General features: G+C 42.0%; 31 protein-coding genes across 91 annotated transcripts; 15 read left to right on the top strand and 16 right to left on the bottom strand.

The window, feature by feature from the left end:
• The first annotated feature begins 626 nt into the window (after positions 1 to 626).
• Positions 627 to 7,333, top strand: pmela (premelanosome protein a). The gene is made up of 12 exons (XM_084020659.1): positions 627 to 687; positions 1,745 to 1,840; positions 1,920 to 2,066; positions 2,361 to 2,495; positions 3,329 to 3,490; positions 3,587 to 3,871; positions 3,986 to 4,894; positions 4,988 to 5,149; positions 5,246 to 5,348; positions 5,446 to 5,651; positions 5,740 to 5,830; positions 6,718 to 7,333. Exons 1-12 carry the CDS (start codon positions 630 to 632, stop codon positions 6,869 to 6,871), a joined length of 2,508 nt encoding a protein of 835 aa, XP_083876785.1. The 5' UTR covers positions 627 to 629; the 3' UTR covers positions 6,872 to 7,333.
• A 4,038-nt stretch (positions 7,334 to 11,371) lies between these two features.
• Positions 11,372 to 17,663, top strand: prph (peripherin). Its single transcript, XM_084026983.1, has 9 exons — positions 11,372 to 12,020; positions 13,764 to 13,824; positions 14,336 to 14,431; positions 15,186 to 15,350; positions 15,440 to 15,565; positions 15,666 to 15,886; positions 16,086 to 16,129; positions 16,724 to 16,797; positions 16,901 to 17,663. Exons 1-9 carry the CDS (start codon positions 11,392 to 11,394, stop codon positions 16,985 to 16,987), a joined length of 1,503 nt encoding a protein of 500 aa, XP_083883109.1. The 5' UTR covers positions 11,372 to 11,391; the 3' UTR covers positions 16,988 to 17,663.
• Positions 17,664 to 18,172: 509 nt separating this feature from the next.
• timeless (timeless circadian clock) lies at positions 18,173 to 28,029 on the top strand. Its single transcript, XM_084036970.1, has 30 exons — positions 18,173 to 18,307; positions 18,883 to 18,975; positions 19,090 to 19,243; positions 19,469 to 19,583; positions 19,706 to 19,768; positions 19,894 to 19,995; positions 20,117 to 20,272; positions 20,353 to 20,486; positions 20,682 to 20,769; positions 20,855 to 21,031; positions 21,294 to 21,511; positions 21,596 to 21,699; positions 21,909 to 22,078; positions 22,855 to 22,977; positions 23,123 to 23,274; positions 23,364 to 23,461; positions 23,543 to 23,660; positions 23,766 to 23,967; positions 24,074 to 24,213; positions 24,401 to 24,480; positions 24,584 to 24,707; positions 24,805 to 24,887; positions 24,987 to 25,141; positions 25,285 to 25,501; positions 25,734 to 25,802; positions 25,940 to 26,058; positions 26,281 to 26,515; positions 27,014 to 27,065; positions 27,184 to 27,242; positions 27,473 to 28,029. The coding sequence occupies exons 2-30, from the start codon at positions 18,894 to 18,896 to the stop codon at positions 27,601 to 27,603; spliced, it is 3,720 nt and encodes a 1,239-aa protein (XP_083893096.1). The 5' UTR covers positions 18,173 to 18,307; positions 18,883 to 18,893; the 3' UTR covers positions 27,604 to 28,029.
• Positions 28,030 to 31,062: 3,033 nt separating this feature from the next.
• LOC311032605 (transmembrane protein 198-like) lies at positions 31,063 to 47,903 on the top strand. Of its 3 annotated transcripts, none has more exons than XM_084039503.1 (5): positions 31,063 to 31,426; positions 39,750 to 39,990; positions 40,386 to 40,961; positions 46,054 to 46,143; positions 46,378 to 47,903. In XM_084039503.1, exons 2-5 carry the CDS (start codon positions 39,837 to 39,839, stop codon positions 46,428 to 46,430), a joined length of 873 nt encoding a protein of 290 aa, XP_083895629.1. In that variant the 5' UTR covers positions 31,063 to 31,426; positions 39,750 to 39,836; the 3' UTR covers positions 46,431 to 47,903. The 3 variants fall into 3 exon arrangements, with proteins under 3 accessions (XP_083895629.1, XP_083895630.1, XP_083895628.1); XM_084039504.1 differs by having other exon boundaries at positions 46,054 to 46,131; XM_084039502.1 differs by having other exon boundaries at positions 31,073 to 31,426; positions 46,054 to 46,202; positions 46,378 to 47,279.
• Positions 47,428 to 51,108, bottom strand: mmp19 (matrix metallopeptidase 19). Its single transcript, XM_084039495.1, has 9 exons — positions 50,933 to 51,108; positions 50,753 to 50,838; positions 50,445 to 50,575; positions 49,487 to 49,699; positions 49,155 to 49,400; positions 48,918 to 49,040; positions 48,556 to 48,720; positions 48,336 to 48,463; positions 47,428 to 48,243 (listed from the first exon to the last, which is right to left on the bottom strand). The coding sequence occupies exons 1-9, from the start codon at positions 51,020 to 51,022 to the stop codon at positions 48,013 to 48,015; spliced, it is 1,413 nt and encodes a 470-aa protein (XP_083895621.1). The 5' UTR covers positions 51,023 to 51,108; the 3' UTR covers positions 47,428 to 48,012.
• Positions 51,109 to 56,014: 4,906 nt separating this feature from the next.
• On the bottom strand, positions 56,015 to 63,455 carry suox (sulfite oxidase). Its single transcript, XM_084020940.1, has 5 exons — positions 63,350 to 63,455; positions 61,438 to 61,508; positions 61,089 to 61,263; positions 59,304 to 59,576; positions 56,015 to 58,733 (listed from the first exon to the last, which is right to left on the bottom strand). The coding sequence occupies exons 2-5, from the start codon at positions 61,494 to 61,496 to the stop codon at positions 57,510 to 57,512; spliced, it is 1,731 nt and encodes a 576-aa protein (XP_083877066.1). The 5' UTR covers positions 61,497 to 61,508; positions 63,350 to 63,455; the 3' UTR covers positions 56,015 to 57,509.
• Positions 63,456 to 68,904: 5,449 nt separating this feature from the next.
• Positions 68,905 to 73,624, bottom strand: mcrs1 (microspherule protein 1). Its single transcript, XM_084029730.1, has 14 exons — positions 73,467 to 73,624; positions 72,585 to 72,739; positions 72,348 to 72,486; positions 72,074 to 72,238; positions 71,881 to 71,990; positions 71,678 to 71,786; positions 71,385 to 71,523; positions 70,895 to 70,970; positions 70,724 to 70,752; positions 70,512 to 70,604; positions 70,328 to 70,410; positions 70,102 to 70,189; positions 69,432 to 69,559; positions 68,905 to 69,352 (listed from the first exon to the last, which is right to left on the bottom strand). Exons 2-14 carry the CDS (start codon positions 72,737 to 72,739, stop codon positions 69,266 to 69,268), a joined length of 1,401 nt encoding a protein of 466 aa, XP_083885856.1. The 5' UTR covers positions 73,467 to 73,624; the 3' UTR covers positions 68,905 to 69,265.
• A 1,355-nt stretch (positions 73,625 to 74,979) lies between these two features.
• Positions 74,980 to 79,383, bottom strand: cyp27b1 (cytochrome P450, family 27, subfamily B, polypeptide 1). Its single transcript, XM_084024759.1, has 9 exons — positions 79,163 to 79,383; positions 78,491 to 78,681; positions 78,061 to 78,251; positions 77,074 to 77,274; positions 76,413 to 76,576; positions 76,151 to 76,317; positions 75,990 to 76,071; positions 75,636 to 75,833; positions 74,980 to 75,176 (listed from the first exon to the last, which is right to left on the bottom strand). Exons 1-9 carry the CDS (start codon positions 79,373 to 79,375, stop codon positions 75,063 to 75,065), a joined length of 1,521 nt encoding a protein of 506 aa, XP_083880885.1. The 5' UTR covers positions 79,376 to 79,383; the 3' UTR covers positions 74,980 to 75,062.
• Positions 79,384 to 87,449: 8,066 nt separating this feature from the next.
• On the bottom strand, positions 87,450 to 97,085 carry mettl1 (methyltransferase 1, tRNA methylguanosine). The gene is made up of 6 exons (XM_084040565.1): positions 96,899 to 97,085; positions 96,533 to 96,660; positions 93,171 to 93,355; positions 90,239 to 90,352; positions 88,677 to 88,778; positions 87,450 to 88,124 (listed from the first exon to the last, which is right to left on the bottom strand). The coding sequence occupies exons 1-6, from the start codon at positions 97,027 to 97,029 to the stop codon at positions 88,008 to 88,010; spliced, it is 777 nt and encodes a 258-aa protein (XP_083896691.1). The 5' UTR covers positions 97,030 to 97,085; the 3' UTR covers positions 87,450 to 88,007.
• A 1,337-nt stretch (positions 97,086 to 98,422) lies between these two features.
• Positions 98,423 to 105,484, bottom strand: LOC311024749 (E3 ubiquitin-protein ligase MARCHF9-like). Of its 3 annotated transcripts, none has more exons than XM_084027308.1 (5): positions 105,103 to 105,484; positions 103,901 to 104,171; positions 101,642 to 101,797; positions 100,638 to 100,830; positions 98,423 to 99,266 (listed from the first exon to the last, which is right to left on the bottom strand). In XM_084027308.1, the coding sequence occupies exons 2-5, from the start codon at positions 104,129 to 104,131 to the stop codon at positions 98,968 to 98,970; spliced, it is 879 nt and encodes a 292-aa protein (XP_083883434.1). In that variant the 5' UTR covers positions 104,132 to 104,171; positions 105,103 to 105,484; the 3' UTR covers positions 98,423 to 98,967. The 3 variants fall into 3 exon arrangements, with proteins under 3 accessions (XP_083883434.1, XP_083883433.1, XP_083883432.1); XM_084027307.1 differs by having other exon boundaries at positions 103,901 to 104,174; XM_084027306.1 differs by lacking the exon at positions 105,103 to 105,484 and having other exon boundaries at positions 103,901 to 104,949.
• Positions 105,485 to 108,616: 3,132 nt separating this feature from the next.
• On the top strand, positions 108,617 to 177,561 carry cdk4 (cyclin dependent kinase 4). 3 transcript variants are annotated; one of them, XM_084032842.1, is made up of 9 exons: positions 108,617 to 108,820; positions 115,558 to 115,792; positions 115,881 to 116,016; positions 116,109 to 116,276; positions 116,836 to 116,945; positions 118,588 to 118,638; positions 118,725 to 118,860; positions 119,687 to 119,775; positions 177,550 to 177,561. In XM_084032842.1, coding segments are annotated over exons 2-9 (909 nt in total). In that variant the 5' UTR covers positions 108,617 to 108,820; positions 115,558 to 115,574; the 3' UTR covers positions 177,551 to 177,561. The 3 variants fall into 3 exon arrangements, with proteins under 3 accessions (XP_083888968.1, XP_083888967.1, XP_083888966.1); XM_084032841.1 differs by lacking the exon at positions 177,550 to 177,561 and having other exon boundaries at positions 108,617 to 108,829; positions 119,687 to 120,515; XM_084032840.1 differs by lacking the exon at positions 177,550 to 177,561 and having other exon boundaries at positions 119,687 to 120,515.
• LOC311021803 (arf-GAP with GTPase, ANK repeat and PH domain-containing protein 1-like) lies at positions 123,947 to 138,292 on the top strand. Its single transcript, XM_084022631.1, has 19 exons — positions 123,947 to 125,169; positions 129,518 to 129,576; positions 129,678 to 129,765; positions 129,987 to 130,069; positions 130,176 to 130,317; positions 130,407 to 130,541; positions 130,647 to 130,768; positions 130,980 to 131,141; positions 131,649 to 131,732; positions 131,945 to 132,049; positions 132,148 to 132,307; positions 132,577 to 132,705; positions 132,813 to 132,950; positions 133,177 to 133,236; positions 133,559 to 133,710; positions 134,551 to 134,641; positions 136,421 to 136,643; positions 136,826 to 137,129; positions 137,964 to 138,292. The coding sequence occupies exons 1-19, from the start codon at positions 124,047 to 124,049 to the stop codon at positions 138,249 to 138,251; spliced, it is 3,648 nt and encodes a 1,215-aa protein (XP_083878757.1). The 5' UTR covers positions 123,947 to 124,046; the 3' UTR covers positions 138,252 to 138,292.
• On the bottom strand, positions 140,863 to 149,979 carry LOC311031801 (phosphatidylinositol 5-phosphate 4-kinase type-2 gamma-like). Of its 2 annotated transcripts, none has more exons than XM_084038300.1 (10): positions 149,751 to 149,979; positions 149,567 to 149,664; positions 148,339 to 148,435; positions 147,664 to 147,813; positions 145,100 to 145,246; positions 144,912 to 144,950; positions 142,775 to 142,888; positions 142,442 to 142,691; positions 142,210 to 142,313; positions 140,863 to 142,043 (listed from the first exon to the last, which is right to left on the bottom strand). In XM_084038300.1, the coding sequence occupies exons 1-10, from the start codon at positions 149,898 to 149,900 to the stop codon at positions 141,963 to 141,965; spliced, it is 1,230 nt and encodes a 409-aa protein (XP_083894426.1). In that variant the 5' UTR covers positions 149,901 to 149,979; the 3' UTR covers positions 140,863 to 141,962. The 2 variants fall into 2 exon arrangements, with proteins under 2 accessions (XP_083894426.1, XP_083894427.1); XM_084038301.1 differs by having other exon boundaries at positions 149,747 to 149,880.
• LOC311021960 (insulin-like growth factor-binding protein 6) lies at positions 152,083 to 157,427 on the bottom strand. The gene is made up of 4 exons (XM_084022913.1): positions 154,594 to 157,427; positions 154,153 to 154,181; positions 153,938 to 154,057; positions 152,083 to 153,833 (listed from the first exon to the last, which is right to left on the bottom strand). The coding sequence occupies exons 1-4, from the start codon at positions 154,907 to 154,909 to the stop codon at positions 153,729 to 153,731; spliced, it is 570 nt and encodes a 189-aa protein (XP_083879039.1). The 5' UTR covers positions 154,910 to 157,427; the 3' UTR covers positions 152,083 to 153,728.
• On the top strand, positions 158,915 to 172,818 carry LOC311031706 (SPRY domain-containing protein 3-like). The gene is made up of 11 exons (XM_084038139.1): positions 158,915 to 159,019; positions 160,322 to 160,468; positions 160,601 to 160,676; positions 164,048 to 164,172; positions 164,552 to 164,684; positions 164,795 to 164,983; positions 168,212 to 168,361; positions 169,681 to 169,738; positions 170,281 to 170,400; positions 170,497 to 170,621; positions 170,725 to 172,818. The coding sequence occupies exons 2-11, from the start codon at positions 160,341 to 160,343 to the stop codon at positions 170,857 to 170,859; spliced, it is 1,239 nt and encodes a 412-aa protein (XP_083894265.1). The 5' UTR covers positions 158,915 to 159,019; positions 160,322 to 160,340; the 3' UTR covers positions 170,860 to 172,818.
• Positions 173,337 to 186,871, bottom strand: LOC311028337 (LIM domain and actin-binding protein 1-like). 2 transcript variants are annotated; one of them, XM_084032821.1, is made up of 11 exons: positions 186,776 to 186,793; positions 185,853 to 185,949; positions 183,877 to 184,016; positions 183,407 to 183,452; positions 179,732 to 180,124; positions 177,672 to 177,726; positions 177,363 to 177,460; positions 176,613 to 176,691; positions 175,884 to 175,915; positions 175,638 to 175,771; positions 173,337 to 175,490 (listed from the first exon to the last, which is right to left on the bottom strand). In XM_084032821.1, the coding sequence occupies exons 3-11, from the start codon at positions 183,993 to 183,995 to the stop codon at positions 174,443 to 174,445; spliced, it is 2,004 nt and encodes a 667-aa protein (XP_083888947.1). In that variant the 5' UTR covers positions 183,996 to 184,016; positions 185,853 to 185,949; positions 186,776 to 186,793; the 3' UTR covers positions 173,337 to 174,442. The 2 variants fall into 2 exon arrangements, with proteins under 2 accessions (XP_083888947.1, XP_083888946.1); XM_084032820.1 differs by lacking the exon at positions 185,853 to 185,949 and having other exon boundaries at positions 186,776 to 186,871.
• Positions 186,872 to 191,987: 5,116 nt separating this feature from the next.
• On the top strand, positions 191,988 to 213,571 carry znf740a (zinc finger protein 740a). 50 transcript variants are annotated; one of them, XM_084028688.1, is made up of 21 exons: positions 191,989 to 192,180; positions 192,387 to 192,590; positions 193,087 to 193,203; positions 193,937 to 194,057; positions 194,305 to 194,388; positions 197,085 to 197,168; positions 199,239 to 199,322; positions 200,280 to 200,363; positions 200,837 to 200,920; positions 201,825 to 201,908; positions 202,258 to 202,341; positions 203,054 to 203,137; positions 205,317 to 205,400; positions 205,737 to 205,820; positions 206,218 to 206,301; positions 206,717 to 206,800; positions 207,642 to 207,725; positions 208,141 to 208,224; positions 209,206 to 209,289; positions 209,718 to 209,836; positions 210,043 to 213,571. In XM_084028688.1, exons 1-21 carry the CDS (start codon positions 192,136 to 192,138, stop codon positions 210,214 to 210,216), a joined length of 2,040 nt encoding a protein of 679 aa, XP_083884814.1. In that variant the 5' UTR covers positions 191,989 to 192,135; the 3' UTR covers positions 210,217 to 213,571. The 50 variants fall into 50 exon arrangements, with proteins under 50 accessions (XP_083884820.1, XP_083884819.1, XP_083884839.1 ...); XM_084028699.1 differs by having other exon boundaries at positions 192,387 to 192,569; XM_084028694.1 differs by lacking the exon at positions 203,054 to 203,137 and having other exon boundaries at positions 191,988 to 192,180.
• A 729-nt stretch (positions 213,572 to 214,300) lies between these two features.
• On the top strand, positions 214,301 to 221,790 carry LOC311022191 (single-strand selective monofunctional uracil DNA glycosylase-like). Its single transcript, XM_084023281.1, has 2 exons — positions 214,301 to 214,748; positions 220,706 to 221,790. Exons 1-2 carry the CDS (start codon positions 214,419 to 214,421, stop codon positions 221,234 to 221,236), a joined length of 861 nt encoding a protein of 286 aa, XP_083879407.1. The 5' UTR covers positions 214,301 to 214,418; the 3' UTR covers positions 221,237 to 221,790.
• Positions 221,791 to 224,499: 2,709 nt separating this feature from the next.
• Positions 224,500 to 228,981, top strand: LOC311027600 (calcium-binding and coiled-coil domain-containing protein 1-like; the record flags this gene model as incomplete). Its single annotated transcript, XM_084031690.1, has 12 exons — positions 224,500 to 224,573; positions 225,208 to 225,356; positions 225,476 to 225,578; positions 225,688 to 225,890; positions 225,982 to 226,194; positions 226,319 to 226,467; positions 226,545 to 226,614; positions 226,722 to 226,976; positions 227,062 to 227,187; positions 227,503 to 227,598; positions 228,558 to 228,633; positions 228,725 to 228,981. The coding sequence occupies exons 2-12, from the start codon at positions 225,225 to 225,227 to the stop codon at positions 228,979 to 228,981; spliced, it is 1,680 nt and encodes a 559-aa protein (XP_083887816.1). The 5' UTR covers positions 224,500 to 224,573; positions 225,208 to 225,224.
• Positions 228,982 to 231,120: 2,139 nt separating this feature from the next.
• On the bottom strand, positions 231,121 to 265,071 carry LOC311026864 (retinoic acid receptor gamma-A-like). 2 transcript variants are annotated; one of them, XM_084030567.1, is made up of 9 exons: positions 264,932 to 265,071; positions 252,950 to 253,362; positions 237,015 to 237,163; positions 235,829 to 235,970; positions 235,566 to 235,729; positions 235,265 to 235,441; positions 234,859 to 235,063; positions 234,562 to 234,720; positions 231,121 to 234,234 (listed from the first exon to the last, which is right to left on the bottom strand). In XM_084030567.1, the coding sequence occupies exons 2-9, from the start codon at positions 253,119 to 253,121 to the stop codon at positions 233,909 to 233,911; spliced, it is 1,494 nt and encodes a 497-aa protein (XP_083886693.1). In that variant the 5' UTR covers positions 253,122 to 253,362; positions 264,932 to 265,071; the 3' UTR covers positions 231,121 to 233,908. The 2 variants fall into 2 exon arrangements, with proteins under 2 accessions (XP_083886693.1, XP_083886694.1); XM_084030568.1 differs by lacking the exons at positions 252,950 to 253,362; positions 264,932 to 265,071 and adding an exon at positions 246,315 to 246,836.
• Positions 265,072 to 275,651: 10,580 nt separating this feature from the next.
• LOC311032638 (nuclear receptor subfamily 1 group D member 1-like) lies at positions 275,652 to 285,174 on the top strand. The gene is made up of 8 exons (XM_084039562.1): positions 275,652 to 276,235; positions 280,727 to 281,032; positions 281,138 to 281,226; positions 281,341 to 281,485; positions 282,677 to 283,218; positions 283,311 to 283,496; positions 283,598 to 283,808; positions 283,901 to 285,174. The coding sequence occupies exons 1-8, from the start codon at positions 276,217 to 276,219 to the stop codon at positions 284,095 to 284,097; spliced, it is 1,695 nt and encodes a 564-aa protein (XP_083895688.1). The 5' UTR covers positions 275,652 to 276,216; the 3' UTR covers positions 284,098 to 285,174.
• A 3,714-nt stretch (positions 285,175 to 288,888) lies between these two features.
• faim2b (Fas apoptotic inhibitory molecule 2b) lies at positions 288,889 to 292,641 on the top strand. Of its 2 annotated transcripts, none has more exons than XM_084025061.1 (12): positions 288,889 to 289,105; positions 289,730 to 289,778; positions 290,139 to 290,206; positions 290,293 to 290,357; positions 290,467 to 290,520; positions 290,618 to 290,668; positions 290,767 to 290,806; positions 290,892 to 290,929; positions 291,015 to 291,102; positions 291,200 to 291,295; positions 291,510 to 291,563; positions 291,671 to 292,641. In XM_084025061.1, the coding sequence occupies exons 1-12, from the start codon at positions 289,070 to 289,072 to the stop codon at positions 291,818 to 291,820; spliced, it is 789 nt and encodes a 262-aa protein (XP_083881187.1). In that variant the 5' UTR covers positions 288,889 to 289,069; the 3' UTR covers positions 291,821 to 292,641. The 2 variants fall into 2 exon arrangements, with proteins under 2 accessions (XP_083881187.1, XP_083881188.1); XM_084025062.1 differs by having other exon boundaries at positions 289,733 to 289,778; positions 291,671 to 292,640.
• An 8,466-nt stretch (positions 292,642 to 301,107) lies between these two features.
• LOC311031874 (RNA-binding motif, single-stranded-interacting protein 2-like) lies at positions 301,108 to 325,220 on the bottom strand. The gene is made up of 14 exons (XM_084038424.1): positions 325,061 to 325,220; positions 313,991 to 314,154; positions 308,646 to 308,704; positions 308,131 to 308,222; positions 305,250 to 305,407; positions 305,066 to 305,145; positions 304,830 to 304,939; positions 304,663 to 304,706; positions 304,385 to 304,478; positions 304,104 to 304,154; positions 303,685 to 303,795; positions 303,440 to 303,520; positions 302,032 to 302,119; positions 301,108 to 301,718 (listed from the first exon to the last, which is right to left on the bottom strand). The coding sequence occupies exons 1-13, from the start codon at positions 325,130 to 325,132 to the stop codon at positions 302,039 to 302,041; spliced, it is 1,197 nt and encodes a 398-aa protein (XP_083894550.1). The 5' UTR covers positions 325,133 to 325,220; the 3' UTR covers positions 301,108 to 301,718; positions 302,032 to 302,038.
• A 15,379-nt stretch (positions 325,221 to 340,599) lies between these two features.
• LOC311020012 (low-density lipoprotein receptor-related protein 1-like) lies at positions 340,600 to 425,327 on the top strand. 2 transcript variants are annotated; one of them, XM_084019738.1, is made up of 90 exons: positions 340,600 to 341,183; positions 353,727 to 353,849; positions 365,290 to 365,427; positions 369,490 to 369,609; positions 370,053 to 370,181; positions 370,276 to 370,539; positions 377,606 to 377,768; positions 379,086 to 379,308; positions 380,512 to 380,701; positions 380,855 to 380,998; positions 384,619 to 384,855; positions 385,253 to 385,433; positions 386,472 to 386,697; positions 387,135 to 387,324; positions 387,467 to 387,592; positions 388,370 to 388,510; positions 389,152 to 389,277; positions 389,364 to 389,480; positions 389,584 to 389,664; positions 390,653 to 390,820; positions 392,228 to 392,410; positions 392,499 to 392,696; positions 392,832 to 393,080; positions 393,964 to 394,161; positions 395,576 to 395,780; positions 395,946 to 396,110; positions 396,214 to 396,458; positions 396,568 to 396,699; positions 397,557 to 397,784; positions 398,138 to 398,312; positions 399,838 to 399,932; positions 400,033 to 400,182; positions 400,354 to 400,494; positions 400,681 to 400,806; positions 400,922 to 401,053; positions 401,188 to 401,322; positions 401,657 to 401,786; positions 401,915 to 402,041; positions 402,147 to 402,298; positions 402,420 to 402,544; positions 402,702 to 403,076; positions 406,867 to 407,056; positions 407,172 to 407,376; positions 407,565 to 407,757; positions 409,540 to 409,665; positions 409,871 to 409,999; positions 410,092 to 410,211; positions 410,319 to 410,432; positions 410,530 to 410,679; positions 410,896 to 411,018; positions 411,118 to 411,234; positions 411,395 to 411,523; positions 411,651 to 411,773; positions 411,888 to 412,028; positions 412,431 to 412,618; positions 412,696 to 412,879; positions 412,963 to 413,048; positions 413,137 to 413,256; positions 413,452 to 413,639; positions 413,859 to 414,064; positions 414,149 to 414,337; positions 414,408 to 414,556; positions 414,675 to 414,768; positions 414,877 to 414,993; positions 415,089 to 415,208; positions 415,820 to 415,942; positions 416,530 to 416,655; positions 416,736 to 416,852; positions 417,546 to 417,652; positions 417,732 to 417,864; positions 417,969 to 418,091; positions 418,190 to 418,312; positions 418,486 to 418,626; positions 418,722 to 418,859; positions 418,986 to 419,105; positions 419,188 to 419,453; positions 419,562 to 419,743; positions 419,835 to 419,941; positions 420,067 to 420,186; positions 420,427 to 420,603; positions 420,723 to 420,863; positions 420,957 to 421,130; positions 421,276 to 421,437; positions 421,546 to 421,729; positions 421,819 to 421,926; positions 422,037 to 422,110; positions 422,278 to 422,371; positions 422,528 to 422,566; positions 423,338 to 423,482; positions 423,583 to 425,327. In XM_084019738.1, the coding sequence occupies exons 1-90, from the start codon at positions 341,087 to 341,089 to the stop codon at positions 423,721 to 423,723; spliced, it is 13,716 nt and encodes a 4,571-aa protein (XP_083875864.1). In that variant the 5' UTR covers positions 340,600 to 341,086; the 3' UTR covers positions 423,724 to 425,327. The 2 variants fall into 2 exon arrangements, with proteins under 2 accessions (XP_083875864.1, XP_083875865.1); XM_084019739.1 differs by lacking the exon at positions 422,528 to 422,566.
• LOC311020028 (somatostatin receptor type 5-like) lies at positions 403,087 to 405,408 on the bottom strand. Its single transcript, XM_084019775.1, has 2 exons — positions 405,004 to 405,408; positions 403,087 to 404,791 (listed from the first exon to the last, which is right to left on the bottom strand). The coding sequence occupies exon 2, from the start codon at positions 404,721 to 404,723 to the stop codon at positions 403,698 to 403,700; it is 1,026 nt and encodes a 341-aa protein (XP_083875901.1). The 5' UTR covers positions 404,724 to 404,791; positions 405,004 to 405,408; the 3' UTR covers positions 403,087 to 403,697.
• A 353-nt stretch (positions 425,328 to 425,680) lies between the features above and the next one.
• Positions 425,681 to 428,802, bottom strand: dtx3lb.2 (deltex E3 ubiquitin ligase 3L b, tandem duplicate 2). The gene is made up of 8 exons (XM_084019763.1): positions 428,760 to 428,802; positions 428,377 to 428,424; positions 428,204 to 428,254; positions 427,802 to 427,991; positions 427,521 to 427,684; positions 426,253 to 427,434; positions 425,938 to 426,155; positions 425,681 to 425,828 (listed from the first exon to the last, which is right to left on the bottom strand). The coding sequence occupies exons 2-8, from the start codon at positions 428,410 to 428,412 to the stop codon at positions 425,759 to 425,761; spliced, it is 1,911 nt and encodes a 636-aa protein (XP_083875889.1). The 5' UTR covers positions 428,413 to 428,424; positions 428,760 to 428,802; the 3' UTR covers positions 425,681 to 425,758.
• An 8,454-nt stretch (positions 428,803 to 437,256) lies between these two features.
• On the bottom strand, positions 437,257 to 440,379 carry LOC311029796 (uncharacterized protein). Its single transcript, XM_084035152.1, has 8 exons — positions 440,338 to 440,379; positions 439,987 to 440,034; positions 439,813 to 439,863; positions 439,423 to 439,612; positions 439,142 to 439,305; positions 438,036 to 439,055; positions 437,721 to 437,938; positions 437,257 to 437,610 (listed from the first exon to the last, which is right to left on the bottom strand). Exons 2-8 carry the CDS (start codon positions 439,990 to 439,992, stop codon positions 437,541 to 437,543), a joined length of 1,719 nt encoding a protein of 572 aa, XP_083891278.1. The 5' UTR covers positions 439,993 to 440,034; positions 440,338 to 440,379; the 3' UTR covers positions 437,257 to 437,540.
• A 4,476-nt stretch (positions 440,380 to 444,855) lies between these two features.
• LOC311030807 (extended synaptotagmin-1-like) lies at positions 444,856 to 460,880 on the bottom strand. Its single transcript, XM_084036812.1, has 51 exons — positions 460,259 to 460,880; positions 459,382 to 459,423; positions 458,314 to 458,448; positions 458,132 to 458,205; positions 457,966 to 458,038; positions 457,741 to 457,830; positions 457,538 to 457,593; positions 457,285 to 457,405; positions 457,016 to 457,192; positions 456,724 to 456,806; positions 456,428 to 456,476; positions 456,254 to 456,343; positions 456,075 to 456,170; positions 455,526 to 455,597; positions 455,343 to 455,429; positions 455,101 to 455,250; positions 454,772 to 454,885; positions 454,511 to 454,687; positions 454,314 to 454,399; positions 454,180 to 454,228; positions 453,913 to 454,002; positions 453,730 to 453,825; positions 453,572 to 453,643; positions 453,399 to 453,485; positions 453,155 to 453,301; positions 452,718 to 452,815; positions 452,469 to 452,625; positions 452,173 to 452,349; positions 451,955 to 452,037; positions 451,565 to 451,613; positions 451,388 to 451,477; positions 451,116 to 451,211; positions 450,798 to 450,869; positions 450,595 to 450,681; positions 450,352 to 450,498; positions 450,151 to 450,263; positions 449,761 to 449,985; positions 449,504 to 449,645; positions 448,653 to 448,829; positions 448,473 to 448,555; positions 448,083 to 448,131; positions 447,869 to 447,958; positions 447,604 to 447,699; positions 447,443 to 447,514; positions 447,267 to 447,353; positions 447,006 to 447,152; positions 446,773 to 446,909; positions 446,350 to 446,481; positions 446,145 to 446,247; positions 445,826 to 445,875; positions 444,856 to 445,603 (listed from the first exon to the last, which is right to left on the bottom strand). Exons 1-51 carry the CDS (start codon positions 460,613 to 460,615, stop codon positions 445,576 to 445,578), a joined length of 5,457 nt encoding a protein of 1,818 aa, XP_083892938.1. The 5' UTR covers positions 460,616 to 460,880; the 3' UTR covers positions 444,856 to 445,575.
• Positions 460,881 to 461,089: 209 nt separating this feature from the next.
• zc3h10 (zinc finger CCCH-type containing 10) lies at positions 461,090 to 465,642 on the bottom strand. Its single transcript, XM_084032929.1, has 3 exons — positions 465,466 to 465,642; positions 463,672 to 464,879; positions 461,090 to 462,437 (listed from the first exon to the last, which is right to left on the bottom strand). Exons 2-3 carry the CDS (start codon positions 464,815 to 464,817, stop codon positions 461,931 to 461,933), a joined length of 1,653 nt encoding a protein of 550 aa, XP_083889055.1. The 5' UTR covers positions 464,818 to 464,879; positions 465,466 to 465,642; the 3' UTR covers positions 461,090 to 461,930.
• An 86-nt stretch (positions 465,643 to 465,728) lies between these two features.
• Positions 465,729 to 468,127, top strand: LOC311028404 (dnaJ homolog subfamily B member 9-like). The gene is made up of 2 exons (XM_084032956.1): positions 465,729 to 466,348; positions 467,430 to 468,127. The coding sequence occupies exons 1-2, from the start codon at positions 466,105 to 466,107 to the stop codon at positions 467,729 to 467,731; spliced, it is 546 nt and encodes a 181-aa protein (XP_083889082.1). The 5' UTR covers positions 465,729 to 466,104; the 3' UTR covers positions 467,732 to 468,127.
• Positions 468,128 to 468,323: 196 nt separating this feature from the next.
• On the top strand, positions 468,324 to 473,729 carry LOC311028400 (sorting nexin-5). The gene is made up of 14 exons (XM_084032950.1): positions 468,324 to 468,563; positions 468,737 to 468,847; positions 468,994 to 469,101; positions 469,628 to 469,688; positions 469,786 to 469,910; positions 471,973 to 472,056; positions 472,143 to 472,217; positions 472,306 to 472,336; positions 472,453 to 472,540; positions 472,691 to 472,730; positions 472,813 to 472,899; positions 472,987 to 473,076; positions 473,256 to 473,321; positions 473,444 to 473,729. The coding sequence occupies exons 1-14, from the start codon at positions 468,558 to 468,560 to the stop codon at positions 473,579 to 473,581; spliced, it is 1,110 nt and encodes a 369-aa protein (XP_083889076.1). The 5' UTR covers positions 468,324 to 468,557; the 3' UTR covers positions 473,582 to 473,729.
• Positions 473,730 to 480,010: the final 6,281 nt, after the last annotated feature.

Consider the following 480,010-nt stretch of genomic DNA (forward strand, 5'->3'; position numbering starts at 1 on the left):
TAATGCACTCTGATAATATTGTCCTACTTGAGTGATGTCTGCTACTTTGGGTTCATTTGAATTATTAACTTGCTCCATGTCTCGTTGTGGAGCCATTTTATACATTAAGTTACTGTATGTAAGTTCCTGAGCTTTATTGGAGATATTGCATTTCTGACATGTAGTAAAATGTAAAATTGGGCTTAAATGTGGTTCACAAGTTAAAAACAAAGTACACGTGAAGTAACACACAGTACACATGAAATAACACACAGTACACATGAAATAACACACAGTACACATAAAGTTACACAAAGAACATGTGAAGTATAATCTTCACTGTTAGCTCAGATGGGAAAAGAGAATTCAATAAAAAGTTATAACAATATTAAAAACTGTGAGTTAACACAACAATTATTTTAAAACGCAACAATAGCGATGAAAACAGTACCCATTTCAGCTCCAAAGGGGGTGGTGCAAGTTTGAGACTCCCACTGATGTCAGAGGTGAGAAGGAACTAATTCCGGTCTGAGCCCTCTTAAAAGAAGTGAGAGGACATTTCTTTAGTCTCTCTGGGAGTTGCGTTGGGGTTCAGAACTGCCGGGTGAGGATCAGGGCTCAGAAAGAGGAGACACACGACCAAATACAGGATGAGGACTCTGCTGCTGTTGCTGCTGGTTTTGGCTTTTACATTTGCCACTGCCATAAGTGAGTATACTTCTTTTTTTCCCATCAGAAAACAACTTGTTTAAAATATTTTGATTTGATAAAGTTGACATTTTCTATTTGAAACTCCTATCTGAAATAATTCATTGAGATTGAAAGTTTTTTTGTGTGATAAGACCTTTATTTACACAGTTTAGCAACAGGCAAAGTGATTAATTGAAATTTTCTGTGACTAATGTAAATCAACACATTTCTGCTTTCCCATCAGTAACGCACTTAAATGTTAGTAGTTCTTTGTTGGGACTACAAATAGAAAACTAAATTGATTGCTTTTTCATTTCACACTTCCTCCATTCTACCACACCGTGTTAGAGACGGGGTAGATTAACAAACTTTTGCACGCCAATTTCACACTGATTTTTATGCCAATTAAATTCCAACTGTAGGTTAAAATATGTTTCAAGGTGTGTGTTATGAATGAAATTACTGTACTGTAGTTAACAATATTCTTTTCTTTTCATACTTGAAAAATAAAAAGTAAAAAGTTTCATGTTATTGCGAGACACCATCACACACTCACACACACACACACACACACACACACACACACACACACACACACACACACACACACACACACACACACACACACACACACAGTCCAGTGAGCCAGTTGTCTGGGATCCCTCATTCCTCTCACTGGGTTTACTGATGCTGCTGCTCAGCTGATAGTCACATGAAAGGGATTGGGGGGGATTGCAGGTCATGTGACTCCCACTGCCAAGAACCCTGACACTCCTCACCCCCTTCTCAACACTAAAAACATGGACCTGCTCTCGTTTACATAAGGATCCCTATCTCTATTATGTTTAAAACGACTTGATTGTATTATAGAAGCAGAACTTAAAGTAGTTAATGGTGTTACCATTAAACCAACACTAACTAAACTAAATATAAAGAACCTGTCTAATTCACTAACAAAGAAAACTGAAATATAATTTTGCATCTATAAAATATTTTTTTCTTATCGATTGTATTGGTTGTCAAAGGACTCTCAAAAGCTTCTTTTCCTGAAAGAGTTTGTGATATTTTTTTCCAGAGCCGAGAAGTCAGTTCACGCGTTACCGCTCATGGAACTCACGGATGTATCCAGTGTGGAAAGAAGGAGACCAGAGATTCAGGAACTGTTGGTTTGGTGAGGCCTCATTTCTTCATCTCTCATAACAGAAATTCTGTCTGCCAGTGGATCTAAAGATGTGTACTTTTTCTCCCAGGTGGTGAAGTAACATTTGATCTGAAAAACGATGCGCCCACACTGACTGGTGCAAGATCAACCTTCAATATTAATCTGAACTTCCCACCAAACCAGACAACGCTCTCTGATGGACAGGTGGTGTGGGCTCAAAACTGCACCATCAATGGTAAGAAACGCTTTCCAGGAAAACAACTCACTCTGATTGAGGGTGCTAAAGGTTACAATGCAACCTATTGTGCTATTTTCATTCATGCTTTCCATATTAAGAACTTATTAGAACTTATTATTTCATTTTGAAAATAATATATAGATTATTATGGAAAAGACCACATTCTTCTCTGAATTACCAGTTCAACCACAAAAGACAATAAACTCTTATTTAGAATTTCACCTTATTTCCATTGTTTTTATTATTATTGCTTTTGCTGTATATTTGATCTATGGCCATTGTCTTCTTCAGGACAAGAGTACCAGCAGGGTCAGGCCGTGTATGCTGACCAGGACGCCCAGTCGACCGGGGTTTTCCCTGACGGTACACCGTTCACCAGGAGCCAGAACAAGAAACCCCACTACGTGTTTGTGTGGAAGGCACTGGGTAAAGATATTTAATGTTATAATATATATATATATATTTTTTTAATCTGTTTATTAGCTGTAATGCTGCAATGGGACACCATAATCTTCCAAATGCAGCTCTGACTACATTATATTAACATGTAAAAAAAACTCCATAGAGACAAAGAGCAGGTCCTGAACAGCATTTCTCCTCCAGGCAGTGAAATTAAAGTTTAACATTTCCTCCAGGCCGTATCACGAAAAAGCCTGTTTAATAAACAACTTTGTCTGTGCTCGATATTTCATATTTGTTATCACCTTTTACATCTTAAGATACACTCTGGCAGAAAATACATGTTTTAATTGATCTGATAACTCAAGAACATGTTTTTTAACTACTGTGAATAATACGTATTACCTACAATAAGTTGAATTAGCACAGTAGCACTATTTTTATTTTAATAATTATCTAAAAGTAAAAATAGTGCTTGCCTTTTTAGGTAAATAAGTCATGAAGTCTAACTATTCATTCATTCATTCATGTATTCAATGGCAAATTAAACAACCATCTAAGAAGAGGTCAACATGTCCTAAATTTCACCAAAATTGGAGACATTCTTCTGAGATATTTAAAAACAAATCATCATCAAACAATTCAGAATAAAAAATATGTCAAAGTGCATTTTAATCTGTTGCAGTATATCTTCTACAACACAAAGACAGACTTTTTAAAAAACCTAATCATTACAGGAGCATCTTCTTTACTGTTTGATGAAAGTGAAAACCTGGAGTGTTTCCAAATTGAGTGAATTCAATTAAGTTTGCTTTGATTACCAGACTACTCTAAATAATCACACTGTGGCTTTATTCTAGGGCGATACTGGCAGGTGGCAGATGGCCCCTCCTCCTCCCTCACTATCGGTACAGGCGACGTCCCCCTGGGCTCCTACAACATGGAGGTTGTCATCTATCACTGTCGTGGCAAAAACAAGTTCATCCCTCTTGGCTATGCCTCCACAACCTTCAGCATCACTGGTACCATATGACACAATTTCAAACCTTATTCCATAGCATTAATATTAGTTATTCCTTTAACGAGTTTCATCGTAACATCTTTTACTCCGTCATCAGACCAGGTCCCCTTCACCCTGTCACTCGCCCAAGTCAATGATGTAAACCAGGACGACCAGAACTTCATCCAGAACCGGGCAATTGCTTTCAGCGTCAAGCTCCATGATCCCAGCCAGTATCTCAACAGTGCCGACATCAGCTTCAGTTGGGACTTTGGTGACGCCACTGGTACCTTGATCTCCAGAGAACTGACCGTCACACACACGTACCTCGCAATCGGGACCTTCAAACCTCAGGTGGTCCTGATGGCAAGCATCCCCAATGGCTGCGGAAACCCTACGGCTGGTGAGATTTGAAACTGATTATTCCATTTTTATCTTAATTTTTAATGACATGCATACTCTCCTATAAGTAGTCTCAACTAAGTTTTGCTCAGTCGTTTTTTAACTTTTCTTTCAGTTGCCCCTGTTGATGCCTCTGCTTCTGCAGCAGTGGTTGTGATGGCCTCCACCCCTGCAGCTGTACCAGCAGTACCAGCCGAGGGAGGAGACGCAATTGCTCTGGACATTCCTGTTTCTGACGGCACTCCGATTGCTGCTTCTGTGCAGCCAACAGCAGAAGGAGAAGCCGTAATTGATGCAGACACAGAGGCAGTCGAGGTCGCCTCAGTAGCACCTGAAGGAATCGATGCAGCTGTTGTTCCAGCGGAACAAGATGCTGTTGCAGAAGCAGATGTCACGGCCGAGGATGCAGATGCAGCAGCAGGTGAGGTGGCCACTGCTGCCCCAGTCGCAGCTGAAGAGCCGGCAGATACCGATACGGATGCTGCAGATGAAACTGCAGTGGTTACAGATGCAACTGAAGAAAATGCAGCTGTGATTGACGTTGCTGCGTCAGTTGCACCTGTTGCAGAGGGAGAAGAAGCTGTAGTTGAGGCCGCTGGTGCTGTCACTGTTGCTCCTGCAGTAGAAGTTGCTGTAGATCAGGAAACCGCCGTTGTGGCTGCTGACGTTGCTGCTGTTGAGGCTGCTACGGCTGCTGCTGCTGTCGTTGATGCTGCTGAGACAACTGATGCTGCTGCTGCTGCTGTTGTTGATGCTGCTGAGACAACTGATGTTGATGCTGCTGATGCCGCTGAGACAACTGATGCTGATGCCGCTGCTGTTGATGCTGCTGTTGATGTCAATGTTGCTGCTCTTGACGCAGCCACAGAGGCTGTCCAAGCTGAAACAGAAGCCCCTGTTGCTAACGCTGTAGTCCCTGCTGCCACTGAGACCGTAGCTGTAGAAGAGGCAGCACCAGCTGATGATACCGAGGCTGAAGTTCAGGCAGATGACATTGAAGTCGCGGCTACTGCGGCTCCTGCAGGTGAATGTTTATTGCAAACAAAAGTAATACACAAAATAAAAAGATTGGTCTTGCAACAAAACGTCATGACATAATGTATTGTACTTTTTCCAGAGCAACCAGAGGAGGAAGAAGCCGTTGCTGAAGTTCAAGCAGAAGTGGAAACAGATCCAGCACAGGTGGTCCTCGTTCTGGCTAAAAGACAAGCACCAGAGCTGACAGCTGACTGCATGGTCTACCGTTATGGCTCCCTCGCCACTTCGGTAGATGTTGTCCGTAAGTCAATACCATTTTTGTAACTATGAACAGGTGGTATTCTGCTTCTGATTTAATAGTATTGCAATCTCTCTTTCTACCTCTTTCAACCCACAGAGGGTATTGAAAGCGTAGAGATTGTCCAGGTGTCCAACGTTGTAGCAATAGCGACTGAGGTGGCTCAGAATGCTGTGGACATCACCATTACCTGCCAGGGGAGGTGAGCAGGATAATGTCTTATTATATATTATGCTTTGCACAAAAGAACATGTTCTCCTTTTAACTATGTTTCTGCAACTCCGCTACTCTTGTTTCAGTCTGCCAAGTGAGGTCTGCACAGTCATTTCAGATGCTGACTGTATCACACCAGTGGAAACCATCTGTGCTGCAGCTACACCCTCTCCAGACTGTCAAATGATCCTTCGTCAGTTCTTCAATGAATCAGGAGTATTTTGCCTCAATGTCTCCTTGACCAATGATGTCAGTCTTGCTGTTGCAAGTGCTAGAGTCAGTGTAACAGTAGGTGGGTGGTTGAACACATTTAATAATAACAATTTTACTACTTAATCTATATAATATTTTCTCACTTTAATGATATGCTTCAATTACAGCCTCCAGTGGTTCCCCAGCTGGAACTGCAGCCATAATCGTGGGGGTTATGGTTCTCGCCTGTGTTGTCTGTTGTATTGGTTTGATGTACAGGTGAGTACCACATTTATTTGATTCTAACTACTGTATGAATTTAAATTGGAGCCAATATGAAAATAAAATAATGGAGGGGTATGATTAATGAAACATAATTTTCCAACAAAGATACTATAATTATGGTTAATTGTTTCTCCTGGTTTAATTGTGTAAAACATATTTCCGTTACTCTCATCCTCAGTTTCAAAACTTTTATATTTGACCCAATTTAATGTGGGAAATTCACTTGCCATAGCATGAAAAACACAGGTGAAAAAAGTAATGCTCAGTTCATTCAGGGCTCAGTTCATTTTAGGTTTGTCACAAGCCATGTCAATAAGACAGCATACACAGTATTAAACATCTTTAAGTGATCAGAAAAGCTGAACTATCAGCGACATATAATTTAAATATACAGTACAAGGAAGAGTAAGGGCACCAAGAATTGATCCCTGTGGAATTCCCAAACTGACAGCTACCAGATCAGAGACACAGTGCTTTGAGATAAATTCAGCATTCGTACATGCTCATAATGACAATGTTAACATGCTGTTGTTCCGAGTAATATTTATTATAGTCACATCTTAGCATAGCTTATTAATTTGCTCATATTTACTCAGAAGCATTGCACAAAAAAGTTATACCACGTATTACCTTTGCAGGTATTAAAAAAATTCACATTTGCCCTTATGATGCAATCACCAAAGTATTCCAAGTTTCCTTTTTTTCATTCCTTTTTTAAATTTGTATGATATTTTAACTTGTTGACAGAGAATTTACCCTCTATTTAATGCCATATAAACTCATATATTTCACTGTGGAAAATATCACATAACACATATTCAGTTTAACTGTCATTTCTGAACTGTCCTCACCTGACTCACCCATTTTATGTTTTTACACAGGAGGTTCAAGCAGTACCAGCCGCTAAGAGAAGACCATGGGGACAGTCATGAAGGCAGCTCTGCGGTTACATCAGTGCCTTTGTTGTTGTGGAACTTGCTAAGCCGACAGTCGCCAGGAGAGAGTCGTCCACTGCTTCAGGGGAGGGTTGTGTGAATATCATCGTCAGCTCATGCACTCAACATCTACAACATTTTATTAAAGTATTGACTTTACACATATATAATACTCTAACTGTAGTGATATTGTAACTCCCGGTCAATGTATAAAAAATAACCAATTAAGTGAACCAAGTTAACAAACCAGCCCTGTCTACGACAACATGTGTAGAAATAGAGAAAAAGAGTCAAATGTGGAATAAAGATGTGCCAAGAATGTTGAAACATTTGTAGAGGAAAGTGATATTTATTTCGAACTACGGTATTTTTTATTAATTAGCACTGGTAGTTTATAGAAGCCATAACATATTCTCTTATTTATGGCGTATTTAAACCAATTGGAGAATCAATGTTAACACATTTCAGTTCAATTTATTTACAAAGTAATTTAAATCACTTACATCACACAACATTATTATGTTTGCTACACTGAAATTAATAAAGTGGGACTTTATCATCATCACATGTTTGCTTCTCCTAATTTATGGTATGTGTTTCTGGTCAATACAACACTATGGCAATAGAAATAAAAATGTGCATTATTAATGGACGTGCATTTATCACCCGACTCACCCGCCATTTTGTTTTACTCTCACCGCTCTGATTAGCATTGTTTTCAGATGCGACGGGTAGCTGGTTGCAACAAATAAGCTCGGATAAACCAATGTGCGCTACCTGCAAAGATAAAAAGTGCCAAAGAGACTAAAGCTGGGCTGGAAGAAGAGAGGATATTGGACACATTGATCAGATGGCTGAAAATACAACTCCAAATTAACGCTAAATAGGCAAATATTTCTAACACATTTATTATATTAACTTTATTATGGCAATGTATTGTTGCATTGCCCCCAATGGCAAAAAAAACAAAAACAATGCAGGTTTAATTGCAGTAAATTCCCTAAAGAACATTACAGCTAAACACCCTTCAGGGCTACTAAGAAAAGCATGAATAAATAAAAAGTCAAATGGGCTTCAGTATATCTCACCTGTTTACATTGACATGCAGATAAGACTGGAGAATATTTTTACGAAACATCAACACATGTATTCTGTCCGTATAACAAAATAAGTATAATATTCTAAAAACAATAGTGCCTTGTATGTATGAACTGCAGCAAACCACTTAATATGTACAGGCATGTCATAAATGTTTCATAGAGCCGTTGTTATAGGAACACTGTAGCTGAGTGTGATTAAAAACTACTACCATCAACACTCTCTGCTCAATTGAATTGATTTATTAAGATGGTGCGGGCTATCTTCATGCGTTGGGACGAAGAGCCGTTAATGGTTACATGCACATCGTATGACATACTGCAGTGCAGGAAAAAAGGCTGACGTCAATGCAGCAAAATCTTTAATGGAAGAAGCTACATGCAACACAAGGGGAACAAAGCTATGGAGCGATAGGGACGTAAAGGAAAAGATGGTTCTTGATAACGTGGTTGTAAAGTTGTGAAGACACTGAAGGCTGTTGCATCATGTCTTAATGTCCATTTTATTTCATTTTAAATGTAGTTTATTATATCAATGCACAAGAGTGAGACTATATGTCTGAGATAAAACAGATAGATACCTTTCTCAACAAAACAAATTGGGATATCAGGAGTAAACTTGTATTGATGTGATTCCTTTCATGTCTCTCTTTACTCACATACAATATTCCAAATGAATGTCTTTCCTCCAGACTTGTGTAACGCTGCAGTGCTCCATTACAGTAATTACAAAACACAGTCGTTTATCATCCTCTGCTCTTAACATGTCTCTTGGTCACATGTACAAAGTGTTCAGCTGTGTCTGTTCACTCCCAACGTGCACTGCACTGTAAGCAAGACAAAACGTCACACTTCTATTGGAAGGCCATCATTATTCACATTATCTCTGTCTTAGACTCGACAGGCCTCCCGGCTCTTACCAGGCCTATACAGCTTTCAATAGGTCACATCATCCTAGTGTTCTGCTAAATGTTTCAATGTGGATATTCTTGTATAGCAATAGGGTTGGGATACTATCACTTTAAGTCAGATTTTTAAAAAAAGAAAGAAAAATGACAGCTGTAAATATTGCTGTAAGCTCAGTTTTCAATGCAGCAGTGCTCTGTGTCGTTGTCGCTGCTCACTGCTGTTTAGGCCACAAGTCTGATTAGATTTCTTATCAGAGGGCACACCCAACATGGTGAACATACATAGGGTGAATCCCATCAGTCATAAAAGAAAATCATAACACGATATTTTATTCAATAATCTAAGGTATCTAAATGCCGTTTTTAGGTTTGTAATATGACACACATACTGTGAATACAATATGTGGAACAGAGATATTCTAGCCCGACACTGACTAAGAAGCATGATTGGCTTTATGGCCCCTTCGGGAATTCTCAGAGAACAAGATGGATCAATCGCCAATGGAAACATCTGGCTGATGGTTAGAATTACTTATACGGCCCCGTTAAAAATCATTCCAATATAATGTGTGTTTGCATGTGTGTATGTGTGTGTGTGTGTGTGTGTGTGTGTGTGTGTGTGTGTGTGTGTGTGTGTGTGTGTGTGTGTGTGTGTGTGTGTGTGTGTGTGTGTGTGTGTGTGTGTGAGTGTGTGTGTGCATGTGGTCCTGACAAAATGCTGCTCAGAAATCTTGCCATATGGGCAGATTGGAGCAGGATGTGGGGAAAGAATAAAAAGTGCTCTGAGCAGAGAGGGTGAGACAGAGGGGGGAGGGAGAGAGGACAGAGTTACTGACCATTACGCAGGTTGATTAGATTACAGAGCTAAGACTAACATGGGCCATTTATTACACAGAGAGCCAGACCTCGGCAGCAGCAGATCTAGGGAAGAGAATCAAGTGTGTGTTTGTGAATGACAGACTAAAGAAGAGATAAGTATACTTACTGCACTGTGCTACGGACACACCATCACAAAGAGGAAAGTTACATTACATCAGAAAAAGTGCTGAGTACAGGTGAATATAAAGGCTGCTGGTTGATGTGTAACACTGTGTATGTGTGTTTCAAAGAAAAACAAATGTGACACAATATGTTATATTTGTTTGCATTTGATAAAAGAGAGCATAACTGGACAGGATTAACGGTAGCGAGTATCACAGGGAGGGGACACAAAGGGAAGATCACACCACACCCAGTCGCCACAGAGCATGCTCAGTATTACGTCAACTTTTTATGAGAGAGGTGGCCTTTCTGCAGTTGTCAATTAAAATGACTATGGACAGACAGACACACACACACGGTCAGCATGCTTGCTCACAGAATACCAGCAACATTAAAGGAACATTTTGAAGCTTTTGTACAAACCGGAATATAATATGTACAAACAAAGGTAATAAGTAGTGTATATGGATATTGCTGCATGCTTGCCAAGTCATTCTAAAATAAGGCTTAATGTCTGCCTCAATGGCTGATCTAGTAATGTAAAACTGTGTGACCACATATTTCATCTTTGCAGTAGAGCTTCCTGTCATTGCACTTTATTTTTTAGCAGTCTTGTAAATCAGACAAATAACCACTTAAAGAAGCACACTGTTATTAATAATGATAAAATCATATCAGGAACCTTTGGGGTTAAAGGTGCAATAACATTGTAAGTGTGATAATGGGAATACTGAGTTGCTAAAACACCATCATTATCAAGCAAAGAAGATGGCTTCAAAGTTAAAGTAAACTCATAACAATAAATACTTTGACGATGTCTTCCTATATCGGCACTAATTTGTGTTGGAAAACTGGGACTGTTGCTAGAACAATCAGTCACTATCCTTTGACCTCTGTCATCTTTAAGTCCTAGTTCAGACTCTATATATGCTCAAATGCCGGTTAACCAGAAATGCAGGCAAAGTTACTTGACAACTACTGACAGGGTTTACTGGATATAGTGCATTTGAAAAAGGATAGAATAACTGTGGAGTCATAGCACTGCCCCAGACGCCCAGAACATCAATAAAGTGTTCCATTACTGTAAAAGGAGAGAGAGACAAAGAGGAAAGAGGAAGGGAGACAGATGGAGGGGTTGGAAAATTAAATCAATGTATCCACGTGATTCAATTTAGGCTAAAATTTCACAGTTTCTTATTGGGAAGTAGGTAACACAATCCTTGACACACACATGCATGTGAAAATGAGTGAAATCACATATGTGGGAATGATACGGAGAAACAAGAATCAAAACTGGCTGACAGAGTAAGAACCAGAGAACAAGTGTCAACGAGGGCATGAATCCGAGAGGCAAGGAGGAAACATCTTTCGATATCAAAGTCGTAATGTGGAAGCCAGGCTGGCCTCCTGCCAAGTGCTCTGGTAAAAAGGGTGGAGCTGTCGAGACAGAGAGCAAGACAGAAGCCGCGTCCATCTCCGAAGGGTAGGGAGTGGCCAAAGCTTGTATGTTAATGAACGATTGAGAAGGGAAGGGTTCATGTGGGTGGGGTGAGGAGAAATGAGGGAGGAGGAGGCGTGAGGACGATGGGATGGCCAGCCTGCATGCATAAAACCCCACAGCAGTGCTCAGTCCGATGTGCTGTAGCTTCACGAGCATCTCCAAGCCTCCAGCTCTCCTTCTTTTCGCAGCGACACAGAACAGAACAAGACCAACCATGAGCCACTCTTCAATGCATACCTCAACTTCCTACAGGCGCACCTTTGGAAGCCCACACCCCATCTCCATGTCCTCTTACTCCCCCGTGTCCTCCCGTATGCCCAGTTCTGGGGGGCGCTATATGCGTTCAATGTCACCAGCGGTCGCATCCCGCTCCACCTCCTACCAACAACAGCGCTCCCGCTCCAGCGCCCAGGCCCCTCGCCTCTCCTATGAAAAGGTGGACTTCACCCTGTCTGAAGCCATCAACCAGGAGTTCCTAACCACCCGCAGCAACGAGAAGGCAGAGCTGCAGGAGCTCAACGACCGCTTTGCCAGCTTCATCGAGAAGGTGCGTTACCTGGAGACGCAGAATGGTGCACTGCAGCAAGAGCTCAACCAGTTCAAAGGCCAGCAGCAGCACGGGCAGCCCAACCGTGCCTCTGAGCTCTTCCAGGAGGAGGTGAGGGACCTGCGCCGCCAACTGGACACCGTCGGAAAGGAGAGGGACCAGTACCTGATGGAGAGGGACAACCTGGCTGAGGACCTGACCATGCTTAAGCAGAGGTACAACATGATGAGAAAGAAAAGTATGATGATAGATAGATAGATAGATAGATAGATAGATAGATAGATAGATAGATAGATAGATAGATAGATAGATAGATAGATAGATAGATAGATAGATAGATAGATAGATAGATAGATAGATAGATTAAAACATATTGTCCAAACAAAGTCAAAGGTCAAACTGAACCCTGGGTGTGGGCTACCATCACATCACTCATTAAGACTGTTGGGCCACTTGAGTACTAATGGTGGTGGTGTAGGTACAGGGCGTGGCACATGTGCAGACCGGACACCACAGAGCGGCACCATTATACAGGACACTGCACTGTCTCTTGCACATGACATTGTTTCTACGTATGAGTGTATGTTTTAATGTAGAATGTCTTCTACACTGACAGGATTCAACAAAAAAAAAAACAAGAAGAGCCTCAGTACACAAGTTGCTAAATTACATTTACATTTACATTTAGGTCATTTAGCAGACACTTTTGTCTAAAGCGACTTACAATAAGTACATTTGTCAAAAGAAGGAAACAAAGAAACCAAAACGTATCATTGCCGATAAAGTAAGAGCTAAAAATAGAACAAGTGTTAGGTCCTCATCTGAGTAAAGTAGTGCTTCAAGAGCAACAGTGCTAAGATTAGAGTGCTATAAGTAGATAAGAAAGTGTTGGTAATTCTCCTTAAATAATGCACAAACTCAAACAAGTTTTTATTACACACCTGTAAGATTGAGAGGCGGATGGATGGATGGATGGATGGATGGATGGATGGATGGATGGATGGATGAATGGACGGACAGACAGACAGACGGTCCAGGCACAGGGTGGGGCTGTCTGAGGAGTGGGGAGGAGAGAGAGAGAGAGAGAGGAAATGGGACTAGAGGAAGAGAGGTTGAATATCAGACATGGAGAGAATAGCGTCAGGAAAAATCAATGTGACTCAATGACTCCATTAGGTGTGTTTTCAGTGTCCCTCTGTGCTGATGGGATGGTGCCAGAGACCCCATTAGGGCAAAAAGACCCCTGAAACACCACATGAATTAAAGATGAGGAAGCAGGGCCGTCTCTGTGAAGCTTTCCCCACTAATCTACTTAATGTCCGGTTCAGACGGGACTTGACATGACAGGGTCAGATGGAGCCCATCAGTCAGAGATGTACGTTTTGTACATTGTGATATAATCTGTGATGACTCATCATCACAATGACTAGTGGGTTATAACTGCGTGTTATGATTAATTGTTCAATTTTATTTAGTTGCATCAAGACAATGTATCTTTGTTAAAGCATATCCCACATTATGTAGACATTATATAACTCTCCTCTAAATGTGACTAAAATGATGTGTACTCTGCAGTTTTTGTCTGGTCAATATACACCAGCCAATATTTAAAAGAACATCTAAAATCTTTAAAAAAAAAAAAGATGGGAAGAGTGTGTATAACCTTATTGAGTGTGTGCGGATGACCTTATTGAACTGTAGAGAAACCGCATTAGCTGAAAGGAGCAGCTGCTGGTCCCACTGGGTGTACTCCCAAACCCCTTTTAGAGGACAGTGAATTAACAAATTGATCCAGAAAGCTTTTTGCCAGCTGATGCCCTGGTGCAACCTTTGACGGAAAGGTCGTTCTTGGTCAAATTCAACACATTCTGTCTCTCCATTTTGTTAAAAGGAGAATCTTGGAACCTGAAAGAAATGTACTTTGATTGATGCATTTTTCTCACTCTTTTGTCCCCAAGGTTGGATGAAGAAGCCCAGAAGAGGGCAGATGCTGAGGGTAACCTGGTTGCCTTCCGCAAGGTAAACACTCACTGGACCACGATTACCTTATTGATTACAGTGTCCTCAGGCTCAGATAAAAGGTCAAAATGGACAGCTTTGCTTCATCTCCAAAACTCACGTAATAGTTTCACAGTAGTATGACAGGGCAGATTTTTTAGTGTCATTGATCTAGACTGCTGCACAGCAAAATATTAGAAATATTTTCCAAGCAAGGTTGGAAATTATGCAGACAAATGAAAAACAAATCAAATGTATTATAACTGATGCTGATTAGCATTGCTCTTTTTGTCTTTAGTTTAATTATGTTATTACCCTATTTTCACATAGAAAGCCTTTGTGCCATTTCACAACTCCAAATATTTCTATAAGGCAAACTTGTGATGGCTTTTTATAGCCTCAAATCTTGGAAGTACTGCAATATAATTTTTAAATGTACGTTTATCATGGTGAAATGTTTCAGTTCAATGGATGCTAGAAGAGATATTGCAATTTCAGAACTGAAACTATGTTTGTCTCATATACAAATTAGGATGTGGATGATGCCACATTGTCCCGTCTGGAGCTGGAGAGGAAGATTGAGTCTCTGATGGATGAGATTGAATTCCTGAAGAAGCTCCATGATGAAGTAAGTGATGCTACCTCCTCTGCACTTTTCCACTATAGTTGTATAAATGGAAAGGATATTTCTTGTAGTAATTACCTATCACAGTATGTTATGTAGAGAACTATAATCTAATGTAAAGTTTATTTTAGATTCCTTAAAAAAGGGCTATATAAGTCCTATGCATTATTGTTATTATTAATACTGATAACAATCACATTTTTTGCACATAGGGTATATCTCAAGCACCAGAGATGCCGCAGTAGAGAGTATTTTGAAGCGCTTAATAGATTCAACTTATTCTCTCCAACCGATTAAAACCGATTTGTTTTCAGTGAGTGCCAGTGAGTTTTTGCAATATGAAATAAAGTTAAATAAATGAGTAGGTGGATACAAATGGTACTTTTTACAACAAAGCATGCATGTTATATTTAGAGCATAAACAATAAATAGGTTTGAGCATTTTGAAAAATCTAAGGTTGGGGTTTTAGTCTGCAGTGGAAAAGTGTTGCTTAATCTTAAGTGAAGATCTGTCCTGAACTTGTCTGTGAGAACAAGTCAAGCAGTCGCTGAGATTCAGAAGGAGAAAAAGAAACGATTATATTAAGTATCACTTGCATAGAAGTTGGATGAAATGCATTTTTAATTGAGAACATCAACAGAAATAGTAGGGGTCCCAAAACAGAACCCTGGAGGATACCAATGGTGAGGTTCAGAGCCAAACTGGCTCTTTGGAGAAAATCAAATTCCTGACATTGTCTATATATCGCATTATCAGGAAATCCAGGACGTGCAAGTGAGTGTCCAGACCCAACAACTCAAGATGGAGGTGGACCACACCGCCAGGCCCGATCTCACTGGTGCTCTAAGGGACATCAGGGCCCAGTATGAGACCATTGCCTTAAAGAACATGCAGGAATCTGAGGACTGGTACAAGTCCAAGGTAGGCAGACAAACACACTGTCTGATACTCAACACATAAACACACAGGCACATATTCACTATCGTCTGTTTCAACTTTTGTTCCTGCAGTTTACTGATTTGACTGAGTCTGCAAAACGCAACACTGATGCTCTGAGGCAGGCCAAGCAGGAGTCCAATGAGTCCAGGAGGCAGATTCAGTCTCTCAACTGTGAAGTAGATGCATTGAAGAACACCGTGAGGCCATGCACCACTGTCATCCGTCTATATTCATCTATGGTCTATCATTTCGCACATTACACCTCTTATCGCACCGTACCGCTACCGTGTTTTTCAGAATGAAGCTCTGCTGAGGCAGATGCGTGATATGGAGGACCAGTTTGGCAATGAGATTGGTAACTACCAGGACAACGTTGGCAGACTGGAGGATGAGATCCGCCACCTGAAGGAGGAGATGGCTCGCCACCTTCGGGAGTACCAGGACCTGCTCAATGTCAAAATGGCTCTGGACATTGAGATTGCTACTTACCGTAAACTGCTGGAGGGAGAGGAGAGCAGGTGAGAACATGTTGTCTGTCAGATTCATATTGTTTTGCTGTTTGTAAATTATTTTTTTCTGTAGATAAAAATATCTCTTTCAGTAAATGTAATGTTTGCCACAGATAAAAGGACCAAAAATGCAATACTTAACCCTTTCCATTGGGCATTGATATTAGAGTTTACTCATAACTAACTAACTTTTATATTCCCTGGTTAGGATCACTGTTCCCATCTTCAATATGGGCATGAACAGTCACCAAGGTAAGCTATAGTTCTCTTTGTTTCCAAAATCAAATATAACATGATTAAAGTGTCCGGAATCTATTTTATTTTAATTATTATAACATTGTTCAATGTGAGGAGCCCCTGTCTCTGCAGGAGTTGTTCCCTTTTAAAAAGTTTAATTGTCAATTTGGACTTGTCTGTCAGTTTGGTATGAGGGATGGATTTAAATACTAAAATAGCCATGAGCTGCAGCTGCCGTTGCTATGGAGAAGAAGCAAGTTACAGGCGCTAATCACAATTGGCAAGTGGCAAATTCAGTTTGGAACCAAACATAAGTGCCGTTGTTGATCTTTTGTACTGTCATGGTTTCATGCTGATCTCAGCATTGAAATGCTACAGCACTTATCATTATCTCAGAGAAAAATGTATCATATTTTTATTTCCAGAAATAGCTGGACAACCATGTTGTAATTCTATGCAGTATATCGCTCATCAATAACAAACCCTGATAATTCCACCTTTAAAGGGAATCTGTTTTTCTTTTTTTTTTAAAGGCATTCAGAAAGGCAAAATTTCTATTTTTATGAATGCATATGTTTCTCAGCATTGCTTTTATCTGACTTTTGACAGACTATGACCACCCTCAAAGCACCATGAGCAAGAGGACTGTGGTGATCAAGACAGTTGAGACTAGAGATGGAGAGGTACAATTGAAAATAATTAGCTTAATATATTGATATATTAATATATTTACTCATATATACCATATGAAAGTGAATTTGAATAAATTTGTTTCTTTTCAATCAGGTGGTGAAGGAGTCCAAGAGGGAGAAGGAGAGAGAGCCAATCCGCACCGACAAGGACGACAAGGACGATAAGGATGACGACGAGTAGAACAAAACTGACAAGAAAATGTGACGGCCAGAGCCACAAAAGGGGAAAAAATGCATAAAAATAGGAAAAAACCTCAAACTACATATAGTGCGCATTCCCATTGTTATGTGTTAAATCTTCTAGCAGAGAGTGTCAGCATAGAATGAATGAATCCCTTTAGACAGTGTCATTTGGTGCTATTTAAGTAACCCACCTTTTGCTAAACACTAGTGTTATATGTAGGGCTAAGCAAAGCCACTTTATTAACAAACCACTTGAGGCCTTGTGTTACAGTGCAATCCGTGGAATCCTTAGAGGACCACACGTAGCAGAGTATTAACCTACGGGCTGAATTTGAAGGTTTAGATGGAGGATTTTAGTAGTCTGTGTCTTAGATATGACTTACTAACAAAACTTCATACACTGCCGTCCTTTGGTCAACAAACCTTTAAGACAGACTGATAATAAATGAACCCTTCTGCATTTGTTTTAGAAGCTTTGCAATCCTCTATAATGTTAACCTACAAATCCCCAAAGTCATGGGTGATTACATGTAACACACAATAAACGCTTGAACATTGAAAACATGACTAGTTACCACTTGAAAAGACTTTTGCTTAATGTGCTTTGCAATGCTGTGTGTCTCTGGCACTATTGATGAATGAAGATGTAAGTGTGCAAATAAACTTAATTGGAGCAAATCTCTCTTGTCTGTCCATTTAACTAAACATAACATAAGTTGGGTTTTTTTCTTTGTTTTTTGCTTACCGGTACATTAATTTTGTTTTCTAAACAGTGTTGTGCACTGTAAAGGGTGAAAGGATTAACCACTTCTCACCTTTACCACACATTTCAGCCTTCATTTCTCAAATGTATGTAAAGCAGGATTTATTTCCTTGATTAAAATTACAAGAACCACATCAGTTATACTTGTTGCCCTATGTTTGTCTCTCAGGCAACACTGCAGGCAAATATAGACGACCTGCAAATCTATTCCACAAGATTCTTAAGTCTGGCGCACACAAACATCAACCACTGCTCGGGTCCTACCTCCCTTGCCTCAACCTTACACCGTCAATTTATTGATTTTGGTGAATTTGCAGTCCGTTGGATAGGTAACCCTGGAAAGGCGCTACCTGAAATACCAAAAGCAGGGCATAAATATATAGGTGACGTCATTGTACATCCGCTTCCTGTGTTTTCGCTGTTGGCGCGAGACTTATTCGAGTCTCTCGAAAGACTGCAAGTTTGACCGCCGTTACAACGAATGGAAAAGCTCCTAACTTTACGCCAACGGTTGCTGAACACGGACACTGTCGAGTAACAGCGTTTAGCGAGCTGGTAAGTTAATCCGTGTTGTTGTTCTTTTTTGTTCTCTCTGAACAAAGATTCGAACTGCTTTAAAGTGACGCTAATGTCAATTGCACACGCTACGCAATATAAACAATATGTGCCGTACCTGGTGTATGAAGCTAGCTACCGTTTCTCTATAGATAACCTGAATAGTCGACGTTATAATAACCGGTAACGACTGAGAATGTGATAACGTTACCTTGCGTAGCGCGGACGTAGATTCAAAAGTAACGTTTGGTGGTCCCCTGGTTAGTCTCGTTCCCGGGGGTTGTAACGTTACAGTAACTGTAACTGCCCTCAAAATATTGTCAAGCTGTCGCTAAATAACTAAAAGTTACCTAGGCTAGTACCACTTAAAAGTATTCAAACTTAACAACGTGGGCCACTCTCAGTATGTTTTCACTGATGTCCAACATGTGACGTGTAAATAAAGTGTATTAATATATGCAGATTCAGGCTCGTATATTGATTGAATTGATTGGGTCCTAAAGATTAACAATGTGAAGTTCACAGTAATCAACTTTTTTGTTGGTCTTTCTGTATCCTGCTGTGTTGCTGATTAGACTTATTCAGGATGAATTGTGAGCTTCTGGCAACATGCAGCGCTCTGGGCTATCTGGAGGGAGACACCTATCACAAGGAAGCTGATTGCTTAGGTGAGTGTTTTAATGTTTTAAATATTCATTTACATGACTTATCATCAAAGGGAATGTTGGTTTCATCCATTGAGAACAGGAACTGTCCTCCTAACTGTTTTATATCTGTTGCAGAGGGTGTGAAAGACTTGATCAGGTATCTACGCCATGAAGATGACACCCGTGACGTTCGCCAGCAGCTGGGTGCGGGCCAGATTGTACAGAATGACCTCCTACCTATGATAATTCAGCATGGACAAGACAAGGCTTTATTTGATGCCTGCATCAGGTATAAACCCTAACTTTTCACTTGCTCTTGAAAAATATATGCTGATGAATATGTATAAGAAGAGGGAGACAAATTATCTATTTGTTAATATATCATAATATGGTTTTCTAAAGTGGATTATTGATAAACCAGTGGCAATATTGTGATACATTATTGTTTTTACGGATACAAAGTATTGTTTTATTTAACATATTGTTGCTCATATGACATCACTCTGTTTTTCAGGCTCATGGTAAACCTTACTCAGCCTGCCATGCTTTGTTTTGGTAAAGTCCCTGATGATCCAGTGTTTAGACATCACTTTTTGCAAGTGACATCACATTTACAAGCCTATAAAGAGGTATTGTGATCTCAATATAACAATAATAAGTTCTGCCATCGTGGTAATAACTAGTTAATGTTTCAAATACATTGTATTTTATAATAACAAGTACTTTTTGTGTCCTCTGCTTATATTTTTAGGCATTTGCCAGTGAAGCAGTGTTTGGCATTTTAAGTGAGACATTATACACACTTCTGCAACTGGTGAGTGTTTAACTGGCAAAAAAACAACATTTCTTTTAGTGTTTCTTTCATTTTTATTCGTGAAATGGTTCTGTTGATCCATGCGTCTCTTGATGTCTATCCCAAGTCACCATGTTCTCTTTCAGGACTGGGAGCAGAGACAGGAGGAGGATAACCTGCTGATAGAGAGGATCCTGCTGCTGGTCAGAAATGTGCTTCATATACCTGCGGACCCGTGTGAAGAGAAGGTCTGACTTCAACATGAATATCAATGTGATCTCATAAGAGTCAGAGCAAAATTTCGGACAGTATCAGACTTTAGACTTCACCTCACCTGTACTTCTTCCTTTATGTCTGTTTCTCCATTAGAAAGTGGATGATGATGCCAGCATCCATGATAGGCTGCTGTGGGCCATTCACATGAGCGGTTTCGATGACCTGATCAAGTTTCTTGCGTCGGCACAGAGTGAGCAGCAGTGGAGTTTGCACGTGTTGGAAATGACCTCCCTCATGTTCAGAGACCAGGTTAGACAGAAGAACTCCTTGAAGGCACACGCATAGGCTTCCAACTTTCCGGTATTCAAGCTCTTCTTCTTTCCTTACAGACGCCAGAAGCTTTGGTGAGTGCCGGGCAGGCCCGGTCAGCAGAAGAGAAGCATCGAGACTCTCAGGAACTGGAGGCACTGAGGCAGAAGGAGCATGCAGCGAAACGCTCCCGCACGTTACAAAGAGGCACCAGGTACAATCAAGCTAGCTTCTATACAGTCTTCTTCACATTTTGGCTTGAAGAATGTCTTAGAAACCCCTGCCTATTACTTGCAGAAAACTTTTGTTTGTTTCCCAATATGTATATGGCTTATTGAAAGTACTGGAGCTTGAAAAATAGATGCTTATTCTGTTTGTGTGTGTCTCTGTTAATCTCTAATTCTCTCAGACACTCCCGCTTTGGAGGGTCCTATGTTGTTCAGGGCCTCAGGTCGATTGGGGACAGAGATGTGATTTATCATAGACATGTTCATGATGTGAGTAGTTAACTCCTCTACCTTATCTGTGATACAAAGCCTCATGCAAAATAATACAAATATGAATCTTTTTCCTTTTTTTTAGTTCAAAAACTATACCCATGACACGGGTAAAGCAGTGAGGCGTGTTCCCAAGAGGAATCGACAGGCTGGGGAGTGTAAGGACAAGCGCCGCTCAGCCTTAAATGTTCGTCTCTTCTTGCGAGAGTTTTGTGTGGACTTCTTGGAGAACTGCTACAATCGCCTCATGTACCTTGTGAAGGTAAGATGCTTTGACATGAATTACTTAGCAACCCATAAAATAATAACCCTTTGTGTCTTGTTTAATAGGATACAAATGGAAAATGTTATAAAAAAATATTTAATATTGTGTAAAATTTCATTTAAAGAAGATGTCTGATATGTTTATGTGCAATAGGTCACTCAAAACGTAAATCTTGTGTACATTTGTGGACCAATTTTGCAAAAGTTTCACAAGTATGTTGTAAGTAGAATACTCTTAAAATTCCTGGTCTCCTCTACAGGAAAGTCTAATTCGAGAGCAAACTGAGCAACATGACGAGACATACTACCTCTGGGCGCTCAGCTTTTTCATGGCTTTCAACCGTGGCAACGGTTTCCGTGCTGACTTAGTTTCTGAGACCATGTCCATCCGTGCTTTCCATTATATTGAGCGCAACATCACCAACTACTACGAGATGCTGCTCACAGACCGCAAACAGGCCACGTCTTGGTCACGCAGGTAAGATCCTTAGGAAGCAGGTAAATAGGAAAAATGTCCCACATGTGTGATGTTCCCCCGACTGACATCACTCGTTCTTTCTAGGATGCACCTGGCTCTAAAGGCATATCAAGAGCTGCTGCTAACTGTGAACGAGATGGACCGCTGCCAGGATGAAAGCATCCGCCAGAGTTCCAGTGTTATTAAAAGTAAGATACTAACTGCTCTTGTTGACATGGATCAGGGTTTCTGCTAAATTATTGACAGACTGCTCAGAATTTTATGAAATCGCAATTTACCGAACTCTTCGAGGGCTTCTTCCACTGATAATGGTGTGGATGAGTCTGACACATTTATAAAATGGGGTTGTATGTAATTATAGTTCTATTTTATTCATCTGTTTCTCTTCACTTTCTAGGCAACATATTTTACCTGATGGAATACAGGGAGATTTTCCTCACCCTGCTGAGGAAGTATGATGAAACCACACAGCCCCACTCCTACCTCAAAGACTTGGTGGAGTCAACTCATCTCTTCTTGCGTATGTTAGAACGCTTCTGCAAAGGTCGCAACAGCTTGATGGTTCAGGTTAGTGCTTCTGCTAAATTTGTACTGTGTGTGTGTATTCTTGCAATTAGTATCTGCTTAAAGGAGTCATAACCTGGTTTTATACGTATCCAGCCCCCCTTGGATCGCTTTGGATCAATTCGTAAAACTTATTAGAAAAAAAAAAAAAAATTTAATCAAACATTGAGCTTGTTCTGACCCTTTTTCGTACCGCGATTTTATCACGCGAGATTACGCGCGAGGTTTTGACTGGTCCGGATGTGCATTGTATAATATGTAATGAGGCGCGCGTTGATTCGCCGCAGGAAGGACAGAGCCGGGGGGGCTTGCCTGCATGCAGACTCCAAAACATAAACAGCCCCCTGTCATGGCGCACACACTAAATGACGAACCTTACGGAATTCAGGCATTTATGTACGAACCAGAGTCGGAACCCGAACCGGAGAGTGAAGAGCCAGAGACGGTTGAAGAGACACGTTTACAGCAGGACGTCAGGTAGCGGACGGGGGGGGGGTTGGGTGGTGAAAGAGGGGTGGGCTTATGCAAGTAGCCTCCACGGTGACGTCACCGTAGGCGCAGAATCAAAATCTCGTGCTTTAGGAATGCACACCCCTGTGTGCTATTCCTGTTCGGAAAAAGAGCAGAAGCGAAAAAACGGCGCCACTTTCAAACTCCAGCCTTTCAGGCAAGTTTCAACTGAGGTCAAACACAGATATGCATGTTTTAACAAGAGAAATTGCGATTTCCTGGTGATGACTCCTTTAACAAAATAATATCAAGTTCTGTTAACTCTGCAGAAAAGGAAAGTGAGGAGGAAAAAGTCTCGAGGTAAAAAAAAGCCCTCGACTGAAACTAGTCCAGAGGCTCTGGCAGAGACCTGGAAGATTGTGGAGGAAGAGCTGAAGGCGTCGGGGTTTCAGGTAAGTGTGAGAGTCCACCTCTAGGGGCAGCAGAGAGCTCCCAAAAATACACTGACATCAATGGATTGAATTGAAAGTTAAGGCTTAAATTGAACTGAAATCTTTTCTGGTCTACTAATCCCACATTTCTGCCTTTTCGGTGCAGTTGTCAGAGTCTTTAACTGAAAGCATCGTGCCATTTGATGCCACATCTGAAACTCCACTGGAGGAGCAAAAGACAGAGGCCATGGTGCGAGTGCAGGATGCCCTGCTGTTTCGACTGGCGCCAGAAGCGCTGGGGCTTCTGCGTGCTGCCAGGTCAGTGAGACTCGACATGCATTCGACCCCTCAGATTAATCTCACACGTTGAGTTGTTTAAGTGTTCGCCATCTATATGTCACTCTCAGAGAGGTGTGGCCAGAGGGAGATGTGTTTGGTTCAGCTGATGTGGAACCTGAGGAGGAACTCGAACTCCTGAAGCAGATCCTGCATGCCAACCTGCCAAGTAAGTTCTTTACTCAGTTCTTTTTATTTATGTGAGCCTTTGTATTACGGCATCTATTCACACCTTGCCTTTTGATTTCAGGGTCTTCTCCTCCTGAGCCTGTGGCAGAGGAGGAGGATGATGCAGAGTTAGAAGAGGAAGAGATGGAGTCTGTCCAGATTTCCGAAAAAGAGTTCAAATTTATAGACTTTATCAAGAGGTGAGGAAAATATTATAGTAAAAATAACCTATTGGCACTGCATGCAAAATAGTGCTGCTATGATCTTCCTAATGTGGCATGTTCCCCTTCTTTTATCCCTCGCAGGTTTTCCAACCCAAGTATTGTGCGTCCATACCTCCTCTTATTAAAGTCATACTCAAAGAACACACCGCACGAAAACCACTGCATCGCTCGAATGCTGCACCGCTTAGCCGTCGACCTCAAAATGGATGCCCAGATTTTCCAGCTGTCAGTTTTCAACCTTTTCAACAAGATCCTTAGTGACCCTGCTGCCGCTGCTTACAAGGTACAGTAGTGACACGAGAAAAACATTCTTCAGTGTTGTCAGGCAAGCTGTTTTATATATTGTGTAGATTAGACACAGGAAGTTACTTTTCTTTTCTCCTTCACAGGAACTGGTGACCTTGGCCAAGTTTGTGCTGAACCGTTTCTTTTCACTAGCAGCACAAAACAGCAAGGCATATGTTGAACTGCTGTTCTGGAAAAATGTGGGCGCTGTACGTGAGATGACTGAAGGCTACAGCAACGATGGGTTGGTGCTATTTTGTACCATTGTGTGTCATGTTAAGCTGATTGATTGTTGTTCCCAAGTTGCATGAAAAGATGCAAATGTACAAGACTGTAAGGCATTACATCATGGCTTTTACATTTATTACAAAATAGCAAAGACTTGGGTTCTGCTTTTCAAATGATTGCATCTCGTTGTCCTAATATGTCAGAGAGGAAACGAAGCCAACGTGGACTGAAGAGGAGGAAGAGGAGTTGCGGAACCTTTACGAGGAGCACCGTGATTCTGAAGGTCCGGGTTTTTTTTTTTTTTTTTTTTAATTATGAATAACAAGACACATATGCACACTGGACTTAGGTATAGATTATTTCATTGACTTGATTCTTGTGTTTAGTGCCAGATATAGTGGAAACTCTGCTGCCGTTACTCAGCAACAGCGGCCGCACTCGGCGCCAGGTAGTGACGCAGCTGGTGCATATGGGTCTGGTGGAAAATGCTAAAGCACTGAAGAAACAGAAGTACGTACTCCAAACAGAATGAGTTGAGTGTTAATGTAATGAAGAATATACTGCAGAAATGCTCTATACACTGCAATTTTGTTTTGTTTACCAAAAGGAAAGGAACCAGGATTGTTCTTTGGACTGAGGAGCAGGAGGAGGAGCTGCAGATGCTCTACAAGGAGTACAACGACTCTGATGGTACCGGACACCATATTGACATTGTGTAGCGCATGAAAGGAATACTAATTCATGCTTTGTGTGGTGACCCTTTGTAGTGACAAACATACATTTTCACAGATGTGCTGGGCAATATCATGAAGAAGCTCACAGCCAAGCGGTCCCGTGCACGTGTGGTGGACAAGCTGCTCAGTATGGGCTTGGTGTCGGAGAGACGAGAACTTTATAAGAAGAGGAGTCGCAGCAGTCAAGGGAAGAAGTCAGGAAAAGGAATGGTAAGGTTATTTCAGATAACTTCTTATATCTGATCCATAATGCAATTATTTGTGTTATGTTTTATAACACAATGGCCCAGATTTAGTTTGGGAATGAAGATCATGAATGAGTCTCAATAAAGGTCACTCCTTCTCTGCCATAGACTGAAGAGGATTTCCTAGAAACACTGACACAAAGCATCCCAGATGATCTTGGTGAAGAGGATGAGGAAGAGGAGGAAGAGTCTGAAGAGAGTGAGGATGATGAAGAGAAAGAAAGGGAAACTTCACCAAAGTCAGGAAGGAGGAGCCAGAGCCTGTACTCTACTGTGGAGAGGAGACCTGATGTAGGAACCGTGGTGAACGCTCTACAACAGGAAGGTGAGACAAAAGCCCTTTGTGTTTTCTTTAGTTCAGAGGGGATTGGCACATGGTAAAATATGAAATATTTCATAGAATAATATTAAGTATTATACATGGATTAGATGTATTTTCTGGGTCTCTTTTGAAATCAAAGAGGTAAACGTGTGTATGTTCAAAGACATGTGCGATGTCTTTAAATCTTAAAAGAATATAAGATAAAATATACAAATATTGTGTTTTCTTGTGACAGGCATGTCTGGACCCTTGTTGTGGCTACAGAATTGTCTTCACAAAACAGCAGATCACCGTGAAGAAGATGGTAAGTGAGAGTGCTTGCTATTTCTTTACTCATGTGCAAGTGATTATGGCTTTAAGGAAAGTTCGATATGTGGGGAAAATGTTTTGTAATTAGTGCTGTTCGGTTTGTTGATGACATTTTTGTGGTCCCTTCACAAGGTTTGTCCCAGGATGTGCCACTTGTTCCTCTGATGGAGGCAAATGAGGAAGCCATGGACAACAAGAGCTTCCGGAAGCTGTTGCGCAAACTGGGACTCCGACCACCTGCAAATGAACAGGTGTGATATTTCTGTGTGACATTTCACCTCCTATCCAGTAATTTCACCTCACTCTAATGATATTTGATGTGCTCTTTGTGCTTTCATTTGAGATTGTGTTGGAGTTTCTCACTTTGCTAAATCATTTGTAAAGATACATTTTAAACACCAGATGGCAACATACTTTTCAGCTGATACTTCACATATACATATATATTTTTTCTTTTACTATTCTGTAACCAGGAAACCTTTTGGAGGATCCCAGAAAAGATCAGCATATCCCAGCTCCGGAGTGCAGCTGCGGCTCTTAGTCCAAGAGAGGAAGAACCAAATGGGGACGGGGAGCAAGACCGTTCAAGGAGTCCAACCAGAGAATCCCAGGAGGAGGAGACGGAGGTCTCAGGTGAACAGCGAGCTCAGGCACTGAGAGCTCTACTGCTCACACGCAAGAGGAAACACCACACCTCAGAGATTACAGGTATGTGTAGGAGCTTCGGCTTCGGTGCCTTGTCTCAGATTACAGCAGTGAATAACAGCTCTGTCATGCAGGTAAGTGTTGAGTTACATACCTACGAAAATGGCCTGCTTTGTTTATCCAGCTGCCAAAAATGTAGATGCTTGCATTTCCCAAGAATGTAACAGAAACGGAAATCATGTGATTGTGAAGAACCTTTTCATCCTTTTGTTTTGCATCTCAAAATGTCAAATATAAGGAACATTAAACATCAGCAACATAGTTAGGATCAAACCTACTGGTAAGATTAATTTGATTTGCTAGTTAAAAGAATGGTTCCAACTGCTTTATATGGGAGAGGTGAAGCCACTACAAGGCTGTCTAATAACAGGGCAACACTGTATATAAGATGTAGTATTTTATTTATTATCTTTGATTAGCATTCTACTGCTAATCAAAGATGACTCAGGGATTGAGGATGACCTTGTTCATATTATTATTATACTTCTCTGTTGTTTTAAGCTCCTGAGTCAGATCTCACTCCTACTGGGGATACAGACAACACACTTAACAGGTGAGGCACGGCCCTATGTTTTTTTTTTGTTTAATCACTTAAGCCAAACCACAGCTGAGAAATATCTATTTTTAATTTTTAACACTCCTTAAATATTCATCTATTCCTGTCCAATCAGGTCCCAGGAGAGGAGCTCAACTAAAAGAAGCAGAGTGTTGGATGATGATGACGAGAATGGTATTTTATTGTCTATATCAATGTAGTGGTTTAGTGTATTAGTTTAATCATAACAAACTGGGCATTTAGCCAGAAAACTTAAGGTTAATAGTATGTTGTTGCACCTTATGTTATGCTAAGCTTAATGTCTGTGCTGCTGTAGTCCAGGACCAGTAATGGGCCCCCGATAATGGTGATGTTTGAATAAGACTGAACTGCAGCTTTTTGCTTACACATGACTGTTTTTTCAGAGGATGACTCCACCGCTCCGATGCATATGGAAACCGAAGGTGATGCCGATTCAGACAGGGAGGATATCTCTGCTCCTGTGAAGCGTAGGCGGAAGGTAGTCTTAATTGATGAAGAGGACGATGAGGATTAGGGACTTTGTTAATGGATTTTAAAAACTGCAGACGGGAGACGTAAAAGGCCCTCACATTCCTCTGAGGTCGATACAGCCCTCTGGAGGTCTGCAGTCCAGACAGAAGAAACTCTATAAATGGAGTCCCATACGATCCAATGAAAGACCAGCCCATGGATACATAGATCCTATTAAGCAATTTAATTTTTTTCACCTTGGGTAAGCTTGATTGGTGCCTTTATGTAGTTATAAGTAAATAAGTTCTGTCAGACTTGTATATTTGTTTATTATTTTTCTCTCAGCATGGATAATCATACTGATATTGCTGTCTGAGAAAGGTTTGCATCACAGGTCTTTTTGTCTATAACTTGAGTCTGAAAGCTGTAGGTTAATTGTTTCATCGTTTTAATAAAATTACAGACTAAAGTTCATGCTACTTATAAATAAAAAAAAAAGCGCTGTTGTCAAAATGTTGACTCGCTGGCATCTTTTGTTACTTTGTTGCACTGCATCATTTCAAACACTAGAGGGCACTTAAATGTTGAACTACTAGCTTTGTGAATTAGTTAATGATTTAAATACCTATTTGTAGAATATCTAAGTTGAACCCTGAATATATAGTATATCAATTAAAATAGTTTTTTTTAACAACATTAATTAGTATTGGTTCTGTAGTGAGTGAGGACAAGATCAATGAACACAGGGACTGATTAAAATTAAATCGGTCCATGTGTGTCTTACACTTCTCCGAAGATAACATAAACAAATGTCTTTTGATTGAGCTTTCTTCAACATGGGGATCCTGTAGCATGTGTATGTATACAGTTCCTGCCTGTAGTCGTTTTGCAGCTGTCGAAGGTGGTCTCTTGTCCCCACATCTGGACCATGTTAGCAACTTCCTGTCACAGCATCTGCTCTGCCCCCATCCCACACAGCCACAAGCAGACCTGACAGTCCTCAGATACTGCTGTGATTCAAGCATTTGAGCACAATGGTGGGTGAGAGTTCATGAAACTTAAGAGGTTAAAGGTGCATCTCTTCCTCTGCACACAGAATTGTCCAAATGTTCCCATGTATTAACCTGAACCAGGTTTGAACAGTGTATCCTGGCTATACAGCGATTACTCATTGTTTTGCAACCAGCACATAACAGCCTGGAGGCTGTATTGCATGAATGTTGGCAACAGATGCATTATGCAGTCATTAAGACATGCAAGTAAATAGATACCACATTTTTGTTTGTGGAAGACCTGGCTTTTCATTTAAAAGCTACAAAAAGTTACAGAAATCACCCTTGAGTGTTTTAGTTGACATGTTTGCCTCAGAAATTACTTGTTTATGTTTTAACACTTCACATATTTTACCAGGATAGAAAATATTCATAAGAAAATGTACAAGCATATCTACACACTTTGAAAGTCAGCCACAGACAACTGTTGCTGCTTAGCCACATATGAGTGATTACATGTTAAATCCTGGGTTTTCGAAGGGCTATGTAGTGACTCTCCTGCTATAGGTTCCCTTGGGGTACAGTCTAATTGAGTTAAATTCTCAGGGAAATGTACTTGTCTGTTCGGTTGTGAAGGATGCTGGTACCAGATTTGTTTTGCATGGAAATAACTTTTCCCAGATCTCTCCTCACTCTTTTTTAACTAAACGTCATGTCTCAGCACAACAAGACACACGTAGGCTTTACCTTACTACGTGTTTTCATGTGTGTCAGTTCATACATACTATATATTACCTACAAGCCATGTCAAAGTAATAACCTCCAATCTTTAATAGATCAGATTATAAAATAACCTCCACGTGTAAATGTAGACTGAACGCCCTTTACAAGGCATGAACACCTATAGTTGTAGTACTGTTAGTGTGGTGACCATGCAGTCTATGGCAGTAGCTATATATTACTGTCACACACACACACACACAACCACCTCCTCTTGTAGACCCCGTTGTGCAAATCAAGTGCTCCTACAGTCCCAGCACTCAGCTGTAGCTCATTCCTTCTGAATATACCAACACAATCCATTCCACAGGGTCCTATGTCACCAGTTGTTAACTTCCCAGCCCTCTTCAGTGTGTAACTGAATGGATACAAGAGGGGGAAAGTACGAGTTAGCATGTAATCTATATACCACTTGTGTATTGCATTTGGCTGGTAGATGGAATTTGGGCTGCTTTTGTATACATTTAGCAAGTATTTGAAAATACTGTGAAAACAATACATTCATTGTGTCCAGTCACTCGTATTATTGACTCGTAGAATTTGAAAAGTATTTGACTGACGTGAGGATTGCATTAAATTGTTGTCAGGGATAACAGAGGGCCTACTTACCTTGACGTCATCCTCGACAATTGACCTTTGTGGATTTGGTTGTCTGACTCCACTATTTGTAGGTTGCGATATCCTATTATTATCTTCGGTTATTTGATGCAGATATGAAACTTTTTAGGCCTGTGTTTTCTATTGCTTATAATGGTTTTAGATCCTGGCAAGCTTATGATATGGGCAGCGGGTTATGTTGTGATTGGGCTGAAAACCAGCAATACAATCTGGCAGCGCTGATTGTAATTTAGTAATGGTTCAATTACTGTTGTGTTATGGAACAGTTATAAGCCATCAATTTACAACAACCTCTAAACTGTCAGGCTGTTAAGAAAAATTAATTCAAAAGTCATTACAAGTCTGGTGTGTTTTAAATTTCTGTTTGTTTTTAATACCTAAGACTCCCTGGAAATCAGTGTTGATATTGAGAGGGTTGTCATGGCAAAGTAACAAAAATGTAATCATTCTATAGTCGTAATTTGTAATAACATCATAATGAATGGATTCTGTTTTAGATGCTCTGGAGCACTTCTTATTGGTTCAAATGATCCATAAAACATTAGTATTTGTTATTAGTTAATAATGAAGCCATTCATTATAACTTATAAACCTTTTATTAAGAGCGCCTTATTAGAAAGCGGTAAAACTAGCACTTCCTTTAAAGCCAGTCTTTAATTAAAAACAGCTAATTTAGATTTAATTTAGGCCATAATGTTAGTTACCTTCGTTCTCATAGGACGTTGGGGGGAAACAGTTCAAACCCATGGTTAACGGCTGCCATGTTTGGTGTAAATAACTCCTACCGGTTCATTATAATTTATTTTCTGTCAGACAAACAGCGCACAAATTCAAAGTAACTCAGGAGCTTTGGTGCAGCAGCTAGCTCATTAAAAGCCATGGCCTCATCTGTTGCTGTGCAAGCGCCCCCCTCCCACCCTCCCTCTGGGCTGTTCCAACGGCCCAACTGACGACTTTGGATAGAGACAGAGAGGGGGGACTGCCTCGGAGGGAAAACATTTTCCCCTTTGTGTTTTTCTTAAATGCCGTTTACTTATGCGGAGAGAAAATGAGAGGGGAGGTGTATGAGGGAGGAGCTTTAGGATTTTCCAGCGAGGAGGTGGTGACTCGGACTCGTTGGTGTGTGGAGTCACGGACGGGAACTCAACGGTTAACTTGGACACAAAGTTGTGTGATTGAGTGAGGCGCTGCGCAGAATGGAAACTAGCTAACCCCTCGACACATTTATGGTCACGGCTAGGTTCGCGTTTCGAGAAACAATAACATTTAGTGGCAGTGACAGGAGTGAAAAAAAAACAAAAAACGATGCCGTTCCTCTCATTTTAATGCCGCCCGTGAGTTTGAAAAAAGAGCCTGCGGAGAAGTTCAGAGAACCGGTTTTCCCTGGTACCCCGCCGCGGCTTTTGTGCTTGTGAATGGTGGGTCGTTTTTCCTGTTTGACAGGGCCGATTGTCGAGTCGACTTAACGGTACAACCGCCGAACACACGGGCTCGTCGGTAAGTTTGACACTTCTTTAATTTAAAGAAAGTCACAGATATCTACGTCACTGTCTGTTAGTGATTCTTTGCCAGTGTTCATTTGAATTCAGTTGACTCTCGTCCATCCTCGGAAACAATAGCGCCATACTGTACTTAATAACCGATTATGATCGACTACAGTTCCACCTCACATCCTGGCTGATCTATGCCAAACTCTACAACTGGAAAATGTTTGTAATAACACTTAAGATCCGCGATTCCCTCTCCTTTTTAAAGCATTTTACACTCGAGGCACAATTTATCCGTCAGCCTTTGAGGACAGACATAATGATCCAGGATAATAAGGGCTTTATTGGTGTGCACTGAACCAAACGTTGAGACCAGACATTCTCCAGTGCTTTGCTTCACTCAGTAACGTTAGTGACTAAGTGACCTGCAGGTCTTAACCAAGAATATATAATAGATACTGCTTTGAGTCGTTTAAATCCATTAATGTGTTGTCAACAGGTTGTTTGGCAAATCTGAACACTTGGAGAAACAGAACTTTTTTCTTTATACTTCATAGTCACCCATAATGTCTATGCCTATGTCGGACTATGTGGAAACACCCTTCATCATGTAAGGCACACATTTCATGTTCCTTTATGGCCCATATGCAAGAAGCCCTGGCCCTGTAGCTCTGCTGTGTGATGCTGGGTGGGAGTGCCCCCTGGGTTTTTGGGCTGTGTGATGACAGCCTACGGGTCCTGTCTTTGCTGGGGAGTGCAGTCTGTAGTTCACCCCCTCAGTACACCCCCCATCTACTTGACCTACTCTGTAAGCCTGCACCAGATGGTTTTACCCCTTTGGAAAAAGACCGAGAGGAAGCCCTTCCCTGCTTTGGGGAAGGAGAGAAGGCAGGAAAGGAAGCATGAAGAACCGGGATTGATGAAAGTTAGACTGAATGGTGCCTTTTAAGGAGCATGGATGCAACGGTCTCATTTGTTTTGCCGTCGTTTTTATGATCTATTTTAACAGTGTGCTGACTTCCCATATCTTCAACAATTAAAAACAAAAATGCTGTAAGCAGCTTTCAGGAGATTGTTATTGGGGCAAGAGTTTGCACAGAAAGACTAGCTGACCCGCAGAACCAGAATTCCCATTTTATGAGGACAAGGTTTGACTTGAAGTTTGGATAATTACTGTGTTTGGTTCTGCTTTCTTCTTTAAACACAAGCAATCTCTCCCCCCATAAGATAACAGGGCCTTAGACGAAGGTTTATTCTTCTGATTAAGGCATTGGCTTGCTGGCCATCTCTGTATCTGTTCCAAACGTATCTGAGATGACAGCATTGCTTCTATGTTTGTAGCATAAAGTAAAAAATAGAATATTAATTCATACTTTTTAGTTTGGATTACAAAACAAATATATTTGGTTTAAGTTTCCTGAGAGCCCATATTAGAAATTATGGGAATTTCTAGTTTTATTTGAGCTTTTGTGTCAGCTAAAAAAGATGATTTTTATGCTTACTTTAGTGAGTTTACTTTAGAAGTTTTCAGAATTGTTGGTTTAACACTCCAGCTGTGCCAGACCACATGCTCAAGCCTCCTGCATCCATCCATATCAGTCCATATGCACCACACATGGACACATCTATAAATACTGACTAAGCTTATAGTAAAAAAACAGCAGGAAGAGCTCTGATGTATAACCCATGTACGACTCATTGCTGTAGTGAATCTCACATGGAGACTGCTGTGCTCTGTACCTGTGACTTTCTCTAATTCTTGGAAAGTGTATCAATTCATGTTTTATGTCCTTGTTGTTTTTGATGTGGAAAAACGTAGCTAATTCAATACATAGTTAAATGACCCAATCTTAGGTGTAATTGCTTTCATCACCAACTGCAGTGGATCCCGTCTTTCTGCATTAGTTCGTATTTGATTTAATATAGAATACTAACTGAAAGAAGAACGTCATGACTGAGCAGCAACCTGAGTTTGTAGTTCGACTCAAAGATGGAAGGAAAGGAAAAACCCCATTGTCACAAGCAAACCACATAAAAACTGATACCAGTCATTTTGAAACATCCACCCATATGCTATTTATAACGCTTAAAACATTGGTTATAGTTATGACATGAGAGGGGTGTTGGGTTTGCTTGGAAAATAAAGGACACGTTATACTTTAGGCTTGTGAGATCGTTGTAGGAGGTACAATTATTGTCGACTGGAATTTGACAAAGTGGGTTAAATGGCTGTTCTAAATGAAAGAGTTGCAGTGGAAGTGCTGGAGATATATATATATATATATATATATACATATATATATAAAGGCACTGCATGGAGGTCTGAACTGCTATACTGTTTTCTGACTCCCCGTTCTACCACTATAGCAAACCTATCTACAAAGTATCAACGGCCCATTGACCATTGACTTACCCAGCCCGACTTCACCCTGAACACAATTAGAACTCAGTCTTTGTTGTTTTCCTCGAGGACAATTCTGCTCTACACCATCCTAGTGTTCAACAGAAGCATGTATTATTTCATACACAGTGCCACACTGTCATGCTCTCACTAACATATGGACATCAGACTACTTGCACCGCCTACGAAATGCTGCTCTCCACCACAAACCCTAATAGAGTGTTGTGGAGCTGCTCCTCCTCGCTGCACACATTGAACGCTCCTTCCTCTGCTGCTGGATCACAACTCTGACTTACTGCAGTGTAGATTGTTAGCTTGGTGTATGGATATTAGTCCTAACTGTGAAAATGAGCATGTATTTTTCTGATTTACAGTATACACGCATGTTCTATCGACATGTGACTCTCTTGTGTTTCTGATCGTTTTTCATGCCTCTCTGTAAGTAGCTCTGTATTTTGAAGTTGAAAGGCCTTTATTGTTTAGACTTAAGTCGGGCATGAGATTGAGAGATTATGAGGGGGAAAGAAGTTGCTTCTAATGAAACACTGCCACTAGTGACAGCTATTGGCCAGAGGGTAAATGATCATCTTTATTTGGAAATGAGAGACTGATGAAATACTACAGATGAAGTCCTACAACTTCTCAGTGAGATTGTAACTGACACATTGAACAACTGCCAGTTGTGTCTCTCTGAAGTCATGACGCAAAATAATGTGGATTTTCAAAAACTCTGGGCAATGAACAAGATGTTGGAATTCCAACTGCTGCGTGCAAAAAATAATTTGGTTGGGTGAATTGAGTCAGCTTTGGGAGGCAAATAGTTTAGCATAGGATTCACAATTTTGGAAACTGTGTGGTCACAAATATGTGGATATTGAGGACAAAAGTGAGACATCTCTTTTTTCTTTCAGATGTGTTGGTTTAAGAAAGATACATTTTATCCAAATGTACCTTTGTGATGTTTTGTTACATCTTTTCAGAGAGTTGCATTAAAGCCCATGTATTGGCAAATGTCTGATTAAGATGGTTTTTGGGTCAACCATCTGCACCAACATGCAAAGGTTGTTAGAGACACATGTCCGTATGAGTATTTTTTCATGCAAAGTATCCCATGGGTGACATATTCCATTTTGTAGTGTGTGCATAGCACTACAGTGCATTTAAAACACAGCTGAGTTGCCTATGCCATTTGGTCTTGAAGTGTTGGCTCAAGTTAAGGTACCACATATCCATCCCAATACTCTAGTTGTATATATTATGTATTTATTTATGTGTATGTGTGTGTTTTTCAGCTGTAAGGAAGTTTGAGTGGAGAAGGATCTAGATTAAAAACTAAAAGGACTAAACAGGAATGTGACAGTAGAGGTGTGTGGCACTGACAGATATTGATTTGTCAATAAAAAGTCTGCATAGATTTGTAGAGCATGATCAGTCCATCATATTGGTTTAATTTATGGCTTCACGGCGCTCAGACTGAGAGTCTATCAAAATAAAATGTACAAAACCTCTGAGCATTCTGATTGGCTATCACGTGGTGCAAAATCCGTGCTGAAATAGTTTCAGTCACATAAGCAGAGACACAATGGCAAGTGTTATATGTAGATTAACCTGCAAGCCAGACAGATTACAAGCTTATTTTCATTAAATTGCCAGGTTGTCTCTTGTAACTTTTGTAGCAGTGCAGAGTCGTAGGTAGCTGCATCGTTTCCCAGTCCCAGATTCTCATTTGAAATCTAAACAGTGACGTTGTTGAGGTGAAGTGATGTTTCAGTGTTAGTGCCCCAACTATTTGTTCCTTTCTGCTTCATGTCACAAAAGCAAGGGTGAGTTCCTGCTGAAAGCTGATGCTTCACTTCCTCATCTGGTCCAAAGCTTCCTGCTATGGAGAGACAGGAAGCTCAATATTGGCCCACATGATGTCTGGTCAATAGAATTTGGAGTGAAAACAGATGTTATTCTGATGCTCAACGTGTCCATCTTTATCCAGTTTTAATGCTTACCGCAGTATAGCATCTGTTTTAATAACCCCCATTGTAATGGTTAGCGTTATTATCATGGTTCCTGTTTTCTAGACCCTGTCAGTCTTTCAGCTGTTTGGGGGTTTCAGCTGAAGTTGGCATGATTTATGGCTGCAGATGTAAAGCGCAGACTGGTGCATCTCACATCCTTAGTAGAGTCTTCCAAGTGAAGTTGTCAGACAGCCAGGTCATGACACTACAGGTTTTCAGCTTCTCAGCTGTGGTCGTCAAGTTGGAGAAGCAGTCGCAGAATCCTCGGCTGTGAACACACACACACACACACACACACACACACACACACACACACACACACACACACACACACACACACACACACACACACACACACACACACATACCCCTTCATTAAACACACCCAAATTAGCTATGTGGGGAACTTGTATTGGGCCCTGCCTGTTCCTCAGCAGCTGAACACTCAAATCTGCGCTATTCAGCCCCCTGCAGTATTTGTTCAGGGGGTGTATACTCCTGGGCAAGTTCTTTTTTTCCAAGGGTAAAAATGTCACACAATATTTCAATAGCTCATCTGAAGCTGATGCTATTGTGTGTTAATGCACAGTCCCCACCAAATGCCTCTTAAGTAAATTTATGTGAAACTTCTGGAAGCCATTGTGTACAGTTTTTCTTCTTCTTTACAACCAAAAACCTAAGAAATGAATACCATTCCCACCCTTTTGAGCTGTATCTTGTGTATATTTCTACTTTAGAATTTTAGCAGATGGTGAACCTGGTAAATAGTACTTGCAAAACATCAGCACGTTAGCGTGGCCTCTGTGAACACATTACCATGCTAAAATTAGCATCTAGCTACAGCTAAGTAAGTACAGCCTCACAGAGCTGGCTGTAGACTCTTGGTCTTGTTGACTTGTATTGAATTTGTTGCCAAGCGATTTTAGCTTGTAGAAAATTCAGCTGGGAGCAAGCGTTGGGGAGTGGGGGCCTCCACAGAACTCAGTCATTAAGATAGATAGCTCTGTTTCTAGTTAAGATCTCCTCCCTCCATCACTCACCAGTCCTCCGAAGGCAAATACTGGCATCCATCTAACAGCAAACGCACAGGATCTCCCTGTCCCCTTGGTGCTCTCAGCTATCTTTATGTGGTCTCTTTTATCGTTCACATGGTTTCCTCTGAGTGCCACTGGAGGTCACAGTATGGGGCACAGAGTCTTTGTTTTGCCCCATAATGGCTCGATTCTCCCACAGCAGCAAGGACTCCCGAGCCTGCTGCACACAGACACCACTGATGTCTCTGAGACTCGGATGTGTGGGAAGAGTTCAGTAAATTACTTTTAAAATGGTGTTGAAGTATGAACTAGTTCACACATGGTAAACCAAAAAAGGTTGTTTTACCAATTGCAATACAAGATTGCACAGTAACCAAATATGATATGTGGTAGAAGGGAGGAGACTGGACTTATCATAGTTCAACTAAATACAATAAGCTCACCACAAAGCATACAATGCAGTTCCGGGCTCGCTAGAAGCAACAAAGGAAGTTGTGGGAAAATCTTGTTGAAAATGAAGTCCAATTACATAGAAGATGACCCTGATGAGGGGGTCACTGGAGTTTTGACCTCTTCAGACTTTTAACCTACTCCATGTACCTTGGAAGTCGGGGAAGTTCTCCTGGAATCCATCACTCTGCTTCTATAGTGTGAAATTACAGCAGTTACTGTAAAAATAAGCTACTGATTAATGGATGTGTTACTTTTTTATCTACCCACAAAATGTGGGTACAAAACATTTTTTCAAATTTGACATGTTGTACGTTGAGTACAGGAGATATCAAATCACTTGTTTCCTTGAGATGTAGAATCATTAGATTAGTTAGAAATAGACCCTCTTTCACTCAATAATCTTTATACTGTACACCCAGTAACATTCATGGCGTCTGATGTCTACTATTAAAGTATATGATGCAGTTTTCTAGACAAATATGTAGCAGAAAATGACCATAATTACTTTTTTATTTAAGTTTCACATTTCTCACAAAAAGTAGAGCAAACAGAAAATGGTTCACAGAGCAGGTAAATAGAGGAAAATAGAAGAGTCGGTCACTAAACGCTCAAACAAATAAATCTCCCTGTGGGAGGCTAGCTAGCATAGGTGTTTCATATCCAAACCCACCAGGTGGTCTACTGCATTCATGCCATATCAGACAATAGCTGAAGGGGCCAAAATGCTCTGGGGCAGACCAACGGCAGTCTGTCAGAAGTAAACTATAGACTATAACTATAAACTTTTATCAAAAAGTACTGAGTACTGGGAATTCTAAATCAATAGTCTTTCAGTTTGTGTTACTTATTAGAGTTGTATATATGTAACTATATTATTGCACATTGATCAAATAGTTTACATAAGTAATGTACATATTATCTCAATGTCAACTATGTATGCATAACCTCAAAGATTCAATCTACTATGTAATGTAACCTACGCCAAACACTAGTCTCTAGACTTGAACTGGCCACATACATATTGGACACATTTGCTCCTATATTTTGTGTCTTGTCTTTCATTGAAGAAATGAGACGATGCTGTTGCCAATGATGGAAAGCAGAAAGAAGGAGAGGGGTATAGGTACTGAAAAACTACGAATGACTCAAAGAAGAAAAGAAAACTTTCCAGTGGGCTCTCATTTTTTCCATGCAAAGCAATACATAGACAGGACATACAAATGACAGCCCTGTGACAAATTAGGCACATTTCAGTGTAAAAGAGGGATTCGATCAAAGTTGGAATAAGATCCTGTTAAAGAAGAGAGGTAGTGGATAGAGAGGGCCGAAAGAGAAAGATCTGGCAAGTAGCAAAGAATAAAGGCAGCAGTCGTTTTCCTGACTGTTTGTCTGAAGTAGAAAACGTGAGTGAGCTGTAATCGGATCTCAGCTGTGGTGAGATCATCCAGGGGGCCTGCCAGCAGCTTCAGAAAGAGCAGTCCACCCATAAGCCTTTAGCCCCACTGCAGCCCTCTGTGGCTCTCCACAGGCCTGCCAGCTTAAATCTCATTTTCAAGAGTACTACTTGGTCCTAGAAATTACAGAGGTGAAACGGGAAGGAACTACAAAAACTGTTTTTAAGCACTGTTTTGCATACAGTTAGATAAAAGGGAGGGTTTCATTATACAAGCTTGTTGCTGTTCAGTGAAAACCCCTGTAACTCCAAACTTGGTGACATTTGGGGAATCTTTGAGATGAACTACATTGTTCTTTATGAATTGAGAAAATGTCCTGCTTATGCTAAATAAACCAATTTGCAGAACTGAAAACAGGTTTGCTGTTCTTTGATCATGAAAAGTTACCATTTTGGAGATTGGTGATTTTCACACTGTAATATCTGCTGTTCTGCATAGATGACATAGATGTGTCCACAGTTTGTTAAATAATAACAAAATATACATTAATTATGAGTGTCTATTTTTAATAAGAAAGGTTACAAAATAATAATAAAAAAATAAAATCATACATTTTTTTTACATGAAAGCAAAGTTTCAAATTATTTCCAGAAAATATTGCTTGATGATTTTTTCCTTCCTGTGTAATTTCTGAAAGGACAGTTAAAACTATTTTAATTGCGTTAAAGTCTGATAAGGAAAATCGAATTACTCTTCTCAGATGAACAACCACTTACGACTGTCATAGTTCATGACTGCAATTATCGAGGGGGCACAGACATGGATTATAGTGACATAGATTATAGTGAGTGAATGAGCTACTTGTGTGTATACGCGGGCGTACAGGATGGTGGAGTTGTATATTGTGTGTGTTGACTTAATGACAGCTGTGCACAGAAGCTAGAAGAAGAAGTCACACTTCACTTTCATCCCTCCTGTGTTGATCAAGATACCGTACACTTTCTTTATTTTTCCATAATCAACATTTCTTCCCATCTTACAGTTACCAGACCTGCTCAGATGGACTTGAGATAACACCACCAGAAGTTCCACCCTTATCCCGAACTCCAGCCTCCTGCATTCACTCAGAATGGCAGATCCCACCGGGCTGAGCTCTGAAGTGGCCGGAGCAGGCACGGCTGAAGTCGACGCCTGTAGTTTGGAGATAGAGAGGAAGTATGATATCATTCCTGCCGTCATCTGCTCCATGTGTTGCCTGTTTGGCGTCATCTACTGCTTCTTTGGTGAGGATCCCAGCCGGCTCACAGACCTCGACACAAAAGAAGCCAAAACTGAATGTTTTAGGCTGACATAACTAGAGTTGTTCCGATACCAGTAACAGAAATGCCTCCAACTCTTAGCATTGATCTGATATCCTGTTGATAATGTTGACAAATTCCACCACAACAGTAACCTTGCTCTGTAGCGCAACCTTTAAATATATCAAATCAAGTTGGATAAACCTGCACTATTACTTGATGTGACACAAAATAATTTAGATGGTATATGAGTCCAGAATAACTTTGTTGAGCTTGTACCTTGTGTACTTTATATTCATATAAAAAGGATGATGTTCACTAATTCTTCCAACTCCTGATACTGCATCTTACATCTCATCATTCTGTCTCTCCTTCTCAAGGTTACCGCTGTTTCAAGGCTGTCATGTTCTTATCTGGACTGATGTTTGGCTCCGTCATCATTTTCCTGCTGTGTCACAAGGAGCACGTGCTTGACACCCAGCTGAGCGTGGAGGCTAGTGCCGGTATCGGCCTCGGTATCGGCCTGCTGTGCGGTCTGGTCACCATGCTGGTGCGAAGCGTCGGCCTCTTCATGACTGGCCTACTGCTGGGCCTCCTCCTGGCCCTTTCCACCCTGCTGGTCACTCACCAGTTCTACACTCCAACCACAGTCTGGGTCCCACTGGGTGCACTTCTGGGAACGGGCATGCTGTTTGCTGTGCTGACACTACAGTGGCAAAAGCTCTTCACCATGCTCTCCACGTCTGTGTTTGGGGCAGCTATCATGACAGTGTGTGCTGATTACTTTGTGGAGATGCTGGTTTTGGCCAAGCATTTGTATGAATGCTTGCGCCTCACACCGGGGACACCTCTATGCTGGTACAGTTGGGTCATTCTGGGCATCTGGCCCGCCCTCAGCCTCATCGGAGTACTGGTCCAATGGAAACTGACGGGTGACAGCTTCTCACACACTGAGGGTAAGAATATTATGATATGATTTCTGTTGTAGGGGCGTGTATATCATATTCATCCACTAATAAGAATTATACGTAAGAACAGTATAAAAGTAGAGAATAAAAAGTTAGCAACTTAGAGCCCAACCAATGACTCTGATTTTGTTTTGCCTCAACACCGGCAACAGCCATGGACGGAGGCATTATGTTTTCAGGTTGTCTGTGCGTAACTACCATTCTCATGAGCGCAAACATACAATTAGACTCAAGGATGAACTGATTAAATGTAGGTGGTCAAAGGCCATTCTCATGAGCATGATGTCTCAGGAAGGCCTTGAGAGAATTTAATCAAATTCGGCAACAACATACACATGCACTCAGGGATGATCTGTTTTGAATTTTGTGGTCAAAGGTCATTGTGATCTCAGAATTCATAATGGTCATTATGCCAATTTCACATTCATTTCAAAGAAAATGGCAAAGTGATAACATTTTGGACAGGCATGAACAAACTGCAACTTGATTGGTTGGCAGAGGTATACAGCTGTGAGGCGGTAATTACTAGCCACAACAGCAACCCTGATTTGTTTTTGTCTCTGTGTGAGTCATGATGGCAAAATGTGGTGCTGGAGACACCCACTGTAGCAGAGAAGGGATTTTAAATACTTGCCAGGTGTTTTATATTTCTGTTCAGTTTTTGTCATCGCCATAGAGACCATGTAAGGTACTTTATAGACTTTGTATGACATTTTCTTTGGCATACTTTACAACTTTTTAGTTTTATGACATATTGTACTATGACTTGATTTTTATGACATACCATAATATTATTTTTTATTTTTTATGACTTTCTGTTGAATACTATACAATTACTTTTAATATTGTAATGACAAACTGTACTATCACTGCTTAACATTGTGTTGACATAGTATACTATGACTTTTTTGGACAGTATAATGACATACTATAATTTAACTTTTTTGGGACATTTTACTGACATTCTATACTGTGACTTTTTTATGGCATTTTAATTACATACTACAGGCTACACAGTGGTGTAGTTAGCACGGTTGCCTCACAGTGAATCTGGGTTCAGGTTCCTTCTGTGTGGAGTTTTCATGTTCTCACATGTTAGCGTGGGTTCTCTCTGGTTACTCTGGTCGGAAAGAACCAAAGAAGTCCAAAGAAATGCAGGTGAATTGATGACTAAATTGTCTGTAGGTGGGAATGTGAGCATGAATGATTGTCTGTCTATTCTCTTTTGTATATTTGTCATAAGATATGTTGTTGTTTTGTTTTTTTTACTTTTTATGACATTTTATGACATACTATACTGCTCCTTTTTTTCTGTTTTACTTTTTATGGCATACAATAATTCTTTGTTAAAATGTTAATGGAAAACTATCGCTTTTGTTTTTTTAAACAAACTATACATTTTGTATAGCTTTTTTACATGACCTACTATATGAGGACTTTATATGATTGTTTTCTGATGTATCTATACTCTTTTCCCCACATTCTTTTAGACATACTATACTATGACTTGCCATTTTAATGCTATATTTTACTGTGATTTTTTTTAACATCTTAATCAAATATACTAAATTATTACTAGTTTTGACATGATACTTTGACTCCTTTTGAAATATTGACATTTTGTGACCTTTTTGAGTTAAAAATTACAGACTTAACTATTACTTTATATGACATAATATACTGCATCTTTGATGTCATACTGTATGTATTAATTTGCCATATTTGAATGACATACTACACTATGACCTTTTGACATTTAAATGACATATTATACTCTTGACTTTTCCATGACATATTAATGGCATGCTCTGATTTTCTTATGACATCTATATGGCACGGCAGGTTTATGGCATGCTATGTTTTTATGACATTGCATACTCTCAGACTTTTAAGGACTTTGCATGACAGCCGTTTTTCAGGTTGTCTGTCTAACAGCACGTCCATCTTTCCAACTCTCGTGGACGCAAAATCTCAGCCTTAAAGGAATTTCTTCAAATTTGACTCAAAGGTCCACTTTGACTGAAGGATAAACTGATTAGACTTTGGTAGTCAAAGGTCAAAGTCATTGTGACCTCACATATGCAGCATTAACGTGAATACAATATCTTATACATTATGTTATAATTGTCCTCTTGGTGACTTTTTGGATGAGATGGATGCCCTCCTGAGCTGCTCCCCTGATGATGGCACACCGCTCGTCGTCCTCGGTGACTTCAACATCCACTCGGGAAAGCTACACTCATCTGAATTCATCGACTTCTTTTCCGCATTTGACCTTACGCTCTCCCCCTCTCCACCAACTCACCGGGCCGGGAACCAACTTGACCTTGTCTTCACAAGATCCTGTGGCATCTCGGCAATCTCTGTTACCCCGCTCACCGTGTCCGACCACCACTTTGTGACTTTCTCCCTCCCCATGAAGCCCACCACATCCCTCCCCTCTACGCCTCGAATGGTCACCAGCCGCCGCAACCTGAAATCCCTCACTCCCTCCGCTCTCTCCTCAACTGTTATCTCCTCGCTCCCATCCTCGGAACAGTTCTCCTTAATGCCTACTGAGGAAGCCTCCTCTATCCTGATGTCCTCACTCGCCTCTTCTTTGGACACTCTCTGTCCCCCAATCGCACGACCGGCGCGATCATCTCCCCCCCCTCCCTGGCTGTCTGAACCTCTGCGAACCAACAGATCATTGTTGCGAGCGTCAGAGAGAAAATGGAAGAAATCGGGACAGCACGAGGACCTTGCTCACTACCACCTCCTCCTCTCTGACTTCACCTCAACTGTTTCGGCAGCTAAATCTGCCTTCTACCTGGCAAAGATCAACTCTTCTACCTCCAACCCCAGGAAACTCTTCTCCATGTTCTCTTCCCTCCTCACCCCTCCTACCCTTCCGCCCCCTTCCTTCCTTACTGCCGATGACTTTGCAACTTACTTTACCAAGAAAGTAAATGACATCAGCTCATCATTCACGCCTATTCCCTCCCAGAAGACATCTCCCCCAACTCTCAACTCGGATGGTCTTACCAGCTTTAGCCCCCTCACCTCTGAAGACGTTCACGCACTTGTTACATCTAACCGTGCCACCACCTGCTCCCTTGACCCGATTCCCTCCTCTCTTCTCCAGGACATCTCACACGACATCTTGCCATTCCTCACCACCCTGATCAACTCCTCCCTCACCTCAGGTGTCATTCCAGCGGATTTTAAGACCGCTATCGTGAAGCCTCTCCTGAAAAAACCCACCCTTGACGCTACTGACATCCAAAGCTACAGACCTGTATCTCTTCTTTCATTCCTCTCTAAAACCTTGGAACGTGCTGCCTACAACCAACTGTCATCCTATCTCTTGCGGAAGAACCTCCTAGACCCTAACCAATCAGGATTCAGGACTGCCCACTCCACTGAGACGGCCCTCCTCACTGTGACCGAGTCCCTGCGAGACGCCAAAACATCATCCAACTCCTCCGTTCTCATTCTCCTTGACCTATCTGCTGCATTCGACACAGTCAACCACCAAATTCTCCTCTCCACTCTGGCTGAACTTGGCATAACCGACTCTGCTCTCACCTGGTTTACATCATACCTGACAAACCGCACCTTTCAGGTCACATGGAATGGCTCTATGTCCAAACCCTGCTCTCTGGACACGGGTGTCCCTCAAGGCTCAGTATTAGGACCGCTTCTGTTCTCACTATACACCAGATCACTAGGTTCTGTTATCACATCGCATGGATTCTCCTACCATTGCTACGCTGATGACACCCAGCTGTTCCTCTCTTTTCCCCCGTCCTCTGACGCTCACATTGCAACTCGCATCTCGGACTGTCTGGCTGACATCTCTGTCTGGACAACTGCACATCACCTCAAGCTTAACCTGAATAAAACCGAACTCCTCTTCATCCCAGGGAAAGACTGCCCTCACATGGACCTGTCGGTCACTGTTGAGGGCATCACAGTATTTCCTTCCTCAACTGCGAGGAACCTGGGTGTAATCCTCGATGACCAACTATCCTGCACCCCCAACATCACTGCTGTGGCCCGATCCTGCAGATTTGCCCTCTACAATATCCGCAGGATTCGGACCTTCCTCACAAAGGATGCAACGCAGCTCTTGGTCCAAGCACTGGTCATCTCCCGCCTTGACTACTGCAACTCTCTCCTGGCCGGACTCCCGGCCTATGCGATTAAACCATTGCAGCGTATCCAGAACGCTGCAGCACGCCTTATCTTCAATCTACCCAAATTCTCCCATGTGACCCCCCTCCTCCGTGACCTCCACTGGCTCCCTGTTGCAGCACGCATCCAATTCAAGACGATGACACTGGCCTTCAGGGCCATCAATGGAACGGCACCTGCCTACCTTCAAACACTGGTCAAACCTCATGCCCCGAAGCGAGCACTCCGCTCCTCTACTTCAGCTGGCCGGCTGGTACCACCATCGCTGAAATCAAACAAATGTCGCTCAGCAAAGTCCAGACTCTTCTCTGTTCTGGTGCCTCAGTGGTGGAACGAACTCCCGACCAATGTCAGGACAGCAGAGTCATTTGCCATCTTCCGAAAAAGGCTCAAGACTCACCTGTTCAGACTTCACCTCGACTCTACATAGCATGACCCACTAACACCCTCCCTCGACCCCCCCCGCAAAAAAAAAAAAAAAAAAACTCGGATCGTAGCACTGTTACTCTTGAAGTACTACTTTACTCAGATGAGGACCTAGCACTTGTTCTATTTTTAGCTCTTACTGCATCGGCAATGATACGTCGTGGTTTCTTTGTTTCCTTCTTTTGACAAATGTACTTATTGTAAGTCGCTTTGGACAAAAGCGTCTGCTAAATGACCTAAATGTAAATGTAAATAATTTATATTCTAGAATGATGACAGAATTTACATTTTACTATGCAAATGTCTGTTTATCCTCTTATCTTTATTTCTATGTTTCTTATATTTTTCTCAAGCTTATATATAAGAGCAACTGTAACCATACACATTTATCCCTCAAGAATCAACAAAGATTTTGTCTGATTTCTGATGATGAAGTGATGTATAAAATCTACCTTTGCATTTCCCCTTGTCCTTGTAGTCGTGATCAGTCGAAGACAAAAGAGAGTCCAACTGATGCGGATTCGAGAGAAGGATGCCAAGAAGCGACAGCAGGCAGGTGGGCAGGAAGGCACGTACCGCCGTAAACCCACCCCAGTGAAACGTTACGCTGGGGATCTACTAGCACCGGTCAGTGTCAACAAACATGGCGTGTGCTGTAGATGCTGATTGTAGTCTTTTTATGGCATCAGTTATAGCAGAGAGCCTAAAGCAGTGAGCCTAACTGATGCTATAAAATCCTTTTCAAGTTGATGGCACCATTTTTGTGTACCTCGCTCATCTCTCCCTGTGTTGTTCTTCTCAGAGCTACCTGCAAAGTCTGCGGGACAGACAGATGGGCACAGGCACTTCCCTTAGCAGCCTGGGCACTGCCAACCACACCATGATCGACTTGGACTATGACACCGGGTCCACTGCGCCCCTTACAGCTACAACCCCAGTCATCAGGGTCTGAGGGAGAATGAGTGTGTGTCTTTCCTGGGTGTTCAATGAAAGAGAATGCTGCTGCTTTTGGGGGAGAGGTAAGAGGTGTCACCTGTTTGGTGAAACCTATAATATAACCACTACAACCACTGTGTTTCTCAGAGAAACACTTTAAAACCAGATACTAACAAAGTAAGGTCCTCCATTTCGTCTAACCATGTATTTAATACACAAATAGCAAGTACGAGCCTCAAAAAACGGATGTATTTCCGTTTTGCTAGTGAATATGACAAAGCAATTTGTTTGACATTACATGTACTGTACTTAAAATGTTAGGCATTGCCATGAAGTGTTGTGTTATTGCCCATCTTACCTGTTTAACTGTGCTCGTAGGATTTGTGAAAGTTTTCTATTTGTTGAGATGGAGAGCGTTAAATGTGACGGATGGATCCATGTATGACAAAGTGAAGCAAAAAGTAAATGGTGCAAAAAAAAAAATATTTTTCCTATCAGATTAGAGTAGTTGCTTGTGGAGTAAACTTTTTATCAGTTAATTTATATAATGACCAATTACATGTTAGAGCGGAAAAAAGGACAAAAAACAAAGCATGTTTGTTGTTAATTTGTAGATTTTTAATCTATACAATAATATTTCCATTGTGATGTTTGAATTTTGCAGGGACACTGCACTCGTTACCTGAATCTGTACATACCTGTTGATAGAAATCTCAAAGATAATAAATGCGTTTGATACAGAACCAGTTTCCACTCCTTGATTGTGTCGAAAAAATGTCAGTGTTTTCCTCTTTGGGCTCTTAGCAACACTGGTAGCATTACTCACTAGGTTTTTCATTGGCAATAAAGAGGTCATGTGGAGGATTTCCTACTCTAATTGGAGTTGCCATGCAAGTTTTTTTTTTTTTTTTGCAGACAGCACAATGCACGACAGACTAGCATTTCATCATAATGAATGTTGGATACACAAAATGTCTTTAACTGTAGAAAATGTTACATTAAAAAAATCAGATCACATGATTTCTCACACTTCAGTGTGATTCATGAGATAATGGAAGTGCAATATTTAAAAGCACTGGACATGTTTTAAGAGTTGATCATTAAACAAAATGTCAGAACAGAAAACACACACTCCCATCATCATATGACATCTTACTGAAAGCATTAAATCACATAATCCAACACGTCTTAGAAAAACAGAAGGCCTCCTTCGATTTCTCCCTGAGATCATACAAAAGCTTACGCAATTCTCACAGTCGCAAGCCTCACAAGAATCAGCCCGCTGAGGAGGGGAGGAGTCGCCCGGTTGAAATCAGATCCAGTGAAATATAAGCAATTACCACACTATTTCCTTTTTTTTTTTTTTTTTTTTTTTTTTACACATGGTAGATGATAATTCACAATCAATCACTGCTGTTGATGTTGCCTGGTGACAAATGTTGGGTAACCATGAACCCTGCTGAAGACCTCTTGATGCACGCTGCCCCCTGATGGTCAACCTCTAGCATTGCATCCAGCGCTCCTTCTTGCTCATTGGGTATCCTCGGTCGACCGTCAGCTGCTCATTCACACGCCAGTACTCGTCTCCCTTGAAGAAGAAGATCTTACTGTTGGTCCAGGTGAAGGCTGCGTCCGGACTGGACGGGACTCCGGTGAAGAGCATTGAAAGCGGTTTGGGGTAGAGACTTAAGTCAGTGTACTTAAGCTCATCCCACTGCCAGTACTCTGAACCCTACAAAGACAAAAATATGTATATATTTCTACAAAAAAAAAGATCAATCAGAATTCACTTGCATATTTTGAGTGCTGCTCAGGTTTTAATACCTTGATAAAGATGAACTTCTTGTTCTTCTCCAGGTATATGATTGCATCAACATCGTGAGGCATCCGTTTGACCAGTTTGGGGTAGCCGTAGTCCAGCATGAACATGGTGTACCTCCAGACTTTATTGCCTGTGACCAGAAACGGCATCGACAATCACACATTTAAAACCTGAAAGAGCAGAAGAAGAAGAGCACAGGACAGAAGGATTGCACAACTGTACCTTTGAAGAAGTATGTCTTGTTGGTTCTTTGAGAGTGCACGGCAGCACTCAAGTTTCCAGGAAGGGTCATCCACAGGCTGTCAATCTTTATTGGTTTGCTGTATCCCAGATTAGAGATGGTCCACACGTAATCACCGCTGAAAGCAAAGGTCTTCCTCCACGGACCTGATAAAAAAGTCTTTGTGACACATTTTGTGATCCTACTCTTGGGGGGGGGGAGTCTTTGCGTGCTAGTTCTATATATATCACGTTCCTTTGCATGTTTGCAAATTATTCCCTGTAAATCCAGCATGTTGTGTTCCAACGTGAGGTCACATCAAAATAAGGAGAGCTGAGGCCTCCTGTACCTCCTCTACTCTTACCTAATATGATGGCATCGAGGTCGGCGGTGCAGGGGTCAGGGATGTTCTGGGCAACATTGCTTTCTGTGGGAGACAGGCTGTTCGGGGCTGTTGGACTGACTAAAGTACTGTCGATGCGTTTGCCTATAATTAAAAAAAAAAGAGACATTTATGCAAATTCACAAATACTGATACAATACGGACGAAACCAAATTGACAGCTCTAATCCAGTCCATTGGATCTTCTCGATGTGCTCACCATATATCATCTGGATGCCTCTGATATCATCAGTATGCAGCCTGAAGTTGGCACGGTAACCAGTGTATAACGGAGCCATCACCGCATTTCTGAACAGAGAGTGGGCCAGGCCGAGGGCGTGGCCAATTTCATGGACAGCCACAATACGCAGATTGGTCCCATAATATGTTCCCTCAGTCCAGAACTCATCATCATCGAAATGGACTAAACCAGATTCTGGTGCCTCAGCATGGGCCAGTACAGGGCCTGCAGGTAGTACATATAAAAAAGATAAGTTAGGGTTTCACCATCCAGTAGTAGCTATATTTACAGTAGACATTTAAAAAACTGACCACGGCCATCAAATGGTGTGGGGCAGAAGCCATCGTTCTTATGGAAGGAGATCTTTATGTCTGCTCTGCCATAGTCAACTTCTCTGAAGGTCAGAGGAGCCACATCACTCCAGTACTTGAAGGCAGAGCGGACCGCCGTCTTCACCTCTGCCTTGTTCATGTCAGGTGTGTAGTTGTAGATGCGATAGGTCAGACTCCTCTTTCTCCAATGACCTGGAATAGAAGAATTATTTTTGTTTTTTACAACAAAATTGTCTACCTCACTAAAAATGAAAAATAGAAATCAGATGATTTCTCTAATGCTTAAAAGGCTTGTCTGATATAACATGAAAAAATAATTTAAAATATTTTATGACATACTAGACTTTTTTATGACATACTTCACATAGACTTTTGTATGACATTATACTATGACTTTCAATGACTTTTTTTGTGAGATACTATCACTGTTTTATGACTTTTTAGAAGTATACAATTTTAATGATGTACTATGATATTTTAATGACATTTTAATGGGTTTTCTGTGACATATGACCTGTACAATACATTTTAATGACAAACTAAATATGTTTGTTACATACTATACTATATTTTTATGAAAAGTCAAGCTATATTGGGACTTTTTATGACACTTCATTGTTTTTCTTTTTACATTTTAATGACACAATGTACTATACATTTTTATGTGAAATTTTAATAACATAACATACTGTGACTTTTTTTTAAATCGTATACTACATTTTTTCATGGCATACTGACTTTTTATGATATTTGATTGATTTTATTCATGAGATTTCAATGACATACCATACTAGGACCTGATGTTAAAAATAAACTATACACTTTTAACATTGTTTACACTTTGCATGTGACTAGAAAAGTTCACCTGTGCTGTTTAAGAAGAAGAATTTTAAAAGTAAAGAATTGTAAAAGAAAAAGCATCTTTTTCTTGACTCACCCATCACTCTGTATTTGTGATGTTTCTTGTTAAAGGGGTCCTCCATGCCACAGCGTGGCTGTCTCATCAGATCAAGTGTAGCTTCATCTAATTCCCCGGTAGGTGGCAGATCATTCACGCTCTGCAAAACCCTGGAGACAAGTGGGGATCAAACTTCTGCAGAGGGCTGCTCACATCCTCCTCTTCCTCCTCTCCATCTGGGACTATCTTTCACAGACCCTCGTATAGATCCAACATGCACTATGACATTAACTTATTTTAAGTTGCTACCTGTGTTTCCACTTAAAAAGGCCATCAGGCTGTTTTACCTGAGAGCTTCAATGACCTCCTCCAGGTAATGAGGGTCCTGTGGATCCACGGGGTCATTCAGGTAACCATACTGCTTCAAATAGGACTGTGAAGGCAGAGGCAGACATTAAAACTCACTTAAAAGAAATGTAGTATTAGACAAAATTTTTAAAATGTGACAAATCAAACTATCATCTCACCTTCGCACGATCTAATTCTGTCCATTGCACCACTGCACTAATAGCCCCGCTGATGTCGAGCAGCAGTAGCAGCAGCCAGGTGTAGTCCATATTCACGTTTTCAATAATCCAGGGCTGATGAGCAGAGGCTGAGAAGTGCTCAGCAGAGTCCCACAGTCGACTGTGTTTGTTCTCCGAGCGCTCCAGCAGCTTTTAACTCAGCCGGGCATGAGTCAGCCCTGTGGCTACGATGATCCATCCCTGAAGAATGAGGATTACAAGAGAAGCCAGTTGACCCCCAGCCAACAAGTCTGCTGTTATATTGTACAGCTGTTTGGAGAGGACAGTACTGCTGCAGTGGTCAACACACTGGATCAGTGTGTAGGGTCCAGCTACGGTTAAAATCTGTGGAAAGAGGTCAATCACCCTAAACAAAACCATATAACATTCCCATAGTCTTCCCTCGGTTCGCTGCCTTCTTGTTTACCCCCTGGTGTGACATACAGGAATGTATTAGTGATCAATTATGGGATTTCATTTCCACATTCCTGTGATTTTCACACTGATCCCATCCTAGACACATATTTTTTGTTTACTACCACAAATGGATATATCATTGGACTGATCCATGCAGAGATGTAACAAAGACCAGATATAGGTTTAGTATGGACATGTTGTCAACAACTGTGACAGACTGGCAACCTGTCCAGGGTGTAGTCTGTCTGGGATCAGCTGCAGACCCCCATGACCCTGAATAGGATGAGCAGTGACAGATAACGGATGGATGGACAGGTTTTTTGTCAACAACAGTAATTCATTTTGTGCAAAGCAAATGTGGTCTGAGGGTTTTAAGACACAAATGCTTGTTTCAAGTGCAATTTCAAGTGTCAACCACACCACCGAAATACAAAACACATATGACTCCTAAATCAACTGACAGGCGTTTTAATAGACTAACACAAGACAACAACTTCAACCAATCTATTAATCTTTACTGACAAGTTTATTGCCACCACTGTGTGTTAATACATCAACAAACGTCATTTAAATATCATAAACAAATATAATGCTTGTTTTCCTATTACAGCTGCCTTAATCAATACTTCCATTTACATAATGGCACATATGTGGTAAAACAATAATGTAAAGTCAACAATGTCGCTATCAGGGAACCGCCAGAGAATCATAACCTAACGTTCAGCCTCTTTTAGCTCATTGTTTTGGTTTTTCAGTCCAAACTTTTTATTGTATGGTTCAGTCTCGTGGCTCTCAACAAGCTTATAAAATTAATAAAATTAATAAAAGCTGGCGCCCAGCTGTCACTTGTGGCCCCGCACCAAAGACAGACAAGCAACCAGCTGGTGAAAGTCCCAGATATTTTTCTGAGGAGTTGACAGAGACCAGAAATGAGTGAATATAAGGATTTAAGTGAATCTGGTGGCCAGAAGCACAACTCCAAAGATACCGTTGTTTCGTATCTGAATGACATTCATGTTTGTCAGTTCTTCTGCCCCAAAGACTCCAAGACTGAACAGAGCTTAAAGACAAATTCTTGAGTTTGATATCATTTATGTGTTGGTTTTATAAATTGTTAGAAACACGCTGCAGGTTTATATAAAATAATCATGTCTGAACAATAACACTAGCGGGTTCTTGCATCAAATCTGGTGTCTGGGCATTACGTAACCTTTTGTTTTGCAATAATTCTGTGAAAGAGGAAAGACGGTAATAATAACAGCTTTTGTTACTATTTCTGTTTTAGCTGACTCGAAATTGAATTCCTGCTCATCGAAGTGTCATATTTTTTGATAAATTTAGATCAGTCGAATTTATACACGCAATGTTTTAAAACACAAAGCAAATGTAAAACCCTACAGACGTTTTAATTATGGAGTTGCGCTTGACTGTAAGTTGATATTCATCATCTTTACAAAAAAGTGGGCCAGTGTGGAACTGGTCTAAGTGTTACAGCAGCGTTAGCAGCTGGTGTCAAGATGTGAGTGCATGGTGGATGGTTCTCATGCTGCAGCCTCAAACCTGAGACAACACACTAACACTAAAGGTTTGTCTTCACATGCCGACAGCAGAACTTGAATCGAAATTTTCCAGCAAAGACATTTTTATATTCTGTCTATAGTACGGTAACCCAACTCAGAATCTAGATGAATTCCTTGTTAGACTAGGTGTTAGGCCCTCGGATTGGTTTGCAAATTAGCATTATGCTAAGGATGACTCATACAATCAGATTTGGCTTTTTCTGATCCTTTTCACAGCCTGCAGTCTGCTCATTCCTCACTGTATCACAAGTGACAGAGAAATTAAACCAAAGCTTTAGTGCGCTGGTTTGCATAAACACCAATGTGACAAAAGTCTCAGTATTTGCTGACAGGAATAAAAGAGTCAGCTTCATCTGTTTCCTACTATAGGCTACACGTCATCGTTTCGAGAGAATCGTTATTACTGGCAACAAAAAGAAAGGAACAGAAAGAAGGAACACACAAAAAGTTGGAGTATAGTGGGCTTTTTTATTATTTTGGGCCGTCTAAACAGGAAGTCTGCATCTGATAATGATGTGTTTGATCCCCCTGAGGGTAAACACAGCATGTACTTGTTTAAAATGATCCAGTTTGTACTAGATGTTCATTCATCTTCTAGTGAAGTGAGCGGATATTTGCCTTTTTTGTTGGCTGACGTTGATTTCTGTAATTTCTCCTAAAACGTGCGAGTAGTGGTTACCCGTCACTGCACACATACTCATAGCCGCGTCAAGAGTCGGAAACCGACACAATACATGGACTCTCACAGCAGGACCGCATTGATGTGTTTTCTTTATCTGTCAGCAGAATTCTGCTTACGGCAATTTCCGTCATTTATGACTCAGAGACGGATCAAAATGAAAAGTTTATAACAAACATGATTGCCAAACAACTTTCCAGCATGTCAGTAGTCCCAGGATACTAATAAACTAATTGAGTCTCACAACATATATATCATGCACGGAAACTCCTGGAATATATCTGGTTCTACTACATTAAAAAACGTCTCTCAGAGCCAAAGAAAAACTATGAGAAACAGAAGATTTTGATCCGCTTACAGGACAAAAGTTAATTAAGAAATCACACAAATTATGGATTGCGACTTAAGAACTTGATGGGCCTCAATGTATTAATGCACGGTGGTGTAGTGGGTAGCACTGTCGCCTCACAGCAAGAGGGTCCCGGGTTCGATTCCTAGGTCAGCCCCGGGTTCCTTCTGTGTGGAGTTTGCATGTTCTCCCCGTGTAAGCGTGGGTTCTCTCCGGGTTCTCCGGCTTCCTCCCACAGTCCAAAGACATGCAGGATGGGGATAGGTTCATTGATGACTCTAAATGTCCCGTAGGTGTGAATGTGAGTTTGAATGGTTGTTTGTCTCTACATGTCTCCCTGTGATAGACTGGCGTCCTGTCCAGGGTGAACCCTGCCTTCACCCAATGACAGCTGGGATCGGCTCCAGCCCCCCCGTGACCCTGAATACAGGATAAGTGGTAGACGATGGATGGATGGATGGACTTAAGAACTTGATAATTAATTGCAGAGTTGATTACTCAAATCACTGAGAAAGAGACTACATTTTATCTTTCTATCCTGACATGATACCTCATCTTTTCTATTAACTGTCCTCCCTTCCTTCCTCATCATCACCTTCCTGCCAGCTGCAACCGGCCGCCTGAATCACTTATATCCTGTTTCCTCTGTTACAACATTTAGTGAAGGAAAAAAAAAATCAGAATCCAGAAGAGAGTAATTTCGTTACCAACAATAATTTGTGCCGTGCATAATTCATCAAATTTGATGATTATATTAAATTGGTTGAGTTTATTACTGTATTTTACAAACCTTTCAAAACAAGAAAATATAATCACACCAGAGAGATAACTGTGGTGTCATCTTTTAGGTTACCTAATTAATATGTTGAGGCTTTTGAATGATCTACTAATGCAATACATGTTGACAGATTAATTTATTTATAGAATATATTGTAATTCTATATTGGCATTTCTTCATCACAATTTCACATTAACGCAACAATTAACATTTATATTTGCTTATTCAATGCTTTATTAATGTTAATGTGTATTTTTGGACATATTTTAAATTTTGGGATCAAATCATTTTGGGGACCCCCTGCTAACTCTGCAGACCCCCTAGGGGTCCCGGTCCACCTGTTGAAGATCTCTGCACTAAGTGATCACTAATGACCCACTACAAGTGTGTGGCGGTGTCTTTTTTCTGCAAAGACCCTGCCCTCTGCTTGTATTTCTTTTTTCATCTTATTGGGGACTCATCTAAGCGTCAGCAAAGAGCATTTGGACCCCATGTGGGGTTGAACTCCCAGCCAATAAGCAGGGTGTGCAGATATTCTCACTCGCAGGTGAAACGCTGCCCTTGGTCACGCCCCTCAGAGGCTCACAAACCTCACAGGCCTGACAATCATTCAAAAACTAGCAACTTCCAGCAGGTTTGTGAGGCGGCGTGGATGTGTTTATCCATCCATCCATCCATCCATTGTCTACCGCTTATCCTGTATTCAGGGTCGCGGGGCGGCTGGAGCCGATCCCAGCTGTCATTGGGCGAAGGCAGGGTTCACCCTGGCCAGGACGCCAGTCTATCATAGGGCCGGATGTGTTTATCTTTTGCTTAAAAAAACAACAATTAGATGTAAGGTTTTATTCTTCTGTTCCCTCTTTCACTTGCTCGACTGCTGCTGCCTTCTCTCTTTCTCCCCCTCTTGCTGAGAGGAGGGACATTCGCTCTTTTCAACAGTGTTTACAAACAGCAAATGTTCATGTAAGGTGTCCTTGAATGTCCTGAAAGGCACCCATTGATAAAATGTATTAGTATTATTAATGGGACTACATATTATACCCTAAATAAAAACTGTAATTTGACTCTTTGGGGTCAGAGAGGGACAGCCAGTAGAAAAACACTGTAAAGCTGAGTAGCACATAACACGGTTACTTTTAGCCTTTAAATAAGAATTAGAATTGACTATATTTCAGTTCCTAAGTTCCGACACTTTTTTGTTTTTGGCACCAAGCAGCAATCGACGCAGCCGAAGTCCGTGTAAAATTAGAGCTCTTTATTTATCAACAACAAATGTTTACACAAAACACAGTGTAGTCAAAACGGTGTTGAAGAGGCCTGACGTCTCCAGTGTGCTGTAGAGTTGTCTGCTCATTTCCACAGTGACGGGCGGTACTGTGGAGGGCAACTCCACTACCTGAATGGTATACAGCTGCTCAGACTAAACTAAAGAACTGATGATCTACGCCACAGACAGCAGCTCCCAATCATTTTCCTATAAGCAACTCAAACTTTTCCCATAAAAAAGTTATTTTAATCTTCTCACATTCAAAGCCACAAATAGAAAAAATGCTCCCAATGTTTTAAAACTTCAAATCTGATTCCGGTCTCAGTGAACGCTTGTTCTCTCTAAAGTAAAGCGGTCACTCCATGCAACTCTAGTAGCATCATTAAAAGTAATGACCTATAATACATTTAAAAGGTGTTTTTCGCATTACGATTCATATTAATCACACAATTAATAAAATGTTTGATTTAGTTGCTTTTGTGAAAGAATCTTTGAGCATCTGGACGCACTATATAAAACCGATGAATTAGCATTATTATTATTAATTCACCCCTTTGCATATACTGTGCACATCTTTAGCATTGAGAATGACAATACAGATTACAAAAATAAATGTTTTCTTTTCTACAAATCCAAGAATGATCTGACTCACGTGTTCACTTAAGACCAAAGTGTTAGTAAATCATTGCCACTAGATAAAACTGAACATGTTTTGGTCATTTACGGCCTTTAGCGTTGTTCTAGATATTTCAAATCTCAAAGGCAACATGATAGTATAAATACTTGATACATTTCCCCCCCCTCCATCACTTTTCCTGCAGAGTCAACGGCTCAATTCCAATCCAGCCACGCCACCCTCTTACCAGCCACTTCCACTCCGTTGGGGCATTTGCGTATTAAGTGCCACCCCAAACCGGCAGGGAGTGGAAGTGGGTTATAAAACCATCCAACAGCGAGTCTACATCATTGGTGACCAGCTGGCCTGACCACGGGCCACGCCATTTTTATGTTCATCATGGAGCAAGCTCTGTAATGGTGTACCTGTTTTTTCACCCCATCAGCAGCTGTAACCCCAGAATTTATATCTTCAACTGTACAATTTTGCATTATTATTATTTTGCACCATTTTTATATTTGTAATATACATATTCCTTATTTATATTTTTTCCGTTTGTATTGTTGTTATATTGTAGTATTAGTATACTACACTTATTTTACATCCTTATTTCTAAGTTATATTTTCTTAGTTATACAGCTTTCCTGTTTCTTTTCCCTTCACCTTATAGAAGGGTGGTTCATTCAGCCATGAGTGTGACTACAAACGGAGTTGACTTCATCCCGGAGTGGGAAGGTGTAGGGACCGGACTGGAATTAGGCCAAAGGGACAGATTTAAAACAATGTCCACTCTCTGATGACTCTTACGGGCATGAACCTTTTGGATTTTTAATGTGGATCAAACCACTGAGTCTATTCCTCGCTCTCATCCTCTGTGATCTTGACCTTCACTCTGTGCCAGGCGTTACTCAGCACACCTCTCAGATTCCAGATGGGAGGAACTGTGTCAGGCTGCATGTTGTAACTGTTATCAACCGCCTTGCAAACTATCTCCAGCTCCTGAGCCTCTGGAGGAATAGGAGCCGTTACCTCCCACAGCTTCCAGGCCCAGGCCTGTCCCGGTGGGGGCGAGGGTGCTGGTGCTTGTCCCTTCTCGCTGCTCCTCATTTGGGCAACCTGCCATGTCTTCCCTCCGTCCAGAGAAACATCTACACGTACCACCTCTCTGCCGCCGCCGCTCCAAGCATATCCCTGAACCGTCACCTCTTCCAAATTGCGATCAACTGCTGAACCATCTGCCGGTGTGGTGATAGCTGACTGGATAGGCAGCTCTTGGATGGCCGGAGCAGACTTGAAGTCCACTGTGTCCCAGTCCGTCCCGGGGGAGAAGCCCTTGTAGTCATTCTGCTGCCAGTGGCTGCTGCTTTCTTCTGCACTCACTATGATCTTTCCCAGCCATTTCACATTGCGTGCACCAACTGTGCCTGGTACAACAACGCGGACAGGGTAGCCGTGGTCGGCAGGGAGATCCTCGCCATTCATTTCATAAGCCAGCAAAACATCCCCCGTCTCACTAACTGCCTTGTTTAGAGGGATGGAAGCACCGTAGGTAGACCCGGACACATCTTTGTCTAGTCCTTCAAACTGAACATGGAATGCCTGCTTGGCCACATCGGGCCCATAACCAGCGGCCAGCAGCACATCCCTCAGCCTGGCACCGCTCCATGTAGCGTTACTGATCGCAGCAATACCCCAGTTCAGTCCTTTCACCTGCTTGACCGTATTCATCTCAGAGCGGCGGTTACCAGCACATTGCAGCGTGGCTGTGATGGTGTGTTTGGGGAATCGAGTCTTTAACTCTTCCAAAGACAGCGTCAGCTCTCCTCCAGGTAATCCCTCTACACGCAGCTGATATGAAGCCGGGTCCACCTGAGGGACTGGCAGGTGGTTTCTTTTGAAGAAGACAGCAGAGGGGGTGATGAAGCTGTCGGAGAGGATTTCAGGAGGCGGCTCAGCATTGAAGGGCTTGAGGTTGTTGATGCGCAGGATGGGGTGACGCTCGGGGTCAGAAGAGTAGGGGTCAGATGTCTGAATAGTCTTCTGCTTCTTCAGGTCTTCTGGATTCAACTCACCAACCTTTAATGTAAACACACACACACACACATTTACAATAGACCACATGGGACTTAGTGCTACAAACCGTCACACATTTTCAGATAAACTTTACCATTCATCTCAAATGCAAATCAAATGCAAGACAGACAAATAACTGTGTTGTCTACAAGGAAACGCCCAAAGAAAAACAAAGTGTTTGCACGCTGGGTATGTTGCACTGTTAAATTGTTAAATATGGAAGTAAGTGAAGATTGACGCTTTGACATCACGATTTTTGATCTGCAAATGTATAGACTTAAACACTGGCTACAGTGTTGGCTGCAAGCAGCCAATTCTTGTCTCAGCTTTGTGTTTGATGGAACATATTCCACCCAGTGGAAATCTGCTGAAATGCCTTTTTTCCCTCCAAGGTACTCCGTTATTCTACATATAGTTCACTAGTTTCATAGTAATTAATCAGATCTTTTGAACTTATCATCAGATTTGGTAGAATAAATTGTGGGTTTTTTTCTAGACACAAATTAAGCTTATTCTTAAATGTTTTAACTGTCATTTAATTAGATTATCAAAAGAAACCAAGAATCAGCCCACCTTGTACTCTGAGAGCATTTCCAGCACATGTTCCTGGTTGTGCACAGCATACAGCGCCCAAAAGGGTTCAAGGGCTCCACCTGCCGCCAGCAAGATCTTATCCCCACCAGGGTGCATTGCCACAAACTCAGTGATGTCATAGACGCCACCTTTGTAAGTGACCCACACACCATCTTGCAGAGAGCGGTGACTGGTGACCTCTTCCTGGCTGAAGATGGGTAAAGCTGAGGTCTTCTCTATGGTCTGCACTCTAATGATGTCTTCCTGCTCTGCCTGCACCAGAGAGAAGAGGGGAGGCATCAGTTTTGTGATGATCCATCAATAAGGACATTTAAAGGAGAAGGAAACTGGAACCCAGGAATTCACTCTGGAACTTGAAACTTGAAAAGAGTATGTTGCAAAAATATATTTGCTTAATATAACTATGACTAAAAGGTCATTTGGATTCCTATGTAATCCCTTTGTAACTGTAACTATTTGTCACTCTTAGACCTCTTGTTCCAGGGTGGTAAACTGGTTATGACAGTGGCAGTGTTTGTTCTCATGTTTACACAGTGACACCACTGGGCTGGCCGTGTTGATCCACATAAATATTTGTTTTCCTATTAATTAAAAATGTTGAAAATTAAAAAAGGAAGAATTAAAAATTGCACATGGTTTGCAGTAATCTGATGTCCCCTTTACTTTAGTGGGTGTGATTTAGTGGATGAGTTTGCAACCCGATATCACATAAAAAAAATAAATAAGCCTAAGCCATAAGGTAAAATAAGCCTTTAAGTCTTTCATAGATTAATTATTACTGCCAATAAAAGTAAGTACAAAGTCTTGTAACGGACATTTTGCAGCATCACTGTGTTAATTATTCACGCAAATATACAGGAGAGCTGCACTGCTGCTTCGAGAGGTTAATGTTTCCATGTCTCACTGCATATGTGAGAGCTTGTGCAACTGTAAAATTGTACTGTTTGAGTAAATGAAAGATGCATTTTTACTGATTTTTAAGAAATGTATTCATCCATCACTTTGAGGCATAACAAAGTAAAAGTTCTATATTTAAATTTAAAATACATAATAAAAATAAATGCATGCATTTGCAAAGTGCAGTTCGGGGAGACAATGTCATCATCCATTTTTTAAATTCCTCAGTATTAACTTCTTGTTAAGCAAACTGCTGTTTATGCATGTTGAGTCACATAAGATGTGGGAGTAAAAATTAACACATGAGCTGGCAAGTGAGCCAACAGATGAGATAGGTTACTGCCATGGCTGTAAATAGAAATGCCATGAGTGTATGACTGAAAGGGAACAAAGCGGTCTGTGGTAGTTTGGCAGTTTGTGTTGACTCTTTAAATTTTGAGCGTATTCTAGTCCTGCTCAATGTGTTAAGTGTCCTGAGATGACTTCTGTTGTGATTTGACACTATAAATAAAATTGAATTGAATTGAAAGCAAATAATTTCCCCGTAAATTATAATTACTTGTATTATTATTATTTATGTTATTGAACTAAGGTTTAAATTGGACACATAATACTTTCATAATTAAGATTGTACTATAAACTGCACATTTACACCTTTTTGCTCTATTAACTGGATCCATTTTGAAAACAGACTTTTCAAACAAAGCATTTGGCAATGAAGTGTACTGATTATAACTTTTTTAATTGTTTCGTCTATAAGATGTAAAAAGAAACCATTTAAAATGCTCAAAACAACTTAATTTAGTCTTGGCACAACAAAAGCAAATTAAACATCGCCTGCCTTTACAGATCTCATCCCCTCCTAACCTTGTGGTGGTGGAGGCCATAAGCCAGTACAGCTCCGGTACCGACCAGCAGTCCTGCCAGGGCATGCCTCCAGCTGGGACCGTGGGCACGCTCATAAGATCTCTGGTCTTCACTACTGCTGCTTCTGGTCCAGAGACGAACTGCACACGACGTCACGGCAGGTGCCACTCGATGGCTATAATATTAAAAAAAAAGTTACATCTATGCAGATCAAGCTGAGCTCATTACATACAAAAAAGTAAATTTGAAAAAATTAAAAACGGGATGAACAGTGAACACTACTAGCCTGTTCTGTCTGTGCAGGACTAGTAGATGTCAGGAATAATACCTGTTTGTAAAAGTGCTGTACCTTTGAGTGTTGAGAGGGCCAAATCGAGTAAGGGTGTGGCAACGTCTGAGAAGCAGCATTGCACTGATGTTCTGGAAAAAATGTGTTGAGAAGAAAAGTTTATTTCACAGTAAAACAAACAGAAAACATCCTGCAAAGAATGTCTATGTACAAAGTACTTAAGTTACACACAAAAAACTCAGAAAAATACAACCTGTGGGGTTCAGATTATTTCTTTTTTCTTTTCTTTTGCAAGGCAAACTGTGAATTAACATCATTCTTCAGAAGCATTACACAACACCCCTTAAACACCTGCACCCATTGATTTCTATGCATCCTCCCATGCTTAGCTTCGAGATATGCCACTGTTTTACTTCCCAGCATTGTTTGTCATGCGTCAACTTTTCAGAGAAGCAGAATAAACAGAAAAGAAAAAAGCATACTCTTGTACAGTTTCTTTTCTACTTGAAAAAACATTGATAACCAAACCTGCTGTCTTTACAGTCAAGTTTTGGTCCTGTTAAAATGACCGACTGAACCTTCAAACGCTTCAACTCCTACTGAACCGACCAACCAGCAGTTACTTCAACCTACAAAAAGAGCCAACCAGCTCAGGGGGAGTGAACAGATCAGTAGAAGGCTGAGCTCTTCTCTAACTGAAACACATATCATTTACTCAAACATTAAGTGAACAAAGTCCCAGTTTGTCAAGCATACAATTAAGAAACTATATGAAACATATTTCCATTTAATTGGAGGAACTTCATCTGTTGACTCTGTGATAATAAAGAAATAAAGTTATGAATTATTTACGAGAAAGATCTGTGCCAATCTGCTACTAACTGGAGGGATAAAGTACACACTTTATCAGAGCATCCGACCAAAATTAGGAGCATAAACATCCCATGGAAAAGAAAAGGAAGTAAACCGTTAATAATAATCATAATAATAATAATGATGATGAATAAATAAGTTGTGAGGTGAACAAAAAACGTCCGCTTACAGGTTACACACAATGACCAACAGATGGAGAGGAGGTCTGCTTTATCAATCATCTACCCCTGACTTATCACTAATATATGTCAATAATGGCCCGTAAGATTACCCATGTTATCTCTGACCAGCTTTCAAAGAGATAACAAGGAGGCTGTAAGTGTAATCTCCTACTGTTAAGATAGTGTCTCACTGCACTTTCGGGAAGGGAAACAGCTGACGCTGCTCATTGTGCCTGACAGAAATAACTCACGTCAGAATAAAATTAAGTTACATTTAAGGCTTTTCAACATGTAAATAGACAAAGTGAATTGTTAACACCAATGTCCCAACCATGTTTCAATAATATAAATGTATATAATTACTTCTAATGCCACTGGACCGTGTGACCGCAGTACCGTGTGGGATGATTTTCACAGTCGAAGAAGTAATTTCATTAAGGTTACTCGTCTTTCTCACAGCTGTAACGTTACTAATACTCGTCGTTTTACTCTTATGTTTTTGCCAAATGTAACACATCCGGGTAACTTTATCCACAGTGTATTTTCTCATGCTAGTTACGGGTGTGCTGCGTCGGTGTAGTTGGATCACAGTCAATCCTAACGTTAAATATCATCATGTCATTCACTGACATACATGTTAGCTAAATACACAGCGCGAGCAACGTCGATGTTAACACTTTTAAGGGTCGATACAAAAATTCGTCTTACAATAAGTAGACATTACGAAATAATAACAGAAAGAAACTATAACGTAAAGCCAGTAGCTATAGCGCGTCATCGTCATCACCATGGCTAACTTAGCTAACGCTGAAGTTAGCAAGCTCGCCACTGATAGCCTGCCTGCCCGACCGTTCCGACAACTTCTGTAATGTTCATAAACATAAAATGGACGCTGGTTTCTGTTTGTTGGTGTAAACCAAACCACCACGACTACTCACTTCTGTAGTGTCGGCCGCCTGCTTGTGCTCAGATGCTCTCTTCTGTCCACAGGCGAACTGCCTAATTGCTGTTACGCTGCACAGTTCAGAGACGTTACTCAGAAACACTGACCATGAGGCGTTCAAGACAGCTGGTCATGTGGCAACCCAAACCTTTCCGCGGAACAGGCGAACATATGTCACCCGCATAAAATAATAATCGTTAAAGGACTTTAACACTTCTTCTTCCATCCTGATTAGTCATTAACTGTTTGTTTGTTTTCTTTTAATTCATCTCGTGTCATATTCTATATCGCTTCAATTCACTAGCCATGTACAGTCTAATAAACGTCATTATTGTGAAATGAATGATTAAAGATTAAATAAAGAATGTAAAAACAACAACAAATGAACATTACATGAGTTGTGCTTGGTGTAGTCTTAGAAGAAGACTTAGTGTATTTATGATTGAACTGGTTACTGGAAATCTATCTAACAAATACTTCATAGTAAGTAGTTGTTAACCATTATCAACATTTACCTTAAAGATACCTTAAAGCACCATGAATGGTGGCTTATTAGAAAGAACTAGTAGAAAGTTCAGTAACCTGAACCCATGACCTGACACTGTAGCAGTGTTTATTTAATTGTCATGTGGAATTTTGATAACATTTTCCACAGGAATATGCACCGAGGTGCACCACAGAACATTGTTTTCCCTGCAGGTTAGACATGCCGCAGCACATCTCATTGTTCTTTTTTTCTTTATTTTTCAATCTCCCCGACTCTTCAACTCTGTGTGTTTAGTGGTTTATTATAGTATAATTAGTAGTTTAACTCATACTATTCCATGAGGTTACCTGTATTCTGCACTGATGTCATGTCATGTGTTACATGGATCTATTGACACTGATGAGTGGCTTCAAACACCACATTCTGGACAAAGTTTGCCATCTATTGAAACAACGGAACAATGCTTCTCTGATGACACATCACAAACAACTGTATAAAAAATATATATATATATATATATATATATATATATATATATATATATATATATATATATATATATATATATATATATATATATATAAAGCCCTTCTCAAGACTGAAGAATGGTCGGACTCTCAAGGAGTCTGCCCCTATCTGGCCAGATAGTTTGCTCTGAAGCTGTATGTCGGTGACGCGGTCCACTTGGACACCCTGTTTACAAGGGCTTTGACTTATTAGACTTTGTCTGTTTACAGTCTGCCTGTACCGACTGCTAGCCTGTTTCTGGACCCTTTATTTAATAAATGACTTAAAGCTCTGTTAGGAGTATTCTTATTTCTCACCAGGAAATCATAAACTGATTTCCACCACACTCTGAACAAAACCTGAATGCGACTGGGTTTATGTGATAAACCAAGCAGAGAGGAAGTGCACTGTGATTGGAGGTTTGAATGACTCACAGCATGGTAGCAGATAAAAGTGTTGTGTAAAAAACCAAGACTCACCAGAATGAACATGTGGGCTGAACAACATGGTGTAGAACACAGCCCTAACACACTTGAGGGCCTGCATGACAGATAAACAACTCAAACCAGACAACAACCTGATGACTCAGACGATTAAATACCCAAATGCATGAGCAGCAGTCATGAGCAGCCTGGCAGTAAGGGTGGGTGGGTGGATGTCTTCTTCCAGTATGTCCTCTGAAAGGAAAAAAAATTAAAAATAGAAAGAAGCTGCAGTGAAGATGAACCTCTTTCTAGCTGGCATCCCTTATCAGTGGCTGTCAATGAGGATGTCTTTAGAGTTCCAGGCAACTACAGGTAGGCATACAGCAGATACGTGTCTTTTTGAGTGTGTGTGTGTATAACCACATAACATTAACTGTTGTTACATAACCATAATAAACACATAACTTTAATTGGAATGCTTTGGGAAGTGATTAAAGAATAAACCAATTTTTTTATTTTACACCATTTCTCACATGTCACAAACTCAGTAATCATTTTCCCCATTTCTACAATTAAACAATGTTCTCTTACTAGTTTGTGTCATAAAGCATTCCACCTTAATCACACCAGCTGTATAATGCAGCTGCTTCTGCTCTTCTTGGTAATGGTGTTTGTTTGTTTGTTTTTTTTACAGAAAAATATGCTTTCTTAAATCAATAGAAACAATGACCGTAGTAATTCTTCAATCCAACTGCAAGATAAACCAACAGTTTCCCTTTCAATGCCACATTTTAACCTGAGATTACACATATTTGAGAAGCAGAATGTTACAAAAGAAGTGCATGTTTAGATTTGACTGCTGTTGAAATGTGGCTGAGGTTTGTCTGCTTCTCTTGTTTAAACTTAGCTTGTGTGAGCCATGCCATGTCTGGGGAATCCAATCAAAACATAACCTGCTGCACATATTGAGTCAGAATGGAGTTTCTATGGAAACCACAGATTCACTGGACTGCACTGTCTGTGTTGACATTATTTCCAACATCCCTGGTAGATGTTTTACATGTTATTCAGGTCATTTCTATGGGTGTTTAGATCGTCCAATGTCCGTATTTCCCCCTGACACCCCCATGAAGTTTGTGAAATGAACCAGAACATCCTGTTGCTCACTGAAACATTTACACACAAAACAAATCCTCACGCTCATAGTTAAGGCAGAGATCTGTCTGATAACCACGTATGAATATCAGACCACAGCCAAACTTAACACACACATTAAATCAATATTTGTTTAAGAAATAATGGTATGCAGATAGGTGCAACCTATTGGAGGTTTTTTTTCGATTGCTAAACGACAGCGGGCAAAACTGGAGCCGCTTGTGCAAAACTCTAACTACAGTCTGCATCACCAACAGTTCATGTGCAGGCCTACCAAACTCTAGCTTGTTTTTCATTGCTTGAACACAGTTTTCAAAACTATTCAGACTTCTCTCCTGGCTTTAACCACAACCTGCACAACACTGTGGATTAACAGCAGTTTGTTCTAAACACACTGCTGTCAAAACTGTAAACCACACATTCAAACCAGAATGATTTCAGCCCGATGCATTTCAAACACTGATAATTCCAATTTTAGCTTTGACAGTTTTAGACTTGGTAGTGAACACACACACACACACACACACACACACACACACACACACACACACACACACACACACACACACACACACACACAGAAAGGAGAGGAAGTTCCTTGTGATCTCTGAAGTGACAAAGATGGCTGAGGAAGAGTACAGGGTCAAGGCAGTGGCGCAAAGGGCAACAGGGAAGCTGGACGACATGGGAGGGGGCTGTGGGTCTGGTGGTTAGCTGGGCAGACTTTTGGAAATTGCCACAGGTCCGACTCAGTTTCCTCCTCAGGGCAACCTATGACACTCTGCCCTCCCCCTGAAACCTCCAACAGTGGCTGGGCACTGAGCAGGCCTGTGACCTATGTGGGACCGTCAGTGCTTCCCTACATCACACTCTGTCAGGATGCCTATCTCAGGGCAGGTAGAGATGGCGGCACAATCAGGTGCTGAGGAAACTGGCAGAGGTGGTGGAGAAAAGAAGGCAAGAGGCAAGCAATGGGAGCCAGCCGGGTATACAGCAGTGGACCCAGTTCCTGAAGGAGGGGGAAGCGGGGGAAACTGTCAGTAGGAGACCAGCTCCCACCCTGTTGTTGCCAGGCGTGGATTGGAGAATGGAGGTGGACTTGGGCAGACAGCTGCATTTCCCAGGAGAGATCTGCAGCACCACACTACGGACAGACATGGTGCTGTGGACCAAGGCGGAGAGGTCTGCGCTACTGGTGGAGCTGACTGTGCATGGGAGGAGGGGATGGATGGAGCCTATGAGAGGAAGAGGGCAAAGTACACCGACCTAGTTGCAGAATGCAGGGAGAATGGTTGGAGCACACGACTCTTCCCAGTGGAGGTGGGCACCAGGGGATTTGTGGGAAGCTCAACAACTTGCCTACTTAAAGAACTAGGGCTGGGGGGCAAGGAGCTACACAAAGCCACCAAGGAGCTGGTCGAGGAGGCAGAGAAGGCAAGTTTCTGGCTTTAGCTGAGGAGGCGGGACAAAGTATGGGGAGTGATCTCCTGAGAAAGGCTAGCTGCAGGGGGTGACTGGGAGACGTCCCTGTTCACTGTCCCGCCACCAGGAGATGTTCTGGGCTAAGGGGTGAAACATCGGTGAATGGTGGTCCCCAGCTGATGACCCTGCAGCTAGCTTAAAGGGCACAGGTGGAGGTGTGGCAGGCCTAGCCTAGCAGATGAGAACACCTACCTGTTCAAACCAACTATATTCCCACTACATAAGCCCTCTAGACCACTAAGATCTTCTCAGACCAATCTGTTAGTGATTCCCATTGTAAACTCAAATCACGGGAGAGCATCATTTAGTCACTATGTAACAAATAGCTGGAATAAACTTCCTGAAGATGTAAGACTTGCCCCAACTCTGACCACTTTTAAAACTAGACTGCTAAATCTCTAAATGTCTGCACTGTTTTTAATTATTGCAAATATGTTTTTATTCTCCTTGTCTTTCTGTAATGCATTTGAATTTTGCCTTCATTTTCTTTTAATTCTTCTATTAATTTTTTTCACTTTATTGTATGACATGTTATGATGTGAAGCACTTTGAGTCTGCCTTGTGTATGAAATGTGCTATACAAATAAAGTTGCCTTGCCTTGCCTATATACACTTTTTTTAGGAAATGGACCAAGGATGATGGGTTGGTGGAGGGAGAAGAGTGGCAGGGTGCTACATGGAGGAAGACCTAGAAGAAGACAAAGAGCTGTAACCTTCAATGAAATAAGGGCTTCAAAGACCATGTTGTAGATCCTGGTCTCTCATTGAGAGAGGCAAACATTTACAGTTGCATCTTGCAACAGGTGAGAGTTGCATCCTTACAGTAAATGATAACATTACAGGAATGTATTTATGTATTGCAATTAAAGAATATATTACACAGATATAACAGTTTTTACTGTAAAATATTTTACAATATGACCCAAAGGCAGGAGGAAGAGGAAGGATATGTTCAGAAGCACAGGAAAATGCTATTGTTGACACAGTTGTTGTCAACAATAGCATTAGTAATATAAAACTGCATTACTACAGACAAAATACAAATATGTGAACTATTTATCTCAGGTGACTGTTGGTGATGCAGACTGTGGTTAGAGTTGTGCACAAGTAGCACGTTTAGTAGTCGAAAAAACTGTAATGTATCAGGGCAGTAAATGTCAGAAAGACTTTGTTGTTGAGTTCCCCAAAGGTCATTTTTCCTTTGTCATATGTTGATCTGTTGCATCTTACATGGATTTTTGTATGATTTGATGGACTGAGATGGATGATCAGGTAGCTATTTCAGCTTGAAAAATATGCTGCGTATTTGCTTGTACTTGTATAGCAATAAAAACAAATTCCCCTCATGTTTTACCAGATTATTCAGTGCATTTCATTATGTTTGGATGAAATACTTGTCTATATGACAAATGCAGGATGTTTCGTTTTCTCACAGTATAGCTTTTTGTTATGATGTAAAATGTAATGTTTCAACAGCTGTTTGGACTCAGAACTTTGTGTATACAAGTTTAATATTTTGACAAAGCTTTACTACAGAATTTAAATACAATATTCTGAAAAATTGGCAAAAAATAAAGAAAAAAGGCAAGGCTCTACCATGAGAGTGTCTACATTACAACATGGAAACTGTCCAAACAAGTAACGACTGATACTACTTTTCTCCAGGGTTAAGCTGTAGTCCGTTTAAAATTCACATTTCAGTTTAACACGGCCGTCCTCGCTCTGATTGGTGGTATCTCTACTGCCCTTCATGAGATAAACTGTTTATTGGTTGTTGGACAAAGAAGGGCTGACTGGATCCGTTTGAACTGCCAGTGTGTCCTGTATGTTCACTCCTCTGTGGGATGGCTGACATTCACTGCGGTGTCATCTTGGCTGCTTCAGCTTTTATAAGTGAGATGAGTTCCAAGTTAATGAGGAACACAAAGCGAAGACCTGCGATCTGAAGAGAGATACAGTACGTTAGGGCTGCGTCTCACTCTGTACCACTCAAATACTTCGGGGTATAACCCTCCACACACCTCCACCACTGAGTTGTTGTTGAGTTTCCACTTGTTACCAGATAGAACCGGTCTGCCATCTATGTAGATGGGTCTTCTGCCCTCATTGGCAATGAAGAAGTCTCCATTATTCTTCAGTTTAATAATTCCTGTCAACATCAATATATGAAAAATCATAACCATTATTTAAAAAAATATATCAAGATCATTTACTTACTTTCAGGAAAAGAAATACCGGTACATTCAAAACTATTAACAGGCAACCTTTTGAACTTGAGACATAAAGTCCTTGCTGGGCAAATTCTGAATGACTGTGATCCTCTAATGAATACAACTTCCACATATTTTGTTGATGAAACACAGCACAATAAATATATATTCCCCCTCGACCAGAATGCTTTGAAGAATGAATAAAGTTCCTGGAGAGTACTACCACAAGGGCAGGGACCATCTGTAGGAACTACAAGCCTGGATAACTCTAATTTATCTTGGCCATACAAATGAGGTGAGGGGCGGTGTTGTGTGAAAAACTGACTTTCAAAAATTTACCAGGTTTGGTATACTTAATTAGGCTAAATAATCTCAATATCAAAACATGTCAAATATATTATATAAGTAAAATCACTTAAATGCTCCAAAAACATTGTTTTGCATGTCCCATTACAGCCTGACAGCATACGAGTTCATTCACCTTGTTTTCTTGATATTTTCCAGGCCGGTCCCTCTAGCGATAGATCTACATCTATCGGTTTGTCCTTGGTCGCCCTGCCCAACGTAATCTGCATAAAAAGATCATTAGCATCATAATGAAAACACATCTACACAGATAGGAAATTCTTCTCATTATCCAGTTTCTTGTCACAAACTATAACCCTACATTGTTCCTCTGTAACAACTGTTTCTTAAAGACTTCTTACCTCTCGCGATCGCATGAGGTAGCGCACCATTCTCCCTCGTAATGCTGCCAGTGTCTGGTTGTCAAAGTCAGGCATGCTCATCCCTATTGAAACCATGTCACGCCATTTAGTTCCAGAAAACTGGATTCCTCAAAACAAATATACACATAAAAGCCATCTGTTTGGTGAATGAGTGTTTCCATACCTGTGATACTGTCCACGAGGACCTGCCAACGAGGCAACTCCTGCTCCAATTGTCTGATCTCTTTTTTTTGGTGACGATCAGAAATCATCAGCTCTGAATGTAAAGACGAAGGTAAGGATTTTATGTCAACAATATGAAGACAATCAAAGACATTTCATGCTGTGCAAGATTCATTTCATTCAACTTGTTTTCTTTATAATCCAATTTCTTACCATGTTCCAACACCTCATCTCTACTCTCCCTATATTAAAAAAAGAAACGCAGAAAAACTGATCAGCGATGGAAACGTATGGACATACAATGTTCAAATGAGAAGGTGATAAAATACTTCCATCAGCAACAAAAACATGACACGATCACAGCAAAATGAAAGATGCTCTTACTTTAACTTTACATCATCAACCATCTGCTCAGCATCAGAGAAGTTGAGGACCTGGTCACCTTTCGGGAGAGGCTGGACTGCAACATACAGTCAGGGCCAACAAGACAATTACAAACATTTCATTCATAGTCAATTAAAAGTGATGATTCATGTGTGATATGCTAAAAACCAAGGTAAAAGGTAAATGGGATTTGACTATTGGATGAAATTAATAAGATCTGATCAGTTCAGGGATATTGGAAATTCACTGCAGATATTGTTAAGAATATTATACCAAAATGAAAACTTTGAGTGCCGTGTTAGTTGTCATCTTCTGTCAAAGACTTTTTTTCTATATTCCAAATTTCCAAATAGACACATAACAGTTTGGTTGGAGGATAAACAAGACACAGTACACAACACATTTTTTACATTTTTCCAAATTTTCACTAAATAAATCATGAAATGCTTTCAAGTTATAGTGGTATAAATTTGTGGGCAACTTCACTTACCGCTCTGGTCATCCAGTAAGTAGTACTGCTTCAGCAGCTGCCAGTGTACCAGCAGGCTCTTAGGGGTGCGAGATGGGTGAAAGACACCGGGGTGTTTGCTCAGAAGCTCTTGGAACACGTCCAGTTTGGGCTGACTTGTCTGTTCAAGGACAAACGTAATACAAAACTTTTCAAAATGCATTTATCTCAACCACTATACCGGTTACTTTAAGTTGATCGATTGTTTGATTTTTATATATATTTGATGCGTTTGTTTTTTTGTGAAACATTCCTCAAGCAGCATTTTCACTTACTGATCCGATCTTTGCCAGCAGAGCCTCTTCAGCCTGACTGAACAGAGCTTTGCTTTGGATTGCTGCAATGGCTTCCGGGTGAAGCTGACGCATGGCCTGCCATGCCAGCCTATACAGAGAGACAACAGAGAAAATGTAACGGCGTAACTAATATTGAGATTTAGAGGGCGAGGTGAAGCTGTAGCAGGCTCGTCTCTTCTTACTTTGAGATGACAGGATCATAGAGGAGAGCGTACCACCTCTCTTTAATTTCCCGCAATGTGAAACGACAGCTGAACTTGACTCCCAGATGAACAGAGGTTAGATCTGTGGTCTAGAGACAACAAACAGACTCATTAGATCATGAGTCTGACAAACTAGTTACATGAATTCCTAGAGACTATCCATGCTGCTCACCTGCAATACTGCATTGATAAGTAGAAGGTCATCAGTGGGTTTCCATCTTCCCAAGTCTTTAGTAATATGTAGAGGCTGCTTGCTTTTCTTAACTCTTTTTGTGATGGGTGCAGGGTTAACTACCATGGTGAGAGGCAGTGTGAGAGCGGTTCCTGATTTTGTCACCTGAGAGAGTTGCATAAAAAGGCACACAAAAATGTCCATCAACCCCTGTAAATTAATTACCTTTGCTATGAGATTATTCAAGATTGTTTGGGTGCTAGATGTTTAATACCTTTTTTTTCTCACTGGAAGAAGGTTCACTCCCTGAACAGCGGACAGGCTCTATTACAGGAGGGCCTTTGACTCTACTGGACGACTTCACGAGACTGCTCTCCACCAATTCATCGTCAAACTTCTTTCTCTTTATCGATCTACAATATTGTGTAAAAACATATACAGCAAACTATGATTTGTATGCCATCAAACACACAATGATCATTATATATATATAAATAGTAGTAACTCAAACCTGGATGAACTTCTACGCTTGGGAACACCACTGCCAAACGCTTGCGTTGCTGTCCTTTTCACATCTTTTACTCCAAGTGACTCTTCGTCCTCCGACCGACTCTGAGCACCTGCTACTGCCATCGGTGCACCAACCACGGAGTCACCTGCTTGCATCTGTTCAGCCACAACACACACCGGGAAATAATCCAAATCCGGTCAGGGAAGCAGGAATCATGACATGGTGAGACTAGACAAACTTTCAGTTATAAAGCTTTCACATGGATCCATCCATGGAGTCACAATGTCCATGCAGCATAAACTGAAACAGCAACTGGAAGTAAAGGTTGGGTTAATTGTGAGAGCAGCAGGTCTGTGGACTACATGAGTTTGTGCTGTGCTCTAAATAAATCAGGAATATGTCTTTCACCCGTTTGTGACAACATCACAACACTGTGTGACAGCATTATATGTTAGGCCACATCTTTACGTTAGTTCAGCTGCAAAGACAACGACTGGACAAATGAAAGCAACGTATCCACCGTGTTATTTTACAACGCTTCGTGAGACCCATTTTCAAGCAGCTGTGTTTTTGTTTATAGTACACAGGGGAATGGACTGGCTGAGCGATGCCTTTGTTTACATGTAATGTTAGCCACCGTGCTTCTCCTTCTGCCTTTAATGTGTAATATTTAGTATGGAATTAAATAGCCGTAGCGAGAGAGACAGCTTGCGCAGACAACACTGCACTACAGTCTATTTGGCTAGCCCCCCTCATTTGATAATAAAAAAACAACTCTCGTTTATATTAGCTAGTTAGCAATAGCTTAGCTAACAACGTTCTTCCGGCAGCTAGCGTTAGTTGTTAAACAAATAACGTTAGCTACACTGTCTTATCACTCACCTTTCCTGGCTATTTTCCTTCGGGGTGTTGTATCTGAGCCGTTAATTGGAGTCCGTGTAGTCTATTTATGCCTTTTATAAGCACATCGGTAGCTAGCTACATGGCTAACTGGCTACATGAATTTGACGTTTGTCCGTTTGTATTAGCTGCGCTGCTAGTCTGTTTTCTTCCCGTGAGGTTTGATCGTGTTTGGCGCATTACCGCCACCTTCTGGACCGGAGTATAAGACATCCATATGTAAACCCAACAAATATACACATTAGTACGCAAAGAAGTGATTATTTTGTTTTAATTGTTATAGGCCTACTAAAACTGTGTTGTTGTTGTTTTGCTCATTGCTTCATTGTGCATTTAGACCACTTTTGTTTGGGCAATATCATAGTAAATTGTGGCGATGTGCTCAGATGCACGCAAATGTAAATCAACTCTGATTGTCAGACAATCACACACGCACATCAAATATTGGATGTCATTGACTGCAGAACTATCTTACCTTTCTTCCTACAACTTAACAGTGATTTGGTGAAAATTAATGATCACATTAACACAAAATAAGCAAGTGATATGATTGATGTAAACTGCATTCTCAATTGGTTTGGCAAAATAACATCCACAAATAGGCAGTTCAACTTGGAATGTTTTAATGACATCTGTAACAGTTTTAACATAAAAACTATAAAACTGTTAAATTATAATAAATACAGAGTTCAGATACTGAAGCTTATTACATTTACAAAATGGTGGTATTTCACTCATACTAGATAAAAAAAAGACAGATAAAGTTGCATTGTGCTGCTATTGTGGCATACAGTTACACATTCAAGACAATAAAGGCAAAACCTGGGTTCAGAGTGGCCTACGTTTGGGATTTTTTTTATACAGTGGCGCCATGCATTCCTACACAGGAATCATTTAATGTTCATGAAAAGCACATTCTAAAATACACTTTGAACGTCATATCTACACAAAACTCTCACAGTAGCTCAATAAGAGCTGAAGAAACAGCTCATACATTTGTCAGTATGAGACTCTTCTAATCCTCGAATAATTTACGGCACACTGTGAATCTCAGACTGAAATACAAAAAACACTCTTAAAATGAATTATTTGCACATCCAGGACGCCAAGACTGCAGAAGATCACAGGTTATGATCAGATTTAGGAATCAGCTTCAAATACAGATATGTTGCAAATTCCATGCAACACAAGATAGTCTCACTCACTTTAGAGTCTGGCGGTTGTCTATTGAAATGTACTGAAGGAGATAACTAGCTTCCTCTGCACATAAAAGTGCTTGATGGTGATTTTAGCCTAAAAAAACTCACAGTGTTATATTTGGAGTTACACCGCTCCCAGTGGAAAGCCTCAGTGATGAGCTGTCGCTGCTCATGCATCTGTCCTTTTCCACACGTCCGCCTCCACACACTAGGCTACAGGTACCGAGGGCTTTGACCTTTGTCGTGCTGAAGGTTGAAGGTCCACTCTAACTGCGTGCGACAGGCGCTCGGTTCCTGTGATAACTCCGTCTGCTAGCGCTCTCTACTGCGGAGAGACTCGCATTCTCGTTCATGTAACAGATCAGCACAGGAGAGTGGGTCATCGTTCAATAAACTGGAGGTTAATGTCACTTTCAGGAACCAGAAGCGTCCGTGTCATGGGTTTCACGCAAATCCCTTCCGGGTCCGGCTTCACGTCGAACTCGATGAGGATCTAGTTTGAACAGAGAAAACAGATTTACTTCAGGGCCACTGGAATGCAAAAGAAAAACACAAAAACAAATGCACATTATGTGCTAAGTGTAGGTTACTGACTCTTAACGAAAATCCCTGGATTAAGTAATCAAATTAATTCATTAGGAATTGGATTTGCACAATATCTTAAATCCCCTTCTCACATTATTCCAAGAAAAAATGCTGCAAGGGGATTTGTCGGAAACACTGCTGCTTCTGACAAACTGTATGAAATCGTAAACCATCTAAATCACTTGTTAAATAATTACAATAATCTGTGCACATGCAGCATGTTGCAGAATGTATATTGAGACAGATATATGAAATAGTTTTGGATGACTGAGGTTAAAACTGTTGTGATTTTCAACAGGTTGTATAACGAAGGACCTATCTTTATCGAAGTCTTTAAAAAAAACGAGATCAAGTCCAGCCAACTGACCCTGGTGAGAGCGAGGTAGAGTTCCAGCTCAGCGATGCGACGACCTATGCAGCTGCGCTTTCCCACCCCGAAGGGTACGGAGGCATACGGGTGGTGAGTCTGGTCCTTGTTCAGCCATCGATGGGGCTGGAATTCATTCGGATTTGGAAACACTGTTGGGTCCCGTGACGTTGCAAAGTGGCACAGGGTAATCAGAGTCTGGATGGAAAGATTTTACCATCAGATGTATGTAACATTCCCATTCAGCCCATATGAAGGACTCCTCACAGTGTCGCCACATGAGATGAGACAGACCTGAATCTATCACAGAGTACGAAGGATTTCAAAATGCACTATTTCCCTCAACACACTCACATTTTTAGGGATGAGGTAACCTCCAACCTGGATGTCTCTCTCCGTAATGACTCTTGCATTGGCAGGAATAACGGGGTACAACCTGGAAAGCAAAAGTACAATAGTGTGAGCAAACTGACACATGCAGATTGAAAACTACATGAAAATACTTTGAGTTATACCTCAGCACTTCTTTGACTGTGGCCTTCAGGAGAGGCATTTGGGCCACATCTGCTGCCTCCGGTATGCTTCGACCGTCCAGCACACTCAGCATCTCATCCCGGAGCGACGCCTGCACCTCGGGGTGACGGGACAGCTCATACAACGACCAGGACATCGTGCTGGAGATCTGAAAGGATAGGTAGGGTGCACGAGAGGTTAAAGGAATCAGGGAGAACCAACAGCAGAACCCAGCGAAGAAGACGACGGAGGGATCGTTCTTACCGTGTCGACTCCTGCGAGAAGCAGCTCCGTGACGTTGCTGTAGACCGTCTTCATGGGCAGACCGGTCCGTGACAGGAAGTAGGTGAGATAGCGGCCCTCCACCTTCTCTCCACGGGCAACCTTCTCCGCTTCAGCCGTCAGACGCTGGTCAATGTGACCTCTCGCTAGAAGCACAGAGATTACAGGTCATTATGACAGCGAGGGTGCACTATGTAATCTGATGCTGAGACTAATACCTGTATGTTAAGACTCATCAAGGATCTAAATGAACACGTTTAAAACAATCACTCTATGCAGGAGATCGAAGTGCATGTTCGACTGTCCCTCGGGCTATCTCTAACTGTTAGCACTCTTAGCCGTGAGCCACCAGCTCGCCGTCACCATGGTGAAAGACGCTGAGAGGCAATCAAAATGCTTTCCAGTCCTGTAATTTGCACCTATATTCTCACGCACTACAAAATCATCTCCGCTGAGAATCAAGAGAATCACTGTGCACTTAATGCATGGATTTTGTGGAAAGATATAACGTATGTTTGTTTTGGTTTCATGTGAAGTGCTAGCTCATGAAATACATACAATCACCACTTTAATATTTCCAAACAGGCACACATTTTGCCTATTGGCCGACACTGAACTCAAATGATTAGGATACATGACGTACCAAAGTCAAACATGTAGTCCCAGCACTGACAGAAGATGTTCCAGGGTTTAGGAAACAGCTTGTGCAACCACACTGGCATGGCCATGGTAAGAAGCGTCATTACAAACATGGTGTTGATGGACTGGATGAAGCGCTCCGTCTCTTCTGGGACGACCTCATCAAGGCAACCGATTCTGGATTCAAACAACACCGAGGAAATGCCTGTCAAAGGGGAAATAAAGGGAAACGAGGAGGTGAGAAACACACGGCACAAGAACTAATAGAAATTTACTGTTCACTAGAAAAACTATATCTGAGGCTTTTTTGAAAGTTTATTTTTCGAGCTTCCACTCAACAGCTTCCACGCAGTCACTGGACTGAAACTGTGTTTAGTCTGAAAGAGGAAAATGAATGAATGTAGCGCCCTCTTCATGCAAGAATAACTGTTGAGGAGTCTAGAGGCAGGGAATGTGCAAGGAGTTGCACTGAGCTCAATAATCAAGGGTTATAACCGCTATTAAGCCCAAATTAAGAAAAGTATGACTGAAATACTGTGCTTAAGTACACTCTTGAGCTATATTATACTTTTGACTGGGCTACATTCATCCGACAGCTGTAAGTATGAACTGTTACTTTACAGATTTTACACACAAACCACATGATCTGTTTATAGAATATGATGCAGTTGACAAACTACAACATTAAATGCTGCTTAAACAGAAATGCATTTGTGATTACCCAATGTATATGTAATATATATAATTACATGCCATGCTGATTTCCCTGGTAATAACTTTGAATGCAGGACTCTTACTTGTTTATGACTATTTTTATGCTGCAGAATTGCTACGTTAAAAGTAGCAATTCTGCAACTTTTACTTCACTTAACTATCTGAATACATACATTTTCACCACTGGAAAGGTCAACTAAAGGTCACTTGTTCTTGATAAGTTATTGATGGAAATGTTAAGGATGTCGCCACGCCTCGATACCACATGAAACCTTACCCTCAAGGCCAAAGCGATAGAACTCGCTGGCGATGTCGGTGACGAGGCCCTGAGAGCGTCTGCGGAGGCGAAGTTTGGCGATGAGGTCACTGACCACGCCGTTCAGGGTTTTGTCGTAAGCTTCGACTGCTTTGGGTCGCAGCATGTGCTTCCCCAGGAGACTTCTCACCGACTGCCACTCCTCCCCCTCACTGAGAACACACACAGAGTAGAGATTGTGTTAGTACAGCATCTGTGTGCACGCAGTATAACTATACTACAACAGTGTTTCAGGAGAATTGAACTGCTGAATTAAAAAGGTGTTTAAGGGGTACATAGTGTAAAGTGAGGTTAGTTTGACTTCTCAGTATTGAGTTCCCTTGACACTATCTTGATATTCAGTGGTTTCCAATGAGAGAGAAGAGGACAGAGCAAAGGCAGTGACACTCACGCTGTCAGGAGGCCATAGTGATGCCCTCTCAGCTTCCTGTAGTCCTTCCAGGAGGAGAGGTCCGAACGCATGGGGTGCTGGCCCTCCTGTCTCAGTACCTGCTCGATGAGGGCTGGATCGGCCACATGGACCGTCAGGATGGGGCCAAAGCTTGCCTTCCACATGGGCCCATACCGCTTCAGTCCTTCCAGCTGGGTTGAGAGAGAGAGAGCAGGGTGACCTTGTGAAAACCCTGCTGGCCATCAAGGCCTTGGATTCACTGTGCTGTAGCTGGCCCAGTGAAGAAATGAAGATGCATGCATGGCTTTTCTAAGCCACTAATGATTAGATCATTTCCGCTGATGGATGCTTAACTTGACAGGCACAGTTTGATCAGCCAGGGGTTGATAAAGCACAGCTAAGCGGACTTATACAATGTTTAACAGATCACCTCTCAAAAGGGAAATTTGGATTAAAGCCCGCTCAGCTCAATAATATTTTCCCCCCTTTGTCAGCTGGAGCTTGTGATTAATTATTTATATATGTGTTTGACAGGCTGTCCCCCCAACAACCCCCCACATTCAATCACCTAACAGACATGCATTCATTCTGCTGAACATCCTCATCATTTATGTTGCAGCCTAAACCTAATGTGTGTGTGTATGTCTATATATTAACGTAACATCATTTTACCTGTAACTCGTGCAGCCGTGACAGCCCCCGTTTGGCGAACAAGTCCCAGGCGAAACTGGCGACCGACGGTCCGGGCATCTCGTCCAGGGTCCTCAGCGCCTGCGGCTTGGCTGATGCGCCCTCGGTCCACCTCTCCATCCACTTGAGCAGCGGGAAGGCGCTCCGGCCGGATACTCTCAGAGCTTGTTGCAGCATCCTTTTCACGGTGATCATGAAGCGGTGGCCGGACCGTGCATTTTCTTGCGGAGGCAGTATTTATAACGCGGGACCTGCTCTTCGAACCCGCGGAGATAAAGCTGCACTTTTTTTTTTTTGTTGATCTGGGCCAATCATGGGTGTCAATGCGGCGCAGGCCCCGCCCCCTCCCGCGGCTTGAAATGAGACTTTGAAGGCGTGAGCCGAGTGGAAGGTGTGTCCAATCAGAGGGCTGAGCTCGGACCATCCCAGACAGAGCGCACGTGGAGGTCCTGGATAAAGAATACATTACTTCTCTGTTAGCCTGCTGTTATCTCCCCCCCCCCCCCCCTTCACCCTCCTCCTCCTCCTCCCTCCAGCACTTTGCTCTCTGATAGTCCAGCAGACGGACATGTTTTAAGTGATCACTGGAAATGAGGTCTTCTGTGCTTAGTGGAGCACTTACCCTTCACATCAAGGCCAATGTTATTATAGACCTCATTGATTTAGGCAGGCCAAAACCTCAAGAAGAGACAGATGAATCAATAACCAAAGATAACTTAGGATAAAGCAATTCTTTCTTAACATCATAACCATGCTCGTTATAAAAAAGAACGGGCCCATTGAGTGGCGACAGTGACAGAATTTAAATTGTGATTTCAAGCTTAACGTGGAGAAAACATGCAGGGACAGCCTGTTTATTTTAAAGGCTGGGGGGCTTTGTTTACCCAGCTATGACCAATTCTTTTGCTGACTTGGTGGGTTTCAAGGGAGAAAATCCTGCTCTGATTTCATTTGAACTGGAATGTGTCCAAGACATCATGTGTGCGTGGCCTGGGAAGTAGGCTGGAGCCATACTCAGAATCTGCTTGACATTTGCTCCTGTATTTCATATGTTCTAACCAGAAGTCTTGGATCACGGCGTTTCACAGAAACACCGAGGACTGATTGGCAAACACAGCGGGACAAGTGAGTCACGTCCCAGCATTTGGATTTACACCTGATTGACTTTCATATCGATTATGGTACATTCACACGTGTTAGCTTGCAGCATAGGCCTGAGATGCATCGTCTCGTCTCCAAGGGAGTCCTTTGCAAGTCATTGCGCTACATCAGACAGTAGTTTTTAATAATTTTAAATCATACGTTATGAGCACAATAACATGCAAATACACCAAATACCACTTAAAAATACTGCAGGCAAATGATACCCTGAAAGTACATATATATAAGTGATGGCAGCAGCTTACTCAAGGTCGTTAAAAGTGACATATTAACAGTTTTTTTTCTGTCTAATGATGTGCAAAATCCAGTATACAACAGGCCTGCTGCCCTGTAATGTTCTAGTCATGAACAGGCAGCATGGATTTCTGAGCAGCGATTAAGGGAAGCGTATTCCACGTAGCTACATCACATGTCTAATCAGCCTGATACCGGGTAACATCTGACGTGATACATGACTTTTTGGTGTTTTGCCAATGTGTTGGCATTTTATAAAGGTCAGGAAAAGTGTGCGTGATTTATTTGGCTTGGGGGGCTGGAGGAGGATTCAACCTCATGAGTGTAGCCTGCTGCTGCTTGTGTAAATTGGCTGTGATTCAAACCAATAGGTCTGACTGAAAGGTAAAAATGTCATTCATTTATCTTGATCTGATGATGGAAAAACTATGAACCAAGCGAAGTGCCTCTGGGCTGGTTTCTTACAGATTTATGCAGACCTTGTGATGTGGAATAACAGTTTAAGTAACATCCGCAGCGGCCATGATTGATCAGAAGTAGTCTATAGCCCATAGGAAAAATAAGCAACTTCAAGGATGTATTTAAAGACAAGCATGTGCTAAAAAATGTATGTATGACAACAGCATGAATTAGATAAATAGCAGTAGTAAGACTGAGATAAAGCAAGAAAAAAGTCGGTTGCACAATACTGTCGAGTCGACAAAAAAGAAATCGATGGAAACACTTGACATCAGTTCAAGCGGAGTATTACATGAAGCCTCCAGGGAAGGAGGCTGATATCGGAAGGTCATTAGTAAGCAGTGTAGCAATCCCCACATGTCTGACCTGCACTGTTTACAGTACCTGACCTGAAACATGTGAATCACATGTCTGTTTCAGATACCACAAGACAAAATGAGATGCCGAGTTGTGAGGATGAAAGCGCAGCAGGGACAGGCAATCGGGACATACAAAGGCTTCCTGGGTGGGAGATACTGCTGAGTTATCTTCCGTTATGAAACCTAAAGAAAATGACCTCTGAAATTTACATGAACACATAAACAACTTTTGAAACAAGGTCACAAGTGATGAGTCTGGCTCTTGTGTAACACACTGCCAACAAATGAAACCAAAGAGTTGCTGTTGTAATGCTGATAAGAAATTTGGATTTGCTTTGCGTCTGTCTGTTCAGGACTGCACACATGAACGAATGCATTTCGTCTCATCGCGTTGAGGAGGAGGTAATGTGAGGGAAATTCCTATTTAATCATGTATTTCTGTGGGCATGGTTGTCTGTCCTCAATGCATATTGCAGGGCCATTTGCCACCAGGGGCGTGGACAGACAAGCCCATTGCGCAGGATAAAACGATGACCCTTTGATCAAACACAACATCTGGGGACAACTGGAACGGGGGGCTGCAGGATGTCAGACCTGTATGTACTGTAAATTCAGCTGCATTATAAGTGCCAACAGAAAGAGTGACTCTTCAGTCCTTCCTGTGTCACACTGGGAATGGCTCATGCTGCAGCATTAAAAGATCTTCAGATTTGGATATTATGTCTACTGGTATTTCATTCTCACCTAAACTCTCACCTGCTTTAGACTAAATAGACTAAATATTCCAGTTGATACAACAGTACCAAATCTTCACATATTGCTCTGGCATGGTGGCTCTGATGCTCATCTTCAGTTTCTTCGTTCAGCAGGCTGGCAATTTAAGACCACACAATTTAAGACCACACAATTTAAGACCACACAATGAAACCCTCCCCCCCCAAACATTTTAAATTAATCTGGCCTTGGCTGAGTAATGGGGGATTAATATTGATTATGAAAAACATAATAAGAAATCCTGTGGAAGAATGGCTTCTTTGTACCGTCGTGTGGTGCGAACTGATGTGGCCCAGTCGTAGATCATTCTGCGCAGTGGGGATAGCCTTGGAGGTATTTCCTCTTACTGCATTGGCCCGGTGCCCAGAAGGGAGGCTGCTGTACTCATGGATTAGTGTGTTAAAGTTCATGGCTGCAGTCTGCCTGTCTGGGTGGTATCAGTAAAGCATCTATGCGCGCACACGCGCACACACACACACACACACACACACACACACACACACACACACACACACACACACACACACACACACACACACACACACACACACACACACACACACACACACACACACACACACACACACACACACACACACACACACGGTGTGTCTGTATGAATGAGTGAGTGTCCAGCAGTTGTGTCTTCCCTCACTCAGCATGCTGGTAACGATGGTATCTTTAGAGTGATGGGGTCGACCTCAAGCCTCCCCCCGTGCTTTCTACTGTTATATGTTTTTTGATTGGCGTTCGTTCCCGCACATTTGCACTGGATGTCATTCAACAATATTAATTATATAAAACATAGTAGATAGAACTCTGTGTGTATACAATTAAATTGTCAGATTACATTTTTGTGACATGCAGTATACATTGTTGTTTATAAACATTCAAAATCCATCCGTCTTCTCCGGCTCAATATGCCAGCGTGAGAGTAAAAGAGAGAGAGAGAGCCCAGCGGTGGTTGAGTGAGCCACAAAGTGAATGAAGGAGAGGGACCAGCGTTTGTGAAAACAAGGTCGTGAATCACAAGAATAAAACATTATTTTCTGATAACTACAAATAAACTCCTCTACACAAAACTGCATGCTTCATCCTGCTGTGGCCTGCCTGCTCTCTCTGCGTCTGCGTCAGGCCTGAGAGGTCTGGTGTTTGACCTGGGAATGAGAACGGGCTGCACATCTTATTGGCTGGGGGTTGGATTGGATTAAGATGGAGTGGCATAAGCTGAACTAAATGTATCTATTACTTTTACATTTATGTTTATCCATATTCAAATGTTTTATTCATTATATTTCATTATATTAGATTTTTGCTAACAATTTCATCATTTTCATTTACTACTGAACTAAACTAAACTTTCTATCAAATTTTAGCAACTACTAGCAAAATGTATGTATATAGTACGTTTCATTCAAGGTGGAAGCACAATGTGCTGCACAACGCGTGAGCGACCACAACTAGTGTTGAGATAAGACATAATTAAAGTAATTTACAATGAAACAGACACATAAACTATGCATGGGAATTAAAACGATGAAGAAGTAGGAGTAAAAATGTAAATAATCAAGATCAAGATTCAGCATTCAACCAGTTACAATTTAGTGAATTAAAACAAAAAATAATTAACACGTATAAACCTAATCAAAAGTTAAGAATAAAATTAACGTTATAATTAAAATGGTCAACCAGACTCTGAAAAGCGCAGCTGGAAAACATTTTTTTTTTGTTTAATTTTACGATAATAGGACGATATTATTAGGGCACACCAACAGTTATCTGTATCAGAGTTATTAACAGCATTTGTCAAATGCCCAACAGCCGCTTTTGAGCACACAGGATATGAGGATGTGGTAATTAATTCTAAAAATAGAGCAATACAATGACTGACTGAATAATAATCTCACCATACTAAATTGATAAATGATTAAAATAAATTAAAATTAGTGAGAGTTTTTCATTTTGGCTGTGAATGATGAACATGAAGCACGTGATGGATACTGAACTGTCTTTGTTCGTGGAATATATGTAACCCATCTACCATATATAACGAGGGGTTTCACAGAACATATAACTCTTGATGACTTCTCACTAACATGCAGATCATTAACAGTGCCGGGTTGTGTTCACAAAGACAAATCACTCCGGGCAGAAGAACATGTGATCCAGTATGAATGAGTCTATTGAGGACATTTAACGTGATCTAAAATATCACATATGAAGAATACAACTCTACAAATGAGTTTGTGCTCGGCTGATGTCCGATTGAGAAGTATTCCATAATTAAATGTCTTGTTTACATTTTCCAGATGTACTCCTGGTACACATAGAACTAGTTGACGTTAATACTGTTATGCAACCCTGATTACATTCTCCCTCTATACTGTTTCGACTGTTCCCACAGCTTTGGATTGGTTTCCTCTGAAGCTTGTTTTTATTCTGGGGTCTTAGCTCTGACAGGACATTGTTAACCGCAGCAGCATCTCTGTATATGTGATCAGCAGTAGGTTAGGCTGTACAAAACACAGGTGCAAATCGGAGAGCAACACTGGGATGCAAATTGGAAAAAATCATTGGATGCTGTAATTTATCTAGCAAACTATGTTGTTCTTCACACAGCCCAGTGGTTTCCATTCTTATAATTATCATCAAACGCAGCTTAAAATGGCAACAAAAATGTCACATTTGGGAAATCCTTGAGAGTTTGACAATTTGTAAAATAGATTTATTTGCTCACAAATAAGATGAAAAGATGACACCGCTCTGCAGCCAGTTAGCTTAGCTTAGCAAAGGCTGGAAACGGGGAGAAACAGCAAAAGGGTAACAAAATCAGCAACCCAGCACTTATGGAAAGTCACCAATTACCATGTGATATGTTGTTTATTTGAAAAAAATAAAATAATAAAATGGCAGATGCCATTGTTGTACCGTAAATTAACGTTAACTAGTCTTTTGCTAAGCTAACCGATCATCTCCAACCAGCCTACATCTTCACATGAGGCTGGTAACCTTCACATCGAACGCTCCTTAATAACCAGAATACATGTGTTTCTCAAAATTAACTATTTGCCAGAGATTCATTCAAACTTGGCAATGAGTTCTGCAGAAATATTGTCATGGAGCATACGGAGAAACAGAATGGCATGGTCAACCCAAAGCAAAAATAAAGCAACTTTGTGCAGCACAAGAAGACACTATCGTTCCCAAGAAAGAACACTTTTGTATTTTATAAAAAAGAACAAAGAACAGATTTAGTGTAAACCAGCATTCAGCAGAGCAGACATGAATGATGGCCACTTGGCACTGTGGCATATATTTGGTCCTTTGATGACTAATTTAAATGATGAAACAAAAAAATGGACGTGCAAAAAGATTTTCTGAGACGGTTGGTCATCAAGAAGAACGCTGCTTTCAGAAAAAGAATCTTGAAGAATTTTGGTGTCAATATTTCAACATGATTCTTGAGATATGAAACTTGACATCCTTCATTCAATACAAATTCAGCTTGAATCCGAGATGGGAAGTAACAAAGTACAAATGCTGCGCACAAAATACCTTTTATACTTGAGGAAAGAAGTTGAATCGGTACTTCTACTTTTAGGGAGTTTTTTTTAACACAACTATATGTATTTGTTTATAGGATGTCTGTGTTTTTGACACCTCTGGTTTGAATAATAGGCGTCTAAAGTCATATTTTTTTTGATGATGGTTTTTGGGCAGATAGATGACCAAACTACTGAAGGCCAGGCTTCCTTGGATATGAGTCACAGGCAGCCACGCAGCACGAGAAAATAAGATATTCGTCGTCAGAGACAGAGAGAACACTCGTCCCCAACTCTTTGCCGAGTTAACGGAAAACATTAAATTAGTGGAAGTCTCTCAGTCTAGATCTGAGAAGCCCAAGTGAGGAAGGATTTGATGCTGCAAGCCAGCAGGATGACAGACACAATATCACCACAGTTCATTCAGCTGTGGGGAGAAACTAATCAGGTTTTCTGTGGAAGCGCAGCCGCTCAGTTGGGTTCAGGCTGAGCTCGAGGCGGCAGACAGACATCGGCTGCAAAGGTGCAGAGCTGAGTGGAGGAAAGTGAAATTTAATTGAGTCTGCAAAAAAAAAAAAAAAAAAAAAGAGGAAATTTCATGACTATAAATGTAGAAAGAAGATCAGGTCTGACACCTATCCTAGTAGAGTAGAATCAATCTTCTCATCTATTTCTCGGCAAGTGTTTTTCAAAACCTCAAACTATGACAGAACATGGTTGAATTAAATGTTAAATTATGTAAAATGGTGTTTTTGCACTATGACAATAACTAGCAATAACGGGCTCAGGCTCCTCGTCAACATCAGATTTGATGGACTAGACTAGACATTTTCACACCATAGAAAGTTCTGCAAATACTTTTACAAAGGTTTTGGGCAGAGGAACGACCCAACTATTGAAGGACAGGAATAGAGGCTCAATGACAATGGGATATTCTTTTCTTGGATGAGTCACAGGCAGCCATGCAGTATGAGACATCAGGAGAGTTGGAGACAAAGAGAACATTTTGTTCGTCGAGTTGAACATAATGCTGGAAACTTGAGTCAGTAGTTTTACATTCGTCCAGATCTGAGAACCCCAAGTAAATAAGTACATTTTGTCGTATACGTCAGAATAGAGAGGAAAATCAGGTCGACTGCATATTCATAGAATTTTAAGATCAGTTGTCCCTGAATACTGGACACAATCCAAGAGAATTTAATGTGGAATATAGCTGACTAGCGACTGACCTTAGCAGTGGATAGGAAAGTAAAAAGTGTTCTAATATTGATAGGATTTTTTACTAATGTTCATGCATGTTTATATGTCAAGTTTTCAAGCCTCTGGGATTCTATCACTGAAACATGTGCTGTCCTGTTCATAATCACCAGCCCCTGCAGCAGCAAACAGGCTTCAAACCTGCACCGTCTGGAACACCAACCTGTTACGTACGGCCAAAATCATAAACCGAGCACAGAAAACCACTATACCCATTAAAGATAATACAAATGGGGTTGTTGTGGATATCATAGGGCAACACCTGGTCAATTTGTGGTTTCAAATAAGTAAATTCTATTTAAATCACATTAGAGAGAAGTTTTGGTAAATATACATGTATTAATTAAACATGCTTTTCAACAGCTTCCTCATAAAAAGCAGGAAAGATTTGAAACATGAAGATGTGATTAGAACGGACAGATTATGATGCCAATACTGCAACTCAACACTGAAGCCAACAAAGTTGGTATTTTTTTTATTTTTTGTAATTTCAAACTGTTTTGCAAGGTTTAATCTGAAGAGCTCTTCAATGTTGAGTAAAGTAAGAGCTGTTCCTCTTTTTCTGATTATGGCCCCAAAATAACTACAATGCACATTCCTTCCATTGTCAGTTCAATTGGTCGTACTGATCACTACAGTGAACCAAACCCAACGCGGATTTTTTGTTTTACAAAAAGAATTTATAGCTTTACAGAAAATCCAAAACAGCACTTTGGTGGTTTTAAAAGAAACGGAACTGAATTGTTAGAAAATACGTTTTTAAAAAGTCGACAAAGCACTTCACAAATCTTGTCTGAATAGAGATGCTAATATAATTTACTTCTTTTGTGAGTTGAGAAATTAAATACATAAAATGGAAAATGGGAAAAAAAACTCAAACCCTTCATTGGGTAATGATGGAAATGTTTGTCCCTTGATATCACTGTTCACTCGCTGGGAGAACGGGCCACAACCTCCAGAGCAGCATTATCCTCCATGTACATGCACGGCTGCACAAAACCATTATTTCAGTTCACTGCATGTCCAAACTGTTAGTTGGTCTTAGTTGGGATCCTCAATCCTCCGGAAAACTGCGAGGAAATTCTTCCCTCCGTTTCTCTGCACTTTCTTTCCTTCCTCTGTACAGCTACCCAAACGACTTATGATGACATCGTCAACCTGTCAAAATAAGATGCAACACAATTCGTTTAAAAAGATGCCGTGGCAGATAAATTATTCACACTGTTCATTAACTTAAAAAACGTCGTCATTATCATGATTGGAGTCCAATCTTTATGCTAAACTGAGTTCGCTGGCTGCTGATGGGAGCTTCATACTTGATGTAGAGATATACAAGTTTTAACAATCTTTTCCTTTCGACACATTTTGTTTCTGATTACTTTAACAAACACTGATTTTGAGGTAATTTAAACAATTTATCTTGTGTGACTTCAAGGTCAATCATCTTGGAATAACACGTGAACATTCCCAAGTCTGAAAAACGGGAGGTAATTAGGCTATTGTCTAAATTAAGCACAAGGTTAATCTGCTGATGGCTGCAGCTAAGCTTCAGATTTTGCAGATAGACATGCGTGACATTCACTTTCTTAGCATTTATCCCAAAATGCCTAACTATTCCTTCAAAGAATTTCCGATCATGAGTTTGACCTCTTTTCCTCCACTAAGTAGATGATTTGCAAACACTGGGATGAAAAGCTCCGGATAACGTACCAGTTCTTCGTCAGTGACACGTGTAAACAGTGGATGTTCAGAGAAGTGCTTCACCATCCAGACGTGCACTTCCTCCACATCTGTGATGGTGTACACCAAACCCTGACAAGCCGAGCAAACACGGGAATTTATTTATGCAGTTCCGGAAAAAAGATGTTACCCCAGGGGTTGAACACACATTCATTTATCGATCACAAAACCAAACGATAGCATTTATTGTAAAAATAAAATGAAATACATTTTTGAATCTTTCCCTTTAAACACTATCCAACATTCCAGCTTCAGAGTTACATGGTTTCACCATCTCTGGAGAGCAATGGTCTTTGCTAAAAAAAGATAAAAATAACCTACAGACAACACAGAGGTTAATCACCTTTGTCTCTGGAGTTTACTTTGGCGGCTGGACAGATAAAGTCACTGGAACACGGGTTTCTTAGAAAACTCAGCTATGGCACATATTTCCACAAAATGAGCAGTATTGTTTCAAAGAAGGCAGGGTGAGAGACTTTGCGCCTGCACAGATTCATGTTAATCACACTTTACGGTTTCAGGTGTAGTCTGATTCCCACAATATTCACTAAAGAACAATGGCCGTCATTTTTAAATTGTGGTTCATTTCGGTATGAAAGTGCCTCTATAAATGAACATTTTCTTGACAGCCTCTCCACCCACCATTACAATTATGGCTGCACGCCAATGCCAAAGGCCCTTGTAGAGCTTACACATACGTACTCACACATGTACACACAATACGTGCATGCACCAATGTATCAATGCACACATGCATGGAAAAACTATAAAGACAAATTTAGACACAAGCCTCCCATTGTTCCCAACAACATCCATCAGAAAATGTGTCTAATTCCAGCATCCCGCTGTTCTGACAGGCAGGAGCAGGGTGTGTGCAGACGTTTTGCACACTGCAATCTATGGCAACTATTACTGTAGCCGGTGTTCAGCGCCATTAACTCTACAGAGGAAATCCAATTCTCCGTCACTGTGTCTCCACTGCAGATATTATAACCACAACTGCAGTATCTTAAAACATAAGGCTGGTGAGACTACTTTGCATCATCAAGAAACCCCAATAAATTGGTCTAATATATATATATATATATATATTAATAATTGAACTACATTTGATGCTTTTTTAAATGACCCCCAGCTTCAGTGGGAATGAATGGGCAACAATAGAGACCCAGTGTTATTGTATGTAACAGTCTTTTCATAGGATTTGTTCCAGTGTGAAGTGTGTTCCTTAACTGTATTTTGGCTGACCATTTAAATGGCAAGTTGCAACCTAATTTTGGAATTTACTGACATTTCATCCATCTATCTTCAATTTACAAGCGATACTGAGCACCAATATTGTGAAAAACTGGAACTTACAACAATTGTCGTAAAACTGTCTACCATTTTAGTCTAAAAATGTATTGAGTTTAAAAGATACAGCCTCATACTTGAGAGGATGAAACCAGTGAATGTTGTTTCTGCTCAATAAATGACTTAAACAATTACCAAAATAATTGCAGGTAATTGACTAACTGTCTCAGCATACATACCCCGATTCTCAGTGTGTAGGCATACTCTGCCAACAACGTGGGACTAATAATCCTCCACTTGTGCTTGGTCTTCTTAAAGTGAGGGTCAGGGAAGAGGAAAAACATCTTACTGAGCTTAAAGACAGAGAAAAAAAGGGTCAGAATCAGTAACATAAGCACAAAATAAACCAGAAGTAGTGCCTTTGGGGCATATGCTTCCACCAACCAATCAAATTTCAATTAACATGTCTGTCTGTCCAAAATGTCATCACTGTTTTATGAGTTCACACTGATCTTTGAGGGCAGATATCTAATCAGTTCATCCTTGAGGCCAAATATGAGGAATTTTTCTGAATGTTTTCCTGAGATATCACCTTCATGAGAAAGGGACGGACGGAACGTCAAGGTCTTAAATGTGCTCCCCATTATAGTTTGTGGTTGGTTTTAAAGCATTGCCGATTGCAAAACTGGAATTTCCCCCCGTCTCCGTCTTTGACAAGTGTGCAAGTGAAGGCTCCATTGATATCAGTCTGGCTGATACATTAAAAACTCTTCCAGTAACTTTAATGTCAGGTATAGACAGAAAGATGTGGGGATAATCACAAGGGAATGCTGTGGCCTCGGGGGCGGCTTCGCTGATGATGGAAGATGGAAAAACCTTAATCCACTTTTGGTTACAAAACACACCCCGAAGAAGACAAAAGTATTTCATGTCTCTAGAATAGGCTGATTCAACACTTTTGTTCTCATCAGGTCTATGAAAGACAATGCTAAAGCAAGCTGCAGCTAGAAACATGTTCATCCCTGGAAAATTAACGTGAGTCAATAGATGTGCGTTATGAAGGAGCTGAAGGGAGTGTCACTGTGTGCAAAATAAAGCACATTGATGCGAAGCCAAGGCAAACTTCTTTTTCAAAACCAGACAGAGTTCCTCTGAAACATTTCCAATCTCACCTCAACAGTTTCGACTCAGGCTGTAGAAATAAGCGTAATTATTTTTAAATGACCCGAAGCATATTAAAATAAGAGTAAAAAATCTAATCAATGTATGGGTTTTTAAATGAAACACCTATGTAATTTGTATTTCATAAATGTGTCAGTGTTACAGCAATTACTCTCGTGTGTTCACTTCTTGGTTTATACCCGCTCGGGGCATTTGAGGTGAGGTTTTTTAACGAGGGTGCCTAAATATACCCTGGTACACTAAGCCCACTGCATAATCTAATGCGACTTTCAACAAGTCATAGATTACTGCAGCTAATTGGAACGGATAAATGCACTGCTCTATACTCAGCTGCCTTGCGTGTCAGTCAAGGACCCCATTGTTGTGAAATCCTGGATTTAATGAGCGATCTGTATAAATTCATTCAGTCCATATGTTGCACATGAGGAAAGTAATTATTTGTAGTGAGAAATGTGCATATTCTTATTACCTTGGCAGCGCCAGGACAGACTGTCAGCTGTAATTTAAGGTATAAGAGGCCACGTTGGACACGCTGTTGTAGAACCGCAAGCTCCAATGAACACATGTTAAATATATATACACACACATATACATGCATACATAGAGGCATTGGCTCACTACAAAAAATACACCTCCAGTTGTATGTAGCCCTGCTAGTCAACCTACTGAAGTGCTGCTATTGACATTAAAATGTCAAATACATACATCACATTCTTACCCAGACCTCAGCTTCAACTGTCTATGGTACTCGTTAGTGGCAACACAGAGATGGGTTTGCAGAAGTTAGGTTAAGTTCTTGCTAGTTGACTGAATTTGATGAATTTGACCTCATGAAGTTTTGTGGATTGAAACAGTGTGAATAAAGTTATTGATGGTGTGCAGGATCTTTTTGGTTCAACTTTGTTTACTGGTAAACGGCATGGCCGCCCCTCTGCACAGCTGACACACCGTTGTCGTGGAAGCGTGGCACCCACCCTGGGTTTCCCCTCAGTTAATCACCACTGACTTTGTCGGCACCTTCGTCGTATTTTGCACTGTTAGCTGCGGGCCACTGGCTCAGCCTTTTCCATGTTAAAAAGCCAGTGACAGGAAATATAAATGCTGCCAATCTTGTATATCGCACCTTTAACTGACGAGATTAAAGGGGAAGTGTGGTGAGTCCGGGCTGTTTGAGTTTTAGGGAGCAGGACAACACAGTAGCACAAAGTCTCCGATTTACAAACAGATATATCCTTCAGAAAATGTCAAATGACTGTATATACTGACGACTATATTATATAACCGACTTTGTCGGTTATATAATATCAATACTAATCAATACTATCTGTGAAGTTCACAGATAGTAATCAATACTATCTGTGAACTTCTTATGCTGCACTGTATTTTCTATTCCTTGATATTCTTGTTTTTAATGATTTTTTTAAGTTTTATTTTTTATTTTATTATTATTAAATTTTAAACTGTATTTTCTGGTTTTAATTAGGGTTTTTCTATGCATTTTAAGTTTGCTTTTATTTTCTTTTAATTCCTTCTATTTTTTTCACTTTATTGTATGACATTTTTATAATGTGAAGCACTTTGAGACTGCCTTGTGTATGAAATGTGCTATACAAATAAAGTTGCCTTGCCTATATTTCAATACAATTGTAGGAATAGGCAGAGAAACGATTCTAATAAAACTTACAGTGCCAGAACTGCAACAAACAAAAAAGGCGTATACTTCATGAGTTCTAATACCAATGCTAGAAGACAGCTAAGGAACTTCTTACAAATTCAAACTGTATTTATACACAGCTGGGCTTAATGTAAAGCTTCTGAACAGGGTCATTCGATGTAGGAAAGAAGTGTGACAAATTTATGTCGAGTGGACTGCAACTTCTCAAGACCAAAAGTGGGTGGAGGGACTGATTATTAGTGAACTAAACATCCCAGCATCTAATCGGTAGCAACAAACACTCCGGTGTGTCGTGTCAGCAGATGCAAACCTACCTGTCCTTTACAGAAGAAGTTGGGGAGGTACTTCATCGCATTGCTGCGAATGCAGGCGATGTTCTGGTAGCTTCCTGGCTCACTGGCACGCAGGGATCGGATACGATCCTGAACATAATCGGAAACTTTCACACGGATCTCCATGCCCAGCATGAGCTTATCTGGAAACAGTGGAGACAACTCCACTGAGAGAAGACACACAGAGACATGAGAGACGGGGTTAACGCCGAGACATGAGAGACGAGGTTAGTACAGAGACATGAGAGACGAGGTTAACGCAGAGACATGAGAGACGAGGTTACTACAGAGACATGAGAGACGAGGTTAGTACAGAGACATGAGAGACGGGGTTAACACAGAGACATGAGAGACGAGGTTACTACAGAGACATGAGAGACGAGGTTAGTACAGAGACATGAGAGACGAGGTTAGTACAGAGACACGAGAGACGAGGTTAACGCAGAGACATGAGAGACGAGGTTAGTACAGAGACATGAGAGACGAGGTTAACGCAGAGACATGAGAGACGAGGTTAGTACAGAGACATGAGAGACGAGGTTAACGCAGAGACATGAGAGACGAGGTTAACGCAGAGACATGAGAGACGAGGTTAACGCAGAGACATGAGAGACGAGGTTAACGCAGAGACATGAGAGACGAGGTTAACGCAGAGACATGAGAGACGAGGTTAGTACAGAGACATGAGAGACGAGGTAAGTACAGAGACATGAGAGACGAGGTAAGTACAGAGACATGAGAGACGGGATTAACGCAGAGACGAGGTTAACACAGAGACATGAGAGACGAGGTTAACACAGAGACATGAGAGACGAGGTTAACACAGAGACATGAGAGACGAGGTTAGTACAGAGACATGAGAGACGAGGTTAGTACAGAGACATGAGAGACGAGGTTAGTACAGAGACATGAGAGACGAGGTTAGTACAGAGACATGAGAGACGAGGTTAGTACAGAGACATGAGAGACGAGGTTAAAGCAGAGACATGAGAGACGAGGTTAGTGCAGAGACATGAGAGACGAGGTTAGTGCAGAGACATGAGAGACGAGGTTAGTGCAGAGACATGAGAGACGAGGTTAGTGCAGAGACATGAGAGACGAGGTTAGTGCAGAGACATGAGAGACGAGGTTAACGCAGAGACATGAGAGACGAGGTTAACGCAGAGACATGAGAGACGAGGTTAACGCAGAGACATGAGAGACGAGGTTAACGCAGAGACATGAGAGACGAGGTTAACGCAGAGACATGAGAGACGAGGTTAACGCAGAGACATGAGACGAGGTTAGTACAGAGACATGAGAGACGAGGTAAGTACAGAGACATGAGAGACGAGGTAAGTACAGAGACATGAGAGACGAGGTAAGTACAGAGACATGAGAGACGGGATTAACGCAGAGACGAGGTTAACACAGAGACATGAGAGACGAGGTTAACACAGAGACATGAGAGACGAGGTTAGTACAGAGACATGAGAGACGAGGTTAGTACAGAGACATGAGAGACGAGGTTAGTACAGAGACATGAGAGACGAGGTTAACGCAGAGACATGAGAGACGAGGTTAGTACAGAGACATGAGAGACGAGGTTAACGCAGAGACATGAGAGACGAGGTTAACGCAGAGACATGAGAGACGAGGTTAACGCAGAGACATGAGAGACGAGGTTAGTACAGAGACATGAGAGACGAGGTAAGTACAGAGACATGAGAGACGAGGTAAGTACAGAGACATGAGAGACGGGATTAACGCAGAGACGAGGTTAACACAGAGACATGAGAGACGAGGTTAACACAGAGACATGAGAGACGAGGTTAACACAGAGACATGAGAGACGAGGTTAACACAGAGACATGAGAGACGAGGTTAGTACAGAGACATGAGAGACGAGGTTAGTACAGAGACATGAGAGACGAGGTTAGTACAGAGACATGAGAGACGAGGTTAGTACAGAGACATGAGAGACGAGGTTAAAGCAGAGACATGAGAGACGAGGGTTAAAGCAGAGACATGAGAGACGAGGTTAAAGCAGAGACATGAGAGACGAGGTTAGTGCAGAGACATGAGAGACGAGGTTAGTGCAGAGACATGAGAGACGAGGTTAGTGCAGAGACATGAGAGACGAGGTTAGTGCAGAGACATGAGAGACTAGGTTAACACAGAGACATGAGAGACGAGGTTAACACAGAGACATGAGAGACGAGGTTAACACAGAGACATGAGAGACGAGGTTAGTACAGAGACATGAGAGACGAGGTTAGTACAGAGACATGAGAGACGAGGTTAGTACAGAGACATGAGAGACGGGATTAACGCAGAGACGAGGTTAACACAGAGACATGAGAGACGAGGTTAACACAGAGACATGAGAGACGAGGTTAACACAGAGACATGAGAGACGAGGTTAACACAGAGACATGAGAGACGAGGTTAGTACAGAGACATGAGAGACGAGGTTAGTACAGAGACATGAGAGACGAGGTTAGTACAGAGACATGAGAGACGAGGTTAAAGCAGAGACATGAGAGACGAGGGTTAAAGCAGAGACATGAGAGACGAGGTTAAAGCAGAGACATGAGAGACGAGGTTAGTGCAGAGACATGAGAGACGAGGTTAGTGCAGAGACATGAGAGACGAGGTTAGTGCAGAGACATGAGAGACTAGGTTAACACAGAGACATGAGAGACGAGGTTAACGCAGAGACATGAGAGACAAGGTTAACGCAGAGACATGAGAGACGAGGTTAACGCAGAGACATGAGAGACGAGGTTAACGCAGAGACATGAGAGACGAGGTTAACACAGAGACATGAGAGACTAGGTTAACACAGAGACATGAGAGACGAGGTTAACGCAGAGACATGAGAGACGAGGTTAACGCAGAGACATGAGAGACGAGGTTAGTACAGAGACATGAGAGACGAGGTTAACACAGAGACATGAGAGACGAGGTTAACGCAGAGACATGAGAGACGAGGTTAACGCAGAGACATGAGAGACGAGGTTAGTGCAGAGACATGAGAGACTAGGTTAACGCAGAGACATGAGAGACGAGGTTAACGCAGAGACATGAGAGACGAGGTTAACGCAGAGACATGAGAGACGAGGTTAACGCAGAGACATGAGAGACGAGGTTAACGCAGAGACATGAGAGACGAGGTTAGTACAGAGACATTAGAGACGAGGTTAACACAGAGACATGAGAGACGAGGTTAACACAGAGACATGAGAGACGAGGTTAACACAGAGACATGAGAGACGAGGTTAACACAGAGACATGAGAGACGAGGTAAACACAGTAAACCTACAACATGTGAAAACTGTAGGTGTTCAGATCAGTCCCACTACCTAAAAGACCCCCATATCCACATCCAATGTCAGCAAACTCGACCCGGGGGGTCTCTGTTTCAGAGGCGTTGCCAGTGAAGAAGTCTGCATAGTGCGCTGACCAGTCCATCTCCTTAGGACACACAGGGCTGAGGAGGAAAGAGGGAGGTCATTTGACTTTTGTTCTAGAGAAGAAGAAACATAAACAGTGTTTTCTGAGTATCCACAGTAACAGGGATAGTGGTTTTGAAAACAGATCTGTTCATGTGTGTTGGTACCTAACGGTATTGTACTAAAATAAACACAACCAGACTTAAATTAGCAGCTACGTGACTTCATCGTCTACTTCAATGTGATACACAACCCGGACACATGTTCCTCACTCACTAATCAAACGTGTGGTACGCCATCGGGTTTGAATGGGCTCGCTGTCTGTAGTAGCGCTTCTGCGGCATCGACGAACTCATGTTGGATTCAAGTGGAGACTTAACTCCCGACAGCTCGGCGTTTAATGACATATATAAACAACACTATTACGAGAGAGTCTCCTTCGAGTCGTGCGAGTTTACCAGCGGATGTATGTCGCTGCGCTTCTACGTCATCACGATGCGTCGCTTCAGGGTTGCCAGGTTTGTTGTATTTGTACACGTTTGATGACAGCGGTTATGTATCTAATTCGCGATTTAATCACAGGAGCTTGTTGTATTAGTTGTTATCAGTTCAAAAGTACATTCATTGTTCATTCTCAGGTTGTTTGATTTCAGTAACGTGTAGTAGTAGTAGTAGTAGTAGTAGTAGTAGTAGTAGTAGTAGTAGTAGTAGTAGTAGTACCCCACACAGTAAAATGTATTTTTAACAAACAGAATTTAAAAAGAAGATTGGGATCAGGGGCTCCCAAACCTCCATTTGGTTTACTTTTATACATACAAATTGATTTTTTTATGACTTCACAATTTGATCCCCAAATACATGATTTATTCAAGGTTGTGATCATATCATTCTTCCTCACATCTTGCAGCCCCTTCTCATCATGACCCCCACTCTAGGTGGTCAAGGTGGAACTAATTTATTGACTGTAATTGCTACACTATTGTGTAGTTTCATTGATATGGTGCGAATGTATTCATCAAAGTTCACCAAATGCTGAGCATGTAAAATCTTAATCTGCACATACACTTACATGGGAATAGTTCAGTAATAGGCTATACAAGTACTTCTAATGTGTAGTTAAGTACAGTACTCAACTAAACACTGATGCTGTGTAAATATGTAGGTGATATTTACATGTATTTACACAAGTCGTGTGTGTTTAACTATTGTTTTCCCATAGAAACTGTAACCCACCCACAGTCAAACATCAAGAAAGAGTTCAGGGAACAAAGCAAAAGGGCTCTTAATACTTCCTGAAGCCACTCAGTGATTCATGCTGCTTTTCACTTTTATGATTCTCACTGTGTCTATTAAATGGAAATGCTGCAGTTCCCTCTGGATGTCCTCTGAGTCACCATTTATAATGTTCTCCGTTCAATCTGTCAACAAGGTGGTGACACATTCTAGCTCCCTCCTGCTGTAAGACTTCACAAGAGACATATTTATGGCCATAAATGCACAGCAGACCGTCTGCTTTGTCTCTCTCTCTCTCGTTAGTTATGAGATTTATACATTTTGGAGACTAACAGGGGGTGGATGGATTTTCACTCAGGCTTTACCCACAGTTTAACATTATTTCTTCATAGTTGACAGTGAAGAGAGACAAATCCAGGGTGTGTAGCCCCAATGTGGAAATCCAATTTGCATATATCAAGAGTGTAGCATTTATTTGTAAGCACAATTTTTCTAAGATCTATGAAAATGAAATAAAGCAAAACGTACGATTTTCCCTTTGAGATCACCAATGTATTTATTGCAAAACATGAATTATGGATATATTTTCAGCAATGGTGTCTTCATTGGGCTTTTTAATGTCTGATCCATTGATGCAGACCCTCAGAAATACGTTGAATAGATGACGGGGGGTAGGACCATTGTGAGAGCACAATTTCACCATCAAACTCTATTATAGAGTAAACTCCAAATCAAACTTAATGACATTCATTGTATTTTATCTTTTCAAAGAAAAACAACCTACAAACATTTCAATTACATTTTGGAACATCTGTCACGGTAGTAAAAATGGTTAATAGCTTTAAGAATCAAAGCTTTTTCTTTTTCAAAATGTATACATTTGTTTTGTTTTTTGTTGTAATTTGCTTGTTTTCACAGTCTTTGTCTCTGAAGACTCAGATAAAACTGACATGTTTTCCCTTTGCCCAAATCTCTGAAATATGTCCTCTTTTAGCCTGAGGCAGACTCAATAAGACTAGAAGTAAACGGCAGTGTTTATGTGGCTGATTAGGATTATATTTTAATTAAATCCCGATCAACACTTTGAGTACTTTTGTCTGTATAACCCAGCCTCACACAGTGGTCACCCTCATGACCACCTCATGGTTGGCTCTGTGCAGGCTGTTGGGTCTTAACTGGCTAAGGATGTGCAAAATTGTATAGCCACAGTGGTGGCTGAGAATAGTCCTGACGTGTCGACTCGCCCTCCGTCCGCTGTCCAAGTTCCTCTCAACACGACCTTTACTGCTGGAACTGATGGGGTCACCTAAATCCTTCGCTTTCTCATAATTCAGCACTTTCCACTGCTGGTTCACCGCCTGCCAGCGCTTAAAGATCCGGTAAACAGACGATCCTTCATGGATTATAAGGCCTGGGCATAAAGCACAAAGGGGGCAGGAGGGAGCAGGGTTACATATAGACAAACAGTTATTTGTTCATTGAGAATCAGGAAGTACTAAAAAGTACAATATGCACATAGTGTAAAAGAACTATACATTTTCCAAAACAAAAAGATTAATAGACGTGAGTTTGTGAGTATTTGGGACTGAGAAACACGTGCCGATGAAAGTCCTTTTACAACAACAACAACAACAAAAGTAGACACAGAATGCAACAAATATACTCATGCCATGCAAATGTATTATTTCATTTGTGTCTGTGCACTTAGAATAGACAAATATGCCCACGGATGCTTTTAGCAAATGACTGTATTGTTTGTGTAAACTATCTCCATTGTGCTTTGCAGTCAACCATTGAGTTATACATACAAAAGTAAGAGATCAAGTGATAAGAACATCCCAACAACTAATGGATGGATTTCTACAGACATTCATGGTTTCCAGAGGATGAAACCAACTGAATTCATGATCACCTAACTTCTACAGCACCACCAGCAGCTTTTAAGTTAATCTCTTCACAACTGCTAAATAGACTTTCCTTCAATTTGATAGAGATATTCATGATGCCCAGGATGAATCCTTGTAGCTTTGATCTCCTGACCTGAAATGACCTCTGTTGGACTGTATTTGGTTCCACCTCAATTGTAACTTTGGTGATCTGCTGACTTTTCATGTAGCGAATCATTAAGACAAAACGTATGTTTCTCAGGTATTTCGGCCTACAACCAAAGAGCTGCAAAACTAATTACAATTCCATCGGCCTCAGCTATACTAAACTGGGTATAGTGCTAATTACTGTAGCATATTTTAGCATGCTGCATGCTAAACTAATATGGTGAACATGGTAAACATCTACTGTACATATATCCTGCTTAACGTGAACATTGTTACCATGCTGAAGCCACAAAGCAACTAGCATGGCTGTAGACTCTCACTCTTGTTAATAAGGTGACTGTAAGACGTGTTACTTAAAAGCCTAATTGGTAACTTTCTTATGGTTTCCCAAGTAACAATGTAATTTTGTACTAATTATAGCCCTGAAAGAACTTCTCTATCAGAACCAAGTAAATATTAGTTTATTATTGGAAATGTTTAATTGCATGCTTCGCTGTAAATGGCCCATTTTTTCATGCTCAGCATACACTGACTTAAATACTCTCTAGATCGCATTGGAATTCTTTAATTCATTAATAAAATACCAAATTACATAGCTTTATTATGGATGTGTAAAATTAAACATGACGACCAAATCTGTCAAAAAGGCTTGTAACAACGTGTATTAACATTCACACCAGCCACCTGTGAAATAACACATCAGGGCAGCCTCGGTATCTGTGTCTTACCTATGCAAACGATGTCCATGAAGCCATACATGCCGTAGCATATCTGGAAGAGGAGGTCCTGCCGCTGCCATTTGGCTGAAGGGCTGAGAGACGACCACACCAACCAAGAGATACTGGCGATGAGGAACAACGAGCCCAGGATAATGGCGGCAATCTGCACCTTCTCAATCACAGTCAGAGAGATGGCCTGCCACTGAAAAAGACACATAAGTGGAGTGAAACCCTGAACTGTAAATTTCAAAATGCCTGTGTGCCAGTGCTTTGTCATTCACTGACTGTGTGTAGTCACTGGAGAGCTCCTAATATCACAGCCTCACTGAGCATCTGCTGCTCAGACTTTAACACTGATAATAAACCCTATATTCAAGCAAATTGGATAATCCCTGAATTAATTAAGCCGTGTCACTAATACCATACCACACCAGTTCTACAGTATAATATATTCACAGTGTTCATTCAGAGATTCAGGTTATTGTCTAGGAAGACAAGCAGGGAATAAGCATAACATCTCTGCTCCAGCATTCAGAGACGGACAGCATTTGGTGATACTGTCTGCTCGTCTGCTGTCTGTGTGCCACACACACTTTTGGGTAAATCCTGTGCCAACTCTTTGAAATGTGCAACGTCTCATTAATGTGTTCTTGGTACCTTCCTATGAATCCTCTGCACTTCACAAATAAAGAAACAGTATTCTGCTAAATAATTTCTAACTTTATCTGCCAACAGCAATGTGCTTCCTGTTAGGAATCAGTTCATCATGTTGAGTGGACAAAATCAATCCAAAATGCCTTTGAGGAGTTGGCAATGTAAACACTGCATGGCCTCTACTGTATGCCAGTACGTTCACCTTATGATCGATGACCGCTGCTGTGTTAATATAATCTAAAGTTTGCACGTGGCTTTCTGCCAAATAGCCTGGCAGTCTAATGTCAAGGATCTATTTTACACCCCAGGAAGAATGTTTTCACATGAAAGATAAAGACGGAGAGAAAACGTGGCTTTACCTGAAGGGGGTTTTTGGTGCTGATGGCCAGGACCTGGTACTTAAAGTAGCAGATCTCGCAGCTCCAGGAGCCTCTCTCACTGATCCAGCGGATAAGGCAGGACTGGTGAGTACATCGCACGGAGCCAGCACAGCGACAAGGGCTCAACAACTCTCCCTGCAGGACGCAACAAGCAGCCACATGAGACACACGACATTCAGCTGGATGTTGACGCTCTTATTGAATCTGCCTGTCACAGGATTTGATTTGGTGAAGATGACAGTAAAAATAAAGACCTTTATCATAAATCAATCAACCTGCTCCTCAGCGCTGACAACGTTACTGTCGCTTTTTATCCACTGAAGGTCAGTGTGTTGTTTCTGTCAGGGGATTAAAAAAGATAATAGCTTGGAGCAAGCACCAACACGTATAATCAGTATGAAACTGTCATAATTTGAGATATTTTAGATTAAAGGCAGAGTAGGTGATTCTATTCAGAAACACTTTCTGTTATATTACTTGAAATCCTTGTAACATACCGATAGCAATGAATAAATGAAATGCTCTGACATAAAACATTTTTTAAAAATGTGGCCGTAGCAGGACTGTAAAAACCCCGTCCAATCAAAAATGGAAATAATTGGACAGCCTGCCTGTCTGTCAATGATTACTTCCTGATCTCGTTTGGCGTTCTGGGGAGCGGCTTTGAACTAAGGTCTGAATGAAGGGGGCGGGGCTTATACTGTAATACTGATACTGTAGTATTCAGTCGTCACAAATGTGTCTGGTTTTGTTACAGTTTATGTGTCACGACGCTAACTTACGTCTACAGTCCACAGGTCCTGTAGTGGTTTCCCCTCTCCAAGCTTTCCTGGTTAATTGTCTGAGTCAGTGAGATCAAAGCACACCCAGCTCCCTCGCTACGTTAACTTTCATTGCCAATTATCTGCTATTTTTATGGTTCTTTGGGGTTCGCTGCAACAAACCGGAGCTGCACTTTTTAACTGCAATTTGAGAGATTGTGTGTCAGTCTGCTGCAGGCTATGGGGTATTGATACAGTCAATTATGGGAAGCAGCTGATCCCCCATGTAATTATGACTATGACTATCGGGTACAAAAACGAGTGTGTCTCATTATTACGAATGTGCTTTTTAAGCATCATGCACTCGTCATAATGTGACGTTTGACTGAAACCTTTCAGTGGTTGATATGTTCAGAGGACATCATCTGATAAAAGACAACATGAATCACAATGAAATAAAATGAGGTATAATGGATTTGATACATTTCACTATCTGCTGCTCAACTCCTTTATCTTCAGTTTGCATCTCTTGTGTCACTTTCCCGTAGCCTCAAAAGCAATCACAGGACATCTGGTGTGGGTTTTTGTTGACAGTATTGAGGCTCCCTATGGGCCCTCAAACTGACAACACTTGCACATCTCACTTTATTTTCTGTCTGACTCCAGCCGATGTGCTATAGGTCTTTAATTAGTTGGATGTCTGCAGGGGAAACGAAAACTTTCTGTCTCTTCAAGGTGGATTTCGTCCCCCATTGTTCAGGCGGTTACCTCTCAGACAAGAACGCTGCAAGCTTTTTAAAAAATGGTTTACTTTCTGTCTCAACCCGTTCTGGTCTCCTTCATGTGAGTGGGAGGAGCTTGAACTGTCACCGTTTCACAGGTAAATATTAAAGCTTCTCCTGCTTCTCTTCAGTCTAAATGATGCCCTTTGTCTGCTCACATTTCCAGATCACTGTTGAGAATGAATTTCTTCTTCGTCTCACTCCAAATTTTTATTGTATGAGTTTTTTTTTATTAAATTTGTTTGTACAACTAAAATATAAGTCTACTTGTATATGAGGAGCACAAATATTTACAAATATTTAGCAAAACATATTGTTATATGGGTAATTTCTGGACAAATTCTGGACTTTTCGGCACGTTGCCTTCTCTGTTTGCTATTCTGTAACATACTTTAATTCATTTCCAGATTGCACAGCAGCCATTTCTATGGATTATTGCGCTCAAACAACACTCGAGTTTTGAACATGGCCTCTCTTGACCTGCTTGACTGGTCTTCCTCATTAAGCACCACGTGGTTTGAGCGCCCACTAACCAGCAGGCATATGCAGGTCCCCACAGGTTCCTGGAGCCTGTAGGCAAATATTGATGTTTGCTCATGGGCACAGGGCACCCCGGCCCTACTGGGTAGCTGACCCCCTTATTAGGCCACACACCTATCCTTAAAAGTACACATGCCCTTATTATTTAGCCTTACCTTCTCTGGCCCCTGGAAGCAGATCCGGCACTGCGGTGACCGCATCCCGCTCTCCGAGAGACTCGGGAGGGAGTCTGCGTCCAGGCTTCCCCCCTCGGCTTTGTCCCCTTCCGTCTCCTCCAACGCCAGGCTGCGTGGCCGGGAGTCCGAGCCATAATATTCCTCCTCGTCGTCCCGGTGAGAGCAGCTCAACGGCGGCCAACCACAGCCTCCGATAGCGAGCCCTCGCATCCTGGTCTGCGTGTCCGGGTCCGTGCCCGAGCCAGTCCTCCTGCTTGATCCAGAGCGCATCAGTAACAACACTTTGAGTTCATTGAAAAACATCCGGATGTGATATTTGAACATTCTTCAGCAGCTTTACTACACAGACACAACTGCTCTGTGAGGAAAAACAGCCTTCAGCATGGCTGTTGCAGGTCCATTACAATGTATAATCACCATCATATTATTATTATTACTACTACTAGGGTTGTTAATGTTAATATTATGGCATCAGAACCACTTGATTCGAGTAGAAAGTTAACATCCTATTTAATAAAATAGAGATCTCCGTCAAAAAAGGATGCGGGAAACACGATAGGCTGTCGGATCAGCCCATGGCTCTTTGCATATCCTGTTGTTATAGCATGTGCACCGCGATCCGGCCAATGGGGGAGCGTTATTTCTCATAGATTGAGCCAATGGAGACTGGAAGCCACGACGTGTGCGGCACCAACACCGGAGTCAGAAGGGTACCAACATCATCCTCCCATGCCTGCATTCTCAGCCCGGTTGTTTATGAGCATCCAGGTGTCCTCTCGGTGTTTTCACACCAGCTGAGGACACGATGTCTTCTGTTCCTCTTCAGGCAGGAAACGCCACGAGTTGGTCTGAGGGGGCGGTTGATATTAAATCCGATTAACAACTAAATCAAAGCCGATTTATATTTCAGTTTCTCCATTTACCTACAGGGAGATGACATTACAGGAGGTGACAAGCGTGCATCCTTTGTTGTCTCGCTGTGGCATCCATCATTTCACCGCTGTGTCCTCTTGTCTCCTCTTCTTCTTAGCTGTTTTTTTGTTTGTTTTTTTAAATCGAGTGGGCTTCGTACCTTCGTTTACAAAGTTGCAATCCAGCAGCGTTGCATTTTAGAGATGGAAATGAAAATCACACAATAAATCTGATTTAAAAAAAAAATCCATTTTACAACTTGCACTCACAGTTCTCTGTTTTTCTCCAAATCATCTCAGCGCCACAGATCAGGAAGGAGGAAGGAGGATGTCAGCTATGGATTTCTGCGAGCACAGCATCAGTAGACTGCATCCGTCCCGTCCAAACAAGCATCATCGCATCATCGTCAAGTCTTCACCGAATTAAATCAAGGGCCTTCGTGAATCGATTGGACAATAAAATGCCGCATGGCAGTCTGCCTCGACGTGTCCACGATCTGCGGGATGTGTGCAACTTAGTCTTCCCAGTGTTTGTCATGCAAACGTAGCTATAACTTCTTCATCGGTGCGGTCACAGAGCGCGGTTTTCCTTCAAAACGATCTGTCCCCTCGTGCAGCTGAGAAGATGAGCTCCATCCGCAGCAGGCAGCGCGCCAACGGAGGCTGCTGTCCGAGGTGCTGATGTTGGCTGTGACGTGGAAGCCACGTGCTGATAACCATCGGCTGATGGAGAAAAGTGTGCGCGCGTGTCCCCATCTCTCGCGTGGTGTCATGTTCTTAAACAGAACAAAGACTCAGACAGTATAACAGATCCATCATCTACACAATGGAGACTGTCTGCAGACTGTTTATAGATAAAGAGCCACTGCTCCACCATCACAAAGAGAAATGTATTTGTTAGCTGGATTTAATGGAGAAAGTAAAACATATTATACGCATTATGAAATAAACATCATCTCCAGAAAATCGTCAGTTGGTTTGAAATAAATCTGTTGTATAGACATGTTGTATAGGCTGTGCTTTTAACAAAGCCACCGACACTTACACACTACATATAAAGTGTGCATGCATCAGGGTGATTTCCCACATGCCTATGATCTAAAATATCTCAAATGATTAGGACAAAGTCATCCTGCCAGGTGTAAATTGGATAGGGCTTTATCTGCCATCCCGAGGCACACAAACACCTGTTCAATTCATCTGATGAGGGCTGTGCATGCTGGGGTGGAAGACAAAAAGCATCCCCTAGCCCCAGCCCACCTCTGTCTGTGCAGATTGTCCCTGGACTGAGGGATGGTCCAGGGCATCATCTGAGGAACTTATGCTTAAATCGGTGCTGCAATGTCTGGGAGATAGGCCTACCAGAATGACTGACAACTTCTCCTGCCTCACCCTTGGAGGAACGACAGAAAGCAGCTTTTTTGGCCATGGCACATGTGCAAATGTGTCCACCCCCAGAGGTGGATCATCCTGCTCTGCCAGGGTGAACCTAGCAGACAGTGGGTGTTGCGTTGGTGACGAAAAGATCTGGCAATGGCTTTCCCAAACCATTCCCGAATCTGCCTCACAACCACAAGGTGATGACGCCACTCATCTGGTAGGGGTCCATCTCTCAACCTGAGGCCAGTGCCCCTGTTTGCCAGGGTAGCCTTCAGAGCCAACAGGTGCTCGGAGACCGTCTTCATCACAGCACCAGACCGAACGGCGCTCTGCCTGTTGTTACTGCCTGTTGGTCCTCTCACATTTATGCAGTAGGGGAGCCCTCATCCCAGCAGCTTTGCCTGGCTGCAGCGTGGCTGTACGTCTGAGTTCAGACAGGGTGGCCCGCAGCCTGCGTGCATTGAGCAACAACTAAATACTCCACCTGCTGACGTGGTTGGGAGCCCTGCTGGATGGTCTGGATGTGGCTATGATGATGAGGTTGTTGAGATAAAATGTGAAGTGGCTGCAGTGTGTCCACAGGGACCAGCCAAAAGCCTGTTGTACTCATAGACTATCTCCTGGAAGGCGAAATGCACGAATTTCCTTTATTTTGGATCTACCATGACGTGGAAATATTTGTCTTTTAAGTCGATGGTTGTGAACCAATGGCCAGCTGAACCACTTGATGCTCGTGAGTATTACTAATAGAGTCCAGTAGGGGGCGACGCCTGTGTCAGTTAGAACTGAGAATTAGTCAAATGTTAGTATCTTGAAAACAGCTGTATCTCTCTGAAGTCTCAATACTGTTGATGCTTAATATTTAATATTGATTGGCCCAAAAACAAATCTCAAATTAAATGACTTAATATTATGTAGTGGGGAAAATATTAACAATTTCTCACTGGTTGATAGACATTCAGGTTAAAACATGTCTTTAAAGAAATCAATTAATATAAATAATAACTAATTGAATAAAAAACATGAAAATAAAATGAATTCAATTAATGACAATGTTTATTGTATGTCTAAGCAATAATTCATATATTTGGGTGGATATGCATGGTATTTGTATGTATTGTATTCTTCTCGTTTTTCTATTGATTTAAATTATTTGTTTTTCTTTGCACATGATCAGTCATAAACTAAAACATCATTATAGAAACACAACGATTACAATAAAGACAGCTAGACCTTTTCACTGAGGACATTTAACCTGTCACAGTGCAGACAATATCTAAAATGGCCTGAAAACGACTTGAAAAGGTGGAAATCTCTCATTCAGAAATAAGTATAGTGTTTGTGCATCAGTTCTGAGGGGCAGAGAGTCCTGGAGCAACATAACATTTTTCGAAAAATCCTTCTTTCATACTTTAGTCCCAGCCAGAGACAGACTGCATGGCGCTGACGCTCTTCCCTTCTTGTGGTAGTAACACAAAAGGAGCAGCAGGCTGGGTGGAAAACTGTAAAAGCACTCAAAGACGGCCTCCCAGATTGGTTGTACTGGACACCAGAACCATAACTGTCCAAATAGGAGGTTATTTATCGACAACCACAAGTCCACCATCCATGTTTTTCCATTTTAACATGCCGTTTCCAAAGCAGACATTGTGCATTTGGTTGGAACCAATGAAGACCCATACTGGAACAGAAATCACAGTTAATGAAGAGTTGACTTTAACGTAAGTACTCTTATCTCAAATTATTATTATTAGAAAAATCTACTTGCATTCAGTCCATTTGTCATATAGAGTCTGCACTGTGCACACCGAAACAACATGAAAACTGGATTAAGAACTGGGCCGTGTTGTAATTAAAGCAGTATACCGATGAGGATGATAAAATTATCGTTTTTGGACAGATAGACAGAAAGGTTTGTACAGTTTTACTCATCTGTATGCAATACAAACAAATAGACAGATCTTTGCTAGAAACTGAACATATTTTCAAATTACCTTCAGCCTACTTGCATTTAGTACCTAAAGTTTATTTTATAGCATGCACATACACAATCTATTGGTTATTATTTGTTTATTTTATGTCTATTACTGTTTTTGATCCACTTAAATTTTAGTTCTTTTTATTTTATGGTGAAAAAATGTGTGGCATGCTAAAATTATGGCATGTATAGACCTTTATTCGTAGCATCTGAAATAAATAGCAACATAACAGTAAGATACGCGCAACAATAAAATTAAACCCTCTGCAGCGTGGATTAAAACATTATTGTAACTTTATAAAGGCGCGGAGTACAGCAGGGCTTTAAGGTCCTCTGAAGATTTTTTTTTTTTTTTATTATTATTTTAGCTCCGCCTCCTGCAAGAGTTGCCAGAAGCAACAGCCCTAAAAAGAGTGCAGAAGAAAAAAAAAACAGTAGAGGCCGAAATCATAATCTGTTGATTGGCTTCTGGACATCTGATCCAACCGCTGGAGCTGTAGTCCTCCGCCCGGACCCGACCTGCCGCTCCGGACCTGCTTCTTCTTGTGGAGGACTTATACGTGGCAGACTAGTTAGCATGTCCTCCTCGTAAGGCTGAAGCTCACCTGCCGCCGAAAAGACTCGGACGCGGTAAGCGACGTATGTGAACTGTCGTTTCCACCGAGTGTGATTCATGTTCGTGTGATGTGACACAGATGTAGGAATAATGGAAGTTTGCTGGCGGTGATCCGTCTTTACTGTCGGCCTCCGCCGCGTCGCTACCCAAGTGCGCGAGGAAGAGGAAAAAGTCCGCGTGGCCTGTTGTTACTTCACTTTGTGTTTTTAATGTCAGTTTAATTAACAAAGGGGCGCTATGGAGGAGCACCACGTGTCGGGACGGAGGGCTTTCTGTCCGTCCTGGCCCGTGTTTGCCTCCGCCCACCGGCCTTCAATGTCCGGCTAGATTAAGGGGATACATGAGTGGAAAGTGTGGGGAGGGGGAGAGAGAAATTAGAGCTGATAATCAATAGACGGGCTCTTCAGGTGATCGATCAGCTGCTGTTGTGGGACACCCGTGAAACTTCCAGGTGTGGCTCTGAAATCTCGCCCTTCCTCTGGTGTTGTGTCACCGGGGAGGAAACGAGGAGATGTTTTTAGGGTGACAAGTCATGTTGAGCCTAACGACTTCCTGTTGGAGCAGAGGAGGTCCGACGCGGAGGCCACGCCGAGTCTGGGGGGACGGCGGAGGCCTTTCAGCGGCCAAAGTGTTTAAAATCACACTGCTGTTTTGTTCTGTTGTTGTCAAATAAATAATATAAGAAATAAATAAATATGAGCACGCTGCACCGGGTGAACAACACAGCAAAGTCATGTTAGAGGTTGTTTAGTATAGTGACAGTATTATTATTGGATGTATTATTCTAATAATTGACCAAATATAACAGATCTTGTAACGTACTTCTACTCGACTACGACTGTACTTTACATTTACTTGAATACTTTGGTTGCTACTTCATTTGCAGATTCAGATGAATAATTAAAAATATATAGTCAAAACATTAGAATCATTTGATCCTGGATTGACAAACCAGTAGCAGATCAAGTACTTCAACTCAATGAAAATAGCACCAGCTTCAGCATTAAGGTCTTGCTTATGCATCAATAGTTATGATTACATGATATATTTTATTCTAAAATTAACCCTTCTGCTTAATATATACTTTTGGTACCATAATATTTTGATACCAGTGCTTTTACTTTACTCAGTATGTTTTTTTGTACTCAGCCTAAAAGTCAAATACTTGAGTACTTCTTCCCCCTCTGTATTTAAATAAAAAAGGAAATAGGCTAATAAAATACAGTGTTAATAATTCAAGTTAAGAACAGTTTGACATTAGACAGTCTATGCTTGGATAATCACATGTTTTCACCAGGCTACTCTCTGTCTTTACATTTACATTTACATTTACATTTACATTTAGGTCATTTAGCAGACGCTTTTGTCCAAAGCGACTTACAATTTACATTTGTCAAAAGAAGGAAACAAAGAAACCACAACGTATCATTGCTGATAAAGTAAGAGCTAAAAATAGAACAAGTGTTAGGTCCTCATCTGAGTAAACTAGTACTTCAAGAGCAACAGTGCTACGATCAGAGTGCTATAGGTAAGGGTTTTTTTTGGCTGTGTTAGTGGGTGGGTCATGCTATATCGAGGTGAAGTCTGAACAGGTGAGTCTTGAGCCTTTTTCGGAAAATGGCAAATGACTCTGCTGTCCTGACATTAGTCGGGAGTTCGTTCCACCACTGAGGACCAGAACAGAGAAGAGTCTGGACTTTGCTGAGCGACATTTGTTTGATTTCAGCGATGGTGGTACCAGCCGGCCAGCTGAAGTAGAGGAGCGAAGTGCTCGCTTCGGGGCATGAGGTTTGACCAGTGTTTGAAGGTAGATGGGTGCTGTTTCATTGATGGCCCTGAAGGCCAGTGTCATCGTCTTGAATTGGATGCGTGCTGCAACAGGGAGCCAGTGGAGGTCACGGAGGAGGGGGGTCACATGGGAGAATTTGGGTAGATTGAAGATAAGGCGTGCTGCAGCGTTCTGGATACGCTGCAATGGTTTAATCGCAGAGTCCGGCCAGGAGAGAGTTGCAGTAGTCAATGCGGGAGATGACCAGTGCTTGGACCAAGAGTTGCGTTGCATCCTTTGTGAGGAAAGTCTGAATCCTGCGGATATTGTAGAGGGCAAATCTGCAGGATCGGGCCACAGCAGTGATGTTGGGGGTGCAGGATAGTTGGTCATCGAGGATTACACCCAGGTTCCTTGCAGTTGATGACGGCAATACTATGATGCCCTCGACAGTGACCGACAGGTCCATGCGAGGGCAGTCTTTCCCTGGGATGAAGAGGAGTTCGGTTTTATTCAGGTTAAGCTTGAGGTGATGTGCAGTTGTCCAGACAGAGATGTCAGCCAGACAGTCCGAGATGCGAGTTGCAATGTGAGTGTCAGACGACGGGGGAAAAGAGAGGAACAGCTGGGTGTCATCTGCGTAGCAATGGTAGGAGAATCCATGCGATGTGATAATAGAACCTAGTGATCTGGTGTATAGTGAGAACAGAAGCGGTCCTAATACTGAGCCTTGAGGGACACCCGTGTCCAGAGAACAGGGTTTGGACATAGAGCCATTCCATTCTTTGTGGCCCTTTGGTACTCTGCTTCCTTCCACAGCAGTTAACACACAGTCTGCCTGTAGCGGAAAGTTGCTTTACATATTTTAATGAGCCTCATAATATGTGATCGATGTCATAGTTCGAGGAGCTTTCTTAAAGAATCATATTCTGCTACTTAACATTTAAATGCATTTTCTGATAGTAAATGTGCACCAAAAAGTTATGTAAGTTCTGTGTACATGTATTAGTATTATCAAACAACATAAAAAGCATTAGGAAAAAAACAGAAAAACTAAATACAAAATTATTATTAGTTATTAGTCTTTTTCTACAAGTGTTACGTTCTGTTCTGTTGATGGTTGTGTGCATATTGAGTTATGATAGATGGATCACAATGTTATTATTTTTGTGTTAAATTAAGTTTAGTGGTTTACTGACTATGTGGTCCTTTTGACGCTCACAAGTTCTTGTTCCGTATTTGGGCTAGTTGTCATCATGTATAGTTGCCTGAAAGTTATGACACAATTGTGGCATGTTTAGTTCTACATGAAAACAAAATTCTGAAATTAATTTAAAACATTTCAAACCATAAACAAGATTTCTATGCATGTATTTATATAAAATATAAATCTAATACAATATGAATTATTAACTATTAATAATAACTAGAAAGGCAATTTTAATCAAAAGCAGACTGAAGTGTTTTTTTTGCCATTTGAATAATTTAAAGTAGTTCGTTCATGAACTCAGACTCCTGCAGGGTTGTAATAAAGGATCTTTCTCTTTATGTTTTATAATTAAACTCAGTAGTTAAGTAATAGTTCACTGGCTTTCTTTAATACGTAGAAATATTCTCTCTCTTTCTTGCATATCTCACTTTGAAGGACATTATCTATTTAAAGTCTTTCTCAATTCAGTTCTGATATTGACAGGATTTTATTTATTTATTCTAGAGATAGGAATGCAAGCAATCTTTTTGTCCGCAGACATTATGACTCAACTTCCTTTGCACAAGAGGAAGGAATAGGGTTTTTTCAACATGCATAATGTAACACTTCTTCATTAACAACGGATTATATTGACCACATCAACCGTTGTGGTTTGGCATCTGAATATTCAAACCCTTGGCTATACCGCGTAAGCTCTAGGCCGGTTAGTGCCATGTTCACGTCCACCAGTTTATGATGAAAAAGCCGGTATCGGACTAGTATCGCTATTGGCAGATATTCAAGGTCAACTTATCGAACATGAAGAAGTGGAAATGTGCCATCCCCTAATAGATAGTACATTTTTTGGATGGGCTATTTATTTATAAATAGATCATTTTGTATAGGATATGTATAGAGCCCAAACAATAAAATATACAATATTGCAACATTCAATAGTGATTCTGCATTTATCTATTTTCCTCTCTGAGCTCCTGAAGCAATCGTGTAGCGTGTGTCTCATGTGTCTCATTCTGTCAACAAAAAAACATTGATGGCCATTTAAAGTATTAGATTTTGGAGTGCTGGCTTTGGGGGAAAACAGACTGGTGTACTACCGAAGAGAATGAATTCCTTGTTGAAGTCTTTAGCTTTCGCTGGATTAGATTTTTCTTGTTGTGCTGTTCTTACTCTCCCCTGCAGAAACAAGTTTAGCTCCGACTTCATGTATTTCACACTTTGTCTGCCCTAACTAACCCTCTGTGCTCATAGTTTAAACACAGTTTTATTGACACATTTTATATAAATACATTTATATAATAAAAAAGTGTATTCATAGTCCTATTAATCATATTACGATATTAAAATGTAAATCAATGTTTTGTCTATGGGATTTCAATAATTAGTGACAAAATGCCAGTTTCCCAAAACCCAATGTGAAGTAATCAAATTGCTTATTTTATCTCACCAGAGTTAAAAAAAACAACAACAAATATTTCTTTCTTACTATCGTAGATGAAAAATTAAGTGTCAAAGCCTCTCTTTCCAAAAACTGGAACTGGACATTTTTGTAAATTGTTTTGTGAATTAATGTTAGTGTTATACAACCCTTTCTCTTAAATGACTCAGTCGACTGGTGGATAGTAGACGATTCTCTTCAGTGTCGAAGTGGAGTATTGGTCGGCTAGAGATATTAACATAAACATACAGTTAAGATCAGCGAGGTTATAGAAGACCTGAAAGCAGGATCAAGTTTTTGAGTCAAACGCAAAGATATTTTGAAATGTGCGCACATCCCGGTCCAATAAACTGTGCTGTCAAAGCCTCAAAAGCAGGAGAATGGAGTTGGTGAATTGGCGAGAGGAAAGCTAGAAAAGGATGGGACAGAATGACTGTTTGGGGTTGAGTGGTTGAAGGTGCTTCTTGTACTGGCAGAGTGGCAGCCAAAAAGTCCTGCGTCAAGTGTGCTTGCTTTAAAATGGCACCTCATTCAGTGAGTCATTTGACTTCTTTCAGGAGGTTAGGTACTACTGTAGCTCATGGATTATAAAACATTTGGTGAATGTAGTAGAGCATTCCTAAATGGCTCTTTTGGATGTGTCTAAAAATATAACCCACATTTTTGCACTTTGCATTGAAAGTACCTGGAGAGCTCTTATTAGGATTCACTCTAATTGAAGCCAGCACAGCCTGCCATTAAAATGCTGTGTTCAGCAACAAGCATAGCTGACACCTGCCGCTAGAAAGGGATAAAATACAAGAAGGGTTGTCTATTAGCAACGCCTCCTAACCCTTACCTTTTAAGCCCTAACCCCCTCTATATCGTGTTGAAGCTGCATCAATCAATATTTTTTAGTTAGCAACAGGTCAAATTACTATGTCTAATGTGGATTAATACCCCACAATGCAGTTCCCCTCAGTTAGAGCGTTTTTCACATCTTCCAGCTTATTGTTTTGGTATTAAAACCATCAAATCTACTGTTTTGATCCTCACCGACATTACCAGCAGGATCAGGCTCTCGTAAACTGACTGAACCGCGACCGCTGCCAGCACCACGCAGACCAAACAGCAGTCAAACGAAACAAACATCTAGCTGGTGAACATGTAGCAGCTAAAGAGCCAGATATTTCTCACAGAAGTCCATGGAGACCAAAACAAAGATAAAATAAAAATAATGGAACTGGTATCCACCAAATGGCCAGAAACTTGACTTCAAATGACCAATTGTCCTTATGGATGAGTTAGGAATAAGAACATGTTGGATGATGATAATTGAACTGAAAATGAAATGACTCCAGAGAGGGAATTGTAACCCAATTAACTGGGCATTAATCTATATAGATGAAAGTGATGTGGCATTATGATGAAATATACCGTGAGACAGAAGAAATATGTCTATTGTGAGATGAACGTCTGTCGCTCTTAAACAGAGGTAATTATAGTTTAATTGTCTCTGATTGAGTTTGGAAATGTTGCACATCACTCAGTGGGACGGCTTCATTTTTGTATCACTGTGGTGAAGCACCTTGATTTTTTTTTCGTTAGGTATTTAATTCTCAGTATTAGATAAGACCATCCAGACATTTCACCTCGAAACATGTTTTCAGTCTCCAATCAGTATTTGTGTAATAACAAATATTGCACACTCGACACACAACCAGAACGCCCTTCTCATGTCCTCGGTCCATCACCCTACAGCATGTCTGTCTGTGATGCTGCCTCTTCAGTACACTCAAACCAATAAATATCGAGGCCTTTTAAGAAAAGGAAAGCTATCAAAAAGACTGGAATAAAGGATTTAGAAAACTCATTTCAAACAACATTAAGCATAAAAGGCAGTCGTTTAACCCAGTGCTGTGAGTTTTACTGGTTGTCGGATGCTTTTATGTTCCTTGCTTTGCCTGTATTTTTAAATGCATCTTCTTCAATTAGTAGATCTGCAACTTTATTTTCTGCACTTATTCAAAGTATGTGTACCAACTAGATGGGTTTGGGTTGAGGGTCATGTTAGGTAACATGGGAGGTGAGATCCAAGATAAAAGGAAGTGGGATTGTTCTAGTGTTTCATTTGCAGTATTTTCAGTAGAAAAGCTTCAGGCTGCACTTTGGTGTTTAAAAATCTCTGCTTTTTACTTTGTTGGGAGAGTTGTTAACACACTGATTTTATATTTGTTATGCTTATTAATGTTTATAGAAGTATAAAAAGTCACATATGTGATAACCTTTCATCACCTTATAATTGCAATTAAACGCACCGCTTTTGCATCTGATCTGTGTGTCGTACTTTGTCTCCCAGTCTGTTTGCTCGTGGCCATGGCCCACGGCGCCAGTATCCAGTATGAGCCAGTGGCGGAGATCGGAGGAGGCGCTTATGGGACGGTTTACAAGGCCCGAGACACAGAGAGCGGGCAGTTTGTGGCTCTGAAGAGCGTGCGTGTCCAGACTGACCAAAATGGCCTCCCGATCTCCACGGTCAGAGAGGTGGCTCTGCTGAAAAGGCTGGAGCAGTTTGACCACCCCAACGTGGTCAGGTAAGACGGCTTTCGAAGTGTCTTGCACTGTCTATAATTCACTGTGAACACCTGCCACACAAAACCCTGCTTTTATTGTACGCGACAGGCTCATGGACGTATGTGCCACCCAGAGGTCGGACCAGGAAACTAAAGTCACGCTGGTGTTCGAACATGTGGACCAAGACCTCAAGACGTACCTAGAGAGAGCCCCAGCTTCAGGACTATCCCCTGGGCATGTTAAAGTGAGAACTGAAACCATATCCAAACTAATCCACATTACCTCTCACAGAGCTAGAAGGGAGAAAACCATTCATATTCCTGTGTGTTTCTGCAGGACCTGATGAGACAGTTGCTGTGTGGTCTAACATTCCTTCACTCTAACCGTGTGATGCACCGAGACCTGAAGCCAGAGAACATTCTGGTAACAAGCCAGGGCCAGGTGAAGTTGGCTGATTTCGGACTGGCCAGGATCTACAGCTGCCACATGGCCCTCACACCTGTGGTAAGAACTCAGGACCATGCTCAAAGCTGTACACATCCGTTTCTCTAGGTTGCACCTGGAATTCTGTATTGACAGCAAAGTCTGCTGCAAAACATTAACCTAGGGAACGCAAGACGCTACCAGTTTCCCGTTACCCTTTTGGCAAAGTCCATGCTAGCTTATCATTTGTCTTCTAAGCTAAATTTACTGTCAGAATATTATAAATGTACTATGTATTTTGTCAGTAACTTATTGTCAAGTCTTTGAGTTTGAGCTTCCTTCAATTCATATTTCAGGAAAAGGCTCTTTGAGGCAGAGCACTTGTTAGCAAAATGCTAACTTGTGTAGTTTTTCCAGCATTCAAATAGTTGGAAGGTATTATTTACCACTTGGGTTAAGCCTGTTAGCATGCTAACGCTAGGTAAATATCACCAAACGCAAAGTACAGCTTGTTACTTTATATTCATACTGTATAAAAATGAGCACCTAGAAGGTAGGATGTCTTAAAGTGTATGGTAAGGGCTCAGCATAAATGCTGTTGGGGTATATTGTTGACGGACTCCATGTTTGTGTCTCCCAGGTGGTGACGCTGTGGTACCGACCTCCCGAGGTTCTGCTGCAGACCAGTTACGCCACACCTGTAGACATCTGGAGCACCGGCTGCATCTTTGCTGAGATGTTCAGACGCAAGTGAGTCAGCAGAATAATGTTCAGATAAAGGAGACTGGCACTATATGTATTTATGATCAGGGTTTAAATTCTGGTGCTAAATTGTGTGTCTTAAGAAGGTAACGCGAACAGATTTAGATAATTAGTAATTTGGTGTGAAGAGGGCCTTCGGGCAAAGGAAAAAGTGGATTAGATTTCGGTGGTGATCTGATTAAGCTAGGAAGTAGCAGAGTTTCAGTTTCATGTCCTGAAGATACCGTTGCAAGGTGGAAGTTTGTGCTTACAAAGTGAGTTCTAGTTTCTCGTGTAACTCCTAAGGCAAGCTCGGAGCTAACTCTAACAAAAAGGTCACCTACGAAATACATTCATATACTGCTAATTTACTTTTTACCAGACATGTTTTGGAAGAAACGGCTGCTTGAAAAATGTTCACTGGCAATTTTCCAATCCAGAGAGATTGGCATCTTTCTCTGCACATAAATCATAAGTAGGAAGGCAAGGGAGTACAAGGCTCAGCCTCCTATTTGCTGTTTAGGTTATTAGGTTAGGAAAAGATTGTGGTTTTGGTTAAATATTGACAGAAGTCTTGTCCTGTCTTGTTTTTCCAAGTCAGCAAATGAAATACATTGACATAGAACAGTTTGCTGATATGTTAAATGTTAATCTTTCCACTCTGACATAACAGAACATCAAACATGACCTATTCCTTTTTGGCAGAAGGAGGTATGTTCCACCTTTAGACTCATTCTCTCATTAGTGATTGTAGGGATGCTCATTACATGGTGATGCGAGTGTCCAGATTTGAACTCAAACACACCAGATGTTTTTGTACCATAGCAGCCATGATGAGGTTGCAGAGGGTTATGGTTTTATCTGTAAACGGATCACATTACAAGGTTATCCGGGGGTCTGGGGAAATCTGGTCTGGAGCATCAGACTGTCGGGAGGTGAACTGGTGAAAAACAGCCGGGCTTTGCCACACTTGTTATGTTACAGTACATATATATGTATTCTCTTCCAGCCTTGCCCCCTTTTTCCTACCAGTCAACTATACGTTTACTGTAGTTGTACCTTACCTTACACTCTGAAGTCATCATGCATGCTGATATAAACCACCGGGCACATTATTTGTGTGAGCATGTTCACAAAAAAAGCCAAAGCCTTAAAAGGACGACATTTGAATGCTCACCAGTCTTGTTTGCAACTTCTCTCTCTCCCAGATCAACTGGGAACCACTGACACACACACACACACACACACACACACACACACACACACATACACACACACATACACACACACACACACACACACACACACACACACACGCACACACACGCACACACAGTAGCTCTATCTAGTGGTACAAATTACACATTGCAAGACGGCAACAATCAAGAGATGTATACTTTGAAATAATTGAACTTTTGTTAAATTAATTGAACAGTTAGTATAGTGAAGGTGAAGATATGATGATACATTCATAGTATGAACAAGTTGATTTGGGTGAAAAAGTAGAATCACTCAGCTTCATGGTAAAGCTGTTAATCTACCGGGTATGTCTAAATGTACTGTTTGCCCTCCTGCACAAATGGGAGTTGCAAAGACATTTGAATAACAGATAACAATCTATTAACTTTGGTACAAACTTCCTGTCTGTTAGACCTTTGTTCTGCGGAGAATCAGAAATGGACCAACTTGGGAAACTTTTTGAGTGAGTAATATATAATTCCCATCACATTCATCCAACTTGATTATTCATTTTTATACCCATCGCACTAAAAAATTATATCATTTCAGACTTATTGGCTTGCCACCAGAGGACGAGTGGCCAACTGATGTCACACTCTCAAGAACACACTTCCCCCCTCTCTTACCTCGTCCAATCACTGACTTTGTTCCAGAGATAAATGAGCAGGGGGCGCAACTATTGCTGGTAAGACTTCACTGTGAATTTAAAATTCAAGTGTTGGTGTATCCCGCCTGGAGGTTAATTTTCAGCTGTGTACAGAGTTGAAATCAGGACAGTAACAGATCGGTGACCTCAGACTCCTGAAGGATGTTCTTTGCTCATCGTCCGCTGATCACAACACAAGCCAGCCCCTGGTGAAATTTACATTACTAATGTCGCTTATCCAGCTGGTTAAACTCAAGGAGAGAGTAGGACAGCAATGCTGTTTAAAGAAAAGGATTCTTTCTGCATTGTCATTTAAAGTGATGAAACAACTGAAAGTAAAGCACATTTTCTAGAGGATTAGTATTTACTTTACCATCGGATCAAAACAAGGAAATGTACTTACTTTTTTTGTGACTAAACCAGTAATTCAACAATGCATTTTAAAGTTCACAGTATATTATATTCTTCCTCTGCATGATGTAGAAAATGTGTGCAAAATAACAAACAAAATTTTAGTCAAGAATGTAATGAAAATATCCAACCCAATGACCAAAGGAAGCCAACGGTACAGTAGCCTACCGTATCTTCCTGTACATCCCGCTGGTTACTTGGCAACTGGTCCTGGACAAATGAGCGTGTGGCACATAATCCTGCATAAACGTTTGTCTTTTATCTTGGATTTTGAATGGATTAAACAAATAAGATATAACTTCCCCCTGTATCCCATCAGTATGCCAATCTAAGACAGAGTATCGACCACTGCATGTAACTCTCTGCAAGAGAATGGAAAAGAGTATTCCTCAAAAAGTTGAACTGCTACTGGCCTGACACAGCTCTAACAAACTGCTGTTCTTTTTTTACACAGAAAATGCTGACCTTCGACCCCTTGAAACGAATATCTGCCCTGAATGCTCTAGAACATCCCTATTTCCAGGATGAGGAGATATTGACTTGAATGATGCAGTGAGACATGCAGCAAGAGGTAACGGCGTCTGAGTTTAGACCCTGGCCTAACCAGAAAGGATTTCAATGTTCATTCAGTTCATTCAAGACGTCTGGGTTATGCTTTGGGGTATTTCTTTGTTACTCCTACATCAAAAAGGATGTTTTTTTATTCCTGAGAAATGGAATAAAAAAAATGTAAAAAAAAAAATGAGAAGGGGAGTGAATTTAAGGATCACTGGCATGCATTCCAATGTCACAATTAATGATGTTAACATGTTGTCTTCAAGGACAGTACCAGTGTTTTTGATGTTCGATTTCTGTATCATTCTCGTCTACTGGGACGTGATGCACAGGCATGTCTGTCATATCGTCTGAAATGTTGCTTATGTTGTTTGTACAGTGTTTTGACAGAAGAAAGCGGAGACGTTGTCTTTTCTTGTAACGGGCTCAACAAAGTCTGACAGAAGTGACGCCTCAGGGTTAGATCAGCCAGTCATTAGTGATCTCATCGTATTTGTGTTTATATTTATCATGCTAAAGGAACAATAAGAATATAGGTTTTATTGAAAATCATGAAAAAAATGAGAAAGACACGTCCCAAAAATACTGGTATTGCCCTTAAATTCTGTCATAGATTGTTTCTTTGAATTAAGGACTGAAGGGTTGAACTTTTTTGTGTCCATTTGCGTAAACCATCTGATATCAAGCAGCACTGCAACTACAAATGAATAAAAAAAGCCTTTAATCATGTTCAAACTTCATTTTTGTATAATTGCTATTATACAGATGACAGTCCACATTAAATAAATACATTTTATTCTGTGAAAACTGAAATATTTTGTGAAAAATACAATGAACTATATTACATTTTTAAAAAATGAATAAATTTAGCTTTACAATACTGTTTTTGTCCTCTTATATGGACCAAATAAACAGTACGCTGTTTAATTCAGCGAGAGATGTTTTTTTTTTTTTTTTTTTTTTTTTTTTGCAGGTGAATTGATTTTGTTGAAATTATTTAGTAAATCACTTCCAGAAAGTTTGGAGTCTTGCAAAAGACTGTGGATCCTACACTTCCCATAATGCAACTCTTTTTTTTGTCCGTGCCCTGAGTTTTTTACCACTCTCATGTTTGAACTGTAGATATGAAGCTACCACCAACAGCTGGTCAGGGGTGCCGAACAGAAAGACTAGAAGCTCACAAACATGCTATATTTAATGTGTTCAATACTACAAAAACAAAGTGTAAATATGACAAGATACGGACGTATGACATACAATGCATTTGTGAGCTTAAGAGGTGCTTGAAGGTGGATTAGCCACTTCCCATTTTTATGCTAAGCTCATGGAGTGCTGACAGATGAGATGAAAATACACAGAACAAGAAATTGAATAACCAAAAATTTCAAACTAATCCTTTTTATGCAATGAAAGGATCCACCCAGCAGCACTTAACGAAAGTTAAAATCAAGCTCCAACTGTTTTAACATTTTACATCTTCCTCCAAAATAGACAATCAGTTGACACTATTTTGTCAAAATAAGAGCATTCCATAAACTGATATATATGTAAATCAAATAACAATCTATGGTGCAAAAACATTTCACCCTGCTGAGTTACAAAATGTTACATGTTTCTATTTCTGGATGTTGATGAGTTAATGAGAAGACGGGCAGAGATGGAAGAGAAGTCCTGTAGAATAGTCTAGCTTGAATGTCCAAGGAAGGTGGTAGGTAGGCAGACTCAGCAGACATTTTGAGTTCCCAAAGGTGTAGATTTATTCACAGTGCCCTCCATTACACATGTAACTCAAAATACAAAGTTAAACTACAAGGAAAACAACTCAGAAAATGAACTAGCAAATAAAAATGGCAAATCAACAAAAGGCACGTGTTTCTGGCAGCACGGCGTCCCCCTCTCCTCGCGAGCACAAAATCCCTTATATTGGGTCCTCAATTCACCCTAGCACGATTCAGTCAGAACCAATGTACGAGAAGGTTGAACTACACAGTAACCTACATACAAGGAAATTCACTATCATCCCTGGAACTAACGAGCTCATTCACATCTCTAAATGGCTGTCTTAACGGTAAGTACTCATTAAATATTACTTCCGAAATGCAACAAACAAACAAAAGAAATATAGTCTTTCAAACCAAAAACCCTCAACTTGGTTTCGCTCAGTGATGTCAGCAATTTCCATAAGTCCATATAATCAGGAAATGCTGGGCCGGCCCCTTCCATAGTAAACAGTATGAACAAAGGAACAAACAATTAAAAACTGTTGAAACCTGCAACATAATAAAAATAACCAAAACTCCTAATGGCTGTGTGTTTGCTTTAATTTACTACAGTGCTTTGGTGTAAACTAACAATGTTAACACAAACAAACCCAGGATAGTAAGTGCAGCACTGATAACAATAGCAATGGTAAATTAAAGAACACATACAACACAAAACCTAATATGATGTAATAGGAAACTACTCCTGTAATGTATATAATGAACATTAAGGGACAAAAGGTGAGTAAGGCGAGTTCTCACCCACTTTGTCACAAGTCTCTCCCCCTCCCCCGGGAGAGCGCTTGTCTAGTGGAATGATTCTTTACTTTCCTGCATCATTACCTGCTAACCCAAATTAGTATCTTCAGTTTCCTCTCCGTGTAATTTAATTAGAGTCTACTTAAATCAGTATTGCTTCCTAAACATATTCCATTGTGTTCCCCTATTGCAATGATCCATAGACATCCGGATCCATCCTTTGCATCATCACTTCCTCGCTCAGAGGGAACAGGGACGCAGGCAGAGAAAGCAGGAGCTGCTGCCCATAAATTGCTGTGGAAAAGGAGAGGCGAGAGACGGAGCTAGAGACTAGAGTAGATGCATTGGCAGGAGCAGAGTTTGAGGATTTTACCTCTCTCCCTCCTGTCTCTTTTGTTGTGTCGGCTAAGATATAAAATTGGATGCGTGTCAGTGAGGACCACCTCCACCACCGCGACCACCACCACCTCGCTGCAAGCCTCCCATCCCCAGCCTGTTTGCCGGGGCTGGATCCAGTGTGGAGCTGGTTGTGCGGCAGGCTAACAGCAGGCTAGCGGGGTGGGGGGGAGGGGAAGGGGGTGCTGCGAGGCTCTGTGGCAGCAAGAAGAAGAAGAGGAGGGAAAAAAAGGAGGAGGGGCTGTGGTGGGCTTCCTCTGCCTCACAGACACATTTTATTGACTTGCTAATTGGATGAGGCACTCGGAGGAGAGGATGCGGTGACCGAGAGAGGCTGCTCTCGTGAGGAGGGATACAGACACAAGGAAGCGTTGCTCGGGATGCGTAAATCTGGCTACTTCGTCTTTTTTTGGTAACTGGAGAGATAACAACAGATGTTTTTCAGCATCTCCCAGTGACCCTCACACCGTGCATACATAATCTTATGCATGACATTGTCGAATGGATGCTCCAGCTGCCAGACGCTTCGTGACAAGTGAATGATTTCCATTTTGATGTTTTTTGCACCCTGTTCCCTTTTGCCTTTTTTTTTTCATTGACTCATCAGCTGGGGCGCTTTTTTTTTTTGTCAGCCTTGTTTGATGTGCAATTTGATGTGAATGGTAATCTGATGGCGAGATCAATTCTTTATCAAATCAAATGTACGAGGAACTGTGCAATGGATATTCATCAAAAAAAGGAAGGTACGGTATGAGCCGAAGCCAAGACACAGCCTGTAGTAAGGTGGCATTATTCAGCCTGTATTAATTTTAGTCAAACGGATCGGCCGATGTATTGGCTGTTGCATAATTCCAGTCTGATATCTGAGGCTGAGACATCAACACAGAGAAGAGAAATGTCTCCTTAGAGCTATCCTTGTCTACATGTCGGATTTGCACTGAATAAATGAGTTTAAGAAGGAAAGCAAAGGAAACAGAGGTGAGGATTATGAATGAATCAGTGGTAGAGACCAGTAGTATCGCTGTGCATTGAAGAGGATTAAAGGGGGGCATTTAAAAACAGTCTAGACTTGTTACACCAGTGGGTCAGCATTTAAAATATATTCTGGAAATTTGCAATTCGAAGTGTTCCTCTTTTTTTCCACTGACTCTTCATTTCTTTATTGAAGGTTTTTAAAAGGGAACTTGGATTACTATCAAGTGCAGAGGCCTGATATCAGACGTAATCAGCTACACAAGGTCTGATCAGGAGTCTTCTCGTTTTGTCCTGGGTGGCCATGACTGAGGCGTGCAGGTCTGACTAGGTCAGAGAGCAGGTGCCACTGTGCTGAAGTCGGCTGTCCCAATGAGCAAGGCAGGCAACCCACAGAGACGCACCACCTACCTCATTTCCCTCACTCTGGTGAAGGTTGAGGCTGTGCCAGAGGATGTAGCAGGGAACCAGGAGGAGGCTCTTCCAGAGGGGGAAGGGAGCCCTAAGAAGGAGGAGGAGGAGGTGAGCAATGCCCCTGAAAAGGAGGAGGGACCTGTATGTATGCATGTGGGGGGGAAGGAAAACACACAGTTGGGAGAAGAAGTGGAACAGGTGCAGTATGGCAAGTATGGCAGCCCCATTGAGAACTGGAGAGATGTACACCAAAAAGACATTGTCTTCATTGGCAAAAGCAAAGACACTTCTTTTGTACATCCACCTGTGAGGCAAATGGTCAAAGTGTATGGAGGGACTTCCTGTGACGGAGCTGTGCGCAGAGAGGGGCCTCGCTCGGAGGCCATGCGCCCCAAGACGGAGCTCTACAGAGAGCCTCCCATGCTGTTCCTTAAGGGGGAGAATGGAGCAGACCTGAACAGTCGCTCGCGCTGCAGCCTCCCTTTCTCCATCCCTCCACAGGTCAGCCAGCGTCCCGAAGTCTTGATGAGGTCACATGCAGGAGGCAACCCTGCATGCTGGCGGGAACTCAGAGAGGCCAACACGAGCCTGTATCCCTCTGCCAGGACTTTGGACCGAAGGGACAACCGTTTCGGCGACCAGTCCCCCTCAATGGCAGCTACAACTCTGGGGCCCTACAGGGCGTCCTGGGCTGACAGCGACGGCAGGGGCACGCTCATTCGCCCCGGGGCTCCCATGAGCGGAGGGTTTTCAGGCATAATGAACAGGGACAGCCCTCAGGGGGAGAGATTTAAGATGGTCTCAGTTTCCTTGCCTACACCTCCTGCCACTGACACGTCCAGGCCTCAAAGAAAAGGTACGAGTCGTACCCTGGACAACAGCGACCTACATTCCCCCTCGGATGACCTGAAGAAAGGGAAGGAGGGCCAGGGAGGGACAATCCAGCGCGCTCCTCCCCGCGACCGAAAGATGCTCAAGTTCATTAGTGGCATTTTCACCAAAAGTACAGCGGTGCCAGCCAGCGTCAGCACCGCACCGCCCCTCTACCCAGCTGTGGAAAGGGGCTCGAGTGAGGAGGAAGGTGAGGCCATTAACCATACTGACTTGTTATAGCCTTCACATGTAATAGCAACATTTATATTCACATGATGTCATACATTTCTTCTTCTTCTTCTTCTTATTATAGCTGGTAAAATGAACCAACAAAACAACAGGTGGCAAAAAAAACACATGACTTTGACTTTTCTCATGTGATTACACAGGATATTTATTGTGATTTACGTTACCCACTCTGCCGTTGTGTGAACATAAACTAAAACCTGTGCTCCCACTGACTCCATGTAATGCTCTTCCAATTCATTCACTTCATATATTGACGCAAAGTTGCTGTAAATCGCACCTTGTGATATTTCACTATCAGGTATGCATAGATGTGTCAATCTTATTGTCATGTAAATTGGTTTTGAATTGGCACTAAAAGACATCCGGTGTCTTCTCAGGTTACTTCCAGTGAGAATTAGCTGTACTTTCCTTAGATGAGGCGTGTTTTGTTGAAAGCTTTCCTGGTGAACAGTGTTTGTGACATGACCGTTAAGAAGAAGTCGATTTGAACCAGCTTGTGTGGCCAAAAGCCTGTCTGAGATCAGTTTTAGCTAACGGCGAGACGGTGAGCTCTCAGTGTATCTGAAACAAACTGGGTTACACATTAAGTTGTAATCATGACAACGGGTGAGTCTATATTATATATTCTATGTAATAATCAGGTGCTCCTTTGAAAAGTAACCCATAAAAACAAGTACATGAGAATCTTCTATGGGAGCTGCAGATGGACAGAAAGCAGCAAACTTTCAAAACAAAATTATATTTCAGATACCAGTAAGGCAGGTATTTGCTATTAAGGTTAACTGTTGTTAAAATAACTGTTATGTGGCATTTATCCTTTTAATAGTCACATTTCAATCAGTCATGGCATGAATGGGTAAAGCATAGCTCAGATTCATTCATTCATTCATTCATTCATTCATTCATTCATCGAGCACTGAAACAATTAGCTGATTATTCGTTTAGGCGATTGGCTGAAAATTATCCAACAATTATTTTGATAGCCAATTAATCATTTTAGTAGATTAGCAAGCTCTTTGATTCAGTTTTTCTTTGATTCTGTGTTTTGATGGTTTGGACTATTGGGTGAGGCTGCTTTTTTTCACTATTTTCTGACATTTCATAGACCAAACAATCAATTACTTGAATGGCCCAAATTAGCTGATAATGAGAACAATGATTAAAGTGCTATAATGATCACTGGATTTATTATTAAAAAAAAAACGGGTCTCATTTATCACAATCTGCCTTCACACAAGATCGATGTTTTTCTATGGGCATCCAAGAGATCTTTAAATATAAATAAAAAAAGATATGACAAGCATACAACTACCATAAACTAATAACAGCTAGAACTTGTCAACCATATTAATATTGCAGACATTTTCATAATATGAGAACAGATTGTTTATCAGCTCCACTGTATATTTTATAAAACAAATTAAAATGCTGGAACCACAGAAGTTAAACAGCTTTCTGTACTGTCAGTAAATGTACCTGTTTTAAACAATTCCCAACACTCGAATCAGCTCAGCCTTGTCACAAAAACTACGAAAACCTAATGAAATATTCAAACCCCCTTCATTTGAAATAAGAGAAATCATGCAACTTTATCAATCTTTAATCTCTATTGATATATTCTAAAGAAAATCATCTTTGACAGAGAGTGTGGTATTGGAGTAAGCCCTGAATAATTTGTCTGTAGTAAATGGGACATGAATAATTAAGGTTGGGGATACACAGAGCTGTGTTCATCGGAGGAGCGAGGAGAGCGGGAACCTGCTACTTCCTCTTCTGTGCGTGGAGTTAATCAGCCTTCAAATGGAGCCCATTCATTCGGCAACGTTGTGTTTAAGTTTTTGTGAGTGGCAGAGTCAACATGTTGAATGTGCAATTTCATCATGTTGTGTCACTATTTTGATGGTGGATACGCATAATTGATCCAATTTGTTTTAGAAAACATTGGCTGTCGTCGTGGAGGCACGCTTGCATATATTCAGCATCATATGTGCACAAGGGGACATCGTGTCTCTGTGGCTCTCATACCCTTCACTGTATCCATGAGAGACCATTTATTGTATAAAGACCCGGACTGGATGCTTGTGGAAAATGGAGTTGCCATGGCAACAGCAAGCCATGAGAGATGCTATTTGGTCTGTGGTGTGATGCTGTTGATTTGGGGGGGGGGGTGAGTTGAGGAGAGGGAGAGTTTAAAGTTAGAACCTATGTCCCCAGAGAGGTGGCCGGCAACGTGGCTCCGCCCACATTCAACATGACCCTACAGGTTCAGAGTGTGAGTGTGTGTGTGTGTGTGTGTGTGTGTGTGTGTGTGTGTGTGTGTGTGTGTGTTTCATCATCCATTCATAGAGGTTAAAGCCAAGCCGTTATTCATAGTGGAAAGTGTTGTACATACATTCATGAAATAAATCAGCTCGTTTTAAGAAGTGTTTCGATGACTTTGATTTCCTTGACGTCAATGGAGTTATTTGACTTATCGATTATCGTCTTGTGGAGATATTTCATCATAATGAAATCAGTGAATCTCTTATTTGTTTGAAGAAAGACTTTATGGCTGAATATTAAGCAGATTTGTGTTTCACATTTTCCTGTAGAAAGAAATATATGACCTCATAGTTAAATGAGAGTAATAAAATATGAAGAATACATTTGAACAGTTGCTATAGCACCTTAACTCCCACACTATGACTCCAGTAAAAAATGAACAATTGAACTTATACCACTCTCTATATGTCCTTATTTGAATATATCAGCACCAAATCTGATCATTTACTCAGACTACTGCTCCTTATTGAATCTGCACAGGTAGTGTATTATTATGACCACTGTTAGGGGATGAAGGAGATATATTTGGCCATAATCTCACAAACTATTTATCATCATAACATTTGAAACATAATGCAGTTTTTTTTATTTCAACAATCCCGTCCACAGACCTTATCAGTAAACCCAAAGTCGGAAACCTCCAGACAAACGCAGCTGTCTTTGAATTTCCAGTCATTGATAATAGATCAATGAGGTGCATTGGCTTTTCACAGGGAGTAAACTTTAGTTACACATTGCTATTTTTAGCTGCGGGGTCGTTTTAGTGAATAAGGGATAGGTTTAGTGATCGTCTGATACATATCAAAGAATGTCGAGAACTGACAGGAATGAGATGCTTATCTCTGGAGATGCTGCCGTCTGCCGCAACCTAAAAATGATGCTCTGTCACTAGATGAGTCACTTGACAGCAGTTATCCTCTATCATTTCCAAAAGAGCCACCACATAAAATAACAAAATAGAGTTGCACACAAGGTAAACAAAATCATACTATTGATCAACAAGGTATTTGGTCCCAGATTCAACTCGGAAGACGGATTGTTCTTTGAAAAATCACAAGTACAATCATTTAACTTCTCCCTTTGCAGTTTCCTCTCGAAATCCTGCTTGATAAAACGTAACAATACTAGATTAAGCAGAATGCTGCATTAATATCAAGACTCCGGCTGCTCAGTAATAGAAAATAATAATAAACTCAAACAAAAACTGTTTTTTTTTTTTACTGTTCTCTGATCCAAACCTGCTCCCTTCAACCATCTTTTGATTCACTTGTCACCACAGAGCACCAATACTAGAAGGATTATCTTACCACAGCTGGTTGGATACCAGTAATTCATTTTAAAATGCATTTTCAAGGCTGAATATAAGAACTAATGACATGGAGGAGGAGGGTTTCTTTTAACGATAACCACAATAAGGCAAAATGTGGCACATTTAACAATGCTAACAACTTAAAAGATCTGGCATGCTCACTAACCCATTTAGACGTTCACGTGTACACTTGATTGAATTATCTGGGTGCTCATACTGTGTCTATGGGAACTGCAGCCTCTCTGCAGCCAGCTGGGTGCTCTGACTCACTGTGTCCACAGGCAGTCAGAAATAACCCTTTCAAAATTGTCAGTTGGACCTAGTTAGCTTCTTTTTTTTTTTTTTGTCGAAGCTATATATATATATATATATATATATATATATACCTTTTTGCTCTTGATGGAGGTTAACCACCTTTATTTCCAGTTTGCAGTGACAGACCCCCTGTAAAACACAGTTCTTAAGGAAGTTATAAAAATAGTTGTCCTGTATAATAGTCCTGTACAATAAAATAGTTTTTTAGCCTACTTTAGACTGGAAGCAGGGCGACACTGTTGATGTAAGCTGTTCAAAGTAAAAGTATCTTGGTATCTTGTTATAAAGCCTAGCAATATCAATATATTAAAAACAATTTGATTAATGAAGAAGCCCCCCTCCCCCTTTCCTTTTTTTTCAGCTGCTTGCACCAGCAGTCAAGAATGGACCATGAACCAAACTGTACAAGAGCTTCACCTGGTAAGAAACACAGCATCGTTTTTATAAACTGCCGGGTGGAATTCAATACTAATACCGATAATCCTTCAGTTCATATGTTCTCCGTGCTTTGTGCTCTCCAGGGTGTTTTTGGAGGTCTGTGCAGTGGGAAGTCCGCTCTTGTCCACAGACACTTGACAGGAAGTTACCTGCAGCTGGAGAACGCTGAGGGTTGGTTTCACATGTCCTCACCTACAACCTTTATATGTGTTTTTCTATGACGATGTCAGTACATGACTGACAATACATTCCAATTCAATTTAGATGATCCGGGTTCAGGGTATCTTATCAAAGTTATACATGTGCTTTTCCTGCTATAACAAGTCAAACTGTACAGTACAAACTGTGAAAAAGCGTTGTAACAACCCTTTATTCCCTCTGTCTCGCCACAGGGCGCCAGTACATCAAGGACGTCCTGGTTGATGGACAGAGCCACCTGTTGATCATTAGAGAGGAGACAGAGGGTGCTCAGGAGGTTTGAACTTGGTTCCCATGGACAACTAATTCACCTTGATGGCGTTCTTACTGCCAGCCTGCTCCTGCCTATGTTGAGTGCTCTTCTGCTCCTCCATTCTCTTCAGCTTGCAACCTGGGTGGACGCAGTCATCTTGGTCTTCAGTTTGGAAAACGAGGCCAGCTTCCAGGAGGTTTACGCAATCTACCACCAGCTCGCTCTCTACCGGCCCATTTCTGAGATACCTTTCATAGTAGTCGGTACTCAGGGTAAGACGTTCACACGCTCACAACGTGTGCTTTCATTCAAATATTTGTAGAGACGGACTTGTATTTGATTTTTCTGGCTTTTGTTCTAGATAAGATTAGCAGCACCAACCCCAGAGTAATAGATGATGCCCGGGCCAGGCAGCTCTGCTCAGACGTTCGGCGCTGCACATACTATGAAACCTGTGCAACGTACGGCCTCAACGTGAACAGAGTCTTCACCGACGGTATGAGTGCAAACCAGAGCATCTACGTTTCTGCAGTAGAAGATGCAAATATATCACGGCTATGTGTCTTTTTTAGGCCTAATATTAAGGGTCTTTTTTCCACAGCTGCTCAGAAGATCATGGCAGCCAAGAAACAAGCTGCTCTACTGGCTTCCTGTAAATCTCTGCCTAACTCTCCCAGCCACTCTGGAGGCTCCACCCCAGTGTCAGGCGTTTTTCCAGGACAGGTAACACTGTTATGGGTCGTCCGTTCCAGCCTCTGTACCATTTGTCTGCACCTTCCTTACTGAAGTGTGTTGCATATTTGAGCCTTGCTGTCAGGCTATTTATAAAGGCTGTGAGCATGCTGTTATAACAAACTCAATTATCTCCCTTTTCTGCTCAATTATCATTTCATCGCTCCCACCCCTTCCTGCTCTGGCTTTTTCCTCTCTTCAGGCCAGTAACGGTGGTCAGAGCAGTGATTATTCCTCGTCACTTCCCTCCACTCCTGTGATATGTCACAAAGAGATTGGCAAGACAGCGAGAGGGGAGAAGCAGGATAGTGCCACGCCTGGGTCAGTCCGCAGTGCCACCCGGAGACGCACCTCCAGATTTGCGGTAAATCCCAGTCAAGTGACCAATTGTAGTCTTTAAAAAAAAATATTTCATACACTTACCCTTTTCTGTTTATTAGACCTTATAAGTGGTCATAACTTGATTTGGGGATTATGAAACTGGTTGAGGTCAACATGAACCCCATAAAGAACATTCACATCAAATGTAGATCAATGTTCAGTTACTCAGTCTATTGCTTTAAAAGTTGGTGGAATCATTCATTATATTAAAAATAAAAAAAAACCTTTAAGTCACCCCTTTCACATAAATAGTAATTATTTGATTATGTGTAAAAAATATTGATTAGTGCAATTTCTGCAACAATGTGAAGCTGAATGGTTGATATTCAACACATAGATGTCACTTACATATAAAAGTCAGCTTTTGAAGATAGCAGAAACTCACATTTCCAAAAATCTCCACAATTCATGAGGTCTAGATTATATTCTTTAACCAATTACCCCATACTTGCATCTGATTTAGTGATTGCTTCTCTTGTGTTTCGTCTAGGGTCGAAGAGGCAGCGACTCAAACAGGAGGAGTGCAGACTGTAAGGGAGATCTGGGCAGTGGACGCTCCATTCCCATCAAACAGGTTGGAGACAGATTTTCACTTGCAGAGGAAATCACACCACTAATCACTCCAATTCAAATGTCTGAAAGGGAACTGCCTTCTGATCTCCCATATTGGCCCCATCAATAGAATAGTGGGTGTTTTTGGCAGCCGGCAGCTCTCATGCTGCCAAAATATGTGAGATGAACACACAAGACATTCGCAATAAATTCTGGCTTTGTCACCTCCATCAGGGCATCTTGCTGAAGCGCAGCGGGAACTCGCTCAATAAAGAGTGGAAAAAGAAGTATGTCACGCTGTCCAATGACGGCATACTGTCCTATCACTCCAGCGTCAACGTAAGTCGTGTATTGACACCACTATAAAGCATAATGATGCTGAAAGCATCGCTGGTGGCTAGCGGTTGACGTGTGATGGCTGACGTTTGGCTTGGCAGGACTACATGTTGAATGCCCCCGGCAAGGAGATGGACCTGTTGCGGGTGACGGTGAAGGTGCCGGGAAAACGACCTCCTCGTGCCGTACCGGCATGCGGCCTTCCAGTTGGGCTCAACGGGCGCGTCAAAGATGTGCCAGGACCGGAGGGTGTCAGCCCAGGTCATACATACAGACACACACACATATATATATATATTCCTTGATCTACAGTATATCTGTATAGAACCTCATGACCCTGAATAGTAATCAGCAAGGGCATCAGTGTGTGAATGACTACAGAACTTCTTCAGTCATACTATTTTATTTACTCTGCAGCTACACAGAATCCGTGATGCATTTACATTTTTTATTTCATGCACTTTGCTTTCCATTGGATGCTTGTTTAAATGACTTAATCGTTAAGTTCATACTTGCGGTCATCTCTTTAGTCCCTGTCAGCGCCAGCAACCTCCTGCAAGTGGAGGAAATGGAAGGGTTGGGTGGTGCACTCTTCCTGAGGAGCAACAGAGGCGTGCAGCGATGTCCCTCCACACTATCTAACCACGCTCAAAGTGTCGGTCAGTAAAGGTCTTTCATCCGTGTCTATATTCCGGCTTTTAAAACATGCATATTTGTATCAAAAATAAATGTAATTTGGCATGTTTTTGTGGGATCCGGTTGGCAGACTCTGCAGTCGAGGGCGTGTCCAGCTCCTCCTCCACCAAAGACATAGGCTCCTCCTCCCCAGTGACAGACAGGAAGAAGCATCGCAGAAAGAAGAGCATGAACCAGAAAGGAGATGCAACCATTGGCCAAGCTGATGGTAAACCCCATAAACTCCTTATGTTTTTTTAATTTTAATTTTTATATTAAGCATCTATCAAATCCACCAAAATAGAAGCAACAACCGTATTCTGATCATTTCAATATGATGTTAACTATTTAAAAATAATTGATAATCTTACATTGGATTTGATAAATAGTTGTATATAACATGTAAAATGTATTATTTCCTCTCTTTGTCTTGTCTTTCTGTGTCTCTCATGCAGCCAAGCGCAAAATGTGGAAACTTAAAAGCTTTGGTAGCTTAAGAAACGTAAGCAAGACAGGTAATGTTGATCCATCAGGCTGCATCTTTCAAACTCAACGTCAGTCTGTCTGCGCGTGCTTGCCGGTCACATCAGGGGAGACGCGATATGCTATCAAGCTTATCTAAATGATTTGATTTACATCATGCACATTTAAGTATGTGGTTGTATTTAATCAGTTCAATCACATAAGAATATTGCTTGGTGGTCAATACTTAACTGTACTGATGAGGTCTTTGTAGTTAATAATGCCAGCCAACTATTAAAGACATATCCTAATTTGCATGATTCCTTTCACAAAAAAATATTCCCTGATGAAAAATCTCCTGTTTTTTGGTGTCAGATGAGGATAACTTTGACTTCCTCATCGTGTCGAGCACCGGCCAGACGTGGCACTTTGAAGCCCAGAGTGTGGAGGAGAGGGACTCCTGGGTCCAAGCCATTGAGAGCCAGATCCTGGCCAGCCTGCAGCTGTGTGAGAGCAGCAAAAATAAGGCAAGAGTGAACAGAAGGCTCCCATTTAATTGACAAATGACATATATATTACAAATAGTTTCATGCTTACATCAAAGAGGGCAGAGTCATTTTCTTGAGGTTGTTTTATGCAGCACAATGCTGGTACCCATATAGGCAAGAAAGAGTGTCTGTATTTTCATCTGCTCAAACCAGCTCTTGCTGCAAGTCTACAGAGCCATTTTTCAGGCTTTTGTTGGCAGAGACACACACACAGAATAAGTGCTCAGCTGCATTTATTACACTGCATGAAATGCAAATTCAGAGTTAAAAGTGACACTATCTGCCCTTGGAAGTACATTTGGAGGACCATATAATAAGTTGATGTGCTGTGTATTTGCACACTGGGATTCCTGGATGAGAGCAGTTTTCTCTCAGGACAAGCTTGCGTGGCTTGTAACTTGTTACTGTGGCTACTTTTAAAGGGGATGAGGGCAGCTAATTGAATTTACCCCCCCATCTCCAGAAGTAACACACGACCACTACACACTACACTGTGCTGGTGTCTATTCTTGAGTGGGAAGTACGTCCTAGTCTGGAATGAGTTTTAATTGACTCCCAAAATTATAATTGCCACTAGGATTCTGAATAATTACTTTAATCCCATGATGCATTTCTTTATAAGCCTTATGAGAACGTCCCAGGAGGCCAAAACTAATAATTGTACAGCTCTAAATGGTCATAATGATGATCTACCACAGTTCTCACTTGTAGACTTAGAAATTATAATCATCGTTATGAGATGTGAGAGCAGGTATCAGAGCTCAAGTCACAGAGGGTGAGTTTGCTGGCTTTTATCCACGTACTGTGTGTTTTCCACAGGCTCGCAAGAACAGCCTGAGTGACGCCGTGGTTCTTCAGGCGATCCGCAGCGCAAAGGGCAACAACTTCTGTGTGGACTGTGATGCCCCAAGTTAGTGACACACATTTATAGCTTTTCTCCTCTTTGCATGTGTTTGTGTTATTTTGGTCTTTCCACTGACAGTCCAAAGTGGACTACCTTCAGACTACATGTATGTATTGGCACAATCTACGTTTGTGTGTGTGTGTTCTGAATTTCTTATATACAAAGGGAATAAGTGTGTTATATTTCAGTATTATTGTTTTCATATTGTTTAATTGTTTCATTACCTGTAAGGAAAAATATATACTAAAAAATGTCAAAACATTTTATTGAAAGACAAGTGAAGAAAAGCAACGTAGAAAAATGTTTCACGAATGGGCTGCAAAGCATTTTAATGATGAACATTTTACAAATGCAAAATGACTCAACCACGCAAAAAAGATCAAATGCTGAAAATTCTTCTAATGATTCTCCTACCATTGCTACGCTGATGACACCCAGCTGTTCCTCTCTTTTCCCCCGTCCTCTGAGGCTCACATTGCAACTCGCATCTCGGACTGTCTGGCTGACATCTCTGTCTGGACAACTGCACATCACCTCAAGCTTAACCTGAATAAAACCGAACTCCTCTTCATCCCAGGGAAAGACTGCCCTCACATGGACCTGTCGGTCACTGTTGAGGGCATCACAGTATTTCCTTCCTCAACTGCGAGGAACCTGGGTGTAATCCTCGATGACCAACTATCCTGCACCCCCAACATCACTGCTGTGGCCCGATCCTGCAGATTTGCCCTCTACAATATCCGCAGGATTCGGACCTTCCTCACAAAGGATGCAACGCAGCTCTTGGTCCAAGCACTGGTCATCTCCCGCCTTGACTACTGCAACTCTCTCCTGGCCGGACTCCCGGCCTATGCGATTAAACCATTGCAGCGTATCCAGAACGCTGCAGCACGCCTTATCTTCAATCTACCCAAATTCTCCCACGTGACCCCCCTCCTCCGTGACCTCCACTGGCTCCCTGTTGCAGCACGCATCCAATTCAAGACGATGACACTGGCCTTCAGGGCCATCAATGGAACGGCACCTGCCTACCTTCAAACACTGGTCAAACCTCATGCCCCGAAGCGAGCACTCCGCTCCTCTACTTCAGCTGGCCGGCTGGTACCACCATCGCTGAAATCAAACAAATGTCGCTCAGCAAAGTCCAGACTCTTCTCTGTTCTGGCGCCTCAGTGGTGGAACGAACTCCCGACCAATGTCAGGACAGCAGAGTCATTTGCCATCTTCCGAAAAAGGCTCAAGACTCACCTGTTCAGACTTCACCTCGACTCTACATAGCATGACCCACTAACACCCTCCCTCGACCCCCCCCCCCCCCCCCCCGCAAAAAAAAAAAAAAAAAAAAAAAAAAAAAAAAAAAACTCGGATCGTAGCACTGTTACTCTTGAAGTACTACTTTACTCAGATGAGGACCTAGCACTTGTTCTATTTTTAGCTCTTACTGCATCGGCAATGATACGTCGTGGTTTCTTTGTTTCCTTCTTTTGACAAATGTACTTATTGTAAGTCGCTTTGGACAAAAGCGTCTGCTAAATGACCTAAATGTAAATGGAACACTTTAAAGGGCCAGAGTTTCAGGGGATTATTATATTTGGCACATTGGCCACAGATTAAACAGCCCTCCTTTAAAACCTGTCTAAAGAGGATTTCACGCAACTTGGGCAACCTGACATATGTGAATACAGCAAAATGAAAATGGTAGAAATCTGTCAACCGTATGCACATAGTCCAGTTTCTAATGAAGAAACAGCCTGATTAGTTGTATGTGCCCTTCTTTTCTCCAAGATCCAACCTGGGCCAGTCTGAACCTGGGAGCTCTCATATGTATTGAGTGTTCGGGGATCCACAGAAACTTGGGGACGCACCTGTCACGCGTTCGCTCGCTAGATCTGGATGATCTGCCACGAGAGCTCACGTTGGTTCTCAGCGCCATCGGTAACCACATGGTCAACAGTATATGGGAGGCACGCACACTGGGCAGCCGTAAACCAGCCCCTGATGCTACACGGTAAAGGCCTTATGAGTTGTGACATAAACACTTTGAAACATGAGCCGCATTCTTAGACAGAAATGATGCGTTTTTTCGTAGCAATATATGGTTGTCATTCTTGAACAGGGGAAAAGACAAGAAGCTGTAAATGTATTTCACTGAACATACATAATTACTGTTTGCTTTATTTGCTTGTTCAGTGAGGAACGGGAGTCGTGGATAAGGGCCAAATATGAGCAGAAACTGTTTGTGGCGCCGCTGCCCCCTCCCACTCCTGGCGAGGGCCCAGACATCACGCTATCTGGCCGTCTTCTGCTGGCAGTGATGGAGCACAACCTCCCCAAGCTGCTGCTGCTTTTGGCCCACTGCACTAAGGAGGACATTAATGCCCCTCTGAGCCTGGCGTTGTCCTGCAGGTCACTCTTAGCGCTGCGTCTGCCCGGCTCTGCCCTGCACGCGGCCTGTCAGCAGGCTGATGTGGTGATGACGCAGCTTCTTGTTTGGGTGTGTTTTCCCTCCTTCTCTCTTATAGGAATGAATATAATCTTTTGTCTGATTCATGTCGCCAAAGAAATGTTTAGGAACACAGATACTGTTACAGTGAAAGTGCAGTGCTTATTTTAAATGTATTCTTTGTAGAAAATATGTTGAATTATGCAAAACTGTCGAGATAATAAATGTTACCCTTCAAGAAGTAAATTCACTCAGCAAAACACAAAAAGCTGTAGTCACCCCTTTATATCACATCCCCGGACACAGTGTGCACCATTTAAACAATATATGCAAAAAAGAAACACCTTTGTATTTTTACATCCAAATCCAACCATCTGCTCTCTCTGTAAACCAACATTTGAAGTGTGTTTACATAAGCTGTTACCAACCAGTTTCAGCCAATAATATCATGACATCATCAATAGATCTGCAACTTTCAGCAACAAGGGGGGTGTGAGTAGAGCCCTGGTCCTCTGCAGCTCCGTATTGCTTTTTGTTCTAAGCCATTTTTATGTGGTCCCATCAAATTTAAACAATTGAAATAATCTCTCTTCTATCTGAACGCCGCTCAAATATTCCATTTCAGCAGGGAATATATCACAAAATAGAAGCTGAAAATGCACTGACTTCATTTTAGAGTTCAAAGCAGATGAGTCAGCAGACCTCTCAAGGTGATATATAAGTGTGAAAGGCATTAAAGCTCACTGAATCACACCCCGTTGGATCATTTAAGACAGACCGGTCAGGTTGAAGTTGCGATTAATTCCACATGATAAAGCTTCCTTAAAATGTTGAATGCTACATAATCTAATCCACTTCTTTGTCTCCTTTGTGAATGGGCTTCAGTATGGCTGTGACGTCCGGCACCGGGACGCTCACGGGCAGACGGCTCTGGTCCTGGCTCGCAGCGCTGGCAGCCAGGAGTGCGTCGACATCTTGCTCCAGTACGGATGCCCGAATGAACCGGCCTCCTCCTTCTCTGTCGCCACGACAGTTGGTTTTGCAGCGGCCGCCACGCCCAGCTTCCCTGTTGCCATGGCGCCCAGCCTGACGGTTGCCACGACGCTCAAGATCTCACACAAGAGCAGTGGCACCAGCTTGAGTTACAGCACCTCCAGAAGAGCAGTGTCATAATGTGGCGTGGTAAAGGTGTGTGTGTGTGTGTGTGTGTGTGTGTGTGTGTGTGTGTGTGTGTGTGTGTGTGTGTGTGTGTGTGTGTGTGTGTGTGTGTGTGTGCATGAGAGTCTGTTGCTTTGCCCTGATACTGTCCTGTATCTTTACACGGGCCTGCAGGACTGTGAAAGTGTTGCCAGTTGTTTCACTCTCTGAGATGTGTGAACGTCGGGGATGAAAACACACACGCCGGTAAAACAGGCACATCTAGTCTGCTAGAACAATTTAACCAAAACAACAACAAAAACAGAGAAATTTTCCTGAATACACTTTCTACGTCCGGTAAAAGAATAGCGTTATATCCAGATGCCTCTGCGTTCCGATTCAGTAGGACTATATTGCACTGTGTGATCATCATCCTGCAGTCAATACTCAACTTAATTCTTCAATCAAGTCAAACAGAAATAAAGGAATAAAGAAAATAAAAAAAGAAATAAAAAAAAACTGCAATAACTTTAGGATTTCATAGACAGAAGTTAACGCTAAACACTTCATTGACGACGAATGTCACCTTTGAATTCAGAGTGCATATACTGTGTTCAACACAGCTGGTCGTTGGATGCATAAATAATGTCGTGTAAGCTAGAAAAAAACACTTTACGGTGGCTTAAAGAGAGAAGCTGCTTTAAAGAGGATCAAAATAACTGTATAGAAATGCATTGATAAAAAAAAGTATTATAATTCTAAAGTGTTTCATTTTTTGAGATTGTTATTGTAGGATTTGTACAGTTGGTTCCGTCTATAAAACTCAAAGGGTTACTCGTGGCTGTTCAGACATTTCCTGTACGCCGTCTCACGTTGGTATTCCTTTAACGACCACATGATTAACTCTTTGACATCCAAGACTGAGATTTCTATGTTCTGTTGTTTGTATCACTGTGTATGACATGAACACTGTAAATGACGTGTGCATTATGACTCCAGCAGCAGCTCATCATCAAGGCGAGTGTAATACTAGATGTGTATATGCCTTGATTTTGATTGAATGTATACAACAACAGATGGTTTGAGGTTCATTTTTCCAGGATGATGCAGTTTTTGGTGGCCTGTCGGGGTGTTTTCATTCTTAATTAACTAATATTATTCCTGCTGTGACGAATAGAACATATGGTTTAATACATTAAAACTCTGCAAAGGTTCTGATCTATAAAACCGGGCCTTTGAATGACTGTGAATATATTTGTAAGTGGATGGAAATTAACATGTAATAGAGGAATGTTGCCCAATTTAATATGTTAAAAAAGGCTTAAAAAAACAACCCTCCTGCAGTACTGTATGTATTTTTTTCTGTTCATCCGAAGACTCCGCTGAGTGTACATGTCTGTGATGTAAGCATCTCTCTCCATTTGTATTTTTTTACTCATGCAATGATTCATAGATCATTCATTATCAATACACAAAGGCTACTGCCCAAGCTGTGGTGTTTTGTATAGAGTCGTGTGTGCTTTTCTGTGTCTGGGCTAATAGCCTCGTCTTATTTCAAATCAGTGAGCCGAGTCTTTTAAAAAAATAATTCGACCTACTTTTTTCTAGGTCGATGTCATAGATTCAATTTAATAGCATAATACCATGCAGGCTGAGATGGTTTCAGTTACATGGATTCACAGTAATAAAGTGATTATTGGGGGCAAACACAAAAGTGACAAAATATCGGGAATGTGTTATAGATTGATCATATTCATAGATGTCAATGTCCAGGAACTACATTGAAATATCAATAAATATAAGGCTACATTGTAAAGGAACACTTCATGCTGTCACTGGCATTTGCTTTTTATCAATCAAAGTGCCAAAAGGAAAAACAAACAGAAAATAGACAAAAATCCTGTCAGCAGGATAACAGAAAACTACAGGCCTGATTTTCATGAAACTTGGTGGAATGGTGTAGCATGGGCCAAGGAAGAACCCATCACATGTTGGAGCAGATCCGAATCACTGGGTGGCTAAACACATTATTGTTTTGTTTGGTTAATTTTGCCTTTTATTGTGAGACAGAGTGAGAGTGAAATGGGGAGAGAGATATGGGGATGACATTGCAGAATGGGCCGCCGGTCGGATTCAAACCAGGGCTGCTCAGTGAGGACTTAGGACTGCGCCTCGTTACGTGGCGCGCCAACTCTACCACTGAGCCATCCTGGTGCCCCTGTTCACTATTGTTAAAGGTGCTATACAACACAGGTTCACTGCAGATGACCGAAGTGGATGACAGTGTTAACCTGGGGGGAAACCAGTGTTATCGCCAGGCACAGTGCAGAGTGGGCATGTGATATGTTTCATGCAATATCAACTGATCAAATACAGTTAATTTCCTTGTCCCTCCTCTGTCCACTTATTGAAGTCAAATCCTCATAATATTCTCAGAAGAAGAGATCCAGGAATGTGTGCCAGGAGGGCTGGGACAGGGTGGAGGATCTAAATAAGGACAAAGATTAATTCCACTGGGAAAACATTTACAAGGAACACGTGTCCCGTTAGGAATTGCAGTTTTAACTTAATTAACTAGTTAGTTACACCAATCTGATCTAGTAATTCCTTTAATACTTCACTCAGGTACATTTTGTTGTTTAATTGTTAACATCATTCAAAGGTAAAATGAAGGGATGCAACAGGAGGCTGGATGAGAGCGACACCATTCGACTCAAACGCTCTTTGATCAACTTCCAGTTTAATTATTTGTGCGCTGCAGCACCTTCCAGATGATGCAAGTGTGTGTAGCTTCCACTGGAGCTTTGCACCGCTACGCTACGGAGCACCTTCAAATACTCAACACTGAGAGGAGCGTTGCCCTTCAGCACTACTGGAGATGTGCAAGAAAATGTCTTCAGTTTCAGGCTTTCAAAACGCACACATGCTATGTGTACTTAATTCCTTTTAAATTTATTTATTAACAGATAATGGCAAATTTGCATTTCTTTACTGATAAGGAACACAAAAGGGTAAAAATATTATCTAATTGCCAGTCTGGCAAAAATAGATTTCAATAGCACATAATCACAAGTGATAATTCATTCGATGCTAAACATTTCCAATGGATTCATGTCATACTTACATAATAGTTTGTTAAATATCGTTCAGTTCTTCATTTGATATGTTCTCATTAATCAAAGCTGTCATTACTTAGCAGCTGCTACACATTCACATTGTTATGTTGGTGCTAATTATTTTACATCTGCATTTGGCAAAATTCCGTAGAAGATAAAATCAGTCATAACAGCTTGAATCACACATTGCTGCTGAGAAGGAGATGGACGTTGAGCTGTTCCTAATTGAGACCATGTAGATATTCACAAATTAGTCTTGCAGTTTCAACTGTTGCTCATAAAGTAATATTCAGCAGCAAGTGAGACACGCAGCAAATGTGTGAAACATTTTTTTTTATCAACATAAAATGTGTTTTCTCATCATCTTCACCTCCCACTGAAATCAGGGGTGGACTATTGCCAAAACTAAAGAAAATCCATTAAAAACAAAAAGTAGCTGCCAAGAAGACTTTTCCTCCTGTCTGCAAAGTCCGTTTTCCATTCTATGCAAGGAAAATGATGTGGAGGGTGAATGCTTCTAATCACTTATAAATAGAAAGTAAGTTTTCAGTGCTTCTTGATGATGATTTGAGTTTACATGAGTTTTGCATAGTGAGACTTCTCCTGAATTAAGATGGACTGAATCATCGAACTAGGCAAAGATCTTGTTGATGAAGTCCCGGAAACGTTTAGCGTACTGCTCTGGATGAACTGTTGAGATTTCTGCTCCTGCCTGCAAACACACACACACACACACACACACACACACACACACACACACACACACACACACACACAGTTGTTTAGAGATAACAGGATGGAGAATGAAAGCATTCCTTTACACTTTAGAGATCTGAGGACCGACGGGCGAGTCCCTTTAAAGGACTCGGGTCTCTTACCCCGTGTTTGACAGCCTTGGCAGCGTGAGCAGCTTTCTTCTTAGTGTCATACTGTGTCAGCACGTCAATCAGACCCATAAAATACACCTCCCTCTGGGGTGCATCTACATAGGAGAGATTCACAGTATTTGGTGATATGCATGTACGATTTTATCTGCTCACGTTCCAGGATCCCAGCACATGGCCCTTATAACCTACTTCAATTCACCAGAGGTATCTCGTCAGGACTCACCTACAGCGCTCTGAATGGCGTACACATCCACGTACGGGTCGAACTCGCCGGGACCCATGGGTTTGAAGGAGTTCATATAGCCACCGATGCCTTCAGGTGAGGTGGATCCCGGGGCGGGAGGCAAGCTGTTTTCGTCCTCCTCGTCCTCGTCATAGGACGACTCCATCTCCTCCTCCTCCCTCTCAGCCCGCTCAACGTCGTGGATGCCCAGCAGCAGGCTGTAGTCCATGATCCTCATACGCACCAGAAACTGCAGTGAGAGGAGATATACACAAGCACAAATGATGTCAGAGAAAACAGCGGCTGCATGCTCCTCCAACGCGCTTTTCTTACCTCGATATCTCTGTTCAGCCTGTCCACGATCTTCTCCTTCTCCTCGTCGCTCACATAAACCTTTTGCATGTTATTCCTGAAGTCTACGTCTTTATAAGTGGGCAGCTCCTTCACCTGAAAATACAGAGTGAACGTCAGATCACAATATTCATTAATCACAGTTGGAAAGATGAAAGGTTTCCACAAACTCCATCCATTCAACCGGTCTATTTTTCCAGGGTTTTTTTTTTTCCCAGTTCAAACAGTAAATTTCTGTGGTTTGTTGTTGGACATGCAGCATATCAAACTGGGTAAAACATCCTGAATATATATGCATCCACAGGCTGGTGGCACAGCTGCAGCCAAATGTGCTCGTTACGTTGGATGCTTGTTAAGAGTTATAGATTTAATTAAGCTCTTCTCAATTTACTTCCAATTATGTTCAATACTACTTATTTAATTTACCATGGTCTTAAAGTGTGAAACTTGTTTAATCTCATTTATATGTTATTTAAAAAGTACTTTTGCATTATATAAACATAGAAACACACATAAACAAACATACCAAACTTGTACAGACATTACCCCACATCATACTCACCCTTTATGAATACTGTCACTTTATCCATGAGCTCAGTCAGAACAAACTATGATATTAGGCAAGTTAGTAACAATAACATTTAGGGGGGAAGAAGAGAAGGAAGTAGAATATAGATACAAATAGATGTCAAATTTGTATTAGAAAATTAGCATGGCACTGGTTCAAGGGTTCCAATTTTACAAGAGAAAGTCAGTTTCCTTTTCAGGAGAAATACCAGCTGGCCTGTGACAATAGTTGAGTTGACAATGTCTGAGGAGAAGCTACATTATGGGAAATGTAGGATCCAGCATTTTTTAGGAGAGCAGTACTACATCACTGGAGTACCTCTTTAAAAATGTAGACGAGAAATCATTTTAGTGGTGTGAGAAATAGTGGACCTATCTGTTTAGGTGACAGCAACACTTTTTCTTGAACAAGACGAGCCATATATATTAGCTGTGCCATTTAATCTTGCATTATTTCTATTGTTTTTTAAATATGTAACATTATACTATAATTAATGGTACCTTGGCTACGATCTAACGCTACGTCTTTCATCATTTCAATGAGTGTGTTTCAAATTTCTCCATCCAAAGTGTACCATACTTACACATAAAGATATAGTTAGATAGGAAGTTAAAGTGGCAGTCCGTAAGATTAGAGATATGTTGCTTCTAGCGGCCTCTTTGGCGGTAGATGGAACTGCAGGCGAGCCTCTGGGACCTCCTCTCCCAGAGTTCCTTTGAAAACCGAACAGTGTCAACTGTCTCATCTTTGAGATGCCTTCAAATGCTCCACACTAAAAGGAGGTCCATCGTTTTCTCTCATTCGCGGCCAGCCGGCCACGTTGCTTCTTGATGACTTTCCCTTCTTCACTTCCATTCATTTTTTGTTCGTTTTTCTTCGGACTGGAAGTTGAATGGTCTTCTTTCTCTGGCTGTTGATCCTCCATTGTGAGTAAGCAGTAATGAAATGTACCGGGCTGCGCCGGTCAAACACTTTAGACTGGAGGGAGCATGACTCAGCAGTTGGAAGTTACCGATTTCCGATTACAATGAAACGCAGCATACGTGAGTAGCTCCACATGGGCAGACCAACCGCTGCTGACTGATGTAAAAAGCATCACTAATTTTGAATTGTGCACGGGAATGTCGCCACAGACACGGAGATACAATTTCTGGGCAAAGCAGCAAGTACAAGCACTTTCATTAGTGGGTCACATGATCAATCACCATTGTTTTTACTGACTCTTTGATGAAAAAGACAATTAAATAGATGAAAAGTGTCACTTGGACTAGGCCATTAGTTCATGGTGCTGGGGCCTTAATAGAGCCTTCAAACAGAAACTTCAAGTAGCACAAAACAAACTGGTGAGAGTATAACTAGGGCTGGATCATATAGGAGTCATGTGGGCAAGTCTTGGTTCCTTCAGCTACAATACCTCCCAGCTTAGGATAGGGACCCATCCTAACACGGTCCATATGATCTTAAATGGCAGAACCCCTAGTTACCGCACAGCCACCCGAATAATAAACACAGACAGTTTGTCATAAAACCTTTACCTTAATTTGATCTCACCTTCTCTTTAAAACTTGCTTCACGAGACACCAGGGAACCCTGAAGAAAGAAAAGACCCCCACAGTCACTAATACGTCATTAATAGGTCAAATACCACTATAAATACCACAAATCTACTACAAAACAATGTCCACAATCAGAATTAATCCTGAATCCTCATCTCTCTACAAGCTTCCTGCAGGATTTACCTTGAGGTCGTACTTCCTGTGTATGTGCAGTCTGTGGCTGAACATGTTCCTCATGACTAAAAGGTAGGTGTCCTCACTCTCCACAGTCACTCTGTACATGGCCAGGAACTGAGGGAGCAGCGTACTGCCGTGGCAGGTGACGATATGCTAGGAGGGAACAGCGGTGAAAAGACAATGAATGGTGGGGAAAGGACCTAGGGGTATGAGGCGGTGCATGAACAAAAATGTAGCACAATTTGGAGGAAGTGTAACCCGCATTAAGCTCTTGTGTATACGAGTGATGTGATTCGCAGTCCTGCCGATGGTTTCACACCATACTGACCTACAGGTGGCAGGAACAATGTGCCAGACAAAAGGCAGAGAAGAAGAAGACAGCCACTACGTTAACGTGGATGCAAACAATGCTGGAATTAATCTGTTTCGTAAGTGTTTTATGTGGAAGGAAATTAATTAATCACACTTGTAAGACCTTAAAGAGTAACACTGAATGTAAACATTGACAAGAAAACTCCAGATTGCACCTTTAAGCCTTGTTTACTATATTTTTATCTTCCAACAACATTTCACAGCTCTCATCTGGGATTTGCTTACTGATTAAGATCATAAGACTTTGTCCTTCTCTCTGTCTCTCTGGGTCATTTTAGTCTTGCTCGATCTCAGCACAGCATTTGACGCAGTCAAACGTAAGATTGTTTGGAGATACCGAGGGGGAGAATTCGGACTGTGTTCGGAATGGTTCACCTTCTTCCTGACAGAAAGACCTGTTCAGTCCCAATAGGAGCCTGCTCTTCATCTCGCGCTCCCGTTAATTGTGGCATCCCCTATGGTTCGATTTTAGGCCCTCTTTTATTTTTAATGTACAGATTAATCTTCGAAAAATACAACATTCTGTATCATGGTTATGCAGATGATACTCAATTTTACCTTCCAGTAAATCCCAACAACTTCACCAAAAAAACCTCCTTTACTGTCGACTGAAAGTAATGAAAACAAAACTGAAGTTATCATGTTGGGCCCCCGTCACCAGCCTAACAATTGTGCTTGGGTTGCACATTTGCGGTTTGCACATGAGGTTTAGCGAAAGCTTGTTTTTTTGTTACACAAGGCAAGTTTCAATCCATGATATTGCTTTAATAACTCGTCCCATGATATATTTAAACTGTTCTCACCACCTTTCTTCAACAAAGTTAAACAAGCGAGACATTTTAACCTTAAAATAAAAAAATAAAACATTTATTCTGTTATTTTTATTTAATATATTTTCTGTTGTTGAATTCAAGCACATTTAAACAAACGTTAACATAAAAATAATGTCAAATTAATTAAATTATTAATAATATGTATTTTCCTTTATATAGAAATGGGTCCTGGATTCTTAAAGGATCCTTAATCTCTTGATTTAATTCAGTCCGAGGCAACCTCTCATGGCTTTTGTCATTTCTCCTCTTATTTATCTCTAAAATCCTCTTACTGAATCTACTCTTGTTTTGATTAAATTACTCCTAATTTCTTATTTAATTTCTTTTATTTTTATTGTATTTACATTTAGGGCATTTAGAAGACGCTTTTGTCCAAAGTGACTTACAATACATATTACATTATGTTTAGTTGCATTGTATGCACCTTCTATTTTTATTTTCATTGTGTTTACCTGTAGGCAGATCATAACCCATCCGCCTCTACTGGAAAGCACTTTGTTGTGGCTCAACTGCTTTTTAAATGTGATATATAAATAAACTGAGTTGACTTGACCTTCATAGCCACAGGCAAAGTCAAAAGAAAACTCTTCTTTTTCACAAACGACTTTTTAACATGTCACAGTAGGAAAAGCACAGTAAATAGGCCTAAAAAAAATCTATAATGGCTGAATTCTATAAACTGCCTCAGACCCAGGCTCCTGGTATTGTGCATGCTGTCTCAGTGTCACACTATCAAGGCTTAGTGAGACACTTGAATAGAACAGATCTATTATTAATACAAGCAGTAACATCTGTGCTCTTTCTACTATAAGTCCAAATTTCTGCTGTGGAAAACAACTAATGCAAATATACTTTATTCCACACACACACACACACACACACACACACACACACACACACACACACACACACTAGCAAACTGTTTTATTTTACCAACGTGTAAAGTCAAATGTTAGTCTCTTTAGTGAGTGCATCTTGACCATCTGTTTGCTCGTTATAAATGTCTTTAAGAAAGTGTGTCTTTGCTTTATATTAAATATCTTTAGAAACTCAAATTGAACTGTAAAAGCATGAGCTCTGGTCATGCATCATTACTCGAAATTCAAACACTCATCCTTTAGCTTTGATGTTGTAAAGCCTTTGCCATGGCAACCAGGGTTATCACAGAAAGAGTGCATTTTCTCCTGGTATACAAAAGACAGGACAAAATGAGTGGAAAATATGTGATGGATGAACGGTTTCTCTTGATGTTAGAATTCATTGCAAACTAGAAAAATAGATGAACTAACATCATGTTTTGCTCACTGTAAAGGGACAATTAGGGCTCCTTCTAAAAGTGTGCTTTCCACCCTGCGTTGGTCCTACCTGGTGATACTCAGAGAGGATGTTGTGCATTTCTTCCACCTCCTCACTGGAAATTTCTTTGACCACCAAAGTGCGGTCGTATGATGTTAGCAGCATCTCCACGCGTTGCCCCTCCTCATCTTTCAGTGGAGGACTGCGAGCCAGAGACACCTGTTGGTGAGAGAGAGGCTGGCATCTCTGAGCTGTGGCATCACATCATATCTGCTGTACAATGCACCTGCCCAGTGAAACCATTGACATCCATTAAACACTGAAACATAATTTATAATGCAAACAGAGTGGTCATTTTGTCAATATAAGGCGTGTGTTATTGTTATTTAGAACATAAAAAGCATTTTTGCACCACTGTGATGTGCAGAAATTAACACTAGGCGCACACTTCAAAGAGCACATACAGCATGCTTCTCATTGTAAATGCATGCTAAGCAAATGTGTACTGAGCTGAGCAGAGCAGATGATGACACTCGGTCTGCCACCTGGCACATGCAAATATCACACAAAGAAATGCAAATGTAGAAGGGAGCGGCTCAATACATGACATAAAAAATATTCAGTTCTTACATTTTTTTTAAGAACGGAAAGAAACAGTGAGAACTTTGGACGCCCTACGTTTGTGAACGCCCGTTTTAATCGACATCTTGTTGATGTTGATCTGCATTGAATTTGTAGTCGTACCTGGTAATCTTGGTCCTCGATTCCGAAGCGCTCTCGCAGGTTTCTGAACACCTGCGGACAGTAGTCTTTGAATTTGAACTGTCCTGGAAGATTCTCTCTGAGGAACAAATACATGAAATGCATCATGATACTCTGTGCTGCAACATTCCTCATGCTGGATCTAATCAGCAACTAGTTGCCCAGGGGGGCTACCCAGGAGTACCAGAGCTTCATTAAAGAAACATTAAAGAAGTGTTTCTTTCTATATCTTTGCCCTAGAGCTCAAATCTATTATTTCAGTCCACAAAAGCATTTTTTTTGTCTTGTGATCAAAATGATGACATGATTGTATGCATTGAGACAGTAAACAATTATAACAAAATTGTGCTCGTTATTTAACACATACAGTATTATGTTAAATAGTGCTATTAATACAGGAATATATGTGTGTTTAATGGCACAGTGGTGTCAAGTCTGTCTAAATTGCATCATTGTTTACGTTAAAATTATTTAATGCTCTTTAGTGTCCAACTATTGAAGTTTTTCAGTATTATACACATAAACCAACATGAAAGCTACCACAGTAACAGCACTTTTTCTTTAACTTGAGAAACATAATTTACTTTTCCTCTGTTTATAAGTCTTTACACAACCTGGATTCCTGGATGGATTAAAGGATTATTGAAAGCTACTCAACTTTTCCAGACTCCATCCGTATAGAAACTGAATCTTGAGGCAGACGAGAGAGTATAGCACAGCTATTTTATATTATAAAGAATTATTTAAAAAAATACATTATCTAATATTTTGTCTGACTGACACTCATCCACTGTGAGCCCCACAAACTTTTCTGAATAATTCAATCAATTAAGATTAAGATTTTCTGTCTTGTTTGTATGCAATTTACTGATGAGTGGTTACACAACCACTGGAACAAATGCATTTCAAACCAGGTTCATTGTCACCATGACAATCTTGCACACACAATGATCCAGACAAGCTAAATTATTCATTCTTTCATCTATTTAGCTGGTTTGTGTTAGTGGTCGTGGTGATGTTAAAAGCTATTGTCCAGTTTAGAAAAGCTTTTTTGTTCTCTAAAGGATGGGGGGGGGGGGGGGTCTGCACTTTTTCTGATAAGAGCATACAGGCAAATAAATCACAGGAGGCACAAACATCTGTGCAAATGACAGGAAGCAGGATGAAGGTTCCTACAATGAGACGGACACGATTGAGTGGAGCACAGTACTTGTTGAATAGGTGGTTGCTGACTTTGATCTTGGTGCTGGCTCTGAAGTCGTCTGGGAGCAACATGACAGGTACAGGCACCTGGCTCAGCTCGTTAATCTGCGCAGGATCAATTGATTGAACATTAATGAACATATTCACACGTAAATTCGTAATGGTCCCGGGGAAGCAGCCCACGTACCTACCGAGTGGTCGACTCCCCACATTAGCACGCTCAACACGGGGTCACTGGCCCGGAAAACCTCCACTTTCTGCTGCACGAAGTGTTTCTTCTTGGTTTTCCTTTTGGGCGCCAGCGCGTTGAGGGCGTTGGAGATGGCGTCTGGAGAAGACATCGCACTTTCAAAAGGACCTCGGTGTGTGTGAGCAGCGTTTGAGTCTGTGGCGTCCTGTCTATGTAAAGTAGCCCTAAGTCCGCCTTGTAGGAGTCTCTGGAGCGGCGGCGGTAGCAGGGGCGGCAGCGGAGGCGGTAGCGGCTGAGGCGGCAGCAGGTGACCACCTTAACACCTGCTGCGTAGAGACTTTGGTCGAGTCAGTGCAACGACAAGGAAAAGAAACATGGACAACCTCGGGACAAAATCAGCATCACATTGAGTCTGATGAAATAATATAATCTCTGCTCATCTCAAGCATGTGAGTGGTGGGAAGTACAGTTATCCACGTAGTACTTATGGAAGCCAGGTCCGCCACTGTCCGAAGAAAAGAGAAACTTTATCAAAACAATGACTTAGTATCTCAAAATACTCTGTTCTGACAGCGGCAGAAATGGCTTCCAGGCTACTTTACTTGAGTATTTCCATTATTATGAAATGGGCTCTAGTATTTTATGTAACAGTGTAGCCTATTATACTGTCAATTTTAGGCTACTTAAATCTGAGCCCTTCTGTTCTTTTGTATCTTGAGATAACAGAATGCCATAGCATGTTATTTGCCACTTAACCCATAAGAAGCCAGACCCATTTTTCCTTAAAGGAAAATACATTTAATGAATAGTTTAATTAATTTGACATTACTTTTTAAAAGGGACTTTAAATTCAACAGAAAAAGCTATGACTAATTGAATCAGCTAAATTAATGAGTAGCTCATTTTTTCTGAGGTTCAAATGCCAATGTGACACATCCCACACTGATATTTTCACAACTTGTTTTATAAAAATGTGTTCACATGTCAGAAGAGTTTAAATGTTAGAGGACGTAATTAATGCAGAGTTGTTAAATGCATCACTCTGGGACTTCTTGAATTGGATAAAGCTGCATAGGGAACTTTCCCAGAAATTAGAAATGATTGTGAAAACTGTCACCACAGGTTCTTAAAGTTTAACAAGAATTAAACTTTTCGTATCAGCCTTCTGAAGTACAACATTGCAATCGCCTTTTAATAAATGATACCTTTGTTTTGTGTTAAAGTGCTGTGGAGCAATGTCCACATTGTCACAGATGTACTATGAATGAAGGAGGCATGGACCCAAATGCAGTTAAAATGTTTATTTAAATGATAAGCTAACAAAACAAAAAAAATGAGTAAAAAAAAGTAAGAGTCCAAATCTCAGGGAGACCACAGGGGCAAAAACACTATCAAAAAACAAAGAACAAGATAATCAAAAGCACAGACAGAACTCACAAACAATAATCCAGACAAAGACCAGGACACAGGTAGGACAGATCAGGTGGTGGACACACATCCGGGATAAAACAGACGACCAAGCCAAGGCAGAAAGGAAACACACAGACTAAATACACAAGGGTTGATTAGGTTCGATGACAGACAGGTGTGGAAACACAAGGGCAAGCTATGGTGATTGGGGAGAAAGAGAGGCAAGGCTGATGAGACAATTAGACAAAGCTGCGAGACAAAAGAGGAGGGTAACCAAGACAGGAAGCAAAGCACATGACAACACAAGACAGAAGGACTACAAAATAAAACAGGAAACTAACACTACAAAAACCCACAGTCATGACAACACAAGAAAAATGCATAACAACACAAGACAGAAAGACTACAAAATGACCCCGGAAACCAAAACAACAAAACCCGCAGTCATGGCCTTACTGTTGGCTTCTCATAATGCTTAACTTGAAGTATTTATGAGGCGTAAAGACATGAAAGTATCCAGCATTTCACAAGAAAAAGAAAAGCCAAATTTTGTGCAACAGATATTGTTGATCCCTCAGATTTATATTGGGAACCTATCAGGGTCCCGATGTGGTTTGGAGCCAGTGTCATAAGGTGAGGCTATATCTTTCCCTTATAACTCCATTTATCTATATTATGTGGGCAAAATATTACAAATACCTCTTAGTATCATAAAGTCAAATACAAAAGTCTCAACAAAACATTTGAAATAAAAAAGTATGTATTCCAATGCTTTAATCAACTCTTCTGTCCTTCAGTGCAATCAGCTTCTAAATGGTGCTTTCTGAAGTATTGCAGCCAAACTTCTTGTTGAGTTTAATCTCGCGTTTGAGCACGCGTATTTATGTGTCATACCACTCGCGATCAAAAAAAATAAATAAATAAATAATGTAATTAATAAAAACTCTCCGTCCCCCTGTCTATTATGCACTAATATAATGTTACATTAAACCTAGGAGATCTAAACAAAAACAAAACAAAGTGAGTGAGATATCCTATGACGCTAAGCCGCTAAGCTTTATGGTACGACAAATGCAATGTATGCTGTCCTGTTACAGAGGCGTTTCAATAAAATACAATCAATTTTGTACCATTTCAAATAAAGCCTATTTTTATGGATTTCTGGCAAACACTACAGCACCCCCAACCAAAACTCACTTCCCGTCCTGTTTCTGTTCTGTAGTAATAATTCTGTACTTGTGCATGTGGTGTGCAACCTTGGATTGATCCACAGTAAATAAACAATAAGATTCCGCTCCAAAGAAGTCGTCTTCTTTTCATTTGTGATGTTGGTTTTAACATGCGATCAATAACAACATGGATTTAATTATTTTTATTAAAAAAAAAGTAATACAAAGTTCTTAAGATGCACACAATCAACAAAGTCTCTCATGGGCATGTTTACAGTTTTTTAACATTTTTAACACGCCTCCTTTTATTGTTCAAGAGACACATTTTCTTCATGAATGCCAAAAAAAGAAAATCATAATAATACTGCCCCCCATGTAATTCTGCATTAGAAATTCATGTTTTTAAAATATTTTTTAATAAGTTATCTAACTAATGGGCAACCTCTCATAAATTATTTATTTAAATCGCTACCGATATTAACAAAAATAGAATATCATAATAAAAGTAACTTAAATAGGATTAGGATTTATTTACAGCAATTACAATAATACAGTTAGTGGTTAATGGAGTTAAAATGTTGAAGTATAAAGATGAATACGTTTCTGCAGCGTATGGTACAATGTGACATTTGTCTATGAAATGTCATGATAATTTGATATATTATAGATCTACATCTCATAGAAGTAGATGACAATTATGTCTAATCAATACTGTCCTAATATGTTCAGCAGAGGGCGCAAGGAGACAGCGTGATACCTGATTTGGAAACGTTGCCTTTCATTGGTGGAGAGCTGTTTCTGGCTATAAGAGCAGAATGAAATGCAGGGGTGTGAATGTAGACAGTGGCACTGGGACCAGCAGGGTGGGTGGGCCCCCACAGGTGGGTGGGCCCCCACCAATGGGCCTCGCCACCTCAGAAATAAGAAGTACTCTTGTTACACTTTAATGGTGCAATTTGCTCTATATTTCCTTGGAAAGTCAAATCCCTCCTGTGATAGTTAATTATTTTATGGTCAAATAATCAGTAGCAATCTAAAACAAACTAATGCTGCTTATTCTACATAAACTATAACAAAAACTATAAATTAACTATAAAACATATTCAATGTCACATCTCCATTTGATCGTATGACGAGATGTTATGGTAAAGTTAAGTCGCGGTAACAGTAACAGTGACATGCTGAGCACATTGCAAACAGAGCGAGCGGTCGTGCCTTTTGAACATTAAAGCAGCAGCAAATAACTTGGGCCCCCATACTGGCACCTGTCATATACGCCACTGATGAAATGTGAGACTGTGTTGAGATCCTTTAGCCTCCATACTGATGTTCCTTCATGTTTAGCTCTGATCGGTTACAAAGCTCCAGCCTTCTTTGGTCCAGTCCAGGCTTCCCGCATTCTAACAGCTCAGGTCACCCGTCTGTTTAGTGTTTGAGGCGACCCGCATGCCGTTCTTATCCACACACCAGCAATTGCCGCGCTGCTTACCTCGAGACGACCAGCACTGCACAAACAGAACAAACAGGTTGCTTTGACAGCTGGAGATATACGGCCACGCTGCTGCAGGAAAGTTTATGTGGTTTCACTTCCTCTTATTTACAGACTTACCTGCTTCTTTCTGAAGAAACCACGCCTGTCACAGTTGGGCATGTAGATGTCATGATGTGAATTAAATACATGGGCATCAAGACCTTTGATAAGCGTAGTTAGCAGTTTACGACATGGAGCCTATGGAAAGAGTTCAACAGATACACGTGAGTGCCTGATTGCAATTCATGTTGCTGTCTCTGAATGCTTAAACTCATTCACAAGGAGTTTGTTACCTCATCTGGATCCTCGGCGGTTGCTGGGTCTAGGATCAGATAGACGAAAAACATTTAGCATTGATCACTTGTTACCGTGTCAAACAACATTCACTTCATTTTACTGTGAGGTCCACAGTGAACTTCACTCTTAGTTAATTGATATAATACTAGAAGCACTCATATATGTGGGAAATCCATCTTGAAAATAGAATCGATGGTTCTTCTACTGCAGCCAGTGAGCCATAAAGAATGTTTTTCATCCACCCACTTTGCACACCTGACAAGCTGTGTTCCTCTGCCTCACGTTCACATTATAGCAGGATTGACCGAATGCTCATTTGCTCATTTGTCAAGTAAAATGAAAGGATGTCACCCTGTCAAAAACTGAAAACTACGTGGCTAAATGATGGTGAAAACCCAAACACCACGAACCTCGCCTAAGCCGGATTTCCGTCTCACCTGCAGTCTTGTTGTTGCCAGTCGTGTTGCTGCTGCTGGCGTTAGTGCAGACTCCCCTGCCTTCCAGGAGGGCGCGGAGGGGCCTCGGGTCGTCCACTGAAGCTACACAACGTAGGCCGGGGGCACAGCTCAGAGTGTAGACCCCACATGGTTCTCCAATGGCCGGAGCGGTGGCATTTACATCTACAGCCGGTTGACTCTGTGTGGATCCTGATGCACAGGCAGGACATCCTCTGGACGGCGTGGTAAACGGCACCGGGTTGGTCAGAGCCGACCGCAGGAGGAGCAGCACCAGGATGTTTAAACACAGGAGCATCTTCACGCTGAAACTTGCCCACTAATAAACGGTCCAGTCTCCTATAACTGACTTTTTGATTGAGGACCTTTTTTTGCACTTCCTGAGTTCAGGTCCACTGACTGCTGTTTGACTGTGTGTTGAGAAGCGGATAGTGATTCCCTCAAGCGAAGACAAAGTGATAATGAAGCTGTCAGACACGACTGGCAGCGGCTTTTAAAGAGTCGAAACCAGTGGGGAAAGGTATGGGAGGGTACGTGATGGAGAATGTTAGTTTTCCTTCTCATTTCCACACAGCTGATCACACCCTGTTTCCCCTTGTCTCTGACACACACACACACACGAATGCTCATACCATTTGTTGTCTGTCATCTTGCAGGATAGCAATGTGTTTCTATGCAGACGTTAATCACAAGCGATTGCGTTGTATGCTACTCCATTGCTCTGCCTTTTACCTACAGAGAGGGTCATAATGACAGAGGTGGTGCTCTCATGTAACAAAACAATCACAGCCCAGCGGATGAGTAAATTCACCATTAAAAGTGGTTTCATTATAAACAAGAAACATTGATTTAAATGACACCGGATGGAATTAATCACCACTGGTCGTTGTAGTTGAAATGACCAACTCAAGAAAGAGTATAAAATATAATGAAAATCATCAGCATTTATTAAGTTACTGTATTTACTGTCATTTGAGAGTAGTTGTTAATACTTTTACATTTCACAGGCAAATGTTGTACTTTTGAATCTGATAGTTGCAATTAATAGTTGTAATTCATTTCACACACAAAATCTATGAGGGGATTATAAAATATTATGTAAATAGCTCTATCTAAACTAAGTACAACATCAAAATAATATTTATAGTAAATGGCTCCATAATCCTTTGCAACACTTCTGTGATTATCGTGAGCTGACAACGCAAGACTCTGACATTGATTTGAAATGCACACAGTTCAATAAAAAACTTGAAGAATTATAAATACACCAGCATTATAAAATATCAGAAATAATACATGTACTGTAAACACAATACCCTATGATAATAAAAAGAGTAGAAGTAGTTAGGCTACTTCCACCTTTTTTTCGGCCTTGTTTTTGACAGCAACGATAAAAAAGACATTTTGTTCCCAGAGCGTGTTTACAAAGTCTGTAACTGCAGGGCTTAAGATTCTAAGGAAATGGCCGACGCTGAGAGGCTGAAGGAGTGCCACTCAGGGTTGGATGACTAAGACATTAATAGCCACAAGCAAAAAGTCCCACCCTGTGAATTCCACTGTCTGTGAGTCACAAAGAGATTAAATTAGAAGACACGATATCAAAACGTGCCTTTCAACTTAATGTATTAACGCTCAGTTTGTGACCACTTCATTGCAGATACAAATACAATATAGTCATGGCGTCGCCACCATAACAAAAACCTTTTAAAAAAAGTCGTTTGGACCCCCCCACATTTGCCATTCAAATATCAGTGCATGTCGGGTCTAATTTATCCAGCACTCTTTTCATTGCTTCACGATCAAATCCATTCCACTTTATCAGTAAGAGAATACCCACAGCAATAGGAATCCACTCCGTGTTTTCCTGGTTTCCTACACACACACACACACACACACACACACACACACACACACCTGCAGCACACACAAGCACCAAAGGAAGTTTGCTTCTTGCAGCTACTTGGTGAACGAGTTGACACCAGCAACAGGGGCGTACTGACCATCGGTCATACTTTTATTTCAGATGTTACAATCATGAATCATGGACGTATTAAAACAGGTGATCCACAGATCCACAGACAGCGTTAAACACTGGAGCTCTGGCCAGGCAGTCAGACTGGGCCAGTTCAATACTGTCAATTAGAGTGGGGGTTACACAGGGGTTACACAGAGAAAACGAAAACATGTTGAAAGACCAGAATGTGGGAAATTGCATCTACTTAAAGGTCCCCTATTATACAGATTTTCATCAATTTCACACAGCTGTCAGAGGTCCAACAACACTGGATTGTGTATTGCCCCAAACCCATCCATGGTCCTGAATTTCAGCTGTCTTTAAGTTGCTCAAATTAGGTCTCCTGAGAACAAACCATTTCTGTGCCTGCACCTTTAAATGCCAATGAGCTCCGTCTGTCATCGCCTACTTGGAGAGCGACAGAGAGGGTGCCGCTAACGCTAGCGGTAGCATGTGCCAATGTTTACGTCGGATGTATCGCTATGGCTCCCCTATGTGTCTCAGGTGAAGTTGCTGGGTCCTGTATGGTTGGAACAGATCCTTTTACGAGGGTCAGTGTCGAGGCAAAGCCTGCTTTGTACTGACCCTCATTACTGAAGCAGTCCGATGTGAAGTGGTTAGCACACACATACAAGCTAACATGAACCGTAGCCGGCACATTGTCATTAAAAATGAAACGCAACCACTGTCTCTTCTGTTCTTCTGTAGCTGCGACAGAATATAAGCACTTATGTTGATTTGTACAACCAACAACAGAGCAATTTGCGTGTCTAACTCTGAGTGACGACATTGTGAAACACTGCTATCTCACCACAGGACACACCGAACTTCACCTCGGTGATGAACGCCCCCTCTCAGATATCTCCTATCATCGCACAGAGGAGTTTGGCCTATGCAAATGACTCCCTTCATTACGTAAGGGTTAGGGTTGGGGTTAGAGTTACTTCCTTTTTTTAGGGTTAGGGTCAGTAAGAGAATACCCACAGCAAAAGGAATCCACATCCATGTTTTTCCTGGTTTTCTACACACACACACACACCCGCAGCACACACGAGCACCAAAGGAAGTTTGTTTCTTGCAGCTACTCGGTCAACCAGTTAACACCAGCAACAGGGGCGGACTGGAAATCGGTCATATTTTAATTTCAGATGTTACAATCATGGACGTATTAAAGCAGGTGACAGTACGGCCCTCAGCAGTCAGACTGGGTCAGTTCAATACCGTCAATTAGAGGGGGGGACTGCTCCACTTTTTGTTCAATCTGATTGGCTCAGCCTGACCCTCAGTCATCACTGACTTCCCTCTGAAATTACACAGAGAAAACGCAAAAATGTTGAAATGAAAAAAGATGGTGGAGATAAGAAACAAATGGGTGGCGTGGATAATTTAAGTAGCTGAAATAAAAGCCTTGTGTAAATTAACAATGAACTCTCAGATTAATATTTAGGCTATGAGTGTATGCCACTATATGATATACACTGTGCAAAATCTTGTTTTGATTCTGTAGTCAGTTATATAACTACTATTGCAAAGGCATTATAAAAAAAATGGCAGATTTAATTCTCATTTTCTAGGAACAAGATACATTAGATACGAAAGAGATATCTTCTAAAAACATGTTAGAATACACCAGAATGTGGGAAATTGCATCTACTTAATTCCGGACCCCTCCCCCCCTCCCCCCCCCCCCCCCTGACGCCCCTGAATAAAGTTGTAAACATCCATACATAAAAACACTTACTTGACTTAAATATCACTTTAGTATAGAGTATTAGACCACTTGATCTGCAAATGTACAAACACAGTGAAACAATGGGATTATTTATATGTATCCCTAATATGTTATAGGACTTCTTCATTAATGTGATATGGTTTTTTGATGTATTTTTTTAAGTTAAAAAACAGAAAACATAACCTGTGACAGATTTGTTTCACCCCAGATAAGAGATGGGAGAGATGGTTCAATGGAATGTCCTCTTTATTGTGACGACAATGCTTGACTTTAGCTACTCATGATTCTTTCCTTTCAAAACTAAAATAATACGTCATCAATTTTGACTTTATAAAAGGTCGTACTACTTTTAAAATATAGAGGGGGAAAAAAGTTAAACCTGTATTATAAACATATTTCTGTACAACAATCTACTCGCATTTTACAAAACATTAAGCGGCCGACACTTCTTTTCTTACGTACCGGTATGTCAACACAGCCAAAAGACTACATCAACAGGCGGCAGTGCACAGGTTAAGGACTACACACTGTTTCTGTGCTGCGACGTGATTGGTTGAGGGGGCGGGACTTCCGACGGCGCAGGTTGGACATAAAGTGACAGCCTTCACCTCCTCAAAACTGGAAGAAAAACCCATGGACGACGCGTTACAAGTTTTAAAACAGTAAGGAACCAACACGAGACAAACGGGATTTGAATGGTTAGCGTATAACCTTAGATATAGTGGTGTTTACATGACATTAATAGCCAAAATGCTGTAACGCTGGAAGCAGCTAGCCGGCCAACCGAGTCCTGCCTGTAGTTTGGGAAATACGATGCTGCGTTAAGGGTGGGCTCGTAAAAGGCTGTTTCGGAGAAGTTAACACGCAACATGTAGCGATATGAGTTGATGGCTCGCATATGTTTACTTTATAACCAGTTAGATCTTCGTCAATTCCATCCACTCGTATTCGGACTGATAACTTAGTTTTGTCATCACTTTGATTTTTTTTGTGTGAAAGCACATACTTTCCAGAAACAGGCAACATTTAGCCCCACGTCAGACTGTACAATACTACACGGTGGCTCCGTACTGTAGTATCAAGACGAGCCACTGCGCCGGTGAAAAAAACATGTTCTCAAGTACTTCTGTATTAAAATAGTCAGATATGAATGTGAAAGCACCAACAAAGCATATATTAAACGCAACAGCGTTGAGCTGATAGATTAATTGATGAACAGAAAAGTAATTTGCAATTATATATAATATAATAATTAACGTTTTCAATATATGATGGGTCATCACAGTCTGATAGATCAAACGGTTGATTGATCAGTTGAGAAGATAATCAGCAGATTGATAAATAATGAAAATGATCATCACGTGCAGTCCTACACCAGTGATACATTGAGTTTAAATGTCGGCATTTACGTTTGCAGTACTTCATTTAGAGAAAGACCTGAAACGCATGAGTCAGGGTGTCTCTCCATAGAAAAGCCAGTCTATACTTGAGTCAGTTGGCGTTCACATGGGTGGAAGACACCCAGGGGAGACACCTGACCATCACAAGGCTAATACAAATAGGGGACTCACGTCCATGCCTGTTGGCAGTGTACAGTCACTGCCAATGCCTTTGCTTGTCTCTGGAATGTGGGATTAAACGTAAATGGAAAAACACAAATGCATCAACTCCTTGCAGGAAGGGTTTGGCCTGGGGATCAAAGCCAGGTCCTTCTCGTTGTCAGGCAACAGTGGTAATTATTTTGTGTTCAAAGAGGTTTGCTGTGGTTTTAAGGCATCTGCTGTTCTTCTTTGAAGGTGCCCCCCCTCCTCCCCCTCAACATGTTTTTATGTCAAGAAAACATTTTCAATATTTCAGTGAAAAACCATCAGACGTGAATTATTGAGATAAATTGTCTTAAGTTAAACATCTAATGTTAGTTGGCCTTTAATACAATCGGTTTGATTTGCTCCCCTGTGTCCCAGATTGTAATGATTTTCAGACATGGACGACATAAACCTTCATTATCGATTTCTGAACTGGAGGAGGCGAATTCGAGAAATTCGTGAAGTGCGAGCGGTGCGATACCGGGAGCGGCTCAAAAGGATGCTGAGAGATGGAGACATACTCAGGTAACAGTGATGAGCAATGCAAACACTCAACTGGAGACACAGATTTGTTTAGTCCGGTTTAGTCCCTCGGTTGGTGCTGGATCTTATATTTGATTCTAGTAATATGTTTTTTCTTTTTTCACCTCATTGTAGGTATCATGGAAATTCAGATGAAGTTGGCTGTTTTGTGGCAGCCAGGCCATTGTCAAGGAGAAATCGCTATTTTGAAGTAAAAGTTGATCATTTCCTTTCAATCTATATTAATAACTATTATTATGAGACAAGCACGACAAGGAGCACTGTCAGGGAAAAGCTAAATCCACACTTGTACATCTGATTGATTTACAAGGATCTTTACTTCCTTACTTAGTAGTTTCAGTATGATTTTCAATGAGGAACCCAAACCCAAAGTCACTTTATTGCAAATGAAGATAGAAGTTAAAAGTTCTGGGAATTAATCAGGAGTGTAAGCTTATACTGTTATATGTTATCATATGTACAGTGTGTTCTACAGTGAAGTGTCCCTATTTTCCATTTGGCTGGGCAATAATTCAATATAATTTATCATCTTTCATTGGAATCATATGATGAAATTATATATAGAGATATCGTGATACACAATTACCTAGTCTAAATTGATAATATTACCGGTAAGCATATACTAACTCAAATTTTCTCAGAAGATCATTTATACCGGTGTATATATATATATATCATTTTCTGACATTATCATGGTAGAAGATTTTGGCCATATCGCCCAGTCCTTATTTAAACAGGGGTTTTGAGTTATTTATGTATTCACACTGATATTTCTTCCTTACAAAACATCAATAAAACATAAATAAAAGCAACACAACAATTTTAACAGTGGTAAAAGTAAAATCAAGTAGTAGTAATGGACAATTAGTGTCCCGCAATGCAGTACGCAGCAGAATTAAAGAAGCTCCTCAGCTGGAAATGACTACAACATTACTCACCACCATTGGTTATCTATCTAGTACCCGAGACTTGTTAACTTGTGTATTTTTAGTATTTCTTAAGGATTTAGAACACAGCCCTTGTTCTGTGTTGATGACAGGAGACTGCTTGCCTTTATCTTGCTTAACCATAGAAAAAGAAATCTTGACACTTCCTGGGAACTGGCCTTTTATGAGAAGCAAAGATCTTTCAGCCTGGGAATACATTTGTAGAATCACTTGGCAGCTCTTTCTATATTGTGCGCTGGGACTGGGAGCACAGCAATTACTGAAGCTAATGCAGATTCTTCAAGTCAGACACACCAAAGTCAGAAGCAGTGTCTGTTCAGTCAACGTACCAAATTCAATTAGTGTTAAAAAATATGTCTTCTGATCACAGTGTTTTAAATGTAAAACCTTTGTGAATTATGAAAATATATTTTTGGATCAGAGGAGAACCCGAGTAAGGAGAGCTGTAGTCATCCAGAAATGTATTCACTGAATACATGTGCTGCAGTTTTTCTGCAGAAGATTCAAACTATTAACATTAAGTGTTGTTAGCCTTGCTCCTCTTAGTTACTGTTGCTATGTCGCTCAAGCATTCCACTTCAGCATGGAACATGTGTCCTTTAGAAGGATAACAAAGACAGATTTTTTAACTTGAAATTCTCCATAATTTTGAAAACACAGAGTCCTTGAGTTCAGACGGAGGCAGAAAATAGCAGCCTTCACTTCTGTAGCCAGCAACCAGTGATTTTAGGTTGGAAGTACAGCTGTTGCAGGCGGATTTTATCAGCTGTAGCTAGGTAGCCAATTAAGATAGTGTTGACTCCATGAGTTCTTCGATAACTGGTTTTATAGCTGTTTTATAAAATGTTTCTAGCTGACTTAGTATAAAATGTGGTTAATGCACTTGATGCCGCCTCACATGCTATTGCACTTAAATGCCAGCTACAAGTCAGTTGCCTTGTGGGGGCTAAAGTGTCAAATATTGGGCTGTTGGCACCAGCTGTGTCAGTTTCTTTATTTGGAAACAGGCCCAGATAGCAGCCAGTAAAACTCTTTAAGCCAGTATGAAGGGTCAATATTGTACGACGTACTGTTACACTGCATTCACAGCTGCTGCATACAGTTCCAGTAGGTTTCTTTGGTGCTTTTGACCTGGCGGATGTACCGACTCGATCTCAGCCCTGGTTTCACAAAGCCAAGGCAGGTGCTGGTTTGTTTATTTCACAGTTTTTTGGTAGTCTAGACACAGTAGTGCACAAACATCCCAGGACAGTCACTGTTTCTCAGTATAAACCATGTTCAAACTTGCCGAAAACACACATCTCTTGCTCCGGTCTGACGTGTAGTGAAACAGTAACTAACCCTCTCAACCTTTACACTTTTGCGTGTGCTTCATCCCTGTGACTCAGTTTGTGGGAGTCACGTAGGAGGAGGGTGGGGGGTGATCTGCGTAAATAGGCATATGTGTTAAAAAAAAAAAAATGATGCTGGTTGTAGATCTGGCAGTAGATTTGAGGGTTCATTTGCATGTTTTACACTGAGACACAAACTTCTCCCTCTAAGGAGGCCAGTGTTGAGGTCATGGGAAAGAACTTTAAAGTTTCCTTGTCCTGTATTTGCCAACAGCGCTCCGATTGCAGCACGTCCATGTACGGCTCCCAGGGGATGATGTCATATGGCCAGTATTCACTTATGATAACAATGATGAAGGCCAGCTCTTTGCTTGAGGGTTTTTCACTTTGAACCAACATGCCGTTTTGTACAAAGTGATGCTATATTAGTTTCAGATTGGTTTGGAAATGTCACGTAGTGAAAAGAGAAGCAGTGCCAAACTAAAAGCAAACTGTAATGGCATGTATAAAAAAAAAAAAAAGCCTCAAGGAGCAGAAACTGAAAAATCTTCTTGCAAATAGACCAGCGGCACTCAAGGGAAAATTTTTAAACTTTTCAGGCAGCTTGTAATATGCTTTTCCCTCCGTAAAACCAACCACGAACCACTCTGACTTCGGTGATCCCCTGACACTGGTAGCAGAACCCAATCTAGGCTCTAGACTCCTGTTCATTGAAAACTAGTGTTAACTGTGTTGACAACACACTAGTACTGTTCATGTTATTTGATGTATCTCAGTGTCTGAATCACCCACGTGTGACGACAGCAAATAAATTCTGAGGTAAAAAAGAAAAAGCCCTTCACCCTCGCTCCCCTTTCATACACCTCCTCTTCCTCTTCCTCTGCCTCACCAGTTTGTTCCGCTTATGAACAATGTAAAAGCCTCCCACGTCAGATGCGTAATGAGTAGTTCATGCTCCGTTGCTCTGGATGTTAAAACAGCTTTTGAATCCAAGGTTGACATCCTGTCAGATGTGTCAGAGCAAGAATAAAAGGACTCCTCACATCATTTAATTAGAAAAGACGTTTTGATGCTCACTTTTCTGATTATCAGGTGGTTTGCAGAGCGTTATGATCCCCTCCCGATTAAAATTAGGTCAGTTTGGTGACATAACAGTTTTTAAGACATCCCAAAGATCAGAGTCCCTAAAATAAATTAAAATAATCAAAAGAAAGGTGGTTTTCGACTGCAGTGATGCTTCCACACTTGTTTCTCGGTGATGTGACAACCTGTGGTGTTTGCAGGTGACAATCGTCGATACAGGAGTGAGGGGAATGATTGCTGTTGGTTTGGTACCTCAGCTCTACAAGCTGGACCATCAGCCGGGCTGGCTCCCGCACTCTGTGGCGTTTCATGCCGATGATGGCAAGTATGTGAAAATGCTTATTTTCATTAAATCAGCTGTAGACCGAACATGTACCGCGGCAGAGTAATAAACTTCGGACTGACACAGTGCAATGTTATACATGTTTAAGCTTGCAGAACGTTGGTCTTAAGATAATAGCAAGGTTTGCCCATATGAATGTATGGTTTTGTTGGCTGTCATCATTCCTCCTGTCCACACTGAGAGATCCTTTCTGTTTTTGTATTACTTAGAGAGACATACTTAGAAGGAGATAACACAAATGAGCTGTTGATCATGTGCAAATTATTACTGGAAGTATTTTCTGGTGTTTTCCCTTGAACATCTGAAAATGATGAACCTCCTTTGATTCGCCATTCGAATCCCCCTACTCGTCTCTCCACAGGCTGTATAACGGAAACACTGTAGGACAGCAGTTTGGTCCAAAATGCTGTAGAGGTGACAGAATCGGCTGTGGAGTGTCTCTGGATTCTGATGACGGACAGCTAACTGTGTTTTTTACCAAGAATGGTAAAGAAGTGAGTGCTATCGTTGCCATCATATTACCTTTTGACCAAATGTATTCAGCCATTACGTTAGTTCCCAGCTACGTTTCCCTAAACATTACTGTATCTGAATGTGTGCTTAGGTCGGCAATGTGGAAATCCCAGCATCTCCCGATGCTCTCTACCCCGCCGTGGGGATGCACTCTTTGGGGGAAGAAGTGCTGCTGGACTTGAACGCTGAATGGGGGATGGAGGAGGACGACGGACAGATGATTGTGGATAGTCATGAAGAGGACTGGGGCCGTCTCCATGACATCAAGGTGACCGGCATGGTAAGTCCTGTCGCTGAGACAAAGAAAAATATGTATAAAAAACTGATAAGTATTTTAGCGATTTTACTGTGAGCGGGTTTGCAAGCCAGGAACATTAAATGTAACATAAGAATGTGAAAGATTGTCTCCCTTATAAAGGTTCATGTCGTGATTTGCTTGTATCAGTGGGAGGATGAAGCAGAGGGGAAATCTGCATATTGGTCTGGAATACATCAGCAAGCTTTAATTAAGGTTGTCTGCTAACTGATGTGGGAAGCTTGAATCCTTCGCCACATTTCAAAGGTGGCACATCACTGGTTTGTGTTGTTGGTTCCCATGAAGGCCTTCCTGCTCATTCTGTGACAAAAACAGACAAAAAAGGTTTAGAATCTATTTTATTTTTTATCAGCATTTCAACATTTAACATGAAATATGTATGCAATTTAAGTATTACAACATCTTAAAGGAGAACTCCGCTGACTTTTCGCATGAAAGTGTACGTTTGCAGCTCTTGGGAAGTGAAACAGTTTTATAGATCATTGTAACCAACACCTCCAAGCCCTGACGTATACAAAGCCTCACTAAATCTGCTTCTGTCTTCTTTAGAATTGGAAGTTGGAAGTGATTATATGCAGCAGGAATTTAGTCACATACGAAATCTGGCAACAATCATAGTGACTCCCAAATCAGAGAAATCCTTATTGAAGAGCAATAGGGCAAAGTGCAAAGGTTTAGATAACCCAAATCTCACATAGTCGGTACAAAAATGTTGACGTAAATATTAGCTTAGCTAAAAACCCGATAGGAACTGACCAAGTAAGACTTGACATCCCTTCTGTCTCTCTCTCTCTCTCTCTTTGTTGTGGACCTCGCTGTGATGGCAGGGCTGCAGTGTTTGTGTCTGACGCAGGCGTTGATACACATTAATCCTGAATAGGGACAGGATGAGAGGGGAACACAGCTGAATAGCCCTTAGGCAGTATCTGTATGGCCCCCGCACATTTAATTATCCTTTATTTCTACAAATGTCTGGTATAATAATAATAATTATAATAATGCATTTTATTTAAAGGCGCCTTTCAAAGCAGGACACCTTACAAGACATTCATAAACAACAACAGCACATCAAACGGTAAATACATCAAACCGCAATAAATAAAGAAATGTGCTATTGTCAGAGTCAGAAGTGCGGGGCCCACAAACTGCTGTCTGATCATCTCCCTGCAACTCATCAATTACATGTGTGTTCGCCTTGACGTCACACAAAACACAGAACATGTTATCAACAAAGCCTGAGTGTTGTTTTTCTTTGACATTTCAAGGCCGATGAAGGATAGCACAGCGTGCTTTGATATTTTATTGTAATAGTTAGGGTTTTTAGATTACAGGTTTGTGCTTTCCAATTATAAGGCAACCCCTTCTTTCTGGGTTTCTTCCTTTTCCTGCGTTTGCACCGGAGTGGGTTTTTACATCTTGAGGTTGTGCTTACATACTGCGAGAAAGGGAAGAGAAGAGGGTGGATAAAACACAAGTTCTCTGAAAATGAAGTCTGTAAATGCTGATAGATGAGACTTGTTATATAAGTATGTGTACGTATTATTATTATTATTATCTGGTTTTATTGTAGATTTATGTATTCAGCTACTGATGTCATCTGCCGCATGTAGAAAACAGTTATGTAATCTCTGTTTAGTACCCAAACACTTCAGTGCAGGGACAACAAATCCAAATTCGCCCCATTTTTCAAAAAAGAAAGAATTGCGTGACGTTATGACCCATTTTTTCACCTCATCATCTCACGTCCCGAATAGGATAATGCATGAATAAAACATGCTCTTTCATCTTATTCAACTTCGGTCAATACCAACCTCGAGGGAAGCAGAGACAAAATCTGACATGCTATCACGAGCAGTGAAATGCAGTGTACAGTCTGGGCTGAACCCAGGAGTTTTTGTGTCGTTATCATAATTTGAATAAACTCTTCTAAAGGCATCTTTTTAATGAATTGGCATGGAATAGCAAATACAGAAAGTCATTCTTGTCACACGGTTTGATCTCTTTTAGAAAATAATGGTGCTGCAGGCTAGTGGAAGAAAGGCTACCTTGGAAATGGGGCAGGACTTTTGGCTCTGTAAATGGAACAGATGCGCTGCTTAAAGCTTAAACAGCAGACACTTTTGATGATGCCATATGCATAAAATGGGGTGTCACCCTCATTTTAGTTCATGGCCCACATACAGCCCAATTTGATCACGGCACTAAAAGGTGCTTCGAGCACACAAAGCACCCAACACTCTGTTCACTTTTCTCCTTTTTGACAAAGACATTTTTCACAGGCCTGCATGGACAGTAGCCGAATGACGTGGGATCTATAATGGTGTATCCAGCATATGGATGGCTACTTTTATTAAGACAGCACGACCCCCAGTGGACAATTTGAAAAATTGGGAATGACTTCTCAAACTTATCCATTGGGTTTCATTGGACCCATCAGAGGGCTGGTTCCGGCCCTCGGGCCATATGTTTGATACCCATGATTAACGTTAACACATGTAAAGTCATAAAGTCAGCTAACTGACTCAGTAATTTTAGTTCTATATCTACTTGAGGTGCTACATTTGAAATTCAGAGCATATCTTCTGCCTCCACGTGGCTCTCAACATGATTGAGCTGGCAGCTAGCAACTAACGTTGCTAAGTGCACTAACGGTGCAAACAACAGCAGCGGAGCTGACATTCAACAGTGTTTACCTGGCGGGGAACTCGAGGGTGGGTGCTACACTTCCTCGACCATGTGGGAAGGCATTATGGGCTGTAACCACCCCATGAGTGCAGTGCAGGGGCCGTGAGCTGGCCAGTGGGGCACGCTCACATGCACCGACCTGCACGAAAAGGAATGCACGGCCAGCCCACGATATTTTTACATAGCAAATAGTTGTTTGCTGCAATATCAATGCTCTGAATATGGTATGGAGAACGTTTAAGTTAGCTAACATAAGCTAACACCAAAATGTTGTGGTCGTACCAGACTAGATAAGGCTGTAGAACAAAAACCCTGAGCGTGATTAAGCAAGAATGTGTTTTATTGCGGTATGTTCCATATTCTCATGTTAGCACGAGCATTTCAATCAACTCAAGTGAGAGAAATCTGTCACTTTACCTGCAAATGGGCCGCTATGTTGACCGAGTAGCTGTATGTTCACTGCTTGGTGCTGCTGAGCAGGTAACTGTATGCGTGTTGTTTCCACAGCTGCTGGAGTACGTAGGTAAAGGGAAGAGCATTGTGGACGTGGGCTTAGCTCAGGCCCGTCGGCCTCTCAACACACGCTTCCACTACTATGAACTTGAGATCACGGATGCTGGAGAGAAGTGTTACATCGCCCTGGGGCTGGCACGCAGGGTAAGAGCCTTCCTCCTCCCAGACATCAGCACCCCGCCTCACCTCTCACACCTTGCTATTGCTCTCCCTCATATGCACCGCTGCTCCCTCACTGTTTCCATTCTGAGTGATGGATGACCGAAAGAGGAAAAGCTAACAGAATAAATATGGTCTCATTCTATCCCCACATCTGGTTTTCCATAGAAAGCAGGTTGTTCCATTTACATGCTAATCTACCACGTCAACCAGAACACTGCAGTCGAGTAAGTGAAAGGTTACATATAAGATGAGAACATCTGATCATTTTTTTGTCTTAGATTTCAGTTCCTGCTTTATTATCTTCCTCTTTCCACACAGTCAGTCAGAGTTCACAAGAAATAGAAAAGAATTAAAAGTATGCAGGAGTTCCTCACGCAAAGCACTTAAAGGTTGATATCCTGATTAATTACGTGGTGTCATATCACAAATGATGACAGAGAGTGATGATAAATACTTTTGAAATACTTTGGGTCTGAGAGGAGACTTGTTGAATGTTTACACATCAGAGATGCAATCAGCTGCCTTTGGTCACATCCGGTTTAATGCAAATGAAGCTGTAAGATGACCGAGGATGCAGTCATCATGGCATTTAAACAACGGATAAGAAATGAAGTGTGACTCAGATATTGTCGCTCCCCGCTGAGATACTCAGTTATTGGATGCTAATTGATTGAGCATCAGCCTTGCTAATCACACTGCTGCTTTGCCAGCTATGACGGCGCTCACGGCCCGGGAGGCGGTGCATCACCGATGAACTCCTCTGCGTTAGTTGCTGTGTGTGGGCACGTCGTGCCCTCGGGTCAGACGGCGTGGAGCAAACAGCTCTGTCATTTCGCTGATTGTTTTCCTGGAATTGTTTTTCTCGATTTGTGTCTGCGGCTTTGGTGGGGCATTGTAAATCCATCAAACGGTCATTCCTGAGGTTTTGCTCTATCCCCTGTCATCTCCTGCGAGACGCACCAGTCTGCTGATGGGAAGCATCACCTCTCACTACAGAAATCAAAACAAAGGTGTCTCTCTCTCGTCTCATGGTAACACAAGCGTAACAGTTTCTAGTTGCTCAGTGGCTGCTTGGATTGGACGAGGAAGTAATTGTTGGTGGTGACCTCATAAGGGTAGACTTTATACTGTAAAAATTGAGTCTCAAGTCTCAAGTAAGCATGCTATTTTAGTGATCTAATCAGATCTGCCTGTGGAAGATGAATGATTTTTATAACTTCTATTGACTTCCATTCAAGTCAGAAAAAGAAAGAGAGTGAGACACATTGTTCAAACTAGTCACTTTCCTCTTTGTCTTACAGGACTACCCCAAAAACAGACATCCAGGTTGGAGCAGAGGGTCTATAGCCTACCATGCAGGTGAGAGTTGGCTGATCACAGAGGTTCACACATCTGTCGTTGTGTTTTCACATTAAATCTGGGGCGCCAGGATAGCTCAGTGGTAAAGAGTAGTAGTAAAAAAAATCAAATCCATATTACACTTCCACTACCACTGTCACTATGAACAGTAGGTTACAAATTTGCAGTTATTAATGGAACCAAATTGTCCCTTGTGGTTTTTGGTAGGAGGTACAGATGTGTTAGTATTTTCATATCATTGGTAACCATGTCAGTAAAAAAATTAAATATTTCAAAGGTTATTAATGATTTCTATGTAGATTTCTTTAGCTACCCCTTGCCAGACACAATGCATTCCTCTGTAGGAGTGAGTGGGAATTAGTTTGTCTGGCTATACAGTATGTGTTGGCTGAGCAGGGTTCAGAAAATGAATGGATGGAATTGAACACAAAGATTTATATAAAAGTTAGCAATGGCAGATGATGTTTTGTGTCTTGATTGTATCACACGCCCTCATGCATGGGACATAAAGCGCCAATCAACGTCCCCATTGTTCTTTGCAGATGATGGAAAGTTGTTCCAGGGCAGCGGGGTCGGGGATGCATTCGGGCCGCGCTGCTTTGAGGGCGACATTATGGGCTGTGGGATCATGTTCCCACGCGACTACAGCCTTGATGGTGGAGGTGAACACCTTTTATGTTGGTTCCAAAGCATTGTTCCTCATCGTGTACAACCTGTAATCGTCTTTCTTTTCTATTTCTCTGTCTGGGTTCTTTCAGACGACACAGATGACTGCTGGGACCCCGAAGTGACGCCCAAACCCAGTGAGGTTCAGAATGACTTGTATGCAAGCAATGATGATGAGGAGGACGAAGGAGAAGATTTAGAGGGGAGGAAGGTCACGGTGAGATGCTGTCAAAATCTGGGAATATAAAAACCAGGCACTTTTAAAACCTTCAGTGCAAATATTCATATCGTCTCTATGGTGCCCCCCTGTGTTTGAATAGGTGTTCTTCACCAGAAATGGAAAGGTGGTGGGCCGGAGGGAAGTGGCCTTACCTGCTGGAGGCTTGTTCCCCACCATTGGCATGATGAGCACTGGGGAGAAGGTCAGAGTGGACCTGCATCCCCTGAGTGGCTGAGCAGAGTGGAGGAAAAAAACCCAGTGGAGAAATCAGAGCATGAATGAGTGGTTAAGCTCTGGTACGTGTGTGATCGGATAATAAATAATACCTCCACATCAACAGGCCCTAAGATGTTACTTGAAAAGACAGTGCAGTGTAAAAGGTGACTTGCTATAAAAAATGAGCAAAATAATGGATGCTAATATTACATTAATGCCTCACAGAAGTGCTTTATAATGAAATGGTTTGCAGAAAATCATTAAACTGGAGGTTTGAATAGGAGACACAATTTGTTTGATGATTTCATCACACAGAGTTAATAAAATAACATAAAATGCTAAAAAAAAAAAAAGAAAGAAAGAAAAGGATCTCACTAGAATAATGAATGTTAAAAAACCAATCAGAGCCGACCCCAGCGAGAGTGGATACTTTTATCAGCATTAGACGTGTAGTCCGCAGACACAGTGTGCTCATGACCAGAGGTCTGCTGTACTTCCTCCTATCGACGGTGTGCTACTGACACTCAGTGGTGACACTCAGAAAGTCTTCCAAACAAAGTAGTGCACTGAATGAACAGTGAGTTTGCTCTGTGAAGAAAAGTCAGTCAATCAGCTGCTTTATGAGTACGAATGCTTGTTTGTTTGTTTGTTTTTTTGTTTTGTTTTTTTTGCAAACCACATGCATTAGGAATTCTGGGATAAATGTAAAGAACCATTTGTTGAAGTCAAATCTAAACCATGTAATTGTTTATGTTGAAGAAAGCAGTTTTCAAAGCAAAAATCCAAATCAAGGTTGCTGTTTCAGGTCCTTGCTAGCTGTCATCCTTTATTAATCAGGTATGATTTTAATTTAACTGAAGTGTACCGTCACGATGTACTGTCATGAGAGAAATGTGCAGGTCATAATCACTCCAAAGTCTGTGGGAGAAACGTTTGTGTCCAAAAGATGGGACAGTTAATCAAAATCCAAATAACCAAAATCACGTCAGAAGAAGAACCCCAAACAGACGTCTTATCACTTTGAATGTGTTTTTCCAGAGATATTTGGTGTCTAAGTCTGAGTGCATGCATGTTCTCAGAGCATGCATCTAAGTTAATGAAAGTTAAATCAAACTCAGTGGATCCTTTTTCATGCATTTTGACAGAAAAAGACACTATAGAAGGTGTGATGTTGAATGTGTTTTCTGGAGATCGTAAAGGATATTTCGGATCAAATGGACACCAAATGTCTCAGAATGGGAAAAACCGTGAAGAGCAACTCTGTTGAGTATTAAAAACCCTGTCAGGACAAGAATAACAGGGTATACATGATGTAGTCGTATACCTTTCCCACTTACAAACTTCTAAAATAATCCTAAATGTTGAAAATGAAGCCATACTGTAACTAATATTTACTGCTCTCAGGTATATTTGAAAATCAAAATGAAATGCCTTGTCTTTTCTATGGTTATTTTTGCTATTTGTGAAAGTTATCCATCGATTGCCAGAAACCTGTAATGTTTTTAATGTTTGTTTTTTTGTGTTTGGTCACAAACTCAGTTATTGTTAAGTTGTTTAAGTAGAAGACTTTGAGGTCTCCCCCCCCAATTTAAAGACAGATGTTGATGCTGCTGCTAATTGTGTGCTGAGGAAACAGCACTGGCTGTACTGTAGACAGGGTGTACTCACATTTGGTTTTTCACTTTTCACCCTCATCGTCCATTTTTGTGTTAGCGATTCATCTTATTTCATAGGAGCTAATAAAGATATTCTGCTGCTGTTGGCTGTCTGCCACACGTTCTTAATATGAAGCACTACAATATGTATGTAATTCATTTTGAATGTTTATCATCAGTATGTCAATCCATCCCTTGTGTACATCCTGTCGTTTATATTTTTGATTTAATCTTGACTTTTCTTTTGTTCCCCGTCTCCCTTTTTTACCTAAATCAATCAGGTAAAGCCAAAATTAAATAAAATAAAGAATATTTACACCATGCTTTCGACTCTCCCTGTTTAATATGGATAACATGTAGTGCTGTCTGCTGACTTTAAATGATCTTATATAAAATGCACACCTTATCTTTCAATCTGTGAATTATGTATCCCGTATTATAATGAATATTCTTCCCACAGTTGTCGAGTACTGGAGTACAATTTTGAAAGGAATTCTTGCCTTTTTAAAGAATCACACCCGATAATTTCGTACAGCAGGTTTTCTTGTTATCACTTTATTATTAAAGGGATGGAGCTATTCAGAGAAGCATATAATTTATGGTGCTATTTGGGTTTATTGATGTTACAGACATTTTGTATCGGTGAGAGGAGCTTCAGGTCTCTGAGGACTCGTATACGTCGTCTGCAGTGTGCCTGACTTACATTCACTGCACTTCCTGTTGCAGGTGAATCTGTGCATTTCATTGATGTGACTGTGACTGCACTCTCTGGAAGCTGGTACCTCCGTGGTTAGAGTTTATTCAGTTAATTTGTGAACTCAAGTAAAAAGTCCAGATGAACTGCAGAGTTTGGATTTCTTTATTTACACATTTTAATTGTGTTTCAACAGCAGTTCAGACTGTAATGCCCAAAATCTCATTATACAAATTAGTAGAAAATATTCGTCAGGGCCAACATTTTTTCCTCGCCACATTTATAATAAAAAATGTTTTATGTACCGTATAAAAACATCCCGAAGGCCCAAGGTGATGATATTTGCTATTATACTGAAACGATAGCTATGGGTTGAAACATAAAAGGTTTATTGTGGTCATGGTGATTAGAATCGTTCAGGAGTAGATTTTGACCACGACCAGGCAGATTATTTAGAAACCAGAGAGCCCCCTGCAGGATAGTGTCATTAGGGTTTACTGACCCGTCTGATTTAAGCTCAGGTGCTGCAGAAGGCTCAAAACGAGTCAAAGCACTAGACTGCACATTGTCTATTTAACATTTCCAGTAACAGTAAATAGTAGTAGTCATCTTTTTGGTTTGGAGGACTGAAACATAATCCAGAGCATCCACACTTGGATGCTTTTTTTTTTTTTCCTCAATTTACAAGTTAAGTTGAGGCAATGTGTAAAAAACATGACCTACAAAAGGCCCTGACATTTACTCTCCAAAAACATCTAAAAAATATAACGTTGTGTGCTTTTTGGTATAAGAGAATAAAGTATTTTCTGCATTCTAGGAAGCAACAATACACATAATGACTGTTTAGCTGGAAGCAGAAGGGCACTTGACTGTCATTAGCACTTAAAAGTACCGCATACATTATAATGTTTTTTGGACGCACCACCTGCAAATAATATGCTACTGGTGGTGCATAGAATTATCAAGAGATGATTGGATTTAATAGAGGCCCACCTTCCAGTATAATCAGGAGTCATACAAACGCTGTATTTAGATATTTGCATGGTATATAATGAAAATATTCTTAAAAATCAAGCATTTGTACTTTAATTAAAGGCAGTTATTGCAACATAAATGCTCACACCTACTACACCTCTCCTATAACACTATTAAATCTGGCAAAGCTACATTTGTGATCTACCTACAAACTGAGAAAAGTGGAAAAGTGGTTACATGGTGGATGGACGTGACGAGCGGAATATAAGTTGTTCCTATTAGTCGGAGTCGTCCTCGTCATAGTGGCGGTTCCTCTTGATGACATCCTCCGCACTCAGCTCCTCCGCGTCACTTCCGTCTTTGTCCTCTTCCCAGAAGCCCACGTCTTGGGAGGCGCGGTTCTGTTTTGGCTGTAAAGGCGGCGAGGAGGACGGTGAGATATCGGGGGAGATGCTTTTGAGAGATCCTTCTTCTACCGCCTTCTTGTCTGCGGCTGCCTTCCCTCTCTCTCCTTCCTCCTGTTGCTCAGCCTTCACATCCTCCTCACTTTCGTGTGCCGTGTCTTCGCTCGGTGTTTGAGGCATCGTCTTCTCATTCTTTCCCTGCTGTTTACCCTGTTGAGGCTCTGGCTTATTTTCCTTGGCTGGTTCTTCGGATGACTGTTTTTCCTCGAATGATGATCTCCATTCCAGCAGGGATTTGAGAGGCCGACGAGGTTCCCTGGGTCCAACACTGACTGCGGGGCCTGGTTTAACAGCGATTGTAAAAGGCCGACTGCGCTCCTTTAGAGAAGAGCTCCTCCTCAGGCTCTTCAGTTCAGCCCGCTCTGAACTCTGGAAGGATGAGGCCACCTCGTCACCTGGGGGCCACTTGGCTCTCCAGGGTCGGCCTGAGGAAACTCCCTCTGTGACTGGACTGAGGGCATCTGTCTCAGAGTGGCCCTCAGCAGCTCGGGGAGGCCAGTCGATCCTCAGCCTGCGCTTCTCAGATGGCTTCTCTGCAGAGTCACCCTTCTCCACGGACCGGGCACGTGTCTTCTCCAGTAAGGCAGTCAGGTCTGTCACCTTTACCGCTGGGGATGCTTCCGCAGTAGGGGTCTCCTGTTTGTCTGAGACACTCTCAGCTGGACGTGTCACCACTGCCGGTTCCGCTTGTTCCTTAGGTGTCATGGCTTCCTCGCCCTGGTCACCGTCAGCTCGAGGCTCCCAAAGCTCCTTGTGAGGCCGGTGGCCGAAGCCCTCATCATAGTTGCCTTTAGCTTTAAACAGCTGGCTGAAATGGGGTTTGCAGTAGACGTTACCGTGCAGTGAGGCGTAGTTCCCAAGACTAGAAACAGAGAGTAGCACAGATATGACTTATGACCAAATGTACCTATTTGTGTTTCTTGAACAGTCAGGCACCGAGGAGGCGTTTCAAAATCAAATCAAAAGACGTGATTAATTTTCAGGAAATATGCAACCGTGCAGGACTAACCTGAGCTTTGTGCTGCAGTGACCACAGCGGAAGCAGCTCTTGTGGTAGACATGCTGAAGAGCAACCAGTCTCTCCAGGGGGTACACGGTCTTTAGACAAGCGATGCATGTCTCCCTCGCCGGTGGGCTGAACTTCTAAACACATTAATAGTGACATATATCCATTATCAACGAGGGTTTGTGTTTGTTTGTTGAGTTTTCTTTTATGATTCATGCATGTCTCCTGCTGTTGTGATGGCTGACTTACCCTGGATGCTTTGGGTTGCTCGCCGCTGTCCCCTGAAACAGACGGAAACATGGAAATGAATAACCTGTTCACAGTCATGTCCAACGTTTATTTACTTATGCGATTGCACACGTTAACAGCGTTTTCCATTGTAGGAAACTGGGACAAGCGCCTGTCTAGTTTCCCACCACTCACAGTGCTGTACATGACATTCACTCATACATACACTGATGGCAGTCTGCCCTGCAAGCTGCCACCTGCCCATCTGCCCGACATGCACACTCAGCACAACGAGGGCACAGCCTTCGGGAGCAGCTGAGGTTAAAATGACGATGAGAGGTTATTGTAAGCTCTGCGGGCCATCCGAGTGGAGAATAAATAATTTTTCAAGAGGTAGTTAATGTACAGTGTAGTGTTTCATATTCTCATCTCTGGTTTGTTTTTTAAAACATCACAGCATCTGTGCAAATAGCAGTAATCAGTAACCAGGTTACTAGTATTTATACAGGGATATGAATTTCATGTCATGAACATTATCCATTTCCATGTAAACACAGTCGGACACTAATGTACTTCAGAAATCAGCTGCAACGGCAATCAAACCAAACTGTACTTCATTCTTAGCGCCAACGTTATCGGGCTATATTAATATTGTAGTTAATGTTCTATATCAAATGTTATATTACAGGTAATACTGTATGAAGAACATTAATGTGGGAATATGTCCTTGGACCATCCTCTACGACTCACCATTGCACTCAGGTAAAGGAGTGTGTTTCTGGATTACTAGTGCAGATGTTTTTGGAGCAAGCACCTCTGGGGCCAGAGCCTGGAGGAAACAGAACGTGAAAGAAAAGAGCGAAATAAACACTGATGTCAGTAAGATGTTACATAATTAACCATTGTGTGTTTTCCCTATTCCTGGTGCAGGTAGGAAGAAAAGAAAAGGAAAGACAGCAGACCATGTACAAACATTAGTGGGTAAATCTGCAGTGGAACACACAATGTACTGGCATATGCAAAACCTGGTGCATGAGAATTTAATAACATCAGACCATTTATGAAAATCTAAAGGTGTCAACTAGATTATTGTTTTAGTGTGAGGTCAAACGATCAATGAGTTATTCCAATCTACTATTATGGTATTTTTAGATCACTTATGAATTCAACAATTTGGGAAGTTTCTTAATTCTCTGTAGTTTAGAGAAGACATAGGCTACAATAAAATAAATAGTTATCTTACAATTAAAGATGTTTAATTAATGTTTGAAAACAATCAATTAAAACTGGCCATTTTTTCTGAACTGCGACTAAAAGTACTTTTATTTATGATTTTATTGGCCTTGAAAAATGCGATCAAACACCCACCCTTAACCCGTAATTCATAACATACATTAAAACCTAAATTAATAAATCTCTCCTTTTGTGGTTTAATATATTTTCATTAAGGTTTTAAACTTTTATACTCATATTTGAGAGATTTTAGAATTCTGAACTCACAGAGCGAGTGGTGCCTTGTTTGGAAACAGCAGCTTGGTACTTGGCCATCTTTTCCCTCGTGGACGTGGACTCCAACACTCTGTCAAGCACAGACAGACCTAAAACAGAAGAGATGAACACACGTTAACTGTATTCTGCAGTAAACGTGCATTACAACTATGGACTCATTTCATTAAAACAGGGATTTAAGGTTAGAGGTTAGGAGATGACAATAGATTTAATTCTGTGTATTACATCAGCCCCACTGACATGTACAGAACTCCAGGTAACAATCCAAAGGGCTGTGGGTATTTGTGTGTTTGTCTTTACCGCCATGTTGGTCCATATCCTCTGAGGAAGTACTGCGTAGTGTTGTCCTGCCAACCTGTAAAAGTAAAATATTCAGTTTCTTTCACATTCTCGTATAACAACATTTACATTTCTGTATCTGATGCACGTTTTTTTTAGGCCATTTCAGATTTGTTGATGCAATACATTTCACCCATCAGTATTGTTTACTTCCATTAATGGATATTTACTGAAACATATTGTAAAAGTGAATCACTTTGTGTGTGATTTTAGGATATTATTTTAACCTCTGTGTAAAGGGAAAGAGTCGTATATTTAAATGATTTCTGAGACAAATATATTCAGGTTAAAGTATAAGCGTCACAGAAAGATGGAAATCATCCCACACAGGTTGGCAATTTGTTGAGAAACATGGACAGAACCTTTAGTGTAAAACAGACAAAAGAGATGATGTGGTTGAGTTCCAACCAAAGTATAAAACACACACACACACACAAACCAAAAAAAAAAAGAAAAGAAAGAAACACTATTCCATTGCACTTTACTAAAATAATGAGCTGTGTGTGTGTGTGTGTGTGTGTGTGTGTGTGTGTGTGTGTGTGTGTTTAAGCCCACTTGTTGCCAACTCTAATGAGTAAACCAGACAGTTTCTCTCTGCAGTTATTCTGTACACAAGAATTTTGGCCAATTAAAATAACCCATTCCTCTGAACGCCTTCACTGCGACTGTGGCGTCCTGCTGTGTCACCATCTCCCTCAGCCACCTTCAACCAAACACCAGCTTCATTATAAAACACTCAGCGCTTTAGTAAGAGGAAGACACACATATGCATTAAGCTACAATATTTGTGTTCACCAAATTAAGTAGAAAATCAACCAGAGTGTAAAAAGACTCCTCGTCTACCGTGTCATTGTTCACCAGTAACCTTTTCTTTCCTAGTGGTGGTATAATGACGTCAGGCATACTGTTAAGGATCTTTAAAAGACTACAACTGGAGCTGAAGACGTTCGTCTTCACGTGATTATTAATATGAATTCATGCAGTGCTGTGATGACTGCTGCACAGACACCAAACTGCACAATATGGCATAGATGCTGGAAAAGCAAAACCTCAAAGTGAAGCCCAGGACTGCTGGAAGTCCAGAACACACACTGAGGCTAATGGAAAGTGAGATAAAGCCAGTTGCTCCTCGGAGGCGATCCTCTGAAGAAAGTAACAGCCCTGAGTCAGGAATGTTCCTGCATTCCTCTGTTGTGAAAGGTGAAGAGTGGAGTGCTTGTTGTTTTGGGTTAAGAGGGAGAGAGACACTGAGAGAGAGTGAAAGGGAGAGACAGAAACGGGTGGTGGTGGTGGTGGTGGTGGGGGGGGGGGGGGGGGGGGGCTCTAGCAGTGGCATCAGCTCATATCCACACATACTGGTTCCTGAAAATGATTACACACTGAGATGAATCAGTCAAACTAAGAATGAAACTGACAACCTGAACTTGTAGAAAGTAATTTGCCTTTGGAACATTAGTTCTATGCTTTAAACATTGCAATTAGACTTCTTATCTCTCTTTTACATGAGTCTTCATAGTCCCAGATTCACAGTAGAAATGACATGACTTATTGGTGTTTTTTTATTTGCTGTAAGGCATGGTAAACATGTGCTTGTAAACTGGGTTCTAAGTGGTTAAGAGTTGCCTCAAAGATGATAATTAAAGCAGCGTCAGGTTATGCAACATAAAGTAAACCACGTGTACAACACGGTGCCTTTTTTCCCCCTCAAGAGGGGCTCAGAGATGTTTTACAGGGCTGACGAACATCAGTACCGTCGATCCCAACCATCAAAACTGTGGTTACAGTTAATGCCTGCGAGAAAGGGCCAACAGAGACACGGCTGTCAACGCGGGCAAAAAGGAGACCTGGAGCCTCATGCACAAAGCATTCATCCATATTATGATTTCAAAACTTTTGTGCCAGTTTCGTGGCCCCTTAAATGATGTAATTTTTAATTGAACTGAGGGGACGTCCTTGTCAGTGCTTGTTGTCTTAAATGTATCAGAAGCTGCCAAAGCAGAAAATGATCTGTCTGTCGCTACCTTGCTCATGGTGTCCTCTTCCCTCTCAAACTTCATCTTCAGGTTGTTCAGTGGCACTCTGGGTTTTTCATAAGATGCACAGGGACTGGTTGGAACGTGCTCTTCAGGCTTTTCAGGTCCTTCGTGGTGTGTCAGCCCATCCCCGTCCATCCCTCTCTGCTCTTCACCTTCGGATGCTTCTGGAGCTGCTGCAGGCTTCTGGACACGAGCGGCTGGGAGTTGACCGGGAGGACAGTCCTCAGTGATAGGAGCAGGCCTGGTGAGAGCAGGAGGCCTGCAGTGAGTGCTGGACTGGTTCAGGGTCGGGACCGAGGAAGGCTTGTCCTTGGCCTGCTCCCAGCGCTTCTTCAGAGCACTGAGGTTGCCCAACCGCAGTGACACGCTCTCAGAAGACTGTGAGGAAGACAAGGGAATAAAAGTTTAAATTATATCACAAACTCTTCCCATCAAAAGCAACAGCATATAGTCTTTTCTTCTTCATGTTATTTTGCGCATAGGCGGAATTATTTAAGTATTTCCGTTTGGCAACAAACACGCAGTGGAGCTTAAAGCCCAATTCAACACAATGGAGTAAAGGAAAAGCCAGATTCTGAGCTTGGCTTCGCTGACAGATTAGGTGAACAGCTGTTCAAAGTTGGTCCAGGAAGTTAATGTTTTTCTGCGGCCAATGAAGGCAACGTTTGGCTCAAGATGGAGATAGCTGGGCCGAGCATGCAGGCAGAATCTTTCAGCTGCATTCCTTTCCACACGACAACTTCACCTTTCCCCAAAAAACACAGAGGGGGGTTCTGTCCACCATTCAGCAATTCATGACAGTAAAACATGTTGAGCAGAAACAGGACGACGGGGGGCACTCTACTGCCCTGCGACCTCTGGGAACCTCCTTTATCATAAAAGAGGAAGGACACGTTGAAAAAAGAGGATGTGAATAAATTCCCTCACATATAAGTAAACTACTAGAACTAGAACTAAACTATATATAATATATACTCAATACATCTTAAAAAACATTATACCAGTATACCCTTACCATATTGTGAAAACAACCATTTCTAAATAAACCCCCTATATATTAATGTTAACCTTCATTTAAAATGATTAGAGATGACAAACAAACAAAAACCCACAATGTGGCTCCAAAAGACTTAACTACCATCGTGTGTTAGAACATTAAACTAAATCTAGTACATCTACAAATAAGTTACATGACAATGAAGAAACATAGAAGACGAAAAACAGGCAAAATAACACAGAGAGGAAAGAAGAAATTAGGATTAGAATTAGAATTAAGAATTGAACAAAAGGGACAAAACCCCCAGAGGGCACAAAAAAAACTGAGGCACAATTACTGTCTTTGTCAGCAAGTCCAGGGTGAGCGGAGAGAACTGGGTAGTGACAAGATTGTTCCCGTTTTTTTCAGCAAAATGACAAAAAAAGAAACCTTTGTGAGTGCGTTGGAGAACCAAAACGAGTTGTCACCATAACTTGACAGCAAGGGAAGAGAGTCCTTTGGTTGGTCCTTCTTTATAGGTCAGTGTGTTGAGAGGCAGCGAGAGACAGAGCTCTCCCAGATGTTAGCAGCGAGACAAAATCTGCTCGTGAGGGCTAGTCCAGCCCCCTTTAACACCAGGAAAGTGTATGAAAGAGAGAGAGAGAGAGTCAGAATACCCAGGAAACCAGAGCAGGAAATGATACATTCAGGGAAAAGTTAACCCTTTGTTCGCTGTCCCGGCTTCAACATTTTTCCTCTCGCACATGATATCTGAAGATAACAGCACTAAAATGTCACTTATTTTCACAAATCGAACAAAGGTTTTACATAAGGGCAAAAAAACATTATACAAAACATGGAAAAATATGGAATAGACCCAAAACTGGAGATTAAAACACCAGGACATAAATGAACAAAAGTCATTCAATATAAATCATCACATGAAACCTGAACTGAGCCGTAAGAGTTTTGTACAGACTTTAACAACACTTTTACACGACGCCCAGATACTGGGAGGTTGAGTCACAAAAAACAGCTCTAATGACAGATGCTAAATTCATCACAATTACAATCAAAAAGATAAGTTTGCAATTAATCTTTGGGGGCCATCGATTCTCAGCTTTCAAAGATGTTGCATTAACTATACAAATAAGCGGGGTTGACAACTGACTTGATTGATGGAGGTGTTAAATCTGGCATATTAGCCTGAAAAGGAGATAATACATGCTGTTAAATTCATGGGTAAAGATGCCTCGATTTTTCCAAATATAATCCTTACTGAGGACAACCAACCTCTCCAGATCCTGGAAAGTCAGACCACTGCACCAAACCCTTGTGGTTTCTGATCACTGGCTTATGACGATTAGGAAAACTGAGCACAGTTATTAGTTCCACTGTCAGAGCAGCTGCACTAACTGATGCCATGTAGACCAACTTTGAGGCCATCGAGTCCATTTGCAAACTGAAGGATCTTGAACCTCAAAAAGATTATCTTCCCCCGATGCGAACAGCAATTTAGTACACACAATAAAAACTCAGTGAACACATTTATCAGATTCGTATCACAATTATTTAAATGTATCCCTGAATCTTTATATATTGATCAGTATTTGACTCTAAAGTGTCTCCTCACAAGTGACCAGAGTTCAAAGTCATGTCCAAAAAACTCCATAATAATAACATTTGAGAAGCTGTGGTATTATTTTTTTTAAATGCTGCAACTATGTAATTTAACTGATGGACTAATCATTTCATTGGCGTGTTTGAAAAGCCCCCCTTCCCCCAACTCCCCCTCACACAAACACACAGACAGATGGTCTTTTGCGCTGCTCATTCAAACTTATGTTACCCTTAAATATTTGAACTAGACTTCTGTGTCCCTGTAGCAGTGGCATCAGCTCATATCCACACATACTACTGGTTCCTGAAAATGATTACACACTGATGAATCAGTCACACTAAGAATGAACCTGACAACCCGGACTTGTAGAAAGTAATTTGCCTTTGGAACATTAGTTCTATGCTTTAAAAATTGTGTAGAATTAAGCTTCCATAAAGTATATTCATTTAACATTTCTACAGGATTATAAAAAAGACATCTTGTCATTGTCATTACCTGCCAGATCATAAACAAAGAATACAGAAGCTAACACGCTTTTAAAGCAGCTCGCTCACACAAACTGCTAAACAATGGCCATTCCATACAGTGCGCTCACAGCAATATTACCTTATATTTCCTCATGGTAATGGTTGACTCATTTAATCTCAGTCCTGCTTTGTTTATGAGTCTTTTCAACTGACAAGCCGCTAACCTACAGTTGGAGCCACAAAGAGCATTTCAGGGGGATTACACTGAAGTAGGATTATGGGTTTGATAGCCGGCCCATCGCAACAAGTGGCCAATGAGGTCAGCTATACGAAAAGACAAGACATTTTGCCCAGACATTGTGTTGTCATGGTGAGTGTATGTATGTGTGATAATTCGTTCATCAGCACCAGCGACTGAGCAAATGGTGCAAAATACGCAGCATTCACACACTTCAATGAATCATGGAGTTTTCTTGCAGAAGCGTCTCAAAATTGTGTAAACAAGATGCCGCATTAATCACAAAGGAACAGCTGCAAACTACTAGTTCTCCTAACTGACATGAAATGTCTCCAGCATTCTTAACAGACATACTTACTCCTTTTTTCTTCTCGGCACTTGACACCTCAGCAGCTCTCTGGTACCTGAGAGAGACAGAAACAACACTGACCTCTGGTGACTCAAAACAAAAATAATCCAAAACAAGAATCGTGGCATTTCTTTCTTTCAAGCACCTTGAAGATGTTCATCATTTTTAGATGTTTGTATTTTAGATTTTAGTTTAGCATGCAGCTTTTTAGTTATTGCTTAATTTTCATTGTTTTGTTACATTTCTTAGGGAGTGATATCAAATGACAAATTGAGAATGTAAATGTAGTCCTAAAGAGAACTCGTCTTTTCAATGTACTATCTAAACTAACACTGATTGAACTGGAAAATATCATTAACAGCAAGACCAAACATGATATTGTCATCTGAAAATGTATTTAGCATGTATTTCTTGTACTGTCATTAGTTTTGCGAGTGTAAAGTAACCACAAACATTCCTGTAAACCAGGTGTTACTCACTTAGAGAAGCGTTCGGCAAGAGCATTGTTTTTCCCTCGGCCGCTGAGTGACAGCTCCTTCGCTGTGACACGCAAGGACTGCGCCGCCCAGGACTGTCGCTTGAACGGACCGCTTTCCATCTCTGGCAGCTATCGAAATACCTGAAAAACAAACACAGCCACCATTAACCAAGTTCATTACTCCACCTACTGTAAACTTCAAAATGATTTGCCAAACATTTCTAATGCATTTGTTCACCAGTCTTCTTCTCATCTGGTTACCACACAGACAATGCTGCATGGAAAAACTATCTTGGCGTTTACAGACTCTTCAAAGGCTCGGCAGACTCGAGGTGTGTTCACATAGAGGAACTATCTGCAGTCTGAGATCACTGATTTGCAAGTTTGTAACATGTTGTTCCATCAGTTTAGCTCATGCTTACTCCTGACATGCATAGTGTTTGCCCACATATGTGATCTCACAGTGACGCGTGCAAACACACACACACACACACACACACACACACACACACACACACACACACACACACACACACACACACACACACACACACACACACACACACACACACCCACGTGTTCAAACTTGTACTTCCATTCGTGCTGCATGATCGCAAGATGGAAACACCAGTGTGAGCACATTATCATTATGAGAGGAAAACTCGCCAAGGGCAACATTCTCCAGAGACCAGAGCAAAAGCAACGTCCCACAACTGCAGTGCATAACACACACACACACACACAGTGTTTTTTTTTTAAAACTCCACTTGAACAAACCCACACTTAAATAAGTGCTACAGACGGATCATAAGCGTCTGGTGCAGTTTGTGTGTTTGCAGAGACGTCCCAATGTCTGACCATGAATCCCCCTTTCTTTGTGCTCAGGGAGTACATTACAACCGTGTGTTCAAATAAACAGTGTTCACGATGGCAAGACCTATTACATCACCACTCACATGCAAAGTTATACTGTTGCAAGTTAGAATCTGGTGACAAAGTAAAGACTTTGGACTGAACTGAATTTCAACATATAATTGATTTTTCTTCTTTAAAAAAAAAAAAACCCTGTCAAATGCAGCTACACGTCTGACTGTATTACAGACAGTTGGGCCTATCTGTTTAAATAAATACAAAATGTAATTGTATACATCTAATATTATATATAATTATAATTGTAATTATATATAGTTAAATGTAATTACTTTAATTTATTGTCTGGCTAGTGTTTGTTTTTTGGAGATGGGCAAAGGAAAAGATTAGATACACAACACAATGATGAGTCGGAATAGCTCGGATGTTTACTGCTGCTACGGGTTTTGAGGCCTGATGTCGGCTATCTTCTCTATTGATTAGTTGTATGTCATGCTGTGTATACTTATTGATGAATGGGTATCTGGGTTTAAGCACAACAAATTAACTCCTCTCTACTTGTCTTTTTGCAGGGTATCAAGCCAGCATGCACTGGATAACAGGCGGCCAAGGACACACCCTGAACAGGTCGCCAGTTTGTCGCAGGGACAACACAGGTGGACGGAGTCTTTTGCATATCCTTAAACTGTTGAAAGAAGCCAGAGCAACTGAAGAAAAGGAGAACACATGAACTCTCAACAAAAATGACACGGGTTGTGAACCAAAACTTGAGTTCATTCCTAAGTGCACAAAGAGATTAACAGACCTGAACAGGGCTTTCACCTGAAAATCAATGCGGCAGGAAATGCTTGTGATTTGAATAAAAAGTAGGGCGGGGTCATAGCATGCTTTTCCTGTATGTGAAAACAAGAGCTTTGCATTCTGAATTTATGTGTATCACCTGGTTTGTAAAGCTAAAGGTTAATAGACTAAATTGTCTTCCAGTATGACCAATTTGTCTATGCAGACCACTCCCAAAACAGTGCATAAATTAAGTTAAAACACATTGTCCATACACGTGCAAAAACCTTTGCCAGTACAACAGATAATAGATACATTTACATTTACCTATATCTTTAATTGCGTTTTTTAATGTAGCTTCTTCCTTGTAGGATTTACAGGTAACAGTTTGCACAAAGGACTATTTGCTTCACCTCCCCACCTCCTGGCACGTCATTAATTTGAGAGAGAGAGAGAGAGAGCCTTGAATTAATCAGAGGTGGCAAAATGTCAACAAAGGTGGCTTTGTCTCAGGGGTGAGCCAGCAGTCTCCACTGCAAGTTGGAGCCTTAAAACCATGCCAGCCAACCTGCAACCTCCATGTGCTTTTGAAATATGACAATCTAATCTTAACACCGGCATTTAGCTTCATCTCCATCACTTGTTATCAGCGGAAGGCGGATTCTGACCTTTGACCCTCGCTTGAGAACCCAGTTTCATTAACAAGTAACCACAACACACTCAGATACAGTATGACTCATGAGTAAAGGAGGAGCCTGTATAACGATAGGCGTGATCGTTATTAGTATTAAATACAAAAGGCTAAATATGGAAATATTTGAGTTTGACCTGAGGAATCACTGAGGCGATGCATTAAACAGACTTAAGGCTTTGTCAAAGATGTAATGTGAAGAACTTCAGGTGTGTAACACTGTTGTAGACAGAGCTGTGATTAAAACCTAATGATATTATTCGTATATTAGAATACAGTAGTTATACGATATGCCTTATTATGCTGTTGCAAGTAAGTTGGATTTAGACCGAGGACTTAAAATGAAAGCATGAGCCTAAGAAACCGACGCAGCAGCTGGACTGGTTTTGGCATCGAAAGCCTCCTTCGAGAGCAAGACTATGTGCACGTGCGTTATTATGAAATATATCAATATAAAGCGGCGACGACTTTTCAAATAAAACTAAACACGTCGGGTATTTTAACAACACATAGCTCGAGGTATGTATTTCCACGTCTTTGCTTCTTAGTTGAGTCTTACCTGTGCGAACTTCCGTTGTCACTCTTTCTGCGAACGCTCGAGACACCTGACACTGTCGCTGCCGCCGCTGCGTCATCGCCCGGTGAGGAGGTGGAGGGAGCACAAAGGTGTAATGGGAGTGGAAGAGCCGGGTCATGTGACTGTATGCACCAATGACCTTCGGTATTACATTACCCCTACCTGGTGCATTTTCGGTCTGTGCGCGGGCGCGTGCGGGTGCACCACCCACCTCTCCCACCCAAATTCCTGAGGACAGGCAGGAGGCGATACTCTGCTCAAGTGAAGAGAAACCACGAGGAAGTAAAGCGAGACAAAGCAAGCTGACGTTCTTCAACAGAGCAGATATGGATGTTATGTGTTATGTACAGTTTGGTTGAACACAGCGCTCTTAGCTGAAATTTAAAAAAATATTTCAATTGTTATGTTAAAATAGTATAACAATATTGCCACTACTTATAATAATAAACTGTATTTATCAAATAAACAAAACACCTTGTATTTACAAAATGGAGCTCAAAGTGTTTTATAAAAAAATAGAAGAAAGAATAAATATTCTTATAAGAGAGCTTCGATTCAGACATGGACATCTTGCGTTATTCATTGAATGAAAATACCTTTTCACTGTGCATGGGATGTTTGCATCTAATTTGCCTTCTTTATAATGCCAGCTGAGCAGTGTGTGATAAGGGAGCAGGGGCAAGGCAGTTATATTGGGCTTATGAACACACAATTCTGTTACACATTCATTTCAGTTACTCAGGCGACACTATTGGGAATAACCCATGTATGACATAATTATCTTATGGATAGAATACAGGATATATAGACTGAACTTCTAATAAGAGATTCTTAATTATTCTCACTTATTGGCCAGCAATCAATCAGTTTTTTTCTTGTTCTTGATCTTGTAACTCAAATAATCAAATATCTTAAAGGAAACCCTGTTTTTCAGTTGTGTCGCAACTGCATTATGATGATGTAAGTCTCATGATAGATTTATAAATGCAGACCCTACCAAGTGTTTATACAGAGAATAGTGAATGGAGGTGTTTGGGACCACATTTTAATCTTACATAATACATGAAACTTAAGCCTTTATTTCTATATTTACTAGCGACAGTGCACACACTTATCAACCTTTCAGTTGCCATCTTAATGTAGTTAGCTAAATAGCTCTTTTTAATCTGTAGCCCCTGGGTAGGTAATTACAAATTAGTGGCCTTTTTTTTAATTTAGAGAGCAGCCATAGATAACAGCCTGACTGGAAACATTAGAAACTGGCATGTGACATGCAAAACCCAGAACATAAGGCCTTTACGGCAGGTGATTAAAACAAACCAGAACATCATTGATACCCATCTACTGATTGGTTAGTGATATCAGTGACAGGAGGTGCCTGCAGAAAGCCCAAGGATTGTTAAATCAAAATATCACAGGCTGTTCAACCTGCTGCCTTGTCTGGCAAACCATACAAAAGAATCAAACTTCAGAGCAGCTTCATTCCTTGGGCTGTAAGCCCCCTTTATCCATCCTCGACCCTCCACATATAAGTTTAAGGGATATTTTCTCATATAGTGGTATGGGAAACTGAATTTCGTTGTGTGTCCCTGTTGTACAATACCAACAAATTAACCTTGTACAATACAACACAACACAATACAATAAAATACACAAATGCATTATAAAAGTAGTACAACAGATATAAAAACTCATTCATCTCTACAACAATAAATCTCCTAAACTCAGGCCATATGAGGAGGGGGAGGGGTGTATCATTTGCACTTGTGTTGCACACTGGATTGTATGTATTTATGCCTTGAATCTGTCCATGTATACGTACTGTATTATATGTATTTTTATGTCGCAGCCTTTTGTCCGAGACAGGGACAAATGGACTATCTTGATTCTTGAAGATATGTAAATGCAAAAACATATAGAGTCAGTGTAAGACCCTATTTCAAAATTCTACTTCAAGGGCGAAAACTCACATTGTTTTCCATGCTAAGAAGGAAGACATTTATGCATTTTAAGTTTCGGCTAAACACGCAAATAAAAAATAACAGCGCAAAGTACAAATAAACACTGAGACAATTGACGATGACGTCAGCACCCGTTAAACGGCCGTTTGGGAGGAGCTATCTTCCATTCGAGTTAAAGCCTTTTAAGATTAAAAAAAGATCCGCGATAGAAAAAGCGGTCATGTTGCATTGTTGTTGATTTCACCCAAGGGGTACTTCAGACGAACACAAGGGGCGGCGGATCGAGCAGCTAAAACGGCCACAACATGTACGTCCCCCCTTTCTGTCATGTTAGCGTCCACTCCATCCTTTTCATCTGCGTCTTTTCAGTCGTCGTCTGATTCTGCTACAATTGAGACCAGGCCCGCTACGCCACACATTGAAAAACGTAAAATCTCCACAGCAATATAAACATGGACGGAGTAACAGATTTTGGTCGTACTTTCAACCAACGCTCTCTGTTCACGGGGAGCTGGTAGAAGAAGATGAGCCTTTTCTCTTCGCTTGAGGAGGCTTTGCTGCTGCCGTGTGGGGGAGTGGGTTACATCCTGTGGCGTTTCCTGTGTTTGTAAACTAGACGGTCTTGAAAACGTCGGGCGAGTGAAGCTGAAAGGTAGATAAAAAAAATCTCTTCATATTTCTTCGATGTGCGCTGAATTTTTGACTGTGCATTCGGCATCTATTACATTTAGAAACAGCAATGCGCGGAGATAGCAGCAATGGGATTTATCTAATATCACAGCGTCAATGTTGGCCATTGCTAGCTTGCTAACAAACGTTAGCTTACTCATCGGGAGGGGGAGGCACTCGCAACGACGGCCATCACGAATGTCTTTATCGCTCAATCTCGTCTTGAACGAGTTGAGCTCGTGTCTTATAGTATTATCGAGGTGGAAAAGCCAAATTGCCTCTCTCAGCAAGATACATACTCGAGCAATTCATCTGTATCAAACCGATGACCAGGTGGGCTTAAAAAATGTTCGGTAACTAACATTTCAGCGAGACGAGGGCGCCCGCGAGCAGCTAGCTGCTAGATAGCTGATGCTAGCCAGCTTCTTCAACATCAGCAAAACTAACGTTAGCGTTGGGTGGGAATGCGAAGGCCAGAGCAGTCCATACTGGGAAAAGGGCCTTTATTATCAGAGCAAAATTGTGTAATGGTTATGGCGTTTCCCTGCTGGCAATTAGCACAACAGCCAAATAAATCTACGTTATCTATAAGAAGGCCTCGGCGTATTTTAATTAGCATTAGCCAATGTTAGCGTTACGCTAGCGGGCTACTTTCCTAGCAACGTTAGCTAGCTAACCTACGCCGCTGGCGAAAGCACTTTAGCATTAAACAATATATAGCCATCTGCCTCAATCTAGCGATCGTTAAACGATTTGATTCGGCCCAAGCGTTACGGTCAACCATGGTCACAGTTTTGGCACAATTGGAGAAAAGAACGAACCGAAGCAAAACGTAATGCTAAACCTTGAATAGCTATCATAGATAGTGCAGTGTTTCTTTGAGCTAATGGACGGCCTCCTCTTAACATCCTTGTTAAATCAATGTTTTAAATTGTACATCAATGTAACGTTACCAGGTTAGTACGCGTCCTTCTGTATAACATTAGATTTTACCACCCAGTTGCTAAATGTTAGCATTTGCATTACACTTCCACAGTAAACTTCCTCTGACTTGCATGAAAACAACAGAATCGGACAAACTCACAGCAGTTCATACATTATAACAGCTCTCTTCGCATTTTTTACTTCTTCATTTCACTATTCTTTGCCGTATTTATTCTCGTGATTTATGTCTTTGTCCTACATAATTCTAATACAATAAGTACAATTCATATGGAAATATATACACTGAAAACAGACATTGGAATCAGATATTGTTTGTTTTTAAATTGATGGTGTGATTAGTTGTTTCATATGGTGAAGCAGCATGCCTGGTAGCATTTCTATGTCCGACTAACCATTTGAGTTTTTGTTTGGTTGACACTGGTTGCTTTAAAATTTCTCCAGGCATTAACTCTATAACAACTCTGTTTTTGTCTGGTATTTTAGAAACATTTTGTGTAATGTTATATAAATAACACATGATGCCTCTTTAAATTGTTGCTGTGTAAGGTTAATATTTTACCATGTTAAAAGATCTCAGATTTAAAAACATTAGATGTCACATCATGATACTAAAAAAATACATTTAATTTGTCTGGCTGTGCTGTAGAGATTTTCCCTCCAGATTCTTCCCTTTTCCAAAATATCTGCACTCCCCTCTTTCTTGTTTCAACTTGTTTTCCCCATGTCATACTAACAAGTACAAATGAACCTACTAACTATACTACTTCAACTTAACCAAGAACATCCAGGTGTGCTTTGTGGTACAATTGTCAGCATACCGTTTACTGCGAGTTGTAGTGTTTGGTATCTATATGTGGTTCTGAATCTGAACTGGTTCTAGAAGTTTTGATTATGTTCCATGTACTGAAGTGGTCATGTATTCAGCATGAGGAATGTAAAGTCTTTACAACAGAGGACCAGAGCTACCACTTACACACATTGGTGAGCTCCACAAAAACAGAGTAGCGATACAGCAAAATATTCTCACTGTGCAAAAGTAATGTCATACAGTTTGGTGGTTTGTCCTACAAAAGGAAGCATTGAGCATATCATGGTTGAGACTGGACTGCTGATGTCCCCAGTAGCTGTCATAATTTGAGAATGTTGAACAAACATCACAGTTCATGTTGACTTTTTACATTTCCCTACACTTCAATGTGATGAACATCAGCTCCACAGTTTCACATTACTAATAAAATAATGTTATACATTGGTTCTATATATTCTTTCCTGGTTATATATTCTTTCGTTCAGTTGTAGTCCCAACCAAAACTTGGTCATCTAGGGTACTTCCAAAAAAAGAGAAAAAATGTAGCTACAGTAGAATTTATCACACATTGGCCACAGTCAGTAAACAGTTTGTGGTTGTTGTTTTGTTTTTTTGTAATGGCTATACTGATTCATTTCTATGAACAATAATCAAGCAAAATCTTCCAACATGGTAATTTTTACAAATGAAGACCTTTTGTGTGTTATATTGTTTAAATGCCATTGGGGAAAATAATTATTATCCTAAATTGACTTAATGGAATATGTAGCGAGAAAGACAGCAAGTGATGCTGTTGTCATTTAATGCTTGTCTGTTTCATCCACATCCTCCTTTTCCTCAGTTTTAATGCTAGATGAGTGAGGTGGGTGTGGCTTCCCACCAGCCCGACCATCCTGACTGACGGATCTCTGGATGACCTTGTCCCCACCCCTGTCCCTGCGCTCACATACACCACAGCAATGTCACATCTGCCCAGCAGCTCAGTCCGCGACCATATGAAATGGGTTTGTTTTGAGAAAACCAAAGTAGTTACAAATAACTTTCCTTGCACAGTCTTGTGTCACTCAGGATGTTGTCGTTGATGACTAGCTTGGCGAATGCCATGTGACCGGCATGATTGTTTTAGATGCAGATACTTTCAAATTGCAGACTGTTTTTAGGTATTTGACATAGCTGGTAAATTGTTACTCTTTATTGTTTTTCTTTGCAGGCGGGGCTGCTTGGCTGTGAGGCTGTCCTGTCCAGCATGGCCCTGATGCAGGCCAGTTCCATGGCTGCTCCGCCCAAAAAAATGATGGCTCCACTTGGCCATGGACCACCACAGAGAGAGGGACCTGACCGGGCTCCTCAGAGCCATATGATCCTCCCATCTGGAATGAGCTGTCCGCCCCTGGTTAGGACCCACTTCGGAAATGTAGAGTGAAAATTGGGCTGTTGAATGCTATGTTTTTAATGTTTTTTTGAAAGTGAATATTTAATTAATTTATATATATCAATGCATTTGTGTCATAGGTGCTTTTAAGGGTAGAAAAACATATAGACAGAATTGCTACAAGGATATGTGTCCACATATCCCATTGGCCTTATACGACAAATGAAAGTTTATTCAAATTTGTTTCAGATGGACATAAACTTGCCCTAACCAGCACAGTATATGAATCATAGTCCTCCATCAGAAATTATTTAAGTTGTTTTAAATCGTGTTTGTTTTATACAAATCAACATACAAAATTTACAAAACCCATACTATTTTGCACTGATTTTCTTCAGGCGGCAGTGGAGGGAAAACAATTACATAGTTGAGGTTCAAATTAATCACTTAATTTTACTCATGTTCAAATATTCTGTTTTTAATTTTAAAGGATATAGATCTGAAATCAGGAAATAATTGACCTTTTCTGGCTCTGTAGCTTATTCGGAAGGACGGTGAATTCCAAGCTCCCCGCCTGCTGGATGAGAAGGAGATGAGGGCCAACGAGGACATGCAGCAGAAAAAAAAGAACAGGAAATCAGTAACGCCCTGCAAAGTGAGAGAACAAGAAGGAAGGGGAGGGAAGGTCAGTGCCTGTGGTGGCTAAATAGGGAAGGGTCTCTAGTGAAATTTAATTTTACTTAAACAATAATTAAAAAAATAAATATATATAAAATAAAAATAAATAAAATAATAAAACAAACTGCACCATCAGCTGCTTGCACACAATTGAGTAAAAGCATTTAACTTTATTCAAGTGCGCCTCACTTGGAGCTTTCATGTGTGCACATTTTGTTTGTGTGGGGGTGGGGGGAGGAGTTCAGGGAAGATGTGGAGGGGGTGGAGGATCTCTAGAGAGGAAAGAGGGGGAGGGGAGTGAAGCGGAGCACAATAACTGCAGTTGTGTGCATAACGGGGAGCAGTAACATGAGGGCATCAGGCCATTAGAAGAGATTGTGGGGTATTTGTCAATTCAAATGTTAATTACATGTGGTTAAAAAAAACCAAAATAACTTTTTCTTGTTCATACCAAAGATAATTGGGGTTTTAGAGAAGGAAGCCATTCAAATATTCATGAATTAGTTTGTGTGCAAAGTAGTTAGTGTTCTAAACATCATAGTCCTTACTTTAACTGAAAGGAGTTTAGATTTCATCAAGCTCTGACCAGTTGTGGGTGGGACTGTTTTTTCACATTGTGTTGGAAAAATGCACTGAATCTTTTTGTATTATTAGTCCACTCTGAAACTGGCATTTGCTAAAAATGTTGAACCATTCTTCTTGCCGTGCAGGGTACAGGTGGAGATGAAAATGGTCCGTCATCCAAAGTGCAGAAAAACTTTATTTGCGATCACTGTTACGGAGCATTTAGGAGTGGATATCACCTGAAGAGACATATCCTCATTCATACAGGTATGGGCCATACTAGAACACCTTCAGTTTACAGTTGTGCCAAAACAGCTTTTTAATGCCTGATATCATATTATTTGTTGAAAGATGCGCTGAAAGTTTGAGTTGGAATGAATCTTAAGAGTGTGCAGCAACTGTAAGGTTTTGCAATGGCCTGCTTAAAAACCTTGTTTGGTAATAGTTTTTTGCCTCACAGCTAATTGGTGGTATCTGTGGGGACTTTGACTAAAACTGGTGCTCTTCGGTTTAGGGGAGAAGCCGTATGCTTGTGCCGTTTGTGACATGAGGTTTATTCAGCGTTACCACCTGGAGAGACACAGCCTCATTCACACGGGTATGCGTCCTTTAACCGTACCCATATTACATAAATTGGACTACGTCTGTAGTCTGTCACTTGAATCAATGGACAGATACTCAGGGTTCATTTTGTCTGTGGACAGTAATTTCCAACAAAGCCACCCCCCAAAATCTGTTCACCCAAAAATATAAAGCACAATATTTGTCTAGAAACCCCCAACACCAGGACATATGTACAGAAGGCAATGTAATACAGTGCGGTCCAGTAGTCCCGAGTCCACTATTAACAACTGTTGTTTCAAAATGTATGCTAAAATTATTTTTATTTATTTATTTATTTTTGGATGTCCATTATTTGTTTTAATCATAGCTCACATTTTGACTGGTATTAGTTGTAGAGATGCTTAGAGTATTTAAGAATCCATTATTTTAGAGCATTGCAGAGACGTAGGAGGCACATTCCTCCTTTTCTCCAGAATGCTAAGTAGGGTTGAGCTCTGTCTGTGGAGGGAGAAATTAAGACTCTCTTGTGACAGTCATGAACTCTTATTGCAAATTCAAACTTTCTTATTGTTTTCAACTGTGATACTTTGACTTTGTTTGGCTTGACTTGTTTTGTTGTTAAGTAGTTTTAATTAGTGAAGTAGGAGGTTCTTTGTTCATATGAATTTGTGGTGTTTGTGGAAATGCTGTTGGGTCATGCAGAAATGTCAGCTGGAAATGCTGGTCTGCACATGGTGTGGTCACTTTAAATAGTAACTGCACACAGGCTGATAACGCTGCAAGTTCTCCAATTTTGCAGTTACTGCATGCTCTGCACACCTACAACACTTAGAATGCACTATTGGACAATGCTAGATCACAGCTGGTTGTGGTCACAACACAACAGACCACATCTGACCACCCACACTGTAACCATTCAACAAGCACTTCTGTTGAAGCATACTAGCTGCTCTTTTCTTAAAGTCTGCCGTCTTGGTTTGGATGATTCAGCTTTAGAGACTCTACACCATGCAGTCCCTTTCAGTGTAGAAAATGTATTTACCATTTCCACTCAAGAGAACCATTTGCCTCCACAATAACTGCTTTCAAAACAAAACATTCAAACAATGTTATCAGACAGATGTCACAGTTGAAACTCGATGTAAAAGCACTAGAAGTAGTGACACATAGGTGATCATATTCATTTAGTCAACAATCAAAAATAATTCTCACTATGTAAGAATAATTGTACAGCTGTTTAAATATCCTGAATTTTGTGAATTTCCTTTGTGCATATCTTGGATTAAAAAAGCTTGAGGGCTATTGCACAAAAGCAGAATTTAGATGGCCAGGATAAATGACTTAGCTGGGTTCAACATATCCGAGCGAGAGCAGCCTGGCTTAATCCGTTGCACAAAGGCCAAACAAGGATGAACAGCAGCCAATAATTCAAGCCAGGTGCAACTAATCTTGGAGAGTACGCGGCTTCCTCAACTAGACCTCGAGATTGATCACTGATTAATTGATGCGATCCCAAATTCGACATGACGACGACGACTACACATTCAGCGTACTTTTCACAGACTGAGCATAAGAGGATGGAGGCATAAGAGGAGGTCAAGCTCCTCTGTACAAAGAAATACTGTGGCTTTATGAAGCAGACAACGTCATGAACGCTTTAATCTGGCGCTCAAATACTATATGAAACAACTTTGACATGTACGATGGCTGGGGAGGAACATACAAGGCAAACTCACATTTTACACCAGCAACCCCAGTGGTTTATTTACTTTAAAATGTCTGAATATAGGCTAAATGAATGTTAAATCATGGTCACAGTGTAAATAATGGCAGCAGGCTACTCCACTGGATGGTAATATCTAACAAGCAGTGGAATAACTGTAATGAGCACCCAACCTATATCCTGACTGTTAGCCTGGTCTGGATCAGGCTAGCTCCACAAGATAAATCTCCATGGTAACGTATTCCATAACATGAGACATGCTTTTGTGCAACCAGGTCATGGATAACTTCAGATGGGATGACTGGGAAATCCCAGCTTAATCCCATAGCTAGGTTTTGTGCAATAGCCCTCTGATATGCAACACAATAACAACAAATAGTTCTGTAAACAAGACTTTTTGATAGTGGATTTGAAAGTGGACTCAAACTTGTGGACCCCAGAGTATGTCTGTATGTGAAAGCCTCAAAACACAGGCCACAAAACATGCACGATTATAATATTTGCTTTATTCATTTTTGTACGTAATTATGACTGTCAGTGAAAATAACTGCATGGACATCAAAGGACTATGTTCTTAATTGTTTTATATAAAATGAAAATTGAGGGCTTAAAATCATCTCTGCATAGTGTTAATATTTGCGTTGCACCCTTTCACACAAAATTCTCTGTTTTTCATTATTTAAGAAGTATGCACTGTGGGTAAGTCAACCTAATCGTTTTTTCCACGTCAGTGACTACTGCCCTATTATTCACCAAAGGAAATGCACTAAAACTATACTAGTAAATTAATATTGACCAAATCTACACAACTCACATAGCATAATGTATAAATACATTTGTATATGTGTAATTTTATTCCAACATCCTAGTAGCTTGAGTAAGCAGTTGCTCTTTGTGGCAAAACTGCATCTGTTTTTTCTGTTTTCCACGTAATAAAGTTTGTGATTTTTCCCTTTCCACATTTTAATACGCTGACTAGCTAATAATTGTATGCTCTGTGTGTGTAGGGGTGAAGCCGTACGCTTGTTCCATGTGTGACATGAGGTTTTTCCAGCGTTACCACCTGGAGAGACACAGACTCACTCATACGGGTATGCGTCCATTTACCGTACCCAGTTTAAGTTCCGAAAACTTTATTTAATCGGGTAGTATCATTGAGATCAGTATTTCTTATGCAAGAGAGGCATGAGAACCAAAACATACAGTCTGAACAATCATACGATCACATGACATAAACAAACATGCAGTCCCATGGGTTAGAAAAATCTTTAGTAAAAATCCAACTGTGACTTTCTTAAATGCAACAGGATGTTTAAAGTCGAGCTGAAATGGCGTTTTGAGAGAGCTAGCTTCCGTATGGTGGTTTATTTCTGAGTGAAACACTGTAGGCAGGTGGATATGACGATGGGAGGAATATGTTTTGATCTTTCAAAAGATTAACTCACTTTCTTCTCCAGCTCTGTGCCGAGTCATAGTTGCAGATTGAATGATGTACGGTTCTCATGATATATATATATATAATATGATATACTAGCTGATGTCAGCACGTGTCATATTTTATTTTTCAGTAAAAATAAAAAATACTCTGATATAAAAAAAATAAAGAAATATATTTTTCTTTTGTATTTTCTTTGGCATGTATAGTTAAATAGGTCCACAATATGACTACCGGTATATACTATAATATGACTTTCTTAATTTCAGCTCAACTTTAAACAGTTCTGTAGTATTATATTTTGCATACCATAAAATATTATTCATTACTCTCACATTAAAGGAAACTGAAATATAAGCAAAATAGTAACAGCAACTCTGAAATACCATAGAAATAGTAAGACACGTACAGTATAATACAATCTAATATAAAAGCCCTGCAATAAATCCTGCTGTTAAAAGACAAAATATAGAAATCTTTTGGCAGTTTCTTACAATAACAGTTGAATAACTACAGGGTCGAATCATCCAGTACACAGACTGGGTGATTATTGATTATGTCCAATAATAGGCCATTCATAATATCATTTCTGTGTACATAGATGTAAGTAAAAACCTGACACAAACTAAATAGCTCCTGTGGACCCCTCAAAGTGTATTTACCCTCTTGTACCATCGCTGCTCAACAGTATTTACAAAGTTATATTCTTTATTTTTTATTCTCTGAGAATCTTGTTAGCGGTGCTTTAGCGGTTCTGAAGAAGCTAGCTGTTTGCTTTCATACATTGTGTGTAGTAACTGAGCTACAGTATATGCTCGATTTCATTATAAACGGGTGTATCCATCACAGTGAAGATGTTTCAAGGAAGTAACCTGTTGCCATTGTCACACTATAAGAAATGTAGGGATTGATCACAATGTATAATTTTCAGGATAGTATCTCACTCAGGTGTTTGGAAAATATGGGTGTGCGTGGCTATAAAGTAAACATTTCCGAATGAATTATTGATTATTTCATGTTAATGTTTTACACTGGGTATCAGTTTGTATTAATGCTCTCCTGCCTCAACCATTGATGTTGAAGTATGATTAACTGGGGCCATGGTATACTATGGGAATAGTCCTTTGATGTCCACACCTATTTCACAAACAGATTAATGGCTGTACAACTCATGTGTCTTAGCTGTATTTGCCTGTCTTCATAAATTGATATTTTGATTGTATAGTTGCTTAAACAGATGCTTCTGCTCTAAGTTTATGGCGGAGATCAAATTGGATGCTTTTTGAAATTTGAGGCAGATCATCCCTTTGGAGTGCTAGAAAACAAGCACACTTGTAACACAAAGCGACACACACTGCTGTACCACCATACATTTAATTAATGCGTGCTACATAGATGCTTAACCAATTTCAACTTGCAATAGACATGCTCACCACAATTCTCAAACATGTCGTCACTCGTGATGTGAATTGTGGAAAAGTGTTTTGATGTTTCTGCATCAGCTAGCCAGTGTGATCACTCTTTGCTATCTTGCTGCTCTCGTTTTAAACTTGCGTGGCTTTTATGAAAATGCTCTCCACAACAGAAGCCTTTCACAAATTAGCATGAAGCTTGATTAGAATGTATAATGTCTGCCAGGTCTTAGAAATGTAATGCCTGTGAATGATGCTTCCCTTTGATGCTTAAGGAACGTCTTAGCTAATATGTTGATACTTTGTGTATGTAGGGGTGAAGCCGTACGCTTGCTCCATGTGTGACATGAGGTTCTTCCAACGTTACCATCTGGCAAGACACAGCCTCACACATACTGGTATGCGTCCACTTACCCTCGCTCATTAGTTGGTGTTGGTGTTTTAGAAGTGCTTAACTTTTCAAGCAGTGCAAACAGATTTAGTCTTAAAAAAATCAGATATTCACATTCAGAAACAAGATGTATCCAGACATGCACTAGAATTGTAAAATATGAAACTTACCATTTTTAGCTCTTGATGTAAATACATGCATATATAGTTGGGCACCTGACTGTACACAACTTCAGCTTTTCCCTTGCAGAATGCTCTAATATGTTCATTACAGTACAGCACAGTCATTTCTTCAATACGCCAAACTTCTAAAGACCCAACTCATGGTCACAATACACATAACCATTAACTGCAAAACGAGCATTTCTTCATGTGTAGAAGCAATGGTGGAGTACAGATGCTTCTGCTCTAAGTTTATGGCGGAGATCAAATTGAATGCTTTTTGAAAGTTGAGGCAGATCATCCCTTTAGAGTGCTAGAAAACAAGCACACTTGTAACACAAAGCGACACACACTGCTGCACCACCATACATTTAATTAATGCGTGCTACATAGATGCTAAACCAATTTCAACTTGCAATGGACATTCTCATCACAATTCTCAAACATGTCGTCACTCGTAATGTGAATTGTGGAAAAGTGTTTTGATGTTTCTGCTTCAGCTGGCCAGTGTGATAACTCTTTGCTATCTTGCTGGTTACTCGTATGTCTCGTCTTAAACTTGCGTGGCTTTTATGCTGATGCTGCTTTGTTTTATGATGTACTCCAGATTATTTAAAAATGCTCTCCACAACAGAAACCTTTCGCAAATTAGAAGTAAAACAACTGCCCCCGCCCCCTCGCATGAAGCTTGATTAGAATGTATAATGTCTGCCAGGTCCTAGAAATGTAATGCCTGTGAATGATGCTTCCCTTTGATGCTTAAGGAACGTCTTAGCTAATATGTTGATACTTTGTGTATGTAGGGGTGAAGCCGTACGCTTGCTCCATGTGTGACATGAGGTTCTTCCAACGTTACCATCTGGCAAGACACAGCCTCACACATACTGGTATGCGTCCACTTACCCTCGCTCATTAGTTGGTGTTGGTGTTTTCGAAGTGCTTAACCTTTCAAGCAGTGCAAACAGATTTAGTCTTAAACAAAAATCTAATATTCACATTCAGAAACAAGATGTATCCAGACATGTACTAGAGTTGTAAAATATGAAACTTACCATTTTTAGCTCTTGATGTAAATACATGCATACAAATTTAGGCACCTGACTGTACACAACTTCAGCTTTTCCCTTGCAGAATGCTCTAATTTGTTCATTACAGTACAGCACAGTCATTTCTTCAATACGCCAAACTTCTAAAGACCCAACTCATGGTCACAATACACATAACCATTAACTGCAAAACAAGCAAATCTTCATGTGTAGAAGCAATAGTAGAGTCATTCTAAGGGAAGAGGTGATGGTTATGTGTTGAAACTTTTGTTTTCTGTTTCTAGCCTATATTTACATACTTTTCATCTGTGTAGGGGTGAAGCCATACGCTTGCTCCATGTGTGACATGAGATTTTTCCAACGCTACCACTTGGCAAGACACAGCCTCACTCACACGGGTATGGGTTTGCCCCTCTTTGCTACATTAGTGCCCATATACCCAGTTTGCTGAAGTTTTTCTGTCCTTCTTTTAGAGAAAAATTTTTGATCTGGTTTTTAAACATATTCAGTGTTTTATGTGTTGGGGCATGCTGCAGGAGTGCGTTTCAGTTTTTGCTTTAAAGTTAACTCCATTAGTACTTTGCTACAGTTAGTTAATTCAGAATAATTTATCCTTCAATGGAGTGATTTAATCATATATCAGGATACACAATTACATTGTCTAACTATCAGCCACACACTAACTCAAATTTCTCAGAAAATGTGATCAAACTCGGTTAAATCCAAAATATTTCCTTAATCTGATTACTCTAATTGTGGATGCATGTAAACGGTGTATAGCTGGAACTATTAACAGAATTTCAGTTGAAACTTTTGTTTCTATTAATTTTGTACTAAAGTTCTTACAATTTACAATTTAGATTACTTTTCATTTACACAAGTATACACAAATAGGCTTTACCATGTGGTTATTTCATATAGACTATATATTTATTGAACTACCAGAAAACATGCTGTATCGATATATATATTTACTGTCCAGACATGAAATGACCTATAATGTGATAAAAGATTTTGGCCATATTGCACAGCCTTATGCCGCAGTGCCTGTAAATTACATCTCGATTGTTTTAAATTTGCAACGTATGTCGGCATTGAAAAGCTGCACTGAGTTAAGCAAAGTGACGTTTTCATTGAGGTCCCCATTTCATGCATGTTGACCGATTGGAAGTCATTAGCCGAATGCTTTTAGTAGTCATACTGGTGCAATGGTTTTCGCATGTCTGGATACATTATATAAGTGAGTGTGTCCTGTTCGGTCTATTGTGTTGTTTTATAAACTATTTTGCTCTGTGTGTGCAGGGGTGAAGCCATATGCTTGCTCCATGTGTGACATGAGATTTTTCCAGAGATACCACCTGGCAAGACACACTCTCACCCATACGGGTATAAGTTTTTATTTATCCCTCTCACTTAACAGTATACGGGGTGGTAGAATATTTGCCCTTGTGTGTAGGCACACAATTACAATTTTCTTTCACCTACCTGTGAAAAAAAAAAGTCATTCTTGATTATCAAGTTTAAGCTTTAAACACCAATAAATGTTTTCATTGTATTTGCAAACTGCTTTTAGGCTTGACATGACACATTTTCTGCTTGTTTGTGTATAAAGACTAGTTGGCAAATAAATAAATGAGATGTTGAAAGAATTCTGACTAGCGCATGTGAGATGACATAATTTGTGTACATGGTTCATGAGAACACATTTCTAAAGTTTGGTACTGTATGCGTTTAGGGGTGAAGCCATACGCTTGCTCCATGTGTGACATGAGGTTCTTCCAGCGTTACCATTTGGCAAGACACAGCCTCACTCATACTGGTATGCTTGAATTACTTGTTCCCCTTTCACTATGGAAACCTTTCCTATGAACATCCTTCACATGATTTCTTTTCATTGATAAGTCCCTCTATATAAAATACCATAATTATGCCATTGTTGCTAAATTAATTTCCCCTTCTCAAAAAATGTACAATAGAAGTATTAGGCTTTGTTGGAAAACTGTCCATGGAAAAAGTGACTCTGTCAGTTATCTTGTTTTGTGATAAACACTATAAAAGTACCATTGCATGTCTATTATTGAGTACTATGTTACTTATCCAATGATGAGCACATTACACCAAAAAGCATTTATATGCAGGCATCAATTATCTGATTTTATCAGGAAAATTCAAGAATGTTTGGCCTGATAAAATAGTGAAATGGTGGTATCTTGAACATGGGGTAACTTGAAAAAGCTTCAACCTGAAATTAAAATGGGTTTGTCACCACCATCAGTGGTTCAGGATGACTGAATATTACTCAAGCTGGTCGAAACTGCAACGCGTAAGCCCGGTTTCTCCCTAGTTCGTGATGCACTTTAATTCTTGATGTCTGCAGTTTCTTTTTTGTGTAATGTCTCTGACAATGGTATCTGTAATGAAGCATGCAATATTAGAGGCAGCCTGAAAGAATTATGTCTTTTTAAAGTCCTGGTGTTCATGAACTACACCAGTGCGTTGAAATGTATCTAACCTTCTTGTGCTCTGTTTAGGAGTGAAGCCGTATGCATGTACCATGTGTGACATGCGGTTTATACAACGTTACCAACTGGAGAGACACAGTCTTACTCATACGGGTATGTCCTCATTTTTTCAAACTTTGACCCTCTTTTTCCTTGACTTTGGTCATGCATGTGCACCACATGTTTACATGGCTGCTTCAAACTCGAGTTTGAGTGTATTGCTTTCTGTCACTATGTTGCCTCTTGCTATTGTTTCATGCAGCATCTACTTGGAGCTTCAAGGCCCAAATGCACTGAGAGCGTTAAATGACGTGCCTCATTTGACGCACGTAAACTGATGCTCATGGCGCAAAACAGGCAACAGATTTGAAATGCCAACAGCACAGGACCAGCAGTACTTTAGGAAAATGTTGCAATTTAGGCCACAGATATCCCATACCACCCATTATCTTTTTTAATTGACATGAATGAAAATTTCCTTAAGTTTATCACATGATCCTCTAAATAGAAAAGTTGTTTAGACATTACAAAAACACAGTCCACCTGCTGTTGAACAGTGCTGTTACAGAGTGAAGCTTCTCTTAACCCACAGACTCTTTTAGTCTTTGATTGAGTACTGACATCCTGCAGTCCTGCAGAGAGCACACAAACCAGATTATCAAGTTTTTATTATTAAGTAGTGACAGCTGATGTGTCCTTCTGCTGGCAACATTTGTCATTTTAACCAGTAAAAGTGAGCGTACCAGTATTTATCAATAAATAATGCCCTCTGGGGAAAACCTCAGCTTTTTCCCTTTCCGCTCTCTCCAAACCGGTATTGCGGTTGCAGAAAAAAAGATTTCTGGATGTCAGAGCAGAGGCGTCAAAGCAGTTTGGCACACCTTTTTAACATGTTTGGTGCGTGTTTGGCCATAAAACAAAACAATAGTTGTACTTAAAAATGCTCACGTTGGATGCTTTCAGTGTGTTTGGGCTTTAATCAGAACCTGCATAATATATCTTCCCATACTTTGTATATGAAATGACATGATGACCATGAAGCAAAAATGGCAACACTCGTGGGTCTGTAGTTTTATTCAGCTATTTTGCTTTAAACTGTTTATTGTGACTAGCTTTTAGATGTATGCAAGCCAAAACTAATCGATTACCGAGAGGTTTCCTCTTCAGACTTTTTTGTATTTGAATCAGCTCTGCAGTTACTAGAAATTCTACTTGAACACAGTATTATTTTACACAATACAATTATATTTTCTCTGTTTTGATACATATACACTTAAAAAGAAGTCTAAGTAAGGAAGTAGGAAAAAGTTAACACAATATTAATACACATTTCAGCTGCATTAGGAAAAAAGATTATCACCTAGAATTTAAAAATGCAAGACCTGTAAAAACTGAGTCTAGGATGGCGTTTACTGTGAATCGGCTGCAGGTGTGTGATCAGTTCTAGATTTCTGCATTTGTGCAGCTAAAGATGAACAGGAACCAGATTGGCTGGAGCTCTCATTATAAATGAATTAATGATTCACAGAGTCCTGGTTTCTGATAAACTTGGAGCTGTCTGCTCACACGTCATTGTCATTTCACATTCAAAATAATGGTAATCTTCCTGTTATGAAAAGTTCAGTATTACATTTGAAGATTGTGCAGAGTTTATTTTTGTGTAAATCACAAGCTAAGCTTTTTGTTTTTTGAGCAGTTTCCATTAATATAAAACAGTTAATCAAGTTAAATGACGAGTTCCTCTGCAAACAAAATGTCCTATGTTTTGCATAGTTGTTTACCAACTGCCTAAAATTGTCTAACCTCTGCGATCAGCGTAATACAAAAAAAAATTGTTACTTGCGTTAACAAATCAATCCTGTATGTTGAAATTATGTGAACTCAAGCACCTATTGGCATCTTGTGGGGGAAAAAAACAACAACCCTGATATTGTTAGTTTGAATGTGCCTACTAGGGATTTTGGTTTCACCTCAATTTTCTGGTCATTTTGTAGATTTGTGTAAGTTTGAGGGAAAAAAAGAGTAAATTTTGCTTTCTATGAATATTTTCGTCCCCGTCCCCCCTCCCAATTCATTTCCTCCTTCCCCCATTTGGCCTCAGTAGTTACAGTTTAACTTGAATCAAATGTGAAACTATATTTCCAGCCGATTTTTAAAAGCATGCTGGAATTTCCAGTGTAAACAAAGCGCTGATAAGTGCAACTAAACTTTACTAAGCAATTAGTAAAGTTTAACGTCGATCATTTTTGGCAGTTGAGTGTTTCATGCTAAAGTTGGTACTTTGTGTGTGTAGGGGTGAAGCCGTACGCTTGCACCATGTGTGACAAGAGGTTTTTTCAGCGCTACCACCTGGCGAGACACAGCCTCACTCATATGGGTATGCGTCAGCCAATCTTAACCCAGTCGTTAGGATGCTGCAACACCTGTATGCTTGATCTAGTCTGATATATCTGTATTTCTCACAAATTATTCAAGTGTAATATCAAATGACATCATCACCTCATGTTGTGTAGGTGGATTTTAGATCCCCTCTGGGATTATAATATCATATTGTACCTTTTTTTTGTTAGTACTTTTAGGGAGTGACATTGGTTATTAACCACCGATATCAATTTAGTCCAGATTGCTAATCTTAAATTATAAAAATAGGAGTACAGATTTTATTTATCCTGATGGAGGACCAAAAATAATTCTCCTGATGCTCTGCGTTTAGGTGTGAAACCTTATGCTTGCACCATGTGTGACATGAAGTTTTTTCAGCGTTACCACCTGGCGAGACACAGCCTCACTCATACGGGTATGGGTCCGTGCACCGTGCCCATGACATTTACTGTTAGAAATCAGTGTGGACATTAAATTTATTTATGAATATATATACACACACACATACACATACACACACACCTGCCTGTTACATTTAAGGGAAATGTCAAGATTAAGTTTTAACACGGTTTCCTAGTTGTTCCTAGGCAGTTTCGGTGTAGTTGAGCAGGGTATTTATTCTTTGTTTGTAACTGCAGCACTACAAAATGGATTATAATCAAGAAATGTTAGGTTTTTTTAAGTTGAGTGTTTTTGCATGAATTGGCAATTGTGTGGTTAATAACCAATAGCGAATATTTTTTTAATTCCTGAATTTAAAAAAAAAATGGAAATTGAGGCAAAGTAATATAATATTGCTACTTTGCATTTAGGTGTGAAACCTTATGCTTGCACCATGTGTGACAAGAGGTTTTTTCAGCGCTACCACCTGGCGAGACACAGCCTCACTCATATGGGTATGCGTCCGCCCACCTTACCCATGTCACTGAGATCAAACTGTAATTACATCATGTTAGATATAGAGTCAGCCATCTAAGGTAGCATTCTCTTCAATGATTTCATGATCAAGCCTACCCTACATTATGTGTGTAAATGTCTTAATGTATAAAGAAATACAGGACTGCAACATCATCAGCTCATGTGATGTGTAAAGTTGTGGATTTGAGAATTGGTTCTTTAAGTTTGATGTAGTCTTTATTGGATTTGGAGGGAAAATGAGAATTAATTTCTTAAAGGACATTTCAAAACAATTGAAAGTGGTTAACAACCCATCAATTCTGAATAGATATTTGAAGTATATTGCTTTTGATGGATTGTGAACACAACACAAATACAAAGTCTGTCAATAATACCATAATGCTCTGCGTTTAGGTGTGAAACCTTATGCTTGCACCATGTGTGACATGAGGTTTGTTCAGCGTTACCACCTGGCGAGACACAGCCTCACTCATACGGGTATGCGTCAGTGCACCTGCCCTTTTCACATTTTAAAGGCCATTATTATACAGTCTTTATTGTGCTAATATCAACATTGCAAATAGGCTAAACACGGATGTCTTCTTTTAGAGGTAGCCAAATTAGTAGCTGTTGATAAAACATCTAAGCAAAGTATATGTTACATTTCTGTAACTTTTAACTAGGCTACTTTACATTTACTGGTAATAAAGGATGCCCCTTAAAACATTTTGCACCTCTTTATGAAAATCAATCCAAAAAAATCTTTAAAAGCCAGCAATACCAACACATTTGGCCCCAACCTGTGCTTTTAAAACTCTACTGAATATTTGTTCACCACAGTTTTTAGAAATCCCTTTTCTGAAAATGATCTTACTTCATCAGCTCTTTATTAGGCAAGAATTTTCATTATTATAGGCAATCACTAGTAGGGAAATGCTCAATTACTTAAAGTAAATGGTGTCCTGACATTTTCTCATTGAAATTTGCTTTTAAAGACAATGGTAAAGCAAAATGCATATTAAGTATCACCATGATTATTACCATGTGTTACACAAAAATAAAGGCAAGGCACTCTGCTCCCTGACTTTAATTTAAAGTCTTTGGAATACAATTGGAACAATATCAATAACAATCCTTTTGATTGGTGATGTATCAAAATGGTCAGTAGTGTAGTTGTCTTTGTGGGTATCTAGAAGTGAAAATGAAAGAAACATCAGACAAATCTTTTTGTTTTTGCATGAATTGGCAAATGTGTGGTTAATAACCAATTGCTTGCGTATTTATTCGTAAGGAATGGAATTTGAGGTAAAGTAATATAATATTGCTACTTTGCATTTAGGTGTGAAACCTTATGCTTGCACCATGTGTGACAAGAGGTTTTTTCAGCGCTACCACCTGGCGAGACACAGCCTCATTCATATGGGTATGCGTCCGCTCACCGTACCCATGTCACTGAGATCAAACTGTAATTACACCATGTTAAAGGGTCAGCAGTGTCAGGATTATAATTATTCTGTAAAAGTAACATTATTCTTGATCAAGCCTATACTGCATTATGTTTGTCAGTGCAACATTGAAGCAAGTATCTACATGTAAACAAGTACAGGACTGTGACATCAGCTCATGTGATGTGTTTTAATTGTGGATTTTAAATCTGGTCGACACAGTTTGATTCTTAATTGGATTTGGAGAAAACACAAAAACTAGGACATTTTACATAGTGTGTGGTTAACAACCCATCAATTGTAAACAGATGTTTAAAGTACAGCACTGATTGATGGATTGTGAAAACAGAAATTAAAAAACCTGAAAATAATGTATTGATGCTCTGCGTTTAGGTGTGAAACCTTTTGCATGCACCATGTGCGACATGAGGTTTGTTCAGCGTTACCACCTGGCAAGACACAGCCTCACTCATACGGGTATGGGTCCGTGCACCTGCCCTTCTCACATTTTATAGATCACCATCTACTCTTTATAGTGCTGATAAGAGCGATGCCTTTGTGTGGTTACAATCATAGAACATGTGTTTCCTTGTAGGTGGCTTAGCTTAGTTGCTGTTAGCAAAATATTTAAATAACTAGTATTTATTTCCTCTACTGGAAACCAATTTAAGTTAATTTGCATATTGAGATCTGATCACCAATCGATGACAATTGAGACAACAAGAAAGTTGAACCTTTATGGTAACGGCACTATTGCTTTACGAGCAGAGAAAACGAGACCTGCCTACACATGCAAGCGTTTCGACATGCAATCCAAAGTACGTTCAGCATGACCCCAATATCTGTGAGATGCTGCTAAAATTTCACACAATCAGTAATTTTCATCATTTGCTTCCAGAAGTCAATAAGCACAACTGAAGAACGCCAAACTAAATAAATCCAGTCATACATAATCTTTGTTTCTACAGGATTGTGTGAAAAAAAAATAATATTTTGTTTAACCTTAAACGTAGAAGGAATATTAATATCAAGTAAGAACAGGTCCCGACTCAAATCCAAAGTGTTGAATTGTTACTGCTAATTACTTGTTAATGTCTTTTGTGGTGTTAATTTAGGCATAACTGATCTAAGGTGAGAGGATGCTGAAATAGTTGTTTTTGCAGTGTCAGGATGTGACTGATGTTTATTCAGACCAAGCACACAGTGATTCAATGTTATGACACACATGTGACAGACGTTTTTTTTTTTTTTTGCTATGAAACCAGTTTAACTCATGATCTTGGTTGCATGTCTGAACATTTTAACATATTATCTTGAAAAAGAAATGCACAATACATACAAAGAAATGATGAACTATAATCCTGTCAGTATTTTACCTCCCAGTGCTAGTATGAGCTTGAAAGTTGTATTTCTTGCACTTGTGGGTGGTAGGGCTAATACATTGCTCTGTGTGTGTAGGGGTGAAGCCGTATGCTTGTTCCATGTGTGACATGAGGTTTATTCAGCGTAACCACCTGGAGAGACACAGCCTCACTCATACGGGTATGCGTTCCTTTACCGTACCCTTTATTACTGAGAAAGGCTTTGCCGCTTCCAACAGAACAGGCTCACAACAAACTCGAGTTTGGATTGTCAAGTCATTTGATGGGATGTTGAACCAGCCTCAAAAAAATACTTGCCCCAGTTTTTTGGGGCCCACTATGTTGCGTAGATCTGGTGCCACGAAAACACGAAAATTCCACTCTGATGTACACATAATGAGTTGATGACGAGGCCTTTTTTTAGATGATAAATTTTTCAGATGCTGAAACTACACTCTTTGTAATTTACTCATATTGACTCCCCCAAACTGTTTGCAAGTGTTGACAATGTAGTCTGCGAATAAAGATTAGTGAGTGAAAGATTGCACGCACTTTGTTGGTACGAGGCGCTAAAATTGATTCATTGACTGTATTTGTGTGCTCTTTCAGGAGAGAAGCCATTTGCTTGTGACATGTGTGATATGAGGTTTATCCAGCGCTACCACCTCGAGAGACACAAGCGTGTCCATAGCGGGGAGAAGCCTTACCAGTGTGAACGGTGTCAGCAGGTATGCAGCCCAAACATTATACTCATCTGTTCTTTAAAGTCCTTTGTGTTGCATTTGTGTTTATAAAATGTGCAATATGAAGATTGATTTTGTGATGTTTTAAACTAATTTCTGTTTTCTTGCTCTCCATAACTATTGAACCCCTTGTACATTTACTTGAACTATTAAAACCAGTATAACTGATGTCCAATTTGTCTGTTTTGAAGAACTTTTCACGGACAGACCGGCTGTTGCGACATCGACGGTTGTGCCAGGGTCGCGGCGTAGCCAAAGTAGAAAACCAGCCATGCTGCGATCCACGCCCATATCCCCAAGAACCCCCACCTGCACCCCCAACCTGGAGTCCCCTGCACCCCCCTCCAGGCCGATTGGCGGTCTGACATTCCACCCCGCCTACATCCACAACGCCGTCAGTGACAGGGTTTCTTCTTCTCGGCGCTGTGCTGAGTGACGCCACACTCGAGCGCAGACTGATCTCGCAGCTCCAGTCTTGGGATTACTAATGACAGAGGGACATTTGTGTTTTTGTTTGTTGACTTTTTACTGTGTTTCCTTTTCTTCCCCATTTTTTTAAAGACAAGACTTTTCTGTGATGAACAGTTGTCCTGTTTTGTACTTAATCTATTTGATTTTTGCAAAAAAAAAAAAAAAAAGTTTTTATTGTTGTTCAAATATATCTGCATTTGGTGGTACTCGGGAAGGGCTGTGGGTATTGTTTATCCTGATGTGTTGGCAACAAAATGGGATGAAGTGGTGAGGGAAAGTATACAGCTTCTTTCTGATTTTTTTTTTGATTTTTTATTATTATTATTTTCCTCCTCCGGTGGCCCATTTTGAATCAATAAGATCATTACTTAGGCCAGAAATAAACTGAACTTCCCTTGCAGGTGAAGCAAGAAAACCACTCTGACAGCTCATGTAGACCAGATGTTGCTTACCATTGTCTGAGATGGTGCTAAGCATTAAGACATTTACGCTGAGAGCAGCATCTGGTCTTAATATGATTTGTACGACAGGATTTTTCTGAATTTGTCAAAAGGGGAGGTACAGTTTTAATGATGCTTTGTGTAAATAATTGAAACATGCTTATTATTTCACTATGGGACTAGTGTTTTATTTTTTTGTTGTTGGCGCACAAAATGGGCCAAAAACAAACTGATTAGGAATTTGTTGGAATACAGTCTGTTGCCGCTCCTTCATTGAAATCATAAGGAGTCACTTTTTGAGTGTTTACTTAGAAAAAAAGAAAAGAAAAAAAAAATGGGAAAAAAAAGTGATATCGATCACTGCTTCATAACTAAACCCGGACTTCCAAGAAGTGGAGGAAGAGTGCCGCCCTGCAGTTGACTGACTCTGTTAGAAGTGAAGGGCTGGGTCACGGGAGTAGAACCTGTTTAGCCTTTCTCATGTTCTGTGGTAGCGTTTGTGCTGGTCACTCCCAGCAACTCGTCCTCCCACAATAACTGAGAGTCATGCGATCACAAGTTCAGCTGTGTGTATATACAGTACATATACACAGAGATCTCCAGTACAGAAAAGTGTCTCGCCTCGCTCTGTCCATAGATTCTGGTCTACAATAGCACAGGTTGGCCACTTGAAGTCCCATTATGTTGTTTGTACAGATACTCACATTGAGGGATTAGTTGGGGGGTAAACATAATCTTGTGGCCTTAGTGTGTTTTTTTTGTTTTTATTTGTATTTTTTTCATTGCCTTTTTCTCAACTGTTTATTATTGTGGGTCATTTGTATTTACGAGACAGCCTTTCATCATCATGGTATGTTTTTTTTTTTTTTTTCTATTAACCTAAAGCTGTCGTGGTTACAGAATGTTGATGGCTTCAGTGGCGCTAAAACAGACGGTGTTCTGTCGAAAGAGGTTGTCTTTTGATGATCTATAATGAATACTTTGGGTCATTGTTACAGTGCAACACAGTATGTAATCGTTAAGAAGTCCCCGGAGGTTTGACGGCCCCTGAGACGGTCGGTAGTGCTGAAGTGTTTCCCACTGGAGAGCTTTGGCTGGTCACACACACCATAGCAGAGTCAACACTCGCTTGACTCTACTACACACTAACAATTGCCTTTTTTTATCCAAATATTATGTGGTTGGTGTGTAATACTGGTTGTCTGTCATGTCATTGGGTTTAGCCTTAAGTAAGTGCGGATACACAAATAATCATAGTACTAAATGATATTGTAACGACCGATTTTCTTTTTTTTTTTCGTTTGTTTTTATTTTATTTTATTTTTTTGTTTTTGTTTTTTTTTTTCTTTTGTTTTTTTACCTATGATGAACTTCAATCGTACTGTGTGAAAGTCCTTGACGCTCGGACAGCAGAGAGCCCATTGATCAGGGCCCCTTTGCTGCCCATTGAGAGCGTTTCTCAAACTGAATCCTTTCTGTGGCTGGTGACTCAGTGGTTGCATTGTCCTAACTGTTCTGTTTGAGCTGGAAGAGTCGGTGGATTAGTCTGTTGGCTGAACATGCATGTACATATCAAGACATCACAACTGTTCTTTGAAGCCAGAGTGAGTTACAGACCATCGTTGTTGATGTCAGGGTACAAGAGGACTTTCGCTTTTTAAACATTTTCTCTCTTAATTTAAAGCTTCAGATAAGATTCTGTGAATGTGGAGATGGAATCTTTGGAGTGCATCATCTACTCTTCGGTTTCTAGGATAAAGAGATGTTTGTGTTCGATACGAATAAGAAGCAGATTACTGAGTTAAGTCAAGTTTTTACCAAAAGTATTATTGGGAAGATTTATTTTAAATGGTCCGTTGATATCCAGGCAATTTTGCGCAACGGTTAGATGTGATGGAATTCAGCTTTACGTGTTCTGATAAAGTTAAGTAAAACCCAGTGGCAGCAAAGGGGCCAAGTTTGAGAAATGCATTGATTAATGCTCTGGAAACACTATTCTGAATCTGTGGAAGGGATACTGCTGGTGTGAGCACATACTTAAATGGCTAAAGGGCAATATAGTACATAGATGACATCATTGTTAATACCTTTTTGTCTTTTTGTTGTTTTTAGTATTATATCTCATTGTTAAAATGCAATAGAATCCTTGAGTCTCAGATCATTTGTTTATAAGATTGAGGTTTAATTTTTTCAGACTGATCCGAGGATTTATTTGTCTGAGAATTTCTCATCACATTTTGATGATTGTTTCAAGGACCTTTTTTATTCTGATGAAATTGTAAACACTGGAGTGAAAGGAGAGAGGAAAAAACTGACATTTTTTTTTCCTTCAGACTGTACTAGATTTTAGGTTTTAGACAAAGCCTACTTCTCCTCAACTTGACGCAGAAGGCGGACAGAACAATTTGGATCAGTACAGTTGAGAGCCCAGTATGTTTGGTAATTTTGACATTAGAGGCAGTAGTACCAAATGTTTTCTTTCCTATACGAAGTCCCTGGTATTTGTAGTAAATTATATTGTTAATGGTATTAGATGAACAACAGCATAACACTAGCTATCACAGATTAGTTGTTTTCTTTTATTAGTCTTGCATGCAGAGTTATGGTCCTCAGTTAAGATAGGATCTTGATATTGATTATTTTGTGTAGGAAAATGAGTGCATAAGAATAACTTCCTAAAAAAATGTTACAATGATTATTGTAAAATGGGCTAACTAATATGTACCCTTGTGATCCAATTAGTTTCAACTATATGAAAATCAGAGGAGAGGCTTCTTACTATTATGCTGAAATAAAATAATTTGTAAAGCACACTTTGTATGCGTGTTGGCTGTGTTGATATAATAACACTTGAGCAGGTACTGGTGAGGAGACTTACGCACACTTCTCGTTGTTTGGATTTTGCTGCAACCTCAGACCTGTGCTGAAATAATGCTTTATTAATAGCTTTTCTAAAACCAGAACATATGTGACCTTTTAATAGGGCAAAAATAAACCCTGGAACAAATGGCACTGGTCAACCCAAACAGGTATCCCCCCCCAGGATAAGTGGTAGACGATGGATGGATGGACGTCATTGACCTTTCAGAATGGACTACATAGCTCTTCGGCAGATATACAGTGGATTCACATTTTACGAATGTTGTAGCCTTGTGCAAAAAATCATTTACATTTTCCCCCCCTCATCAATCTGCACTCAATACACCATAATGTCAAAGTGGAAACAAATGCCCCAAACCCCTTTTTCTTTCATTTACTCTCCTATTTTTTAGCAGCTTCAGATTAAAAATCCCTTTCCAGTTCTGATCTCATTTACTTTTACAAGTGTGAAATAAAGACAATAGATGTACATGTACATCTATTGTACATGTTACTGTATTTTAGTAGATAGTTAATTATTGTATAATTAACTATCTACTAAAATACAGTAATATGAGTGTAAACAGGGCTGTGTAACATTACATCTTTCATTCCGTCTCATCAGTGTTGGTGAGACAGTATAATGCCATGAGTACTCCGATACAGCAGGGGGCGGTGTGCGCCCAACGTTGGTTTTCGATCCTCCAATAAAGAAGAAGAAAAGGAGGAAGAAGAAGAAAAACAAAGAAAGAAAGAAAACAAACAAACTGGACCTCACTTAGCTTTCCAATTTAATAATGTTAGATGATAATACATGTGTAAATGACACGGGTGAGCTCGCTTGTGGAGATGAAAAGGACCCGGCTTCATGTGAATCACAGGAACCGGGTTTTAAACCCGTACCGGAGCTCAACATGACTCCTGCCTCCAGGTTTCTGCGGGTCGAACTGGAGCTGAACGCCCACCTCCGTCGGCTCACCTTCAGCGACCCCGTCCGCTACATCTACAACCCGCTGGAGTACGCCTGGGAGCCCCACCGCTGCTACGTGGAGACGTACTGTCGGGGCGGACAAAGCGTCCTCTTTCTAGGGATGAATCCAGGACCCTTCGGCATGGCGCAGACCGGGGTGAGACTAAATATGCTCCAGTCCCGACCATCAGTAGCCCCCGAATCCTCATTTGTGTGTCAGTTAGTCTGTGATGTGATTTATTGAAACTCTGTTTGGAAGTATGCCCCACTTAAGATCCACATTAATTATTATATACCAGCGAGGGATTTTGTGTTAAAACGAATGTTTCATGTCCTAGCAGCACTTTGAGTGCTATATCACTATATCACATTATCACTATATCACTATATCACATTATCACTATATCACATTATCACTATATCACAATATCACTATATCACATTATTACTATATCACATTATCACTATATCACTATATCACTATATCACATTATAACTATATCACATTATCACTATATCACATTATCACTATATCACAATATCACATTATCACAATATCACAAAATCACTATATCACATTATCACTATATCACATTATCACTATATCACATTATCACTATATCACAATATCACTATATCACAATATCACATTATCACAAAATAGGGTTGCACGGTATACCGGTACTAATTTGGTACCGGGGTACTGAGGCATTTAAAACGGTACTATATTGCATTTGGACGGGACCGGTACTTGCAGCGCCGCCGGCAGCGCCCGCAACAGCGCGGCGAACTCGCCACATGACGTCACCGCGTTGTAACTACAGCTGAGAGGACGAGGAGCGAGCCGCAGTTTCGGGAGATAAAAAGAAAAAGCAAGCAAGCCGGAGGAAACCGCTAGCACGTTAGCGAGCAGCGTGGACGGTAGCAACAAACGGAGCAGGAGGAAAGCTTGGAGAGAGCGCGAGAGAGGAGAGAGAGAGCGAGAGAGGAGAGAGAGCGCGAGAGAGCGCGCGAGTGAGAGAAGCACGGAGAGGAGAATGGCTGCTGCCACCGTCACCACGTCGCAACTTGCGGACAAACCAGCGCCGCGAAGTCCGATATGGCCGTACTTTAGCTTAAAACAAATGCGCAAAGCGAGGCAGTTAACGCTGATGCACCACTGTGTAAACGGTGTTTAAAACATGCATGGCTAACGGCGGAAACACCTCCGACTTAGCCAAACACTTAAAGGAGTCATCACCTGGTTTTATACGTATCCAGCCCCCCTTGGATCGCTTTGGATCAATTCGTAAAACTTATTAGAAAAAAAAAAAAAAATTTTAATCAAACATTGAGCTTGTTCTGACCCTTTTTCGTACCGCGATTTTATCACGCGAGATTACGCGCGAGGTTTTGACTGGTCCGGATGTGCATTGTATAATATGTAATGAGGCGCGCGTTGATTCGCCGCAGGAAGGACAGAGCCGGGGGGGCTTGCCTGCATGCAGACTCCAAAACATAATGGCGGCGCTTCGGCGATTTCAGGTAGCGGACGGGGCGGGGTTGGGTGGTGAAAGAGGGGTGGGCTTATGCAAGTAGCCGCCACGGTGACGTCACCGAAGGCGCAGAATCAAAATCTCGTGCTTTAGGAATGCACACCCTTGTGTGCTATTCCTGTTCGGAAAAAGAGCAGAAGCGAAAAAACGGCGCCACTCTCAAACTCCAGCCTTTCAGGCAAGTTTCAACTGAGGTCAAACACAGATATGCATGTTTTAACAAGAGAAATTGCGATTTCCGGGTGATGACTCCTTTAAAGGACCAGCCCCCAGACCTGCACACTGAGCTCAGGGAACGACAGGTCATTTACTCAGGAAGAAAAGCCACATTCAGTGCTAAAAGCAAGCGCCACCCCCCTTCACTCTTAACAAAAGTAGCTCTGGAAGAAAAAAAATAGAGCTGGTTTATTTATATTATTATATTTTATATTATTAGGGCCCGAGCGCCGACAACGTCGGGCTGCGAAGCCCTATTGTTATTCGAATGTTTATTATTATTATTATTATTTTTTCACGAGTTCGACCTGCGTTTTGGGGGACTTCGCCTGAAAAATAAATAACGCAAATTGGAGTGTCTATAGGGCCTGGCGAAAAATTTGAGAATTTGGCGTCTTCGCATTCACCCACGAAAAAGTTGCTCGCTAGCGCCACCTAGAGTTGAGAATCGCCAGCCCCGCCGCACCGTAACTCCGATTGACATGAAACTTTGCACACATGTGCAAACATGTCTCCTCTACAAAAAATCCTCTTGGAGTACCAAAGTCCGCCTACCGAATTTTTCCGCCATCTTGGATTTTATGAAAAACAGGACGTTGCGCAGTTCTCGGACACCGTTGGTCCGATTTGGACGAAATTCGGTACGCATACTCTTTAGACCTAGCTATGGATATGGTCCGAAAAGGTTTTGAAAATATGCATTTAATCAGGAGATATCGGCCAATGAACATTAGAGGGTGTGGCTACCAAAATGCAATTAGCATAACTCTATAACCTTTGCCCCTAAAATTACGAAACTCAAAACCTATGTTGACATCGCTTGAAAGAACATGTATGTCAAGTTTCATCTAAATGGAGTCATATTTGCCACTTCCAGAAAATCCCAATTATTGCAGTGTTTGGTTGATTTTGGCTGTTTTTGGCCATTCACAGGGGTCACACAAAATCAAAAAATCATTATACCGTTGATCTGATAGATACCAAAATTTGATATGTGGTTGGAAAGGCCTAAAGGAGAAAACGCAAGTTAAAGATGCTCCGAAAGTATTGGGGCGTGGCCACGCCGACGTCATGACTGCGCTACTATTTTCATCCCTCGCCATTGGCATCAAAGCTGTTATAACTTCACCGTTTCTTCTCCGATCTGCTCCAAAATATTCATGCTTGTCAACAGTCACGTCCTGAACACAACTGCACTGCAATTTTAACTGACAGGTAGAGCGCCACCTAATGGCAAAATGAAATGTGAACGATTTTATGCCCATCTTCTCAGCAACAGCCCCCCCTCTAGGTAGGGCGTACACGCATGAAACATTTTTTCCTAGATAGCCCAAGTGGAGATGTACAAAAAAGCCTCTTGGACCCACCGCCTCAAGTCATGATAAAGTAGGTAAAAAAAATGTTTTTAGCCAAGTGTGTAAATCAGCCAGGTTTTCACTCAATCTTCACTCGGGGAGCATAGAGGGGAGAGACACAGGCGCACAGCGACCACCAGATGGAGTCAGAGATCCATCAGTGACACATAGGGAACTGTGAATCTCACATGCAGCTCAATGTGCCTCACACCAGATCAACAGCCATGCCACTTTTAATTCCTTTTTTTAATTCCTCTCATTACAGCCTGGACACAAAGGGAGGAGGAGAGATGGCACACATCTCCACATGCATCTCACACAGCTGTCACTTCAACTCTGCCATAAACATTATAACTTCAGTGTTTCTTCTCTGATCTGCTCCAAACTTTGCACACTTCATTAGAGTTCCTTCCTGAACACATCTGCACTTTGATATTCACTCACAGTCAGAGCGCCACCTACTGGCCACAGGAAATGTCATTGATTTTGTGAATTTTTCCAAGTTAAAGCCACACCTGATTTTTTTTATAACTAATTCCACTCATTTCAGCTTGCAAGGAGGACACAGGGGGAGGAGGAGAGGTCACACTAGGTGGAGGAGGAGAGATGTCAGGAAGGCATGAACATGTGTGTGAGCTCTGTGACTGAAATGTAGTTTCACTTTGGATCACACCAGATCAACAGCCATGCCACTTTTAATTCCTTTTTTTTAATTCCTCTAATTTCAGCCTGGACGTAGAGAGGAGGAGAGATGGCACACATCTCCACATGCATCTCACACAGCTGTCAGTTGAACTCTGCCATAAACATTATAACTTCAGTGATTCTTCTCTGATCTGCTCCAAACTTTGCACACTTGATTAGAGTTCCTTCCTGAACACATCTGCACTTTCACATTCACTCTGTCAGAGCGCCACCTACTGGTGACAGGAAATGTCATTGATTTAGTCACTTTTTCCAAGTTAAAGCCACACCTGATTTTTTTTATAACTAATTCCTCTCATTTCAGCCTGGACACAGAGAGGAGGAGAGATGCACACTTTACATGCATCTCATACAGCTGTCAGCTGAACTCTGTCATTAACATCCAAACTATTGTAACTTCAGTGTTTGTTCTCTGATCTGCTCCAAACTTTGCACACTTGATTAGAGTTCCTTCCTGAACACATCTGCACTTTCACATTCACTCTGTCAGAGCGCCACCTACTGGTGACAGGAAATGTCATTGATTTAGTCACTTTTTCCAAGTTAAAGCCACACCTGATTTTTTTTATAACTAATTCCTCTCATTTCAGCCTGGACACAGAGAGGAGGAGAGATGCACACTTTACATGCATCTCATACAGCTGTCAGCTGAACTCTGTCATTAACATCCAAACTATTGTAACTTCAGTGTTTGTTCTCTGATCTGCTCCAAACTTTGCACACTTGATTAGAGTTCCTTCCTGAACACATCTGCACTTTGACATTCACTCTGTCAGAGCGCCACCTACTGGTGACAGGAAATGTCATTGATTTAGTCACTTTTTCCAAGTTAAAGCCACACCTGATTTTTTTTATAACTAATTCCTCTCATCTCACCTTGCAAGGAGGACACAGGGAGAGGAGGAGAGGTCACACTAGGGGGAGGAGGAGAGATGTCAGGAAGGCATGAACATGTGTGTATGTGACAGACAGATGGCTTTAAATGTCAATCGCTTGTGTCTAAACTCACGCCACGAGGAGGTGGCTGCTGCACAGGTAGGCGGCTGCCACGCGTGTGAATGCAGTTCCTTCCTGAACACATCTGCACTTTGACATTCACTCTGTCAGAGCGCCACCTACTGGTGACAGGAAATGTCATTGATTTAGTCACTTTTTCCAAGTTAAAGCCACACCTGATTTTTTTTTATAACTAATTCCTCTCATCTCACCTTGCAAGGAGGACACAGGGAGAGGAGGAGAGGTCACACTAGGGGGAGGAGGAGAGATGTCAGGAAGGCATGAACATGTGTGTATGTGACAGACAGATGGCTTTAAATGTCAATCGCTTGTGTCTAAACTCACGCCACGAGGAGGTGGCTGCTGCACAGGTAGGCGGCTGCCACGCGTGTGAATGCAGGCACTCCACGACCGCACGTGACAGACGGATGCCTTTCGGTGTCAAATCGCTTGTGTCTCGACTTGCGCCAGGAGAGGCGGCCGCGCCAAGGGCAGCGTCCACGACACTGCCCTGTGACCGCAGGCACTCCACGACCGCATATGAGCTCGGGCCCGTCACGATACTGCTCGCAGTTTTAATTGTATTTATATTTTAACATTTTTAAAATTGTGTGCATTAGAAAAGCTTGTCTTTGTGGTATTTTATTTTATTTGCTGATTAATATGTTATTGTTCTAAGATTTTCTATTAAAATAAAGTCATTTGACATTTTTTGCGTTCACTTTTTTATTTGAAAAAGTATCGAAAAGTATCGAAAAGTACCGAAACACATGTTGGTACCGGTACCGGTACCAAAATGTTGGTATCGTGACAACACTATCACAAAATCACTATATCACATTATCACTATATCACAATATCACATTATCACAATATCACAAAATCACTATATCACTATATCACATTATAAATATATCACATTATCACTATATCACATTATCACAATATCACATTATCACAATATCACTATATCACATTATCACTATATCACATTATCACTATATCACATTATCGCTATATCACAATATCACTATATCACATTATTACTATATCACATTATCACTACATCACAATATCACTATATCACTGTATAACTATATCACAATATCACTTCATCACTATATCACTATATCACTACATCACTATATCACTATATTACTTGCATGCCCAGCTTTATGTTCCTAGTTTTTCTCACCAGCCATCATTGTGCTGTTTACTCACAACAAAGATTTCTGACTTGTTTAAATGTAATTTGCTGCAGTAAATGCGTCTGTGATGTGTTAAATGATCTACATTTCTTGGCGCAGGTCCCATTTGGTGAAGTGAGGTCAGTAGTTGATTGGATGAAGATCACAGGGGAGGTCGGCCATCCGCTTGACGAGCATCCAAAGCGTCGGATCACAGGACTCGCCTGCACGCAGAAGGAAGTGAGCGGCGCACGTTTCTGGGGCTTCTTCAGGAAGTTCTGTGGTGAACCAGAACTGTTCTTTCGGCACTGCTTTGTTCACAATCTATGCCCGCTCATCTTCATCGGCGCCAGCGGGAAGAATTTAACGCCCCCCGAGCTGCCCGTGGCTGAACGACAGGCCCTCCTGGCCCTGTGTGACATTGCACTGTGCCAGGCAGTGAAGGCACTGGGCATCTCCATGGTGATCGGCGTTGGAAGGGTGGCAGAGCAGCGGGCGCGGCGAGCTCTGTCTGCAGCGGGTGTCAATGTGCGGGTCGAGGGCGTCATGCATCCATCGCCCAGGAACCCGCTAGCCAATAAGGGCTGGGAGGAAGTAGCCAAAGCCAAGCTTTCAGAACTCGGGGTCTTGTCGTTGCTGAACAACATGTGAATGAATCGACCTTCAGGGACACAAGCCTCATCAGTAGCACCACTCACTTTGACACTGGATCATGCCGTGAGGAGTTTAAGAGACTCGCTGTCATGATCATGAGGTGTGCTGCTAAATAAGCCCACAGCTCTCCCAGCAGCTCAGTCTGCTTCTGAGCAGCTGGTAATACACAGTACTGAGCACAGCACTACATTATACTCATTTTAGTATAAAGTGCTCTGGATGTATTTATAAGACACACAATGACCGCTAAACATGATGATGCATTTTTTTTATAAATGCATGTCTGGAAATTTTCGTTCATCTTCAAATGGTACTAATTTACCAAATTGAACAATTGTGAAAACAAGGTCTCACGTCACATCCCTAAAGATGGAGTCCCCATGAAGAACAACACGTACACACTTTACTGTCCCACTGAATGACATTATAAAGAAATATTCTGTATGACAAAACATTTAGTAAATATGCTTTTAAGTATTGTTCATGCTTTACCACTGTACAAGTAGTCTTTAGTCTTTTGTATTCTTTTTTTTAAAATGTCTTTTTAATTGTCATTTATGTTGGTAATTTATATTATATTATATTATATTATATATATACAGGCATGTGCAAAAATTAGGACACCTTATGAAATCGTGTATTTTAAAATATATTTGGACATATGGGTATTTAATGTCAATTTTAATGAAACTGAGGGATCCAAATAATATAACTAAACAATTAAAAAAATAAGAAAAGCCTTTTTAAAACTTTCTGTGAAATTTAATTAAAAAATAATGCAATTTCTGGTGAGGAATAAATTAGGACACCCCCTATATTATCCCTCTTAAAATGTTGAAAATCCCAAACAGGTGCATCACATCAGGTGCACATGATTAGTAGATTGTTACCCAGCATTTGAATGGAGCCTTGCCCTATTTAAACCTCAGATTTAGTTTGGTGTGCCCCTGACAATTGAGAAGTTGAGATGAGCGCCATGGTGAGGTCTAAAGAGCTTCCTGATGCCCTCAGAAAGAAGATTGTGGCCGCCTACGAGTCTGGTAAAGGATTTAAAAAGATTTCTAAAGAATTTAACATTAGCCATTCCACGATTCGTAAAATTGTTTATAAGTGGAGGACATTCAAGACAACTGCCACCATGCCAAGATCTGGCTGTCCAAGCAAGTTTACCCCCAGAGCAGAACGCAGGATGATCAAAGAAGTCCTCAAAAATCCTAAAATGTCATCACGGGAATTACAGCAGGTTCTGACTACTGTCGGTGTGAAAGTGCATGACTCTACAATCAGAAAGAGACTACACAAGTTTGACTTTCATGGGAGGTGTGCAAGGAAGAAACCTTTGCTCTCTAAAAAAAACATTAAGGCCAGACTGAAGTTTGCCAGAGAGAACATAGACAAAGACCACAACTTCTGGAATAAGGTGCTTTGGACAGATGAGTCTAAAATTGAATTATTTGGACACCAGAACAGAAGACATGTTTGGCGTAAACCAAATACAGCCTTCCAAGAAAAGAACCTCATACCAACTGTGAAGCATGGAGGAGGCAGTGTCATGGTTTGGGGTTGCTTTGCTGCAGCAGGACCTGGCCAGCTCACCATCCTAGAATCCATCATGAATTCTACTGTGTATCAGAGGGTGCTTGAAGAAAATGTGAAACCATCTGTCAAAAAATTAAAGCTGAAACGTAACTGGATACTGCAACAAGACAATGACCCAAAGCATACCAGCAAATCCACCAAAGACTGGCTAAAAAAGAAGAAGTGGAGAGTCCTGGAATGGCCAAGTCAAAGCCCTGATCTTAATCCCATTGAAATGCTGTGGAGTGACTTGAAACGGGCTGTACATGCAAGACACCCCTCAAACATCTCACAGCTGAAAGAATTCTGCATTGAGGAGTGGGCCAAACTTTCTCCTGATCGATGTCAGAGACTGGTAAAAGGCTGCAAAAAGCGTCTTGTTGAAGTTATATCAGCCAACGGGGGCAACACTAGCTATTAGGGGGTAGGGTGTCCTAACTTTTTCCTCCATTAAAAAACATACTTTAATTTTTTTTCTTTTTTTGGATTTGTCAAACAATGTTCATTTTTGTTGTTAAATTGCAATTAAATCACTTTCTTTTTGAAAAATACGTAAAAACATGACTGGACATTGATATGTGAACCATTTCTAAATAAAAAGCTGATTATTTAATGGGGTGTCCTAATTTTCTCACATGCCTGTATATGTTTGTTAAGGTTTAAACACTGATTTCTCCACAATTTGACTAATTCCGTGTATTTCTAGGAACAATTTTTCATGGAAGCCTGTATGATGAAATTAAAATACATTACATTTACATTTAGGTCCTTTAGCAGATGCTTTTGTCCAAAGCGACTTACAATAAGTACATTTGTCAAAAGAAGGAAACAAGGAAACCACAACGAATCATTGCCGATAAAGAAAGGGCTAAAAATAGAACAAGTGTTAGGTCCTCATCTGAGTAAACTAGTACTTCAAGAGCAACAGTGCTACGATCAGAGTGCTATAGGTAAGGTATTTTTTTTTTTTTTTTTTTGGGGGGGGGGGGGGGGGGTGTTAGTGGGTCATGCTAGTCGAGGTGAAGTCTGAACAGGTGAGTCTTGAGCCTTTTTCGGAAAATGGTATATAAAGTACAAGATGTCGTGTTTTATCATGAAATATGTGAGTGTTTTGTTGCAGCTTTGATCGGAGAGTGAGATGTTTATCTGCAAGTGTCTTATATTGCTCGTGCATAGAATTTATAAAACAATGAAGCCGTAGTTGCAAAAAACCCCCCAAAAAAACAGGGATATCGTGTCCACCACTTGTCATCAGAGCAACCAATCACAGACGTGTATTCATCTATGACCACGTGACCCCTCCCCCCCCCAAAAGCACCAAAGCCACATCCTGCTTAATGAAAGTGGGTTTCTGCTGAAACTACATTGCCATCAAGTGTTCACAAGTGGGACCACAATTCTTACGCAATATGTCTTTCACTGATTCCAGGACAGCCGGTTCACTGAAGTTATTAAGAGACATGTTTTCACCCTCTCCTCTGCCTCAACTGAGAAGTGCAATGAGCGTTACCTACTTGCAGCAGATCCTGTATCCTATAACTAAATCCCATAATGGGAGTTGAAGTCCATCGCACTGCTTTGCCTGGTGATGAGCTGTGTACTCATGGACTGCATCTCCCATGAGTCCCCCAGCATCACCAACTTTACTCGGGGGCGAACCATGTTTCAGAAGATGTTGTGAAACTCACCAGACAGATTTGCTCATCACCGTCTACAGATCGATCCACGGCTCTCTCCTTTATTCTCAGCAGATAAGGTAAGAAAACATCAACACCACAAAGTTTGTTTCTTAGATACTTTATTAGATAACATCATTGGATAATAATATTCTTAATATTTATTAGATGTATTATTATTTGTAGATCCAACGATCAAATGTTTTTAGAAAGCCATTAATACTTAAATATATAGCAAACACAACTACACTTAATAGGACAAATAGCAAAAGGCAAGTTTAATTTGATGTTTGTGTATGAAAAAAACCCTGAAAAGGATAATAATGTGCTTCATTTTTTAATAATTCGTAGCACACATTACTTTATTGACCTAATTGCACATTTAGCTTAGGTTGGTGCTTTTGAGAAATTCAATTTAAAACATCCTTGTTTAAGTATTGGAATAGAAAGCATAGCTGTTAGTTGGTTAAGGCCGGTCTTTTTATGATAAATAACCAGTTCCAAAAAGTCTTCCAGTAATGTATACATTCATGCACTCAATAATAACACTATTATGAACTAGGACAGCTTGGGTATATGAGCTTGTGTATAAACATGGTGTTATGACCACGCTGCATTCCTGGTCTGACTCTGCTATCACCTTTCAGCTGTTCTCCTCCAGACTGAAACTGGAGCACATTTCACCGGATCCATGAATGTTTTCTTCCTCAACAGCACAGCCTCCTATTACCATGGATAAACAGCCCACGGTGGTGTTTCGAAATGTGGGGCAACTCTACTTCCCCCAGATCAGAGTGGAGTGTCACTACAGCCTGACCTCTGACCATCGGTGGAGCAGCAGTGACTGGATAGGGATTTTTAAGGTAGATTCACCCACTTTAGACCCATTCCTCCACACTGAGACAGAACACATGATACAGAAGTCAGTTCTGTGTGATGGGGATGTACATTTGTATGCTCTGTGTTTGTAATCGTGCCACAGCTGGGCTGTTCTTCGGTGAAGCAGTACTACACATATACATGGGCCCTTGCTCCCGACGGCTACACTGAGGGAACCGACGTTGACTGCTGTGCAGTTTTCCAGGGTGACAATCCATCCACACATTTCAAAACATATGACAATTGAAAATATAATCCGATGTCTTATATGATAGTAATAATACCCTATATGCTTGACTTGTACATCTCATGCAGCACCCTACCTGCCCCGCCCCAGTGCTGCAGAGTATCAGTTCATGTACGTGGATAAGATGGGGAGGGTGTGCGCCCGTAGCCGAACCTTCACCTTCCGTGCTCCCAAGCCGCTGGAGGAGCTGGAGACTCTGAAAGAGGAGGAGGACGAGGAGGACGGAGAGGAGGAGCTGCTCCTAGTCATCCCCCGGGCTCAGCTGCTGCAGGTGGAAATGAAAACAACTGAGCCACTAATGTGTACTGCAAATGAATTACATGATTCTTGTGTTAAAATGTTTAAATGTCCCTGTCGAACAGAGTCAGCTGGAGGAGTGCTTAAAGACACAAGCGGAAACCCAGCAGGCTCTGGATGCGGCCAAAGAGGCGACAGAAAATGAGAAGGAGAACGGCAGAAAAGCAAAGATGGAGTGGGAGCGTGAAAGAGACGCGATGCAGGAGGAGATCTCAGAGCTTAGAGACGACTTCAGACACAACTGTGAGAAGCTCAGGAAGATGGAGGGAAAACACAAGGTACAGACAAGGTCACGCTTCCAGATGTCTTGGGGCAGCCATCTTATTTTCACCACCCCAAAAATGTAGCATTTGGATTAAAAATCCACTGATAATCACTTTTCTTTCTCCACAACATTGAAAGAATGTGAAATATAGTCAGGAAAATCTGACTTCTGAGATGAGCAAACTCGTGGCTGAAAAGGTCGAGAGCCAGTGTCGGATTAAAGACCTGGAGGACGACGTCATGGTCCTGAATGACAGGAAGAAAGAGGAAAACTGTGACCTGGAAAGGCAAGTGTCAACTTAAAAGGTCTGCCTTGCATATTTATTTCCTCGGGGCCTACAACGAATACGTTTGTGTCCCACAGGTTGAAGGAGAGAGTGAAGAAAATGTCCAGTCAAATGAAACACGATGAGGAGAAGAGAAAGTGTCTGCAGGTAACCGGCCGGTGTAAAAACACAGCTTGGTTAAAGAGGGGAACAGAGGAGCCCTGAACCACAGCTCCTCTGAACCACAGCTTCTCCGTCACGTCGTCTGTGTGCAGGTGGAGAACGAGGCCGCCCTGCTGGAGGTGCGAGGGCTGCAGGAGCGTCTGGAGGCCAGCGAGCCCGTGGCCGAGGGCCTGCGGAGGGAGCTGAGAGAGCTGGCCACCCGGCAGGGCCGCACCAGCACGGAGCTGCACCAAGCCCGGCTGCAGGTGGCCCAGCTCACCCTGCTGCTGTCTGAGGAAAACCTGGTCCTCAGGGAGGAGCGCGCCAACTGGGCTCTCGAGAGGGAGGCTTACAAACACACGGCGGAAGTGAGTGACACAGCAAAGCACATCAAACACCTGTATGTAAACCCGCCTTTGTTCCACTTTTTTTTAATTTTTTTTTTTATCACAGACAGATGCAAAGAAAGTCCAAGAACTGAGCTTTGAGGTGCAGAGGAAGGAGGAGTGGCTCCAGGAGGAGAGGACGGAGAGGGAGAAGCTGGAAGTGAGGCTCGGGGTAGAGAGAGACTGCAACCGGGTAAGTAACACAAAGTTCATCCAAGTCACTATTATTCAGCACACAAACACATTCTGCTCTAAGTATAGCTGCTCGTGTGCCACCAATCTGCACCGTCAGCCACTCAGGTTACAGTTTGGAAGCCGGAGAACGACGTCAGAGTTCGGCATAGCGTTACTGACATGAGGGCACAAATAGAAAAGCTTCCATGAACAGCAAGTAAACATTTCTCCTCACTGACATGCAGATCAACAGCAGGGGGAGAGGAGGAGCCAGGTCAGATGTGTTGGTGTTGTTCAGATGGTGGTCTGAGTATGATGTTGCTGCCCCCTATAGGTGCTAATGAGTGATACTAGGCGAGAGCTACAGCAGCTGAAGGCCAGTTTGAGGAAAGCCCAGAAAGAGAGAGAGGAGCAACAGTTGGACAAACAGGCAAGAACGTTTTTGTTTATTTCATGCCTTTTTTTTAAAGCACCCAATGTAGTTTGTACTGTAAGGCACACTGACTCCAGGTTGACTTGTCAAATAAATACGATATCAGTTAGTTTTACTTTCCGAAAGTACTTAATACTACTTTACACTACTACTACTACTCTTTTTTCAGAGGAAAGCATTGTACTTTTTCCTCCACTACATGTGTTTGATGACTTAAAAGGAATAGTGTGTAGGAGAAGAAACAGCTGTTATGTTTTCATTCATGTAAAGTGACCATAAACTAGGAATAGTTGTGTTGTGTTAGCTTAGAATGAGCTTTTCATATCTGCACAGGGAGCAGGTTCTCTTCCATCAACCCAGCACATTTCCTACTATAGCCCAGAACAGACCAAAACCTGGTCTACACAGGGCCTCTCTCATATTTAGGTCAGCTTGAATTTGATGGGACAAATCCACCTTCAAGCCGTCAATCTGCAAACTCACCGCTAGGTGGCATTAAATCCTACAGACTCGTCCTTTAAATTACTAAGAATTAGATTAATACAAACAACATGAACAAATAGATTATGATGCTTTATTATGGGTTAAGTTAGGACTTAAATGTTCACATTAATAATATTTTATTGTGAAACAACATACTGCATAATAAATAATTATGTTTCTTTAGGCACTTTTTTACTTAATAGCCTACTTGTATTCCTACATTGTGTATTACTGTTTGACTTAAGTAAAGTATCCAAGGACATCCATGATTACAGTCAACATGTAGCACAATTAATACTTAGAGTGTGTTGATGAGGATATCCTCAATTACTAAAAGAAACAATTTCATAAACTCAACAGAAAATACGACAATATTGTAGCTGTTTGCATTGAAATTACTTTTCAATTCTTATTTCTTGTCTTCTTCCCCAAATCTTCCTCAAATCTGTGGGTGTGAAATTGGACACTGGCAGGACCTGGTGAGCTGCATCCGTCAGTTAGAGCTGAGGTTGAGGATTGAAACTAACTCAAATGGGGGATTTCCCATCTGTGAGTAATGAAGTCTCTTTGTACGCAGCACTGCTTGATTCACTGCACAGTAATGAGTGCCAAAGCAAAGACTGTGACTGGTTTTAAACAGCTCCTGGATCTTCCTCTGAGGATGACAAGGATGCTTCCTCAGCTTACCCCAGATCAGTCTGTTCATCTCTTGCCCCCTCCGCTCACCTGGACCAGCCCAACAGAGCTGAGCTCCTTGCTGCTGAGACACACGTCCAAAGCAAAGAAGACACACAGGTGTGCCATCCGATCACACAAGCCAAACAAAGTCCAACAGCAGCTGCTTCAGAGCTGACAGACGCAGAGAGAGGGCAAATATTTGACTCGTTCTATTGTTGAACATCATGGTTTAACGCCAGTAGGAAGAAGTAATAACAACAAGGAGATTATGATGTATTATGATTATGATTATATTATGATTATGATTATATTATTATTATTATTATTATTATTATTATTATTATTATTATTATTATTATTATTATATAGGTCCTAACTGGGTCAGGTTAGGCCATAGCCATGTAACTATTTATTGAGTGAGGGGGATGGATGAATGGATGAATAGTCTGTACAATAAACAAATCAATACAATACCATGAACACCATAACTAAGAATAATAAACAAAAAAAGTACATAAGTGAATCTACATTATTAATGGAGTGCTGCAGGGATGATGTATTTTTCAAGGCCAACACAAGAAGTTTGCATTGCACTGGTTCATTGAGAACAAGCTACAAGTAGTATTTTTCCATTGGACTGGAATATTGCACTATTAATATTGCACTATGACTTTTGAAAGGAACAAAACGTTAAAATCTATTCAGCTTATGTTAACCACAGACACAAGCTTAGACATCAGACCAAACACCCATCAAAGAACCCGTTGACTTCTGAGTTTTAGGACTCGTTCCTGCAGCTCTCCATGCATCATCATTTTAAAGAAGGAAGTTTCTACATCAGAATCCAGATTAAAGCAAACAAATACCAGATGACAAAATATGTAACTCTTTCCCTTCTAAATTTAAACAGTTACTGGTTTTGACTTTATCTCACAGGTGAGTATATCACACAGAAACCAAATATCATGATCCGATAAGTCACATTCAATGAGGATAAAAAGCATGCAGACATAACAAGGATATAAACAAAGTCCTGGTCTCATAATTGACCTTAAAACTGGAGATTTATTGGTTACAGAGAAGCAGAATTGACTAGTTTGTAACGCTTATCTGTTAATGCTGTCACTCAAATGAGGTCAGTTATGAGCTTTCTTTTCTGTGTGTAATTACGCCTCGTTGAAATTCACGGCAGTAACATTGTAATTACTGTAATTGTAATCTATGGGATATATATATATAGATGTTTAGATGCTCGTACAATGAATGCAGTGTTTTATAGATGTATTATAACAAAACAAAAAGTGATCCATGTGATTTGGGGTTTATATATTGAGATAAATCTTCAGTCGGTGTCCATCTCTGCTCTCTCAGGATTTGAGTCAGCACGTTGAAGCCCGAGCCGGTGAACGGAAGCAGCTGATGCTACCAGAACTCATCGACCCCATCCTGAGGTGACAATCCTGGCATTCCACCAGCCACACAGTACACACCCTCCATGACTGGAAGCGCCTCTCCTAAAATATGACATGATGACTTGATTCACACTCTCCTCCCAGGCAGACCGGCTGCTTGTTTTAGATAAGCTGTCGTTCCACTTGCTAGTCATTTTCTTTTCTAGTGGGAAGAGTCATAAAGAGCACTGCAGGGTAACAATAAAAGTGTAAATAATACAGTGATAGCAACGTAATAAGGGCAAAAATAGCAGCAAATTGTCATGTAAAACTATGGATCTTCCTTCTCTCTGCAGCGAGCTGGCCGACTCCCCCATGTGGTAACAAAGAAGAAGATGGACGCCTAGTTTGTTGTTTGCTTGTTGACCACTGAGATGCAAGTCAACGGGCCATAAGAAAACCTTTATGATTATTCTAGTGCAGCGCTTTTATTTTGAGTGTTTTTAAAGGCAACACATAGAAAATATGTTGCAACTGTTTTAAGAAAAGCTTGGATTCACTCGCCTACATCTTTTTTCAACCTCTGCATGTGAATCCTGAAACCGAAAAACTGAACTGAAAAACAAAAAGTAAAAACAGGAAAATATTTTATTATGAAATGTTGTAATTGTGTAATATTTAAATACTAAACAGCATAGTATGTAGAATTGGCGGACAGTGTGCAAAATATTGAGTGTGTGCGTGTGTGTGTGTGTGTGTGTGTGTGTGTGTGTCGTCAGCGACAGGTTGGAAAAACATGAAAGTTAATTTGTTTATACTGTTGTTTATTGATCTGAGCTTTTGTTGGTGAGATGACTTATAAAATATGATAATAAATACATGATGGCGCTGTATTGATTTTGTTTGCATCTTTCCGTGTAAACGTGCGTCACGTAAGGCAAATAAGATGACAACTAGAGGCTGAAAGGTCTGAGAACAAAGCGCACCTTTATCAAAATACAAGAAATACAACAACAAATAACAAATAAGCAAACAACAAGCAACAAATAAGCAAAAATCAAAATGTAAAAAAAAAAAGAACAGATCAGCCCAGTCTTTGTTTTTCCTGTGTGTGTATCTGGGCTATTTTAGTAGAAGTCCAATTGAAGCAAAACTCACGAGGCGTCTGAATCCCTGAACATGAAGAGAAGGTATTTGCATAATGTACAGATTGTGTTTATAAAAAGACATCAGTTAAAAAACAACAACAAAATGCATCAGAGATAAGTTGGTTCCAGCTTCAAGTCATTTGAGATCCTGACATTTCCTCTGTCACACAATACAAAGTCAATATATTTCACATCAATTACCTTCATAGATTTTTTTTTTTTACTACCTAATAGTTTGTTTTTGTCCAAATGCAATGAAATATCTTTGGTATATTGTTTTTTCTTACTCACATGCTTACATAGAGAGCTGAGGCCCTTGTGACGACCTCTTCCATGGCTTATCTATTGCACCAGCTCAAATTCCAAAAAGGAAACACGTTTAATAGAAAGAAAAACAAAAAGTAAAAACAGGAAAATATTTTATTATGAAATGTTGTAATTGTGTAATATTTAAATACTAAACAGCATAGTATGTAGAATTGGCGGACAGTGTGCAAAATATTGAGTGTGTGCGTGTGTGTGTGTGCGTGTGCGTGTGTGTGTGTGTGTGTGTGTGCGTGTGTGTGTGTGTGTGTGTGTGTGTGTGTGTGTGTGTGACAGATGAACACTGAAGATAACTTAGCTTTTAACCTCAGTTTAGGTTGTTTTCATCCTAAAATGTCACAAAGGACAATTAGCAGTCATCAAATATCATGGCGTCAGTGTTGATTATTTCATGCTTTAAATCAACGTCTGTATACTTGATGGCTTCACCTCTGATGCTAGAGCTTTCTAACTCGTCACTGTTGCCGTGTTGCCACTACCATGTAGGATCTGCTCTCTGCTTATATTCTCTACATGAGAGACTGAATGTCTCGGATGCTCTGATAGCAGAAACATGCAGCCCTTTCCTCCAGATTTCATACATCAACTATCAAACATACCACAAGTATGTTGCGGCTGCCCCGCAATGCCATAACGGACATCATGCTGATGGAGAATCCTTTCTCATAACAACTATTAAGGAGTTCAGTAAGACTCACATCGTCTTTCATCACACGGATAATGACAATTTTATACATCTTGCGTAAAAAAAAAAGAGAAAGAAAAAAGAAGCTGTATAGTCTCAATGAAAAACGAATTGTAAGTATGTATTTTACAAAATCCATGTATTGCATCACTCATTAGATACAGCAAACATAAACACACATCTTGGGCAGAGCGGCCCCCCCAATGTAAAGCTTTGGTTTTGTTGTTCATCATGTCGGACGGTTGCAGCCAGTTAATCGATCGGTCAGCTTGTATCGCCGTCTGATGTCTTTGAGTGAGTGAACTTTTTTTGTTGTTGCTACAAAAGCTATTTTATGTGCACTTTTAAGATATTAATTGGACTTCTGCATGAATTCTCACTGGATTACGGCAATAATGACAGTAATATCACATCTGTACATCACTCTGTGTATTGGTAAACGCTCTCAGCTCTCTCTCTCTCTCTCTCACACACACACACACACACACACACACACACACCTGAGGTTCTCTGTGAAGTAAACTGCTTTTAAGGGTTATGTCCATTTGGATGATTCAAAATGAGAATGTAATAGCTTAGAAAGGGCCTGCACATCATGGTTTTGGTGAAAGAAGATTTTTGCATTGACGAGATGTCAGATGACGGATATGTCAGAGCATTTGTGTGAAAATCCTGCATTGACAGGTGAGAAGTGGCCCTGACAGAATCAACCTGAGGTTGTGTGATGACATTAAATAATCTACCCTGCAGATTCTTTAGTCTAAAGTGTTGTTTGTTTTATTGATTGTACATGTTTTTGGTCGTGAGGTGGAGATACGCCGCACCAGAGCTGAAATGACTTTCAGACGTTTGACCCATCAGGGATTTTCATACCACGTGCTTGTCACATTATGAGTTTGAGTCCTGCTCATGACCTGCTCTCTCTTTGCTATATTGCTCTCGTTACTATATTTGCAATTGCTTCTCACCCTGTCCAACAACACAGAAACGCATACAATTAAAGACAAGCTTAAAAAAAAATGTGAGCAGGACTGAGTGAAAAATATACACAAAAAAAAGCAACACAGAGTCCCACACAGGCATAAAGACAGGACAGAAATGTGTACATGTTTAGAAAAACCATACGATACAAAAATAAGTTGCATATCTCTGAACCGTCGTAAAAGGAATTCTCAGAAGACATTTTCGGTAAATTGACACCACATAGAGTTCTATTGTTGCAATGCATTTTTACTATCAATTTTATATAAAGCATAGCCCTTATAGATAGCGGAGGAGTGCATTTTCTTGTGTTCACCACCACCCATTCCTCTTTGGGTGGACCAAACACTTTTGAAATATCTTTTAGACAGTCTCATTTTGGCACAGTGATTTTCTTTTTCATGGTGACATTTAGTGCTTTTGCTTCTCCCACACCTTGCTTCCTATACTGAATTTGACACTTTTTCCTTTCAGTCAGTCATGTACAGTATCTGTAAATATGTGCTGTATGCAACACCATTGCTGTATAAGAGCCTAATTCTGAGGTTTCCGGGAGGAGATATTTCTGGGCAAGGGCTCAGTGATCTGAAGGAGGAAGCAGCATCATCGTGTGTCTCTCACTGTGTTTTCCCAGTCACGCCTTTCTTATGCACGCCCGCCGCCGCCGCCGCCTCCCCGTCACTCTCAGCCCCTCGCTCTTTCTCCTCGTCCCAGTAGTCGTCCTCTTCCTCGTCCTCTTCCTCCTCCACGGCTGACTCGTCCGCTGCCTTCTCCTCTTGTTTGATGGGCTGCGTGGCGGGGGGAGTGGTGGGGGGAGCGGCCGCGGCACTGTCCCCTGAGTCACTACTGTCCTCGAAGGCCTCGGGGTTCTCCAGCATCTCCCTGATCAGTGGAGGCATGGGGCCTGGGATCTCTGTCTTCAGTGTGATGGCTCGTTCTGCACCTACGGGTGCAAACACACACACACACACACACACACACACACACACACACAGTTTAATAATTGCTTTATTATTTTTAAGTAGTCATCTCTTAAATGAGGCTGGGGGAAGACAGTAGTGCTGACTTGATACTTGGCTTCTGATATTAAAACAGTGTTAAATGGTGTCTGTTTTACCAGCACTTTGCCTTAAAAATGGCAAATTCTTATCTTAATCTGACAAAAACAAAAACACAAACATGACCAGACATTCTATGGCAACTTGCAGTGCTGCACAGTTGTCGATCTTCTAATCTGTGGTATTGGTAAAAAAAAAAACCTGCAGCTGACCTTTGGTGCTGATTCCTCGGAGGTCTGTGACTTTCATCAGCATGCGGGGAAACATGTGAGGCTTGTTTGGGCGTCTACGGCGGGTGTAGATCTTCAGAGCCTCCAGTAGCGGCTCCTGCAGCTTGTCTACCTTCTGTGGCTCCTCCAGGTCCATACGGTCTGAAACCATGAGAGACGCAGACACATTTAACGAGGCAAATAAATGGAAGAAGAGCTGGAGAAAATGAGAATTGCAAACCAATGAGACAAAAACAATTTTAAAGGCTATGAGCTAAGGCTAGCGTGGCAGAGTGTTACCTCCGCAGATGAGGCAGATGGCACTGAGGAGGCCTGTCTCCGTGTCGTCCATCTCCAGAGGCAGCAGCTGACCAGCAAAGGCAAACACCAGGTCTGTGAGCGGGCCAAAGCCAGCGTTATGCATCTGGGTCCTGTTTAGGGTCAGGCCATCTGAGAAGGTCATTGTGTCCTGTTCTGGGGTGTAGCGGGTACATATCCTCAGCATCTAAGGAGGGGAGGAAAGTGGGTTGGTTAGCAAACTGAGGGAAAAAAATGTGATCCCAGAAAAAACAAAAAGTAATGGCATTTGTTCTGGATCACTGACTGAAGTTAAGCAGCGTGACAAATGAGGAAGCATTAGGGAGGTGGAAGAAATGGAAAGGGAGTTGGTTAACAAGGAGGAGTAATAGGAGCATGTGGTTGGTACCAGGATGTCCAGACATGCAGATTTGAGGAGGGTGATCTGGTCAGCGATGGTGAGCGTGGTGAAGCCTGGTAGCCGCTTGGCAAACTCCACAATCTTTATAATACACTTAGTGGACAGCTCACTGAACTTATCCCATAGGCCCAAGTCCAGCTGGACTCTGTGGTCAGCACTTGAATTCTGAGAGAGAGAGAGAGAGACTTTTGTGGCTGTGCAGATTCCGTACAGTGTTTGTCCTCTAGCGAAGCGGTGAGCTAATGCCTGAGTGGGGATGTGACTATGCATTTTAAAAAAAAAACCTCACTGTGGTGTATTTTCCTAGTTGGCACAGGGATGGAAAGGTTTCTTGGTGAGCTTTGCTGACTTTGTTAACCAGCTCCTCCAGTTCTCCACTCAGCTCATAGTTCTCTGGCAACACCACCTCCTCCTTTACATCCTTCTTCTTCTTGTTCCTGTCGTTACGCACCGCTACACGGAAACACAGGCACAAAGGGACACGCTTTAAAGGCCACTTCCCCCCCCATCAGCTCGTTCTGGACAGTCGATAGTAAAGGATTCTCTTCTAACCTTCTTTGGACATGCCGACCTCGAAGCACTTCTGCAGCCGACAGTACTGGCAGCGGTTGCGGGTCACTTTGTTGATCTGGCAGTTCTTGTCTCGGTGGCAGGTGTACACCATATTCTTTTGAATACTGCGCCGAAAGAAACCCTGAAACCAACAAAAGAAAATGTCATGCACTGCTTCGTGACAGGAAACGATGCTTTCATTAAGTTCTCTGAAAGTGTCAATCTGTTGGTTAACCAACTGCTTATACCTCAATAAATATCAGACAGAATGCCATGATTTATTTATATACAGATCTCCACACGATTCACAGACAATGCACCCTAATCTTTGGTGATCATCTGACCTTTCACCTTGTGTCATCATCAAGGCAAACATCTACAAAAGTAATAATATTACACTCATCCTCAGCTGTTTTGAGCTAAATGGCAAATGTTAGCATGCTAACATGCTAAACTGTGTTTGGGAACATGGTTAGCATTACATCAGCATGTTAGCATTGTCTTTGTAAGCATTACACTATCCATCTGTATAAATCAGCTCCAGTGATGTACACAGTAAATCATTATGACACAGTAATAAAATATAAATAATTATGATGGGGTCTTTCTGCACGATGAGCACTTTTACTTTCGGCACTTTCAGTATATTTTAATGCCAATACTTAAGATTTTATTAAGATTTAGTATGCAGGATGTTTATTTGCTGTGTTGCTACTTTTATTTCAGTAAAAGGTCGGAGTACTTCTTATACCACTGACTGGTGTCTCACATAGAACTGCCTTCTTTAACAGCTTCTTTCTTAACTGTGAACATCCATTTATTGGTCTCTGAAAATAAACTACAAGCACACAAAACCTCCATTGAATGTTCTTCAAATGTCTACTTTGTCATTTCGTTTTAAGCTCTAAATCGACACTTTAATCGACAGCTTTACTCAATTTAGATGCTGTAACAATTTAACAATTTGGTGGTCACTTGCAGCACAATGTTTGGCCCTGTTACATCAATAATGTGCAGTACTGGTAAGGATACACTAGAGGGCAGCTTAACAACAACAACACACGTTCCAGCAATGCAGAGCTGACATCTGTAATGCTCTAGTTGAGCATCAGGCTCTTCAGTGGACATCAGCTGTTTAAGTCATACACGCCCTGTAAACTCTTCACGTGTCTCTGGCTTTATTTACCTTGCAGCCCTCACACGAGCTCACTCCATAGTGATAACCAGATGACTTGTCCTGGCACACAAAGCATGGCTTGTAGACACGGGGAGGAGGAGGTGGAGAAGGAGAGCTGGGCACCATCTCCTCGGAGCTGGTGCTCTGGGTCTCCACCGCTGCAGAGGGGGAACAAAAGAGAAACTTTTAGCGTATCAGAACATCTTGTTTACGTAGGTTCTTCAAGCCTTTTGAAAAACCGTGATGAAAGCTAATACACCGACTGATTAAGAGAGCGTAGTCAACAAACAACCCCGAACCCTGTGCAGGACACCCCTTGGAGCCAGAAGGCAAGCTCAAAGGCAGACATTTTTAAGAGAAAAGGAGGGGGCTGCTGATTGACAGGGACTTAAAAGAGACACAATTAGCTGATGGCCAGATGGCCCTGCTGATAAAATGCTGATTGGCAGCTGAGATTTGATTGGCTTCTCCGTTTACTGGGGAGTGGGGGAGCAGAATACCTCTGTTGACTTTTTGACTGACATCTGAATTTTTGCATCTGTGTGTGTGTGTGTGTGTGTGTGTGTGTGTGTGTGTGTGTGTTTGTGTGTTTGCATGCACATGTGCAAGCTCACATTTTTATGTGAAAGGCTGTCCAACCAGACCTGCCTATATACCTCATGCCCCATGTGAACAAACAGAGGCGGGATGTTTATGAGACTCGGCCGTCTCCCTCTGCTCCCTTCTCGCTGTCTCGCTAAAGAAAACTGTATAACGCCATTTGCCGGCCACAATCACAAAGTCATTCAACTGCTGCTAATGAAAACGATTAAAACAAACGATGTAAAGCAGACCCAGGGACGGACGTCCAGCCGATCAAAACCCGGGTTATCCTTACACTTGACACATAAAAACGAGTGAAACACGCCTGGCACACATTTGAAGGTGGTGACTCAAGAACAACCAGATTCCTTCGAACATGCCTTTTAACTTTCACCTTCAGTCACCCCAACTTCACCTCCCTCTGCCCAGTTCCACCCCCACTCCCTTGTTTCCTGGCCCTAAATTCCTCAGTCCAGGCTGGACAGGGTTTAATAGTTGCCCAGGCTCATAAGCGGCCCTATAAAGGTTGTGTCTGGGATGGGAAGGAGGCCCCCGGCCAGGCTGACGGCCTCTTTATTGGGATCCAGTCACCTTGGGCCGCCATTCACATCAACAGCTCCATCCTTGGATCCCTTCCTTGTAAAAATAAAGAATCTGGGGTCAAAACCCCCAAAGTCACAGCCCTTCCAGTCACCTTCAATGGACAGCACAGGACTGAACCAAACGTGGCCCCCACCCCATCACAGCAACCCCAACCTGAACCCCCAGCTTGTCATTAACAAGAGTGGTAAGGTTTCAAAAAACATTGAGGCAAAGGCACAAAAGAATAATCCAATAAAAACAGACGGGGTAAAATGAAAGGAGGAAGAAAGGCAGAGAAAGAGTTGAGTCCGAGGACAGAAACTTCCCAGTGGCCGAGAGGTTAAATAAAATCTTGACCATTTAACTTTGACCTTGACTGAAGAAGGCCATTACTAACTACACGGCCAGCAGCCTGCTTCAAAGTTCAACAATGTGTTCAAATATGACACATTGTTCAATTAATCACAACTGACTGTTTCTAAGCAATACACACAGCTGTTGTGCTGCAGCTCATCAAACTATAAATCACTATTAACTGATAGAGATATGTTTGAAGAAAGTGAAAGTAAAGAAAGCCACTTTTCACTTTTTGTTTCTTTTAGTTTCTATTAAAGTCCCAGACTGGGCTACAATATTAATGTCATTTTTTTAACTTAAATTGTTTGTTCTATTTCCCACATTCAAATTATAGCGAACAACTGCCAGTCTGACTGTGGTGTCTGCTTTCAGGTGGCTGCAAACTGAACCCCTTTGTGATGTGATGTATATCTTAATTTTTCTCTATTTAATATGTTTTAGACATTTAAAGTAGTTGGAAAAATGTGTAAGAACGTAGAAGGGAGTAGACCCTTCCCACCTACAAGTAAGAATATCATATTTTTAATTTTGTTTATAATAAATGTGTTATCCATAGTTGGTGGATTTCACAATGATCACAAAGATATGCGTGACAGAAAGGGTTAATGCCGTTTTTTTGGAGCAATTACTGATCCTATTTTCAGGACATAAATATCAAGTGATGTGTTTGTGTACACACAGACAATTATTATTTTCCAACAAACAAATAAAATCCATAATACTAAAATCCATAAGAAACAACTGGAAATACAATCAGTAAAGATGCGTTATAACAAAAAAAGAGCATTCAAGGACTCGTGTTTGTGTAATCCAAGGCTTCAGGCTTTCTGCTTTTCTTTGCTAGTTAATTGAATATATTTGAGCCTATTTCATAAACTTTTCCAGAAAACGCTGTTATTAACATGCGGTGTTCTCCAACACTGAGTGACCTGAAATAATTCAAAGTATGCAGCAGAAAGTATTGTGTTTCACACTGGTTTATGAGTCAACAAAGCGCCGCCTGTTAAGCTGGAGGTTATTCTAGCATGTATTCAGTTGGGTGGCGGGCGTCAGAGTCCAGGTGTGGGAGGTGGAGCTGAATGAGTGGCACTGTAACCTGATCACTGTTTTCTGTTTATATAGTAACACTGACAATGTAAAAGTGGCCCTGAGAGAACAAGTGGGAAAATAGCTCCCATTGAAACGGAGAAGCTCCATCTGGCGCCAGCAGAGAGGTAGTGACTGACACTGTCTGAGGGTGGGGGAGAGTGGGGGGGAGAGTGGGTGAGGAGGGACGAGACTCCCAGAAACATGACGGAGGGAGACAGGGTGAGAGACGCTGGGCTGAAGGCGGTGAGATAGAGGGGGGGGGCTTTACCTGGCGTGGAGAAAGAAGGAGAGGAGCCCAAAACTGTCAAGCAGCTGTCATCACCCTGAACTGAGCTCAACCTCAGAGGCTTGGCTTGAAAAATTCCTCTCTCTTCTTAACCCACAACTCAACCCTCAGCGTGTGACAACATCAATCAGCACATCTCTATTGGATGCAGAACAGACGAGATGACTCATGTGACTTACAAGCCAGTCGGCTAAATCTCCAAAATATAAACATAACTGTCACCGGAAAGAGAGAATGGGAATTAACATTTCCTAACTCGGCCGACTCGTGTTTCTGGGTGTTTCCCACCTTCCTTCTCTCTGCTCAGTGTTTGTTGTCAACACATCACTGTTTAGACAACAGACGCCCTTCTGCAAGCAGACACCTTCATATCAGCTCGGATGCTTTGAGTCTTGAAGCGGAAGGACAATTCCTGTTCATTAGGAAAATCATTTCTGACTCTAATTAGTCAGTTTATTGGAAATCTACATCATCATTTTATACCAAAATGATCCAATGCCATCGGGTGTCCATCAATAACGACAGGTCTGATCCATCGTTCTCTCTTAACGGGCGCACGAGAAAGGAGATGCAGTGATTGACAGCTCATGTCGTTGCGGTTGTTTAAGCTCTGCAGCACCACATGGACAACAGTGAGCATGTGGTTTGTTTTACAGCAATATTAAAGGTGTTTCTTCTTTCCTCCTGGAGTGGCAGCGTGGTCGACACAGTGTGACACGTGGCCTGTAGGGTCTGCAGCCTGGCTCCACCTGCCAACATCACATCTCATTGAACTAGACTTTGGCCTGGGGGGGCTTCTAAAGAGCCTCACTGGAGAGGAGTGGAGGATAATGTGGAGGACTGCGGCATTATATATAATAAAAAATATAATTAATTATATAGCAAAATAGAAATGTGTCATATTTCACTCAGACATTTGGAAGGCAAATACAGTTTTTACATAACCTCTCGCCTCGCACAATGTTCAGCAGCACACTGTGGAATGTGCGTGCACATGTGAATATTGTGTGTGTGGGCTACTGCATGGGGCCACAGGTCAGCTGGACTGTGTGCTCACAGGAACAGTGAGGAGAGAGGAGGAGGGAAACAGTGGATTAAATGTAATTTCTTATCAAATAGCTGTAACACATAAAACACCTTTGTAACTTGTAAATTTAATTCTGATTATGTGATAAGGTTTATTTTTTCATTATAAAAACGCACGTGTCATGCTTAGAATGACTGTCCTGTGTTGTAACTCAGGAACAGATAAACAATCGGGGAGAGCCACAACCTCAATGCTGAGCGAGTAATTACCACGACAGCAGGGAGGTGATGGGGGAGATCTCAGTGACAATCCCTTTCATCAGCTGTTCTAAGTTCAATACCAGCGTCCCCTCCCCTCCCCTCTCCTGCCCTCCCTCCCTCCACTCAACCCTCAGTAATAACCCTCTTCCCCCCTCTGTCCTCTCCTGCCTTCCTGCCCTGGCAGGAGGAGGAGTCCTTCCTGTCATTGGCGGCGCCTTTTAAAGGAAAGGCTGTGAAAACCAGGCTACTGTCCAGGAGATGGCTCCATAAAAACAGCAGCACCAAACACGTAAAAGAGGAGGCAGAGACACACACACACACTCACACACACACAAACAACAACGCACAAAGATGCACACAAATATGCAGAGGCTCACTCACTAAAACCCCAGTCAAACCTGCAGACTCTTAAACACTTTCAGATGGGCTGTAGAAACTCGGGCCAACAAAAATCTTTGAGAAAATACAATTCACATTCACTTGAGCTTGAGCTTGACAATGAAATTCAAGGCAAGGTTGAGGGGAAAAAGTGAAAAACAGCATCGATGTAATATTTTGGGGGGGTTTTCACGGTCACAGGGTTCCGCTTTGGCGGCAGACTGTGGGCTGGGGGGTCCGTTTACGGGACATGTTGTTAAATCTAGGTTTGTCCCTCCCATCCTTACACTCTTTCTTTTTTTATAACACCCAATAAACCCAACTCTATTTTTTTTAGCCTTTTTTGATATTAGTCTCCCGCCACAACACTGTGAGCCAACATGGCTTCTCAAACACATCTTCTGCCACAAATCAGGCAATGTGAAACCGTTTAAAAGCTTTTAGGTCGGAGCGAGTGGTTACCACACATACCACATAACCCCATTGTCTGGGGTTCGATTCCAGCTTTTGGACATTTACTGCGGATCAGTTCCCCCCTCTTTCTATTTTTTCCTCATTTCTGCCTTGAAGCTGTCATCCACCAAATAAAAGGGGAACATTTTAGTAGACATATGAGATGGACTAATACTTCTGAGTCATCACAGGCCAAAGTTAATGAAGTGTGCTGGAGACGTTGTCGGAAGCTGCTACGCCCCCATCTGAGACAAGCTAGTACAAGACAAGGACTCACTGAACCTCACAAGGTGGTTTGGGTCCAAGCAGCTCCACCAATCAGCAGCCTGGGATTGTAGCTGCTGTAGTACTGTAATAGCAAAGAAGCTGCTATCATCATCATCATCATCCATCCACGATTTATAGTATATGTGTCATGTGTGCGTTCCCAACAGATTAATAGGTGTTCAGAGTCAGATGTTGTAACACACAAGTCACAACCTGATTACTGTAAATAACCAGAGTATGTGTGTTTGCATGTTGAAATAATCGGACAGGACATTATGTTTGATAATCTTGTTCATGACCAGAGAGATGTGTGGGATTTTATTAATACCGCAAAAGAAGGAAAGTGTTTTTTTCTGTGTTGATGAATTAGTGAAATCGTCCGACGTGTTGGGTAGGTTGTAATCTGAAACCTTCTCTTGGCCACGCCACTGTTTGTGTATTAAGAAACTGATGTGCTTTAGCCTTTGTTCACTCTGTGACTTCTCTGGCACACTCTCAGTGTCAAAAACAACAAATGAAATTGCACTAGTACAGTATGTACACATAACATTTGCGGTGACAAATGTGTCATCTTGACAATTAATCTAAAACTGTCAATCTATTTATGTCACGTAAAATAACCTGTTTATACTTGCGTTGATTTAAGTCTGTAAGCAAGTGATGCAAAATACATGAAGACGGCTTACTTCTTTTCAAAGGTTTACATTCAAAAATGGAAAGTTGCAGGTTTAAGATAGATTGTTCATGTCTTTTCTTACAGGTTACAAGGATCCCTGTTTTCTTTGAACACATCACCCACTGAACTTGAATTTCCGGGTTCAAAGAGGTTGCTTGGAAGTCACGCTTGAAGCGTCATTTCTTTCTCACCCACGTAGAGAAAATGATAGTTTTAAGGAAAGAAAGGCAGTATTTCATGAAGAAATCTAAACTCATTCCAAGAAATACAACATGCACCCCCCCCCCCCCCATTTCTTATACATCAGACACATATCTCTTGTCTACTGGCAGTAAAAGCGACCACATAGTTAGCGGCTCTCCTCATGATATGATTGTCAAGGAGCATGATTGAACTAGCTTTGAAGAAGCCATTTAAAAAGAAGAGGGTGTCAGAGAAAAGGAGCTTATCACTGAATAAAGAGGAGAGCGTTTCCCCTCAAGGCCCAAAAGGGGGGGGGGGGGGGGTGTTAATCCCAGATCCAACTTCATCCCTCCACTTTCCAGGCCTCGTCTCTTTTAACTGCTCATGCCCCTACACACCGCCTAATCTCTTAATTGAGCCTTTGTAATTGTAATTGAATCATTAAAAGCTCTTGGTTACACAACAGAAGGTGTGTAAACTGAGCCAAGTGTGAGCAAAGAATACACACACACACTACTGCTGGGAACAGGACACACGCACACATTGATGCACAATGTTGGAAGGGGAAGATCAAGTGTAGAAAGTGGAGGGAGGGTATTCAAAAGGGGGAGAAATGTCAGAGAGGAGAAGCCCACCACCTCAGCACAACACAACGACTCTGGCTTGTCCCAGCTCCCTTTAATGCCTCCTGTTGAAACAAAGGAAGGCAGAGAGGTGCTGAACTGCCTCACATAAAAAAAACACAGGAAAAGATGACCCCCCCTCCCCCCTTAACACACACACACACACACACACACACACACACACACACACACACACACACACACACACACACACACACACACACACACACACACACACACACACACACAGGAGAGAAAGCTTGTGACAAAAAGACACAGAGGCCAAAATGCTCTCAGGAATTTAGAGTCCTGGTGTCCAACAGGGCACGTTCACTGAAATCAAACTTTTATTCAGTGTCGATGAGGGCTGGTGACAAACAATGTCGACCTTCTGTAATGATGGAAAAAGTCTGATGAAATATTAAAGGTGAAGGAGATTGTTATTGAATTCCCACAGAGGTTAATGGCTGAGTCTCAGCTCGGTTAACCGTAATATGGTCTATATTGACTGTTCCTTCGTCTAACTAGAAATATTTAAAATGTGACTTAGAAGTAATGAGTTATAGGATCACCATTCAGAAAGAACTACCAGCAGTTGTAGAACAAAGTATGCAGCGATACCAACCATTTAGTGAACAACACAGAACCTAAATTGTGCAGCATTATTGATTTAACTGGATTGGATAGATTAATTTCAAGACCAATTGATCAATTGGTCTTGAAATTTAAGAAAATAGTGAAAAATGCCTATTGCAATTTTCCAGAATCCATGGTAACATCTTCAAACATCCTGTTTAGTCCAACCAACAATGCAAACAATGTGAATTTTCAATGATTCATTGTCAATAATATATAAAAAAGAGCAAATCCTCACATTGGAGAAGCTGCAGCCGCAAAATGTCGTTTTTGTTTAAAAAATGATGAGGAATCGGTTATCAAATTAAGTACCATTTATTATTCTGTCAATATGCTAATCAATCAATAGACTAATCCTCCCAGTTCTGGGTACAAGCAGTGATTTCCAGTCCACCAGCCCAGCCTCATGTTTGAGAGAGATTGGTAGATTAAAATCTCAATAAAGAAATGAAGGCACGTTTGCATGCTATTGTCTGTTAATGTAAAATAGGTTACTCAGAATCAGAATGGGAATCCCCCCAGAACCCCTGTGGTCAGTGTGTGAAGATCTTTTTTACTTCCTAAAGTTCATGCTGAAACCAAGAGTGCAACCCTCAGAATAAGAAATCAACAACAGAACTAAACTGAATCATATTTTTATATGAAGAGAAGCTCATGAATGAACACTTGTGGACATTTATCTGTCAGACTGGCATCTGGTGAAGCTCCTTAGCGAGTTGAAACAGGCCCTGCTGTGGTGTTTGTCATTCCCACTGCTCATCCGTCATCATTAGTGAGCACTGAGGACCTGACAGTGCTTGATGTCCTGGTATCTAAATAATTACTGAGGAGAAATAGACTCAAGGTGCACAGTGGGGACGTCCCACAGCAGAGAAGAGGTTTTGAAAATGAAGAAATGTGCGTCAGATCGGTGACACATATAAAAAGACTTCAGCAAGTCAGTTTCTAGAGATAGATAGAGTCAATGTTTGCTTTATCAAGCCACAACGTGTAATGAAACGGTGAGAGAGTGGGTTTGCTTATTGTATTGCCAGATAGAGTGTATTCTTCTCATTTATCTCTGCAGTGTCTGGCTGTGTGACTGCTCCTGTGTGGGTTTTTTTGTTTTGTTTTGTTGTTTTAACTGTATCGTCATACCTGATGCAATCTGTACCTTGTCTGTTCAGGTCTTTAGAGAAGTTTTCCAAAGAATGCCTAGCCTTGTGTTAGGAAACAGCTTGCATGTCAAGTGATTCATATTCTGACTTTCTCATTCGTAGCCATCTTTTCCTCTGAGGAATCTTGCTAAAATGAATTTGATTGCTTTGAGTAAAGTCCTTCAGTTGCAGAAATGCCAACACAAATCAAAACTACTCATATGTAGCGATTAATCGCTCCATTCATGTCGTCATTTACCTTTTGTTATCTGTTTCTAAGCAACTGTGGTTCTATATGTATAAGTTAACTGGCCAAATCACAACCACGTGATTGCAAGGCCTCGTTCGCCTTCAATCTGTCGGTACTGTTTCTGTTCACATGCTGATGTTTTCTGGACACGTCGCCGGGTCAGGTCCCGAATTGTTTAAAAGAGCTGTCAATCACGTGAAGTCACCCATAAAGAAAACAAACACGATGATGTATAAATATGCACTCCCTGAATCACTCACTCACTCTCACAAAGCACGCTAAGCACATAAACAAACAGAAAGCAGGGTGAGAATGGGTACATAGAATCGAAAGGAATCTGACTCTTCCTGTGGAGAGAGCTCTATGATAACAACACCAGGACTCTGATAAGAACACGCGCGCACACACACACACACACACACACACACACACACACACACACACACACACACACACACACACACACACACACACACACACACAGCTGCTCTGTTCCAGTCTGATGGACAGGATGGAGTACTCACACTGAATGCTGCCGGTCCCGGCCCAGGCGAAGGGGTCCAGGCCGGAGAAGTAAGGGGTGGCCTTGCCAAGCATGCAGGAGCCTTGTCCGGACACATCAAAGAGGGGCCGCGGGGCCAGCCCCAGAGCCTCCATACAGTCAAACATGTTCCCTCTCAAGTCACAGCTACAGCCTTTTGTTCTGCAGCCGAAGCTGAGAGAAGGTGACTGTAAACAAGCGGGGGAAAGCTTGCTGTGACTGAAAGTAACTCTGCTGGTCCAGGTGTTCCCTATCTCTCTGTATGTCTGGCTCTTGTTGCCCCCTGACTGCCTGTCCGGTCTCCTTCAAACCAAGTCCTCTGGATGGACAAAACCCCTTCTTTCTCACCTTATTCCTGCTCTACAGACGATACTTCTTCTACCCTCTCTGTTCCCAGATCACTTGCATGCCTGCCTGCTTTGACTTGACTGCTCAAACTGATCTCAGCTCCCCTCTCGCCGGCTCTCTGGGCCTCTCACACAGAGCCACAGACTCAGCCAACTATCCGCATGCTCCCTCAGCATTGAACAGGGAGGTGGGGTTGGAGAAGAAGAAGAGGGAGGGACACGGTGCCAGAGAGGGTGTGTACCTGCTTTCTGATTGGTCATGCACCGAGGTTTCTCTCCTTTCCCCCCTTTTCTCCTTCAAGTTTTCCAACTCGCCTCTTCATATTTCATATTCTGCAAATGAAAACAAACACTCCTCACCTTCCCTCCCTCGTCCCTTTCTTCTATCTTTCTCTGTATTAATTCCTGTTTTGTTTCACCACAGCAGGGAACACTGCCTCTCTTCCAAACAGTACAGTTACTACCACACTTAGTACAAAACACCCACTTCATGGAGCCTGTTCAGCAAGTATGAAAGGTGCTGAGAGTGACGCAATGGCTAATTTTCCCAGCACTCACTGTAAATGGATGATAAAAGCGGCCACAGGAACACACCTGCTAACACACGCTCATTTCCTGCAATTTCCCCCCAAATTAAAAGCATAATAGTGTATTATTGTGTTGGATTACCATTTCCATCAGTGTGGCATTGTTTTCACCTTGTGAGTCACGGCTCACTTTAAACCACAATACAAATACAATATGAATTATGTTTGGAAAGTTTGTGCTGTTTATGTGTTGCACGCTTGTATTCAGAGTAGACACAGTTCTGGTAATTCCTCACACCTAATTGGAAGGAATTTATTGTGGAAAGTGTATCAATTGAACCAGCCAAATTACATTTCTCTTTCCAGGAAAACATCATTAGGAATGAATAGCAAGGCATTAGGAATTAATAGGAATTTGTATATTTTTTATCAAATAAAGTGTTACAGAAGAGAGGATGAAGAGAGAGGGTGTTGAACATGAATGCAATACAAGACAAGGACTTAGTTAAAAAATATACATTCAACATTATTTAGTCTAACGGGGGCTCTTTATGAAGGCATATGTAATGTTGGGCTGAAAATGATGAGCTGAGTTGTATTTTAAGCTTACAGTCCGACCTGCTTCAGTACACACATCACTCCATCTTTCTCTTTCTCAACAATCATCCATCCCCATGTCTCTCCGTAACGGTTTTATTTATCTCAAAGCTTCCCTTTCTCTTTCCATTTGGTCTTGGCATGTGCGGATATCTAATTCAATTCCTTCAATTGAGTTCAAAAAGGATTCGGTTATCTTCCCTCCCAGAACTTCAGTCACACTGAAGTGGAACTCTGCTGCAGGCAAACCACACTGGCCCGGAGTCTGGATAGTTTGTATACGAGACAGCCTCACCCCCCTCCCTTTCCTTCCCTCGTTCAAGAGGGATGAACTCTGGAAGAAACCCCCACTGGGGCTCTAACACCCCCCTTCACACACACACACACACACACACACACACACACACACACACACACACACACACACACACACACACACAACTAACACACTCACTTCCCAAATTGTCCTGCCTGTGGCTTCGTATGTTTCATGTGCGTAACATTTTTCTATTTTATTTGTTTTCATCCTGTTGTTTGTTTATTTGTCTCTTTAGCCCCAGAAATCAAATTCTTTATATTTTTTCATCATGATTGGCAGGATAACGCCATGCACCCAGGGTGCTGTTTTTTCCCTTCACTTTTTTTTAAATTCGTCTTGGAGTTTTTACCTGTCTTTCAGCAGCGCGGCCTCGCGGCGCACACAAACACAATGCCACACTGCAGGGAGCGGAGCAGCACAGTATCAGCCTGCTGAGCTCTCTCCACACCTTGAGACAATTACCCTCCACAGCACCATGCCCCCTGTTGCTGCTTTGAGGAAAGGGACACACAAATACAGGGTGAATGTGGAGAAGAAAAGAAAAACACAACTTTCTTTCACTCTTCAACAAGGCATACATTCCCACTATTTTAGTTGGCCAACTTGAGGCTCTCTGCCTTTCTTACACACAGACACACATTTTGTAAGAGGAGCGAGTCACATTACAACTATTCACAATCAGGTTCTCTTGGCTATTCATCCTGTCGTCATGTCTGACACAAACATACAGAGCCGAACAATGGCCTCTCTCTCCGTCTCTGTCTCTTTCTCCACCAGCAGCTCTGCCGGCTCGGCCGCAGATATTTGCACAAAGTCTCACTGCGGTCATCAGCGAGCGCACAAATATAGTCACAAAATGTGAGGCAAGGAGTGCGAGACTGCTGGTTTGTGATATTCATGGGTGTTGGAATGTGCAGCCTACGGAGTGGAAGTGTGTGTGTGTGTGTGTGTGTGTGTGTGTGTGTGTGTGTGTGTGTGTGTGTTCGGACGCACGGACAATTATGTGTGTATGCGCTTAAACAGAGTGCCTGTGATGAAAGACACAAAGAAAAACACACAAGCCTCACTCTGTGCCTTTAGGTTCAAGTTACAAATATCACACACACACACACACACACACACACACACACACACACACACACACACACACACACACACACACACACACACTCTCTCTCTCTCTCTCTCTCTCTCTCTCTCTCTCTCTCTCTCTCTCTCTCTCTCTCTCTCTCACTCACTCAAAACATTACAAAGAACAAGATGTGACTAGTAGAAATTACGAAAGGACATTGTGTCCATTGTGGAAAATTACACTTCTTTTCCTCGTGATCACTTCAGTGATGTGTTTTTCTTCTTTTTCAGAACTAAACAACAATTTTGATGTGGAACGAATTCTGATCCTGATGGTCATAAAAAAAATTACCAAAATAAGTTTGGAGAAATATTCACATGGTTTCAGGTTTCATGTATTTACGCCATCTCAAACACGGGACAGAAAAGCTGTAACCCAAAAGAGTTCCTTGTGTGCTCTCACACTAATTCCCAGCTCCCTACTGCTATTAGGAAAAAGAGGAGAGAACTTACTGTATGATGGAATACAGAGCAGGGAGCTTTTGAAGTAGATATCCGCTAATTTCAAGTCCAGGGATGGTTTGAGTTTCATCTCATTAGAGAACAAAGTCCTGTCCTCCATGCACACTGATTAGAACCGGGTTTGAATTAATTGGCAAATCCCACTTAAACCTCTATAGTAATTTTGTATAATTGTGTTCACTTTGCACTAATTAGAGATAAGTAATTTTTTGTTGCTTCAATTGATGGTAAAGAATGGGATTATTTTTTGAATGGTTAGTTTTCCACACTCAGTTTACACAGGGGATGTCTATAGGGTTAATACAATTATACTTTTAATATATAGCTGATGGGTAAATTTGTCAACTCCTTTCCCACATCATGATGAAGATTCAAAAGCAGCCAGTCCCAGTTAGCCGTCGCAGTCAGAAGGTTCAGTCCGTCAGAAGGTTCAGTCCGTCCTCAGGCGAAAAAGTCCCACAAACCGTGGTATTGTGTGTTAAAAGTCGAGGCAGTTTAACCCCTCCGTCGACTCAGCTCAGTACAAAACCTGAACCACAGAGGATTGGAGATAGGAAGGGTCCATACAGAGCCCGAATTTCAAGGTCGTCCTGCTGGGCTTTCCAGATGGTCTCATCCAATATGTTGGTTGTCTGTGGACATTTCTCTCTCGGCACGTTGGACACGAGTGAGAAACTGATGGTTGGTGGCGTCAGCAGGAGAGTGTGCTGGACGAGACGGCGCTCGGTTTCTGAGTTTTGAAAACCCAGACCAGAGATGAATGGTGTGTCACAATAGCGAATGTTCTGCCCACCAGGAAAAAATACCCCTTTTGCAAAGTCCTCACCACTAGCAAGCGTTCCTGTTCTGTGGTTGGATAATTCCTGTTAGCTGGATTTAAGCAATGATCTGCTCACTTCCCAATCCTCTTTGTTGGGCCATAACAGCACCAAACCCAACACTGCTGGACTCTGTGTACACAATAATGTGGTCCAAAAATTGGCGGAGAAGAAAGATGCTGTTTCAAGATTTTAAAATGCAAAGTTTTAAGAGGCACTGCTGTTTGTGAGAAGTTTGGAATAAAGAGGTGCTACCAGCCAGTCATTCCCAGAAACCTCTGTAGCTCCTTGATATGCTTGTCATGGGAAAGTACTGCTTTGACAGGACAAGTAATATTCCATCCAGGCCTGGAATAAAATTGCAAATTAAATTTTATAAAAAATTATATAGTAATTCAATTTCTGGGGATAACGCTAGGAATCACATTATCCGGAACAGTAATTGTTGGATCTGCCGATGTTGATATACCTTTACAGTTTTACAAAAGTGCACTATGGGTAAATTAACTTGACTTCAAAACTTAGTAACTGCACCTTTAACATTATGACGGCAACGTTGAAAACAAGAATTGACATTTTTACATGTTCATGTATATTATTATTATTATTATTATTATTATTATTATTATTATTATTATTATTATTATTATTATTATTATTATTATTATTATTATTATTATTATATAGTGTTGTGCACACACACATACTGTACAAAGCCTCACGTTTCATGCTTACCACACATGCGTCTGGAGGAAAAGGAAAAACAAAGCCGAACATTGAGAGACATTACCGAATTAAACTTTTAACTGGAGACAGATTTTTGATTATTTAAATAATGTCTCATTACTACAAGCTTGAGAAATCAAATTATGTTTTTATCGGAATCTACTATTTCTTTCTTGTGACCTACGTCAACTATCACATAAAGCTGACAGCACATAGATTAGATATTCTGCATGTACCTGACAGGTTTTTCCAGGCCTCTTGTTTTGTCACTTGTGACCACCTGTATTGTCATCGATCCAAACTGACATGATGAAGCCCCTCATATCATTCTGTTTTGTCTGTTTATGAGAGGCGACGTGTCAAAGATGTAATGACATTGTGAGGACTACAAGCCTGGTCATACAGCCTGTGTTGCAGATAAACAGATATCAGCAACACACACACACACACACACACACACACACACACACACACACACACACACACACACACACACACACACACAGCAGTCAAATGTAAAGAACTAGATAACCACACGGATAGCAGGATTTATAAAAACACACTAGTTTGTTTAAGCTGTGGGTATCTAGTTATTCTGACATTGCAAAGTTTGAGTTGTACAGAGAGTCACGAAAATCCTGATATATGAAGCAAAGTGAAAATATGACAAAAGCAACTCAAATCCTATTATACATAACTTGAAATTGCTAGCATTACAGGAAATTATCAGTGTGGAGTGCAGGAGCCAAAGTTATAATTTAGTTAGTGAGTGTAGACTCAATTAAATAGTAATGTGATGCTGTTTAGTCTGACTAATATCATTAAACACAATGAAGATAAGAGAAACATGGGAAAACATACGACAGAAGTGAATTACCTTTTTTTTTCAGGAAATTGTGGTATATTAGAGGAAATAAAGAAGAATGTCTTCAAATTAACTTCATTTTCAAAATGCACAATGTTGTCAGTCTTTGCACAACTCTCTCTGCTCTGAGGTCTCGCTCAGGCTTCTCTGTCACTGTGCAGTGCAATAGCGCCCCCTGTGACTCAAAATGGTCCCTATCCAAACACACTGCATTGAAAGTTGAAGTGAGAAAGTCTTCTGTCTAAAAAAGCACCATCCTTCTTTCAAGGAAAAGTATAATGCTTCGTTCTAATGGTTAGATTAGAACGATTTAGATTCTATGGAAAGCAGCAAACTACAACAAAGGGCCATGCTTTATTTTTCCCCAGGCTTCCCTCTCACCATGCTCTCTGCCTGGTTTACCGCATGGAAAAACTTGCTCCTGAATGCATGATTTAAAGCCTGATTACAACCTCAAATTGGCCCTGAAGACAAAAGTTGCAGAGAGTGTCCAGTGTTTTACACAAACCCAGGCTGTCGGGACACAGACATCTAGCTCACTATCTTGTCATGTGCGAGTGTGTGGGATCAGGATTTCTTGCCTCCTGATCCAACCTCAGAACAACTTTCATGATAGCATTTAACGTTTTAACACATTCTCTTCAGCAATCTGAACGATGAATGTGACAATTATAACAGGATGTAACGCTAAATCTGTTTAGTTTTTTATGAAATTCACCAAATGAAAAATCTTTCAGAGCAATACATTCTATTCTCGCAATGTATAATGACTCTCCATAGGCGTTTGGTAAGTTGTGTAAATGAATACATTATTTTGATTACTCACACAAAGCAGCCATCTCTTTGGGAAGGTCTGCCCCAAACCGGCCGAAGAGGTGGCTACTGGCCAGCAGGTCAAAGGGGGAGTGGCTCCGCATGGAGTTAAAGGTGAACGGGTACATAGCTCGGGGGAAGCCGGTCATGTGACGCACATGGTGCTCCCTGTTGGTTGCCATCATGAAAAGGTGCTGCTGGTGGTCGGGGTGACTTTTTCTCGGAGTGTCTTGTTGTTTCCTCTTCCTGCGTCGTCTTCGTCAGGGGCCTGCGGTGACTTTGAATTGGTCTGCTGCCATTCAGCCCCTCCCAGCTGCTGGCTGCTCTGCCGTCAGGCTGCGGAGAGGTGAGAGGGATGCTGACAAGGGAGGAGGAGAGACCAACAGCCACGTGACCAAGGCCTGACTGGGTCGGGACTCTATAGAACTGGAGGGAAGAGAGGGACGAGGGATTAGACACGAGAACTAAAGTCTGACCTTTAGTGCACAGAGGCTTAACAACTCATACAAAAATATCAATAGTGAAAACAAAACCTGAAATACATCAAAACTCCAGATGAGAAATAAAAAGACAAAGTGCAAAAAGAGAGCACTGAAGAAACAGCTCTTATACTTTTTGTCTCTCTTCAAAGTAGTGCAATGATTTCGGGCTACGCCATATGATTTCAATCAGCAGAACTGTATTATAAAAGGTCTCTCTGTTTCCTCTGCCAGCCTGACTCCAGTCAGCCCGCTTGAGAACCGCCAGCCACAACATGGGTACAATTAACCCTTTACGACAACAGACACACATGACCTACTCATTCTCACTGTATGCCACACCGTAAAAACCTTACTCTGTACCCTCTGTGAAAAACCAAACCCACTGAAGGTCTCCCCTTTTCTGTCAATCAGGACTCGTGTACCGGCTCTCTGACCCCGTCAATAAGATATAAAAGGCCATTACTCTCAGCTACGACTCTCTCATTCCCTTCAGTGATTTCATGAGTGGGTGGAGCCTAACCCTCTGTGGTGGAGCTGTGGTAAATACAGCTCGGCAAAAGAATGTCTTGTTGTTTTGGGCCTGCTTTGGCATGGGAATCAAACACCCGGGGTGGGTGAGAGACAGAGGAAGAGAATTGTGATTTTCCAAATGTCCTTCGGACTGCTAAAAAAAGCATAAACAAAATCAGTAGAAATACAGAGCGGAAAATATATAATTTGTCATTGCTCAACGATAGTTATACATACACACATGCAATTGTCCTACTGGGCATGCAAATCAAAGTTTCTCTCCGTCTTTCACAGACTTGTAAAATAATAATATAATAGAGATATCTCAAAACTTGGACCAATATGTCCCAAACTGCATGTTTGCCTCCTTGAGCAAAGCACCAGTCCCGCAAACTAGTCCCCCAAACTGCTCCCCAGGCACTGCTCCTCATGCTAGGATGGGCTAAATCTCTAAAGTCTACCCTTAGACTGATATACTACAACTGATATATGCTACTGATATAAATGGGGTGGACAAAATATCAGACCAATCATGAGGCATCTATGCAACCATTATTAGAGTAAAATTCTTCTACATCATTATGTTGCAGCAGCTAGTTTTCCTCACACACACACACACACACACACAGTCACATGCACATACGGTACATATCACACATTCACACACAAAGCCACAAAGTCAGTGCAGCGAGTGTTGTTTTTAAAGCCAAATTTCCAATATTGACATATTTTCTGTGACTGCTTGGCTCTGCTATGGTTTTTCCTCACAGCAAGGGCCAGTCCCTGCAACTATTTTCACTAAGAACTTTGCGTTTTCATGATCAAAAAGATGTCAAAACACAGGTTGAACAAAGTGTGTAGTGATTAAAAAAAGTGATTACATGCATGGTCTGGAATGGTCACAAAACATATGCATGCACATGCCTCTCTAAATGCAGGACACAGACACATACAAGCATGGACATGCAGGCCGCAGAAGTGAACATACGCAGATGTTCTGTGACTTTAATCATGTTCATGGGCAAGTAATCAGTGGAGAACACACTGCGTTCACACATGCTGAAGCACCATTGAAAGCTGCAATTGACCTTGAAGAATGAAGGAGTAAATATAGGATGGAGAATCGCTCCAGATGCAGCTTTTGAGTATTTTGACTTTAAGAGAGACTTCAAGTTGACTCTTTAACCAATCCAATTCAAAGACCCGAGATCACCAGTATGAAAGCCAGATGTATAAAACGATTGGGATGAAGAGGGGGGGATGTTGAAAGCTGAGAAGAAAAGAAAAAAAAGATGGAAAATGATAGAGGGAAACAGAGGAAAAGAAAGGGAGGGGAAGAACATAGGAGGGAGTTTCAAACATCTGGCAGGCCATGTGTAAGAAGTGAACAGAGTCCTAGTAATTAGAGCCATACTGGAAACTGGATTAATATGAGAAAGAACGGACTGTGGTAACGCAGCATGGTAGGAGGGAGGGAAAAAATAGTCCGACTGGTTGCAAAAAAGAAACAACATACATAAAAAATAAAGCAAGGGTTTTATTTTCCACAGACATACTATGAAATAATGTGTGCCCACGCCAAGGAATGGTTTCTTTCTCTCTAATGAGTAACACCCCCGCCCCACCCCCTCACTCTCCCTCCAGGGGGAATACACCTTGGGTAGGGCAACAAAAGCTGTGCTGTGTCTCCGGGCCTCAAGGCCTCAATGCTGCTTTTATGAGACCTGGCTGGGTCAGGTCAGACTGGGTCACCTGGTCCTGGTCCCGCTGACACACATATACACCAACACCGACACTTGCACACACAACCGATGGTCCCTTTTCCCAGACTATGGGATTGAAAACAAGTTTTAGTGTTAAAACGGGGGTTTCCACCTCCTTGTCTTTTCCAACGAGTGACTACATAAAGTCAACTTTGTCAGACTATCAAACTACACTTTAATAAGCTACCTCAGTGTGTTCACGGCATTGCTGCAGCACATGCATGCTTTTTTTTTTGTAAACATGTTTTAAGTGCTTATTACCAGCATCATCTGGACCTAGTTAGCCTGAGTGTAATTGTGACTAAACTTTATAGTTTTTCCAACCCGAATCAGCTCGAGGTTATAGTTATGAAACCACACACACACACACACACACACACACACACACACAGAGGGTCATTACTGAGAGTCTGTCCACACTAAGCTGGTTGTAATTTACATGTGAAAACGACCTGTGTCCAGAGAGTTTCAGGAGCCCACCTCAACAAATTTGCAACATGAAAGCAGCATGATATTATTTATTTTCGCTCATTTCGACATGTTTAACTAATCAAAACCAACGGCACATTTTGCAATCCCTGCATGCTCGAGCGCCATATGTAGGACTCACAATTCATTTCAATCATTTGTGAAAGGTGACACCGGTTGTATCATTTCTCAAGATGATGCTGTAGGTTATTCCCCAAACACATGAATAGTCTTTCTCCCTTTCCCTCATGAATTTAATGTTAAATCTAGCTATTGTGGTAATAATGCACATGGGTGATGCTGCGGGTAACCCAGAAAAAAGTGCCAATGTTTGTTGTTTGGGAATAATGGTATTCAAATAGTGTTAGTAAAAAAAAAAGGTAGTAGTTTCTTCCCAAATTTGGGTTGCCACTTTGGATGGAATGCACCTCTAACATTCCCCTTTGCCTATGCCAAGGGCCGGCTCTGCATAAAAACCTCTGTTGTATTTTGGTCGGGAAACAACAAAACTGTTGCAGCCAACATCTGGTCTGGAGTGGGACAGACACGTTACTCTGTGGAGTCTCCGCTGGTTAAATCCACTCTCTGGCCCCTCCTGTTCTCTGTGATCATATGTGTTCTCATTCAGCTGAACTCAGGCACAGTATACAGATTGGTTTCTAACACATTTTACAAGTTGACAGGTATTCTGGCCTTTATTTATTTACTTACTTACTTAACTTTCTGTAAGGAGTGGCAGAAAGCTGCCTTTTTACATTTACTGCGACACATAATGAAAAGCTTAACTTTATGGTAATGAACGTCTTTGTTAAGGTCTTAAATCAATCTTTGGTATATTGAGAATGTTGGTTAGACGACCAGTCTTTTTTGCACATTATAGAAAAAAATGTTCTGTTGGTTTGGAGATAATATGGTGCGGCATTTTGAGGCAAATAGATGGACTGGAGAATTACAGTTAATCTTTCGTTTTATAGTATAATGAGCCCCCTTTTAGGGCTGAGAAATGTGTGGTAACAGGAAGTCTGTGTCAGTTTGTGAATGAACAGCAGCCTGAGTTAAAGGGTTCAGAAAAAGGAACTTGATCAGGGTGTGTAGGGTAAAAAGACATATACATGCCATTTGGAAATGGCAAACATGAACAAGTTTTTAAATCTTGGATATTTGGCTGAATAGTTGACATAGAAATGCATGTAATAATATAATTCTGAGCAGTGCTGAGTAAAGTAAAACCTACAAATTTGCTTAATCAATCGCCCTGGTTACACACCAATTATGTTATATACCAGGTAACAGTATCCACCCAAAAGGACTAATATCTCCTAGTTTCCTGCCCAGGTCTTACTGTTTGGACAGGATTCACAGTGGGAGCGACAAAACAGCTGTATCACCAGTGCACTAGTATATTACATGGCTATCATCGGTACGTCTGCACACATCAGCATGCATCAGCCTGTTTTGACAATTATTTTTATTCTTTAAACAGTCTTTCTTCAATTCTACTGGCATCACCTGACTCAGTCTTACTCTGAACAGTCTCTGAGTCACCCTCACCTTCTTCTTTTCCCCCTCAATCATGAAATCCCTCATCAATGCCACATATACAGGCGTCTGGATCTCATTATTGCAGTGAATATTTAAAAGTGAACGCTCCTTATAATGGAAGAACTAGTGTTGTATAGAAGGAAGAGGAGATGAAGAAAGTACAACTCCTGTTACCTGGTTATGGTAAGGGGCTTGCCATTTGTCTGAGACAAAAACTGTTTGTCTGATAATAAACACACTGATCTTTTGGACAGACAACAGATTGTAGACCTTTCAAACTCGGCAACATGAACATTTTAAATGGACACCAATGCTTTTCCTGTTGCAATGTGTGTTAGATGACAGGAGGTGAACTTGGACCAAAGCTCTTGCCCAATGAAAAGGTCTATGGAGAATGTAGGAGAATGTCTGATACACAGAGACAGACACCTATTATCATACTCATATTGGTTTGAAGCAGATGCTGGTGATAGTAAAGGCATAGCACAACTTGTTAATCACAACTTCTATTAGAATAAAAAAATGAATACAACAAAGTAGCCGACTGGACTTAAATGAGTAATCATTACAGTGCACATTTCTTTTGGAGTGTTCCCATATGAGCAAAAAAATGCTGACTAATCACTCGTTTGGAGGGCTGAAAAGGACCAAGTTTGAAAACACCCTAAATAGAAAAATCAAAAAAGGTTTTCTCTTCACAATCATTTAGTCATGTTTCTGTTTCCAAACTTCAAATGTGTGGATTAAATCCAGAGTGGTGTGACTCAACTGGAAAATAGGCGGGTAGTCAATGGTAAAGTATAAACTTTCTGTCTGTCTGTCTTCAATTTTATTCTGAAATCAGTGTATTTTTTTTTAACACATTTGAACCACTTTTGGCTTGAATTGAAGGTTCTGTTCACTTTGCAGATGTATGGAGACATAAGAGTGTGATAGTAGACAGGGAATCAAGAGGAAAGAAAACAATCTCACAACAGAGTTTCTGTGTATGACACAGAGCCACAGAGTAAACTAACAGGGAGAGTCTGAGAGAGGCTAAAACTCCCCCAAAAACAGCCAAATGCAAGGAAAAATATGACTTCAGCAGGGACATTTAGCTGTAGACCATAAAACCACAATCAAATCTGGCTTATTCTGAGAGAATGCAGCAAGGGATGATCTTTGCTGAACACACCAAGTAGAAAATGCAAATTCTGACACGACGAAGCCATTACAGAAGGGAAAAACATAGGCACCATCACCCACAAACAACATAATTAGATTTTCCAACAAATGACCGGACTATATTTTATGTCAAACTGACATGTCTTTGACAAATACAAATAGTGCTGGGCCATAAACCATCAGTGTCTGACGGTCACCTAATAGCCACAAAATGTTTCTGGCTGTGGCAAACACATATTTCCATTTTATGCAAGCCATTATGTTGTTAGCTTAGTCAAGAATGTACACCCAGATGTATATATAAGGCCTTAAAACAACATTTCATATCTGAGTTTCTGAGAGGTACTACTCCAAAACATCTTTCAGAACAGATTGCCAGACTGTTATTTTATGAAAATGATTTCCAGTAAACAGGATCTGATTTGCCTCATCTAGTTTATAGAGGCTATAAAAACTAACTGAGGGGGCTGAAATTGACAATTAATTTGGTCCTTTGGATGTCTCAACCTAAAAGCAATAGGTCCACATTTTGAGAAATATATTGGTAAATATTAAGCTATGGTTGTATACGACGCCATATTAGGGCCACTGTCGGGAAAAAAAAGCCGAGAGAGGTGGGCAATATTCTGAGATTAAAAGTCGCAAATTTGCTAGTTTAAAGTTGCCCATTTGCTAGTTTTAAGGTGGCAAATTTGCGACCCTAAAACTAGCAAATTTGCTAGTTTATTAAGATGCTAACAACCGGCATTTATGCTAGCTAACTTCCCATGAATGTCGCTTTTATCTTTCTAATGAATCCATCCCAACGTGTGACAACGCTTTGCTAAGGTGATGGCTGTTGATGGTTATTGTTGGTTAATTTTATATGGGCCAAATTGTCATCTTATGGGTGTTTGTTGATTGGGTGGTTTGGCTAAGCTAGCGGTAGGTTACGATGCGAAACAACAACAGGAGCAACCGGCGTTTATGCTAGCCAAAGTCCCAGGAATGTCACTTTTATCTTTCTAATTAATACATCACAACGTGCCAAACAATGCCAAATTGTCATCTTATGTGTGTTTATTGATCCGATGTATTGGCTAAACTCGCGGTAGCTTTCACTTGTTGTCATAGCAACGGCAATCATCCGGGTCAAGTTACGCGTTTACTTCCTCTATGACCTACCGCTAGCTTAGCCAAACCACCCGATCAACAAACACCCTTAAGATGACAATTTGGCCCATGTAAAATTAACCAACAATAACCATCAACAGCCATCACCCTCAGGACCTTAGCAAAGCGTTGTTACACGTTGGGATGGATTAATTAGAAAGATAAAAGCGACATTCATGGAAAGTTAGCTAGCATAAATGCCGGTTGTTAGCATCTTAATAAACTAGCAAATTTGCCACTTTAAAACTAGCAAATTTGCGACTTTTAATCTCAGAATATTGCCCATCTCTCTCGGCTCTGTTTTTTTTTTGTGTTTCCGTCAGTGGCCCTAATATGCCGTTGTACCCACCGTTTTTTTTTTTTCTTCTGTGAGCGTAAACTTTCGTTTTTACAGTTGGTTAGACAAAACAGGCAATTTGAAGGTGTCAGTTTGAGGTCTGCAAAATATATAGCATAGAAGGAATCAATTCATTTAGAAATTTCAAATGATTACAATTGTTAACTTGTATTAGTTGTTACCTTGGCAACAACAATATAAAATCATTACATTTACATTTACATTTAGGTCATTTAGCAGACGCTTTTGTCCAAAGCGACTTACAATAAGTACATTTGTCAAAAGAAGGAAACAAAGAAACCACAACGTATCATTGCCGATGCAGTAAGAGCTAAAAATAGAACAAGTGTTAGGTCCTCATCTGAGTAAAGTAGTACTTCAAGAGTAACAGTGCTACGATCCGAGTTTTTTTTTTTTTTTTTTTTTTTTGCGGGGGGGGGGGGGGGGGGGGGGGGGGGTCGAGGGAGGGTGTTAGTGGGTCATGCTATGTAGAGTCGAGGTGAAGTCTGAACAGGTGAGTCTTGAGCCTTTTTCGGAAGATGGCAAATGACTCTGCTGTCCTGATATTAGTCGGGAGTTCGTTCCACCATTACTTTCAAGTTGTGGGAAATCGTGTTAACAGAAAGGCTAAAAAACTGCATCCATATCTCAGTCCTTGCTTTTTAAATGACTCTTCATCTTTTCTGCTACTCGTCTGTTTCTTTGCTTTTGCTTTTTATTTTTAAATATCTTTCTCTGTCTTATTGTCCCATATAGTGTAATCCTTATCATTGACTGTTTTGTGTATGAATGTTTTGAAAGTTGCATCATCTTTTCATTACTTTTTTCCCTCTTGTATTGCACATTTCTAATAACTAAAGAATTCAACCTACAGCCAGCAGCCAGTTATCTTAGCTTATATAGCTAACAGCTAGCTTGGCTCTGGCAGGACCAATGAAGTCTCCGCGCCCGGCCAAGAAACAGTCCACCACAACGCCACATTAATACCACTGTGATATAACCCGTTGATTAGTGAGCTTTGGAGGTGCTGGATTCTGGTTGATTCTGTTACTTTTGGACAGTCAGACTAGCTATCTCTCCTTGTTTCAGTTCTCAACTTTAATCCTTTCACAGTGTGTTTTCAGTTCACAAGCCCTGAAACACCCTCTCATGACACTTCTGGTTGCAAAGAAACAAGATGGTGTAGGCCACAATGCTGAACTGGTAGTCCACAAACCACGTCACAGTGACAACATCCATTTCTTATTTACAGTCAATGGTCTTTATGCTTAGCTAAGTGTCATATTTACCATACTAACACGAGAGCAGTTACGTTTTCAGAACATGTTGAACTAATAGTTTAACTTCACACCCAGGCTATTAAAATAGAATTTCAGCATATCTACTAAAGGGAAGTTTCCATCATATAGACATGGTGAGGATCAATGGAATTATTAAATACAAACTTTTAAGTCAGTAAAATTACATAAATATTTATAAATGGCATGTTTCTATAAAAGAGTGAGATTTTAATTATAAAATACTATTCAGGTTCGTATAGGAAGGCTAATTCTGAGCTTTATAAAGAAAAGGTTTCAAGTCATTATTGTATTTATTAGTTTTATATTTTTTCCTTTGTTATATTAAGTGTCTTTGAGCATCTAGAATAATACTCTATAAGTAAAATGTATTTAAGCATAACATGATTAATTTATTTATAATTGCCAAAAAAACAATAACAATCTTGATAATTGTTTAATTATTCACTAAATGTTTTTACTCAAAATTGCCAAATTCTCACTGGCTCCAACATCTTCAGTGAGTATATTTGCAGTGTACTTGAATCTTCTGTGATAGTACACTAGTTTTTGGACTGCTGGTTGGCCAATACCATCGACACATTCAGGCCACCTGAATCGAGTAACAGCAATCATCAAATCATCTCCACCCAGAAATGCTCTGAAAATCACCATGAGATCTCTCTACCTGTTTTTTTTCTTTACCAAAAAGGTGTCACAGTTTCAATTAATTGATAGTTTTACTCTTGTGCACATACTTGGAATAACACGGTGTGAACTCTGTGTTCGCAGTACTAATGGGGATGAGGTTGATGATCGTAATGCTTCATAAAACACACAATGTTGTCATTATGTGGAGCCAACCCTGTGGGCCGCTGGTGGTCTCGAGGTCGGAGCCGGGGTCAGCCCCTGTCGCTCCAGGCTCAGCAGCCCGGGCCATGGGTCAGGCCTAATTAAGGCACTTGGTTGGCAGCTTTTCATTTAGTATTAAAGTGAAAAGTGCATCCAAAGTTTGCCTGAACCCCCACACTGTCTGTGTCTTTCACACTCAAGATCAGTGCCTTGCTGTCTCTCCACACCACGGTGGATTAGATGTATGTTTAAAGGGACTTGTAGTGTGTACTGAGGAGCAGCTCCGGGCTATGATTAAACACTGACACACATTCAGCCTTGAATTTTGAAAAAGTGCAGCGAAAGCAATAATGAATGTTACAAGTGATTTCCAGATCTCTGAAGCCAATTGGGTACGTCAAGCCGAACCACAGCCAGTGAATGGCTGTCAAAATAACTGTGGACCATATGTAATTCTGCAGAACAAGAAAACATTTGTTTCCTCTGTTCTCAAAAACAAGTAGCAAACGCTCGCCCTCTTTTTTTTATTTTGAAAGTTCCAAGTTTCCATTTATGTGTAGCGGGCATGAGAACAACCCTGCCTGTACAAAATCAAACTCAGCTGACATAGACCAGCAAAGATGGAGTTTTTTTTTATAGTGAGGAAATAAAAAAAGAAAGAAGTCAGTGAGACGGAGAGAAAGAAAAGGAAAGAGGGAGAGGAGCCAGACAGCGTCCCCAGCCTGAGGCGCTGTCATTCTTGAAAAGTGTATAGAACAAAGATGAGATTGCAATGCAGTTAAAGGAGTTATACCCAAACCCATACACATACTTTTTCAAGAAATGTCTTCTCCAAATGATGAAACAAAAGGAGAAAAAACAGAACTTAACTAAGAGCAGATGCATCTACCCTCAGTGTTAATTTTAAAAAATCTGAAAAAAAAAACCCCATCTGACCTTGGATCAGAGAGACAGAGTTCACTCAGTAGCTGGCCCTCCTGACATCCTCTGACAGAGAAAATGACCAAGTGATGAAAAGCATGTTAAATCAAAACTTTTCAATCACAAGAGAAGGGGAACCAAAGGAGAATACCAGTCTGTCACTGCTTCCCAGAATATGATGTCTAATATACTATGTATTGTTTACACCCAGCTGTTTATGCGCTGCTCATACACTCATCCACCTATTCCTGTAGACGTGCTGATGAGCATTCCTCCAGACATTAAGGAAAATAAATCTGGAATAGATTTGTCGAGAGTTTGCTACCATAGCTCGCGGCGGGGCCTCACATTGGCGTGTGTAGCGTAGAGTGGCATGCTCGGCAGTATGGTGTTAGTGGACAGACGGGGGCAGCTCAGATCAGCTGGGGAGAAGCACTCACCAGATAAATAGCATCTTAATCACAATCATCAATCAAGCAGTGCATCTGTATTCATACAGCACCCGTTGCACAAAGGTTGCTATAGGAAATGATTCATAGACTGTATAAAAAAAAGGGGGGGACAGTAAGTCTATTCACACACAATGCAAAGCAGCCGCAGCAGTGATTAGACACACAGCAGACTGTCTTGTGATATCCGGAGTAGCCGATTTCAGCGTTTCCATCCTGCTTATGTAATTGTGTGGATGGAAACCTGTTTACATAACCTTCAGGGGGGGGTGACTGAGTGTGTTCATACTCAGGTAGACCAGACCTACGCAGCCATTTGTGATGTTGATGGAATGATCCATCAACTCTGACAGCCGGTCTGTTGGCTGAGAGCCTGCAGGGTAAAGCAGGCACTTCGTCTGCTGCTGGAAAAATGGCTCGCCACGGTTACCGAGCTCACCTGTAGCACACTGCACCGAGGTCGATGTATGCAATGGTGAGAAAAACCGTGTGTAGCAACTTCTTCTCTTATTTATGTCATTCTTTAGGGCGGAATTCTGACATCCATTAATCAACACGACACATTCCCCTTTCTTTTGTCGTCATCTTTCGGAAAACTCTGAATCAGAGTTTACGAAGATGGGAATAAACATCATGACGTGCATCCATCGGTGGGGCAAACAAATGAGGACACACACACACACACATCTCCACAAGCATTCATCTCCTCTCATGGAGTGGCCCCGGAGTACATGCAAGTGCTGATCAGCTTTCATTCCCCTTCTTAGTCTTTTCTGTTGTTCTTTATCCCTCGCTCAAAATCTCTGTTCTCAATTAGAGCTGTCCTCAGGAAACTCAATCTCTCCACTCATGCTGTCCCAGAAATACAGAGAGAGAGGGAGAGACAGAGAGAGAGACACACACACACACACACACACACATACAAAAACACATCTCACTCTTGCTCTGACATGTCTTCTTTTCTCTCTCTCTCTCTGTCTCTCTCTCACACACACACACACACACACACACTACCACCACCAACAGAAGTTATAAGGAAAAGAAGATCGTGAAAAATGGGATTGAAAACCAAACTTACCAGACGTGGGACGTGAACACGGCAAGGGCAAGTAAGTGGAGAAATGAGCTGAGAAGGAGTGTAGTAGTTGTGTTTGTCAGTCAGAAGTCCCTCTCACGGCGACGATAGAGCTCAGCCTGTTGCATTCCGCCTCCCTCTCCTTTTCCCGTCTCTCTCTCTCTCTCTGTCTCTCTCTCTCTCACTATCACACACCCTCTTTCCCTCTCTCTCTCTCACTCTCTTTCTCTCTCTCCTCCTGAAATCAGTGTGTACTTTGATTCACAAACCCTGCCTTTGTCACGTGATCCAACACTTCAAATATACAGCACATTTTTTACCAGCCACAGAATGCCCGAAGGAAGGGAAAACAGGGTCCAGAAAGCTTAGGTTTCAACTTGTTGCCCACCCCCTCTCTTCCCCTCTCCCTCTCCTCTCTCTCCCTCTCCCTCTCTCTCTTTCCCTTTACCTCTTCCACACTGTACTGTCAGTCAACAGTCTTTTGTTGGACTTCAACTCTGCGAGTGTTTGTTTTCCATTTCTAAATTTGTTCCTCATCTGCTCACCATCCAAAGACCGTCCGACTCACACACAGCAGAGCGGTGCACACATGCACGCACACACTCGCACTAATGAAACAGTCATTAACTCACAGACATACACAAACACACATGCTGCAGAGGGCTGCACACCTTTGGGGATATCAGTATCAGCCCTCGGCTTTCGCCCCATGTTTACAATGCCTTGACTTTGGGACTGTGGCCAGCCAATGTGGGAGTCCAGTGGCCTGGGGCCAATCAAGGGCCACTAAGGGCTTTATTGTGACTACATGTCCCTGACGGGAAAGAAATACTCTCAGCATCAGTGTCCTTATGACTCAGGATAATAGAAACAATAACATAAGAACTGGAAATGCAACGGTCAGCGTCTTATTATATAAAAATTATTATTATTATATAAAAAAACAAATGATGCAAATGCAAACAGAGAGTCAATCTGTACAGACTACGCATTAAACACGTTTACAGTAAACTACTATTAAACACCACATAAATGAAAACTATACAGAGCCTGGTATACATGTTAGATGACTTCATTTAATCTCCAAAATGCAAACTACCATGAGCTGTTTTCCATCTTTCCCAGCCTGAGAAGTACAAAGGGCCATTATTCCGGCAGTTTCCGCACCTTTAAATCAGTTTAAGTGGACTCCTCCTACAGGATTTTCCTAAGCAAATCAACCCAAAGGTTTGCCGGTAAGGAAACATTTAATGGCAATACATTTGATCCGTGATGAGATCAAACCTGGCTAGTCGGCCCCTGAGGGGCAGAGCTACCTGCCTCTTCATGTCAGAGATAAAACTGTCTGCTACTGTCTGACTGGCTCATGGCGAGTCAGCCCACTCCAGTCAACACAGGTTGTATTCTCACTTTGTTAATAAGGTTCGAAAACATGAAATAAGTCCTCGCACTCAAGTTCAATATCACTTAGAAATGACATTTATGTCATTTCAAGTCCTCTATATGGTTTGTCCTAAAATAACCAAGAATCTGTATATGATTGTTATTCTTAAGTACCTTGAAATAAATTGATTCCTGGAAACAAAAATGATAAGTGACGACGAACATTTATAAAATGCCTAAACAATGTTAGATTTCCATATAAAATTCAATATAAACCAAACCAGACTAAACAGAGGTCTTATATTTATCCATACTTTAATGTTTTGATTAAATGCAATTATGTTGGCAATAAACATCTGTAAAATTGATCTCTTCGTGGGTTTGTGTCATGACATGGAAACAAAAAATCTAAGCCACGTGGTGAGGGAGGGACAGATAAATGAATAAGTAAATAGTTGACTGCAGTGTTGCAATGTCTGCCTTTTCAACGGGAAAACAAAAGAAATATCTGGAAGGATTACTCATACAAATATGAGGCAGATTTTTTGTAAAAATCCACATTTTCTGCTGTGAGACTTCTGCTCGAATCACATTTTTTTTCATCACTTTGGTCACAAATATGGACCTGGGGAGTGTCCAATCACAGGCTTCTACCATCTGGGTTACTGCAACACTTCTCAGCAACAGTGTCAGCGAGGAAGGTGAAAGGTTAGTCCCGTTTGTGTTTCTGTGTCAGTGCCAGTGAAATGTGCAGAGAGGAGGGGAGGGTATAACATCTGGCTGAGTGGGGAAAACACATTTGTATATTTCCGACTGTAAATCTATGGGGCAGTAAGAAGCGCAACATGTGGATGCATGTTGATGCATGCACAAACTCAGGACACGTTCACATTTTTATTCTCTCCCACTTTTGTTCTTGCTTAGTGTCAAAGCAGGTTGACTCAGAAAGAAGATTAGGAACATGAGAAGGGTCTCAATGAGGCCTGCAGGTAGGATATTGGAGGCCTCCATAAAGACGGCCTAAAGATACACAGCAAAGAACAAAGAAACGAAGCAGGAATACTGAGGAGGAAAAGAGGGGAGCTTTCTGCAGAGCTCGAAATGGGGCCCTTTTTGGCAGCGAGCAGCGGAGAAACCACAGAATGGTGCGACTCTGGAGTTGAGGGGTGTACAAGATGGGAGGGGGGGGGGGGGGGCGTGCAAAGGACAAGGAAGCAGGAGAGAGCGAAGAGAAGGGAGAAGAAAAGAAAGGGTGAAGGAGGAGGGTGCAGACGGCAGGTTTTAATCAGCAACAGGCTGTTGATAATGAGATCACTATCCCACTGCTCTCAGATTGATGTCATGTGAAGCTCTGTGGTGCACAGAGAGGCATGCAGAGGATGACAGGCATGCATAACAAGCTGGCTCTCTTGCCCAGGCACACACAAACATACTAGCATACACAGTTGGCAGTTAAAGTCATATTACGGGTGGCAAATGCCCCGCAAAACAAAAGACACTTGCACCAACATAAAAAAAAAGCACATGCACACAAGACACAAAAGAACCTTTAATACACCACAACTCCCTGCTGTTAATTTCCTCCAAGCAAGAAAAAGAGCTGAGACAAATATAATCACGCCCACGCATACACCATAAACACGTTTCGGTTCCCAAAGCTTCTTTATGTCCTTTCTGTCTCTCAAACTGCTAAGCATGCACACAAAGAACATACTGTACCAGTGGTGTGGGCTGGCTAGACTTGCAGGCAAAAAAAAAAAAAAAAGTGGGAGCAAAGGAGGAAAGAAAAAGAGGAGTGGGGTAGAAGAAAGGAGGGAGAGGAAAGGGAAAGGAGTGACACTCTGGGTAGCAGTTGTCAGTTTGGGGGTAATAAAATAACACACAGCCTGAGAAATGAGTGGGGCTCTTTCATTCACACAGAAGCAAACTTTGGGCAAAGCATATGCGTAAACAAAGGAACCGGCCCAGAAAAAATGTATTTCAAAGTGCCAAATCAAATTTGCATATCTGGTGTTGTTTGCATGGATTAAGTGTTTGTGGCTAAGTGGAGAAAGAGAGAAGAAAGACAGGAAAGGGGGGGGGGGGGGGGGATGTACATGTGCATCCAATGAACAGCAAATAGTTTTTCCTATATAAATGTTCCCCCAAATTCAACCATGATGTCACCATGAACCTGTTGTGAACCCAACTCTGTCAACTACCATTACGGTCTGATTCTGATCCCTCCCGCTTTACCGTGCTGCCTCTCCATCTCCTTCCACTCTGTCCCCATCTTGTTCTTGGGCTTCCACTCTTTATCTTCCGCCATATATTGTTGTCTGGCTGCATATTTCTTTTCAACACAAACTGCATGTGTGCATCTCTCCACCTACAAACACAAACTGCTCACAGACATTTGGAAAGTCTCTGGTATAACAAGGACAATTTTAATCAGAACAAGCTGGCATATTTGGCCAAGACCTGCACTTATGGTAATTCAATCAGAACGAGAGGAGAAAGAGGGGGGAGAGAAAAAAAAGTGAAAAGGGGCACACGGAGGGTAGTAGTAGAGTGTGAGACGGGGAAATAAGAAAAACAGAGGGAGGAAAAAGGAGACAGTGGGCGGATGGGAGGGTGAGGTGGGGGTTGAGTGGTTGTAGAAGTTTGATCCACATGTGGAAATGATTGTCTAATTACAGCAGATATGTATAAGTGTTACTGCCTGGGGGACAGACGGTGATTGGAGGGCACAGCGCTGCGAAAATGAAATGATTGGATGGAGCGAAATCAAGATGGGTAATTGGAGGAGGAAGAGAAGATCAAGAGAAGTGTCACGGCGGCTCCTGCATCATCTCCCTCTCCTTCCTCTCCGGCCTTCAGACACAAGGCCTCTCTCGGTTCAGGGGCCACCCCACTAAGACACGCTCCTCATCAACTCATGCAGGACCAAATCTTATGGATTATCAGTAGACGTTGCTCTTAAATGGCTGACAGAATAATTACCCATTCCAAGGGAATAGTTTGACATATTGGGAAATAAGCTTATTAGCGTTTGAGAGTTAGATGAGAAGCAGCATGTTAGCTTAGCTTAAAAAAATCTTCATATACAAAAGCATAAAACTGATCATTTGCCAGAAGGTTATGTGTCAAGACTTTTTCTCAGCCTGGACCAGTAACTTAATTTGAGTTGCCTGGCAACTGGGTAAGAAACCGGTCGACCTAGAAATAGTCTGGCACATAACCCTCCATAAAACAGCAGCTTTTGTACACATTAAATAAACTAAATATAACATGTCAATTAGTGAGATTTAGAGGTGCTGGTAGGTGGATTTTGTTACATTTGGACAGAGCCACGCTAGCGGTTTAGGCTAAGCTAACCGTCTGCTGACTCTTGGCTCCAGCTACATAGTGATGACATGAGAGTGGTATAAATCATTCTCTGCAAGATATTGTGTATTTCAGAAAATGTCGAACCATTCCTTTAAACTGAAGCAAATTTCTTTCCAGCAGTGACGTCTCACTACAACACAAGTCTGCTACCAAGAACAAACAGGTTTATGCCTGACTTTCTTCTATGAAAATGAAAAATACACCAAAGATTACATGAAGACAAGCAACTCATCACTAACCAAATCCTTTTCCTGTCTCCATCCTCGCTGTACTTAAACTTCGCCCCGAAGGCCAAGTCCAAGTCCACCCACTGCATCATTTTTTTAAAAATGCAAAAAAGTGGGCAAGGTGCTGAGAGACGAAACCACATCCAATTCCGAATGATGAAAGCCTCAACGCAGTGTTGACAAACATCACGGCTACAGTAGCTTGGGAAATAGCAATATGGCATGGGGCAATTCATTTAATGAATTTACTGTATGGTAGACTACAAGTGAGGCACGAACAACACCCAGCTGCCACTCATTTTCTGTAACAGGTGTAACAGGAAAACATGGTGGAAGCTAACATTAGCTAGGTAATTTGCCAGCTGCTAAATCAGTAAAAACAACAACTTAATGCTTCTGCTGCACATTCTTGTCACAGCGTAGGAAAGCACATCGCTATGGCCAGATTCATTAGATGCAATGTGCTGATAGCTTTCTTTCCAGTCCACAGAAAGGAGGGGACATTGTGCTGTGATTGTAATGGAACACATCAAAAAAGTCAAAACGATAGATGTTATGGGGAGAGGCAAGGAGGGGAGTCTGATTAGAGGCCATTAACGTTCATTTCATTAGAGCCAAATGTCTGGAACTATGAAATACAGATTTTTAATAATTTGGCATGTCAATATAAACAGTAGCATACATGTTTTTTTCATCAGAATAGGCATTTGATTTAGTTTATAGCTTTACAAAAATCTTTAAGTGCTAAACAGAAGTAAATACATAGCCGTGTCGGGATGGAGTTCACCCCATCAGGACAACCTGGCACCTCTTCACAAGAGGCCGCCTGTCAACAGATCTCAGCAGAACTTGGCTGCCTACTGCGATATCTGTCTGCCTGTCAGGAAATGTACACGCCCTCTGGATGTTAAACAAGGGCACGTATCAGACATCAGACAGGCTGTTACTACTATCATATGAAAAGTGAATCTTTTGTTTGTTTGTTTATCAAGAGATTAACGTGGTTTCTGTATGAAAATGTGTTATTACCTGTTAGTAGATGATCAAAGTGTGGTTCAATGCTAAGAATATATACTCAAAATGTTGTTATATTGTCTGGTAATGATGCAGAGATTGAATAACAACAGAAATCATCATTTCATCTATTGATTGGGGATTTTGTTTAATTGCAATCACAAATGAATTGCATAAAGCTAATTTCACATTTCTGTATGGACATTTTAGAGCATTTTAATCCTAACCTTATTGTTGTTGATTATGTTACTAATAGAAACAGTCAATGCAACTCAAGTGTCCTTCATCTCTGTTGAAATAAACACGTCCCCTCCAAGCTGGACAAGCTGTAAATCAAAGTTGACTGTACATGTGTGGACCAGAAACCTTTCTGGGTGTGTTAGAAGGTGACATGCTGGTTTTTCTTTGTGGTGATGGACACCTACAGTAAATGTGCCCGTTTCCATTACTTCCTTAACATGACACTTACTGCTTAAACAATTACTGGTGAGGAGAAAGAGAGACACAAAGAAGTGAAGGAAGAAAAAGGCACCCTGTAAGGTTCAGGGACCCTAAATATCAGCCTACGCTCCCTCCACCTGGACTAACATACTTGGCACATCATTATTATAGTCCTTTACTACAAAGGCACAGCTCTCCCACACAGCCCCATTGACACTCATAAACTGACTGGTATTTAACGGCTCATTTTCCATTGCCAACCTCACCCATGGTATGGGTTTTTCCTGCGCTACACACCGAGTCTGCTGCCGCTCACTACCAGCCTGCTTTCAAATTACTTTATTTTCCATATATAAAAATATATTACCAGCTGTGTGTCTGCCTACAGGCTGACGTCGGCCCATCAGACAGAGAAAAGCCTGATGCTGAGAGAACTTGTTTTTTTAATCAGTTATTATAGCCTAATTGTTGTCCTCTTGTTTTTGTCTTGGGACATCTGCTTTCATATTTACTCTCCTTCATGTTGTTGTTGTCGTGTTGAAACTTTCCTCTCCTGAAGGGGGAAATAAATGCCATTCTAGTCCAGTGGTCACTGCATTTCAGCTGGAAAGGGAAAGTAAGACGAGGCCGTAAATCATAATTCAAAACTAATTGTGTGTCCCAGTTTATTGTGCTGTTCCTATCCCATTATATTCTTCTAAATTATATTTAAGTCTCTCCACCCCCACTAAAAATATGACACTTTTAGAAACTGTCACTGTACTATAAATGTAACTGTCAAAATTGTGTGCATCGTGGAGGGGGCCATGAGGTGATGGATGATCGTCCCACGTGTTGTTTGTAAATTCAACAAGTCGCAGTATGTTTTGACAACCCTGATATACAGTGTGTATATATACTCCAAACGGTTACTGAGGCTCAGGCGCTCATATTCTTATGGCCTTACAACTCTAATTAGAGTACCAATGCTAAATTATTTTACGTCTAATTTAGTCCTCCCCACATCTTTATTGATGTAAACATATAGATCAACACCTATGCTGCGGTCTTGTGAGAGCAAAGGTTTTAAAGCCCAGATACATTTTAATTTAAACCTTATGAGGACTTGGAGAACATGATGAAATAGCCAACACAGCCCACTAAAAATAAAGCCAAGTCCTCCCATACCTTTACCTATACACGCACTGCCACCTTGTGGATAATAAACGATGTGGGGAATGAGAAGGGGCGAATGTGCTTTTTTCTCCTGGCATTATTGTTGCTAAAATAAGAAAGAAATAGATTAACTATGTTTTTGCTAAACATGCAAATTTGCAAGAAAAAAAAAGATTTATTTTGACTTAATTGTTACTATTTTTCATGATCCCACGGCTTTATCTCCCTGACACATTTTCATTATGTAGTCTACTACAATGCAACACTGGACAAAGTCTAAAGTACTGACTACATTCCCCAAATAACTCTTCATGTCCAGATGACATGATACTTTATGTATGTTACGACAACAACAGGAGACATATCTGTCCGTGCTACCAGAAGCGAAGTTGCACAACTTATTTAAACCACAGAGGGGCGCTGTCCAATCACTTATTTCATCTTCTGCTGGCGTCTGTTTCAGGAAGAACACTTTTGCTGAGGATCTCTTTACTTCAGTAAAATGGGGTCCAGGTCCTCTAGGCATCCCAGGGGGGTTGCAGCTAAAATTAGACAGATTCTATTCCATCTATTCATTTTATAATAATAACTTAATAATAATTAGACATGTATTGTTCATCCAGTTATTCCACTTTAAATGTAATTAGTATTATAATTAGGCTATTATTATTTTATCATTATTATCATACACCAATATGTAAGCAGTACTCTAGTGTTAAAGTGGATCAAGGTGGAGTTTTTAACTAGGCTACTTCATTTGCTGTTGAGTAGTCTGTAGCCTAGTAGTGAATCATCAAGTGGAAATGGGGTTGGTCATTGGCTGCACAGTGATGTCATGGTTAGCACTGTTCCCCACAGCAAGAGGGGCCCGGGTTCCTGTGGAGTTAACATGTGCTCCCCGTGTTACCCCGCATGGGTTCTCTCCGGGTTCTCCGGTTTCATCCCCCCTCCCCTGGCCCTTAAAGGGATAAGCGGTGATCGATAATGGACGGATGGATGGTCACCACACTTTGTACTTTCATGAAGCCTTGATAGATTCCCTTTCAATGTGTGACGGAAGCTTAACGTGCCGAGTAGGAACGCAGTGACCTTGCTGTCCTTAACCTTACGCTGCTCAAAAGATATGGACTGTCAAAATACGTCATGTGCACTTGTGTTGTTAATAACAGTACTTTAGTTGAGGAAATGACAACACACTGTCTCATATTACACATTTAAATCGACTCATATTTCTTCTTCACTGGATAGGAAATAGGCTATTTGGGATTATACCAAGGTGTAGCATACCGAGCCGAAATCTGGAGGACGGTTTCATGGTAATGTTCGAAAAAACATTGTTGAACGGCCATGAAAATGTTCTATCCTTAGATCCCGGTGATTGAAGCAGACAGCTACGAGCAGATTACATTGAAATCCAGAGCAGGTGCTGACTTCAATATGAAACACGCTGTGACCCCGTAGCCTAATTCCCTACAAGTGGAAGGCTGAAGTATCACATTTGGCTCACTTATCAATAATAAGAAGGAGGTTGTGAATAAAATACATACAGGGATGGGCTATTTGACCTCAATGTAATTCTCTAAGTGCCTGCGAGCAACAGGCGCTTTTTTGTGCTTTTTTGGAAGGGCAACGCTGTTATGGAGCATATTTGGGCTATATAACAACGCTCGTGTTTGCCTAAGCAGCTTCTGACCCACATTCACTCTGTCACAGCCAATCTCTGGCGATAGTTTGGCTCCGGGCAAACACACAATCTGCGGAGAGAAAGGAAACGTGATGGAGAGGAGGAGGGGCGGCAGGAGCGTGGTGGGAGTCACGGTGAGCACCGCCCTTTCCCACGTGCCAGCTCTTCCGTGCAAAGATCGTCTGTATTTGCAGCGAGGGCTACTCGCGAGCAAAGACTGCATTAGGGAGGCACGTGGACAGGTATTGACACATTGACCTCACATTGCAGTGTGACGATTTCTTTTCTTACTCTGCTTTAGAAAGGTGTTATTTGGAAGACTTTTTATTTGTTGAAACTTAGTATTATGTCCAGCACTGTGTGCTACTCAAATGGAAAAGAAAATTAGCTACCTTTTCCAATCAATAATTATTTTATTTATTTGATCCATTTTGTCTTTTTATGTAGAATTACATTGTATATGCAATATTACTTGTTTTAAGTATCAGATAATGATATTGTATTTATTGTTATTTGTTCATACGTAAACATATGTTTGATTATATTTATTTATTTACTTAAAAAGAGCAGTTTGTCAAAATTATACTATTTAATCTGAATAAACAGAAAACTCCATTACTGATAAGGCACTTAGGCCCACATATGATCAATGCATGGGATAATTTACTCGATATTCCTTGAGCTGAAATGCTAAATCTGTCATAAAGTTTGGTTGTATAACATGTCTGTTCCTATCTTAAATTATGAAGAGATGGACAAAAATGTAATATTTTTCGTTTTTGTTTTAACCAATCTTACTAGATTTATGTATAAAGTTCACTCTCAGTAAAGCCTATTATGTTCAATAAAATGTTTGTTTAGCTCAAAAATCTACTAAAAAGATCAAATCTAAAAGGTAGGCTAGACCAATTCATATCTTGAAAATAAATAAACGTGTCATCTTTGAAGTGCTTACACAAACCACCTTCATCACAAAGATAGATTATAGGTCTTAATCACCCCAAAAATGGCTTATAAAGTGGCATCAAAGCCCGTGCTGAAAAAAAAAACTGCTAAAAGAGTCAGGAGATAAAGCAGGAGTGAGACCTCTCGCTTCCCCCTCCTCTCTGCCTCGTTTCCTCGTCGTCTTATCGCCGAGCCCGAGCTGTCATTAGCATAAAATGTGTGTCAGTAGGGCAGCGTGAGCTCACATGCCATGCGCACATGCTGTCGAGCTTTAACCAGCATTCCAGAGTCGAACCAGCCCAATGTGCCTGTCCACGCGGGGGCTCTCGGCCAATGAAAAAGTGAGAACGAGTAAAAAAAAAAAAAAAAAAAAAAAAAAAAGTGGGGGCGCGAGCAAAAGAAGGGAGGGGTGAAATCGGGTGAAATGTTTTCAGAGAGCGTGACACGGGGAGGGGAGGGAGAGAGAGAGAGAGATAGGAAGATAAAGAGAGAGAGAGAGAGAGTGAGTTGATGGGACATAAAACGAGAACAGAAAAAAACTGGTCACATTTCTCAGGCACCTGAAAACGTGCTGGTTATTTTCGTACTCGTGTTGCGTATTGATGAGCGGGGAGTGTTTAAACTACTTCCACTCGGGTCATGTTTTGATGGTGACTGTACACGTCAAGCAGACGCACGCGCCGGGACCTCTGCAATTTAGAGCAGCCCATTTACAGTGATATCTCCCCACAGCCTGGCATCATAGGTGTCGCAGACGCAGAGCCGAGCTGTCACGCGCTGTTTCTCCGCATCCGGACATTATCTGGAGCAACTAGAGATTTGCTCTAGTTTCCTTTCGCATAGTTATTTGACTTTGCTGACCGACTTTATTTTTTCTCCAACAATCTCAAAGCCCTGCGCACACTGCTGCTGGGCTGAGCTTTTGGATACACTCTTTATGTCCTGGCAGTTCTCGACTCTTTCACCTTTATCAACGAAACTCCTTGGTAGCAACGGCAACCTGTCCAGCACATAGTCGCCCGCAACCGAACCGCCCGGAACAACTGAACTACATCGACCCGCTGAGAAACATGGAGCATAGTCCTGGTGGTAAGTAATCATTACGATCTTATGTGTGTGTTTTTGCCTGAATCATTTTTGAAACATTATTGAAGTGCCATTCAAAAGCAATGATTAAACACGAACAGGCAATGGTGCATAATGGGAGCAGGTGCCATCGCACTTTTTTGAATGAAATATTATTCAGTCATGTCTCCATACAACTGCTAATTGAAGCGCAGGAATGCGACGAATTCTTTGCTGTTTTATTCTGTTCCACTGAATGTCATTTTACAACACTGTGTCTCACGCACCTAATAGGATACTTTTATGCGCCTATGCAATCTCTCAATGAAGCCGTGTTGGAGCTGCTGCGTTTTAACCACAATGTACAGGTTTATTTGCGGGGGTGAAACTCACTATTACAGCCACGCTCCGGAATCATAGTGAATATATGAGGTGGTTGAATACATGAGGTGGTTGAATATAGGAGATGGGTGAATATATGAGATGGGTGAATACATGAGATGGGTGAATATATGAGATGGTTGAATATAGGAGGTGGTTGAATATATGAGATGGGTGAATACATGAGGTGGTTGAATATATGAGATGGGTGAATATAGGAGATGGGTGAATACATGAGGCGGTTGAATATATGAGGTGGGTGAATACATGAGGCGGTTGAATATATGAGATTGGTGAATACATGAGATGGTTGAATACATGAGATGGTTGAATACATGAGATGGGTGAATACATGAGGTGGTTGAATACATGAGATGGGTGAATACATGAGGTAGGTGCATAGGGCAGGGTTTGACCTGTAACTCAGTAACATATGGCACGTTGCCAAGCGCCTCCGGGCTGCAGACGGTTGAGGGTTTGGAGGGAAGTCCTCCCTCGTCAATCTATGCGGCGGACTTCCGATTCCCCGCATGTAAACAAACTCACGTGAAGCGCGACCCCCCCCCCCCCCCCCCCCCCCCCCCCCGTTATTGATTGTCATGCGACGCGAATCAATTACTCTGTAGAAGGCACTTCAGTTGCGCATTAACGGGAAGTTGTACGGAGTGAATGACTGCCTTGTTGCTGTGTGTCATTCATTTAACTTGGCTGTTTGTCTTTGACTGGAGCTGAGACGTTTGTGAGTGAAACGTATAAAGGAGCAGTAATGCCACAACTTGTACAACAGTGCAGTCAACGACCAGTTGACCCAGAATCATGGTCTAGATTTACCGGATGATGAAAACAAGTGATTCATATCCGTTTTAAACTATTTTTCGTGATTAACGTCTATGTTCATTTCTTCCACAGCACTCTCTGATTCTAAATGAAAATGTATGTCACAGCACTATATTTATATATGTATGATATAACGTAACGTTGAGCAGCATTATGCCTGAATGACAATCATGCCTTTTCATCCGTTATTCGCCCGGTGCACCCTGGGAAACATGCGCCTGTTTTTTTTTTTTTTTAATACGCAGTTACCCCGCCTCGAGCAGTCATCACGTGTATACGTCCCCGAAATCCACGTGCCGCGCTTGATTCCCAACCGCCCCTCCCCTTTCGGTCGTTCCTCTCCACCGCGCGCACTCTGCTCGCGCTCAGCTTGCACGGGGATTCCTCTTCATGTGCTGGTAGCTTGGTCACTGGGTCAGAGAGGTTTATCACTCTATTTGGATCTTCCTGGTCACTGCAACAGGATCGAAATGTTTATAAGTCATTGTAATGAATCATATTAAAGATGAAGGTATTTGTTCGGTCTGTGAAAGAATGTATTAATTACCTAATTGGTAATTAGATTGCTACTACAACATTTTTGTAATGCCAACATACAGGAAATGAGCAATGGAGGTATTCACACATCACGTATTGGTACAATGCGATTAGTGTCTTATCATTTACTCTGTGATAAGGATAGACTGCTAACCATAACATAGTCCTATCAAATTGCAAGGTAGATCATCAGTGAATTGTCACCCCTCTCACCCTTCAGCCTCACTGCTTTAAGATTAAACTGTGATTACTATCGAGAATATTAGTTGCATTATTATTTTTCAGACAGAATTTCTGTCTACGGGTTGGGTATAATCTGCTTCTTCTTCTGCAAAAGGTTAAAGAGTAGACATACTCTTTAACCTTTTGCAGAAGTCCTTGACTACAGCACAGTACTCCCAAACTCCATTGAATGTTGAACCGGGACAACATTCAGTGGATTTCTTTATATAGCAATAAAAGACCATTGGAATTCATGTGATATGAAGCAAATGTTTCCCTCCATTCTTTGCCATCCGGCTTGAAAGTGCTTCATAAATAGACACGACATGAGGCCAGCTGTTTCACGTGCAGTGGGGCTTACGGCCCATGCTCGCTTGCAAATGTTCACATGATAGAGTTGGAAGTTAAGAGGGGGCGTCTCCCCTCCAGACACGATATGTGCACGCTACCTATACATTTGACTGGCCATGCATGTGTGGCTGGGGGGGGGAGAGACATGAGTGTGTTGGTTCATGGAGGTCTGGCAGAAGGGAGGGGCGGCGGAATGTTTTGTTGATTCAGTACTTCATCCGGCTCTGTGTATCCACGGGTCACATGTTGTAACCTGTGCCTGAGTACAGCAGGGTTGATATTCCCAGAGCTCGTACTGGCACCCAGTCAAACCAGATTCCAGGAAATGGTTACGACAAGACCAAATATGCAATGTTTTTGACCAGGGAGGGGCGGAGACCTGATTTTGAACGTAGAAAGTGGGTGTGGAGCTCGTGTTATAGTTTCTATGTGGACCCTGTCCTCGGCAGATGATGCACATGTCCGTGAATCTTTATATCTCTGACACAAACGCACAGGAAACTGTGCATCACAGTCTGATATTAGAGCTCCCACCAACGCACAAGACCCAAGGCCCAGAGTACCTTGGATTCAGGCTAGACACGTGTGAGCGGCGTAATTAAGGAGGCACTTAGAGATAAACAGAAATGCGGCACGTGTTTTTTCTCAAGGAGAGAAATCACCAGAGATCAGGGAGCCTTTTTTTTTTCTCTCAGATGACTCAAGGTCCTTGTGAGGAAACGTGAGCAGAATGACAGTGTAGAAAATCCAAGTGTTTAGTTACTATTTGACATTTAGCTGCCACTTCACTTAGACTAGGAATCTATAAATGACTGCAGTAAGCCGGTAGAAAGAAAAGAGCAGGCATCTGGTTTACAAAGTGGGGCGGACGCACGTCATGATCAGAATGAATGTGGAACATGGGAAAGGTTTGGGTTAGTAGACTTTCTGGGTTAGTAGACTTTTGTGCCAAAGTATTTCGACTCTTGACACAGTTATCTAATTGTGAATTAAAAACTCTGAAGAACATCTTGAAATGAGCAGAAATATATAAAATGAACATCATTAAACTACTATGAAATAAACCCTCAAGCAAATCAATTTAATGTGTAGAAATAATGGCCAGCAACAACGTGACTGGTGCCTCTGACTTAAGGTAGCTGAGCTTCCCTCTACGTCTGTAGTCGCAGCATTAAAGCCCCCTCTATTCCAAACGTGATCTGCCCTAGCACTTGTTATTGTACTGCTGCTGTTGTCTACACGGGACTGCGCAAAGAGCCTTGTGAGCCGGGCGGGAACTGTGTCAAGAGTCCATGTGAGCTCCCGGTCAGGTGGCTGGCGGATAGATGGGTCTGCGTGCCCGCAGCCAGTGTGGGGAGGGAGGGAGGGAGGATGATGAGGGAGAAGGGGAGGAGGATAGAGAAGAAGGGAGGGGGCAGGAGGAGGGAGAGGAGGAAAGACTCAATGCTGAAAGCGAGCAGGCAGGGAGCTGGCAGGCTGAGCCTGCACGTGAGGGGCAGGATTTCATCTTGCAGGGAAGAACGTCTGCAAAACAGAGGGGGGCGGATGGGTGTAGTGTTGAGGGGTATAGCGCATTTCCGACTGGATGTGACATCGCTAAACAAAGGCCTGTGGCATTCATTGTGAACGTATAGTGAGTCACATTATGATTCATTGTGATATATTGTGATATATTTTTATGTTACAGTGTAGAATACTGTATCTGAGAAGTGTAACTTATGTGGAAACATCTCTTATCAGACCATAACGTTTAGCAATCATGTTTTTATGGTTAAATAACCCCTGTGTGGGTAAAGGTTCAACCAACAGATAAGGGTATTTATCTTACTTGGTCATTGCGTGTTTAGCATTCATTCACATAAGACCAATCAGTTAGAGTAACACACCCGTTGGCATGACAAAGACCTTTTTTTTTTTTATTATTCTGATCATCGACCAGATAATAAACCAGATATCCAGGTCAGGGATGTTGTGGCTCTAGTGCTGCCATTTTATCTAAATTATTCATCAGATCAAATTTCTGTTTTCCCAATATGATCAGGGTTTTGTTTTTGTTTGTGAAAGTCGGCCAAGTAAGCTCACTGGATCAAAGTAGAGCATTGTTCAACACTCTCACATTGTGCATGTGAACACAGCCGAGATGAAGATCAGCGAACTGAGTTTTTTTGCCCCTCTCTGTTCCCCCAGGTGGTGTTATCTTGTATGCTGGCTCATCCGGCAGTGCCAGCCCGAGTCCTGGCAGCCCCTCAAGTGGATACCAGACCCAGTCACCCTCCTCCCACTCGCAGCCTTCATCCCCAGAGGGTGTCTCCTTTCAGGAGATTGCGCCCCAGAAGCAGAGAGGGGAACGAAGGAGAGGGACTCCATCCCCAAAATTGGTCTTCCAGTTTCCTGAAGTCAACAATGCACCCGTTGGCCAAATAACGACGTCGGCAACATACAGCCATCCAACAGTGGCCAAAAGACCCTGTGGATTCACTGGCACCTTCACTAGTAAGTACCCACTCACTTCCCTCCATCCGGTCCTCCTCCATGTTTACCTGTCAGCACTTTATTGATGTATTTCCGTCTCTGATGATGGCTCCTTGCTTCTTTCAGAGACCGGAGGCATGGTGCTTCTGTGTAAGGTGTGTGGGGACATCGCTTCCGGGTTCCATTATGGCGTGCACGCCTGTGAAGGCTGCAAGGTGAGACTGAACAAAGATAGTATTATGTCACGTCTTTGTATTCAGGTAGACGCGGATAGACATGTTGTCACAAAAGACTCATCAAAGCCTTTCTTCTTCTTGTGCGTTCTCCAGGGTTTCTTCAGACGCAGCATTCAGCAGAATATCCACTACAAGATGTGTGTGAAGAATGAAAACTGCCTCATCATGCGCATGAACAGAAACCGGTGCCAGCACTGCCGCTTTAAGAAGTGTCTCTCTGTGGGCATGTCCAGAGATGGTAAGAGACAGTTAATGTCCTTGTTTTTTTGTCTCTTTGCTTTCTGCATTCCCCTCCTTTGGTCTTTTGTTCCTTCTGCCATCCTCTCTCTTTGCCCTGCCGTCTGATTTATGGCAAGAGGAGCTCCAGAGTCCCAGTAATCATCAGTCACGGACAAACTGTGACAAATAGTTTATCTTGGGAAATTGGGGCACAGAGTAGTTGATTACCTCACCACCAAGATGTACAGTCTTACCTATTTTTTTCACCAATTAACAAACAATCATTTGAGATTGAAATGTTATTCTGTCCTGTTAATCATGAAAACCTGCAGCGCTTCATTTGGAATTAAAATAACGTCGCTACAGTTAATCTGCTGCACTGCATCATTTCACAGCAGGACTCCGATCTCCCGGGATATGGCTAAACTAGGTGATAATAAATCATGTTTTTTTCTGGAGCAAACATTTTTAGCTGACCTAAAAAAGCCCAAATGCGGGATTGAAAAATCACCTGCATCAACACACAGCAGTGTAACTTGATTATTTATAGTTGTATTTTTCATGTTTCAAAACCGCACTCAAAGTAATGTGATAAGAAAAAAAATATTATAAGCTCTATGATAATGTTACAGATCTTCAAAGCCAGTTTTGTTTCACATCTTTGACTTGACATCACTGCTAGAATGAGTAATTTTTGATCATCACATTTTTTTTCCCCACCTTCAACCCTCTGCCTTTTCACCTCTTCTACCTGCCTCTCGTCTTTTTGACCTCTCTACTTCTCACTCTATGTCATTTTACTAATGGTATCATGTTTAGTGTTGTTGACCTAGTGACCTACTTCCACAGAAAAAGGGAGAGCGAGTGCTCAAATGAAAGACAGAAAGCGAGAGAGACTGGGGGAGGTGGTGTAGCATACAGCGTACTATAAATAGGGATGTCAGTGGAGGTGCAGAATTGAAAATGGGGGGAAGGGAGGCTTGTAAAGGCTGGAGAGGAGGTTGAGGCAGTGGGATGAGATGAGATGAAGGCTTAAAAGTCTATTTTGTGGTGAAACGGCTGTGAAAGAGAATAGTCAGAGATAGTAGTTGTTAAATCATTTGTGTTGTCTGAGTGTAGTGCTCAGCCTATTAATTAAAATGCCGGCGGTAAGGAGGTGGTAATGATAACAGTGCTCTAATGTCAGGAAATGCTTCTCTATTCTCCTCAGCTGTGCGTTTTGGGCGTATCCCCAAACGGGAGAAGCAGAGACTATTGGATGAGATGCAGAGCTACATGAACAGTCTAAACGAATCCGCTTCCATGGAAATGGACGTGTCGCCTTCTTCCGATGCCCCCTGCAGTCCACAGAACCAGACGAACGAAGGACCAATATCGCAGTCTTACCACAGCAACGTAATGCACAGAGACGAGAAACCACTCAAGATGGCTGCCGGCAACAGCAACACTGTGGGTTCCTCTTACCACAACGGTTCGGCGCAGCAACCTTCCCTGTCGCACTCGGCAACCCAGACCCACCACGGGGAGCAGGCGAGCTACCACATCTCCTGCCCCGTCTCCTCCACGAACAACGAAAACTCCCACATGGTCGACAACGCCAAGTACACCTTCTCCTCCAATCAGAATCAGTGCCCCGTCACTGGCCGTCACTCATCTCAATCCTACTCACACAATCAGAACAGTTACCCAGCCAATGATTCCCAGAACCAAAGTCCCTGCCCCTGGAAGCTTAACGGAGGAGCCAAAGTGCTGGTGAGATTTCTTTTTCCCCCCATGTAATGAGTATGTGAATATCTCCCGAAAAAGTCTATAACACTTCCTTTCCTCTCGTCTCTGTCCTGCAGGCATGTCCACTCAATTCTTGTCCTGTGGCTCCAGCCAGTCGCTCCAGTCAGGAGGTGTGGGAGTCGTTCTCCCAGTGCTTCACGCCTGCTGTTAAAGAAGTAGTGGAGTTTGCAAAGAGTATCCCAGGCTTCCAGTCTCTCAGCCAGCATGATCAAGTCATGCTGCTTAAATCCGGCACTTTCCAGGTACAGCCAACTCAATATCACTGTCTTGGTGGGACTGTAGATTTTCTTTGCCTCCTTTCCTTTGAATTTCTGATGCTGACTGGTTCTGGTTCTGTCCACAGGTTCTGATGGTGAGATTCTGCTCACTGTTTGACCCCAAGGAGAGGACGGTGACCTTCCTCAACGGCCAGACATACTCACTGGCATCACTTCGGGCTCTTGGCATGGGCTCCTTACTGGATGCAATGTTTGAATTCAGCGAGAAGCTAGGATCCTTGGGTCTGGAGCCAGACGAGATGGCTCTTTTCATGGCTGTCGTGCTAGTGTCTGCTGGTAAGCAGTTATACTGATCCATGTTCACAAAGCATAAACTGTATGCACATATTTCCTAGTGTCTAACCTTGATTTCTGCCCTCATTCTCCAGATCGCTCTGGTATCGTGGAGGTGGAAGCAGTGGAGCAACTGCAGGAGAATCTAATAAAAGCTCTGCGTTCTCTCATCACCAGTCGCCGCCCAGAAGATAGCACCCTCTTCCCAAAATTGCTGCTACGTCTGCCAGACCTGCGCACCCTGAACAACCACCACTCTGACAAGCTTTTAGCCTTCCGCATAGATCCTTGAGTTCAAAGAGCTGAAGCTTCCTGAGGTATCTGCTTTGGGGGGCCTCCCTGCTCCCCATGCAAACCTGGCCTGCCACATACAGAACACTGGCCTCTGCATTATGGGCAGTTGTTGTGGGAGCCGTGCCAAATCGAATGCTATGAGAGAGCGAACTTAAAAATATCAGTGATGGCTGTGGGCACAGCAGGCGGTCGAGGCTCCTGAAGTGATTCCTACTCCAGTTCTGGGATTGCTAAAAAACATCAAGACATAGACTATGCTCTCCCTCGGGTTCTTCGAGTCAACGTCCATCCACCACGTCATCAGCTGTCCCTTCTGGGAGTTCGTGCTGAAGACCAAAAAGAAGAAAGAGAGTTACTCGCGAGACGTTGTCCAACAATCCCAGCTCATGTAGCTAAAAACGAGGGAAGCACAGATTTTGGCCCAGAGAAAAAGGAACATGTACAAACATTCACCAACGATGATTTCTTACTGTACATTCATACTACATGTTTAAAGGGCACTTTCCATACGTTAAAAATGCCTCTTAAATCAATATATAACATAGCAATAGAAATGACTAATACACAGTTGGGAGGCCGGCTTGTGCGAGCCCTGTTAGAATGACATAAGCTATTTTCACAACCTGTCACCGTGTGGGAAATCTTTATGAAAATCACCCATTTGTGATTGAGAAATGTATAACATTTTTAAGAAATGAGAGTAAATTGCATTGTATTTGTATGCGGTAATCAGGGAGATATTATTGGTCATTTTAGACCGTGTCGGATGGGATCTATGTTAAGGTGTTTTCTTGTAAATTTTGTACATAACATTCTTGGTCCTCGTTAGTTTGCAGAATCTCGGATATGTAAATGAAGTTAGTATTGAATTACTGTATGTATATCACACACAATAGATTGCTCTTGAGACTGCAAAAGAGAAAGCAGCATTTCAACCTGACTGAGTATAAACTTTTTATTTGAAGATATATAAATGAAATAAGTGTATTGTCAACTGACTGCATCACCTTGTGAATATTTTGTAAATGTTTATGGTTGCACCATAGAGTACCATTATTAAATAATGTTACATATACCATTTCTCCTTGTGCTCATCTTTTTTCATTTTCCTCCTTACTGTGATGCCACCATCAGTATTATTACAAAGGCATACCGTGGAGCCGTAACCTAGCAACAGACGCAATCAGCCAATCATGCTCCAGGTCTGAAAGCCATTATGGGCTTTATTACAAACAAGAAACACTTGTTTCTTGAGAGTGTGTGAACAGGTAAAAGTCATTTTGAAGAATTCCACACCTCAATAAATACAAGGTGATGTTCTCTGCTATGAACACATTGACTTTTTGCAGAGCAAAGACAACAAGTAGCCAGGGTGGGAGACAAGCAACTGAGATGGATTATATTCAGTGATCTATGCAATTATGGCAAAGACGAGACAATTTTAGTGAATTTGAGATGCGAGTATGAAAATGCTCATATGTCCAATTAAGCACATTGAGAAGATACCACCACTGCTATCACTATAGTCCTTGGAAACACATATTAGTATAAATGTTTGGGAGAGAGCAACTCCAGCCTTCAAAATTCTCCATATTGAGCTGAGTCATAGTTAGCTATGAGTCGGACTGACGTGGACAGATACAGCCTGTCCCTGTTTGTCATTTAAATGTAGATACCTTAAATTACTTCTAATAGACACATATGTGTTTTGTGTACAGCCAACAGTAGGGATTCATCCCGAGATGAACACATGCAGGAGAACATGTGACTAATCATATGAGTATCACAAGACACATATCCACCAGTATATTTCTTTATTGATTCAGCAACGAGATAAAATGCTAAATCACCACCACATTGGGTGACTCTAGCAGTAAAACTGTCTCTAAGCAATAGAACCATGTAACAAAACAACACAACTCTTCCTCTGTGCCAAGAAATGAAAAATGAGCCCAAAGCTGAGCACACAGCCGGACTTTTATTCTCAATGCTGCACCAGAATGAAAAAAAGACTGAAAGTCTTCTACAGGGAAAAAAAAAAAAAAAAAAGTCTGTGATACAACCAGTGTTCCAGTCCTTTCTATGAATCTTGTTGAGGTCTCCAGATGCCACCTACTGGACAGACTGATAATAACAACAAGAGCACATAAAGCTATTTTGTGATTAGTAGACACAGGGACCCGTTACGTACACCAAAAGTTAACTCTCTCAAAATCAATAATACACCTATTATCACAACAAACATGATGATGACAGAGAGTCAGCATATCTGTTGTCTATCAAAGTGCATCTCAAAGGACTAAGACCTGGACCTGCATACCTGAGGTTCAAAGTTCATTCTCAGTTGCAAAAAAATAAAAAATCCTCCACATGGTTGTTTTAGTATCTGATCTGGAGTATTGGGTTATATCACACGAGCAGATAGAGTTTGCCTAGTCATTATGGAATTGTAGATATTCAGGTTTTATGTAATGAGGATTGGAGGAAATGTACTAAGCTTATGCATTATGCATTTCAATGGAATACAAGTAATTTATTACATCCCCATTTGAATTAGGCTTTAATGTTGTTGTCTTTTTTCAAATGATTTAACCATTTAGAATGTATTTATGTTGTTCATTGTTTTGTATGTCCCTCTTTATGACTGACTAATGGAATAAATTAATGAACTTAAGGTGCACTCAATAGACCACTGACAACCACTGCTGTTTTATTTGACTGAATGAATTGAATGAATACACAACGCCCCCACCTAGCCACTAATGGGCTGTAAGGGGTCACAAAAACACACTTAATTCAAATACAAATTCAAGGGAAGTATGTAGGCAGTCGGCTCAAACCTGTTGTGTAGGACACGTCATACAATCTTGCCAAATAGAAAATGCACCAAGCTCTCTGCCCACATAGAAGCAGCTGAGTGGCGGCGATGGACTCAGCAGTGTGTGTACTGGCAATTCCATTAGCTGTAAGCCGAACACACCATACATAACACTTAAGGCGAGCAAACTATTTCCCCCACTGTGTCTGTGGCCGCACACAAGCAAGCGGCTGGGGGTCAGAGATGCACTTAGCTGTGCTATCACTAGCGCTATCACTAGTCAGCAGCTAGTCAACAGCACTAAGAAACAGAAAATAAAATGGTGTTATGAGAACGTGTAAGGTCCTTGAGCATGCAGTCACCGAAAACATTATTCTGTTTGCAGAATGCAAGGCTGTGGACAGACACAGAGGTGCGCATTCACTCAGTGACGCACGCGAGCGATCACATGATTCTACAGTGAATTGATGGAAAGATCATATTTCCTGCTAAACATTAAAATATGGCACCATTATCAGATGTCGACAACACATTGTACCATCATGAATAAAACATGTCGAAGACGCGCAGCAGACTTTTCATTTTCATTGGCTGTCAATGAAATGTGTTCAGTGGTTTCTTATGTGGTAACAATATTTATTTGGAGCCCTATATCCTGCTGCTGTTTCTGTTTGTCTTCTTGGCTAAGCAGACAACCGGAAATCAATATTAGGTCAAAGATGAGTGCCTGATAGTAAATCTCGTCATCACTGGTGTAAAGTCTGTGTGTTTGGTCATAATGTTCTTAACTTTAATCTCATTAGTCCGATGTGCCTGTTACAAAAGCAGTGTCTTACACAAAAACATGTTATAACAGTAAGTTCATGAGATCACTGTTGTGTTTCTGAAAATAAATAAAGAGAACAAAAAGTAATCTAGCAAGTCATACACCATAACGCTGTCTACATGATCTGCTATCATGACATATGGGTCATTCTTGTTGTCAGTTTTTTGGAATATGACTCTGAAGTTGGGCAAAGATGTGTTTACTTCCATTTTTGAGCCTTAATATCTGGTAAACTTATCATCTGAGGGAGACCATATTTTGTAGAATGTTTAAGCTAACACCAGAGATAGAGGCAGAAATGATAAAAGTCTTTTGTCTGCCAAAATGGGAGCTCAGCCACTCTTCAAATGTACTACTTTATTTCAACAAGCCACATTTTAAGTACGTAACATACTAGGTTATCATTGAGCTACACCCCTGATATTCCATGTCTGGAGGCGTTTAGTATACACTGTAGAAATTTTGAAGGCCACAGGTGAGATAGTTTTCCAGATATTGCTGTTTAAAATGGCTTTTCAGAGCATGATGCCAAAAACCGTCTAAACTACCCTTCATTCAATGATGTTTCATAAGAAAACTGTTGACAGTAGAGACCTAATATTTTGGATTTGTCCTATTAACAAGTGTGTCTTTGTACTTGAATTTTTTCAGGACATTCTGAGATGGTCAGGTGGGAAGATTTTCAGAAATTTGATGAAATGACCCATATGCTAACATATGTTTACACAATATGTAAATGCTATCAGATATACCCTGTTACCCTCAGTTTCCACCAAAAGTGTAGCAAAACACTAATACTATAGTGTGTGTGTGTGTGTGTGTGTGTGTGTGTGTGTGTGTGTGTGTGTGTGTGTGTGTGTGTGTGTGTATATATATATAATTTAGATATGTAAGTCCTTTGAGTCTTACAGGATGATTAACTGTCCTGGAACATTGTTGAGAAGTTTTGTGCCAGCAATGGGAGAGATAAATGCCACCCCTGTTTAGCAACAGCAGTGGTACAGTCTGGCTTCATGTCAATGTTTTGGGACTACCTGGATATTTCTAGAGCGACCTCATTAGGCCGAGGATAGGGGTGGCATGGGATCAGGGTTAGAGAGAGATTAACCACACAGGGGCCTATAAAGCTTCGGTGTAATCCGCACACTGTAGACAAACCCAGAGCAACAACTATTCTACAAACCTGTTTTGCTCGCAACACGCAGTGTTTTGGACCACGCAAACCCCATTAAACAAGAGAAGAGGCACCGAGAGAGTTTTTAATATTTTGGATTTTAAGAAATATATCTGTCCTGCGATTAGTCTTCCTCGTCATCAGCAACTCAAATGGGCAAAGAGGGAAAAATCATGAAGAAGGGGAAGGTATGTTTTTAACTTTCTGGCCTTACAGTTGCACCACTACTTTTTTTTTTTTAAAGTTTGTTATTGGAGCTACAATAGATACTTAAATTCTTTATAAATGTGGCCAAAGATGAGCTCATAGACAGGCACACATTATACATTCATGGTTTGTTTCAGGGTTGTAGAGATAGGGCTCATCTGTTTCTGATCCATTTCTTCATTTAATGGCAACATCACAGCCTGGCTAAAAAAAAACAAGAAAACATCAATCAAATAATTACTTTATGTGTGTGAAAGAGCATATTTAATGAACATTGGTTCATTTGGGCTCTGTACTGCAGCTCTAGTGATATTTACGTGGCTACGAAAAGATGGAGGTCCATCACATCCATTCTAATCCTTTGAACTAATCAAACATGGAGGCTGTTTTGGAAACAAATCCGTTATGGACAATTGTCTGCAGGCAGCTTTAGCAGTAAAATCAAATGTGTCATAGTCGACTTAGGATAAAAAATGTGTACTGTGCTGGTTTGTGTGAGTGTGAGAGTACACACATTAAAAAAACTGAATAGGGAATGTACAGTTATGCTTTTTATGTATCTGATTGAAATTGAAATTACCTTACAAATGGTAATTCTACCCCAGCAGGTATGTGATGACAATGAGCCGCCCACTTATCAGGAGGCGACTGCAGGTAAAAACTCATCTGTTTGTGGACATATTCCCAAATGTACAATCGCTATTATGTCTTTAAAATCTACCCAGACTTATTACAAACATAATAGGTTTGTTTTAATCAAAGTAATCTTCTTTTATTACGATTACATTTGTTGTTTAATTAAACATCTCAATTATAAATCATAATAATATTGCATTTTGTTTAAGTTTAGCAGTGTGACATATATGTTGAGAAGTACTTATAATCAAAAACCCTGCCTCCTGCATAGTAACATTCATTTGAATAATAGTGTTGTGTTATTTTTAAAAACGGTGGATGATCAAGCTATAGTTTGAATGAAGATGCAGCCTCACACGTCTCCTCTGCCTCTTACAGGCTATGGTGAGATGGAGGCCCAGTTCGCGTTCGATGACAAGACCATCAGGCGGACCTTCATCAGGAAGGTACAATGTTTCATATGACACAGGTGACACCTGTATCACAGTGATTCTTACATCCCTACACTCTGACACTGTGAATCCCTCTCCAGGTTTATGCCATCCTTATGGTTCAACTGTTGGTGACAGTGGCAATTGTTGCCCTCTTCTCATTTTGGTAACTACTATTTCAGTAATTAATACGGTAGTAGGAGTGGGTAGTAGTTTGTGTTTTCCCCACTTTGATGAAAACATGAATTTAATCAATTTATTTGTTGTCTCTACAGCGCCCCTGTGAGGTTTTTCATCCAGACTCATCCGAGCTTGTACATGGCGTCTTAGTAAGTGCCAACACATCGTAACTCACATTATAGTGTCATCCTTCTCTATTATTGAATTTACTGAGCTTTGTATCACCATCTTTGCTTTTTTTGACAGTCTCCTGTTCTTTGCCACCTACATCGCACTGTCCTGTTGCGGAGAGCTGAGGTAATGTTTCATTGCAATAAAACTAACAACACAAATATATATACACTTTAATATGCATTAATGCTGTTGTGAATTACTTTTTTTGTTTACCTTAACAGGAGGCAGTTTCCTTGGAATATCGTTTTATTAGTTCTCTTTGTGAGTATTCCTCGTGAAAACAAAATAACAATTATGCTCTTACTTACACACTCAACATAACTGGAAATATGACTTCCCTCCTCAGACTTTGAGCATGGCCTTCATGATGGGCTTTCTGTCGAGGTAACTAAATATCTTGACGGAGGCGTGTGTTTATGTGGGTGTGATAGGGCCTTCCCACAGTAAAATATTGCTTCTCTTTCTCCAGCTTTTACAACACCAAATCCGTGGTTCTGTGTCTGGGAATCACAGCCCTGGTGTGTCTTTCTGTCACCATCTTCAGCTTCCAGAGCAAGGTGAGAAGAAACTGCTTTAACTTCAAACTGCTTTCAAAAAACAAACTGAGCTTAATAAATCCAATATCATTTTTTTGCTTTCTCACACCTGCTTCAGGTTGATGTCACATCCTGCCAGGGTGTCCTGTTTTCTCTGTGCATGGTCATGCTTCTCTGTTCCATCACCTTCTCCATTGTCGTCCCTTTTGGATACGTAAGTTCCCGTACACCTTACTAGAAGAAGACTAAAATAGCTGTAATAGATGATGACTTAAACACCAGTCGCAGGTCAATACTGTATTTGGGTGTGCGTTAACGAGAAGAGATTAGCCTCACAGATAATCTTGCAAAGCACGGCGCTGTATTTCTTAAATTAGCATCCTGCTTAGCGGTGTTTTGTAATGCTTTTTTTCAATCTCGCAACACAGGTTCCCTGGTTACATGCCATCTATGCAGTGTTAGGAGCCGTCCTCTTTACTCTGGTGAGAATCAGATCAACCTCAATATTTCAAGATGAAGTTTGTTTTATTTATGTATTATTAATGTACTCTCTGTTTATCCACCCCATCTGTCTCTCTTTCTGCCACAGTTCCTAGCATTTGACACCCAGTTGCTGTTAGGGAACAAGCGCTACACTATAAGTCCAGAGGAATATGTTTTTGCCACCCTCAGTCTCTACCTGGACATTATCTACCTGTTCAGCTTCCTGCTACAAATCGTGGGAGGAGGCCGAGATTAAACATTTCTCCTCCACCCTCTCCTACATACTGCATATCTGTCTTTCAAATCAACTCAACAACTTGGATGTATTACCCTCGTGAACAAGATGACATCAGGGCTGTATTGTTTTTCATGAATTACTATTTTCATATATTTTTCCAAATGTAATCTTGCCATATAATACTGCTGCTTTGGTCCCTTTACCGTAACATACAGCCTAACCTTCCTGATACCTCACTGTGGTCATTCAATGTACTGTGGCCATTCCTGTGATTTTATATTGCATTCTGCAGTGTGTGTGCTTTAACAGTCATTAGGCTCATGATAGACAAAAAACAGCACAGTGATCAGAAATCTGCACTTTTAGGTTGAGTTTGTTTTAATAACTGACCGTTTCACAAGCGATGTACAGTAGATAGTGTTTTATACTTGCTTTCACTGTACAATTTTTATAGATGACAAGTTAAATGTTCATGTATGTATGTGTGCGTGCGTGTGTGTGTGTAAGATGTTGAGCTAATCTTGAGGATTTTAACTATGTTAAGACTTTAAAAACACCAACCACAAAGGGAAAATGTGTGTTTGTCATCATACATATTTATTATTATTTATTAGGCATCAGTTACAATTTATTTTGTAACTTTAATGTGGCCTTTGGGATTTGATAGAAAAGCATTTAATGTAAACTAGATGATGATCAGAAATGTTCAAACTGTATAGTGAATAAAACACGTGGCTGTTTATATTTTATGAACAATGAGCTGTGTCAATTAAAAATAAAAGTGACACATAAAAAGTGCCGTGTCTTAAATGTGTATGATGCTTAATGGTGGCTTATGATCATTAAAATCCAATACAACATGCTCTGACACTATACTTCAACCATTTCCTCCTCCAATCGAATGTGAGTGTGTGACAGTGGGCGGGACTACTGACCATCTCGCCCACCTTCCATGTTCGCCCTCCACACACATCTGTCATCATCACATAGAAATCTAATTAATTAGGCACTGATGAATCACACTAGAGATGTATCCATCACTGTTATAACATATAACTTAGCTGGAAATTAGATTTCCGCTTTCACTCAGCAGTGCAAGTTTAAAGAAAATGTGAACACCTCATTCCATCACGGACTGCAGTCCAGACTAAATAACACAGCAATGTGATGTCAGTATTAGTATATAAAATTGTTAAATTCATCTTTTTAAAAATCATCAAGTACTAGTAACCAAATCTTTCAGAAAACACACCCATGGTCTCAGCTAATCTGGATTTATAAAACTAAACAAACTACTACTAAAGGAAACATATTTGATCTGCTTTCACAAATAACCACAGAATGGCGAAGGCCAAACACGCACAGAAACCCTCAAACCCAACCTTATCATGTCCATTTCATTTCTGCATAGTCTCATGATGAGGGTGTGAGGTTTTCACCGACCACAGTTTAATAACAAAGAGGCCACACAGAGAAAACCACCAATAAAAAAAAGCCTATACAGAATTCATGCAATTTGCCAACAAAATAACACATATATCAGATGTCTGGTTCAAACACACGTGACACATGAAACATACAATTAGATGGCAGCACTTATAATAATATAAGCACCTGTATGCTTCATTTAGGATTTTACATTAACATTAAAAAGTTGAACTATGCACACTGGTCAAACAAATCAAATTCAAATTAAAACTGCAAGCAGTGTCGTGACGGGCCCTCGCTCATATGCGGCCGTGGAGTGCCTGCGGTTACATGGCAGTCTCGTCCCTGCTGGGCAGCCTCTTGTGGCGCAAGTGGAGACACAAGCGATTGACATTCAAAGGCATCCATCTCTCACGTGCGGTCGTGGAGTGCCTGCGGTCACACGGCAGTGTTGCGGCCGCCTACCTGTGCTGCGGCTGCCTCTTGTGGCGCAAGTTTACACAAACGATTGACATTCAAAGCCATCTATCTCCCTGACTGCTGTCTGAGGTGCGAGCTAAGTGTGAAGCAGATCAGACAATTAATAATATCCTTAGCAGGTGTGGAAAGTTTCATGACTGTTGATCTGGTGTGATCCAAAGTGAAACTACATTTCAGTCACAGAGCTCACACACATGTCCATGACTTCTTGCCATCTCTCCTACTTCCCCTAGTGTGACCCCTCCTCCTCCCCCTGTGTGCTCCTTGCAGGCTGAAATGAGAGGAATTAGTCAAAAAATAACCAGGTGTGGCTGTTACTTGGAAAAAGTCAGAAAATCAATGACATTTCCTGTTGCCAGTAGGTGGCGCTCTGACTGTGAGTCAATATAACAGATAGCAGTATATAGCAATATAGCAGATCAGAGAAGAAACATTGAAGTTATAATAGTTTTGATGTTTGTGGCGAAGGTTCAACTGACAGCTGTGTGAGGTGCATGTGAAGTTTGCCATCTCTCCTCCTTCCCCTGTGTCCTCTCTACAGGCTGAAATGACAGGAATTAAAAAAAAGGAATTAAAAGTGTCATGACTGTTGATCTGGTGTAAAGCAGACTGGAACTGCATGTCAGTCACAGCTTCTCCATGTCTCACTGATAGATCTCTGACTCCCCCTAGTGGTTGATGTGTTCCTGTGTGTCTCCCTTCTGTGTCCTCTAGTGAGGATTGAATGAGGAACTTGAGTGAATTACACAGGTGGTTAAAATCATTTTTTGCCCACTTTTTGCTGACTTTAGGCGGTAAGTCCAAGAGGCTTTTTTGTACATCTCCAGATGGGCTATCTATGAAAAAATATTTCGTGTGTGTACGCCCAACCTAGAAGGGGGGCTGTTACTCAGAAAATAGGCATAAAATCAGTCACATTTCATGTCGCCATTTGGTGGCGCTCTTACTGTGAGTCAAAATTGCAGTGCAGACGCGTTCAGGACTGAACTCTTATCAAGTATGAATATTTTGGAGCAGATCGGTGAAGAAACGCTGAAGGTATAAGGCAGCTTTAATGCCTTTGGCGAAGGTTCAAAATAGTGCAGTCAAGGCGTCGCCCTGGCCACGCCCCTAAACTTTTGGAACATCTTTGGGCAACTTTTTGTCCTTCAGGCCTTTCCAACCATATATCCAATTTTGGTATCAATCGGATCACCGACTAACAAAGTTAGATTTAGTACAACCCCTGTGAATGGGCAAAAACAGCCAAAAATGGCCAAAATTTGGAATTTTTTTGAAGCGCCCCACATTACTTGATTTTGCTGAAACTTGACATGTATGTTCTTGGAAGCTATGGCAACATAGGTTTTGAGTTTCGTAATTATTGGGACAAAGGTTATGGAGTTATGCTTTGCGTTTTGGTGGCACAACCCTCTTATGTTCATTGGCCGATATCTTCTGAATAAAACCATATCAAAACCTTTTTGGACCATAACCCAAGCTAGGACTCACGAGTACGCACACCAAATTTTGTCCAAATCAGATCAACGGTGTCCGAGGAATGAGCAACATCGTGTTTTTCATCAAATCCAAGATGGCGGAAAATTTCGGGAGGCGGACTTTGGTACTCCAAGAGGATTTTTTTTGTAGAGGACACTTGTCTGCACATGTGTGCAAAATTTCATGTCAATCACGTGTGGCAGGGCTGGCGAATAGACACGCTAGATGGTGCTAGCGAGCAACTTTTTCGTGGCCGAATGCGAAACCGCTACCATATCGCAAGTTCCTGTAATTTCTACGCGCACAGCAATTTTGGTGAGTTTTTTTTAATGTTCAGGCCTCCAAACCGCGTTAAATTGGCGTAAGAATAATAAACATTCAAATAACAATAGGGCTTCGCAGCCCGACGTTCTCGGCACTCGTGCCCTTACAGTACAGTAGCAAAAAGTAAGTAGGTAAAAAAGAAAGGCAGATAACAAGATAACAGAGCAAGCTGACTTACCTTAAACCAGGCGTTGTTTCTGGTCTTCCACCACATAATAAATAACTTAGGCTATATCAAGGGACTTTTTGTTATGATAGTTCTTTCGGCCACAACTTGGGGAAGGAGCGCTCTCAGGTGTACACAGGTGAGTTGATTGCTTCTTTAGGGGTCGCTGTCACTTTAAGAAGGTTAGCTTAACAGTCATTGTGATGCTAACTTTCTCCCACCGTCCTGCTGTTTTCTTCCCCGGAGTTGTCGCCCAAAGCCTGACTTTCACCTTCCTCTTTGGTGCTTTAGTTGTTCGTTTCTTTATTTGCTTCTTGCATTTTTCCAAGAAACAAAGCATTTTTTTATTCCGTTTTCCTCAAAATTTTGTTTTGGCTAGCCGCCATCAACCGGAACAAAACTTGGTTTGTTACACTGTGTCTGCGTGTGTTTGCGCAGCAGCGCCCCCATGTGGCGGGGAGAGCTATAGAAGAATATCTTTTTTTAGACTCAAGTTTAAACAGCTGAGGACATTTTTATCCTGTTCACAAATTGCTTCTGTCAATGAACAGAATCATCAAAAGGAAATGAATGACTGTAAGTCTGACAGGAAACAAAATCAAGACAGACACATGACATCATCATAGCATCTGTAGTTTAATCTTTTCATAAATTGCACTCGCATTGCACCCCACCGTTTATAAAAGTATCAGTACATCCTGAACGCACTTCAGTATTTCAGCAATTTTAGGAAGAACGTCTGTTGATTGAGTTTTTCAATCAGGAAGAGAATGACATGGACATGACGACAGCATTGTTCAGAAATGCTGATATGCATCCTTTTTTTTGTAATCCATGTATTGTCTTTGTGCTTATTACTCCTGCTGGTTCCGAAGTCTATAATCTTCACTGCAATAGAAAGGGTTGATATTACAGCATATGAAGGGACCCTGGTCTCTCCATCACATACTTGAGAATAATAAGCACGCATCTGTTTTGTCAAACGAAAGTAGTGTTTTTATGTGCAAATTTCATGAAACATTACAACTCCTGTTTCAAAGAACCCAGAAGAGGAAAAGGCTTGGCATGCAGATGGAAAAAAACAAAAGTATCCCAGTAGTATCCCAGTACACACACAGTCTTTCAAAAGATTTGGGATTCAAATATGAAAGCCTGGCCTTGATCTTTAATCAAACAATTTGAATGTGTAAAGAGACCATCGATGCTGTTGGACTGAGAAACTAAAGTCCATGTACACAAAAGAAACATTCACATTCAGACTAAAGCTGCAGTGTAAAGAAACAGCCCCAAACTGTTGATGATAGTAATGACCAAGTTCTGACCAGACACACATGATTATCCCTCAAACTTTGTGCAATAATGTTCAGCATAAGGAAATATGGATTAACATTTATTATCCACATTTGATGTAAGGATCACATTTCTTTAACATATTCATATCAACCTATTTAGTCGATAAATGATTCACAGAATCTGCTTGAAAAGACCTAGTCATCAGGAAAGGCTGCATGCTGCATTATAATTTATCTTTACTTGTTTTTATCAGATATTTTATCTACAAAAGACATACATTTGCTACTACTGTCTTTATGCATATAGAGGAAGCTTAAGACTCTTTGAGCTTCCGTGATGCATTACAGTCCTGGAGCAGGTTTTCCATGAAAGCTTGTGTACAATGATGAAGTCAAGTTGGTGTCATTTCAGATGTCCTAAGAGTGAGCAGCACCCAGTTGGGTCTTTGTAGTTACATGAGCTAAACTAATCCTGTAAATGTGTGCGCGTAGTTGTCTGACTGTATATTATCCCCAAGGTGGACTGGTGGGCTGTACAGGAGGTTCCACTCGGCCCCCAATTGGGAGCTGCAATAAGACTCCAGCAAGGGTGAGGGTTTGGTTTCCAGAAAGAAGAAAATATGTGAATATTATTTCCTGCACTTTTATTTATATTAGTCCGACAATTAACACATTGTTATGAAACTGGACTTTCCAAACTAATGTTAGTTTTTTTTTTTCTTTTACAAATGTTGTGTAAATTGCACTATTGTTAATAAAATAATGTCACTTTTTTTTATACAGATGACCCATCTGTAATGCATCCGCTCCACATCAACAGTTATCATCAAAAACACACTTCACAGAATCTTTGAAACAAGGCTTTTATTTAAAAAAAAAAATGAAAAAGAAAATTGACATATTTAAATTCAAGGAGAAAACAAAGAAAGAAGGAAAATCTTATCTCAATCAATAATAATAATAAAAATAAAATTAAAAAAACACAAGTTAGAGACAATTTATCAACTCTGGCACAGGAAGACAAAAGTAGCCAAGTGGCTTTGCAAAATAACCAAATATCAAAACCTCTTTACTCTTAACAAAACTGTACAAAATGAGTTCTTGTATAAATAAGAAAACTGTTCACAAGCAGGAAGTAAGATGAGTCCATCAGATTTTCAAAAGGTCTGAGATTCACACAAACTTGGTTCATACAATGTGGAGCAACACGTTTTTAATAATTTCATGTTAAAAAATGTCACCATGAGACAACATTTCTGAGTTTTAATCATGTAAAATATAACTTTAAACCGCCCATTAGTAAATCAATACCATTGTTAAGTATGATGAAGTTATTATTAAAATTCAAACAAATACGGTATACTCTGTATTAACCAAATTCAAATAAAAGAGGACATTTTGAAAATCCAGACTCGTCAACATCAAACAACCTGTTTGGAAATCCTGTTTTAGCAGCAAAACATTTTGAAGCTATGAAATAAGCCATTAATTCTGCATTAAAATGGACGAAAGTAGCTTTTTCAAATTTGTGTAGACTGAAAATAATAAGTGCAAGGAGATTTTTCTTTTCTTCCAATTATTGAATATAGTTCAGTATTCCTACAGTTTAAATGTAACTTAAGCTTCAATCATTTTCATGAGGAAAATTAATTTTGGAGCATCGTGATTTCCTGTTATATTATCTATGCTGACAAGTTAAACAAAATAAATAAACACTGCATTGTAACAAGTGGTCATTTCATAGTTTCAAAATCCTGTATTTGTATTAAAAGTGATGGCTAATACATGGAATATCATCTCTCTGAACATATAAACAATATCCATGACATTTTCCTTCATGGGGCACTGATTCTGAAAACCTTGCAAGTCACTATGATATCTGGACAGGTTATAAATCATTTAAAGAATAAAAAAAGACACACGCACACACAATAAGAATAAACAAACAAAAAAAGTGTACAGAGCAAGTGAAAAGGGGAAAAAATACTATTTACAAAATTAGCTCTCATGCCTGAACACTTTCAGAATGGTAAAAGCTCTGCAGAGGCCGATAAAGTTCCTAATGAGTCTGTTTAAATGTGCACCAACCCTCCTTTATATATACTGAGGGAAACCCAGCTTAATTAACACGTTATCAAAACCAGACCATTTACGTGTACTTGACTATATGACGGACACAGTAGGGTAAAGAAAAGGAGAGTTCTCACAAATCCTAAAACCGTGGTCGCAGCGTGGTACATTGTGTCCACATCACCTCCCTCATCGTGATCTTTCTCACGGGGCGTTTCATCCAGCGACACCAACGAGAGCCTCCACCAACGAGAGCAGCTGATCTGTGACGAGCTAAAAGACGGGTGGGCTACGACGTCCTTGGTTGCGGAAAAACACAATAGAAACGCACAGCAAAAAGTTGACACGCGTGGAGAAAAAAAAACATAAAAAACTGTAAAGAGATAGAAACAGAATCATCAAACTGCTTTAAGCCTTGAGAAAGACGTTTTCACACTGCGTTTAATCGCTGGACTCAAACATGGTGATGGTTGAAGTGCAGAGCGGGAAGAAAAAGCTCCTCATGAGCCTACGGCTAACTCGGCTCACTCGACGGCATTCAAACAAGCCTGTTGCCACTTCTGTAGTATTTACATGTCGATCCGGTGAGAGATCAGGCAGTACATCCGGAGAAAAACATTAAGGCTTATAGCTAAAAGTTGTTTTTGCAGAATGTTGGATCACTCCTAAATTCATTCAGACTTGCTGTCTCACTAAAGGCTGTAAGAGTCGTCTTTAATGGCACTTCCATGGTCTAGTGAGCAGTCCTTTGAAAAAACATTATTTCTATTATCTACATATCTACAGTTTTTGATGTCAGCATAAATTAAAAGTTCAACATATTTGGATGCATTCGACATGAGCTCTGCTTGCTATAGTTGGGGGGGGGGGCTAGGGGGGTGCACGGAGCCTCTCTTTGAGCCTCAGCGCCGATGCAGCATCAGCATGAATCATTTGGATCGGCACTAAATGAAGTCATTGTTTGGTTCCGCTCTGAAAGGCTTTTCTCCAGAACGGGCCGACTACATGAGGACAGATGGCCCGAGGTTTGAAACGGAAAGTTGTGTGAAAACAAAACGAGAGAAAACTGGATGTGCACAAGCTAACAGCATCAATCCCTATGCAGAGAAGAAGAAAAAAAGAAACTAACATCTACTCTCTTTAAAAAGCTAAAAAAAATCTAATCTACTTCAAAGATAAATTCATCAAAAAATAAGGCAAATTAGCTCAAAGATTTTTCAAGTGACAGACAAAAAATAAAATAAAATAAAAACAGAAACATTTTACTTTCTACAAACATAAAATCACTGACAGAGATTCAAACTCAGGTAACAACAGCAGCATTGAAAAAAAAAGACAGCTCCCTTTCCTTTCGATTAATTATTCTCAGGGATCGCACAAAGTCTTCCACTTAATCTTAATTTAGCAACTGCATTGTTCTTTGTACGCATAATCTTTCAGTCCTTGAACTGATCAGATCTAAATCACGTTCACTTCATCCCTTCGACAGAGGTTGAATTTAATGAAACCTGAAGGTTTGCCACAGCAAAACCGCTTAAAACCACTTCTCATGGACACGGATGCAACATGGAGTTACACTTTAACAAAACAGGATGACCATTAGTGTGAACGGGTGTCACATGATGGTGCATACAGGAACTTGAACTGAATGGAAAAGCACCCCGAGCATCAAACGGAGGATTTTCCATGAGCCAAATATAAGAGCTCATCATTAATGCGTGGGGCAAAGTCAGTTTCACCATGTATTTATAGGCCACAATATTAAATAACTTCTTTTCTATAAATGTATGTTCCAATGATCTAAAAACTCTACAAATAGAACTATAATTCAAATATAAATAGAAATAATTGATTGTCTTTTGTTCACTTATGGTAGACTGTTGAACAGGAAAAAATAATTTGACTGAGCTATAAACAACCTTGTTATGAATAGAAATCTCTGCAGCAGTTACAGGAAGAAGTAGCTTTAAACGGTTTGCCTTCCCACAGTTACAATGACTCGACATGTCAGACCAGCAAAAGTGTTGTGTACGTTTTTTTTTTTTAAATCTGTACAAATTGTTTCCCCCCGCTGCTGCAAATAAAATGTCAAACAACAGACACCAGGAAATAAAAAATAAAAGTTTGCATATTTTACAAAAAAATAAAAGACACATTGTGTTTCATCTCGTCCTTGAATCACCCTGAAACATCCAGGATGCTTTTTTCTCCTCTTTTTTTAAAAATAAGAACTTGTTACGTGCACAAAAATAATGCTCTGTGTCTTTTCCTCCTTTCTTAAGTTTTCATTTTTTAACTTCTTGTTATGTTCCTTTTTTTCAGTTATCAAAATAGATCAAAGCTTCTGTGAAGAAGATTCCCACCTTTGGTTGACTCTTGAGGATGTGAGCAGGAAAGTCCAATGACATAAGTGTTTTCCTTTTTCTTAAAAAAAAAGAAATATATAGACATACACACACAAACACACTCACTCACACTCACACGCACACACACACACACACACACACACACACACACACACACACACACACACACACACACACATGCACACACATGTTCCTTTTGTTATCCATGTTCAAGTCCGAGTGCTTGGTAATGGTTTGGAGCACAGTTGTCTTCCAGGTGAATCCTGTTTGGTTGGATCCATCTCGTGCCCTTGGCCCCACCCTGCCGGGAGCTGCAAAACACACATGACTCAGTACTTCTACTTCTGCACCACAGCTTTCTATACACACACACACACACACACACATACATTAAAGGCTTAAACATGCTGAAACAATGACTACGCATCAATTGATCCTCCCTGCACTGCAGTCACCAGACTTGAAATGAAAACACAGAACCAGCGGGATTTTAAGAAAAGTCGATATGTATATAATTTGGAATATTACAGATATGTCTTTACATCTTATATAATTGATATGATATAAATACATAATGGTAAATTGGTATGACAGTTCACAGCAGAGAAACCTTCACGGCCTTACCTTAGCTTCACTTGGTGTGTTGGTACGAGTAGTTTGTGTGTTCTGCGGGAGCCTCCATGGCAACCTGTTGCTGTTGACCACCATTCTCCTAAAAAAAAAAAAAAAAAAAAAAAGAGCACAGATTATTCACAGAATACTCTTCTAGATAATCAATGAGAATGTGTGAATTAAACAGTTTTTTTTTTATTATCAAAGACACAAAGAAGAAGACCTGTATTTTCCCACTGCCCTCCCCACAGAATGATCCAAAGTACAACAGTCAGATTTTACAGGTGAAACCTCTTTGCCAGAAAACCTGTGTTACTGCAGGACGTATTTACTGAAGAGGCATGCTTGACATTTACCTTGTTATTATCTAAGGAGTGGCTGACGTTCATCAATGAGACTGACCCAATTCAAGGTCCACACATGTCGCTCCAATCCACTCCCACCCCCCCCCCCCCCTCCACACACTTGATCTCATCCAACCAATCACAACTCGAGTTCCTCTCTTACTACTGTGCCTCTTCCCATTCATAAACCTGCCCTGTCTCACTCATTCACTGTCTGCCTCATCCCCCAGGCTCCCAGCGCGATCGCTGAGTCGGGACTCCCTGCAGGCTCAGCCGGCCTCCTGCAGAGCGTTCAGCCAGGAAGCAGCTGCAGCGCCGGAGCACACAGGCTGTGGGGACGGCTCCATGAAATGATTCTGACTGTTATTCATGGCTGACAAAGGCGCTTTGAGTTTAATAACGGAGGAGCTAATATAGAGCCATTGTTAGGACAGCAGACTGCCATTTTACAAGAGGGAAATTACATGGGAATTATCAATAAACACACTAAATAATGAATGATTCAAAGATAACCTAAGAAAGACAAATACATTATTTACATAATTTAATTCTGCATATCAACAGGTGCTTAGGTGCAAATGTAAAAATGTTTACAGTGAGAAACTTTCTATATACATACACACATATATATATATATATATATATATATATATATATATATATATATATATATATATATATGTCTGCTATGCTGCTAACACTGTGAATGACAGACACAGAAATGCCCTGACTCTCTCTGCTTCTCTTTTTGTATTGAAAGAATTATGATTATGACAAGCTTCTACTTGTCATAAAATATCACACACACACACAAACACACCTCCCCGCACACGGACACCGTCAAGCTCAGTAAATCACTCAGTTGGCAGTTTGAATAGTCACCTCACCCACTTTCCTGCCGTAACTCTGCCACTCCTTAAGATACAAACAAATGAGACCTTGTGTGCTATAAGCAGCAGCTTTTCTTTAAGTGCACAGCTTTTAGTCAATACGCCCCTATAAGAGTTTTCATTATTATTCATCCCCTTCATGGAAATTTGAAATACAGGCAGCAGAGGTTGAGGCTAGCTTCATACCTCTACTGGGACACTGGAGGGAGGCACTTGGGTGTACTGGGGGATGTAGGTCCCCTGCATAGTTGTGTTGGCCGGAATATACTGTAGGGAAGGCAGAGAGGAAAACACAAATTGTGTGTAGAACATGAATATTTGATCTCATGAATTTCAGGACAGTTAGCTATGGGGACAAATTTCTGCCTCTTGCATCGCGTGTATGTGTGTGTGTGTGTGTGTGTATTTGTGTGTGTTAGATTGGTACTGACTGTGCCCGTGCTGCCCAGGGACAGGTGACTAAGCTGCTGCGCTAGAGGTCCCATCATGGACGTAGGCTGGATGGACATGGCGTGATCCATTGTTGGGGTAAGAACTGTACCCTGTGGGTGCAGAGACACACAGAAACCCTTTTAGATCACATCCCCGGTCAAATTGTGCAACAATTCACAACAAATACATTTAATGGAGCCCGATCCAATACAAGTCGGGAACTACAGTTAAGCTACAGATATTAACATCTCAACATTTGTCTTGAATGCATCTCAGGCCACTTCCCAAGGTGTCGGATGCTTCTTGGTTACATTTACGCTTATGGTTTTATGCTGATGGATGGCTATTCAATCCACTCAAGGTACACGGAGCGGCTGAGAGTAAATTAGATATACGAGGAGAGGAGGAGGATACTCACAGCTGGCTGCATGAGGTATGACTGATGGTGCATCCAGGATGGGCTGTGTACCTGGAAACATGTCACAAAAACATATTTTTAAATGAGTTTCTTGAACATTCCCCTCAGAGCACTTATTATTATTATTAAGTTGTGAGAACCTGAACAAATATTATCAGTACTGAGGGATGGGTTTCTCCCCGAGTGTCTGTTAACATGCATAACGTGGACATAAATGTCTTGGCATTCAGGCAGTTTTTAAAAGTCCGTATATGAATTATAAACACAGTGAAATAGCCCACCTGGTAGGATGAGACAGGAGAATGCATGTAGGGTGAGAGGGAAGTCTGGGCAATCATTCGGTTTGGAGCCAGACTGTAGGGTGAGGAGTAGAAGCTGCCGAACAAAAGCAAAAGGAAAACATGAAGACAGCCACACCATGTCAACCATCTGCAGTACAGCATTTCTGTTTTCTGACAATGGCCAGGAGAGGGCAGCACTTGACTACATTTTTGAGAAGGATTCTTCTTTTTCCTAGAGGGTTGGAACAGTTTTCAGTCAGTCCATGCATACCACTCACCCATTTTGTAAGGCTGTGGGGTCATACGCAAGCGTCATTCCTCCCTAGGAAAACAATACACAGGATTCAGAATATGCAAACACGGTGCTGAAACGGACCGGTGATCCAGCACAGAGCTACTCCAACAGAAAATGGAATATACAACAAGTTAAAAGTGTCGATCTTACTGCGTCTCCATCTCTAGCCCAGGGCCGCCCATTGTGGAGGTACTTCCCCTGGCTCTGCCTCTTTTTCTGACCTCCGTCTGCAAACTTACATAATAAGGGCTCTGTGGGCACTGAAAGCAACAGATCAAACAAGAGAGTGAATTCAATGGTCACAGCAGGGGAACAAAAACACCGAGCTCTGGCACCAACAACAACAATATCAGGTTTCTATAACGCCAAACAAACATTCCACGCACCGGGCACTCCTGGTGGAGTCTTGATGAATTTGCCATTGAAATGCTGAATTATGGCTTCGCACTTCTCCGTGGATTCCATTCTGAAATACAGTTAAAAAGGCTCATTTAAATCCCGAAATAGGATCGGATTCACGCTACATATTTACAACGCAAACTACCACAGAGTAGTGTTATTATGTCTGACCTGGCAAATCCCACTCCGCGGCTGGTCCCGTTAGCATCTCGGAGGATGCGTGTGGAAATGACCTGGCCAAAGGACTTGAGCATGCTCTCCAGCTCTTGCTCATCCATAGACACCGGCAGGTTGGAGATGTAGAGGTTGGTGGGGTCCTGCTCTTGTTGCTGTCCAGAAACGGGGGTGAAAATCAGTTCAAATGCAGCTTTATTTCTGACTTACATGAAGCAATGTTTATATTTTCGTTTCAATGCAATACTGATATCTGTTGGTGCAGAAGTAGAAACCAGTGCCTGATTAGTACCTACTCTTGTTTACTACTACACTGCTTTCAGCTGTGTCACTGGATTACACAAGCCCAAAATACTTAAATAAGCATACTTAAAAAAAAAATTTTTTTAAAAATCTGGCACATTAATACTTCAACATATGCGTGCATCATGTCAAGCATGTTTTTGTAATGGAAATGTATATGTATTAAATGTTTTTTTAGCAATAAACTGAAACACTAAATATGCTGCCTCAACTAAGGCACACGGACACACACACACATAAATATACTGATACCGGAAAATAAGATTTTGTCAGCAAAGGTTAAGTCCTCCTAGATATTTAGGAGGAATGTTCCCTAATCTGGATTGCTGCGAGCAAAGAGAGATTATTCAGAGACATATTTTGTGGCACTAGCTTGAAAGTGAAACCTTGTGTGACTGTGCAGTAGCAGACAGGAAGTCGGGCATGAAGTTAAGGAGTTCAGAGAGCAACAGGAGCCTGGCAACCGGGAGAAAAGAGGCTGGGCTTAAAAGAGGGGAAGGGAAAACAGAGGGAAGGAAGAGGATAGAGCCGAGGGAGGGTGGGAGAAATGAGGAGCTTGAAAGGCTGATATTTTGCAAAGGAGGGATCTGACAAGATAGGAAGCAGTGGGAGTCTTGAGTAATTTGGGTAATGAAAGAGTGAACGACAGAAAAGAAGAAGAAAGGATAAAGGGGGATAGATGAGTGCCTGCATATTAACAGGCTCCTCTCTGCCATTAAAATAGATTTCTATTATTTTCCATTTTCGTCCCTTCATCCGAACTCCTGCTGCCATCAGATAGCCCTGTAAACCAGTTTGTCGCTTGTGCCTGAAATAAACTGTAAAATGTAAGTCAAACAGCTATCTCAAACAGAGATTTACCGCCTAGATGGGTATCCTCTGTTCTCAGCCGTGAGTCACCTGGCGAAGAGATTTTCTGACTGCCGTCATTCTGGGCGCGGCGATACGCCCATTACGTAACACAGTGGCACACTGCAGAAGGTCAGGGGCCAGCTGAGACTAATGGAGTTCAAGGCTACATGGAAAAGGGAAAACTCCCTCCCTTTTTTAACCCTTCACCTCAGCATTTCATATTCAAAAACATATTCATCCTGGTGTAGATATGAAAATGCTGTTGGACGTGTGAATAGGATTTGCTGAGGCGTCATAGTGCCTTTTTGTGTGCCGAGCCTTAGGTGAGCCATGTTTGTTGAGGTGTGCCTGCTTGCATGTTGCATTGACGTCGGAGTTTGAGCAGGGAGGGGCTGGAAAGTAAGAAGGGATCTATTTTTAACTCTGCTATGGTTCTCCTGGCCCTTATGCACTCCCCTGGGCCCACAGCTCCGGGGCCCGGGGTGTCCCGTTCGGGGACTGAGCCTACTCTTGAGGACGGCCGGCGTGAGGTGTGGCTGATTCTGTTTGTGAACAACACTCCGCAGCAGCCATGGTGAAGGTGCAAACAGGTGAAGCTGCACTTGAGAGTTTGATATTAAACTAATTTTAGAGCTTGTTTTTTTTTTTTTATGACCTGAGGTAACCCACTCACTCTGAAGCAGCTGTGTATATTTAGGTTTTTATAGTGGTTATCAACACCTCTGATGGAGCACATGTTGTCTGGGTGAGTCGAGTCTTGGTGTCCGGTTGCACTTGTCGGATATTGAGACACACAGGAGTGTGTGGCAGGTCTTACAGAGGAGGTACGGAGAACTTAGACTCTGGGTTGAGTTGCACTGGATTGGTTCAGGCCTGCTGGTCGCGTGGATCTGTTACACTTTTCTGGGGCTGGGCTGAGGGAGACCCTAGTGTTACATGTTAGTGGGTCTGTTTTGGGTGCACGGCACAGGGAGGGGGGGACAGGGACACTAGGCTGGAGTGTATTAAGTGCTGGTGTCAGCCCCAGGCCTGGGCCCAGACGATGGACAATGCCAGCCTATTGTGCCTGTCCCATTGACAGTGGGTGTAGTGGCACCCTCCCCTGGGTTCCCTCAATGGGGAGCCTGAGAGCCGGAGGGATCAGCTTAATGGGCCGACAAGAGTTGCTTTGACTGCAGACACTTGGACAAAGACCTCAGAACAAGAGCTACAGCGGGAGCAGGTTAGCAACATACACAACCACAGAGACGAGGGTGTGAGGGGAGAGGAGACGGTGATGAGGAGGGCCACGCAGAAAGAGGAGCGAGATGAGGATGAAAGGGGGAGGCGGCAAAGGATTAACAAAGCAACGAGAGTGGCGAATTAACAAAACGTGTTTAAAAAGGGAGTGATTTCGCCTTAGACCAAAGGTGGTCTACATCGAGCCAGACTTGTAGCAACTGTCAATTATTGGCACAAGATCAACCAGCGAAGTATAACGAAGCACAGGCCTCCCTATAAACCAGAGTTTATCTTGTACCCTTGCCAATAGGATGCTCGCTGCCAATCAGACAGGACGAGTGCGTGCCTGTGGAGAAAGGGCCGATGACTGTGGGTGGTCAAAGTTTAGCAGGTGGCTCTTTGGAGATCAATACATTTGAAAGAAGGGCCAGACAAGACTTGATCATAAGGCCAAGGAATTTTAGGGGATAAATGATGCGTGACAGAGGCGATTCATTCTTACTTTGGCCATCTGAGCCTGGACCCCACTGGACTTCAGAGCTGTAACAGCTTTCTGTGCCGCTGCTGGACTGTCAAAGTCCACAAAGCCATATCCTACAAAAGAGACATACACATATTAAAACTGCTGAGGGGTACACAAGGAGATCAATACCATTCTCATATCTGTCTATATATAAATATGAATCTAAATCCAGGGAATGGTTCGCTTGGACGGGGTAAACAGCTAGCCTGACAGTGTCCCAACATTTTTACAGATTTTACAGATGTAATGGTAACAGCTTTAGAGGGCTTGGTAGGTGGTTTTCTGCATGTTTTGACAGAGCTAGCTTATCTGTTTCCCCTTTACCATTTACCAAGTTAAGATCAACCATTGTGCACCGAGTGCATTTCCCAAAAGGTTAAAATACTCCTTTAATAACCAAACAGCCAACTCTAGGGTTGGTAGGTGAAGGCAACGGTGATGATGTCAACTCTCAATTAAAAAAAAGAATAGCTTAAAAGGACAGTTGAACTCACCTTTACATTTGTTGGTGGTTTTATCCAAGATGGCCTTGGTCGACACAATCTTGCCATACCTGCAGGGACAGACAGAAAAACAGACGGACGAAGAAACAACAGACAGTGAAACGGGGTCAATGGCAGATGAGGTGACTGCAGTGCAACACGAGGAATCCGCTCTGACGTCTACATACCAATCCTGCCACACTTCCTCAGGCTGCCTGACTACAGGTGTAAACATGAACACATACTCCTTCTCGCAATCAGTTGTGTCTTTTTAAAGCGATCTAGAGTGTCACAGAAAACTTCTCCGTCTCCACCCTCCTGTCTTTGTCTGCTGGTGTACGTGAACTCTGTTCCCTGGCGGTTTCCCTCCCTTTTTTTTCTCGATAGACAGGAGACAGCACCCCGGGGCCAAAAAAATATTTGGTCTGGGCTTGTCTTTACCGCACACACAGAGACACACAGACACACACCTCTTTACTAAACACAGCTCTGCTTTCGAGTATTTTTTGGCTAAAAATAAAGTGTTGTCACCAGCAATGTCGGACTTTGAGGCAAGATGACCGCGTTCTTGATTGCGTGCCATGTAATTGCACACAAAAGAAGCCAAACGGTTCGTGATACATCAGCTCGTGTCCTGACCTGCCATTTCAGGCCACATTAGTCGATTATAATACACGACAAAGGCCAATCAGTAGAACGAGGAGAACGGCTCGAATCACACATTCATCCATTGATGCAGTATCATAAAACATTCATGCGATGATAATCCACGTCAAAGCAGTAAATGAAGAAGTGTTGTGCAAGATGTGGAGACTAATGGAATGCAGTGTTGTAAGACGGTGCATCAGCACTACAGTATAATAGACCTGCCCTTGTCTGGTGGATTGAGTTGAGTTGCTCTGTTTGGGCGACATGGCGTCTGGGCGGAATGTACACTGTAACCTGATGCTTCACCCCTCCGGTTCCCTTCCTTCCCACCACATCCCTCTCCCTCTCTCGCTTTTTCCACCCTCACATCGCAGCGTGCCGCTGGGTCCTACACTCCCGCCTGGTTTTTCGGTGGACATTTGCCCAGATGACTCAGTCCTGACTAGACGGTTACGGCAGAGACCTCTGTCACAACTGAGACCAGGTTCCAAAAAAAATGGATGCCAGAATGCTGTGGCCTCGTCTCCTCCAAGATTCTAAAATGTGCATCAACATTCAGGGCGTGCATCTTTTCAGGAAAGAAGAACAGGAGCAGATTTCAATGTGAACAACGATGACGATATCACAAAAGGCCACTGCTGGCTGTGTGCATTAATCGCATTACCTTCAGGATAGACACATTATAAAAAGGACTTCCTCACTGCAGAAATTAATAATTCATCTCCCTCTGCCACACAACCGGATGACCTTTCCATGGGCTATGTTTATACTGTATTTTCCCACTGCAATCTAACACCTGTAAAGTGGTCATTAGGTGGGAATATATATACACAAGCTTGATATAGTTTAACTCATTCAAGCCCGACTGAAATTATACTTATGTTTTGATCATATCTGAGCCTTTTTTTTTAGCACAAATGTAGAACATACATAGAAAATGTCCTTTTTTAACTGTTCAAAAACATGCATGTGTATGTGTGAGGCATAAATAGACGGACTATATCAAAAGAAGTTCCTCTTAACTATTATTAGGCATAGATTAAGTGAAACTGACTTGCAGAACTCCACTGGTTTCATTTGCTAGCGGTGCATTACAGAAACAATCTGTTCTCAGTGATATTAAGCCTCAGAACACACTGGAAGACATTGTACTGTACACACACACACACACCGCTCTCAGAAGCTAATTTGAATAGATTCTCTATCTTTTAAGAGGCACCGTTCCTTCATATTATTAAACATACTGATAAGAAAATGGCTGAAAGGTAGCAGAGTGGTTTCAGCACGTCATATAACCGCAACGTCCTGGGTTTGATTCTGGCTTTGGGATGTCAAAATAATAATAATGATAATAATAATAATAATAATAATAATTAATACGACTTATATAGCGCTTTTTTAGGTATCAAAGACATGCAAGATTATTTTTTTTATATATATTTTGTGCAATATAACCCGAGGTGTCAAAAGTACATTCTATATTCAAGAAGAAGCTAATACAGATAATTGTGTTCAAAAAGTAGAAGTACTGATTCAAGGCAAGGCAAAGTGGAAAAACAGAAGAATTAATAAGAAAAACATGCAAAATTAAAATGCATTACAGAAAGACAAGGAGAATAAAAACACATTTGCAATAATAAAAGAAATCAACTTCTTTACTCAAGTAAAAGTGAAAAAGTACAGACTTAAAAGTAAAAACAGTAAAAAATAAAAAGTATCTCTTTGAAGGACATTACCACTGGCTGTTCTTTTTTTTGCAAGGTTAACTGAATCTGGCGTCATATTAATGAGAACAAATAATCGATAATGCATTCAAACTACGACCCTGATCTGAAAGTTTAGATATTAGTTTTAAAATGTAGGGAGTAAAAGTCAAGAGTTGTCAGAAAAATAAACTTCTACTTAAGTAATGTATACTTCGTCACGTCCCACCTCTGCATACATCTCATTATTATTTTATGTTTTCCTTATTTTTAATCAAAATATCACTAAATGGGTTGAAGGGAAGTTCAAACGAAAGCTTGGCTCGCAATCATTAACGCTGGCTCTGATTTCGCACGATTCAAGCTCAAACCTTGCCAAACACTGAAGTCCTATTGATCAGTTTGACTTTCCATCAGACAAAGAAAAACAAAAGCAGAGACACCAGGAGAGCTCAAAGGTCTGAAGGCAGTGATGTGACCCTCCGCTTACCTCAGCCCCTCTGCAGCAGAACAGCAGCCCACCACACTGTGGAAGCCACAGGGACTTAAAAGACAGCTCTGACCCATATACGGCCGGCTGACATTCTTTCCCAGCAGGCCATGCTACTCTTTTCCCACTCATTTAAGTTTCCCCTTCAGAGGTAGCCCTTGAACCCACCCCTAAAGACTCCGCCGTCTCTCGACTTCCCTCTCAACCCCACAATGACTCCTCTGTCAGGCCCCTGCTTTTACTCTCCAGTCGCTGACTTTCACATACCAACCGCAGATTTCAGATTTTCTTTTGATTGTTGCAGCTCTGACAAGGTGTGTGTGTGTGTGTACATTCACATATTAATTATCAGACGCGAGTTGTGAAAATGTTCTCCGTGGATTTGATGTTTCGGAGTGGATAAAGTCAGGTTTTCGTAGCTGTGGCTGCTGGTTGTTCAGGGAGGCGTGTTGTTATTGTGAATTGCCAGCAGAGATGACGTATGTGCATGACTTAAGTTCACAAATGACTTCTGTGACAAAAAGCATAGCCCTGACCTGCAGCAGCCAAAACCAGTTTGTCTGCTTTATCACTGGGTTTTATCTGTGTGTGTGTGTGTGTGAGTGTAAGGCCGACATACTATAGAGGGTGGACTGTTTGTCGAGAGGTATGTAACTCTTAGTTCACTGCTGTGGAGCCAATTCAGCCTCACACAAAGTGAAAGGTTAGATCAGGACATGAGGAGGCAACATGCTGTACCCTTCTCTGGCCCCCACTCTCCTCCTTCGCCCCCTTCCCGTCCTTTTCCCCGACTCTCTCTGCTTTTTTGTTCCGTCATTCCTCTATTTCCCCTCAAAGGCGCTACCATTTTGCTGACAACTTCTACTGTTTCCTGTGACTGTTATATTTAATCAAACCGACTTAAGTTGTGGGAATTCAGCCGCCTTATTCACAAAGCACTTTTCCTTCCTTCCTGCCTTAACAGATCATATTTCTGAACATTAAATTATGGGTTTAAACAATTTAATTTCACGTGTCCGACAGATGAAGAGCATAGCCCCAAACGGCTCAGATGTTATCACAAGAGGTTACGTTTCTCTCTCCAATGTAGCATCAACGTTCACTAAGAAAATGTTTTCCATTTATGTCGGGCTAGACTGTACCACCAGTCAGACTATAATCTGATTCAATATGAAGGGATAATAATTTACTTTTTTCTTTTGGATCTGTTAATGTTAAGCAACCCAACTGGGACAATCGTGTCACAGACAAATAGCTTTTACATGTTTAGAGATGTACATTGTAACAGTTACGAAACCGGCTTCGTCTTTACATTGCTTGTTCAAGCTTGGCTTGTTAAAGCTCTAATGCTGAAGACATATTCTACCGTTGGCCTACATACCTGCATAGCTTGCATATTAAATACATGTGACATGAACATTTAGAGTTCAGTAATCAGTTAACAAACATCTGAGTCGATCTGAGTTGAACACTGAGCGTTAATGAGTGGAACGGCCTCTCCATTATGTGCCATGTCCACGTTGCTGACCCCGTCTTCTGGTGCTCGTGCATGAGCAAATGTACCGTGTCAAAGCACACCTCTTCCACCCGTTCCAGGGCGAGGAAGTGTCCTAGTCTGAGTGTGCCCTAAAGGTGTTCACCTGTTCATCAAATGCAGTCCTGTCTGAGTTCATTACATCACCCAAAGGTGCTTGGTGAATTTTATTGAGCTGGATTCACTGTGAACAACAAGCCACGCATCGGCTGGTTTGCTACCCAAAAACAAGGACTTTTGTTGTGCTTTAATAGCAGAAAAATATATAAAAAAGGATTGCCGAAATAACTATATAATGACGACAATTTGTAAAAAGTTCGATGTCATGGTTTGTTGAGTCTGTAAGCAAGACGATAACAAAATAACTTTAAAAATGCTTGTTTTCTGAATGGCGTTCAAATCCATCGGAGTTAGGCTTTGCTAACTCTGTAGCTACCTACTCCATAAACACTTAAAAGCGTCACAGTGTTATTCGCTTTGCATTGACTTTGTATGCCATAGCGGCAAAAAAAGGTTGCTCTGCATTTGGCGTGAACACACCTCAGGGTGTTTGTATCCGTGATCGCATTCTTTCGGTCATTAGCCAACGTTAGTGACCACTGGGGAGGGTCAGTAGATGGACTGGTAAATTGAGAGCTTTGCCTTCAGGCTCCTTCTTCACTACAATGCTGCAGTACAACACCCGCAATACCGCTGATGCCGCACCAGATCGCATGTCCACCTCACGCTCCATTTGACCCTCACTCGAGAACAAGACCCTGAGATACTGAACTCCCTTGCTTGGGACAGCGATTCACTGCCTACCCACAATCCACTGTTTTCCAGCAGAGAACCATGGCCTCAGAGTTGGAGGTACTGACTCCGAACTACTGAAAGAGCTAAGATAATTGTCTCCTGGCGTGAGAGTGTTGTTACATCCTATCCATTTTCAATATCATCAGTCCATCGCAGTGCATCAAAAACAAATAAGACAATGACTCACGGTTGGCAGAGTTTGACCAGGTCTTGGTCCGTAGTCCCCGGATGAAGGCCGCGAATGTACAGGTTCGTTTTACTCAGCTGTTCCCCTCCCCCGCTGTTGTTGCTGCTACTGTTGGTGTTGGGACTGGGGGGCGCCATCTGGTGGCCGGAGGACACATAAGCCTGCTGTGTAAGAAAGAAACGGAATTAGCTTGCGAACTAAGTGAAATACGTAATATGAAACAACAGCAGCAACATTTGCACAAACACGATAATGTTACAGTATGAAAACGCAAAGGAGCGTTAAGAGATGCTGGGAGAGAGAAAGTGATCCTGCATGAGGCAGATGATTTTGTGGGAGCTGAGAAAATAATATCATACAGCCCTCGTGTCAACACTCACCAAAAGTGCTTTCTGAGGGGAATGTGGGGCCTCTTGGCTGCCGACTCCATATAGGGAAAAGGGGCCTCTTATGCTTTCTCTGTGTTGAGTAACTTCTTTTTTACTTTTGGAACCACAAAGAAAATCTTGCGGTGCATATCAAATCCAAAGTTCTACAGATCTTAAACTAATATTTAGTCACTCTGATGATGCAGAATTAAATAAGTCACGATGTGAACAAGTTTTACTCTTCAGCTCCGTCTCTCAATCTTCTTCATCTTACAAAAGCAGGTATTTCTAAATGAATAGCTGCCATCTGTTCGAGCTTGAATTTCAAATCGCCCTAAACTCGTGGAAGCCTCGGGTTCAACGCCGGCCTTCTGACATTTCCCTCCCTAACAGTATCTAAGGTTAACAGTTAACAAGATCACGAGTAGCAAGATGGAAAAACAAGGTTCAGTTCACTCCGCATTACATGAAAAGTCCATAGACAAACACATAGGAACATGCTCATGTTGTGACCACCTGTCATGATCTGATACCTCTTTAAACTGAACTTCCTTCCTGTTTGTCATATTGGATTGTTTTGTTTCAGCCGCCTACGAGGACTGCCGGTGAATGCTAGCTGTAAACCATCGCAGTCAACTAGCAGATGACTCAACAGTCAGAACATGACGGGCTGTTGCGCAACAACCTCCACTCACTATGGGATTGTGGCTTTCTTTGGAGAAATCAAACAAAAAGATTGTGTAACGGTGCAGGGGAGTTGTTTTTTTATCAGGGATAAATTAATCATTATCACTTTGAGAGAAAAAAAAAGCTCCCTTTCCAGGAATAGCTCCACTGGCTCTTTTCCAAATAAGTCCAAGGCACTCGAGTGCAGAACAGGCTCACAAGACCTGGTCAATGTCTGTTGGCGCTGAGAAAATCACATTAATCAAACAGCCAAATGTTTTTTCATTAAGCGTTGCACATGAAGGAACAAGAACAAATAGGCTTTCTGGCTGATGTTGGTGCCGTTAGGATGAGAACGTCTCATTTCGGATTGGACGGAGGACAGAAGAGCACAAGGGGTTAATTTCAAGAGAGAGCAAAGGGTCACTGATCAGACCAGTGGTTTTGAGAAAAAGCCCAGCAGGAAGTCACTGTCACACCAGGACCACCAGCAACGCCAACCAATCCCGCTAATTAGACGCCGTCCGTGAGACTCGGAGCCCCTCTCAGACAGCCCCTCTGACCTTTATGTTGCCAGCAGCAGTTTCAACAAGAGGCTCGTTTCTCTAAAGACAATTCTCTCTTCCTCGACTGCTGAAGAGGGTGTTTGTTCATGGTAGGTAACACGAGGACACAACCTGCTCAAAGTAAAACAAAGAAAAGAGGCGTTCTTTATGTCCGATCCTTTTGTCTCTTTCACTCCAGGGATATTTACACATGTCCACCAGTTAAATCAAGGCACAATAAACAGGATGTTCACGCAGATTATGACGTCAAATCCGAGGCATATTTAGTTACGCTCATGGTGATATGTGGTAAACTATACAGATTAACTTTTTTGTAAATCTTGCCAAGAAACTAGAATGAAATTCTGAAATGGAAATGAATCCAAAGATTTATATTCAAGACACGGACAGCATCAGTTGGGTTCTTCGGCCTCCTCCCACAGTCCAATGACGTGGAGGTTGACTCCAAATGGTCCATAGGTGTGAGTAGTGCTGGGCGGTATACCGGTTCATACCGAATACCGGTGGTTTTTTTGTTTATGATATGCATTTTTCATATACCCCAATACCGGTGAGTGTGTAGCGTATGAACGTCGGGAACGCAGAGCGGCGGAACGTCGCGCCGCCGGACATTGTTTGAGAGGGGGCTGTTTAGCAGCTGCACCAAACAAGCAGCATGCGAGAGCACAGCCTGTGTTGAGCGTAAGATGCGGTGAAAAAATAGATAAACACGGCGAAAGTTTCTTTTTGCCGAAACTTTCGCCGTGTTTATCCATTTCTTTTTTTCGCCGAAACTTTCGCCGAAAGTTCCGAACGAGCAAGCAATGAAACAGAAGAACTTGTGCCGAAAAGAGGAGCCGTGTCTGTTGTTTGGAAATTCTTCGGCTTTAAAAAATCGACGTCGAACAAACAACAATATTCTGCAAATGCCGTCGGGCTAAAGTTGTAGCCGCTGTTCGCACTGCGGGAGAAGAGACGAGTCAAATGTCACTCAAAGACGCGTTTGCTAGGGGGACTGCCTACGACAAGAAAAGCAAACTGTGGAACTATTTATTTTTAAATTTATTTGTTTCAATATTATTTATGGATGTTGCCTTAATTGATGTCCAGTGGATAAAGAAGTCTTCATATTGCAGTTACAGGAGACGTATTGTTTACATTGTGTAGCCAGTTGGTTTACAAAAGATGTTTTTTCAAGTTGCAAAACAATAAAGGGTTCTGTATTTTGACTGCAACAGTCATGCATTCTGATTCCTTCACATCATTAATGCTAGTGTGGACATTAATGTTTTTCTACAATATTCACTCCTTATGACATTAAAATATGTCAGTCCAAGCCAATTTACTGCAGTAATTATTCTCTAAATTATTAGAAAATTAGGTTAACACCCAGTCGTGCTTGAAAAAAAAAATACCGTCAAATACCGTGAAACCGATATCATTTTGAAAAATACGGTGATATACATTTTTGGTCATACCGCCCAGCACTAGGTGTGAGCGAAAAAAGCCTGCATCATCTTCTACAAATGTTTCTTCTATTATGTCAAATGTCCACCGCCTGTGAATTTGAATCACAAATAAAGCACCATCCATTTATTTTGTCCGTTCATCTCTATCGGACCAGAACCGCCTCAGGAACCGGTGGTAAACATCCAAACGGCACAGGCCTGCCCACCAGAGTTTATCTATCTTGTCACGGTGTAGTTCACGTTGATTACATTTTTGGAGAGCGCTAATTGTGAATGAAAGAGCAGGACTTCAGAGACCTGTAATCTCATTCGCACACACTCTACCAGACAGCAAGTCCCAATCAAGCTCCAGACTGTACCCGGAGCACCACACACACACACACACACACACACACACACACACACACACACACACACACACACACACACACACACACACACACACACACACACACACACACACACACACACACACCACAAAGACCCACGCATCCACATATTTAAGAGCTGTATAGTATGAGTCAAATATATTACTTATTGCTTTGAAACTGCTTGAAATGTAATCATAAACATCCCAATCAAACTGAATTTCAGCGTCCTTCCTTATGCTTATGTTTTCTGGTGAAGAATATGCTGAAATGCCTATTTCATAAATCTTGATAAGTTGATCACTAGTTGCTGAGAAACAGGAGCTTAGGAATAAATAAATCGTGTATCCAATTTTGGATTGCAACAAAACAAGTTCCCACCTCTGGGAAATTACGACGCCATGGCGATGTCTTTAAATTGATATTTGCTCCAACCAACGGTCCAAAATCCCAAAGATATTAAATGTAAGACAGCAGAAAAGACGGAGCAGCGATTCCTCACATTTGAGAAAATAGAAAGAGTAACAGTTTGCTATCTTTGCTCAATAAATGATGATTATCTGATATATTCATCATTTGAGCACTGATCCATCCCTTTGATCCTATTGAACAGGAGAGTACATCACTAATCAAACAGAAATACGTTTTGGCCTCAACTTCAAACTTTACTGCACAAAAAGTAAAAAAAAAATCAAATAAATTGGATTAGTTTCATTAATCCTATATCTTAATGACGACAATTGAAGGACATTCTAATGTTAAACTAGCCGAAGCATTACACTCGGGTCCTTCCTACCACTGCTGTGACCTCAGAGCCATTTGAAACCTGAACCTCGGGGGACCACATATGGGTTCTGATGGATTTGCATTCATCCTCCTCTGCTGAACCGCTCCAAACGCAAGGCTAAAATAAATATCCCTGGATATTTTTAGGACCAAACTTAAGATACAAAATCAAGAACATGCCTATAAATAAGACAATTTACTTACATCAATACTCTGAGGGCTGCCAGGAAGCGTCTTTCTCAAATACGGCGTGTTGTTGTTGGTGGCTGATTTTACTCTCTAAAATGTGCCATCTCATTTTATGCAACATCAAAACGAGCTATCAAGATTCAGGATTATTTCAAACGCTCGCTACTGTACAAATGTGTCCATCCCTCTTTTAGTCTCACTCCACCTCTGTTTTTATCTCCGTCTCTCCCTGTGGGGGCTTCTCCAGCCGACCCCGGTTTGACCCACTGAATTCCATGGATTTCCTGGCTGTTGGGGGGTCTGCCTACCTTCTCCTCAGGCAGGAAAGAGCCCTGCCTGTCTGACCAGCTGACCGACTTACTCCCTAACTTACAGATTTATAGCCTGCCTGAATCGGGGGGGCGGCTCATCTAGAGTTATGACGCCGAGTTGCCGCTTTGCACCAGCTCCAATTTGTGGCCGACAAGGAAAATGAGTCATGGGAATAATAATTTGACGCTTAAAATCTTCACTGCTGAAGCGCCAAAAACATTTTGGGAAAAGCCAAATCATTTCCTGTTTGCCATGTTGATAACAATTATGCTGATGACTACTAATATATATTATAATAGACAAATAGGAAAAGAATGGAAAATAGTCTTTGTACATTAGCCGATTAGGTGAGGACTGTGTGTCCAGTAAAGCAGTGAGCTGCAGTGTGGTGGCAGGCAGGAAATCATCTGTATCTGCTCCTGATCGTATCACACAGCCATTTGAATGAGGAGCTCTGCATTCCAACCAGGTGACAGGGACACCAAACTCACGTCCAGACTCGTTCCCCAATCCTCCTTCCTTTCTGTCTAAAACCCTCCCTTTCCTTTTGTCTTTTTATAGGCACATTTTAATCTTCAAACTGTCTGTCTCTTCAGTGTTGCCGTTCGCACGTTGAAGCAAATGCACATCCGTGCATGAGCTTTCAAGCCGGGTCAGGTGGCCAAAGCCGGGGCTCTTGGAAACGGACACCTACCAACGCTGGCCCTCGGCTCAGCTAGAGATCTAACAGAAGTGTCTGGCATCACTGCGGTACTTGGCATCCGATTTCTGACAGCTGTGCTTTCTCCAAGGACTCGGTCTCCCTCTTTTACCTGTTCACCTTGGCCCGCTGCATGCGGCTGCAATTGAAGTCGGGGACCAGTCCAAAACATCTGACACATTAAACACGGAGATAGATAAACATACAACTGGCGGAGGGCCAGAAGAACAAAGGTGACTGTACAGGAGAGTTCAGTGAGGACAGAATCACTGCAGCAGAACAGCTGCTTTAATGTACGTGTGAAAGAAAAGCAGCCCGGTAGACAGCAACTGTTCATGTATGCGACGCGTTTCCTCTTGTGGAGTTGTTTCAAAGCTTTTAAGAGCATGCGTGTTCAGTTCTTTTATACACACAGCATTCATCTCTGGCATATAGAAAAAAATTGTATGAAATCAATTATCATGATTATTTTTTCCTGACCAATACTGGATCTTAACTAGTTTAATATATAAATAAAGGGAGTTTAAAAGATCTGATAATGATTTATTGGTGGACAGTATTTTTATTTTCAAACAACCGTGATACAGATCCCTTAGACACTTTTTTTTAACATATTTTTATCGTGACTAAGATACTGAGTGGGACGTTTCAGTGTGAAAATGATCTTGTAATAGAGACAGTTTCGAAATTACCTCAGACATTTCATTGACAATTCTGTATTGCAGATTATTGTTACTTATCGACTGACATTTCCTGCATATTTTACTCTCCTGAACAATCTCTGAAGGCTAAATTAGGGATTCAGATTTTACTTGCAGGGTTGTAGGTTTCTGCATTTTATGTAACTGCTATTTGATGAAAACAGCTGCTTGTTTATGCTAGAAATAGGACTGATGAGAGCTGTGAGACTCAACCATGCCATAAATGTGTGGACTGTAAAATGGAGGGGTAAAAAAATAGCTAAAAGGCTAAAACGGCAAGGAAAATTTGTGGTGGTTGATATTCGAGGCTTTAAAGATTCATGGTGGAAGTGGCAAGATCTCTTTTTCATTCTCACTAACGTGTTGATACACACACGTTTCTGAAAAGTAACCTCGCGTTGGTTTATTATCCTATGATTATTATTAAATCATGTCTCCATTGCATTTTCAGGGTTTAGTCAAACCATCATTGTTGAGGTTATGGTTGTTTAAACGAGCTTCAATGTTTTTCATACAAAACACTCGTAAACAGAAAAGAACATTTACTTGTTACTTTAATCACTGCATGTTTATATGGGATGTTAATGTTAAAGTCACATTACTGGGGACATTTTTACAAAGTAGAACACATGCTTTTAAATTGATTTTCTACCACCCAGGCAGCAAAAGACTTCCAAGGACTCGAATCAGGTTGGCGCATGTATTTATAGCAATCAATCACATTGATTTGGCTCGTTCTACTTTTTTTGGACAAAGTTAAAGGGTTGCTGCAGGGTCGAGCAGATACAATCAGCAGAAATCCCCATGTTGGTGCCATTCAAGAACACTTGACAGCTGACATTTAGTACGGATGATAACATTTGAGATTACAAAGTGGCTGATTCAAATTCTCACATAAGCACCAACCCGTATGAACATCTAATACAGAAGTTGGAACAATAAGCTCACATGGTCACCATTGAAAAGATGTCAAGCTTATGATAAACTTATGTTCAAGTGAAATTACTGTATATCACAATGAAATATGCCCCAGAAGTCTAAATTCTACATTTTAGAAGAAAGTTAACCAAATGCAAGGTTTTATTAACAAATGTTTGTTTGTGCAGTTAAAGAGCGATGTGATGAATCACTGCCTGCTCGAAATGAACCCTTGTGATGGGATGTTTACATGGGAATTGTTAAAGTGCATCATTTGATTCACACAAACCGTCATGGAGACAAACAGTATTTTCTGTGTAACTGTTAAAAAGAGGGTTAATAAGCCACAAGAACGCTATCTGTGACGTGAGGAACCTGCGTTCCCCAATGAACTGTTCATTCTGGTCGAGGCCTTTTCCTTCTATTAACCATATGATTCTCTGTTACCAAACCACAATCTTCCCTAAATGTGTCGACGTTGGAACTGTTTAACAAGCATCTTTTGTTAGGATGCATATTTGGCAAATTCAATAAAAGAAAGAACATTTTCAGACCGCAAGCTAAAAGGACCTGACCAATGAGGTGCAGAGGCATTCCTCAGAACTTCAGGCGAGGAATTTAAATGTGTATGATGTTTTCAAACACCTTCAGTCTGTAAAAGAAGATGGCATGAAGCGTAGGACAACATTCAACGCTGCCATGGTCCCTGGAAAGTCTGAACTTAACTTAACACCTTATGAATGTGCTTGAGTTACCACCAACTCCCTGAAGACGCTGATCATTTGAAACTGTGTCTATCAGTGCTGCTGATCTTTCTGATTGGGACTGTTTTTACAATGAGGCTCGTTTGCATAGAAAGAGGTCAATTTTGTGACAAGTATGCATATTTCCTCATTTAAATACGGGCACATAAGGCCACAGGAGCACAAGGCGCTAATCGCTTGGCTGTGAATTTGCCCGACTTTCAAAGGCCTTTACACCCATGTGACAATTTAATGCTCCAGTTAATATGTCTTTAATTTCTTTTCATATCCAGTTGTGTTTTGAACCAGTAGAGTATGTAATGAAGCACCTTGACCGCCAAATCACAGCGGTGAGATGACGCTGAAAAGGACTCCTCACAACATGAGAACAAAAATCAAATTGACGGGGATGAAGCCGTTCGATGAGCCCTTGAGCAAGACAAGCCCTCCCGTTGGTTTCCCATCCAGGAAGCTTTACACGGAAACCGACTAAATTTGATTTAAGAACGTTGATTTTATTTAATTGAGGAAGGAAATGAGGTGCTGAGTCAGAGGAGGAGCAGCTGGCTTAAAGCACAACAGAAACCAAATGCCTCAGTTATCACCTCACACACACAAAGAGTGCTTTTTTCTCACCTCTCGACATGTTAATGTTGTGAACGGGGTTTTATTTTGTCTGCTCGTGGAGCTCGGCTACGGCAGAACGTGAGTGAGAGATAAAAAGAACGACGAGGAGGTGGCTGTGGTGAGGAGGAAACGCTAGGAATCACAACACAGGAACTTGACCTCCAAGTGAACTTCAGCTCCACAAAACAGAGAAGCTTGGGTCCACTAAAACAACTGGAGGGGCGACTTCACTTGCTCCTTATTTCATAGTGTATTTTTAACAGTCCAAAATCCCTCAAATGGCTTTACATTGTTCATGTACTGTATGCCTCCTGTATATACATAATTCTAGTCTATTTATGTTTGCTGTTCGGATGGCACGTTATCACTGGTTCCCTCGAAAACTCACCTTGGATGGTATTTTTTTTCAGTTTGATCTTCGGAAATATTTATTGTATTCATAATAGGCTGGAAAAAAGGTGATTCTGCGACTGACAATAAGAAACGAAGATATATTGCATTTGATGCACAAATAATAGCCATATCAATTTAATACACTTCAATTATGTATAAATATATGATAGGCAATCAACAGAAAGAGGCATAAAGGTGAGGGCCACATTGTCATCACAGTGTTCCTATGTTGATCCTTTAAATACAAATAACTGGTAGTGCGGCATTCATTTCTGCTTAAGTGAAAAGTTCAACATTTTTGGGAGGACGCTGGTAGATGTTTATTCTTTTGACTAATTTTCAGTGTGTCTAATAAGCGAAGTTATCCAGCTGTAGCTTCACATTTAATGTACAGTCTATGAAATATTAAAAAGTAGATAAAAATATGCAAATGGTTCCAGTGCCTAAAGTGGCATCCTAAAATTGCTTTGTCTGACCATTAGTCCGAAGCACAAAGATATATTTACAAATATGTAAATATATCTTTGATTATATCAAGATTTGATATATTTACAAATATAAGACAAAGAAAAGCAACTAATCCTCACATCTGAAGAGCTGGAATCAGCTAATGTTTGGCATTTTTGTTTAAAAAATGACTGAAATTATTAATCTATAATCAAAAGAGTCGCAGAACATTATTTTTTCAATGGACAGATTAGTCACTCATTTATTACGCAATACTAAACTGTCTATATTGAATGGTTGCCTAGACAATGGCCACTTTGTCTATAGTATACATTCATAATACAGTCGGGCCAATTCTAAAATGAAATTTACGAATGAGAATCACTTTACGAATGAAACTACAAGCGCTGACACTCAAACGCCACACTCCTGATGGCTCGTACACTGTTCCTTTAAAAAAGTGGCATTTAACGGTTGTCACTGGACCCTCATCAGCTGCAATTATTTGTTCTAAGAGTTTAGGGAAGGAATCAATCGTCAAGTAGTCTCCTTGTTCCAACAAAGTAACCCTCATAACAGCTCAAGTAAAGAACTGTGCGTGAATGTATGTTCAGGAACGTGAATTATGAGTTAATTAAAAAAAAAGTCAAATTGTGTCAGTGAGAGAGAGTGTAGAATAAACAATTCAAACACAGTGCTTTTTTTCCTCAGACAGGAACTGGTGTTGACATGATTTCAGGGAGGGATGAGCAGCCAGGCGGTGCCCAAGATCACAGAAAGACAATATGTCAATATACATTTTCCAAATGCCATTTAGAGTCTGGAGCACAAGGTGAGCCGGTCTGTGAGGAGGAGCTGCTGTGAAATCACAATGTCGCCATGTATAATGAAAGAGCTTTTACCATCACTTATAAGCCCCTCTGGTCCACAGAAAGAAGACACATGACATGTGCAACCTACCTTATACACTACTCAGGGATTTTTTTTAATTTTTTTAAATGCACAAAATGCAGATCTGTCTCCAGTAATCAGGGGGGGGGGGAGCATTTTTAAGCAAATGTTGTAGCTGATTTAAGCATGTAATTTCTATTCCCCAATCGTGTGCTCAGTCCTGCATCATATCTTGTGTTTTGTATCAGCACCCTCCCATAATCCTCGCAACAACAAAAAAAGTGACAACATTTAATGTAACGACGAGCGCGCGATTCATAATTCTGGGAATGTAGTAATCATGGTCTGGTGGGATTTTTCAAGGGGTGGGGCATATTCCGCTTTCAGATGGGAAACGAGGAGGAAAAAAAAAAGAAGAAAAAAAAAAAAAACTTTGCAAACTTACGCGGCAGCGCAGACAATGAAGTCCTGATTTAAGAGCCGATAGGATTCGTTTAGTAGCATGTTCCCGTGCTCGGCCCGCCGCTCACCCTGCCCCCACAAACACAAACACATCCCGGCGCGCCACACTCACACAGAAAAGTTGCTCTCCACCATTGACTTTTTTTTTCTTTTCAAATGAGTGAGCAGAGCCATATCGACATTCTTACTGTACTACACGCACACACACGCACAAGCACAAATACTACCGAATAAAAACAGCAGGCTCCCCAACATGACAGACTCGGGCGGTAGCGAGTCCCGCACCGACGCGGACCGCGGACCTCGGCTGCTCCCGCAGCCCCGTTTCCACTCCGCCAAGTCCGAAGTTAAATTCAGTACGTTTAGCTTCTCAAGGACACTGCAGCTCACTGTCACGGACTGCTTTCCTGCCGCGACACACACGGGCGTGTTGCCCTGCAGGGCGAGCCGGCCGAAAAGAAGCAGAAAAGCCCGAAAGCGTTTACCTTTTTGCTGTTTCTGCTGTTATAGCCGTTGTATGGGTTGATTCCTGCCCTTGGCGGTACGGAGAGCAGCATTTTTCTCGGCGCTATGTCCGGAGCGGCGAGCACAGCCCAGGCTGCCAGCTGACGTCAGCAGCTGGGGAAGTGAGAGCCTGGAGTCCCGCTGCTTGACTGCGAGTGGTGCTGCTGCTGCAGCAGGGCAGCACCCCTCCTCCCCCCCTCCCCCCCGCTGCTGCTGGCCCCGGGCTCCTTTTGGGGGTCCTTCACACGAGGGGTCTACAGAGAATAAGGGATTAACTTAGCTCGACTTCATTCACCGCCCACTGTTATTTTACTCCAGGGAAGAATGTGGAAGAATTAAAAACAGAACATAACATTCCCAAAACTTCTCAAATCCTGACTCTCCCTTGTAAAATCAGGTTCTGGCGCACTATGATTAGTGATAGATCCTCGTCGGGACCCTTAACAGGATATGCAGTGATGGAGAGATTTTTGTTGTTGTTGCGTGGATGGCCCCTCTTCATTAAACATAGTCATTTATTTGTGGCTTTGGCTCCTTTAAATATAACCTCAAGTATTCATAATTACTTTTATTTGCATTGAAATATCTCAACAATACCTTTAACTACATCCAATATCTGAAGATATGACATACCATTGGACTGTAGGATATATATATATTATGTTATATTCATGTTATGCCTCCTTCTTCAATAATATTAAATGCTGATGACAACATTTAGACTCCTTTTCTGTGATAAGGGCACACTATAACAACTCTACCACTCTTTAGTGTGCACTTTTTGTTTTGTCACTGTCTTCTTCTTTGCTTGCTTGATTGCTATGCACTCTTTAAACTCTGTATAGAAATATGATACACAAACAGTTTCATCCATATAAACATAAAACAAGCCTAGCTAGGAATTCTGTTTGATTAAAATTCTCTCGACAGAACATATTTGAATGTAAAAGTTCATAAATACTCAGTTCATAAATACAAAGCCAGTACTTCCAATACAAACAAGTCGTACGACAGCAACATATTTCTCTGCTTTCTATTCAATCGCTTATTAAGAAACAAAATCAGATTTATGAACTCTCTCCAGCCCAATGCCTTAAATTCCCCTCTGCCTTTCCCACTTTGCAACTTAGCTGCTGACGTTGATATCACAAATCATATGGGTTAGCTTGAGGTGTCACTTTTATGCATATTTTTTTAAACTACACAAATAGCTTACACATCTGGATCTCTCTTGTCGGTGTAGTTATGGAACACTTAAGTGCTGTTGTAAAAGAAAAGCGAAAAGGATGGAAAACATACTAGATGTTTCTTATAATGAATGTCAAAGTACCTCTATAATAGGAAAAATAGAGTTGTGTCCCAGACCAACTCAAAAGAACTTAATAGAAACAATGTCATTATTAAGGTTTTCCTTTACTTCTGCTTCAGTTGTCGTCACCACATTAGTACCTTCAAACTGAGAATAAAGTGAGCTGCACACTTCCAGCAGAGTATCTTGTACACAGACTGAGGTCCAGACACATTGAGTAATTCTGGTCATGTGTGGTGAACCCATGAGTGGAGATATGATCCGTTTCTTGTTTGTGCCGTGAATCACCTTGTCATGTTCAACTTGCCTGTAATGGATGACACAGCTTGTCGACGTGATGATAACAACAGGAGTAAAACAGCTTATATTTTCAGTTGATCTGTTGGAAATTGTATCGTTCTTAGATGTAGTATTTACAGCTAGCTTTAAGCGTAATTTGGGCTTTTAAGTAGGATAATAATGAAGCTTGGACTTGGAGTTTTCAATGCACAGGAGCAGCCGATCAAAAGCCCATCACGTGGTTTGGTTTGTGCGACCCTACATCTCACTTAAACTGCTGGTGATCCTGTTGCCTCCCTCCCATGCAACCCATTATTTTCTTCCATTAACGCGATGTGATTAATTATGCAGCACCACACTGGTGCAAAGCGGCTTCACGCTAGACGCACCGTGTCAGACGAAGTGTAACGTCTGCAGGTCGTCGTCAGAGGCAACCATCGGGCTAAACGCCATTACAGAGATCGTTTCTTGTAAATGGCCTAAAATAGAAACATCTGCACAATGCAGTGATATGGACTGAACTCATGGTGTGATGCGGTTGCGTCAGTGCATCTGGTGCCCACGCTGACAGTGTCCTGCAGTTTCCTCTGAAGGTCACAGACGAAGGTTGTTAAACAGCAGACACACGGGGTACTAAACCTAAACATTTGCCATCAGAGTGAGAATGAGCTGTGTCCTGAAGTTACCTTTCACATCGTATCCAGTGACTCTGGCTTCTCATCTCCTTCTCTTTGCTACATAAATAGCGATTGGCTGGGAGATGGTTCCCAACACACATGACGGCTGAAAGTCAATGCCTAAAAGAGGCATTAAAAAAAATCTGTAGTTTATACCACACAGCAATGGATATTAATTAGGCAACAAAGCATTTCTGCTGCTTGGTAATATCTGAGGGTAGCCTGAATTATGCGACTTACAAATCATACCCTCCATCACTGCACCGCGGACTGCTCGTTGTGATTAGCATAAAGATGTATGCAAAAAAGAAAACGCCTCCAAGAAAAAGTGTGAATCATATTTTTGGTGGGCAATCATGACTTCTAGGTGCCTGTTATTCAAATGAGGGAGCTCAGCTGCACAACATTGCCAAACCTCAGACCTAGAGTCTCCTTTGCCGTTTTGCCTCTAGCTCAAAACAAATGCAAACAAGCAGGTTATTATGTAGAGGATTAATGAATCCTGTAAAACAAAATCATGGGAAGGAAAAAGCGAAACCAAAAATCAATTGTGCCTACATTTATTAGATTTCCTAAACCAGTTGCAGCCAAATGTCCCTTCCCCGTCTCCGAGTCAGCACATCTTCCACCGTCCTTCACAGCGTTCACTGTCCACTTCTCTAGCCGTGAGCACCTCATGCCCTCTACACGGATACAGATACAGGGGTGTGAACAGCGTCTTTAGAAATGAGCGCTGTAAGCGCTTTGCATTGGTCTCTGTGTCATTCAGTCTGCAAGCCTGTCTGTTGGCTGTCCTTCTGTCTGCACTTATAGGAGCACACCAGTGACATTGTTGGACTCAGCAGAACCTCAGTCAGACACGATCAGCCACTTTGACGACATGAACATTGTTTGGACGTCAACAGGCTGGTTGCTAAGTAACCCCGCCCCCTCCATCCCAAGCATTCTGCCCTGCGTGCGTGTGTGTGTGTATGTGTGTGTGTGTGTGTGTATGTGTGTGTGTGTGTGTGTGTATGTGTGTGTGTGTGTGTGTGTGTGTGCGTGTGTGTGCAAGTTGCTGAATTGTCTTATGATCTGTCAGTGTTGCAGGAAGAAGAGTTTCTAGTTTTTTTTGGGAGTGAACCCATAACATTCAAATGTTTTGAAACACGGGTCAACGATCATTCCATAAAACCCTGGCATCATCTGATCCAGTTGCGTGTCGAAAGATGCTTCCTCTTTTTCTCTTCATCTAAAATAACACTCAGCTGAGTCTACCTTAATGGACATAAACACAAAAAAACAACCGCCACCCATATACAACCTATTTAAGGACAACAGCACATGTTGAGGAAATACCACCCTTCCACCCTTTGCCTGCATTAACATGCACGCACACACACACACACATCAGTATCAATGCCGTGGGGGTGAGCCTCTGTCATCAAAGTGAGCTGTTGTTTGGGAGGAAGGGGAGCCTTGTGTGTGGAGGAGAGTGGATATGAATGGCGTGGAAGGGTTCAGTGAGTTCATGTGTGAGTGAGGGGCTCGGTCATTGAGATTGTCAGTGTAGGGTTCAAGGTCAGCATTGGCTAACGGAGGGGGAAGGATGCCAAATGGTGGTGGAACATAAAGGAGTGGGCAAAAAAAGAGGAAAACCTTGGGCAATGTTCAGTTTTTAAAGTTTACATTCGAAAGCTGTGCTGGAATGGAAACACGCACACGTTAAGGGCGAAAGTAAGAAAGAAAACACACTCCTACAAAGTGGACCTGGACTTCATCAGAAACTGGTCGACCTTGAAGTGCGACTAGAAGGAATCTGCACGTACGTGTAGAGTTAAACAAACTGTACATTTTTTTATCAGCATTGCACATAAATCATCTATATTTCTCACGTGATTCATCCAACAACGGTAGCTTTGGATTGCATGTGCTCCACTTGTTAGTGTAAGAAATAATGATGAATGTCAAAATAAACTATTTATCAAGGTAATAAACATGCAGCGGAACAATACCACATATTGAGCTCACAAAAAGCAGCTGAAGATTTACTTTAGTTGCAGTTTTAATGAGAAGGGTTTTTTTTTCCAAATTTTAATGAACTGCATATGTTGAATTGTAAATTGTGCGTTCGCTTAACAGGGAAATCGCCAGGATATTTCAACACTATTTGCATCACTGTTGTAAATGAGAAACAGTGTAATGATGTGTGTCCCACAAACAAACAGATGGATGTATGTGCTTGCTCGACAGGAGAGAAGTTATTTTACACGTCTGAACAGACCACACACACACACACACACACACACACACACACACACACACACACACACACACACATATTCAGACAATCAGTCAAGCATTCCCTGTGGTTGGAATGTGTTTTTGAGGTAGCGTGTGAATGAGGAAGTTTTGGTGAAGAAGGCTGGAGGGGAGAAACACCAATAAATGGATGATGAATGAATAAATATAGATGAATCCCTCTTGTATTTCCAAATGTAAATATATGTGTAAGATCATGTATATCCCGATTCATTTGCCTGTCTTTTATTGTAGCTCCACTACAAACTAAACATACGCATTTTGATCGCGGCTTGGAGACCCTTGGCAAAGACAGGCATCGGATCCCTGACTGCCAAAACCCTCACCTTTTTTTTTTTATCCATCTTCAGTCTGTAAGCTAACTTCAAATTAGGACAGAACCTATAGAGCCTATGAAGTTTATATATCAGTTTAATGACCTTTGTTTATAAGATCTAAATACATTTATTCTGTAAGGGTTCTCCCTTGAAATCAGCTCAGTAAAAGATCAAAACTAACCATTCCATGGTGGTGATTACTGTAACAAGATGGCACAGAGAAACAGTGTATTTGTAAATAAAATGCATAATTAGTCTGGTGCTAACGCCTCTTCTGGCTAAACAACTTCTATCAAGTTACGCAGCACCCGATTGTAAAACAAAACAAAACAAAAAAATCCAATTTCCCTCTACATTTTTGTGCAAGCTTTTTTTTGTTTTGTTTTGTTTTTGTAAAATTACTTTTCAAGAATCTCTTGAGTGGGCTATTTACTCTACGTTCCAGCTGGAAGTAATCTGAGCAACAGATTTGAGTGTAAAGAGGCAGAAAGGGAGCCCGGTGATGGAGTGGGAGGGAAGGAAAGAAGGGGACGAGGGCAGGGGGAAGGGGAGAGAAAGCTCAGCGGATGGGGGAAGGGCTGTTTGTGCATGCCTCAAATTCCTTAGGTGTTATCAGCATTGCACGCTCCATAATTGTTCCTTTCGAGGAGGGGGTACGGATACTGTACGACATTGTAGACAAGTTTCCTCTCTGTTAGAAAACCAAAAGGGGTGGGGGTCAAAATCTTTGAACACTGTTACCCCCATTTTTGACTTTGCTATTCTTGCATCGTTGGAGATTAAAATCAAAGAATGCGTCTGCTTGTTTTTATAACTTAGAGTTAATAATGCATTTTAAGCAAAATAAAAGACTGTTTTAGGAGCTTGTAATGTTTTTCATGTTGTTGATATAACTATTATATTTCCTCTGCTTTGAAAAGTCCCTACATTTCTATGTTCAACTTGGACATACACTTGCAACAAATTATCTAAAACCTCAATCATTGGAATTGTACTTGTATCTGTCTGTTCCCACGTTCCTAGTGATGTTATAGAGGATTTTCAGGTTTTTTTCTACTTTACTATGTGTCTTTAACGGCAACCATAAAAGGTTACTGACATAGTGTGTCAAGGCCACTCAAAGAGGCTTTCGTGCATGGGTGAGATTAGCCGTTTCCTGTGCGACTCCCTCAGACTGAGCAGCCCAACAGCGAGGAAGGATAAAGTAATTACTTGAAATATATTTTTTGTCATTACAAAATGGCTGCAGTTAGTACCCTTACGCCGTTTTCCTACTGAACGGAGGCACTGCATTGGTGGGACACAGACACAGACACACAGGATGTGATTCTGGGAACTGTGATTGATGAGGTAATCCATCTGGCTCTGGAGCAAGGGAGGGAAGGACGAGAGGACCAGCGAAGGGAGGGAGAGAAGGAGTGTAGAAGATGAGTGATGATGTATGTCCAAATCATGATGCAGCTCAGAGATTTATGAATGTGCGTAGGCAGATATGTGTGTGTATTTCTTTATATGAGGGTGAGTTTTCATCTGAAATGACCAGCTATTGATATTCACTCTTTAAACGGCCGATACTTAAGGGTAATAAAGTGCACTGACCTGTTTCTCCTCTCAGTACTTTAACCTGGCCTCCATCACAGCTGCAGTGAACTGGGCGGAGGTGCATCATGGGCCTTAGCTGAGGATGAAAGAATGACGCATGAAATACTGGCTCCAGTCGTGACACAAACCAGATGAATGGTGTTTTCACTTACTCCAACAATAAAATCGCTCTGGAAAGAAAGTCACGAGCAGCTCAGGAGCGGCTTTTTTTTTTTTATCCGGAGACTAATAACCAGCAGCTCTCTGATAATTTAGACTATGACGTGAAAATCAATCTCACAGGAAGAGAAATGACTCAGTCAGTGTCTTGTCTTTTGAGATACGTTTGTAAAGAGGAAGTGAGAGATGGTTTGCTGCTGCACTTTTGCTCAGTAATACCCTACTTTAATCTTGTGTTGCCAGAACGGCTTCTATTTTAAATAGAACTGTTCTTTCCTTCACATTTCGCATTACTCTGTGATATTATTTACAATAATTTGAAGGTTCTGAAATATCACACGAGGCAAGTTAATCAGAGTATCATCATTTAACTGGCAAGTGAGCCAATTGTTGTTTTCAAAGAAGCATGTCTAAATCCTTCAAAACACATGAGTCATTCAACAGATAGTGTGTACAACGTGATGCTGCAGAGGCACAGATCAATACACCACAGCTACAGATTGAAGAGAAAATTCCACAGAGATGGACGAGGAGGCATTAATGCTGCACAAAATGTCAGAATAATGAAAGTTGGGTATACAGTATCAGTGAGTCACTTTCTAACGACCGCAGGCTCAAATATCAACATAAGTCATTAGAGTCGATCTCTCTATACGGCTCTCATTTTGTGAAGGAAAGAAATTCTGTTTTGGAAAAAAACATCAAATGGAGACGCTAATTCAGTTAACATATTATTTTGACTAGCAGAAAACCGAGGTCTGACTTTTGTAAATAAGATTAAAATGCTTTGTTTGTAGGGGCCCTGGCCGGCTCTCCATCAGGATGTTTGTCATCTGTGTTATGCTTCCATCTGCTGGTAGTCTTTAACACGTCTCTGTGCCGGATTGACTCAGTTTCCCCTCCGTGAACCCCAAAAAGGGTTTAAAAAAATAGCTATTTATGTGGAAGAATTTTCATTATTGTCTACCTTGATATTCATACTGTGACTCCTTAGATTCTTCTGGCAACCACCTTTGTGGGGCTTCCCGATTCCTTGGTTGGAAAAGGACAAATCATACCACACGCTCAACGTCAATATAGTTGTTATTGGACATCCATGGCGTGTCTGCCTGTCTCGGGAGAGGGATCCCTCCTCAGATGCCCTATCTCTTCTACTTTTTCCATGCATGTTACATGATATTTGGGGGAAGTGTACTGTAGCCTGCGAGAATTATGACAAAATGTGATTAAAACTGAACACTAAAGAAAGTACAATAATGAATCTCACTGAACGGTATCAGTGTTGTGAAAACGTAGACAAAGAGAAATTAAACATTGATGCTTTCAGACAAACATTTGACGATTAGGAGAACAGCGTTTCCTTGTGGCGATTATGTAAAATGCCTCTGCAAATCATCACATATGTGCGTGCCTGTGGTATCTTTGGTGTGTGGGGGTGTATGTTTGATAATGTCTTGGTTCCTTTTGTGCATTTTTAAAAAGTCTTTGTAGTTATCGTTCCCATTTCTTCCACTGAATGTCTGTTTTTAGTCAAGTTTGTGTAATAGCATTTTGGACGAGGACATTTTTGGACTGGAACTCATAGCACAAACTTAAGTACTTAAGTCTTTCCAAACAGTGCAAATAAAAACATTAAAGGATGAGAAGCATAATAACTCACAGTCCTGATTGAAACAACACAGATGAAAGTTTTTTTAAGTGGTGTCTTGTCTGCTACAGCCTTATTTCAGAAAATGAAAAGCAATCCATGACTAATTTTTCCCTGTAATGTTATCACTGTATCTCTGAAAGAGGCACACCAATGGTTTAGTGAGACTGAAAAAAACAAACGTCAGTTTGGTGCTGTGTTAAATAAAGGCCTTTTTGGACACAAAGAACCCATTGTTTTTGGAAATGTTATACTGGCGCTAACCCACTAGGTGTCAGTGCTCTGCAGCATTTCTCAGGCAGGCTGGGGTGGCTGGTCACTCATGAAGCCTCACCGCCTAGAATAATCACTTTAAGCTGACATATAATTAGTGTAAGTGTAGCCTATAAATCATAAAGGTATGTGTCAAATCTGCATGGCAATGGTGCTTCTGTATGTGTTGTTATCTGTGCAGAATTATCGGGTGAGGAATTGGGTTTTAAAGGGCCGTGCCAGTGTTACATGTCATTGTCCATCGACAACATCGGCTACCTGGATTACATAAACCTCTACCATGTTTACTAAAATTACATGATTTTTTCGTTCGTTTGTCTGTTCACTTTTTAGCCATATTCAATAAACGTTTCAGAATATACCTGAAAACGTTTGTTACGGTTAGTTCAAACTCACTTTGTCGTTTTAAAATCCTCCTTTTAGCGAAAATTCCAGTTCGATGTTCAGTTCTTGTCAGAAACTATTCTCCAGGCGTAATTCGGCCCAAGAGCTGTAGGCCTATTGGCTCTGTTGTGATGACAGCTCAGAGGGTGGGGCCAAAGTATAAAAAGATCAACGATTGGTTGAAAGTTACACCTCAGCTTGTCCTTCAGGCTTGTACTGATATGACTCAACAGTCACCATAAATTAATTAATTCTACTTCTTCCAGTACGTCTTCCCTACTGGGACATGTTGTGACCAGTATCTTCTTTTCTACCTTGGATTTTGGATCGTAAACTGTCATGTAAAGTAAACACGCTCGTTTATCCCACTGCTTCCTGTTTACAAAGTTCAATCAGATTCAAGATAGCTTTTGACCAATTGGATGCAGCCAAGAAAACATGTGATCATTGAGCCGCGAAAGTCTGCTCGTTATTGAGGTCGGAGTACGCCGAAATGAGAATATTGAACTTGATTTTACCGCCTAGCTCCACTCGGGCAACTTACTGAACTGGAAGCAGCCAGACATTAATTACAAGTGCACCCAGAACCTGCTTCTAGCTTCAGACGTGATTTGATATCAATGCGCGGAATGTTGGCTAATGACTTTTATTAGAGTAATACACCCATTTATTTTCACAAGGTTGAGTTACCTAAACCCAGAGACTGAACAATCTCGTAGAGTGTTTCAACATGAATGGCAGTGAACAGCGGTTAAAACAGGTAGGCTGAGCTACGCTGCAGACACTGATGCACACACAATGTGTTGAAGACATGGGACATCTCTGCTAATGGAGAGAAGTCAGCCTGATTTAAATCATTTCACTGGTGCTTTCTTGAAATCATGAAATATGTAAATATGATTCGACTTCGATGTTAATTGACACTAGAGATGTTCCGATACCATTTTTCCTTTCCCGATATGGATTCCGATACTCCTGCTGTGGGTATCGGCCGATACCGAACTACCGATACCGATACCAGTGTGTTTAGAAAAAAAGAAAAAGATCATACTACGCCTGCATGACTGTGATATGATTAACATTGTGGTAAGGCCTGGCTCAGGTTAAAGGCAAGGCAAGGCAAGGCAACTTTATTTGTATAGCACATTTCATACACAAAGCAGACTCAAAGTGCTTCACATCATAAAACAAAGTGAGAAGAAAAAAAGAAGAAAAAAATAGAAGAATTAAAAGAAAATAATAAAAATTTTAAAAATGCATTACAGAAAGAAAATAGAATAAAAACATATTTGCAATAATTAAAAACAGTGCAGACATTAAAAGATTTAGCAGAAAGCTATGGTGAACATAAAAGTTTTCAGTCTAGTTTTAAAAGTGGTCAGAGTTGGGGCAAGTCTTACATCTTCAGGAAGTTTATTCCAGCCATTTGTTGCATAGTGACTAAATGATGCTCTCCCGTGATTGTTGTTTACTCTGGGAATCACTAACAGATTGGTCTCAGAAGATCTTAGTGGTCTAGAAGGCTTATGTAGTGGGAGCATATCAGTGATATACTTCGGTCCTAGAGCATGTAGTGATTTATATGTGAGCAGGAGGATTTTGAAATCAATCCTCTGACATACAGGGAGCCAATGTAAGGATTTAAGAATTGGTGTAATGTGCTCACATTTGTTGGTCTTTGTAAGAACTCTAGCAGCAGCGTTCTGAACAAGCTGTAGCTGCCTGACAGTTTTTTTCGGAAGACCTGCAAGGAGACCATTACAGTAGTCTAGCCTACTAGTAATAAAGGCATGTACAAGTTTTTCTAAGTCTTGAGCTGACATGAGCCCTCTAAGTCTTGCTACATTTTTTAGGTGATAGTAGGCTGATTTTGTTACTGATTTAACGTGACTGTCGAAATGTAAATCAGAATCCATAATAACCCCAAGATTTCTGGCTTTGTTTGAGGTTTTCAGGGACAGAGAGTGAAGGTGTTGAATTACTTTAAACCTTTCTTTTTTAGCATCAAAAACAATTATCTCAGTTTTGTCCTCATTTAGTTGTAGGAAGTTTTGGCACATCCAGTCTTTGACTTGCTCAATGCACTGGCACAGAAGATCTATGGGGCGATAGTCGTTTGGTGATAGTGCTACATAGATTTGGGTGTCATCGGCATAGCAATGGTGGTCAATGTTATTATTTTGCATGATTTGTCCTAGTGGGAGCATGTAGATGTTGAATAAAGTTGGCCCCAAGATTGAACCTTGGGGGACTCCACACGTTACATTGGTAGGTTCTGATACAAAGTCGCCAATGGAAACAAAATAGTTCCTATCTTGTAGATATGACTTGAACCAGTTTAAGACTGTGCCTGAGAGCCCCACCCAGTTTTCCAACCTGTCCAAGAGTATTGAGTGGTCGACAGTGTCAAATGCAGCACTGAGGTCTAATAGCATTAATATTGAAGTTTTGCCAGAGTCTGTGTTAAGACGGATGTCATTTACAACTTTAATAAGGGCCGTCTCGGTGCTATGAAAAGGTCGAAATCCTGACTGGAAGTTGTTGTGGCAGCCAGTTGAAGCCAGGAAGTGATTTAGTTGTTGGAGGACAACTTTCTCAATTATTTTACTTATGAAGGGTAGATTTGAAATTGGTCTGTAGTTGTTGATAATAGAGGCATCTAGGCTCCGCTTTTTTAGAAGAGGTTTAATGACTGCAGTTTTGAAGGCCTTTGGGAAATTGCCTGATTGAATGGAGTTATTAACTATTTGCAATACGTCTATTGATAGGCAGTCAAAAACATTCTTAAAAAAGTTGGTAGGTAAAGCATCAAGGCAGCAGGTGGATGATTTTAGATTTGTCACCGTTTCCACTAGAGTTTTAGAGTCTATGGCATTAAAGCTTGCCATCATTGCTGTGTTACTTTTGCCTGAACAGGGTGGTGATCCAACTTTTTTGTTTGAGATATTGATGGCGCGTCTGATGCCTTCAATTTTATTAGTATAAAAGAATGCAAACTCATTGCATTTCTGCGTGGAATGGAGTTTAGCTGGTATTTGTGTTGGGGGGTTGGTCAGTCTGTCAACAGTTGCAAATAGGGTTTTCGCCTTATTAGTGTTGTTGTTTATGATATTGGAGAAGTATGTTTCTCTCGCACTTTTTAAGACTAAATTGTAGGCCCGGAGGCTCTCTTTATAGATGTCATGGTGAATGACAAACCCTTTGTAAAACATGAATTAATAAAGCAATTGGAAGCCATTTATTTTTAAATAGAACAGTATAAAACAGTAGTGCAAATATGCAACACTCGTGCCACCCCTCGAAATTGAGTCGATCTAAAATAAAGACAGATTCAGCAACTGCATAGCTTATTTCTCGCATAAAATGTTTTCAGAAACACATTTTGGTGAACTATTCTTCTTCGCCCATCTAAAACAGCAGAACAGAATCAGAATTATTAGTAATTTAATAATAAGGGTCTACGCATACTATACTATAATAATTATACAAATATAAAGTATAAAATAATGCCACTATATGTAATGTATGAACATAATGTATGTATATAAAAACACTATACGGTATAATAGTGTATCTGCTGTTGAGGCAGTGTCATAGAATCTAGTGCACATAAGTCAAGTTTTACAGTTATACTGTATTAAATGTGTGTTTTTGGCAGGGATTTTTAATGTCTGCCTCACGCACACTGTAGGCTAATTTCTCATTTTGATAAGGTCTATATAAATAACCTCTTTTATTGTTGTCGTTATTATGATTATGATTATGATTATTATTATTATTATTATCATCATCAACCACATGATATGTTTGATAACAGATTAAACCTTAATTGCACACCATGAGCCTAACTATCCAACCATCTCGTGTTAAATGTTAGAATCACATGGTAAATTTGCATTTCCTACTAAACGTGGTGTTTGAGCCAATCAGCTCTTAGATGAGGCGAGAGCCAGGTGTCTCCCATCATGCCCTGGGTCTTGCAGTCGGTTGAGAGCAACTGCACCACCTGGCTCCAAAAACTGCGGCCGTCTTGATCTCGTGAGACTATCGTTGCTCATGTGTTCATGACGACAGAGCAAGTCGGGATCAAGTCGGACACAAAACTAATTGGCATGCATTGTGCGGCGATCACCGGTGATCAATTCTGTGAAGGCCTGGTTCATCTTGAACGGGCCTATTAACTCGTGACTTCACCTAGACTTGAACCTTGAATGGCCCTCCCACAGTAATCTTGGCCAGACCAACACAATATTCAGAGAGTTTAAAGGCTGAAGGTCACTCCAATTATGTTAGTATTAATATTTTCAAAGGGCATTTCATGTGGTGAGAACACATAACTTGACTTGAGACTTGAGTGTCAAGACATTCAAATAACAATACAACATAGTGGGCATATTATCAGTGCACTTTCTCCTCTCCAGGATGATTTAAAACAGTCTGCTTTAAGATGGTGTGTTTATGATTATGACAGTCTTGTTATGTAACGTGTCAACAAACAATACAACATGAGGGTATGTGTTAAGCATTTGTGCATTTGAAAATCTTACAAGCTGACAAAGACATAATTTGGTCTCTGCTGCTCTGATCCATCAGGCTTTAACTCACATCCCTACTTATTTTTAGATAGTTAATGCACTGTATATACAACAAGAATCAAAGCAATGACATAAATGAAAGCATTCGAAGATTCCACTTTTATAGCCATAAATTCATTTGCTCAACTGCACATAATGTTGTATCACTCAAATCCATATTTTTTTTGTCAGAGACACTTGTTTGACAGATTTAGTCAAGAACCTTACCTCATACCAGGATTTGTGACCAATTTGGAGAGCTGTTCATGGGATGCAGTGTTGGACTGTGTTGTACAAACAGCCTCAGTTTTGAAGCTGTTCATTGTAGTTTTATGTACACTTGGGTGTCATCGGCAAAGCAGTGGAGAGATAACGCATTTAAGATAGACAGGAAGTAAAGTTTGTTTGTCATGTTGTCATGAAATGAGCTGAGGAGGAATGATCTTTAATATCAGCAGCTTTTGGTGAGAAGAATCATAAGGGATAAGATGTCTTTGTTGTATTGGTATGCTGACTTGATCATGTACAAATGGTTGTTGTTACACCTGATGGTTGGTCACTGCACCTGCATGGATGAGGGAGGGATTTGTGAAGGGTTGCATGATCTCCTTGCTTGTCTTGTCTTGGCCTTTTATATCCTGTCTTCATGCCTGTGTGTTGTGTAAAGCATTTAGAATTGTCTTGTTGTTGAGAGGTAGATGCAATATACAGTAAATACACTTGTCTTGCCTTGTTGAATTTCTATTATATGAAAACAATTGCATTTGACAGCTTTTGAGAGCGCAGTAAATTTTAGATTTTTTAGTAAAAGACTTACAAATAGGAGTGTGTGATGGACAAAATCAATACGGAGTCTTCACTTCAAGATCAAATGCATCACCATGGGTTGACAAAACTATTCCTATGGCTGCTCCAAATGTTACTTGATAGAGACTTTTTGTCAGAATTTGAACACGCATCTAGTTATGGTCATCAATATTCCAAAAGTAAGCTTATTGCATGCTGGTCATTAGTTTTGGTTCTGTAGAGACTGAGGGCAGGATTTTGTAATGATCCAATGTTGAATCATCTGTGGACGTTTCACCTCATTTGGGTCGGAGGCATATATTCAGCATGAAGGCTAAATCCTGGGAATAGACAGTCCCTGAAATGGGAGCCAGATTGCTGCTTCACCTTATATTGTCCTATCAAAAATTCATAAGTCATTCAAGCTTAATGGATCCACCACTACCTACAATACTATGGCCAAATGTAAATGTAAATGGGGATTAAGGTGGTTAATGCATATTCAATTAAGTACATTTTGCTTTTTTATTTTGAAATGGTGTGGATATATAACTTTATGAAATTATTTTCCATTGGGGGAGAAACAGTCTTCTTGATTGGCCTGAATTTAAACACTTCAGTGTATCAATTAATATACATTTAAATTCTTTGTGTTGTTGTTGCTTGGATTTATTTTGTTAGCCATACATCAACTTATTTTATTATCAAACATTGTTTATTGATCAATATCATGAATAGCTATTTTTTTCTGTAAAGCTCTCATTATTCCCCCCATTTAGTGTCCAATTAAATACTGATTAGTGTTGCTTAGCTACTCTATAACCATTAGCTAAGCTCTGGAGGGGAGAAGCAGTCATCATCGGTTATTATAATCAGTGTCATTATTATTGGCATACATATAATCATGATCAACAACGACAAAGTTGCAGAGAGCTCGCAAGATGAATGGAATAGGAAGGAAAATAATGTCGTTGGCACTAAATAATTAAGCCTGGGTGCTGAGAGCATTGTTGCGGTAAGATTAAAGGAGAGTGTGTGTGATTTGATGGAGGTGGATGGTGGGGTGTCGTGTGCTGGAGGGTGGAGGGTGGAGGGGGGAGGGGAGGGCCAGCCCAGAGACTGCTGTTGCTACGTCACTCAGACCGCTGACTGACTGAGCTCCTGGCTTCAGGCTCAATCTGCGGCCAGCAGCAGCAGCAGCAGCAGCAGAGGTGGTGGAGAGGAGAGGGACGTTTGATCCGCTACTTGATTCCCTGCTGTGGCTTCTTTCGCAGGAGCAAGGAGAACAAAAGACGGACAACTGCATGATCAGAGGCGCCGGCAGACGCTCTCCTTCATCTCCACTCCAAAGCAGGGCTAGCTTGATGCTCAGTCCAGCCTGCTAGCCTTTGTGGCAGGGCTGTCCATGCATCCGAGGAGCCCCTAAACACAACTACCGGGCTGAGACAAGCCTCGGCTTTTTTTGTTTGTTTATTTTTCTGCAAAAAAATTTAAAAAAAGAGAGGAAAAAAATCCTCCGAGTGAGCAGACAGCAACATCCCTGTCAGCTTCACTGCGCACCCCCAAACGGAGGATCCCCAGTGAGGAGCATCATCGCCCCGGCCACGGCTCCACGTCGCCTCCTCGCTGCCTGCAACCTCCACTCTTGACAGCACCGAGAGCCGATTGATGACTAGTGTTCCCCCGACATAGGCGACGATGTTGCGCACCGCGGCCAACGTGTTGGCAACAGGGACGCTTTTCTTGGGATTGTTGCACAGTTTGGAAGTATTCGCTCCGACGAGGGCTATTGATGGTAAGCAAAGCTGATTCAGCAGTATTGTGTGAAAAAACAAATATTTTTTTTAAACAACAAAAAACTACAGCATATAAGTGCATGCTGGTCATTATTATCAGGGGGGTTGATTGTGTGTTGTGTGTGCATGCGAGCCGAGCAGACCGAGCCCCGGAGGAGGAGCGGGCTGCTCGGCGGAGTGAAGCGACGTTGACGAGGGCTGAAAACCGAGGCGACACAATTAAAGCGCTCTTTTGTTTCTGTCTCTCAAAGTGCCACATGTGAATATTGCGATGTCACAGCGGCGATCGCACATCTCCCTCCTCCCTCCTAACCCCCTGCTCTCACACGTTTACACTGACAGTCAGTGATGGAAAATCGTAGCACAGGCCCCAGTACCTGCTCAAACCACTTGTTTACAGATCCATGCATTCAGCAGCAGCAGCAATCACATACATTACTTTTGGTTGATTTCAAATATACATGATGGGTGTCATGTCTTTTGGAGTCTCCTGCTATACTGTGGTGTATCTACCATCTGGCTTCAGTCAATTCACGTACATCAAGATTTCACTGACAGCTCTTGTGCTGTTCCTCATACTATATTGCTGTCTATCTGGGGAGTCAAAGTGTGTCTGTGGGTTTTGATTTCCTGTTGGAAATGACTCTGTGCCACTTCATTAGAACAGTGATGCGCTATTAGAATAATATAGCCATCCATGTGGATTATATGTCATCTTTTCCTATCCGAGCTCAGGTGTTCAGTGCTGCCAGCACTGCGTCATTGTCGTGAGTCAGTGTGATTGTTGAGCTCGGGACCTGAGCTGCATAGGACACAACCAAACCCCCACCCCTACCCCTGAATGCCAACAGTCATATTGTCATCTGCAGGCAGACAGTGAGCAGTACAAAACAGCTCCCCCCTACGACCCTGTGAACACATACCGTCACAGACTGGAACAACTTCTGGAAACTATTAAGCCTCACAGTCTCTCTCACGCGCCCCTCTGTTTGGTAAGAAAGGAAAAGGGCGTTATCAAAGGCGAGTTGATGCCGACAGATTTGCTAAATTCTTTGCAGGTGAAAAGGGAATGTGAGTTGTTTTGTTTTTTTTAAGTTTTTCTTTTTTAGATATAAAGCTTCTCATTCATCTTGGGAATGTCTGACCTGTGAATGAACAGCAAAATTATTTTTAGACGACTTTTGCTGCAAGAAAATGTCTCCAATGAGGAGCACTGTAGTTGCTGTAAAGATGGTCAGTTCTAAATTTGACGTTTCATTAGATTCAGTAGTTTAGCGTGCATGGCCGACTCAGACTGCAAGCTGCATTTTGTGAGATTCATCGTTGAGCCATAAAGGCTTCCCTCTGCCTTTTGAAGTCATCTCACTGCGCTTGGCAATCCAGCGCTGTGAAATCCACATACATGACCACCTTGAAGATAGACTTGGATAGCCTGCAATCACCTGCAATAGCTGAGAAATGCTGCTTTAAAAACAGTTTGTACCTTGACACGCTGTCATTGTTTTAGTGAAATAGCACCCCCTCTCAGTCTTAATGCCTTGATTTGATGAGTCAGCCTCGTTCAGTATACCAGAGATCACCAAACCTTAGCTGTACTTGAAAAGCCAGTGGGATGCAGAAGCTGCTGGGCTTTGACGAACCCTCTCAAGGAACCTTTTTGAAATGTGGATTAATCAGTGAGGCTGAATGTGAAATCTACCAGATTTGAACTGGGTGCCTGTAATTTTAACACCGACATTTTGAAGCCAACCTCAACATGTCACTTGTTGTGCAGAAAGCTTGACTGCATGTGGCTCATTTCCAAGTCAACCTAAATTTTTTTTTTTTTTTTTTAAACCTCTTTGATTGCCCCTTTAATTTTTAAGGCCCTCTGAACCACATATGTTACTAGTAAAGTTCTTTTCAGACATGTCTGAAACTTGTCTTTTTCCATTTTCTAGACCTCTAAAGATTTTCTCTCACCATCTCTTTACGGTAGCTAGAGCAAAGACCCTGGGCCACCAACAAACCCTGAGATTAATTGGGCCTAAACTGTGCTTTGTTTCCCAGAGGAGACCGCCACGAACAGTCTCAGATTGTTCAGAAGGCGCTGCTAATTGGAGGCCCAGTGGAAAAGGCCTAATGAAAGAATTTGCATCATTTCCCTCCATGAAAGTACTGTAACGTCACTGCGAAAAGAGACCAAGAGTCCTCAGATATGGACAGTGCTGTCCCCAAAGGCTTTGTGTGGTGTTTCCACAGAAAAACTTTTTCATTCAGACATCCATTTTTAAAAGTTTTTTCTAAAATGCCTGCTTCCTCATTATGTTTCCTTTTGGTGTAGTAGCACAGGCTCTTTTCTTCTTAATGAACTCACCATGTAGTGGGGATTCTGGCACTTTTCCCCCTGTGGATTTTTCTGCTGCAACATTTGGTGGAGGCCTTAGAACTGTCGCAGCATTTGGCTGTTATTGGGGTGATACTTGCCATCACAATGACATCCACGGGGCCAAAAGGATACCACTTTGTTGTTTACTGACAACTGAGGGCAATATGGAAAACGGAGAAGTTTGTTAGGACCTTGAAAGTAGTAGCATAAAAAGTGGATTCAGAAAAGCAGACAAAGCAAATAACAGAGGAAGAGTATATTTAACACTGCTATAAATACACGGTTTAAATCGGGGCATAAGAAAAAAGAGTGTTGGTTGCTGCCCAAATACCTTATATGACACACTGAAAACCACTGCATAACTGAGCAGATATAAAACAGTACTTTGGTCAGGAGCTTTTCCTTGAGAAAAACAACTCTGAGGCTAAGTAAAGTTCAGTCACATTATTACACCGATGGTTTATGTGCCTGAACCAGTAATAATGAAAGTCTCCAGTGCTGTAGCCGTAGATTTCCAACTGGCACACAATTGACAATAACTGCGTCACACCTGATGCAAAGTCTTTGTTCCCTGAAGGTATTCATTTGTAATGGTCGGTAAATACTTGCAGCACTACAGACTACTCCCCTTATTTCTTCTGTTTTATTGATGAGGGACTGTATTTTGAGCTTTAAATATTCTATGTCAAGACACGGTGGAGTAATGGCTACCGGAGCAGAGAGTAAAGTCAGTCTCCCTCCGTGTGTGTTGAACTTTTCATTTTCGTAGTCAGTCCGGCTGCACTTGCATTATAGTGCATGTGAGGCTCCCTGTTGTTCACCACTGGCAAGCTAATTACCAGTTAGCTTGCCAGAAATGACTTGTTTGCTCTGTCAGCACTGTCATTGTTTGCATCGTTAGCAATGTTAGCACTGATAGCTTCTAGCCGCCGGCTCAGCCCTCGCCATATTGAGAGCCAAACGGAGCTAATAGATATGCTCTGAATTCTGTATCGAGAACGTTTAAAATAATATTTTAGATTAGAGGGTCAATGTCGCTCATGTGTTTCTCTTTAGTATGTAGCCTGCCAGCAGTCAGTTGGCGTATTATATCATAAAGACTAGAAACAGATAGCATAAGCATAGGAGAATCCAGGAAGTCACTGCTCACAGCCTCGTCCCAAGCATAAACCCTAGTAAACAGTACATTTATGTTTCTACGCTTTTTGTGAAAGCAGCCTGCAAACACTGCTGAAGTCTTCACATGTATAATCGCCAAAGTACCATGAGTACATGTTGCCAGGCCTGACAGAACATGACCCACTTTAGAGTAGTGATCCACTGAATGAGATTCACGATTGAGATGGAGCTATTTAAAGATTGGAGATGGAACACAAACTCAGAAGGCTAAAAGACAGAGATCTTCAACGGGATATCGTGAAAACACGTGTGTTTATTCACAATACATTAGCAACTTTTGACTCCTCAGCTATCAATACATGAAGGCAAGAGTAGAATAAAAATCACTGGTGAACACAGGCTGAGAAAAATGCTTACCCGCTAAGCCTTTGAATTGATTTGTAGCTAAAACCAAATGCAAATCGGAGGCTTTATTGGCCGACTCAGTGGTTATTATCTGTCTTGGGACAAAATGATGGAAATCCTTTCTTTATGATGACTAAAACTTTAACATTACTCATTTAACACCAAGGAAGAGATGCCATTTATAAGTAGTAGCAATGGAAAATACTTCTAATGAGAGTGAGAGAAAAGGCGAGATTGAGAATTATCTGCAGTCGTTTGCAATTTTCCACCTGCAAACACTCCTAGTTGTATGATAGGGCGCATATCCAAGCCTGGGATTGAACACCAATCCCTGTGATGCTGGGTTCACCTCTCATTACCCCTTTCATTCAGAGTTATTACATCTGTCTTTGTGGTAAAGGGTGGTGAGACGCTAATTAGAGCTTTAATACTCAATTGTTCATAAATCATGATGGAATTTGTTGGTCATATCGGCTTGATTGATAGTGCAAATGTTGCCTAGCTTTATTAAGAAGTAAAACAATTTTTTTTTACCTCTTTATCCTATCTGATCAACTGATGACATTTTTTATTGCGCACCAACCACAATCAGCTGACACACATAAAACCTGCATTTAGCCCGTGTCTTCTACTTTCAGTCCGTAATTACAGTTAAGGGAAATGTTTCTTTCTCTGTGGCAATCGATAAAACAGCGGTCCAAAAATGTGTGGTATTTTTTTCTTGTTTTTATCAGTTGTTGAAAATAGTTTAATGATGATTGATATAGACTGCTTAAGTATAGTCATCTGATTGCATGATGATATGTTACTTTTTGAAAAAGACAATAAAAAGGGGAAACTAATGAATAATAGGGATGTATTAGCTCCATTGTTTTGGTGCCTATGGTTGCCTGTTTATTGCCATCCAGCAGTAACATTAGTATTCTTTCATGTTAATGGCCAAGCAGTCTTGTAATCCATTGCCAATAAAAACACCTATAGCAGCTTTAAATCTGAAGTCCATATCACAGAGGAGGACTATGGATGTTTCTGTTAAACGTGTTGTATATCCAAGTGCCAAAGCCATCACTGTGATTATATAACTGTTGCTCACTTCAGTTTTTTATGAAAAGCACTTTAATATTGAATGTGTACACCGTTCCTTAATATATCATAGGAATCAACCTACATTTCACTTTATGGGGTTCAGCCACTGGTATCATTCTGGGGATGATCTATTTAGTGAGTGAGTGAGAGAAAGTTGTATCATACGATATATTAGTGAGGAAGCTGTTATCAGTGAGCATCAGTCCTTCCCATGGCCATGTTATTCAGGTGTGAATAGAAGAACACTTATATAGTGTCACCTTGTGAACACTATTTCACACCAACAGCATACATAGGCATAATCTATTCAAATCATGTGTCATATTATTTTGCACGTCACAAACATTGTTGAGTTCCAATCCCAGTTCTTGATAGATTTTTGTTTTTGTTTTTGTTCATAAAAGGTTTCCAATCTTTGTTCCTTTGCCAGAATAAAATACGGTCTATTTTCAGCATCAGCCCACACATCTTACATTCATTCACACCCATTTAAGCCTCTGCTCTCTTTTTTTTTTTTTTTTTTTTTAACTGACATCCATTTTTTTTCTGGGACATAAGTGTGACAGACCAGACTCACACCTATTTTAGATTACTTATGAATTCACACCCTGTAGGAAGACAATCTGACGTCCCTTAGAGGAGTCCCCAACTGATATTTTCAGATATGATACACATGTAAACATGCATCACTCACACTCAGCATCAAGGTCACTATTCATGCAACCATGTCTTAGATTTATTCCCAAACTCCTAAACACAAAGTATCCAACTATAACTAATATCTTTATTTAATCCTCGAAAGAACGAAGTGTAAAGAAGACAAGGCACTGTTTTATGGAGGGTTGTGGATTTATATATTTCTTGAATGGGAGCAATAACTTCCTTCCTTGTTGCCTGGCAACTGCTCACAGCCAAGAGAATGTCCATAACCCCTCAGAAAATTGCAAATTGTTGGTTTTACACTTCATGTTTCTGTTTCTGTAAAGATTAAACAAACAAGATATACAATATGTATGTGTTAATTGGTGCGCTATAGAGGTACCGGTAGGCAGACTGTGTAACCTTTGGCCAGAGCCAGCTTGTTTCCCTCCTGTTTACAGCCTCTCTGCTTAGCTGAGCCAACCAGCGGTGGATGAGGCTGGTATAGATCCTCTCATCTCACACTCCGCCAAGAAGCACAATAGGTGATTTCCAGTAATGTCAAACTCTTTCACTGAAATTGCTTGTGTCGCATCACCTTATTTGAAATGTAGCACTCCAAATATGTGTTATGGCAGCAAACTTCAGGCTCAAATGTAAAACGGGTAACATTATCCACGAGATCAGCAGTTAGTCTGCTCAGCGTGTTTGCTGCAGGTGTCTTCAGCAGTTACTGTAGGACCCGCCTAGTGAATGTGAGAGAACGTTCTAGACGTCTGGTTCCAATGAGCTCATGCGTCACACTGAGTCTCGAAACTTGTACCGGTCTTATGAAAAGGCACGAAAAGAATTTCATATAATCTTCTTTAATATGTTTCCTTCGGCAGCATGCTAAGTCGGCTTAATTGTCATTTTTCTCCCTGTGCAGCTATATGCATGGCGCGTGCTCTGGCGGTGGTGTGGCGAAGGGATTTGTCTAAACTGACTAACTTGATCACGGCGGATCACACCTTGTGGTTTTCTGCTCGGTCCCCAACTCTGCTGCTGAATTCGATTTCTAGGTGAAAGTGAAAGAGGTGACTGCCCCTCTCTCTCTCTCTCTCTCTCTCTCTCTCTCTCTCTCTCTCTCTCTCTCTCTCTCTCTCTCTCTCTCTCTCTCTCTCTCACTCTCTCTCTCTCTCTCTCTCTCTCCCACACTCCCTTTAGTACAAATAGCATTTGTGGTTGATTACCACTCCAAGTTCAAGACGTGGTGAAATCCCAGCCCGACATCCAAATAGCTCTTCATTAAGTTTGCATTTGATTACTCTGCTTGGCGTAACAGGTTCTGCCTCTCACTGCAACAGAGGCTTGCGTAGATTGACTGTGTTTGTGCTGTGTTGATCTGACCGGCAAATCCCAAACGGTCGCAGGCAGAACTGCGTTGCCCTGCATGACGGAGCACCATTTTACTTGGCAACTATGGCCAGACATGAACACATTCCTGATGTTAATTCTCCCCAGCTCTAAGTGCGTGCATAACACACTTACGTCGACTTGCGAACACACGGATTGTCTTAGAAAGACACAAAACGTCTCATTAAAACATGATTCAATGAAACATTCGTCTTGCCCTCCAAACTCTTACCCTTGTTGCTGCCTTTCAAAACATTCATATAATAATGGTGGCTGCGATGTAAACGTGAAAAGGCTTTGTGAAAGTCATGCCTTAATTCTGTCTGAACATTTGTCCGATTTGTTTGTCGGCTTCCAAACTCTGCCGGAAAGGTTTATTTAAGAGGCACCGCCGGGGCCTCTTTTCCTCTGTTTTGTAACATGACAAATTGGAAGACCTTTCTTTCTCCTCCCTCTTCATTCTTCTCACTCTCTACCATTACAAAATCCTGAGGATGATGAGGTGATAGGCCGCAGCCAAACGGCCAAATAGACACTTCCCCTCGTTTCTTGGCCCTTAGCAGACCCCCCCTCAGGTCAGACCAAAGGTCAGCTAAATAGTCTCCATGCCCTCTCTCTCTCTCTCTCTCTCTCTGCTACATCAGTCTCTGTCAAACTTACGTTTCGTTTCGTCTAAATCTAAAGAGAAAGTGTTGTCACACATTTCCTGCAGCATTTCTGATGGTAGATACTGTGAAGATATTGAACTGTGAGTCGACGTAAACTGGCAGTGTTATTCCAGTCTGTGGCCCTCTGAACGGATGAAGTGCGTATAAAGTTTGGCAGAGTGGGCGTCATTGTCGAGATTGATTACACACAAGTCGGGTTGTTTATCTTGCCCTCACATAAAACTCCCTTTCCTAAATATTTGAAAAGATAACAAAGTTTTATCATGTCTAACAGAGTATTTGGGACAGCGGGATTCGCCTTCTCCCCTTGAGAAAACGTGTTTTATTAGTGCTAGTACATGCTATCTTCAGCAGACTAAACTCAATGTTTTTTTTTCCCAGCAGACACTGCAACAGCCCCTGTAAGCGTTTTGAAAAACTTCACCACGCACTCACTTTAGCCAACACACCCACCTGGTGCTTTTGTGCGGCCTGCCAGCTTTATTATTCTCAATAGTTTTGGATGAATCAGCACCAGTTATGAAAGAGCACCTTCTCATAACTGAGCGGATGTATTGTGAATCGTGATGTTTATTCTGTCTGTGTGTAGTAAAGGAAAGCAGCGGCTGTCATGTAAAAGCATTAAAGGAGAAATGTTATGTTCATTTTCAGGTTCAGTTTTATTTTGGGTTTCAACTAAAACGTGTTTACATGCTGTAATGTAAAAAAAAAAAATAATTTCCTCATGCTGTCTGCTTGAATGTGCCTGTAGTTACCCTCTGAAAAGGTTCTGGTTCTGCTCCTGTCTCTTTAAAAAAAAAACACTCAGATTGGTCAACGTTACCAGTCTCATGAACATCCTCCAACTTCTCTTCTAGTACCGTCATCAGGGGAAAAGATTGGTTGTCCAATGCCCTCAAAACTAGCTGAAAATGTTCAGCTTCAAATTTGATCATTTAGCTCAAAGAAGTGTTTAACATATCTCCATCCTCACAGAGCCACTTGCATGGCTGCACATTGTTAGTCTTGTTGTTCTCGAGCTGATGCGTAATTATGAATCCCACTGCATTTCTTGGCAGGACCGGCCCTGCGTAGCTGGTTGAGGCAGAGACGGTTGGTTGAAGTTAGGCGTTGACCTCCAGTAGTTAAGGTCACGGCAGCCCACTGAGGCGAGCTTAAAGCCCGGCCAATGCTAGCGCTTGAATGCTACGTAGGGCGGGTCTTGCCGAGAATAGCAGTCATAGGTGAACAGGGTTTGCAGATCCTTAACTGATCCCTCACATTCTGGTCTGTGGTCTGCCTCTATTGTGAGGTCAGAGCACCAGAAAAGCTACAGAGCTGCAGTCATGTAGCTGCAGCAGATCGTCTTTGCTCAAAGGCGCTTGAATAGTGGCTGTCCAGTCGAAGGTGCCATACTTTGCACATTCCACACGACTCAAGCTCCCTTCACCTCAGCTGGAGTGGTGCGTGATGAAGCGGTCGTCTCAGTGTCTGCTGGAACTTTGTTGTGCCCTGATTGAGCTCAGAGGGCAGGCCTCCAACTTATTTATAGCACTGCCGTGGGTGTCGCAGGAAATGGGGCTGTGGCCCGGGGCGAGGCTTGTGTTTGCCTTAAATGAGGACTCTTCCTCCCGAACCAGACTGAGCTCATCTTGGAGCGCCATCAGACAGTGGCTGGGGCAGAGGGCAGTGGATTTGTAATCCGGCCCAAATGGCGATGACCCAAATGCATTTTCCCTCAGCCACCACTTTGGTAAACACACAGGCGGCTCATTGATAGCATGTGTGACATTCCTCCATCCCATCTCAGTATCCCAGCCCAGCTCTGTCTGCTCTCAGATCTTCAGGCCTGCCCCAGCTGTGAGGGCCCTGCCCCTCTTTCCCTTGGGCTCACTCCCCGCCTCTCCATTTGCTCTCAGAGCTGAGTTCACCACAGCTTGTTCTCTTATGTCATCCTGTGTCATATCCATCTGTTTACCATCTTCTTCTTTTTTTTTTTTTTTGCTCCATCCTCTTCCTCCCTGCATCATTTCCTTTCGAAACAAAAGACAGACCTGTTGTATTATGCACGCAGTTCACAAAACTGCGAGGGAGACATCTAAAGCCAAACATATGTTTGGCTGGGACACGGTTATCACTGATGCTTTGAAACTCTAAAATGTTTAACCGGATAAATCCTGCAAGATACAGTGAGGTCAGGCGAGTCTTGTTATCCAGCATTAAATACATTTGAACTATCTATTTTGTTTGTTATTCACATCAAAAAGGGGATTATTAAAGAATATAAAATGATATCAATAAATACAGATGCAAATAAAAGTGTTGGTGGTGGTAACTTTTGGTCACAGTGAGGGTTTGTGGCATCAATTAAAGAAGTGAGAGGCACCGACTGTCTGTCCTTGACCAGCCGTGTGGTTTGTGCTGTGCGGGGAGAAAAAGAAAAAAAGGCCCAAAAATGTTTCATTACCTCTGCCCAAATGATAGACAATTTTCAACATGTATGCAATTAGGGTTTACTTCATATTTTGAGAAGTTGTGATTGGATGACCCGAGGCTGTGATGGCAACTCTAAACATGGCCTTTGTCTGCACTCCCTTCTCTCTAACTATCACAGCTAGCTTCGCTGGCGGTACAGTGACCTGCCTTCACTTGTAGCTAGTTAACCTCCTGACCTACTTCCTCTGCTCCCGTCTCTGACAGCAGCATCTCGGGGTTGAGTCGGTTGTGCACTCGTCCCACAGCCATTAATGGAAGCAGTGTAAACAGCATGTTGAGTTAAAGCGCGTCTAAATAAACAATAGGCAGATGCACAGCAACTAGCTGTCTGCTATGGCTAGTGTCGACACCTCGGAAAACAAACAACAAACAAGCAAGCATGAAACGAGAGATGAGGAGCAAAGAGGAAGCATTTTAACACAAGCCTGGTTGCATTTCATGAATTATTCAATTCCTTGTGACTTCTGGGAGGGAGGAGTATGCCCCTCTACACACACACACACACACACACACACACACACACACACACACACACACACACACACACACACACACACACACACACACACACACACACACACACTAATCACAGCAGTACACAGAGGAGGATAAGTGGGGAGTTTGTGTGAATGTGTGCAGCGATATGTCAGGTTGAATTCATGGTATTTACGTTGAGCTCCAAGATTCCCTCTTTGCTGCTGGAGTTGGAGGCTTGCATTAAATGTAAATACGGTCATCCTGTTTATCCTGCTCCATCCTATCATCCACTCCGATCCATCCCCCCCCCATCCTATTCATCAAGCTTCATGCCTGAATAATCACGGGGGTTACAATAACATCACCGTTTCCAATCAGTGCTTTTATATTCTGACCTAAGTGGCTGAAAAGGCATCTGTACGAGGGAGATGTTGATGCTTGTCCAGACGCCACACCTGATATTCAACGTAGCCACAGAAAGAAGGAAATGAGAGGAGTGCATATAATTAGGCCTTTGGAGAGTTCAGATCATACAAGAAAATCAGTTCAGTCACAGCCTGGTGAGTAAACATTTAACTGAACTAGTATCACAGTTACCATAGTTTTGGTTTGCCCATTGGTCTCTTTTACATATCAGCTGGTGAAATGTTTGTTTGTTTTTAATGAATTCATTGTTTTGGAAGAAGTCAATTTTTTTGGGTGGGGGGGGGGGGGGGGGGTTAAAAGTAGCACATAGGGATAAATAATGAATTAGATAGTTTTGTATTCGACCAATGCTTTAGTCCTTTAGTGTCCCCATGCCATCTGCTGTGATGTACCCACATCTAGGTCCTCTATGGCCTCGTGAATAGAAATGATGAAAACGTGTAATGTATTTCATTATTTTCCATTATTTTCATTACCTTTAAATATTCTTATGTTGTATCACTTATGCCAACAACTGCCAACATTTTTCTGCCAACACGTGAGAATTATGTTTTATATTTAACTTACAATGAACCCGTCCAACACTTTTAACAATACAGCAGAAATGTTCAGTGTAAACTTTACAAGACATTTTTTCATTTGAATAATTAAGTGCAAAAATAACAAGGAGTGATGAATATAAAATGTTTGTTTATTAAACCAGGACAACATAAATAGCACAGTGAATAATCAACTCATTCATCGCTTTTCTTTACTTTTAATTAATAATTACCAGCTGAATGAAAGACTGTTATGAGGATTATCAGCTTTAAAAAAAAAAAAATGTGCACAATGTAATGTACTCTTCTTTTTTCTTTCCCTTTTTAAAAAATGTTTAGTTGAAACTGTCATACCTCCTGTGTTTCTCCCACTCAGCGGTAGGTTGCTGACTGTATCAAACCTCCACTCCCCTTGAATGCCCCCGTGTGACTCAGCTTTGTTGCGTGTGTGTGGTGTTGTCGGGTGTCAGGTGTGCTGTTCTGACGATGACTTAAGTGTGGATTTGAATATGCCCCCCCAATTTAGTTGTGGCTGGAGTGGGCAGTTTTTCCTCTCACTGTCTCTGGAAGGTGGGATTGAAGGGGAAATGGATGACGGGGGGCCAATTCACAGAACAAGATGTTCTTTGATATCCTCCAGACGTGTTGCATCACTGCGAGTGGCCTGGGAACACTGACCTGGATATTTATGTGCAGCAAGTTTGTGCGTGTGTGTGTGTGTTGGGTGGGTGTTTGGGTTTTTCGTGTATCCATTCTCTAACCGCTCCATCAGTAGCAACCTTCCCGGACCTAATTAGGGCCAGTGAGGGCGACTATTGACTCTGGACCAACAGACCCCATTTGCTAATGAGACCTCAGGAATGAAGATCACTGCCACAAAAGGAGCTGTGTTTTTTTTTTCCAGGAGTCTTTCAATCAATTCACTTTTTACTTTGTGTGTTTCAGCTCCAAAGACCTGCAGCCCAAAGCAGTTTGTGTGTAAAGACGGGGTGACGTGTATCTCTAAGGGCTGGCGCTGCGATCGGGAGAAGGACTGCCCAGACGGCTCTGATGAGGAGCCTGATGTTTGTAAGTATTACAAAAATATAAAAATCCAGTCCCCTATATTGTATCCAGACACTTTGGGTTACCTTCTCGTGTATAGGATCCTGCCGCATCTTACTTTCACGGTGGAGTGAACTTTGGCTGACATTTAAACCATTCAGGGAAGGGAATTGCAGCCTAGAGAGGAAATGCTTTTCAGCTGACTGTATGCAGATTTGTGTATATATATATTTCTTAAATATTTTTTTTAATCATACAATTAAGAACCCCTCGTCAAGGGGGTTTAGACATTACTTTTTCACGTAATGTCAGATATTTTTTGACCATTCATTCAGTCTGTGAATTGTGTCCAAGTGTATTTTTTTTTATTTGAATGAGAAATTGAAATGTTGGCCGAACTTGTCATTTTATTTGACTTGAATACCATTCAACAGGTGCAGACCAAATGTAAAACTGCCCCAGAAGTAGATCCAAAACATGCTGCGTTGACTTTTAAAATGTGTTTATTTGCAGTAGCATAGGTATGCTAATAGGTCACTGTAGTGTTTGATCCCTCCAAACAGCTTATAAAGCATTTGTGGACTGACAGACTGAGACTGTTGAACTAATAGATGTATTTGGCTGACCACAGCCAGGCAGGAGAAAACAATGGCATGTTGTATCAGTGAGTTAGAGAGGTCATTCCTGCTTTTAAACGTCATGCCCAATTAGGGGATTTACAAAGTTTGTCTTTTTTTGATGGATATGATTTCTGATTGGAGCCACAGAAGATGTCATGACACAAACTAAAAGTAGTACGAAGAAAAAAATACAGTTGTCATTTCAAAGTCTTCATTAGATGATTAGATGCATTGAGGCTGAATCCCTAGGGAGGGGATGAAAGCAGCCTCTTAGAGTGAAACGCCTGAAAGAGGACAGAGGGCTTTGGGTGGGTAGGGGGGCCACTGTATGGGTGGGGGGGGTGTATTGGCCTGGAAGTGGAGTAAGGCCAGGGTAGTGCCGCAGTCTAGACGCAGAGACTGTATGATCGTGGGTCTGGAAGTCATTAGAGACTCGCCCAGAGCAATGGAGAAACCTGCTGTTTTTCACAACCTGCTCTTTTCCCCTTCTCATCTGTGGGCCAGCCTCCTTCCATGTCTCTATCTGGGACAGAAACAACAGTGACTCCATCCTCTGTCTCATGCTATTCCCTCTAGCTTTTGCCAGGCTCCCTCAACAGTTAGGACCTTTGCTGTAGAGGGGCCTGCCTTTGCAGTGTCAGGGCGGACATTCGAAGGAGTCGGTCAATCCTTATGTCCTTAAGTGTTCTGTTGAAGTAAAAATCAACGGGGTGGTTATTATAGAACATGGCAAGCAAAATTACATTACAAAGGTTAAGGTAAACTAAGTACAGAAGCCAGTACAGAGATCGAAATAGTCGGTCAGGGTGCTTCTAATTGGGATCGTGGCTTTCTTTTTGTTTGATTGTAACTACAGGATAAGTCTGGTGATATTTTTCTTTTTTTCAACAAATCTCTTGAAAAGACCCAAACCATCAATGAATTGATCTTGTTAACAACATGTATTGCCTGAGTAGCCAAAGCGTGTTATCATAGACCTCTATTGTTGTGTTGACATCTTTCTTCATTACTAGGAACATGGGTGCTTTTGTTTATATGAGTCAGTCTCTCTCTCCAGCATTCAGTTCAGACCTGTGTCACATGTCTTCCCCCTCTCTCCCGATGTTTACTGTGGATCTCTGGTACTGATAGCGATATACTGTCGTACTTACTGTAAGTAGCTTTGGATGAACGCATCTGCTAAATGCCCTAAATGTCAAATTATCAAAACTAAATGCTGTTTGGAAAAAAAGCTTAAAAACATGATGTTTGGTGCAGAGCAGATGTTGCATGACAGAGCTGTGGAATACTGGATAAATATCAACTTAAAAATGGCATTTTTGTAGCTCATCAAATACTGACAGTGTTTTTATGAGCATGTATCCCAAACTGTATGTACATCACCCGTACACTGAGTAACATTTTACGTTTTATTGTTGTGATAAATGTGCTCTTTGTGAAGGTGCTCTTGCAGATGCTTCTTGAAAAGATGCATGAGAGAGGTTTATTTATCCGTCCATGTGGACGGGCCTTCACAGTGGCCTTTGTTAGTGTGTTGGCTATTGCCAGTGAAGTCAGTCACTGTCCAGTGCAGCTGCTTTGCCCTGCTGTGTAACCCCCACAATGCTGTCCTTTGTACCCCGGGGTGCTGGTTCAGACTGGCATAGAGGGATTACTGAAAGAGTAAAAAAAAAAAAAAAAAAAATGGTTGTCTGGGCATATGACCTTTTTTATTTAGAGCTTTGATCTGAATGTCTAATCAATAAACAATTAGAAGCCATGCAATGAAGACAAATGGGAAGCTTATTTGTCTGGATAGCCTTCAGGTAGGGTGGAGGCTTCGGTAGAGCTCCCGCCTCCTCAGGCTGTAGACTTGGTTGGGTTCCTGAAATATTCCCACGTGCAGTGAGTGTGCCCTTTAAACACAGGAAGTGTGTAACGCCGAAATGATGTCCCCTGCCCCTGGCCTGTAATAAGGGCCGTTTTACAGACAGTTCCCACCTAGGCTGCAATTAGGAGATGAAGCACTTTTGCGACAGCCACTTTCAGAGTGGAAAACACCATCGTTCATGATGCAATGTGCGTTTCACTTACCCCTGTCACAAGAAATGAAAGGTTGCCTCGAAAAGAAGTGAAATCTTTTATCTTTTATCTACTTGCTCCGACGTTAGACGCACAGCAGTTGCAACGACACATCATTGTTCAGTGTGTATTTCATCAGCGGTGTCATTTACCAGATGGTTCATCCAAAGCCAGCATTGATACAGTATCGGATATGGAAGAGGAAGGGATCCGTTTGATCCTGCCACGGTCTCTGAAAGGCAGCCGACGCCCAGTCCAGATAACCATCAACATGTCGAGGAAAACAAGCTTTGCTCCACATGAAAGAGTCTCTCGCCTCACAGCGCCTTGTCCATACAAGAACTTGGTGCAGGTGTGAGAGCAAGTGCACACTATCTGCTTACACACACACACACACACACGCACACTTCATTTATCTCATACAGTCATGCAAGCGATACACCCCACCAGTGGCGGCGCCAGGGGGGAGCTAGGTGGTGCTGTAGCTCCCCCTATAATAGCCATAGCACCCGCCCAGCACCCCCAAGAAATGTCTGTAGTTTTTTTATATTTATATTTTAATGTCATGCATAATTTAGGGGGGGGGGGGCACAGGGGAAATGTCCCCTGCACTTTTTCAAAAGGCCGTTTTGGTCCGTTGCACTTTTTACCGTCCAAAAACAATGTTACGCTATAGTAAACAGAGACGCGTCAAGCACTGGGACCAAGCGGAAAACGTCCGCTCAAGCTGAAGCCTGTTTCCCTTAGTTTAGACCGCCCACAAGCTCCTCGATTGGCTCTGCCGTTTCTTGTGTGATTGGCCGTCCCCGCTGTCACTCCATCTTGCACACCGACGGTCTGCTAGTCTGCGGTCAGGAGTCCTACAGGAGTCCGCTACTGGAAGTTAGTTCACGTCCGCTAGAAGGATGTTAATATCAGAGGTTTCATTTACATTGCGTTTGAATCGGTGTCCGTGTGCGTATGTGCGCGCGCGCGTGCGTGTGTGTTTGGTAATTAGACGCAGCCAGGATGTCTAAAAAAAGAAAAGTGGACATAAGAGACTTCTTTAGAAGTCAAAGTGTAAGTTATTCAAAGAAATGCTTTACACCCATCCTGCAACACCTTCACTGGCTCCCAATAAAGCAGCGTATCCACTTAAAGATCCTCCTCATCATTTACAAAGCTCTCAATAATCTGATCAATAAACTGTATTATTATTATCGTTGTTATTATTACTATTGGATTAGAATTGGGTGATAATGTTTTGCTACATGATTTACAACCAGTCAAACCAAAAAAGGGAACAGTAAACTTAAAAGTAGCAATAGAAAACTAGAAGAACTACTAGAAAACACAGTGAACTGAAAGAGTTAGAGTTTTATTAAAAATACTTGTGTCCCCCCCACCTCTGAAATCAGAATTTTGTCCTTGATGTCATGTATGTTGTATCTATAGCCCTTGTGTTGAATACTTTTACATATATTGCTTATAGTCGTGGAACGAGTATAGTTAATGCGTGTACGCGTGTGTAGCTATATATACTAAGGGTGGTCCGATGCCACCGCCATAATGAAATGCCCCGAAATTCAAAGCACCTTCTCTTAAGTGTTGAGCATCCCCATAGCACCTGCAACAGAAAATCTCTGGAGCCGCCACTGCACCCCACACCAATGGAGGACTGTGCACGACTCATACTGAGGTGATGAGTCTGTATAACGGCCCTGTGTACGTGTTATACCACAGATTTTTCTTGCCAACGACTGGTTTTTGCACGTATTTGTCAACACAATCTGACAGTATCACAGTAAGTCATGTGAGCGAATGCAGGGGTGTGCTGCAAATTAATATTGCATGTGAAATTTGGCCAGAATGCTTTAGTGTGGCTACCTCAGTGCCAGATAGTTGCCTATTTACACATCCGGCAGACATCGAGCAACATTAACATTGAGTCGATGTTTCTTGTCGGTGTAATACAAATATTCTCTCTCTAGCTCCGTTTAGGTCTCGATCAACTCCCGCGGAATATATCTGGTTCAGCTGCTTCACTGTGAGCTAATTATGGTGCGTTCTATTACTCTATCCGAGTCGGCGTTCCGACTAAAAGACAGGACGTTGAGTTCCGATACGGAATCCAAGATGGCTGCGCCCTGTGTGAGCTGTTGTGAAACGTTTTCATTGGTTTTGGACCACTTTGGTCGTTTTAAATGACGATGTCCATCACTCGTATTATTGCAATACCTTACTGCTTCCATATCACTGCCTACGGGTATAGGAACCGGTCTTGTTGTGAGTGCAATATTGAAATGAAGACTTGTTTCAAATGGGTGATGCTAAACGTGGCGTTGCGTTGCTAACAAAAGATAAACTAAAACATGAAATAAAGGGTAATTGTAGAAGTTCAAATGGCTTTGTTTTGATAAGGTGGCGTCCAAGTTTTTCTCTAAACTCAGCTGCGCAAAAGCCTACCAGAACGCTTTTAGTGTGGGAGTGACATCATATCAGAGGTCCGGGTCGGTTCGCAGAGAATGAAAGAACACACCATTAGCTAGCAACACTTTTTCTTTAGACAGGTAGTTTATAGTTTGTTTATCGAAGGTTTTTCTTCTTTTTTATAAATCACCTGTTGCAGCTATAAACAATGCTAATGAGAGCAGATAGACGGAAACAAAACAATAAAGTTTCAAACAAGGACCTAAAAGATGCTAAAACGCTTCATAAAGCTGAGGGGAGGCAGAGGCCAGGGTTAATTCTCACCATGATGAGCATCCTGGATATGACACATTTTCAATGTTTATCTTTAATTTATCATGATATTAACCCAGATGTGAAGATATTCTATTGGACAAGCACACAATTGGTGACGGATTGATTAGTAAATGAAAGTAAATGGAAACAGTTATCCTTCATTGGAGCACATATCCATCGGTGCCAAACTCATGCAGGTTGAAGAGTCATAATAGTCCCAAAAATGTGTTTGACAGAGCGTGTGCAAAAGTAACAGTAAAGACGTATAGAGAAACTGAAGTAATAATGTAAATATCTCATTTAAGGTTGCGGTTAGCCAGATGTGATCAACAGGCCTTTCCTGTCATTTGCATAGCTATTTTTTTCTACGCGATAATTAGTCAACTGTCCTTTGAATTAGCTTTCTAATGCCCTACATAACAAATGAAAATGACTGTCTGGTCTTAATTTGTGATCATTAAAGTTAGTCTCTTAGTTTCTGGGTAGGAACTCTAAAGCCAGAACAAACTAAATGCCTTCCAGATATTTAGTCATTCTGGGGCAGCAACATGCCCCCCCCTCTGCTCTTTGCAGGAAAATCTTGCACAATATGAATGGTTTCAAGTTAATCCTCCAGTCCACTGTGGGGAAATAAGAGGTGAATGAATCAAATATTGAGGTTTTTTTTCAATCTGAGAAAAAGTTGCGACATAAGAACCTTATTCAATTGGCTAATAGATCTATTTTTTCTACTTTCTTCTGTGTGTTTGAGAGAGAAAAGGGCAGACAAAGACAGTCTCTGTGTGTGTTGTTTGAATATATTATATTATATATTATATTATCTGTCCTTTTATGCATAAGCTTAAGGAAATAGGTGTGTGTGTGGGGGGGTGAATGATATAACTCCAACATTTATTTCTATTGTGTGTATTTTGACTCACTTTTCCCATTTCGTAAGCGATATATCTGCTGGAGTTGTCCCCGTATGAAAATCTTAATTTACTTTGCTGATACAATGGTTTGCTTAGCGGTTTCTGTGCCCCGAGGAGCAGCGGTGCCGCTGTGTTTGGAGAAGGCTCAGTTTGTTGTGCTTTGGAGAGCTGGATTTAGCCTTCCTGCTTTGCTTGTCACCCTGCCAGCCACCCCAGAAGCCCCCCCAGGAAGGAATGAAAATGTGGTGTTGATATCTTGGAAGGAAAGGGGTGAGAGAGAGAGAGAGAGAGAGAGAGAGAGAGAGAGAGAGAGAGAGAGAGAGAGAGAGAGAGAGAGAAGGCACACAGTCTGCTGCCAGGGCAAAAGCCAGAGATACTTATAATAAACTGCATTTATGCTGTCAGTTTTTATAAGAAAACAACACATTGTTAAACTGAAACGTAATTGCCTGGACAAAGGGAATGCACGTGGCTCCAAATAAACCCACTCTGGTAGTTGTTAGCCATCCGTGTGGCTGGACTGGCAGGTTAATGTGTTGTTTTCCACCTGCAGACTCGAGTGTTTATAGGCCAGCTGTCAGAAATAAACAGTGTTGTTACCAACAAAGAATTGTTACCCTCGGCGATCCGCTGCTAGCCTCGGCTCTTTTCCTGCCTGTGATCTTTTCGATGGGACTGTGTTGAGTAGCAACATCAAAACAACACTAACACGGTAGCCACCGTGTCCTGTGTTAGCCATACTTGAGCGCCGGTGTTGTTGTATCTTGCTTTTTTTTTGTATGTCGTGTCCTACTTGTTTGGAGTTTTTTTGGCTGGACAGGGGAAGGATGAAGGTCAAGGGGCACCTCGGGGCTGCTTTGGTCAAGATTTGGGAGCTCCGTCCAAGAATGTTGTCATGTTGGCCCGGAGCTTCACAGGGAGGGCCAGCCTGTTTGTGAGGCCATCAGTGGTGAGAGAAACCCGGGATTAGTACGTCATTAAGAGCTGCTGTCACTAAACTGGTGCAACACTGTTTATTCATGAAGTTTATTCACAGATCAACATGTTGAATTATTCAGCTATTTGTGAAGCATTGAAGTCTGTGGAAAGTGGCAGGATTATTTTTAATATCTGGCTTGTTATTCCTGCCATTGTTTCATAATACACGTCTGCAGTATATGAAGGCAGTGGATAGTAGCCTCCTTACGCTCTGAGGTTGGCCCACATAAAGTCCCTTTCTGTCTTATGTGTTTTTTATTGGTTGAATAAGCATTGTGTTGACTCGCATATGGAGTGGAAGCATGAACTAGTGAATGGAAAATCCCCACAGCCTAACAAGCTTTGGACTCCGGCACAGCCTGGTCCAGACCCAGATCCTGGCTCTTTCTCGGTCAGCTGGGTCTCTTTTCTACCACTGGAGAGGAAACGCAGATCAAGAGACAATTTCCAAGATGAATAATTCTGCAGAAACATTACTTGTGAAAGAAAGAAAGAAAAAAAAAAAAGTAATGAAAGTATGAATGGTCCTAGGCTTGCAAGGAAAACGAGTCTTATTAATCCTAAAAACAGCACACAATTATGAAGTGCCAGCTCCCCCTTCCATCACCGTGTCCCTGTGGCCCTTGCCACATCCCCGGCTCTCCCTCCAGGTGGCCGTGTCACAGTTCACATCAGGCTTTGCACGTGACGCTGCTTACAGCGCCGCAGCTCAGCCTGCTTTGTAGGGGGTCACAGCCGATTTGTGTGATCCAAACAATGGCCTTCGTTCTCTTGCCCCCACCCTCCCCCCTTCACTTCCATGTGATCTACCTCTATGTGCGGCGGCTTAAATACTCCACTCGTGTAAGGTGTCTGAAATCCAGCATGCCGCAATCTTGTTTTGATAGATGCTTGGAGAAGAAAGGCTTTGTTCAGCTCTGATCGTGCCTTGGTCGCCTGCAGACAAAAGAACAAATAGGTTGAAGGTGTTTGTACATCTTCAGATAAATTTGCTGCGTCCAACAGATCTATGGAAGAAGTGAACTCCCAATCTGACAGCATCCGTTTTCGTCCCACTGGCCCCGTCACATGGATAGCCTGTATGTGTGGATGATGGGAACGCCGGGATGATTTCCCCTTTCCTCGGGTGCCCTAATTGAGCTACAGAACAGAATAGTTGACGCTGTACCAGCCAGCCTGTGTAGATCTTTCACCGAACTATTCAGTGAGCTGTGTGGAGAAACAGAGCAAATAGGGAAGAAAAAAAAAACATTTGGGCCTGCTAACCTGGCGCACTCACAGTAGAGGAATGTTGAATAAAAGACCCTGTTTAATTCAAATTAGCGATGCCTTTTCCACCGCGGCCTCGCCGACCGCTGCCAGCTCGCTCAAGAATGAGGCCTTGTGGGGCTCCATCCACTTCCTGTGGATGAGGTGTTCCACTCGGCCTTCTGTCTGCTCCCTCGCTGCCTCTCTCTTTGTTTCCTCGCTGTGTTTCGTTTTCCACACACTGCCCTCCCTCGTATACACTTACTGTAAATGGGTCAACAGATGTTGGAGGAAAAGTGATGGGAGGAGATAAAAAAGAAGAGAGTGAGGAGGAGGAGGAGGAGGAGGAGGAGGAGGAGGGAAGGCCAACAGTTTGGACTTTCCACATGCTGAGAAATATGAGCCCTGTCGAGGAGTAATCGTTTTCAAATAAAGCTCCTGCATCATATTAAAAGGAAAAAGGAAAAAGAAGTTCATGCATCTTGTTTGCATTTTTAGCAACCTTTTTCAGTTAGAAAGAAAGAAAATGTGCTCATTTGCTAGAGAGTTAGATAAGAAGATTGATAGCTTTTTTAAGTGTGAAAATTGAGCTGGTTGGGTATTAAATATATGCCAACTCACACCTTTAAAGTTGTCTAATTAGCATGTAATCTTGTGTGTATCTTGGTTGTTTGATCCATCGGCCATTTAGACCATCAGCCGAGTGCAGAGACTTCCTCGAGGCTTTGCTCTCACTATAGGTTGCCAAGCAACTGGTCGCCATGAAATAGTTAAGCACATCGTTCCCCATTTCTGTTCGTTTATGAAACGGACGAAATAAAACGTGTTAATTAGTGAGCTTTTGAAGTACTGGGAAGCAGATTATTGAACCAGGTCGCTGCATGCTTTTTGTTTGACTTGGACTGTATGACAGCTGTTTGGACATACAGACGTGGTTGAGCACATGGACTCGTTGCACTTCGGAACAGATGTTTGTCCTGAGCTTTTTTGCGGATGAAAGGCTGGTCGGAGTCACGAGGCAGTGATCCTCATCCAAGAAAAAGAGTTCAGTAATTAAGGCCATTTAAGTCTAAAAGCTATTGCTGCTTGTCCTGTGATTTTAGCAGTCCATTCACCTCGTCTATATCACATTCAAACTACATGGTTTAAGTGTCCTGTTTTCTTTCCCCATGGATCCCAAAGTCTTTTCTTAGCATACTATAACACCATGGCATGCCGTCTACACTGGTGTGCTTATTGTTGGTGTGTTTTGCCTCTGGGATGGATGTGTGTATGCGGTAGATGTAAAGGTAGTTATTTGGCCAGTTCTGACTAGGATAATGGTGTGTTTGTAGGTCCTGCTAAGTTTTCCTCTATCTTTTGCTCCCACAATGGTTCGTTGAATGTCTGCCTTGTGGTTCTGCCTGCTAAGTTGGAGAGAGGAAAAGATGAATGTGAATCCATGATGGATGAGAAGAGGAAGGCTGAGTTGTTGGGGAACAAGGCAAAGGAACAACGCGGCTCGCGTTTAGAAACGAGGGGAAGCAATGTGAACAAACGTGCTTGTTTTCTTGAGCGGGCCACTAGAATCGGTTCGTTTGGTACATGGGAATGAATCTGCCCCTGTGATGTTTGTGAAAGCTATTTTCCAAAACAGGCTTGCAGAAGTGGTGCACGTGGAGCTTGCACGGTGTTCAGGGTTTCCAGACTTGCACAAAGTCTCCTCTTTTTCCTGACGTTATGACACGCAGCTCTGATGAATTGCTGTCAAGTGCAAATTCAGTATGATTAATCAGTCACTCCGCTGAGTCAGACAGATCCTGACTTCTGATTATGACGTTAGTTGTGAAGTGAAGGTCTAAACAACTGCCTCACTTAATAGAAATGTGGCTTTTATAGTCCATCTGCTGATCGGGAACATCCTTAAGAGCTTGAGCGTCTGTGATTGCCACATGGAGAAATGTCCCGTGTTGTTGTCCCATCGTTGTGTGTGGTAACATTTATTGGGTTTTCCACTTCATATGCTAGGAATTAGTTGGTTTCCAATACGGATGAGGATGAAGGATCTTTGGAATATCTGCTTTTAATGCAGCCACAGCCAAGATGGTTGCCACACTCCGACTCCTGTCTTGTATCTGGGTGTATAACGGTGTGTGATGGGATCACCATAGTGGTGCCACTCACAAATATGAAGTGAACGGATAGCTTCATGTTCACTCACAGGGGGAGAAACATTTCTGTGGCTTTGGTCTGACACACATAGTCCAGCTGTCTGTCAGGAAATCTGTCATCCACTGGCATGAAGACAGGGCAGCATTTTAGAAAGATTGATCTTAAAGAATTTCTGCTTTACTGATCAGTTTATAGTCGACACAAAAACAGAAAGCATGATGATCCCAAAGGTAACACCAATGTTAGGGAAGACACGGTGCTGTGCTGTATCGTATGTGCCGAGATGGCTCTAAACAGTGGAGTTGCACAGCTGGAGCTGTGTGTTCACAGATTAGGTGGTACGGTGCAATTTTGCTATCCATTTTGGCCCGAAATTGCACTTGTGTGTTTTGTGCCCGCTGAGATTGTTTCAAACCCAATCAGTAAGAACAATTTTAGTGACTTCAGTGGAAAGAGGACACACACACGGACCTCTCCAGAAACAAACCAGGGTTTCAGTATCCAACAACTGTCAATATATAGTAATGCAACTGAGAAAGACTCTATTAGGGTTCTATTAATGGTTTGATTTGAACCAATAATGTCGTCCACGACATGAAAGGATGTCTTTCTGTTTCAGTTGATTTAATATATGTGGCCATTTGCAGGAACCGTTTATATAGCGTTCCAGAGAATAAAGAGGAGCAAAACTGATGTGGATTCTTCTCTCCCAAGGATTATTTCACTCCTCACATTCTCTGTTAACCATACTTGTGTGCGTGTCTTCCTCAGGTCCACACAGCACCATATCACGGTGCCCTCCCAATGAGTACCAATGTGGTGGAACGGATCTCTGCATCCACATGAGCAAACTGTGCAACGGGGCTCCAGACTGCACGGACGGCTGGGATGAGGGACCACACTGCAGAGGTATCACTGTCTCTCACACACACACACACACACACACACACACACACACACACACACTCTCACACACACACACACACTGATTGGTTTTTATTTATAAAATATTTATATATTGTTCTGGATGCTGTATGGAGACACAACCAACTGTATGTGTGACCCCTCCTGGTATATATGAAACAAAAAGGTCATTAAAGGTGCTCAATATGAAATATCTATAAGCATATCTATAGAGCACTGCAGGAACTAGTCCTAAAACCCATAAATGAGGCAGTATTTTTGCACTTGTCTCAAAGTCAATGGGTTATTTGAATGAGTTTTTGGTTAGATGCCTGGAATTAGTTCTGTGTTTAACACAAGTTTGGAGATTTTCATTCATTCTACGATATAACATATCAGTAAATACCCTTCTCATGTATTTTGAAGCTTGTACACGTAAAAAAAAAGGCAGTAGCTAAATGACACTAGAAATGTCATGACCCCGACTAGTCCATTCCAGCGTCATACTTGCACTCATTAGACCAGGGTGCAGTTTGTTTATAGCCTAATGTTAGCTTTTTAATTCTGCCAATTCACGCTTCAAAAATCAAGAAAGAAAAGAAAGTTAATCAGTGAAGATTAGAGGTGTAACGATTCATTCTATGAATCGATGAATCGATTGTCAGTCCTATAGATTCTACTAAATCGATCTGCTAAAATAAATAAATAGAATGAATCGTTTTTTCTTCACCAATAATCGATATAAATGTTTAATCATATGAACTGTGATTCTTACTTATGATTAATGTTTAAATACGTTTAAGACACACTCTCCCCTGCCAGCATGTAGTCTATTGAAAAATGTTAAAAATAACTGAGCATTACATTTCTGTATTCAGCATAAATTATTATACAGGACTACTTTTTTATAAAATATGTTAAATAAGTTATTCTGTGGTCTGTTTATATAGATAGTCTCACTCACATTATTGCATGTTTATTTCATGGATATAGAATTTTGGTTACAAGTTATTGAATCGAATCCTGGTTTACAGAATCGAATCGAATCGTTCCAAAAAAAAACATTGTCCTTGAATCGAATCGCCAACTACTGTATCGTTAATCGAATCGCTGTGAAGCCAAAGATTCACACCCCTAGTGAAGATTTATTTGCTGAACAAAATGTTTAAGCATCAAAAAGTTGTGTTTGCCACAGAACGTATTTTCTGAAACAAAATCCAATTGAAAAAACTCGACTGGCTTTTTGTTGGGCGAAACCAGCACACTTGGCACACTTCCCTGGTTGACCTACAAAAATACGTCATCCCTGCACTACTCTATTGCCTCTATATTGTTCTCAGCATGGCAAAGGGTGAGCCTGTAGCTTGAAGCTAACAATGCTAACAGTGCAAACAAATTTAATTCAATTCAATTCAGCTGTGACCCCTATGAACTCGGTGCAGAGCGTCAGGCGTGAGCCCGCCATGGGGCACACTCACATGCACTAAATACATACGGCCCGGCTTTGTCGAGAAAGCACAGAGAAGCTCGTATAACAACACACACAGAGGGAGAGCAACATTTTATTCTCAGGTAGACATTACTCCAATATTTCTTTACATACATAGAAAATACAAAATTACATCGTTTTTGCTGCTCTTTTAATGCTCTGGTTCTCTCTATGGAGAACCGTTAATCATTCATTTAACAGATTTGATTAGGGAAGTAGTCATTTTGAAACCCAAAACAAGGAAGCAGTTTATTATGAGCCTAAAGAATATAGTGTCCTTTGCAAGAATGTGCTGATAAAGTTGACCTCACTGAGTGAAACTAGAACTTGATTGTGCAAAAGACCTTAACAACGGATGAGATAGATGAATTATTACAGGAAAGGCTGTAAGTCTAAAGGGAACAGAAAGCTTCTTCTATTTGGGGGTCATGTCTGTCAAAGGGTTAGCAAAGCAACATTGGTGAGGATATACAGTTAAATACTGTCCATCATACTACACTTTGTCATATATATGTTGAAATAAGCAACAGGCATCATTACTGCCACACCCAGAAGTGTATATTAATGATACCATTTTGCTTTATATATGCCTCGACCTTTACAAAATCCAAAAACTAAGAGTCCTACTGAACCAAAGCAAAAATATGAAATGGTTATTTCATCCCGAAGCACTGAGATTTTGATTGGCATAGTTATGCAGAATTAAGTTCACAGAAGTGACCTTCTTTTCCTTTACTTCACATCGATATTTCTCTTTTTTTTCAGTTAAAAACTGAGCTGGGATGAAATATTTATTAAAGAAACTTGGGGGGTGGACATCAAATTTTCATGCACTTTCAGACTTTGAGGTGAGAGTGGAGTGTGTGTGTGTGTGTGTGTGTGTCTGTCCGTGACTTGTTTATTTCAGGGTTTAAACTTGGTCTTCGGATGTCGGAATTAGGTTAAACCAGTTGACATCTTTTGTTTTCTAAGGGGTCATCTGATTGATATGATTGGTGTGCAGTCTGAACCAAAGCAGAGCAATTTTCTGTGCTTTTATTTGCTCAAAATAAATATTTTGTGGTGTGCGTCATGGTTGGTTGTTTACATTGTTGCCCATGTTGGTTTTCTAAACACATCTCAGTTGTTCGGTGCTCAGACTTGTTTTGGAAAATTCTGGGCCTGTCTGTAATTTGAGTTGCGGCTGTCCCAGCAAGCTTTTGGAGTGCAGCAGGGCAACTTGTGTACTTGTTTACAATATTCAAATCATTGTACAGGGATTGGCAGCATGGCACTGGGTATATGGAGTCACTCATCCGGCGTTTATTCTCTAACAGAGGAGATCATTAACAAGTCTGGGATAATAGCTGGAAATGCACAAAGAGAAATCTGCTGATTTGCCCTGTTTACCTTTTCTAGCTCAGCAGTTATTGCTGTCTGGAGCGGTTCAGGTTCAAGTTTATTAGCGTTTTTTTAATGCCTTGTAGTGTAGTAATCATAATATAGTACAATAATGCATCAAAACTGTGTGCTTTAGTTTCTTTAATCTGGAAAGTGTAGTGAGAATCTTGATCCCTCTTCTCTCTGCTGCTGTGTTAGTGTGAACCGTCTGCCAGTGTTTTCCGAGCCAAAGTGAATCACTTGTGACCGATAGATCTCATCCCGGTTTGACATGACTGTGTCTGTTTGACTATGACTCACCGTGTCTTGATTTACTTCACACAGGATGTGCAGTGCACTGTTGAAAGCTCTGATTCCATTATGCATCGTTCAGCTGACTGGAAGGTGTGATTGTATCATGTTGTGTATTCGATGTGTGTGTAGCCATGGAGATGGCTTGTTTAGTGGGGAGGTATACATTGCGAGTGCAATGCTGAAGTATTTGTTGACATCTTTGTATCTAATAGTTGTTTTACTTAAAGGGACAATCCACCTTAAATTCAGTTGACAGAATTTAATATTTTGAAATTAGTTTTCCAACTGTTAACTCATCACTCTCTCTGTGACGGACCAATTCTATCTGAGAGGCCATTTCTTAAAGTCACACTACATCCAATTACACTTAGATCACATCTCTTGCCAGGTCTAAGGCTCATCATGAGTTGATGGGCAACTAATGTGACTTTGAATTCTCTGTGCTTATTATTTATATGCACCTCATTGTCAGGAGGAGGCCGCAGAGATTCAAATTCTACAATTTAGCCAGACGCATCGAGTATTAATGCACTTCTGCACTCTGCTGAGCTGTAAATATTCCCCAGAAAGTGTACAATGGCAGCTTCAGCGACACCTGCTCCTGTCGCCTACAAGCATGTCTGTCTGCTGCCAGATAGTACCCGCCACGATGAATGAAATGAGTGATTGCAGTGTAATCTGTGGGTTTATGGTGGTGCGTTGGATGGATTATTACAGAATTATACCCAAATCCACCTCCTATTAGAGCCACCGATGCAGCGTTTTCAGCTCAATAACAATGTCAGTTACAGGAAAGAAGTCACTCCTTTTTATATGATGTCTGCCGTCTTTCTGTCTCCCCGTGCACATTACTCCAAAAAACTCACTCCTCTCTTCTGACCCTCCCCTCTTTTGTCTCCCTCCAGAGTTTGTGTCCAACTGCTCCCTCGGGAGCTGTCAGGAAAAGTGTGCGGTGACTCCAGCGGGGGCTGCTTGTTACTGTAAGAGTGGTTATGAGATCAGCACAGATGGAAACACATGCAAAGGTGAGTTTGCTTAGTGGTCATTCTCTAGGATACCTGCAGTTAAGTATGTGCTACAACAACAAAAAATAGTAAACCATAGTATTCTATTCCTGCTATGAGCCATGAGAATGAGCTTGCTTACCTTGTCTGGTAACTGCACATCAGTACCCAAGTTCTTTCAGCATCCAAAGCTGCACCAGTGTTTACTGAGGTGCAGAGCACACCGTGGGTAGTTCAGGGGCCCTGGGAGCATTTCCCACAAAAACCTGTTTAAAAGGATTGCATCCCACCTTTAATGCGTAATTAACTTTTTTTTTAAATTCAGAACAGGAGACACAGAATTGTTAGTTTTTTTATGTCCTCTCTGTGGATCATGTTTTTATTAAAATTTCAATCTGTACACATTTAAGAAACTATCAAATGGTATTTGCTATACCCTAATAAGAATGGTTTCTGTGGTTCAGATTTTGATGAGTGCAGTTTGTATGGGACCTGCAGTCAGTCCTGCACAAACACCGAAGGCTCCTACACCTGCTCTTGTGTGGAGGGCTACTTGTCCCAGCCAGACAACCGCTCATGCAAGGCCAAGAATGGTAAGTACTAGCAGCCAGCGGCGGGACTGACTGTGTGAATGTTCTGTTCATGTTCCTCCTGTCAACCGTTAGTTATGTTCATGTGACGTTCCAGTGCCAGTAGACCGCCTGCCTGTCTTGCTGATCGCCAACTCCCAGAACATCCAGGCCACCTCCCTGAGCGGAACCACGGTCCACAGCCTGCTGTCCACCAGCACCAAACAAACCACGGCCATGGACTTCCTCTACGCCCAGGAGACCGTCTGCTGGATCCACGTAGGGGACGCCCCCTCATCCACACACCTCAAATGTGCCAAGATCCCCAATCTGAAGAGCTTCACAGAGGAGCGCGTCATCAACATCTCCCTCAGCCTGCACCGTGAGTACACCAAAGCAGCATGCAACTCAACCATGGTGTGTTTATGAAGCACAGTATTAGCTTCACGGGCCAGAGTACACAGCAGAATGCTACTGCCCACTTCACCTGCACACAATACATAATACAGCAGACTAAAGATTGCCTCACAATGCAATGAGGCAAATTCTGTGAGTGTGTGTGTGTGTGTGAGTGAGTGTGTCTGTGTATATTTTATTTCGGAGGCCACATATAGGGTGAATTCTCACTGCGCATATCATTAGCAAGTACAAGGCCAGAAGACCAAAAACACTGCCATCTGGAAATGAATGCAATTGGAATCAGAGCTCTGCCTGAGTGACATTCATCGAACAAATCTGAATTTAAAGTAACTCTGATTCACTTTCAACCTTCCTTCCCCATCTCTCAGTAGCAAAACCCAACCTTCGGCTACAAGCCCTCAGTCGATCCTCACCTTGAATCGTTACGTTTGTCTGGTTTGCATCCTTCCCAGATGGGGATTTGGCTGGGCTCGTTGGTCTGAATGAATTCAAATGGGTTTCACTTTGAAAAGTCAAACGTAAGCAGGTGGAGACAAAAAATGTCCACAGATGTAGCCTGAAAGTGAGCTGAGCATCAATACCTAGTATGTGCTTGTGCGCAGTCAGAGAAATCGTGTCAGCACATTAGAAGCAGCTGTGTTTTTCCATGGCTTATGTTTCATTTCAGAAACGGTCTTTTTTTCTCCTTTGAGAATGAACTTAAAGACAGGCTTAGGAGATCTAAGGCACACGATTGAGTGCAGACGTATGTATGTGCGTGCTCCAGAGGGTAGACCACCTGAGGGTCAAACACACCCACATATAAACCTGCTTCCCATCCCTGTGTTTGTCACTGTGTTGCTTCAAGCCCCTCGCTGTGTTTGGGCCTGGTTTTCTGTCTTCAATAACACATTTATACAAACATGAATTCATATGAATCAATACTTTGCCTTAAATTGAAACAGCGTTGCATTCCTGGTTTTCTCCACCCTTTACTCCATTTCTGCTCCGTACACAGCAGTGGAATCATGTAGCGCAGCATTATTACACTCCTTTCTCTCCCCCTGTTTTTCATACTTGCGTACAAGCATTGTGACCTATCACATTTACTGAGTATGCATCGGCTCCTCTCCATTTCCATCCCTTTTCCATGTGACCAAAGAATGCATTAACATGACAGAAATTACTTTCTCAGCGCAGACCATCAGAGAAAATGAAAAGGTCGCATCGTGACGGTCGGGCAGCTCTGTCTTCCACGTGCTCGCATCGTGGTGTGTAGCTGTCATTTGGAGATATGTTAATTTCAAACCAGATGACATCAGGCAAGCTTCGAACAATGACTATTCTGCACTAGACATTTTGGTGTCCGTCAGTTATACGAGGAAGATCGAGCCTGATAGATCAAGCCTGATAGATCGAGCCTGATAGATCGAGCCTGATAGATCAAGCCTGATAGATCGAGCCTGATAGATCGAGCCTGATAGATCGAGCCTGATAGACCTCTCCATCTGTTTTGAGCCTTGCTAACGCCACATCTGTTATTGGCTCATTATGCAGAACATCCCTCACTGTAATTAATCAGACTCATGCAGGAAAAGGGACATCATAACAAACTCCTCAAAATTACGGAAACATTGACACAGATTAGGAAAAACATGTATTTGTGCTTAATAAATGTCATCAAAGTAATTAATAAAGAACAAGGATGGTCACTGTCGGTATAAACATGTCGTTTTAACCAGAAAGACAATTTAAGGACCAAAGGAATTTGCAGGAAATTCCAGCAAATCCCCCCCCCCCCACACACACACACACACACACACAAACACACACACACACCACACACACATGTGGAGCATGGACAGGATGTGCATTGCTAATGATGAAGGGTTAGAGCTGTATTGCAGAAATCAGGAAGCAATTGAAGGGCGCTGCACATCCTGTATCCAAGTGACAATATAACCATTTTCCTGTCAGTATGTATGAGTGACAGAAATGTCAATGAAAGGGATTTTGATTGTTAATGAGACAAACTGACTGAAATTATGGCTGGTTGTTTCCTTGCATGGCTAGTTTGGGTGGAGAATCAACCTTTATATTTATGATGACTTTGAGAAATGATGTCAGGAATATCTAAATCTGACCACCCAGAGGAACCCGAATACTTAACGTCAGCACAAAGAATATCCAGTACCAAAGGGCAGATTTTTTCTCTTCCCTTCCAGTCCCTAATCTGGAGTGACTGGCCAGACAGCAGAGTTGCTCTTTTGGACAGACTGCTGGCCTGTGAGTGTGACAGAATGGGACGAGCAGGTTTATGCTTACAGTCAACATGGAAGGAGTCGGCAGCAACCAATGGCAAAGGAGAACATACAGGAAATGATGCCCGTGTGGTTGGAGTGACTCATGACCTCAGTATGCCACAGATGGCTTGTCCAGATGTGTCTGCACCCCCACCACCCCTCTCTCTCTCTCTCTCTCTCTCTCTCTCTCTCTCTCTCTCTCTCTCTCTCTGTCTGTCTGTCTATCTCTATGTCTCTCTTTCTCACTTTCTTATTTTCATTTCCTCTTCCAAATGTCATTCTATATTGGTCACTGTTACTCACATCATACAAGTGGTAATATAAACACCATTTGACGGTGAAAATATAACTTAGCTTTTCTTTTCTTTTTTACAACTTTTTTTTAACGTTTTTATTAAACAGTTGTAGCTATGTAAATATAGCTGAGTTTATTTTGATTGAAGATCACCACTCAGACTGTACTTGGGAACAGTTGTGCTTTTGGGTTTTTATTGCTATTATCAGGATGCTAGCACAATCACAGCGGTGCTATTTCTAGCAGACATGCTGTTTTATAGCCATACATCGTGTAAGTTTGGGGTTTTAGCATGCTAGCATTTGCTCATTGGCACCAAACATAAAGTCGAGCTGACGGAATGTCTGGAATGTCTCTGCATTTTGTATTGGACAAACTAAAATGTTGACACCAAAGTCCATCCCGAGGGGAACCTGAATGTCCAATAGTAGTTAAGATATTTCAGTCTGGCTGAAGATCCAGTTTAACATTGGACTGTAAAAAGATCTACTTATGGTGAGAGCTCCTCCCGATGGGACACCTTGGAATGAAAGATAGCTTAGCGTTCAGTAGTACTAGATCCTGATGCCCCACAGCCTCACAGCCGTCACTAAGCCTCCCTACCCTGCTTGTACTCTAAGAGCTACAGTACCTGCTCCCCTTGCACAGAGTGTGCTGCTTAGCACAGTTCGGCCTGAAATCTCCTTAAGAGGTCATGTGCTGTTAAAAGGCAAGCCGGTCAGCACATTTTCAAAATCTTTTCTCCATTCAACACTTAGTTCTGCTTCACCCCCCCCCCCCCCCCCCTCCTCTCTCTCTCTCTCCCCCCCTCTCCCCTCCCTCCCTCCCCTACACATTGCTATTATGAAGAATTTTCTGAAAAGTAGTAATATCCCTGGTGGCTATTAAGTGCACTGCGATCCTGTTACTTGCATTGGCCAGACTGGCTTCCTCTAGATTTTCTTTGTGCTTATATGGACTCTTTGTGCTTATGTGTAGGACTCGAGATCGGTCTTGGTCTTGGACTTTTTCTCTTCTGAATCTACCGCTTCTTATTCGTCCTTGTCTGGTGTCAGGCAAAGAGGAATCAGGACTTTACTTCAAGACCAGTCTAGGCCACAATTGCAGGGTCTCACCCCCTCAAATTCTTGGTCTTGTCTCGTTGTTGACTTCTTAGATGGTCTACAACACTGCATAGCTCTGTAAGGAAGCTGAAGAGAGGAAATGCACGTTAGCATCATCACATACTTTGATTTTCCTGCCAAAACCATCCCAAGTCCCTTACATAGAACAGGCTGTAGGCAACTGAGAAAGTCGGGGAAGGTCTTCAGTTACGTTACAATCTGTTCACACATTGTCAATGCAAAGTTATTAATACATTTAAATTGCTTCACATAGTACCTTAAACGGTGAACCTGAAGTACATTTTTATTTTAGTCTTTAGTCTACACTCAAATCCCTCAGTCCCTCAGATGATCCACTTTCTTTCCTCTTGTGCGTTGCATGGCATTAGGATCTTAACTGAACCACACTTTGCTGTTGTTTTACCATTCTCCCCCTGCGCGTGTGAGTGTGAGTCTGGTGCAACGCCTTTGCCAGATGCTTGAGGGAGTGTTTTTGAGTGCGTACGGTTGGCGAGGAGAAGTGGGGGTTGGGGTGTTTTGAGTGTTAAAGCTTCATTCACAGTTTAAAAGTGACAGTTCGGAGGTATCGAAACCCATTAAAAGTAATGCCAGTGATGTCGCTAAACTAGTGATCCCCCTGTGTTAGCAGAGGTGTACAAGCTCCGGGTGCCTGTGAAGTATGCCCCTCAGTTGTTCTCCTACATAGTTATTGTAAAGCATAAGTATAAAACTCTGCCTAGCGTTGCCCCATTTAGCATCGCTCTTTAAATACATTATCTAGACATCCACTGTTGTTTTTCCTAGACCAACAGGGAGCAGAGAAATGAACGAGGAAACGCAAATAAAACAAGTTGTTTGGAGCGAGTGGGGAAAAAAGGCGACCAGTTCTGTTTTTTCAATTTAGCTGTGTTGTTTTTTTATAGCATAGTTTGAGACAGACAGAGCTGCAGTTAATGAATCCAGACTGTTTTCCCACCTCTGGGGAACAGACAAAGGGGAGGGATAGGGGGATGATGCGTGGAGGAGGAGGAGGAGGAGGAGGAGGAGGAGGAGGAGGAGAGAGAATGGGAGGAGAATGAAAAGTCTTCACTGGAGCCATTTCTGTTTAGCAGAAGTAGAAAATGGAGTGTGGGGAGTGTCAGAAAGTAGGGGACAGATTTTCTGGTCTCCCCCGCCCTCTTTGTTTACCCATTGCTTAATCAGTGTGTTGTGGGGCAGCTGGAAGCGTTTTAACAGAGAACTCTGTGTTAAAAATGAAGAGCACCTTTGGGAATATGGCCTCTGATTCCTATAAACCTCAGAAATGCTTCTGCACAATGGCCAAGTTTCCCTCGTGGAAATCAGATCTCTCTTCCTTTTTTCTTCTCTTCTCTGTCTTCTTTCTTTTCTTCTCACTTTTTCTTCCTCCCCCCTCCGTCCATCTGCATTTTCTCTTCTATCTGTTTTCCACCTTGAACCAAAAATATTTGAAAGCGATCCATTTCCCTTCGTTTTTGCGAGCCAGGCTCTTGAGAGGGCTGCTCTGGAATTACAGTCAGATTTATTGGTCCAGAGCTGGTAAGCTTTCACAATGCACACTTTTATTGCACTCTTATACTGAGGAATCTGCTTGGTCATTTCCCCCCCACTCAAGACTTTCTTTCCTGGTGGGAGAAACTGATCCTCTGGTCTCCCCTAAATCATCACAGTGACCCGCTCACCCTGGTAAACACTCCACCATAATATACCTCCACCCCAAGCACCGAGCACAGCACGACAAAGGACTCCTGCTGCATGACATTGGACCTATATCTGAGCTGTGTGTGTGTGTGGGTGTGTGTGTGTGTGTGTGTGTGTGTGTGTGTGTGTGTGCGCGTGTGTGTGTGTGTGTGAGTGTGTGATGGTTCTGTGGAGAGCAGAGCTTGTGGCAGCTGTGAAAATACAAGTCTTGTAGTTTGTGAAGCCCTCCTCCTCCTCCTCCTCCTCCTCACCACTCTTTCTCTCACTCTCCCTCTAGTCATGCAGGCATATAGTTTTCATTACCTGTGCTAATATTTATAGGTACAACACACGCTGCGTGCTATATATTGTTTATTAGTTTAATACTTTGTATAGCAAGGATTTTTTTTAAATGTCAATTTGCAAAGTAACCAGTAACTGCTGCTGTCAAATGAATATTGTGGCATAACAGTACAATATATTCTTCTAAAATAAATAGTTGTGTACATCTAGAAAGTTGCATTAAGTGTAAAATAAAAAGTCCAGCTGAAATGACGTCTAGTTTCCGTACCGCGGTGTATTTCAGAGTGAAACAGGATAGGCAGACGGGACATAATGTCGGGAGGATTTTGATTTGATCATTGAAAAGATTGACAATAATTGTTGACAATATGAACAGGGATGTGATCTAAAAAGGTTAAAAAGTAATTTTTAATTTCAGTTACTGTACAAGTATCTCAGAAGTATACTTATGTATGTTAATTGGGTGAATGTACTTTCTACCACTCATACTAAATTGATAATTCTGGGCATTTAATATCCTCACATCTCCTTTCCTTTAGCTTTAACAATAGCGTTCTTTCTCTGGTCCTTGGCTCAGCCGAGGTGTGGTAGAGCTGCTGTTTGAGGAGAGGAAGGAAGAGGAGGGAATGAGGGAACCAGGGCGAGGGGTAGATCAGTGTCTCATGTTATTCCTTTTCACTATTTTTCTTTTCTCTCAGGCCTCACTATGTGGTCCTGCACCACATTCAGGTCAGTTCGGATGGAGCGGGGGGGGGGGGTATTACAGTTTTCTTTTTTTTGTAATGTTCCATGAATTGTGTGTGTGGTATCGTGTGCATGAGTCGAGGTGTTTGATTTTCATTGCCGGGTGGGGTACTGGTCTTCCCTTTGTGCTGAGCCTCAGGAAAATAAACGCTGCAAGCCCGCCATCGCTACGGCAACATTCCACTCCTCGATGCAACAAACAGCCTCTCTCGTGCCCTGTCTGTCCAAGTGACTTTGAATGACAGACGCATCTCCTAGACACTTGCTAATTGGAGTTGACTGTCATATCATTTGTCGAAAATGGCAGACCTAAAAATCCAAAAAGTGTGTGTGTGTGTGTCTGTGTGTGTGTGTCTGTGTCTGTGTGTGTGGAGAGAGAGGTGGAACTGAAGTAGCTGCCACACAGTATTGCTGACTTATCTCCTTCGTCACATGACTATGAGTCAAGTCTCCTACCCATCTGCACACAACATCACATGCTCGAGCTCTATAGCAGTCAAAGTGAATCAATCCATGTACTGAAAGCACTGCGTTTGCCTCCCCTCTGCTCATTCTCCGCCCCACCTTACCCCATCCTCACCCCTCCACCCTTTCTCTGTCCAGATGTGGAGCAGATGGCCATCGACTGGCTCACCGGAAACTTCTACTTTGTGGATGACGTGGATGACAGGATATTCGTGTGTGACAAGGATGGGCAGACATGTGTCACCCTTCTGGACCAGGAGCTGTATAACCCTAAAGGCATCGCCCTGGACCCCACCATGGGGTCAGTTTCATCTCTTACTTTCGGCCTCATGCGATAAACACACGCCCTGCTAACTCATTATAATGAGAACAACTGGGGTCGGGTTGCTGTCATCGCGTCGTTGTTGCCCACCTTAAAACAACGAGTTGAAACGCAGGGAAAAAGGCCAAATGGAAGTTTGGACATATGAGTAATTGAGTGCAGATGTTGTGAAATCGAGTTTTTGTTACAGCTCCTTTGTTTATGACCAGATTTTCCAACTGAATTCCTGAAAATGTGTGTGTATATCTGCATGCTTGTGTGAGTGTCTGACGTTTGTGTGTGTTGGAAAAAATGAACAGCACAAATGTGTGTGTGCGTGTGTGTGTGTGCTTGCAGCTACGTGTATCGTTTTCATCCCACACAATTTCCTCAGCCGTAATTGGTTTTCCTTGTAACAAGGTCAGATAGATTCACTGTAGCTGCTTTTTTTGTAGTTGTGGTCTGCAGCATCATTAGAAGGAGAGAAAAACAACACTCACCTCAATATATCGGCAACATTCTTCCTTTGTGTTGACGTTAAATTAGTGACACACAAATCATTCCCGAAATCCCACACTGACAGTGTTTACTGTCTTCACCCTCAAAAGGGTCAAATAGACATAAAACAATATTATATTTCCACGTCCCTTCATCTAGTGGTAACTTTTACTCACAGGCCACTATGACAGGTTTTGTGAGGTTTAGGTTTGACAGAGAATCTCAATATTTGATTAAGGGCATTCTGGGGAAGGTGTTTTCCAGCTTGTTTAACACATAACATTAGTTTTTTTTTAAGAGATGAATTAACATTTACAAGTACTGTGAGCATGATTTGTTATTTAAAGCTTGAAATAAGTCCCTATTTTTGCTTTGGCAGTAATTCAACACTTAAATTATGATAATGGTCTGTTTCGTTCAAAATCAGGTTTCTGGAAATGTTTTCCTTCAAATATTGCTGGCCTATAAAGCCATATATTGAGAAAGGAACTTACAATTTTAGATATTATAGTATAAGAGAGCTACTCAATCCAATATGAATATAGTTTAAACATCTTTGTTTTGTCCGAGTCCAAACATGAAAGATATCCAACTGCATTATTCCTTTAAAAAAATGACTCAAACAATGAATCTTGCTTGCTGTCTGCTAGTAGAGATGTTTCCATCCAAACTAGATTAGCAATGTCTCCCTGTGATTGAAATAAGAGTGATCAATCAATAAAAACAAAGCCAAATGGCAGGAAAATGAATCTATTTTCTGATTCAATTGATCTATTCATCCATCTGTCCTCAATCAGGTCTGATCCTTTGTTTCCACAGGAAGGTATTCTTCACAGACTACGGTCAGATCCCCAAGGTGGAGCGCTGCGATATGGACGGCCAGAACCGAACCAAACTCGTGGACAGTAAGATCGTGTTTCCCCACGGCATCACGTTGGATCTCGTCAGCAGGCTGGTGTACTGGGCCGATGCCTACCTGGACTACATTGAGGTGGTGGACTATGAAGGCAAGAACCGGCACACCATCATCCAAGGCCTGCTGGTGAGAACAGCTGCACGGGATGCACCACACTCCCATTATCATCAATTAGCAGGGATATAATCTCCCCTAAATTAGCTGTTTTGTGTATGCTATTCATAATGCTCTTAAAACTCTAGTGCACTTTATAGCTCCCTATATATCTGCAAAACACCTTATGTTCCTCCTGTGTGCTCCTGTAATGTGTTCTTGCCCAGTGAGTTATGAGCAGAGAGAAGACGGAGGACGTTTGCCCTTTTATTAAAAAACAGCTGATTAATAGTGTCTGACGCTGAGGCTGTTGTTGATGTTGCAGCGCTGATGAAGCACAGTGGCTCTTAAACCTGTTACCATGGCTTTTACTTGATCTGTAGAGAAGTAATGGCTTTCATTTACTCACTGAGCTTTAGGGCAGGCACACACACACACACACACACACACACACACACACACACACACACACACACACACACACACACACACACACACACATTGGGCATTAGTACATTCACATCCTTTGGGTAAAGGGTAAAAGTTATTGATGGTGTTGAATCTAGGCTGTTTTATCTTAAGAGTGTGTGTTTATTAAGGCCTGGTATGCTCTCTTAAAGCTGCATCTCCACTTCATGCTACATAACCAGTTAATACTTGTAAAATAAAACTAACCATGGGGAAAATCTGACTAAAGAAAATCTTTAAAACATGGAGGATAATTTGATCAGAGCCGATATTGTTTTGTGGAAAGTTGCCATGGAAGCGCGATAATAGGTTCTCAGGTTTCCAGATATAGAAAATAAAAGGCTCACTGAAGTAAAATGCCAATCCACAGTGAATCATGGTCCATTATTTTCATGTTAGGTCACATCGTTGTGTAATATTTCTGTGCGAAGGTGAGACAGTTCCACTTAAACACAAAACTGATGTATTTTGCCGACACAGCCTTCAGAACATAATCTACAATATAAAAGTCTTTACAAGCTCACAAAATACAGCACTAGAGCAGTATATCTAATTCCTGTAGAAGCACTTATTTATCTTATTGTCACGAGAGAAAGCAATTAACACCAGTGACTTTCAGTAAAAGTTCATTTATGGAAAAGTTTAAAGCCAGACTACATGTGTAGTTAACAAGTTTGAGTAAAGACTGGATTCAATAGCTAACCTTGTCCTTTACTCTCTCCCACAACGCTTCTATTATCTCCCCACTTTCAATTTTCTCTCTTCAAGATCGAGCACCTGTACGGACTGACTGTGTTTGAAAACTACCTGTATGCCACCAACTCGGACAACGCTAACATGCAGCCTAAAACCAGTGTGATCAGGGTCAACCGCTTCAACAGCACAGACTACCAAGTAGTGACCAGGGTGGACAAGGGAGGAGCACTGCACGTCTACCACCAGAGACGCCAGCCTCCAGGTAGATCACACACACACACACACACACACACACACACACACACACACACACACACACACACACACACACACACTTTCAAATCTTCAAATCATGTGAATACTGTATTGATGCTTCGTGTTATGTGACTTTATCTTCCACCTTCTTGGTGTCCAGTACGCAGTCATGCATGTGAAGAGGACCAGTTTGGGAAGGCTGGAGGCTGCTCAGACATCTGTCTGCTCGGAAACGGCCACAAGACTCGAACTTGCCGCTGTCGCTCTGGATTCAGTCTGGGCAGCGATGGCAAGTCCTGCAAAAGTGAGTAGAACTGTTGAATGAAACGATAACGAATTAATCAGCGGCTGCAAATCCATGAATAATCTACAACATCTAAAGCCCTGATTATGCTTCCGCGTAGTGATCACGCAACGGCAACGCAACGGCCACGCAGTTGCTTGGAGACCGTGATGGTTCTGCGTTGGGTTTACGTGTCGAAATGCAATTCAATGCCACACCGGGAAAGGGCGCTATGTTTTTTGTAAAGACTGACCGACCGACCGAGACTCTTGACGTATATCGTCGTAGCCTCGTTATAGCCTATTTGTTTACTTTCTGGCTTTAAACGTCCACATTTTTTCAGAACTTGGTGTTTTATTTCTTTGTGCAAAAGCGAGAAGGTGCAAACAATAAAACGAGGTGAAAACAATAAAAGTAGCCTTTTAAAAGTTTAAATGGCGGTGTTTATGAGTGGAAACCGGATAGCGGTCTCCAGCGGATGTAGTTAGCGGACCAATCACAGCCAATGCCGCTGCATTGGCGTTGCGTTGGTGTTGCGTCGCCTCGACGCGCGTCTAGGATTTTTGGGAGGCACACGTCAGGCCCTTGCGTTGACGCAAGGGGGGTCCGCAAGGACGTAAGGGGTCTGCAAGCCCCCTTGCGTTGTGTCGACGCGGAAGCATAACTCAGCCTTAACAGTGAAGTAGCTGTTATCTGTCAATAGACAGTACTTGTACCCCCCGGGGGCTTCTGCAGTTGCCACATTGTGTTACTTGCTCAAGTAATTAGAAAAAAACATATTTAAATGTCAAGTAGTCTGTAGTACAACTAAAACTAATTACAAATTTTATATTTAGAGAAGAAACTGTCATGAATTAGCAAGCAGAAAGCACTGTTAGCTAAGATGTTAGCTCAGCTGCTAGCCAAGCTGTAAGCTTACCTAACAGGGCTTTATTTCTTTGCTTAAACAAAGAAAGAAATACATGGTTGAACTAACTATAAATAATAAAATATAGTTTAAATAGTTAGTTTTTACTTAGTTTAAAAATGATGAGCCAGTTGAAATAATGAACCTAATAGATAAATCAGGTCGAGTCGTTATATCAAGTCACCTGTGACCATGTGATGATGTAGGTCGCATGTTACAGTACAAAACTATAACCTCTGGTGGTCATCCAGAATTAATAGAACCATAGTTGGGTTTATGCCTTTTTTCAGATAGGACAGTGTAAAGGGTGAAGGGGGGGACGCCACACAGAAAGGGCCGCCGGTCGGAATCGAACTGGAGGCGGCAGCAGTGAGCACTTAGCCTCGGTACATGGGGCTACCGACTGAGCTGTCAGGCGCCCTATAGAACCATAGTTAATTTCGTAACTCATTCTATTTTATCCTTCCTGACTGCCAGATGTAGTGAGTTGCAGCAGCACAGATATCTTGCTGAGAGACCCCATTCAGAGCTGCACTCTGACATTTACCCTCACTAGATAAGACAGGCCCTGTGACATGACTGCCGATGACTTGATGGCTTGGTTTACATGTGAGGGAACTGGGTACCAGCGCTTCCACATCTGGCTGACTGATGGAACGTGGAATTCACCCACACGCTTTGTCAATTTGACAGGAAGCAGGAATGCTGTCTTAGCAAACAACAATTTCAATTCTGTCTGTCCTGTGCAAATGTGGGCAGACACAAAGAACTCAATACCAACTGCACAACAGTGAGTCTTGATGGTCTAAACCTCTGTGGAGTGTGTACACTATCAGAACTGCCTAACCAGATAGTGTGTGGTTGTCTACTCTCACATGCCATTCAATAATGACTACAGGAAACACAGAATGATGGCCACAGAGCAGCAGGTACCTCACCATGTGTCGTGAATCACTGGGGATTAGGATTCTTGGATTAGCGTAGAGAGACCTAGTGAAGGGAGAATTTAACACAGTGTGTGGATTACTGAATTGTAACAAGATGTCAGGAAACACAGCTGAAGGCGATTCGGATGTGGATGCCATGTGCATCCCTCCAGCTGAGAGGAAAAGTCTGGTCTCTCCTTGGGAGTTGCCATGGCTCCCCACTAAGCAGTTCCAGAAGCATTGGAAACAATGGCCTCCCTGGTCAGTTAGGGGCTATTTGCAGTAGTTTGTGGCCCCCCTGGCGGACCCTGTCCAGTGTCACACAAATTTTGGGGAAGGCATACAGACGGCAGGCGGGCCAAGTGTGAGCTAAGGCATCCTGTCCATTAGGGAGTACCAGAGGAGACAATGAATTGATGTCTCTGAAGCAAGGATGTCCACTTCCGGTGCACCAGCTCTGAATCAATCCAACTACATCTAGGTGGAGTCTGCAGTCTCTCTGTGGTGGCTCTTGGCAGTACAAAACATCTGCTGCACTGTTCTGAGTGTCTGGGAGATGAATGGCCCTGAGGCTCAGGAAGTGGGGAAATACCCAAGTAAGGAGCTTTTGTCACACTTGCATAACCTGCCTGGACCTGGTGCCGCACTGATGATTGATATGATACACTGCCTAGGTGCTGTCTGTCGGGATTAGAACATACCGGTCCTTCAGCACTGGGAGAAAATTCAGCAGTGTCGTGTATATTGCTATGAGCTCACGCACATGTATGTGTTCTAACCTCTGCTGCACATCGCCCCAATAGAGATTACCCCAAAACCGAGACAAATTTCTCCCCTGGGAGACACAATAAAGTGAATCTTGATCTTGAATCTTGAGATGCGTCTGTTTCCACAACCTCTCAGTGGGGAGGGATTACTCCGAAAGGAATCCCCTTGGTCAGATACAGTTTTCTCCACCAAAGCTTCAATGTCCAGCAACAAACGCTAGAAACCCTAACATTCCTGCCCTGGTGCTACTTGGGATCCAAGTTAAGTATGTTGACCCAGATTTGGAGGGGGTGTAATGAAAGAAAACCCAGAGGGTTGACCATTGATGGCAGTTCATTTGTATGAAAACTGGAGTATACTAATATCTTCTGTTGTATAAATTAAATTATTAAAAAACAGTTTAAAATGAATTCATATCAGTGTATTTGGTCAAATGCTGTGTCGATGAGGAGGTATAACAGCCCGTCTGATTGGGCTGTGGAGGTCTGACAAAAAAGGTTGATGAACCACTGCACTGTAGATCAGGCCCAACTGATCTGTGCAGGCCTCCAGCATAACTGAAAATCAAAACTCAGGAGCCACAGTCATTCAGCACTATAGACCTCAAACGAAGGGCAGCCAAGGTTGGATCAGGGAGGTGGTTCTCCCCAACACATAACTTAGTCTGAGTCTCTGCCTCCCTGCTGACCTCCCAATAAAGCCGTTAGTCTGATTCAGTTTGTTGAGAGAAGTGTTTTAATATTTTATCAACCAATAATAGCATTATATTGATCGGCCTCCTGACAAAATACTATCCTTGAAAATGGCACTATTAATTTCAGTAAAGTGTCCCTCCTCCCCTCCTCTCTCCTTGATTGAAAATCACTTGATTTCCATTTGGGGATTTTGGTGGTCTTGCTTGTTATTTCCTTGTTTTATAAATGTACATTATTTTGGAAAAAGCAGTCTTGAGTCAGCAATTTTCGGATTTTAACTGGTTATGGGTAAAAGGGGTAAAAGAAGTTTAGTTCACAGACCTTTGTTTTCTTGTTTTGCTGCAGAACCCGAGCATGAGCTCTTCCTGGTCTACGGTAAAGGTCGCCCAGGGGTCATCAGGGGCATGGATATGAATGCCAAGGTACCAGATGAATACATGATCCCCATAGAGAACCTGATGAACCCAAGAGCTCTGGACTTCCACTCTGAGAGCGAGTTCATATACTTTGCCGACGCTACCAGCTACATCATTGGGCGACAGAAGATTGATGGAACAGAAAGGGATACCATTGTGAAGGAAGGTAGGCTAATGAAAGCTAAAGAGAAACAACAATGATCGCTTTCCCAGGTGATGCTGAAGTCAGATATGCACACACAAATTCAAGTTATACGTATGGATTTTGGCTCCCATTTGTAGATAAATGCATGCATGAGATTATACACAGGTTCACAAGAGGGGATAATCAAATTATTGCATGAGCTCAAAATCTTATGTACAGAAACATGATTTATTTGTTTAACCTTTCCTGCTGCTTTTGAAAACTTGGAAAACAATAAAGAGTTTATGTGATAAAAATAAGTTTTACATCAAAAAGTATTAAAAAAATGTGTCCACTTATGAAGAGACTTTGCAGTCAGTAGTGTTTTTCTGAGTGCTGCAGGAATTGGCTTCTCACCAACAGTATGTGTTTGTCTCAGGAATTCACACCGTGGAGGGGATAGCTGTGGACTGGATGGCTGACAACTTGTACTGGACAGATGATGGGCCTAAGAAAACCATCAGTGTGGCTCGTCTGGAAAAGGCTTCACAAACACGCAAAACCCTCATCGAGGGGAAAATGACTCACCCTCGTGCCATTGTAGTAGATCCTCTGCACGGGTAAGGGAGACAAAGGGATGGAGTGATAGGTGGCTGTTTCATGGAGAATGTGCATGACTTGTTGTGCTTATTTCTTGTGGCCAGGCACAATGCAGTGAGAGATAATGATGGGTGGTTGGTTTGCTGGGTGACTACTTGTTTCTCTGTCACCTCTCCTTCTGTCCCACTTCCACTTAACTCTTGTGTATGAGCTGTTTATCGGTTTGAATACTACTACTACTTTTCTTTTTCTTCACGTCTGTGTCTCTTCACAGTTTCCAGCAGAGAGCATTTCATTATTTTTCACCATTTTTCATCACATCTGTGTTGTTGCCCATTATCACCCTGAAATGCAACATCCCTTCTGATTTCACCTGTCCCGCGCTATTTATTAAAACAGATGGAGCTTTTTGTGCATTTCACGGTAGATTTCCTCCACAAGCTTATTAACGCACACACCCACGTCTCTCACACTTTTTCAAACGGCTCTTAATCTTGCTGTGCGTGGATGTGTCCTATTGATGTGACCTCCCGTGCTCTCTCCGGAGACGCACACGCTCATAAACAGGCACACACGTTTTGGATTGCTAGCGACAGGGTGATGTGTGTCCACAAACTTCCCAGGGGAAAGGCGCTCGCCTCCACTAATGCCTGTAATCAATCAGGCTCAGCGAGGAGAAGGAGGAGAAGGAGAAATATTTGCAGAAAATGAAAGGAAGAGAAGCAGACAGATGGAGAGGGAAATATGAAATGTTAATGCCAATGTCAGTCATATTCCAGTGGGGGGGGGGGGGGGGGGGGGGGGAATCTAGTTTTGGACAGGGTTGTAGACAGCCATTGTCAAAGAAAATTGACTGGTGAGTACTTGGTGACAAGCCTTTGTTTGCTTATGCAAAGCGCCAAGCCGCCTCGCTGGATGCTCTGATGGGTTTTGCGCACTTTAGGGTAGCTAGACATAATGTCATCGCATCCGTCAATGCCGAAAGATTCTTCAAGATATCCTTTCAAATGAAAGTTTTGCTGTCGTATTCCATTCAGCGTTTGTGGTTGCTCCCACAGGTGGATGTACTGGACCGACTGGGAGGAGGACCCGAAAGAGAGCAAGCGAGGCAAAATTGAGCGGGCTTGGATGGACGGCTCCAACCGAAACGTGTTTCTCACCAGCAAAACGGTGCTGTGGCCCAACGGTCTCAGCCTGGACATCCCACAGGGCATCCTCTACTGGGTGGACGCCTTCTACGACCGCATTGAGATGGTTTACCTTAACTCAAGCTCAGAGCGCAAGGTCAGCACTTTTGCTCGCCATCATCAGGATTATTTTACTGCAGTCTAGAGGCAGAGTGGTTAATAGGAATCGAGGCAAGGGATTATTCTGACAGGGTCTAAAGAGCTGTAAGCGAGCTGCAGGAATAAGGAAGGGTTTTTAAAGCAATAGAAGACTGTTGGTGGTCCATCACAAATCAGTTCATAGTCTTGAGCCCTTATACCATCCTACTTGTGGCTAAATATTCTGTTTTAATGTTATGAATGTCATAAATTAAATTCAAATATTGACTCATATACTCTGAAAACCAGGCAATCATTACCTTTAGATTTGGAGAATAAGTCACTAAAATGTTAACTGATGGGAAGTAAAGGAAGGCTGTCACAATTTATCATCACCATGAATTTCTTTTTTTAAAAACATAATTTACAACCTTGTTACTCGTCTCACATCACCAGACGGTGTATGAGGGTCAGGAACTGAACCACGCCTTTGGTCTGTGCCACTACAAACACTTCTTGTTCTGGAACGAGTATCGTAGTGGAAGCATTTACAAGTTGGACACCACCACTGGCACCACCACGCTGCTGCGCAACGAGAGACCGCCCATCTTTGAAATCCGCATGTACGACGCTCAGCAGCAGCAAGGTACTTGGAAATGCATCACAACTAGATAACTCTTCAGTCAATCCATTATAAAACCTTAAATTGTTGTCAAAAGACACTCCACAAGGCATAATTAGTGCTAATTTGTGTTTGCATGAAACCTTTCATTGTTGTTCATCCTCAGGGTCTAATGCGTGTCGTGTGTACAATGGCGGCTGCAGCAGTCTGTGTCTGGCTATACCAGAAGGCAGGCAGTGTGCCTGTGCAGAGGACCAAATATTAGACCCAGCTGACAACACCAGCTGCAAAGGTAAATGCTTTGTGTGTGAATGTGAGACGGAAGGGTATTTCTCATGGTACTAATTTTGCTCCATTACACATACAAGGTTTTATTTCCATTATGTTGGACAGGATGAGTCAAGCTGCGTGACTCTGACTGTGTTTTGTTGTGACTGCTTGAACAAATGTAGACATACTGGGGCCACAACAACACTTGCATTTGCACAATGTAATGCAGTCCAATACAAACTCAGTAAGGCAACTGCGTTTTTTTAAGCTTAGCATATTTGAGGTGTTCCTGGTATTTTGCGTTGCTCAAAATGACAAGTAAAAATGAATTAAATACAAAGCCACAAAAACATTGTTATTTTAAGAGTTGCTCCAACATTTTTTATAAGCTAAGGCTTGAATAATGTGTCTTATTTAGATAACAGTGTGTAGTTTATAGTAGCATATGGTTTACATACCTAGAGAGGCCACATGAGTTAGTGGTTTCAATGATTGTGCTACAAGTTCCATTTTTTGTCTTTGTTAAATACTGTAAAAGCTCCCAGCAAATAATGCTTTCTCTTGTTATTTTGTCCATCCTATGTACCACATATCGTGATTTTTCTGCATTACTAGTCAGTTCAGCTTCAGTCAACTGTAGGTGAGGTGGATTTCCACTGATGTATTTCTACTTTCCTTTTAAGAGCATTTTCCCCACAAATCCCCTGCGTTTTTAGTCTTTCAAACCTGTATTTTGACTCATGTCCTCATTTTACACATTCCTTTTCTTCCTCCTTTTCCTCTATTTCTCCCCCCGCAGCCAACCCGTCTTACGTACCCCCTCCTCAGTGCCAGTCTGGGGAGTTCGCTTGTAAGAACAACCGCTGTATCCAGGAGCGCTGGAAGTGTGACGGAGACAATGACTGTTTGGACAACAGCGACGAGGCTCCCGAGCTGTGCCGTGAGTGATTTACACACAGACACACACACACACACACACACACACACACACACACACACACACACACACACACACACACACACACACACAACCAATCTAATGTGGTTTCAAGGCACCTACCCCTCCTGTTGGTACTGTGTTGGCTGACCTCCGGCAGTCGTCTGAATTTGACAGCCTGTTGATGTCGGAATGAAATGAGAGCGCAGACTCTGAATCTAGTGTGTGTGTGTCTGTGTGTGTCTGTCTGTGTCTGTGTGTGTGTGTGTGTGTGTGTGTGTGTGTGTGTGTGTGTGTGTGTGTGTGTGTGTGTGTGTGTGGATCTGGAAAAGCTCTCTGCCTGCTTGTCCGTCTGTCTGTCTGTAGTTGAAGTGCAGACTTGTTCCAATCCAGACAAAACAAAAGCCCTGCCAAAACACAAACCTGAATATTTGCTCTCTCTCTGTAACTCTCTCTCTCTCTCTCTCTCTCTCTCTCTCTCTCTCTCTCTCTCTCTCTCTCTCTCTCTCTCTCTCTCTCTCTGTAACTCTTTTCCAACTCGCGTCTCTCCACTCATTCACCTTTCCATCCCCCCTACGCTTCTCCCCACATGGTGTCTCATTTTTCTCATTCTTGCCCTTCAATGTCGCCTTTCTTCCATCCAGACCAGCACACCTGCCCCACGGACAGATTTAAGTGCAAGAACAACCGCTGCATCCCTCTGCGTTGGCTGTGCGACGGGGACAACGACTGCGGAAACGACGAGGACGAATCGAACACCACCTGCTCAGGTACACATAGGAACATGCTCCCCGTACCAAAATCAGGAGGTTTTGTCGTTCACATGTGACATGGACTCCCCTGTGTTGTCTTTTAGCTCGTACCTGCCCACCTAACCAGTATTCGTGTGCCAGTGGGCGCTGCATCCCTATTTCCTGGACATGCGACCTGGACGATGACTGCGGGGATCGGTCAGATGAACCTGCTTCCTGTGGTTGGTCAACTTCAGTGGTTTGGTCTATAGCTGTAGGGGGATTTATGGCGGTTATTAAAGAGCATTTTAACATTGAGCGTCTAAACTCTAGTTTTGTCCACAGCCTACCCCACATGTTTCCCCCTCACCCAGTTTACCTGCAACAACGGACGCTGCATCAACATTAACTGGCGCTGTGATAATGGTGAGCCGCTGTTCTCCTCCGCTTCCCCTGTTCGCCCATTTACAGTTACAACTCCTCACCTTTCTTTGTCACAAATTAGCTGTGCATGTTTTGCCACCACTCTTATTTTTTTGGTCATGTTTGTGTGTTTTTAGCTTTACTGTGTCTGCTGTCTTTCATTGTTCTGTGTTGTTGGTTTTGTTGTCCCGTTTTGTGCCGTTCGCCCACTCTGCTGTCTTCCGTTGGTTCTGTCTTTCAGAAAAGGATTGTGGGGACGGCTCTGATGAGTTGAATTGTCCAAACCTGACCGGTTAGTGCATAGATCAACATGCACCACAACAGCCATAATGCTAGCCTAGCTACAGGACTGTCCAAGCTTGGCTCAGAAACAGTTAGGGCTGCTTTTCTGCAAATTGATGGCCACTAGCTGAGGCCAATACTGCTGTGCCTCGTTTACTTTAGTTTTCTGTACACAGATTTGAAGTTACCTTACATTTGATATCCTGTAATATATCATTCAAACATGAAAAGTGTAGTCAAATTAATTAATTTCATGTATTTGGTAAATTGATTAAAATAGAATGATAGGCTAAATGATAAAAAGCAATCAAACCACAAAGTAGATCATCTGTCCCTTTTTAAAATGCTATAAAAAAGCACCAAAGGATATAAATTAGGTTGCTCTTTCCCATTAGTATGGGGGTCAAAGTTGCTTAAGTTTTGATGCTCTGCTGCCAAGCTCAATGTATCTGTGCTCGGTACATTCCCTCGTGGTGCATGGTCTGATCTATGCAGTTTCTGTCATTATTTTACTCTCATCTCTCATATTCTATTTCATTTGTATTCCATTGTTTTCACTGTGAAAAAGAAATGCAATTACTCTGCATACTTAATATTATATATGTGTATATGTGTGTTTGTAAATATATATATATATAGTTTTTCCTTTGAGGCTGTGGGTGCCTCATGATGTGAGAGAGGGTGTTGTTTGACTGTGTTTGTGTTTCAGATAACGACTGCGGGGACAACAGTGACGAGGCCGGCTGTAGTCACTCCTGCTCCAGTGCTCAGTTCAAGTGTAACAGCGGCCGCTGCATCCCAGATTACTGGACCTGTGATGGAGATAATGACTGTGGGGACTACAGCGACGAGACGCACGCAAACTGCACCAATCAGGGTCAGTGTAATAACCTGCCGATCAAGTGGGACAGTTTGGAAACTCCACACTGGAGCAAGCGACATCTTCTCAAAATTACAGAGTTCATTTTTGGTTATTTATCACTCCTTTTCATCAAAATGTCAAGAGACATGTTTTCTACAAAATCATGTATTATTAATACTTAGTGGTGGGAATCCTCAGTCGCCTCACGATTCAATTATGATTCAGAAGGTCAGGATTGATTATTAAACGATTCTCGATGCATCATGAAGCATCTTTATTTTGGATTTAAATGCAATGAAAATGTTTCCTTCAAATCTTTTAAACCAATTCAACCAATTCCTATTTGTATGATACAGTTCATGTGCTACATTACTTATATAAAATGTGGAAAGATTGCCCAATCGATTATAGACTTAACTGCATCGATGCAGAATCGTTCAACAAAGCATTGCGATGCATCATAGAATCGATTATTTCTCCCACCTCTATTAATATTAATAATAAGTCTTTCTACAGTCCTGTTTTCATCCCACACCAGCTCCAAAAGCGTGCTGGTTTTGCGTTGGTGTTGACTTCCTTGTTGATACAGCACACCTCTAGGAGGATGCTTACCCTCTAATTAAGATAACTGAACTGTGTATGAAATGTATAAAACACTACCTGTGATGGTTTTATGGTGCATTAAACCTCAAATCAGTTTTTTTTTTTTTGTAGCAAGATCACATGATATCATGCAGTCACCATGAATATGATGTGATATAATCGCTATGCACACCTGGATGTGAATATGTTAAAAGCTAATTCTGTTAAAAGTCACTATTTAGAAACAAAAAGCCACCGGCCCTTTTTAACAGTATTTATGGAGCACAGCTGTGACAGGTGGTCGTTATTACCATGGATGGATGGTTGCATCTCTGTACTGTTTTGTCATTTATTCCCTGGAGTCTACTAGGCACTATATTCATAGCTTGTATTTACATTTTAGTCGGTAGACGTAACAGGTCCCTGATCCCTATTAGTCACACTGGCACCAGTCTAATGGGTACCACCCATGGCACCTAATAACTCTCACTAGCCGTTTAGTGATATAACAACTGTCAAGATATGCCTTCTTCTAATTATCTATTCGGTATTATGAATGTGCTGTCAAGAGCAACATTGGATAACAAAAATGATAAATTGGCAGCTGGTGTTTATGCCTAAAACAATGACCCTCTGAATGCATACTTGAATCTTCAGTCCTTCCTGTTGGACTTGTTGCCATCCAGGTTTCCAACAAACAGCTCATTAGTTTTTGTTTCCGCAGCCTTTTGAGGCCATACATTGTCTCCGCTCAAGGCTGTGTGTCCTGATTTGATTAAAGCAGGCAAGGATTGACGATAATGTCATTTTTTAGAGTCCGTGGCATCTTTCTCTCCACAGCCACGCGTCCCCCTGGAGGTTGTCACACAGATGAGTTTCAGTGTCGGATGGACGGCCTGTGCATCCCCCTGCGTTGGCGCTGTGACGGGGACACCGACTGCATGGACCTGAGCGACGAGAAGAACTGCGAGGGGGTCACGCACATGTGTGACCCGGCTGTCAAGTTTGGCTGCAGGGACTCTGGTGAGGAGACCAGACTTCAAATGTATGTGAAGCACATAAAGTCAGGTTGAGTCATTCTTTTTAAAGCAAACCTGCCTTCTGTCCGTAGCGCGCTGTATCAGCAAAGCCTGGGTGTGCGACGGCGACAGCGACTGTGAGGACAACTCAGACGAAGACAACTGTGAGACGCTGGTGTGTAAGCTCTCTCAACATATGTGTGCCAACGGCTCCACCATCTGCCTGCCTGGAGAGAAACGTTGTGATGGCACTGATGACTGCCCAGATGGCTCTGATGAGAAACTCTGCGGTAAGAGACGACAGCGGCCAGACACGTTCTTGTACAGGGAACGCATCTTAAATCATGTCTCCAGGGTTTTAGCAACAGTTTGGTGTAGCTGTCTCTTGTGTCTGTCCTTATTTGATGTATCTCTCCGTTTTGCAGACATATGTTCACTGGACAATGGCGACTGCAGCCATAACTGCACAGTCGCACCCGGCGAGTTCACCCCGATCTGCTCCTGCCCACTGGGTATGGAGATAGGGCCCGACAACAAGACCTGTCAAATCCAGAGCTTCTGCGCCAAACACCTTAAGTGCAGTCAACGCTGCGAACAAGACAAGTTCAGTGTGAAATGTTCTTGTTACGAAGGCTGGGAACTGGAGCCTGACATGGAGAACTGCAAGAGCACGGGTAAGCGGCAGAGGAAGCGGTACATGAGAGGGAGGTGGTGGGTGTGAAGCATCAGGGAAAGGCAAGAGGCATCAGTGAAGAATTTGACCGATGGCAGCTGTGCAGTGAGGGAGGAAGCTGGGGAAGTGAACGTGTTCTGGACTTTGTCAGAGTTCAAGACTACAGAATCAAGAAGCGTGTGGGTTTGGGATCGACCAAAACGAGAGGCCGCCCAAGCAGGAACCCTGTGGTTAAAGAAGACTCATTACGCCAAACGTGATACTCCTTTGGACAATAGACAGAGCACTGCAGACAGAAAGGAGGAAGAGTTAAATGCTGTTCACCCAAATATGAGACTAAGAAAGCAAAAGAAGAAGACCTGGGCATTTGTTTTGAGCTGTAATGATTATTTAATGAAAGGAAAGAATCTGAAATATTAAAGGATAAAGTGACGAACAGATAAGCTTTTTGTTTGAGTCAGCGAAGGGGCAAGATGACTGAAGTGCTCAGTCACGGTAAATCAGCTTAGAATTTTATCATCCACATAAAGAATATAGTTCTATCCCTGCAGCAACTAGCCCATGAGGAAACATGAATTTATGATTGTGCTCTCCACTGCCAGGTCTTAGAGACTATCCGCCAGCACCCTGTCATTCATCTGGCTGCCTGTTAGGTACAGATAACTCCCGTCTTATTTACGCTGCGTTTTAATTACCCAGGATTAGAGCCACTTTCAACACAGCCCCTCTGTCATTGGACAAGTCATTCACCGCAGTGGAACATGGTTGTGATGTTTTCCACACTGTGCTGCAGAGTTGCTCTGCAGCATTTTGAGTAACAAGGGTTTTTTAACCCTTTACCACCCGCTTTGTTCTTCCCTGACCTTTCTTGTTGATCTCCACAGATCCTTTCAAACCCTTTATCATTTTCTCAAACCGCCACGAGATCCGCCGCATTGATCTGAATAAAGGAGAGTTCAGTGTGTTGGTACCGGGCCTGAGGAACACCATTGCCCTGGACTTCCATCTCAGCCAGAGCGCCCTCTATTGGACCGATGTGGTGGAGGACAAGATCTATCGTGGCAAGCTGTCCGAGAATGGCGGTGAGCATTTTCCACACAATTAATGTGCTTAAGACCTTTTTTTGTACCATCTAGGATTAAATATACAGTATTTAGAGATGATTTACATTTTGATATAAATTTAAGGTCCAGCTTCTGGATTTCTTCCAGAGCTTTCAGCCACACCACATGGTCTTCATCAGCAGATATATATTACTTCCATGCACATCTGGGGGATTTCATTACATTTGATGAATACAACATAAAGTGAAGAGACATTTGGAGCGTTGAACATTCTAAATCAGACAAAGTGTTAACAGCAAGTTATTGGATTTGGTTTTACTGGATTAGAGAGACTTTTATCAGTCATTGGTTTTTCATCTCTTAACATGGTATTAAACACTGGACAAACATATAGTGGGTCTGTTTGAGGTAAACCATTTGTACTTGTACATTTCAGTTGGCTAAAATGTTTGCGGCACTGCCTAGCAGGCAAGAATATCTGGTAAATCATACAAGATTTCAGCATTTAAAGCTGCGCTGTCGGTTACTATGGCTTCTTGTGAGTAGAAATTCTGATGTGGTTTGATTAAGTCCAGACCAGTCGATCCCAACTGGGAATGACAAAAAGCCTATCGCCACCGCAGCAGCAATAAATACAAGTGCAAGTTTACACTTAAGTTGAGTTGCATTTACGTATTTTTCTGTGCATGAGGTTATTATGTGCCACATTTACTTGGCATATCTAATAGGCTTTCCTTCACGCGGGATAATGACTCATCTTAATAATTAGACCTGTCCCTCTGATTAGGGACCCTGCAGAAAATGAAAGGGATAGAAAGAAGCTGGAAAACGCTGAGCGGCTTCTTTATTTGTTTATGTTTTCATTTATGGTACTGACGTGTTTCTTCCTCTTGAACATGGCATTTAACCATTTGATTGAAGGAATTACAGACTGTGAGGCAATGTTAGCTTTGAATCCAAATAGCTTGATTACATTAATGTAATTTGTAAATACTTGAGGCAAAGCAGATCAGTGCCTCGGGTTACATCTTAATCTGAAATGTTGCCATCAGGAAATCCCAGCCTTCGAAGCCTTTATCTGTACATTCAGATTCTGTGTGAATTAATTAAGAAAACCTTAGTGCCCCTGAAGGAATATGTATTTTATTGAGTAGAAAGATGAAATATGATTAGAACAGAGTGGTCTATAACAGTTTTAAAAAAAGATGGACGCTACAACAGCACCCTGCTTCATATTTATTTCAGACAATAACAGTCAAAGGTGTATTTATCCTTTACTATATCAACTTAATGTCATGTTTAATGATTAAATTTCCATTGTAGTCCTCTTTGGTAAAGAGAACGAGTAATATGCCATATCTTCAAGTCAGGTAAGAAAGATTAAAAGACATAAAGAACAAAACATATTTATTCCATTTATCCGTCTTCGTAGCTTTAACCAGCTTCGATGTGGTCATCCAGTACGGGCTGGCTACCCCCGAGGGCTTGGCAGTGGACTGGATAGCAGGAAACATTTACTGGGTGGAAAGCAACCTGGATCAGATAGAGGTGGCCAAGTTGGATGGCACCATGAGGACGACTCTGCTGGCTGGCGAGGTGGAGCACCCGAGAGCCATCGCCCTGGATCCCCGGGATGGGTATGCTTACTGTACCTCCTTCTGACGCCAAACACATTTACAACAAATGGTGCCGGTATTAAAGAGTGAATGTTTTGGTTATTGTGGAGCTTCCTTTGCACACGAATCCTGAATTTACTGCAACATAATCTTTTAACTAATGTGTGTTGTGGCATGGTGTTGCAGGATCCTCTTCTGGACAGACTGGGACGCCAGCTTGCCCAGGATTGAAGCTGCATCCATGAGTGGAGAAGGCAGGAAGACCATCCATAAGGAAACTGGCAATGGAGGCTGGCCAAACGGACTCACGGTGGATTATCTAGAGCGCCGTATCCTCTGGATCGATGCCAGGTCATAAAAAGGGCACAGACACGAATCCACTCACACAAACACACTGTGATACTGTCTTTCAGTCATACTCTGAAAAGGAACTGAACCGTTGTCCTCTGTGCAGGTCTGATGCCATTTATTCAGCCAAGTATGACGGTTCTGGACTGATCGAGGTTCTGAGGGGACATGAGTATCTGTCGCATCCCTTCGCCGTCACTATGTACGGCGGTGAGGTTTACTGGACAGACTGGAGGACCAACACGCTGGCAAAGGCAAACAAATGGACAGGAAGCAACGTCACCGTGGTCCAGAGAACCAACACGCAACCTTTTGACCTTCAGGTCTACCATCCGTCCAGACAGCCGCAGGGTGAGAAACACGAACATACCCATATTGTCGAATTATTAGAGCGGCAACTTTTATGAGATGTTTTAAGTACACTTTCTGAATTATTTTCCCCATACACACTTCTCATTAGCTCCGAACCCGTGTGCTGCTAAAGATGGCAAGGAGCCCTGCTCTCACCTGTGTCTCATCAACTACAACCAGACCTTCTCGTGTGCCTGCCCTCACCTCATGAAGCTCAGCCCTGACAAACGCACTTGCTACGGTAAGTGTGAACACACGTCGTACACAAATGCACTTACTGTGGGGAAAACTCTTTCATTCCCCTATGAGCTAGCCCACAATTTTCCTCTCTGCTTGTCTTGACAAGTCGAATGCCACGGTGTTATCCCCGTCCTCACAGAATTGTTTGTTTCCGTGTGTGTGTGTTTGTGTGTGTGTGTGAGAGAGAGAGGATTAAACAATGTAGACTTTTTTTCACTTTGAGGTACTATTGCTGCAACAGCTTTAGAGCGCATTGAAGTGTCCGTCCATGAAAAGCGAGAGCGGGCCTGTTTATTCAGTGTGTTGAGTTTAGTATTCAGGGCAGCACTTTCTATTATCTTCAGAGGTAATGGAATGGAGCGCCCCATTCTGTCTGATGCAGGCATCAGCCACAACCCCTCCACATCCACCTCCTAGTCTGGCCCGGCCAACACAGGCCCGACACTGTCATTACTCTCGCCGTCTCTCAGTCTCTTTTGCTCCCTTTCTGTCTATCATTTAAGCTGCAGACGGTTAGATGATGATAGGAGTGTCGTGAGCGAAGCGATTGTGATGTCTCTGCACTGATTGAATTCACTCTCGCCGTCCTGGCTGTGCTGTCGAGTAAGCCAGCCAGACACAATCGTTAGAGTCAAAGACCCAAATAGATGAACTGTTTGTTCAAGTGGCAGGAATGATGCGCAGATGCACCCATCCATGCTGCAGCCACCTATCCCCCGTAACACTAGCATTTGAGGGCGCTCATGCATTTGACTTTTGACTGAAGCTGCATTTATCTCCTGATTACCCCTCACTGAACGATGAAGGTTTTGGGAGTTACTGAAGGATGTATGACGATGTGTGTTCTCCGCTCTACAGAGTCCCGTCAGTTCCTGCTGTACGCTCGGCAGATTGAGATCAGAGGAGTGGACATCGACAACCCTTACTACAACTACATCATATCCTTCACGGTGCCGGACATCGACAACGTAACTGTGGTGGACTACGATGCTCTGGAGCACCGCATCTACTGGTCCGACGTCCGCACGCAGACCATCAAGAGAGCTTTCATCAACGGCACTGGAGTCGAGACTGTGGTCTCTGCTGGTACGGAGGAGGCAACGCAATAGAATACACACCAGACTCAAGGCTGATTGTTTTTCATAGTATTCACTTGGAAGTTATGTAAATGTGATTTAAAGAGTTGGGTTTCTCGATGCTCCTGGTAATAGAAAGTGAGGGGAAAAAAGAAGAATTGCACTATTAATGATTCTTATTAATTATGAATGATTATCTTTTGCCTGACATATTATAATAGCATAAGCATAATATCATGTGTAGCCATCAAGTGCATGTCTAAGAGGCTTATACTTGGCTCACATTTTTAAAATGAGTCTCCTGGAAACATTGACCGAGAAGGTTAATTCATCTCCGTCTGTGTGTTGTTTATCTTTCTTCAGATCTGCCCAACGCTCACGGCCTGGCTGTCGACTGGGTGTCCAGGAACCTCTTCTGGACCAGTTATGATGCCAATAAAAAACAGATTAATGTTGCCAGACTGGACGGCTCCTTCAAAAACGCTGTCATCCAGGGCCTCGACAAACCACACTGTCTGGTGCTGCATCCGATACTGGGGTTGGTCACGCTCAAATGAAGCTTTCTGAAAGTGTTCTCTGACACCCTCCTGATTTCACCTTTAACCCACAACACGCACACTGAAGTGCGGGCACACAGTCGAACATACTCGGGCTATGTCTGGCTGTCAAGGCTCCCCTCTGTTTGCAGTCAGCGATAGCAGGCAGAGTCGTTCAGTATGGATGGTCACTGACCTCTTGACGGTTTCTTCACTCAGGAAGTGATTGGAATTTCTCTCCCCCAATGTCATCTTTCGCCACTGTTGCTGTCTTTCTCCATCTTGCTACGTTTCTATTTTTGAAAGAAAGCTTCTGCACTCCGATATGCTATCTATGAATTATTTAATGCCAGTGTCTCTGTGGCTATCTGACGCTATTTCTGTTCCAGTGTTTATCTTACATCCTGTCCCCTCCAGTCTTGTTTAGCGAATGTCCATTTTTTCCCCCTCCTTTCTTCCCCCCTCGAAACCTCATCCCCCTCAGCTCCCCAAACAGAACCTGGCCTCTGTCCCCAAAGCAGACACAGACCATCTGTATTTATATATTTAGTTCTGCCCTGGAGGAATATGTGTGCCTTTGAGTATTTGAGGTGGATGAAGAGAGGATATTTTCTTAAGAAATGTCTCTGCCTCCTTGTGTTTTTTTGTGTACTCTGTCCTCCGTTCCAAAGACTGAGCCTACTTCAGTGGAGGAATGTTTCCGATCTGAGCATTGTTGGCATGGGGGAAAATGAGAAGCAGATGCTGGATCCATATGCTGGGGCTGTCTCCTCTTTCTGGCACACAAACACACTGCCCAGAATGCATCCAGGAGTGGGTGGGGACGAAGAGAGTTGGGGAGGGACAAACTCAAACTGTGTGTGTGTGTGTGTGTGTGTGTGTGTGTGTATGTGTATGTGTATGTGTGTGTGTGTGTGTGTGTGTGTGTGTGTGTGTGTGTGTGTGTGTGCGCAAAATAACATGAGATTCAAATGCTGCAGAAACTTTATTTAAAGGCATTTTCACAAACAAGTGAAGGGTGTGGTGGGATTTTACAGGAAGTATGTGATGGGAGAGGATAGATACCGTTAGATAACACGCAGTCTAAACACAGTGGCACACCATTATTGTCCTGGATTCTCCAGATGCACCAGTTCAGTGAGAACAAGCTTGGAAGTTGAAGGCAATGACGAGCCAGAGGTTATTTTTCAGTTGCTAAACTGCAACGGATTGCTCAATTGAATCCCCATAGCTTTATTTTTGCAATTCAGATTCAAATCAAACCAGTCCTGCCAGAATCAGTGTGTACATATGGCATTTCTAAGGTTAAGAAATTATTGGAATGTGTGCTGTAGTTGTAAGATGTATTTGAGACTTAAATGAGAGAAGAGATGTGAGGTGGAGTGGCTTCAGTACGCCAGGAAGTTCAAATAATGTATTAAGCCCCTGCAGTTGTGCCATACACTGATAAAATGAGATTTGTATTATGAGGATTACTATGTTTAGTTAGTTATGGTTTATGAATGAGTCTCTTCCTGCCTCTTTTAGGAAACTCTACTGGACAGATGGGGACAACATCAGCATAGCCAACACAGACGGCAACAACCGCAGTGTCCTCTTCACTGGCCAGAAAGGCCCTGTTGGTGAGTGACACGCTGGAACTGTTTGGGTGACTGCATGAGAGACAGCACTCCCTAGTGTCAGGGCACGTCATTGCACATCAACTCTCCCTTTGTTTACCAGGTCTCTCCATTGACTTTGACACTGAGCAGCTGTACTGGATCAGCTCAGGAAACGGCACCATCAACCGCTGTAAACTGGACGGCTCTGGATTGGAAGTGCTTGAGGGGGTAAAGGGCAAACTGACCAAGGCCACTGCTCTGGCCATCATGGGTACGTGTCCAAAAAAACATTTATTTCAGCCGGTTTATAACATAGTAAGAGAAGGCTCACCCATGCCATACGATGACTTGACTGTGTTGGAAGTTGAGGTTGCCTGTTGTTCCAGTGTTGGAGCTGGTTCTCATGGAGAGTGTTCATCCTGCTGTCTGTTGTATCCTTTAGGTGAAAAGTTGTGGTGGGCGGACCAAGGAACAGACCAGATAGGAACCTGTGACAAGAAGGACGGTGGCAACTGGAAAGTCCTGCGGAACAGCACGTCCCCCATGATGCACATGAAAATCTACAATGAAACTGTGCAGCAAGGTGCAGGGCTGGCTTTTTTGTTTGGTTGAATTACTTAGAAATGAAAATATGTCCTTATCTCATTGAAGGTCTGTTTTGTTTGCTGCATGAAGCCTGTTTATCTACGCCAAAGCACATCTGTTTATGTCTCCGTAAACCCTCTTTGATTTGTTTTGTGTATTTATTCTCATGCTTTTGTGTTCCCAGGAACCAATCTCTGCAGTAATAACAATGGAGACTGTTCCCAGCTGTGTCTCCCCACCTCCCCGACCACCAGAGCCTGCATGTGTACTGCGGGTTACAGCCTGCGCACAGGGCAGCAGTCTTGCGAGGGTACAACACATTAATGCACGCAGTGTTTTCTTGCCAAATTTAGATTCAAGATTTGATGATGATGATAAAGGTGTGATGCAACTCAAAACATGGGAGATGTATTTGTTTGCTGCAGGTGTTGGCTCTTTCCTGCTGTACTCTGTGCATGAAGGCATACGTGGTATTCCTTTGGACCCATCAGACAAGTCTGACGCCCTGGTACCGGTGTCAGGCACATCCCTGGCTGTGGGCATAGATTTCCACGCTGGTAAAACTTTTTTACAACATAATATATGTCACTTAGGTGAAGTAACAGCTTAATTTACCACTACACTTAGTATGTGTTAATGTTTGAGGATGTAGGAAAGTTCTGTTCAGTCCATTTGTCACTTGTTTTCACAGACAATGACACTATCTACTGGGTGGACATGGGCCTGAGCACCATTAGCAGGGCCAAGAGAGACCAGACCTGGAGAGAGGACGTAGTCACCAACGGCATCGGCAGGGTGGAGGGCATTGCTGTGGACTGGATAGCAGGTGAGAGACACCTCAGATAACATAACATAGTGTACATGACCACAACTGTGGAAACAGCATCAATCATACATACTGATAAACTGTTTTACTTTTGCTAGTAGTATATATCATCTTTGTTTGTCTTTTACCACTCAGTAGTAAGGAGGGTGGATTTAAAGCAAGCTGGATTGAGAAAACAAGCATGAGATACAAAGAATAGAACAAACAAAAGAGACATTTCAACTGTGAAAAAAACTGATTTATTTCTTAAATCCGACAATGAAAGTCACTTTATGTGTCAGAAAGGAGGTCAGACAGGGCCGGAGCATCACCGTTTCTCCTTCGCCCTCTACAGGAAACATCTACTGGACAGACCAGGGCTTTGATGTGATCGAGGTGGCCAGACTGAACGGCTCTTTCCGCTACGTGGTGATCTCCCAGGGCCTCGACAAGCCTCGCGCCATCACCGTCCACCCTGCCAAAGGGTGAGAGGAAACAACACACCAATTACTAATGTCGCTGTCTGCAGCTTCTGCTTGTGTAATCTCTCTCATTATTGATTACTGAGGAAGTTCTCTCTGTGCTGTGTGTGTGTGTGTGTGTGTGTGTGTAGTTACCTGTTCTGGACCGAGTGGGGCCAATACCCACGTATAGAACGGTCTCGTCTGGATGGCACTCAGAGGGCTGTCCTGGTCAACGCCAGTATCAGCTGGCCCAACGGTATCTCCATTGACTATGAGGTGCAGTAAAATAGGCCGTTCTTGTATTTATATCACTATGTCAGTGCAGACAGTGAGCACTGCGTCATCACATTATCTCAACCATTACTGTCTGCGTGCACGTAGGAGAGTCTGCTGTACTGGTGTGATGCCAGGACGGATAAGATTGAGCGCATCAACCTGGAGACGGGAGAGAACAGGGAAGTGGTGCTGGCCAACAACAACATGGACATGTTCTCTGTCTCTGTGTTTGAGAGCTACATCTACTGGAGTGACAGGTCAGACACAACCCCACTCATTTGTCACTAACGGAGTGTGTGTGAGTGGTATTCACTCGTAATATTTTACTCATCTGCGAGCCTAATTTTGTTTACTTTCTGGGGTTTTTTTTCAAACAAGGACGCATGCTAATGGCTCTATCAAGAGAGGCAACAAGGACAATGCCACAGAGTCTGTGTCTCTGAGGACAGGTATCGGTGTACAGCTCAAAGACATCAAGGTTTTCAACAGGGCCAGGCAGCAAGGTAAGCGCCAGGGGGATTATTTTTACATTTTAAAAGGCCTCCTTTACATGCAAAAGATTACCATTCTTCAAATAATTTGTATTTTTATAAAAGCAATTAATTAAATTCTTTGGAAATGTCACATTTTAATTTAATAGATTTTCACGTCTGTGTACAGGAACTAATGTGTGCAAGGACAAAAATGGCGGGTGCCAGCAGCTTTGTCTTTTCCGTGGCAACGGACAGCGGACATGCGCCTGCGCCCATGGCATGCTGGCTGAAGACGGCTGCAGCTGCCGCGACTATGACGGCTACCTGCTTTACTCGGAGCGCACCATCCTAAAGAGTGTCCACCTGTCGGATGAAAACAACCTGAATGCGCCTATCAAACCATTCGAGGACCCCGAGCACATGAAGAACGTCATTGCACTAACCTTTGATTACAGAGGAGGTGGAGGAAAGGGAGCTAACCGTATTTTCTTCAGCGACATCCATTTTGGCAACATCCAGCAGATCAGTGATGACGGATCTGACCGCAAGACTGTGGTAGAGAGTGAGTATTTCTCATTCTAACAGCTTCTTGTTCCTCCACCCAGCATAAGCCCCAGTTTATACAATGTGTCCCCCCTCCTATGAGCAAGTAATTTATTTCTGGTAACTCCACTTTTTTGGTGAATAACAAGGAACCTTAGTTGTAAACATCAACCGCTGGAGTTTTCCTAAATACTGCCAGTGATCTAAACACAACCAGGAAACTTGTATCCTGAAGTTGCAGCCAAACTAGAAACAAAAGGAAAGCTTTGAGAACAGAATTGTATAAGCACAAACTGGCCCACAGATCCACCTTATCGCAGCAGGACAAAACACAGGTGCATTGTTAATGTTTCACCAAAGAGCCTTTACTTTCAACTCTTTTACAAGCAAGTCGTGATCCAGGATTGTTTTCCCCCCACCGTCCCTGTGGAGCGTGCTGGTTTGATCTTCTTGTACAATATCCAGGCTACCAGTGAATGTAGTTCAGTGGCAACGATGTTGAATGTTGCCTGCTGTTGTGAGTGCTGTTGTTTTGCCTTGTTAAGTAGACTTTCCTCGCGTCTCCATTTTTCTCATGAGTCTTTAAGGGGCCGTTATTTGTGTGTCAGTTTTATCAAGCTAGTTGTTCGTAGTAATACTGTCAGGCAGCAGCCATCGCCACATCATCACTGGCTCTCTGCCCTCCCCTCTTGAACAAACTCAGTAAGTCTTGTCTGAACTTTTGGGACATCAGTACATAGAGGATAGGGTTCACCACCGTAGACGAGGTCGCCATGAGGCGTGCAAATATGCTGAAGGGGCCATAGCGTGGCGAGGCTCCAGTGGCCCCTGAGTTTTTACCCGCCAATAAGGCAAGTGTCAGGCCGTAGGACGGCAGCCAGCACAGCGTAAAAGCCAGCACCAGCATGGCCGAGGTCTGGGTCACTTTCTTCTGGTAGCGCTCTACTTGGGGGGCCCTGCTTGCGTGCCGCGTCCCCCACAGGAACACGTAGATGCTGCCGTACGCCACCGCAATGGTGACCAGTGGAAGCAAGAAGGCCATGAGGAAGAAAAACAATCCATAGATCAGCTGATCACTGTTGGACCGGAAAGCAAAGCAAGCGTGGCCATCGGGAGCTCTGTGTGGGGTTCCAACATAGCGGAAAACCAGCTGGGGGGTAGCCAGGCAGCAGGCAGCGACCCAGAGGAGTGCAGCAGCTATAGAGACCCGTTTAGGGGAGAGGAGTCTGAAGGCCCTCGCAGGCTGGACCACGGTCAGATAGCGAGACACGGCCAGTACGGCCAGCGTGAAGGCGCTAGCCGATGAGCAGGCCGATCCCAAGAAGCCCACCAGACGACACATGAAGTCTCCGAACGGCCATCGCTGCATGGCTATGGCAGCCGTGTGGAAGGGAAGCATGGAGAGCAACAGCAGGTCCGCAGAGCTCAGAGCCAGCAGGAGGACGTCAGTTCCCGTGCCCGTCATGGAGCTTTGTGGGGACCGTCCAACATGTCCACTTCTCCGCCTTCCACACAGGATCACCATCACCATGGTGTGCCCGCCAACTCCCAGCACCAGGATTAGTACATCTAATACTGGGACTAGGACCTGCTCCACACTGCCCAGCCCAGTGTCACTGGTGTTCCCCAGCAGATCATCCGAACCTGTAGAGTTCCACAGCAGCATCCTGTCTTCAGTCACGTTGCCACTGTTAGCTTTTGGTTGCGTCAAATATTCTCAAGATGGTCATAAAACTACTGATAATAAATGATTAGTCATATTTCTTACTGTCGGTCGATAGCAGTTTACTCCTCAGAAATAACAGAATGCTGACGTCCAGTTACTTCCCTAAAGGTTGATGGTAAAACTGACCAATAAAACGCTGAATGTGGATGTGATGTGACATGAATATAAGCACACAGACATCTACATTAATTTCCCCTCTAACATTATGAAACGGCACTACCTTTAAAATGGATCCATGACCGATTTCACAGTCCGAGTTCAAGCTGCTTTCCAAGGAGCTGTATGTGAATCAAACCTCTCCAGTCCTCACAATCAGCTCCACCTCGTCTGGGGGACGGAAAAGTGAGTGGAATCACCTCAGATCCCTCCATTGAAGTCAACGCAGCCCTGATTTCTTAGCTTCTGGCTTTCCTTCCATCTCTGGTTAAGAGCGTCCAAGTGTTTAGGGCTAAATGCTGTGTGATTTCCTGTCCCCTCGGAGCAGCACCTACTCCACATGACATCTCAATCAAGCCGGTGCGCAGAAATCCACAATCAGCCACACTCCTGCCTCCAAAGGAACAGATCGTCTGAGAACCACAATTCTAGCAGAGGAAGAGAAAGGGGTGAATAGCTCGACAGTAAGAGAGGATGAAAGGGAGAGAACGGCAGGTGAACTCTGGACTGATTATCATAGAGCAGGGGAGAGATGGGCTGGCCTGCTCTCTGTGGGAGGGCCTAATGGGGCCACATATAGGTTTTTATTTCCCAACTTCCATTGTTTATCTATCATTTTCTGAAAGGATCTGTCCATTTTCTACAAGTTGCATCCCTGCACATACCACATATACAGAACATACACAGTAAGGCACATACACATATAGAGAGTGATATATTGCTTGACTTGTGAAATCAGGGTAATTATTGACCGCCGGTCCGATAGCAAACACTGAACTGCCATCACACCCATTTCAGATAACTGCAGTAAAGAACTATCAGTATTACCAGATGAGCTCAAGAGCCGTAAATTCAGCTCATCTGCATTATCGTTAACAACAAATAATAAATGGACAGGAACCCAAATAGGCTTAGGTCAACAATGTCAAGATAAACAGAACTGAAATGCAAGAATTTGGGAAGAGTGTGCTGCAGGCCAGAGATTAATAATTCATTAACAGCCCCAAAGAAAGAGGAAATGGGGGCGAATGGATTCCATGTATCTCGATTTTTAGGACATTGATTTATGAGCACGAGGGGAGTTGTTTTTGCGTTCCATGCCTTCACTCAGCGCTCCAGTTGCTTTGCTTCATTCACAGGGTAGCACGAGCCGGACAAACGTTGATTCATCTCCGCGGCATTGCACCGGAGATGTTGAGGTGTAGTGTTAAGTGTCCCACCTGGTGGTGAAGCTCACTGATCCTCTATCCCCAAGCTGAACATACCCAGACCTGGAAAAGGCTGCTGCACTCTTTAGACCCTCACTGCTCCACTGCAGTAACAGTAACAAGAGGACAACAATTACCAATTATTTGGCATCGAAATGCTATAATGTGTGTTTTTCAAAAGTACACTGTGTGTGTGTTTGTGTGTGTATATGTTCTGTTTCTCTATCGGCCGCTGCAGAACGTTGTGTTCCTCCATCTTGGCTGACTCTTGCCTGTCCTCTGGCCTCAGTGCTGGCGAGCAGCTCGTAACCTCTTAGTCATTTCAAGGCTGTGGAGCAGAAAGAAAAAAAACAGACTTTTTACTTCTCATCTGTTGATGATGCAGTGCGATGGAAAGTAATACACTAGGCGGCAACTGTTATTGTGACCTTTTTAGTGAGCTATTTGCTGGATAAAAGCCTTGAATCACACTGTGCTCTTGGTCATTAATACCAAGCTGTCATGTCCATAGTCCCGACTCTACTGCCCACAGCAGTCTGCCAACACCGAGCTGCTGCCAAACAGTCCACATTTGGCCCTTTAACACAGAACTGGGATTGACGCGCTTCTTTTCCCTTAACCCTCTTTTCTCCCTCTCTGTGGTTACTTTTCTTTTCCCTTTCCCATTGTTCTCTGTATTTATCTCCCCGTCCTCTCTCTATTCCTTCACTCTTTTCCAGACGTCGGCTCGGTGGAGGGCTTGGCGTACCACAGGGGCTGGGATATGCTGTACTGGACCAGCTACACCACCTCAACCATCACCCGCCACACTGTGGATCAGAGCCGCTGGGGTGCCGTCGACAGGCACACCGTGGTCAGCATGTCGGGAGATGACCACCCCAGAGCCTTTGTCCTTGACGAGTGTCAGAGGTTAGACCCAACGCATTAGTTTACATCACATCCCCTTTCATTCAAAACTATTCCTAAATCAGGTCTAAAAAAAAGAAATCACATGCACATTACTGATTTGTATTCTCTCCTGCAGCCTCATGTTTTGGACTAACTGGAATGAGCAGTCTCCCAGTATCATGCGTGCCACACTGGCTGGTTCCAACGTACTTGTGATCATTGGCAATGACATCAGAACCCCTAACGGCCTGGCCATAGACCACCGTGCTGAAAAGCTTTATTTCTCTGACGCCACACTAGACAAGATAGAGCGCTGCGAGTATGACGGCACTCGTCGCTATGTGAGTGACTTACACAAGCAGACACACAGTTCACATACAGTGCTGCATAAAGGAAAGAGTTGTACCACACAGTATGATTGTGTTATAAAGTTGCCTAACAACAGTGTGTTTATCTCTTCAAGTTTGGTGCAAGGCTGGAATTTCCTGAATGTATGAGGTCATGACTGTGGATGTGCTTGTTCCTGCAGGTGGTGTTGAAGAATGAGCCGGTCCATCCGTTCGGCCTGGCCGTGTACGGTGACTACATCTTCTGGACCGACTGGGTGAGGAGGGCGGTGCTTCGGGCTGACAAATACACAGGAGGAGACATGAAGGTGCTGCGTGCCGACATACCGCAGCAGCCAATGGGTATCGTCGCTGTGGCCAACGACACCAATAGCTGTGAGTGTTTACACAGTGAGGGATCCAGCTGTGTGTGTGTGTGTGTGTGTGTGTGTGTGTGTGTGTGTGTGTGTGTGTGTGTGTGTGTGTGTGTGTGTGTGTGTGTGTGTGTGTGTGTGTGTGTGTGTGTGTGTGTGTGTGTGTGTGTGTGTGTGTGTGTGTGTGTGTCTGTTCTCTAGTGACAGTGTTTTTGGAAGTACATTACCTAGAAGACTGGGTGATACAGATAAAATCCTTAGTATAAATGTTTATGGTGATTTTGTACATTTTCTGGACAAATCAGTTGATCAACTGTTTAATACAAATATATACGAAAATGCTTTTTTTGGGCTAATCCAGCAAATGAAATACCTTGTAAAGTAAAAGATGGTTTGAGAGGCATTGCTAAATCATTGATGTAACCTCATATTGCATTATTGAGGTTTTCGAATTCACTGGTGGGCCTCAAACCACCATCTAGTGGGCCCTGAAGGTACAGCTAACTGTAAATACATTTACAAAGCTAGTTATTGGTATTTCTAATGAGCTCCAGAATTCACACACAAAAAAAAACATCAACTCAATGGTCAGTTAGGTTTGAATATCACCATGCCCAGCGCGACAGTGACACAAGATGGATCAGTGTTTGAATGGAAAATGTGATGTGGATGGCAACGTTTTACCAGTAACAGCTCCAAATGTGCGATGAGGAAATATGACCCTTAACACTTTGGATTCATAAGAGACAGTGATGGTGGAGGGTAAGCAGAATCATTATTTTGGTCGTTAAACCTGAAAGTGGCTCAACACATTTACAGCCCAGGTTTTTCTCCTTTGTCATGTTCTGTTATTTACTCATTCAAGAAAGTGGTCCTTGGATATTTTCTAACAATCAAAAGTGGGCCTTCAACCATAAAAGGTTGAGGAGCCCTGGCATAATATGCAACCAAACCAACCAAACCAAAATTACCTTCATGATAAGTTGAGTGACCTTTTCTGAGGTAGAACTTGAGGTTAGATCATCTCATTACAGCACAGATGTTGACAGCACCAGGGCAGTAAGGCCGTTATAAATTAAACAAAGTAACTGAAAGGTTTTTATGTGGGCTTTAAGAGTTGTTGTTAAACACATGCAAACACGATATGCATGCACAAATGTTGATGATGCAACAGAAGTATTCTAGGAGTAACAATGGAGCTGATAAATTGCTTACATTTTATAGAATGGGAACCCCCTGTTGTTCATGTTTTTTTACTTTATTCCATATGTCTGCAGCCAACTCATCGTGTTCCTCATCTCCTGTTATCTGTAGTTACCTTTTAAATAAATGCATCCCCTTTTTTTCCCTCTGACATGTCATCAGCCGTCTTCTCCCTCAAGTTGCCTCATTCAACTCTCTCTCGCTCCAATACCCACAGCAACCATACAAGCCGAGAGCCTGTGGTAATAGCTGCAAATCCCATTTAGATTCAGTCACATTGAATTATGCATTCAGTGGAGGCAGAGCCATTGCCGCAGTCATGCAAGCGTATCTGTCTGCTGGTGTGGGAGGGGGTGTGTTTGCTTGCTTGTGAGAAGGGTGGATCTCAAAATTCTTAGCTAACCCACTCGTGTGTGTGTGTGTGTGTGTGTGTGTGTGTGTGTGTGTGTGTGTGTGTGTGTGTGTGTGTGTGTGTGTGTGTGTGTGTGTGTGTGTGTGTGTGTGTGTGTGTGTGTGTGTGTGTGTGTGTGTGTGTGTGAGTGAGAGAATCTGTCTCGGTTTGTGTGACTAACCTTCCCCAACTTTCCTTATCTCTGCATAGGTGAGTTCTCTCAGTGCCGTGTTAACAATGGAGGGTGTCAGGACCTGTGTTTGCTGACCTCTGAGGGAGGGGTCAACTGCAGTTGCCGTGGCGACAGGAAGCTTTTGGAAGACAACACCTGCATAGGTAATAGAAGAAAGGGAATCCCAATTAAACAATGTTTGGCTTAAAAAGATGCAAGAGAGGTGACACCATACAATGAAAAAAGTGACTTTCTGCACACAATTTAAATTTAAAAAAAATTTGAATGAGCACTGAAGATTTTCTATGTTGCACGTCTTTGGGGGGATGCAACTCTTCCTAAGTGCATGTTTCTGTCTTTGTCTCACAGCCCTCAATACTACATGTAACAACCTTGATGAGTTTGAGTGTGGAAATGGAGATTGTGTTAACTACACCCTGACTTGTGATGGCATGGCCCACTGCAAGGACAAGTCTGATGAGAAACAGTCCTACTGTGGTGAGTGGAACCTTTCTGTCAATCTAAACCATATTGTCATGGTTGACCTCTGTAGTTTTGAGTGTGCATTGTCTCTGTCTGGTCCGTCTCAGCCAACCGCGTGTGCAAGAAGGGTTACAGGCGCTGTGTGAACAGCCGCTGTGTGGGCCACGGCTCCTGGTGCAACGGGCAGGACGACTGTGGAGACAATTCTGACGAAGTCTTCTGTAACAGTGAGTCGAGTTCTTCCGAATTTAACAAGTTCCTCATGACTGCAGTCATACGTCAAATTCTAATTATATTCTACCAAAACGGCGTCTCTCGTGTTTGTGCTCGTCAGGCACACTGTGCACGGCCGATCAGTTCCAGTGCAGAGACGGAGGCTGCATCTCCAACTCCAGCAAGTGTAACCAGAAAGTGGACTGTGAGGATGCCAGTGACGAGATGACCTGCAGTAAGTTAAAAAGATCCCATACATTCAGAATAACTCAAATGTAGTGTATAGCTCCCCAGCTATGGTATAATGTGCTGCTCTCTTCTCTTTTTTTAAGCTGCTACAGACTGTTCCAGTTACTTCCATCTGGGAGTGAAAGGAGTGACATTTCAAAAGTGCGAGTTCACCACACTCTGCTATGCCCCTTCATGGTTGTGTGACGGAGCTAATGACTGTGGAGACTTCTCAGATGAAAGAAATTGCCCTGGTATTTTACACACAAATTTTACATACAGTCCACATATTTCCAAATGGAACAAAAATCAGCGTCTATTATTTATCCATTAAGTTGTGGTTTGGGAGGAAATTCTCCTTGAAAAAAAGAAATCGCAATGTAAATTCAGCTTTCTATTTCTCTGTTTGTGCTGGTTTAACTAGTTCATGTCTTCGTCATTGATTTGCTGCTTTTCTGTCGCTCTACAAGGGAGCGGGAAAACAAAGTGTCCGACGCCCTTCTTTGCCTGTCCGAGCGGACGCTGCATCCCTATGAGCTGGACTTGTGATAAGGAGAACGACTGTGAGAACGGTGCAGACGAGGCTCACTGTGGTAAGATAGGAAAAGCCCAAACAAACCGAATTGCAACAGACCCTTGCTTTGTTTTGCCGCTTGTATTGTGCGTTTCATGCATTCTTTCTGGACCTCTAGATAAATTCTGCTCAGCCTCTCAGTTTGAGTGTGGGAACCACCGCTGCATTCCCAACCGCTGGGTGTGCGACGGAGCCGACGACTGTGGTGACAGCAGCGATGAGGACAGCAAGTGCAGTGAGTGTTGGGCAGAAACCTATAATGAATACAAACACGAGAACATGAGCATGTATGTGAAGAATGTAGGATTTTGTGATCACTTGAGGCAATACTTTACAGCCTCTGAAACATTCCCAAAAGGTAATTCATCATCTCCAGTAACCTCTTTGCATCACAGAGACCAAAACCTGCAGTCCCGAGGCGTTCCAGTGTCCAGGATCACATATGTGTATCCCCCAGCGTTGGAAGTGTGACGGAGACAAAGACTGTCCTGACGGGGCGGACGAGAGCGTCAAAGCTGGCTGTGGTGAGAGCATGCTGGGGCTGGATTTAACCAGAATAAGTAACATAGTAACCCTGAGAGACAAAGAAAGACTGTTCTGCACCTGTTGGAGTACTCTGATATATACTCACCAAATATTTCTATGTGTAAGTGTTCAACAACACGTGCAGCAGCGGCGAGTTCATGTGCCAGAACCGACAGTGTATCCCCAAGCACTTTGTGTGTGACCATGACAACGACTGCAGCGACGGCTCAGACGAGTCCCTGGAGTGTGGTGAGTGGAACCATGACCTCTTGTTCCTGACGGGGCCATTTGAAAAGCTCTCTCGTCGCTCTCAGCAATGAGTTCAACTCTCCTTCACCCGAGTGGCGTTTTTCCTCGCTGCAGAATATCCAACATGTGGACCCAACGAGTTCCGCTGTGCCAACGGACGCTGCCTCATTGAGAGCTCATGGGAGTGCGACGGGGACTTTGACTGCCATGACCACTCAGACGAAGCCCCCAAGAACCCACACTGCACTGGCTCAGGTCAGTTCACCCACTTTAAATTAAAAAAATGTATTTAGCTATGTAATTCTATCAGTACATTAATTGACATCAATGTGATGTAGATGTGGATAAACAGCATTATTATTAACAGCAAACATGGAGAAGGCATATCCTGTATATATGAAGTGAATATGTCTCCAGTACATATCCTTTATACTTGAATTTTAATGCCTGCAAATATTTTTCCCAAGTTGCTGGTGCATGATTTTAATATTTTAATAATGAATAACCATTCAATAAATGTTAATCCGAGTATTGAGATGTTCCATTCTGTTACAAAGTTAAGAAAGCAATGTTGCCTTATTCATGAAAGAATGGCATCAGATCGGTAATCGTATTCAGGACTGACATTTACTCTTCCGTTCTTTCTTTCTTCGACAGAGAAGAAATGCAACGACACTGCGTACGCCTGCAATAACGGAAACTGTGTCAACGAGACGCTGCTTTGTGACCATAAGGACGACTGTGGCGACGGCTCCGACGAGTTGAACTGTTTCATTAACGAGTGCCTGAACAGCAAACTCAGCGGCTGCTCCCAACTCTGCGAAGACCTCAAAATAGGCTTCAAGGTAAATGAACCCCCTGAAATCCCTGTGGGACCGCATGCACCGTTTCTTTACCCGCGCTGTACTTTGCCCCCTCACAGTGTAGATGCCACCCTGGCTTCCGCCTGAAAGACGATGGGAAGACGTGCGTTGACATAGATGAGTGCACCACCACCTATCCCTGCACTCAGCGCTGCATCAACACACACGGCAGCTTCCACTGTCTGTGTGTGGAAGGTTTCCAGCTTAGCCCTGAAAACCCCCATATATGCAAATCCACGTCTGGTAAGAAACATGTGAAGATTAATAAACATCCAGGAAGTGTTTAAAGGAAATCCACTCACATATGATGTGTCCCCTCCCTGCAGATGAAGAACCCTTCCTGATCTTTGCCAACCGCTACTATCTGAGGAAGCTCAATTTAGATGGCTCCAACTACACACTGCTCAAACAGGTGAGACTTGCAGATACAGTATGTCCCTTTGGAAGCGCTTAGAAAACCTGCAAACAGGGATTTATCGCTAGCTGCTGTGCTTTGACAGGGCTTGAACAATGCTGTGGCTCTGGACTTCGACTATCGGCAGCAGATGATTTATTGGACGGATGTGACCACCCAGGGCAGCATGATCCGACGCATGCACATCAACGGCAGCGATGTTCAGGTCGGTGTGGATAGCGGACATTGAAACCTCCTTTGGTCTTGAGATAAAATCTGTAATTAAAATGATTAATCTTAAATATAATTTATCTTCATTTCTATGCATGTACGTGTTGAGAAGACCCAGGGAAAATGATTAAATTCATCATTGTGATTCAGAGTCTTCATTCAGGTTTATACCGCTCGCTCGTTTTTTTAGGTCCTCCATCGCACTTCCCTCAGCAACCCTGACGGTCTGGCAGTTGACTGGGTGGGAGGAAACCTGTACTGGTGTGATAAGGGCCGGGACACCATCGAGGTGTCGAAGCTGAACGGAGCGTACCGGACTGTTCTGGTTAACAGCGGCCTGAGGGAGCCTCGTGCCGTGGCTGTGGACGTACGCTATGGGTAAGAGTCTACACAACTTTGACATTGGGTTAATTTCATGCACTGCTGAGTTAAATTACTCACTCAGTTGTCATATACATCCAGGAAACAGTATACAGTACTTTTTATGATTTTGAAATGTATTGAAAGACCTAGTTATCAAACATCTGAAACGTCTGGATGTTAAATCCTGATTTGGTACGACCAATAAACCTCCCCCTTGCATCACAACCCTGACAGGTACTTATACTGGTCAGACTGGGGTGACACCCCTCACATAGGACGGATCGGGATGGATGGCTCCAACAGGAGTGCCATTGTGGAGGATAAGATCACCTGGCCCAACGGCCTCACGCTAGATTTTATCAACGATCGCATCTACTGGGCCGATGCACGAGAGGACTACATCGCTTTTGCCAGCCTGGATGGAACCAACAGACACACAGGTAACACAGACGTAAACTCAGTGAGAGTGTCTTTGTGCTCTTTTCCAGGCGTCGTTACTAACTGATTGATCTTTGTGCCTGTAGTTCTTGTTCAGGATATCCCACACATCTTCGCTATGACTCTGTTTGAGGAATACATCTACTGGACAGACTGGGAGACCAAATCCATCAACAGAGCTCATAAAACACTGGGAATCAACAAGACCGTGCTGATCAGCACCTTACACAGACCGATGGACGTCCACATTTACCACCCGTACCGCCAGCCTGAAGGTAATTCACAACCACATGTAAACCTTCATCCATGTCGTGGACCCTGTCTGATCATTTCCTCGTTCCTAAGTGGCGGACCACCCATGCCAACTCGACAACGGAGGCTGCAGTAACCTGTGTCTGCTCTCACCTGGAGGGGGCTACAAGTGTGCCTGCCCCACTAACTTTTACCTCGCAGCTGATGGCAAACAGTGCTTATCTAACTGCACTGCAAGTCAGGTGAGCTAGCTTGAGGCTATTGTTTAGTCACTATTTTAATAGTGATTAAACTAAGTTTAATTAATTTTAAATTTAAAAAAAAAAACTAACAAAAATGTCTTCTCTTCTGTCCCTTCAGTTTGTTTGTAAAAACGACAAGTGCATTCCGTTTTGGTGGAAGTGTGACACTGAGGATGACTGTGGGGACCGCTCCGATGAGCCGGCAGCCTGCCGTGAGTAATGTTTCTAGCCTCACTCACATATTCATGGTAATATCTCGCTGTTGCAGTGTTTTGTTTCATTTGTCCTAGTTAATAATATGCTGCGTTTTTGTCACCTAGCTGAGTTCAAGTGCAGACCAGGTCAGTTCCAGTGTGGTACAGGCATCTGCACCAACCCGGCCTACATCTGTGATGGGGACAATGACTGCCAAGACAACTCTGATGAGGCCAATTGCGGTACGTGCGCCGACTCATACTAACATAATTTCAGTATTCTACTTAGGTGTACTCATGATGACCCATATCCTCTTTCATTTGTTGTCTGTTTCCAGACATCCACGTGTGCCTGCCAAGTCAGTTTAAATGTACCCACCCGAGTCGCTGCATCCCTGGCATCTTCCGTTGCAATGGACAGGACAACTGTGGAGAGGGAGAGGACGAGAAAGACTGTCGTGAGTGCCCTTCTAGTTCCCCTCTTTCTTCTTTTTTCAGTTTTTGCTCTGCTACTGGCAGTGCCTAAGGATGGGGATCTTGGCACAGTATGTCCGTCTGTTCAGTTATCTGACCATGTTGGTCCAGAGCAAGATATCTCCACAACTGAACCCTGCTGTTCATAGTGACCCCTTTGACCTTTCCTCAACTGTGACTTATGTACGTACCTATGTAAGCCACATACATATACATTTACACATACTGAGCCTCAAAATCTAATGAGCAGATTGGACACTGCTGAGGGCTGTAGCGCTACCAAGAGGATGTCTGTCCATTTTGCCCTTTAGCTACACCCTGAGGCCCAATAATACTGTATCATTTTAATGCCATGACATTTGCTGGGCATGTTCATGAGATCACGTGAACTGTTCTGCAGCGCCATCCTGATGTCAAATCTGACTTTTTTCTGCAAAACTGCAAGAACAATAACAAATATGCCATGTTATGATAGTTGAGACGTTAGGGGCCACTAAAAGGACTTAAGCAACATAGTAATTTTAATTTGTAAAATGTGTGATCAGGTGGCCGTTTTTGTGTATTTTGTTGAGTATCTTGTCTGTTTCTTGTGCAGCTGAGGTTACGTGTGCCCCCAACCAGTTCCAGTGTGCCATCACCAAGCGTTGTATCCCACGGGTGTGGGTCTGTGACCGGGACAATGACTGTGTGGATGGATCTGATGAGCCCGCCAACTGCAGTAAGACACAGCTCGTTGCTGTACAAAACACCACCTCTGCTTTAGAAATAAGTCTCCTCTACAGCATGAATGTGGTTCTCTAAAGGGACCTGACTGATTGTAAGGATGGGAGGATTTGGTTGTCAGTAATAGATGAAGACATTGACATAGAAATTTTACTAGTTTAAAAAGGGACACTTAGGAAAATCAGATATCTGTTGCTATCATAAAATCCCTTGGCTTGTTTCTTTGGTTTCACTCGCACCAGAGTCCAGACGGGTACTCACCTTTTCAAGGGGTCACAGTTTGGTTGTTTGGTCTGTACCGGGGTTCAATTGACAGCTTTCACCCAAACTAGCGGTACAAACCAGGCAAACAGACCTGAGTTTGCTTTAACAGAGTCATAAAGATGAGGGGTGAAAGCACCCTTGAGAATTATACAGCCACAACAGATTATTCATTATTCAGTTGGTCATTATTGAAGCTTAATAATAACATCATTATCTATTTGTTATCTGTTAATTCTGTTCCAGAAAACTGAGTGACTAAGCCTGTATTACCATGTCTAGCGTCAGTGCGTCTAATCCATTAAATCCTCTCTATTGCAGCTCAAATGACATGTGGCGTGGATGAGTTCCGCTGTAAGGACTCGGGGCGCTGCATCCCAGCACGCTGGAAGTGTGACGGAGAGGATGACTGTGGAGACGCTTCCGATGAACCCAAGGAAGAGTGCGGTAAGGACGGGGTGGTAGATGGAGAAAGGAAGTGGGTAACGGGGTCGCGCTTGTACTTATCGTGCCTGTTTGGTGCTCAGATGAGCGGACATGTGAGCCATACCAGTTCCGCTGCAAGAACAACCGCTGCGTGCCGGGCCGCTGGCAATGCGACTATGACAACGACTGCGGGGACAACTCTGATGAAGACAAGTGTGGTAGGTTCCCCTCTGTTATTCTTACCTAACTGCTCGCTCACACAGCCACAGTTCATTGTCAGTATGAGAGCAATGGTTTCTAATAAACTACGAGCTCCAATGTTAGCAGACTGTTCAGATGCAACGGGTTATAGTGGTAAGCAATAGATCACCTTTCACTGTGTTTGTCCATTATATTTACTCAATTACATGCATGGTTGAGACTTTCGACCTCTTTTTTTTTTTTTTTTTCGTGTTAATTAGTTCTGTGACCATCTGCACATCTCACATCATCTCATGTCTATTTTGCATTTCACACTTGCCTGTTGATGTGAGCCAGAGGTAGGTGTTTTCACAGTTTCAGCTCGACCATTCACAGCCTCTGCTCCCCGATCCTTCTTTCTTTGAGTCTTTTCCTTCCTTCTCAACCCCACTAGCTCCTTTACTCCTCCACCACATACCGTAGAGAATGTTGCACCATCCCCACCTCTGTGCCCCATGATTCAATCCTGTGATAATTCATATCACGGGATTATTTTTATTCATGTGTGTCTGGTTCTCAAGAGAGCGCCCTGCGCTCTTTTAGCAAGATGCTCTATTCCCACCTTTTTCTCTTCTCTTTTCCCTTCCCCTACACCTCTCGTCGCTCCTCGCCTCCACTCTCTGCTCCTGCTCCTCTCTCACCCTTCTAAACTGTCCTCTCTCCGTTGTTAGTGCCTCGTCAGTGTTCAGAGAGCGAGTTTTCCTGCACAAATGGCCGCTGCATTGCCGGGCGCTGGAAGTGCGACGGAGACCACGACTGTGCCGACGGTTCAGATGAGGTATCACTCAACTATTTTCCTTTTTGACTTGAAAATGGGACATACTTGAGACATTAATGAAGCAAATTCTTTGGTCCAGAATGGCTGTGATGTGAAGTGTGACAGTGATCAGTTCCAGTGCAAAAACGGCCATTGCATCGCCATCCGCTGGCGCTGCGACGCTGACCTTGACTGCCTGGATGGCAGCGATGAGGAGAAATGTGACAGTGGTGGTAAGAAGAGCACTTATTATCTCCTGGATGCGGATGAGACACCAGCAGCAGCAGCAGGTGTTATTTGTGTCATTGATTCCTCTTCTCTCGCTGATGCGTTTCAGTGGGTAGACACTGCCCCCTAGATGAGTTCCAGTGCAACAACACTCTCTGTAAGCCCCTGGGCTGGAAGTGTGACGGCGAGGACGACTGTGGAGACAACTCGGATGAGAATCCAGAAGAGTGTGGTGAGAGTCACAGTCTTTTGACAGTCGTCAGTATTCCTTAAGATCACTCCGATACCTTGTTCTCTCTTTCTCAACGTGCCTCTCCTTCTGTCCCTCAGTCAAATTCCAGTGCCCACCCACAAGGCAATTCCGCTGTCGTAACGATCGTGTGTGTCTCCCGTTATCCAAACGCTGTGATAATGTCAGCAACTGCGCGGACCACAGCGATGAGTTCAACTGCCGTGAGTTTGTTTACTTTTATTTGTCAGTCGATTTGATCATTTAAGAGTCTTGCCAACTCACTGTTATTCAAGAACACATTTCATTTCAATCGCAATACGGTACGACTCTTAACCATAGCCTGGTAATGAATAATGAGGGTAATGATCTCTCTGTGACTCCTGTTCTCCTCCAGCATCGCCTCCCCCCACACCAGTTTGTCAAAAAGATGAGTTCCAGTGCTCTAATGGCCGTTGCATCAGCTCCGTCCTGCGCTGCAACTACTTCAATGACTGCGAGGATTATGGTTCTGATGAAATGAACTGCAATAAGAAAGGTGTGTTCTGTCACAACGCAGATGTCCTTAATGACGGTGTAAATTCTGCTAAGGCCGTCGGTGTGAATGCGTGCAACCTGTCGCTGTGCTTGCAGACACGGTGCTGAATGACTGCCGCAGTAACAGGACGGTGTGCGGAGATGGAGACGAAGCTCATTGTGTGGTGAACGCCACCGACTCTTTCTGCTCCTGCAAACCCGGCTTCCGGTCCAATGGACGCAACAGATGTGAAGGTAGAGATCTCTCTCTGCTCCTGACTCCGTTGTGCACGTGTCATTTTGTGCTGTGGTTCAAATCTGCTCTTGGAAGACTTAAAACTATGTGTAATGCCTAGCGTGTCACCTCGGCGTGTTTCACAGATAAGAATGAGTGCACGCAGTTTGGAGTGTGTTCCCACATCTGCAACAACACTAAAGGTTCCCACAAGTGTAGCTGCCACAAGTACTTCACCAGAATCAACGACACCTGCAAGGCTGATGGTGAGTTTGTCACATCTCTGCTCCACTACGCTGATCTGTTTATCCTTCTACTGGCCTGACATCATCTCCTGTGCATCCCCAGCTCCGAGACAAGTGCTCTACATCGCTGACGACAGTGAGATACGCAGCCTGGACCCTTCCATGCCAAACTGGCGCTATGAGCAGGTCTTCCAGGGCGATGCCAACGTGCGCATCGATGCCATGGACCTGCATGTCAAGGCCAACCGCATTTACTGGACAAACTGGCACACGGGACGGATCTCTTCCTATGATTTGCCTTCTTCCTCGTCCTCCCCCAATAGCAACCGCAACCGACGCCAAAGTGACTCAAGGATCACAAACGTGGAGGTAAGTGTCCGTATATATGTGCTTGTACTTCTGCATGCATGTGATTTAACACAAAGAGACCAGCAGTGTGTCCGAGTCTTAGTGCTGTTTCCCTGTCTCTGTGTTCAGATTCCCGATCTGAAGATGCCCCGTGGCATTGCTGTGGATTGGGTGGCAGGGAACTTGTACTGGACCGATTCTGGGAGAGACGTCATTGAGGTGGCCCAACTAAGTGGAGGACGCCACCGCAAAACCCTCATCTCTGGCATGATCGACGAGCCTTATGCCATCGTGGTCGACCCACAGAGAGGGTGAGCGGGTCTTGGGAGACTGGGTGATATAGCAGTGACAAAATCATAAGAATAAAAATAATAAATGGAGCTTTTACGTTTCCTTCACTAGGAAAATGTACTGGGCAGACTGGGGCAACCATCCCAAGATTGAAACAGCTGCTATGGACGGTACCATGAGAGAGACACTGATAGAGGAAAACATCCAGTGGCCAACTGGTAAACAATGCTTAAATACTTCTCCTTACAAGGTTCAGGCAATTTAGAAACACACTATAATATGTAAAGTTACTTACTTTACATTAAACCTGGCCTAATGCCGCTCTCTCTCTCTCTCCATACAGGTCTAGCGGTGGACTTCTTCAATGAGCGTCTGTTCTGGGCCGATGCTAAACTCTCCTTGATCTGCAGTGTGAGGCTGAATGGCAGCGACGTGGTGGTGGCTGTAAACAGCATTAAGAACAGTTGAGTGGCACATGTTGTCATCAATACATGTTGTCATCCATACATGTTGTCATCAATACATGTTGTCATCCATACATGTTGTAATCCATACGTGTTGTAATCCATACATGTTGTAATCCATACATGTTGTAATCCATCCCAGCGATCCGTCTTTAATAGTAAAGAGAGGTTGCACATAACTTTTAACACAAATGCTGCCTTTGAATTTCCCATAATATATCTTGTCTATTCCTAAACAGAGCTCCATCACCCCTTCAGCATCGACGTCTTTGAGGACTACGTCTATGGCGTCACCTACATGAACAACTACGTCTTCCGAGTGAATAAGTTTGGCAAAGGCCCCATTGAGAACCTGACAACTGGAATGAACCACGCCACAGATATCGCTTTGTACCACCGCTACAAGCAACCTGAGAGTGAGCAGACACCAGACACAACCCTCAACAGCATCGATGCTCACTGACACAAAGACAGCGACGAGGTGATATTTCGTTCTGTGTTTTTTTAATACTGGTTCTCTCTCCGTCTTCGTCAGTGACTAATCCCTGCGACAGGAAGAAATGTGAGTGGCTGTGTCTGCTGAGCCCCAGTGGACCAGTCTGCATCTGTCCCAATGGACGCACGCTGGACAATGGCACATGTGTGGAGCTGCCCACTCCCACACTGTCTCCTATCTGTGAGTAAACACACACAGCCCATACATACAGAACACATACACCAGCATTGGAACGCATTGGGCATGACTGACAAACATCATCGTCATCTGCAGCTCCTCCCAGTGGTCCCTGCTTGGTCCAGTGTTTCAATGGTGGCAGCTGTTTCCTGAATGCCCACAAGCAGCCCAAGTGTCGCTGCCAGCCTAATTATGGAGGGGATCGATGTCAGATTGACCAGTGCAGGGATTACTGCAAGAATGGAGGCATATGCACACCTTCCCCTACAGGTAAGACACGTTGCAAGCTGGTTTTGGCATATAAGATTATAGTAGTTAAATGCAATGCTATATATATATATATATATATATATATATCTACATCTATTCCAGCCTTCCATCTATTTATCCCTTCATATTACCTTCCCTTCCACAGGTTCTCCTACTTGTCGATGCCTGGTAGGCTTTACAGGGCCAAACTGTAACCTACACACCTGTAAGGAGTACTGCAAAAACGGAGGCAACTGTACAGTCAGCGCTGGAAACCAGCCAACCTGCCACTGCCCCCCGAACTTCTTGGGTGACCAGTGCCAGTACAGTGAGTTTTCCCACGATCTAGCTCTTGTTTTCAGAGTCTCTCTAATAGACTATGACGTGGTTGGCAAGCAGGGCGCTGACATTTGTGTGTGCGTGTGTGTGTGTGCAGGAAGCTGTGAAGGCTACTGCCTGAACAAAGGTACATGTCTACAGAGTGAAAATGGCTCCAAACTGTGCCGCTGTCTGCCTCAGTACACCGGCAGCACGTGTGAGATTGACAAGTGTCACTATTGTCGGGACGGCGATTGTATCCCCAGCAACAGTTTAACGTCAACAGGAGACTTTACCTGCCGGTAAGACAGATAATATTCTCATCACAAACAGACACGCACAAACTTGAACATGCAAAGTTGCTACTCACAATCTGTTTGTTTGACTACAGCTGCACAAATGGAAGAGTCCAGCCCAGCTGTTACACATGTGATACTAATGAGTACTGTGCAAACGGTCAGTGCTCTATTAACTCTGTCACCCGCCTTCCAGAGTGCAGGTGAGGAGCAGTGTTTTCATCCACAACTGTTATCACTCGAGTCTGAATATCTCCAATGTTTCATTGCATATCTCTTGCGCGTGTGTGTGTGTGTGTGTGTGTGTCTGTAGATGTTCAGCTGGCTGGGCGGGGCATCGCTGTGAGTCTGTAGCCCCCAGTGGCAGTGGTTCAGGTTCAGGTGGACGTAAGTCAACACTTCCCCTATGACATCAATAATGGAAGTTAATTGAATGGGATATAATTCTGTGTGTGTGTGTGTGTGTGTGTGTGTGTGTGTGTGTGTGTGTGTGTGTGTGTGTGTGTGTGTGTGTGTGTGTGTGTGGGTGTGTGTGTGTGGGTGTGTGTGTGTAGGCACAGCATCCATAGTGATCCCTGTGTTGCTGCTGCTGCTGCTGGTTCTTCTGGCTGCAGGAGCGTTGTTCTGGTACAGAAGGAGGATGAGAGGGTGAGTAAACCGCCCATTTAAAGCAAAGAGACAGTTGAGATCGTTTTCCTTTGTATTCCCCCTTTCCCCTCCTTCTTTCCTCCTCTTCCCTTGTTTCCTTCCCTCCATCTTCACCTTTCCTCTCCTCTCTGTAATAGCATTTCCTCTGCTCCTCAGGTCTAGCCGGCCCGGCAAAACCGGCTCCAGGCGCTTGCGGTAACGGTTGCCAGGGTTACACGTTTCTTCCATCCCCTCATTCAGTTCTGCATCCTGATGCTCTCTCTTTTTCTGTCCCTCCCTTTCCCATCCTGGTCTTGGTTGCTGTGCAGTGTTTGGTCCTGTGGTGAATGTTGCACCATTCTCTCAGATGTTCATGGGAGCTACAGCTCATCCTGCTCCCACAGTATCTCTCCTCTTTAATTGCCCTCTCCAGAGTGGCTCCGGGGCAGATCTATTGAAAATAGATCTGTCTATGCACTATCCGCTGCTGTAGATCTGTCATGCTGTTGTCCATCATATTGTGCCATATCGTACTTAGTGTTCTGTGCTGTGGTTTGTACTGTGGTAGTGTCTCTCATGGTGAGAGACGGACAGTGTGACAGCATTCTTCCAAGCTCGGATTGGAAAATGCAATGTGAAAAATCCAGCATTTACTTAGAGGTAGATACCATAGACGATGCAGACATTCATAGGATGTTTTGGAGGGCTTATTGTGCATGTATTGTGGTCTTTAAAGATCTGTATATTAGCAGTCCTGTATCTGGGTCCTCTGTGTCTGGATCTGTCATGGACTACATGAATGCTGGGTTTGTGTTGGCCTGTGCTGTGGATTAGTTCCCTCAGCCTGGATGGTGGTGAGAGTCATGCGATGCCTCTTACCTCCCTCCATGATGTGGCTGTGTCCCGGCTTGCACTGTTTAGGCTCTTATAATAAGACTTACATAAGACATGAAGGTATGACTGTACCCTTAATAATATTTTGTGTAGGGCCAAGGGTTTCCAGCACCAACGGATGACCAACGGGGCCATGAATGTGGAGATCGGAAACCCGGCCTACAAGATCTACGAGGGTGAGCCGGATGACGATGCCGGGGAGTTGCTAGATGCAGACTTCACGCTGGACCCAGACAAGGTAGACAAATATAAGGCATATATATATATACATATATCTATTCACAATGTTACAGCCTCTGTACATATATGTATTCAATCTAATGGATGTCCCTTTCCAGCCCACCAACTTCACAAATCCGGTATACGCCACTCTGTACATGGGAGCACACAACAGCCGCAACTCTCTGGCCAGTACGGATGAGAAGAAGGAGTTGCTATCACGTGGAGATGAGGAGCCCCTTGTGGACCCCCTGACATAGACTGTCCATTCGCTTGGATCACCATATTCCAAACACACCCCTCTTCTTGCCTTTTAAAGAAAAAACGGAACAAAAAAATCGATAAAAAAGTATGAGAGAAAATTGATAAAAAAGTGTGAACACTGTATAAAATGTACAAAAATGAAGGACTACTTTTGTATGTGATTGCAGTATTATATTTTGTTCTTTTGAGATTCCTCTGGTCAAAAATGAAATACATTTTCTATGAGAGATTTTTAATTTACACTTTGTCCCTTACCCTTTACCTAAATAGCCACTACCTCTGTGCAAAAATGAAATGGAAACAAGAAAATCAGAAGAAATGATGCTATCATTGGAGCAATTTTAATTTTTTATTTTTGTATGAATTGTATAGAAAAGAAAAAAACATTGTTCCATTTCACCAGTGCCAACTGTTTGTTGTTTGTGTTGACTTTGAGCGGGAAAGGCAAAAACTCAAAGTTTTCTAAATCGGTACATATGTCGTCTTGCTGGAGTTTCCCAGCAGGGTTGTGTGAGGGCAGATTGGTGATAGCCCCGTTTGTGTATAGCACATGTAAAATGTCAATACCAGATGGCAACTACAGTATTTCCACATAATTTCTTCTCAGAGAACAGTGTTCATGAAATGATTGTGTTGTCTTCCTTGCACAGAATTAATATTTTACGGTATGGAGTATACTGTAGGCTTTATACCGTAAGATGTAAAACAGGTATGTTTGTTTTTATCACATTGTATGACAGTTGGAGCTCACGTGTTGCTGAAGTGAGAGGATGAGAGGTGTTTTTTTGGTGTGCGATTATGGAGTTGGAGTGAGGAAGTTGGTTATGGGTTAAACATTCCAGTCGAGTGGTGGCTGAAGACTACAGATGTAAAGATGTTACAAGGGTCTTCCTTCACTGGGAAAGGGAGGCTGTAATTATGGTCAAATCGAAGGAGGAAAAAATGATTGATGGATCTTTGTTTGATTTTTTTTTATTTCTCCAGTCCATTTTTTTTGTAAAGACCAGATCACATCCATCTGGCTTTGTGAGTAGATTTATCTTTCTACCTTTTAGAGGATCAAAGTCTGTACGTTCAGTTTTGTATGACTCGGTCTAAAGTGCATTATCATTTGGTCTTTAGCAGTTCTTTCTAATCTCTCCTCTGTGCCCTGCTGCTGCTAATGCTACCATTCTGGTTGCCCTGACACTCACTTACGCTCAGCCTGTCTCAAAATGCTGCTTTCTGTCAGAAATGTGTCAGCCATATCTTAATGCATGTGAAAAGTAACACCAATCTTTAATGTAACGACAATAACAAGTTTTTATTTTGCTTACCTGTCAGCAATTGTTATTTTATGCTGTTGTATATGTTGTCTTTAATTGAGAGAGAAGTACAATCATTTTATCTAAAGAGCAGTTTTGCAAAATCATACGTGCATTTTCAGAATTGTTTTTTGATTAGTCCTTGTTTTTGTTTTTTTTTCTAATGAAAAATGACAGCTTTTATAGTACACGATGCATGGAGGCTCAGACTTTCTTCTGGAAAAGAATAATGTTTAGTTTTTGCTGGAGTACTTTACAAACTAAATAACAGATATTGTTATAAATAAAATTTTAAAAACATTGTACAGAAAAACCGCAGTGTTCTTTGTCGTGTCCCCCCCGTGCTGATACAGTGAAGAATACTACAAGGAGTGGGTTGGTTGAATCATTTATTAGGCCAACATTAAATCAGACTTTGTGCACTATTGACAATTTCAATTTATGTGGGCAAATATCATTCTTGTTCCATTAAGTTGAGGAACATAAATGAGGATATACTTCATCAAAGAAAGTTAGAAGATGTGTAGATTAGTGATAAATCTTAAACTCTTAAGCTGTAAATGTAAGTGCACCTCAAAGCGACATTTACTCATGTATTAAAAATTACAAGAGAAGAATAGAAACTGCTTACAACACACCAGTATGTGCATTCAAGAACGGTTACATAGACTTTTTTTTTTTTTTGTTTGTGAAAACAACTCCCTTCGTCCAATTTGCATCGAAACCATCACTCAATGCCTTTAGCCTTCAGCTCCTCCTTGACTCTGCTCAGGTAATCAGGGTCAGGATACCCAAAACTGAAATACATCATGTACACATGTTAATGAATAACTTTGTAACACTTCAGCAGACATGACGTAGAAGAGAATACACATTTAAGAGAACAGAAAGATGTGTGGACTGTACCATGCCGCTCCTCCTGAAGTGCTCGTTTTGTGGTGAATGTCGTTCCAGGTCACTTGGTTGTCCATCCCAGACGTTCTGGACATCCCGATAGTGAAAATGAGCTTCTGGTCGAATGCCTTCCTTAACAGCCGCAGCACTTCTCTGCCCTCTTCATTGTCTGGTAGATATGCTGTTCTATGAATACCATAAAAGTGCTCTCCGGGATTTGAATGCTTTTCCTGTGAAAAGGAAAGTGAAATACAGAAATAACTGACAACCATGCTAAAATGAACCTATAAGTAACAAAACTCAAAATATTTAAATGAAGGAATTTACCGTCTGTATTCCACCGGACATATTATAGTTGATGGTTATAGTGCCAAAGCCGGGGAATCCAGGGAGTGATGTTGACAAACGTGAAACCGTCATTGTGCCAGCTGGCTGGTTTCCTTTGATCATGCCAAAGACATCTTTGCAAACAGGACACATGGGTCCCATGCTGTCCACCGACTTTGCCAGGCAATCTTTACAAAACTCATGTTTACACTTAAGCTGTTGCTTGTCGATACATTTCTCCATGCATATAGGACAGTCTTCGTCTTTATCATCTGGTGCCTTTGCTCCCCCTCCTGCTTCAGTGTTGTGTGCTGATTGTCCATTCAACACCGATCCACCGGAGGCTCCCTCCTCCGACAGCAAGCCGGTGAACCCAGTGCCACCAAGGTGTTGGGTGAAGCTCATGGGCGATGTGGCAATCTGCTGGTACAGGTGAAGAAGAGCTCTGAGAGCGTGGCTCTCCATCGACGCGTTTCCTCCAGAGCGTCTGTAGTGAGCTTGGACTTTGATTTCGCCTTGACTGATACCTGCTTTTTCAAAGTCCACACCAAACTTAGTTTTGATCTTAGCTACCTGCTCACCAAAGGAAGTAGTCATCAGCTTCCAGTAGCTCTCCTCCATGGTTAGTCCAGCATTGACGAGAGGGTCGTTGATGCTCACGCCAATGTTCAGCAATGTGTCTTCAGACGCACGCGAAGGCTCTCCAGCAGAAGCGCTGCTATCTGTTGATGCGGCTAAGGATTTTCTGATGGCGTCTTGACTTTGTCTCGGCCCACATACGGTCATTTCGTCAGAGGATACGGTAAGCAAAAGCTTGTTCTCGTTTCTCTGTGCGAATCCCAGCGCGACTTTCCACTCTTCTGGATCTATATTCTTGAGAGGAATGACGGTGCCATCTGATTCACCTAGGCACTTCTGGACGAGGTTTGTGAACTCAGAGAGAGCTTTAACTGGGTTTGGATCGTTCTGGTCTCCTTGAAATACCACATTGACTTCTGCCATGAGTTTAACTCCATTCTCCTTCTCTATACGTTTGATTTCCTCCTTGTAGATGTGGTTCACATACCAGAAATGGCCCACCGGGACAGGACAAGAGTGTGTTTCCTCTCCTGGTGTTTCCTCTCCTGGTGTTTCCTCTCCTGGTGTAGACGCTGCACTACTCTCCTCCCCCAGATGCACTTCCTGCATGAAATACAATGTATTCATTTAATAAACAGCATTCATTTTCTATCTGATTCACGCCGACTGATTTTCTGCACAATACATACAGATTGAGGCTCAGATACGGACGGCAGAGGAGTGTTCATTGAAGCTGCTTCCGGTATTTGTGTCATTAGGTGGAGCGGTGTCAAACTAATAGACGTGATTGTGACTTTTTTTCCACCTTTCCCCTTCAGTGGTTGTCCATTTAGTTTCTGAAGCTCAATCAAGGCTAAAAAGGAAGACAAACACAACGTGAAATAAAAAAGAGGGGAAAAAGCATTGCATTGAGGTGGATGTAAAATCTTGGTAATATACATGTGATGTAATTTGAATGGTCATACTGCACCTGGAGCAGGTTTCAGACTTATCACGGCACTCCCATCTTTAGGGACATCTATGACGGTGAATTCTGCATTGAATTCTTTGTTGTTGTTGGCCCAAGACTGAAGAATTTTCTGCAGTTCTATCTTACATCTCTCCAGTGGAACAGTCTCGGACCACTGGAATGAGAGACTGACTCCAACTTCCTCTTGGTTCTGTTATTAAGTCACCAGAGAACATGTCACTGTTAATGTAACTGTAAAGAAAGAGAACTCGCTTCAACATAACTTTCTCTAGAGAATTGAAAGTGAAAGTAAATGACATCACTGGCACAGATTCAGTGTAGAAAAACACAGTAACTTTTCTGTCATATTTTGTTTTTGCATGTTCTGAATGTGACACGTGATGATGACACACAAACACCTACCTGCTTATCATGAGATGTTGGAGGCTGCTCGACCTGACTGCCGTCCATATACTACATGATATGTATATAAAAAGACAATTAATACTTTTAAACGCACACAATGTGAATCACAGTATCTGTAAATGTTCACATATAATCCCACAGCTCCTTTAACAGTTTACACGCTGACTCACATCCATGGGTTCCTCCGTGTCCTTGCTGTCTGACATCTTGTCTTCTTCCTTTAACACACAGCAAATCATCGTGACGTAGACGACGGCAGTTTGTTGTACTTTATGCCGTCAGTTCAACCATTAACACATGTTTCTTTTGTTTTGTTTTTTTAAATTGTATTACATTTTTAAACGGTCAACATAGTTCAATATAATGTAAAAATGCATTGCTGTCACTCGACTCCACTTTCGGTTCCGACACGCTAACGCTAACTTTAACGGGCCATGTCTCTCACTAACGACACATTTAACACGACGTTAGTAACACGAACTTCATGTCTAGTTTTTTGAACGTACATACTGAACGTAAAATGCGACTTTGTGACGAATACGAGTCGACTCACCTTCACAGGCTCTGAGCTGTAAACGCTGCGTCTTCCCGAGAAATGAAAGTGAAAGTGTACCTCCGCGGGACGTGACGTCACGGACGGCTCCAAACAGAGCCAGAGAGAAAAATAAACTATGGCTGTTCCCCACCGACAGTATAGAAATGCAGCTGCGGACTTATCGACTTTTTCCTTTTAATACGTGCAGCCATTAGTGTCTTATTTATGGGATAATCTCAACTGTGTTAAGATCCCCATTATTACATTGCAGCAGCTATTATTCCTAGAGTCCTCAAAACAGACTGACACTGGGACAAAAACAGAATCTTACCTTATATTACAGATTAAACAGGACAAGACTAAATACACACAGACAATATCCTGACAATTTAGATAAACAGAAAAGTTAAAGTAGTCCATGTAGACTCTCCAACAGAAGTAGTGTCTCTAGTTAGTGCAAAACATACAAGTTATAAAGTAATAACATAATAATTATCAGAAATAACTTTTTTTTTTTTTTTTTTTTTTTTTACTCTGTAGCACTTTGAGATCGTTCTTAACAATGAAAAGTGCATTACAAACAAAATGTATTATTATAATCATTACCACTGAGCAGAATTCACCATCTCTTGTCTAGTCTGAATAACTAAAGTGTAATTAAAAAATATCACTTTTAACTGATAAATCAGTCGAACCAAATCAAAACGATTTATTGTTGTTTAGCGGTCAAATGGTTCATTATTAAGCAGAAATTCCCCCAAAAAACTATTTATAGATTAAAACAAATACAAGTAATACAATGTAGAATAAAATCATGAATAGAGCTGTATCCGTCTAACCCCCCAAAAACAGTTCCACAAAAGCAAATAGTGAGATGTGCAAAATCTGTTTATTTGTTATACCATCTTCAAAGAAACAGCAATGGATCTGGTCCAAAATTGTTGCAAATATACATAAAAATCAAACATACCATTATATAATTGTGAAATAGGTGCAACACATACATGTCATGTTGAAAAAATTAAAACCTTTTTAAAAATTAAAAATAGTTGCAAGGTGCTGTGAAATACAAAAATTAAGGACTACTTTTGTATGTGATTGCAGTATTATATTTTGTTCTTTTGAGATTCCTCTGGTCAAAAATGAAATACATTTTCTATGAGAGATTTTTAATTTACACTTTGTCCCTTACCCTTTACCTAAATAGCCACTACCTCTGTGCAAAAATGAAATGGAAACAAGAAAATCAGAAGAAATTATGCTATCATTGGAGCAATTTAAATTTTTTATTTTTGTATGAATTGTATAGAAAAGAAAATAACATTGTTCTATTTCGTCCCTACTGACCGCCAGAGGCGGTGCTTTAAGCACTGGATAACTCCGCCCGTGGTAGCGCATGTCGAGTACGAATAACAACAATAGGCGCGTTTCGAATCATGCATGCGCATGCATTTGCCTCGCAAAACCAGGCATTCTGGGAAAAAAACGTCACAAATGCTGAGCTGCGTTTCAATAGGCGAATTCGACTTGATGTAGCCGCCTGCAGCGCGCTACCTAACGTGATGTATTGTGGGTTGAAAGCGATGCATTAGGCTTGTTTCGAATCAAGCATGCGCATGCATTTGCCTCGCAAAACAAGGCATTCTGGGGAAAAAAACGTCACAAATGCTGGTGATAACTTCCCTTTGCGACATGTCACATGACTTTAAAAACTCGCGGTATCTCCAGGGTACCTCCCTCCGCATGCTTTTCTCTGCAGATGGTCTGAAGTAAGTGCGGACATAAGACACTCCCCTCAACGTTGCCCTAGTTGGTTAGAATTATCATGTGGTATTTCCCACGTGAGAAAATTCCTCAGCCTCCGTCAACAACGGGAGTTCAAATGCCTCGGCTCGAGTTCGTCAGCGACGAAGAAAGCCAGCGCCACTGGGCAGGCCATATTCTTTGTGCAAAGCCCGTGAAGTTTCCCCTGGCGCGATAGTTTGTGTTATGTATACAATTATTAATAAAGTTTAAATTAAAAAAAAAAAAAAAAAAGTCTGTGAAGTGCACCTGTGTCCGCCGGAACTCGTCATAAACACGTCAAGTTCTCACCACGTCAAGTCGGACACAGGTGCACTTCACGGACTTTTTTTTTTTTTTTTTTTTAATTTAAACTTTATTAATAATTATATACATGACAAAAACTGTCTCCAGGGGAAACTTCACGGACTTTGCACAAAGAATATGGCCTGCCCAGTGACGCTGGCTTTCTTTCTATTCGAGCCGAGGCATTTGAACTCCCGTTGTTGACGGAGGCTGAGGAATTTTCTCACGTGGGAAATACCACATGGTAATTCTAACCAACTAGGGCAACGTTGAGGGGAGTGTCTTATGTCCGCACTTATTTCAGACCATCTGCAGAGAAAAGCATGCGAAGGGAGGTACCCTGGAGATACCGCAAGTTTTTAAAGTCATGTGACATGTCGCAAAGGGAAGTTATCACCAGCATTTGTGACGTTTTTTTCCCAGAATGCCTTGTTTTGCGAGGCAAATGCATGCGCATGCTTGATTCGAAACAAGCCTATTAACAGTTTGAGTCGTCCTCGCTCACTTGCCCTCAGCCCTTGCTATGACGTCACACGGAGGCCACTTGGAGGGCGGAGGGAAAGTGGGCGGAGGGGGAGTGAAAGAGGTAAATGGAACACACCTGCCCTGGTTCACTAACAGCCCAGACAATCACGGATCAACCACACGTTGTTGGAGTAGCGCTATACTGCCTATTCCAAATTACACAAAATATGCGGAGACATTTCATTGAGACGAAGACGTATTCTGTGCTTGATGGCAATACATCGGCTTATATACTTACACTTGTAAACGGTGGGCTCTGCCATAACTCTGCAACAGACAGTCTAATTGCACAATTTAAGAAAATGAATTAAATTTAATTCATTTTCTACTTTCTTCTTTCTTCTTCTTCCTTGGTGGTGAATAGACAGCAGACAATGGTGTTTGAGGTTCATTATCGCCACCACATGGACATATTTTTCGTGCACCACTGCAATGCATTGTGGGTGATATACAGCTCTGAAGTGACCATCGTTGTTCACTCGATCACTCAGCCCTCAAGGGTCGATCTCAGGAGTTCACTTCAGCTGTTCAGGGAAATGGAACAGCCCTTAAGATGGCGGCGGGGATTCCCCCGAGGGCAAGTGCTTAGGGCAAGTGAGCGAGGGCGACTCAAACTGTTATTGAAACGCAGCTTTGGACGTGGTGGCTGAGTTTCGGATCGCATGCATTTGCGCCGATGCATGCACGAGACTTGAGAGTTTCCGCCGGAACTCGTCATAAACACGTCAAGTTCCCACCACGTCGAGTCGGACACAGGTGCACTTCACAGACTTTTTTTTTTTTTTTTAATTTAAACTTTATTAATAATTCTATACATAACAAAAACGATCGCGCCAGGGGAAACTTCACGGACTTTGCACATAACGGCTGCGTTTCAATAACAGTTTGAGTCGCCCTCGCTCACTTGCCCTCAGCCCTTGCTATGACATCACACGGAGGCCACTTGGAGGGCGGAGGGAAAGAGGGCGGAGGGGGAGTGAAAGGGGTAAATGGAACATACCTGCCCTCGTTCACTAACAGCCCAGACAATCATGGATCAACCACACGTTGTTGGAGTAGCGCTATACTGCCTATTCCAAATTACACAAAATATGCGGAGACTCATTTCATTGAGACAAAGACGTATTCTACGCTTGATGGCAATACGTCGGCTTATATACTTACACTTGTAAACGGTGGGCTCTGCCATAACTCTGCAACAGACAGTCTAATTGCACAATTTAGGAAAAAGAATTAAATTTAATTCATTTTCTACTTTCTTCTTTCTTCTTCTTCCTTGGTGGTGAATAGACAGCAGACAATGGTGTTTGAGGTTCATTATCGCCACCGCATGGACATATTTTTCGTGCACCACTGCAATGCATTGTGGGTGATATACAGCTCTGAAGTGGCCATCGTTGTTCACTCGATCACTCAGCCCTCAAGGGTCGATCTCACGGAGTTCACTTCAGCTGTTAAGGGAAATGGAACAGCCCTTAAGATGGCGGCGGGGATTCCCCCGAGGGCAAGTGCTTAGGGCAAGTGAGCGAGGGCGACTCAAACTGTTATTGAAACGCAGCCATGGTCTACCCAGTGGCGCTGGCTTTCTTCGCTGACGAACTCAAGCCGAGGCATTTGAAGTCCCGTTGTTGACGGAGGCTGAGGAATTTTCTCACGTGGGAAATACCACGTGGTAATTCTAACCAACTAGGGCAACGTTGAGGGGAGTGTCTTATGTCCGCACTTATTTGAGACCATCTGCACAGAAAAGCATGCGGAGGGAGGTACCCTGGAGATCCCGCGAGTTTTTAAAGTCATGTGACATGTCGCAAAGGGAAGTTATCACCAGCATTTGACGTTTTTTTTTCCCAGAATGCCTGGTTTTGCGGGGCAAATGCATGCGCATGCATGATTCGAAACTCGCCTAATGTCACCTGTGACTCCTGCATGACCCCCGGGAGGCTATATCTTCAGGTGTCAGCAGGCAATCGGCTCCTTCATTCTTCTCGCGACCGCGCGTCGAGGTGTACGTAAGTATAGCATGGCCGTTACAATTATTACTGGCGTGCTGCTGGCTTTGTGCAGCCTCGTGCCTCCGTGGCAGGAGTAACGGGCTGAGGCTCGTCCTCCGAGAGCCTTTCGCCAGCGTTTTGCACATTGTATGTTGTACCTGCTCTGGTGGCTTTGCTGGGTTGGTGGCGTTTCCGCCCCTCACCTTCCAGCATTGCACACAGCTGCTGAGGGCTGTGTTACTAGCAGGTTGATGCTGCTTTGAATGCTAATAACTGTTTTGTGTTTCTCTGTTTAGTGTTCACAGTATTATTGAAGGATTCAACTGGGTTGAGGTAGGGTTTCAGTCCCTCTTCAAGCTTAGTTGTATTTGTGCTAAACTAATAATCTTGTTGGTGAAGGTTGCGTACCTGCCCCCTCTCCCAACTTGGTATTGTTATGAACCTACATTGATACTTTGTTTCTGAATTGTTTTGTTTTGTTTTGACATGATTCTGTATATTATTTGTGGTCAAGGAAATCTAATTTGTTTTTGTCAATCAGACCAGCATGCGTGGTTAGCGATGTTGATTGGTGATTGGCCCATTCCTGATTACACGCAGTATACAGCGCAGAGAATTACGGACAGAGGGGGCTTTGACTCTATCCGCGCCGATCCGCGCCCGTGGATGCGTTTTCGTTTGGACGCCACATCTATCCCTGAGCTTTCGTGGACGTCGTGTTTTTTGGATCGCCAACACTCTTCACCTCCTCCCTCGTGACGCGGACGTCTCTTCACTCCCTCCGCTCTCGTGGACGCCTTGGTTTTTTGTATCGTTTGGACACTCTTCACTTCCTCCCTCGTGATGCCCTACCGTTTGGACGCTCTCCGACGCTCCGCGGTCGCGATGGACATTGTGTTTAGGGAACCGTGTAACTTTTGGTGTAACTTTGTGAATAATAACATGTCTAAATAATTCAGTTGAAGATAAATATTGGTAACTCATCTATGACTCTCTGTCTGCCTTTGCTGCCACCTTGGACACGTAACAGTATTGTGTTTCAAAGTGTTGGCGTTCCCGTCCCGGCGGCGTCACACTTTGTGTTGTTTGTTGTTTACTTGGCTACCTCTCCACCTGGTTCCGGATGGAGCATGCCTCTGGCAGCTGTATGGTGTCCCTGGAGCCTGAGGATGGCCATGACCGGTGTGTGTCCTGTCTTGGCGTGGATCACCTGCAGGAGGCCATCACCGACGAAGCCTGCATAAATTGTAGCATTATGCCGAGGTCAGTAAGGCTGGCCAGGCTGACACTCCGAGTCAAGAAAAAGCTCCTAGCGTTTTCTACAGGCGCAACCCCCCACCGGCGAAGACTATGGTGCCGCACTCTCATGATTTTTTGAAGGAGCTGCATTCCTGCTGGGGAGACACGTCAGCCCTCACCAGGCCTGGGTGGGATGAGCGAGCCTTAGCTGCCATGGAGGGTGCTGAGGCAGTTGGTATTCTCCACATACCAGCGGTGGAACCTGCAATTGCTGCCCTGATTGTTTCTCCAGAGGAGGCAATGAAGTCGGACCCCAGGTGCCCTTCTGCCCAGTGTAAGGTCACTGATGACTACGTCTGCAGAGCTTACAACACGGCAGCGCGCATCAGCCGCCTTGGAAACACCCTCTCCCACTTCCTTTTGGCCCTCTCATCTTCCCTGCAGGATGCTCAGGTGGATGACTCCATCCGTGACATCTGCAATGCCTCACTGCAGACTTTTGCCTGTCATTCGAGAGAGTTGGGTCGACTTATGTCAACGCTTGTCCACACTCATCGTCACGTGTGGCTGGCCCAGTCACCCCTGACGGAGGTGACTCGTAGGGTCCTTTGCAGGGTGCCGGCGGAACCTGGTGAGCTGTTTGGCTCTGCAGCTCTGCAGGCATTGGACCGCACAGCCGAAGCTGATGAGACCAGGCGGCGGCTTGCAGGCCTTCACAGGAGGGGGCCTACCTCCAGCGGGCCGAGAGCCTTTCCATCTGCCCCTGCATGTCCTCCACAGCTGCCTCGCGACGGGATCCTAAGAAGCCGGCAGGCGACTTTCGCTCCACCGTGCGCCGCTCACCACGTCAGCCCCAGGCCTCCAAGCCTGACCGCCGTCCGTTCGGTTCCTTCGGGGGCCGGGGGCAACGGCGCTAGGGCCACGGGGCCGGTCGTCGGCTGCTTTTCCCAGCAGCAGCTCAGTCACTGGGCTGCCTGCTGTCCGGACCCCTGGGTAGTTTCCACATTGACCCGGGGCTACAAATTGCAGTTCCAACGCCGGCCCCCAGCCTTCCGCCGGGTGAGAGTGACATCCATCGGCGACCCGGCCAAGGCCCAAACCTTAGCCCAGGAGCTGTCCACCCTCCTGGACAAAGGTGCCATCGTACCGGTGGACCCCCCTCCTTCATCTAGGCTTCTACTCAACCTACTTTCTCGTCGGCAAGAAGGATGGCGGACTACGGCCCATCCTGGACCTGCGAGGCCTGAACAGGTATTTAAAAGTTCTTCTCACATTGTATGACAGTTGGAGCTCACGTGTTGCTGAAGTGAGAGGATGAGAGGTGTTTTTTTGGTGTGCGATTATGGAGTTGGAGTGAGGAAGTTGGTTATGGGTTAAACATTCCAGTCGAGTGGTGGCTGAAGACTACAGATGTAAAGATGTTACAAGGGTCTTCCTTCACTGGGAAAGGGAGGCTGTAATTATGGTCAAATCGAAGGAGGAAAAATTTATTGATGGATCTTTGTTTGATTTTTTTTTTTATTTCTCCAGTCCATTTTTTTTGTAAAGACCAGATCACATCCATCTGGCTTTGTGAGTAGATTTATCTTTCTACCTTTTAGAGGATCAAAGTCTGTACGTTCAGTTTTGTATGACTCGGTCTAAAGTGCATTATCATTTGGTCTTTAGAAGTTGTTTCTAATCTCTCCTCTGTGCCCTGCTGCTGCTAATGCTACCATTCTGGTTGCCCTGACACTCACTTACGCTCAGCCTGTCTCAAAATGCTGCTTTCTGTCAGAAATGTGTCAGCCATATCTTAATGCATGTGAAAAGTAACACCAATCTTTAATGTAACGACAATAACAAGTTTTTATTTTGCTTACCTGTCAGCAATTGTTATTTTATGCTGTTGTATATGTTGTCTTTAATTGAGAGAGAAGTACAATCATTTTATCTAAAGAGCAGTTTTGCAAAATCATACGTGCATTTTCAGAATTGTTTTTTGATTAGTCCTTGTTTTTGTTTTTTTTTCTAATGAAAAATGACAGCTTTTATAGTACACGATGCATGGAGGCTCAGACTTTCTTCTGGAAAAGAATAATGTTTAGTTTTTGCTGGAGTACTTTACAAACTAAATAACAGATATTGTTATAAATAAAATCTTAAAAACATTGTACAGAAAAACCGCAGTGTTCTTTGTCGTGTCCCCCCCGTGCTGATACAGTGAAGAATACTACGAGGAGTGGGTTGGTTGAATCATTTATTAGGCCAACATTAAATCAGACTATGTGCACTATTGACATAATTTCAATTTCAATCCATTGTCTACCGCTTATCCTGTATTCAGGGTCACGGGGGGGCTGGAGCCGATCCCAGCTGTCATTGGGCGAAGGCAGGGTACACCCTGGATAGGACGCCAGTCTATCACAGGGCCGACATGTAGAGACAGACAACCATTCACACTCACATTCACACCTATGGGCAATTTAGAGTCATCAATGAACCTATCCCCATCCTGCATGTCTTTGGACTGTGGGAGGAAGCCGGAGAACCCGGAGAGAACCCACGCTAACACGGGGAGAACATGCAAACTCCACACAGAAGGAACCCAGGCCGACCCGGGAATCGAACCCGGGACCCTCTTGCTGTGAGGTGAGAGTGCTACCCACTACACCACGGTGCAGCCCCTCATAATAATTTCAATTTATGTAGGCAAATATCATTCTTGTTCCATTAAGTTGAGGAACATAAATGAGCATATACTTCATCAAAGAAAGTTAGAAGATAGTGATGATCTTAAACTCTTAAGCTGTAAATGTAAGTGCACCTCAAAGCGACATTTACTCATGATATTAAAAATTACAAGAGAAGAATAGAAACTGCTTACAACACACCAGTATGTGCATTCAAGAACTGTTGCATAAACGTTTTTTTGTTTGTGAAAACAACTCCCTTTGTCCAATTTGCATCGAAACCATCACTCAATGCCTTTAGCCTTCAGCTCCTCCTTGACTCTGCTCAGGTAATCAGGGTCAGGATACCCAAAACTGAAATACAGCATGTACACATGTTAATGAATAACATTTGTAACACTTCAGCAGACATGACGTAGAAGAGAATACACATTTAAGAGAACAGAAAGATGTGTGGACTGTACCATGCCGCTCCTCCTAAAGCTGTCGTTTTGTGGTGAATGTCGTTCCAGATCAGTTGGTTGTCCATCCCAGACGTTCTGGACATCCCGATTGTGAAAATGAGCTTCTGGTTGAACGCCTTCCTTAACAGCCGCAGCACTTCTCTGCCCTCTTCATTGTCTGGCAGATATGCTGTTCTATGAATACCATAATACTGCTTTCCGGGATTTAAATGCTTTTCCTGTGAAAAGGAAAGTGAAATACAGAAATAACTGACAACCATGCTAAAATGAACCTATAAGTAACAAAACTCAAAATATTTAAATGAAGGAATTTACCGTCTGTATTCCACTGGACATATTATAGTTGATGGTTATAGTGCCAAAGCCGGGGAATCCAGGGAGTGATAGTGAGGAACGTGAATCCCTCATTATGCCAGCTGGCTGGTTTCCTTCGATCATGCCAAAGACATCTTTGCAAAGAGGACATATGGGTCCCATGCTGTCCAACAACCTTGCCAGGCAACGTTTACAAAACTCATGTTTAAACTTAAGCTGTTGCTTGTTGACTTGGTGAAACCCAGTGCCACCAAGGTGTTGGGTGAAGCTCATGGGCGATGTGGCAATCTGCTGGTACAGGTGAAGAAGAGCTCTGAGAGCTTGGCTCTCGATCGACACGTTTCCTCCAGAGCGTCTGTAGTGAGCTTGGACTTTGATTTGGCCTTGACTGATACCTGCTTTTTCAAAATCCACACCAAACTTAGTTTTGATCTTAGCTACCTGCTCACGAAAGGAAGTAGTCATCAGCTTCCAGTAGCTCTCCTCCATGGTTAGTCCAGCATTGACGAGAGGGTCGTTGATGCTCACGCCAATGTTCAGCAATGTGTCTTCAGACGCACGCGAAGGCTCTCCAGCAGAAACGCTGCTATTTGTTGACGCGGCTAAGGATTTTCTGATGGCGTCTTGACTTTTTCTCGGCCCACATACGGTCATTTCATCAGAGGATACGGTAAGCAAAAGCTTGTTCTCGTTTCTCTGTGCGAATCCCAGCGCGCCTTTCCACTCTTCTGGATCTATATTCTTGAGAGGAATGACGGAGCCATCTGATTCACCTAGGCACTTCTGGACGAGGTTTGTGAACTCAGAGAGAGCTTTAACTGGGTTTTGATCGTTCTGGTCTCCTTGAAATACCACATTGACTTCTGCCATGAGTTTAACTCCATTCTCCTTCTCTATACGTTTGATTTCCTCCTTGTAGATGTGGTTCACATACCAGAAATGGCCCACCGGGACAGGTAAAGAGTGTGTTTCCTCTCCTGGTGTAGACGCTGCACTACTCTCCTCCCCCAGATGCACTTCCTGCATGAAATACAATGTATTCATTTAATAAACAGCATTCATTTTCTATCTGATTCACGCCGACTGATTTTCTGCACAATACATACAGATTGAGGCTCAGATACGGACGGCAGAGGAGGGTTCATTGAAGCTGCTTCCGGTATTTGTGTCATTAGGTCGAGCGGTGTCAAAGTAATAGACGTGATTGTGACTATTTTTCCACCTTTCCCCTTCAGTGGTTGTCCATTTAGTTTCTGAAGCTCAATCAAGGCTAAAAAGGAAGACAAACATAACGTGAAATAAAAAAGAGGGGAAAAAGCATTGCATTGAGGTGGATGTAAAATCTTGGTAATATACATGTGATGTAATTTGAATGGTCATACTGCACCTGGAGCAGGTTTCAGACTTATCACGGCACTCCCATCTTTAGGGACATCTATGACGGTGAATTCTGCATTGAATTCTTTGTTGTTGTTGGCCCAAGACTGAAGAATTTTCTGCAGTTCTATCTTACATCTCTGCAGTGGAACAGTCTCGGACCACTGGAATGAGAGACTGACTCCAACTTCCTCTTGGTTCTGTTATTAAGTCACCAGAGAACATGTCACTGTTAATGTAACTGTAAAGAACTCGCTTCAACATAACTAGAGAATTGAAAGTGAAAGTAAATGACACCACTGGCACAGTTTCAACGTAGAAAAAGACAGTAACTTTTCTGTCATATTTTGTTTTTGCATGTTCTGAATGTGACACGTGATGATGACACACAAACACCTACCTGCTTATCATGAGATGTTGGAAGCTGCTCGACCTCACTGTCGTCCATATACTACATGATATTTATATAAAAAAGACAATTAATACTTTTAAACGCACACAATGTTAATCACAGTATCTGTAAATGTTCACATATAATCCCACAGCTCCTTTAACAGTTTACACGCGGACTCACATCCATGGGTTCCTCCGTGTCCTTGCTGTCTGACAACTTGTCTTCTTCCTTTAACACACAGCAAATCATCGTGACGTAGACGACAGCAGTTTGTTGTACTTTATGCTGCCAGTTCAACCACTAACACATGTTTCTTTTGTTTTGCTTTTTTAAATTGTATTCCATTTTTAAACGGTCAACATAGTTCAATATAATGTAAAAATGCATTGCTGTCACTCGACTTTAACGGGCCATGTCTCTCACTAACGACACATTTAACACGACGTTAGTAATACGTACTTCATGTCTAGTTTTTTGAACGTACATACTGAACGTAAAATGCGACTTTGTGACGAATACGAGTCGACTCACCTTCACAGGCTCTGAGCTGTAAACGCTGCGTCTTCCCGAGGAATGAAAGTGAAAGTGTACCTCCGCGGGACGTGACGTCACGGACGGCTCCAAACAGAGCCAGAGAGAAACTATAGCTGTTCCCCAGCGACACCATAGAAATGCAGCTGCGGACTCATCGACTTTTTCCTTTTAATACGTGCCTTACTTAGTGTCTTACTTATGGGATAAACACAGACATCCATCCATCCATTCATCCATTGTCTACCGCTTGGGGGGGGGGGGGGGGGGGTGTTAGTGGGTCATGCTATGTAGAGTCGAGGTGAAGTCTGAACAGGTGAGTCTTGAGCCTTTTGCGGAAGATGGCAAATGACTCTGCTGTCCTGACATTAGTCGGGAGTTCGTTCCACCACTGAGGCGCCAGAACAGAGAAGAGTCTGGACTTTGCTGAGCGACATTTGTTTGATTTCAGCGATGGTGGTACCAGCCGGCCAGCTGAAGTAGAGGAGCGAAGTGCTCGCTTCGGGGCATGAGGTTTGACCAGTGTTTGAAGGTAGACAGGTGCTGTTCCATTGATGGCCCTGAAGGCCAGTGTCATCGTCTTGAATTGGATGCGTGCTGCAACAGGGAGCCAGTGGAGGTCACGGAGGAGGGGGGTCACATGGGAGAATTTGGGTAGATTGAAGATAAGGCGTGCTGCAGCGTTCTGGATACGCTGCAATGGTTTAATCACAGAGGCCGGGAGTCCGGCCAGGAGAGAGTTGCAGTAGTCAAGGCGGGAGATGACCAGTGCTTGGACCAAGAGTTGCGTTGCATCCTTTGTGAGAAAGGTCCGAATCCTGCGGATATTGTAGAGGGCAAATCTGCAGGATCGGGCCACAGCAGTGATGTTGGGGGTGCAGGATAGTTGGTCATCGAGGATTACACCCAGGTTCCTCGCAGTTGACGACGGCAATACTGTGATGCCCTCGACAGTGACCGACAGGTCCATGCGAGGGCAGTCTTTCCCTGGGATGAAGAGGAGTTCGGTTTTATTCAGGTTAAGCTTGAGGTGATGTGCAGTTGTCCAGACGGAGATGTCAGCCAGACAGTTCGAGATGCGAGTTGCAATATGAGTGTCAGAGGACAGGGGAAAAGAGAGGAACAGCTGGGTGTCATCTGCGTAGCAATGGTAGGAGAATCCATGCAATGTGATAACAGAACCTAGTGATCTGGTGTATAGTGAGAACAGAAGCGGTCCTAATACTGAGCCTTGAGGGACACCCGTGTCCAGAGAACAGGGTTTGGACATAGAGCCATTCCATGTGACCTGAAAGGTGCGATTTGTCAGGTATGATGTAAACCAGGTGAGAGCAGAGTCAGTTATGCCAAGTTCAGCCAGAGTGGAGAGGAGGATTTGGTGGTTGACTGTGTCGAATGCAGCAGATAGGTCGAGGAGAATGAGAACGGAGGAGTGGGATGAGGCTCTGGCGTCTCGCAGGGACTCGGTCACTGTTAGGAGGGCCGTCTCAGTGGAGTGAGCAGTCCTGAATCCTGATTGATTAGGGTCTAGGAGGTTGTTCTGTGAGAGATAGGATGACAGTTGGTTGTAGGCGGCACGTTCCAAGGTTTTAGAGAGGAATGAAAGAAGAGATACAGGTCTGTAGCTTTGGATGTCAGTAGCATCTAGGGTGGGTTTTTTAAGGAGAGGCTTCACGGTAGCTGTCTTAAAATCCGCTGGAATGACACCTGAGGTGAGGGAGGAGTTGATCAGGGAGGTGAGGAATGTCAAGATGTCGTGTGAGATGTCCTGGAGAAGAGAGGAGGGAATCGGGTCGAGGGAGCAGGTGGTGGCACGGTTAGATGTAACAAGTGCGTGAACATCTTCAGAGGTGAGGGGGCTAAAGCTGGTAAGACCATCCGAGTTGAGAGTTGGGGGAGATGTCTTCTGGGAGGGAATAGGCGTGAATGAGGAGCTGATGTCATTTACTTTCTTGGTAAAGTAAGTTGCAAAGTCATCGGCAGTAAGGGAGGAAGGGGGGGGGGGGGGGTAGGAGGGGTGAGGAGGGAGGAGAACATGGAGAAGAGTTTCCTGGGGTTGGAGGCAGAAGAGTTGATCTTTGCCAGGTAGAAGGCAGATTTAGCTGCCGAAACAGTTGAAGTGAAGTCAGAGAGGAGGTGGTGGTAGTGAGCAAGGTCCTCATGCTGGCCCGATTTCTTACATTTTCTCTTGCAACAATGATCTGTTGGTTCGCAGTGGTTCAGACAGCCAGGGAGGGGAGGGAGATGATCGCGCAGGTCGTGAGATTGGGGGACAGAGAGTGTCCAAAGAAGAGGAGAGTGAGGACATCAGGATGGAGGAGGCTTCCTCTGTAGGCATTAAGGAGAACTGTTCTGAGGATGGTAGCGAGGAGATAACAGTTGAGGAGAGAGTGGAGGGAGTGAGGGATTTCAGGTTGCGGCGGCTGGTGACCATTCGAGGCGTAGAGGGGAGGGATGTGGTGGGCTTCATGGGGAGGGAGAAAGTCACAAAGTGGTGGTCGGACACGGCGAGCGGGATAACAGCGAGTGCCGAGATGCCACAGGATCTTGTGAAGACAAGGTCAAGTTGGTTCCCGGCCCGGTGAGTTGGTGGAGAGGGGGAGAGTGTAAGGTCAAATGCAGAAAATAAGTCAATGAATTCAGATGAATGCAGCTTTCCCGGGTAGATGTTGAAGTCACCGAGGACGACGAGTGGTGTGCCATCATCAGGGGAGCAGCTCAGGAGGGCATCCATCTCATCCAAAAAGTCACCGAGAGGACCGGGTGGGTGATAGATCACTATGATGTTGAGTTTGAAAGGAAGGGTGACAGAGACGGCGTGGAATTCAAGTGTAGATCGGGGTAGGTGGTCCAGAGGAAGGACCTGGTAGGACCATCTGGGTGAGATGAGGAGCACAGTTCCTCCTCCTCGCCCTGTTCGTCTTGGGGAGTGTGAAAACGAGTAGGCAGTTGAAAGGGCAGCTGGAGTGGCAGTGTTTTCTGGGGTGATCCAGGTCTCCGTGAGGGCCAGGAAGTGGAGAGTCTGCAGGGAGGCATAGGCCGAGATGGTGTCCGCCTTCTTGACTGCAGACTGGCAGTTCCACAGCCCCCCTAGTACTTCAAGTTCCTTACCGGTGGAGAATGGTGGGTAGCAGAGATTGGATGGGTTACAGCCTCGAGTGAAGGGTCTCTGGTAAAATCTTCTCCAGTGTGATGTCCTGACTGGGATAAGACACATGGCTGCGAGGGGGGGTGAGATGTTATGCCTACCTCAATGGACTTCCTCGATGGACTCCCGCGGATAGACTCCCTTGTCTTTGTTCAGATGTCTTGACTCCCGCAGATAGACTCCCTTGTCTTTGTTCAGATGTCTTGACTCCCGCAGATAGACTCCCTTGTCTTTGTTCAGATGTCTTGACTCCCGCAGATAGACTCCCTTGTCTTTGTTCAGATGTCTTGACTCCCGCAGATAGACTCCCTTGTCTTTGTTCAGATGTCTTGACGCCCGCAGATAGACTCCCTTGTCTTTGTTCAGATGTCTTGACGCCCGCAGATAGACTCCCTTGTCTTTGTTCAGATGTCTTGACTCCCGCAGATAGACTCCCTTTGTCTTTGTTCAGATGTCTTGACTCCCGCAGATAGACTCCCTTTGTCTTTGTTCAGATGTCTTGACTCCCGCAGATAGACTCCCTTTGTCTTTGTTCAGATGTCTTGACTCCCGCAGATAGACTCCCTTGTCTTTGTTCAGATGTCTTGACTCCCGCAGATAGACTCCCTTGTCTTTGTTCAGATGTCTTGACTCCCGCAGATAGACTCCCTTGTCTTTGTTCAGATGTCTTGACTCCCGCAGATAGACTCCCTTTGTCTTTGTTCAGATGTCTTGACTCCCGCAGATAGACTCCCTTTGTCTTTGTTCAGATGTCTTGACTCCCGCAGATAGACTCCCTTTGTCTTTGTTCAGATGTCTTGACTCCCGCAGATAGACTCCCTTGTCTTTGTTCAGATGTCTTGACTCCCGCAGATAGACTCCCTTGTCTTTGTTCAGCTGTCTTGACTCCCGCAGATAGACTCCCTTGTCTTTGTTCAGATGTCTTGACTCCCGCAGATAGACTCCCTTGTCTTTGTTCAGATGTCTTGACTCCCGCAGATAGACTCCCTTTGTCTTTGTTCAGATGTCTTCGTTCTGATGGCCTGACGCTGCAGCTGACGCTGTAGTGACAGCCTTTTAAGTGCTCAGTTTACCGCAAGTACTGAGTGTGACCCCTCCCTCCAATCAAGTCTATTCACTACAGCTGAGCTGGCTGAAACTAGTTGATTACCCACTTAGCATAGACAGCTTCACAAGAGTTTAAACAACAAGCTATCAACACAAGACTAAATGTTACAACTAGCTTTACTCACAAAATGCCTAAACCCAAATCTACAATTAGTTTCTGACTTACCAACAAGAGACAAAGCAGCTTCCTTCCTTTCTCCAGACAAAATTTGTTTTTTGTATCCGTCTAACCCCCCAAAAACAGTTCCACAAAAGCAAATAGCGAGATGTGCAAAATCTGTTTATTTTTGTTATACCATCTTTAAAGAAACAGCATTGGATCTGGTCCAAAATTGTTGCAAATATACATAAAAATCAAACATACCATTATATAATTGTGAAATAGGTGCAAAACATACATGTCATGTTGAAAAAATGAAAACTTTTTTAAAAATTAAAAATATTTGCAAGGTGCTGTGAAATATAAAATAACTTCCACAGAAGCCTGTCAGATAAAACAGATCCTAAATACTGAAATGGCATTAGCATTCATGAGCACTATAGTCCGACAAACTGCACTTCAAACAAGATGCTTAATTAAAAACATTCTTGCAGCAAAAAAAAAGCAAACAAAATAACAAAATAGGACTTCATTCTTTCTGGACCCGTTCATCTTTCACTTGCTCCACTCAATCTTAAAACTATTATCTCTTCATATAATAAAGTTACCTTCAGTCAACACAAACGTTCACTTCATCCCTGTCAACTCAGCTACTTCAGCCTACGTATCTTTGGTGCGAGTATTGATGTATGAGGATATATAGTATTCTATACTATAGTACACTGAGAGCTGGGTGGATGCAGGTAAGGCTGCCACGGTGGTACGGTATGCAGAGGTGAGAAGGAGGCATCGGTGTGAGCTGCAGCAGTGGCACCATGCCAGGTTGAGCGGCGACATCATCATCATCATCATTATTACACCACAACATCAGCGAGCACAACGACTATTCAGCTTCGTCTTTCAGGTTGAACCTGGAATGAATAGAAGGACGAAGACTAATGAATAGCTGACAGTGAATTAAATTATCAGCAATAATTGAATTAACGGTGATCATTAAACAATGTACAGTTAAGAGATACTTCACAGACACTTCTAACTACTCCTGCATGATAACCAACGTCTCTGCTGTCCATATGTACTCATATGTACTCTATACCCAAAATCAACAGTTTCCTAAAAAGAAATAGCCTCACCATTCTTTGACACCAGGAATCAGGTCAACCTGGGCCAACTCGATCTGCACCTGAAGGACAGGAATGACGTGTTAGCATCTGTATAAGACTTACATGTTATGTATGAGCATTTACATTTACATTTAGGGCATTTAGCAGATGTTTTTGTCCAAAGCAAATTACAATAAGTACATTTGTGAAAAGAAAGAAACCACAACATATCATTGCCGATAAAGTAAGAGCGAAAAAAAAAAAAAAGACCAGGAGGAATCACATGTGACATTCTACGGATGTGTATGATGCAGAACATTTATGATGCAGGTAGAGGTCTCGGACCGACCTGTCCAATGACGTCGCGGCTCCTGAACGAGGCCGAGTTATTCTTCACTGTAACGCTGAGGCGTCTGAACCGCATCTCGTCCACAGACAGCTCGTACTCAAACCTTAAAGAATTTGACAAAGATTAGATGCGGTCAGTAGGAGTAACAAAGATCTTTAGAGATTAAATCTCTATATATAATACAATTAGCTACTTATTTAATTACCTCTCATTGAATTCTGGGTTGAGGTCTCTTTTCTTCACCGTTGTCTTCCTCTTGGTGGCCTTACTCTTGTCTGGCAGCAGCATGAGGGAGACATAGCTGTCTACTCCATCCTTACTTTGAGACAACAGACCTCTGTCCACAGAAAGAGAAAGCATGTCTTAAATAAGTGTGCTAAAGTGTGAGACTATTTAAAAGGCCCAGTATATTAGAGCAGTATAATGCATCTTTGTAAATAAGAACCGTCATCCACAATGTCCTCACTTTGTTAAACACTATGTTTCAATGTAAACACAGTATTTAAAAAAAATAAGAGTTAGAAATTGTGGTTTCTATCAAGTTCTATCTTGGAAACAAACTTGTAAGAAGTTTAAACCAAGCCTCAAATAACTACACTAAAAAAACACACTATTGGAGGATGCACACCTGCAGCCATGGACAATGACGATGAGCTGTCTCTCGTGTGAGGCGTATGAAAGGGACAACTCCACCTGCCCAGGTCCAGGGTCGGCACAGGGCACGGTCCCTGAACTGATCATATCCACCATCTTGGTATCTAGAATCTATCGAAAATAAATTCATAAAAGGAAGAACAAGTGTCGTTGCTGATTAGTTGCCACGTAACATAATGCTGTAGAGTATGTGGGCAGATGTGTCACCTTGAGTTCAGCCCTCAGCAGGATCTGACTCTCAGGTGTGGCCCCATCCAGATGGAACCACTGGTCCAGGACCAGCTGTGGTTCTGCAAGCAGCTCTTTCACAGGAACCACCAGAGATCCCATCGGCTGGTCCCAACCACTGGACAACTGCAATAAAAGAGAGTGAGGGAGTGAAGAAAAAAATCACTCCAACCGTATTACTGTTAAATGTGAGATGCAGAATTTAAAAAAATAAATAAAAAAATAAAATAAATGTCTTGCCTTTACTACAAGCATCTGATGTTTAGGGTCCTGGACCAGGAAGTGGAAATACTCATCCCACTCAGGACTGGTGCTGCGCTCACACAGCTTAAAAGAAGATGGAAATATATGACATCATTATTACAATAATAATGCTAATCTATCAGAGTGAAAACACCATGCATCAAGAGTCTCACTTTGGTTTTGTAGGTCGTTTCACCCAGAACAAGCTCAGCTCCTGCTTTGGGTTCCTTTCCACTCTTCTTCAACTATCAAGGAACAGTAAGGCATTCACATTTTTATAATATGAGAAATCCTTCTCTATTGCATAGTATGGAAATAAAATGCCGGTGCTTACAGGTAATGAATTTGCTCTCTCTATGTGCACGAAGAGCAGAGCAGCGGAGGGCACGGCTTTGTTCTGATAAGACTGGAGAGATTGAAGCTGCATCACCTGCAACGTGGAGCACAGCGAGTTAAGCCCGATGATTATTCTGCAATGTGAATGATGTGCCCTGCGTGTTGGAATGTGACGACACAGCATTATCTAGGAGGCTGTTTTGTTATGGACACGTCAATAGTGCATGTTTAAAGAATGTCTGAATAAACCGGGGAGGTCTGACCTGGTCAAGTCTGGCTGAATGTGACACAGTGGGAACCCATTCCAGTATCAGGTGGACCCGACCAGACTTCACATCATTCAGAGTGTACCACTGCAACACACACACACATACACAGTCAGATAAGGAGCAGGGCAACACGCATTGCAGAAGGAAATGTCACAGAGCAGTTTAGAAATCACATGGCACAGATTTAGATCATGAATTATTGACTAACCTGGTCTGTGTACTGGGATCTGATGACCTCATTCAGCTTAACACTGAATCTGTAAAACAAGCAAATGTTTAACAACAAGATGTCTCAACTCCACTATTGCATATATTAATGCTATTCAATGAAAACTGCAGAGAAGCAATCAAACCGGCTGGATTAATAGAAATAACATTCAGGTAATTGAAAAGTCCTTGTGTGAATATTTCATAAATTCAGCCACATCAAATATTCAGCTTGTGTTGATGCTTGAAAGCTGCTGGACCCCAATGATGTAAACTCACAGGTGTATCTCTGCTAGAATTCTTAGCGTGCAGATCAGTTCACTCAGGATTCAACACCTTTTATCTCGAGTACTATAAGTGACTAACCATTAACCAACATTACGACACACACCTGCCAAGGAAGTCATCGGCATCTAAATCCTTATCAAAGGCTTCAAACTTGATCTCCTGAATGCGGCGGCCATTCACAACCAGCTGTTGAAAACAAACAAACACCCATATTTGTCCAAAATACTGTACATGTGGTGGAATTCAGACCATGTGCGACGTTTAAACTGAGAGTCCTTCGCACCTCATACATTTCCTTCCACGTTGGGTTTAGATTTTCCTTGATAACGTGACTCTTGAACGTAACTTCCCCTATGTTGATCTTGACGTAGGGGTCGCTCTTGCCTTTCACCATGCCTCCCATCAGGTTATCTTTGGCAACCAGATTCTGGGCCTCCAACAGGTGGATCCTCAGCAGCCCCTGCAGGATGAAGACTGTAAATGCTACAGAACATACAAGCCACTCAGCACACAAAATGTATATACTGTATTTCAGAGCAAAGCTAGAAGTATGACTGGAAAAGAGGCATTTTTGCCTAATGTCATAATTTCAGAATAATTGAATAATTTATCTAACATTGAAATTCAACCTTTTTAAGAAAACTACTAAAATAATTTCACTGCCTTTAAGCCACTGTGTCAAAGTAAACTTCTATGAGATAGAGGACACCTTTCCAAGTGTTAATTTGGATTATGACAACTTGTTTTTCTTTAGTAAAAGGTCCTTCCCTCACATCAGACTTCTATACACAAATAATACAATTGTTGACATGTGTCATTTAGTGCCTCCCGTCTGGATAATTCCTGTTTTTTTATTCTAGCTGGCATGACACAGGTGCCTATGCAGAAGTTCAGTAGAACACACGATCCACCAAATCAGCAGAGGAAGCTGAAATTTCCCCAGCAGAACAAAACGTGATATTTGAAGACAAGAGGAAGTTGGACATTAACAGTGTTTGGGAAAAGGCTGGGCTTATTTAGGAAAGCCACATGATTGGGCTGAGACCCAGCTGCAGTGACAAAGAACAAATACCACTGTACAGTTGGTAATTATCTAACTTCCACTCCGCCAATTAACACATAAACGAGACCCACCTCTTCACCAAAGTCCTGGCTGGGGGTTGTGTGTGGTGGAAGAACTTCCGCAGCTTTGGGGCTTTCTGTGACCTCAGCTGGCCCCAGGGTCTCCGTGGGAAGACTAGTCACTGTGGCGTGAGCAAGGTCGCCTAAACCAGGACTACACACACACACACACACACAGAAACTCAGAAATGTAAACACACATATATGTACACACAGCAATGAAGGGGGAAAAATATAAATGGTTTAATTTGCGATGATGAGGAGCTCACCCCGCTGTTTGCATTTGCCGCGGATCAAAGTCTCCTTCCACTGCCACGTCTGACTGTGTTGATTCCTCTTCTGGATCTGTTGGCTCCTCCACCAGCTGAGCAAAATCAGCGGGAGCAGCGTCTTCTGGTTCAGCATCTTCTGGTTCAGCATCTTCTGGTTCAGCATCTTCTACTTGAGCATCTTCTACTCCAAATTGTTTAAAATGGCTGGACATGGAAACCGATCTAAAAATACAAACTGCTGTTACAAAACACCACAGCCAGTCTCGCTAACTTTGCTTTATATTTAAAAGAAACTAAGTGGTATGGATTTGGTGGTTTTTAAATAAACCCAGGGTCCAGTCTGCATAGTTTTGATGTGTATTATTAAATCAGGCACACATCACTCACTCATCTTCTGTCAGCTCTGGGATGATTTTGTCCTCGCTGGCTGTGGAAACGACCATCTCTTCTCTCTTTGAACCAGAAGCTTGTGGAGCCTCAGTCATCCTTGAGCTCAGGACCTGTCAACAAAACATTTCCTGTTGCCTCTAATGTGTACCAAACACAGCAGTAACAATGCCCTGTGTGTGTGTGTGTTTCCTCTCTTACCTTGAGTTCAGCCCTCAGCAAGATCTTACTTTCAGGTAAGGCTCCATCCAGAGGCATCCACTGGTCCAGGACCAGCTGTGGCTCAGAGAGAAGCTCTCTCACAGGGACTACAAGAGATCCCATTGGCTGGTCCCACGCGCTCGACAACTACAGAGATAAGGACACAGTGATGATGTCAGTGAGTGGAGGGGATGTTCCTGACACTAGCAGCAGTCATCAGATACTGCAGGACAACACATTCACCTTTATTATGAGCATTTCCTCTCTGGGGTCGCGGACCAAGAAGTAGAATGCCTCCTCCCACTGAGGTGATCTGGAACGATCACATACCTCCAGATAGAAAGAAAGGAGATTCCTTACACATGGAATAACAATGTCTTTACAGTCATTGTATGGTCGTTCTTTTCAATAGTGCCTCATGTTTGATTCATGTCTTTGTCTCATACCTTAGTTTTGTAGGTTGTTTTTCCAAAAACAAGCTCAGCCCCAGCCTTGGGCTCCTTTCCACTTTTCTTAAACTGAACACAGAAAGACATCAATTATGTGAGTATGTTTTATTCTCTCTGTAATTCAGGCAAAAATTGGGTCAAGATCCAACTTTCCTTTCTTTTTTTTCTTTCTTTTAAAAAAAAAAAAAAAAAGAAGCATTCCTGAGTTATTGCATCATAAAGTCTAACAACGGCACTTGCCAAACGGTCTTCTATTTATAACTCAGAGACTGCACACTTATTATAATGTTTTTCAGTACCAAAATGACAACTCACAGGCAATGAGTGTGCTCTGTCCACGTAAACAAAGAGCAGGGCTGCAGAGGGAACGCTCTTGTTCTGGTAAGACTGGAGAGACTGCGCCTGCATCACCTGCAGCAGAGAATCAAATGAAAACTACATTACAGTGACTCAGCATTGATGTGCACACTGAGCAGGGCATCATGGAATAGCACAGATGTGGAGGGAATAGGCAATTGATTAAGATGATAAAAAATATGGGCGAATAAGGGGAGGAACCCTAAACAAATGATACAAACTGCACTAACCTGGTCCAGGCTGTCATTATGGGACACTGCTGGTACCCACTCCAGTATCAGGTGAACACGTCCAGACTTCACATCATTTAGGGTGTGCCACTGAAACAGAGATGTACACTCAATGAATCAAAGCCTATGATTACACCGCAGCAATGACTAAGATACAATGAGGCATGCAGTACTGACCTGGTCTGTGTACTGGGAGCAGATGATATCTGTCACACTGATTGTATATCTGCTCACAGTGAAGACAGTTGTTTGCACATTTTACACAATTATACAAATATGAAATGCATGATCTGTGAAAATGAGACCAGACACCAAAAAGCATGCAATCAAAATGATTAATATAGTCTAATACTGTGAAAGGTTTGCTTCCATAAGTAATGCTAGTAAACACAGACGAAATAAAACTATCAGCTGAAAGGCACCAAATGCTGATTTGTTCATAATTCAAACCATAAAGCTATATACCAGTAATGTTTCTATATGGTGACATTACTATGGTTTGGATGTACATATGTCGACAAACTGAATACCATGCTGAGGCAATGAAACCTCCACATGAGCCCGTACCTGCCCAGGAAGTCATCTTTGTCCATGTCTTTGTCATACAGCTCTACTTGCACCTCCTGTCCTGCCTGAGGCCTCAGTACCACCTGAGAGAACACACAACAGTTCAAACAGTTCAATTAAGGAAAAAATGCGGTGGCTCATATGAACTTTAATCATTGTGACCTTAACTTGAAATCATGCTTGGAGCAAATCAGACTGAACAGTCCATTCATACGCACCTCATACATCTCATTCCAGACCGGGTTGAGGTTCTCCTTGATCACTTTACTCATAAACGCAGCCCCTCCAACATTGATCTTGGCATAGGGGTCACTCTTGCCCTTCACCATGCCACCCATCATGTTATCTTTGGCAACCAGACTCTGCGCCTCCAACAGGATGATTCTCAGCAGCCCCTACAGCAAGGGATCAATTCACTTTGTACTGATCACTTTTAAAAAAAATAAAAAAGAACTGTGATTGTGTCGTGCCTTCTTGGATGTATCTCATCTAGATCACTATTTTGTGGTGTTACCTCACTGGCAAAGCTGAGGTCTGGGGAAGTATGGGGAGGTTGTGCAGTCACAGGGGCTGGCACTTCTTCCACCTTCTCCTCCGTCACATCGACTGTTTCCTTTACATCAACATCCTCATCTAAGGTAACTAAAGGAGAAGCGTCCACTGAACTTGACCTAAAAAAAACCCAAGATTAGTAATTAAAACATTTCAGTGAGAGAAGGACTAATGGAAAGTAAGGACAGACCTTTTGAATTAATTATCTCACCTCAGCACTCTGTCCATCTCCTGTATTTGCGGAGCAACGGAAGGCACTGAAGTGACACTGGCCTTCGTGGCACCCTGACATTTGCTGGGAATCAGCATCTGCAGTCGAGTCAATATTATTATTGTTTCACTTTGTTAACCAGCTTTGTATCAACATCAGTATAGAATTAGAACTGCCTCAAAAGAACGCGACATATGAATATTAAAGAAACTGAAAAGGATATTCTGGATAGTTACAATAAGTAAAAACTAAATAAAATATAAATACAAAGATAAGGGCTCAAAGAGATTACAGTTACACAGAGTAAGATAATATAGACAACATAATTAAACAGAGAAAATGATGTAGGGATTAGAGACAGAGTATAAGTGATAAATATATAGAGATAAAAAACCCTGAAGGGGAGGCAGAATAAGACAAACAGTGAATATGACCACCTTGAGTTCAGCCCTCAGAAGAACCTGACTCTCGGGTGAGGCTCCATCCAAATGGAACGACTGGTCTAGGACCAGCTCTGGCTCAGACAGCAGCTCTCTGATGGGAACCACCAAGGAACCAATAGGCAAAGCCCAGCTGTGGGAGAGCTGGAGAAACACAATGCAGGCCGTCAGCATGGCTATGTATATATCAGAGCTCACACTCGTTCTGATCCACTTTGATTATGCACCGTAGCCAGCATACCTTGACAACAAGAATATCTTCTCGGGGGTCTCGAACCAGGAAGCAGAATGCCTCATTCCACTGGGGTGATGTGGTACGTTCACACACCTTCAGAGACGCAAGAGTCAGTTAATATTACTGACAGCTATCATGTCACTATTGCAATATTACAATCGGTGCTGAAAAAGTCTTACTGTAGTTTTGTGGGTCGTTTCTCCAAGAGTCACCTCCGCTCCCACTTTCGGCTCCTTGCCACTCTTCTTAACCTGCAGACAGACACACAATGACAATAACAGCCCACCTATTCCAACATTAAATGCATCTCCCTTAACACGAGTAGAAAAACACTCACTGGTAAGCTGCCTGCTTGCTCCATCAAGACAAACAGTAGGCCTGCTGAGGGAACTGCCTTGTTTTGGTAGGACTGCCTGGAATAGAACTGAAGAACCTGAAGACACAGAAACAACAACATTGAGAACGGATAGAGCTTATCAACAACTGTCCATTCATCCGTGACTCTTCTGGGAATACCAACCTGGTCTAATCCGTCTGGCACAGAGGCTGTTGGGACCCATTCCAGTATCAGGTGAACTCGACCAGACTTCACGTCATTGAGAGTGTACCACTGAGAGAAGAATCAGGACCCGTGTTATATGTTACAGATGTATATAGAGATTGATAAGGCTTATTAAAGCGCGTTGGAGAGCTGTGCATCCATGGGGTGCAAGCCTTCTCGTTCACTTATTCTGACCTCACTCTCTGAAGCTAAACATGCAGCAATGTGGCAAGGAAGACTTCTCACCTGATCAGTGTACTGTGAATCGATGATGTCCTTCAGACTGACCTTCAGCCTGTGTGTCAGGACATGTGAGATTAGAATGCATTTTTACACCGTTTATTTGTGTTTCATCATTAAATTATTCATAGCTCTTGTACCTGCCCATGAAATCATCCTTCATGTCCATGTCTTTATCAAACACCTCCACATACAGGTCTTGGCCTGGCAGCTGGGTGAGAATCACCTGAGGGGTGAAGGAATGAAAGGAATTATACAGCAGACATTTAAAAATGCATGCTAACGTTTATTCATTTTAAAACTGTGTTCTTTCAATAAATAACCGTGCGTTATTTACCTCATACATCTCGTTCCACGTGGGGTTAAGATTACTCTTGATAACCTGACTTGTGAATGTTTCCCCACCGATGTTGAGCTTGACGTAAGGGTCACTCTTTCCTTTTACCATGCCCCCCATCATGTTATCTTTCGGGACGAGGTTCTGCCCTCCGAGCAGGTGAATTCTAAGCAGTCCCTGTGAAAAAAAGATTACAAATACATTAGAATAAGCACGTGCGATGTAAGAAAAACACAAATCGTCCATCCAGTGCTCCATTACCTCTGTGGCAAAGCTAGGATGGGGGGAGGTCTGCTGTGGCAGCTGTTTGGACATTCCAGTCTCCAGATTAGATGACACATCAGATGGAATACGCTCCTCATCTAAATACAGGACCTATGTTACATAAGAGAAGAGAAATAAGAGAAATAAAATGTGCCTTAAATCCCACACTCGTTAAATCTTAATTGATTCGTCATCATTCATATGAAAAAAGTTTGATCAAAGTTCATTTTGCTTCTATGATTAATAAACCTTTTTTTTACGTATTTAATGAGCATTAATAGGTCCAATACGGTGCAGGATTAGTGAATGGGTCTGGTTGACATTACCCTGAGAACTGCGTTGATATAGATGCGACTGGCAGATCCAGAGTTGTCCAACTGGAACCACTGGTCCAGAGAAAGATTAGCATTGGACAGCAGACGGGACAAAGGGATGGTCAGACTGCCCAATGTCTGCGTATGGTCAGCGTCCTTCACCTGGTTAGTTTACCATGAAGGAAAGCCACAATGAGAAACCACAAGAAAAACTCAGTGTTCAGTGCAGAGAAGCTGATCTTATAGGTCGTTACCTGAATGTCTATGTCCTGCTTGCGAGGATCTTGGATGAAGAAGGTGAAAGCTTCCTCCCACTCTGGATTAACGGTTGTGTAACAGGTCTAAATGTAAGAATAAATACTGTAGTATGCATATAAAATATATTGTTAAAATGTGACACAATATAGTTTTATAATGGGCTTTCCCAGTAGATATACCTTGCTCTCTCTAGTGATGTCCTGCACAGACAACTGCACCATGGGATTGGGCTCTTTATTTCCCTTCTTCATCTGAAAGATTCAGTTAGAAATGAGTGTATGAGTAGACAGTGAGGCATGTGAACAATGACATTCTGTACCCAGAGAGCAATACATAGACTTTATCTACCACACTGACACGAGGTTGAAGTGAATAATAGGGTTACCATAGCAACAGCACAAATAACCGACAGGAAACAGCACACTCATGGCATAATCAGGAAGTACATATCTGCATTGAACCGAACCACAAAGACCGAGATTCGTGCCAAAGATGCTATACTCTTTCTTTCGTGTGTGATATGAGACTGAAGCAGATTTAACAGCCATGGATAAAGTTAGCCACACGCATCCACACTGCAATGAAGGGCAACGGCTTAGAGGCCAAGACAACAAATTTGTGGAATGCCAAGCAGGCAGTTACAGCTCTGCCCCAGTTTAACCACACAAAGGAAGCAGCTCTGAGCTGAGCATGAACGTGGGCAGATAGGGGAGAGGGATTTGACTCACAGGAAGGGCCTCAGCCTTGTCCAGATATACAACCAAGATGGCTGAAGAAGGTGGATCAGCAGTCTTACTGGGGACGCTTTCATTCCTCTTCAGGATCTGAGGGATAATCGCAAATAGGTGATTTTAGAGTATACGTGACTTTTAAGAGTAATGCATCAGTGGAAATAAGTGACTCAAACCTGCTCCAGTCGATCAGTGCTCGGCAGCAGGGCCAACCACTCCAGTCTGAAATGAACCCTTCCGGAAGGAGTTTCTTTTAAAGTGAACCACTGAGAAGACAGCCAAAGGCATACATTCACGATCAAAAGATTTAAAACATGCTTTAAAAAGCTCGATAAAAGCTTTATACTTACATCATCGACAACTATGGATTTCTTCACAATGCCCAAATCCAATTTGGTCCTATATGGAGGAAGAGTGGAAGACAGAATTCATTAAAAAGGAGAAAATCTACTGCTGCAGACAAAAGGATCATAGAATAGAAAGCAGACGATGTAGCTTTTAAAAGTACAAATACATGCTTTGATTAAAAGCAAGTAGTAGTAGTAGTAGTAGTGTACTCGTTCCAACTGGCCAGGAAAGGTGACAGATGAAAGGTGACAATGCGAGATTCGACGTAGGCACACAAGAGACATGAATATACAAGTACCTGCCCAGGAAATCATCCTGGTCTGTGTCTTTGTCAAATACCTCCACCTCCAATTCTTGACCAGGCACCTCATGGACTATAACCTGATGTACCAGACACACACAAGGACATGAAGACTGACAGAGGGATTTGTATGGACGTTTGCTGCGGCCTCATGCTAACATGAATGAAAATGAACATTTGCAGCGCCGGTCAACGGTCTCACCCCTCAAAAAGTGAAGATGGTATATGATTGAGTCTTCCCATGTCTGTGCAATGATGACACTACTTTCCGGCTCCCTGTTCTTCTTACCTCATATATCTCTCCCCACTTGGGACAGTCTGTGTTGTCGATGTGTTTGGAGGTGAAGGTCTGAGGGCCGACCCTCAATATGGCATAGGGGTCAGACAAGCCAGCCATGACCCCTTTCACATAGCTGTCCTGGGCTGCGAGATTCTGTGCCTCCAGTAGGTGTATGCGCACCACACCCTAAGAAAGGAAAAAAAGGACCAAGATATAAGATACTTGTATATTATAGTATATAGTCTTCCTCTATCTGTAGGTGTCTATTCAGGCTTTACCCTAGGCAAAGGAGAGCGTAGTTGGGCCAAATGCAGGCCTGGAACCAGGGGGACAACCAGACGGTTGGGCAGCACCAAGAAGGAGGCAATGGCATCCATAATCATGCTGTCAGACATCACGCTGAGACAAAGACATCACGTTTTAATGGCAACAAACTGCTGTACACATTAATAACATATCGTGAGGGTGAGGTTATGATCCTATTAATTACCAACATGTAAACCAATGAAAGGTTGTTTCAGCATGACTCACTTTAGTCCAGGGATGTCCAACAAATTAGTCAGTCCAGTCCAATTGATGTCTAGTTTCTGGGGGGCGATAAGACAAGAAATGTGATATACGTAGCAAATCAATCACGACTGATCAATAGCATGTGAGACGCTACTAAGATACATGCTGGTGGGTGGGGGGGCAATAATATAAGGACAAATAGAGGTGAATGTAGATGGACGTACTGGTCGCTGGATGAAAAACATGGTGACTGCCCCCACTATGGGCACGTCTCCAATCAGAGGCTCCAGAATCACCCGCATCATCCCATGGAGCTGAGGACAGAGGAGCAGAATGAATTAAAACGTGGACAAACAGTATATTACAATTATCCCTTTAAGACAGGCAACATGTTTATATCAACTGTAATTCAGTCAGATTATACCTTCAAGCTTGAAAAGAAGACAGACCTGTATTCCTTTGACTCCAGCTTTGCAGAAGTATCTTTTCACCTCAACATTGATTTCTACATCGCCAACATAGCTGCGGATTGAAGAACAGAAAAGTCACTTACAACAACGCCTCCTAAAAGCTGGAACACCAAGGTGCCAAAGAGCAGAACGGATAAGCGTTCACCTAATGTAGAGATCTAGCAGGACTTGTCCTTTGTCATTCTCAGTGTGAGCCTTGATCCCTACAACTTTCATGGCCTTCAGCAAACAAGAAAACACATTTTCAGCACAATAAAAAAAAAAACAGCATGCATCATTTGTGTGATACTCTCTGTCATATCATAGTAAAGCCATCAGGGGCATCACCTTGTCTCCCATATCCACTTTAGTGATGTTGAGTGTCTGGAGGTGGGTGCTTGACGCTCGGATAGATGGCGTGATGGTTTCCACCAGCAGCTTCTCAAGGTATTGGCCGACAAACGGCCACACCTGCTGCAGCACCTGGGCGGGCCAACAAGGACGTGGTTATGAATTGTTTTCATTGGAAGGACATGTGAATTAATATACGGTATATACTATATATACTACTTCTTTAAGAAAACGTGGTCAGTTTAGCCACACTGTAACAAAACGGTCTGCCAAATGCCTTGGCCTCCATTAGCAACAACTGAAGAATGACAGAGACAGCTGCAGCCAGCGGAGTCTCCTCAGCTGTTAGTCGTCTGCTTTGAGTCCTCACATATACCACGATCAGTCCTCGCTTTTTACAACATGGCTATGCTGCGACATAAACATTTGGTTGTTACGTCTTTATACCCGTCAGGGAGCGAACCGTCTTGGTTCTGCTTGTTTGTGTGACTTTGGTTGGTTTCGGCCTGGCATAAGTGGAGAGTGAGTCATCAGCTGCTGTGAAGGAAGCAGCATGAGCAACAAGGGAATCTGCTGACCTCCCCTCCAGTAACCAGTCTCAAATCTCTGCTTTGTCTGGCTCTCTGGTGCTTAGATCTCGTGGTTTTGTTATCATGAATACTTGTATCACTGTATATTGATATTTGTGCCCCTTGGGGGGCTGGGAGGGCGGGGGGGACAATGGCTGTAGTTTTATTTAGTTAGGGGAGCTGGAAAGCTCCTCCTCCTTCCTTCCTTTGAGCGAGCCTGTAATGAAATGGAAATGTTGAGAGTGCTGCCTGGCAGCGGGCCTGCTCTCTGCAGTACAGACAGAGTGGCTATGATAACGGGGGTGTGGCCTTTTTCTGGAACATGGCAGCAACAGCAGCGCTACCATCTATCAGCTAGCACCAGCTACTAACCGAGCACGCTCCACCAAGTGTCAATCAACACAGCAGCTGAACAGAGAAGGAAACACTAGTGCCTTTTGTGTAAAGTAAAGAGTGACGAGATGCAGCGAAATAGGAAACCGCTGATTATGTTTACCTTGTTCAGCCACTCGACCTTCTCAACATCTGGAAAGCTGACCTGAAGGAAAGAAAGACAATGAGTATACTTAAATGATGCATAGGGCCTAATAACCGAATAGGGAAATGATTCAGCCGGAGCTGATGCAGGTCTGGAAATGTCATCAGGAGCACTGCTGATATCATCTGGGTGCTATTAATACTGTGCCAATATTTCCAAAAGAAAAAAAATAAGTTTTTTTTGGTCACATGTTCATGTGTCATTTATATAAATCCTGTCACATGCCATTTCTTGTGCACATAGTAACATGGAGACGCCCCCCTTTCTGAATCCTTCAGTGAGGAGAATGCACGCCGTCAAGAAATCACTAGACTCCCTCAATGAGATTAAAAAAACCCGCATCCACAGGAACCTCGTTTGGGTGTGGCCAGATGTTCTCAAAAGTCAAAACAGGCCCATGTGGGTTGCAGCGATTTCCGTTTTAGGTAGCATACTCTCAGGACTTTGAACTTGCAAATGCAAGACTATTATACTTCGTGCACATTTTCCTTTACTTAAAGTGGCACCGAGGATTACTGAGTTGTTGCGATGCACTCAGAATTGAGTTTGTTCCTCGGCAGCAAATTAGGGAAGTGTTTTCACAGAAATAAAAAGGAAGCACAGAGTTCTGCCCACCTGCATGATTCAATTAGGACCTACAGCATACATTAGGGAAACAGTGAAAAGAAAAACACTCCCATAAACCCCCACTAAAAGTAGACGCGTCACCAGTATAGTGTATAGGACAAAACACATAATTCCTAGTGATATTTTGGGTTATTCTAGGGAAGAAGGAAATGGATAGTTGCTGTATAAGTCAGTGATGGATGACGGGAGTTTCAGGCTCGTTTCTTACCCACGCAGGGAGGCCTCGCTTGCTTTTGGACACTTTGGTGGATGCGTACTCCTCCTCGTTGTTGAGCAGCTGCATGGCTGACCTCAGGCGCGTCTCCTTGGCTTCTCGGGCATGTTTCCATCCCGTGTAGACCATCATCCCGAACACCAGCAGGCTGGTGCTGACCCGGTAGTAACCGGCCAGGTAAACGGGCAGCAGGGCGCCGAGACATTTCCCGAAGGTCCAAAGCACCGCGACCGCACTGATCCCTCTGGGTTCGGGACCTCCTGGCTCCGCGGCACTCAGCGCTTTCTCGTCGGCGTCGCTCGCAACCTCGGCGCCCTTCGCTTCACTCGGCTCCGGCTTCTCGCTTTGCATGGTGATATCCTCCACTTAACAGTCTCTAACGTGATACCGTTGGATAAGAAAATAGAATAAAAAAAAATAACAAGCGTTTAGGCGTTCGAGAGGACTTAACGCCAAGTTACTCTAACGTCTCATCTCTGACGTCAGCTAGCTACCGTCTGACGTTCCCCCTCGCTAGTTCAGCGCTCGTGCGAGTCGCATCTTTTTAAACGGTATTATATTGTTATGGTTGATTTTGAGCAGTCTGACTGACTAATGGACGGGTCCCGAAGAAGTGGAGGACGAGTTCTGCCCCTCACCCAGTCCCGTTATCTGGAGGACACGCCCACTGGGGGAAGCAACAAAAAATAAAACCACGCATCTTTGACTCTTTCGCTGCTGCGACAAGACCGTCGTCTCATCTGTAGGAATTGACAACTTTCGTTCTGTATTAAAATGTAATGTAATGTAAGAAACAGAATACAAATACATATAGTCACCAATTCTTGACAAATCGTTAACCCGCGAGCATTCTTTCTGCTGCTCCAGTTGATTTTAAAAACAGCAGAGTGGACAGTCTCCTCAATCCCCTAGATCCGGTTTTACCACACAGACCCAGTCCATGGGTTCTTGTTTAAAGAGCCACGTGGATATGACACTCCTGAAGAAACACTGGGTGTTATAATAGTTTACACAATGCGACTCCACCCAAACAAGTCAAGCAATGGGATGTAAACATGAGCATCTCACCTATGAACAGAGCAGACACAAGTAATGAACTGAAGACAACTGGAAACAAAGTAACATATAAAGAAGATTCATTGTTATTCTTCTTCATCTTTTTTTGTTTTTAAATGTGCAAAGTACCAAAGTTAATTTACACCAGAGCAATCCACAAACATATAAACACAAAACTGCTTCCAAAGTCTTTATATGTCCCCACAAGGATGGCATAACAGTGCTGAGGGGGGAAATGGTTCAAAGGATGACCTCATACATTTTCAGTTTGTTGCCATTTTCATACGTGTTTGAAAAGGTCCCTTTGGTACACAAACAGGTCACAGGTCAGTGAAAAGGAAAAATGTCTTTGTGATTTCCTCATAGACCGCAGGAAGAATAGCTGCTGCTTTGCAAAAGCTAATACAGATGTAAATAAAAACAAACAAACAGACAGACCACAGAGTGGGGAAGTCTTTATCCTGCCCTCTGGTGGAGAGTTCAAGTGTCTGATACCTCAGCACTGGCACTGTTCTGTCATCAGTCGAGTGTCCTACGCATAAAAGAAGGCCATCTATGTTAAAAATCACAGTAAAGGATGCTACAGTCCGACAGTGCCACACTTTATAAGTTAGTGAGGCAGAGTTGTGATCCTCATGCTCTGACTTGAAATTGGGTACGACACCATTGGGGTGGTAGCATGACTCATGGTGATGCCAGGGATAGGCTGCGTCATGGAGACTGCCACCGGCGCCACAGATACAGCCACCGGTGCCATAGAAACAGGTGGCGCCATCCCTTGGACGATGGTCTGTGCAAGGGCGGCTGAGAGGGGGGTGATCTCAGGGTTGAGGTGAGGCGGAGGAGCCGTAGGTGGGGCTGCATTAGATGGGGGCACTGAAGGGGTAGGTACTACCAGGTCTTGCTGGATGACGGGTCGAGGCTGCAGTCCAGCGCTGCTCAGTGTGGTGTGAGTCTGGGCGATGCTATGATTGTAGGAACTTATTGCACCAACAGGGGGCACCAGACTCTGCTCAGAGGGTGCAGGAGTGGAAGTCAGCGTCATCACCTTGGCCTGGGTTCGGAACTGGGCGTTCTGCTCCAGAAGAACCTCATTTGTGGCAATGAGATTTGAAACCTGAGAAAAACACGAGACATGGATTAGAAAAGGACTGGGCTCTATGAAAGTCTACTGCCAGAAAATCTGGTTTTGTGCCTGTTTCTTCTAAATTTCTTATGAAATTTTACTTCAACATTATATCTACTTCAAGTCAAAAAGAACATTATTTAAAGAGCCATTGTTCCTTTACATTTAATTTGTCAACTAAATAATGTAATAAGAGCTTTTCCAGTTATTGTTTCTACAAGTTCATGCAGAATGATGAAGCACAGTTTACTCTTCGCAGAGCTTTAGTGTCTAGGATATTTCAGGATGTCTTTTCCTTTTTTTAAATATGCCCAAATACATTCATCGAGGTATTACTCAGGTGACTGTGAAGGAAAAAAAACCTTCCAGAGACAGCTGTGCCTGGCTGGGAATATGTCTGCTTGTTTAGCATAATTAGTGCATTAATTACAGCATTAATATCTCATGCTGCTATCTCTAATCACACACTCTAAAACTACTTTAAACTTGGTTTCTATCTAGAAATACATATTTTATATAAATACACTGACTGATCCAAATTAAACATTTTCATCTTGTTATTGAAGAAGTGACTTGGACACAGCTCCTCTCTCATTACAAGTCGAGTCTGTCCACAAAAAGTAGTCCTGCCACCAATATTCAAAAACAGGTCAAGAAGTTGCCATCATTCTGAAATCAACATTTTCAACAAGTTTTCTAATGCTGTTAAAATGTTGTTTACATGTAAATTACACATGTGAATTTAGATTAATACCGCAAACTGCCAAACCACCTAACTCTACTTGTTTGTCTTTAAAGTCCAGAAATGTGAATGTGAAAAAAATGAATTAGACACTATACTATAATATTGTTCTTGCACATAACCGTCTCATGTGAAAGATTCCGTTCAGGAAGCGTACTTAAGTATGTTTAATAATATAATTCAATCCAATACAACAGTATATAATAAATAATACCTTTGTTGTGCATATAAAATTGATTTGATAGCAAATTGTATTGAATTGCATTATACTGTCAAATGCAGCTGTTATTTTGCACATCATTGTATCTGGTATTAATTGTGAAAAACCATATTGCATATAAATAGAAACATATGTTTATGTGTTATTCATGTAAAATAACAAAAACAAAAAAACAACAACTACCAGTTGTGTATAATTTCATAGAAGGATTGCTCAGTGGTCTAATTTTTTGTTTAACTTCCAAACATTTTTTTCATTCTAACCTGCTTCTTCAACTCTTCTACTCTCTTCCTCAGCAGGCAGTTCTCTTCCTCCAGGAACCTGTACTCCAGAGGACGTTGTGGCAAGGTGGCTGGAATTCCCAGCTCGTAGTGTGCACCTCCAGTCACATCTGCCAGGCGCAGCCCCTCCAACCGCCGCCTCTTCAGCTGTAGGGCAGTGTGGTCCATAGAGGCCTCCAGGGAGCTTGCGTCAAACAGTCCGCTTTCAAGAAGCAGAGGGTCATACACTGAGCATGCGCTCCTGTCATAGCGCCGTTGCCCAGTAGAACTTATGGACAGACAATTGCTCATCCCAACGCCACCTACCCCACCAACCCCTGTGATACCTGGATCTCTGCAACCACCCAGGCTTGGGCATCCCATCCCCATCATATTACTTCCTACTCCACCTCCCACAAGTCCTTGCATTCCTCCACAGGCACCTACTCCTACACCACCTATCCCTCCCCCGGCATTCACCATTCCACTTTGACCTGGCCCTATAACGCCACCGACTCCAACTCTGGAAGGCTCATATTCAAAGTCTTTTTTGACGTGGCGAAATTTACACTTATTGCCCCTCTGGCACTCACCCTTCAAGAAATCTCTGCAGATAGGGACTTCCCCACGGCTATGGGGGAGATCCATGGGGGACAGGCCCAGTCGTGCTGCAACTTTCCCTCTTAGTCTGAGGGGTAGCTCTCCTGTTTTCTTGTAATAGTCCTCATCCTCTTTAGATCCATGTACAAAGCGACAGCTGGAGCGCATACACTCCTTGTTCTGGTGGTCATGACAGAAGATAAATTCATTCTTTTGGACTCCCAAATCTGGCACCTCATTAAAGTCTGGGTGTCTAAATCGACAGCGCTTTCCTCTCTTGCAGACATTGCGTATGAAATCCCTGCAGACACCGCCCAACGTCATTCCCGATCCCTGTCCCCCGCCTCCACCGTTCCCATAACTGTTGCCATTTCCGAGCGCCCCTCCACCCCCCATGCTCCCAGAGCCGTTGCCTCCAAGACTTCCTCCTGAACCACCTCTGCCCTCCGCCGTGCCCGCTGCCAGAACAGACCCGGGTCCTCCTTCGTCACCCAGACTTACACCACTCCCACCGCCACCAGACAGGTAGGAGCTGTCCCGGTCAGGCATGGCGCTTGGCCCAGCTCAAGGAGAAAACAGCTCTCATTAGTGTGAGGGGGGATGGACGTGACCTGCCAAACATTCACATAACATTACACAGGTAAAGAACTCCTCTTTTCCCTTGAAGTACTACAATTTCCTATACAAAGATCTGCAAGCTAAAAACATACACCCAAGTATAGATATCAGCTAACACAAGTAGTGTTACAGGGGAAGACCCCAGAATCTGAATATGTGTGTAAAGAAATACAAGCCAAAGAAAAGCACTATCACGTCTACATTTCTCAACCGTTACGCGTTTAAGGGCTTGTGATATACGCAGGTAACAATCATGTCTATTCACAAAAAAAAGAAAAAAAAAAGGTACAAAACGTGCATTTGTTTACAAGCACAATTGGCGTCTAATGCCTAAGGATATGGCTGGCTAGGGCTGAACTATGGGCACGTGACAGGACTTGGTAAATAATAAGTAACGTGAGCACTGCTCTTGTTGTTGCGACTGGTTTGGTAAAGTAACACACATTCAGATTCAAATCATGCGAAGCTAAATCGTTTAGGGCCATGTAGCCTCACTGAATTAGCGAGCCTACCGATTTGAGCCTTAAAATAGCTAACGAGTGTGACTAGCTAACTGGCTAAATGCTAATATTGTCTTACCAAATATAAACTAGAAGTAGGATCCAGAGAATAGGCGAGGAACTCCCACGCAGAAACGTTGTGCTCTGATTCACTGAACCCTATACAGCTACGACAGCAGCCAGACCTGTGTTATTTTTTTCATTTCTCCGATGAGCCTGGTGTTGTTTACCATATTTCTTCGAGCATCTTTCTCTACCAACGAAGAAGATGATCCCCCCCTCCCCGTTTTCCCAATAACCTCCTGCTGCCCCCTAGTGGCGACAATGTCGAATTGAACTTAAGTATGTGTCACTTCTAAATGAACACGGTTTTAAATGTTTCATACTATACAGATGCAGTCCTATCGCGAAACGACTGTGAGCCAGCTTAGAAACATCGACAAAAGAAGAGGTAACATTTCATTTGACACACTTTCACCGCAACGTTTTGTGTTTAGTCGGACTGAAATATGCGGGAATCTCGACTCTCAGGTAATGTTAGGTTAACAACTATTCTGTGTGCCTCCGGCTGGACAGAGTGACATCACGTATCAGGTTTAGTAAGTACGCTGACGTGTTGACTACGGTAAATAGGTCCGCCAACGAAGATGAGCAGCAGCGTGCTTTCACAGAACTGCTCGGTGTAACGAACTTCCTCGTCGGGGCTCGGACGACCAGCATGGGGGCGCAAGGTGTTTCCCACTGGATCCGGATACAGGCCTGCGTGGTCCCGCTGCTCTACTTATCAGGAGCCCTGTCCTCCGCCTCCGATTCAACTCGGAATTACTACGAAACTCTCCGCGTTGATCAGTCGGCGACCGGGAGCCACATAAAGAAGGCTTTCCGCCAGCTGGCAATAAAGTACCACCCGGACAAGAACAAGAGCGCCGACGCGGAGAAGACTTTCAGAGAGATTGCTGAAGGTAAAAACACGCCTGCGACACTAATGCATGTTTAATTTACACGAGTGAATTTAATCAATTAAGTAAGAGATTATTTCCTTATTAATAGTTTAATTAATAAAAGACAAAATTGATGCAGCCCAGCAAATAAATCCAACTTTATGAAGATTACATTCAGCTTTTCTTGTTGTATTTTGGAGGCTGTAGTATATTTTGGGCTGCCCCTGTTTCTAATATACAAATCAGCAATAGTTTGATCATAACCCATATAAATTATAATGACCCTTATGCATAGCACAAAACCGGGACTGTGGTAAGTTATAAACCCTAATAAAAGATAATTAACAAAGATGACATTTGACAGGTCACATGCATTACAAGCCATCATTAGTAACGCACACCTGCCGTACACAGTGCATGTTCTAAGACAGAACAGGAAGTCCTTTAATTACTGACACCAACAAAAGCTGGCAACTGGAGTCCCAAAGCCAAGCTATGTCTGCCACAAACGCTCTCAGGATTGATATTAACATGGCTGTGTTACATGCAGCATCACCTCAGCTGCACATCACTGGCAGAACAAACAGCACTGAATCAAACAACCAATCGGAGCCACAGCACATACGACAGCCTTGCCTTCTCATTAAGCTGATTGACCCATTCCCATGCACAAGATTTCAAGTGGTGCTTTGTCTGATTAATCGTGGAAAAACTCACAGATATGTCTTATGAGCAAATCGATTATTCTGCAAAATCAGTCGACTTAGAAGTTCTTTGAATGAGGAGAGCCTTGTTTATGGTGCTGTTGTCCTGTATTATGCATCGTACAGACACGTTTCTCATATTCTTTTTCTACCCTTGTTTATGTAAATGGCTCGAAAACATGAAAAACACTGTATACAGCAAACGCAATACCATTTTAACAGCACCACAAACTACAGCATCTGAAAATGTCCATCAAGTAAAACCCGCACCTCCTTAAGAATGCGTAAAGAAAAACTGAACATTATAACCATCATGAGGTTATTGCAGGTCTTATCACACTGAGCTGCTTTTATTTTCATTGAAGTGAAAGCAGTGCCTCTGTTTCCTCCGACTCTAGCCTACGTGGTGCTCTCCAACAAGGACAAGAGGAGGCTGTATGACAGTGTGGGCCATGAGGCGTTCCTAAAGAACGGGGCCTCTGCCGATCCCCAGGAGGACCACGAGACAAGCTTCCCCTTCGGGTTTGAGGACCTCTTCCATGACTTTGATGGCAGTCCATTTGAGGAGGAGCCCAACTCCCACTGGAACTTTCGTCACTACGGGGAGGATGAGGATGGTACGTTCGGAAATTTCCCCTTTGAAGAGCCTGGCTTCAGCTTTTATTTTGGGGATGAAGATGAGGAAGACCACTTCTTCTAGGTGTCCAGTACCTTTTGTCCTGTATTGTCTTTTTGTTACAATAAAGTCACTATATTCAATTCTTATCTCAGTATCTATGTCTTTTGTAGGAAACCTTTTTTTTGTTTGTTTTGTTTTTAAAGCACTTCATCAAACTGGCACCATCTCTTTTCTTGAGCCCATCAATAAGCATTATATCCACATTTCTTTCTTCTACTTTTGTTTGTATTTTCTTTATGTGGTTGTGCAATACTGATGTGCTATGACATCCTATACTTTTATTTTACTTGCATTCTCTCATTTAATATCTGTGTTTTTATTTGTCCACTCCCATGTTTTATTTAAATCTCTTCATAAAGCACTTCAGTCAAAGTTTGTTGCTTTTAAATGCACTCTAAATAAAGTGACCTGGCTTGACTTGCGTAGTTGTGTGCGTGTATTGTTCTGCCTCTTTTATGAGACGACATGTACGTTCAGCCCTTGTTTACAGGTTTGGGAGGTTGTAAGTTTGACAGCAGGGGGAACTGATTGGACCGTTATGCCACTTTTCCTGTGTGGGTGTGTTGAAGGCCCTGAATTACTGACTAACGCACCGTTTACTCATCTTTTTCGCCTGCGCCAGCACTTTATAGATCTGGCACTGTTTTACTCCATTCCTCACAGGACCATTGTGCACTTTAACCCAGAGGATATCCTGTGCCTTCTCAGCAGTTGGAGCATCGGCGCACTAAAGCCAACACAAGACAAAAGACCTTTACAGCGGTGTGCACTTTTAGCAACATAAAGTGGGATTTTTCTAGAAAGCAGATCCAACACAGACTGGAAACATTAAATTACAAGCTCGACAATGATGGTAAGTGTGACTGAAAGTTGTTTTTGACAACAGCAGAGTGTCATGTGACTTTTTTTCTCCATGGCGTCATCCATGTATACAGAGTGAGCTGCAAATTAAGTTTTTATTTTCATTGAAATTTAGCATGCATACTAATGTTACTCCCGAATGTGCTCACCACATTTTGATTTCAGGAAGAAGTGAAAGAAGGGACATGTACTCTGAGTGTCCATGGGTATAACCTCACGGTCCCAGAGGTGTTGAAAGAAGGGGACACACTCACCTTCCTTATTATATCTCAGAAGGTGAGAAAACGATTCATTTACCTCTCCTGCTGCAAGCTAACATCCAGATTACATCATTGTTCTGAGACCAAAAAGGTTGATTTGTCTGAATTATGGTATTAATAAAAAACGGCCTGCCTGGATGATATTTTGTCTGTCCGTGCCAGGTGTCGGGGACCGGGGAGTACCATGTGGTCCGGACCTATGAGGACTTTGAATGGCTGCAGCAGCACCTGTTCTCTCAGGACAGTGTGCCCGGGATACAGGGAGTCATAGTCAGTCTGCACACGATCCCTTATTGAAATTGTAAACTCATGCACAAAAAAAAGATTAGTACTGGAATATATGCTCTGTCAGCAAAGAGACGAAGCCAAACTTAATTCAGTGGAAATGTTGAAAACTTGAGATCACAAATTACCCTGTTTACTTCACCACCGGTTAGAAAAGGCTCCTGCCAGCCAAGTTATGGGGAACAATTTGTTTCTTTTAAAACGCTTCCTTCTTCCCATTCTTCAGAGCCTCCTTTCATTTGTAACCAGGAAGGTGATTTTAGAGCCATTGTGCCAGCTGGCCCCAGTACTGTAGAAAACTAGGTTGAACCCTTGTGGCCTTTTTGGATTCTTTTTTTCAAGAAAATCCAACAGTATCATCATATCAGGAAGTATTTTTTACATACTACTCTCAGGTGTGACTGTGTGTCCCGTTTTAAAAGCACAAGCTGTGTCATATTTGATAATGTGTGCATAGATGAAGTCTTGTTTTGACTGTGTGGTTTAATAAAACCAACTGTTTTTCTTCAAGTTTCCTCCTCTGCCTGCTAAGGCTCAGGTGAATGCATCTGCCAAGGTTATGAAACAGCTGGGTGAGTAAAGTAAAAGTAAAAAATGTTGTTAATGTTCTATATTGAGTGTGAAAATGAAATGCTGCTAATGATAAATATGGTGATGGTTTTCCTGCAGGTTTCCTTGGTTTGGGAGATTGGCAGCCATATTGTAAATCACTGGAAACCTTCCTGCGGCAGATTGCTGCACACGGCATACTCAGCAAAAACAAAGCTGTGGAGATCTTCCTGACGAGCTCAGACGTAAGTGACCCAGACGCAAATAAACCATTTTTTTAATCCTCTTTTTAACGATTACAATTTTATGTTACAAGAAGATGCAACGTGATAGCTTTTTACAAGGACAGCAGATAATAAATGGTTAAACTTTCACCAGCATTGTTTCACAAGAGAGAATGGAGCGATTCATGAGACAAATACAGTACCCTTCAAATATAATACCCTCTAAATATAGTACCCTCCAACTACAGTACCCTTCAAATACAATACCCTCTAAATATAGTACCCTCCCAATACAGTACCCTTCAAATATAATACTCTCTAAATATAGTACCCTCCCAATACAGTACCCTTCAAATATAATACTCTCTAAATATAGTACCCTCCCAATACAGTACCCTTCAAATATAATACCCTCTAAATATAGTACCTTCAAACTACAGTACCCTTCAAATATAATACCGTCTAAATATAGTACCCTCCAAATACAGTACCCTTCAAATATAATACTCTCTAAATATAGTACCCTCCAAATACAGTACCCTTCAAATATAATACTCTCTAAATATAGTACCCTCCAAATACAGTATCCTTCAAATATAATACTCTCTAAATATAGTACCCTCCAAATACAGTACCCTTCAAATATAGTACCCTCCAAATACAGTTCCCTCTAAATACAGTACCTTCCAAATACAGTATCCTTCCAATGTAGTACCCTTCAAATATAGTACCCTCCAAATACAGTACCCTCTAAATACAGTACCCTCCAAATACAGTATCCTTCCAATGTAGTACCCTTCAAATAAAGTACCCTCCAACTACAGTACCCTCTAAATATAGAACCCTCCAAATACAGTACTCTGCCAATATAGTACCCTCCAAATACAGTACCCTTCAAATATAATACTCTCTAAATATAGTACCCTCCAAATACAGTACCCTTCAAATATAATACTCTCTAAATATAGTACCCTCCAAATACAGTATCCTTCAAATATAATACTCTCTAAATATAGTACCCTCCAAATACAGTACCCTTCAAATATAGTACCCTCCAAATACAGTTCCCTCTAAATACAGTACCTTCCAAATACAGTATCCTTCCAATGTAGTACCCTTCAAATATAGTACCCTCCAAATACAGTACCCTCTAAATACAGTACCCTCCAAATACAGTATCCTTCCAATGTAGTACCCTTCAAATAAAGTACCCTCCAACTACAGTACCCTCTAAATATAGAACCCTCCAAATACAGTACTCTGCCAATATAGTACCCTCCAAATACAGTACCCTTCAAATTTAATACCCTCCAAATTTAATACCCTCTAAATACAGTACTTTTAATGAGCAATGAGGATTTCTGTACATTGTGATGTCACAACTATACAGTTTGCTGACAGTAAACATGGATCCGAGCTGTTGCCAAGCAACGCAATGCCGCTGAAATGCGCTAAAATGGAGCGCTTCAGAAATGAAAGCAAGTATCTAGTAGATACCCATAATAAAATATACTTTAAATCAGATTAGATTAGATCCGATTCAACTTTATTGTTATTGTACAGAGACAACAAAATGCCTCCCCTCAGTCCTCCAGTTCCACAGAAGAAGAAATCAAACAACAACAGATGGCTTCAATGTAACAGTTTGCACATGCGCATACACACCTTGTCACAACAACAACTCCCTTGGCCAATATCCTACATCATTGTTACAAGGAAGTGTTGCTCGGGTGCTGCATCCGTCACATTCAAAGTTTTGATGAGAAGTAGAATGATAACAATATTAAGAGTAAATCGTACATGTAAGTGTTTCTTTAACACACACACTCTGTGTAATAGTCGGGGTTTGTGGCAATGTTACAGATCCTGCTGATGATGCAATAAATCATTTCCTGTTTCATTGAGTCTGGAATGCTGTGTATCGAGCTTAAGCAGATTCTAAAGTGGCATGAGCCAAAAATAATAATAACAAATAGACTTCCACTCATGTTGGGAAGATGTCATATATACTGTAGGCTATATACTGTGCTTAAACAGCGTTAACTTGAAAAATGTTCAAGCTAATTTGTGTCCTTGTGTCTAGCCTCCAGGCAGACAGAGAGTACGGAAGAACATTTTCAACCGGCTGAGTCAAGCTGTGGGAGAGATGAGGAAAGAAGGCCATAAGGTACACAACTGGGACTCATGCAAAGTGACTTTACAGCCTCTACACCCGTATGTGAGGCTTCACCACCATAATGTCTGTGTCTGCAGGATGTCGATGACTTCTTTCAAACCGAACGTGACCATAACCTCGTTCTCACCGGCTGTGCCAAAACTGTAGCTGAGGTGAGCCGGTCACCTGCGTGTTTTGTCCTCATCGCTTTTTTGTCTTCTAGAAACACTGTCCTGTTTTATTTGTTCCCTTTTCTTGCAGAGCTTCCTCGATGTGGTGCAAACTGAGCAAAGTAAGAAACGTAGACGGTGAAATCTACGTGGATGTTGAGCGCATTTGCGTTCTTCCACATTCCAACTGAAATACGATTCATCCCAAACTTAGTGTGTGTGTGATGCTTGTTTGCAGAGATCGCAGTGGCGTGTGGGCACTTCTCAGCTGCTCTGCTTCTCTGCGTGGAACCAGGGGAGGATCCTGACAAACAGGCTTTCTCTAAGTGAGACAATAATAGCATTGGTCCCGGGCCAATATCACATTTTCTTAATGCCTTGTTGCGTGCAAGTAACAATACCATAACCTATATTAATTACCTTATTATAACTTTAATAATAACGTGTATGCATTGGCAACTCTTCTACTCCAACAGGGTGTGTGTGAAGTTATCAGGAGTCTTTGATTCTATGAAGGTAAGTTGTTTAGCCTTTTTTAGCAGGAATATGTTGACGTAGCGACGCGACACTGCACATTAACACGCTTGTTTGTGGGCAGGAAAATATGACAAGTGTTGCTGAGAACAATATTAGCACTCTTGGGCTCGGCCTGGACCTGGACTCACGCTGCCAGGAGGCAGAAAAGGTGCGTCTTCTAGCTCTAAAGTTGATCTGATTGTCCTTCCACTTAACTTGAATCCTTATTAGAAGTGTCTTTTTGTGTCCAACGCAGGAGATGCTCTTCAGGAGAACCTGTAAACTAGTGGAGTTAGAGACTGCCAGAAGGAATGCGGAGAAGGCCAAATCTATAAAGAAGGCCTCTGTGAGTTGCTATACACATGTGCATGCCTTCTGGTGACCAGCAGGTGTCAGTAATGCTCTGCCTGTGTGATTCAGTGGACGAGTGTAGACCAGCAAATCTGATGAGAGGACATTTGATGCAGGTACAGTCTGTGTGAAGTATATACTGTTAATACCATCATGCTCCCCACTTTTCATCAGATGGAGGAGGCGAAGAAAGCGGCAGAGATGGAGTTTGATCACATTTGCGAAGTGGCTAAACAGGAGGTAAAACATAACATTTGAACCTGGATTCTGTGTTTCCACGTGAACATACATGATGTGCATTATCTAGGCTATGTGCAACTTGTCATTATCATCATTAAAGTAGTGTGACTTGTCTCTCCCAGATTGCACGGTTCCAGGCTTCGCGCGTGGAGATGTTGCAGCAGGCGCTGGTCCAGTGGTGTGAAAAGCAGCGTCTTACAGCCAAAGAAAGTGCTGACCAGTTCAACCAGCACCTGCAAGCCTTCAGAGGGATGGCCTAGTGATCCCACTCTTAATGAAGCATCCTCAGTATGTCTAAACATAGCGTGGGATAACCCAAACCCGTCCTTCACCCTGTTGTGCTGTAGTCTGATGCTTCAGTGGATTCAATTACATCCAACGTAAATAAAAGAAATGTAAGTACTGATAGTCAAGCATCCCTATAATTTCTACACATCGCTCACTTTCCCTCAGTCTCTCCTCAATCAATTCTCAGCAGTGGAATTGTGTTCTGGTGAGGCCGTTGTGTATGTCTGTCTGTGTGTGCGTGTGTGTGTGCGTGTGTGTGTGTATTTTTTGCTGTATTCCACTCATACGTTTGTGCTGAGAGTGTATTGTGCTGCTCTCCAGCCACCACATCAGCCGGGGTCACACAAAATAAAGTGTGATGAATTGATTCCCAAAGTACCTGCTCGCCTTTGTGTGTGTTTCTTCCTCCCGGATCATTAATCAGTTGGTTTGACTGCTCCTGCAAGGACGCGGCAGCAAGGACACACTGTGCCGGCTTTTTTTTTGTTTCGGCTATTCTGTGTTGAATATCTGTTAATGATGTCTCTTACAATGTTCTATCATATGATCGAGGTCTGGTGTAAAAACTATGACGCACTGAGCTTAAAATTCCTGCACATAAGCACAATGCCCCCCCTCCTCCTCCTCCTCTGTATGCTGCGGACTGTAGGTCTGTATCTCAGCACCGCTGTGCTCTTCATCTCATCTGTTCCAGCCTGTAATCTCTCCGTCGGGTGAACCGGGAGGAGTGATTCCCATCTGAGGGAATGAGTCAGAGAGAGATAGATGACTGGTGATAGAGGGTGCAGAGCAGGTTTGGCTTATTTGACAATGAAGGAGTAGATGAAGGGCAATCATGCCATGGAGTGTCCATCTAAACAGGATGAATTGATGAACGGAATAATCTGGTGGTTAAAATCAGCAGCGGCCTACTCTGGGTGTTGGATGGCACCTCTTCACTTCACGTCTTCATCCTCTGGGAACCATGAATGTTTATACAGAATGTACCAGAATGTTTTTTTTTTTTACAGTTGCATCCTGTCCACATCTCCTAATTTATAAACACATTTTAGTGTTGAAACATAAGTCTGGCTTTTTATACCCCATTTTATGTTTCAACGACATTCACTCTCCTTATAGTACGCACATTTATTGATCATTAATCCAGCAGTTTCACCAACCACGTTCTGCACTTAATTTTTTTGTGGTTTATTGGTTTTAATGAGGCGCAGTAAAAGTTAAATGTAAGAAGTTTATGGAGCATTTTTATGATCCTGTGGTTTTACTTCTTGATGTGAATGTTTCTATCTACCTGTGGCACCGTTGTTATACGCCTGCCAGGTGTTCGAGAGGATGAACCAAATGCATTCGGCTGTATTTGAAGATGGGAATGGAAAACCTATGTGTTTCTTCGTGGGATTCGATATATTGCAACATTATTATCTGAAGATTCCTGCTGCTTGTAACTGCATTACGCCAGATGAATTTCACAACGGGAGAGCCACATGTCTGGCACTTTCATGCTGGGGCAGCAGCAGCTAGCACACACACACACACACACACACACACACACACACACACACACACACACACACACACACACACACACGCACACACACACACACACACTAATGAGAGCCCCTCTCAACTGCTGAGAGCATGACCCAGATCAAGGGCGGAGAGATCATGGCAACGCAGTGTGTGTGTGTGTGTGAGAGCGAGAGAGAGAGAGAGAGAGTGTGCACTCCTATTGAAAACATGCACTTAGAACTGATTTGCTAAAGTAGCTCATTACTGGTGGAAAGGCAGCACTCTGCACACCGCCCCATGGCCTGACAGAGACCAGCTTAGTGTGAAGTGAAGGCAATAACTTGTCTGAACACACGGTGTGACAACGGCCTTATGACTCAGCCGTCCCAACGAAGCTGCACCACACCAGTGCGATGAGCGCGACCGTCTGTTACATCATTAAGAAATATTGAGTCAGGCCACGGTTGATGAGCGGTTTTTAATCAGTGTTCACAAAAGGAGGTGTTTTATTGATGCTTCCACGTTCTCTGCCGTCTTGACTCATACATTACACTGGTGAAATATGTTGCTGTGATATATGTAACAAATTCATCTTTGGTAACATAAGTCACAAGAATTGGCATGGGTATGTTTTATCGTGACACAAAAAACATCAAGATTAAAATCTGATATTGTTCGAGCAGATAACTCATCTGCCTCACAAAGTGGCTGTTTTATTGTTGCTTGCTCAGTCTTTGGTATCGCGAGTTATGAATCTGCACGGGGTGATTTAGTATATGTTGCTGCAGTAAATTGATGAATGTATCTTTGGTGGCATAAGTCAGAAGAAAAAAAGAAATCATTTTTTATTTGGTTATTTTTCTTGTACTGCAGCATCTGGCCACAACGTGTACGAAGGCTAGACTTTTATCGGCTACTGAAATGAACAAAAGTTAACTAGGATTTAATGCACTTCATTACTAATACATTAATAAATCATGGGATATTGATGACGGATGGGGATAATAGATAAGAAATTCTGTTTTGCCTTTCCCTGGCTGGTTCGCCCTTCAGATGTTGCCCGTCTCCATCTTCACAGCCATTTTTCATATCTTTGAGAATCTTCTAGGAAGTACACAATGCTAAAATGAAAATTTCCAATCAAAACATGGCATCCCTGCCAATCTCACGGGTTTAAAAAAAAACAACAATAATCATTTGAGAGCCGTAATCCTGCGGTGCTTCTGTCATAAGGTCCAAGGCTCTGTCACAAATTAGTGAGTGTGCTGCAGCCGAGTTGAGTCAAGCCAAGGTTGTTGGCACCTCATTAAATCTAATCAATGCCGTACACAGTTTATGACTCATTAAAAGTTTGTAGGATGAAAATAAGGCGGGAGGAGAAGGAGAGAAAGACACGCATACCATAATGCAGATGCCCTAACCATCTGTAGTTTATAACAGCCCATTCTGGATGTTCAGCACAACACAAGGTGAATGCTACAAAATAGAGCCTCGCAGCCCTAAAACCCACCCTAATGGCAGCGGTCCACCAATGATTTGGATAGTGGACTCTATATCAATGTTCTCCCCTCGCAGTGCTTTATAGCTTTGCAAAGCATTAGACTTGCTAATTTACTCCATTTCTCTGTTCACTACTGAATGGAGCCATAAATATTAATACCTTTACACTCCCCTCCCGGCTGCTTGTCATGCGTTGAAGGGATTGCGGGTTGATGGTATGATATTGTTAATTAGGTTTGCTGGAATAATGTCAGCAGCAAGCCCCTGGACAGGCTGACATGCTGAGGTGATGGCTTTCCTGCCGTTCTTAATACACAACCGTGTTCCCTGAATATACTGCAACGTGGGAAAGATGCTAACAGGAGACGTTTGGCAGAGGGGATAAACTGTCCATCACCTGATTTCATGACATACTCTGTTTCACGTGAAAGCCTCCAATGAAATATTTAAGAAGGAAACACATTATCAACAGAATCACTAATGATGCTTTGTCACGTACTCAGCACACTACAATGAATATCAACAAGTGCAGTTTTCAGAGAGCACACTCATCCACACGGCTACAAATGCTCCCATTAGAGCAAATTAATCAATTATTCATCAATGTTTCCACCACAGCGGTGGCCACAGTACCAGGGCACCCACTCACAATCAGGCTCTCCACTTCTAGAGGTCATTTTGTCACATGTATTCAACATGTGGCCTTTTCTAGTCTCCATCGCCTAACAGACCTACAGTGCGCTGTGTGTTGCATTGCACAACACGTGGTTACTATGAAATACTATTGCAGGGCAACAGTTGTTCTGTACTGCAACACGTGGTACATTTTCTGATTTCCACAACAGGAAAGAAAAGTCTGATTAGAAAATCAGTGAGATCTAAGGAGAAGCTCTGATCATAAAGTTTCATTCTGACTTCTCTCCATTAGCAGAGATTCCCCCTGTCTTCAACAGATGTTGTGTGCATCAGTCTCTGCAGTGTACTTTAGTAGAGCTTGCTGTCTTAAAGGGATAGTTCAGAATTTTGGACATAAGACCTATTTTCCAAGTGAGCCGGTGTGTTCGAGACGTCTGGAGACGTTTTCAAGAAATGTCATTCAGTTCTTCTAGTTGCCGAGTTTGCTTATGCTATGGCTAGCGCAAGTCAATCGTTCTTAGCTAGCATGGCATTAAAAACAGTCTTGCCCACTCCACAGTGCACCCGAGGCAAATCCATTGTAACGGCAGACTATGGCTGCATCCCATTGGTCAAAAGCTATTTGGCTGGACTTTGTAAACAGGAAGCGATGAGATAAACAACGCTTGGTTTACGATCCGCAGTTCAATGTATAGAAGAAGATACTGGTCAGAGAACAACTTTCCAACATGTCCCAGTATGAATATGAGGAAGACCTACTGGGAGAAGTTGAAAATCATCCATTTATGGCGCAACTGCTGAGCCATAAATGAATGCACACAAGCCCGAGGTCTAACTTTCAACCAATCGTTGACCTTCTTTATACTTTGGCCCCGCCTTCTGAGCTGTCGTCACAACGGAGCCAAGAAGTTGGGCCGGATGTTATTACGCTAACTAAAAATAGTTTCTGATAAGAACTGAACTTAGAAGGAGGATTTTAACGACGAGGTGAGTTTTAACCAATCCCCCTTTTCAGGAAATCAAGCAACTTTGGTACATGGTAGCAGATTGGTAGAGATTTCTGTAAGCTAGGTGGCCGATGTTGTTGATGGACAATGACGTATACGTCACGTCCTGTACGTTTTTATTGTGCTTAAACTGAAAAGCATGGCAGGATGATTATGTAGTATGTAAAGTTTTTCTTCTTCGCTCTTCTGCAGAACAAAAGGCAATTACTTTTTTGCTGAATTTTTTTTAAATATTTGGTGGAAAATCCATTGATCACCAGAGAGAAAAAAAAAATACTTTTACATTAAAGATTTGTTTTATTTGTATTTCTTTACCCGTCAGCTACTTTACTGTGCCCCTGGAGCTTCACAGGATCCCTAGCTTTGTTCAAGGACACCTCAGCAGGGTGATGCTTGCTGCCAAACCAGGGACTCAAACCAGGGCCTTCCACATTAGTTGAAGGACAGACTCTGCTCACTATTTTTCCACACAAACATACAAGGGCAAAGCAAACAGATGGAAAGTCATCCCAGGCCCGGCAGCAAACGGAGGATGAGCATCTGTTGCAGGGATGTTTCCAAGCCCACTCTGGAGCTCAAGACAAGTCTAGCCTCACCTTTCCCGCTGTTGTTACCTCCGACTCAGACTTGGCAAAGAGATACAGATGGGATCACAAATGCCCCCTGGATACTGCTATTAAATTTCACTTTGAGATAATGCATGCTAAAGTCTCATTAAATCCCAGTCAGAGATAATGCATGGTAAACTCCCATTATGGTTTGATTAGAAGGCACGGGGCCTGCCGTTGCTGATTGTGTTTTTAATCAGATCCTTCCTGCTGCAGAGCAAACAAGAGCTAAGAGGAGGGAGAAAAAGAAGGAAGAGAGCAAAACAAGCTGTGCAAGCAGAAACAATTTGGTCTCTCTCTAAGGACAATAGTGAAATTGTTGTGTATTGTTCTTGGCATAATGAAAGTATATGAGGGTGGATTTTTAAATGAAATTGTTTTTTCAGTGTTATTACTGTGTGACTGCAGAAATGAATAATTTGGTGGAACACAAACCAATGCAGAAGCAAAAAGAGAGGAGTTTCATCAGTTTAATGTCTTTCTCTTATGGGAATACTTTCAAACACATTTTTTTACACTCTCATGAGGCATGGTTTTAGTCCTCAGCTGCAGTCAATCACATCGATTTGGATATAATTGGTTTATATTAATTAATGGATCATTCTGTCCAATAGAGTTTTTAGATCTATCTGTTTAAATGATCTTTATAGCCTGACAGCATCCAATACATCTAATGCTGCAAACAAAGTCTGGTAACAGTGGCTTTCACAGGACTGTGAAACGGTTGGACGGCGTGCCTACCTGCCTGATCATACTCTGCACTCATTGAGCACAAGCTGGCGTGACGTATTTCTCACTGATAACAGTCATCGCATACATGTTAGGCTAATGGCTGTCATGGAAAGACATGAAGGAAGGTCCTGAGGTCACACAACTTTGTGTGTGTGTAAATGGAAGTGTGCAGACAAACCTTTTCAGCTCCCACTGTCTAGTTTTGCCACTTAAGTAAATAACCCGTGTGCTTCCACACAGATGGCACAGAGCGTTTTAAAGTATCGTGGAGAGGGCCAGAGAGAAGTCAGCAGCTGCCTCTGTGCGTCCTGCTTGTTCAGACTCTGTGATTTATCATTGCCTCCGCCCATGTTATTGGAGGACACTGCTAAACAAAGTCAAATCAGGTTTATTTGTATTGTCCAGTATC

The sequence above is a fragment of the Eutrigla gurnardus genome (genome assembly GCF_963514095.1).
Source record: "Eutrigla gurnardus genome assembly, chromosome: 2".
NCBI classification, from domain to species: Eukaryota; Metazoa; Chordata; class Actinopteri; order Perciformes; family Triglidae; genus Eutrigla; species Eutrigla gurnardus.

Bases quoted from the DNA above. Each gene is read 5' to 3' on its own strand.
- pmela (XM_084020659.1), top strand. From the start codon at position 630: ATGAGGACTCTGCTGCTGTTGCTGCTGGTTTTGGCTTTTACATTTGCC. The intron at 2,067-2,360 runs GTAAGAAACGCT...TGTCTTCTTCAG, and splicing joins TCAAAACTGCACCATCAATG to GACAAGAGTACCAGCAGGGT. The intron at 5,349-5,445 runs GTGAGCAGGATA...CTCTTGTTTCAG, and splicing joins ACCATTACCTGCCAGGGGAG to TCTGCCAAGTGAGGTCTGCA.
- prph (XM_084026983.1), top strand. From the start codon at position 11,392: ATGTGCTGTAGCTTCACGAGCATCTCCAAGCCTCCAGCTCTCCTTCTT. The intron at 15,566-15,665 runs GTGAGGCCATGC...CGTGTTTTTCAG, and splicing joins TAGATGCATTGAAGAACACC to AATGAAGCTCTGCTGAGGCA. The intron at 15,887-16,085 runs GTGAGAACATGT...TTCCCTGGTTAG, and splicing joins CTGGAGGGAGAGGAGAGCAG to GATCACTGTTCCCATCTTCA.
- timeless (XM_084036970.1), top strand. From the start codon at position 18,894: ATGAATTGTGAGCTTCTGGCAACATGCAGCGCTCTGGGCTATCTGGAG. The intron at 19,769-19,893 runs GTGAGTGTTTAA...GTTCTCTTTCAG, and splicing joins TATACACACTTCTGCAACTG to GACTGGGAGCAGAGACAGGA. The intron at 26,516-27,013 runs GTATGTGTAGGA...TGTTGTTTTAAG, and splicing joins CCACACCTCAGAGATTACAG to CTCCTGAGTCAGATCTCACT.
- LOC311032605 (XM_084039502.1), top strand. From the start codon at position 39,837: ATGGCAGATCCCACCGGGCTGAGCTCTGAAGTGGCCGGAGCAGGCACG. The intron at 40,962-46,053 runs GTAAGAATATTA...TTGTCCTTGTAG, and splicing joins CAGCTTCTCACACACTGAGG to TCGTGATCAGTCGAAGACAA. The intron at 46,203-46,377 runs GTCAGTGTCAAC...TGTTCTTCTCAG, and splicing joins CTGGGGATCTACTAGCACCG to AGCTACCTGCAAAGTCTGCG.
- mmp19 (XM_084039495.1), bottom strand. From the start codon at position 51,022: ATGGACTACACCTGGCTGCTGCTACTGCTGCTCGACATCAGCGGGGCT. The intron at 50,576-50,752 runs GTAAAACAGCCT...ACTTGTCTCCAG, and splicing joins GAGGTCATTGAAGCTCTCAG to GGTTTTGCAGAGCGTGAATG. The intron at 48,721-48,917 runs GTAAGAGTAGAG...CTTTTTTATCAG, and splicing joins CCTCGATGCCATCATATTAG to GTCCGTGGAGGAAGACCTTT.
- suox (XM_084020940.1), bottom strand. From the start codon at position 61,496: ATGCTGCTTCTCAGACGTTGCCACACCCTTACTCGATTTGGCCCTCTC. The intron at 59,577-61,088 runs GTTAGGAGGGGA...TCTCTGGTGCAG, and splicing joins ATGGCCTCCACCACCACAAG to GCAGAGCAGGAAGACATCAT. The intron at 58,734-59,303 runs GTGGGCTGATTC...TTTACATTAAAG, and splicing joins AAATGCTCTCAGAGTACAAG to GTTGGTGAGTTGAATCCAGA.
- mcrs1 (XM_084029730.1), bottom strand. From the start codon at position 72,739: ATGCAAGCAGGTGACTCCGTGGTTGGTGCACCGATGGCAGTAGCAGGT. The intron at 72,239-72,347 runs GTATTAAACATC...CAACTCTCTCAG, and splicing joins CTTCCAGTGAGAAAAAAAAG to GTGACAAAATCAGGAACCGC. The intron at 69,353-69,431 runs GTGTGTGGAGGG...ATCTCTCTTCAG, and splicing joins ACAACAACTCAGTGGTGGAG to ATCGCAGGTCTTCGCTTTGT.
- cyp27b1 (XM_084024759.1), bottom strand. From the start codon at position 79,375: ATGATCACCGTGAAAAGGATGCTGCAACAAGCTCTGAGAGTATCCGGC. The intron at 78,682-79,162 runs GTAAAATGATGT...CTCTCAACCCAG, and splicing joins CACGGCTGCACGAGTTACAG to CTGGAAGGACTGAAGCGGTA. The intron at 76,318-76,412 runs GTAAGAACGATC...CTATCCTTTCAG, and splicing joins TTCTCGCAGGAGTCGACACG to ATCTCCAGCACGATGTCCTG.
- mettl1 (XM_084040565.1), bottom strand. From the start codon at position 97,029: ATGTCATTAAACGCCGAGCTGTCGGGAGTTAAGTCTCCACTTGAATCC. The intron at 93,356-96,532 runs GTAGTGGGACTG...GTCTTCTCTCAG, and splicing joins TGGATATGGGGGTCTTTTAG to TGGAGTTGTCTCCACTGTTT. The intron at 90,353-93,170 runs GTAGGTTTGCAT...TCTGTCTTTAAG, and splicing joins ACTTCTTCTGTAAAGGACAG to CTCAGTAAGATGTTTTTCCT.
- LOC311024749 (XM_084027306.1), bottom strand. From the start codon at position 104,245: ATGTTCAAATATCACATCCGGATGTTTTTCAATGAACTCAAAGTGTTG. The intron at 100,831-101,641 runs GTAAAGCCACGT...TGTCTTTTTCAG, and splicing joins GCACCAAAAACCCCCTTCAG to TGGCAGGCCATCTCTCTGAC. The intron at 99,267-100,637 runs GTAAGACACAGA...CTTTATGCCCAG, and splicing joins CATGGACATCGTTTGCATAG to GCCTTATAATCCATGAAGGA.
- cdk4 (XM_084032842.1), top strand. From the start codon at position 115,575: ATGGCCCACGGCGCCAGTATCCAGTATGAGCCAGTGGCGGAGATCGGA. The intron at 116,277-116,835 runs GTAAGAACTCAG...TGTGTCTCCCAG, and splicing joins ACATGGCCCTCACACCTGTG to GTGGTGACGCTGTGGTACCG. The intron at 118,639-118,724 runs GTGAGTAATATA...ATATCATTTCAG, and splicing joins CAACTTGGGAAACTTTTTGA to ACTTATTGGCTTGCCACCAG.
- LOC311021803 (XM_084022631.1), top strand. From the start codon at position 124,047: ATGAGCAAGGCAGGCAACCCACAGAGACGCACCACCTACCTCATTTCC. The intron at 130,070-130,175 runs GTTTGAACTTGG...CATTCTCTTCAG, and splicing joins AGACAGAGGGTGCTCAGGAG to CTTGCAACCTGGGTGGACGC. The intron at 133,237-133,558 runs GTAATGTTGATC...TTTTGGTGTCAG, and splicing joins AAGAAACGTAAGCAAGACAG to ATGAGGATAACTTTGACTTC.
- LOC311031801 (XM_084038300.1), bottom strand. From the start codon at position 149,900: ATGTCTTCTCCAGACGCCATCTCCAACGCCCTCAACGCGCTGGCGCCC. The intron at 145,247-147,663 runs GTAGGACCAACG...GTTCCCTCCTAG, and splicing joins TCCTCTCTGAGTATCACCAG to CATATCGTCACCTGCCACGG. The intron at 142,044-142,209 runs GTAAGAGACCCG...GTGTGTTTGCAG, and splicing joins CCAAGGCTGTCAAACACGGG to GCAGGAGCAGAAATCTCAAC.
- LOC311021960 (XM_084022913.1), bottom strand. From the start codon at position 154,909: ATGCTCCTGTGTTTAAACATCCTGGTGCTGCTCCTCCTGCGGTCGGCT. The intron at 154,182-154,593 runs GTGAGACGGAAA...ATCTGATCCTAG, and splicing joins TGGCAACAACAAGACTGCAG to ACCCAGCAACCGCCGAGGAT. The intron at 153,834-153,937 runs GTAAGTCTGTAA...CTGTTTGTGCAG, and splicing joins GTTTCTTCAGAAAGAAGCAG to TGCTGGTCGTCTCGAGGTAA.
- LOC311031706 (XM_084038139.1), top strand. From the start codon at position 160,341: ATGGACGACATAAACCTTCATTATCGATTTCTGAACTGGAGGAGGCGA. The intron at 168,362-169,680 runs GTAAGAGCCTTC...TTTGTCTTACAG, and splicing joins CCCTGGGGCTGGCACGCAGG to GACTACCCCAAAAACAGACA. The intron at 169,739-170,280 runs GTGAGAGTTGGC...TGTTCTTTGCAG, and splicing joins GTCTATAGCCTACCATGCAG to ATGATGGAAAGTTGTTCCAG.
- LOC311028337 (XM_084032820.1), bottom strand. From the start codon at position 183,995: ATGGAAAGCGGTCCGTTCAAGCGACAGTCCTGGGCGGCGCAGTCCTTG. The intron at 177,461-177,671 runs GTAAAGACAAAC...CTTCTGTTTTAG, and splicing joins GGATATGGACCAACATGGCG to GTCTGTCTGTGCTTGACAGA. The intron at 175,491-175,637 runs GTTAGTCCTGCA...CTCTGTTTCTAG, and splicing joins CACTGCAGCACAAAGCTCAG to TCTTGGGAACTACGCCTCAC.
- znf740a (XM_084028688.1), top strand. From the start codon at position 192,136: ATGTCACATCTGCCCAGCAGCTCAGTCCGCGACCATATGAAATGG. The intron at 200,364-200,836 runs GTATGCGTCCAC...TCATCTGTGTAG, and splicing joins ACACAGCCTCACACATACTG to GGGTGAAGCCATACGCTTGC. The intron at 202,342-203,053 runs GTATGCTTGAAT...TGCTCTGTTTAG, and splicing joins ACACAGCCTCACTCATACTG to GAGTGAAGCCGTATGCATGT.
- LOC311022191 (XM_084023281.1), top strand. From the start codon at position 214,419: ATGTTAGATGATAATACATGTGTAAATGACACGGGTGAGCTCGCTTGT. The intron at 214,749-220,705 runs GTGAGACTAAAT...TTCTTGGCGCAG, and splicing joins TCGGCATGGCGCAGACCGGG to GTCCCATTTGGTGAAGTGAG.
- LOC311026864 (XM_084030567.1), bottom strand. From the start codon at position 253,121: ATGATGGCAACCAACAGGGAGCACCATGTGCGTCACATGACCGGCTTC. The intron at 235,442-235,565 runs GTGAGGTTTTTT...TCTCTCTCTCAG, and splicing joins AACTAGGAAAATACACCACA to AATTCAAGTGCTGACCACAG. The intron at 235,064-235,264 runs GTACCAACCACA...TCCCCTCCTTAG, and splicing joins CTGCATGTCTGGACATCCTG to ATGCTGAGGATATGTACCCG.
- LOC311032638 (XM_084039562.1), top strand. The intron at 281,227-281,340 runs GTGAGACTGAAC...TGCGTTCTCCAG, and splicing joins ACGCCTGTGAAGGCTGCAAG to GGTTTCTTCAGACGCAGCAT. The intron at 283,219-283,310 runs GTGAGATTTCTT...TCTGTCCTGCAG, and splicing joins ACGGAGGAGCCAAAGTGCTG to GCATGTCCACTCAATTCTTG.
- faim2b (XM_084025061.1), top strand. From the start codon at position 289,070: ATGGGCAAAGAGGGAAAAATCATGAAGAAGGGGAAG. The intron at 290,358-290,466 runs GTAACTACTATT...TTGTCTCTACAG, and splicing joins GTTGCCCTCTTCTCATTTTG to CGCCCCTGTGAGGTTTTTCA. The intron at 290,930-291,014 runs GTAACTAAATAT...CTCTTTCTCCAG, and splicing joins ATGATGGGCTTTCTGTCGAG to CTTTTACAACACCAAATCCG.
- LOC311031874 (XM_084038424.1), bottom strand. From the start codon at position 325,132: ATGCTGCTCTCCGTACCGCCAAGGGCAGGAATCAACCCATACAACGGC. The intron at 308,705-313,990 runs GTGAGTCATTGT...CTGTCCCTGCAG, and splicing joins CTGGTCAAACTCTGCCAACC to GTATGGCAAGATTGTGTCGA. The intron at 308,223-308,645 runs GTGAGTTCAACT...TCTCTTTTGTAG, and splicing joins AACCACCAACAAATGTAAAG to GATATGGCTTTGTGGACTTT.
- LOC311020012 (XM_084019738.1), top strand. From the start codon at position 341,087: ATGTTGCGCACCGCGGCCAACGTGTTGGCAACAGGGACGCTTTTCTTG. The intron at 410,433-410,529 runs GTAAGTTAAAAA...TCTTTTTTTAAG, and splicing joins CAGTGACGAGATGACCTGCA to CTGCTACAGACTGTTCCAGT. The intron at 422,567-423,337 runs GTAACGGTTGCC...TATTTTGTGTAG, and splicing joins ACCGGCTCCAGGCGCTTGCG to GGCCAAGGGTTTCCAGCACC.
- LOC311020028 (XM_084019775.1), bottom strand. From the start codon at position 404,723: ATGCTGCTGTGGAACTCTACAGGTTCGGATGATCTGCTGGGGAACACC.
- dtx3lb.2 (XM_084019763.1), bottom strand. From the start codon at position 428,412: ATGTCAGACAGCAAGGACACGGAGGAACCCATGGAT. The intron at 428,255-428,376 runs GTGAGTCAGCGT...CATATCATGTAG, and splicing joins ACACGGAGGAACCCATGGAT to TATATGGACGGCAGTCAGGT. The intron at 425,829-425,937 runs GTACAGTCCACA...GATGTATTTCAG, and splicing joins ACTTCAGGAGGAGCGGCATG to TTTTGGGTATCCTGACCCTG.
- LOC311029796 (XM_084035152.1), bottom strand. The intron at 439,613-439,812 runs GTAGGTGTTTGT...ACTTAATAACAG, and splicing joins CAACATCTCATGATAAGCAG to AACCAAGAGGAAGTTGGAGT. The intron at 437,939-438,035 runs GTAAATTCCTTC...TCCTTTTCACAG, and splicing joins TGTCCAGTGGAATACAGACG to GAAAAGCATTTAAATCCCGG.
- LOC311030807 (XM_084036812.1), bottom strand. From the start codon at position 460,615: ATGCAAAGCGAGAAGCCGGAGCCGAGTGAAGCGAAGGGCGCCGAGGTT. The intron at 456,807-457,015 runs GTAAGAAGAACA...CTGGTACATCAG, and splicing joins AGTGGGGAGAGATATATGAG to GTTATAGTCCATGAGGTGCC. The intron at 454,688-454,771 runs GTAATGGAGCAC...TTTTTTTCACAG, and splicing joins ATCCTAGCTTTGCCACAGAG to GGACTGCTTAGAATTCACCT.
- zc3h10 (XM_084032929.1), bottom strand. From the start codon at position 464,817: ATGCCTGACCGGGACAGCTCCTACCTGTCTGGTGGCGGTGGGAGTGGT. The intron at 462,438-463,671 runs GTTAGAATGAAA...TGTTTTTCTCAG, and splicing joins TAGAAGAGTTGAAGAAGCAG to GTTTCAAATCTCATTGCCAC.
- LOC311028404 (XM_084032956.1), top strand. From the start codon at position 466,105: ATGGGGGCGCAAGGTGTTTCCCACTGGATCCGGATACAGGCCTGCGTG. The intron at 466,349-467,429 runs GTAAAAACACGC...CTCCGACTCTAG, and splicing joins TTTCAGAGAGATTGCTGAAG to CCTACGTGGTGCTCTCCAAC.
- LOC311028400 (XM_084032950.1), top strand. The intron at 468,848-468,993 runs GTGAGAAAACGA...TGTCCGTGCCAG, and splicing joins TCCTTATTATATCTCAGAAG to GTGTCGGGGACCGGGGAGTA. The intron at 472,218-472,305 runs GTGAGCCGGTCA...CTTTTCTTGCAG, and splicing joins GTGCCAAAACTGTAGCTGAG to AGCTTCCTCGATGTGGTGCA.